The sequence below is a fragment of the Pan troglodytes genome, chromosome 17 (assembly GCF_028858775.2).
Source record: "Pan troglodytes isolate AG18354 chromosome 17, NHGRI_mPanTro3-v2.0_pri, whole genome shotgun sequence".
Lineage (NCBI taxonomy): Eukaryota > Metazoa > Chordata > Mammalia > Primates > Hominidae > Pan > Pan troglodytes.
The window spans coordinates 81,348,453-81,836,635 of NC_072415.2; the positions used below are offsets into that span (position 1 = coordinate 81,348,453).

Consider the following 488,183-nt stretch of genomic DNA (forward strand, 5'->3'; position numbering starts at 1 on the left):
TAGATTGTAAAAACAAACAAAATGAAGTAGAAACCAAAATTTTATTTAAATGAGTTCCAAAATTGAGATGACTAAATCTCATTTAATTCCAGCGTGTAGGGATTTCCCCGAGAGACAGGTTCAGTGTGTAGAAGAAATGAATGCCGTCTGATTTCTCATTAGGATTTTTGGACTTAGGAAAATAAGGAATATGCCCATAAAAGAAGCTGTCTTTTTATTCTTTTTCTCCCTCTTCCACTTCCAGCTTTTCTTCATTATCATCTCATTTTTTACGTTCCTTCCAGCAGGTGAAGAAAAGTTTTCAAACAAGTGAGACTTCGGGAGCTATAATATGGTTTAGATTTGTGTCCTGACCCAAATTTCATGTTGAATTGTAACTCCCAGTGTTGGAGGAGGGGCTTGGTGGGAGGTGAGGTGATTGGATCATGGGCCTGGATTTACCCCCTCACTGTTCTTGTAATAGTGGGTGAGATCGCACAAGATCTGATTGCTTACAAGTGTGGAGCACCTCCCGCTGAAGATCTGATTGCTTACAAATGTGGAGCACCTCCCACTGAAGATCTAATTGCTTACAAATGTGGAGCACCTCCCGCTGAAGATCTGATTGCTTACAGGTGTGGAGCACCTCCCGCTGAAGATCTAATTGCTTACAAATGTGGAGCACCTCCTGCCGAAGATCTGATTGCTTACAGGTGTGGAGCACCTCCCCCTGCTCCCTCTTCCTCCTGCTCCAGCCATACAAGACACGCCTGCTTCCCCTTCACCTTCTGACTTGATTGTAAGTTTCCTGAGGCCTCCCCAGCTATGCTTCCTGTACAGCCTATGGAACTGTGAGTCTACTAAAGCCCTTTTCATTATAAATTACCTGTTCTTAGGCATTTCTTTTTTGCAATGTGAGAACTGTCTGATATGAGGTGAAACGTGAAAAATATGTAACTTAAAAATTCACTTTTTAAGAACTCTGAATGTCGGAATATCAAATGCACAGGTAAACAACGTGGTATAATGAAGCCCAAACTTGACTCTAGTCTATTTGTGGTACTGGGCCTCAAAGTCTCAGATTCCTTATCTGGAAAATGAGAATTTTTATGCTCACACAACCAGTAATTAAGAGTGCGTTCTCTGACTGCCTTGCATTAAGGGGCTCTTGTTTCGAGGGGCTCTGTGGCCTTAGGAAATTATTTAATAGCTCCATGTCTCCACTTTTCCACCAGTAAAACTGGAGTGACAATTTTGCTGGCCTGTCTTGTACCAAAGACTCTAGAAAACAAAAGCTAGGGAAGTATTAAGCGACAAATACTTCAGTTTAGACATGCATAGTAATCATTTACCTATAACTCTGGGAACATCTTTCACTATATTGAGGGTTTTATTCTTCTCAAAATTCTTGTAAGTCAGTGACCCCCAAAGCTGAATTTTAGAAAAGACATTGTACTGACGTTTTTTAATAGTCTCAGGACTATTAAATTAGCTTCATTAGCCTTAAATTTGCCTTATTACACTGTGTATCATTTGGGGTGGAGAATAGCAAATGTTATCTTAAGATATTCTGCCTGTGAGAACCTATAAAAAACAAACTCCACTGTAGTTCATATTCAGATATAAACAGAGAAAATAACTATACCTGACCCAGTTGGCTGACTTTTGAATAATTCACAGATAAATCATTTTGCTTTAGAATACCTTCCATTGTAAATTATCCATCCCTTTGAGATGGAAATCATCTCCCAGGCTCCTGTGAGTTTTACAGCCCAGGAATGTCTTTCTCAAGTTCCTGGGAACCATTCCTTTGAAATGCAATCAGCAAGAAAGATAATGTTCCTTTCTCCCAGGTTCTGTGGGAGGGTAGGAGCCTAACTCACCAATTATCACCAATTACCAAACACAGGTGGTCTAATTACATTTACCTACCTTCTCTATCCACCCCCTTAGTCTCTTCCAGTATTTTTTCGTAGCTCATTCTTGTTCTTGAAAGTTTTCCTGTCTTTTGATTCAATGAAATTAAGTTCAATCTGTCTACCTTACATCATCAGCCTTCTTGTGTAAAGTCTTCCTTGCCTGTTTAACTCTGTCCATTGTAATTTTTCTTTGACACCTTTAACACCCTTATATTAATCTTGAAATGTTGATGAAAGTATTGTTGGAAACATCTATATTTTGTCTTTCAAAATTTTTATTAATATTTCAAAAATGTATAAATATGTCTATACATTAAATATTTTCAGCTTTGTCAAGAATACAACTAAAAAATTCAATTTCAGGTCTCAATCAATTTAGAAGTTTATTTTGCCAAGGTTAAGGATCGTGACCCATGACATAGCCTCAGGAGGTCCTGAGAACATGTGTCCAAGGTGGTTGAGTTACAGCTTGGTTTCATGTGTTTTAGGGAGACATAAGACATAAGTCAGTACATGGGAGGTATACTTTGGTTCAGTCTAGAAAGGTGTGACAATGCGAAGTGGGGGGCTTTATAGGTCATAGGCGGATTCCAAGATTTTCTGATTGGCAGCTAGTTTAAAGAGTTAAGTTACTATCTAAAGACCTGGAATCAATAAAAAGGAGTGCCTGGGTTAAGACGGGGGTTGTGGAGACCAAAGTTCTTATTATGCAGACGAGGTCTCCTAGGTAAAGGTTGCCTTTAAAGGCAACATGGCTAATGTTTCCCATTCATATCTTTGAAAAGTGTTAGACTCTCAACTAATCTCTTTAGGATCAGAAAAAGACCTGCAAATGGAAGGAGATTCTCTATAGAATGTAAGTTTCCCCATAAGGGACAGCTTTGCAGGGCCATTTCAAAATGTATCAAAAACATATTTTGGGGTAAAATACTTGTATTTCTTTCAAGGCCCTACTATATGTCATGTGATGGTATACTAGAGTCAGGTTGGAATTTGGTATCTTACTGCTTCGAAGAGTCAGTTCTGTCAGTCTGAGAATCTCTGTTTTAGTGTTCATGCTGATCAGTTGTGGCAGAACTCCCAAGGGAGGAGAGTATAATGGGGCATATCTGAGCCCCCACTTTCTGTCATGACCTATACTAGGGTTTCAGTTTTTGCTGGGTTTCCTTGGCCAAGAAGAGGGGCTGTTTATTCAGTTGGGGACTTAGAATTTTATTTTTGGTTTATAGAAGCTACCATGCTGTGCCCAATATGACTTAGATAATAATGGTTTCGTAAGGCTGCTGTCACTTGTGATATGTATGGGTTTTGATTCCTAGTTATTAATGAAGTATGCCTTTAAGAGTGATTGCAAATATAAATGCAAAATTTTGTTTTGCTTTGCCTTTGCTTTGTTGGGGAAAAAGGTAGGTGTTATTTTGCTTTAGGTTGATATTTCTTGTGCCACATAGTCACATTCGATTAAATAGCTCCTCCCTAAAATCTGTTCTAACCTTTGTACAGAGCTATTATCCTTCTGCCAATTCTCAAAGGTTATAGCAATTAGAATATAATATGTCTTTGCAACTAAAATTCAAAAGGTCTATTTTAATTATTATACTTCACCATAGATCAATAGCCCCCATTAAAATGATACTTTTTTTCTTTATACTGTCTCTGCTTTGACTACCCTTGTAGTGAGTTGCAAATCAGATTTAGCTAAAAACTTATCTAATTATTTTCTTCTACTGAAACATCTAATTTAGCTAGGGGAAAAATAAAGAAGCTCACACTTTTTTTTTTTTGAAGAGAAGAATATGGCCTCTGCCTGATAAAAGTAGATTAATGATTTTAATGAAGCGGCATTCCCAGGATTGGTGCGAATAGAAGCAATGGCCACTAAGGGCTTCCAGGATGTTATGACTACAACCATAGGTGCAGAGATGTGGTGACTTGTGCTTTTAAATGGCCAGAACAGGTTTTACCCTCTGCTATGCTATTGCTATTTAGGCTTTTATTTTGTGTTCTTTCTCCACATAGAAATATATCTTTATAGCTGGATATTAAAAGGAGATAAAATCTGCTCATAAATTTGGAGAAGGAAGTCATTGATACCTTTGTGAGGACTTCTAAGGCTATAAAGTAACTATTGAGAGGCGGTTTCATCTGGCATGGGTGGTCACTGGGTATTAACTCTTAACTAGTTTCATTTTATAACCGTTGAATAACATGTAACTCTTCTCATTGAAACTCTTTAAGATGAATCAGTTCTAGAAAAACTACAAATAAAACAAGTAAAAAGTGGCAAAGATGGTGAATATAAAGAGATCCAGTGACACATATTTTGTAAAAAAAAATTATCTGACACTCGTATTTCTATACACTATATGAAATAATATTCCAAGATGATTCAGGCTTAAAATAAATCACTGATGCTATTAGACAATCTTGAGTTTATTCTGAAGCACCAAAATAATTAACCTAAGGCACAAAATAATTATTATGTTGCTGATTTATATAACCTTTGGTAATTTAAGTCCTTCAATCATGAAAGCTTTTAATCGTGATATTGTGAGCAGCAGCAGCAAAGATGCCATGTGTGTCTCTCTTCCACATTGTCCTCAGCATCTGGATGTGTCCGCACATAGACTGTCCACAATAAATGTTCAGTGTATGAATGAATCAAGCAACCATTCAAGGGGTTTTAATTGTTTTAATAAAAAGGAATTCTAATCCTCAGTAGATGAATGTATTCAAATAGATACATATGTTCCTGCATACATATGATACAAGCATACATAGTATGAAATCTAGTAAAGCCATACTGCAACTGGTTGGTGTTTTTAAAGTAACTAAATTTTTTTGTCATTTAATGATAGTTTAGAACTAGCTTAATGATGGGGTTTGGCTCTGTGTTTACACCCAAATCTCACCTTGAGTTGTAATAATCCCCATGTATCAAGGCTGGGGCCAGGTGGAGATAGTTGAATCACGTGGGCAGTTTCTCCCATACTCTTCATGATGATGAGTGAGTGAGTTCTCACGTGATTCAATGGTTTTATAAGGGGCTTCCCCATTTGTTCGGCACTCATTCTCTTTCCTGCCACCCTGTGAAAAGACACCTTCTGCCATGATTGTAAGTTTCCTGAGGCTTCCCCAGCCATGCAGAACTGTGAGTCAATTAAACCTCTTTTCTTTATAAATTACCAAATCTCGGGTATTTCTTTGTAGCGGTATGAGAACGGACTGATACGCTTAAGTTTATAATACAAAATATTTTGGAGTTTATATAACCTGAATTATTGTTCATATGTAATTTATTGCTCAATATTACTCTCTACCATTTTATAATAAAAATAAAAACCTAAGGAATACATACAGTTTCTTCCTGTGTAGTTATAATAGACTTACAGTGTTGTGAAAGTAGCTATATTCAATAACTGAATGGGCCCTGTGATTCTTTTTCTCTTCTTACCCGTCAACTCATTACTAAACTACAGTAAATAAGACATTACAGTAAATTAGGGCATTTAGAAAGAGTAATATGAAGTTTCATTTTAATATTCCATACCTGTACATTATTGTGATAGTCTAGGTTAAAACAACTATTGTGATGATATTAAAATGCAGTTCAATCAGATAAACTGCAATATATAAATAATATACATTTCTTGTGTGTGGTTAAAATATATAATTATTTTGAAGAGTAGTTGGTGATATTCATAAGTTTGGAAGACTAGTTAAGGATATTTTATTCAGTAAGTTTGCAGTAAATACATAGCTTGAGCATGCAATTTTTTTAAATAAAGAATTTTTGAGCATATCATATTATCTCTAACCAAGATTAATTTGTTGGGGCTGAAACAGCAGTACCCCAATATGAAGCAGCCTCAGAAACAAAAGTTTCTCTCTGATCTCCTGAGGGGTCTCTTGTCTCTGGCCCCTCAGTCTTGCCTGAGTATAGCCTTAGAAATTAAAATCCCTGTTCCCCAAGACAGGTCAAGACAGGGGAATATTCCTCTAACTTCCCCTACATTTCGGTCTAAAAACAGGCCATAAAGGAATTATCTGAGCTACTTTGTTTGAATGCATATCATAAGATCCTCACCACAGAGAGAGTCCCACCCGATACCAGAAGAAAGAAACGCTGCACAGAGAGGCCAGGAATATCCAAACAGTAAGGCCTTGCTGGGTTTTTCCATTCAGTCCATTAGCATTAGATCATACCATTTTGTCCAAGCATAATTCTACATAGCTGTCCATACTTCATTGTACCTGAACATAAAAATGTATAGTTTTACCTGTATCTTTGGGTTTTCATTCTGAAGCCTCCAGTATCATATACAGATATGATTAAATAAATTTTTATGCTTTTTTTCTCCTATGAATCTGCCTTTTTTTCCCAGTGAAACCTCTACATAATATTTCATTATATAAATGAAACATCCATTATAGTGAAAATCTTAGCCTTTGAAATCTGACTGCATGGCTTTGGAATTCAGAATCTCTCTACTTCAGTATCCTATTTAATGTGTTCAAATTTTCGGTACTTTACTACATTCAATGGTCTGTCAATCTGTCTATCACCTACCTTTCTATTCATATCTACCTACCTTTCTATTCATATCTACCTATCAATCTCTTTATTGTTTACCTCTCTATTGTCTGTCTTCATTACCTACTTATCTATCTACCTATTTACCTACCTATCTACCTACCTATCATCATCATCATTATCATGTATCTCTAGCAGTGTAGTCTCTTGATTTATATCCTATTTGCATTGTAGTAGACGTTGAGGATGAAAGAGCCCCATTTAGGAATACTAGAAAGTATATAAGCATTCTAAACTCTGTTTTCACAGTAGAATTCCCTGGCAGGGTTTTATTTATTTAACTATTTTCAGTGTGGATGTCAGTTCTTATATTAGCACAGCTAAGAAAGATTATTTGAGAATGGGATTTGTAGAATTGATAAGTTAAAGATCTCCAGAGAGCCACTTTCAAGTAGGGTATAATAGCTTTTAAGAGGCTACTGATCTCCCTAAGCACCATTTAAAAATTGAGATATAATTAAAATTTTATCTATTTAAGGCACCAGAGAGTTGAAGGAGCAATAAGGAGTAGAATGGCTAAAATTCTGAAAATAAGAGGACTTCAGAGAAGTTTGCTGACGATATATAGCTATTCTGATTTCTGGGAATAGTTACTGGTTCTGAATTCAGGCTGAGAATCCACAGTTGGGGAATGGGGAAATCAGAAGAAATCTGGGTGGTTTCCAAAGACTGTATAAAACACAAAACAAAATACAAAATGGATGGTGTAAGGGTACTAAAAACACAGACAGTATTTCCCTCAAGACATCGGTGGAGTTAGGAAGCTCTGCCTGGTAGGGGGCTAAAATCTTAAGCCAGAATTTTCTAAGAAGTAGTTTTCTGCTATCTTACAGTGCTGAGAAAGCAGAAATTAGAATTTGGGATTATGGAAAAAGGCCATGTTGAATAAATCTGGCTATTTATAAAAGTCCAACAAATGCAGCCTGGGAATAGGAGGGTTTCAGCCTTCCCAAAAGTACGGCTCTGTCAAAGTCAGCTCAGTCCTTGCTTTGATAAAGATGTTCAATCCTATTCTGACTAGCAGAAGAATGGGTGATCCTTTAAAGATGGTTAATGTCATCTATATTCTCTAAATTTTTATATACCATAGCTGACATTCAGTTGAAATTAAGAGAAATGCCAAGAAACAGGATTTTATGATAAAAAAAACAGGAAGAAAGAAAAACAGGCAAAAAATAGGAATTAGTACTCAGCTGTTTGAACTGACATTAATGGAATAAGTAGAAAATGACTTTAAAATATGTGTGATTAATTTGTTGTATGAAGGTGATTAAGAGGCTTTACAAATTCATGGGAAAACTGTACGCTATTTAAGAGGAAGATATATATCATTTAAGACTAAAAATGCAAGGCCTGAAGTGAGGTTTAACTACAGAATGAAATAGATTAGAAGTCAGGGTCATGAACTTAAAGACAAGGGAGTAGAAAAACATTCTAAGAGGCAAATGAGACAATGTGAAAAGACTTAATATGTGTGGAGATAAACTGTAAGGATAAAAAAAAAGCATCAATATTTGAAGAAAATAAAGGCCAAGAAGCTATAAAAACCAATGAAACAATTGAAACCTGTATATCCAGTAACTACTTCAAACCTCAATAAATATAAATAATGAGATAACTGCACCTAGAAACATCTTCTTAAAATTGCTAGAAACATAGGCAATAATAAAATGTTTAGAGCAGCCAGGTAATATCTAATTTGGTCATTCAAAGCATCAACAATAGGAGTAGGGGCTGAGTATGCAATAGAAATAATGGAAGTCAGAATACAATTGAATTATGTCTTTCAATTGCTGAATGAAAATAAGCAACCTAGTTCACAGTCCCACCAACAGTGTAAAAGTGTTCCTATTTCTCCACATCCTCTCCAGCACCTGTTGTTTCCTGACTTTTTAATGATTGCCATTCTAACTGGTGTGAGATGGTATCTCATCGTGGTTTTGATTTGCATTTCTCTGATGGCCAGTGATGGTGAGCATTTTTTCATGTGTTTTTTGGCTGCATAAATGTCTTCTTTTGAGAAATGTCTGTTCATGTCCTTCGCCCACTTCTTGATGGGGTTGTTTGTTTTTTTCTTGTAAATTTGTTTGAGTTCATTGTAGATTCTGGATATTAGCCCTTTGTCAGATGAGTAGGCCATGAAAATTTTCTCCCATGTTGTAGGTTGCCTGTTCACTGTGATGGTAGTTTCTTTTGCTGTGCAGAAGCTCTTTAGTTTAAGTAGATCCCTTTTGTCAATTTTGGCTTTTGTTGCCATTGCTTTTGGTGTTTTAGACATGAAATCCTTGCCCATGCCTATGTCCTGAATGGTAATGCCTAGGTTTTCTTCTTGGGTTTTTATGATTTTAGGTCTAACATTTAAGTTTTTAATCCATCTTGAATTAATTTTTGTATAAGATGTAAGGAAGGGATCCAGTTTCAGCTTTCTACATATGGCTAGCCAGTTTTCCCAGCACCATTTATTAAATAGGGAATCCTTTCCCCATTGCTTGTTTTTCTCAGGTTTGTCAAAGATCAGATAGTTGTAGATACACGGCGTGATTTCTGAGGGCTCTGTTCTGTTCCATTGATCTATATCTCTATTTTGGTACCAGTACCATGCTGCTTTGGTTACTGTAGCCTTGTAGTATAGTCTGAAGTCAGGTAGCGTGATGCCTCCAGCTTTGTTCTTTTGGCTTAGGATTGACTTGGCGATGCGGGCTCTTTTTTGGTTCCATGTGAACTTTAAAGTAGTTTTTTCCAATTCTGTGAAGAAAGTCATTGGTAGCTTGATGGGGATGGCATTGAATCTATAAATTACCTTGGGTAGTATGGCCATTTTCACGATATTGATTCTTCGTACCCATGAGCATGGAATGTTCTTCCATTTGTTTGTATCCTCTTTTATTTCATTGAGCAGTGGTTTTTAGTTCTCCTTGAAGAGGTCCTTCACATCCCTTGTGAGTTGGATTCCTAGGTATTTTATTCTCTTTGAAGCAATTGTGAATGGGAGTTCACTCCTGATTTGGCTCTCTGTTTGTCTGTTATTGGTGTATAAGAGTGCTTGTGATTTTTGTACATTGATTTTGTATCCTGTAAACTAGTTCAACCATTGTGGAAGTCAGTGTGGCGATTCCTCAGGGATCTAGAACTAGAAATACCATTTGACCCAGCCATCCCATTACTGGGTATATACTCTAAGGACTATAAATCATGCTGCTATAAAGACACATGCACATGTATGTTTATTGCGGCACTATTCACAATAGCAAAGACTTGGAACCAACCCAAATGTCCAACAATGATAGACTGGATTAAGAAAATGTGGCACATATACACAATGGAATACTATGCAGCCATAAAAAATGACGAGTTCATGTCCTTTGTAGGGACATGGATGAAATTGGAAATCATCATTCTCAGTAAACTATCGCAAGGACAAAATACCAAACACTGCATGTTCTCACTCATAGGTGAGAACTGAACAATGAGAACACATGGACACAGGAAGGGGAACATCACACTCTGGGGACTGTTGTGGGGTGGGGGGAGGGGGGAGGGGTAGCATAAGGAAATATACCTAATGCTAAATGACGAGTTAATGGGTGCAGCACACCAGCATGGCACATGTATACATATGTAACTAACCTGCACATTGTGCACATGTACCCTAAAACTTAAAGTATAATAATAATAAAATAAATAAATAAAAAGAAAAGCAACCTAGAACTCAACAACAGTAAAAATATCATTTAAAACAAAGGCCTAATATAGATGCTTCATATTCAGCTCTAAACAAGATAGACATATTTTTCTTTATTCCTACTACTAATTATGGCTAAAAGTCCTCGATATTATGTGTCAAACAGACACGATAATATTCTGAAAAATAAAAATAAGGCTGGCTGAGGACAGTAAGTTCCTTCAGTTTTTTTGTTTTGTTTTGTTTTGTTTTTTGCTTTATATCACCTAGACTAGATGCTGGAGGAGCTGGTAATCTGGACATGCCAACAGATACGGACAAAAAACACACCAAAGAAAGCCCACTCTCTCTAGCTAAAGTGCCAGTAAAGAATAGCCCAGAAACACAGAAAACATTTGGACAATAGCCTTGCTACTTTACTCAAACACTTTGGGGGAAAAATGGCCTACTCCCACCCCATCAGCAAAGGCTAAGTGGGAGGTTAGACTTTTACTCTCTCAGACTTTAATGAAGTACCCCTACCTGTTCCATTATGCTGTTGTCACAGAAGGCTGAGTGGAAGATGAAACTTGGAATTATTTGATAAGAATTTTAAAGTGGCCATCATAAAAATAACTCAGTGAGCAAACTAAATAGAAAATTTAAAAATAGTCTCTGCAAAAACACAAGACAAAGAAACAGAAAGCGTAAAGAACCACTTTAAATGGAAATTTTAGAAATGAAAAGTAAAATAATCAAAATTTAAAAAGGAAATAATATAGGGGCCAAACAGCAGAATGGAGACACAGAAATGAATCAATAAACTTAAAAATTAAAACAACAAAACCCCCATTAGAATAACAAAGAGAAACAGACCAAAAAAACAAACAAACTAAAACAAAACCAAAAACAATAAACAAATAACAGAAGTCAGACCGTCAGCTCTATGGACCTATGGAGCTATGATAAAGATGTTTTAGATGTGCACAAAGTGAGAGAATTTTCAATTTTACTCCAAAAAAAGCAAATTAGAGGAAAAAAATTAAAAAGGAAGAAAGGCAAAATAAATAAAGACAAATAGTGTGTTTAAACTTAGCAATAATAATTAATACATTAAATAAAAATAGACTAAACACCCAGACTAAAATACAAAGACTTTCTCAGATTTCTTAGAAACCCAGTACTCAGTCATATGCAGTTGAAAAGAAAGAAAAGTTAAAATATGTAAATACACAAATGGAAAGATATAAGGAGGAAAATAGCAGAAAATTATAAGCCATGCAAACACTAATTTAAGATGCTGACATTGATATATTGTGAGAAAAGTAGACTTTAAGACAAAATGTTCTGTCAGGGATCAAGGGTCATTTTATGATGATACAGTAAACATTTTTGTTTCAGGAAGATACAACAATCATAAACATATTTGTACATAATAACAGACCTACAAAATACAGTGTGTAGGGTGGGAGGAGGGGCAAAGGACTGACAGAGCTAAAAGGCAAAAACAGAAAAATAATGATAGATTTTGGATATTTAAACATTCCTCTCTCATTGAGTGGTAGCTCACACACACACAAAAAAAATCAATGAAGATACAGAAGAGTAGATCAACTCTATCCACAAATTTAACTGACTTGATAGTCGTTGAGTATTGCACCCAACAAATACAGAGTAAACATTTTTTTCCCCAAAGTGGACACAGAAAATTCATGGATAGGTCATATTATACAGCATGAAAAAGCAAGTCTCAATAAATGTCAAATCCTTAAAAGCATATAGAGTAAGACATCAAAAATCATCTGATATCTAGAAAAGCCTAATATATTTAGAAGTTAAGCAATACACTTCTAAACAGCCTTGGGGGAAAAAAAGAAATCATGAAAATATTTAAATATATATTTGAAAATATATTTGCTAATAAAAATATTGGGGGATGCAGCAAAAGTATTGTTAGGAGGAAAATTTATAGACTTAAATGCCAATATTAGAAAAATAAGTTATTTGACAGTCAATCTTATGAATAGATAAAAAGCTGGTGAATTAAACCTCAAAAAGTGTAAGACAAGAAATAATGAAAAATTTACAAAAAAGTTAATGGCATAAAATACAAGCAAGCAATATAGAACATTTTCAAAGCCAAAATCTGGTTCTGTAAAGTAATAATAAAATTGGTAAACCTTGGCAAGATTGAATTAAAAAAACAGTTCAAACATCAAGAATGTAAAAAGTTGTAGTCCATAGATCTTAGAATTGTAAAAATATACTATATATAATATACAATTACATATTATATTATTAGATAACATTATATAATTATGTGTATGATGAAATGTATTGTGAACAAATTTGTGTTAAGTTCAGTAATAAATTGTTTCCTTATAAAATTCAATTCAGAAATTGTTCCAAGAATAAATAGAAAATCTAAATAGAACTACATTTATTACAGGAATTTAATAATAAAAGTTAGCCTAACATCTATTAAACAATTGAAATTCATAGTCAAATACATTCCAAACATAAAAGGCCAAGCCTGAATAGCTTCACATAAACATTTTGTCAAATTCTTAAAGAACAAATATTAGCAATTTTCCAGAAAACTTCTAAAAAATACAGAATGAATAAATGCTTACCAACTCGTTTTGTAAGTCTAGCAACATCTATATACCAAAAACTGAAAAGGTTATTACAGTTAAAAATTTCTAGAGTAATATCCCATTTTAATGTAATGTCAAAAATCTTTGGTGAAATGTTTGCAAATCTACTCCATTAATATATAAAAAGATAAAAATCATGACTGAGTAAAAATTGTTATGGATATGCACTTTTAAAAAATTAATATGAGGGCTGGGTGTGGTGGCTTATGTCTGTAATCCCGGTGCTTTGGGAGCCTGAGGCAGGCAGATCTCAAGGTTAGGAGTTCGAGAGCAGCCTGGCCAATATGGGGAAACACTGTCTCTACTAAAAATACAAAAAAAATTAGCAGGGCATGGTGGCACATGCCTGTAATCCCAGCTACTCAGGAGGCTGAGGCAGGAGAATTGCTTGAACCTGGGAGGCAGAGGTTGCAGTGAGCCAAGATAGCACCACTGTACTCCAGCCTGGGCGACAGAGTGAGACTCCATGTCAATAATAATAATAATAATAATAATAATAATAATAGAAAGCAGAGTAACAATTAAAAAGGGGGAATTCATATGATTAACTCAATAGATACAGAATAAGCATATAACAAAATTCTATATCTGTTGGTGATATAATTTCATGTCTAAAAATTAGGAACAGAATAAAATATCCTCACTCTTTTTAGGGTATTTAAAAACCCCTTTCATGATTATTATACTTTATAATAGAATATTGAATGCTGTTCCCTATACATCCCCTAACATTAGGGGCTCTCAAACTTTTATTCTACATTGAACTGGAATTCTTAGACGTTAACATTATGCACATTCAATAAAAAGCAGAAAGATTGTGAAGGATAAAGTAAAACTCTCCTATTTGTAGATGACATTGTTGTATATTGTTTTGTTTACAAATTTGGTAAATTATCAAAGTCAACAACATAAAAACAATTGCATTTATATATGGCATAAAACCTATGAGTACCATTTACATAAATAATTAACTAGGAAAAACCTAAAAAATAATGCTAAACCTATAAACCACTATATACAAAAGCCCTATTGAAAAAAATTTACAAATACCTAAGTATATTTATTTCACAACATAACAAAAATTGGTAGAACAATATATCACATTCATGGGCTAAAAGAATTAATATTGATATGAAGCCTTTCTCCCAAGATTATTCTACAGATGAAATGTTATTTTAACCTCAGTCACTGAAGACCTTTTGAACAAATGGCAATGGGATTCTATAAGGTACATGTAAAAGCAAAGGCTCTGAAAAAACCAAAACATTCATGGGGGAGAACAGCAAAATTAAAGGACTCATATTACCTAATTACAAGACCAAATCAAACTTTCTGTAATTAAGACAATGTATATTAGTAAATGGAAAGACAATGTAGATGTGGTTAAAGAATGGAGTCCTCCCACAGAGCCACACTGATACCTGTTAGTCAACTTTTCACCATATTATATAAACCCTGATCTGACCTCAATCGGAGGGTTACCTGGTATCAGGTGCACCTTGAGGTGCTCCAGCTGAATAAAGCTCTCAACAACCTCTGTTTGAGTAACTTAAACACTTTGACAAATGTAAGCCAGCTTCAACAGAAAGAGAACAAAATATACCTGCTCATCTTGATATGAGCTGTATTTAGTAAAAGTCAACACCTATTCTTGAGAAAAGCTTTTGGCAAAATAGAAACATAAATGAACTTCCTTAATTTGATAAAGCTTAACTACCAAAAACTTTGACAGATGTCATGTTGGTGAATTACTGAAATCATTCACTGTCCCTCTCCACTATTTCAAGAATGAGATTTTTCAATATTATCAGGAATGTCCTAGCTAATGAAGTGGGAGCTAAGTTATGAGGATGCAAAGGCAGAAGAATGATATAACGGACTTTGGGGACTTGGGGGAAAAGGGTGGGAGGGCCTGAGGGATAAAAGACTACAAATTGTGTTCAGTGTGTACTATTCAGGAGATGACTGCACCAAAGTCTCACAGATCACCACTAAAGTACTCACTCATTTAACCAAATACCACCTGTTCCCCAAAAGCCTACGGAAATAAAATTTAAAAAGAAGAAATTTTAAAAAAAGGCATAAAAAGTATATTGAAAAAATATAAAGCTTCCTCATTTACAATGATATTATTCTGTACAAAGAAGACATTTTTTCTTACATAAAAAAAAAAGGCTGGCATGGTGGCTCATGCCCGTAATCCTAACATTTTGGAAGGCAGGTGGATTGCTTGAGTTCAGGAGTTAGAGACCAGCCTGGGCAACATGGCAAAAACCAGTCTCTACCAAAAATATAAAAAGTAGCCAGGCGTGGTGGTGTATGTCTGTGTTCCCAGCTACTTGGGAGGCTGAGGTCGGAGAGGATCACTTGAGCCTGGGAGGTGGAGGTTGCAGTGAGCCTCCGGGTGACAGAAACTATCAATGAAAAAAGAAAAAACCCACAGAAAAATTATTAAAATAAATAAGCACATTTAGCAATATATTAAATACATAAGAAATATTTAAAAATAAATTATACTTGTATAATATCATTTAGTATACAAAACATCAAAAACTGGAATTAAATTTAGGAAATATGTACAGGAAATTAAGGCTTAAAATTACAAATATTGAGAAAATTGTAATAAAACCTAGAAACCCAGAGTTTGAGGAGATATGACTTGCTCTTAGGTTGGAAAAGTCAATATGTAAAAAGTATATATTCTTCAAAATAATTAAGATATTTAAATACAACCCAAGAAAAATTCTAGGAGGTACTTTTAGTGGAAATCTACAAGTTAATCTCAAAAATTAAAATAGCAATGCAAAGAACAAGATAATTTTAAAAAGAACAAAGAAATAAGACTTTACTGTGTCCTATCATAACCTATTTGAAAGCTGTAGTGATTAAGAGAGAGTGGTATTGACTCAATGTAAAAATTTCAGAAGCAGGAACACATTTGCATGGTCACCTAATTTACAAATGCATCTGTATCACAATATAGAAACAGCTCTCATTTCAGTAAATGATTCTGGGCTTGTTGAATATCTATCTGAACAACTATGTGCAAAGATAAATTCTGAATTGATTTTAGAAATAACTGGAAAAGTAAAACAAAGTTTTGGTAGAAAATATAAGAATATATATTTATGGGCTTGGCATAGGTGATGATTTATTAAATAGGACACAAAATACTACAATGGTAGATATGCTGTATTATGCCTTATTAAAAATGTACAAATTTCTATTAATCAAAAGATACCATGAATAGAGTGTAAATGAAGCCACAGATTGGGAGAAAATAGTTGCAATACATCTTCTGGACTTGAATCTAGAATATATAAAGGATTCTTAAAAATTAAGTAAGAAAGCTAGAAATCACTTGTACAGGCACTACTATAAAAATGATACCTAAGCATTCGATGATTATAAGAATAATTGCTCAACATCTTTAATCATCAATGATATATGCAAATCCTTAAACTACCTATTATTTATTTAACATCCATGAGAAGTCTAAATGAAATAAAAACTACCAAGTGGTGGTGAAGGTTTTGAATAATTGGACGTCTAATCCGACACTGGTGGGCATGCATGCAGGTATAAGCAGTGGAAACCCATCGGGGAGTGTCTATTATACTTGATAATGTGCAAGCTCTATTCAGCAATTTAGCTTCTGTGTCTGTGCCCAGTGGAAAGGCACGGATATCTCATTAGTCACTGGAATAGGGCCTATGAGGAAGCATCCGGGTGCTGATGATACCTTGATTTTGGACCTGAGTGCTGGTCACATGGGCATGCTCCCTTTGTGACGAATGCATTGAGTCTACAAATTTGTGTTTTTTCCTGTACCTATGTGGACTTAAAATGCAAAATTGTGTTCTTATAAAAATCTGAAAAGAAAAATGCCAAATAAAATTCAAATGTAAACAATAAACCAGTCCTAGTGAGTAGAAAGAAAGCTTGACTGGCAGGTAAAACAAAACTCAGCGTTTCACTGCTGTGGAACACATCAGTTAGGGTAAAAATCCATACTGATAAGTACAATTTCTTTCAAGATGGGACATGGCAGCATCACTACCCACTTGGCAACAAAAATAAATAGGTTCCATAAGGGGTCGCAACTCCTGGAGAAATAACAGGGGACTGACGGGTTTAGTTAATACATCTGAATGGTGGAGAAAAGCTTGGAAAAATTCTAAAGAATTATGAATGAAATTATTTCATTCTTAGCTATAAAAGTCCTCCCAGTTCCATTTCCTTTTTATTTACCATCCATGGACTCGATTTCTCATGTTGTGATATGTGATACTGTTACATTACCTAATTGGTATGAAACAAATTTACGTAGACCTTCACATCCTTTTACCAGAATGATTTTAAAAGTACATGTAAATAAAATATGCCAAGGCAAGAGGATTGCTTGAGACCAGGAGTTTGAGACCAGCCTGGGCACCATAGCAAGACCCTATCACTACAAAAATAAATTAGCTGCACATGGTGAGTCACACACACACACACACACACACACACACACACACAGATCATTCTTTTCTTTTTCTTGTACCTCATAATTCAAAATTTTATTCAGGATATTTTGTGTTAAAGAAGATTATAGATTAATGTAAATATTATTCACCCGAGGGGTAAAGAAGAAAAAATTCCCCTTCCTCTTTGAAGACATTAGTGGGGTGTATGGACCAATCTAATATGTAGTTGAGTTGATTCTTGACTTTGTGGCAGATTCATCACCAGCTTCAAGTATATATGGTTAGGACACTGTTTTCATCAGGGCTTAGAATCTAAGCACCAGTAAAATCCCAGATTTCACTCTGCCCAGTCTATTGTCAGAGTTCTCCAGAGAAACAGAACCAAAAGGATATATATGTAAAACCCTGGATTTATTATGAGAATTGGCTTACATGATTATGTATACAAAGAAGTCTCACGACATACCCTGTGCAAGCTGGAGACCCAAGAAGATCAGTGGTGTCATTCATTCCAAGTCCAAAGGCCTGAGAATCAGGAGCCTTGAGGTTAAAGCACAGGAGAAGATGGAATGTCCCAGTTCAAGCAAAGAGAAAGAAAATACACCCTCCTCTCCCTTTTTGTTTTATTTAGTCCTTCAATAGATTGGATGCTGCCCACCCACGTTGATGAGGGTGAATCATCTTTGCTCAGTTTAGTGATTCAAATGCCAATCTTCTTCAGGAAACAGCCTCACAAACACACCCAGAAATAATGTTTACCAGCTATCTGGGCACCCCTTATCCCAGTCAAGTTGACGCATCAAATTGACCATCAAATGCAGCCTGACAGTTCTTTTGCTCTTCATTCGCCTCTCAGTTTCTTAAATTCAGGAGCTCTCTCTTTCTTGCTGTCTGCCCATGCACACGGCAAAGGCTCTTGCACCTGGGATATGGGACAGAGGACTGTGCTCAGCCTGTCAGCCCTGCCCGAGACTCTGGAGGTTGCACCCTTTGTTAACGCTCCATTGAAAAACCTGGCTGGTTGTGCAGACACAGTCTTTGACTGTGACTCCTCAGGATTCTAATCTCTCACGTCAGGATATAACTGGCTATTACAAGTTCATTAAAAGTTAGGATAGTTTACCCTTACCCCCATCTGTTGAACTTATTATTTTTTTCTGATTCCCATCATTTCAACAAAAAAATAAAACAGTTGTGGAGCTCTTCTATCCTAGCAAAGCATTGACACTTTCTGAAATTCAGTTAAGATTCATTTTATCTTCAGCTGTATGATGAGGAGGAAAAATGTAATTTTTATGACTCATCCATCTTATTCTTGTTTTAGGGTGGGTATGATGACCTCTTGTGATTTTATATCTTCACTGAAAGCAATGGACTGTTTTTGTTTTCTTGTTAAATTCAAAATCTGAAAGTTGCAGAATTATTAGCATCTAGCAATTTTATTATATTCCATAATTTTAAACAGATACACACTGTAGAGTTGTCTTCCAATTTATAACTCTATTGCCATTCTCAAATATCTCTGCATTGAACAAATAATACGTGTAGTCACTCTTATTTCACATACAACTCAATTACTTGTGGTTGAGAGGCTGGTTACTACTGCATCTATTTTATACTATGGTTCATCACCTATGCCTGCCAGCATGTTTCTGAAATTGTGAAATAATGGGCTATGCAATGTGAAAACTTTAAGATAGCTGCAGGTGTTTGCGATAGTTTCATGAGTCTTCATTTGAAACTAAAATAGTCAGCATTCTCTTTTTTAAATCCTTGTTTGTGTACCCATAAACTACTGAAATTAGAGTCAAAAAATAAAGTATGAGTATAGAAATAGTTCAACTCTAACTTGATCCCTAGATAAACAAACACTCATTTCCTTTCAGTGAACAGCCAGTGCACTGAAAATAATTAGAGTGGATGTATTCTGCTTCCTTAGAAGAAAAGCTTTTCTTTTTCTGTTTTGTTTTTATGAGAATCTTAAATGGAACTTCGTTGACAGCTTATCCACTGATATGCTTCTACATGATGGTTTAAAGAGTGGTTACGGCAATTAGTGTCTTTTTTGTACACTTTGCAATTTGTGGGTAAATCTGTTTGCCTCACAGAATCTGGTATTTTGAATTTTTAGCCAAACAAATGTCAACACATTTATATTTTAAGCTTTTTATTTTGCCTTTGGAAAAGCCAACATTTTCAAATAATACCTTCATTAAAAGTATACTTTTCGCAGTTACCCTTTCATTATTTTGTCTTGGTTGCCTTACAGTTATAAGTTTTCTTTCCCCATCCTTATAACTGTAGCAATTAATTGTGGAGTTTCACAATTTTCAGCATATAGGAATGTAACTATAGGGTATTTTCCAAAGAAGACTCTCAGTTATGGACAACAAAATGGAATGAGTTATTTTTGCCTTTGCAAAATCTATCTTGTGTTAGGTTTGCATAATAAACTGCTTAAATGCTATATTAGCCAAGGTACTTAATGCTCATTTCTGTAACAGTAAAAATTTCAGTAACAAGGCAAAACAAAAGCTTGTTTATTCCTTACATGGCAGTCAATGTAAGGACACCTGTCTCTGCCCAAAATAGTATCTCAAGGAAAGAAATTACTTCTGTCTTCTGGATTCTTTAGATAGTAGCACTAGAGTTATCCTGGGATGAACGCAATGGCCTTCGGAACTATTGACTGCTTCCTCATAGAAGAATCAAAGCTTTTTCTTTCACATTCATTTGAAGACATCTAGTTATATAATGATCCTACTTCCAAAGAAGCTTGGGAATTGAAGAGGACACTGATATTCATGAGTTTTTATAATTCCTCACACAAATAGGTAGCCAAGTAAGAAGTGAAGGCTGATAAGTCCCAGGGTATGGGGATGATTCTGTGACTTCCCTGAACACTGTTCTCAGAATCCATGTGGGCATAGCTAACATTTGTTTAACAGCTGCTATTTGTGAAAAGCCTCATTTCGTTTTCTGATTTGATCATTATAAGAAATCTCAATTTGGCATTGTGTTTTTCTTTTAAATTTGATACATTAGAAAATTGGATGTCAGATATAAAAAGTGGCTTCCAAGCTATGTAACCAATGAATCCTAGACTGTGTAGAACACACGTTTGTATGTGTGTGTGTGTGTTTCAATTTGTGTGCTTTTGTGAAGATTTCATGTTGCCTCTAAATATTGATCATGGAGGATTCTTTTCAGATAATTCCATAAAAATGTTTTCATTATGGTTGTTAATTTTAGCAAGAGGTCTACACAAGAAACCTACTACCCAAATTTAAAATAAAACATACAACTTGACTTTTATCATACTCATATGTGACAGAGATCTACTGCCATGATTCATTTTGTTTTAATATTATCTATGGCTGAGAAAAAGTTGTACCATGCTAGAAATACTCTAAAAATTTACATAAATTTTCATTCAAATTAGAGATTTTCCTGTGTTTTCTGGAATACTAGACAGGGCACAACAGCTATCAATTAACATATTAACAATATAAGTTTGCTGCTAATATAAGATAAGGATAAAAAATGATTTTTCTTTTTTGACATGATATAAGTGTGCATAAATTTATTAGCAATATGATGTTTTTGCTAATTTTTGTTTTAAAATTATATTGATAGTAAGAATTCAGTTACTATAAGTGAATGACTAAAAACTTTATGTATAATCATTGTATTTAAATAATAATATCGATGAAGTAACATAAAAGAGAAAATTACCACCTTCTCCTTTGTGCCACAAAATAAAGGAAATTATTTCTTTGCATGTCAGTTTGCATCAATAAACATGTCATTGAGAGAGTTATAGGGTATTTGTGTTTTCTACATTAAGCATTCATTAGTGCCTGATATAGATTATTTTCTAACTTACTGAAGTGTTTGAATATAACTGGGCATTCTCCCTCTTTTCAATCACCACAGGAAGCTCAGAACTGCCAGTCATTTCTTAAGCTCCAGCAATTGAGGTCACTGGTGACCTGAAGGAGACTAATTTCAGTGGAATCATGAGGAAGAAACGTACTCAAACAGAGCTCAAGAGAGAATAGGAGGAAGGGAAATGTAGGCAGTGAGCCCAGATAACCTTTGAGCAGTAATTCTGTATTTAAAACTGCAGCAGAAAAATGTAGCTTAAAAGAAAGATGGATTCCAAAAAGGGCTTTTTTTTTTTTAAAGATAAGTAGAGAGTATATCATTATTGCTGGAGGGGACAGTGGATCAATTCATCGTGCAACACCCTTGCTAAGGTAAGACTAGATGGAATGGAGCATACAGTATGAGGGTCCTCATTCTGTAGAAGCTGGGACTGTGTTTCCAAATTACAAGAAGAGAAGGCAGAGGTGAAGTTGGATGAGAAGGAATCGTGGAAGTGTGGTTTATTCTCATTGTTCCTATTTTCTGTATGAAATAGAAAGCTGAGAATGTCAACAGCGTAGAGATTTTGAAGTCTTGAGTAGAGAGAAAATATGAAATGCACTTGTATGAAAGGAGATTGAATGGGATAGAGAAATTGAGTAGAATTAATGTATAACACCAAGAGTCTAATGCGATAGGTTAGAGGTCATGGATTTAAAGTAAATTTGTATCTTGCTGTGTATTTTTCTCTAGGCACTTTCAGCTGTGAGGGTTCAGCGACAGAGTTAGAGAAAAGTTGGTCTTAAAGGGAGTTACGGTTTTGCTAGGAAATAGGATGGCAAAACTGCCAAGGGAGTGAAAAATATGCAAGGCAGCGACCCAGCAGCTGGACCATGCACTCTTCACTGGATTAAAAGGGAAGTGGGGTCATAGGACTGGGGAAGAACAGTGAAAAGATGGCAGGATGAATGGATTACAGGTCTTGCTCAGATTAAAAAGTTGTTGAAGTGAAGGTAGAAAGTGTTCACCTGAAAAAACTGCAAGTCAGAGTAGAATGCATTAAATTGTGATTATGAAGGTGACGTGGCTTTTAGAAATGACTAAGGCCTAGTGGGGGTCATGGTGGCGTGGAATGGGTGACAAATCAACCCCATCTAAGAGACTGTGGGATGGGAGGATTGCCTGTCCAGTGTTGAAATTTTAAAAGCTAAAAAGCAGTAGGAATAGAGGGAAAGAAACAGAACCAGAACATGGAATCTTCAAGGAAAGTGATGATGCATTGGACTGACCTATTCAACAAGGAATAGTAGGTGATACAATCTTACAGCTAAAATAAAAGCTAAAAGGTTTGAAGGTAGAGGGAAGGAACATGGTCTGGAAGGAGGAATATGGAGTGAACATACATGGGAGCTAAATAAGTAGATCTCAGAAAAATAGACAGTAGATTGGTGATTGCCCGAGGCTCGGAAGGGTAAGAGGGGGAGGGTGATGAAAAGAAGCTGATTAATAGTGGGTTGTAAAAATTAGGTTTGACAAAGGAGATAAGACATGGTGTTCAATAGATCAGTAGGGTGACTATAGTTAACACAAATCTATTGTACATTTCAAAATAGTTGGAAGAGAATAATTTGAATGTTCCTAGCATAAAGAAAAGATAAAGAATGAAGGGGATGGATATCCTAATTACCTTCATTTAATGGGATGAATGTATCAAAATATCACATGTACATCCCTTATGTATAAATAATAAACAACAAAAAAATGTAGAATGAGGACTGCACATATCATATCTCCAAAACAATGACTCCTGGGTCAGAGAAAATTCTGAAGAGAAGTTCAAGGGGGTACAGAGTCCTTATAAGAGAGCCCAAGGGTCAGGGCAAGAAAAACTGAATGGAGGCTTGCAGGCATGGGGTATTTTTCTGATGAGGAATTGTGAGCTCCAGAGGGCACTCTGTGGGAAGGCTTCTGAAAGTGGTGTAGATGGAAAAAGATCATATACAATGAAACACTGGAGCTTGAGAAAAGACTGGTGGCCCTGGGCTGCTTGTGGTGAAGGAAAAGAGAGAAATCCCCAATTCCAGTGGTCTAAATGCCTATGATGGTGAGTCTGGAGTGCATTTTGTGGCTGGGGTTTCAGTAAAGACAGACGTGGCTCTAGAATTCTTAAAAAGCGAAATGATCATCTTCCTGTCTTTCATACCCAGTAGACTCTGACTACAAGAGAGGCAAATACAGCATCATTGGTAATCAACCTTATTCCCCATCTACCTTTCTTCTTCACGTAGGAATTTGCAAGTTGTCAGTCACAGAACTTTAGGGTTCATTAGGGTTAAATAAATAACAGTTTAAATTGCTTGGTGTTTTTATAACATTTAAAGATTATTTTGATGGCAGGACACAACACCCTGACAGATAAAAGATGGAACTCTTCTTCATTATATTCAGCTCCAAAGGACAGAAGGCTGCAGTGGCATCACACAGAGATTGCCCCAGGAGCAGTTGACAGCAGGCTGGCGCTGTAGGGGCAGCTTATGCGTAGCAAGCCTGTGGGGTGAGCTAGGTTTCCCAGCCTTCCTGTGGATTGGCTAATTTAAATCATTTTGCTGTCTTCAGTTGTCTGTTTCCTGGCCCTGGGGTGATTAGGGCTGATGCATAGTAGACCTGGAGGGCTAGAACCCAATAAAGAATGTGGCTGGGGGTGTGAACTTTGCCGCTGAAGAAGGGAATGGAGCCTTTAGCCAGGACCTCAAAACTGGGTCAAGACAGCATTTAAGAAAATGTATTATGCCCAGCTAAAGCAATTGCCAATCAAGGAATTTAAGATACTTTCATCTTTAACTTGAATAACATACATAGCTAAAACTGAGTTTTGATACGAATTAGACAGCATTATATATCTATTTGTACTATACAATCACATAGTTCCATTTAGGTTAGAAACTGTGGAGCGACTATGCTTTTGCTAGTTTTTCTCAAGCTACATTGGCCCCTTTATAAGTGACATGGCATGCTATTGGTCATGGATCAATATGCCCTGCTCTCTCCACAGGTTTCAGGTTAAGCACTAATGCATTCTAATAGTCAATTATTATTTTTTTAAGATGACTTCTCACCAAATTCTCACACATCAAATTTCTGAAGCAGAAATCCAACATGAGGAATTCCTTAGGGCAGATTTCAGCGCCAATCAAATGTTATCGGGAACCATCATGAGTCACTCTTTCTGCTAAGTGAGTGTCAAAAACTGACGTGTTTGGCTTACTGTGAAAAGCTTCTGTCTGTAATAGTTGTGAATTATAATTCATCAAAACTCATGCTTACAAGTTAAAATGTTCAAATAATATTTCATTTCAAATACAGTGTCTAACAGGTGTTCAAAGTGACACTTGAGTACCGCTTTTTACGAGGCTCTGTAGATTGTGGCATCTGGTAATATATTATTTGTAATTTCAATTTCTCAGTGGCATACTTGGAAAGTATCTGAGTGACTGTCTTCAGATGAACACGGCCCTTGTGTCAAAATAAAAGTTCAGGCTCTAGAAAATTACAAGATTATGAAGCTCTTTATACAAAACTAGGATCTGCCTGATCTTTTGCAATGCAAATAAAGGAAGCAATCTTAGTGTAATTCATCTGTGTTTGAAATCCCCTTGCACTGCAGTAAAGTGTTCTTTAATTGGCTGGTAAATCATTCTATGATCAGTCTAGCAAATTGTTTTTCTCCTTTTTTCTGTGCTGACTCTGGGGAGCACTGGGCTGTTTTATGGTGACTATTGTTTTAGTCTTCTTTTCAACTGAACTGCTGTAACCCCTGTATCAGATAAAGAGGTCCAAAAGGAGAAGCGTTAAGTCCAGGTGTAATAATTCAGATACTCCTAGAATTAAGTAAATATAACACTCCTACCCCAGTATTATTGAATTTGAGACTTCTTATTAGCAACTGAAAGATTCAAGCTTTGTGAAAGTCTGCTTCCCCCAAGAGAAATTTGAACACAGCATGTTTGCTAATAACTAGGTTGGGGTTTACAGTGTTCCCTCAGACCAGGCCTGGGGCTACACTGTACCAACACAACAGCAAATCTGGCCAACTGTGTAAAAACAAGCTGCAGTACAATGATAAAACAGTTCAAAAAGATAGTAGATTTTAAGTCTTCAAAAAATTTTTTTGTATTATTTGGAAGTGATGGCTGATATCTGTATCATTTGGAAATTATAGCTGATATTTTTCTAAAGATCAAGGTTGGGGTAAAATCATGAAGTTTAATTTTGTCTTAACTTCTCTTTCCATTTTCATCCTGTTCTTTCTTTGTTGATATTTTTAACCATCTCTCATTTAGGTTTTTCCTCTATGTGTCTTTCTAGAATGACTTTGTTCTCAACCCATCATGAATTAATTCTTCTAATTGTGGCATTAATTAAAAGCAGTCTTTTTGAAGATTGTGAAAATTCCCAAGCCTTCCAGGCCCAAAGAATTTTATCTTAGAGTACACCTTTCAGGGATTTAAATTTGGGCACAGAAGCCCTCAAATCATATTATTTAAGCAACTTCTATTTGGCGTGCCTGGAAGGGAAATTCAGATCTTCAGTTTGTGCTGTCCATCTGTTTCTTTCCTCAACGCTAGCTCTGTTACCATGCACATAGCTGTTTCCAAATCACTGAAAATTCATTTTTCCAAAGCTACATCTAATATACTAATACTATAATTTTACCAAATGAATCAGATCTGGTATACCTTATTGCTTAATATTTCAAGCCCTTCACACCTTTTATATGCTGCTGCTGTAAAGTCATTCTCTTTGTTAATTTTATACTGACCATTTGAATAACTGCTGTGCTATGGGAGCTGTTGGTATGAATGAAACATCATAAAATTTTACTGTATTTTTTATTGCATAACTGTTATACCAATAAACATATTGAAAGGAAACTATCGGTGTTTAACATGTAACAAATTCTCAGCATAATGTTATTTGAAACCTTCATTTAATGCATGGCTAAACCTTGTTTCATAGATGCACTTGAGTTGAATGAGAACCAGCTCAATATTACTTACGGTAACAAAAATGCCTTAATAGAAGAGAGATGTTCAATGTATGATTTGCTCTCGTATCTGTCATTGAAATGGAAATAACAGGTTCATGCATAAAAACAGAAGAAGGGAAAGCATAGCAGGGCTATAGAAATGTAATCACATTAAAATGCGTATTACTTTGATATTTTAAATAGATCATGTTAAGTTTATCTTTCCTCTGCCTGACACAATTCACTAAAATAAGAAAGATAGCATACGTACGGTTCAGAGGCCATGATTAATTAGGCAATATCCTGAATGGCTCTGGGATCACTGCTCTCAGATAATTTTGATTGTTGATCTTTTGCAGTGGTAGTAAGTGCAGTGCAATTAAATGATTCATATCCCACATTTAAAAATCTTTACATTTCATAGGATTGCGTATTGAGAGAGGCATGGAGATTTAATCACACCAATCTCAATAATGCTAATGACAAATGGGAAAGTCACAGCCAAAGTGATACAGCCAATGATTCTTCACCAAAGTAGATGTGATGCATATCCATTTACCTTTATAAAATATTTCCTTTGCTACTCTCAATTTGATTATTCCATACAAATATATGTTTTAAAATTTGGAAGCACTGATTAATTTCAAGAAATTTGTGGAGCATTTTGAGGTGTTTGTGTAAGTCTGACTATATACGTAGACATACATATACACATTTATAAACAGAGAAGAAAAGTGGAATCTGGAATATTTGATCCAGGTTTTTTTGCGTGTTTTTCTCTCTAATTTACTTAATCAGACACTTTTCTGGAATGTGGAAATTTGCCTGGAGGTTTGACTAATCATCAAATATTCCAGATTTTCACTTCCTGAGGAACACATAGAATCTCCAAAATATTACCTGCCTTCTTTGTGAGTAATGTGGTACAGTCTGCTTTGCTGTGGTTTGAGGAATGGAAACTTTGCAAAGAAAAAAATATTCTAGATATCAAAGCCTGACTCAGAAGTCATAGGAGCAGTTCAAAAAAAAGGACTTCTTTGTATTTATGGCTAATTCAGTTTTTGGAAACATCTAGCTATTAATAAACATGGATGTTTTAAAGGATAGTGAATAACATCCCATTCCTTCTTTTCCCATCTAAGCCCAGAGCCTACTGGGTTGAAGATTTAAGAGTCAGGTAAGAGTCAAGCTCAAAATATCGTCTATGGTAGAGATAAAGGTGGAAGATGTGGTTTGAATTTGATGCGGTCACACAGATATTCTGATAATGCTTCCACTAATGTAAACTCATGCACTTAGTCACAGGAGAGCTACTACAGGGCCTTACCTGGCCTAATGTCTTCCATATGAAGTAGCTGAGACTTTGTTCGAAGGGTTTTGGTCTAAAACTTAAAATCAAATTTAATTTTTAAAACTTACCACTTGTTTTTGTTGGGGAATAAAATGATGAGGTGTAAAACTGACAATGAAAATCATTAGTATTTTGTAGAAAATCTAGAGGAAATAGATAAATCTCTGAAAACATACAGCCTTCCAAGACTGAATCAGGAAGAAATTAAAACCGTGAACAGAACAATATTGAGGTCTTAAATGGAATCAGTAATAAAAAATCCATCAACGAAAAGAGACGTGGACCAGACAGATTCACAGCTGAAGTTTACCAGATGTACAATGAAGAGGGAATACCAATCCTACTAAAACTATTCCCAAAATTTGGGAAGGGACTCCTCCATAACTCATTCTATGAAGCCAGCATCATTCTGGTATCAAGGTCTGGCAAAGACACAATAAGAAAGAAAACCACAGGCCAATATTCCTGATGAATACAGATGTAATAATTCTCAACAGAAAAACTAGAAAATCAAGTCCAGCAGCACATCTAAAAGTTAATTTACCCTGATCATGTAGCCTGTATTCTTGGGATGAAGAATTGTTCCAACATGTGCAAATCAATAAATGTGATTCATCACATAACAAAATTAAAAACAAAAATCGCATGATCATCTCAATAGACACAGAAAAAGTTTTTAATAAAATCTAACATCGCTTCATGATCAAAAACCCTCAACAAATTAGGCATAAAAGGAGCATACCTCAAAATAATAAAAGCTATCTATTACAAATCCACAACTAACATCATACAGAACCGGCAGAGCTAGAAGCATTCCCCTTAATAACTGGAACAAGACAAAAATGCCCACTCTCACTACTCCTATTCAATGTAGTACTGGAAGTCCTAGCTAGAGCAATCAGGCAATAAAAGGAAACAAAAGACATTCAAATAAGTAAAGAAAATGTTAAATTATCTCTCTTCATTGATGATATGATTGTATACCTAGAAAACCTCTGACTCTGCAGAAGGCTCTAAAACTGAAAACAACATCGGTAGTTTCAGTATATAAAATCAATATTCAAAAATTAGTAGCAATTCTATACACCAGTAATGGTCGAGCTGAGAGTTAAATCAAGAATGCAATACCATTTACAGTAGCCACAATGAAAAATAAAATACCTAGGGATATAACTAACCATGGAGGTAAAAGTTCTCTATAAGGAGAAATAAACACTCCTGAAAGAAATCAGAGATGACACATGCAGTGGAAAAATATTCCATGCTCGTGAATTCAAAGAATCAATACTGTCAAAATGGCCATACTGCCCAAAGCAATGTAGAGATTCAACATTATTCCTATCAAACTACCAATGTCATTTCTCATATAAATGGAAAACACTATTCTAAAATTCATATGGAACCAAAAAAGAGCCTGAATGACCAAAGCAATCCTAAGCAAAAAGAACAAAACTGAAAGTATCACACTACCTGACTTCAAACTATATTACAAGGCTATAGTAACAACAACAACAACAACAACAAAAAACATGGTGTTGGTACAAAAACAGACACATACACCAATGGAGCAGCATAGACAACTCGGAAATAAAGCTTCACGCCTCCAGCTATCTTATCTTCAACAAAGTCGACAAAAACAAGCAGTGAGGAAAAGACTTGCTATTCAATAAAAGGTGCTGGCATAACTGGCTAGCCATATGCAGAAGAATAAAACTAGACCCACATCTTTCACCATATATAAAAATTAACTCAAAGTGGGTTAAATATTTAATTGTAAGACCAAAAACTATAAAAATCCTAGAAGAAAATCTAGGAAATATCACTGTCAACATGGGCTTTGGCAAATAATTTATGACTAATCCTGAAAAGCAAATGCAACAACAACAGAAAAATTATAAGTGAGACCTAATTAAAGAACTTTTACACAGCAAAAGTAACTTTCAGCAGATTAAAACAGATAACTACAGAATAGACAGAATATTTACAAACTATGTATCTGTCAAAGGTCATATATCCAGAACCTATAAAGAAGTTAAATAATTGAACAAGTAAAAAACGACCTCATTTAAATATAGGCAAAAGACATGAACAGACACTTCTCAAAAGAATACTTACAAATAGCCAAAAAACAGGAAAAATGATCAACAGCATGAATCATTAGAGAAATGCGAATCACAGCTACAATGAGATACCATGTAACACCAGTCAGACTCTGTTATTAAAGAGCAAACAAATAACAGATGTTGACAAGGTTGTGGAGGAAAGGGAATGCGTATACAGTGTTGGTAGGAATCTGAGTTCAGTCATTGTGAAAAGCAATTTGGAGATTTCTTGGCAAACTTTAAACAGAATTACCATTTTATCCAGCAATCCCATTATTGGGTACATACCCAAAGGAATATAAGTTGTTTTACCAAAAAGACACCTGCCCTCATACGTTCATCGCAGCACTATTCACAACAGCAAAGACATGAAATCAATCTAGATGCCCATCAATGGTAGATTGGACAAAGGAAATGTGGTACATATACACCATGGAATACTACGAAGCTATACAAGAAGACAAAACCATGTCCTTTGCAGCAACATGGATGCAGCTGGAGGCCAGCATCCTAAGCAAATTAACACAGAAATAGACAAATAACACGTTCTCACTTATAAGTGGGAGCTAAACATTAAGTACACATGGATACAAAGATAAGAACAATAGACATTGAATGCTACTAGAGTGGGAAGAAAGGGAAGGGGACAAGGGCTGGAAAACAACCTGTCAGGCACTATGCTCACAAGCTGGGTGATGTGACGGTATCATTCGTACCTCAAACATCAGTGTTGTGAAATATACCCATGTAACAAACCTACACATGTACTGCCTGAACCTAAAATAAAAGCTGAAATTTAAAAACAAACCATTAGTACTTTTTATTCAAAATGCATTTTACAAAATAACAGATTATATCAATGTATTGTAATTTTAAGGGAAATTTTTTCCAATTTTACTTTAAAATATATTTGATTTAGGATGCAGAAGAAAATAATACTTTGTGTTTACATTATATATTTTCACTTTACAGCACCCACTAATTCTAAAAGTTTGCATTTCTTTCCTTGAATTTTCTAGGTATATTATTTGCACACACTGATGTTTGTTTGTTTGTTTCTACTTGCCTATATCTCAACTGTTTGGCATACTTATGTTTATAATTTGCTGGTCAACTTTCTTCTTTGAGCACATATCTTGAAATATTTCTATGTATCTTAAATATGAAGAGAATAAAAATTATATTTTAAAAGGTACCATATATTTTGATATGTGTTGATTGAAGTTAATGTATTTTTCAGGAAATCAAAAAAGTTATTTTAGTCTCCTCATAGTCTACATACTTTTCATTCTTTTACATGTTAAGATATTTTTATTCAGCTACATTGAAATATTAGACATTTGTATCTATTTTTATATTTTATTAATGATATATAAGGCCTTATTTCATCATAAAAATCCTCTACCTAAAGCCAAAACTATGTGTTAAAAATTACAAATACTAATATTTATCTTTAAGTTACAAATATAATCAATTATTGTACTGTCATATTTCCATGAAAGTAAAAAAAAATCATATTGACTCTTTGAAGTCAATTGAAATTGAGAATATTTTTACATATCTTCATATAACATCTTTTAACATGCATTAATGTTAAAAATAAAGCATTAATATTTGGGAAAGAATATGTTTATAAATTAGAAAAATTATTCAGATAAATGTTTTGGAAACTGCATCTTTATCTCATTTATACATTTGAGACCATCTTCCTACTTACAGAGCTGCTGTGAACCATGAGCCTTGAAAAATGTTACTTTTCCTATCTGCACTGTCACACATACAACACTCTAATTGAAAAGCTACTCTCAGAAATCTTCACGTAACATAAACCTGTTGTTATTTCAGATTTTGCATAAATTTTGTCTTTTCAGAAAAGCTAGTCTAACACCGATAATAGGATTTTTTCTGCTTTTTTTTCCCTCCTCTTGTTTTCTTTCTATTAGGAATATATTAAAGAAGAATAGTATTAGATTTCTTAAAGTCTTACTTTATTACCTAGGATTTTTGAAAAGTAGTTATAATGGTGACTAATAGTTATGGAGCATGGGTTTATGCAAGATCCATAGGTCATTTATTCTCCCCCTCCTGGGAAAGAATTACTACCTACACAGAAGGAGTAGGTGGAGGGGCAGGATTTGAGAGGAAAACTCAATCCTAGGTTCAACTGGCTTTGGGGCCTAGGCTGTTACACACAGCATTCTCTGCTAACTGCAAAAGGAACACAGAACAAAGCAACACACATCTGTGAACTTTTTCCTCAAGCTTTTGCTTTTTGGTTTTTGTTTTCCAAATTCACATATATTTATATATTTTTAATTGACTTTGTACCTTATATATTTATAAATGTATTTATATTTATATGTATTGACATTCTAACTTATATATTTATAAATTTAGAACATCAATAAACATAAATATAAATATATTTTAAATACATAAGGTAGAAAGTGTTGTTTTGATCTATGTACACATTGTAGAAAGATTAAATTGTGCTAATGAACACACCTAGCACCTCACTTAGCAGTTTTTTGTGGTCAGAAAGTTTAAAATCTACATTTTAGCAATTTTGAAATCCACAGTACGTTACTATTGTGTGTGGTTACCACGCTGTGCAATAGATCACTGCAACTTAGTCCTTCTGTCTGAGTCTTTGTACCCTTGGACCAACATCTTTATTTTCCCAATCCACTCCCCCATCCCAGCCTCTGGTAACTATCATTCTACATTCCTGTAAGTTTGACTTTTTGATTTTTGTGCTTTAATTTAAAAGAGTGATGGTTCTCATGTATTGAAATGATTTGGCAATATCTCTACTCATTTAATATTTTGTAAGTGAGCAGGGTAATAAAGTCATTTTAAATGTCCTTTTTAAATGTCCTTATTACAAGGAAAATGTTATGTTGTCGTTGACATTCCCACTTTTATTTATACCTTTAATATGACCAACTAGTAAACTTTGCAAATGTTTTTGTAAATAACAACTAAATTTGACTTTTGAATATGGAAGAAAAATATGCATTATTTTCTCCTGTTGAATGAACTTGTTAAATAATTATTAAACTAAATTTTGTAATAAAATATTTAGAAGATAATATTATGCTTCTTGCCCACATAGTTTTAATATTTATTATTTATTTATTGATCCACTGCTTCATTTTTGCCACTCTATTGGCAGAGAAAGAAAATTAATATTGATAAATACATAATACTTCCCATACAGTTATTTGGATAGTACTTATCTTTCTTGGGACACAGTACCCACTGCTAGTTAATCTTCCTGAAAATCTCTAATAAAGACACTACGAGTTTATTTTTAAAAATCACTCTAACCCAGAGATCTTTCTTTAAAAATACCTTATTTACAATATTTACATTTCAAAGTTTTGTCACAATAATTAAATGGTAAAATATTTTGAAATTTTGAAATATATTGGCTTGGAGAACAGATAGTAGATTGGTAGAGAGATGGGTGAGTAGAGATATATAGGTACGAGGTACACTCAGTGAATGAGTGAATTGTAACACTTTGCCACTAAACAGACATGACCATAATATTGACATCCTGGGTCCTAAATTTACCACCTGTGTGACTGACCACATCAAATTAATAACTTTCTTATGGGAATAGTGTATATTATAAAAATCAAGTAAATGTGCAAAGCCTGTAGGCTATGATTTTTTTCCAGAGTAAGCTTTATATACTTATTCTATAATATTATACTATCATTACTAATTCAATTTCACAGAATTAATGTGAGGATAAAGTAATATACTTTATACAAAAAGACTGAAGCCATGGCTGGCCCGTAACACATCCAACTTCGTTCCTCAAAACTCCTATCATTACCCTCCTCTGAGGGTGATTTACTTAGTAATTACATGGTAATTTACTTAGTAATTACAACATGTGGAATGAAAACCATAAAATGTGCTTTGGAGATTCTCAGTAACAAAGATGTTACAATAATGTTTACTATAGGAATAAAGACATTAAAATGACTTTTAGATGAAAAGGTAGACCTATCAATGTGATAGGTCAAATTATACTTGTAAAAACAATGCTGAATACAAGCACCGTATTTCCCAGGGAAATCACTCCTTCCTCTTTGGCCGAAAGCCAAGTTCAGAAAGTGTCTTACCAGGAGGGAGTCCTGTCCTCCACCATATTTGCCAGGACATCACTCCCTCCTCCTCGAGACACTTCCTGAACCGGGCTTTTGGCATACTATGCCCTTCTTATCTTCTTCCCTGGCTGTTCTCTTAATTTCCTTTGATGGTAATTTAGAGGCACCCACATCTATGATGTTGGAGTGTTCCTAGGCTCACTGGTCTGACCTGTCTCAACCATTCACTGGGTGAAATAACGTAGTCTAATGGCTTCAAAATCTCCCTGCTGAACATTCAAAGTGTATGCCTTCAGATTGCATCAACTTTCTGTTAAAAGTAGACTTCTGTACCCTATTCAGTTGCTATTTCTTTTTATAATTCGAATGGTTATATGTCAATTTGAACACTTGATCTTCCTGAACTTCCAAAATCTGGAACTTTCCTAGTTCAATCTGAATCTTCCCTAGTTCAATAAATGGTAACTCGTTTCCAGACCTAAACTCTTCCAGACCTGTTTCTCAGACCTAAACTCCTATCATTCGTGACTCATCTCTTCCTTTTATAAGCCATATGCAACCTATCGTCCAACTTGCTTTCAAAAAGTATCCAGAACTGGCTAGTTTCATTCACTCTTCAATGTCAGCTCTGAACCAAATCACCTTCGTTTATCATTTGGATGAATGCAGTGTCCAGCTGCCTAGTCTTTCTGCTTCTGCTCTTAACTCATGGTATATTTCCCAAAGAATAGCCCAACTGGTTCTTTTAAAACAGAAGTCAGGCGGTGCTGTTTCTGTCCCAGAGTGTTCATAGCTTTTCTATTTCATTCAGAATAAAGATCAAGAATCTATGCCTATGCTGTACAACACAACAGCCACTAACCACGTGTGACTACTGAGCACTTGAAATGTTTAGTCCAAATTGAGATGTGTTAAAAACTTAGTAAAAAAAAAAAAAAAAAGAAAAGAAAAGAATATGAAGTAGCTTACTGATTTTTGGAGTTGATTACATGCTGAAATGATTTTTGCTATCCTATGTTTAATGTACTGTTAAAATTAACTTCATCTGTTTGTTTTTTAATGTGGCTGTCTGGCTATTTATTTATGGAGACACAGTTTCACTCTTGTTGCCCAGGCTGGTGGGCAATGGCGTGATCCCGGTTCACTGCCACCTCCAACTCCTGGGTTCAAGTGATTCTCCTGCCTCAGCCTCTGGAGTAGTTGAAATTACAGGCACCTGCCACTACGCCTGGCTAATTTTTTGTATTTTTAGTGGAGACGTGGTTCCCCATGTTGGCCAGGCTGGTCTCGAACTCCTGACCTCAGGTGATCCGCCTGCCTCGGCCTCCCAAAGTGTTGAGACTACAGGTGTGAGCCATCGCACCTGGCCCTGTATGGCATTTAAAATGATGCATGTGGCTCACCTGACATTTCTAGGAGACATCACTGCACTGACAGGCACTCAGACTCTTCTGTTTCCAGTCTCCCACTTGCTTACTCTGGTCACACCGACCTCCTTGCTGCTCCTCAAACATTGCAGACTTTCAAGGTCTCTGAACTCGCCAGGGTCTAGCTGCTCCCTCAGACTAGGATTCATTTGCTGCCCATATTTTTTATGGTGCATTCCATCTGCATCTTCTGCTTCATCAGAGTTTTTTTCAAATATCACTTCCACACTGAGGTCCTCCAAGGCCACCTCATTTAAAACTGCAAGTTTCATTTTTAATAGTTGTCTTTACTGTAGGAAAATAAATTACAGATGTCATTCATCTGAACCAGTGTATAAAAAAATAGTATCAGAATGTTAGGTTGAATAAAAAGAGTCTCTATAATTAAGAATATCCTCATGTGAATTATTTAAGAATTAAGAATTATTCTAAAGAATTAAAAATTACTAAGACTGTATGTATGTGTGTGTTTGTGTTTATACAGGTTTGCAGGTTTGTATTAGTTTCTGAAATTCAGGACTGTTGGTATTGTGGGTTAGAGAATCCTTTGTTGTGGGAGGCTGTACTGCAGGATGTTCAGTTGTGTTCCTGGTCACCAGTATCTACCCCACTGAAACAGCTAACGTCTCCAGCAATTGCTAGATGCTCCTTGGCGAGCAAAATTCTCTTGATAGAAACAGGTTTGCATTTGAAACTGAGCTGCAGGCAGTATGGCCCTTTATTTCTAAATACTTAAGGATATAGCTCTTAAGATCAAGAACAAATTCAAATTTCAAATTTCAAATTCAAGACATTTAACCTTGGTATAATCCTATAGTAGAATATACAGCCATTTTCAAATTTTATTCACTGTCGCAGTCATTTCCTCCTTATTTATTTTTTCCTGATCCTCGATCCAACCAAAATAATGCTTTGTCTTTGTTCTTTGTTGTCATTCTCTTAAATCACTTTAATTTGAAAAATTTCTTCAGTCTGTTTCAGGTTATGAATTTAATGACATCACTCATTAAATATAATATGAAAATTAGATATTGTGATATATGACAAGTGAATATTGTGTTTAATTTCTCATAATTTTATGTGCAAATATGTGCTTTTATGACATTGTGTTTTAGAAAAAATATTTAAAGTTTTTCTATTAATAAAGTATAAAATATGTACTTATATCACAATTGTGATATACAACATTTTATTTTATTATAAAAGTAATGCACATGGGTTGTGGAAAGTTTAAGTACACTAGCAGTTTTAATGAACAGCATAAAACTTCTCATAATTTCAAAACCCAGCAATAATTAAATAATCATTGTTAATATTCCAGTCATTCAGGAGAGAGAGTACATAATGAAAATATTTCATACTTACATAATTGTAATACATTGTATACATCTATGAAAATTTATACTATTTTTTCTTTTATCCTCACTAAAATTAAACAAAAAACCTATTCTTATGTAAAGACATGTATCTTACATCTAAAGATTTTATTTTATTTATCTTTATGGTGGCAAAAGAAGTCATGGAAAACCTCTGGTAAAATTTAGGAAAAAACTTGCTTTTTGCCCTTTTATTGTTCTTATCTGCAAGAAAAGTTTGGCACCTTTGCAGTAAAACAACTAGAAAAGAGCAACTTCTTCTGAAAAAGTACAAAACGATTTGCTTGATAGTTTCTGAATTATAGTACAGACATATGAAGAAAAATACATACTTCCTTAAAAATCCTGAAACTAAACAAGAAAAATGGCCATCTCAGGTTAAAATATATATAAGAAAAATGGGCTGTGAAGACACAGTTTAGCTCTCAAAAATAATGGAAACATTCTTGACTGTTGCTTATTTGATTAAGGTGGTGATGATAGAAATTATTTTAAGAATATTAATAATAAGAAGATGATGGTGATAAAGAAATTCCTAATATACTGATTGTAAGTGTTAGGGGAGACTACATGTTTTTATACATGTATTTTAGAAAAGTAAATCTAGGTTTTATCATTTTATCCTGGTCACTAATGTTAATAATTTCTGAATCAGTGCACAGTCAACTTGCCAGGTGTATAAAGGAAGCTGCTGATGAGGGCTATAAGGAAATCTAAATATAAAATCACCACGTTATCATATTGCTAATGGGTACCACTGAATAATTCAACACCAATAATAAGGAATAAAAATCTGTCTCATATTTCTGCATTATGATTCAAGGTGGTAATTTACTTCTAATAACCAAAGTTGGTGCCTTTTATTTTTCTCTGAAAGATTTTTAAGCTAATGTTTTGCTTTTGCTTTATTCAACGTCTTGGGGAAAAATAAAGAGAGGAAGAGTGGGGTGGCAAGGGGAATTCAACTAGAGGATGAAGATTTATCAAATGGTTAATGCTCTGTGTCACTCAGTTTCAGGAAAGGGCTGTGGACTTCAGAAGGAGACAGTTTATTGTCCATTTCGTGCTATAGTTATAGAAGCTGGGAAGTGAAAGAAAGTAACTCAAACAAAAGATGACAGAGTTCTTAGATGTCATCACTGTTTCTATTTTTTTTTTTTTTTTGCTGCTATTTGTTTCTGTGGATTTCTTTTATTTTTGCCTATAGCCAAGTTTAGAGTTGAGGAGAAAGAGGAAGCGGCGTCATGGTAAACCTTGCAAACCTATCATTTTAAAAGGATCCCTCTGAAAGCAAAATTATATTTTCAAGGTGGTATTTAGAGCTCTTTGAATGATTTGTCAGTTAAACTTTACTGTTGAAAATATAATTTTCATTATCTGTCTCATCAATATAGGTGTATATATTTTTAAACTGTAAGCAGAATTTACAGGTGGCATTTTGAAAGATATTCCAATAAAGAAATAGCATAGTAATCACAGAGTGGCACATGGTACATAGTGGCTTGATAATGTTGATAGCTATCCATGGAATTTCATCAATATTTATTTTTTATAGGGAGCCTGTGTAGTCCTAGAGCATATACAGGGCATTTTGGATGAAAATACGTTGCACAGAATTTGGATTTAAATCAAAATATTGAACCTTATTTTTGAAAAATAAAAACGTGGATTTTTTTTCTCATAGAGTTTAGAGGTTACATTCGTTTGCAAGGGCTGCTATAAAAATAAAACTAAACTGTGTGGTGTGAGCGACAGAAATTTATTGTCTCACCGTTTTGGAGGCTAAAATAGAAGATCAGGGTGGTGGCGGGGTTGGTTCCTTCTGAAGGCTGAGAGGGAGAATGTGTTCCACACCTCTCCTCTACCTCTGGATGGTTGCTGGGAATCTTTGTCATTCCTTGACTCAGATGTATCACTCCCATGTCCACCTTCATGTTTAAAGGGTATCTCCCCTCTGGGTGTGTCTGTGTGCCCAAATTTCCTCTTTTTTAAGGGCACAATCACATTGGATTAGTGCCCCCCATAATGACTTCAGCTTCACTTAGTCATCTGCAAAAACATTGCTTCCAAATAAAATCACATTCACAGATTATGAGGATTAGGACTTCTACATATTTGGGGGACACACAATTCAACTCATAGCGGATGGTAAGGTATCAATGGTTCTCATTAAAATTCTGGTCAAGTTGTTGTGATTTTATACTTTGAGAATTCCTCTCTGCCATAATCATTAAGTAAAAATAAGTTTTTTAATAAAATAAAAGTAAAATGACATAGCCACAGCCAGAAACAGGATAGCTATCTCTCTGGAGCACAAAACCATGTAGGTGAAACGGTGCGATGAGAGACTAGGAGCTGACCCACTGCCATTGACAGCAGGAGAAAAGCAGAAATCTGAAGGCATGATTTCAACAGCAGATTAAATAGAGCTGAAGGCATCATGTTTTGGATCATGTTTGTGGTGTTCATGGTATCACTGTAAATAAAACATTTGGTGTAATATCAGATAAAGAGATTAAATTTATTATATTTAAATTAATGTAATTTATTATAGTTTTTATATGAGGTAATAAAATCATAAATTACATGTAGAGAATTCAAATTATATATATGAGATCAGAAGGAGGAAGTCTAAAATGCATATTATGGTAATTTAGAGGAAACTAAGATGGGGCCAGCACTATCTTAATAGCAGATAAAAATCATCTTAAAGAAAAGCATAGTTATTCAGATTGAAATTGTACAATGATTAGAAAGAAGCATTCTTAAAATTTTATTATTATTATACTTTCAGTTTTAGGGTACATGTGCACAACGTGCAGGTTTTTTACATATGTAGCATTTTAAAAAATTCAAATTTAATATTTCCCTGAAATCATGCCCTCCTTCTTGTTTCTCTCTACACACATACAGGAGTCAATCCTTATTGACGATAGTTATGTTCTATGAAGTCTGACCTCTGCTTTAGAATGCACTTTCTCTTTGCACAGAGCTTCAAGGTAAGCCAAAAGTGAGTTGTTAGGGCCTTCTCAATCTTTTCTGGGCATTCACACAGCCCTCCATATACACATTGCCTCCTCGATTCCTAGGAATAAAAGCCTACTGTCGTGCTTGCTTTGGCGGTGCACAGATCAAAAGCCTACTAGGGACATCTCATGCCCCAAATGTTCCTTTTAGATTCCCTTGCTTCCTTTTCCTTCCTTCCTTTTCCTCCCCTCCCTCCCTCCCTCCCTTCTTTCCATGTTGTTCAGGTCACACTCTTCAGCTAGATTTGGGGGAGAAGTGGGCTCAGAAATGTTGGGCATGTGTGGCAGCACCTAAAACGTTATGGAAGCAGGGTGAGTCCCTGAGCATGAAGCAAAGGAGACATGTAAAGGAAGGAATATCCAGTTAGTATCTGAAGGTGGAACAAAATCATTTAGTTAGTTCTAGCCACACAATCTGGTTTTACCCGGATTGAATAGTTATATGACTCAGGAATCAGAACCCAAACGAATTAATAGGCAAGAAAAATGGCATCCCAGAATCTGTGAAAACTCATATTGATTGAATTTTAAGAACAGAAAAGGACCTTAGACGTGTCAAAATCAACTATTCCAAGTCCCTCTGTGGTATTAATGACATCCTGTTAAAACAAAAACAAAAACAAAAACTTTCAGCAACATCACTTCAAAATTATCCTTTTTTATTTTTGCATAATTTTAATTCATAGAATCTTTTATGAAAATATTTCTAAAAACTTTCTGCACTTAAATGTTGAAGTAAATTTGCTCTCATCTATCAAGACATATCTATATCTAAATATAACCTAAATATATCTCTGTATCTATCTCTCTATAATTTTTAAAAAGTCAACTTGAAACAAAACAAGCAAAACAAACAAAACCAGTTTCTCATAGCTAAACACAAGGTTCAGCCAGTTTATGATGTTTGATTGGAAAATTTAACCTATTTCCATTTAAAGTAAATATTCGTAGGTAAAAACTTATTATTGCCATTTTGTTAATTGTTTTCTGTATGTTTTGTCCTTTTATTCCTTTCTTTTTGCTGCCTTCTTTTGTAATTCGATGATTTTTTCTGTAGTATTTTACTTTAATTCTTTCTCTCTGTCTTTTGTGTATCGATTATACGTTTTTTGTGTGTAACTACCTTGAACTTACATGAATCACGTTATAGTTATAAAAGTCCATTTAAAGCTGAAACCGACTTGCATACAAAAACTCTACACTTTTATTTGTTCTCACATGTTATTGTAACAATTTACATATTTTTGTATTATATAGCCATTACTTATTATATAGTTATTCATAGTATTTTTGTCTTTTATCTGTTATACTAGACCTTAAAGTGATTTGTACACTACTGTTATAGTATTAGACTATTCTTTGTGTATATATTTACCTTAACCAGTGAGTTGTATGCTTTCCTGTGTGTTCATATTGTTATTTAGCATCCTTTTGATCCGACTTTAAGAATTCACTTTAACATTTCTTATAAGGCAGATCTACTGATGATAAATGTCCTCAGCATCTGTTTATCAGGGGAAGTTTTTACCTCTCCTTCATTTCTGTAGGATAGCTTAGCATGATGTAGCTTTCTTGGTTGGCAGTGTTCTGGACGTTTAATTTTGTTTTTTCTTTCAGAAGGAGATTCCTTCCTTTTTGGTACAACAACAGTCAGTGCATATAGCTCTATTGCAGTAGAGTACTTAAAACACTCGATTGTACATTTCTCACTTCAGTTGTGAGCTCTAGATTTCCGGAAAACATACTTTTCTTAGAATACTCATGTGTATAGCAAATCAACAAATATTCAATGATCCATCAAATAAGCACTCACAATGTTTGCTAAATCAATGATTTGATCCTTAAAAGACCTAGGAATATTGTAGTTAAAAAATTTAAATGTTGAACAGGCCATAGTGGCTCATGCCTGTTATCCCATTGCTTTGAGAAGCCAAGATGGGAGGATTGCTCAAGGCTAGCTGTTTGAGACCAGCTTGGGCAATATAATGAAATCCTATCTCTAAAAAAAAAAAAAAAAAATTAAAAAATTAGCCAAGCATTATACCATTATGCTGTACGCCTGTAGTCCTGGCTACTCAGAGCCTGAGGCTGGAGGACTTCTTGAACCCAGAAGTTCCAGGTTACAGTGAGCTATGATAGCACCCTTGTACTCCAGTCTGGGCAACACTGTGGGACTCTGTAAGTTTTTTTTAATTAAATTTTATTTTATTTTCTGTGATAATTTAAATTTATACCATAGGACTAAAGGTATGTCTAAAGAGAAAAATCAGAGCAACTCTAATTACTGCATTTCATGTTTCAGATAAATTATATCACATTCTAAGCAAAAAATTTGAAGTGATAGAAAAACCAAAATTTTTAAGAAGTTATGTATCCTGCCATATAATTATTTAAGCTAATTTTGCTTCCTATGTTTAAAAATACCTAGTTTTCTTGGAATACAGACTATATAATTATATCCTTTTGTTTTTTCGGAATTAAAGACTTCATATTATGTATAAAGATTCCAGCTATCACTAGTACACTGTCATTACTAGTCAAAGTAGAAAATAATAAGTACTGGTAATAGAAGCGCTCACTGGATTGCCAAAGTCCTTTTGTGTTCAGGTAGAAAATAAATGTTTGAATTTTGAGATGAAGCATTGCTAGGTATCAGATAGACAATTTTTTAAAAATTTAATGACTGGAAAGAAAAAGTATCTGAAGTTATGTGAAAACTTATCTATAATCTTTCCCTACATGGTTGTGAGAGTCTAAAAAAAATAAAAATAAAGATTATAAGTACATATGCACACACAGACACACAGACACTTAAAGGAATTGTGTCTGTTCATAAGGTTTATATCTCTACATAAGATAAACAACTGATGCTGTTTCAACTTCTGAATTTTTATTATAACACACTTAAACTTATTTTAAACTTGAATAATGCAAGAAAATAATGAGATCCCTATTCCCAGAGTATTATTATCTTTGGCTAATATGGGAAGAAAAGGTAATAGAGATAGAAGTGGGCAATAACCGAGGTTTTATCACTGTCTCCACACCCAACAACAAATACAAACATTTATTAAGTGCTATCTTCTTGATTTGTACTCTTAGACATCAGGAATAAGTATATAAAAAGGCAAAATGTGCTTTCCTTATAATCTCTGACCTTTGGAATTTTGATTTAATCAACTTGATTTCTAAATTGATTTTTTAATTATTATTACATGAAGACAAAAAGAAACAAAAAACAGCTTCTGCCCCCATCTTCACTCCAATTATACATACTCCATATAAAACAATCACCACCAAATATTAATTGAAATGAGGTGAGAAATATATAAACAAGTGAAACATTAACAATAGGTGTTTCATATTTATACCTTGTCAAATTATTCTAAAGCTGCATTTGGAAGAATACATACATAGGAATACAAATTTAAAAAAAAAAAAAAACAACTCTTACGGCCACAGATAATTCCACTTTTTTTGAGACAGAGTTTCACTCTTGTTGCCCAGGCTGGAGTGCAATGGTGCAATCTCGGCTCACCGCAACCTCCGCCTCCTGCATTCAAGTGATTCTCCTGCTTCAGTCTCCCGAGTAGCTGGGATTACAGGCATGTGCCACCACACCTGGCTAATTTTGTATTTTTAGTAGAGATGGGGTTTTTTCATGTTGGTCAGCCTGGTATTGAACTCCCGACCTCAGGTGATCCACCTGCCTTGGCCTCCTAAAGTGCTGGGATTACAGGCGTGAGCCACCGTGCCCGGCCAATTCCACATTTTAATTTGTTTAATAACAGGACTTATTTTGTTGGGTTAGGGGTTTTTCTAGAGTTTCTGTTATACTTATAATAAGTTAATTATTTTTGGAAGAAAAACATACATACTGTTGAAAATATGCTTACTTATCTTAATTTTTTTTTGTTTTATTAATATGATCTAATTTGAAGACAGTCTTTCTTTTACTAGTTACTTAGTACCACTATTTTGGCTCCCATATCTTGCTCTGTCTTACTCTTTAAATCTTCAAACAACCTTTTCAGAGATGGTGCATGAGAATTAAAGTTTCTGCAATCTTGGATATATTTTTATATTTTCACTAGATAAAGGATTTTCAGTCTGTGATAATTGTTCTCAGTACTTTGAAGATATGTTTACACTATTTATAGTATCTGTGCTGCTTCTGAGATGTTTAATACCAATATCAAATTTTTTCTTTGTAGTTATTCTACTTGCACTTCCCTGAAAATGACCGTTTTGTAATCAGTGTTGTTCTAAAATTTCACAAAGAGGTATCTTGTTCAAATTCACTTTACACTCTGTAAAACCTTGAACTCTGAATATTTTTCTATTATTTTAATAAATTTTCTTCATTGTATTATTTCTTTTCCATTTCTTAGCAATTCTTATTAGATAATGTGAGACATCCAAAATTGATCATCAATATTATTTACCCTCTCTTGTAATTTTCATCTCCTTGATTTTTATCTCTATATTCTGAGAGAGTTCCTTGATTTTATATTTCATATCTTCTTTTAATGTTTTAGTTTAATTAAGCATACCCTTAATTTTCAATAAATCTTTACTGTTTTCAGATTACATTTGTTTCATTACAGTCTGTTCTTATTTTATGGTTATCTTGAAGAATTTCCTAATTTGTTTTCTTTTTCCTCTGTTGTCTTGTTTAAGAGAGATTAAGCTTTTAATCTGACTCAATTATTGTTTTTTTCATTTCCCATTCACATTTTTGAGTACATAGTAGATTGATTGAATATAGGCAGTTTTCATTCGTTTCCTTGCCTAATTGTGGGTGTATTTTAAAACAATCTGTCCTTTGACCAGGAAGACTGAAAAAAAGTGGGGTATGTTGACAAAGCCTTCAAGTAAGGGTTGCAAAAAGCAGATAGGTTTTGCTATACTAGGTGTTCAGGAAATACACAAGAATGAGAGGGAAGTGTAGCCACTGGCATCGTGGTTCCTTAGAGAATACTATAATGAACTCCTCCAAATCCATTCTAAAGTTTCCTCCAAATCCATTCTAAAGATTCCTCCAAATTCATTCTTTGACCTTGTGCCTCCTGGAGTCTCACTGAAGACCTCCGAGGCTGAATGGATTCCACTTCCATTAAAGCTTTGGACTGTACCAGACAGGTTCCTCTATCTGGCTCATGGTTATGCTTATATTACTGATAAGACGTAAAGACATATGAAATCACATGAAATGTCATAGATAACACGATAACTTTTTAAATACTTGCACAGCTATTATGAACACAATGGGCTGATCTAAGGTGTGTGATTTGGATCTCAGAGTTTGTATAAATAGTGAAGCCCAAGCCTTCTTGATCAGATTCCAAGTCCTATGCCCTTCTAATGTAACAAACTGAAAGATAAATTCCTTTAACTAAGACAGAAATGGTAATGAGGAACATATAAACGGGCACGTTTAACATGAATCAACCATGGTGCTAATTGAAAAATTAAGTGTACTTGATGTAACAACAGCTCAGGATTCTTCTGATCTAATTACAAGAGCTTAACTTGAGTCAGTTCATGTTAAAAACAACAATGGAAATCTTTTCCTCCAAATACACATACACACAAACACACACACACACACACACACACACACACACACACATACACACACACGAATGAGAGTGGTAGAATCAGCCTCAGGAATAGATACCAACAACTTGATCATCACCAAGGCTTTCTATCCAGCATGCCTGTTTCTCTCTGAATTCCTCTACAGACAGCCGGAAGCATGTTCACAGACAGGCTCCAGGCCTGCATCTACGCAACTTCTAAAAATGAGAAAAAGGAGATTTTTTACTATGGTTCAGTTCGCCTATGGAAAGAACACCCTGCTCTTGGAAAAGAGTTTCTCACAGTCAGATGAATTACTGCCTTGAGTAGAATAACTCCAAGCAGATGGAGGTTCTGCTTTGAATCTCTCAGGTAGAGCAAAATAGACAGTAGAATCACCAAAGTCATTGGCAATATAAGCAGGGCTGGAATTTGAACCTAGATTTTTTTCTTGGATGGTAGAGTCCAGTTCCTTAAAATCACTCATGTGGGCATAGTCATTGTGATGGACTCAATATCTATGCCCTCCTCTCCCAATTCATATGTTGAAGCCTTAACATCCAATGTGATGGTGTTTGATGATGGGTTCTTTGAGAAGTAATTAGGGTTAGATGAGTGAGGTCATGAAGGTGGGTACTGATCCAATAGGACTGGAGTCCTTATTAAAAGAGACATCAGAGAGATTGTTCTCTTCCTCTCTCCATTTTGAGAGAACACAGCAAGACAGTGGCTATTTGTAAGCCAGGAAGAGAGGCCTCTCCAGATCTGACCATGCTGGCACCCTGATCTCAGACTTCCAGCCTCCAGAAATGGAAGAAAATCAGTGTCTATTGTTTAAGCCACACTGTCTATAGTATTTTATTATGGGGGCCAAAGCAGAGGAAGGTAGTCACAAAACATTGAGAGTTAACGAGAACTTTACTTGACATTTAAATAAATTTTCCCATTTAACTAATGAGACTATAGCAAGGAGCAATTATGTAAATTTTCCCAAGTCACTGCAATAGATGGTTAACAGAACTGAAATTACATATCTAGCCCTCTGATACATTTCCTGTGTCATAGTTCAACTAGAAATGTTTAATAAGTCTATCTTTTCTAGAAACTGATATTTTATCCTGTATTAAATAATATTACCAATAATAACAGCTGATGTTTCATGTTGGCTGTAAATTTATGCCAGACAATAATACAATTATCTAAACTATCTCATTTAATTCTAATAATAACCCTGTGAGACACACAATTTTTCCCATTTCACAGATGCCTTAAGATAATACATGAAAGATATTTATAATATTAGTATTAAATAAAAGAGACCTTGGAGTTAAGTAATCTTTTTACATGAGAAGAATATCCATTCAGGAATTGAGTTTTGTGACTCTCATTTTTTTTATTTTTTAAGGACCTAATGTAGCCTGACATATAGCTGGTTTCTTAAAACTTCTGTATGAATGAATGAATAAATGAATAAATCAATGAAGTAAATTATGAAAGCATGACACCAGACAATTGTAGGTTTTGCTTTTGGATATATTATATGTTTTATTTTAGGCCACATCATCTATAAACAGAATCCAACAACAGCAATCCACTTATGAGTAGAAAATAAGTCAAATCATTCTACATTTTTATGTCGAAGTCAGCCTTACTGCAGACGCTAGCTTCCAGTGTGACGAAATACACTTTGTTTCATTAAATTTAACTTTTCCAAAACATTTCTAAATGTGCATGCTTGGGGCCAGCTCTAATAGCTCTTTGAACTGATAATAGCACTTTCTAGTGTGTGTGTGTGTGTGTATATATATATATATATATATATATATATTTTTTTTTTTTTCCCCACAATCTACACGAGAAAGCAAGCCAGATGAATCTTTTACTATTTCACAAGGGTGATATGAGGAGTAGAAAAACAGTTCCCAAAACTCTCAACCCCGTTTTAATAAAAAAGATACATTTTTCCTTTTTATAAAAGCGGGATACATTGTACATAAAATAAAGTTTACCATTTTAACTTTTTTTTAGTGTCAGTTCAGTGTCATTAAATACGTTCACACTATTGTGCAGACATCACCACAACCCATCTCCAGGACTTTATCATCTTCCCAGCTGAACTCCCTATCCACTAAATAACTCTCCATTCCCCACGAAGGTACTTTTTAAGAGAAACCTAATTTGTGAGCCCTGTAAAACTAAGGAAAATGAAATTACATGGTAATGAAGCAAATGTCAGTTCTAAATTCAACCCATCTATATACGTCATATGAGGAACCAACTGAAAATAAGTATTTTCCTTTCATACTGTATAATTCCTATATTGGATTTACTTTATTTCCATGCTTAAAAATTTTGTGTCTATGATTTTATCTGTTACAGGTAATCTGAGTAAAGATTAGTACAAAAATCAAGAGCAATTTTCAGGATACATAAGAGGAACATAGCTTATTATATAATTAAATATCTATTACATGCCATGGTCTGAATATTTATGTCTACCCAAAACTCACATGTTAAAATCCTAACCCCCAAGGTAATGGTATTAAGTGGGGGCCTCTGGGAGGTGATCACAGAAAGGTAACCCTATCCTCATAGGATTAGTCCTCTATAAAAGAGGCCCATGGGATCTTGTTTGTCACCACATGAGGACACAACCAGAAGGTGCCTTCTATGAAACAGGAAACAGGTCCTTAGCAGACACCAAATCTGCCTGCATTTTCATCTTAGACTTTCCACCCTCCAGAACTGTAAAATGTTGTTCACAAGCCACCCAGTCTATCACATTTTGATACAGCAACCCAAATTGACTAAGACATAATAGAAAAGTAAATAAAAGAAATAAAAATAATGGTGTATTATTCATACAGTGAAGGACACCGTGGTGTGGAAGGAGAACTACTCTCGATAATGGGAATGTACCTGATTAGAATAGGACTTCTTGGTAATAAAAGAGAGTTCAATAAATATGGTATAGTCTTGATTCTAGTAGGGAACATCTTAAAATTATGGAGTAAAAGATGACCTGGAAATAAATTGACTCTATTAAATAACTTTCTATCATGTGGTGTAAAACATATATATATATTTAGTACTATTAAAATATATAAAAGTTTTTGACTATTAAATAACTTTCTATCATGTGATGTAAAGCATATGTATATATATGTATTTTTTTCAAGTACTATTAAAATCTATGAAAGTTTTGGCTAAACGTGGTGGCTCATGCCTGTAATCCCAGCATTTTGGTATGTCAAGGTGGGGGATCACGAGGTCAGGAATTTGAGACCAGACTGGCCAATATGGTGAAACCCTGTCTCTACTAAAAACACAAAATTAGCAAGGTGTGGTGGCGCACGCCTGTAGTCCCAGCTACTCAGGAGGCTGAGGCAAAAGAATCGCTTGAACCCAGGAGGCGGAGGTTGCAGTGAGCTGAGATTGAGCCACTGCACTCCAGCCACGGTGACAGAGCGAGACTCCGTCTCAAAAAACAAACAAACAAAAAACAAAAAAACAAAACAAAACAAAAAAAGAACGCTTCCAGCCAAAATTTTATATATTTTAGTAGTACTAGAATATCCCTTATACCTTTTTAAATAAATACTCCTGTTTTTAGAAATGTGGTCAGATAACTCTATTAGCCAGTGAATAAAATTCCCTGAACAAACCTGAAATTCAAAATTTAGATGGTTAAGTAGAATAAGGCATTATTTTGCGTTGACTTTGCAATTACTACGTACATGGAGGTGAAGTTTCTTTTTATTAATGTCTATTTCCACTTCACTAAAATGAAAAAAGAAATGTTGATTTTATTTATGTAGTGTCATGACCTGTTTGGATAAACATTATTGAAATTATTGCCTTGAATTACTGAAAACCTCTTGCAGCCTAGGCACTTTTTTTCCCTCTCTGTTTTTTTTTTTTCTCCTGGGTTCCCCATCAAGCTCTTTTGCATTTCATTTAGGTAGTAAAAGCAGTTGAGCTGCATCATTTAGTAACTCTTATTTCACCCTCCATAAACTGCTCTTTCTGCCTTCAAGGGTACAATAGCATAGCATTAGTAGTAGGCTTTTTTTTAAATTATTTTTTTAGAAGATCTAAAATGTCTTAGGTTTGAAAAACTAAGCAAGTTGCCTGCAAATGTATTTTCTAGTCCATTTATTACATCTGCAATAATAAATTTCCACATTTGGTAATTCTCAGTAATAAAAGATTTGTGTAAGCGTATAAGACATTTAGACCAGTGGAAGGACTTTTTTCACGTTATATGACTGACATCACTGTAAGTGGTCTAGTATTAATATGCCCCAGGATTTAATGAGCTCCCTAAAAAAACTTGCAAAAGAAATAAATGTGTTTTGATTTATGAAGGTTCATATGGCCATTTTTATTAGCTTTCCAGCCTTGTGGTCAGATGTGTTTTATGACAGCAACAAGCATTCACAATAACCTGCCATCTGTAACAGCGGGTTTAGCTTTTCTTTCTTTAGATACATAAACACTACAGTTAATACCCAGCCCTGGCAATGTAGTTGTTTCAAATATGCCTTTAGCCTGGCCCCTAAAGATAACCCATTATAAAATTTGCAAGGAGTATGTTCAATAAAACTGGGCTAGATTTTAGTGTTTCTCTGAATTTATATTACAAAAGAAAACAATCTTTGACCTCTGCTTTTTTAAAAAATGTTTTCTGGGCTTCAGAATAGACTCAGTTCGATTTTGTAGTATCATGAGAAGTATATCGATTTTGTCATTTAATTACTCTTTTTATGAACAATAATATTCTCCTTTGTGTTTTCTTCAGCCTACTGCTGCTTGATTATTTTTCGTTGTCCTGGGAAACTGGCAATCTTAAATATTTATTCAGCTAAAGTATTTCAAAGTAAAGTGGATACCTAAATTTACACACACACACACACACACACACACACACGCATATATATATATATACACATATATATATAATTAATTGGAAAATAGTCAATTTGAATTAATTATTTGGGGGAAGAAATTCTGGATATTTAAACATTTATTTTGAATACATGGCAAACAATAAATCATACTGCTTTTTTGGTATTTCTTGGAAGAAAGGAATTAATGCATGGACATATTAATTTTTGACTCAGACTTTTGAATTGTTTACCTAAACATAAAAAGAAATATTTTTTTTTTGTATAAAGAAACAAACTTCTCTTCCCATTTTTGTTGAGGAAAATTTAAGAAAAAGATTCATATTAAAGTTTTTACTACCTCAGCTCTAAAAAAATATCTGTGTTCAGGAGTCTATAAAGCTACATGGTATATAAACTATAAAAGTATTCAGGGGATTATTTAGTAATAAATCATTTGAATAGAGTAAAAATTCTAATAATTGTTAATAGATAAAATAACTAAAAATACAAATTAAAAATGATGGTTTTAGGCTATTTTCTATAACTTAGACGATAATGATAGTGATTGCTAATATATCACATATGAAACATACATTTTCTAATTTAATCTAGTGTCTGAATCCCTGGTGTAAAATTACTGAATTGGAATCAATTTCACTCTCCTCTACCATTCTTTCACCCATTGGAGTCCACTTAGGGAAAGAGAAACTCCCCTAGATATTTTTAATCCAGGGAATTTTCATATATGATTTGGTTATGAATGTGTTGGAAGGGCCAAAGGAGAAAAGGGAAAAAGGAGTTATTACCAAACATCATGAAGCTTCCAATGTTTGGATGGAAACCCGGTGCCCACAGAGACCACTAATCTGCTAGAGAGTCTAGTATAGTTGCTAGTGGAAAAGCATCTGCAATGAGCAGAAAACAGGGGGCCACTCTCCTGCTGAGCCTCCAGACCCCATCACTCATCACGTTCAGTTACAGACACTGGCATCACAAGTAGCAGAAAAATATTTCCCTTCTTTCTCCTTCCATTTGCCTGATAAGCCTCCCATTGACAAGCCCCCTTAGAAAGGCAGCTCAAAGGAATGTGTGGAGAGAGTTTAGTTATTGGTGGTGTGCTATTTTGTTTACTTGTTTAGTTTTGATTTTTGGTGGGTTTACAACTCCAATGAAACAGGAAACAAAAGTAGAGGGAGAATGTAAAGCCGACAGACGAGAGTCACAACTCAGAACAAGTGGTGCTGTGCCTATCACAATGTCGGAAACACGGTCAGAGCATAAAAATCATGTTTAAATAAATACACGAAGGCTAATTGAAGGAGTGACTGCATACATGGATAAATACTGAGGGCTGGGCATGGTGGTGGCTCGTGTTTGTAATCCCAGCTTCGTGAGCCGAACTTTCATGTCCTAAGAAAGTTGTTTACAATGATGACATGACTGAGAACTGTGTCCTCAAGTTCCGCCATACCTCCATTCCTTTGCATCACCTTTTACAGTGTTCTATTGTAAATCAGGCTGCATTGTGACATTTTGGCATACATTTTTCTCTATCTGCAGACCGTGAGCCTTTGTGGGCCTGATAGTCCTTTGCAGGTTGGGCACTGTGGCTGGCTTCAGTGGAGTCTTAGAGTTTATTGAATCAAGTTGCCATTGCTTTTGAGGATCTGTGAGAAAAAAAGAATGGAGAATGGATATTGATGTTTCTCCCTGGCAGGGTCTGCAAGTGTGAACGCCAGGCTTCGTGGCAGGAGCTTTCAAAATGACCCAAGAAAAGATTTCCAAAATGGGGTTCATGCTTGAGCATTAAAGCTAGTAATTATTAGCTTACAATGACTGTCTACAGATATGTACTCCATTTGACACTGCTTTTGGAAAAATATAATCTATTCAAGTACTCTGCATGATGATTCGGCAATCAAAATATTAAGATCCTGTGATAAAAGATTCATAATCAAGTGTTCAAAAATAATTTCATGAAGACAGTGTCCTTTTATATTTCCAAGTAATGGAAATATTTACCTTTGTATTCAGCCATATGTTTTATTCACAAATAAATTACGTATGTATAAATCACAAGGATTTTAGTTTCATAGCTCGATGTAAACTGGAAAACAAACAATATTCATAAAGAAAAACCAGTACATGCACAAGAAGTTCTTATCTCCAACTATAATTCTGTAACTAACGACTGTTCTAACATTAGCCCTTGGCATTTAAATAGCATTGAAATGGGGAAACAATATAGAGAATGATGGAATTCAGAAATCGGTTTTTGCTTTGGGACATGAAAAATTGCTATTAAAGACCAGTAATAATATTAGCTTAATAGTACCCCTCTGTTTTAATTTAAGTAAATGTTGTATTGACATACAGTACTCACAGAAAAACTTCTATCAATTGTACCCAGGAGGCACCATGATTTTTCACCAAATTGATACTTCCATGCAGCCAGCACCTGAATCAAGAAATGGAACTTTTTCTGCATCCCCTGAGGATCACTCATGGCTTTGGCTGTTTTCCATTTACTATCTACACCACAAAGTAAACACCATCCTGATTTGTAACATAATAGATGCATTGTTCCTTTTTTTTTTTTTTTTTTTTTTCTTGAGACAAGAGTCTCACTCTGTCACCCAGGCTGGAGTGCAATGGCGCGATCTTGGCTCACTGTAACCTCTGCCTCCTGGGTTCAAGCGATTCTCCTGCCTCAGCTTCCTGAGTAGCTGGGATTACAGATGCGCACCACCATGCCTAGCTAAGTTTTGTATTTTTAGTAGAGACGGGGTTTCATCATGTTGGTTAGGCTGGTCTCGAACTCCTGACCTCTTGATCCTCCCGCCTCGGCCACCCAAAATGCTGGGATTACAGGAGTGAGCCACCGTGCCCAGCCAATAGATGCGTTTTTACAATTTTTAGTTTATATAAATGGAACCACACAGTGTCTAGCTTGCTTTGTTCAAAGTTCGTGAAAACCATCGATTCTGTTACATGTAAGTGTAGCTAGTTTGTTATTGCTGAATACTATTCCATTTAAGAATATCCTACTATTTAATCATTCCACCACTGATGAATATCAGGGTGTTTTTCCTTTTCTTTCTTTTTTTTCTGTTAAAATGTTCAAAAATTACATGTAATGTTTGCACAACTTTGTGAACATACTAAAAAATGCTTAATCGTACACTCAATGGGTAAACTATGGGATCTGAATATATTTAACTGTTAAAAAATAGTAGTTGTAAAGATTTTAATCCACATCCCTTGTTTCATTTAGGTGAGGGTGTATACTCAAGAATAGAATTGAAGGCTGTCAGATATGTATAGGCCCAAATTGTTTTTTAAAATGGATATGCCTACTTAGCTATGCACCAGCAGTGTAAGAGCTCCACCTGTTCATATCTTCATTGATAAACCATATTTACTGACTTTTCCATTTTAGACATTCTGGTGTGTGTTTTGATGGAATTTCATTTTGGTTTTAATTTGCATTTTCAAACACATAATTAATATGGGTTCATTTTTATTGTCATATGGTTATATTCTTGAGATATATATATATCTCAAGTGGAAATGATTTCAATAATTATATATTATGTGTGATTATTTAATTCATATTTTTTCCTTTTTAGATACCTTTTTGTTACATTAAGAAAGCTCCCTGAAATGACTACTTTGTTAATAGCAGTATTTCTGTTAAGAAAATAGGATTTTTTCATTCTTCGTATGAATGTGATGAATTACATTAATTGCTATTCAAATAGTTAAAACACCTGTCCATTATGGCAATATGCTCCAATTCCTTATGGTAAATTACTGATTTTCTTTATCACTAGACTTGATTTATTAATATTTCATTCAAAGTTTTAACATCTATATCCATGAGTAGGTTGGATGTACAGATGGTTGTCACCATTGTTGTATGTTCTTTGTTAGGATTTGATATTCAGTTTAAAATTGTGACGTAAAATTAGGAAATAATTCCCTCTGTTTCTATTCTCTGCAAGAATTTGTAAAAATTGGTGATACTGCTTTTTAAAATATTTAGTAGAATTCATTGACAAAGTTGTTTGGGCTTCAAATTTTCACGGTAAGAAAGTTTTTAATAAGATTTAATTTCATTCGCAGATAACAAATTACTTAGAATTCTATTTGTTTCTTTGTTAATTTACGTTTTTCAAGAAATTTGTCCATTTCATCTGCACTTTCAAAATATTGGTTCAAAGTTGATATTTTCTTAGTATCTATAGTGATGCTGTGTTTTTTGGGTAATCTTTCTATTTTGGATTTGAACAATATTGGTAAGGTTTACCAATTTAATATATGTTTTTAAACTGTACTGGACTTTTTGTTCTGTATTGTATGCTTTTTATTTTATTTTTTATGCTTTTTATTATTTTGTTTTTACTGTTTGAAAGTTGTTCTCTTTTTTCCTTTGTAGCATCTTGAAATTAAATCTTAGATCACTGCTTTGAAGACTTTCTATCTTTGTCTACGAATTTCTCTCAAGAGATCTTTAAGGCTTTATTCAACTCCCCAACTCCAAAGCGATTCTTTAGCTACATTTAATGGGTTTCAATATATCATATTTTCATTATCAGTCAGGTCAAAATATCTTCTAATTTTATTTGTGACTCTTTTACAATTTTGTCCTATTATTTAGAAATAAGTTGCTGCATTTCCAAGCTGTTGGTGATTTTCTTTCTTTTTTAAAATTGATTTTTCTCACTGATGCCAAATAGTGTTCACTGAATGACTTCAATCCTTTGTAATTTGTTAAGACTTGCTTTATACACCAACAAATGGCCAGCTGTGGAAAATGTCATGCATGTTCTTGACAATATGGACACTCACTTTTTAAAGTTATTCTAATAATCACATTAATTACATTTGGTTCTACATTTGTCAAGTTATTAGTTTCATACTATTATTTCTTTCTGTTTTTTTGTTTGTTTGTTTGTTTTTGAGACGGAGCCTCGCTCTGTCGCCAGCTGGAGAGCAGTGGTGCGGTCTCGGCTCACTGCAACCTTCACCTCCCGGGTTCAAGTGATTCTCCTTTCCCAGCCTCCCGAGTAGCTGGGATTACAGGCACATGCCACCATGCCCGGCTAATTTTCATATTTTTAGCAGAGACGGGTTTCACCATGTTGGTCAGGATGGTCTCAATCTCTGGACTTCGTTATCCGCCTGCCTTGGCCTCCTGAAGTGCTAGGGTTACAGGTGTGAGCCACCAGGCCTGGCCTCATATTATTATTTCTTATTTCTTATTTTATTTATTTTATCTATGTTTCTTGTGATCTTTTTAATAATTGTTTTATTTTTCTGTTTTCTGATATATTAATTAAACGTGTATAAACACATTTACTATTCTTTAAGTAATTATGAAATATATTATTGATTTCTTTAGCCTAGTCTTTCAGGGATGGACTATATTTTTATTTGTATCCACATTAAATTACTCTATACATCTGGTAGCTTAGCTTAGAACTGTTTCAAATTTTTAAATGCTAGCTCACAAAGTTTATTATCTGAATCTTGTAGAGTTTATTCAAATTGACTACTACCCCATTTAATTTCTTGCTTTAGAATTTTTTTGTTATCCTTGTTTATTTTAAATAAAAATTTTGTAAATAGTATAAAGTCAGTTACAAATAATAGAAAACTATCCTTACTGCTTTAATCTGAAAGGTTAGTGATGGTGAGAGATGGGTCACAGAAACTGATAAATTTCTAGGCAGTTCATCTCTGATGGTCTCCTCTCTGTTATCTTTTTGAGTCAGGTTAATTTCTCAGCTGCTTTCTGCAGACTCACATACTCACTGGCATGCTGTGGCCAGAGTATATTGCAATGAAAATGAACAAAAATGGCCCAAAGTCCTTATGACATTTCAGGTCCAGTGCTCACCACCAGCTCATGAAATTGATGTTAGTAACCTTTGGTTGAGTCTCTGCTTGGCTCCAGTGGCTCCTCAGCTCATTTTTGATATAATCAGCTATGACAGGAGGCCATATTCACCAGGTACATGCAGGATTATCAGGACTATGAAGAAGGGGTGAGTGATATTTCAGGATCTTGTAAGATATTGTGGAGAAGCAGTTAATGAGGACATTATATTTGTTTGTTAAACTTTATGTTAAGATAGGATTATTTTCATACTATATAAAGGGTTTAGAATCTCTCACTTTGGGCTGTCATATGTTTACATTTATATATTTCAATATTATCAAACCTGTAAATTTGATACTAAAATTGTCATTAGTAATAAAATATCATTTAATAGAATGTAATTTATTGTGCTCACCAAAAAAGATTTTACTATCTACATAAATGAGGCTAAATATTAAAAACAATTGAACTCCTGGAGGAAGAGAGTAGGATGGTTACCAGAGGCTGAGAAAGGGTAGTGGGCGGATGTGGGGGAAGTGGGGATAGTGAATGGGTGAAAAATAATTGTTAGAACAAATAAGATCTAGTATTTGCTAGCACAACAGGATGACTATAGTCAATAATAACTTAATTGTATGTTTTAAAATAGGAGTATAATTGGATTGTTTGTGACACAAAGATAAACACTTGAAATAGTGGATACCCCATTTACCCTGATGTGATTATTTATTACACATTGTATGCCTATATAAAAATATCTCCTATACCCATTAATATATACACCTAATATGTGCCCACAAAAATTTAAAAACAAAAAAGAAGTGTAAGATATATGAAAATGAATTCCCGGAATCATTTCAATACCTGTTTGACTGTGTTTCTTCTTTGAGGGCATTCACTTTAGTATCTTATGTCTTGCTATTAATGTCATCCTATTAAGGAACTAGAAACATTTATTTGATTTAATATAAATTGTTATATGTGTAATATCCACCTATGAATAATAAGGATTAATAACATCACATTTATTAGATACTTCTTATTCTTCTTTGGAACAGTAAGATTTATGTGAGAAATGACTGCATTTAGAGACATCTGAAATTTCTTACTTTTGTTCTAAATTAAACACACCTTGGACAGTCTATAACCTACAATATTCTAGGACAGACAGGTAGCTGCTAATCTATACATTCAGTCCATAAATCTAGACTTTGTTTATTCCTAATTTTAATCAGAAGAGCATTTCAAAGAAGATAAATAATAAATAACATTACTATGATAATGTTTACTGATAGAACCTATTGTGTTAAACTAAATTATCATATGTGGTCATTCTTTAAAATAGATAATTTAATTCTCCTTGTACCCAATTATAATTTCTAAGTGGCTGTCCCTTGCTTCCGACATTGGAAGATTCATCAGGTGAGTAAATTTTAATAAACACGATTAACAGTTTTTCACAACTGCTTCTGATTAGACTTATTTATATAAGCATATAAGCATCTAGGTTGAGTTTTGTGTTAAGTACAAGTACTGGTCCCAAGCAAAAAAGTAAAGTAGGCAGAGTTTATTTACAGTATTTTACCACCTTACTTCGTAGATTCTTATGTACTTTTTAAAAATTTCTACTTAAAAAGCTCAGTTCTCATTTACTTTTCTTTTCCTGGACTCTCTCTGTAAGTTAGCTTCAGGGTCAGTATAGGGTTAGATAGCACAGATATAATCTTACTTTTACCTGGAGATAATTATTTAACTATTCTAAACTCAGGTTCCACAACTATGTAACCTTGGAAAAAGTATTTCAGCTCTCTACTACCTTTTAGAAAATGGGCATTATAATAGTTTAAAAAAACAAGTTTATAATGGGAATTGAATGAGATAATGTGTATTAAGTTTTTAACATTGTTGCCTGCAATGAAATAATTATTCAATGAACATCTATTGCTGTAATATTATGGCGAGTAAACCACTCTAACAAATAGCCTCAAGTATGTAGCTGCTCAAACACAAAATAAGTGTATTCTCTCAAATAACAGTTCCGACTGGATGTTATAGTTTTAAAAAGGGGGCTTCGCTACTTGCGGTTGATCACTAAATGAAGCAAATCAACCTTTTTCCTTTTCTTCCCTGCTACCTGAATTCTACACCTTTTCCTCCTTCGTCCTTTGATGATGATGATCGTGATGATGATGATGATCATGATGATGGTGATGGTGAAGATGATGATGATGATGCCTCTTTGGAGGCATATTATAATTGAATCTTTGGAGTTTCCCTTCCAGAATTCCATCTTCCTTGGAGCACTACTAATCTGATAATCCTGTCAAACTAAATTAGGCTTGCTTCATGATAGTGCTATGTCATTTGTTTCAGTTTTCATTTTTAAAATGAAGCCCAATTATTATGACATAAATGAGTAACAGATACGGCTGAACATCAACTGGGAAGCGCCAGCCGGAGAGACACTTAGAGGAGAAAGATGCTACCCAGTCATATGGTATAAGCAGCTCCCTATCTGCCTGGCTCTATTTTAGTTCCACTTCTCCAGGACACCTATGCAACTGTTTAGTCATTCTTCTCTTATTTTTTTAGATGATCATACTTTTAGGTTGGTGCAAAAGCAATTGCGATTTTTGCCATGATTTGCAAGTTTTAGTATACAATGGAGTGGAGATTTAAAGCAAATTTTAATGTGTTAATAAAGCTGTCAAAAGAATAGTCAGTAATTTATTCATTAGTCATTAATTTAATTATTATTTATCTGAAAAAATAAAAATAGAAAGAACCTCTGCAAGTTTTGCACTACCAAATCTGTTAAGCTACTGCACATTTACCCACATATTCTGACTTCTCCATGTGACAATGGATGAGTGCATTGTATTCCGACCTCAGACCTTTTCCACACTGGAATCTGCCCCCTTCCTGAGGGACAGATGTGCTCAACTGCTCCTGAATCCCTTTTGTGCATGTGTCTTTGTAACATGAGATGGGAGGAGGGCTCTTTAGAGCACAGAGCTCAGAGCAAGGACCCTCTTGCCTATATTTAAGGGAGGTACTGCCTGCATAATTATATTGTTTTCTCTTTACTGAATCGGTTCCACCAGCTTAGAAACTTGCTGTAATTAATTTCATCTTAACCCACAGAAAAACCAACTCTTCCTTTTCACCTAACTTCTAAGATATGTTCTTCTTTGAATTTTCTCCTTCCTTAGAGGCTGATCCTTCTCAGTCTCTTTAGCTGCTTGCTAGACATATTCTGGCCCATTCTTTCATTTCAATCTAGTGCGGTAGTGGTTTTTTCTGTCTTTCTGGAAAGGCCCACATAGCTCTTGATAACACGAACAAGGGATGCACATCCTCTCTGTGCATGCGGCAAATGATCACTGTATCATTGGCTAGATCCCTGGTGCTCAAATATGAACCATCTCAAGATATTCTTAACTTTACTGATACCTGGATATGTTCCTCCGAAATCACACTACATCAGGGGTGCTACTCAGCTGCTGCCAAAGATCCACAGATGATACTAATTTATAGCAAATTCACAGGGTTGAGAACCAGTGAATTCATTGTGAGATTTATACTCATAGCCAGTTTTAGATATGATTGGTTAAATAAGTTATGATGTTCTGAAAAGACTGTTCCTTAAAAAGAAAAACAAACAAAAAACATTAAAACAGCAACAAAATACCTCACTATCCTACCAATTGGCTGGCCCTCAAAATTTCTGTCATTAGTTGAAGGGAAGCCACCCTGAAGCTTCCTCATTTAAACAATCAGCAACAACTGCATTTTTTTTTCTTTTACAAATTTACAAATTCTCGAAGAAATAATTTGGTCTAATATAGGTCAGATATTCATCCCTATTCAATCAGCTACGAGTAGAAAATTGAACTCACAAACTAAAACAGGCTCTTGTGTGCAACTGTCTTAAGAAAACATTTATAATAAGTAGGCTTAATGGAATCATCAAACACAAAATTTTAAAGGAACTGATTTCAGTTGGTTTATTACTTTAATGCACAGAAGAAAAATGTATTTGTTTTGCTCTGTGTGGATTTTGTTTACCTATATTTAAACTTTGTATATGGTTTCACAGAAATTCCCTGATGGCATTCACTATTTTCAAATTAAAAACTTTGGAAATAGTCATATTTCCTTAGATTAAAAGCCTATTACTCTCATTAATGAACTTAATCCACTGCAATGTATAGTCACATCGAAATAATTTATGATTCTAGAGTTTACAAATTTATACTTTAGGTATAAGGTCTATCACAGTGTGTAGCATGAAAATAACATTTCATAAATGTTATTTCTCTTTGATCAAAGTTACACAATGACCAATTCTTTAGGGCTACATTAAATCCTAAAGGTCCTGCTATTTCAGGACTCATTCAAATATATTTTAGTATGTTCTCTTTCTTATGTATTATTTACACAAGATAAAATTGAAGAAGTAGCAAATCAAATTCTAAAGTTGTTTCAGAAGTACAATGTGTACAGAATAATACTGTGTCAGCAATGTTTTCTTAGGCCATTGTTTCTTAATGAGAGAATAGAAAATATGAAAAGAAAATTTCAAAGAGCTCTTCTGTTTTAGAAACCATGCCATTGGCTCCCTTATTAAATGACAGCTGGAGTATTTGAAAGCTAGCCAATGTTTGTTTTCAGGAATGTGAGTTGACAGGAAAAATGCATATCACAAATATGGCTTGTATGATATTTTCTCTTATACCTAGAATAAAATTGGATAAAATAAGCCACATAGAAGTTTTTATATTTCTGACAATGAACCATACCCATGTTTCTTAGAGAGAAAAACTATCTATTCCTTTGTCCAAAGGCAGAAAAATCTCACATTGAGACAGCTTATCCAAATTCCCTGTCACACTATTAGACTGGAATTAAAGTACTAAAACTTGAATAGAATTGGATGACTAGATGCTTAAGTGAATTTTTCTTTCTTAAGCAGCCTCATTTTAGCTCCCAACCAGTGCATATAAATCGAAGTCATTTAAATAAATATTTTAAATTATAATGTCCCCGCAGTAATCTTTAAAAACTTAATAGAGTTTTTTAAGTTGGGAAACGTAAATCTAACAGGAAAGTCATGCTAATGCATTTACTATCTATATACTGTTTATTCTGTCAGGCAATATTTATATGAGAGTTAAAAGTATTTCAGGGTAAAAGAGGACAGTATATACCATACAAGTGGCAAAGAGTCACAAACATTTTAATTCTAAATTAATTTTATGATGTTAAACAGAATTTTTAAAAATAGCACTGAAAAAAATTTCTAAATTATTTGCATGTGAAGTCCTCATTTAAATCATTTAATCACCATCTCTGTTGGTAAGTGATATTAAAGCGAAATATGTTTATAATAAAAGTTATTTGACCAGAACATCTAGAGATTTTCATTGACTTTAAAAATATCTATTTTCGGAAACAGGTAATGTGGCTACAATGAAAATTGTCTACAGGAGTAATGGGCAGTTTTGGCATTTTCTGGAACAGTTAATATTTTCAAGTATAACCATATATTCTAGACCAAAACCTCATTTCAGAAAGATACAATGTTTACAGGCAAATTTATTGAAAATAAAAGTATTGAAAAAAAGAAAATGCTTACATGATCTTAAGCAACTGGATAGAATTCGATGGGAAAAAAAGACAATGGAATGAAATATAAACTAAAAATGTAAACAAATACAGAGAGCTCTAATCTTATCTTCAGTGCAGGTTGTTTCACTAACAATAGGTCAGCAAAATGTCTTTATTTGGGAATGAAATAAAATATATGTTTCATATTTTGGAGATATTTTATTGCACCAATGGAAACAATTTCCAGTGTCAGTTAAAGAGTATTTCTTGTACTTTTATGCTCAGATACAAAATGGAGGTTGAACATGATTTAATATCATCATAAATTATAAAAATCAAACTCTATAATTTGAATTTCTTTTATTCTAGCAACCCTAACAAGAGAAAATTGATTTGTGCAGCATGTGACTAAGCTGATCTCATTTCTCTGCATTTAATCCATTCTGCCAATCTATCATCTTTTAAGTGGGACATTTTATCCATTTACATTTAAGGTTAATTTGATCTGTTGAGGTTTTGTTCTTTATTAAAAATTTTTTTCTGATGGGATTATTTAAAAAGACCCATCTTCAAGTTCTGAGGTTCTTTCTTCTGATTCATCCAGTCAATTATTGAAGCTTTCTCATGTATTTTACAATTTCTTCAACGAATTTTTCATTTCTATAATTTCTATGCGTGTATTTTTTTTTTCTTTTTCTTTTTAAAAATGTGTCTGGTAAGTTTCCCATTCATATTCTGAGTTCATTTTCTGATTTTTCTTATACTGGTTTTCGGATTTCTCTTGCATCTCATTTAACTTCTTCAAAATCAATATTTTGAATTGTTTGACTGGCATTTGGAGGATTCCTTTTTGGTTAGGAACTATTGCTGGAGAATTATTGTGTTCCTTTGAGGGTGTCATTTTACTTGCTTTTTCATGCTTCCTGTATCTTGCATAGATTTCTGTATATCTTGAGCAATAATCACTTCTTATTTTTTAATTTACCTTTGTTGATAGGTGTGGAATCTTTTTGTTGAAGACATGACTGTGATGTTGGTTTTGGGGGGCTGTGTGGCCTTTTGCATCTGATTGCACTCAGTGGTGCAGAATCTGTATGATTTCCTTGGCTATGAACAGCCTTAGTGATATCCGTGGCTTCCTTGGTGTATTAGGGTACAGTTATTGGTGGAGAGGTGTGGTGAAGTCATGCTGGGGACTGAAATGCCTGATGGCTTCTGCAGGTTTCAGTGGTAGCAGTGGTGGACTAAGCATGTCTATCCTTGTGACCTGGGGCAGCATATGCTAGTACCTGTACTGACATTTCCAGGCAGGCCAGTTCCTAGGCTTTTGGGTATCTTTCTCAGATGCTGGATATAGTAGTGATGTATTGGGTGGGTGAGCAGGCCCTTGATTTCTTGGGCAGCTGGGGTGGTGTGACTGATGGTGGTAGCTGTGGTAGTGAGATGCACTCTTGGTTCCCAAGTGCTGTGCTCTTACGTTGGGAGTGGTTGCAATGAGCTGTGTGGGCTGGCTTCCTGAGCAGTATGTACCACTTGCAGGTAGAATCCAGATGAGGCGGTAGCATCAGGTAGCATCAGGAGGTTTATGTCTGGTGCTTGGAGAAATGCTTAGGTGCTTCAGGCAGTTGACTGGGCTGTGGCACTCCCAGGAGCCTGGATCCCACACTATAATTGTATTTTAATTGCATAACTTGAATTTTATTGATCTAGCCTCCTACTTTTCCATGAGAATGGATCCTGTATTCCAGGTATAGTACTTGTATCTCCTGAATATTTCACACTATATGTACCTTCATGTCTTTGAGAAATCACAAAAACATTCATTATCATTTTTTTCTACTTTGCAAACACCATTTCATTCTTTGAAACCTGTACCCAGTATTACTGTCTTTATTGAGCCTCTTTTAATCTATTCAAGCAAAATTGATCTCTTCTCCATTCCTTCAATGGTATGGCTTTACTTAGTCTCTATGACATTACAGTGCTCCAACTATGTTATATTTTCATTTGTTTTCATGATTCTAACTTCCAAAGAGCCAGTTTTTAATTTTTGAAATAGCATCCTTTCCTCAGGTACAAGAATTGTCTTATGTACTGGAAGATTATAATGACAACATTTGAATTTTTATTTTTCTCATATTTCCTCCGTATATTTTTTCCTGTGGTTTACTATAATACATGGCTGTCATGTTAAATATTTTCTCAAATTTTGAGTCACTCATATTTAGGAGTGAGTCCCTTGGAATGCTGACTGGAAAGTTGGATGCATGAGTAAGATTTGTTTAACAGTTTCTCTGTAAGACCCCCAGTCATTTCGCTACAGAAACCTCAGTGATCACTCGAGAGGGGACTGTTTTCTTCAGTAAAGTATTATCCAGTTTTCAGCGTGATCACTGTGTAAGGAAATGAGTCTGAGACTTTAAACACTCAAATTGTAATTTTTCCTTAATCTCTATATTAAGCCTGCAGCTTCAAAATTGAGAGCCTTCCTGGCCAATTCATGCAAAGAACAATTTTTCCATTGGTCACTGCAGGGAGGAGTAGACTTCCCATCTGACTGTACTTATGTGTAGGGAGGACTGGGGAGAAGTAGGAGGGGATAGACTTTGGAGAAACCAAATTGGGTTGGGTGGCAGGAGGATGAGGGATGAAATACTACCTATTGGGTACAATATATGCTATTTGGGTGATAGGTACACTAAAAGCCCAGACTTCACTATTCTACAATATGTCCTTGTAACACAATTGCACTTGTACCCCTAAATCTATAAAAAAATTGAAAAGGAATCGGGAGATAGAAATGCTCCAGACTCAGACTTTCAACCAATATTCCCTTGTTTTAACTCTGTTTATCACTCTACACTCCAACTTTCCAATTTTTCAAAGGTGACTAGCACTGTGAACTCTTATGCCTTTCTAGGCATTGGATATGAACATGTATTTGTTTCTGTTATCCTTTATTGAGGATACTGTTCAGTTTTACCCATTATATAATTACCATTTTTTCCAACATATTTTATTTTTTTATTAAAGTGTTCGCCCTTGTGAACATTATTTTCATTTATTAGAATATATTTAATGGTGTTTCCCAAAGGAGATAAGATAAACACATGTGTTCACGTTGCTATGTTTTAGCTAAAAATCATTTAATTCAAATTCAACTAGCTTTTTATTTATTTTCCATTGTTTAGTTTGTTTCATGGCATTGGTGGTAGTGAACATAATCATAATCCCAAAATATTTTACTTTGAGATTGGCTTGTCATTGACTTTGTGATGAAATAATATAGTAAAACCCAGTTATTATGCTAATATGAGAAAATGGAAAAATACCCAGAGTTGTCTGTTTAGTATTTATTTTTCAAAAAGTGCATGGTTTAAACAATTAATTTAATCTTAACTGAAGCCCCAAATAAATGCAATGATATTGTTTAAATAGCTTGTATTATGTAAATGTTGGTATTTAATTTTGTTGATATTCAACTCCACTCTATGAAAACCTGGAAGGTAGGGGCTACAGCTAAGGACCTCAAGTTATGCATTAGTGTTAAGAAGAATGAAATGTATTAGTACAACATGTAGCTCATTCTTCTTTTAATTTGTTTTTTCTAACTAACCAAGTATGTTTTCCCAAGGAACAAAGTGTGCTCATAATTGTCAAATGCTTCTTTGCACCGGTTTACTTTGATTCTCCGGAATGGCATGGTATGGAGGAAATTTGGGCATCAAGGATTCTGGTTCTGACATTGTCACTAAGAAACCTATCACTTCAAAAAAATTACTAATTTCTTTAAAGTTGTTATTGTGTAATGGAGGAAAGACAATCACTCCTTGCAGCCTTCATTGAGGAGAATGAATAAAATATACTTGAACCTTAAGTTTTAAGTAAAAAAATAAGGCTTTCTAATAACTTAGGAATGTAAAATTTTGGAAACTTATTTCAAAGGTTTAAATAAATTTCTGACAGACTTTTTCATCCTTGATGGCAATTTGTTTTTGGGAAAACTGGTTATGTCTCTTAGTTAAATAAAAGTAAAGCTATGGCATACGAGTTTTTTTGTAACTCCGTGAATACGAAAGTTTTTTTTATTTTGAGGAGGGAACACATGCACTGAGGCTTCAGTGGGCAGAGGATAAGGAAGTGAAGAGAATGGCAGAACACCTGTCCTACGTGATTTGAACTCATATCCATTTCCGTCTTGCTATCTCCATAAGCGCGTCCCGTATACATCTCAATATTAACATGACTGCAGTTGAATTCCTGATACCACTTTCATACTAATACCTTGTTAATGTATTATTAGTTAATGACATTAATGTATTATTAGTTAATGGCAACTCCAATCCTTTATTTGCTTAGAGGGGAAAAATTTGAAATCATTCTTGAGTTTTAACTTTTTTTTTTTACAAACCGCATATCCAACCATTTGAACAATCTTCCTGATTTTAGTTTTAACAGATACCCAAAATCGGACCACATTTCACCTCCTGCACTGCTCTTGCCTATTTGCAAACTACTGTCTTCTTTTACTTTCATTTGTGCAATTGCCTGCTAGCTTCTGCTGTTTCTACCTTGTCTCCTACAGTGTATTTCAAAATAGGAGCTGTCATGATCATAAAAAAAAAAAGTACAGAGACTATAGAGTAGATTCTTTTTTCTCTGTTCCTCCCCAGTAGTCCAATTAGAACCCTGGAAATAACACAGAAGCATCCAAAGATTAAAACTGAAAGGGTGAAAGCTAAAGGGAATCGAATTAGGAACTCCAGGACTGGAAGAGCAGCATAACTACAGGGCATCCTATGACCTTACCTTATGTGTCTTATGCTTTTTCCCAACATGGAAGGTAACCAGGGTTCAACATCTGCAGACTTCCTCCACAACTTAGCAAAAGAAGGCAGCCTAGGTGGGCTCATTTCTCCCCAGGATCAAACAGAAGTCCTCCCAACAACATCAGGGAAACATTGCAGCCCTGTGGATAAGCACTCTCTTCAACTGAGTTTAAAACTCCCCTTCCATGCTGAGAGACACCAGGCAGCTGCGATTTACCAGCAAGGGAGAGGCTTCCAGGGAACAAGCATCTGGCCAGGGAAGTCTCTCTGCAAGGGTCAGCTGGAAGCTCGCTTCCCCGACTGGAGACATCAGAGTGACTGCTGATGGATATGAAGTTTCTTTGGGGGTGGAAAAATGATCTAAAATTAGCTTGTGGTGATGGTTGCACAACTCTGCGAAGATACAAAAAGCCACTGAATTGCTACTGTAAATGAATGAAGCTTAGCGTATGTGAATTATAGCTCAATAAACCTGTTTAAAAAACACAATGACATATTAGCCTATCAAAATGGGTAAAAAACCAGTGATAACACCAAATGCTGCTGATAAACTGTGGCTCATAAATTGACAGTGGGGATATAAAATGGTATAGCCACTCTGAAAACAGCTTGGCAGTTCCTTATAAAATTAAACATGCCTTTAACCATATAGTCAGACAATTGGACTCTTGGGCCTTATTCCAAAGAAATTAAAATTCATGTTCACACACATGTCTGTAAATGAATGTTCATAGCAGCTTTGCTCATATAGTCCCAAACTAGAAACCACCCAGATATGCTGCAATGGGTGAAGGATTAAACAAACTGAGGTGCGTCCACATAACAGAATATTATTCATCAATACAAAGGAACGAACTACTGATACATGTAACAACTTGGATGGATCTCAAGAAAATTACGAGTTAGTGGGTGCAGCGCACCAGCATGGCACATGTATACATATGTAACTAACCTGCACAATGTGCACATGTACCCTAAAACTTAAAGTATAATAATAAAAAAAAAAAGAAAACCTGATTTGGGGGACAGCAAACCACAAAAAAAAAAAAAATAATTCCAGCCTGAAAAATTTACATTCTGTAAGATTCCATGTAAACAATATTTTTGAGTTGACAAAATGATGTAAATAGAAAACAAATTAGTGGTTGCTGGGGTTGGGGAGAGGGATGGGTGAGGCATAATGAAGATTGGTGTTCTTATAAAGGGATAGTACAAGGAATCCTTGGGGTGATGAAACCGTTCTATATCTTGGTTGTGATGCTGAATACCCAAACCCAAACATGTAATAACATTACACAGAATGACACACAGCAATACACTCACATGAATAAGTGCAATGAAACTAGGAAAATAGAATAAGATCTGTGATTTTATGTGAGATATTATCCTGGTCATGATACTATACCATAGCTTTGCAGGACGTTAATATTAGAACTGGAAAAGGGAATACCAGATCTCTCTGTACTGTTTCCTACAACTGCATGCTTATCTATTATTATCTGAAAAATACAAAGTTTAATCTTAAAAAGTAAGTCAAATCTAAGTTACTTTTTTGGCTGAAAAAGCCCTAAATGGTTTCCCATTTCGCTTAGAATAAACAGCCATATCCTTGCAATGACCTAACAGAGCCCTCTATGGTCTGGCTCTATCTTCGCTCATGTTCTACTAATCACCTTCTTGTTCACACAAGTGCAATGACTGTGGACTCCTTGCTATTGCTCAAACAAATTAAATTTGCACAGCCTGTTATCTCTGATGGAAATGCTCTTCTTCCATATATTCACATAACTGTTTTCTAATTGAAGCCTTTAATCAAATCTCACTATTCAATATGAACTATGCAAAATCATAATATTGAAATTACAACCTCCCCACTCCTTGTGTATAGGGCTTGCCTGTGGGATTCTCTTGCCACCCCCATCCCCCTTACTCATCCATTGCCATGGCAACCAACCATGTGCAGCTGTACACTAACAGCACTGCCCATCTGAACCTTTTTACTCTGGTGGTTGTTCTCCACTTCCTCATAAGATGCCAGCAGATCCCAACTCAACTGCACAAGTGCAAGTTTGAATGTGCAGGACATTACATCTCATGGACCACCCCTTGCAATGTGTGATGGGGGACAGTGGATGAGAATTTCCTTTCTCCATCCCGTATATGGACATAACTATTGAGAGGGCACCTGTCAGATAGGGTTGGATTTCTTTTCTTCAAGGTCTTACCCTTCCCATTCCTTGGACACACTTGCCAATATAAATGACTGCATGAAATCACTTAAACTGGTTATCCTTTCTTAGGTAAAAATGGCTAAGAAGTCCTAGATCTCTCAATCCTCATCCAGGCCTAACTGTTTTTTCCATTTTGCTTTTCATATTCTAATACTAGATATGATTGACTGGCTTTTCATTTCAACCTCTATCTGCTTTTCTCTGCTAGAATGCAAGTTCCATGAGAGTAGAGATTTTTGTTTTGTTCATCAGTATATCCTAAGTATTTACAAAAGTGCCTGACATTGGCTGGGCGCAGTGGCTCATGCCTGTAATCCTAGCACTTTGGGAGGCCAAGGTGGGCAGACCACAAAGTCAGGAGTTCAGGACCAGCCTGGCCAACATGGTGAAAACCCATCTGAAATAAAAATACAAAAATTAGCTGGGCACGGTGGTGCGTGCCTGCAGTCCCAGTTACTTGGGAGGCTGAAGCAGGAGAATTGTTTGAACCCAGGAGGCGGAGGTTGCAGTGAGTCCAGATTGCACCACTGCACTCCAGCCTGGGCAACAGGACAAGACTCCGTCTCTGAAAAAAAAAAATACCTGACATCACGTGAATTTTACTTGTATTTGTTCAACAGAGTAACTAGATTTGAGCCTCTCATTTCTAAAGGAAGAGGACAGGTTTTTGATGAACATCCTTAAAAAATCTGACATGACTCTATGAATAAACAGCTACATCGAGGCTATAATTATTAGGGGAGATACAGAATCGGGAAGAAGTCACGCACTGATGATGTTCTCCTGCAGGTCTTCTCTGGCACCGTTGTTAGAACACCTGGAGACAACACATTTTATATGGATATTGGCATTCTCCAAATAGATGCGGGAACACATGGCCTCAAAGGGAGTCAGCAAAAGAAAATCGTGAAAAACTGGAAGTTGGCACAAGACAAGGGCAACAGAGATAATGGGATGTAATTGAGAGAGATGAAATCTAGTAAACAACTGGCATAGAATTTCAAGACAATATGAAAGCAAATACGCTGTTGCTCTCATTCAGGTGAAGTATAACTTCCCGAGTTTCGGTGGCAGTTTCAGAAAGTTACACCACTCTTCATTTTAAAGAAAGTGCTCACTTATTAATAGCCTCAATCAACTTGAACACCCCAAAACCTGGGAATACATAAAAAGCTCCCTAACCAGTCAGAGAAAGAGATTTTATCCAAGATTCAAAAATGACAGAAAGTGAACGTGATTGCTAAATTTTTCAACCTTAGGAAAGAAATGTTCTCACAGACCAGCGACTATCTGTGATAAAATAAATAGGGTATTCGAAACTCCAAGGGAAAGAAAGACACAGGCAAGGAAGAAGAGAGGGATGGAGAGCCAAGGCGAGAAGGGCTAACAGCATTGGCTGGGACAACAACCAGACATACAGGAAGAAGCTAGATACCCATTTGTTAGAAGCTCATGACTGAGATAAGGAAAAATAACAACAGAAAAGGTCAAGAGAGAGGAGAAAGCAAAAAAGTTAAACGAGAGTGGCCTTCGGGTGGCCCCCAGGGAAAGTGGCATTGAAGGATAGCACTCTTCCATTTTCCTGTCAATATCAATATTTCCCATCAATATCCAGTTCGTATTCTAAATGTGAAGAGAGATGGCTGTTGGAGAATAATGTTGAGGTTGTGGAGAGTGGCCAGGAAAGGACACGCTAAGTAAATCCTCATCTCAGGAACCTGAGGGCTACTCGCATTTCCGGGGGGCTGAGGCTGGAGGCCGGCCTGCCTGGAGACTGATGCAGAGTGGAGCCTTCCCTGAGCTACTGAGACAAATGGCAACATGCTGAGTTCGTTCCTTGTTTCCCTGTTGCATCCCGACCAAATCCAAACTTCTTTGTCCTTCACTGCCCTCTGTGGTTTGGCTCTAACCTGTATTTTCAAAACTAACTCCTACTCTTTTCTTTAAGTTACCTTAAGATTTTGCCTGACAGTCAACTGACCATTCCCAGAATAAAGTCAATACTTCCCTTGTTAGTGTTGTGTTCATAGAATTCCTGTGCCAAATGAAATATTTTCCCCAATGGTCTCTCTCTACTAAAATTGTAGCTTCCCCTTGAAGGCCAGGGCCAATGGCATGAAGCATCTGTCCTGAACACTCAGCTGGAAGTGCTCTGATCATTGTCCAAGCGTCTTTCGCACTCTATTTGCCTCCTGAATGTGGAACTCCTTACAGATGATTTTTGTGATTATTTGGGAATATGTCTTTTTATATTTATTATATTATTAGCTCCTTGAAAGCAAAATTATGCAATTTACTTCTCAAAAACTTACAGATCCTTTATTATCATCTGCCAGGCTTTCATCTTTGTAAATTCACAGTTTTCTGCCTTTAAACTAGATTGTCATTTTGGGAGGAAATATTCTGATATTATGTCATGATACAGACGAGCATTATCAATGGATGCTAAGACTGGTAAGTGAACAAATGATAAAGCAGAGAATCATTCCACAATATCAGGATATTTCATCCCAAAATGGTAACCTAGTAAATGAAGAAAAACGATGAATTTACGTTGATAGATACCAACTTGACCAGGTTATCAATTTTAATATAACATAATTTGACATTGGTAAATACTATCATATTTCAACTATATATGCTAGTTATCCATTACTAATTTGATGATGTTGCTCACCATTTTAGTCAAATGTTTGCCACTGCGCTGCACACTGACATCAGAAAGCTTAATATCAGAGGTGAACATTTATATCCCGTGAGATAGAAAACTGGTGTGCGTCCACGTTTGCATGTTTTCATCTGTTTACAGAAAGTACACAGTGTGATGACCGCACTTAAAATTGATGGTAAAAGTAATTTTTTTAAAAACCCAGAAGTTTATGTTTCTCTTAACATGTTAATTACTAAGTAGCATGTTATTATAGTTACTACCTCAGTTAGCAGAGCACCTGTAATATGAACAGATGACTGTGTATTCAGGGTAGCAGGACCTATGACAGTATTCCTCATGTTTTTGTGATTGAACGTAGTGCAGAGATCCTCAGGAATATATATATACACTTTTAAGTTTATATGTGAGCTATGCAAGAAAGACAAACTTTGATTGTTATCCTACAAAAAATTCCATTGAAGAACCTAAGTTCATGCTTCACAGGATTACTCTTCTTCACATCTGTGGAAAAACACATTGGCTTCCAGTGCACAAGGCTGCATTACTTTCTCTAACTCCACCACCCTTTTTTCTCTTTTCCTCCTGCTGCTTCATTGACTTACATTTTCTATTATTCTGCTATGATTTTCCATGACTTCCATGGAAAAGCATTTCAGTGACTTGCTAACACTGTCCTCAGCTACCCTGAAGTGCACAAACTTGCTCTGCTTCATTTTTTCCCACCTATCATTTCTGAGAAAGTGAAAGATAAATACAACCAGATTAGTGATATTCCATTCTTTTTTAATGTGGTTTGCCCTCATAATTTTTGTTGATGTACTATTACTTATGAGCTCTGTTTTATAAATTTTGTTCTATTATCTACCAAGCAATATCCATATCCCTTGTCTTTAAATATTTGTAATGATAATGAAATCTGATAACTACATTCCAGTAAAGTCTCATGAGAAGGAAAGTCATGGGAGATGTTAACGTGTTAATCTTGTTTAAGCATAGCAAGTAATTAGGCTATCTTCAGCTTAGATTGGATAATCCCATTAATCAATTTTTCTTAGCTGGGTCTGTACTATTGTCCTTCCATATTAAGAAGTTTGGGAAATATGACATAATCATCTCAAGAAGTTGCAAATGAAGAAGTTTTCATTTCGTCAATAGAAGAGCTAACATTATATGTGTGTAACATACTTACAAAAAAAGTAAAGACAAATAAAAAGCAAATGTCAATTTCCTTACCTTTTATGGTAAGAGTTTATTATCCCAACAGATTACCCATATTTGTAAGTTATTCAATTTATTATTATAGATATTCCTTATATTTGAATGAAATACTGTCCAGCTTAAGCATATAATTAAAAAACAAATTTTTCTCTATAATTTTTGAATACTTTGACTACATCTGCACACATATGTCAATGTACAATTAAATAGCATTGATACATATTTATTTCTAATTATGTAATATGTAACTATATTACATAAATTTACAGTATATAAGATTTAATATATTAATATATTAATGCATGTGTGAGTGTATGTATACAACAGATTATATTTAATACATTTTAAACACAAATGGGACCTCAGAGACAGTCAATAGGTCTAATAACTGATATGCCACCAAGACTCACAAGGAAATAGAATTCCTCATTTTGTCTCCATCACTCTGTCAGCTTGTCTCTTATTCTTGCTCTTTCTCCTGTTTGTAGTCTATCTAACTTACATGCATTCTCTGCCTCCCTTTCCCACCTGTCTTTTCTTCTCTCTGTTCATTGGGGAAAGCGTGCCCAGTTAGTCTGTTTCTTCAGTTGCAACTCACATTTCTTCAGTTGTAACATGAAACGGAGTCTGATGAGCTTCCTTTAACCCTGCTTCCAATTTCCCTGAAGAGAAAATTCACCTTGTCCAGCTGGAATTAGTGCACCAGTTTTCTCCAATAAACTGAAGTTAGTGAGGGGTAGTTTTACAGAGGATCAGCAAAGCTCTTGTTTGTCACCTGGGAAAGCCCTTTGTGTGCAGGGCTCAGACTGAGTGGATCCCCAAAAGCATCCAAGTCAGTTCATCTACATGAACTGACTTTTTCTCTGCTTTGAAGTATTTTTGTGTTATGCCAACAGCAGACAACACAATTATTCTGTTGAAATTATTGCTGTCTTAAAAGTCTTGAGTTGTTCGTTTTTCTATTAGTATACTAATAGTGGTTCTTTCAAATTCAAATTTCTGAGAATTTTATGAAATTCTGGACAAAATTTTCTCTCTTTCTCAGTATATTTTATTTTAAAACCATTTCTTTACTTTTACATTATCCTTAAGACCTGTTTTGCCATTTTGGGAACTTTTTAGTCTTCTAGACTGTATTTTTCTTGTACTTACCGTTAATATCAACAAGAAAAATAATAAGAACTTTAAAAACTGTATTTGCTCAATTTTTACCCCATGCCAGGCAGTGGTCTCCATGCTTTCTCTGTGTTAATTAATTTAATTACTACAACATTATGAGTTGGATGAAATTATTATCTCTTAAAGAAAATTTATTTTCATATGATCTTACTGTGAATATAGGTTTCCACTGATTTCTCAAATCTACTGAACTTACAGAGTTCTGTATCAGAGGCCATATAATAAATCCTAGTGTTTTCTCCAAACCAGTATAAAAAAAAGCAATGTTCAATTTCATAGTTGAGCTGTTTGGTATTGAAGGTAATGTACTGAAAGTCCTAGGGGACAAAAACTAGCATGTCTTTCTGTGTTCAAGCTTTGCTACATGGCATAATATTTATAATTACAAGAATTTGAAGACTTAGAACACAATCATTTTATTTTCATTGACCACTGCTATTTTGTTGCTCTGCTATCCAAGTTGTTTTTCCACTTCAAGAGATAAATGAATATTTTCACTAGGGCCCATGGTAGGGCAGAAGGAACAGTCTGTCAGATTATTCTCTCTGGGTCAAAAATTTATTCCATCTTGTTATAAAGTTCCGGTGGTCAAATCTAACTTCTCTGTCAATACAAAAGCCAAGAGAGTTTGGCTTCATACAAAAAAGCCAAAATTAAAACTTCTTAAAATTAATGAAGTGTCCTAAAGGGGAAAAATAGGGGAAAAATCTTTTTTCTTCTCTTTTATTGAACAACCAGTTAAAACTAGTTCAGATATTAACAGACACTAAAATTAAGCATTCAAAACAGAAACTCTTTCCTGAGGCCCGCAGGTTTCTTGGTTAATAGATTGTGAAATTTCAGGCCATTTTTATTCCTATATAATTTAGCTTTATTATTATGTTTAAAATGTGAGAATTTGGAAAAGTTAGTAAAAAGAAAAAATAATGAAAGCACTCTCTTTCTGTGATGGGGTCAGGGAAGATTGTGGCGTACTAAGGTAAACATTGTCAAATAATAATACTGCTCTTTGATTGATGCAGTTTTAAGCTTGAGTACAGAATTGGTGTTTTGTTCTGTTGCTTATTCAAAATAATAACAATACTCTCAGCATATTTTCAACTGAACAGGAGTGACATATCCTTTCCATATAACACAAGAGCAAAGTCCTTGCAATGATTATCTAGCATGTACAGTTCATTCTATTCACTGTCTACGGTTGATTAAAGGTACCAGACTTGTTAAGTTATGGATCAACTTTATCTATCTGTCTATCTATTTCTCTATGAGTAGTGATGCGAAACTTTATTCCAGAAAGACAAGTAGCCTCAGTAATTGTGGTTTGTGGCCCCATTGATATTAATCAGTTTTTTTCCCCAATCATGTTCAGCAATCTTGTTCTTCTATAAAAACCCAACTTTTAAAAATATTCTTTGAGCTTATTAGAGCATTTTGCTTATTCCATCCATTAAGTAGTTGAAATGTATTAATGAGTTGAAAGAGATTATATTTTGGCCAGGTGTGGTGGCTTATGCCTTTAATCCCAGCCACTTTGGGAGGGTGAGGTGGGTGGATCATTTGAGGCCAGGAGTTTGAGACCAGCCTGGCCAACATGGTGAAACCCTGCCTCTACTAAAAATACAAATAAATAAATAAATAATTAAAAAATAAAATTAACTGGGCATGGTGGTGGCCGCCTGTAATCCCAGCTACTCAGGAGGCTGAGGCGGGAGAATCACTTGAACAGAGTAGGAGAAGGTTGCAGTGAGCCGAGATCGTGCCACTGCACTGAGCAACAGAATGAGACTCCGTCTCCAAAAATAAATAAAAAGAAACAAATTTTATTTTGCTTTATTTTATTTATGGTCTGATTCTTTGATGATCTCCAATGGCAAATAAGTGATGGAGGTTCTTTGGTAGGTGAGGCAGGACAGAAAAGCTAGTTTGCTAGTTTTTGTGTTAGTTTATGTATCTGTTTACTTGTGAGCTCAAATCAATTAAGAAATCCATGCTGATTGGAAAGGAGAACAGCTCTTTTGAGATCTGAACCAGTGCTTTCTGCATTTTCTTTATCCCTTTTTTAATGTATGCATTTATTTTTAGTAAGATCTTATTTTCATTGAATATAAAAGATTTATTTTACACGCACAGTGTTGAGTTTGGTAATTGAACACAATCATGCAGTTATTCCAGTAACCACGGGATCAGTCCAGTTTCCTCACTCTTACTCTAAAATGTCTCTTTGCTTCATTTTGCAGCTGATCTATACTCCCTACCCCTGGATTTAGGAAACTACTGACATACTTTCTGTTATAGACTCTTTTCTTCTAGAATTTCGTATAAATGCAATCATACTATACATAGTCTTTTGTGTTTGTCTTTTTTCTATTAGCATAATGTTGTTTTATGTATTAATACTTCATTTATCTATAGTTATGAATATTATATTATATTGAAAAACTCCAACAAATTCATCTTTTAATGAGAACATAGTTTATTTTCTCTTGGGTAAAATTTTAAAAGAGGGATCTTTTGGTCACATAGAAAGTGTATGATGAACTTTGAAAGACCTTGGTATACTGTTTTCCAAAGTGGCTGTAATGTTCTTCGCTTGCACATGGACTATATCACATCCCCAGGTGTTCTGCACCCTCACCAATTTTTGGCATTGCCAATTTTTTCACCTGTAGCAGTTCTAATGGATGAGAGTGTATCATATTGAGATTTACTTTGCATGTCTCTGATCATGAATGATGTTTAACATCTATTCATGTGCCTGTTGGCACTTGTATATTTGTTATCCGGAATGTTTGTTGAAATATTTAGAACCTTTTTTTCATATAGGTTGTCTTACTATTTAACTGCAATTGTTCTTCGTATTTGCAAGATAGTAGCCTTTTATAACCTGATGTATGTTCCACATGTTTGTCTTTAGTCGGCCTTTGCCTCTTAAGTTTTCTTAATTCTGAATTTCAAAAAGAAAGGGTGGTTTTTAAATATTTATTAAACACATTTTAAACATTTTTTTCTTTTATGGTTTATTTTGGAAAGTCTTGTAAAAGAAATTATGATCTAAACCAATGTTAGGTAAAGTTTAATGGGTTAGCTCTTCCATCTAGTTCTAGGAAACATTTTGAGTTATTTTATGTGTATGTTTGTATGTATGGTGTGAGGTCAATGTTTTTTTCCATGTTGTTTGTTTTTAACAGATACACAGTTGTTCCAGGAATATTTGATTAAAAGACTGTATTAGTCAGCGTTCTCTAGAAGGGCAGGACTAATAGGATAGATGTATATATGAAAAGGAGCTTGAAAAAGAGTATTGACTCACATGATCACAAGGTGGAGTCCCACGATAGGCCCTCTGCAGGCTGAGGAGCGAGGAAGTTAGTTCTGGTTCCAAAACCTCAAAAGCAGGGAAGCTAAGAGTGCAGCCTTTAATCTGTGGCCAAAGGCCTGAAAGCCCCTGGCAAACCAGTGGCATAGATCCAAGAGCGCAAGAGTTGAAGAATTTGGAGTCTGATTTTGGAGGGCAGGAAGCATCCAGCATGGGAGAAAGATGTAGGCCAGAAGACTGAGGCCAGTCTAGTCCTTCCATGTTCCTCTGCCTGCTTTTATCCAGCTGCAATGGCAGCTCATTAGAAGGTGCCAGGGTGGGTTTACCTCTCCCAGTCCACTGACTCAAATGTTAATCTCCTTTGGCAACACCCTCACAGGCAGACACCCAGGAACAATACTTTGCATCCTTCAATCCAATCAACTTAATACTCAATATTAACCATAACAGACTACCTTTTCCCGTTTAATGACCTTGGCATATTTGTCAAGAATCCTTTGGCCATATAAGTAGCAGTTGATTTTTGGAATTCCCGGTATGTTTCATTGATCTAAAGGTTAATCTTTATATCAATACAGTATTTTGATATGTATAAATTTATACTGTTTTCAAATAAAGTTATATAAGCTCCCTACATGTTTTCCTTGTTGACAATTATTTATCCATTATAACCCTTCTGCCTTTTATTTAAATTTTAAAATCAGATTGTCTGTTTCTTCACAAAATATTTTTGTGAATTTTGATTGATAGTACATTTAATCTTTAGATTGATTTAGGGAGGATTATTATGTGATACACTTCACAGTATTTGATATTTTTATGTTGATTGATTAAAAAAATTCATTAAATATATTTCTGAGTGTTTCACGCCAGTGTTACTAAGCACATTGATGCTATTAGAAATGGCAAATAACTTTTACACTTTACTTTTTTATTTTTAGTAGATAAATACAGGATTGAGGTTTGTATGTGTACCTTGCACCTTGCAGCCTTAAAAAATTCACTTATTATTTCTAGACAATTACTTTTTATTCTTTAGGATTTTCTACATGTCTTAGAACGATCATATTTCTTTTCAATTTTTTCATTGTTTGTCTTATTTTGCTTTGTTTAATCATTTTGGCTAGAAACTCCAGAACCATGTTAAATGCAAGTGATATTAAAAGCCTTTATTTTCCCTATTTAGTCAAAAACCATTAAGGCTTTTAAGCATGACACCAGCTGTAAGTTTCTGGCTAATGAGTTTGAAGAATGTGTCTTCTATTCCTACCTTATTAACAATTTCTATCATAAAAGTGACAGATTTTATCAAATACTTATTCTGCATCTATTAAAATGGTCACATTTTCTCCTTTGTTAATATCCTATTTATATTCTAGATTAATGTTAGCATATAATGAGTTACAAAGTGTTCTTTCAAATTCTTATTTCTGAAAGATTTTGTTAGAAATGTTCTAATTTATCCTTTAAATATTATGGAATTCACCAGTGAAGGCATGTTTCTTTGTGAAAAGTTTTAAAATGTGAAATCAAATCTTTTAATTTACATAGATGTATTAATATTACCTTTTTCATCTTGAGTGATTTTTGATAGTTTGTTTCTTTCAAGGAATGTATTTCAAAGAACTTTCCTAATTTATTGTCATAGTGTTGCTTCAAATATTTTCTTCTTATCCTATTTAAATATCCGCAGTGCCTGTATTGATGTCTCCTCCCTCATTTCTGATATTTGTAATCAGTTTCTTCCTTTTTCTTGATCAGTTTGTCTGTAAGTTTATCTACTTCATTGATAATATCAAAGAACCAAATTTTGGTTTCATTAAATTCACTGTTATTTGATGGCCAGAAAATTAAATTATAATTAGTTTTATTGATATTGATACTTTTTTTCTGCTTTGTTTAGGTTTTGTGTTATCTTCTTTTTCTAGTTTCCTAAGGTGAAGGCTTAGACCATTTATTTGCAACGTTTTTTCTATTTTAACATAGATGTTTAATGTTAGGCATTTTCCTCTAAGCACTACTTAAATTCTGAGCTAGCTCTGTGTGTGTGTGTGTGTGTGTGTGTGTGTGTGTGTGGTTTTTGTTTGCTTGTCTTTCAGCACTTTAAAGATGGTGTTACATTTTCTTCTTGCCTCCATTTTTTTGTAATGTAAAGTCAGACTTTAATGAGACTTTTGGTGTTTATTCTCATCTGTGTTCATCTACAATATTCTACTTGAGAACTTCTGTCTTTCATCAAATTTGACAAACTTTTGGCATATATAAGGGTTCATTTATTCTTCCTTTCTGTTATTTCCATTTATTCTGGATAAGTACATTCTATGAACTCTTTTTTTCCCAGAAATTATTTTTTCCAGTTAATGACCAATAAATAGGTAAAATCCACAAATTAAATCATAATAAAAAGTTCTATTAATTTTGAATTATGGACAAGTTTTAGAGAAATTAAAATGCCTGTACATTGCTGGTGAAAGTATTTAACCATGGTGATCAGTTTGTATTGTGAATACATTTGCACAGTCTCTATCCCATCCTTCAATTTACTAAAGTAAGCCCTCTGATAAGCCTAAAATTTTATTCATGTTAAACCACAGTTTTATTCAAATTTTAATGTTTTAGGGCTAGTGGTTTTGTTTGTTTCTATTTTTTGCATTTTACCTAAAATTTTTTTGCTAAACCAAGATCATAAATCTGGACTCCTGTACTTTATTTCCACGAGATTTATAGTTTTAGATTTTTTATTATGTTTTAACATATTTCAAATAAATATTTATGTCTGGTTTCGGTATTAAATATAGGTCAGGTATTATTTTTTGTATACCTTTTCCCGAATTAGATTGCTTTGGTAATTTTGCCAAAAATAATTGACCCTAAAATTCTGTATATATCCCTTGACTATATATTTTGTGTCCCTAATCTATTCATTGATCTTTATATCAGTATCAATAATTTGGTTACTTTACTTTTGAATTAATTCTTAAATAATAACTTGTCATACATTTTTGTCAATTTGAGATCTTAGCACATAGCAGCTGCCCTTTTGACACCCCTGCAGCCCCATAGCAGGTAGTCATGTACGCATTCCAGCACCTTGCACATGTAGGAGCCAAGGTGGACAAAAAGGATCCTGCCTTCCAAATATTGGAAATATGTTTCTGATTACTGATTGCTGCTTCTGATCATAGTGCTGCAGAGAAAGAGGAGAGGCCATTAGATTTACGCGTCTTCCTATTGTTGCCAACGCCACCTGTTCTTACTAAACTTACTGATGGGGGATTTAAAGAGCCAGAACCTTCATGACTCTTCCCTTTTACCTTTTTTTCCTCCTTATGTGAGCCAGACATTGAAGACTACATATACAGGAGAAATCAGAACATCACTCTGCTTACCCAGAGAAAGTCTTAACTTCAGAAAAAACCTGAGAAAACTTTAATTTTATAGCTCAGGCTAGTCCTCAGCACAGAGACAGCCTACAACAATCAAAAGAACCAAAACAAAAACAAACCAAGAAAGCCCTGGGGAAGGGGAATAATGTGATGTTCATAGTTAGCACATTATTAGATTCAAATGTCTAGTTTTCAACAAAAAATCACAAGGCATAAGCAAGAAGTAAGCAAGAAAGTATAAGAAAGTATGTCCACTCAAAGACAAAAGACAAACCAACAGAAACTTTACTTGAAAAAAAAGACCCTTTGTGCTACAAAGGAAGCAATGAACAGTGAAAAGACAACTTAGGAAATAGGAGAAAATAGGTGCAGTACATATATCCGACTAGAGGTTAATATCCAGAATATAAAAAGAATTCCTGCAACTCAAGAAACAATCAAATCAAAAAATAGGCAAAGAACTTGAGTAGACATTTCTCCAAAGAAGCTGTACAAATGGCCAAAACCCATAAAAATATACTCAACAGCACTAATCAAATTAAGGAAATCAAAATCAAAATCACAGTGCCATATCATCTCACACCTGTTGGCATGGACATTATAAAAACCACTGAAAAGGACACAATGACAAAGATAGAGAAATTGGAACCCTTATAACTGTTGAAAGGAATGTAAAATAATAAAGCCGTTATGATAATTCTATTTTTAATAATTTAAACATGATCCAGCAATCCTAATTCTGAGTATTTCTTTAAAAATCATTGAAAATAGGATAGTGAAGAGTTATTTGCACATCTCTGTTTATTTCAGCACTATTTACAATAACCAAGAGGTAGAAGCAAACTAAATGGCCATCAACAGATAATGGATAATGAAAATATGGTATATATCCACACAAAGCATTATTATTCAGCCATAAAAAGAAGGAAATCCTGTTATATGTTGCAATATGGATGACCCTTGAGGACATTAAGCCAGGCACAAAAAAGCCAAGACTGGGTGATTCCCCTTATATGAGATATATAAAATGGTCAGACTCTCAGAAATGGAATGTAGAATGGTAGTTTCCAGGGGCTGGGGGCAGTGGGAAAACTGGAATTGTTTAATAGATAGAGAGTTTGGGAAGATAAAAAACTTATAGGTCCCAGGTCTGTTGCCCAATAACGTGCAAATAGTTAACAGTAATGTACACATAAGGTTATGATAGTAAATTTTACATGTTTTTGACCACAATAAAAGCATCAATTATGTAATTCTTCTACATTTGTTCTTTTTTTTCTGAGACTGTTGGCAACTACAGAGTGTTTTACATTTCTATATACAATTTAAATCAGCTTGTCGGTTTTTCTAACAACAAATCTTGGTATTTTTATTGAAATTCACCAAATTATAGATTAATTTGGGGTTATTTAATATTTTTAAATATAGAGTCTTCACTTGATATTTATGATATATTTCTGTATTTATTATATTACGTTTTCTTTAATATCTCTCAGCAAAGTTTCATAGTTTTAATGTAAGGGCTTTGTATAATGTACATTAATTTTACTGTGTAACTATTTCTTTCTATGCTATTATAAAATAATGCAGCTTTGTTTATTTGTGTAGCAGAAGATTGAGGTATATTGTTGTTTGGTTTTTTGTTAGGTTGCTTATCTCAGTGAATTGAGTTATTTTCCATGCCTGGCAATAAAAACGATGAGGTACATATTTCATCAAGTTTGGTTTTAGCAGATATCAATCCAGCACTTTTCTTATGATTGAGTTTACCTAAGCTAGCACAACACTGAACTTACCCAGGACTGATGCACATATATCTAAAGGTGATGTCATTGCATTTATAAACTTCTGAGTTTGGAGAAGACAAGACATTGCTTTCAAATTGATCTTCAACCACAGAAGCATGTAGGTACTACAAACCAGCAGAATTTATGAGACAGAATCGTTTTTCTATTTCAGCACTACCTCATTTGCACATTTCTGACCAACCAACATTGTGTATACATATATGTGGTCGGGGAAGGGGAAAATGCCAGAGGTATTGTCAGGTTGTGAAACTGTAGCTGCGTTTAGGCATTTTCCAGAATAAAATTCATCCTCTCATCTACACTGTGATCGGTATTTCAGCTGCAGATCTTCAGCTTCTCAAAGTGCCCCAGTCTATGGTAGGCATTCTCCTTAGCCAGCCTATATGCACACCCAGTAAACTGATCCCAAGACACTCACCTTCATATATGAAGAATTCCTGGATCTAAAAATCAGTTCTCCTATGCCTCCTTTCATGTTGTACTCTTCAACAGTCCTATAGATAAATATGATGTTTCGGTGTATCCTTATTGTGATTAGTATTAATAAGAAAAAATCTTCATTATTTTACATCTAACAGGAAACTATTGATATGGTTTGGCTGTGTCCCTATCCAAATTTCATCTTGAATTGTATTAATAGTTTCCATAATCCCCATGTGTCCTGGGAGAGACCAAGTGGAGATAATTGAATCATGGGGTCTTTTTCCCCCATCCTGTTCTTGTGACAGAGAGTGAGTTCTCACGATATCTGATGTTTTTATAATGGGCTTCCCCCTTCGCTGCACACTTATTCTTCTCCTTTCTGCTGCCATGTGAAGAAGGACACATTTGCTTCTTCCACCATGATTGTACGTTTCCTGAGGCCTCCCCAGCCCTGCAGAACTGTGACTCAATTAAACCTCTTTTCTTCATGAATTATCCAATCTCCAGCAGTTCTTTATAGCAGCATGAGAAAGGACTAATATACCTGTCTTATTTATACTTAGTGTATTTTTTAACAGCAAGGTCTTTTTTTTAATTTGAATAAGTACAGAAGCATAAAAAATGAGTTGAGAATATAATATATCCAAAAATTCAGTCGTGTTAATTTTTGTAAGTTCCCAAAAGCCATTCAGTTATTTAGTAAGTACTTTTGCCATGTTGGTTACTCTCTGTATTCTACATACTTTATTTTTTATGATACCCACAAAACTCTATAAACATTTAACTTTGGTTTTATAGACAGTGAAACTGAGGAACAAGGATTAAAGAAGGGTCTTAATATTCCACAGCTAGAAATGGTCAAACCCAGGATTCATGCTTAGACCACTGACATCAGAACAGGTGCTACAAAAGGAAAGGACTTACTGATGGCTCCCTGTGCCAGAGGTTATTGCTTCTCTTTTCATAATTTATCCTTTTGGCCATGGTTAGAGACACAGTACATGTAACTATCAAAATTAGTTCTACATTGATCTCTTACAGGTAAGAATTTTTGATTTATATCTTTAAATTCTAAATTTATAAAATATTCTTTAAAGGAATAGTTTTTTAATGTATTGTCAATAATATCTCTCTTCAAATGTGATATTCAGAATAAAAATTGTCCAATAGTTTGTAATATTCCTCAGTTATTTGTAAAGCATTATCAATATTCAGTGATAGTGTTACATATTATTTATCTGTTGTGTCCATTTTTTCATAGTTTTGTTCAAAATCTTCATTTGTGGCAAGATATTAACGTCTGCAAATGTGGAGAAGCTAAGAAGCTAAGACTGTATTCACCCCCTCAGAGAAATCAGAAAGTTTACTCAAAATATTTGCTTAGGTTACAGTAGTGGGACTAATAGAATGCAGGAATTCTCCAAATCTAGGACTTTTCTATACCTAGCAGAGTATTTTATAAAATGAAATCTGCATTGTTGACAAGTTCCAGTCAGAAAACATTACCAGACACTGTTCAAGGTAAAAAGCATCAATAGCATTGATTTGCCATAATAAATTCAGGTCAGCAAATGTTAAAAAAAATAATGTGACTGAATTAACCAATGTTACCGTGACTCACAAAGACTCTGACATTACATTTGTCATCGAATAAAGGGCGCAATTTGGAATGCAGCCTTCTCTCTACATATGCAACACACATTTTCATCAATTTAATGGCATTGTGGAATTGGTTTGATTTTGTCAGTGCATTCAGGGACCTGTCTTCCGCACAATAGAAAACCCATTTACTTTCTCTTTATTTTTGATGCACTTATTTAATGCCAGGTAATCATCGTACCTCTGTTTTGAGGTCTTTCTCAAGAGTATGTTCCATTATTGATATATTTAGTCACCGAAGAAGAGTATCTTGAAAGGAGCATAAATCAAAAATACGTACACACAAATATTTCAGAAGTTTGAGTTCTTTGTTCTCTATTTTAAAAAATTTTAATCTACTAACATGCTGTCATCAACTATATCAAAGACAGATCGAAACAGGCTTGGAAAAGTCTTCAGCATGCAAATAAAATGCAATGTTGAATTTGCAAAAAAAGATTTCTTTTTCATATTTTAACATAGAGAAGCAACTCTCATTTTTGGAATGTATAAAATGGGGTCCTAGAGATATATGATTCCATTCACCTCAAAAGTATTTTAAAATTGAGGCTTTGAATTTCCATTTTGTATTATTTGAAAAAAATATTTTATGTGAATTGAATGGATAGTTGAACAGTAGATAAGCTTTTAAAAGTTGAGTATTTAATGCTTTAAAATATTTTTATCCCTAACAAATATAAGTTGTGCTTCTTATTTAAATTCATCTGATATTTGGAATTTATTTACCTCTAAAATCCAATTATTTTTACCATTTATATCTTTTGATAGCCAAATTAATATTTTCTCTCTATATATATTTTTTATTTTTAAGAGATCTTTTGTTGTATTTTCCCAGCACTAACTTGGAGATGAGCTAAAGAGTCATATGGTAATATTAATACAATTGTTGTTTCTACTACAATTTAATATTTTACTTGTAATTTAATAATGCAGTTTTGTATGATATAGCACAATACCTTGATGCTGTCTGTACAATTCATTTGAATGAGCTCTCAAACTAGTCAGTTTATGTATCAGTCACAATTCTTTCCAAAAGATAGCAGATACCTTGACTAGCTAAACAACTAAAGAGATTTTCCAAAGATATCAATTAGCTCACAAAAGCAATAGAAAGCTAGAAAATTGTGCTTGAAACTCAGGAAGAAAGAGAGAAAGAGAAAGAGAAGGAAGGAAGGAACGAAGGGGGAGGGAAGGAAAGCAGGGAGAAAGAAAGACAGAAAGAAAGACAGCTAGACTTGGTCACAGACATAGTCTGAAACAGCCAAACTCGTGAGCTGAGTACAGTCTACTTAAACTATTGTTGACAACAGCAATGGGCTTTCAACACTGAAGATGACACTGTGGATAATTACTTGCTGTGCTAATCTTTGTGTCCCCTCTCAAAATTCAAAGTTCTTGAAAAGACGTTCAAGTTTTAAAGACCACATCACGATTGAATGTCTTAGCTACAAGCACACCAAGACGCACACAATCAGGAATTGCCTTGAATCAGGACAGTTATTCATATGATTGATAACATTTTGAAAAAAGAAAGGAAACCATAGCTTATATTTAAAAATATTTTCAATGACTCTGTAAATATGTCTTTCCATGTAGATACTGTCCACCATTTTCCAAAAACACCAATTTGTTTCCCAGTGTCACTGCATTTAATATATACATGATTGCATGGAAAAGAGTTAATCATTAAAAGTTTTAATGTTCAACACATAAAAGCAACTATTATGTGTTGGCTTGGGGCATAAGAGTTTGCTATAGTCATGTAATGTGTAAGTATAAAGCTAGTTTTTTGTTTGTTTGTTTTTTTGAGATGGAGTCCAGCTCTGTTGCCCAGGCTGGAGTGCAGTGGCGCAATCTCGGCTCACTGCTGCCTCCACCTCCCAGGTTCAAGCAATTCTCCTGCCTCAGCCTCCTGAGTAGCTGGGATTACAGGTGCCCACCACCATGCCCAGCTAATTTTTGTATTTTTAGTAGAGACGGGGTTTCACTGTGTTGGCCAGGCTGGTCTTGAACTCCTGACCTCATGATCCACCCGCCTCGGCCTCCTAAAGTGCTGAGATTACAAGCGTGAGCCACCGTACCCACTAAAGCTAGTTACGTATAGTTAATTGTCACAATGTACGTTAAACTCCAACAAAAGCGGCAAATCTAATAAATATAAAGTGAATTCAGCCCAAAACATCCATTGACCCATTATAATTTGCTACATATCAAATTTTCATTACACTTGAAGGTTTTTGTTTTAGATTCTCTCTTTTTGCCTGTTATATAACCTTATGTAAACTACCTTATAATTCTTACAGCTGTAGAACAAAGCTCATTATGTGATGAGTATGGGTTTTCTTTTTTTTTCAGGTATATGATACCTATTCTTGTCGATTGAAAAAATTTTATTGATTGTTGAATTATTTAGTAGTGGGGGCATATCCAGGCCTTTTGTGAGAAAAACTATATGGGAAATGAAAGCCCTGGGTTATGCCGGTTGTGTGGAGTTAGACTGGCATACAATTAAGACACGTTAAAGCATGAGGATGCTGCATAATCTAGAAATAGTAAGAGTGGCTATAAACAGGTAAGTAATGTAATTTTCCTATGATTCACAACATAGCAGAGGAAAATAAGGAATGAATCTTAAATTCTATATAGGAGAAGTAAAAGAAAGCCCTGCTAACTCAAGATACAGCACAAACAGACTTTGTAATTCCAGAAATTTATTCGGTTTGTAAAATTATAATTTTCTGAAGTTAAAATAATTGAATAATTTTCTGAATAACAGTTTTAAACAAGGAAGCTCAAGAGGAGCTACTTCTCATCATCATAATGCATATATTGTTTGCCACAAAACATGATTTTGTGCCGGAGTCCAACAAAATTATAAAATTCTAAGCTATTCCTAATAGCTGAGCTAACACACAGCATTACTCAGAGATGTTTAATGTCATTGCTTTGTTGTCTAAAATGTCTAGTTATATGTAGCTTCTATAGAGAAATTTCTGCTATATGTTCCTCCCTTTCATGGTGTAATTAGTTCTGTGTTTTTAACCTTTTTCTTATACTGTGTCGTGCTTACTGAAGAGGTTGCTCTCTAAAAGCCAAGACCATTTGCTTTTTGAGATTTTGATTTTTGTCCTGGTCCTTATCTCTATCGAGTATTTTCACTGAGAAGTCATGACTGGGATTGAAACTACAGGAAGCTGAAAATCCGAGATTAAAAAGCATGACTCTCAGCTTAAAATTTTTTACATATAAAAGTAGTTCTGGAAAAAAAGATGACATGGAAATGTGCAATGGGCTGGGAGGAGAGACTAGATGATTGAAAGGCTTTTTATTTTAAAATTTCCATTTAGGGCACAAATCTCTAACGTGTGTGCCCAAACAGCAAAATACAGAGCAACATGGTATAGTGAGTATATCAATATATAAAACAAGCAGTGGGTATTCTTTTGAAAAATCATGAGTTTTTAAATTGAAAGCCTACGCATTCATAATGAAAATAAATATACATTGACTCCTCTTGTCTCTTAAAGTCTATACACATATATATGTGTGTGTCCATGTATAAACTCCCCAAAATTATCATAACTCTTGTCTAAAAACACTTGTGATTATTGTAGCTGGTGGTGTTACTTCTGGTACTGCTGTTTTGTTCTTTAAAAAAAAATCCCTCCTACCATCAATATTCATGAGCCAGTGCAGTCTCTCAATAGTTATTATTATTATTATTTTGGGTGTGCCTGAATTCCCCAGTAATTAAAATGTTGCCTTTTTCCAATATTATCATCTCTTCAAATATTTTCTCTAGAACCTCTCAGATAAAGACTGTGGCAGAGGATGATCCTATTTAGGGTTCTACTTTATTTTTTCACTCCTTTATCAGCCCCCATTTATCACAGTTTGATGATTTACAAACATGTTCTACTTTATTCTCCACGAAAATAGTTTGAGGTGGTATTTTCCACTTTCATAATATGTGAAATTTTCACTGGTGAAGGAACTTCGTGAATACAGGTGTGTGAACATGACGGTGCTAGCAATAGATTGGAGATAGAGAATTTGTATATTTTTACCATTCTCTTAAATTGTATTTGAAAGTTCCCTTTACTTTATCGTGTGTACAGTGTGTGCCTCTGTCAAAGTTTATCTCGTCTAATTTTAAAATAGTGTAACATTTCAGTCTGTAATTTTCTGTGATTACCCATTGATTTATATGAAACGATGTGGGTGAACAATATCAATAAAATAACTGAAATTAATAAATGGTTTCAAAGTTTTCTCCCATGGATATAGAAAGACATTAAGGTAGGAATCATTTAGGTATTTTATCATTGTTATCATTTTATTTGGGCTTCCAAGTTCCCCTGTCCATTCTTGGAATGAAACATAATGATAATTATTTTGAAACACAGGTGTGCAAGTATGAACAGAAAGTTCCTCTGAAAATAATGTATTAGAATTAATTTACTGAAAGAATTAGGGAATTTGAATTAAAGTGTAGCTCGCTGCCAGCATGGTATTCTTGGGGCAAATGGGAAATGGGTTAAAAGACCCAGTTACAATCCTTTTGCTACCAGAAACTTACTGGATATTTATGGATACTTGATCTAAACATGCTGAGCTTGGAGTTCTTCATCAGTCAAAACAGATTATAAAATGTTTGCATTTGTAGGTATATTTTAACACTTGTAGGGCTCATTAAAAAATGAAATGCATAATTATATCACCAAAATATTCTCCGTTGTATCTAGAAAGCCTAGAAGATTTACAATTTCTTCCAAAGAAAATGTATAGGTGTTATTTTCCTCTGTATTAAATGCTGTGACTTGTGACACCAAAGGAATTTATTGATATAATTAATAATTTTCACCATTATTCTCTAGTCTCTATGGAATAGTATATATTGCATGTACTGATTACTTCTAGTCATTTTAGTGGTCAAATCAAAAAAAAAATAAATATACTTACCATGCTAAGGCAGCACAAAAATTGAATATAAAATGGTCAACTAAAGCTGGAGAAGCCAGAAGAGGGAACAAGAATTAAAAAGTAACAAAGAACAAGCTCAACAAACAGAAAACAGCTGCAAGTATGGTAGATATTAGTCCAATGATATAAATAAGTACTCTAAATCTAAATATTAAGTAAGGGATAGTTATGTTCATATCAATAAACAATGTAAAAACCAATCCAACATACCAGATTTCCAATCACTGTATAAATAACATATGTTTAGCTTTTGAGGCATAGGACTCTGATTATTAATTATTTAAGTTACATAATCAAACATTTATACTTATGTAACACTTATGTAATAATCCTCATTAGAAAAATTAGAAAAACAAGACTGATAGATGGATTTGCATTTTTGTGGTGGGTATATGGCTGGATTACATTACTCAGGATCATCTTGAAACAAGTTTTCATTAGATATTAAGATTTCCGGTCGGACATGGTGGCTCACGCCTGTAATCCCAGCACTTTGGGAGGCCGAAGCGGGCAGATCACTTGAGGTGGGGAGTTTGAGACGAGCCTGGCCAACATGGTGAAACCTTGTCTCTACTAAAAATACAAAAATTAGCCAAGTGTGGTGGTGCATGTCTGTAATCCTAGCTACTCAGGAGGCCGAGGCACAAGAATTGCTTGAACCCGGAAGGCAGAGGTCACTGTGAGCTGAGATCGTGCCACTGCACTCCCAGCCTGGGTGACAGAGCGAGACTCCATCTCAAAAAACAAACGAACAAACAAAAGAAAAAAGTTTCCAATTTACTTCACTATTTGCCTTATTATAAAGATAGTATGACATAAAAAATTATCTTCTAACATGATCCTTAATCATTTTCCCTGCATACAATACTTCTTTAGCTGTTTATTTATTTAAATGTTGCATTTACGTAATGCCAAATATCAAATGAATTGTTCTTATACACATGTGGCCTTCGTTTCTGTCCCCAAGTATAAAGAAGCATGTATCTCCCTCTATTTCTCATCTGTCTCATGCTAGTAGAATTTATGTTGGTATAATTTGAGACTATTAAATCATAATACTATCTTTTAAAAATTTTCCGTATGTGGTATATATGATTAAAGAAAATTTAAGTAAGAAAATGCAGAACACAGGAGGATGGAAAGTCAATTTATGAGCTTGTGTTGTATTTGTATACATTTATGGGGTATACGTGTAATTTTGTTACATACAGTGGTGAATTCCAAGCTATTGGGATATCCGTCACCTGAATAAGGTACATTTTAGCCATTAGGTAATTTTCATCTCTCACCCCTGCACCCTCCTCCCACCACCTCACCCTCCTGAGTCTCCACTGTCTATCATCCTCCACTCTACATCCATGTATACACATTATGTAGCTCTCATTTGCAAGCAAGAACGTAGGGTATTTGTCTTTCTGTGTCTGACTTGCCTCACTTAAGATAATTGCAAAAACCTTTAGGAGACACCATACTGTAGACAAGTCAGGACTCAGGTATTAATTCTGCATTTTCACCTGTTGTCTATGGGCAGGAAAAAGGACAAAGATTTCTCGGCTGTCTGGTGTGACTGAATCTGCCTGCCCCAAGGTCTCTGGGTGGGAGAAGAGAGTCTCAGGCCCAGAGGCTAAATAAAGTATCTCTCCTGGCCACTTATTTTTGGCATAAGTTCCCTACTGATCTCTTACATTGGTGTCAGACTCTCCTGAGTTGTCCAAGGGAGGAATGTGCTTACCTGGGCCACATGCTGTTGCTGAGTTGTACTTAGACTCTATCAATCTGAGTGTCCTTCTTTTACTGGGTGGGAGAGGTAAGATACCCTGCCATTGTGTTGTTTCTTCTGTCTTGGGATCCTAACCAATTTGTATTTTTCTCACTGCCTTTCAGAGTTCTTCTTAATGCCTCCTGCATCATTTCCAAGGGTTATACCTGTGCTCAGCAGGATGAGTATGGAGAAACAGATCTCAGGTAGGATTAAAGTCCATCATTTCTTTGTTTCTTTTATTCTTCTTCTAAAAAAAGGAAAAAAATCTCCATTATTTTTTGAATAGTACACAATTTATATGCATTTGTGTGTGTGTGTGTGTGTGCGTGCGCACATGCGTGCACACTTCTAAGAGGGCAGCCTATAAATCACCCATCACTACTGTCTTTATATATTTTACTCATGCTGTTTTCAGTAATTTTAGATCTTCATGTGTTGGTGAAATGCTGTGTGGACCATAAGGCTTATAGCATTTTATCTTTCTGTGAATGAAAACTTTATAACAAAATAAATTATTCCCTTTACCTGCTCAACACTTTAATTTTGAGAATCACTTTTAAAAAAATTACTCTGAGTTCAATTTCCAACAGTTTGTTAGCCACGTGATTTGGACACGTTGCTCAATCTTTTGCTGCTTCAGTTTATAACATAATGAGTCCAGGCTGTGGAACCAGTGTCACGTGGGTAACAATGCTGTTGTCTTTTCGTATTGTGTAATTTTGCACAAGGTGCTTTATCTCTCTTCGTATCTACCTGTCATATTTAAAGTAAAAATTGTAATAGTATCTATCACATTGTTTGTTTTGATGAGTTAGTATGTGAAATTACCTGTTACATGGTGAGCTTTTTATATATGTTACTGATTGCTAATAAAGCATGGTTACTACTTCTACTTTTCAGGGTCTTTTGCTTTGTTTTGTTTTAATCAGCATCTATGATCTAATAACTATGATTTTTGTTTAGTATATTTGTTAATTTATTTGTATAAACTTACACAAGAATTCAAATAGATACTACTTAAAGAGGTTACATTTTATTTCTAATCAGCTCTGATTTAATTTATTGCTAGTGTTTAGAATTCATAATCTACTCATTCTTAATTTCCTTCTTTATTCTTTAATTAATTTTAGCAATAAAACCTTTGGCCTCTAAATTTAATAGATCCAAGCTCTGTGAATATTTTTTAAAAAAGATATATCTACTCTGGTGGTTAATTGAAATCTAACATAAACAAGAACATGACCTTTAGTGGGGAGTTGAAGGGAAAAAAATGAACACATTTCACATTGTAATGCAGATAACTGAGTACTAAGTACGTGATAGGCATTGCGCTAACCCAGTCACATACATTATTTTATGTATTCTCCAGAAAACTTTGGTAGTACGTAATGTCACTACTAATAGGTTGAGCACTTAGTCTCTTTTACCTTCTGTAAACTCCCAAAGAAGCTTGTGTAAAGCCCATTTTTCACATTAATAGTAATTATTTGCTTTCATGATTTTCCCCCATTCGTGAGCTTCTCAAGAGCAGCATCCAGCCCATTTGAATTTTTCTGTCCTGGGCACATAGCACACTGCCTAGCACAGGTTTTGTTAAATGAGTAAATTAACCAATTGTCTGCCTTTTAAAAGTTAAGTAGTCTATCAGCAGCCTTCCTAGTGAGAATTCTTCACAGAGACTATATGTTCTGTTGTATAGAATCAAAGCATTATTGCTGAGATGTAGCTCAAGAGGTGAGTCAAGTTGTATTTTAAAATCATAAACACTGGGCTGGGCTGCTAATTGTTGAGTGTTAATTCACTTAATTGTGATAGAAGCATAAGTGATTAATATATTTGCTTTTATTGCATTCACTATCAAGGAATAGTTACATGTTGAAAAAAGTGGGGAGAAAGTATGGACTTGGCTACAGAAAGAAATGAATTGTAATAATCACTCTACTATTTTACAACCATGTGACATAAGCTTTGGCAGGCTGCTAAAAGGAATGAACGTGAAATGAATTTGATGTTCTTTTGAATCTTCCATGTGTGTTTGGAAGAAGGGGTTGCTCAGAGCACCATGCTCACTTGGAAAAAGATGGGCTCATTAGGACTTCTTCACATTTTCTTTATTATAACTGTGTGCATTTGAGAGTGAATATATGTGTGTGGGTCTTGCGGTGACTTTCTCTTTTGGGGAAAGAATGAGGGATGATGTAGGATTTGTCTGAGAATGCAAGGAGAATTCACAGCAGTGACACTGTATGTGAGTAAACTTCATGCTTTGTATAGATGCCAAGTCTCCTATTATCTTGCCTCTAGATTAAGTTTTGCCTTTGAGATTCTGTCTTCTGACATCAGAATTGCATGAAAGTTTAACTAGGAAGCTAGTTTGTCATTAGTTCTTATTTTAGTTTTCTATATATATGTAGAAAACTTGAGAAAGTAGTATCAAATTCATCCAGACTGACATTTTTCGCAATTTTTTAGTGACATAAAAGAGCATATATGAACACTACGTTTGGTTATTTTCAATAACATTTCCTTACGTCTTTACCTTCCAAATGTCTTTGGCACATGTTTAAATATAGATACCACAAATGTCTCCAAAAAGATGTGTTTCTGAAGCACAGAACTTGATGAACACATATTTTAGAACTCGGTATAAATTTGTGCTTAAATTTGAGGTAAGGAGTCCTCATATTAACAAGCTTTGTTCAAATGTATACAATAGTGCATTCTTTAAGAAATGATACATCTTTACATTTTCAAGTGTTTTTGGTTGTTCTTGAATTATCATTTTGGGAAAATTATTTGTTTTATCCAAAGTTGTATTTGCTGTTTAAAAAGCTCTCTATTTTGCGTGAAAATTATAACTTTTGTGATGTATGAAAACTTGTAAAGCTGTCATTCTGAAAAATATAATGATCATGAGAAACTTGATGTTAAATATATACATTCGGGGAACATTAACAGTTTGTTGTGTTCTGTATATAATAAATCAGTCTATAGGTTTAAATATAAATCATATTTCATTTGCATTCACAAAGCTAGAAAGCTATAATTTCTTTTATAAATTTTACAGTGGAATCATTTGCTGATTAATTTAATAAATATTGGTAAGCCCATTTCTAACGTTAGATTTGGCATAGTTTATATAGGAGAAAAATATTTTAAGCCATTTTATTAGCAATACACATTTAAAAAGATCTCACTGGTACTTTTCTTATACTCCCATCTAAGTAATTAAAGTTAAAGTGCTTACAGAACATAGAAGCATATTCTCCTATAGCTCTGGATTGATATAACTACAGATGCAAACTCAATCATTTACTTGGGCAAACTATCCTCTGAAAAACATAGGAAACATTCATTTTCCATTTGAATATTATATAGCTGTGGAACATGTGTAAACAATACATTTGGTTCCAAATACAAGGTCACAAGGAGTGCTGTGATGTCCTCTTCTGTCCAGGTTTGTTTTTCACAGCAAGATAGAAAGAAGAAATGGCCAGGCTATTGGCAACATGAGAGCCCTTGGCAACAGCTCCATTGGAACGATAAAGTGGCATTTTCTATGATTGGTCACTGGGTCTTCAGCAATCACATGGGCATACCTGACAAAGGAGTCCTTGTGCAATGCAAGATTCTGTCCATGTCTTCATGTTTCTACATCCTGCTCAGTTAGCAGAGATTGGCTGAGGCCACTTGAATGGAGAAAGTAACACAACAGGGACAAAGAAGGACATGTGGAGACAACCAGAAGCTCTGGGTGGCGCTGGCTTTTCCTTAGGCTGCAGCATATCACAGAAACCTAATTATAGTGGCTTAGCTGAAAGAGAATTGATCTTTCCCACAAAGCAAACTGTCAACCCAGCAGTCTGAGATGTTCTTACCATACCAAGATCCATTGATAGTTTTGCTTTTGATAATTTGTTTGTGACTTTTATCATCTGTCTCAAGATGGTTTCGTATCTTCAGGTGAAAAGGTAAAAATGTATAAATAAATAATAAAGGAACAAAAACTTAAGTTTTTTGGAAGCTCTTCTCGGGTCTTGTTACTTTCTAGCAGTGGGAACTGCCATCTCCAGGTGCAGGTGATTCTGGAAGTATTTTATGTGAGAGACAGTGCCACCTAAAGCAAAACTTGGATTCAATTAAAAAGAAAAGAGAATGCAACCAGCACTGTCTGACTCAATCATATCAGAAGGCTGGAAGCCTTGTGGCTCTCATTAATCAGAAGTCAGGCCAGTCTAATCATATGCAATGAATTTGCATCTGTCTATATCCTAGACCACTGTATACTGAGGAAGTAAAATGTCCTTTATTATCCACATTGGAAATGGAGACTTTTGATGTAATAGAAAAAAGTCTCAACATTAACTGGTATTATATTTTCAGTAAAATAAAATGGTAATAAAAATTACTTTTCTATATTAGGCAATTATATTTAAAAATATAATAATTGATTAGAATGACTATAAAACAAGGACCCATCATTAAAGACTTCGAAAAATATGATGCATTTAGGGACTTAATAATGTCCTGAGGTTTGAGAGAATTGCAATGTTCTTATCTGTTTTTCTTTCTTCCAATGATATAATATCAGTAGAATATGATTCACCCTACACTCAATGTCTGAATGTGTAAAGATGTCCTTTCACATTTAACACAACTGTGACAGCTGTCTGGCAATCGTGGGAAATAATGATGTAGAAGACTTTGAAAACTGGCTTGGGCATCAACCGAAGTCATTTGTCATCTCGAGATTTCATTCCTGCTAAAATGTCCATGAAAATTACAGGAATCAATTTATTTTGCTTAGAGTAATATATAGAAATAATTTCCTAGTTAGAAAAACTATGAAATTATTGAAAATGTGTCAGAAAAATAGATTTGATTAAGAAAACTGTTTGACAAAATTCACTTGATTGAGAAAACTATCATTTATGCAATATGGTGACCACTATAAAGTATCGTAATCTCTGAAAAAAATGTGTTAGCATGTAATGTATATGTATCGATATTGTATGCAAACAGTGCTACGCACACTTTTTGCTATTCTCCTGTGTGAAAACTATGCTATCCTCCTACAGCCCTACTTCCAGGCACCAATAGTCCATAAGCTATCCAAGATTCCCAGTTACAGACAGCTAATTTTGAAAGTCAACAAGGAGACCATTTGCTCATTAATTCTGCCAACTGCGATGTGGAAATAACCAAGGAAGCAAAAGAATTTGTATACACAGAAATACCCAAAAGGCTGCCCCTTCATGTCCCTTGTGGAGACACTGTTCCAATTTCAGTTAAGGAAGTGAGTACAGTTATAAACATGTTTATATGAATGACTTAACAGACCTTAGCACCTTGTTATTATAAACTAGGCCACATCCACTTCTATAGGCCCTTTCAGACCTTTTACACAGCCCAAATACAATGGGCATTCATTTACTATAAGCAGAGAAAAATAAATAAATACATGGATATACACACACGCCTATTCAGTAGTAATATATATCACTTGTTACTTTGTGCTTTAGTGTATAATACATCCCTTAGAGCTAGTTGTTTCTCTAAATAATTATTGACTCCATTGGAGTTACACATACTGAAAATAAACTTTTTTTCTGAGATGTTCCTACTTGTGCTTGCCTGAGAAGCTCTGTGAAATCCTGTTCAATTGTCCTCTGTGCTCCAGTTCGTCCTGTGATTTTAAGTACTCATCCCCAGTTTACCACTTTTTTTTTGCCATTTAAATCTACAGCTGACATGACTATGTGGATGAGATTTTTTTTTATGCAGCATACACGTACATTTAAAAGAGTACTTTATACAGCTTTCTGGAGAAAAATTAAGTCCTCTCATTCACTTTCACACTTTTGATATGTAAAAAAGAAAATATATTCAAATGCATTGTTCTATAAAGCATCATTTCTTAAATTAGAAAAAAGTTTTTAGAGAAATGATTTCTTAAATTGCTTAAATCTACTTTTTTATATGAAGTAATAGCTAAAATTTAGTTCAGCAGCTTATGTACAAACAAATGGTAAGAAGATTTTAATCCAAGTTTGACAACACTGAAAAAAAAACAGAGGCTGTGAATTAGTCAGCCCAGTCGGCCATAGCAAAATAGTATAGCCTGAGTAGCTTAAACAACAGACATTTACAATGCACCCTTCTGGAGGCTGGGAAGTTCTGTTCATACTGAGGGCTCTTTCCTGGCTTGCAGACAGCCTCCTTCTTGCTGTGTTCTCACATGACCCACAGCAAGAGCGCTCTGGCCTCTTTCTCTTCCTATATAAGGACACTAATCCTATCATGGGAGCCCCATTTTATAGCCTCTTTTAAACCTAACTACCTCCCAAAGGAGGCAACACCATGCAACCATACCTAACACGCTGGTGGTTAGGGCTTCAGCATATGCATTTGAGAGGAACACAACTATTCAGTTTATAACAGGCTGTTCACGTATTTCTAAGTCAATCCACCACTTTACTTCTTCAGGCACTCTATACATCAGTAACTTTGATTATTTAATGTTTCCCCCTTCAGAGAGATCATTCAAGTCTTCTTTCCAACCTTTGTCCATAGTCTCTTTATAATTTTATACCCCAAAATTTTATATAATCTCTCATGAGATACCCATCACAATCTTAGAAGGAATATAGGTCACTGTGTCGTGCAGACTTTAATATGACCCTCACAACAGCTGCCTCTCCGTGTTCAAACTATTGAATGATTCTCTATTCTCCAGTGTGGGTAGAATCTGTGACTTGCCTCTTGTTACTAGAATAGGGCAAAGGTGATGAGATGCCACTCTCATGATTAGAATACATTATATAGGACTCTATGCTAGCTGACACATTCTCTCTTCCTGGATGGCTTTGAAGGAGGAAGCTGCTGTGAACCTGGCAACCACGTGGAAGTAAATTCTTTCAGCAACCTGAAGGTGCTTGGAAGGGACTCCTTCCCCAGTTGAGCTTCTCATCGAATCACAGCCCAGCCACCCCTTGGATGCAGCCTAGTGAGAGCCCAGCTAAGCCCTGCCTGGATTCCTGACTCATGAAAACTGCTAGATGATAAATGTACATTTCCTTAAGATGCTAAATTTGGTTATTGGTTAACACTGCAATTGAAAACTAATACGTGCATAGTTCATTATACCCATTTTCAGTAGAAGAAACTATCACCAAACAGCAGTCAGACCCTAGAAAAGGATGGCTAGGTTGATAGAGAGGGAAAAAAAAAAGGATTTAAATCTTCATCTAACTCTAGAGTAAAACATTTTGTATGTCACCATCTCACCATCACATTTTTCCTTTAAATAGAATTTCTTCTAAGTGACAGAGAAGGCTGCTGTTTCTGGACAGTATATTCTTTAATTCTCTGTGGTGGGCATTAACAGTCTTATACTTGTAGCAACATAGATGTGTTTTCTGAGAAGAAGCCATAGAAACACTAATCCTACCTCCAGGACAAGGCATGACAGAGAAAAACTCAGCACACCCCAGGTGGCTCCTCAGTGTTGACATCATGTGTTTGTGGGAGCCCGCATGATGGGAATAGCTGGGAGACTGTAAGCACTACCCTCTTTCCCTCCTTAACCTCACCTCCTCCACCTCTACGCATAGTCACGCCCACTTCTCTAAAGAGAGAGCAGATGCCCAGTAATAATAATATTGCATAAATATTTGACAGTACAAATATATTTGGAAAGCACAGTAACCCAGGATATGTTTATAAACTTAAGATCAGAGTTTCATATTTGACCTCCTACAGAGGAGGAGAGGCCACTCATGGGACACCTTCCTGCTGCAAATGAAATGACAATCATACTGCAGTTTCAAGATGTCTGTGTTATTCGATGTTTCTTAGAAAAAGAGAAAAGAGTCTACGTGCAGGGAGGATAATCTGGCACTTGTTTTCCAACAAAATATTATAATGCAGCAAACGGGTCTCTAATATATATCTAGAAAGTTTTAATATATGATGTGCTTGAGAAGTCAAAAAACATTGTGTGTTTTTTCAATCTTTGTTAAGTTTCTTTACTATCTCTTCTGAGTGAGGCTGTAAGACAGGGTATAGTGAGGGAAATTCTTCAGCTCCTGATTCTCTATACGTCAGGCAGGAACTCTAGAGAGAAGGGCATTTCAAAAAGCAATAGCTCTAGTAATTCAAGATATTTTACAACCTATTACATAATTATGTCTTCAAATATTTATAAAGACCAGAATCCTTGCTACGAAACAGATGGCGGAGATGATTTATGACTATCCTTTTACTTCCTTGCTGAAGACTAAACAACAATCTTTTGCTGTGGATAGTCACTGTCCATTATCAATTTCACACACACACACACACACACACACACACACACACTCACACACACACTGACACACAAGTTTATCAACTAAGCTGCAAGTAAGTCTAGAAAAGAGAGCAAAGGGAAGAGAAAAGGTTGTTCTACTTGCTTCTTCCCTGCCAGGTCCATATACTCTTTGAAAATCTGTTGTACTACATCAAAGATGGCTGGTGCAGTAGGAAATTAACCTGCATCTCTTTGGTTCATGTTGTGGAAGGCTGTGGTTCATTCCAGCAAAAATGTTACATCTTGCTGTTATTCCTGCTCTCCTAATCATCTGCCCAGGAATCTGTGCTGCATAATAACTTTATGTACAAATCAAGACATATGGTGCAGAAAACGAATTACTGTATCAATATTTCACTTTGTTGTCAGTGATGCAATCTTTGTGGCAGTTCTACAACTGTAGCTTAGTAGCGATGCCAGCATGTGAAATACTGTCGGTGGTGATATGCCCAATTTACAGGGCTCCAACCTATTGCCATGTTTTAGGGAATGGTGTTTCTGTTGTGCTTATGAAGTCCTCTAACCTCTAGATGGGTGCTAAGTGACCTCTTAAACAGTCATTCTTCATCATGATCAAGCCTAATTAGGAGCCATATGCTCCCACGGTTTACACACCATGGATATACAACTTAATATAAAACCTACTAAAATTACAGGCTCTAAATGAAAATTATTGTTTAACAATGCAAACATATGCCTATAACTCAAAGAAAAGCTGTTGGCATGATTAGAGGGACAGTTGGGAGATATATAGGTGGAAAGTGGATGGTGATGATGGTGGTAAGCTGTAAACATTTACTGGGGACTTACTATAATCTGGATAATATTCTAATATTTTCTACAAAGATTATCTCATTAAATGTCTAAGATGATCTAAAGATAAGCATTATTATGAGCATCTATTTAACAGGTGAAGAGACTAAGGAAAGGGGTTTATATGTCTTGCCCCAAATCTACTGAATTGCAAAGGTGGGATTTAAATACAGTTTTTCTGAAACTAGAATTGATGTCATTAAGCAATGATATATCACTTTCATCTCTACTGAGGTCACATTTTGTAGCAGTATGCCACATCTTATCAAATTATCAAATTGAAAAAACTTTTTGCAGTTTATCCAATTGCAAAAATGCATAATTAATTATAATGCACATAAATTTTGATCAAGAAATTCCTTTTGTGGACATTTAAAAAATATAGATGTGTGTAAATCCTTGCGCATGGTCATAGTAAGAGGCTGGAGACAACATAGAATTCTATCAGTATTTTAGCAGGTAAATAATTATGATAAATTAGTATAATAAAATAAGAGACATTCAGAAGATTAAGGTAAATTTATTCTGACAAGGTGAGGTTGCTATATTATCAGTCAAAAATCAAGATGTAAAACAATGTTTATTTTATGTGCTTATAGACAGATGCAAAAAATGCTGAATAAATAAGATCTTTGGATTAGAATTCGGGGTATTAGAGTCAGAATGGGAAGGAGATGGATTTTCATACCTACTCTGTGTGCTTTTGAGTTTCTTTCACAAGCAAAAGCCAACATAATGAAAATAAAGTACATGTGGTAATAGGTAAATGTGCAGAAAGGATAGCATGGCAGATATCATGTCCACTTACAGTGAATTATTTTTGCAGGTGTAGACTATACTTCCTCCTCTTGAAATTGTGACGTAGAGGCAAAAATGGCAGGAGAGCGGATGGTATCATGTAAGAAGAGAGGACAGCAGGGAAATAGTTGATGCTAGTGGTTATAGGACAGTAACCTAGCAAGCTAGCTAGGTTGAGGCCTACCAATGAACCAGTGTTTCATGAGAGAATTTATTATTCATTAATTTTCTGTAACTCTCAGGGCTCTCACCTCTATTTTATTTCAAGGACCGACATGCTTCATAATCACCTCAAGTGCAGAAAAATGAAGGAAATTGTCTAACGCGTGACGCCACGGGATAGTGGCTGAGACGGAAGTCAACTGCTGGGTTTCAGATTTCACATCTGTTTCTTTCTTGCACTGTATTGGGAGAATGCTTCACTTCCTTGAATAGGAAGAGAGAATGGGGAGGGAGATACCAAAGAACATACCACAAACAGAAATACAGCTGTATGCCAGACATGATGCTATGGCCCAAGTTCCCCATGGAATTTTCTAGGCATAAAACTGCTTTCAACAGAAAACACAACCCCGGTTAAAGGTGCCCCAGGCTTTTACTCACGCTTGGTTCACTTTGATGGTGCATGAATAAAATGTGCTAATAAGTTTCTGAGTGCACAGAGGCCATCTGCCACAATGACAGGTTTCAGCCTTTATTGTTTGAAACTTTCTCAGGCCTTAGCTCAGTGTAATATCAGGAAGGGAGCTTTCAGAAAGGGCCACATGCTTTGACTTTTATAATAAGCTTTCCAACCTGGATTGACAAGCTGCCGTTTGTGAATTTTAGGAGATCTGTAACAGGGAAATTATGCGTTAGAAAACAAGATCTGACTAAAATTGCCTCGTAGGGAAAACTGACTCTGCCTTTTCTCCCATTATCTTCAGCCAAACTGGAAAAGGAAGACTTATCACATGCAGATGTGTCCGCACACCCACATGTACATGCCATCATTCTGACTTTTTAAAAGGAGAGAAAGAAATAGAAAACCAAGATTTCAGGGGATGTCTAACCTGGAAATTAAAATGCCAGAAAATGATGACCTATCTACATGCTGACTTTCCCTTGGTCAAAAATATCTCCTCTGACACTGTTCAGCTTATATAACTTTTCTCTTACATTCATATCGCTCCATTGATTGGGGATGTCTTTTATAAAAAACATAATTTTAGATACTGTTTTATTTTAAAATATATAAATGTATACATGCATATAATTTATATAGATGCTATAAATATATAGGTATATAATTCATACATAATATAATTTAACATAATTCACATATATTATATAATTATGTGTGTGTGTGTATAATTATAGTCCCTCTTGTGGACAGCTTAACAGCCATATAAGAGGTGATAATTATAATACAATGCAGTGAGTTGCTAGACTCTGCACATAATATGTCATGGAACTGGAGGAATAATTGATACTGCTTGTGATCACTGGATGGAACTCTAAAACTATATCCACATATAATATTTGTAGTTAGAGAAACATCAAGTCTGGAGTCAGACAATCTTTGTTTTTAGTTTCTGCTATCTTCTTTCATCACAAAGAAGTTATTAAACTTCTAACCCTCAGTTTTAGTAAATCTGGCATAACAGATACAATAGGTATGGTAATTAACTCTGCATGTATGTGCTGTTGAGAGTTATTGCTAACCCGAACATTTTGCTACAACGTGCTGTTGAGGATGGCATTTATATAAATATTTTAAGAAATCTGGTAAATGAGGAATACAGAAAAAAATCACTGTGATTTCAGACACGTGGGCTAACATTATGAACAGAAAAGAAAGATAAAACTAAATACAAATTTTTAAAAGCTACTCTATTGCTTTTGTTTCTCCCTGTATGCCTCTGTTTTATACACCTCCTGCTTCCAGGGTCCAAAGTCAGACTAATAAAATTTGCACTTTCACATACATTATAGGTTAAATAGGCTGGCCTGGGAATATAGGTAACATTTGTAAAAATATTTCTTGAAGGAAGCGTGATCTAAATTCTAAGCAACAGAAGAGTTTTTTAAAGCAGAAACTGTTGGTCATTCAGGACTGTCTGCACTTATTTTTTTTATTATTATTTTAACCATAAATCCCATTGTGTAGGTTTTTGTTTGTTTTGAGATGGGGTCTTGCTCTGTCGCCCAGGCTGGATTGCAGTGGCCCAATCTCAGCTAACTGCAGCTTCAACCTCCTGGGACTCAAGGGATCCTCCCACAAGAGCCTCCTGAGTAGCTGGGACTACAGGCATGCATCACCACGCCTGGCTAATTTTTTATGTGTTTTTTGTTTGTTTGTTTGTTTTGTAGAGATGAAGTTTTGCCATGTTGCCCAGGCTGGTCTCAAACTCCTGGGCTCAAGTGGTCTGCCTACCTCAGCCTCCCAAAGTGTTGGGATTACATGCATGAGCGACCGCACCTGGTCCCACTTGGTAGTTTTATTATCTTTGGATACTTTGACATATTGTAGTATGAACAATATAGTATATAGAATCCTTATCCAGTTAAATCATAATATTTCATTTCCAGGTACCTCCAATTAGTTGTTTCTCCTTTCCATCTCACAATATAGAAATATGAAGCTAATTTTTGGAGATTCTTAGGTTAAAATACTCTGTTATTACTTAATTTTACTTAAAAAATCTCATTTGCAGTAAAATAATTATGAATTTAAAAATATATTTATATAATTTATGATTAATATTTAATGTCCCAATAATATGCTATTATGACTATAAGAACCTTCCTAATATATTACTGGTTTTATTGTATTTGATAGAGCAGCCGATTTTCAGCTATGTATACACCCACACATATATATGTATATATGATTAGGGAGGTAACATTTTTTATTAAAATTGAGTCTGACAGTGGAAACATTCTGTTTTAATGAAATAATGATCAGAATAGCAGCCACTTCAAGTTAAATCAATATTAAATTCTTCAACAGAATCACTTCAGTAACAATTTAAAGTTGCAGAATCTTTCTATGCTGGCAGAAACTAGAGCCATCAGTTATGTCTTATCAGGTAACTTTCTAAATCATCCAGATCATGAGCTTAGGTTGAATGCACTTTTCCCCTTAAGTAGCCAAATCACTTCCTATCTGGTTTAATTACCACTGATAATCAATGCATAGCTGCTGCTTTGCTGAAGAATTTAGAGAAGTTATAAAGAGACAAGGATAGGCAAGCACAGGAGGTTTTTATAGTAGCTATACTAACATGATGGATAAATTTCATGATACATTTGACCAAACACATAGAATGTATACCACCAAGGGTGAATCTGAATGTAAACTATGGTCTTTGGGTGATTATGATGTTTTGATGTAGATTCATTGGTTGTAACAAATGTATCACTTTGGTAGGGGATATTGATAATGGCAGAGGCTGTGCATGAGTGGGAACAGGAAGTATATAGGAAATTTCTTGTACCTTTCTCTCAAATTTGCTGTGAACCTAGAAGTGCTCTACAAATAAAGTCTTCAGAAATACAAAAATAGTAAATTAATTAATAAATAATTTTAACTGTTTTATTTGGCTATACAAGGGTTAGGTATTTAATAAGATTATCTGCACTTATTAACTGAGATATTTTTAGAACAATTAGTTTCTGAGTAAAGAGTAGTAATACTTTACCTAGGTGAATGTAGAAGTGTTTTGAATTTTACAAAGCACTTACATGAAGTTACAGTCATTTCGAAAACTGTTTTTGGTTGAGTGCCGTGGCTCACACCTGCAATCTCAGCACTTTGGGAGGCCGAGGCAGGAGGTACACATCAGCCCAGGAGTTCAAAATGGCAAGACCCCTATCTATACAAAATTAAAAAAAATAAAATTAGCCAGCTGTGGTGGCATGTGCCTATAGTCCCAGCTACTCGGAAGGCTGAGATGGGAAAATTTTTTGAGCCCAGGAGTTCGAGGCTGCAGTGAGCTATGAAAACGCCACTGTACTCAAGCCTGAGAGACAGAGTGAGAATTTGTCTCTTTAAAAAATAATGATAATAATAGTAAATAAAATGAAAAATAAACACTTTTTTAAGTCTGATCTTGAAGACTGATGCTAATATAAGGAAAGTTATATATTGAGTCTGTAATTGTGCCTCAGCGAGTTCAGCTTAATAACAGGTCCTCAGTAAGGTCAGCTTATTAATATCGCTCAGGTGTAGATTTATATTATTCACACATAATTACAAGTATAACTAAAAAACAAAATGCAAATATATGTTAAATTGAGAAGTATTAGTGTTGTCAACATCGAATACTCATGTACCTGCCCTGCCTGTATCCCTGCAAAAAATCAAATTAAGTAAAAGTAAAATCGGAAATTTATTTGAGAACTTGTGATCACATCACATGTCTTAAATACCTGTTTTCTCACCTGCGAACACAGTCAGATAAACACGTCTCTACACAGACATCGGTTTCCTTGGGCCAGAATAGATTTCCCCTTGGGCTGTGCTTGGAAGTTGAAAACTTGTTCACATGACTTTTTTTCCTAACGTATTTCCTACATTATACACTCTTTGAATTTGTTAAGTTTGCAATGGCACATTTTTAGGTAAGTTGTAGAGATCTGCTAGGCTGTTTTCCACTGCGCTCCCCTACTTTCATCTTTCAATCTACCATTCTCATTGCTTTTTCACAGTTTTACAGCTAAGCTTTTTGAAAAGTGTCTGAATTACCTCTGTTGACTGCTGGCAAGTTTTTATTGCTGGTGAAGTCATGGGATATTTTTCATGGTTCCATCCATAGGGCAGATTTTTTTTTCTTCTTTTTTTTGAGACAGAGTCTCGCTCTGTTGCCCAGGCTGGAGTGCAGTGGTGCGATTTCGGCTCACTGCAAGCTCTGCCTCCCGGGTTCACACCATTCTCCTGCCTCAGCATCCAGAGTAGCTGGGACTACAGGCGCCCGCCACCATGCCCGGCTAATTTTTTGTATTTTTTAGTAGAGACGGGGTTTCACAGTGTTAGCCAGGATAGTCTCGATCTCCTGACCTTGTGATCCGCATAGGGCAGATTTTTGTCCTTGCTGTGCTTGAACTTGTAGATCCTTTGGTTTCTGTGAAGACCCCTGACCACTTTCTACTGCACCAAGGTGTCGGGGGCGTTCATTTTCATGTAGGAAAGAGGCTTCTTATTTACGTTACAGAAAACTAGCATAAGTGAAGAAAGACTTTGGAATGTGGGTATTCATTTTCAGGGGCTCACTAACATTTACAGGATGGTGAAGCAGAAGGAAATATAAGCAGACAGAAACAACAGAGGATAGTAAGGAAAAAAATAAGGAAAATGAAGAATTAAGTGAGGAAGGGAAGAAGAAGGGAAGGAAGGAAGGAAAGGAAGGAAAGAAGGAAGGAAGGAAGGAAGGAAGGAAGAGAGAGCAAGAGAGAGACAGATTAATTCATGGAAGTCACATGAGAATATTCTACCTTGTTTTTTCCTGGGAAGTTAAACTAAATAAAAGGATTAGCTTTGGGATGGTGGCTGCAGAACTGATTATAAATACTTTCTATAGACAGGTGTGGAGGAAAAATGTTGGAGGATTCAATAAGAAGCTTATTTTTAAGTGGAAGTTATAGGAAATCTAATGGGGTGTTTCAGAAACCCTGGAAGGCTAACTATGAAGAGTTATATTATTAAATAGTTGAACAATATTCACACTTCCAAGCAGTGAGGGAAATCGAAATTAAAATAGTAATGAAATACCATTTCCACGTATCTAATTGGCAACAATTTAAAAAGAACAATATTATTGTGGAGGATGGCGGCATTATGGTATTATCGTACTGTTGTCATTGGAAATGTAAACTGTTCCATTTTATAAATAGCTCTTCTGTTATACACATTAAAAATGAATTTATTTCTTTTTTTTCTTTTTTAATTTTATTATTATACTTTAAGTTTTAGGGTACATGTGCACAACGTGCAGGTTAGTTACATATGTATACATGTGCCATGTTGGTGTGCTGCACCCAGTAACTTGTCATTTAGCATTAGGTATATCTCCTAATGCAATCCCTCCCCCCTCCCCCCACCCCACAACAGGCCCCAGTGTGTGATGTTCCTCTTCCTGTGTCCATGTGTTCTCGTTGTTCAATTCCCACCTATGAGTGAGAACATGCGGTGTTTGGTTTTTTGTCCTTGTGATAGTTTGCTGAGGATGATGGTTTCCCAGCTTCATCCATGTCCCTACAAAGGACATGAACTCATCATTTTTTATGGCTGCATAGTATTCCATGGTGTATATGTGCCACATTTTCTTAATCCAGTCTATCATTGATGGACATTTGGGTTGGTTCCAAGTCTTTGCTATTGTGAATAGTGCTGCAATAAACATACGTGTGCATGTGTCTTTATAGCAGCATGATTTATAATCCTTTGGGTATATACCCGGTAATGGGATGGCTGGGTCAAATGGTATTTCTAGTTCTAGATCCCTGAGGAATCACCACACTGACTTCCACAATGGTTGAACTAGTTTACAGTCCCACCAACAGTGTAAAAGTGTTCCTATTTCTCCACATCCTCTCCAGCATCTGTTCTTTCCTGACGTTTTAATGATTGCCATTCTAACTGGTGTGAGATGGTATCTCATTGTGGTTTTGATTTGCATTTCTCTGATGGCCAGTGATGGTGAGCATTTTTTCATGTGTTTTTTGGCTGCATAAATGTCTTCTTTTGAGAAGTGTCTGTTCATATCCTTCGCCCATTTTTTGATGGGGTTGTTTGTTTTTTTCTTGTAAATTTGTTTGAGTTCATTGTAGATTTTGGATATTAGCCCTTTGTCAGATGAGTAGGTTGCAAAAATGTTCTCCCATTCTGTAGGTTGCCTGTTCACTCTGATGGTAGTTTCTTTTGCTGTGCAGAAGCTCTTTAGTTTAATTAGATCCCATTTGTCAATTTTGGCTTTTGTTGTCATTGCTTTTGGTGTTTTAGACATGAAGTCCTTGCCCATGCCTATGTCCTAGGTTTTCTTCTAGGGTTTTTATTTCATTCCAACAATTCCACTTCTGATAATCTAATCCATATTAATATCAGCACATGTACTTAAGGATCTTTGCATCAACATGTTATTTATAAGCTAGTGCAGTGGCACACACCTGTAGGACAGCCAGTTGAGAGGCTGAGGTAAGAGGATTGTTTGAGCTCAAGAGTTCAAGGCCAGCCTGAGCAACATAGCAAGACCTCCTCTCTAATTAAAGAAACATAATTCGAGTCACATATATATAACCAAATAATAGTCATCATGATGTTTTAGCTGGATACATGATGATACATCTAGTGATGATATTCCAAATATAAAACAAGTAAGGTAATATAAGTTTGTGTCAACATATAAAATTAAATGTCTGCATTTATTTATCAAGTAAGAAAGGCTATACAATGAAACTACTTATCAAGTGACATTAGTGCAAATTGTCTATCAAATCATTATAGTAATCTCTAAATTTGTTTAAAGTAAATTTTTAATTGAATATTTATTTGAGGCAAATCTCTCTAATAATATACTGTCCTTTACTGCGCTACAATTTAATATATGAAATACTACTAATTTTTAAATGCTTTGACAGTAAATTGATTGTCATTGGTCACATCAAATGATCTGTTTTAAGATCAATATATACTCTCTCATCTTCTCGTATTTTAATTGTAGTAAACCAGTTTTACCCCTTTGAAGACTTGACTCACATATTTTATGTCCATTATCAACCTTATTCAAGATTAATGGGAATGTCCTTCTGACTTCATATATCACTTATTAAGTGAACACATGGTGAAATGTAAGAGCGCGAACTCTGTTGTGGAGCCACACCTCTACGTTTAAACTGATAAACCCCTCCCTGCTTCTATTCATGTATTTCATTATACATAAAATGAAAATAATAACAGCCTGCTTTTGTAGTTCTCAAATAATGTGATTTAACTTCATTATGAAGACTGCCTCAGAACAATGGCTGTATCTGCTCTAACTCAATATTATTGCTTGTTCCTGGTGACTATCCATAATTTTTAAATAAATGTATGACACATAATAGATGTACATACTTCTGGGGTACATGTGATATTTTGATACAAGCATACAATGTGCAGTGATGAAATCAGGGCAATTTGGATATCCATCACTTCAAATATTTATCATTTATTTGTGTTGGGAACACTTCAAATCCACCTCTCTAGTTATTTTGAAATATACAAAAAATAATTGTTAACTACAGATTTCCCTATTGTGCTATGGGATACTAGATCTTATTCCTTCTTTCTAAATGTATTTTCATAACTGTGAATAAGCCCTTCTTTATACTCCCTTGCCCAATACACTTCTCAGCCTCTAGTAACCATCATTCTACTCTCTACCTCCAAGAAACCAGTTTTTTTAGCTTTCACAAATGAGTGAGAACATGCAATATTTGTCTTTCTGTGCTTGGCTTATTTCACTTAACATTATCCTTAGATTTTAATCATCTAGACCTCTTAAATGGAGAACAGAACTTAAGGACAAGGATTCTCTGTCTCCCATGGCAACCTCCAAATATAGGCAGAAGTGCCTGCCATGCAGAATAACCTGCAAAACCCCTCACTTGTTCCCCTTTCCTCTTCTGATCATCTCAGAGTTCAGCATGCATTTTCCATTAAGCACCCAAGCAACAGCAACCCTGGGGAGCACTGACCAATGGTGGGTGCCACCATCCAGGGGCTGCTCACTCTGATACCAGCATTACCGTCAGTCTCATGGTCTCCAGACCTTGTGCCTGGACCTGTTCTTCCCAGGGGGATCTTGAGGACCTACGTGGATGTGTGGGTTATGTGAAAGGTTGATTGTCAGGTGCTAAATCTTGAAAGAGGGGCCAAGTGGCACTGAGTGTGTGAGGGAGAAAGACCAATCAGACCAAAAGTTTAAACATTCTAACTTTTCAGTTGCACTGAAAATCTGTGCTGCATAAATCCATAACATAGCAATAAAAAATTTGGAAATTACATTTCCATCTATGTATGTATGTGTGTTATCTATCTATCTATCTATCTATCTATCTATCTATCTATCTACCTATCCATCCATCCAGTCTTTGTGTGTGTGTGTGTGTGTAATCTTACATAGTTGCGTAAACAATACATATAAAAAGGGGACCATTAATTCAAGGTAGCAAAATTTCAAGTAATTTTTATTTTTGTCTTAATAAAATTGAGAACATTTATTTTTTAATGAATTTGGATCACATATATGATAGTAAAATATAAAGGAGCTGAATGGCTAGTGAGGGGAGTACAGAGATGGAAAGCCCAGTCCCCATTCTGGCCTGAAGAGAATGAAGCTGCCCATCTGCAGATGGACCTTGTGGGTTTATGTTGTGAGTGCCTCAAAGGCATAGTTAGAATTTATGAAGCAATTGCTATGTCCAGGCACTGTTGTAAGGGCCTCGTGGGCATATTTGGTCATTTAATTCTTGCAGCATCCCTACTGCTCAGATCAAAGAAGGCTTTATGAGCACCACCTCCTATATCATGAAGAATTGTGCCAAGTTGTGTGCCTAACAGAATTGCAAGTGCTACCAAAATATTTTCATATGAAGTAACAATTAAAAGAAAAAGCAGAAAAGATACTAAACATATTTTCTCAGAATCAAACACTCTATACAAATTGGACAGAGAATAAATAGACTTAAAATACCTGTAATTAAAAAGGCAAAGACATAATTTATAATCTACAAATAGGACTCAAAAAGAGAAAAAAATCAATAATCTAATGGAAATAGAAACAAAATTCATAGAAAAAATTGTGTCTCTGGCTTTTGAATTCAGACTGTTCAAATTTTTGTTACACAAAATGCAGATTTTACCTTAGTTATTGTAATAAAAATTTTAAATCAAATAAAGTAACAATTTATTAGAATATTTTGAAAGTTAAAAGAATCCTCAGTTTTAATGTTTTTTTTTTTCTTTTCAATTTTGCATTGCCAGAAGCATGGTAACTCATTAATAAAACTTGGAAGTTGATAATTTTGATGATTAGACTAATTTTATTTATATATATATATATATATTTTTTAATTTAAGATGGAGTCTCGTTCTTTTGCCTAGACTGGAGTGCAGTGGCACATTCTTGCCTCACTGCAACCTCTGCCTCCCAGGTTCAAGAGATTCTCCTGCCTCAGCCTCCTGAGTAGTTGAAAAGACAGGCACCTGCCACTACACCTGGCTAATTTTGGATTTTTTTTTTTTTTTTTTTTTTTTAACAGAGATGGGGTTTCACCATGTTGGCCAGGCTAGTCTCCAATTCCTGACCTCAGGCGATCTGCCTGCCTCTGCCTCCCAAAATGCCACGATTACAGGTGTGAGCCATCGTGCCTGGCCTAGGTTAAAATTTAAGCCAAAAATAACTAAAACACAGTGATCAAGTATATAAACAAATTAGGCAGATTTAAAATTTTAATTTTAGTATCAAATTGGCAAATAAAAATAATAGTAATGACTAGATTAATAATGTTTTGCTTGGCTAAATTTTAGTACTGAAATAATTTGATTCTTGTATTTTGTAACAAGTATGGATATAATACTATTTTTAATGAGTTATGATATATATCTTCCAACTATCCCAGATATTCTATGTTGTTTCCTGTTTGTTCTAAAAGAAGCTGTAGCAGTGAGTTTTAACTTTGGCTTATATTTTTTTAATTACTCCCAATTTTATTTAACTCAAGAGTGCATGATATAGTATGTATACTGTGTGAAATTTAAATGATTCATTTTTCTTGGAGAAAATATATGCTTATCTATATTTTTTATCTATGTCTATTCTATATATATCTATATTTATGTGGATCTATCATTTATTGAACAAAAGATCAGAAAAAGGGTAGCACACACATATTCCCATGTGAAAAACTATACATTGGGTACAGTGTAAACTACTCATTTGACAGATGCACTAAAATTTCAGAATTCACTGCTATGTAATTCATCCATGTAACCAAAATCCACTTGTACCCCAAAAGCTATTGAAATAAATAAAATTAAAAAGAATGCATAAATGTGCTCCATATCCTTGATAAAACTTTCTGACCGACTTGTGGATTTATTAGTTGCTGTTGTTTGTTTGCTTTAAATGTTTACCATTCTGATGAGTGTGGATAGAGACCACTTCACACCATCGCAGCTTATGAGGCTGAGTTAACAGTTTTCATCTATTCATTATTTTTTTCAAAGTTGTTTTTTCTGAACTGCTTGTCTAAGTTTCTGGTATATTTTTGGTGAGGATCTGTCTTTCCTGAAATTGGTGTTTAGCTCTCTATATAGTCTAGATTCAAGACTTTTGTTGTTAATATGTATTGCAGATACATACCAACATGTGGCTGGATTTTTCACTCTTGGAATTATGATGAACTAAAATTTTAATATAGTCCAATTTATCTATTATTAATTTATGGTTAAAGCCTTTTATGTGGTGCTTAATTAGTGCTTAAGAAATTCTCTTGATGTTAATTTCATAAATTTTCCTTTGTTAACCACAAGAAGTATGGTTGTAAATTTCACAGTTAAATTGATTATCTACCTAGAAATGACTTTTGTGAATAATGTAACTTTCTGCTTTCTTTTCCTTTTATCTTCTCCTGTTTCTTCTTTTTCTAATGAATAGAGATATGCATTCATCAAGCAGCATTTAGTGAAAACACCCTTATTTTCACATTGTTCTTCAGTGCCACATTTGTAACATATCATAAGACTATGTAATACGTGCCTGTGTCTGGAATCTCCTGTTCCACTTGACCCTTTGTCTATTCTTGTGCCGTTTCCTTACAGTTTTAATTACTCTAGATGTATTATAGTCTGTTAACATTTGGTGAAGTGAGATCTGTTTGTTTTCACAATTGGCTTTGTTGTCCTTGGCTAGTATTGGGGGAGATGCCAGTGCTCCCCCAGTTCTCAGTTTTAAAGTTCCGTAGTGCTTAATAAAATATCGTATTCACAATTTTACAGGCTTAAGGGCAAAATTCCTCTGTACGTCCTTTACTAACAACTTGGCCGAAAATCTCTATTCGTAACTAAATGGATTAAGTAGCTGTCCAAGTCAGAACTTTTCTCCATATGTTTCTGTTAACAATTAATCTTTATGTCAAGTTGGCTTTTGCTTTTACTTGATAATTCCATTAATATTTTGGCAAAGTCATTACCTTTCTTTTATGTTATTAAATGTATTAAGGTTAAGACTTTACTGAAACATATATGGTGTTTTTCATTTGTGGTATTTTTATAAATATTGCCTTTTCTAATTTATCGGACAGATTTGTGGGGAGCTATGGTTTGTGAATGGTGTTTTTTTTTTTATCGCTTCTCAGCCTTTGGCTAAGATCAAGTGTGAATGGTGTTTTATTTCAGAGAACATAAACCATATCATAACTGTACTGTAAAAGAGAGAGGTTATTCTGGTGAAAATGTTTTAAGATGCAAAAATAAGAACATACGTAGACTCATATTACTATTTATCTCAAACTACATTTAATGTGCCAAAATACCCCAGCGTTCATTTAAGCATTCAGCTCTGTGTGTCGTATATGAGTGGCTCTGCCTAAGTGGAGAGTGAAGAGAGGGTTTCTAAATGAACAAGCTGGAAAATTTCTTCTCGTGAGTTTCTTGGTAATTAACACAAGCTATTCATCTCCTGTTTATGCTTACTCTTTACACAATTCCATGTTTCCCTTCAACATTTAATTCAGTAAAATAATAAACTCACTTCATTCTCTTAAAGAAACATAAATATATAAAAATAATATAAATAACAAATAATAAAATATAGTTAAAATAATAAAAATGAATAAATTGTAAACATCATAAAATGGTACAGAACGATGTGTTTTCCACATTGTGATTTCACTGAAATAGAATTGCAGAACTTATGCCTTAAAAACATTAGTTATCTAAACCTGTATGCAAATAAATAAATATTTACGTAATGCCAAATTTTCAGAATTATGTGTATAAAGTAAATAATGAGGATAGCGCTTTCCCTTAGCCCATTACTTAAAATGGAAACCTGTGCCCCTCCACGCCTCTGCTTTCAGGTCTCTGAATCTTCCCTCACCTCTTCTATTACATCTCTCTCCATTGCTGTTTCCCACTTTAGTGTTCCACACAATTCCAAATTTACCTCCTGTCTGGGGCCTTCCCAAACCACTCTTCCTCCACCCCATCGGACTGCCGAGAAAACTGGGATCATAGCAGTTTCACTCATTCAGATGCTGCAAATGCCTGGGAAAGCTTCTACACAGAGGGTCAGGATAAGCCTCATTGAGAAGGTGACATTTGGTCATTTTTTTGAAAGAAGTAAGAAGACGAGTTGGAGAGACAGTTGAATACCTGTAATGAGAACAACAACAACTCAGAGGCCTTAGGGGTGGGGAGTTGTCTGTTGAAATAACAGCAAAGATTCCAGTGGCCCTGGGAAACACGCAGTGAGGGGTCCAGCAGGTGGAGAGGAGGCAGAGTGGTACCAGGTTCCGCCAGACTCATATAATGGTATAACTCTGCATAAGATGAGAAATACTGAAGATGTCTAACAGAGGAATGACATGAGCCAACTTAACGCTTTATGGGAGGCACTCCATAAATATCAAATTAAATTGAACTGAGTTGGTTTTGGGAAAAAAGTAGCTGCAAACTGGACGGTTCAGCAACTTCTCAGACACTATACATACAAAAAATAAAAAAGGGATTATTGAGAAATATATTTAGGATGATGGGAATAAGGTTAATTAACATGAAATAGTGATTGGAGTTTAGGATGTTCACTTTTTTTTGAGAATCTAAAAGTAATTTCTAAAGAGAACTTCAACTGAAAGTGCACACACACCCATACACTTGTGCACACATTTTTAAAAATTTTTATTTTATATTTTATTTGAGATGGGGTCTTGTTTTGCCCAGGCTGGAGTGCAGTGGGGCTGTCTGGAATCATCGCAGTCTCATCCTCCCTGGCTCAAGTGATCCTCCCACCTCACCCGCCCAAGTAGCTGGGATTACCGGCACGAGCCACCATGCCCAGCTAATTATTATTGTATCTTTTGTAGAGATAGGGTTTCACCATATTGCCCAGGCTTGTCTGGAACTCCTGGGCTGAAGTGATCCGCCTGCCTTGGCCTCCCAAAGTGCTAGGATTATAGGTGTGAGCCACCATGCCTAGCCCACACAACTTTAATTTGAAAGTTAAGGTTGTCAATAATTTACAAAATTTTTTTCAATTAGTAGTTGAACTATGTAAAAACAAACCCATGTTCACAGTGCCAATTGAGGGATATTTTTTTAAAGAATATATTGCAGTGAATAATAGACACAAGCTGTTGATGACAATACCACAAAGGTTTGAATATTTTAAGGATGGTTAAAAAAAGGCAAAATGAATAGTATAATATTTTTGCCAAATTCTTACCACAAGACATGATGTATCAGAATTATATGCATATGTTTAAATATTTAACAGATTTTTTTTATTCACAGGATTTTTTGCTGATATAAATAAAAGACAGTATTTTAATTAATTTGGATAGAAAGTTGATTGAGAGTTTTCTATCATCAAAACTTGTCATTTGGTTTTTAATACCTACTTTTAATTCATTTCTAAGGGACAGATTTAAGATACCACAAGTACTCCTGCTGTCTGCCATAGCAGCTGCTAGTTATTTCCAGGAAATGACATTAGTATAGCATATTAACAAGAAAATAAACAAAAACAGAATCAGGCTTCTATAAGGAACACTAGGGAGAAAAATCAATGTTTCTTTAAAGGAAAAAAAAAAACCGTGAAATTTGAGAAAGAGTATTTTTCTTTTCAAGCTTCTCAGAGAGCATTTAGCCAGAAACGAAAACAAGACACAACAGTACAAAAACTTAAGCATTTTACCTATTATCTGTAAAATACCTGTGGAAGAAAGTAACAAAAAAGACATAGAAGAAATCTGAATTATCAGAGACAAGTGGATATATTGTCTTAAAAGTTATTTGAGGTTACTAGGAAATAATTTAGAAAAATAAAAAATACTGAGTTTCCTAATATGGGGGACTTGTAAAGTAACCTGGGACTAGCCTCTTTATGAGGACAGCTAGAGATGCTGAGATACACACACACACATACACACACACAGCTAAAAGTCATCTCATTCTCTTTTATTGTATATTGTGTAATAGCAACATAAATTTTCTAATGCATCTAGCAACCTATGAGAATAAAGGTAAATTCTCTCTGGAAAAAAGTCTAACATCGTAAATGAACTGAAATTATAAGCTGTACAATTTTTATAAGTTTATAATTTCTATTTATGTTTCTATGTATTTATAGATAGCACAATTTCTGATATGTGTGTATACATATATTTGTGTTCATGTTATAAATATGTAGTGCCTATATATAGATACAAAATGTAATTGAAAACCATGATAATTAATGAGTACTAAAAGTAGAACCACAGTACTCCCAGACAATATCCAGGTAGTGGCACCGTCTAACACAGACTTTAAATAAGCTATGAATATCAATGTTGATAACCTCAAGGCAAGATTGAGAAAAAAAACTATGAGGACACACATATTTAAATTTCTGTTGCCAGAGACAAAACAAATATGCAAAGAAAAATGAGAGAAAAAATAAAGATTACTTTCAAAAGAACATCAGTCAGAGTATCAATTGACAATTCAACAGTGACAATAAGAGACAAGAAAAGAAATAAAGTCAGTTTTTCATATGCTTAAATTGTTAAACCTTAACAATTAAGGTTCTGGAATTTAATATCCACTTAGTCAATAACTAAGGTGAAATGAAGACATTTTTGAACCAAGAAATCTGATATAATTCATCACCAGTGATCCCATATTAAGGGAAATTGTGGAGGTCCTGTTTCAGGTATGAGAAAAGTAATGTCATTTATAAGATTTATATACGCACATATATGCATAGATATAAGTGTGAAATATATGTTGATAATAGCATATGTTTTAGCATGGGGTAAATTTATTTAAAGAATTCTAAGGTGTTTTATTGTGCAGGGGATAGTTAAAAATAAAACTTATATTAGACTTCGACTTGTTAGAAAGGTATGTTGTAAATACTGGGTAACCATTAAAATTATTGTAAATATATGCTTATGATTGAAATAAAATGATAAAAATGCAAAGTCAGGTCAGAAATGAAGGTATGAATGAAGATTTAAAAATTGGAAGAATCACATCTGGAATAAGAAAACAAACAGTAAAATGGAAGTTAAAAAACAAATTTATAAATAATCATATCAAATATAACTGGAATATACTCTCCAATAAAAACAAGATTATCCAACTTGATCATGTAAAAGAACTATAATATGCTGCTTACAGGCAACACATAAAACATACTGTAACAGTTTGTACATGGATAGAAAAACATACCATACATAGAGCAACCAAAATATACCTGATGTCATTGTATTAATATCAAATAATACTTTATGGGAAGTAGGATTACCAATGATAAGACAGACACTTCATAAAGATAAAATTTTAAATTCACAAGGAAGCTGTAAAATTGCCTATCTATATGCACTAATAAAGTAATAACATCTATCTAGACTAATAAAGAAAAAAAGACAAGAATCCAATAGACACAATAAAAAATTAGAAAGGGGATATCACCACTGACTGCACAGAAATACAAACAACCATCAGAATACTTTAAAGAGCTGTATGCATGTAAATTAGAAAATCTAGAAAAATGGGTATATTCCTGGACACATGCATCCTTCCAGGACTGAACCAGGAAGAAGGTGAATCCCTGAATAGACTAATAACAAGTTCCAAAGTTGAGGCAGTAATAAATAACTTATCAACCAAAAAAAGCCAAGGACCAGATGGATTTACAACTGAATACTTCCAGAAATGCAAAGAGGAGCTGCTACCATTCCTTCTAAAACTATTCCAAATAATGGAAAAGGAGGGACTACTCCCTAACTCATTCTATGAGATCAGCATCATCCTGATATCAAAACCAGGCAGAGATACAACAAAAAAAGAAAACTTCAGGCCAATATTCCTGATGAACATTGATGCAAAAATTCTCTATAAAATACTGGCAAACCGAATCCAGCGGCACATTAAAAAGCTTATCTACCACGATCAAGTTGGTTTCATTTCTTGGATGCAAGACTGGTTCAACATATGTAAATTAATAAACGTAATTCATAATTCATCACATAAACACAACTAAAGACAAAAAGTACATGGTTATCTCAATAGATGCAGAAAAGGCCCTAAAATATAAATTCAATATGCTTTCATGTTAAAAACTCTCAACAAACTAGGTATTGAAGGAATATACCTCAAAATAATAAGAGTCATTTATGATACACCCACAGCCAATGTCATACTGAATGGGCAAAAGCTGGAAGCATTCCGCTTGAAAACCAGCACAAGACAAGGATGCCCTCTCTCACTACTCCTATTCAATATAGTATTGGAAGTTCTAGCCAGGGAAATCAGGCAAGAGAAAGAAACTAAGGGTATTCAAATAGGAATGGAGGAAGTCAAAATGTCTTTTTTTGCAGATCCTATATCTAGAAAACCCCATTGTCTCAGCCCAGAAGCATCTTAAGCTGATAAACAACTTGGTATATTTCTTTTCAGGTTTTCAGGTTTGTCTAGGATCAGATGGTTGTACATGAGCAATCTTATTTCTGAGTTTTCTATTCTGTTCCAATGCTCTATGTGTCTGTTTTTGTACCAGTACCATACTGTTTTGGTTATTATAGCCGTATAGCATATTTTGAAGTTTGGTAGGGTAATGCCTCCAGCTTTGTTCTTTTTGCTTAGGATTGTCTTGGCTATACAGGCCTTTTTTGGTTCCATATGAATTTAAAAATAGGCTGTTCTAAGTCTGTGAAGAACATCAATGGTAGTTTAATGGGAATAGCATTGAATCTATATATTACTTTGGGTAGTATGGCCATTTTCACTATATTGATTCTTCCTATCCATGAGCGTGGAATATTTTTCTATTTGTTTGTGTCCTGTCTTGTTTCCTTGAGCAGAAGTTTGTAGTTCTCCTTGAAGAGGTCCTTCACTTCCCTTGTTAACTGTATTCCTAGGTAGTATTCTCTTTGTAGCAATAGTGAATGGGAGTCCATTCATGATTTGGCTCTCTGCTTGCCTGTTGTTTGTATAAAGGAATGCTTGTACCTCTGTGTTGCGGGAAGTCAGGGACCCTGAATGGAGGGACCGGCTGAAGCCATGGCAGAAGAACATAAATTATGAAGATTTCATGGACATTTATTAGTTCCCCAAATTAATACTTTTATAATTTCTTACGCCTGTCTTTACTGCCATCTCTGAACATAAATTGTGAAGATTTCATGGACACTTATCACTTCCCCAATCAATACTCTTGTGATTTCCTATGCCTGTCTTTACTCTAATCTCTTAATCCTGTCATCTTCATAAGCTGAGGAGGATGTATCTCGCCTCAGGACCCTGTGATGATTGCGTTAACTGCACAAATTGTTTGTAGGGCATGTGTGTTTGAACAATATGAAATCTGGGCACCTTGAAAAAAGAACAGGGTAAAAGCAATGTTCAGGGAACAAGAGAGATAACCTTAAACTCTGACTGCCGGTGAGCCAGGCAGAACAGAGCCATATTTCTCTTCTTTCAAAAGCAAATGGGAGAAATATCGCTGAATTATTTTTCTCAGCAAGGAACATCCCTGAGAAAGAGAATGCATCCCTGAAGGTAGGCCTCTGAAATGGCCGCTTCAGGGGCAGCTGTCTTTTACAGTCGCAGCTGTAGGGATGAAATAAGCCCCAGTCTCCCGTAGCGCTCCCAGGCTTATTAGGACGAGGAAATTCCCACCTAATAAATTTTGGTCAGACGGGTTGTCTGCTCTCAAACCCTGACTCCTGATAAGATGTTATCAATGACAATGTGTGCCCGAAACTTCATTAGCAATTTTAATTTTGCCCCAGTCCTGTGGTCCTGTGATCTCGCCCTGCCTCCATTTGCCTTGTGATATCTTATTACCTTGTGAAACATGTGATCTCTGTGACCCACACCCTATTCGTACACTCCCTCCCCTTTTGAAAATCACTAATAAAACTTGCTGGTTTTACGGCTTAGGGGGCATCACGGAACCTGCCGACATGTGATGTCTCCCCCGGCCACCCAGCTTTAAAATTTCTCTCTTTTGTATGCTGTCCCTTTATTTCTCAGACCAGCCGACACTTAGGGAAAGTAGAAAAGAACCTACGTGAAATATCGGGGTGAATTTCATCCGATACTTCTGCACATTAATTTTGTATCCTGAGACTTTGCGAGAACAGAAAACCAAACACCACATATTTTCCCATATAAGTGGGAGCTGAACAATTGGATCACACGGACACAGGGAGGGGTACAACACACTCTGGGGCCTGTTAGGGGGTGGGGTTGGGGGAAAGAGAGCATTAGGAAAAATAACTAATGCATGCTGGGCTTAACACCCAGGTAATGTGTTGATAGGTGCAACAAACCACTATGGCATACGTCTACCTATGTAACAGACCTCAAAACTAAAAATAAAAGTTTGAGGAGAAAAAGAAAATATGCTTATATCTATAATGTATAAAGAACCTCTAAAATTTGAAAATAAATCTACTGAGTAAAACATATAAACATCTAGCTTGTTGTTCCCCTCTATGAGTTCATGAGTCCATGTGTTCTCATCATTTAGCTCCCACTTTTAAGTGAGAACATGCAGTATTTTGTTTTCTGTTCTTGAGTTAGTTTACTAAGGATAATGACCTCAGTTCTATCCATGTTCCTGCAAAGGATATGAGCTCATTTTTTTTTTCCTTTGGTGGATGCATAGTATTTCATGGTGCATATGTACCACATTTTCTTTATCCAATCTGTCACTGAGGGACATTTAGGTTGATTCCATATCTTTGCTATCGTGAATAGTGCTGCAATGAACATATAGGCCCATGTGTCTTTATAATAGAATGATTTATATTCCTTTGGGTATATACCCAGCAATGGGATTGACACATAGAGGGAAACAATAAATACTGGTGCTTTTTGGAGGGTGGAGGGTGGGAGAAGGCAGAGGATCAAGGAAAATAACTAATGGGCACTGGGCTTAATACTTGGGTGAAATAACATATACAACAAACCCCCATGACACAAGTTTACCTATGTAACAAACATGCATTTGTATCCCTGAACTGAAAATATAAGTTTAAAAAATGCAGTTAACAGGAAAGTAAATGCAAGTGACCCTTAAACTTAGAAATATTTGACTTGTTTAGAAAAAGTTGATCTCATAGGAGCAGAGTAGAGTGGTGGTTACCAGTTACTGAGGAAATTGTGGGGAAGAAGGGGTGGGAACATGTTGGTCAAAGGATACATATTTGCAGTTAGATAGGAGGGATAAGTTCAAGAGATTTAATTGTACAGCACCATGACCATAGTTAACAACATATTGTATTCTTGAAATATTCTGAGAGAGTGGATGTAAGTGTTCTTATAATTACATGAGGTGATGCTCATGTTAATTAGCTAGATTTAGTCATTCTGCAATGTACATATGCACTTCAAAAGGTCATGTACATGGCATAAAATTTATCTGTCAATGTAAAAATTATAAATATATTGTCCATTTAACTTGTAGAAATTTTTTGAAAACTCAAAAAAATTCAACTTGCTTATAAGAATATTCAAAATAAAGTTATGCCAATATACAATTTCTTCCTTATAATATTGCATAAAATGCATAAGATTGAAAACATCATCAATTCTCAAATTCATTTTGGAAGTGCCTATTATCAAGAAATTCCTTGCAGAAATAAAAGTGCTATAAGTCCTATGGAGTAGATTTAGCGATATGTATCCAGATTGAATATACACGTACATTTTTATCTCAGCAATGGAATTTCTAGAAATCAACTCAAAGAAATTGTGAAAATACGGTAATATACACGTTCAAATGTCTTTAATGCAATGTCATTGGTGATGGAAAAATCCTGAGGATAAGGGACTCAAGGATATTGTGGTGTAACCACACAAATGAGTATTCAGGTGTTGAAAGGAATAATGGATCATAAGAATATATGGTTAAGTGAAGATAGCATGGTGAAGAAAGTCTAGTATATAATGTGCTCATGTATGAAAAAAGCAGTGATATGAATATAATGACTATTTTATATATAAAACATGTATAATTAGCTATGTTAATGTTTGAAGGATACAGGAAAAACTAATAAGTGTGTAGAAACTAACTGCATATCAAATTATTGGCTTAATTGCACTTAGTGTAATTTTTGTTATTTTAATAAACAATAATTTGACTGCATATAAGGACAAAAACCCTGAATATAAATCTTAAACTGTTTTTAGTAATTATTTTGCTAGTATTTATACTACTAATAATATTTTAAAATAATTACACACATAACAAAATAAGGCAAATGTGTAATTATGTTAATTTTGTTAGAAATTGAAAATTTTAGTGTGAAAAAATACAGTATAAAATCATATAAGACTGAAAAAGCCCCCTGTAGTCCTAAACTGTAATTGCAAGTGTCATTATAAAACTGTAATGTATTTATCTTTAAAGATAAAATGTATTATTTAAATTAACTGCTGAAGTGCCCTATGAATGATGACAAAGCATTGAGCACCTCTAATGCCAGGAATAGACTCATGAAATATTATCCCAATAAATGGAATTGTTTTGAAGCAGTGGATGCTTCCAGGTCTGCACAAAAATGTACACTGTCAGCGTAGAACATGATGTCATATGAGCAAACAATCCATCAAAGATCACCAAAGGTGTGGCAAAATCAACAGACAAAACAGGGGATCCTGGTTTAACAAGACACTACTGAACACATTTGGAGTAGCTAGACCATCAAAAAGTACAATACCTTCAATTTCAATTCAATTTCTTTAAATGCATTAAACATGACATGGTTTATGATGACATAATTCTCCATAAATATTAAGGTTCAACTTACCAAGTCATTATCTGAAAATCATATGAAAGAAATGTTAGCAAATATTTCTCCAGTTTCTTCACAAACTGTACCCAGATCTATAGTCAACGAAGAACGCCAGAATTCTAATGTAACTGTTTAACAATGTTCAATTAAATTATATTTCAGTGTAATGGTCACAGATGGCTGTTAAATACATACATAATACATAATAAAATACAATACATAATACATAATAAAATACATGATAAATACATAATAAAAGGAATAAAATACATAATAAAGGTAAAAAGATACAGTGAACTTTAGAGTGGATGTGCTCGTCTCAGAATGGCTAAACACACTGTATAATGTTCATATAAAAACTGAAAATAACCAAACATTCTATGTTTATAATGCACTGTATTAGAAAGTATAAAATAACAGCCATTAATTATTCTTGCCAGACAGCAAGATCCAAAATATGGAAAATTAACCTAGGTTCTTCATGAAATAAATTTTTAGACAACATTGAGGGTTGGGATCAGGGACTTAAGAAACATAGGTAGTAAACACAGTGTATGGATGTGCGCCATTCATGCAAGAATGGGGGCGGGAGGGTGTCACAGAAGAGAGAAGCTGGAAGGAGATGCACAAACATAGGTACTTCATCTTCACAATATGGCACCACATAACAGTCAGGAAGGAATATTCTTTTTTAAAAATAATATTTTCAATAGGTTTTTGGGGAACAGGTGGTGTTTGTTACATGAATACGTTTTTTAGTGGTGATTTCTGAGATTTTGGTGCACCCACCATCTGAGCAGTGTACACTCTATCCAGTGTGTAGTCTTTTATCCCTCACCACCCCCTACCCTTTCCCCTGAGTCCTCATAGTCTAATGTATCATTCTTAGGCCTTTGCATCCTCATAGCTTAGCTCTCACATGAATGACAACATTCAGTGTTAGGTTTTCCATTCCTGAGTTACTTCACTTAGAATTATAGTTTCCAGTTCCATCCAGGTTGCTCTAAATGCCATGGTTTAATTCCCTTTTATGGCTGAGTAGTATTCCATGGTGTGTGTGTGTGTGTGTGTGTGTGTATGTGTGTGTGTGTGTATATATACATATATACATATGTGTGTGTGTGTATATATATACATATATACATATATATGTGTGTGTGTGTATATATATATATATCCTAAAAATTAGTATTAAATCCTCCCAAAACAAAAAAAATTAATTAATGGGCATAAGGCTCAAAGAGGTGCTTTAAAAATGTATGCTCAAATGATGATAAACATGTAGAAGAGTGCTTAGCTTCATTAATATTAAGGTAATTAAAATTAAAACTAAATCTGGTACCTTTCAAATAACTATATAATGAGTAGCCCAGAGCAGGATTGTTATCCCTGTATCGTCCCCTACAGGTTTTGGATTGGCCGAAGCCTTTGTAATTGGGTTAATGATGTCTTCAGATATGGTTTTTGATAGCTCGTTCTGCTCAAGCGTGAGGTCTAAATTTTAAGATGATACTGTTGGATGGAAGCAGGTGACATCTTCTCATTGCCAGGCTGAACCCTCTTTTGAGAGTGAAGGACATCAGTCACATGGACCAAAGACCCACAGGAACAAAAGGAAAATTATAAGACATTGGCAGATGGGTTATTTTTAATCTAATTCAAAACTCAGTGGCTATGAATGAGAACATATATTTGAAGTGAAGGAGGAAGAGCCATGCATATTTTTCTAGGTAAAGAACTGAAGTGTCTCTCTCAGTTTCATTTGCATTCAGCTTTAAGTTTCATGATTGACACTCACTGGCTTACCTGTTTGACTTCTGTTTCTGTAGGATGTGTGGCCTACAAAACATATGTTTTCTTTCTGAGGATTTTCTTCTTTAATTTTTTTATTTTTAATTTTTGTAGGTACATAGTAAATATATATATATATGTATATATATACACACATATATATATACTTATGGGGTACATGAGATGTTTTGATATACGTATGCAACGTGAAATAATCACATTATGGAGAATGGGGTATCCATCCCCTCAAGTGTTTATCCTTTGTGTTATAAGCACTCCAGTTACACTCTTAGTTATTTGTAAATGTACAATTAAGTTATTATTGACTATAGTCACTCTATTATGTTATCAAGTAGTAGGTCTTATTCATTCTTTCTATTTTTTGTACCCTTTATCCATCCCCATCTCCTCTTTCTGTGAATATTTTAAGAGCACATTCTTAACCCATTTATGCCTGAGGTTGAAATTTTTTGAATTTTTGCAATCAGACCATGAGCAGTAAGATATAAATAACTCCCACATGCTTAGCGTTCCAATAATGCAACACTAGGCATAAAAATTAATTCTGTGAGATTCTCACTTTCCCTTTCTTCCCTTAAATTATACCTTTTCTACTGATGAAAATGATTTCATTCGTATCCAAACAATTGGTTATTTGGACTTTATTAAAACCAATGAACACGAGTTCTTAGTTTCAATTTATATTTCTATTCATAGAAATTTATATTTCTACTACTATGTAAATGACAAAAATGTCCAACTTTAAGGACGTAACATTTTTGCCATATATTTTCTTGTAAGGATCCTTTACATTTAAATCTACAGTCAACTTGGAATTAATGGGATGCTTTTTAACTAAAATCATTAATTTTATAACTGAGGTTCAAACTAAAATATTATTTATAGTAATAAAATTCCTTTCTGGCAATTTCTATTGTAAAATATCAAACATTCTATTTCCTTGTAACGTTGTGGCTCCAGGCTCTGTGTTTGTCCAGTTTTCTCACATTCTGAAAGGCCCTGTCCAAAGGTGCTAAAGGAATCAGGCACAGGGCACACGGAGAAACTGCATGCATTCTGGTGTCTTGGAGCTCAGGTGAGTGTCAGGAAATAAGTAAGAGGCTTTCACATTTTTGTGTATTTAGTAGAGACTGGGTTTCACCATGTTGGCCAGGCTGGTCTCTAACTCCTGACTTCAGGTGATCCGCCTGCCTTGGCCTGCCAAAGTGTTGGGATTACAGGCGTGAGCCACTGTGGCCAGCCTAATGGTGGACTCTTTCTTCCTTTATATACCACTAAGTTATCCTGGCTCATAGTCTTTATCGTATACATTTTATGACTTTAATACTATTTTGAGGATCATTTGAATATACTTTTATAAGCTTTTGACAGAGCAGTCAATACCAATATATCATGCAGATATCCATAATTATGGAATTAAAGAAGAAGATTTTTATTTCAGATTTGGGATAAAAATGTTACAAAAATGCCTTAGAATAGTGAAGACTAAGTACCATTTTATAGATACTAGCTTTTCTGTTTCTTCAAAATTGAATCATGAATTTTTAACATCATGGACAAAGCCATATCAATTTATGGCCTAAAGCATGCATAAAAGATAAGTAAAAATTATGCCGGCTTTTCATATTAAAAAGTCTGTATTTCACAGTCTCCACACAGGTATTTTTTTTCTTGTTTTATGTATGATTTAATTTAAATGGCAAAGTGAAACTTTTTAGATGCTTCTTTTTTCCTCACACTTCATGAAAGCAGCATTCTCTTTCACCCGTCATTTCACTGGAGTTGTTTGTTTGCTTTTTAGTATATAGTTGGCATGTGTGCACCCTCCCTTCAGAGGGATGTCGGTAACATTTTTCAAAGGAGACAAAGAACGCTTTTTTTTTTTTTTTTAAAAAGATATTGCTCATAGAGAAGGTACATCTGAATTATTGATAGGTTCACTCATTCAAGAGTTGGCCAGGGCGACTGTGGTTCCAGCCTCCACTGGGTCCTGCCTCGTCCACCACTGCCAGTTGTTCTTTATCCTGCCAGAAATGCCAGCCTTGTTCTTTGCTCCTTTTTCCTGCAGGGCAATTTTTGAAAGCTTGCCTGCTTACTGACACAAAACAATAATCCAAACAGAGGACAAAATCCAGTGGAAATTTTTCACAAAGGGGTCTGGTAAGGGATTAATGCTAACTGCAGGGATGACATGGAGAGAGTAAAACAAAGCTTCTCTTAATAAGTAGTCACAAAAATGGCTGCAGAACCTTTCTCAGAATTCTTTTCCTAAGATATACGAATTAATGAAATCATTGAGTCATTGTACTATAAGTTCTGTTTTTTGGGATTTGTTGTTGTTGTTGTTTATTTTTTCATTCTCTACCAGGAAGTTAAGTAAAATATTTATAAAGACAGAGAGAGGAAGAGACACACAGAGTGGCAGCAGTGATTTTGGTCTTTTGATGAAAAACATCAGCTACAGCATGCAACAGGATTTCCTGTAGTTGATGTTTCACTATGTCAGTAGACAGGTACACAGCCTTATTAAAAAATATTTTTAATGGAAAGTATTTCCTGAGATTTTGGTTTATTTTTGACTCATGGATGAGGCTGAAGGTTGGGAGAGGTTAAAATGCTCTTTGTCAGCTTTTATTTTCCCAAATGCTCATTGTCATCAAGTTTGCATATTTTCCTCTGGAATGCTGGAGAAAGGGGGAGGGCATCATACCTCTGTGTCAAAGAGTGGTGATACAATGACAAAGATTCTTTCTTTTCTCTGATCTTATGAGGCCGAGGGAAAGAAAAATATGCCACAACTAATGATTGTGAGGTACAGTAAATTTTAATTTAATCTCACTGTATTTTCAAAAGTGCATAGAAATGTTTAACCATCTCTATTACCGTGAAACTAATCAAATGATAACCACCATCTTCATTTGTTTTCCTATGATTATCTTCTCCTTACCTATCTGAAATAACGTATCTTCAATAAATATGAGTATGCTTTTAAAATTTTGTTGCATATGATTTGCTATTATTTTCTTTAGGATCTATGTGTCAAAGTTAATATACAACACTGGTAAGATTCAGCCTTTTCAAGGAACTCCAATTTTGTAAATTGTCAGTTGAGCATAAAAAATATTAAACTGTAGTTTGTAAAATGTGTGATAAAGTGCGTAGAGGTAAAATGTGAATACTTCAAAAATAAGATGGATTAATGCATGAATAGAGAATTTGATAGATACATATGCAATAAACAAAGGAGAATAAAGTGCTAATTGTAGAAATTAGTTGTTGTCTAAATCAGTATTCACTATATACTTCTTTAATATTTTGTTACAATGTCTTCATAATGAAATGTAAGAAATACTTATATTGTCTACTGAATAATGACATATTACCTTGTCATAGATATTTAGACACGGGACACTGAATAAATTGTATTAAATTGTCATAAATGAGGCACTTACTATAACCTTCTTTAGTAATATTTCAGCTAACAACTGAGGGCCCAGGAAGATTGTAGATTTTTTTAATGACCACGTCAGAGGTGAAAAAACAGCCCATTTTCTGTGGAGTATTTTTAACCCCAAGCAACTTCACTCTGTGAATAGAAAATAGAAATAGAAAACACTTAATCATGTGGCATTCACCATTCTGAGAAAACTTCCTGAGGGGATTTTGAAGTAATATACTTGCCTGGGGACTTGGGTACTCTGATTCATAAAAATCTTCCCTAGATTTCTGGTCCCAGCCTAGTTTGGACAAAAAAAAAAAAAAAAAAAAAAAAGGAAAATTATTGAACTCTTGAATGCCCTCTCAATATGCTTCACTGAAGTTGCATTAGTGATCTAAAAAGAGAATTTTTATCTGAGATATTTTTTCCACGTCTCATCCATGAAAGATAAAGCTTTGACTGCATGGAATTTTAAACTATTATAACTTTAATTGCCTGTGATTTCCAAGGAATTTACAAATAAAAATGAGGAAAATGTATATTGTGGAATCCAAAACAAGGTTTAATTAGGAAATCTTAAATTTCTAAAATGTGCTTTGATATTTATATGTTTGAGTATCTCATACACACACAATAATTTACAGAAATATGTAAAATGATTATCCCAAAAGTCAGTGAACACAGTGACCAGCTTTAAGGCAATTATCATGAATTTAAAAAAAGTTTCCAAGTCGTGTTCTGTGAATATATAAACTATCTTTCTGATGGGCAATATAGTGGCAATGGTATGGCCTCTGTGCAGTCTTGCAGAATGCTGAAAAGAAATATGTTGGCTTTAGGAGTTCTTTGTGTTGTGAGATACCCACCAACAAGGTGCGTTGCCATTGCTAGGGGCTTTCAAGAGAAATGTCACTCCTCACAGCAAGTGATGAGATTTGACATATGGCATCAAAGCATCATTAAAACTACACCTGCTGCAGAAGAGGCTGTGTCTTTCAAGAGATTTTCAAGCAGAAAAGGTTACGTTGAAAATCCAAAAGGCTAAGACTTATTTCTTTTCTTTGCAGACAATTAAATGCTCTAAAGAAAAAAGTAAATTGCACAAAATTATGTAATGAAAAATGCTACTTTTACAACATATTTTTAATTTTTTTTTACATATTTGTGGTGCTCAGGGTTTTATTTCCATACACATATACAATGTGTAATGATAAAATCGAGATAATTAGCATATTCATCACCTGAAACATTTATCATTTCTCTATGTTGGGAGCATTTAGAATACTCTCTTCCAGCTATTTGAAAATGTAAAATACAGTTTAAAAGCTTCTGTACAGCAAAGGAAACAACAAAGTGAAGAGACAATCCACAAAATGGGAACTAATATTTACAAACTACCCATCTGAGAAGGGATTGATAATCAGAATATATAAGGAGCTCAAACGACACTATAGAAAAAAAACTGAATCATGCAATTAAAAATTGGGGCCGGGCGCGGTGGCTCACGCCTGTAATCCCAGCACTTTGGGAGGCCGAGGCGGGCGGATCACGAGGTCAGGAGATCGAGACCATCCTGGCTAACACGGTGAAACCCCGTCTCTACTAAAAATACAAAAAATTAGCCGGGCGTGGTGGCGGGCGCCTGTAGTCCCAGCTACTCGGGAGGCTGAGGCAGGAGAATGGCGGGAACCCGGGAGGCGGAGCTTGCAGTGAGCCGAGATCGCGCCACTGCACTCCAGCCTGGGCGACAGAGCGAGACTCCGTCTCAAAAAAAATAAAAATAAAAATAAAAATAAAAATTGGGCAAAAGATTTTAATAGACATAGAATCTCAAAAGAAGACATACAAATGGCAAACAGGCAAATGAAAATGTGCTAAACATCCTTGATCATCAGAGAAATGCAAATCAAAATTACAATGACATATCATCTCACCTTGGTTTAAATGGCTTTTATCCAAAAGATAGACAATAACAAATGCTGATGATATGGAACCTACGACAACCACTGTGGAGAACAGTTTGGAAGTTCCTCAAAAAACTAAATATTGAGCTAATATATGATCCAGCAATCTCACTGCTGGGTATACACTCAAAGGAAATCAGTATATTGAAGAGATACATGCACTCACATGTTTGTTGCAGCTCTGTTCACAATAGCCAGAATTTGGAAGCACCCTAAGTGTCCATCAGCAGATGAATGGATTAAAAAATGTGGTACCTATACACAATGGAGTGCTACTCACCATAAAAAAGAATGAGATTCAGTCATTTGCAACAACATGGATGAACTGGAGGTCATTATATTAAGTGAATTAAGCCAGACACAGAAAGACAAATATCACAGGTTCTTACAAATTTGTGGGATCTAAAAACCAAAACAATTGAACTCATGGAGATTGAGAATAGAAGAATGGTTACCAGAGGCTGGGCATGATAGTGGTGGAGGTGGGTGGAGGGAAGTAGAGGATGGGTGGGGATGGTTATGGGTACAAAAGTAGTTACAGTGAATGAATAAGGCCTAGTATTTGCTAGCACAACAGGGCTACTATAGTCAATAATAATTTAACCATACATTTAAAAGTAATTAAGAGAGTATAATTCGATTGTTTGTAACACAAAATATATAAATGCTGGGGAGGGTGAATACCCCATTCTCCATGATGTGATTATTTCTCATTGCATGTCTGTATCAAACCATCTCACATACCCCATAAATATATGCACTTCCTGTGTACCCACAAAAAATAAAATTGGAGAAAGAAAATTTACAATAAATTGTTAACTGTATTCACCATAGTTCTATAGGAGACTGGAATTTATTCTTCATAGCTAGCTGTAACTTTGTATCCATTACCTAACCTCTCCATATTCTTGTGCCCCTCTTTCCAGTTTATAATAACCACAATCCTACTCTCTACTTCCATGAGCTCAACATTTTCTGTTCCACCATATAAGCGGGAACATACAGCATTTATTTTTCTGTGCTTGACTTAATTCACTTAACGTAATGTTTTCTGGCTCATTTATGTTTCCCCAAATGACAGGATTTCATTATTTATGAGAGAATAGTATTTAACACTGTGTACACACCACATTTTCTTTATCCATTCATCTGTTGATGGATAGTTTGATTGATTCTGTATCTTGGCTATTGTGAATACTGCTGCAATAAACATGGGGCTGCAGATATCTCTTCAATATACAGAATTCCTCTCCTTTTTTTTTTTTTTTTTTTTTTTGATGGAGTCTCGCTCTGTTGCCCAGGCTGGAGTGCAATGGCCCTATCTTGGCTCAATGCAGCCCCCACCTCCCGAGCTCAAAAGATTCTCCCACCTCAACCTCCCAAGTAGCTGGGATTACTGGAGTGCACCACCACACCTGACGAATTTTTGTGTTTTTGGTAGAGGCGGGGTTTTACCACGTTGGCCAGGCTGGTCTCAAACTCCTGACATCAAGTAATCTGCCTGCCTTGGCCTCCCAAAGTGCTCGGATTACAGGTGTGAGCCACTGCGCCTGGCCATGAATTCCTCTCCTCTGGATATATACCCCATAGTGGGAGAAATCCAGCATACTTATTTTTTTTTTAGCTTTATGAATGTTATGTTTTCTTTTCATCACTAGAACATGCAGTAAAACCTCATATGACTTATTCCCAACTATTGATTTCTGTGAGAAAGATGTCATTTTGAAATAGCATTCAAGGGCCTGAAAATGTCTGGTTATGCTATTTGGGCAAAATCTACATTTTCTACATTTTAAGAGCTTTTAACCGGTGTTCCATATCATGCTTCCAATTATGGAAAAGAAGGCAGTATAATATATTGATCATTAATGATATGACAATGGTTTACATGTTTTATCTATTAACCTCCTACATAGTAATGTATATAGATAAAGAAACTATGTCAGAGTGGTTAAATAATTTATCCAGTCTCACACACCTAAAGGGGCAGAGATGGAACTTATGTCCAGGTTTGCCAGATGCACAGAGCTTATTCTTGCCACTGTATGCTATGTTATCTAGCTTGTTCAAGATTAGACTATGTGTATTAGATAAAGGAAATTGTTTGTCTTTAAGCTTAAATATCTTAAAGTGAAGTTTGCAGGTTAAGGCATGTTCAAAAAAAGAAAAAGAAACAATTTAGTATCTGTTATGCATTATATAACTAGCACTGACAGTATGCACTGCCTCCGTCAAATGCAGAGATAGCACAAGAATGGGTTACTCAGGAAAGGCTCTTAGGGGAAGGTACTTGATATAGGTTAGAAGAATTGAAAAGATTTAAGTGAAAAGCTCACAGGACACGGTAGTAATGGAAATACTGTGAGCAACAAACACAGACATTTTCGCCTTCGATAGAAGCAGTTAACTGAGCTCCTGAGATGGCTTCCGTCTATGCTAACTATAGACAAAAATATACTTAATCTTTCTCTATGTTGCCAGTGTGACAAATTATCATTATATCAACCTCTCTGTGTGGAGAAAACACATAATTTACAGAAACAATAAATATGTTCGTAGTAAAATTGTTATGTCATTACCAAGCTTACACCATTGTTAGCTGTGCTTTGACTGTGACTGCTCCAAAATTCAGGTGTTGCCAATGTAATTGTATTAAGAGGCGGGGCGTTTAAGAGGTGACTAGGCTAAGAGAGCTGCTTCCCTTGTGAATGGAATGAAGGTCTCTATGAAAGAGGCTTTATACAATGTTAGACTAGTTTGCCTTTCTGCCACCTGTCATGTGAGGACCCAGTGTTCCTTCTGCCAGGTGAGGATGCATTGTTAAATGTGGCACCTTGGAAGCAGAGAAGAGATCCTTACCCAACAACTGAACCTGCCATGGTCTTGATTTTGGACTTGACAGTCTCCAGAACTGAGATAAATAGATTTATGTTTTTTTTATAAATTTACCCAATCTATGGTATTTCTGCTACAGCAGCATAAATAGACATAGGCAGTTAGAAAATACATGTATCAGTAAGGGAAAATGCATTTTCTACAAACAAAAAGTAACGTAATTGTTCCATGTGAAATCAAGTTTAAATTTTCTACATCTTAGGAAGAATGAAGGATGCCTTTTAAAATATGGCCAAAATTGTAAGTGGCAGACTATGAAGAGAAAAGGTAAATTGAAATATCAACTCAATTGAAAAGCGTACCCCAAATTCTATACTTCAGAGCATATATGGAGAAAATACTATCATCGGTTCATTGAAAGTAGGGTTATTTGAGGACACACACAGTTTCAATTTACTCTGTATTCCATCATTTAAACATATGTCTGGAGTGTTTACTACGTGCAGATAATATGCTAAGTACTGGACACAAAATGATGAGTGAAAATAGACACATTCCCTGATCACTACATGCAAATGTAGGTGGATGACAGAAATGAAATGTTAAAATCTTGCAAGCAAATCCAAAATTTAAAACTGTGGAAGTTTTTGGAAGCATTGCCAAAGAAAGCCAGAGGAACCTGATTTAGTGTGGGTCAGATTGGATTTAAATTAAAATTCAAGAGAGATGATACTGAAGAGACAGAACACATGAAGACACTGATTTATGATAGAGAAATGGACATTTAAAGAAATTGAAGAGAATCTTTGTGGAAGCCGAAGAGGTGATAGGGAGAGGGAAGCATTTTCCAGCTCCAGAGGCCAGCGGGGCCAGGTCATAGGCTTCATCAGACAGGTTAAAAATGATGTAATTACATTGACATAATAGACGGCTTTTGAATAGATGGTTAATATCATCAGATTTTGCTTTTGTTTATTTATCTTTTTTTAAAGCAATCACTCTGGCTCAAGTATGGAGAATGGACTGGAGGGTGGCAGAAGGCTAATTGTGGCTGGCACAGATGGTGAGACCTAAGTGCTGATTGGGGTGAAGGGAATGGTGGATAAGCAGAAGGTATGGGTTCAAGAGATAAACCCAAGAGCTTCTCCTTTCTGGGAAAAAGGCAAAGAGCAGACACTTCTACCTCCCTCTCTCAGGGAGAGGGAAGGACAGGACCTGAGAGAGCAAATGTGGAAACCCTGGGGAGGTAAGGGTGAGTAGGCCCTGAGGGAAGAAGGCAGCTTGGGGTAGAGAAGGGTCCTTGCTCTGGGTGTGGAGGGCTTTGAGGAGAGTGCTTGCTCAGGTAGTGTTTCTATTTCTTCTCCTCCACAGTAACTAGTTGGAACTTTGTTCAATCACCAGTGAGAAGAGAAAAGAGCAGAGTGCATACCCGTGAGGGCCCCAGTGCCTGCAACAGACATAGTAGCAATGAAGGGAGGCAGAGGCCCTTCACAGCTTCCTCCTGTCTCCTGACAGGCCAGGAGATTGAGCCAGCAAGGAAATATAGAGCCAGCAAGGAAATGTAGAGCCAGCAAGGAAAGTAAAGGACATGAAAGGTCAGTGCCTAGGACAATGCAAGAAGGAAGGAGAGCTTTTTCTAGTTCCGGTATTCCCTTTGACTGAAATCAAGAACCATCAAATTCAGGCTGTGGCACCATAAGGGCCACTGCCTGAAACACCAGTGCTATGCCTTTAATTCGTAAAGATTGACAAAGTGAGGCATTAAGATTTGTCCTTCCCCATCTCCCCATTCCCTGTCACTACCCCCGTGAATATGTAAATAAGTAACATGGCTGACTCCTGAAAGGAAAAACTACGATCACATATACAAAAAACAAACAAACCCACTAAAATATGAATATCTTAGCAACGCATTCTAGTGTTTAAAAAGTAGACAGTAAATCAAATATTCTATAAAAATCAATAACATACTAGATTAAAATAAAATATGAATTCGTTAATATTTTGAAATAAGCCTTTATTACCTGTGACACAATGTAGGGTATGTTAACAAGAAGTGAATACAAATATTTATATATTTTTTAAAAAGCCAAATACTAATAGTATGTATTTGTTAAATAATTAAATTGATGTCATAACAGAAAATATAGAGCCAGAGACTGTGTTTGTGAATGTATCTCACATGTCATCAGAGAGAAATAAGTGAAATTATAAAAGAAAAATGTTAAGAGTTATATAGGCTAGAATTGTGAACATTAGCCATTAGTATCTAAAAACAGGATTTCTTGAATTTAAAGAAAATTGTATGGAGGCAACATTTGAAGAAATAATAATTGCCATAATTAGACAAATAGAGACTTCAGAAGCAAAAAGAACAGGGCTCTGTAAAAAAAAAAAAAATAGACAACAACAAATTGAAAAAAAAGAGAAAACTAGCAATAGAAAAATATATTCACAGAGTAGAAAGAATCACATAACCCCAATTTCTTAGTTCTGAGTCTGGCATTAAGAAGACAGTAAAGTAGTATTTCTAGTAGGTAAGAAAGAATTTTGAAGCCAGATATTCATGCCTAGCCAAATTATATCTAGAAATGTCAGAATGAAATAATATATTTTCAAGCAAAGTCACAGAAAATTTATCCCACCAAGACATGCCTGAAAAATACTCCTGAACAAAAAAACTAATGAGCTCAGTTATCTACTCAAGATCTGAGAAAAAAAGATCCAGAACTAGCTAAAAATATAAAGAGATAACTTGAACTATTCTTGAAAAATTTCTGTAAGTTTTAAATTATATAAAAATTTTTTAAAATTATGTAATGTGAAATAACTGCATGCAAACATTTTAAAAATCTCCCTAAAGGGTATAAATGAAATTATAAATAAACAAACATGGCTTGGTCATGAATGGGAAAATTTTATGTTTTAAATTTAATTTTTAAATTTAATGCTGTTACTTTCTTTTAAATTAATGTCTGAATATAAGGCATTTAAAATATTTTTGGCAGAATATTTTGAAATATTTAATAAAACAATTTAAAAATTGATTTGGAAAGTAAATAATACCAAATGGTCAGTGCTGTTTTGAAAATAAAGATTAAAATTGGAGACATATAATCACTTACTATAGTATAATAACTAAAATATTTTGCACTGATACAGAAGCAGATCTGGAAATTAAATATATGACAGAAATGGCACCACAAGACGATAGAGAACAAGCAGCTTGCTGGTAGTTGGTGTTAAAAATGAGACAAAATTTGGAGATCAAGCTGGAAATTTATACTACGCTGTATAGATTCCAGGTAGACTGAATTCTGAAAGATGAATAAAATTTTAAACTCTGTAGAAGCTTATTTCTGTGGCTTTGTGGTAGAAAATACCTTAAAACCTACTAAGATCGAGCAAACATTTTGTATCTATTTCTTCTTTAATAGTAATATTTTTTGTTCAAATGAAGGTGCATTGGATAAATTTCCAGATGGGAGGTTTTTTTATAATGTCTAAAGCTAATAAGAATCTATTACCTATTACCTAGGAGATTTTAAAAAATGGGGTAAAAGTGCAAATAAAAACTCACAGATGAGGAACTATACTGTTTGTTGTAATTAGCTTAAAATAAAATATAGTCATTAGAATGACAAAAATTTGAAAGATGGATAAAACTGAATATTGATAAGCATGTGCAAAAATAGGTATCTTATGCACTGCTAGGAAAAGGATAAAGTAGCACTGATATTTTGTAGGACAATTTTGAGGAACATAGTTAAATTAAATCTGCACATACTGTCCCACCTATTAAATCCCATCTGGTGTGTTGATCCATGAAGAACTCTTCCACAGATTCAAAATATGTATTATTAGGATGAGCATAAGAATAGTTTTGGAAGGCAAAGAGTTGCTAGTAACTTACTTGTCCACCACTGGAAAAATGAATAAAACAATGAGGCAGACACATTCTGAGGAAGCAAGAAACTAGATGTTCACAGAGAAATATTATGACTTTTCAAAAAGAGGTTCAATTAAAAGAAGAAACGAGATAACAATTATACCTCTAAATGTTATATTGAACTTGCACAAAAATTAAGAAATTCCAATATACAAACATTCAAAGGATATGTGCTAAATGCATTAAAATCACTGACAACCATGATGGCAGCCAGCCAATGGAATTAGAGATAAGGAGAAAAATAAATAAAGCACAACATCTGAGGGACTTTATATGGGCTAATGATCATAGTATAGCAGGAATTCAGAACCGTATGATTATGTGATATTTAAAAAGAACAAAAATGCTTCCACGTATTCACAACAAAGCAAAGATTTGCAAAGTTAGAGAAGCAAGGAAAAGAGACATTTTTATTTGTTTGTTTATTTTATTTTTGAGACAAAGTCTGCCCACGCTGGAGTGTAGGGGCGTGATCTTGGCTCACTGCAGCCTCGGCCTCCTTGGTTCAAGCAGTTATCCTGTCTCAGCCTCCTGACTAGCTGGGACTACAGGTGCACACCACCATGCCCGGCTAATTTTTGTATTTTTAGTTGGGGTTCCTCCATGTTGGCCAGGCTGGTCCCGAACTCCTGACCTCAAGTAATCCACCCGTCTCAGCCTCCCAAAGTGCAGAGATTACAGGCATGAGCCACCATACCTGGCCAAAATACATTTTTAATAGAGAATATCCTGCACTGTCTGAGGCTGCTCAGAAATTGATTAGGATCAGGGCTGATCAGGAGCCAGAGAATTTATAAACATTAGAACTATCAGTTAAATTAACAAGATCAACCTCCATGAATATATGGGGTTTGGGTATTTTTGGAATAGTCTGAGGAATAATGGGAAAATGGGCAAGCTTTTGTGCAGTGCTGATAGGAAGGAAAAGACACATATTTTAGTGGTAAATGTTCCTGTTACCTCAAATTTGTTTTTGCTTTTCACAAATGTTCCTAGGAGTGTAAGGTGGTGAAATGGATGAGAATTTCAGAAACAAAGCATCAGCATGTGCAATAGTTCTGTGGAGAAATTTAAGACAAAAACATAGAAAGCCACAGTGGTAGGACAATAAGGATAAAGAAGCATGACAAAACTGGACACAGATGAGGTCATATGACTATGGTCATGGCTGTTTCTACTGAAGTGTTTGGTTATTATAAAACTGGGAAATGTATGTTGTGTTGGTATTCATTTTGATTGTTAAACTTGATTGCTGTCACCCTTGTGACTATTGTCAACACAAAAAGGCCATAGTATAACCCACATCAAGTCCCAAAATAATGGAAATAAAATAAAAAGTCAGTTAGAGATTTAGTGTAACAGAAGCATAGAGTAGATCTAAATAAAAGCATTCAAAGTGTCCTCAAAGGGATATAATATGTTGTAAGCCTAGGAAATTTAGCCAAAATTTAATAGAAAACACTAACTTATCTAATAAAAAATGCAAAGAGAAATTTTTCTAAAAAAGAAATCATTACAAAAATAGAATTCACAGAGCCAACATTGGTAGTACTGTGGAAGAAAATAGGGATAAAGACTTGATCTTTCTGGTTGCAGAGATCAATTCGTCTTTCTTGGAGTCAGATGCATTTAGATGTTATAACTTAATGCCTGTAAATATTTGGATTGCAGCCTACTCCTCCCACTGGCCCATTTTATGTTTAAAGTCGTTAAAGAGGACTCTGATAATTTGCCTACATATGTAGATGTTAGAGAGAGAATGTGCTGGGCAAATAGGATGACTGCTTTATTGTTAGGTCTATTTATCTTTGTAACAGATTGAAAGGCATTTTTAATTTAGACATCAATCTTGAGTCTTGGCTAATGTGACTCTCTCCTGAAGCAACAGGGCTATAGTGCAGATGCTGACTCAATCAAGTTTCTCAGCTCTCTGGGATAAGGCCAGACTGTGACTCCCAGCAAATAAATTTGGGTAATTGCCTTATGGCAGTTCTCCTGGGAGACAGCCACCACTTTTTTCCTCACCTCTCGCAGTTGACATCCGCTGGCATTGGAATACGCAGCACATTTTCTCATCTTCAAGAACTCTTACAAGAATTAATGACAGAACAATAATTATGGAACAGATATTTATTCTAAATTTAGGCTATTCACCTAAAATTACCTAAAATATTGCAGTCAACATCATTTAGAAGAGTAAAAGAAAATGACGTTAAGTAACTTGATTAAGCTCATAAATTAATTGTTCTACTGGAAAGAAAACAGTTCTGATGTCACTAATTTTTTTATCATGAAAAAATATATTGTTCAATTATGCTTCTAGCCAAAGTGGAGTAACAGAAACTAGATTTACCCCTCTGCTTGAAACAATCTAAAACAAAAAAGAAGTATAAAATATATAAAACAATGGTATGTAACACACTGGATGCAGTGACCCCTAGAAGCAGTCAATAAAAAAGGCAAGTCCTAGAATTGCCACAGTTACTGCTTTGAGAGTTTCCCAGTTCGAGGGCAAAGAGGGTGTATTAGTTTTCTTTGGCTGCCGCAATCATTCCCACAAAATAAATGGCTTAAAGAACTTAAATTTATTATCTTACATTTCAGTGTTTTAAAAGTTCAGTCTGGCCCTTAGAGCTGTAATCAAGGTGTCAGCAAATCTGCATTCCTTTCTGGAGGTCCCTCTAGAAAGTTTGTTTCCCTGCCTTTCCCAGCTTCTGCAGCCTTCTCACATTCCTTGGCTTGTGCTCCTTTTATCTTCAAAAACCACAACTGTGGGTCCAGTCATTCCCACACTGCATCACTCTGACCTTCTTTTCTGCCTTTTTGTTCTTTTATAAAGACTTTCAAAATTACAAGTCTTCCACCCAGAAAATCCAGATGATGTCACCCTCATAAGCTCAGTTTTCAGGAACCTTATTTCCATCTACAAACCTAATTCTCATTTGCTGTGTATTGTAACGTATTCATAGGCTTTATAGATTAGGACATGGGCATCTCTAGAGAGCATCATTATTCTGCCTACAGCAGAGAGAAGACACAAGCAGAGCCTTCAGCTTCTGCAAGTTCAGGAGATGTAAGCTGAGAATCTAAGGAGGACAAAGTATCTTACAGTTCACAGCATAGGTGATGTATAAGAGAAAACCACAAGGAAAGAATTCTGGATGTCAGCAGAGAGCTTCCCTTAGCTATTACGCTGATTAATACATGTGAGTATACTGCAGGGTGCTGGAGAAAGAGCCACTCTGAAGTGTGAGACCTGACATTCATCACAGAAAACCTGAGGCAGGAAACATTGCCTCATCAGACTATCTGAAGAGTAAGACTTAAAATACTTGGATAATTTGATAGAATACGCAGAAGGGTTTTTCCCTCAATAATGGAGAATAATTAGCCCTCTATTGACAAGTACTGGGATCCCATTGAACAAATCTCGAAAGCAAGACCTAGAAATATCATACAGTTTTGGTATAGTTAGGCTTTGTGTCCCCACTCAAATCTCATTTTGAATTGCAGTTCCCATAATCCCCACGTGTTGTGGGAGGGACCCTGTGGGAGGTAATTGAATCATGGAGGTGGTTTCTGCCATGCTGTTCTCATGATAGTGAGTGAGTTCTCATCAGATCTGACGGTTTTATAAGGGGCTTTCCCGTTTGCCTGGCATTCATTTCTCTCTCCTGCTGCCATGTGAAGAAGGACGTGTTTGCTTCCCCTTCTGCCATGATTTTAAGTTTCCTGAGGCATCCCCAGCCCTGCAGATCTGTGAGTCAATTAAACCTTTCTTTTATAAATTGCTCAGTCTCAGGTATGTCTTTGTAGCAGCATGAGAATGAACTAATACAAGTATCTTTTCTTTACCTTTTTTTTTTTTTTCTGAGCCAGGGTCTCTCTCATTCTTTCACCCAAGCTGGACTGCAGTGGTGTGATATCAGCTTACAGCAGCCTCTGCCTCCCAGGTTCGAGAGATACTCCTGCCTCAGCCACCTGAATAGCTGTGACTACTGGGACATGCCACCACACCAGGCTAATTTTTGTATTTGTTGTTTGTCCAGGCTGTTCTTGACCTCCTGAGCTCAAGAGATCCTCTCGCCTCAGCCTCCCAAGGTACTGGGATTACAGGCCTGATCCATCACGCCTGGCCCAATATCATTCAGTTTCTAATTAATTCCACGCTAATTAAGTTCAAGTGTGTTTATAGGAACATAAAATGGGTATCACTCAATAAAGTAATATTCAAAATGTATGATATTTAATCATACATTAAACTACAGTGGGTAGTAGAGAAAAAACTACAATGGGTAAAATAAAAAAATATAATGAATATAATTGATGTCATGTTAGATGTACAAAAAGAAAAGATTAATAAGCTTGGAAACAGCAATAGAAACTTTAAAATTAAACACAGAGTAAAAAGAGTGCAAAAAATGAACAGAGCCTCAGTGAATATCAGGATAACTTCAAGCAGGCTAATACACATTAAATTGCATTCTCAGAAAAAGGGTGATGTAAAAAAAAATTGGAGAAAGAATGGCTGAAATTTTTCAACTTTGATAAAACTATAAAGTTGCTTAACAAACACTCAATGAGCCCCAAGCACATGAAAAAGGAAGAAAATTATACCAAAGCAAGTCTTAATCAAATTGGTGCCAACTGATAAAGATACACTTAAAAGCAGACATAGGAAAAGAACAACTAGAGAAACAAAAATATAAAGTTATCAGTTTTCCTTGTTTGTTTGTTTGCTTATATTTTGGTATCAAAATGACAAAGAGGTAGTGAAGTAGTATCTTTAAAGTACTAAGAAAACGCTTAGAATGTTATACCCAATAAAAATGTATTTTGAAAATGATAATGAAATAATAACATATTTATACACACTGAAAGAATTAATCACCAACAACCCACTCTAAAAGAAGTGCTAGAGAAAGCCCTTTAGGCAGAAAGAAAATCATAGCAGATAAAATATGTATCTACCACAGCAATGAAGAATATAAAAAAAGATAAAATGTGGGAATAAATATAAATATTTTTCTTGTTCAAATTTCTTTAAAAGGTAATTGACTGCTTAAACAAAAATCATATTTTAATGTAGTATGTGTTTTATAATGTATATAAAAGCAAAATGTATGATAACAATAAGTTAAAAGCTGGGGTGGAAAAATAGTGTGTTGGAAAATTCTCATACAATCCACAAGTAGTATAAGCCTTTGAATACAGACAGTGATTAGTGAAAAATGGCTACTTTAACTGTATATCTACAACCATCTGATCTTCAACAAAACTCACAAAAACAAGCAATGGGGAAATGATTTCCTATTTAGTAAATGGTGTTTGGAAAATTGCCTAGCCATATGCAGAAAATTGAAACTGGGCCCATTCCTTACACCTTGTACAAAAACGAACTCTAGATGGATTAAAGACTTAAATGTAAAACCCAAAACTATAAGAAGAAAAACCTAGGCAATACCATTCAGGACATAGCCACAGGCAAAGATTTTGTGATAAAATCACCAAAAGCAGTTGGGATAAAAGCAAAAATTGACCAATGGGATCTAATTAAACTAAAAAACTTCTACACAGCAAAAGAAACTAATCTCAGCACTTTGGGAGGCCGAGGTGGGCAGATCACGAGGTCAGGAGATCAAGACCATCCTGGCTAATACGGTGAAACTCCGTCTCTACTAAAAATACAAAAAATTAGCTGGGCGTGGTGGCGGATGCCTGTAGTCCCAGCTACTTGGGAGGCTGAGGCAGGAGAATGGTGTGAATCCGGGAGGCAGAGCTTGCAGTGAGCTGAGATCGTGTCACTGCACTCCAGCCTGGGCAACAGAGTGACACTCTGTCTCAAAAAAAAGAAAAAAAAAAGAGAGAGAGAGAGAGAAACTATCATCAGAGTAAACAGACAACCTACAGAATGGGAGAAATTTTTTGCAATCTATCCATCTGACAAAGGTCTAATATCCAGAATCTACAGGGAACTTAAGCAAATTTACAAAAAACAAAACAAAACAAAACATTAAAAAGTGGACAAAGAACATGATCAGACACTTCTCAAAAGAAAACATTTATGCGGCCAACAAACATATGAAAAAAAGCTGAATATCACTGATCATTAGAGAAATGCAAATCAAAACCACAATAAGATACCATCTCATGCCGGTCAGAATGGCCATTATTAAGAAGTCAAGAAACAACAGATGCTGGCAAGGTTGTGTAGAAATAGGAATGCTTTTACACTGTTGGTGGGAATGTAAATTAATTTAATCATTGTGGAAGATGGTGTGGCAATTCCTCAAAGATCTAGAGCCACAAATACCATTTGACCCAGTAATCCCATTACTGAGTATATACCCAAAGGAATATAAATCATTCTATTACAAAGATATATGCATGCAGATGTTAATTGCAGCACTATTCACCATAGGAAAAACTTGGAATAAACCAAATGCCCATCAGTGATAGACTGGATAAAGAAAATATGGTACATATACACCATGGAATACTATGCAACCATAAAAAATGAGATCATGTCCTTTGTAGCGTGGATGGAGCTGGAAGCCATTATCCTCAGCAAACTGAAGCAGGAACAGAAAACCAAACACTACATGTTCTCACTTATAAGTGGGAATTGAACAATGAGAACACATGGACAGAGAGAGGGAACAACACACACTGGGGCCTGGTGTGGGGTAGGGTCGGGGGAGGGAGAACATTAGGAAAAATAGCTAATGCATGTTGGGCTTAATACCTAGATGATGGGTTTATAGGTGCATCAAATCACCAAGGCACACGTTTACCTATGTAACAAACCTGCACATCCTGCATGTGTACTCCGTAACTTAAAAATAAATATTTCTTTAAAAATGCTACTTTAACCTTTGCCTGGAGAGAGAATATATGATAATAGGTTGTCCTTTTATTGTGAATTAATAAATTTAATTTCACTTTTAAAGTAATGAATTTGTTTAATTTTTTATCTCTAAGAAGTTCATTTTTATTGGGTGATACTACCATGGAAGCAAATTTATCAAAGCAATACATGCTCAACTTGTGAGATATCTGTTTGACAGCTTATTGTCGTTTCTCTCAGGTAGCTTTGCAGTTTGCACCATTTTTCTTCCTCTTGCTTTTCTTCCTCCTGATTCATGTTATTCCCATTTGTTATATGTAGCACATCCCCACTGGTATATAATCAACATATGGACAGGCCTTTGTCTATTTTATTTACTGCTATATCCCCACCTATAATAAGGCCTGGCTTATATTAGTTATTCAACAGATATTTGCATTATCTTTTATGCCTGCATTTTATTATTACTGAGTAAATTAGTTCATTAAATGCTTTTCTTTTTCAAAAATTGATCTCTAAATAACCTTGGAAAACATAGAAGTCAGACTGATTAACATCAGTTACTTTTTTTTTTTCAGTCACGTAGCCTGTTGCTGTCTAGGCCTACATCTCTTCATTGAGGTGTAATTCACAATAAAGCTATTTCTCTCTTATTTATGATGATGAGATCTGGGAAAAAAGTTTTCCATTTTTTGCAAAGATGTACATAATCATTCCAAGAGATTGTTTCATCAGAACTTGGCTGACAGCTCCAGGTTTGTGAGTGAGATGTAAATCATCATATGTCCAGGTTAGCTGCGTCTCTCCTTTACAGCCTTTCTACCAAAATCTTTCAAATGGTGCTTCTGGAGGCTGCTGCTTTTTTCTGAAGATTTCCTCTCCTCTTCTCTTTCCATGGTTCCTTTTATTTTGCTTTTGTTGAGGCTCCTTTTTTGACTTGAGAACAAGAATCTTCAGTGAATCAATAATTTTTTCTTTTAAATCTCAAGTCCAATCCCTCTACAGAAAGGAGGTATAAGATGTAACTCAAAATAGATGGAAGAGAGGAGCTCAAGAAATCCCCTATTTCTGGGTATTCACTACTTTCTTCTATAATATCATAATACATGCATTTCTAATTTGGTAGAATTATTTTAATGTAAAAGTGGTACATCCATTCTTTCTCTGATGTCATTTTTCTGAAAGCCACTTGTCCTACATTATGCTCTCAATAAAATCACAAAGTCTTTGCCAACCAAAGTTTCATAATCTTGGATTTGTCTTGGTTGTGGGGGTAAGGTTAGAGGTAAGCTGCAGAAACAAAGATAACATTGTGACCCACTCAATCATCTCCAGTCTATGATTTCAAATCTCTTTATTTTTTAATTTATTTTTGTTGTTGTTCTTTTGAGATGAAGTTTCACTCTTGTTGCCCAGGCTGGAGTGCAATGGTGTGATCTCGGCTCACTGCAATCTCTGCCTCCAGTGTTCAAGTGATTCTCCTGCCTCAACCTCCTGAGTAGCTGGGATTACAGGCATGTCTCACCATGCCCAGCTAATTTTGTATTTTTAGTAGATCCGGGGTTTCTCCATGTTGGTCAAGCTGGTCTCAAAATCCCGATGTCAGGTGATCTGCCCGCCTCAGCCTCCCAAAGTCCTGGGATTACAAGTGTGAGCCACTGCACCCAGCCTTCAAATCTCTTTATAAACATCATTGGCAATCATTTTCACTTGGTTTTACAAAAGAGGTTTTCTTCTGTTTCCCACTTATATGTAATTAATTTATACCTTTTCATAATGCTTCTCAAATATATTTTATTAGGAATGATTTTATTTTCACTTTTGCAATAGAATTATATATTTCAAATCCTAAAGCATTTGTCCTTCTGGAAGACTGCCGAATACTCTGTCCTCCTTAGTAGTTTGTCCTTTTTGTAACCAACCCCCCATTGTAGTCTCTTTATCAGAGTTTCTCTATATTGGTTTGTTTTCTTGGTGTACTTGATTGATCCACTAGCTCAGTTGCTTATTTCAAATGACAAGATTATCAGTTTGGGTAACATGTATTTTTCTTTGCATTTCTTTATTCTAGAATCTTACATTGTTCTCTTAACCATGCCTAGCATTTGTCAAAAGAGGTACTGGAAAAGAGAATGAGGATCAATTAAGGTATTCGCATTATCACAAAGAAAAAAAAACATGTAATTTTAGATTGTGGTTACCATATATAATATATAATGCATTTCAGCTCAATAAACACATATTTCTCTGAATATATCCTGATAAGACATATTATTATGCATTTAAAATTCTTTCAATGTAAAGGTAATGGATTCAAACAGCATGGATATAATGCCTCTATCTCAATCATGATAGATATTTCATTTTAATGTAATTTCTTTCCCTTCAAGATACTACAATTGAAAATAAAATGAGTGGGTGACAGCTGTTTCTCTCTTACTTCTCCAATGCTCCTTTGCCATTCCAGCTGAGCAATCTCATAAAAATGTCAGCTCTCCACTGGCAAAGCATGCTGCACCTGCCTGCCATGTGCTTAGTGACTACTAACATTTATATGTTGCTGTATTTCAAGTCAAATAAATTGATAAAATGCAACTCAAAAACGCACCACATTGCATCGCTAATGCTTTTTAAGTAGAAATGTTTTCTTTCCCAGTCCTAATGCAAAGGGGCCATTTCTTATTCTATTCAGTGAAAACAAGACCACTTCAATATTTAATTTGGAAAATGGCACTAAAAATATTAAAATAAGATATATGCACTTAAGCAGACAAGCCAAGACTCTTTAGCTACTTTAGTATTGTGTACTGCTGCCACAGAATATGCTAAACCTGCTAAGATTTTATTCTCTACTAAGGCTCCTACAAGCTAATAATCTGTCAATTCATTCAATTTCCATTAGAGATGTAAGAAGCTGTAGGTGATATTGGGAAAGTAGCATTAGCACACTGATGTATGCAAATGGTGCTTTGGAGGTGCCTTTCATTTTCATGAAAATTTTACTTGCCATCTGACTTTTTTTTTTAGACTCTGCTTGCTTTCATGTAACAAATGTTTTACACAGTCAATTTATCAGAATTATATGAGAAAAAACTTCTAAATTGCCCTTGAGAAAAAATCTTTCCAAAATAATAAGAAAGACGTATTCTTAAAAACTAATAAAATAGATAACAATGAAGTTAATTTAATGAAGTCTAATTGTTTAAAAAAGTTAAATAGATAGTTTACACTAAGATTTTAAGTCTGTGCTTTGACTCCCTTATATATTGGGATATTAACTCCTTGTGAGATGTATAGTTTCAAATATTTTCTTCTATTATGTAATTCTGTTTTCACTTTGTTGATTGTTTCTTTTGCTGTGTGGAAGATTTTTAGTTTGCTGTCACCCCATTAGTCTATTTTTGTTTTTGCTGCCTAGGTTTGTGATGATATATTCAAAAAATTCTTGCCCAGACCAACTGCATGAAGCATTGTCCTTGTGTTTCTTCTAGTGCTATCATAGTTTCAGGTCTTACATTTAATTTCTTACTCCACTTCTAGTTGACTTTTATAGGCAAAGAGATAAGGTTTAATTTAATTCTTCTGCATGTAGATATCTAGTTTTCTCAAAATTTTTATTAAAGAAACTCTCCTTTTCCCAGTGTGCATTCTTCGTATTTTTGTCAAAAAACAATTGGCTGTAAACGCAGTTTATTCTGGGCTCTGTGTCTTGTTACATTGGGCTATGTAGCTGTTTTTATGCCAATCCCATGCTATTTTTGTTACTATAATTTGTTGTCTATTTTGAAGTCAGATAGTGTGATACCACTAGCTTGTGCAAAAATAATAACAATGATAATAATAACCTAATTAAAAAATAGGCAAAAGACCTGAATAGACATTTCTTAAAAGAAAATGTACAAATGGCCAACAGATAAGTAAAAAATACTCAACATCACAAATCAAAAACGACAATGAAATACTACCTCATCCCAGTTCAAATAGCTATTATTAAAAGACAAAAGATATATATTGACAACAATATGGAGAAAAGGGAACAGTTATACACAGTTGATGGGAATGAAAATTAGTACAGTCATTATGAAAAACTCTATTTCTAAAAACATGAAAAATAGAAAGTACTCTATGGTTCTGCAATCCCGCTATTGGGTATATATGCAAAGGACATGAAATCGGATGCCCCAAATAACTGCTTTCTCATGTTTATTGTAATACTATTCACAGTAGCTGAGATATGGAATTAACCTAAAGGTCCATCAGTGGGTGAACGGATAAAGAAAATATATAATATATACACAATGGCATATTATTCAGCCTGAAAGAAAATGCAGTTCTACCATTTGTAAACACATAGATGAACCTGGAAGACATTATGTTACGGAAAATAAGACAAGCAAAGAAATACAAATACCACATGATCTTTCACTGATACATGAAATTGAAAAAAAGTTCATTTCATTGAAGTAGAGAGGAAAATGATGGTTCCCAGAGGCTGGGGTTTTTAGAGGAAATGAGATAGGGAGATGTTGGTCATGGAATACATAGGTACAGTTAGACAGAAGTAATACATTTCAGATCTCTGTACAGCAAGGTGACTATAGATAATGACAATATATAATATCTTTAAAAATATAAAAAGAATGAGTGTTATATACTCTCAGCACAACAATGATAACTATGAGAGGTAATGCCTTTGTTAATTAGCTAGATTTAGTCATTGTATATATACTTCAGGATGCCATGTTGTATACAACAAAATCATACAATGTTATTTGCTAATTAAAAAAATACATAAAAATATATTCATGCTTTATGTCTCCTGTGGAAAGCCAGAAACTTTTTTTCCTTAAAGATTGGCATATTATTTCACAGAAAGGCTGCTGAATGCATTTGGGTGTCTCATCATATTATTCGTACACAGTCAGGATGTGTGAATTTTGTGAGTTTTCCTTTGCAGTCTTTTCTTCTTTTTTTAATAAATGTCAAGTCAATATCTCCACGTAGACATCCCCACCAAATTCTAAACCAGAGAACACATACGCAGGGGGCTGAAAGAGAAAATAAATGAAGAAGGCTCTGGTGAGAATGGCCATACTCTTCCTGGTGGGACATGTGCTATTTAGTATTTTCATAAAGGGACAAACACCCAGTGTGGAAAATTTCCATTTCATATGTCAACATTGATAGATTAGTAATAACTGCCTGGAGATGCACTTTAAGATGGATTCTGAGTCTGTGTCCACAATCAGAGAGAAATAATGGCCAGATCAATTTACTAGTCTGTCAAACTTTATAAGCTATAGTAAAACAAATTTTGTTTTATTCTACCTACAGTTGCCAAATGATATATGCATTACTTTTATATGAATGGAAATTTTCCAGTAAATTACATTTCTAGAATTATCAGAAACTGAAGTACCATAGGCCCTGGTTTAGTTTGCAGGTTCTATCATGTATTAATCTTTACACTTAATTTGAAGTCTACCCCTTGTCAAAATAGAGAAAATGACTCAAATTTAAGTAAGTATTTATGGTGCGATCATTTTAATGCACATGTGTTAAATGTTTATTTTATAAATTTTTTATTTTAAAATAGAATCAATAATTAGTTGATGTTACTCCATGTTATTTTTTAAATATTAGCTTTCTTTTACTTAAACATAATAGATATTTTTAGTGTCGAGAAGGAGATTTTCAGTGTGATGTAACCAGTAAATATTTTTTAAACAATTCTTTGTTGAGGACTGATGAAGATAAATTATAATAATAATTTTTCTTACCATAAAGTAAGAGATGTACAGTTAGCCTTCCTTATCTCTTGGCCCTTCATTTGCATCCATATGTTCAACCAACCATGGGTAACAAATATTCAAAAAATAATTAAAAACAATACAACAATTAAAAAAACAAATTAAACCGATATAGTATCACAACTATTTATATATTATTTATATTGTATTAGGTATTATAAGTAATCTAGAGATGATTTAAAGTATATGAGAGGATGTATGTAGGTTATGTTCAAATATTATGCTATTTTACATAACAGACTTAAGTATATGCAGATTTTTATATCCTTATTTTGGGGTATTCCTGGAAATACTTCTCCCATGATACTACTGAAGGATTACTGTGTAATTTTTATAAGCTGGATGCATTTTACATTGTTTCTGTAAGACTGCATTATTTCAATGTCAGAATCAGTTATATTTCAAATAACTACATCATCCTGGCAATGAAGTTATGATTAATACAAGCTTTGGGAGTAATTATTAATTTTTCATTTAACTAAATCAAGGATATATAGAGGCATAAGAATAATTCTTGGAGACTCTTGTATATTTGTTAAATAGGGAAATTACCTGTTTATAGCTAAACAAAGAGAGATAATAGACTGAATAATATGTTTATTATCAAATTATTTGGCTGTTATTACATTTTCATTACTGTATATATTAAGATAGTAGAAATAAGTTTAGGACATTTTCAAAAAGCTTTATTACATTTACAAATTATCTTCCTGAAGTGAGTCTACTTCTTAATTTATCAAAAGTTTCTATTAGTTATTCGTAAAGCCATAAATATTAGCTTAAATACATATATAGTTTAAATTCTATTTGCTCACTGTTCTGGCAATCTGTTATAATCGTATGCTTACTATATGGTGTCCCTTATGTTTATCAAGTGATAATGTATTATCATAAAATATAATAATTTTTTCTTACTCAGCATTTTAAAAACCTTCTTCTCTGGTATAGAGTGGATGATGCTGAATACCTAAGTTAGGAGAGGCTACATAAAGAGCGCCAAGGATGTGTGTGTGTATGTGCGTATATGTGTGTGCACATATGTGTGCATGTGAATATGTGTGTGTGTGTGTTGCATGGGTGTATGTGCTTTCAGATCAATCTAATATAGGATAACATTCATTCACCACAAAAGTGTTTTCTATTATATGGAAAATCAGAAGGAATAATCAATTTAATAGTGTTTTAATACCAAAGAGGCTCTCTATAAGTTTAATTTAAACGTGTCTTTTATACTGTTACATTTTTATTATCTTTCAGGGCTTATCAAAGTATTATCTATTAATAATTTCCCGTAATCCATATAAAATATTACTTTTTATTTTAATTAACTTTTTGTAAACTTCGCATTGTCTTTTAGGTTATTTGTCTTACACATTCATGTCACTGTAAATATCTCAAGGTCAAGACCTAGATTACTTACTTGTATGTCTTCTAGTATTGCTGCAAAGTGTTTTACACAAAGGTGGCATTCATGGATTTTTATCAAAGTAAATAATAACTATTAATGCAAAATAAAATTTTGTTTACAAGACTGTAAATGCCTGTAAGTAACTTTATAAAAAATGACCATTTCTTTAATAGTTCGGAAGGAAAAGGTCTATATGTTGGTGTGTATTTGTGGCTGTGTGTTTGTTACTATTGATTTTTCTACATATAGTACAAGTGACTGACTGGAATGCTGATATGAATCAACTACCCGTCTGTTAGAAGATTTTAGATAGGTTGTATTGAAGCTTTAATTTTAAAGCTGACAATTTCAATTTAATATGGAAATCCATACTTATATTCTGGTGAAATAAATGCACCAAATGGTGTGTAAAACCCAAAATTAATCAGAAGAATACATTTGGCAGTGAGAGTAATGACCCCACAGATTGCTACAATTCAAAAACTTTAACAATCTACTTCTTCCCTTGGACATATGTAATGCAAATGTTTGGGAAATTACAATAGTTTGTGAGTGCCAAAGCTTAATAAATGAAGATTGTCAGATTTTAACTGGTCTATAATTTTTCCAAATGACAATCCATGTTTACAGCTCAGTTTTCTCAGAGGAAAGCAGTAATCTCTTTAAAAAAATATTTATCTTGGAAGAGGAGTCCTCTTGGATGAGAATTGTTCTTTCTGTAAAAATACCTGTGATTTGACATAGGTCAAATTTTGCACTTCTCAATTTTTTTTTCAGTGGGTGATACCTTGACAAAATATACTCAAAACTGTAATGTAAGGCTCATCATACTAGAAGTGAAGACACTGTGTTTCAGGGGTTGCCTTTATTTACATGTTATCTCTTATACATTCAAAGTTCTAAGCCAATTCTTTTCCTTTCAACTTTTATTTTAGGTTCAGGGCGTACATGTGCAGGTTTGTTGCGTGGATAAATTGTGTGTCGCTGGGGTTTGGTGTACAAATGATCCTGTGATCCAGGTAGTGAGCATAGTACCTGACAGTTTTCCAACCCTCGCCCCCCTCCCAACCTCCCCCCTCTATTTGTCTCCAGTGTCTACTGTTCTTATCTTTGTGTCCATGAGTACCCAATATTTAGCCCCCACTTAAAAATGAGAACCTGTGGTATTTGGTTTTCTCTTCCTGTGTTAATTCGCTTGGGATGATGACATCCAGCTACATCTATGTTGCTGCACAGGACATGATCTCATTCTTTTTTATGCTAAGCCATTTTCTTTCATGTCCTAAATAAAATATTTGATTAGAGAAGGCACTGTACAGTGGTGATTAGTACTACAGTCTTTGGACTTCAAAGTATTGAACTCAAATCGGCTGTTACTTTACATGAGACAAACTTAGTCTCACAATCCTTATTAATTTTTTAAAAATTTTCTTTCTTTGATAGTCATCACAATAATAACTACAAAATGTTGACTGTGTGCATGCAGTGAGGCAATGTGAGAACTAAATACACCCAAATTAATGCTATTATTATTATTCCATGTAATGAATTCCTCTTCCAACTAGATCATTTCATGAGGTTACCTATTTTGGGTAATTATTAACAACCATCTGGGCAAGAAGCTAGGCAATGTTTAGTGTAAGCTTCCTTAAGCCCTAATCAAAACATTGAAAAAAATCTGTGGTATGGCTGGAAATTCAAAAATAGAAGTGGATTTTGGTCATCTTCAAAAACATCAAGTCAATTTCAGATTTGCTTCACAGTCATCACGTCTGTCCCTTGTATATAGCCTGTCAGTTTCCCGTAGCATAAAACCACAAAGTTAGTGACTGACAGCCCTTGCATGGCACATGGATAACAGTGTATTTCAGATTTAAAATGATATCATCCTCCTGAACTTTGCATTAAAACTTGTGGTGATCCACATGGAATTGACACCAGCAATCACTGATCCATTCTTTCACCTTCTAAGCAAAAAGTCTTGACTTCTTTTCTGGGTTGGAAAATGTAGGCTTTGACTATTACTATATTTGCCTGAATATAGAGATCAAATGGTGTGAAAAAAAATTTTCCAAGATAATTTTTGAAGGTGGAAGTGTCACGCACTTTTCTTTTATGGTACTTAGAAAGGAATTTTTGTGACACTGCAGTTGAAATGTTTTCATGAGGTTCTGGGACTTTCTGTATATTTTCTCTTTCTGTTCTTCTCTGGAATTTTGCAAATTCTAAGATTGTTATAGAAATGGATTTAGCCTCCATCTTCGCATTTGTGATAAATGAACCCATATTTTGAGGATGATTTTGCACATGTGTCTCAGACAAACCTCTTTTATATGGCTGATCTGTAATCAGAAACTTTCCAGCTTGGGCTATGATATTTGAGGGGAGAAGATGATAAAAAGTCAAGATGATTTAAAGAAGACAAATGCTCCGTGTTTTCTTTTTTCCCCGTCACACATTGCTTAGTAGACAGAGAGCTCCAGCTATCACCTTTAGAATCCCGACATCATGTCTACATGAGACCACAGGCCGCTTGCAGCCAATGGCTGAGCCTGGGTGAGGGTCTAAGCCAGGCTCTTTCTGGGAAGATACGACCTCACCTTGCTGATCTTTTCTTAGACTGCCTATTAGTCTAGGACACTTCCACCTAAAATGTGTTTCTTTCCCTCAGAGTCAGATTAAATCATGGTCTGATGACTCTTTCCTTTTCTCTGTCCCCACTCCATTTATTCTCACAGGAATTTCTCCTGATGAAACCCTTGCAAATGAAATTCCATTTTTGTGTCTGCACCTTAGAAGACTGGAGAAATAACATAGCTCATCTCTTTATCGTTCAGCTCTGAATAAGGGTTTAGATCATCATACTCTTCAGTTGATGGTCCATTAAAATTTTTGGTCCCTGGCCTGGTACGGGGGCTCACTCCTAGAATCCCAGCACTTTGGGTGGCTGAGGTGGGTGGACCCCTTGAGGTCATGAGTTTGAGGCCAGCCTGACCAACAAGGCAAAACCCCATCTCTACTAAAAATCCAAAAATAACATAGCTGGGCGTGGTTCCATGCACCTGTAGTCCCAGCTACTCAGGAGGCTGGGACAGGAGAATCGCTTGAACCCAGGAGGCGGAGGTTGTAGTGAGCTGAGATCATACACTGCACTCCAGCTTGGGTGACAGAGTGAGACTCCATCTCTAAATAAAATAGAATAAAAATAAATAAATAAATAAAATTATTGGTTCCTGCAAGTCTCCATTATCATTGGATTTATGTATTAATTTTTATTTCCCTTAAAACCATTCTGGTTCCCCACCACTATATACTGCTGTCATTTTATTGTACTTAATCTCTTAGTTTGCTTATGCTCTTTCTAAAAGTGTATTTTAGTCATGTGTTTGTTTTTCTTTCCAACTATTTTTCAATTTTAGTTTTCTAAGAAATCATGTGTTATATAAACTCATTGTATTTCAGTTTCACTTTATTTATATTTTTCAGACATAACCATGCTGTAATATATATTTCTAAGTGCTTGCTTTCTCATATGTCCAGAATGTACACAAACCAACTACTGTCTATCTTTTTTCTTTTTCTCCAGTAGGACAATCAAGTTGCCTTCAAATTCCAAGAACTAAAATTACTGTTGTAATAAAAATCTTTGTACTTGTTCCTTTATAAACAGGAGTCAGAAATTGTTGAGATACATTCTCTGGAGCACAATTTCTAGTTCATAGGCTCTGCATACACACTCTTATTATCCTCCTGAACTGTGCCCCACTTTACACTGCTGCCAGCTTGCCACTAGGATTACAATGTCAGCACATCTCTACCCTAGAACTCTAATTAGGGAAAGCGATTACTCATTGAAATTTTAATTTTTTTTCTAATCACCCCCAATTTTAAGCATTTTTTATATGCTTGTGGCTTTGTGTGTTACTGTTTCTAAAATTACATGCTCATATTTTGTGTTCTTTTTTTTTTCTAACTGGGTTGCTAAGTTATGTGTTTATACTAGTAACCCTTTTAATATAGTGCTAATATCATGTCTTCTTTTAATATACAACTATTATCCTTAAGCATTATGAAATAAAACTTACCAAATGTGTTATGCCTTCTAGCCTTCTATAGTTTTTGTGTTTCTTTAACAAATATACCTAAGTCAATATGATTCTCTTCCGTGTGTGTGTTTTTTTAAAATTTATTTATTATTATTATTTTTTTACCAGTCCCCTTTTTCCATTAACATTCATGTATAGCATATTCAGCATTAAATCCACTGGAGTGCACCCTTGCATGTGGTGTTCAAAGAAAACTTTTTTCATTTTTGATACAAAGAGATAATATTTCCCTAACAGACCACTGAACAACGTATAATTTTATCATTATGTTGTCATATCACCTCTACCATACAGAATGTTTCCATGTTAACTGTGTCAGTCTGGCTTTTATCTCTTCATGTTGTTACATCTTCTTATCACTAATACTTCACTTCTTTTATTATAATTGCCTTGTAACATATGCTGGTATCTGGTGGGTCAAACACCTTGCCTTCCTTTACTCTTTATTTTATGATTTTTTTTTTTTTTTTTTTTTTAGACAGAATCTCACTCTGTTGCCCAGGCTGGAGTGCAGTAGCACAATCTCAGCTCACTACAACCTCCACTTCCTGGGCTCAAGCGATCTACCAGCCTCAGACTTGAGTAGCTGGGATTACAGGTGCGCACCACCATGCCCAGCTAATTTTTGTATTTTTATTAGAGATGGGGTTTCACCATGTTGACCAGGCTGGTGTACTTTGAACTCCTGATCTCAGGTGATCCACCCACCATGGCCTCCCAAAGGGCTTGGATTACAGGAGTGAGCCACTGTGCCTGGCTGCCTTCCTTTATTCTTATTTTTTAACGGTTAGTTTCACAGCAGTGGACTTTTGTTTTCCTCATAACACTTGCTTTGTCTTATCAAATGCCTATTCTGTATTGCTTAAGTATTTGTTCTTTCATTTTTTAATATGGTACAAGGCATATCCTTACATTGAACCCTTCTTGGAATCCCTGAAATAAACTTTAGTTTATATTTTATATATTTTAATACAAAATTAGAATATTCTATGGAGTACTGTTTGGGGAATTTTTGGGTCTATCTTCATACATAGAGTGAACCTATAATTTATTTCTAAGGTTTTGTAGTTTTCTGATTTTAGAAATATGATTATACCAGTGTCATTAAATGATCTGGCCAATGCTCCCTTTGTTTCTATTTTCTGGAAAATCATCAAAAAATAAGAATTAGTCATTCTTTGAGTGTTTGTCTAAAATCACATGGAAGCCTCATTGAGATGGGGATATTTGAGCAAAGCCTTGAACAATTCTTAGGGAGTTCACTAAGTACATATACGGAGGATGAACTTTTTATGCAGAAGATGGGAAAAATAGCTAGTGGGAAGGTCACAATTCCAGAGGGTCCTTAATGTAATCAGTGAAGACCAAGAAGATTAATGTGGCTGGAGCTTAGTGGGTAGGAACAGCAGTATTTTATGGGGTGTGTGTATGGAGGTGGGTTGGGGGGGTGTTCTAGGACCTGCAAATCCTAGTGCATATTACATAAGGCATTCGAAGATATTGGGATATGTTGGCTTTTATTTTGCATTACGTCGGGGTGTGTGCATAGGGACTTTTTTTGAGGAATTGCTTAGCTATTGCTTTGAATCACCATGGCAAAAGGGACAACTCTTGGCCAGTAATTATAACAGTATAGGAGAGGAGAGATAGTGGATCAGATTAGCCTTGTAGTCACACAAGTGGTGTGAAGTGTTTAAATTCTGGATATATTTTGAAGGCAGTGCTGCCAGGATTTCTGAAGAATCTATATATGATATATGAGAAAAATAGAGGAGAAATGAGGGATACGGGGGAGTGTTCTGGTGGAGTGGGTTTGGTGAAATAAAGAAGAGTTCAATGTTTGAAATTTGAAATTTGGAAATAATAATTTTGATATTTGGCCATAGACAAAATTGAAGCAGAAGCTGGTCCACAAAGACATATTTATGGAGGCTATTCCAGACGTAATAGAGAGTAAACACAAGGATTCTGATGTGGACTTGTGTGTGGGTGGAGGGAGTAGCCATTTAGGCAAATTTGTCATAATCAAGATAGCTCTGTGTCACCCCTAGCAGGGTGAATTGGGGGCACTATAGCAGGAGATAACATCAGAGGGATGATGGTATGGTATGGCAGATTATGAAGAAAGGTCATGATTATAAACCCAGGTCATGTAGCTGGAGTTGGAATTTTTTAATCATGAAGTATGAAGGACAGAACAGAGATTTGGTCAGCAAACAAACATTAACACAGAGAAAGTAGACAAGATGGAGATCAGAAGGAAATGAAGAAACATCTTACTTAATTGGATGCAATAAAGACTTCGTCTTGACCAAGGTAGAGGTAATTCCTTAACTTTAGAGTTGACGCTACCTTAGACTTCTTCCCGTATTAGCTGATAACTGTTCCACAGATCTATAAACATATTAATAAAGTTATCTGTAGGGTCCAACAATATTCTCAGATGAAAGATAATTTGTAGAAGAATTTTATTTTCATTTTCTGATTGTTTGCCATTTACAGTGACAGAGTCAGCTTCTGAATGAATGGAAATGTCTCAAAGATCATGCATATGGATAGTGTTTCTTTTCCTTAATGTTGCCCATTATTTTCCCATTAAAGAGCAAACACTTGGCAGACCATTTTTATTAATCATCAAAGTAAATAATATTCTTTTGATTACATGCTGAAAAAATACTGCAGGAATGCAGGTGGCTAATTGGGGTGCTTCGATGATGTATTCAAATTAAAAACTAGTTCTCTGCTTCCTCTAATCCTGCTGCTTTGAATAACCTGTGTAAGACGATAACAAACCAAATTATTTGGCCTCATATTACAAATGTTATCATCTGGAAACATTCAAAGAATGTGTTATTATTTCATCTTTCTTATCAGATAAGAATATATTCACCCAACATGAAGTCTCTAAACCCAAGATTATATTGATTACTCTGAAAATATCACTCTACTTTAAAGGTACATCTATTAAAAAAATGTACAATGAAAGGGATTTTGTACTTTGTACTTCTTGAATTCAGTTTAAAATTATATATATATAATTATATATATAATTTTAAACTGAGTTTAATTGTATCTGTAATTATATTTAATTATATATAATTTTAAACTGAGTTTAAGAAGTACAAAAATCATATATATATATAATTACATATATATATACGTAATTCATGGTGCAAATAAGTAGTTTGGCCATTTTTCAACTAGTATAAATCAAGACATCTGAGTTCTTGAGACTTCTTTTCTTCCTTCCTTTCTTTCTTTTCTTCCTTCTCTCCTTCCTTCCTTTCTTCCTTCACTCATTCTTCTTTTGTTTCAAAAAATTTTTAACGGATACTCTTTCTATATGTGTTATGTTGTAATGGTTTCAATTGCAAGAGCACCAAAAGCCCTTCCAAGTGCCTTAAACCATTAAGGCAGTTAATTGTATCACCTACTTGGAAGTCAATGTCAAAGCAGGATTCAAGTGAGTCAATGATAACATCAAGGATCGCAGTGTTTTCTCTCTCTGTCCTCATTCATCATTGTTGTCAGGTCTTCTATAGGACTCTCTTGCTTGTTGCTGGGAGATTACTGTTTTATCCAGTCTTGTAATTGCTGACAATTCATGCATTCAGGTTATCTATATTTAACTTAATTAGCGATATAGCTTAGTTTATACCTAGTATCTTTCCATTATTGTTTCAACTCATTCCTTCATTCAAAGGCTAACCCTGAAAACACTCAGGTATAAATAGTTATCTCTTTTTTGGGTGCCATATAACTTTTTCTAGATATCAATTATAGAATATCTCATTATGCTTCTTAACATATTAGTTAGTCTATTTCACTAGTAGACTATGGGTTCACTTGTGCAGAACCATGTCATGTTCTGATTACAGTTGCAACCCCCACACAGCGCTTTGAACCTTGCAAGGTGGTCATCTTGCAGCTCTCTCCATCAAGTACCTGTAATATATTTTGAAGAACTATCCTCAGCTTCACTGTTGTATCTTAAAGGGTCAAAGCAATTACATTTCATGCATTGCACTCAGCAAAGCAATTTCATTTTCCTTAGCTTGAAGAATCCAAGATTTGATTCATGATTTTTTGTTTGAAATGTTTATTGGCTTAGGGTGTCCATGGGACCTAGTTGGATATAAAGAGCAAGTTGGCATCTGCCACGTAGATGAATCTCAAAAATATCATGTTGAACATAAGACATTGATATTATAAAGTCATAGTGCATGATTCACTTATAATTAAATTTTTGAATAGCAAAAGTGATCTATTGCAATAAAATAAGACATATTACTTAATCTATAGTAATAAAATAAAGTAATTCCTTTATTTGTTTCCTGTTTAAGGAATTGACTAGAAGGACTAATCAATAGGACAAATAAGTTGTTTCCTGTTTAAGGAATTGATTAGAAGGACTAGATGTAAAGTTTCTGGAATGATTGAAATGTTCTGTATCTTAATTGGGATGGTAGTAACATGGGTTTATGCATATATTAAGTTTTATCATATTAAACACTTAAAATATCTACATAGTATTCAACTTATGTCTCAACAGCTGTACCAAACATGTCTCATAGTGAATTCTGGAAGTATCACTATTAAATTTAGGAATAAGACAAGGTGGTTATTATACCTACTATTCTATATTGTACTAGCAGTTCTTAACAATGCATATTTTTTACATCCTCACCATTTAATACCTTATAAATCTGTCTGATGTAGTTGTAACCAGTCATTCAAAGATCTAAATTATTGTTCAAATTAGTATTGCTTTAAAGTGACAGAAACGGACCTTGAAAACATATCTGCAAAAGTGAATGGATAGAGTAACCATTTTTTCTGTTGCATATTACGTTTTTAAAAATCTTTTTCTATGTCTTAACACACTAGAAATATCTTTGAATGTAATCTATATTTAGTTCTCAATGGCTGCAGGGTCAATATTTGCTTCAGAGTATCAAGTAGCCAAAGAATTTTTCACTCTCACTATGTGGTTTACACTCTACCTGGCAACATCGTGGGAATAAATGAAAGAATCAATTAAAGTGATACAAAGGTGGGTTTACAAATCTAACAAGAACACTGGATTCATGTCATGATAAAATTATGATCTTATAGAAAAGCTCTTCATTAAATATACCAAGTGCATCTGTAAGAATGGCTTCAAAAAATTAATCTAAAAATTGCTGAAAGTTACTAAATGCATGTGGTGATCTGATTGGGGAATGGAACGGGAGATTACTAAGAGTATATAGCTGTAAGTATTCAGTAGAGCAATAACCTTTTAATTCTCTATCCGTTCAATACTCAAGTAGAGGCACTCGATATGTCAGGGCCAGTGAGCTTTTGGGGGCCTGTTGTGAGAATTTTGGCATTAAATTGAGCTTAGTCTGAATGAGATTAAAAGTTGTGTCAAGATGAATCATTGATGCCTTCTTCATTAATTTCAGGCCTGGATCCACTTTAGTCAGAACTTAGTTACTTGGATAATTTCTATTCCAGCCAACTATACTCTAAGACTGAATTCTTGGGTTAAGTTATCAATGCTTATAAATTATTATTCTCCCATTTACATCAGAATATGGCTTACCTCAGAAGATTGACTGCCTTGCTTGGATATCAGTACTGTTTTACTTTCCTCTCCTCTGAGTTATGTGCAGGGCTCTGCTGCTAGTTCACAGTGGGGATGGATTGTGATCCTTTGAAGAAGCTGACCCTGCTTCTTGATAATAGGTCATAAAAAGACCTGTTAACATAAGATCTTGTTATCTTGCTCTAGAGGGAAAACTTAGTAAACTATGTCTTTTATTTTCTTAAATTTTGTCTTTACATTATTTTCTTAAATTAGATTATTCTTAAATTTTATTTTCTTAAGTTCTGTCAGTTTTCACTATATTTAAAACAATCATATGATATATTCTTAGAGCTGTAATATGAAAAAGCGTGTGGGAGAACTCTGACATTTGTAGCTTCCTTTCTCTCAATGGAAATTTACAGATAAAGAATAGCCTGTGCTGTATAACGTCTAAATTATAAGTTCAGACCAATCGTGGTGGTTCAGGCCAAGCGTGGTGGCTCACGCCTGTAATCCTAGCATTTTGGGAGGCCAAGGCAGGTGGATCCCCTGAGGTCAGAAGTTCGAGATCAGCCTGGCCAACATGGTGAAACCCATCTCTACTAAAAATACAAAAATCAGCTGGGTGTGGTGGTGCGCGCCTGTAATCCCAGCTACTCAGGAGGCTGAGGCAGGAGAATCGCTGGAACCCAGGAGGCAAAGGTCGCAGTGAGCCAAGATTGTATCACTGCACTCCAGCCTGGATGACAGAACAAGACTCCATCTTAATATGTATATGGTCTGACAAATCATGAGGACAACAAGCATTAAAACAAAGCAAAACAAAACACTTCTAAAGTGCCTCATGCTTTTTTTTTTTTTTGCCAGAACCTGAAATTTGGGTTTTAGTAAATGATGAAAAACTGATTTTTTTTCACTGGAAATTGATAGAAGCCACAGGTCAGAATTGCCCGTTTGATCTCCATGCCCACGAGTTGAGGCTGCAGGCCTGCATTGAAACTCCTGTGTAATTTAATATTTGCAGAAGCTGTCCTCTTTAGAATATTAATACTGCACATGAGGTGGTGAGGCTTCCAGAGCCCCACAGAAGCCCTTGCATGTTTTTAACAAAGCTTTTAAGAGCTTACCAAAAATAAAAAGTGGGTATGTTTGGATGAAGAAACTTGATGTTAAATAGCAGATGAGGCTACTAGGTGTGTTCATGGAAACCCGGTAATATATTATCTATTTCCTGATTACAAAAGTGCACTGATTTGACACTCAGAAAGATAGACTTCGTCTAACTCCATTAACTGTAAAATAAAATATAATGTTTATCTCAAAGATTTCCTGTGTGTAGGATGTCTCTTGGATAATGATATCGTTATGCTTGGTGTTAGGGTCTTGAGTTTTATTTCTGGCTTACTTGTTGACTGTTACTTTATTTTAAATAAGTCTGTATCATTTATCATTCCATTTTCTCCAGTGAGCGTCACCGTAAATTAAATGTCTCATTTTTTTCTTCCTCCCCAACCACAGTCCCTAACCTGGTTTCCATTCAAACATTCTATCTCTGTCATTGACTAATGCGTTCTCACATAATCCATGCCCAGGGCCTCAGTGCTGCTTTTGAAGCAGTTCTAGGTATTTTACATATCTAATCAACAATAAATTATATTGGTTATTCCTTTAAACTTGTTCCTCTTCCTATATTTATCTCTTCTTCCTTCTTATACCCACTCTTCTCATCACCTTGGATCTAAATTATTGTAATTGATTTTTTTTTATTATTTTATGCAACGTGTTACTTATACAGCACTCTGGTAAACATTTGGCTCTTCTGCTTTGTACCGACTGACATTGCTCCTAAAGCCTACTATCATGTGATTTTGGTATGCTATATAAATATATTTTCCTTGTCTTATTGTTTTCTTACTTCCTCACTTTCTTTGGACACCTCAAAAGCTCCTGTATCTAATATACTCATCACTCTTTTCTTCTTTGCTGTATTTTATAATTTTTGAAAATAATAGGCTAATGTTGAAAAAGGACTTTAATTAGATAATTTAATGCTTATTGTGGCATCTTGGGATCAAATGGGATCAAATTCTCATCACAGATGTACAGGGCTCCAAATTCTTACCAAGTACAACACTTATTAGTGTTAGCAGAGGATTCGAGGAAGGAGCAGGGAGAGATTTTAACAGTGTAAAACTCTCAGAGGCCTTTGATACTTAAGATGCAGCTTCCAGCTTCAGATGCAAAAGTGTGGCCCTCTTTGTACACTGAAATGTGTTCTGGCTATGGGAGGATGAGTGTTCATCAAGAACCAGCCTAGTGCTGAGTCTGGGGCCCATCACTTGGCATATTTTGCTGGTCATGCAGCCCAAGCTTATCTACATGGCCTGACTCCTAGGAGCATGCTAAAGGGAGAGTGGGTGAGCCTCACAGCGATTCCCATTTTATCAGTGAACTCCTTTAGAATTGCCATCTCATGGTAAACTAAAAAGCAGACTCACTTTAGGAAATTTACAAAATTCTTTTTAAATTTTCTTCATGTGCCGCCTTAAGACCTGCACTATGTTGGTCTGCTCCCACTGCCATCCATAATGTACAGATTTGTATCCATTAAACGAGCCAGGCAAAGAGGTAGAACCTCCTAATATCATGCCTAGAGTGGGATTTAGTACATAACAACACCAACCCATGGTAACTTCTTCATCTGCTAGTTAGTAAAATCCTATCAGACAGTATTACACAATGTATTACTCAAAGGTCAAACTTTCTACAGTTATCCTTGAGGTAGGAGGTAATTTTCGAGGCCAGCTGTTAAGTCTTTTCTTTCCATAATTTTTAAAATAAATTTTAATTTTGTATGTTTAAGGTATGTAACACGAAGTTATGAGATACTGATAGTAGGAAGGTTACCATAATGAAGCAAATTAACATATCTATCATCTCACATAGTAACCCATTTTGTTTGTTTTTGTGGCAAGAGCAGGTAAAATCTACTCATTTAGTGTGAATTCCACATACAGTACAATTGTATTTCCTGTAGTCCTCCTGCTGTGCGCTAGCCCTCTAGACCTGTCCCTCCTAGGGATCCGCTATTTTTTAACCTAGGACTTATATCTCCCCATTTTCCCACATCCCCGTACCTGTTAAGTACTGTTTTGTTCTCTATCTCTGTATACTTGATTTTTAAATTTTAGATTTGACATATAGATGAAGTCATGCACTGTTTTTATTTCTGTGCCTGGCTTATTTCATTTAGCACAGTGTCCTCCAGGCTCATCCATGTTGTGCAAATGGCAAGATCTCATTCTTTTTCAGAACTCAATAATATCTACCCCAGTTTTGTTAGCCACTTGTCCCAAGAAGAACACTTAGATTGTTTCTATAGCTTGGCTACTGCCAGGGACGTTATCCTCAAACCAGTTAGGATGTTAGGTTGCCTAGGTATGGTAGCAGTTACACAGATTTCCTGTACTTGAGCCCAAGGTTAGGTGTGGGGAAGACTAGTATAGAGGAGTAACTCTATCACTTATTATCAAAGACACCATAGGCAATTTAACTTACCTGTGTCAGAATTTAATAAATATATAATTTAATAATATAATTTATAAATTAATAAAATTGAGATAACTGTGTACATTATAGGTGCTTTCAATAATTAAATAATGTGCAAAGTGCAGTAAAGAACAATGACACTTAAGAAATCTTAGCCATTTTAAAAGTATATTCATATGGGTGGACAATAATTTACCTTTTCAGGCTACTAGCGTTTCTCTCTGCTTATTATTTTTCATTTATTTATTTGTCATTTATCTTAGTCAATAGACCTACTTTTACAAACATAAATGTATTGGAAGACCATTATACAAAAGAGATGAAAATAAATCGGTTCTTGCTTTGCTAGAAGCCCAGGGCCAGGGTTAGTTGTTGCCTGGGTCGGGGAGAAGGGATGGGAGCTGCATGTAGTCAGAGATCCCAATTCTTCCTAAGGGTGGGGGTCCCACAGCGCTCTCCAGAGGTGTCTCTATTGAGGAATCCATGGATGTACAGTTGTCCCTCAGTATCCTCAGGGGACTGGTTCCGGGACTCCCAAGAATACCACAATCCACAAATGCTCAAGTCTGTTACATAAAATGGTATACTACTGTATTTGCCTATCATCTATGCACACACCCCCATATACATTAAATCTCTCCAGATTACTTATAATATTAATACCTAAATACAAAGTAAATGTTCTATAAACAGTTGTTATACTGTATTTTTAATATTTTTACTTCTTTATTGTTTTTTTAATTGTATTTTAAAAAAATATTTTCTCTCCGTGATTGTTTGAATTCGAAGATGTGGAACCCATAGATACTGAGGACTGGACACGGAAGGCCAATATTATTTATAAGCTCTGTTCATAGCAACTGCTCCTGCCTCATCTCTGCTCTCACATTCTCAGCTCACTTTATTCAGACATACTGATGATCTTACTGTTTTGCGAACGCTCAAGGTGCATCTCTGTCTTATGTCATTCACTGACCTCTTGTTCTTTGTTAATCAGTCTTTGTAGGATGGGTCCATACTTGTCATTAGGTTTCAGCAGAGCGGTCATCTCAGAAAGGCCAACTCAAGCCCATTGGCAGAAGCTACCACCACGTTTCAAAACATACTAACCATGTCTCTTCCCATTTTACTTATAGGATGGCTCTTACCCTCTACTGAAATGATCTAGTTTGTTTACTGCCTACATCTCCTCAGCTCCATGTATTCCAGCACTAGCACTAAAAACAGTGGCTGAAATGTAGTAGGTGTTCAGTAAATATTTTGGTAAGAATGAATGATAATTTATTGGGCAACAACTATATGCTAGGCACTGTTTCTGGTGCCGAGATAGACTGGTAATCAAAACAGTCACTATTGTCCTCATGCAGCTCAAAGACTGGTTGAATAAAAATCGTGGTGGAGAAACTGCAATGTGTAGAAAGTATATCACACAAGACAGGCATTTGTTGTTTGTTGTTTTCCAAACTGACAACTGATTCTGCCTAGATAGAAACTGGCCAGCTACCAGAAGAGGGGAGAAATAATGAAATGCCCAATAATCTTTAAACAAGATAAAAATGTATAAGTATCTGAAAGTATTAGCATATGTTAAAACAATAAATTTCCTGATTAGAACACATAATTCTGTATTAAGGAAAATGTGACATAGTAATTTGTATTATTTATTATGTATCTGTGTCAAAATAGTCTGAAATAAAATATTATATAAATTAAATGAATAATAATATTTTTTTCTAACTAAAGCTATGTAAATTTATCTGATAATTTATCACTGTTTTTTTCCTTATTCATTGTTTGTGTGCATGTGTGTGTGTGTGTGTGTGTGTGTTCATTAACATGATCTTAATGAGAAAAGAAATGGTTGTCTTCCATAAAACGATGCTCTTGCCTGGAGAAAGACTAAACATTCAGACAACTACTAAAGCATCTATGATGAAACAGAAGTGGAAATTTTCAAACTGAGCCCAAATATTTAGCGATTACTCTTCATTAGTAATTAAATTGAAAAAGTAGATTGTTAACAACAATGTCTAATGCATACATTAAAATTTTAGCTCCCATAGGATTATCTATCACCACTTTCTGAGAAAAAAAATCTCCACTGCATGTTCTTTGCCGTTTTCTTTTCTTTTCTTTTTTTTGAGACGGAGTCTCGCTCTGTCACCCAGGCTGGAGTGCAGTGGTATAATCTAGGCTCACTGCAACCTCTGCTTGCCAGATTCAAGCAATTCTCCTGCCTCAGCCTCCTGAGTAGCTGGGATTACAGGCACTCGCCACCATGCGTGGCTAATTTTTGTATTTTTAGTAGAGACGGGGTTTCACCATGTTGGTCAGGCTGTTCTCGAACTGCTGACCTCATGATCTGCCCGCCTCAGTCTCCCAAAGTGCTGGGATTACAGGTGTTAGCCACCACGACCGGCCTATTTGTCATTTTCTTGTAATAACATGCAGCCACTCTTTTCTGCACACTTTCCCTTAGCATTTATTATTTTCTGCTGTAATTTCCTGTTTAATCATCTTGCTCACCTAATGGCTGTGTTCCTAAGTACAGAGAAAAGTGGCGATTATCTCTTTTGAGATTTAGGGAGCTGAATCTTAGGTGAATTACTTCTACCAGGATTAATTTGAGCATTTATCTGGCAACATGGAACTTTTCAAAGTTGAAGTCAGGACAATAGAAATGGACAATAGTGAGTACAGCTTTAATATTTTAAAATTGTTGGCTGTTACCTAGATATGACTGAAAAGATTTATTTCTTCTGTACTGGAGTGAGATTTAAATGTTTTCTGTATTTCTCAGTCCCTTAAATGATAGTTAAAATAAAGGAATCAATTGCGTTCTTTATTAGGGAGATGAATTAAATTTTGTAGATTTTGAAAATAAATATCAAATGGTTATGCTGCTACTTTTCTAACAGGAGTTGTATATAAAGTGGAATTTTAAGTGATATTTATAGTGGACATTTAATTATATAATGGTGTTCGATTATTAAGCTTTGGTAAGATATCATCAAACTAATTAATTTAGCATCATTTGCATACTGCCTTAAATTAAAATTCATATGTTGGTAATTAATTCTTTGACAAACGGTTTAAAAAGTTAGTCCACGGAAGTTTGGTTCAATTTCAGAGGGTCTCTGAACTGTTGAAATTTGATGAAAATTTTCCACTGTGAATATCCGGGGGAGATGGTGATGCTTCAGAATTTCAAAGAGTTTCATAGTCCCCCCAGTTAATACACAACTTTAAACACATATGCATAGATAAGCAAAATAAAATTGAGAATTAGGAAAATAACATTTCCAAGCAATTTGATAGTTACAAAAATATTTTGTTAATTATTTTATCTGCATCCATGTATTTTAAACTAAATGTTGTACTTCCTTAACTTTTTGCCTAATGTGTGCTAATAATAGTAATTTACTATTTTAATAATTTATGTATTCATTACTTTATATAAATGGCTCACTCAGTAGTTTCTGTATGTCAAACACTCTTTTCTAGAAGGTACAAATAAATAGTTTGTGGTCTCAAAGAGCACAAATTCTGAGGGCAGAGACAACTGATAAGCCAATAACCCCGGTTCAGAATGATATGCACACAATCACAGCTATGCTGAGTGCAGGGTAAGCAAGTTTTGTAAAATGAGAAATATTTAAGACTTTTTTTTATATTAGGTAGAAAATGGTGGGTAGAGAGGAGAAATAAAGGAAGAACATTCTAGGAAGAGCATGTGACCTACCCTGGAGCGCTCTTTGGATTGCGTCTCTCAGGCTGGCCAGAGTCCCCTGCAGGGATGCTCCACAGGGCAGGCTTAAGCCGCCCAAGAGGCTGCCTTGGCCGACCGTCAGTCATCTCGCTTCCCGGTTAGGGAACCAAGAAATGGAGCAGGATGAGCCGCAGACAAAACCTCTCAGACAACTCTCAGAGTTGTAGAAGGAAGGGCTTTATTCAGCTGGGAGCATCGGCCTTAAAATCCGAGCTCCCCGAATGCACGATTTCTGTCCCTTTTAAGGGCTCACAACACTAAAGATTTCACATGAAAGGGTGGTGATTGATTTGAGCAAGCAGGCGGTACGTGACAGGGGCTGCATGCACCGGTGGTCAGAGAGAAACAGAACAGGGCAGGGAGTTTCACAATGTTCTTCTATACAACGTCTGGAATCTATGAATAACATCCGTGTCTAAGTTACGAGTTGATTTTTAACTACTAGGTTTAGGCCAGGCAGGCCCAGGCCTAGTTTCGGGCCTGGCGCCGGGCTGCCTGTCTTTGGTTTTACTTCCTTGTTTCTTCTTAAAACAGGTACTGAGTATAGAACAATATAAAACAATATGAGAGGGTCTCTCTCTTCCCTCACAAGCAATAGGGATTTCAAAATAAAAACTGATGGTTTCCAGTAAATGAAAGACTTTGAATACATGTTGGTTTTTTGACAAATCAAAACAGAAAAAAAAAAGTTGAAAAACTGAAGGGTGGAAATTGCAAGTACTAACAAATACCAATCTGTAAATTTGTGTCTATGATCATTTCAAGAGGTAAGAACTGTGCTAATGATGACTGTCATACATAGGGGCAAATAGATGCTGAAAACTGATGATTTAGGAAAATGCTTCGGTTCAGTTGTCTGGAATACTCTATGACAATTGCTTGCTGTGACTGGACTTCATTGTACCAACAAACTCCCTGCGTATGGTCATTGCACAAATCTATTTGTAGAATACACAATACTTAATAAAAATATATTATCTACAATATTTGTTTTTTATATGAATTTTTGTCAAAACTTTTACAAAACTCTTTACAAATTATTAAAACACATAATGATCATTATGACCAGCTTTGACTCCATTTTTGGTTGTTGATTATTGCAGGTCCATTGTAATCATGCTATCTCAGTACAAAAATTTTTCTTAATGTCCATATCTCTATTAAATCTTAACAATTTGGAACCAGATAGTTTTGTGACTAAGACATCTATATTACGACAATGATTCTTATGACCAGCTGTGACTCTACTTTTTCAGATATGTGTTTTGATAATTTTGTATGGAGTTGCATGAAACAAATTATAAATACATTCTTTTTCTACTTTAAAAATGTAATACAATATAATATAAATGTAATAATTTTTGAACTAGATACTGACCAAATATTTTTACTTCATTGCTCTGTAGAAGCAATCAGACAAAAGCTCTGTCTCCCTCAGACATCAATCATCAAGTAAATTTGTCAGCTAACATCTGAACCAACATTTCAACAGTGTGGAAAGAGAATAAATTGAGGAATCCTGGGTTTGTCTTCAACATAAACATGTAACACTCTAGGCTATAATACAGTTTTATGTTTTAAATGCTATGCCTTTCCACAAAGCATAGTACTACATATTCTATATGAAAATCACCAATTTTCAAATGTCATAAAATGTGAACTGCTGTCACAAAAACAAAAACAAACAAACAAAAAACAGAATTTTGCCCTTAAAAATGTTTTGGGATTATTGCAAGTCTGTCATAATTTTGCTTTTCAGTACTAAAACTAGTCTCAATGTTCTTATATTTCTATTAAATCCTAACATGTCAGAACCAGATAGTTTTGTGGCTAAGACGTCTGTGTTGCAACAGTCACCATTAGGATCAGCTGTGACTCCTTATAACTAAATCTACAAAGTTATACATTATCTTCATTGGAAGATTTCAATTTTATTAGTTATGTCTCATCTGATGTTTACAAGAGAAAATTATTAAACTTTCTTTACTTATTTTAGTTACACACTTTATATAATGATCATAAAAACTTAAAGGTGACCATTTCTGCAACTTTTAGCTTGTTTACAGGTCTTTCAATAATATTTCAGCTCTTTGCAGTAAATATAGCCTTGGATAAAACACTTTGCAAAGTGCCAAATTTCTATGATGGTTCTATTCATGTTGTCAGTGAAAATATTTACTTATATCTAAGACTTATATGATACTATTGGTTGCTAAAAGCCCAATTCTACAATATATGCATTGAACTCTGTAATCTTTTTTATAAAGTTTTAGCTTTGTTTTCAAGAGTAAATGTTTCTCATGGATTCTATAATGGCAATCCCCTTTGAGAGTAACTGAATGTCAGTGTTGGGATCTGTCCTTGCTCTGCCATCTTTTTCCTTCACGTTAAAAGTTTTCTGTCATTTCGAATAGCATTCTTCAAGCAATTGATCCAATCTCTTTAGCCAGCCAAACACAAAAACAATACAAAATGAAATAAAATGCCACATAATTAAAATTTAAATACTTACTGAAAAGTAGCAAATGAGACACAGGAAACACATTTCATGCATTCTCTCTATGCAATGCACAGCTGTCTGTCTAATATACACCTCAAGCTCAGATCGCTCCTTTTTATTTTAGAACTATATTTTTATTTCCACTTGGATATGTCATAGACACTTTAAACTCAATACATCCAGATATTTTCTCCAAACTTAATCTTAATTTCATGAATGTTTACAAGCAAAAGGAAAACAATCTAGTTAGCTGCAGTATCCAGAATCTTGTAAACATTTTCAACATCTCCCATGGCAAGTTGCTTTGCAGGCAAATGAGTGCCACCAATTATTTCATAGATACAAGCTTCTCTCTGACTCCACTGCTACCATCTTAGAGGAGACACTGTATTTAGTTCTGAATATCCTTTCAATAGATCAATCTGCACACATTCCTTCTTGCTTCTGTCAATTTTCTGACAATTCAGTTATGGTGATTTTTAAAAATATTAATGTACCTTTTATTATTTTATATTCTCATTTTTTGTCATATGAAAGTCCACAGGTCCTGGTGTGACTGTATCACATAAGGGACAGGTTAATTCTACTTTTAGCATTTCTACTAATAGATGCATCACCATTATTATGAAGCCAATATTACCATCTAACTTCTCTGCATAAAAATAATTTCAAAGAGTACTCATTGCTTTTATGATAAAATTCAACATCGTTATTGTGGCCTAACAGACTCTGTATATTCTGTTCTTTTAAACATCAGCCTCAGCTTTACGAATTCACCATTTTTAATTCCCTCACCATTATCACTTTTATTAACTCAAATATTTTTTTCACCTACTGGTCTTCAGGCTATCCTCTGCATTTAATGTTTCCATCCCAATAATTGCTTAGTAGTATCTACTTATTCTTCATGTCTCAAATGAAATCTGATGCTTTTCAGAAGGGTTTTCTTGGACACAGAACACTATGTGTGTTGTTTTTTTTTTGCCAGTTACATCATTTTCTTTAAATGCATATTTTTTGTTAATAATTCAAACTTTAAAATAACATTTTACATTAGCAGATAGTGTATTTGAAAACAAAAGAAAAGTAAGGCTACTTGCTTAGAAATATGTTGTAGGGAAAATCTATGAAGGAATAAGTGACAGTTATCACTTTCATGACTGTAGCTTAACAACTATGATAAAACCTTTGTAATATGGGAGAAGGAATAATGCAAGCTCCATTGAAACATAGCTGCCCTAAAGGAGAGTTGGCATATATATTCAGAGATAATGCTCGAAGAGGCAAATGGAGTTTCTTGGCAGTGATTAAAAGATAAACTATAGAAATGAAGGACAGCTCAGTTTTTTTCAGGGGCTAGAAAAAAAGTGACTATAAAAGAAATCAAAGGAGCATTTACTGATGGGATGGGATTGTTCTATATCATGATGGTGGCAGTCGTAATAATCTATATGTGTAAAATTTATAGAACTGAACATTAAAAAACCACATTTGAATGTATAATTTTAAATATGAAATAAAATGGCATATATATATACACATATATATGTTATTGCCAATATGAAAATATATGTCATTCACATTGATCTCAACGTGTTTATGAATGACCAGATGGATCTGGCGCTTCCTTAACTTACCATTCATTCTTCACTTGAGATACCAATTCTTTGACATAGAAACTCGCACAGATGGGGTGGGGCCAAGATGGCCGACTAGAGGCAGCTGGGTTTGGAGTCTCCCATTGAAAGAAAAAAACATAATAAGCAGGTGAATCCTTCACTGGCAACCAAGGTATCCAGGTTCTCTAGTCAAAATAGAAGGCTGGCGTGACACACAGAGAGAAGGAAAAACAGTGTGGTGTGGTGGCACACCTGAGAGCCACACTGGGAAGGGGAACCCCCCTCAACACACACACACACACACACACACACACACACACACACACACACACACACACACCAACCCAAGGGAGGTGGTGAGTGAGCATGAGCATGCTACACATTCAGGGAAACTGTACTTTTTCCATATAACTGTGCCACCCATGGATCGGAAGAGCCCACTCATGAACCCATGAAACCATCATTCTCAGCAAACTATTGCAAGGAAAAAAAAAACCGCATGTTCTCACTCATAGGTGGGAATTGAACAGTTAGAACACTTGGACACAGGAAGGGGAACATCACACACCGGGGCGTATTGTGGGGTGGCGGGGAGGGGGGAGGGGGGAGGGATAGCATTAGGAGATATACCTAATGTAAATGACGAGTTAATGGGTGCAGCACACCAACCTGGCACATGTATACATATGTAACAAACCTGCATGTTGTGCACATGTACCCTAGAACTTAAAATAATAATAATAATAATAATAATAATAAAATCCTCAATAAAATAGTGGCAACCTGAATCCAGCAGCACATCAGAAAACTTATCCATCACGATCAAGTCGGCTTCATCCCTGGGATGCAAGGCTGGTTCATGGTACTCAAATCAATAAATTATGTAATCCATTACATAAAGAGAACCAATGACAAAAACCACATGATTGTCTCAACAGATGCAGAAAAGGCCTTTGATAATATTCAACATCCCTTCATGTTAAAAACTCTCAACAAGCTAGGTATTGATGCAACATATCTCAAAATAATGAGTTATTTATGAAAAACCCACAGCCAATATGATATTGAATGGGCAAAAGCTGAAAGCATTCCCTTTGAAAACTGGCACAAGAAAAGGATGCCCTCTCTCACCACTCCTATTCAATATAGTATTGGAAGTTCTGGCCAGGGCAATCAGGCAAGAGAAAGAAATAAAGGATATTCAAGTAGGGAGAGAGAAATCCAAGTTGTCTCTGTTTGCAGATGACATGATTTTATATTTAGAAAACCCCAGCGTGGTGGCTCACGCCTGTAATCCCAGCACTTTGGGAGGCCGAGGTGGGCGGATCATGAGGTCAGGAGATCAAGACCATCCTGGCTAACATGGTGAAACCTTGTCTCTACTAAAAAATACAAAAAAATTAGCCAGGCGTGGTGGCGGGCGCCTGTAGTCCCAGCTACTCGGGAGGCTGAGGCTGGAGAATGGCGTGAACCCGAGAGGCGGAGCTTGCAGTGAGCAGAGATCGCGCCACTGCACTCCAGCCTGGGCGACAAGAAAGAAAAGAAAACCCTGTGATCTCAGCCAAAAAACTTCTTGAACTGATATGCAGCTTCAGCAGGATACAAAATCAATGTGCAGTAATCACAAGCATTCCTTTACACCAACAATAGACAGACAGCCAAATCATGAATGAACTCCCATTCACAGTTGCCGCAAACAGAATAAAATACCTAGGAACACAGCTAATGATGGATGTGAAGGACCTCTTCAAAGAGAATTACAAACCACTGCTCAAGGAAATAAGACAGGACACAAACGAATGGAAAAACATTCCATCGTCATGGATAGGAAGAATCAATATCGTGAAAATGGCCATAGTGCCCAAAGTAATTTATAGATTTAATGCTATTCCCATCAAACTACCCTTGATGTTTTTCAAAGAGTTAGGAAAAACTATTTTAAATTTTATATGGAATCAAAGAAGTCCCCGTATAGTCAAGACAATCCTAAGCAAAAAGACCAAAGCTGGCGGCATCACGCTACCTGACTTCAAACTATATTACAAGGCTGCAGTAACCAGATGCCATGATACTGGTACCAACACATATCTCAGAAATAACACCACACATCTACAGCCATCTGATATTCGACAAACCTGACAAAAAAACAAGCAATGGGGAAAGGATCTCCTATTCAGTAAATGGTGCTGGGAAAACTGGCTAGCCATATGCAGAAGACTGAAACTGGACCCCTTCCTTAAACCTTATCCAAAACTTATCTCAAGATGGATTAAAGACTTAAATGTAAAACTCAAAACCATAAGAACCCCCAAAGAAAACCTAGGCAATACCATTCAGGACATAGGCATGGGCAAAGACTTCATGAAAAAAACTCCAAAAGCAATTGCAACAAAAGCCAAAATGGGATCTAATTAAACTAAAGAGCTTCTGCACAGCAAAATATATTACCATTAGAGAGAATAGGCATCCTACAGAATGGGAGAAAATTTTTGGAATCTATCCATCTGACAAAGGTCTGATATCCAGAATTTACAAAGAACTTACAAAGAAAAAAATAACCCCATCAAAAAATGGGCAAGGATATGAACAGACACTTCTCAAAAGACATTTACGTGGCCAAAAAACATGAAAAAGAACTCGTTATCACTGATCATCAGAGAAATGCAAATCAAAACCCCAATGAGATACCATCTCACACCAGTCAGAATGGTGATTTTTAAAAGTCAGGAAGCAATAGATGCTGGTGAGGATACAGAGAAATAGAAACGCCTTTACACTGTTGGGTGGGAATGTAAATTATTTCAACCACTGTGGAAGACATTATGGTAATACGTCAAGGATCTAGAACCAGAAATACCATTTGACCCAGCAATCTCATTACTGGGTATATACCCAAAGGTATATAAATCATTCTGTTATAAAGACACATGCACATGTGTGTTTGCTGGAGCACTGTTTACAATAGCAAAGACATGGAACCAAATGTCAATCAATGATAGACTGAATAAAGAAAATGTGGTACATCTACACAATAGAATACTGTGTAGCCATAAAAAGGAATGAGATCATGTCCCTTGTAGGTACATGGATGGAACTGGAAGTCATTATCCTCAGCAAACTGAAGCAGGAACAGAAAACCAAACACTGCATGTTCTCACTCATAAATGGGAGTTGAACATTGAGAACACATGGAAACAGAGAGGGGATCAACACACACCAGGGCCTGTTGGGGGTGGAGATTGAGGGGAGGGAACTTAAGAGGACAGAGAAATAGGTGCCGCAAACCACCATGGCACACTTACACCTATGTAACAAACCTGCACATTCTGCACATCTATCCCATTTTTTTTTAGAATAAATAACAAAAAAAGAAATTTTCACAGACTATTGGATGGTTAATTATCTCTCCTCTCAATTCCATTTGTTGTTGTGCATACCTTTAATAAAATGTTTACATTTTAGTAAAATTATCTACCTGTAATGTGTACTTCTCACTCTGAGTCAGAGATGGTTGATAGGTTTCAAGTTACTTGTAAAGCCGGCTTGGTTGAGATTTTGTGGATTTGGTTTCAAAAGTCATGTTTTAAGATTGATTAAAGATTTATTTCTAGGTAGGTGCAGATCACATAAAAATTAAAAATAAATGCCAGTACTCCAAATGCCTCAGACCAATTATTCTCCTCTCAGTTATTAAAACAGAAAGACACCAAATCTGAAAATTTTTAGATTGCTATGCATTTACACTTCTATAATGTATTATTTTATATATACATATTATTATTATACATATTTTATATATATTTTATAATGTATATCTTATCAATGCTATGAACACATATGCTATTTTACATGTTAATAATGAAATAATAGTAGTAAATGTAACATCTGATGTTTAACAGTAACACCATGGTTTTCACACATTTTTATACTTCTAGTGTTACTTTTGTAATTCATCATTTATTTATATGTCAGCGATTCAGAAATAGAGACTTTCTCAAAGTCCTATGTTTGCTAAAATGTAGTTTTAGATTTTATCTTCCACCGTTTTATCCATTGGGAATAAGGAGGATTACACATTTTTCAACCATTATTTTTCAAGTTCCTACCAAGTGTAGACCCCTCATTAAACAATGGGGATTTGTAATGAACTAAAGTTATATAATAGTTCATCTCATGAGATTATAGTGTATGGAAGGGGTAGTTTTACAATTAAACCGAAAATATATAATGTGTGATTATGGCCAACGTTAGAAAAGATGTTTCTAAGTGATTGGTGAAATGTTACATTTTTCCTCCCAGGGCTTTGCAAATTTTACTCAACAGTAATGGACTGAGCTTTTTTGGCAAAAATGTTACATATTAGCAAGCAGTTGGCATGGGTGTCACTAGAATTTCTCTAGTACTCGCGAATTATACTAAAAATATACTAAAATTATTCTAAACAAATGCAACTTTGTGTAAGTTCACTTAGAAAACACCAAATCCAAGCAAATTCAGCTATTATAATAAGATACAGGATATATATGCAGCTTGAGGGAATTATGTGTGTTTGCAATTTTTCCTATTGTAACCATTCTCTCTAGTTTTTTTTTTTCTCATTTTTTGGCTAAACAAAATTATTCAAAAATCTTCTTTGGGATAATTGAAAGCAGGATGTGCTCTTATAGAATTAGTGTCTGTTAGTGTAGGCAATGAAATTTGGTACAGCATCCTCAAAACTCAAAGGCCTTCAGCTACAGCTGAACTGTTGATGCACCTTTCAGAATACCGCACTTACTTCATTGTGCTTTTACAGGTGACGACCAGACTACATTAAATTTTTCACATAATGCAAGAGAAGAAATAGCAATGAAAGTAGTTTAAGCACCATTTCGTTAAATAGCATTTTGTTCGTGAGTGGGTCTTACATCAACAAAAATGGGAACTAGACAATTCTAACATTTTTCTGAGCAATGAGTTTGTCATTTAATAGATATTTGAAAACTGTGATGATTTTTATTTGCACTCAATGGATTTATTTCAAATGACTTGGAAACAGAATAGGTACATACCAGTCAGCAAAACTATTTTAAAGCAACTGCTTCCTCAAATGCAAGGTAACTGGATTATTGAAATTTCAAATATACTTAAGTTTTAAGCTTATTCTAGGTTATAAAATATATATATACACATAAGTTACTTTTCTTCCTTGCTGTCCATACTGCATTGAAATATCATTGCTAGAATTAAGTGTCCCCTCGCAGAAGTATATGAGACAATATGAGGCAAATGTACTGGTGAGTCTGCTGAAAACTCACAACATTAAGTAAGACGTAGCATACGGTGAGCATAATATAAAATTGCAGTTCCAAGTTCAGCTAGTGATAGAGGATTTTTTCAACAATAATGCATTTTCAGCATTTAAAGAAATCATTAAAGTTTACAAAATATACCCAATACAATATTGAAAGCAAATTTTGAGTAAAACGCATCCAGTGTCATAGAAGCAAACATTGTTTCCATTTGCCTACATCTGGAATTGCCTTATGTTTACAAAATCAAGTGAATGTCTTCACACATTTTTTAATCTTACAAGATCTTTTGCACCAACAACAAATTAAACATTCTCAATGTATGCATTTTACAAGCATAACCATTAGCATCTGACTGACAGGCAAGCTGTGTTTATAGCTGCTTTTAAGGAACCATTTACCATTGTCTATTATAATCCTGATTGCTGAACAAATGCCATTTTAAGGTAGGGTGACAAATACAGGCATTTCCATTTTTGCCTCATTATCATTTACTAGAACTGCGGTTTGAAAGAATTTTCGTGTGATAATGTCATTGCAAAATAGGATTCTATTTTGTCCATTTAGCAAATAGTTTTATTTTGATGACCCTGGAACACTCTATTAAACGATAGGTGACTTTCATCAACTGCTTAACAAATCATACTTATTCCAGCACTTGAATTTATGCCGTTGCAGTATCATCTAAATGAGGGTTTCTCTATCATGATTCTGTTGACATTTGGGGCTGAATATTGCATTGCTGTTGGTGCTGTCTCGTGTCGTCAGCATCCCTGGCCTCTATGTAACAGATAGTAGTGGCAGCACCATCATCAACTGTGATAACCGCAAATGTCTCCAGATATTGCCCATAGTTCTCTGGGGATAAAACCTTCTTCAGATGAGAACTACTCATTTGAATAGTCGGTAATAATATAAACAGGAGGTGGGAGGAATTAATGTCCACATTAATGGACATAATGATGGGGAGGTGTCTTCCCATCAGGAGGCACGGGGGTCAGGGACACACTTGAGTTGGCAGTCTGTCCCTTAGCAGAGCTTGAGCACTGTGCTGGGAGATCTACTGCTCTCTTCAGAGCTGGCAGGCAGGAACATTTAAGTCTGCTGAAGCTGCGCCCACAGCTGCCCCTTCCCCCAGGTGCTCTGTCCCAGGGAGATGAGAGTTTTACCTATAAGCCCCTGACTGGGGCTGCTCCCTTTCTTTCAGAGATGCCCTGTCGAGAGAGGAGAAATCTAGAGAGGCAGTCTGGCTACAGCGACTTTGCCGTGCTGCGGTGGGTTCCACACCCAGTTTGAACTTCCTGGTGGTTTTGTTTACACTGTGAGGGGAAAATCACCTACTCAAGCCTCAGTAAAGGCAGACGCCCTTCCCCCAATGAGCTCCAGCATCCCAGGTCGACTTCAGACTGCTGTGCTGGCAGCAAGAATTTCAAGACAGTGGATCTTAGCTTGCTGGGCTCCGTTGAAGTGGGATCCTCTGAGCAAGACCACTTGGCTCCCTGGCTTCAGCCCGTTTTCCAGGGGAGTGAATGGTTCTGTCTTGCTGGTGTTTCAGGCACCACTGTAGTACAAAGAAAAACTCTGGCAGCCAGCTTAGTGTCTGCCCAAACAGCCACCCAGTTTTGTGCTTGATATCCAGGGCTCTGGTGGCATAGGCACTTGAGGAAGTCTCCTGTTCTGTGGGTTGCGAAGACCATGGGAAAGCATAGTATCTGGTCAGGATGGCACCGTCCCTCATGGCACAGTCCCTCATGGCTTCCCTTGGCTAGGGGAGGGAGTTCTCCAACCCCTTTGTGCTTGCTGGGTGAGGCGATGCCCCTCCCTGCTTCGGCTCGCCCTCTGTGGCTGCACCCACTGTCTAACCATTCCCAATGAGACGAAAGGGGTACCTCAACTGGAAATGCAGAAATCACCTGCCTTCTGTATTGGTCTCGCTGGGATATGCAAACTAGAGCTGTTCCTATTCAGCCATCTTGCCCTGGATCCCAGTATTCTCTTCTTAAGTTCGTTATAGCTGTACTCTAATTTTCCTGAGGCTATTTGGAAAATAAACTACAGCTCTTGAGGATGAAAGCTTTATTTTGAAATATATTCCTCCTGTGGATACAAAACAGTGATTTTGTAATATAAACATTCTAGAAAACAGAGTAAAACGATAAGATAGGTTACTTTAGCGATGGCTCATGCCTGTAATCTCAGCAATGTGGGAGGCCAAGGCCAGTGGATTACCTGAGGTCAGGAGTTCAAGACCAGCCTGGGCAACATGGTAAAACCCCGTTTCTACAAAAAATACAAAAAATTAGCTGGGTGTGGTGGGCGCCTGTAAACCCAGCTACTCAAGAGGCTGAGACAGGAAAACTGCTTGAACCCAGGAGGCAGAGGTTGTAGTCAGCCGAGATCGCGTCATTGCACTCCAGCCTGGGAAACAAGAGGAAAACTCTGTTTCAAAAAAATTAAAACAAAAACAAATACTTTAGCAAATCCCAATTGATATTTCTCAACTTCGATGCCAGCAGATTGTTTTCTTTTAGTGGTAAGCATGACAGTTTCACCCTTTATATTGTGACTTAAATAAAACACACTCTGCATGTTAGTTGACATGATAATTCTTTCTTTGGGGGTTTAAACCAAAGATAAGCTAGTGTAAAGGTATAGCAGGAAGAACATTCAACTAACAGCACAAATTACAGTTCTAACCTTTGTACTTTCATGGACAAAACATTTTACTCTGAACAACTATTTAATTTTTTCTAGTTTATTTGTATTATTTCAGAGAAAAAGAATAAAACAAATGAAAAATTTCAAGCAATAAAATCATTTTATTTCTGATAGCTAGCATCTACCCTTGTTAAAACCAAATGAGACTTTACCATTAATCTTCTTTATTAACATGTTTTTCTTTTCAGGCAATATGACCCACAGCTTTGTTTTAGAAAATATTTTATTCAATTCCCAGACTTTGTTCAAGTTTTTCTAATTGACTACAAAATATGCTTATCAGATAGTTTACCTGGTCCAGACTTACATTTCGTCATTTTTTTTCTCTTGTAAGTTTCTTAATTCATCAAAGTTTCTTTTTTGTTGTTGTTGTTTTGGGGAATAACTTTTGAAGACACAGGACACTTGTTCATCCTGGATGTTCTGCCTTCACATTTAATTGTTTGCTTGCTGTTTTTGATGTTAATTGTGTTCCTTTCCTTTATATCTTTGATTCTAGAAGTTATAACTGGTGTAATGGACTGAATGGAATCATTCTGGCTAGAATATGGCATAATGTTTTGTTCTCTTCTTCTGTCGGAAGATACACCATGCCTGCTTTACCCAATATTAATGATGAAAGAATTGACTCCTGGGTCAGGCTTTCATTCCCCCTTTCTAAAGTAATAATTTCCATTTTCTTTTTATCGAACAGTAAGCTATGTATAAATTCATATGAAGCATCACACTGTACAAGTTCCCTAGGAAACAGTCACATGACTGTTTTAACACCAATTAGTAAACATTCTTGAATCAACCATCTGCATTAGTGTTTATGATTTACCTTTCTAATGCTATTATTTATTTTACAATTTCAGCTGGCATTTTTCAGTCATATGAATCTTTTTCTCATCAGGTGAGTCTATTTGCTTACACAGGATTAATGTGTAAACTCCTCTTTAATTACGCATTTTTAAAGGAAGGACTTGTTTTAATATCTTCCTCAAATATTATAGTGAGGTTTTTTTGTATTTGAATATCACTATGAATTTATGAATTTTAATTGACTCAATGCTTACAACACATTAGAATGATTATTCTTGATTTTTCATATAGTTATAACTTTATCCAGTGGCAAATCCTTCAAGTTGGCAGAATCCAGTTAATTATCAAAAGGTGCCTTCTTTTTTGGTACCACCTTGTCCTGGGCTCTTCTGGTTCTTTCCCTGACTCAGATCAGAATTCAAGCATTTCTTTAGGCTCAGGTTCCTATTGCACACAGTTGTTATTAGAAGCTATCATTTGAGCCCTCGAAATTATCATTATTACTAAGGTAATGTTTATTTTTAGGCAATTTCAATGAAATATTCAAAGATCATGAATTTATATTGACAGTAGCCATTCAATTTCATTTCACTTTAACTTCACTGTATTTTTCAAAAATGTTTTCCTTTTGTTATACATGTGTTACAGAGCAGTGGCTAATAGCAACCCCAGTACCTAAATTGGCTGTCAAAACCAAATCTTTATTTCTGGCTCATGTTATTAGAGGCCACAAGGAAGCTGTAGCTCTGCGTGACTCGTGGCTCTTGGCCCAATTGGCTCAAAATGTTTTCTTATTGCAAACCACCGACTGAAGGAGCTGTCCTGTGGTTGGGATATGACAAAGAATATTGCATCACCTAGCCCCAAATGGAAGAGGCATGGTAATGTGCTCCTGCTACAAGGTGATCAGACTAATCACATGACAAGGGGAGCAGAATGATGTATCATACTATTACAGAGAAAAGCCAATAACCAGCAGTAATACTCCAATTGGCTACAGCCTGTCTTCATTGTCACAAATATTTGCATTCATCTACTCACAATATAAATTAAATTCACTCCCCAAGACTCACCTAAAAATTTGTGTAAACCTGACATAAGGCTTGAATTCAGAATCTTACAATCCAAATTATGTGATGATGCAGCTTTCATTTTTAAATTTAGAATGGAGAAGACTACTTTCCTTACCAGAGATTACCTTACACATGTTGAAAATGGGTCACTATTCTGGACCCTGCACTTCTGAGGAACGAACTCTGAACTTCCTCTGGCTAGACATTTCTACAAAGGATAAGAAGGCCGTGTGTACAAGGGGACGTTGTGGCCTGAAACCTATGTTCTCCCTTCTACTCTGCACTTCTGTTACTGGGGCATCGCATTCCCTATCCAAATGCCTTGAACATGCGTCCAGGGCCTGCACAACCCTCCCAGTACCATCCTAGTCAGGTTCTACCGTCCTGCCTGCCTGTCTCTCCCAAAGCCCAACCAGTGGTCAAGAGGCAACTGTGTGGGGGAAGAAGAAAAGAACAGGTTGTTATTAGGCACATCCACATGTGTGTACTCAAGGACCCTCCTGGGGCAGGATAGATCTTGAGTTGGAAAAAACAAAGGGCTGGGGTGACAAACCAAGGGCAAAGGGGAATTCTCATGCATTAGCCCATGGGGTGAAGGGCTTTGTAGGAGATTAATAATGCTGAATTTTATCTTCATTTTCTTTTTGTTTGTTTGTCTTCTGCTATCATTGGACTCCTTTTATTTTTTCTTAATTTTACTTTAAGTTTTGGGATACGTGTGCAGAAAGTGCAGGTTTTTACAAAGGTAGACATATGCCATGATGGTTTGCTGCACTTATCAACCCGTCATCTAGGTTTAAAGCCCCATGTGTCATTTTCTAGGTCACCACAAAAAAATTATAGTTATATATGTATATAAATTTTGGCAAAAAGAATGTATCCTGACAGTTCAATTTATAACATTTAAACTCATATATATGTATACACACACACACACATATATACATGTATACATATATACATATATACATACAAGTATATATACATATATACATGTATATATAATATATATTATATGTGTATGTATATATATATATACACACACACACACACACACACACACAACACAAAGCTCTATTTATTGTCTTTCCTTGCTAGGCTTGATTTAGGAAGAGACACTCTCCCTTTCATCCAACATCATCCAACATGCTATGGTAAAACACGAATGGGATAAGTGAAACAATCCCTGACATGAACAGATGAAAAGCAGGAGGCACTTGGAAGTCACTGATCTAGAGCAACTCTGAAATTCCCCTGGAATAATGGGACAAGACTTAGTTCTTTGCTGTACTGTCAATAATTCCAATATGTTCCTTAGCACACCTGAACAGGGCACAGGAGAATGTGCCCTTTGACTTTCTCAGACTGATGCCTGACCATAGAAAGCTGGGGGCCAAGAGACATCTTACTTTGAGAATAGTCAGTCTTTTTTGAGATTGTTTTGTTTCTTTGGGGCCTTGTTCCTGGTTTTATGTCTAAAAAGTACATGTCATCTGAAACTAATAAATTTATTAATAAATGGAATGACTGACATGATCTGGGTTTGGCTTTTGCCCACCAAGTGTGTCTTAATTTGAGAATTACTTTTTACAAGGGATGAGTTACATCGTTCAATGTAGTGTGCCTGTGAATTTCCACAGTCTCCTTTTTCCATTCAGACCTACTTTCAAACAGATTCTTACATTTTTATAAACTCATTTATTTCTTGTAGTAACTGATTAAATTGTTTTCATAGGCTCTCCACTCCAATTCCTACATAAAACGTGGAAAAAACCTGGAGGCCATTATTCATAGCAAACTCACACAGGATCGGAAAATCAAATACCGCATATTCTCACCTATAAGTGGGAGCTAAATGATGAGAACACATGGACACATAGAGGGGAACAACACACCCTGGCGCCTTTGGGATGGTGGAGGGTGGGAGGAGGGAGAGGATCAGGAAAAATAACTAATGGGAACTAGACTTAATACCTGGTGATTAAATAACCTGTACAGCAAACCTGCATGACACAAGTTAATCAATATAAGACACGTGCATTTATACCCCTGAACTTAAAAGTTAAAAAGAAAAAAAAAAACTTAGGCTGCCTTTTTTCCCTTTGTCTTGTTTTCTTTATAGTTTTATGTAATGTGCTCAAAACTTGATTCTAGATATACTGACAATATTTTGGATGCCCTTCTGAAATGAATGTAGCAATTAGTAAACAATTTGCTTCCAAAACTCTGCTAAATTCTGTTTCAACATCCACATACTTCTAGCACTTCTTTTGCTTCATCATTACTTTTGTGTATGTAAAGTTTAAAGTTTTCTCTCTGATCGTATTTCTCATCATTTTTTTTGTAATTCTACATTTAAAACTGTTCGAAGCCCATCAATAATGATTATGATGCCTACAATATCTTCTCCATTTCTCTTTGATTCGAATTCATCCTAAAATGGTTTTATTCAAAAAGGATTCCTGGAGTTATTCGTAGTAGTGGATATGACAGTTACATGTGTAGTTGAACACTACTTATATGCAATATTCTTGGTTCACATTTTCTGTCCTTTTTCTGTCCTATTGTTACTTATGTATACTTCATGGATTTATAGGCATTATTGGATTACAAGATCTGCAACATTAAAATATTTGTGGGGGATCCTGAGACCAGAGGGGATCTTTTACCCATTTTAGAGGACTATTTTTTTTCTAATTAATTAATCATTTATTTTCTTTCTTTCTTTGATGGTCAGTGTTTTCACCAATATATATCTTATCATTATTTATTTTGTACCAAATATCAGAGATTACTGGGTTGAACTCATCTGAAGATTCAGTTTGGATTTTAACTCAGAACAAAACCTTCTTTTATATCAACGAGAGCTTTATTTCTTGATTTGGTTCATAAGGTGTTATGAAATACCTTCATTTACATTATTCTTTCTAGTAGCTTAATCCTTGATAATTTCTCTTTGCATCCGTTGAAGTTGCTTAAGCTTTTCTCCAGGTCTACAAATTGATTATTAGCTGTGTCTATTATTTTTTCTCAGTGGCTCCGTCGTGTTTAAAAGTAAGGTGTTGTCTAAACTTCATTTTATATCGTTTTTTTAACTACAGTATTAGAATCCTTGTGAAATAAATCATAGTTTTGTTAAGTACTGGTTGAATGATATTGGGAGAATTTTTCTTACAGACTTCCAAACAACTAATATTCATGAGGTACGCCATTTACCGACCTTAAATTAAGTGAATTGTTTTGTAGTCATTCTGATCATCTTAGTCACAGTCCAAAAGTCTGTGCAGAGCATATCTATTTTTATGTTATGTAAGAGAAAAAATACACCTGAAATTAATTACCTATGTTTTCTCAAAGTAACATTTTATTGCTTTAGTGATTTCTTCCTTAATGGATATTTTGGAGGCCTAGAATGTGACAAGGATTATGCTGAATTTGGAGAAAGACAAACTCATGACTTTAATTGATGATGTTTAATACTAAATAGCATTTGGTAGGATAAAAATGTGTGGATGATACAGAATATTGCATGAGTTACTTAAAACTCATACAATATAATTTAAATTAGGTAATGTTAAAGATATTGTCACCTGTATTAAAAAGACACATGGATATTATTAATCAAATGAAGGCCAGTTTATATTTTAATATTTGATTTATTATGTATAGTTACACTTGGAAATACGAACAGATTAGACTTTGGATTGAAAGAAAGAGGATGTCAACTATAAGGAAAACACTTACTAACAATTCGATTTGGCAATATTTTAATGTCTATTTCCAGAAAGTATGAGAAAACTAGGAAGTATGCTGAAGTGAAAGTAATTTTCATTCTTAGATCTAAGCTTCAAGGAACAGTCTGACTACACAAAGAAGAAACATTGAGCAGAAAATTCTTCTTGAGAATTCTGTTGACTACAGTTTTTTTAGTTCACATTTATAAATATTTATTCACATCTTTTAATCCCTGCAGTTTCTGAAATTCTTGACTATTTTCTGTCATGGAAAGTTATAGTTCATCCTTTACCTGTGTGTCTGTATTTCTTTTGTGCTTTAAATAAAACAAGAGAGTTGGCAGTTTTGGGGTATTTAGACATAGTTATGTTGGAAGAATAAATGGGACTTTTTTTCTCTGTGTTATTGTTTATAGATCTCTAATGGAATATTGTTGTTAGGGCAGTAGTAACAATCAGTCACAGTATTTTCTAAATATTATTTAATAATGACTGGGACAAGTGGGCCATGCTATGCTTCCTAGTTGCAAAAGCCAAAGTGATATATGAACGAAAAATGACAATTTACTTTAAAAATGCTTAGCTTTATTAAACTTTATTTTGTTTACTTCTTAACATATTGAATGACATTTGCAAACACATTTACATAATTGTCTCTACTACAGATAGTTTTATATATGTTCCACATTTTTTAGTAATTTTCTAACAATTACATGTCTAAAATATGTGTTGACATATTCAACATATATATACTCAGTGCCTGCCAATGGGCAGGGGCCATGAAAAAGCTTAACTTAAGAAGAGAAAATACAATTACTCAGCTCTTTGAGTGAATATGGAGAAGTAAATATTAATTGTAATTAAAGTCAAATACTGAATATGCTCCATGTTTTATATGTACACAAATTGCTTTATGTTTATCGGTATAGCAGTGTTTAACTTTGTAAAGAAACCCAGCCACATAGGGAAGAAGAGGTCCTTGTTTTTGTTTGTACACAATTTTGTACAGTTGGAATATTTTCATATGCATATGTGACTAATAAAACCACAATAAACTGGCTAGTCCTCAAAATTAATACCATAAATACAGTTTGGAAGATGCCATGACATCAGAAATACCAATTCCTCTTGAAACACCAGCAATTCAGTCAGAGACTTCTCAGAGGCAAAGCTCTCTGTGTGTCAGATGAAACCGTGAATCAGGAGCAGGAGATGGGAAGAGAACACAAAGTGATGTGTATTTGCATTGGGCTGGGGAGGAGAGCCAGAAAAGGGAGCATTTCATGTAGAAATGAGACCTTCAGGATCCAGGAGAGAGGGAAAACAATAGCAGGCAAGGGAGAGACATGTGCACTGTGCAATTGTGTGTATGCACCATTGTGTGAATGGTGCAAATAAGTAAAACTGCAGGCTACTGACTTTCATGAATATATATGTAAACACTCTTAATGGAATATTAAATAGATTTCAGAAACATTTAAATATGACGATACACAAGGACTATTTGGGAATTTATTGTAAGAGTTTAAGGCTGGTTGAATATTTGACAATAAATCAATGTGTTCCATCATCTGAAAAGGACAAAAAGAAGGAAAATTGCATGATCAGATCAATTGATGCAAAAAAACGCATTTAAAAAATTCAAACTCACGTTTATGAAAAGACTCTCAGAAAAATAGGAATAGGGAGTTGCATTGTGAATTTTAAAACTTCATGTTTCTTGTTGGTTGCTTAATCCTCTCCACAGACTATGACTACTCTGACCAGGCACGCTGATCCCAATAGAGGCACTTGACCTCCAGTCCTCATTCTTTCTCTCTGCTCCTTGTCTTCTCTGTGGCGCTGTTTCCACTTAATGCTCCCTACTATGTAACTGCCTCTGTGTCTCTCTAGGACCTAAAAGTATAACAAGCTTTTTTTGTGGGTGTGTTCCATGCCTCTCTTGTGTCCCTTCCCTGGCCACAACTGACTGACCACACATTAAAGGACAGAAAACAGGCCGGGTGTAGTGGCCCACGCCTGTAATCCCAGCACTTTGTGAGGCCGAGGCAGGTGGATCACCTGAGGTCACAAGTTTGAGACCAGCCTGGCCAACATGGCAAAACCCCGTCTCTACTAAAAATATAAAAATTAGCTGGGCGTGGTGGTGCATGCCTGTAATCCCAGCTACTCAGGAGGCTGAGACAGGAGAATCACTTGAACCCAGGAGTCAGAGGTTGCAGAGAGCCGAGATTGCACCACTGCACTCCAGCCTGGGCGACAGAACAAGACCTGGTCTCCATAAACAAACAAACAAAGAAACAAAACAAAACAAACAAAAAACCAAACAAGAAAACGGGAGTATTTCTTAGCTTGATAACTAATGCCTGCCAAAAAAAAGTCTACAGTTAATATTATAATTCATGATGAGCGACTGAGTGCTTTCCCCTAACATCAGGAATGATACAACAATGTATTGTCACATTTATTTCTAAGTGTTCCTTGTTTGCCAATTGTAAATGGTAATGCATTTTAATTCCATTTTCTGCATGTTCATGGCCAGTATATAGAAACATAATTGATTTTCTTATGGTTCTTTTGTATCCTGCAAACCTTTTGAACTCATATGTTGGGTTTATTCTAATAAGCAAATAGGGTCCTGTTTGCTTATTAAAATAAACCTAACACGGATCCTTCTGCTTGTTAAATATTTCCCTTACGGAACATGTGTCACGGACGTATAGTTTTAGTTTACAAAACTAAAGGTGGTAGTTCAGCTCAGATGGCTGAGGCAAAACCGTGATAAATGACCCAAATGATTTTTGCAAAATTCACTTGTGACCCAGTTAGTATTGGTGGGATAGATGGCAACAGGTGAGCATTAGGAAAAAATTTCAAATCCATGTTTTTCAGAAAAACAGATAAAAAAATGAATATATAAAAGGATCACCAAAATAATAATAACACTCAATATTAGAAATCAATTTAAAAACAAATTTAATCACATTTCACATGATAAAGTTATCTGTGGAATATAGCAATACAATCAAATTACTTAAAAATTTCATATACATACCCTAGAAGTGTAACTTTGGTTTTATTAATTTTATGGAAATTTGTCATTTTAAAAATATACACTTTTTCATCATATTTGCCAGTTTTGCTGGGGATTAAGTCTGCAGAACTTTTGATGCTGCAGTCCTGGAAGGGAAACCTGATGTGTATTATCTAAAATATTATTTTAATTTATATGTCTCAGCTGTGTGGCATCATCATAATTTTTGAATCATTCATAGTGCTAAATTAAAAGAAAATTCATGTAAATAATTATCTTCATAACAAAACTATCCTTGGAGAAATAGAGTGATTGGTGGGAGTGAATTTATCTCCAGAAAAGTTGCAAATGAAGTCGCGTGCCTTTATCAACACCTGTACAATGCTGGAAGTCATAGTGATAAAATTTAGATAAAAATCGTTCTATTTAAAAAGAAAAGTCAAAATACATATTAAGGAATATGGTGGCATTTGACATGTTCTGCAAAGGAATTTCTAATCCCTCATTGATGATATTATTCTGATTGGTTGTCAGTCTTCGCTAGTTCTATTGTGAGTATGTGTGTGTGCACATCATGTATTGTAGACTCTGCTGTTATAAGATTTAGTATTTACAGCTTTCTTTGTTAAGGGGACCTGACTCCACTTTATTCAAGGTGTTCTGGAATTTTGAACTGTCCCTTGTCAGAAAATTAGGTGACAGATCCTGACTCTATTGTGTTAATTCAAAGAATATTTCTGTTTTCCAGAATCATCATTTTTGTTCTTTTTTCTTGATTTGGGCTTGACTTTTTTTTCCTTTTCTACTATTCCGATGATCATATAACACTTTAGTATGATGTTCATTAATTTCACTTACAGGAATGGCATGGCCACATAGTCTCAAAAAATCTACGCAGGTCAAACCAACCCATTCTGATAACTGCTCTGGCCTTGCTGGAACTACAGAAACTGCCTCTTTGTCTCTCGAGGATAAGGGCCACCCTTTGCCATCTGTCACTTGGAAGACTCCTCATCCATGTAGAATTCAGTAAAGACCACTTTGATGGTGGCCTCTTCTGCTCTCTTTTCTGGCCACTGCAGAGCCAGCAATGTGAGATGCTAGAGCAGCCCCGCCAACATCCTTCTCAAAGCCTTGGTGAAGTGTGGGTGCGCCGGACCCTACAGGAGGAAAGAGTTAGTACACCTGTCCTCTTCTGATTAGTATACCTGTCCTCTACTTAGTATACCTGTCCTTGTCTCATTATTATACCTGGCCTTTTCTCATTAGTATACCTGTCCTCCTCTCCTTAGTATACCTGATCTTCTCTCCTTAGTATACCTGTCCTCCTCTCCTTAGTATACCTGATCTTCTCTCCTTAGTATACCTGATCTTCTCTCCTTAGTATACCTGTCCTCCTCTCTTAGTGTACCTGTTCTCTCCTCCTTAGTATATCTGTAACCCTAAGGTTTGAGATACTTTCTTCTACAGAAAATTGAGGAAATTCTGGTGTCTCAATGTCCTTACCAATTTTGTCCAAGTTCAAGTCAACTGGCCGAGCAAACTGTTAGGGCCTTTCAGCTGCTCACACTAATACATTGACTCCAGAATTTCTGGTTAATTCACTCGTATGAAACGTCAGCCTAACTCAACATTATGTCTCTCACCCATTCTTTCCTCGAGCCCCATTCTCTGTATGGTTTAGAATTAAAGTTTGCCAGTGAGAGTTACTCATGTGAGGTTTGGAAGATAGAAATGAACGGAACTGTTATTTTTTCAAACATAGACATATGATGCGGTTGGATTTCAGGTCTATTTATAAGCTCTGACTTTGCAGTTATGACAATGGCAAACATCTACACAATTAGAGACTTTCTTCCCCAATTTAAGCACCACAAGATAAAATCAAACTTGTTTTTCAACCCCTCAGTTATATTAATTATATTTTCTTTTTTTTCCCCCTTTGATATGGAGTCTCCCTCGGCTGGAGTGCAGAGGTGCAATCTCGTCTCACTGCAACCTCTGCCTCCTGGGTTCAAGCAATTCTCCCACCTCAGCCTCCAGAGTAGCTGTCACTACAGGCGCTCACCACCACGCCCGGCTAATTTTTGTATTTTAGTAGAGACGGGGTTTCACCATGTTGGCAAAGCTGGTCTCAAATTCCTGACCTCAGGTGATCCTCCCACTTCAACCTCCAAAAGTGCTGGGATTACAGGTGTGAGCCACCATGCCCGGTCTCAATTATATTTTCTAGATCTTCACGCTCCTAGATTCTTTAACTTTCATGAAGACACTACTTTTTATACAAACTACTTTTATTGTAATAATTACAGGAAATGTGTTTTCATATTCAAACCAAGCTGATACAATATATAAATAAACCAAAGAGTGTGTATCAGAAAATACGAAGGTAACTGCTTTGTTTCTTCTTTCATAGAGCCTTGTGCCTCCAAACAAGCAACAAAAAGGCCATGATCAAATTCTTTTTCTAATTAGCTCTAATTTCTTAGAGGGCTATCTGTACCTAGTCATGAAACTAATTGTTTTTTTTTTAATCTACCTCAAAAAACATTATTATTATTATTTTATTTATTTATTTATTTATTTTGGAGTCTCTCTCTGTCGCCCAGGCTGGAGTGCCGTGGCGTGATCTCGGCTCACTGCAAGCTCCACCTCCCGGGTTCACGCCATTCTCCTGCCTCAGCCTCCCAAGTAGCTGGGACTACAGGCGTCCACCACCAGGCCCGGCTAGGTTTTTGTATTTTTAGTAGAGACGGGGTTTCACCGTGTTAGCCAGGATGGTCTCTATCTCCTGACCTCGTGATCCACCCGCCTCGGCCTTCCAAAGTGCTGGGATTACAGGCGTGAGCCACCGCTCCCGGCCAAAACATTGTTATTCTTAATTTTATAAATATTTATTAAATTTTAATTGTCAGGCAATAAAAACGTCAAAGTGATGAAAACAGTGTCTTTAGACATGGAATTTATAGTCTCTGGAAAAGGGGGATTTTATTCAACTTTTCAATAAACATAAGTACATACTTCAGCAAATGCTGTGACTTAGAAATAAAGATGTGACAGCCTATGGCAGAGGGATATGACTTGGTCCTTAGGTTAAGGAATATTTCCCCGACAAAATGGTTTTTGAGCTGAGATCTAAAATATGCACAGAAATTAACTGGGCTCATGGGGGATGCTGTTCAAGGCAAAACGAACTGTATTTGGAAAAGTCCTGAAGGTAGAAGAAGCATGTTATATTCAAGGAATGGGAAGGGGATATTGAGTCATGAAACTAGCAAAACCAAGGTTGCAGTGATATTAACTGAGCTAGAGAGGAATGCAGGGGCCAGATAAGGCAGGGCCTTATAAGAACTTTGAGTTGTATTCTGAAAATAATGCAAAGTAGAGGAGTGATCTGGTCATATTTGTATTTTCCAAAGACTATTCTGGCTGCAATGTAGACACTGGATTTAAAGGAGGGAAGCAAAGCTGACCGAAGTTAGGATGGTGAGGAGGAGATTTTCATAGTTCCAGTGAGATAATGATGTCTTGTCCTACAGTTTTGCTGTCAAGGTGAAACACAAAGATATAAGATTGTTAGGACATAGTGCTGAATTTTACATGAAAACTGACAGTGCCCTAGTTACCTTTTGCCTCTGGATTTCCCAGCTCCAGGACCGGAGATAATGTTTCACAAAAACAGGAAATATGGAAGGAGGATGTATAACTATGAGTTGCCTTTAGAAAATCTACATATTTGGGTCACTGAGCCTGGATCCCAGAGGAAGACATTTAAAGTTATAAAGTTGTGAGCCATCAAGCAGCACTTGGTAACTGAATCAGAGGTGTAGATGAAATGGCTTGGAAAGATATTGTCTAATGAGAAGAAAGAGAAGCCTGGATCTTAGATTTCAGGGGTTCAAGCAACAAAAGATTCTGAGATATTTTAGACAAGAAATGAAAAAGGAATGCAAATAATATAATACAATTGAAGAGTGTAGAAAATCCTTTCAAAATATAATTTAGGTGATTAAATATAGATGAGTTGTTAACCATATATGCGTATATACACACACGAACACACAGGTACACACATGTGTGGTATGTATAAAAATCTACATTTTATGTGCTAATCAATGACTTGAATTTTTTAAAAAGGAAAAATTTTATTTTACCTCTATATACTGCCAAATTATATTGTCAATTACTTTCTGGACCTTATGAGGAATAATATAAAAGTCATAAAAATAGTGACATTCTTTTGAGACTTGATCAATCATTTAGGAAAGCAGGCAATGTTGTCTAAAATCCCTGCCTCCAGCTCTCTTATTGTGTTGCCTCTTGCCATTTGGCACACTGTCTCCAGATGTCTTATGCTCCTAATGATACTTGTGACAAATAAGAGGAAAAGGGAAAAATTTGTTCTGCTAGATGGTAAGATACTTTACAAATCCATAGTAATAAAAAAGAGTAGTATTGGCATGAGTAAAGACAAATAGATGAAAAGGACTGAGTAAAACTGAGGGAGGAGCATATAAATATTTGGAAATTTAATGTACAATATATTTAGTACCCTTAATCGATAGGGAAAATGCAGTGGTCAATGGGAGAAGGATGGAAATGATTCTCTACCTAATACCAGCTAGTGGATGAATTCTAGATATGTTTAAGACAAAACTGTAAAAGACAAAATTATAACCTTAATAAAAAATAAAAAAAACTTTATTAGCTACATGGGGTAAATAGCATCTTAAGGAAAATTTAAAAATCACAAATATATGGCAAAAATTGATGATTATGATTAAGACAAAGTCAGAACTTAGGTGCAACAAGGGAGATAGAACAATATAAAAATAACCACACAAAAAGTCTATATGCAACATTTTGGCAAGAACAAGTATAAACAAAAATATATGCATTAAATGTTAAACATACTAGATTAATTTTGAGTAAGGTGATCTTTTAGCCTATTTTTGATATTGCAACTATCCTTCTCAAAACATCATGCTAGTTTGGACAATAAATTATATGTTTGTTTCACTGCCTATAGTTGAAGAAATGAAAATAGATTAGAGTATGAGGATAAAATAATGAAAAAAATACTCAGCATGATGGGAAATGCTTAATAACCATCTCTCTGAAAAAAATACACTTTTACATATTAAGGTTTTATACATTTTACTGATATAAAGAAAGCGTAGCAAACAATTTACCAAAATGCTAAAACATTTTTATTGCAAATGTTATATATTCAATGGAGTCTCAGAGTGTACCTTTGTTGATTTTTTTTTTTGTTTGTTTTTTGGCCAATCCTTGCATTCTTAGCCAAACAACGCTTGCAGTCCAGCCATGATTTGACAAAAAGTTGCATCCTAATTAATGAACTGTTCTCTCAATAAATTAATTGTTACTAAATCCCATATAGAGTCTGCTTTTGAACTATTCCTTCCTCTAATGCAAATTTTATTCATAAAACTGAAAGAGTTTTCAGCTTTAGCTCTGGATTTGTCGGAGCTTTACTTGTTCACTCATGATGTGCACAAATTCTCGGCTGAAGGCATTAATAATTTCAAATACTGGAAAAGTATTTTCTCATTTTCGTGTGCTTTGCATAATTATCATTACTGACACTACATATTTTTAAGGCTATCCCTCATTGCTAACATTTTATCCATCACTTTAAATTTAAACAATCAATAGAAAAGTAAATCAAATCCTAATTTGTATCACTTACCAATTCCTGTGGTGTAAATATTTTTACCACAGCTAATTTCAAGCAATTAACATGACGGCACTGAGCAAAGAGTTGAGAAACAATACACTTGTATAATATTTTCACTCTACAGATGCTATAGGCATAAACTCAAAAGCACAGAATATGGTAAAATATAATACAATGGGCTGGGCGTGGTGGCTCATGCCTGTAATCCCAACACTTTGTGAGGTCGAGGTGGGTGGATCACGAGGTCAGGAGATCGAGACCATCCTGGCTAACACGGTGAAACCCCGTCTCTACTAAAAGTACAATAAATTAGCTGGGCATGGTGGCGGGCACCTGTAGTCCCAGCTACTTGGGAGGCTGAGGCAGGAGAATGGCATGAACCCAGGGGGCAGAGCTTGCAGGGAGCTGAGATCGCCCCACTGCACACCAGCCTGGGCGACAGTGCGAGACTCTGTCTCAAAAAAAAAAAAAGGAAGTAATACAATGGTTGTGTGAAGCAATGTTTTAAGTATATTACATTATTTTAACATAGTGTTTTTATAAAGTTTAATTTTTAATAGGAGCTCTGTGTAATAACTAGCTCACAAAATTCCTGAAGATTTAACCGCTAGTCCTTGTCAGACCATTTCAACCACCTCTAGCACACTGCTGTTTACAAATATACACGTAAAACAAACCTTTCCATTTTCCCTTGAATTTCTTCTTTTTATTGTATATATTTATGGAGTGCAATGTGATGTTTTTATATATGCATACATTGTTTAGTAATTAAACTAATTAACATATTCATCACCTCATATGCTTGTCAATCTTTTTGAGGTGAGAAAATTTAAAATCTATTTTGTTAGCGATTTTCAAGTATGCAACACCATTCTATTTCTAGAGTTACCATGCTGTAGAATAGATCCTATGTTCATTGCTACATTATTCACCACAGCTAATACATGAAATCAACCTAATTGTCCATCAACAGATGAATGAATAAAGAAAATGTCAAATTTATAAACAATGGAATACTACTCAGCCTTTAAAAAGAAGGAAATTCTGTCATTTGTGACAACTTGGATAAACCTGAAGAACTTCATGTTAAATTAAATTAGCCAGGTACATTTTGACAAATACTGCATGATTTCACTTATATGTGGAAACTAAGAATTTCAAGTCAGAGAAATAGAATGGCAATTTCCAGAAGCTGGGGCAGGCGAGGGGAAATGGAGATATTGGTTAAAGGATACAAAGTTTTAGTAGACAGGAGGAGCTAGTGCTGTCCCTGAAATTCGAGTAGGGCCTGTAAAGACTTATTCCTTTTATTCCATCAGAGTTTATACCTTTTCAATATCTCAAGTTCTTCACAGAAAAGTAATTATATTATGCCTAGTCACAGGACTAAACTAATTTAGTAAGGTTTGTCTTCTAGCCCTGGATTTGCCCTTGCTGGGTCTCTAATCATGAACAAGTTCTCCCGCTTCTTCCATCCATCCCTGCTTCCTCTCCACAAAGGCCTGACCCTTAGCACTGAGTCACCTTGCACCCTTGTGATGTCTAGCTGGGCTCAGGCCATGGAAAGCACCAGCAAGATATCAAGGAGCAGGAAGAGCCACAGACATGGATTTCTTCTCCAATCCATCTCTTCTTTCAGGTTTCTTTGTTTGTTTTGGCAGTGGCTATCTCCCTCTATGACAGTTCTACAGGGTAACACCTCTTCATGTTTAAGGAAACATAATGCTAATGGCAATGCAGGGAATTTGACATTTTAAAGGTAATTTTAAATGTATGATTCTAAGACTTTTAGATAAGTTCGTCGCCATGGTATGATTCTGGCAAGAAGTACTGAAGAGGTATCAAGGTGTGAAGAGAAGCCGCAGTTGGAGGGAGCAGAATGGAAAGGAGCGTGAGGAGCAATGCGTTATCTTCCCATCAGGATTCATGACTGCCCCCTTTTCCTTCTGTGTCGTCCCCTTCAGTACTCCATGATAATGGGTACTAATTTCTGAAAGTAAATATACAAGTAGAAATACTGACAAGGCCAAAAATGAAGAGATGAACACGCTGCCCTGTAGGTACTGTCACCATCCGGAGAAAGAGCAAGTGGCACAACAGCATACGTCACACTCTCGGGAATGTCACTTTAAAAAGCAAGTGAGAAATAAAATGCAACCAAGGTGCTAAATACTGCCGCATTATCTTGAATGAAAGAGGATCATCTACACAGTCATTTTCTGCAGCCCTTTCAGAATTCAATTGCCATTGTTGGGGAAACTTCTATTTCAATCAACACCTTATTTATTTACTCTACAGCTGATTCTAACCATACATGTGTACAGACTTTGCTCTGAAACCTGTCCTATCTTAGAGTCCTATCTTAAAGTACACACTTTGCTCTGAAACGTGTCCTATCTTAAAGTAGAATTGGATCATCATCATCACATGGGCACTAACTGTGCATTAAACTAAATATTTCTCAATATTTTTGGTATATTTTATACTATTTGGTTGGTGCAAAAGTAATTACGTTTTTTTTTTTTTGCCTTGAAAAGTAATTGCCATTGAAAGTAATGGCAAAGACTGCAATTACTTTTGCATCAATCTGATAAATTATTTCTGTGTCTGTTCTAATGCATTTACAATATATTCAGAAACATTTAATGAACTGAAATTCCCTTCCAATGTCATTTGTGATGACATTGGAAGACATTGGAATAACTCATTTGGAAAGAGTACTTTTCTTTCCCATCTCCAACTCTTGCCAGTTTCTCACCCAGACAGAGTCATTACTACTTGGAGAATTTCCCTGCCACTTCATGAACACTGTTTTCCAAGGGAGTCTAAACATGATGCAATGCATAGAAACTGTATATATATGTGTATATATGCATATATATGTGTATATATGTGTATATATACATATATGTGTATATATGTGTATATATACATATATGTGTATATATGTGTATATATACATATATGTGTATATATGTGTATATATGTGTATATATACATATATGTGTATATATGTATATATGTGTATATATACATATATGTGTATATATGTATATATGTGTATATATACATATATATGTGTATATGTGTATATATACATATATATGTGTATATGTGTATATATACATATATGTGTATATGTGTATATATACATATATATGTGTATATGTGTATATATACATATATATGTGTATATGTGTATATATACATATATATGTGTATATGTGTATATATACATATATATGTGTATATGTGTATATATACATATATATGTGTATATGTGTATATATACATATATATGTGTATATGTGTATATATACATATATATGTGTATATGTGTATATATACATATATATGTGTATATGTGTATATATACATATATGTGTGTATATGTGTATATATACATATGTGTGTATATATGTGTATATATACATATATGTGTGTATATATATAGTATTCCTCTTGACTACATTTTGAGAGAAGTAACATAGAAACTGTATATATATATATATATATATATAGTATTCCTCTTGACTACATTTTGAGAGAAGTAACATAGAAACTGTATATATATATATATATATATATATATAGTATTCCTCTTGACTACATTTTGAGAGAAGTAACATAGAAACTGTATGTGTGTATATATATATATATAAAGTATTCCTCTTGACTACATTTTGAGAGAAATAAAATGACAAAATAATTTTTTTATTTTAATATAAGTATAAACTTGCCATATAGATTTTTTTCTTGCATTATTTTATTTTTTACAAAAAAACTTGTACTTATAAAAATTAGAAAAATAAAAACTAAAATGACAAAATTGAACTCTCTAGGAATAAACCCTATTAAGACACACAAATGTGCCTTTTCGAACATTTTTAACACACACACAACACACACACACATGCATGCCCACATTTTACAGTAATAGACTCATAATACACATACAGTTATGTGAATTGGTTTAAAAAGGCAACAGTATAACAGGTTAACTTTCCATACCAAACATAGAGACTTAGTACATTATTTTTAATAGCTTTATAAGTGTTCCATAATATGGCTTCTTTTCACTTTAACATGTGAGGAATAAAACAAAAAAGGATATAAATAATTTTAAATATTCTTTACTACGTCTGCATTTCTTAAACCCTCTTAAGTCAAGGTTGATTGTACACTTTCTTTCAAAGGTTCTTTTTTGATTGATAGCACCCCAGTGACACTGAAGAAAGATGCTTCAACTGAAGTTGTAACTGTCTTCCTCAACTCACAGTTGATGAATGGATCTGAAACCCTATGAGTCCCTATGAGAATGGTATAACCTCAAAGATGGTAGCCATTATTCTTTGCTTCTGTGACTGTCTTTTCTTCTTATTAAAACTCTTCAAAAGTATCCAGTTTCACAAATATTACTTTAGACCGAGTATTTTACTCAAACAATATTTAGATAACTATAGGGTAGGTCTGTTTTAAATTTCTATCAATAAACAATATATATTTTTCATAGAAGTCAAGAATAAGAATTAAAAATATCCAAGCTAATAAACTGTTTCTTTTTTATAGCCAATCAAGTGTCTTGTTTATACTTCTTAATTTATTAATAATACCAGAATTAAGAGAATCTTCAACATAACCAAAGACAATGTGTCTTTAATAATTTCTGCCCCAATATAATAAGAGGAGTATTCATATTCTTGTGACTCCTGGGTGTTTTAATGTTTCCCTGTTTCATGGAGATTTAAACACAGCTGCTGTTTTGTACTGAACTATGTCACCTTTGATTTCATTGCACTCTTTGTAAATTTAATTCTTTATGATGAAAAACATAATGAAAACATGTAGGTGTTACTTGGGTCTACAGGCCTTGCCAGACTACATTTATATGAGTCACAATTTGTGACTATCGCGTTTCTAATTGCTCTGACAATTTCTATGACAGCTTACATATAAAACAAAAGCAAAAAACTCACAAAAATTTAAAATATCTGACATCAGTGCATGAGAGCTCTGGAGAACCATGGTTAAGAGGCAGAAGCTGAAACAGTTTCACTGAAGTATTGCAGGAAGATATGTAAAACCAAAGCCCCAAATTTGGCTTCTGAAGATTTGTTTGTTCAAATTCTAGTCATACGTGTGTCAGCCAAAGCTATTCCCATTTCTACTGCAAGAAAAGAGAAGTTTTCTTCCAGAGAAAGGCCAAGTTGCCACCTAAAACCTACAGGCAGCCTAATATCCAGATGAATATTTCCTTTGAGGCAGAAAAATTGTCTTTGTTGTGAGGTTTCAGTGAGTATTTTGACAATGGGCAGAGATTTGAGAAGGTGGCTTACAAGGAAATTTAGAAAGAGATGGGTGGAAAGAGCAAGTGATAACAATGTTGTAGAAGTAGTAATAGTAGTAGTAGCATACCAGTAGTAGCAATAGTAGAGATAGCAGTAGTGGTAACTAGAATAAGAAGATGGGGAGTGTCAGGGAGTTGAAATTGTTTGTGAGTAAAGCAGAGTGAGTCAGCTTCAAAATTGCTGACACTCCCCAAAGTAAAGAAACAAAACTCAGAACTAGCCAGTCTTTTTAAATGAATGAGCTCTGTTGTCAAACACAGAATCTCCAGTACAACTTGGGCCTAAATGATGTTCTGTGTGTAGGTCTTTCTCCCCATGTCCCTCCACCTAACACATTCTCCTCTACATGCCTAAGGGATTCTAGTCTTGCTGAGCCAGGTCCTGGATTATTTAGTGACATGGATACCAAGAATGGGACAGGAGGAACAGGTGCCTAGAGGAGACAGAAGGGGAAGTACTTGGTGAAAGAGGCTAAGTCCATTAAAATAACTCAAAATGGAAAACTGGGTAAATAGCAGGCTGAAAAACTAGAATAAGGAAGTAGAGTTTTCTATAATGTTTTGGCAAGTGAGAGACTAAAGATACTGTGGAATAACAAATTTGAGTGGAGAGAACGTGGGATACATTTATTAATGAGACGAATAATTTGTATGCTACTGCATGTCCTTCTATGGACTAGAATCAAGAGCAATAGCAATTCTGAATTAATTTCAGTCTTTTTTGAAATGTGCTTTTGAAAATATGACCTAGCTCCTGTAATAAACCACAGGGACTGAGGCTTCAATGTAGTTATTTTCTTAAACAATGACACTCACGTGCTAGAAATGCTCGTGGCACTGAGATTTCTTCCTATGCAACCTTGTGTGTTCTACATATGTTTTGGAAGGCTGAGAATTTATGTCAGGTTTAATTATACGAGGGAAAGGGATTTCACCCTCTCTGAAAGTTCAAATTATTTAAATGAATTAAAACACAGGCAAAGGAATTAGTTTTCAAAGGGAATCTGCAGATGAATTTCCTTGACTGCTTAAGAAGGTGAGGAATACATAGAGCACGCACAGCAGGGCTTCAGCAGGCTGCTGGGGAGAGTCTCCTCAGTGAGGTCCTGACCAGCAACCAGGTAAGAAGAAAATGCCAGAATATCCACGACTGGGAAAGGAAGAACTATGAGCAGTTTCCCAGCTGTTAGAGTAGGAAGGATTCATTGAAAATGGAGAGAAGGCTGGAGTTAGTTAGTGGAAGGAAGGAAGAGGTAAATTGATGATATTGTCTGGCTCTGTGTCCCCACCCAAACCTCATCTTGAATTGTAATCCAAATTGTAATCCCCACGTGTTGGCGGAGGGATCTCATAGGAGGTGATTACATCATGGGGGTGATCCCTCCATGCTGTCCTTGTGATAGCGAGTGATGGTTTTATTAGGCGCTTCTCCCCCTTTTGCTCATTCTTCTCCTTCCTGCTGCCATGTGAAGAAGGACATGTTTGCTTCCCCTTCCACTATGATCATAAGTTTCCTGAGGCCTCCCCAACCATGCTGAACTGTGACTCAATTAAACCTTTTTCCTTTATAAATTACCCAGTCTCAGGAATGTCTTTATTAGCAGTGAGAGAATGGACTGATACAGTTGAATAGTGAGGTGAGAACAGTAAAGAGAATAATACCTGGCTTCCATGAGAGTGGCCCTTTACACAACATCAATGAAGGCAGTAGGAAGTATGGAAAGAGAGACACTTGTAGATCTGGTTCAACCAAAGTCCACCAAGCAATAATCCAGATGACTGGAGGGAGAGAAATAAAGGAAAATAGAGAAAATAAAAATGAAAAAAATAAAAGTAGTAGCACCCCTTACACACACACACACACACACACACATACACGTAAAATAGGATAGTCCATCAATTACTCCTGTGGTCTTGTTGGTGTGGTTTGTATATTTGCTTATTTATTTATTTATTTGGATTGAGAGGAAGTGGAGGAGGTAAGATATTCCAGGGAAAGTCCTTGCAGAACTGCAGACCACAGTTGGAGAAAACCCAGGAAATTACAGCTCCTGCATCTTCAGCCATTCCAAGTAGTCCAAGTGCAAACAAGTGTCGGCATAAGACCAAGAGAGGAGACTTGAGTCTTATCTTCTTGTCTCTAGGTAATAAATCATCTTTCTCATTGGATTTATTAATGAAATCTCTGTGTGTGAGTTTTCTGTTGCTTTTATAACAAATTCCCGCATATAGTGGCTTAAAAATACACATTTCTACCTTACTGTTCCATAGGCTAGAAGCCTGACGTGTCAGAGTGGGGTAAAGTCAAGATGTCCCTAGGGCTATGTATTGCCTTCTGGAATCTCCAGGGAAGAATCTGTTTTGTTTCTTTCTTTGGCCTCTAGAAGCCTCCAACATCCCTTGGCTCATGGCTTCCTTGCTCCATTTGAAAGCAGTAATGTTGAGTTTCCCTGACCCATTATTTTATGGCAACAATTCCTCTTCACCAGACATGGGATGGGACGGGTTTTTTCAATGACTCATGTGATTATATTCACCCCATGTGTGTAATTCAGGCTAATCTTCTCATGTCAAAATTCTTACATTTAGTCACATAATGCAATGTAACTTATTCAGTTTCCTCAGGTTAGGACATGGACCTTTTGGGAGCAGACAAAGAGGGGGCATGATTCTGCCTACTACACTTTGTAAAACTTAAAATCCTGCTAGTTAAGTGAGTGAGGAGAAAAGTATTATTACATATTACACTACCTTAAAAGTTTCTTGATGCATGAAAGACCTTACATGTATTAAAAGATTCAAATTGTATAAATGAACAATCAAGCAAACTGGGAATCACAGAAAACAATGATAGAATCAAAAGTAAATGACCTCAACCGTCACACATATATATTTCATGCACAATTAGGTGAATCAACCTCTTCTCTGGTCTCTTTCTTATGCAGTCCGGATATGAAAGTCAGTCATGAATTTGTTTCCTTAAATTTCATAAAATATTGATCCTTCTAAGATTGAGTAAATTTCTAGGTGGGCAGTCGCCATATTCACTGTTTCTGTTCTTTCCACCCTAGCCAGACAATTCAGCCTCAGAGTAGAATTTAAAACCAAAACTCTCTCTTTACTCTGTCCTTATCCACCAAACAGGATTTTAGAGATAGAGAGAGAATGAATTATTTCTTTGACAACATAGCATGTGTTTGTGTTTATTTTCAGATGAAATAATGATTTGAGAAGTGCTACATTTATAGTTCAGTGGAACATTTAATATGTTTTAAATTGAATGTCTGTGGCTAAGAGGGTACAAACTTCTTGGAGTTGAGACACGTGATAAAATTTGTGTGATAAAATCCCTATTGTAAAAAACAGTTGTGATTTTTTTACTGCGTTAGCAAAATTCATCATTTTAGGTAGTTTCCAAATTCACCATAAGGCATAACAAAAATTGAAATTGAGAAATCTGAATAAAATTAAGGCCATAATTCTCTATTTAGATTGATGGGAACATGTGTGTCAGTAGAGGCGTGCATCTGCTTCTGACAAAAGAAATTAATTTAATTGATTTGACAAAAATAATAAAAGTTTTTTCTTCATTAAGCATTAGAGGATGCATATCTGGTAGACACTCATCATTGAACCTTTAGTTTCAATAACAGTTTCAGTTTCTTCTTTGGCATAAGAATTCTGTAAGATGGGAAGATGATATGTATGTAATTTGAAATGTGTATTGAGGAAATAGGAAAATAAATTTGAGGCTTTTTAATTAAGAAAATAGTTTTAAAAGTTAGAAACAAAGTATCTTTTTTTAAAAGTATCTTTTCCTTTTCTTTATTTGTCTGGGTTTTGTAAAAATAAAAAAGAGCTCAACTTCTTTTTTGTTTTGTATGAGTTAGAAAGCAATGACCTCTACTGAGCTGTTCAACAAGGATAGTGTAGGGTAAAAAGTGAACTGTTGCTCATGTGTCTGCAAATGGAGCTCACGTATGACCCAAGGTTACAATTGTCTAGAATTGTCTGTTTTTCATCTGTTTTTGGAGTTGATTTTTATAAATCCAGGACTTGGAAGGCTTTTTATTGCTTTCAGAGTATTTTTCTATCATCTTGACCCAGTGCTACCATAGTCTCTGTGGGCAGAAGAACTGGATTTCACTTTATGCAGTTGAGACAAGGAAATTAACTTAAAAATGTAGACTTACTATTATATTTTGAGCACCCTAATATTTTGACATTCCACATTCACTAGATTGTGATCCCCTTGAAAGCAGGAATTATGTCCAACTTATTTAGCTTCATATTCAATAGGGTCTATTAGAATGGGCACAACTAAACAAATATTAATATTTAATAAAAATGTTGCATATTCTTTAACTAGAGCAATATTTAAATAAATCAATTTCCAGGTAAAATAAAATATGATTGGTACTTGACCTTTATAATTTCTAAGTGGACAGTTCCCTGGTTTCTCCCATAGAGCTAATAATTTTGAAATCTGGGACTAATTTTAAATTTCTCTGGAAATTACCTTTGTGATTTCCTGTACTTAGGAAAACATGCCAATATAAATAATAGAAAACAATAACTTTCAATGAAGTTGTGAGTTATTGGAGACTATGAATGTAAAAAAAATCTGAGATCTAAAAGAAGGCATCAGGGTACAAAGAGAAACATTAGAATTTATTCATCATCTATATATTGATATTGTATTTTATAATCGATTAATATTTTTAACAGAATTATCTGTAAAGAATAAAGTTTGGAACAATGAGGATTAATAGCTTATCCTTCACGATTGCAGAAATGTCATTATTGAATTTGCATTGGAAAATCCTTTACATATAATCATGTTTATCTATGTTTCTAAGTTAGTGAGTACATTCATTTTGCAATTTCTGGTTTTCAAGCAGAATCCACTGCTTATAATCAGAAAATCATTGTGAAAATATTAATTCAGACAATGAGCTTTGGAGATATTTAGTCCTAGATCCAACATGGCCTTGTCCCTTGTTAAGGTATGTGGCCGTGGGAAATTTATTATTCTCCTTGAGTCTTAGTATCCTTCTCTTTGGAAATATATAAAGTGGTATCTATATCTCACATGTGTGGTGATTTCTGGTGTACATGAACATGCCCAGAAAAGAGTCAACAAATAATAACTATGATCTCTCTATAATTTTAAAATCAAATAATAGAATATTTTCTGTAAGAGCTTAACCTTGGAATCAGTTAATAGTTTATGTTAAACTGCATAATTTGTATTTTTTTTTTTTTTTTTTTTGGGAGATGGAGTCTTGCTCTTGTCACCGAGGCTAGAGTGCAGTGGCAAGATCTCAGCTCACTGCAAGCTCCGCCTCCTGGGTTCACGCCATTCTCTTGCCTCAGCTTCCTGAGTAGCTGGGACTACAGGTGCCCGCCACCACCCCGGCTAATTTTTTTTTTGTATTTTTAGTAGAGACGTGGTTTCACCATGTTAGCCAGGATGGTCTCGATCTCCTGACCTCATGATGCGCCCGCCTCGGCCTCCCAAAGTGCTGAGATTACAGGCGTGAGCCACCACGCCCGGCTGGTCTATTTTAATGAGTATCTCAAAATATCTTTATAATTTTTCTTGAAACATTTTCTATTAGTAGTAAAATATAATTTAGAAACATAATCATTGTGCTAGGCTATATAGATGGGTTTAATATACTTATGTTAAATGTGAAATAATATACATTTTTCAATTATAAATGTAAAAGATATACATGCATTTTTTCATTCTAGTGGTGTTTTGTGACTGGTTGTGTTTTGGCAATGAGTGTTGTGGTTTAAGATAGAAACTGCCACGTTATTTTATTCTATTTTCAGTTCTTTTTTCCTGGACATTTTACCTAAGCTACACTATTCTGCCTTCCAAATTAACATGTCAGAAAGCCATTTCTTTACTTGTGTGGAAATGATAATAATAATAATAAAAGATTACTAAATTATATTATCTATTCATGAATATTTTGTGTAGTACCCCATAAGGCAAATATTCATATTCATCTATATATGAATAATTTCTCTATTATGGAATTAGTGACAAATTTTCAAACATCTTTGTTTTTGACACACAATGTATTCAATTTACATATATTTACTTAGCAAGAGAAAGTTTTATTGGTCCTGGGAAAATGAACATGAAACATTTTTTTTCTTCCTTTGTGGAGTTTAAGTGACATTTTGACATTTGATTAACCTGTTAAGTTGTCCCCTTGCTTTTCATTTCCCCTACACCATATTGACAGAATTCACATTCTAAGAATACCATAGAACATATATCCCCCTATTACCCAATAATATAAATAGTTGTTATTAAACATAAATTGAATTTCAAATGTCTTAGTTCAGCATATAAGACCTATGTGACATTTCCTTTTGTATTTCCATTAACCCCTTTGCCTGTTCTTCCTGGTGCTTTAATTATTGTGTCAAAGTATGTTGTGAAATATTCCACTTGTGTCTTGGTTGGTCCCATTGAACTTCATTTGTCTTGCCCATTATCTATGTGATACCCATCACCCAAGGTTGTGCTCAGTCATGATGTTCTTTAAGAAATCCTTCCCTGGCATCTGTAGTTTCAGCAACAATCTCATGGATGTCATCTTTTTAGATGTCATAGCAATTATGATTTGTATCATTGTTGATGCTGTAATTTATTTTTGTATGTATGTGTGTGTGTCTCCTCAAACAGATCAATAATTCACTGCTTATTGTGAAGTACAAATTACTAAATAAAACTATCACAAAAGTTAGCTTCATTGAAAAATTCTCTGATTTTTCAATTATCTTATTAATACAGATTAGGTGATAGAAGTGAGGTACCAATGAAGAACACAATAAACAGTCGTAACAAAAATAAAATGACATTCAAATTCTCATATAATTCTCACAGTGCTTATCAATCGCGTGACTTCTTGAATTGTGCCAGTATATTTATTTTTATGATACTCAGAATAAATACATAGAAATATTTTAATAAAATGTCATTATTCTGAGAGAATATTATCTTAAGTCAACAGTTCATATAACTTTTTTTTTTTGAGACAGAGTTTTGAACATGTTGCCCAGGCTGGAGTGCAATGGCACAATCTTGGCTCACTGCAACCTACGCCTCCTGGGTTCAGGTGGTTTGCCTGCCTCAGCTTCCCAAGTAGCTGGGATTACAGGTGCACGCCACCACTCCCAGCTAATTTTTTTTTTTTTTTGTATTTAGTATAGACAGGGTTTCACCATGTTGGTCAGGCTCATCTCGAACTCCTGACCTCAGGTGATCCACCCACTTCGGCCTCCCAAAGTGCTGGGAGTGCTGGAGTGCTGGGCCACCATGCCCAGCCCATATAATCTTTTAAAAGAAATCAAAACATGAATGTAATTAATTTGCTAGTAGTTGTTCTTGCTTGGTCCTAGCCAAAATCTATCATTATTCTCAGTATAGCCATCAGTAATCTGTTAAAAATATCTAAATATAGGATGAGGATGTGACTTTATATACTCAGGAGAAATTCATAAGATGACAGACAAAATAACTCAATTATGAAAAGAAAAATAATTTAGCAGAAATCCAATAAAACCTCAGCCATAATTTTTGAATTAACTTGGGAATGTTATTGGGTAGAGAAGGAAACATTAGTATTTAGTAGTTATATTAAAACTCACTCAGCAATAAAAAGAACATGTCTTAAATAAATCAAAAAGAAAAAACTAATAACTTTTAGTCATTTAGAGTAATTAGATGGCACTGGGAAGAAAAACAAGAGAAGTTTAAATGGTTACCTTTCCTCATTACTGAGCAAATTCTATTTGGTATTTTTTTATATAAAACTGTACTTTTTAAATATTCTTATCATTTCATTTATTTTAATTAAAAATGTAGAGTTGTCAATTGCAATTTAATATTTCCCTTCAATTATTTTCTCTGACACATTTTAAAAATTTATTTATCGCATATGTCTCAGTACAGTTAAAAGGAGGGAAAATCACCTCATCACACATTTGTTCAATGCTTCCTGTGGGAATATGTAGTTGTTCGTATAGTAATGCATGTTGCTATCTATGAATAAGTAAGCAATCCTAGTAGGTTAGGAATAGAAAAAAATTTAGATGCCATTGAATTCATTCCTTTATATTAAAGAAACTGAATACCAGATGTTTCCACAATTAGGAAATGAATCAATACTATCCAAGTATCCCAACAGAATACAGACCTAATGCATGTAAATTCTTATTTTAATTCACATACTAATAAATAGGCAGGAAGTTTGTGCAAGAGTTTCGCTAAAGATTCAGAGACCAAAAATAGAACATTGTTCAGAAAAAGGGAGCAGTCAATACAAATTTATTTCTGTTGGAAATAATGGAAAATTATTTAAGTACCTATACTAAAGCATTGGCACACACACACACAAACAAACAAATGAAAGAAAAAGCAATAAAACAAACAAAACAGTGTAAATGTACTAATTTTTTACATTAGTGAATTAATAATGCAATTAAAAGCTTGTAATACAAGTAGTGAAAGTTAAAGTATATTGTCTAATATTAAAATCTAACCAATAGAAAAGCAAATGTCATCTGCAGAGCTATCAATTTTTGTAATACAAAATACATTGAAAAACTAACAGCAAACATAAAATTGTGCACTAAAATTAATAGCTGAAACATGAAGATGATGTATCAATGCAAATATTTGATAAAATCAACCATAAAAAGGAAAAAAAGTAAATAAAGGATTAGGTAATAGGGAAAAATCCAACTTTTATCTTATATAACAGATGGATCTTTCATAAATCTACTACATAGTTTGGAAGTTAAAAAAATTAGGATACATATACCAAGCAAATGGACAAATAGGAAGCAGGATATCAAGTTTCCTTGAGACAAAGATAATTCAACCACTTTATAATGAGTGGTGAAATCTACAACAAAGATCCAGCACTTTTCACTAAGAAATAACATAAAACTATGAATTAAAATACATAGAAACTACAAGAAGAAATATCAGATATAGTATATGAACACAAGGGCTTAACAATCTTGTTTCAGGGCACAGATATTAAAATAATAATGTATTCCACCTCCAAAACAGATAATATACTTTCTTTTCAACTGTTGGAGAACATATAAAATTTGAAAATTTTGAAATGACAAGGATAATAGGAAAATAGGAAACAAGCATATTGGAAAAATTTAAAAAGTAAACATTTTGTTCAACTATACATACAAAAACATAAGTAATATGAATAAATGAGGGCCAGGCGCAGTGTCTCACGCCTGGAAACTTACCACATTGGGAAGGTTGAAGAGGGAGAATTGCTTGAGCTCAAGAGTTTGAGACCAGCCTGGGCAACATAGTGAGACCCCATCTCTACAAAAATCAAAAAATTAGCCAGGTATAGCGGTGCACTCTTTTATTTCTAGCTACTTGGTAGGCTGAGGTGGGAGGATCACCTGAGCCAGGGAAGTGGCAGCTGCAGTGAACCATGATTGCACCACTACCCTCCAGCCTGAGCAGCAGAGTGAGACCCTATCTCATTACGTTATCTACTGCAAGAGTTCAGCCAAGAGTGCTCATCCAAGACAACAGAAGACACTGACCTTGCTCAATATATTTATGTGTACTATGAGAGACATAAGTGTTGCTTCCTTGAAAAACCTTGCAATTCTTACATTTTCATTAAAATAAATGCAAATGCAGATAAAGCTGATGTAATAGGTGGTTTTGATATTGAAATATTAACGGATATTAACTCATTATCTCTTTTGCTTTTACTATGAACAATTCTACAATAAGCATAGTTTTAGGTATGACTACCAATTTAAATGTAAAAAAAATGACAATATGTAGAAATACTGGAAGAAAACAGAGGCTTCTATGTTTTCTTTTGTAATCTTGGAAACATAACAGTTACTCTAAGAAAAGTATAGTGACTAGACTATAAAGAATAAATTATTTAATTTCAGCAAAAATAAATAAAATAAGCAAAAACAAATAAGCACTGAAAAAAATTACCAATTCCAATTTATGCAAGAAAAGAGGAGAATGGATCATTTACTAGGAACGATTATTGAACCTATGAGGAACCATGGAGCCTTTTGTCTTTGATTTACCATGTTTGCAACCGTTGATTACCATGCAAAATTACTATTTTTTATATGAAAAATAGAAAAGGATGAATAATTTATTTATAAAGAATAAAAAAGTCATGAACAACAATGAACAATTTCCATTTATATCAAGTACAAGACACATATGAGCATAATCACTCTATCATTTAATGTTATTATCGATTTTTTCACATAGCTAGTTAGAGCTAGTTTAGATAAAAACAAAAGAAAATATTGGAAAGTATAAAGGAATATTGACATTATTTACAAATGATTAAGTTAAATCTGGAAAATTTATGAGAATGCACAAAGAAGTATTAGAAACATATAATGTAAATGTCTCTTTGTAAATAAATATCAATAGTTTTATAATATGTTAATTAGAAATTCATTATGGAACAGTTCTTATATGCTATGGAAAAAAATCAGGAAAATGCCTAAGTAAATTTAAAAGACCTAGATATACTTAAAAAGTAACCATTAATTCAAGAAAAAATATAAGGTACTAAAACAAAAAGCTTCTTTTTTTCTTAAGTAGAAAAACTCAGCATTAAGGAAAAATAGTTAACCTAGGATTTTGATGAAAATTCAAAATGAATTAAAATTATTTTACTGTCTATATGAGAGGGAGTAAGACTGTGACAGTGGCATACCAATTATTAGGGAGAAAAATAAGAGCAAGTTGTGATTTACATTAAAATGCATTATAAAGAAAACATAGTTATGTCGTTTAATACTGGCCTCATATATTGAGTTATCACTACTTATAACTCTTTCACTCCTTCCCTAAAAACATAAATATTAATACTTTTCTTTCTATGGCTTTTTGGAAGAAAGAAGTGGTCATTACAAGTCAATGCTATCACTAGAACAAGTAGAACATATTTAACGTACATAACTAAATACATTAGCAAAATCATCAAAGAACTTTAAAGCAACAAAATAATGTAAAATTTTAGATGGACAGAGCTATGTCTTAATGGGCTGATGATTGTATAACCAACAGTTTTTTTTAAATTTTGTTTTCCCCTTCAAGAAGAGTAAAATTTGGGCTCAAGCAAAATGTCAGATCTATCGTAAGCTGCCAAGAAACAGAGAAACCAGCAGTTTTTGCGAGTTTCGCTGAGACGTATGACAGATGTGAAAATTGAGGGACTTCTAATAACAACTAAATATTCCTTCATAACCTCTGTGTTTTAGGTCTTTGTGGGAAGTTGAAGAGGTAGGCTATTTTTTCTTTTTTCAAAAGTTAGATGATGATGTCTTGAAGTATTTTAGTATTCACAGAAGAAAATTAAAAGAGGACCTACACTGTAGCATCCTTCAAGTCTTCCCATCACAATTTTGCAGATTTTGAATACTTGCAATAAGAGACTGGGTAGACTGTAGAAAGTTTTCAAGGCAAGAGGCAATTTCTTTGCAGGCTTTTACGACTGAAAACAAAGGAATCTTGTGAGCTTTAAATCAAATGCCCACTAAAACAGTGCTTGAAGAACAGGGGTAAAACAGAGAATCACTAAGGCTTACGTAAGGTTTGAACCTAATGGCAATGGTTGAAATCCAACACTGGATTCAGATGATTGTTCTCTCAATCTGTTGTCTTAATAGGCAGTTAAAGAAACAATTTCAGGTAGAAGATATTAGCATTTGAGGGGACTCTACTTCTTTTATATTCAATGGTTAGTGCACAATGAAAATTTACTAGACATAGACTATAATCAGAAAGCTTTTAAAAAATTAAAAAGGACTAGGAGAGGACCCAGAGAAGATCAAGATGTTGGAGTTGATGAACAAGTTTTTAAAATAACAAGGGTTAGTATTTAAAAATATAATACACCATGGACAAAATAGATTAAAGAATCAAAATTGTACCAGAAAATTAAATTTGAATAGAAGTATCAAAAATCACTCTCAATACATAAAGGGAAAAAATTAATTTGAAATCCGGATGAAGTTAACAGCAAATGGCACTCACCAGAACAGAAGAATAGAAAACTCAAAGGACTGTCAGTAGAAAATACCCAAACTGAGTCACACAGATGGACAATGAATGAAAAATAGGTCCTCGCAGTGACTAAAAATATATATAATTGCATTACAATAGTAAGAAAAGAGAAAGTATAGGGCAGAAAATATAATTATAGCAATAATGGCTGAGAACTTTAGAAAACTGATTTGGAAAATTCAACTGACTGATTCAAAGTCTCAGAAAAACAATTCTGATTAACAAAGATTGTCATAGTTGGATGTATCATAGTATAACTCAGGAAAAGGATACAAAAATATAAAATTATGAAAGAAATTAGGGGAAAATGATACAATACCTTTAAATAGATGACCAACAACTCAAAAGAAATGATAAAATCTAGGGAAAAAATGCATGATTAGAGCACTGAAAAATAACTGCAAACCAATAATTTTGTAACTGGGCAATACACACTTTATATATGCACATACAAAGATGCTTTCAGACAAAGTTTGAAGGAATTTGTCTCCAGCATACCTTCAATAAAATGAAAACTGAAAAAAATTATTCAGGCAGAATAAATGATCCCAGAGTGAAATATTTAAATCAAAGAGGGGAAAAAATTGAAGAGCAAATTGCAATTATCAATTAATATTGACTGCACATACAATAAAGGTAATGTGTTATGCAGTTTAAAATATACATGGAACAAAATTGATTACAATTATAGCATAAAATATAGAAAAGGACAAAAGAAGTTAAATTTTCTAAGGCTCTAAATATATCAGGAAAGTGATAAAAATAATCATTTGTATTATTACTGCACAAATTAAGTCAATTGCATAAAAGTCATGTATGAATGCTGTAGTTTCTAGAATAGAAACTGCAGATGTAGGAAAAGAACAACTAGTGAATTGTTAAAAGATGAAAATAAGGTGTATTAAAATTATTTTGTTAATACAGATAGACAGCTTAAGAAACACAGAACATTGCCAGGCGCAGTGGCTCATGCCTGTAATCCCAACACTTTGTGGGGCTGAGGCAGGCGGATCATGAGGTCAGGAGTTCGAGACCAGCCTGGCCAACATAGTGAACCCTCATCTCTACTAAAAATACAAAAATTAACCTATCATGGTGGCGCGCGCCTCCAGCTACTCAGGAGCTTTGAATTATGCTAATAGATAAAAAAACAAACAAACTGACAAAGCAAACCTGAACAGTGAAAGTTCTGGCTCAGGGAAGGTGAAATACGGAATAAACAGTAAAAGAAGGAAGCCCTTGATATCCATTACAACCTGTGACCAACTTCAGAAATGAGAACTGTCTAGATTTGATTTCCTCTCTGGTTATTATTTATATTTATTACATACTTCAGTTATTTATATTTATGTTATCTCTTTTTTCTATAAATATTTGACATGAAGTTATGAAACATTAATTTTACCATTTAGTCTTTAGATAGAAGAATACCCTGTGACTGATGAGCTTGCAGAGTAATTAATATAATTAACAATGGATAGTGTCTGATGGCATTCTGCATCTCCTCAGTTGGGGTAAGGGCAAGAACTCCTCTTAAAAGAAAAATACTTGTATCTTTCAGTGGAAGCTTATAGCTGTTTCACTGAAGTATAGAAGTTCGAATGTGTGTGGAGGATGCATGGAGAAACTGAGGAGCCAAAGGGCTGTGTTTTGCCACTTATAAATCTCTTAAATCTAAACCTACACACTTTTGCCTCCTCTACAATAAAGGAGTTGAGCTTTGTAAACATTTCTTTTGTTTTGTGTGCTGTCTGGCTTTGGAGTATGATGATTGAAAGTTTAAAATCATTATACCATCCTGGTATATAAAATCCTTTTGCATTTTGAAATAGATATATTCCAGGAATATTTTTATCTTTAAACATATTAGTCTGATATATGCATAGCTATACATACTTCAGTGAAAAAGCTGAAGTATTTAGTTATTTATATACTCAGGAGGCTGTGTCTTCAATTATCTTGCTTTTGTTGTGGTCATCTTAGGTGTTGTTATAGTTTTGCCTTAATCTTTACCCTTGGACATGGAACTTAATAAGAGACCACAAATAATTGCCTGGGTTCCAAATACAGTACCTTTTACTACCATTATGTAGCAGCAACTCAATTTCCTCATGGTAATCAAGATAATTTTTTTTCTGGCCAGTAGATTAACTCTTTTTTTTTTTTTTTTTCCCTGCCTGTTCATTCAGTGGCACAAGGAACCCAAAATGTCCAGAACAGAATCTCATTTTACAATTCAATTGAGTCATTATTGTTTTTCCTGTTTGAAGCACCACCCAAATTGTTTTGGACACCAAGACCCCAGATCAGCAGGTTTCTAGCTAAAATAGATCTTTACTTATTAAGTAAATTGAGGCATTAATGAGTAACATAAATAAAGAAAGAAAGCAAGAAGAAAAAAAAGAAAGAAATTACCAGGCCTAGGACATTTCACTGGTGAACTCTTACCAAACACTTAAGGAAAATATAATACTTATTCTTCAAGATCATTCTTGCTTTCAAAAAATAGAAATTAAAGAAACACTTCTTACTTCATTCTATGCGGCCAAAATCACCCTAATTCCAGAATCACATAAAGACATTACAGAAAATAAAAATTACAGACCAATATCTCTAAAAAACATAGCAAATGTATTAGCAATCAAATCTTAAAATGCATAAAAATAATTGCACATCACAATTTACTAGGATTTACTCCAGATATACAAGGCTAAACATTTAGGTATTCAAAAATCAACTAATGTAATCGACCGTATTAACAAACTAAAAAACAGTCATGTGAGTGTGTTAATTGGTACAGAATAAGATTTATTTGTATTCAATAGCCATTCATGACAAAACCTCTCAACAAATGACATAGAAGGGAATTCCTCAATATTATAAAGAACATATGCCGAAAACATATAGCTGACATTATAGTTAATGGATAGAAACTGCATATTTTCCCCTTATAACTAGAGCAAGGCAAGAATGGCCTCTCCTGCTATTCCTATTCAATATTACACCGAGACTCCAACCTAGTGCAGTAAGATGAGGAAAAGAAATAAGTATATAAAGACTGGCAAAGATATCATGAAATTGTCTTTACTCACAGGTGACATGATTGCCTAGGTAGAAAATCTCAGAAAATGCAAAAAACATAATTAACAAACAAAAGATCTCAAAAACTCTTGGATTTAATGAGCGTGCGTAACAAGGTCGTAAGATACATGATTAACATACAAAATTTGATTGCTTCCAAAGAGTAAAGTATGAAAAGGGAAAAAACAGAATAACTTTATACTGGAGAAACCTGACAGATATTAACTCAACCAGGCGATTAAGTTTAGCATCAACAGTGACAAGTCAGGATAAGAGCATAGATGTACTCTTGACCTGATGAAATGAAAATGGCACTTTATTTCTATGGTCTTCTTCCTAAAAACATTATCAGTCTAGTCACGAAATAAACATTAGACCAGTTCCATTTCAGGTACTTTATACAAAATTCCTCATCAATACTAAGCGTCAAGGTCATCAGAGACAACAGGAATCTGAGAAACTGTCATAGCCAAGAGGAAGTTAAGGATATATGACTATTAAATATAACGTGGCACCATGGAGAGGATTGTGGACACAAGAGGAGATGATAATTTAAAAATAAGAAAATGTGAATCTAACAGGGACTTTTGTTAATATTGTATCTTGAAAATTCATGCTTAAGAAGAGAGGGTTTCCCACCCCAGTAATAACATTTGGATCAGTAGACACAGCAATTCTTGCCTCTGTTTGAAATCTTAAACAAACTCCTCTGACACTGCTGTCCCCAATTAAGAATGGTAATAGTAAAAACCCATCAATGATAAAATTAATAATGCATCAACATTAGTTCAATATTATGACAAATGTATCATACTAATGTAAGATATTAATAACAGGAAAAACAGGAACTATGTACTACCTTTTCCAGAACACACACACATATTCTAAACTTAAATATTTAATTTAAATACCAGTGAGTAGAACACACAAAAAATAAAAATAACTAGAAGAGGCAAACTTGTGTAAAAATTAAGCACTAGACTTTTAAATAAGCAATGGATCCAAACAAAATATTTTAAAATACAGCACGTATTTTCAACTAAATGAAAATGATGGTCTAGCATATAAAAACTTGTAAAACTTGACTAAGCATTGCTCAGATGTATTTTTAAAGCTTTCAAGTTATCTCAGGGAAAAAAATTAGAGAAAAAGCTCAAGAATAATGTCCTTTTTATTATTTTATTATTTTTATCTATTTCCTTTTTTTTTTTTTTTTTTTTTTTTTTCAGGACAGGGTCTTTCTCTGCCACCTAGGTGGTTCTCAAACTCCTAGGCTCAAGCAATTTTCCCACTTCATCCTCTCCTGTCTGGGATTACAGGCATACAGGCATACAGCACTGTTATTATTTGTATTCCAAGAAGCAACAACAACAACAAGAAAACCCACCAAATTAAACTAGGAAAACATAGCAGGAAAATAATCATAAGGATAAGAGAAAAAGAAATTAAATAGAAAACACAAAAACAATACAAAAAATTAGGAATGTCATGTGTTAGATTTCACAAAATTGATAAAATCCAACAAAACTGATCAAGAATAGAAAAATAAATACTTTATTAGCCATGAAGTATGAGACCTCACACAAGTTTCTAGAAACATTAAAAGGTCAGATGATATAGTGAAAACTATACAATAAATTTAACAGTAGGGACACAATTACCAAAGTTTTTAAAAATTATACTTAAATCTGAGAATTTAATTTCAGATTTATACTTAAACCTGAAATATACTTTTGTGACTTAAATGTTTTTTACCATGTGTCTAAGACCAGATTTATAATCATTGCACATTAGATGTGTAAAGCTCACAGAAATTTTATTTATGTTATTTTTATTTTTGATTATACTGATAAATACATTTATGGAAATAATCATAAACCTTGAATTCAGGAAAGCAGATAGGTGGCATTAGTCAGTGGATATGTATCATAATATATTTTTTCAACCCAAAGTTATAATAAATTTGCCAGCATGATAATTAAATATAGGATATTTGGAGAAATCATTTCAGTAATATTGGAGCTAGTTAATAACTGTATGAAGACTTTAAATATAAATATATCTTACAAATAGCACTCACTGCTTTATGTATCACCTAGACAACTATTTCAGAATGCAGCCACACACATATGAAAGTCAGTCCCATTAAAGGATTCTTAACATATACATACATAGGAATTCAGAATTGTAATATTATGAATTTAATTTCAAAAGCTAAAGAAAATCACTAATATAGGATGACAATGATGAGAATAAACTACAGCTTCAATTTAATAATTTTTTTAAAGTGCACCAAGAGCTACACTTAAAATGTTTGACTTTGTTTGATTTCCTTTTCTTATACTACTTCTATCTGAAAATTGTGTATTTGTATTCACAGATACCCACAAATGCACATCTATCCACATGATTTTGTACACATACGCATTTCTTCCTCCCTTCATGTAAGTCTCCCATATGAAGTTTGCCATAAAGTCCTGTAAGTTCACCCCAAAGCTTCATTCAATTGTTTTTAGTCCATTATCAAGGGATGAAAATGTCACCGCTCTAATTCAGGCCCTTGTAATATCTGTGATATACCATAGAAGATTCTTTCTATTTTTCAGGGTTTTAATCTTCAAGTTAACTTCCATAGTGTCACCGTATGTATCTTCTGAAAGTAGAAATAGAACTATGTCATGTCAGACCTGGATGATTTAAAATTACTTGTTAGTTTTCTAGTATGCTCCACATAAAATTTAAGTGTTTAAAAATCCAGTATGCTTTTCAGCCTGAACGTGCATTAAAATAAAATGTTATTAATATCATCACTGCCTATAACCAGGACCCACTTTTTGTCAAGCAGACCTAATAAAGGATCTAGGCATCAGAGATGTTAAAAGTTTCTAGGTGATATTGATGAGCTGAGACCCACTCTCTCAGCCTCATATGAAGAGTTTTGTATTATCTGGTCCTTGTTCCATGGGGCTCATGGATCTTCATTTTCTTGTGTAAACGCTAACTTCTCCTGACCTCAATGAGCTCCCTCATGTCCCCCCCACCCTCATCACCACCCACATATTTCTGCCTGGGAAACTCTTCTTTCTTCCCCATATTTCTTTATGGGAAACTCCTTTCCTGTTTTCACCAACCTGACCATTTTCTCAAGGCTCATCTTCTACTCCCTGTCCTTTCACTAGTCTTACCTTGTGCGTTCCCTTGTAGCCCCTCATGTCACCAGAACACTATGGTAGCTATGATTCCTTGTGCTCAAGGACTACCTAGCACTCCCATATGTCTCTGCACTTCTCACACTACTGTAAGTCTGTCCCTCTATATGCATTGTAAGTCCTTCGGCGATAGAAGACATCTGTCTAAATCAATGTAGTAACTAGTAGAGGACTATCCACATAGGAGACGTCTGTGGTATACAAAATAATGGCCCTCCACCCCAGTATGTTCACATGTTGATCCCTGGGAACTGTCAATGTGACCTTTTATGATAATTGGCATTTTGCAGCTGTGATTAATTTAAGGACCTTGCAATGCATGTTTTTCTTGGGTTATCAAGTGGACTCATAGCAACCAGAAGGGTCCTCATAAACAGGAGGTGAAACATCAGAGTCACATTAGGAATCCTGAGGCTGGAAACAGAGGTTCGAGTGATGGGAGGAAGCCACTAGGAGGCAGGGAATGCAGGCTCCCTAGAAGGAGAAAAGGCAAGGAAGCAAATTTTACCATCAGAGCCCCAGAAGAAACCAGCCCTGTCCACACCCATATCCCCAAGATTTAACTTTATTTCATAAGATCAGTTTTAGGTTACGGACCCTCAGAACTATAAAAAATTAAATTTCTGTTGTTTTAAACTGCAAAGCTTGTATTTATTTGGTAAAGAAGCAATAGAAAAGTAATACAGTACTCAGTTTATTGAATTGATGAATTGATTTTTTTTAGTAATCACATAAATTTCTGTAAGATTTGTTATACATTGTTTACGTCACAGAATCGTGTTTTATAATTATATCTTCAAGCTCAAAGCAAGCTTTCAAACATGAATTTAGTTCTTGCATAAATATGGATGATTGTTTCTCCATTGTTGAAGCAGTATATTATTTCCATAATGATCTGTAAAGTAGGTGGGTTTCATGACATAAGTGTTATTGTTGATCTTTATATACACAAGGAAAACACAGAGTCATCATTCATTTGTAGCTGCATTTATCTCTGGTTTTCAAGCATTTCTATAAAATAACAATTAAGCTTAGTGTGATGGTTAATACTGAGTGTCAACTTGGTTGGATGGAAGGAAGCAAAATATTAATCCTGGGTGTGTCTGTGAGGGTGTTGCCAAAGGAGATAAACATTTGAGTCAGTGTGCTGGGAAAGGCAGACCCACCCTCAATCTGGGTTGGCACCATCTAATCAGCTGCCATCGCAGCTAGGATATGAAACAGGCAGAAAAACGTGAAAAGTCTTGACTGGCTTAGCCTCCCAGCCTACATCTATCTCCTGTGCTGGATGCTTCCTGCCCTTGAACATTGAACTCCAAGTTTGTCAGCTTTGGGATTCACACAGCCTTCCTTGCTCCTCAGCTTACAGATGGCCCAGCCTATTGTGGGACCTTGTGATTGTATGAGTTAATACTCCTTACTAAACTCCCTTTTATTTATATGTATATATATGTGTGTGTGTGTGTGTGTGTCTGTGTGTGTTTGTGTGTGTATATATATTCTAGTAGTTCTGTCCCTTAGAGAATCCTAATACACTTATCTTCTCCTTGTCTCTTTCTTTTGATCTTCTGTGAAGCCCTGGCTCGACTTTTCCTGGAAACTTTTCCTGTGACAGTGCATGTATCGCAAGATGGTCCTGTCAAAGATACATCATGTTAATTAAAATATATAATATTCAATAGGAACCCAAACAGTACAACAGATAATGGCAAAAGATAAACAACATTTCTAAGTAAAATAAAGTTCTGAAATGCTTTGAATTGAGGCATAAATGCCTTACTGACAGTCCAAAAATGACCTATAAAATCCAGAAGCATTCACCTATCTAAAATTCTGAAAGTTATGATTTCTGTGACAACATAATTTTTATTTACTTTGCATTTTCCTGAAGAGAATTATCAAGTTCACTAAGGCAAAAATGTTATGAAAGAAATTAAATGAGCCTCAAAGCTGAGTCTCAGATCTATAGCAGGAAGTGCCCATGAAATTTATTATATATCGCTTACCAGTGTCTTCTAACCCCTGCAGAACTATTCAATCTGCTGTTACACACATACAATTTCCATAGTACTGGAATGGCAATAAATACTGCTGAAAAAATCTGATCTCTCACCAACTCGTTGAGCCCCTTTCATGATTTATGTTCAATCTGGAGCCCACCAAGGAATGAAGATAATAAAAATCTAGGCCAGAGTAATAGAGTTGCCCTGACAAATTCCATGCTGCGACAGAAGCTCCTTCACATTCTCCTCTGCACAAAGAGTATGAGACTTGCCAGGCAAAAATCTAGAATGAGACTTTTCTCCAAGTCTCTCCATTGTATCTCCCAAATATTGATAATTAAGGGGGTAATTTTGAGACAGTTCTTCCCAGGAGATTTTTCTTTTTTTGGCTCATGGATCCTTTAATTATTTGATATATAGTTTTTTAAAAATGAAATGACACAAACTAATGCTCCGCAGCTTTTTCTATCCATTACCTGACATTTTAGAGCAACATTTCTGAGAAACGCCTTAGTCCTGAGACATTCACAGATGTTACATATAACTAATATACTTTAATTGCAATGAAGACAAAACATGCTCTTTAAATCCATTCACAGAGACATGTGTTTCTTTTCATTGGCAAGTTCACAATTACGGTGACTTTCTAAATTGTTTAAAATTGCTATTTTATTCTTATTCCTCTTCACTTGGAGCTTATCCAGTCAATTTAATTGTTGCAGACTTTAACACTGTCACCTTTTTATATCCCTGCAATTAACACAATGAATGTGTGAAATGCTCTCTTCTGTAAAATAACCACAGTCACAGTGACACACAGACACACTGACACACACACACACACACACACACACAAAACTTGTAAAATCAGCCTCTCTTAACCTAAAAGGAAGAAGATAAAATTGTATCAATATTCCCATAAGCTGTGTTTCACAGTATCTCTGAACACATATCAAACCCTTAATAGCTAAGTGTTCTACTAGTTTAATTAGTTTTCCTCACTCTATATGAGTAGTATTCCCAACAACGCAGCATTACATTTTGTGTCTCAAATTCAGTAAAGGAAAGCTTCATATATAAAACAGAACAGTGCTCTAAGCATTAGAGGAGGAAGATTTAGAACACTCTCTGTTCCCCATCTGCTCTGTGACATGTAACATTTTGCTAATTGCAAATAGCCCTTGATAGAGATATTTGGAAATGGAAGCATTGTGCATGTGTATGTTTCTTCTGCTAGCTGTTATTGGAAGAGATGGGTGTAGTGTTTTGCATTGACAGTAAAACTACTGTACCTTGCAAGCAAGTGTTTAGAATTTAACTAAAACTTCGGGGAGGATTGCAAAATAAAATGTTAGCCATATTTTTGGACATAAAGAAAACGTGTCTAAATTACGTGGAAAAACTCTACAAGGTGACGAAATCAGTACTCAAGTGAAATATGGTTTAAAATATGTACTTTGGAAAAAAACATTATAAAATGAATAAAAGCAGAAATTTTGATTAAATATAGAAATAAAATGTAGTCTCCTTTCCTAAATACACAAGAGTTTAAGCATGGAGTGGTAAAAATCAATACGAAAATCACCAATAATCACATATAAAGAAGGTAAGCCAAATATTCAATTACATATTATTTCATTGGTATTTACCTTTTGCTTGATACTGTTTCAAACACTGTTATGTATTATTTCATTTAATCCTCAAAATATCCCTATGAGGGAGATTTTTGTACCCATGGAGGCGCAGAGAACCTAAGACACTTACTATCAGAATTATAGTCTTACCCAAATAAATGTATAAATATATTACAATAAGGAAGCTTTTATCTAGTAGATATTAATTATAAGTCACTGAATTTCACTGAAAAAACAAGATAAAATACAGAAACTTACCTGATTATTATATGATAATTTCATATAAGATGTCATTATTTATAAGTGATTAAATAATAATGCATCTAGTAAATATTGCAGATAAATTTGGCTGCCAAGAGTAAATAAATTCTAATTTCAGAGCATTTATCAAAGTTAATTCTAGGTATAACATGATAAAAATAAAACACTTCCAGCTGCAGAGAATATTTTTAAGCATGAAAGGAATAATTCATAATTATCCCATAATTTGTAAGAACAATATGAATAAATTTATGGATATAAATGTTAAATATGTATTTAGATACATGTTTAAAATTGAATGTTAAATTCAGACTGAAAATATTGAAAGAAAAATTGGTAGACAAAGGGTTTACAATTTACAGTATATATGAAAACTTTATCATGCAGATAAGAATAAGGCAGAAAGAAGGAGGAAAAAAAGAAAGGAAAGATGGAAAGAAGGAAGAAAGAAAAGAAGGAAAGAAAATTTAATAAAATAAGGAAAAAAGAAGTACAGAATATTAATTGGCAATCAGAAATCAGACAATTCTAATGGTCCATAAACTAAGAAAACGTACTAACCTTATCAGTAACCCATAGCGTGCAGATTCAAATAGAGGTAAATTATCATTTTTAGCTGATATTTGGGTTGTGGATTGGGAGCAGAGGAAATAGAAAAATATCATTAAAAAGAAAAAATGATGTCGCTTGCGTATTGTAGTGAAAGTGAGAATAACTATCATGTTTTCTAAAGTACCCTGGCACGCTGTTACCAAATTATAAATTCATATTACCTTTGCTTCATAAATCCCACTTTGGGATTCTATTTCACAGAAATAAAAGCACCAGAACATGAATATGCACTCCATGGTAGGTCTGCAAACGCTGTTGGAGTCAGGAGGCTTGGCTCCTCTTGTTGGACAGGGTGTGAAAGGTTAATCCACGAAATGCATAACAGTTTTTTGCTCAAAATGTCTACTTAATTGCACATTGAGTAGCTGTAACAAACTGTGAACATACCAGTAGAATTTAATTAAGTATATGCAAGCTATCTCTGAGAGTCTTAAAGTTTTCTAAAATTTCATGTATTGAAAATAACAGATAATAAATTTTAATGTAAGGCAATATCAAAGCACATTAAATTATTTTGAGAGGATGAGGATTGCAATCAAAATCTTACTCTACAGAATCATTCTGAAACTTCAATAAGGATATTGACTTCAACAATGAATCAAATGATTCTTTGTTCCTCCCCATGACATACAAAAAGCTGTGTTTGTTTATGAGGCAAAATCTGGCTTATAGCGCCACACTACATTTCGGACTCTTTCGTTTTGTAATTGTGTTTTTTAGTCACCTTATTTATTTGTCATGACATCTATATTGCCCTTTAACAACAATTCCCAATTGATAATCTTAAATGTGCCCAAATTAATGTGATGGTTGTCTTTGGTGTTTTAATTAAGACATTTTTAGAAGTAATAGATAAAAATTTTTGGACACTTTTTGTGGCTTGGAATTGTTGTGAACACTTTACATATACTAATTTTAATTCTCTCAACAAACCTTTTAAATATTGCCATAGCATTGTTCTTGTTGTACAGAACAGAATAAACAAGCCACAGACAAATTTGGCCAGGTTATCCAGCTATAAAATGTTACCGTGGGATTTGAGTCTAGGCAATTTGCTCCCAGAACCCAAATACTTGACCGCATTTTCATCTTTAGATACCCATCAACACATAGTTTAAGGCTCATTACAATGTATAATGCTGTACATATCACTTAGAAACTTGAATTAATTATGCAAAGATATTGCCTAATATCAAGTGTCTCAGTGCTAGTGGTATTTCATAGTTTGGGTTGCTGCAGAAAAGAATTTGCCATCATAAATTCCATTCCTATTTCTACCATACAATATTTGAGTGATGTTAAGCAAGATGCAAAAAAATTATAAGTTTAGTTTTCTACCCAAAGGTAAATGAAAAATGTCTACACTATAGAATTCTTGTGCGGAGTAAATGAACTAATAGACAAGAAAAACTTTCTGGAAAAATTCACCACGTAGAGATTTAAAGAAAAGCTATGAACATGGTAAAGATAGTTTCCATATACCATAATTATTGGGCATTTATTATGGATTGGGAAGTTATCCTTGTGGTTAGTATCTTTCATTGTTGTAATACATTTATCATACTTAATGAACCACAATTGAATATCATTATTAACTAACATCCATACTTGATTCAGGTTTCCTTGGATTTTACCTAATGTCCTTTTTCAGTTTCTGTATCCCATACGGTATACCACATCACATTTAGTTGCCGTGTATCTTGACTGTAATAATTTTTTAAACCTTCTTTATTTCTGAAGACCTTGACTGTTTCAGGAGTAGTGGTCAGGTGTTTTGTAGAACGTGTCTCAATTAGAATTTGCTGACTTGGTCTCACAGTTAGCCTGGGGTTTTGGGATTTGGGGAAGAAGACCAGAAGTAAAGTGCCATTATCTTCACATTATACCAAGAGTGCATATATCCTATCAACATGACTTTGGACTGTGGATATTAAATTTGATCACCTGAATGAGGTAGTATTTGTCAGGTTTCTCCACCATAAAATCACCCCATTTTCTCTCTTTCCATACTGTACTCTTAGGAAGGATGTCACCAGGCATAGCCCACACTTAAGGAGTGAAAATTTGTTTTCCATATACCTAAGGGTAGTGTATCTAGATAAATTATTTGGAATTATTCTTTACAAAAGATTTGTCTATTTTCTCCAAATTGTTTATTTATTTCATTATTGATTTATATAGGTATGGACTCATGGCTTTGTCATCAAATTACTTTATTTTTCTCAAAATTTTCCAGCTTTGTCCACTGGGAGAGCCTCCAGGTGGCTCCTTTACTCCTTTGACATTCTTTTATCATTAACCAGCCAAGATGTTAAACAATTTATCCATTTTCCTTAAAAAATTAAGTGTAAGATTGTCATTCCTTGTTGTTGGGGATAGTGAATTGTTTTGTTTTTCTACCTTTTTTTCATTTTTAAAGGAACTTAACGTTTTGCTTACAGTCCAATGAGTGGATTGTCAAATTATGTGCCCATACATGTATGATCCCTTCTAACCAATTCTTTGAATGTAAAAACTAATTATTATTTAAATCCAATGTATGTAAACATTTTCTATGTAAAATTTCTGAATGATTTGAAAACCAGCAAACAAAAGACCTCAATTGGAAATATATAGGTGTGTTATAGATACCAAACTACACACATACGATTTGTAATTATATATCTTAATTTTGTGGCACTTACTGTAAAATCCATCACATAATTGGAAGTAAAACTCTGCTCAGCAAATGCAAAAGAATTGAAATAATAACAGTCTTTTGGACCACAGTGCAATCAAAATAGAAATCAAGACTAAGAAATTTGTTCAAAACCATACAATTACATGGAACATGAATAACCTGTTCCTGAATGACTTTTGAGTAAATAATGAAATTAAGGTAGAAATCAAGTTTTTTGAAATGAATGAGAACAAAGATACAATGTACCAGAATCTCTGGGAAGCAGCTAAGGCAGTGTTAACAGGGAAATTTATAGCACCATATGCCCGCACCAAAAAGTTAGAAAGATCTCAAGTTAACAACGTAACTCACAACTAAAAGAACTAAAGAACTCATAGCAAACAAACCCTGAAGCTAACAGCAGACAATAACCAAAATCAGAGCTTAACTGAAGGAGACAGAGACATGAAAAACTATTCAAAAGACCAGTGAATCCAGGAGCTGGTATTTTGAGAAAATTAATAAAATAGATAGATCACTAGCTAGACTAATAAAGAAGAAAAGAGAGAAGATTCAAATAAACACAACCAGTAATGATAAGAGGGATATTACCATTGACATCACAGAAATACAAACAACCATCAAAGAATATTATGAACACCTCTGTGCACATAAACTAGAAAATCTAGAAGAAATACATAAATTCCTGGACATATACACCCTCCCAAGACTGAACCAGGAAGAAATCAAATCCCTGAACAGATCAATAATGAGTTCTGATACCAAGGCAGTAATAAATAGCCTACCAACCAAAAAAGCCCATTGCCAGTCAGATTTACAGCTGAATTCTACCAGATGTACAAAGAAGAGCTGGTACCATTCCTAATGAAACTATTCCAAAAAATTGAGGAGGAGGAGGGACTCCTCCCTAACTCATTCTGTGAGGCCAGCCTCATCCTGATACCAGAACCTGGCAGAGATACAACAACAAAAAAGGAAATTTCAGGCCAATATCTCCTGTAAACATTGAGGCAAAAATTCTCAAGAAAACACTGGCAAACTGAATCCTTCAGCACATCAAAAAGCTTATCCACCATGATCAAGTAGGCTTCATGCCCAGAATGCAAGTTTGACTCAACATACGCAAATCAATAAATGTGATTCATCATATAAACAGAACTAAAGATAAAAACCACAGATGCAGAAAAGTCTGTCAATATAATTCAACAAACCTTCATGTTAGAAACTCTCAAACTACGCTTTGAAGGAATATACATCAAAATAGTAAGAGAAACCTATGACAAACCCACAGCCAACATTATGGGTAAAAGCTGGAAGCATTCCCCTTGAAAACCAGTACAAGACAAGGGTGCCCTCTGTCACGACTCCTGTTCAACATAGTATTAAAATTCTGGCCCGGGTAATCAGGCAAGAGAAAGAAATAAAGTGCATTCAAATCTGAAAAGAGGAAGTCAAACTATCCATGTTTACAGATGACATGATCCTATATCTAGAAAACCCCCTAATCTTAGCCCAGAGCTTCTTAGGCTCATAAACAAATTCAGCAAAGTCTCATGATACAAAATCAATGTGCAAAAATCACTAGCATGTCTGTATACCAACAACGGTCAAGCAAAGAGCCAAATCAGGAATGAACTCCCATTCACAGCTGCCACAAAAATAATAAAATATCTAGGAATACAGCTAACTAGGCAGGTGAAAAATCTCTACAGGCAGAACTACAAACCACTTCTCAAAGAAATCAGAGACGACACAAACATATGGAGAAACATTACATGTTCATGCATAGGAAGAATCGATATTGTGAAAAAGGCCATAATGCCTAAAGCAATTTATAGATTCAATGCTATTACCATTAAACTACCATTTACATTCTTCACAGAACTAGAAAAAAAATTTAAAATTCATATGGAACCAAAAAAGGGCCCGAATAGCCAAGGCAGTCCTAAGCAAAAAGAACAAAGCTGAAGGCATAATGCTACCTGACTTCAAACTACACTACAGGGCTACAGTAACCAAAAGCATGGTACTGGAACAATAACAGACACATAGAACAATGGAAAAGAATAGAGAACCCAGAAATAAGAATGAACACCCACAACTCTCTGATCTTTGTCAAACTTGACAAAAACAAGCAATAGGGAAAAGATTTCCTATTCAATAAATGGTGCTGGGATAACTGGCTAGTCATATGCAGAAGGTTAAAACTGGACTCATTCCTTACACCAGATACGAAAATTAACTCAAGGTGGATTTAATACTTAAATGTAAAACCCAAAAGTATAAAAACCCTGGAAGATAACCTAGGCAATATCATTTGGGACATAGGCATAGGAAAAGATTTCATAGCATATTTTTTCAAAGTCATTTTGATTGAAATAAAAATGAAGATTTTAGGGTGAGTGAAAACAAGAAAAATTATGAAAAAGTAAATTTATCTATACTAAAATGAAATCCCCAAATGCCTCAATTTTAAGTCACTATTGACTTATTCACAGTGAAAACTACCTTAATTCAACCTATACCTTTAAAATGGTGTGCTACGAGAGATACATTTTTTAATAAGAAGACAGGCAAGGAACTGCTTTGTGAGAATTATTTAAGTGATACATATGCTTCTAATGCTTTTAAGAATATTCACCTCCCCAAAAAGGAATATCATGAATAAATATCTTCCCATCCATGATATAATTATGTAAACTGTGAATTACAAGTTAAGCAACCTTATTTTAATCATTTTAATATTTGATTTTTATATTTACAATTAAATATTGACCTATTTTATAAAATTGCTTACATTTAAAATTTAATTGCCCAGATATGTAACGATCTACCACTACAGCGGTAGCTATTAGTGCATTGGGGTAATTCCATGGTTGATTCATTTTACTTTTGCAGCTGAAAAAACCTCATGCTGAGCAGAGAGGCATCTAATTTGCTCATCATCCATGCTGGAAGCTTTTTTTGTCTATTAGCTTTGACCTTTATGACCTAAAAAAGTGTGGTAATATTTTACAGTTAATAACACAAAGGAAGAGAATAACTGAAAATAAAATATATGAGTATGAAATTCATTTTAAACCCTGATTTTAAAAATTAATTCAACTTTAGAATTGATAGATTTGCTTGATCAATTACTGGCAATCTGTAGTGGGTAGAAAATTCTGAGCCTCTTTTCAGCATACTTATTAGCAGCAAGGTTTAACAAAGACGGAAAATTAAACTTCAATGATGACTTTATGCTTTAGATTTTTATAACACAAAATACACATAGATTTTTATTTCAATCAAATTCAAGACTTACAGCTATATTATTTATCATCAAGTGAAACCTTCAGAAAGATGAATTCCTAAAGCTAGGGACATACCTCTATGAAATGCTTCCCTCACTTGCTATCTAAAATATGTTTCCTATTTCTACATCAATTCCCATATCTATATTATTTCTTCACCTTTCTTTTCAGTTAATTGAGAGAAAAAAGTGAAATAAAGGAATAGAATGATCCAGATAAGTAGAAAAAGATTACAATCTACTGTCAAGGAATCAACCTTATCCATTGATTATAACGTAATTATTCCTTCTTTCCATGCATCTTATCCATGAATGTTATTTAATCTAATCTTTTGAAAGTGATTTCCTCTAAAGAGACTAAATTACTACTGTGTAATTATGTAAAGAGTTCAAAGAGCCATTGAAAGTTGGAATACAAAGGAGTTATTTGGTAGAGGAAAACAACTAAATTAAGTTTAACTTGCATTTTAATTTGTCATTAACGGTGCTGAAAACACCTACAGCAAACCAAATTCATGCTTTTGTGTCTGAATTACGTAATTTTAACTTCTAAATTATGTAGCCTATATGAAAGAGCTCTACTTTAGGTCTTTCATAATTATCATAATAAACTACATATATCCTACCCAATCAAGTGTTTGTTGTGGTTTTATGTGTTATGTAAGTTGGATACTGTGAAAATAATCCAGTGATCAAATTTCATACTTACTGTTATAAATTAAACATTCTATGTACTTTTAATAGTATATTGTATAAATATAAAGTCTCCCATCAATCACTATTTATGTCAATAGCTACATTTATATTTTAAAAACACTTTGCATATATCTTTGTACCATTGCACAAGTATTTTTGAAGTATAAATTTCTAAAAATAAAAATGGTAGTTATAAATAATTCATAATTCTGAATTTTAAATATATTAAAATATTCTAGAAAATGTTCTTACCAATTTGCATAAAATCATCAAGAGTGAAATAAAGCTTTGTTATATGTTTTCACATTACCTATTTACCAACCTAACAGGGGCAAAATTTTAAATCATCTGCTTTTGGCTACAATATATTTGCTTCTAGAAGATGAATATCCCTCTGCAAACATGTTAAAAAGTAGAAAATACGGATATAAGTGCATTAAAAGTATCAAATAAAATGTTATTTTAGTACATTAAAGAACTATTTAGTTAACCAGGACTTTAGATACCAGAATCCTGAAGAAACCATGAGAGCAGAGAAAGCAGTAGAGCTTTCTGGAGGAAAGTAAGCTCATTTACAACCCCCCAGAAAGTTTCAAATACCTGCTATTCATTAAAAATGACAACTGTCAAATACTTGGTATCCCTTAAAAAATTACAAGGTAGGGAAATATACACGACCAAATGAGGGAAAACTATGAGAAAAAACAAAAAACAAACTACAAAAACACCTGACATTAGAAAAGGACCCATGGAGATTTTGGTATTGGCTCTGTTATCAGACAGAGGTCTTAAAATACAACGCTATTATCTTCAACAGGAATGAGACTAATAAGGTGGAAGACAAGGTCAAGACAAAATCTCTAAAATAAGTATTCAAAAAAGATGATTAAAAAACAAGATAAAAAGCAAGAAATTCAAGTAGAAATGGAGAGAATTAATAGAAGAAAATAGTAATATCTGCAGAATCAGTGCCTGAGAATTCATAAAATAGATATAGGCAACAAATCGCATATGCAAAATATCTGCAAATCTAAGCAGTATACATACAAATAAAGCTACATGAAAGCACTTCACACCATGCTGAAAAAAACACAAAAAAAAACTACTTAAAAAGCAATCTAATATTAAAAAGCATATTTATGTCTTTTTAAACAATAAAAACAATAACAGTGACACCTGAATTTTTAAAGGAGCAGTAGAAGCCAGAAGACAATAATTGATGTTTTAAAAGGATGAAAGAAAATAACTGTCAAACTATAAGTATATTCCAGCAAATATATCCATAAAAATAAATACATATAACAGTTCATTGATGATGTGTAAAATAAACACTATAACTTTTGTTTTACTTTTGTGACTTAAATTTTTTTAACCATGTGCCTAAAACCAGTTTAAGAATTAACTTACCCGTTGGACATTTATGCCTTTAAATGAATGGTACAAACACTTTCACCTATGTCCTATATCTTCCAAGCTACAGGCTTCACAATCTGGAAAAAATAAAAATAAACAGTTTCTCTGCTTACTTTTAGAATTTATAAGTAAGTCTTTGAATATGTTAAATGGAATTGCTGTTAAAATTACTGTGAATAATAGCAACTCCTACTCCTAAATAAGATGTATTTTGTGAAATCTGGATGTTTTAATTCTTTTGACATCTAGTGATATTTTATGCAGTAAACTAGAAAAATTTTTAAAAAGAGTATTTTGTGCATTAAATTAGTCCGTTACTTAAAGCCATAAACACGTGGATTTATTGTTAGATAACTCAGTCTGACAAGTACAAAGAGACTGTAAACTGTTGAACCTTGACAAATATCTAGGGAAAAATACTGAATAAAGATGTCAAAAGGTTTCCTGAAAATTATTTTTTGTTTACAGTCAGGGGAAACATACATTTTGTACTTTCCATTTTCTGTTTCTTCCAGGGATAAAATATTTAGTGTTAGCAGTGTAAATTCTATTCTTAGAGAGCTGGAGCTAAAATGGCTCAAATGGTTTAGAGCTCCAAATACTTCAGGGTATGCACAAAGGGAATTGTTTGGAGTAGTTTTCCTCTCTGTTGTAAAATGGTATTATTATGTACTTGAAAAGTTATCCAAAATGACAAATAATTTTGAGAAGAAAAATTTCAAATGGATATGAAAACTAGAAATAGCTAATAACTTCTCTACTGTAAAATTAACATGAATGATTACATTGATTAATGCATTCACTATTTCATGTCTGAAATGAAGTCATGGAGCACTCCAGAGTAAGCACTGAGCTATAAACTGGTGATAGAATATTAATACAATTGACACATCTCTGCACTCATACAAATTACAGCATAAGATGAGAAGTGGAAAAATTATTAGAATACATGGTTAGATATAGTGTGCTATGCAAACATGGAGAGAGTTTCTAACACTAAATTAGCCATAAGGAAGGATTAAGAATTTCAGGTAGAAGGGACAAGGTCAATCCTCAAGGCTTTGACATGTTCAGTACTTAGAAGTATAATCAGCATGGAAAATTAACAGTCAGTCAGGACCAGAGCTAGTGGAAAGGTAGTTGTGAAGGCCTTAGTATCTCATGTCACAAAACTTGGGATATTTTTTCAGAATAACAGGAAACCACTCAAGAGTTTAACCATTGCTAGCTTTTGATGATTGTACATTTCAGGCAGGTACAATAGTGTACATTGATGATTGTACATTTAAGGCAGGTACAATGTGAGGGACAGATTAAAAAATTGTCAGGGCTAAGGGACAAAGGAATCTGCTAGGCTAAGACCAGGATTAGGAAAAAATATGATATTAGGTAGTTTTAATGGGGATGGAGAGAGGAGAATGAATGTGAGAAACTTAAATGAATGGTGGTGATTTTATAATTAATGTGATTATTTTATTAATGTGAACGGTCTAACTCTCTGCAGTGAAAACTGTTGAAAACAGGGGCTGATCTGTCTTTGCTCCGTATCCATCCCATGACCCTAGAAGGGTGCTGAGTTCATAACTAATCAATGAATGTATTTTTAAACTGGCGACATTCATACTTCTAAAAATAATTCCAATTTATTTGAGATTTGAGGAGTATATGTTCAGGTTTGTTCCATTAATGTATTGCATGATGCTGAGGTTTGGAATATCAGTGGCCCTGTCACCCATGTTGTGAGCATAGTACCCAATAATTAGTTTTTCAACCCTTGACCCCTTCCCTTTCTCCCCCTCTGGTAGTCCCCAGTGTTTATTGTTTCCATCATTAGGTCCATGAGTTCTCAATGTTCGGCTTCCACTTACAAGTGAGGACGTGCAGTATTTGGTTCATCTGTTCTGTGTTAATTCACAGCACAAGTATATCTTCTTTTGAGAAGTGTCTCCTCGTGTATTTTGCCCATTTTTATTGGGATTATTTGTGTTTGGCTTGCTGAATTGTTTAAGTTCTTTATAGATATTAGACCTTTGTTGGAATGCATAGTTTGCAAATATTTTCTCCCGTTCTCTTGGTTGTCTGTTAGTTGACAGTTTCTTTTGCTGTGCAGAAGCACTTAAGTTTAATTAGGTTTCATTTTTCAATTTTTGTTTTTGTTGTAAGTGCTTTTGAGGACTTAATAATACATTATTTTCCATGATTGATGTCTAGAATGGTGTTTGCTATGTATTCTTCGATAATTCTGACATTTTGAAGTCTTACATTTGAATCATTAATCCATCTTGAGTTAATTTTTGTATATGGTAAAAGATAAGGGTTTAGTTTCATTCTTCTGCATATGGTTAGCTAGATATTCTAGCATCATTTATTGAATAGAGAGTTCATTCCCCATTATTTAATTTTGTCAGCTTTGCCGAAGATAAAGTGGCTGTTCATGTTTGACTTTATTTGTGAATTCTCTATTCTATTCCACCTGTCTATGTGTCTGTTTTTGTACCAGTACCATGTTGTTTTGTTACTGTAGCCTTATACTATAGTTTGAAGTCAGGTAATGTAATGTCTCTAGCTTTGCCCTTTTGCTTAGTACTGATTTGGCTATTCAGGATCTTTTTTTGGTCCTACCTAATTTTAGAATAATTTATTTTAAGTCTGTGAAAAATGATGTTGGTAGTTTGATAGGAATAGTATTGAGTCTGTAGATTGCTTTGGACAGTATGGCCATTTTAACAATATTGATTCCTCCAATCCATGAGCATAGAATGTTTTTCCATGTCTTTATGTCATCTATGATTTCTTTCAGCAGTGTTTTCTTGCTTGTATTTCTCGTAGAGCTCTTTCACAATCTTGGTTAAATACATTGCTAAGTTTTTTTTTTTGTTACTGTAAATAGAATTACATTCTTGATTTGGCTCTCAGCTTAAATGTTATTGGCCTATAGAAATGCTACTTAATTTTTGCATATTGATTTTATATCCTCAAACTTTACCGAAGTTGTTTATCAGTTCCAGGAGCCTTTTGATAGAGTCTTTAGTGTTTTCTAGGTATAGAATCATATCATCAATGAAGAGAGATTGCTTGATTTCTTTTCCTATTTGGATGCCTTTTTGTATCTTTCTCTTGCTTGATTGCTCTGGCCAGGACCTTCTGAATGTATTTATTTATTTATTTATTTATTTATTTATTTATTTATTTATTTATTTTTTGAGACAGAGTTTCACTCTTGTCTCCCTGGCTGGAGTGCAGTGGAGTGACCTCGGCTCACTGCAACCTCCACCTCCTGGATTCAAGTGATTCTCTTGCCTCAGCCTCCAGAGTAGCTGGGATTACAGATGCTCACCACCATGCCTGGCTAATTTTTTCTATTTTTAGTAGAGACAGGGTTTCATCATGTTGGCCAGTCTGGTCTTGAACTCCTGACCTCAGGTGATCCACCTGCCTCGGCCTCCCAGAGTGCTGGGATTACAGGTTTGAGCCACAGCACCTGGCCTCTGCATGTGTTTTTAATGAATGTAGAAGAGAGAGATGAACAGGATAACGATCAGACCAAAGTTCTTAATGGGATAACTGTTTAGATGGTGTTGCCATTTACTAACACAGAGGTATCAGGTGGATAAACTAAATGTGGGAGTATATAAAGATCTCGTTTTTGGTGTTTTTAGTTTGAGATATGTTTAAGCTTTTCTAATGGAAGTATTCAGTAACCAGCTGCATAAATAAGTCTTAAACCTTTAGGAAACAAATTGGAGCTGATACGTACATGACGTAGACGAAGCCGTAGAAAATTAAGTGATCTAACCAAGAGAGTACAGAGAATGAATTAAAAAGTAGAAATTAGAACTCAGCAGAAAATCAACAATTGAGACATACATAAATAAGAAAGTAAGCCAAAAATAAGAGGTTGAGGGGAGGGAATTAATGGCTAGGGAGCTATGAGGAGAATGAAAACATCATAGTATTCATTCAACTTATTTTTATAAAATATTTGGCAATTGCTAAATGCTAGATATTATTCTAGGTCCTGGTAATATGGCAGAGAACAATAGCTTACTTCCTTCATGATATTTACATTCTAGTGGAGGAAAACAGGCAGCAAACAATATAAATGTAAAGACATGCTACACAAGTAATAGATAAGCTGGAGCATGATGAAGGCAGTAAGTAGAGACAATGCTGATGTGTGTAGGCCTTTGTTATGTTATAGAAAATACCCTGAGGAAGTCTATTTAGGCATGTGACTTTTGAACAGGAACATAAATGAAACAAGGTAGAAAGCTACGTATCTGTCTGGATGGAAAAACATTCCAGACAGAATAAAAGCTAGTGCAAAGTGAAGTAGGAAAGAAAATATTTACCATATTCTAGGCATATCAAGCAGGCTGGTATAGCTAGAGTGGAGGAGGCAGATGGGAGATCAAATCAAATGGTTACAAAGGTGGGGAAAGAACATCAAGAACGTTTTAAGCCATTGTAAATACCTTTAACTCAGAGAGGCATGAGAATCCTTTGGAATATTTTTAGTAGAAAAATGACAGGATCTTATATTTAGAAAAATCTCTGATTCTTCTGTTGAATATAGATGGAAGAAAGGCAAAGTTAGAAGCATAAAGACCCATTAAGAAGCTATTGCAACAGGCCAACTAATGCATATTAGTGATGTGAACCAAGGTTATCATGGTATAAGTTTTGAGCAGTTCTGGTGTTCTCAATACCATGTGGCAATTGAGACACCAGGATTTTTTTGCTGGATCTATTACTGGGTGAAATAAAAAGAGAATATTGGAGTAATTCCAAAACATTTTCCCAGAGTACATGGAAGAACAAATTCGCCGTATATGCAATAAGTAAGATTAATAGCAGAAGAGTGGAAATAATTAATCAAATTTGTATTTTCAGTATGTTAAATTTGAAACGTATTAAAAATACAAGGACAGAAATCCTGTAGACATCTAGAATTTAGAGGAATGTCAGAGTTAGTGATATAAATTTGAAAAGCATCATACATATCCTGCAGACATCTAGAATTTAGAGGAAAGTCAGAGTTGGGGATATAAATTTGAAAATCATTATACAAAGCAAAGAATATGCCCTGGAAATTATTTTTAAAAACTGTGTTTCACACTGGAATACTCAACTGAGTCAAATATGGCAGATACATAAAATGAGGATGAAATATTAACCAAGGGATTCATATACTGAGGGTTACCGGTGTTGATAGCAGGACATCGCTGCGGCCCTGCCTTTATATCCAGAGATGCATTTAACTTGCTTGTGTGTGCATCCACCTTTGTCCATTCTGCTACTGCCCTCTCACACCTGCAATCTTCTGAAGAGTATTAGCCCCTACCGTGGAGTGATGGGTTTCTTTCCCTTTAAATTAGACAGATGTGTCATCCATTCTGACTCATATCATGGTGCATTGGCCAAGGGTGTAAAAGCTCTGGGGAATCATCCAAAATGATAACCAAAAATACTAATCTCTTTCATGCCGCCACTAAATCATAGACAGAATGAGATAGACCTTCAAAGTTCTAACGAAGTTCTAATGTATTTAAAGCTGTGATGTATCTAAAGCTCATGATAAGATATAAACTTTTTACCAACCAATAAAGATAAATTAGCAATATTTCTATTTTCTCAATAAGTTCTGTGTACATTAAGTTAAATGAGTGCTTCTAAGTAAAAGAATAAAGGTAAAGTTAATGATAATTTTATAGTTCTTTATAAAACCTTTTGCATATACTTCTCAGAAAGTGAGAAAAGATACATTAATAAAAACTAAGAAATTATATTGCAAATAAGATGATTTAAAATACTTTGCTTTCAATAACATTGAAGAACCAACTAACAGATCCATCAGCAATAAGATATCACTAGACAATTTTTGGCATATACTAGAAATAATTTTTATAATAAAGTTATATTGCTTTAGAATAGTCCTTCAATTTTTATATGATTATTTATTTAAATAAGTTTTCTAAACTCTCAAAACAATATAAAATATTAGAAATAGAATTGATGCTAAGATCTGTCTCATTTATTTAGTAATGAAGAAAATGAGAAAAAATCCATCTGTGTTTTTGAGATGTGTTTCAAACAATTTTGTTTATATTTTATAATTATTTATCAAAATATGTATTATGTATTTGTAGAAGATACTAACTGGAAATACAAATTCAAAGACAAGAGAAAGTGAGTGATGTAACAATCTAATAGTAAAAGATGTTATACAGATTGGGCATCCTTCATCCAAAAATCTGAAATTCTAAATGTTCCAAAATCTGAACCTTTTTGAGCACTGACATGATGCCGTAAGTTGAAAATTTTACAACTGACTTCTTGTGATAGTCTCCATCAAAAGAAAGGTGCACTACAATTTATTCAGCATCCTCACGGGCAAAAAACAAAAACAAAAACAAAAGAGCCTCCCAAACTTTTTCAGCTGTAATATGTCTTTTCTGTGCATATCCAGATTCCCCTACACAAACACTTCCACAAAGGGTAGTAAAATGGCACGTGTGCAGGCTGGATGGCCAAGGACAGGATCCCTGCAATGCCCCACTTGGGACCAAGACCTACCTGCGTTACTCAGCAGTTTTTTTTTTTTTTGGTGTTTTTTTGTTTGTTTGTTTGTTTTGTTTTGTTTTGTTTTTTGCGCCTTCTCTGTTCTGCAGTTCAAAGATATTTTGGAAAATGTCAAAAAGGCCTGTAGATATCCCTTGGGTAACAGTGATAAGAAAAAAGGAAGCATTTATGTTTTTTTTATAGTACAGAAAGTCAAGATGCTGAAGAAACTGGGAAGCAGTGTAAGTGTGAAATATTTTACCAAAGAATGTGCTGTTAGAAATACCATTACACATGGCCTGAAGAAACAAACTGTTGAAGTTCTATGCTGAAATCGATGAATGGAAGTTAATGAAAAATACAAAAACACTGCAAAAATCTGGAAATGAAGATCTCGCTCATGTATTGAAAGAATTGATCCACCAGCATCACAGTAACCCCGGCCACTTAATTGCATGCTGCTCATGAGACAGGCAAGATCTATCACCATCATGATGAACTGAAAATTGAGGAAAACTGGGAATATTTCTGCTGGTTGCAGAAATTTAAGAAAAGACATTGACATTGACATTACATTTTCAAATATTTGTGGAGATAAAGCACCTGCAGATTATGGGGCAGCAGAGAAATTCATTGATGACCTTGCCAAGGTCATCGATGATGGAATATGATGCAAGGACAAATCTATTATGCTGGCAAAATGTCACCGTTTGGGTATTATTATCTCAGAAAGACACTGACTACAGCTGAGGAAACAGCCCCAGTAGGAATTAAGGATGCCAAGGACAGAAATTTGTGTTGGCAATTGCTAATGCAGCAGGCATGCAGAAGTATAAACTTGCTGTGATAGGCAAAAGCTTATGTCCTCACTGTTTGCAAGGAGGGAATTTCCTACTAGGCCACTGTTGTGCTCTCAAAAAATGCGTGGATTACTGGGGACAACATTTGGTCTAATTTCACAAACATTTTCTACCAGCAGCTCACGCTTACTGCAGGAAAATTGGACTGAATGATGACTGTGAGATTTTGTTATTCCTTGACAACTTTTCTGCTCATCCTCCAGCTGAAATTCTCATAAAAATACTGTTTATGCTATGTGCTTTCTCCTAAATGTGACTTTATCAATTAATCACGTGACTGGTGCATCCTTAGATCAATGAAGCGTAAATATGGAAATACTTCCTTGAATAGCATGTTAGTAGCATTGAGCAGAGGCATAGGCGTGGAAGGTTTTCAAAGGCAGTTTAGCATGCAGGATGCCTTACATGCTGTTGCCAATGCTGAGAACAGAGTGAATAAAGACACAGGTGTGCATACCTGATTCAACTACTGGACTGTGATTATGTTAAGTGATGATGATGATGAACAAGGTGGTGTCAATGAGAATTAAAAATGGCCTTACCACCTTACTTATGCAAAAATTATACCTTCATAGTATGTCAGCAATCTGAAAGATGTGGATATTGAAGAAGCTTTTAACATCAATAATGAGGTTCTGGTTGTTCATTTATTGACTGATAGTGAAATAGCCTAAATTTTTCTGAACGAAGGTTGATTCTTATTATAGGTACAGTAAAGATGACGTTGTTAACACTTCAGAAAATGTTCCAATGCATTACATGGTGAAAGTGTGTGATGGGCTAATTGAAGGACTAGTGAAGTGTATATTCATAATCAAACAAGAAATCATGTCCATTAATAAAATCAAAGAGAGATTTCTAAGGAAAAATATATTGTCAATCAGGCAGATGACTCTGAAGGAAATATTCTAAGAAGCCATCCAGCAGAATGCCTCCTCATCCCTACAGGACCCACTTTCTGGTCCCTCAACTGCTGATGATGTTTACACACACACACACACACACACACACACACACACACACACACACACACTGTACGGTAAGCCTTTAATCAAAACATAACATCATAGGTGGAGACTGAAAGTTTATCATTGTTCATTGCTGCTGTTGTCTAGCAGCTGATCCAGGTGTTGTGCTGTGTTGCTGAGTTACCCTTAACATATAATTTTCTCACTGTAGGTCATACTTTTTACCATTAAGTGCTTATGTGTAAACAAATGTAAGAAGAGAATTGCTTATTAGTAATATATGAATTCAGAGTCAAGAATGGTGGAAATGCTAGATGACTACAGATTGTCCACATGGGGGGCTTGCCTTTGCTTTCTGATAATTTAATATGCACATATTTTGTTTCATGCACAAGATTATTTAAAATATTGTATAAAATTACCTTCAGGCTATGTTTGTAAGGTATATATAAAACAAACAAATTTCATGTTTAGACATTGGTCCCATCTCCAAGATATCTTATTACCTGTATGCAAATATTTCAACATTTAAAAAAATCTGAAATACAAAACATTTCTATTCTAAAGCATTTTGGATAAAGGATACTCAATCTGTATAGTTGTGTGTGTGTGTGTATGTGTGTGTGTGTGTCTCTAACGGATGGTGGTGGTGGCCAAATTGTTGTTGTATGTGGAGGGTCCAGTTAGATAAAATTAGAAAAGTACTTCAATAGTTTTATTTAAATATGCCAATATTTATTATATTTGGTAATTATGTCATTTGATCATATGCACCTGTTTAAATGAAAAGTTTTGGTTTCTAATAAAAATATTTGAGGCTTTACGTAGCATTGAAAACATTGAGTAAAAGGAGAATAAACTAACTTGAAGTCAACCCCTCTAGATTGTCATCTGAGTTGGCCAGGTTCAACACTTTCTGATTCAATACTACCTGACATTTTTCTTTACATAATGACTATTTAAAACATTGACAAAATGAAATGACTTAAAGACATTATTATGAGCATGTACTAAATTATAGATTTAAAAATCTTTCAAGCCCCTATTGAAAGCTGTCTCTAAAAAACAAACGCATGAGACATTACCCATTTGGGTACCATGAGTTTTAGTTATTTGGCTGAATTGGGTTTTGAATTCTCATAATAGACGTTTATATTTTCCCACTAAGATTAGCAGAAGCAGAAAAATTAAACTGCCTCTACACAATGCAAATAACCTGTTTGAATGATTGATAGTCGTATTGAACTTATAATGTATACTAACAAATAAACTAAATTATTATGACAATCATTTTAATAATCTTCACAATCTCCCATAAAAAAAGCTTGATAGTAGCATTTTCGGGCGGATTTGAAATTTCTAGTTAAAATTTTCAGCTATGAATTTTGAGGAAATTCATTAGTCTGTGTTCTCAATAAAAATTGTACTGTATATTATCTGTTCGAGTCTATGTAAGTTAGAAGAATTCTATAACACAATATGAGTATTTAATCAGGGCCTGAAAAATCGGAAACTTATTTTTCACATTCTTGAAATTCTAATTAGTACTTGTCGTTTTATTAAAAAAGCTGTAAAATATCTACACTTGGGAAAATTATAATATAATTTATTATTTAAGTTTTCAGTAAGAATTTAGTGGAGAATATTTATTACTTAGTTGGTATTAAACTCTTATCTTACATCTCAGATTTCAGGGCATATTAGCAATGCCACAGCCACAGTAATTGCTGTTAAATGAAATCGATGATATTTAAATATTTTAGTTTAGCAATGGTCACTATTAGCATTGGCAATGAAACTCAAATGTATAATTTATCATCTTCTATTATAGGCACTGACCTGTATTCATGTCTTACCTTGTCAAATGGAAAAATAATGATAACATTTCTTAAAGCTGAGCAACAATAACCTTTTGTTAGGTAGCTGATGGCCAAGACATCCAAGTCCAAAATCTCAAGTTTTATTAAAAAGCTATGAATAAGATATGCTTTAGAAAATATGTTTTCTTATGCCCCATCTGATTTTATTTTAAATCTGGTGTATCAGAAAAAAGTTGGATGAATGTTAAATGAAGAAATTATGCCTCTGCTTTCAACAATTCTGGATTTGAATGTTTAGCATCTGTTTTTAGTTTTATTAATTGTTAAATTAATATCTATATATATAGATATACACACACATACACATAAGTACATACATGCATACCTCAGAGATATTGTGTATTTAGTTCCAGAAATCCACAGTGAAGTATTACAAAAAAGTGAAACTGAATTTTTAAAAATTTCTCATTGCATCTAAAAGTTACATTTGCACTATACTGTACATTATTATATATAAAATGTGCAAGAGAATTATGTTTAAAACCAAAGTTCATACCTTAATTTAAAAATACTTTATTGCTACAAAATGCTAACGATCATTTGAGCCCCCAGCAAGTCATAATCTTTCTGCTGGTGGAAGGTCTCTATTGATGGTTGCTGACTAATCAGGGTCAGATTGATGAAGGTTGGGGTGGGTGTGGCAAATTCGTAAAATAAGACAATGAAGTTTGCCCCTCAGATTGATTCTTTCTTTCAGGAAAGATTTCTGTGCTCTTTGATAGCATTTTACCCACCATAGAACTTTTTTCAAAACTGAAGTCAGTCCTCTCAAACTTGACTGCTGCTTTATCAACCAAGTTTATGTAATATTTTAAATCCCTTTTTGTCATTTGAACAATGTTCACAGCTTCTTCACCAGGAGTAGAGTCCGCTTCTAGAATCTTCTTTTTTTCCCCTCATCCATAGAAATAACTCATCATTCATCCAAATTTAATTATCAGATTTCAGAAATTTAGTCACACTCCTAATTCTAGTTCTTTTGCTATTTCCACCACATCTTCAGTTACTTCCTCCACTGAAGTCTTGAGTCCCTCAAAGTCATCCATGAGAATTGGAATCAATTTCTTCCAAATGCCTATTAAAGTTGACATTTTGACCATCTACCATAAGTCATGAATGTCCTTGATGGCATCAACAGTGGTGAATCCTTTCCAGAAGGCTACTAATTAACCTTGCCCAGATCCATCAGAGGAATCACTAACTATGGTAACTATAGACTTATGAAATGTATTTTTTAAAATAAAAAGACTTAGAAGTCAAAAGTATGCCCCTGATACATTTGTTGCAGAATGGATGTTATATTACCAGGCATGAAAACATTAATCCTCAATGCCCATTTCCATCGGAACTCTTGGGTGACCAGGTGCATTTTCAATGAGCAATAATATTTTGAAACAAATCTGTTGGGCTTTTTTTATTCTGAGCAGTAGGTCTGTACAGTTAGCTTAAAATATTCAGTCTACCATGCTGTAAACTTATGTGCTGTCATCCAGGCTGTGTTCTTCTATTTATAGAGCACAGGATGAGTAGATTTAACATAATTCTTAAGGACTCTAAATTTTTAGAATGGTAAATAAACGTTGGATTCAACATAAAGTCACCAGTTGCATTATCCCCTAACAAGAGAGTCAGGATGTCTTTTGAAGCTTTGAAGCCTGGCATTGACTTCTCCTCTCTAGCTATGGAAGTCATCTTCAATAGATGGCATCTTCTTCCAAGACATGGCTATTTTGTCTACATTGAAAATCTGTTGCTTAGTATAGACACCTTCATCAATGCTTTTAGCTAGGTCTTCTGGATAACTTGCTGTAGCTTTCACATCAGCACTTGCTGCTTCACCTTGAACTTCTATGTGTGGTGATGGCTTCTATCCTTAAACCTCATGAAGCAACCGCTGCTAGCTTCAAACTTTTCTGCAGCTTCCTCACTTCTCTCAGCTTTCACAGAATTGTAGAGGGTTAGGACCTTGCTTTGAATTAGGCATTGGCTTAATGGAATGTTGTGGCTAGTTTGATCTTCTATTCATACCACTAAAACTTTCTCTGTATCACCAATATGGTTGTTTTGCTTTCCTATCCTTGTGTGTTCACTGGAGTAGTATTAGTAATATTATTCAAGAATTTTTCCTTTACATTCACAATTTGGCTATTTGGCCCAAGGGGCCTAGTTTTCAACCTATCTCAGCTTCTAACATTCCTTACTCACTAAGCCTAATCATTTCTGGCTTTAAGAAATATGTATAAAATAGCAAAGACATAGAATTAACCCAAATGCCCATCCATGATAGACTGGATAAAGAAAATTTGGTACATATACACCATGGAACACTGTGCAGCCATAAAAAGGAATGAGATCATGTCCTTTGCAGGGACATGGATGGAACTGGAAGCCATCCTCAGCAAACTGACACAGGAACAGAAAACCAAACACTGCATGTTCTCACTCATAAGTGGGAGCTGAACAATGAGAACACATGGACACAGGGAGAGGAGCAACACATACTGACGCCTGTCATTGGGGGTGGAGTAGGGAGAAAAAGAGTATCAGGAAAAATAGCTAATGCATGCTGGACTTAATACTTAGGTGATGGGTTGATAGCTTCAGCAAACTACCATGGCACACGTTTACCTGTGTAACAAACCTGCACGTCCTGCACATGTATCCCAGAAATAAACTAAGCTGAACAAAAATAATAAATGTATATAAATTTATGATGTTCAAGCATAATTTTGTTAGATGCGTAGATTGAGTAGTAGTGAAATCAGAGTTTTTAGGGTATTACCCAAATAACATATATTGTACCCATTAATTAATCCCTCATCATCCATTTCTAGATTTTGATTTACAATGAGATGTTCTCATCTTTTCACTTGACTACTTAGGAGGCCATTGCAAATTATTAATTGGCCTAAATTCAACATTGTTGTTTCTTAGGGAATAGCAATACCTGAGGAGAGGGAGAGATGGGAGAGCAGCCATTCCATGCAGCAGTTAGAACATACACATCTATTAATAGAGCTTGCCATCTTACATGGGCGTGGTTTGTGGCAGCTCAAAATAAATGCAATAGTAACATCAAAGATCACTGATCACTGATCATCATAACAAGTATATCAATAATGAAAATGTTTGAAATATGGCGAAACACAGACACACAAACTGAGCACATGCCGTTGGAAAAATGGTGCTGATGGACTTGCTTGCTGTAGGTCTACTGGCAGCCTTCAATTTGTGAAAAACATCATATCCGTAAAGTGCATTAAAGTGAAGCACAATGACAGGATCTGTGCTTGGACACACATTTTATTATATGTTCATCAACACTCCTGATGCTGCTTTAGTATCAATATTTTATTTATGGAAATAGCAGATTGTTTTCTTCTGCTAATAGTTGAACCTGACCTGAGGAATTAAATATGACGCTAAGAGATCAATCTGACTAATAAATAATTTGTGATTTTTTTTAGAAATTGTGATATTAATATATTTAGGTGAAAAAATGTATGCAGCATTCCAATAGTTCTGTATCCTCTGGTGTTTTTTTACTTACTATTTCAGCTTTTTTTTTTCTTATGGTTTTTTTCTACGTCAGCTTCTGCTTGCAGTTCTTGTTGATGTGTGGGTAACACAATAAAAGAAAGCAGAGTTTTAAATAATGTTTTTTGCATCTCTCATTTGTAGTATTGGTATTGCTGGACCCTTCTGTACACATTGGAATCCTGAGATACTGCAAAAGCATTCAACAACCCATGTGCTGTCAGAAAATGTAAGTCCCTTTTACATTCTTGAAAGTATGGTATTGTAAATAGTTTTACATGAGCTATTTTAAGAGGCTTTAATAGTTATGTGGTTCAGATAGGCATTGCTATAAAATTGTAATTTGCATGAATCTAATTGAATCAGAGAACTTTGACTATTAAAACATACATTTTTATCATGAACATACTATGTGTCAAAACCTAGGAATACAAGTGTTAAAGAGGAAAAACTGTTGTTATATAGGCATATGGCCTAGCTAGAAAGGATATTTGTAATAAACCAGTTAAATATGGCAGGCAATTTTAGAATGCTAAGTATTAAGGCAAAAAAATCACATGGGGTAATGGAATTGAGCTACTATGGTCTGAAAGTTTTGTGTCCTTCTCCAAATTTATAGTGGGGGTTGAAACCCTAACCCCCTAGGTAGTGCCAGGTATTAGGAGGTGGGTGGTGCCTTTGGGAGGTGATTAGATCATGAGAGGGGAGGCCGCATGACTGGAATTAGTGCTATTATTAAAAAGGGGACTCTGAAGAGTTCCTCTGACCTCATACCTTGTGAAGACATAAAGAGAAGGCGCCATCTGCAAATCAGGAACAGCCCTCCCTGGACTCTGAATCTGCTGGCTCCTTGATCTTGGACTTACCCACATCTAGAAACATGAAATAAACTTCTGTTTATAAGCCATACAATTTAAGGTATTTTCTAATAGACACCCAAACTAAGACAGTGACTTGTGTCGGCATAGGAGTATGGTATCTATCTATCTATCTATCTAATCTCTCTCTCTCTCTCTCTCTCTCTCTCTCTACCTACCTACCTACCTGCCTATGGAAATAAGTCTGTTAATATTCCTACCCTAGAGGCTTTCAATATTTTTCAGGCTTGAGTGCTTTTCTAAGGGACCATAGTTAAGACCTCATAACATAATGTGTATTGTGATGTTCTTGAAAAAAAAATCTGTGAGTGGTTTCTCAAAGTTGTAATTGAAGAGAGCTTAAGAAATTGATTATTTATGAATTTAGGATAGGGTGAAGGGGAACAATAAGGGCAAGCTAAGGACTTAAGAGAGCTCTGAACATGCTTTGTTCTGAAAGGAAAATAGCAGACAGCTAATGGCACTCAAGGCAAGCCATGCTAGAGGGCATGGACCATCTGCTGGCTTTCAGTAGAATGACATAGTCATTGCCGAAATGGACCCTTAACAGAGAGTAGCAGTGGTCTTAAATGTCCACACTTGTCACTCTTCCTGATCTCTAATATTATGCAATTTCCTCCCATTGACTGAAAAGCCATATATTAGCAAATATTACCCAGAGATATATACAATAACATTGTTATTCAGTTTTTTTAAAGAATGCCTTTGTTTAGCTCACCCATCATCACCAACACTCTGAATGAACATAAAAAAATTCCATAGACCATTATTATAAAGAATTTTACAAGGACAGTGATGATTATAATATACTAAAATATTATGAGATTGCTATTACTCATTTAAATCCCCAGGAAATACCAAATAGCCAACTTCCTTAAGATTCAGAATAAGTGACTGAGTCTTTTCTGTGAATGTTCGTTTCCTGCTTTTTGAGAGATTAAATGTTCTTCCCAGCATCCCTGAACTCATGAAACTTGCAAAGTTTGAAAACTACGTATATAAGGACTTCAAAGGCTTAAAAAAGCTGGTAAAGAAACATTTCAAACCAGCAGTTTTTCAATATTTTAGATTATTTTGTGTGAAATAAATGATATTAAAGTAGGAGAATGTGATTCTATAGACAGAGATGTATGATCCCCGAGGCATCCCTGCACATTCCAAATACTCAACCAATTTTGCGTTTGGAAAATGGTGCAAGCATTTTTTCTCAGGTTTAATCTGTTTCACATTGGTGAGCTGAAGAAAGGAACAAAAGGTCCACTTGACAGGTCTATTCTGCACATTCGTCATATGTCGTCATAAACCTGTGTCATTTTAAAGGCGATGCATTTGTGTTTGTTTTTAGCAAGAGAATTTAAAATGCTCTGTGACAGACACTGAATATAAGAATGTCAAACACCACACATCTAAAAAATGTACATTGTAAAAATAAGTAGGCACAAAAATTAAAACATATAAAATGCAATGATTTTCTGTCATTTTTTAAAAAATGTTGTGTTTATTCAATATTCTTTCTCGTTTTCTAAGATCTTAAATTACAAGCTTCTTAAACAGTAAGTTATCTAATATGCTAAACTCTATGCACCTTATTTGAGCATTAATTTTAACATTTAAAGTAACAACAAATAAAGTCACCATTTAAATAATGCCTCATGTAAGTCTATACAAACCTGAGATATTCCTGAGAACCAGCAAACAAGTGTGTGTTTATAAACAGTTAACATCTTTCAGTGCCAGATTATTATTTTTTTCTGAGTAATAAAAAGCTTATATTTGAAAATTGAGACAATAAAGATGAAATGATTTATGTATATTAATTTATTCATTTCAGTTAAGACATTCAATTAAGTACATACTTTACCAAAATGTTAAGTTCTTTTTCACCATATTAATTTATCAAAAAAATTAAAATATCCATTTCCTCCAAAGACTATTCCAATTCCATTGGAAAATATCTGCTAAAACAACCCTATTCATAGAAAAATATTATTCCTTTATGATTGAGGTTAATGTACAAATGGAGTCATTTATAGACTATGGATCACTTCACAAAGTGTTGGCTGCTATATCCTTCCAACCACATGGCTGTGAAGTTTTGGTTTTTACAACCTTTATTTCCAAAGCTTTGTGAATAATTGGGTGTAACTTAACAAGCATAAATTCATATAACAAAAATTCATGATTATTTCATTAGGCTGGAATAATATAAAATATAGTTTCAATATCTTACCTGTATTGTTATGATGAATATAGATTACTTATACATATTGAAATATAGATATAGATAAATACAGATATAGAAGTGTACACATATAAATATAGACATACAGGTACACATGTATACCTGTATATATTACAAGTAGAATGTATACAATAGTCCCCCTATCTGTGGAGGATACCTTCCAAACCCTTGATGTCTGAAACAGCAGATTGTACTTGAAACTGTCAAACTGTAGATTAGGAGGAACTACTGTATGTGTATATATATAACATATATATATAGGTATATACACACACACATATATATACACACAAAACAAGTAGTGTATATTACATGTGTGGGTGTGCATGTGCATATGTGTACATGGGCAAAGGAGGATAGATTGCAGGCACGTGAAGATGCTAACTCGTAGGTATAGAAAGGAGAACACGATTAAGATACCATTATATTGGAAACATTGAGGAGCTTATATAAAGACCTCTCAGATAAACATATATTTTTGCAAATGCCATATAAAATATGTATACACTTATTTGCCCATATTTATGCAGTGTCTACTATTCATGAGGCAAGATAAAAAGATACACATGAGATCTTAATTTTGTGTCCTCTGAAAACTGACACTGAGCTTTTTTTTTTTTTTTTTTTTGAGATGGAGTCTTGCTCTGTCGCCAATCTGGGGTGCAGTGGCGTGATCTTGGCTCACGGCAAGCTCCGCCTCCCGGGTTCACGCCATTCTCCTGCCCCAGCCTCCCGAGTAGCTGGGACTACAGGCACCTGCCACCATGCCCGGCTAATTTTTTGGTATTTTTTAGTAGAGACGGGGTTTCACCGTGTTAGCCAGGATGGTCTCGATCTCCTGACCTCGTGATCCGCCTGCCTCAGCCTCCCAAAGTGTTGGGATTACAGGCTTGAGCCACCGCGCCGGGCCGACACTGAGCTTTTGATTAGGCTGTCTGGGAGAGTGATATAGTTTAGATATTTGTCCCCACCCAAATTTCATGTTGAGTTTTAATCCCCAGTGTTGGAGATGGGGCATGGTGGGAGGTGTTTTGGTCATGAGGTTGAGTCCCCCATGGCTTGGTGCTGTCCTTGCAATAGTAAAAAAGTTCATGTGAGATCTGGTTGTTTAAGTTTGTGGCATCTCCCTCTTAACTCTCTCTTTCCCCTGTTCCTACCATGTGACATGCCTGCCCCCGCTTCACCTTCCACCATGAGTATAAGCTCCATGAGTCCCTCCCAGAAGCTGAGTAGATGCCGGTGTCATGCTTATTCAGTTTGCAGAACTGTAAGCCAACTAAGCCTTTTTTCTAAATAAAAATTACTCAGTCTCCGATATTTCTTTATAGAAGTGAAAGAATGGTCTAATACAGGAAATTGGTACCAAGGAGTGGAGCATTGCTATAAAGATACCTGACAATGTGGAAGCAGCTTTGGAACTGGGTCATAGGCAGAGGTTGGTAGAGGTTGAGGAACTCAGAAGGAAACAGAAAGATGATGGAATGTTTGCAACTTCTTAGAGACTCATTAAATGGTGGTGACCTAAATGTTGATAGTGGTAATAACAATAAAATCCAGGCTGATGAATTCTCAGATGGAAATGAGGAACTTATTGGGGACTGGAGCAAAGTCACATGTGTTGTGCCTTAGCAAAGAGCTTGGCTGCATTGTGTCCATGCCCCAGAGATATGTAGAAGTTTGAACTTCAGAATAAATGACTTAAGGTATTTGGCAGAAAATATTTATAAGCAGCAAAGCATTCAAGATATGCCCTGGCTGTTTCTAACATCCTAAACTCAGGTGCAGGAACAAAGTAAATGACTTAAAATTTGAACTTATATTTAAAGGGGAGGCAGAGCATAGAAGTTTGAAAATCTGCAAGCTGACCATATGGCAGAGAAAGAAAAAGCATTATCAGGAGAAGAATCCAAGCAGGCTGTGGAGCAACCACTTGGCTTGAAAGATTTACATAACGAAAAGGGACCCAAGTGCTAATAGCCAAGATCATGGGGAAAGGCCTTCAAGGTATTTAAGAAACCTTCTAGGCATCTCCTCTCATCACAGACCCAGAAGCACAGGGGTACTGAATGGTTTCAGGGGCCCAGGGCACCACTGTCCTGTGTCACCTCACAGTAATGCTATTTTACTGTGAGGCTGCTCCTCATCTCCAGGCCGTTCCAGCTCCAGACTCAACTCTGAGGACCCCAAATACAGCTTGGGCTGCCACTTCAGAGGGTACAAGCCATAAGCCTTGATGGCTTTCACATGGTGGTTAGCCTGCAGATGAGGAGAGTGTATGAGTGAAGCCTGTGGGTGAGCAGTGTATAGGAGTAAAGGAAGCTTGACAGCCCCCACCTAGATATCAGTGGATGTATGGGAAAGTCTGGGTACCCAAGCAGAAGCCTGCTGCAGGGGTGGAGCCCTCACAGAAAACTTGCATTAGGGCAGCATGGGGAGCAAATGTGGGAATGTGGGATTGGAGCCCTGACACTGAATCCCCACTGGGACATTCCCTGGTGAAGTTTTGGGGACAGGGACACTGTCCTCCGGACCCCAGAATGGTAGATCCACTGGCAGCCTGCACCCTGCACCAGGAAGAGCCTAAGGCATTCAGCTCCAACCTGTGAGAGCAGCTCCAACCTGTGTAGCTGGCAAAGACACAGAGGCAAGGCTTCCCAAGGCTTTGGAAGCCAATCTCTTCAACTAGTGTGTCCTGGATGTGGGACATGGGGTAATATATGAATATTTTGGAGCTTTGAGGTTTAATGATGCCCCATTGGGTTTTGAACTTGCGTGAGACTGATAGCCCCTTTCTTTTGCTAATTTCTCACTTTTCAAATGGGAATGTTTACCCATGGCCTACACTCCCATTGTATATTGGAAATTAATAACTTGGCTTTTTTTTTTTCTTTTTTTGTAGGCTCATAGGTGGAAGGGACTTGCCTTGGCTCACATGAGACATTTGAGTTAATGCTGGAATGAGTTGAGACTTTGCGGGACTGTTTGAAAAGGCACGATTGTATTTTGAAATGTGACAAGGATATGAGATGTGGGGGACAAGGGTTTGGATATTTGTCCCCACACAAATCTCATGTTGAAATATAATCCCCAGTGTTGGAAGCGGGGCCTGATGGGGGGTGTTTTGGTCATGAAAACAGATCCCTGATGGCTTGATGCTGTCCTTGCAATAGAAAGTTCATGCAAGTTCTGTTTGTTTAAGTGTGTGGCACCCCCCTACCCTCTCTCTTGCTCCTGCTCCTGCAGTGTGAGATGTCTGCTCCTGCTTCATACTCCACAATAAGTACAAGCTCCTTGAGGCTTCCCCAGAAGCCAAGCGGATGTTGTGCTATACTTGTACAGCCTACCGAACCAGGAACAAATTAAACTCTTTTCTTTCTTTTTTTTGGGGGGGATGGAGGGCACGTGTGGGTTGAGGCAGAATCTCACTCTGTCGCCCAGGGTGGAGCGCAATGGCATGATCTAGGCTCACTTCAAACTTTACCTCCTGGTTCAAGTGATTCTCTTGCCTCAGCCTCCCGAGTAGCTGGGACTACAGACGCACACCACCACACTCAGCTTATTTTTGTATTTTTTTAGTAGAGACATGGTTGTGTCATGTTGGCCAGGCTGATGTTGAACTCTTGACTTCTGCTGTTCCGCCCGTCTCGGCCTCCCAAAGTGCTGCGATTACAGGTGTTACAGGTGTGAGCCACTGCACCCAGCCAACTCTTTTCTTTATAAATTACCCAGTCTGAGGTATTCCTTTATGGCAATGCAAGAATGGCCTAATACAGAGGGGCAGGAAGAGTGGTAATGAGGTGGGGGTGGGGAAGTGACACAGGGAAGATGCATTAAATGGAGTGTTATGAAGCCAAGCACCACTGGGAATTTCTGGAACTTAATGTTGTGAGGAAATTCTGAGACTCGTCTAAAACAGATGTCTCTGAATGATTTAATTCAAGGAGCAGGAAGCCTAGGGTATTTATACATCAGCTTCCTAGAGTTACCATTTGAGGACAGCTCCCAGGGTATGTTAGCTTCCTGGCATTTCTGCCTGTGGTACTCATGGGGGAATAAAAAGCAGCTTTCATGACAGTCACAGAAACACAGAGAAAAACAGCTGAAAGTCTAGGAGACACTTTGCTACCTCCAAGGGAAATGCCGAGGCCATGATCACTTCTGTAATCATTCACAGACACATTTATGTATATGTCAAAAGCCAAGTGTCTGTGTTCGAACATTCATTTATATGTAAATGATAAATATATTTACATCTGTATATTGACAAAGCATGACAACAAATATCTCATGTAAGTGATTTTTTGGGGCAGTAGAACAAATTTGTTTCTGATAAAATATGTTATAGAATGTTATGCATTATTAAAATGTTAACATAAAAAAGTACTGGGATTGACTTTGAAAAAAATGACAGCTAAAGTGAACACAGTTTCCTTTTGTCTCAAAGGAAATGATGCTCTGTGGAATTTCAGTACACAACTATTCAATTTTAGAAATTTTATCACAAAAGGCAAAATCTTTTTGGAGAATATGTGCACATTTCATCTGTGACTTCTGAATATTACTAATGAGCAACAAATGGTGTTTTTAAAGTTGTTCTTTTAAGGAGAAATGAGTCAAATGTATGATTTTACAAAATTGCAATTTATTATTCTAAGTTTTATGGAAAACTAGCAGTGGTATAATTCATGAAAGAAAGGAAGAAAAAAATTCCTATATTCTCTACAAGCTGTTTTTCTATTTTTTTAAGAGAAAATAGAGAAATATTAATCTTTTCGCTATAGAGTTGTAAAAGGTATTCCTTAGGAGGAATAATTCATACAAAGAAAATGCATCGTTTACTCTCTGACTCATATACATTTTCCAAAAGTACATTTTTTCCTCAAAATAAGAATCAGTGTCTTGTCAAACCATTTGATTCCCTACCTTCTCAAGATATATATTTATATATGTTTATAAATAAATCTCTTCCAGTATGCACAATTTTAGAAATTATATTTAGAAATTCTAACATTGATAACTTTTGATAGCAATTACTCGATTGAACATTGACCAGTATTGAGAATACTGTTATATTTTAAAGATCTATAAGGAAGTGAAAATGTGCACATATTCCTCTAAAAATAGAAATTCATATAAGTTGTGACTTTTAAAATAAAATGCAATGTATAAATTGAAACTCTTCTATTTAAATGCAGAAATCAATTTTGAATAAAAATATGAAATGAATAAATGGATATACAAGAAAATTATGTGTTTTTGTTAGGTTAATATGATCACATAGCATTGTTTTGCCTTTATTACCTTTATTTTCTCCGATATAACATTATAGTACTTTTATAATGTAAACATATTAAAGCGAACATTAAGGATGTGAGATATACAATGCATATCGTTAAAGTAAGTGTTGAACCTAATGACAAAATTTTATGAAACAGGGCACATCATTTCTTGATGTTGTTTCATTTTAATTTGGCTCAAAAGTTTCTGTTTCTGATGTGTAAGTGCTTATTTTCCTTAAATTTTCTAAGAAATTACAAAATGATAGGCATTACTGTCAGTCCATCTGATTTCTACTTCTAAAATGTCACCATAGGAAGAATGGGGAGAAGGAAGGAAGCACAAGGGTGGGGTGGGGTGGGGTGGCGAGGAGGGTGCTGGGGAGCAGGGACAGGCCGTATCAATAGGGAAAGAGACTGAAACACTGGAATACAAGCTGAGGAGGAAGTGGGGCATTGCAGCTGAAGAGAACAAGTTTATCATTTTCATGGGTAGCCATTCTTGGCTATGTGTTGACTATTCTGGTCTTATTTCTCCCAACTCAGCCACCTCCATTCCTTCCTGATCTGCATTCCAAAGCAGGTGAGTAAATCTAGCTCCTAGGGCTACCAAGTGATCATTCACTCATAGTCTCACATAAATGGCTCCAACTCTGAAAAGTCTTTTCATTACTCTCACCATTTTCCTTCCACCAAGTTAGTAGTTACCTTTTTTTTTTTTTTTTTTTGAGACTGAATCACGATCTTTGCTCACTGCAACCTCTACCTCCTGTTTCAAGTGATTATCCTGCTTCAGCCTCCCCAGGAGCCTGGACTACAGGCAGGTGCCACCACGCCTGGCTAGTTTTTGTATTTTTAGAAGAGATGGGGTTTCACCATGTTGGCCAGGCTTTTCTCACACCCCTGACCTCAGGTGTTCCACCTGCCTCGGGGTTCCCAAAGTGCTGGGATTACAGGTGTGAGCCACTGCGCCCATTACCCAGTTACCCAGTTAACTTCTAATTGCCCTAATCATCCCCCAAGTATAAGTATAAAACTCATTTTTCTCAGTGAAGCCTTTTCTTACTCTCAATAATTGCTCTTGGAGCACCTTGACATTTTTCCTCATTTGCCATATATCTCATGTCGTCATCATTTCTTGTTTTAATTGTCTGCCATCCCGCATAGTAAGTATGCACTATAGGATTAAGCTCAGTAAATGTGCCTAGTATTCAACACTTAGCTTAGGCTTTGCACATCATAAATGAGCTGAGAGAGAGAGAGAGAGGGAGAGAGAGAGAGAGAGAGAGAGAACTAAATCCTTTAGAACAAGGGCTTGAAAAAACACAAAATGGTGTTATAGGTTGCATAATGCATTACAATTTTCAAAGGATTCTCTCATACGTATTGTTTTAGGCAAGACGCTTGGGTAAATTTTTATTTCTCATCATGTATTTTTGCTTTAGTCACGGTGCTGACTTTATTTTCTCCTATCATTGTATCAATGGGCATGTAACCAACGCTTTGAAGTGGCTCCTCTGATCCCCGTCAATGAGTTATAAAGTGGGATCTTAGTCCCACCACAGAAGGCGTGGGTATGCTTCCTGACTGGTTTTCTTAGTGTGAGCATACCTGCTCCTGGATCATCTGGCATAGCTAGAAGGCTAAGTATTATTTTTGGCCTACCTTGGCCACATACTGTCCTGTGGGATTGGTGGAATGTGATTTTATTTTTATTTAAGAGGTAGAGGAGAGGTGATGGGAAAATATAAATGATAGACACCACTTAAATTGCCTCAATTTGTTATATTGTCAGTATTGGAATATTACTTTTATTTAAGTGAGGAAGCTGAAGATCACAGTGATTAACCATATGCTTTAAGCACGTACTATTGATCTGGGAAACTGGGAGATTATCACACACTGATGTCAAAACTGGAGGTTTTTTGTCTGAACCTCACATTTGTCTTCATATGTGCTGTGCGTCTGAACAGATATATTACCTACTGCTTAACTAGAGCCTGTTGGTAATTCATCTTATCCCCAGGACACCTCTTCCAGCTCTGGAGAGCAGGAATTTTAGAGCACATGCACTGATGTGAGAAACACAGTAGGGGATTAAATCCAAAACAAAGTTTGTTTTGTTTTGCTTGTCTTCATTTTTTGACAGTTATTCCAAATAATTGTTATATAATGCTAACATTGGAGAGATAATAATAGAAACATTATGCAAAGAAAGCATCAATGGTCATTAAGTTACAAAAAGTGAGTGTTAGGAATGAAGTCTATAAAAAATAGTATGAGAGTTTTCTTGCTATTCAGTTGCACTGAGTTAGTAGGCCAATAGCTAAATGTTTCACAGTCACCCTTGTCACCCTTGTATAAATCTAGTGCACTCTATTCAGGAAAAAAAAAAAAGGAAAAAAAAAGATAAGAGCGCGGTAGCTCGTTCAAGATATTTTCAGATTGCTTTTCCATATTATAAACGTTTAAGTCGTGAAGTATCGTACAGAACATGTCTAGGGTTGTAATGTTACAGATGAGGAAATGGAGATGCTTAAAACTCAAGGGAATATTCCAAGATTAAGTAGTTATTATCACTCAGAATCAAAACGAATAATGGAGTCTTCTAAATTCTTTAGCCAGTGCTTTTTCATTAGGCCATAATTACCAGATGCTATGTTACCAGAATAATAATTCACTTGATATGGGAATTGAGTTATATTTCAAAGTATATACTATGACAGAGGACACATTTATCTTGTGACTATAAAACACTATTTCTCTATATTTAAAAATGGGGGCTATCTTAGGGGCATGTATAATGTATCAGAGATCAAGAATATATTAAAATTAAACCAATAAGAAAGTACTAGTGATAATGTTAGTCTCTACATTTTCATATAGAAGCGAGTATGTTATAAGCAGTGGCAAAAAACAATTAACAGCAATGATGAGAAAAAAACTCATTTCATGTTTTCAGGGAATATATGTTTGATGTAAATTAAATTAATAAAGAAGTTGAACCACTCTATTTTATACCAAATTTCATATTTCAGGAGATGGTGTCCTATTGAGAGAAAAAAAAAGGTTTATAACTCTATTAGTTACTTCTGGCTGTTATAATAAATTATCATAAATTTAGTGGTTTAAAACAACACAGATTTATTATTTTACAGTTCTAGAGGTTAGAAGTTTGGTGTGGGTAACCCTAAGCTTACCCCAATATGTCTGCAGTCTGCATTCACTCTGAAGGCTCCAATTCTTTTCCAGGTTCTAGAGACCTCCTGTGTTCCCAGGCTTTTGGTTCCTTGCTCCATCTTCAAGCCAACTACATAAAAAACCTTCAAATCTCTCTTCCTCTCTCTCTCTCTCTCTCTCTCTCTCTGACCATGGCTCCTGATTTCATCATCACAGTTCCTTCCTTCTTAAAACACTCTTGTGGATACATTAGGCCCACCATAGATTCAAGATAATCTCCCAATCTGAAATCATTAATTACATACTTAAACCTTATTTTTTCATATAAAGCAACATATTCCAGAGATTTAGGACATGGACACTTTTGGGAGAAGGGTATAATTCAGCCTGCCATAATCTCCTATTGGGTGAATATGACGACTTTTTGAAGAGAAAAACCATCTGACTTACAGTGCTTTGGTACGTTTAGTGTTTGATGTTGGGATGCCAATTCAGTTCTTCATTGCCAGTCTTACCAAAATTTCTTACACCAAAGTCCTAGTTTATTCATACATATATAATAAATAAATAAATATTTCCTTAAATATAGTAGTTGGTTTTTTTAAGAAAAATATGTAAAATTGACAAATCCTGAAGTAGACTAACAGAAAAAGGAGACTCAAATGACAAAATGTGACAAATGAAAGAAGAGACGTTATAACTAATGCCTCAGAAATGTAAAGGATCAAGAGGAATTTTTATCAACAATTGTATAGTAAAAAAAAATGAATAACCTAAGAGAATGTATAAATTTCTAGAGATATAGAACTTATCAAAACCAAATTGACAAGAAATAGCCTGAACAAACAAATAAAAATCAGGAGATTGAGCCAGTAATCCATAACCTCCCAACATAGAAAATCCCAGGACCAGTTGGCTCTACAGGCAAATTCTATCAAAACTCAAAAGCAAATGAATACCAATCTTTCTTTAACCCTTTCAGAAAAATAAAAAAAGGAAATAGTTCTAAACTCAATTTTATGAGGCTAGCACCACCTTAATACCAAAGCTAGGCATAACACCACAAGAAAAAAGTATAGACATAGATGCAAACATTGTTAATAAAATACTAGCAAATACCACATCAAAAATATTACACACAATGACCCAGTGGAATTTATTCCTAGGATGCAAGGTTGGTTCAACATAAACAATTCAGTCAATGTGATTTACTGCCTCAACAGAAAAGAAAAATGGGAAATCCACACGATCATCTCAATAGAATCAGAAAATACATTTGACAAAGTTTAACACCCATTCATGATAAAAACTCTTAGCCACTTAGGTACAGAAGGAACTTACCTAAATACAAAAAGACCACATATGAAAAACATGCAGCTACCATCCCAATCAAAGTGGAAAAACTGAAAGCTTTTTCTCTAATATCCAGGAAAGGGCAAGGATGCCCACTCTCGCCACTTTATTCAGCGTAGTACTGGCAGTCCTAGCCAGAGCAATCACACAAGAAAAAGAAAAAAAAAAGATATTCAAACAGGAAAAGAAAGTAAAATTATCTCTGTTTGCAGATTACCTGATCCTTTATGTAGAAAACCATAAAAACTCTCTTAAGAAAGAAACTGTTAGAGCTAATAAATGATCTAAGTAAAGATGTAGGATACAAAGTCAATGTTTGTATGGTTTTTTAATACAAACAAAAAAAAATTCAAAAATGAAACAAAGAAATCAATCTCATTTACAAGAGCATCAAAAAGAATAAATACTTAGATTGAAATTTAATTAAGGAAGTGAAAGATTGTCCACCAGAAACTATAAAACATTGACGGAAAACATTAAAGATGACACAAATAAAATTTTAAAATCCCATGTTCATGGATTATAAGAATTAATGTATTAAAACGTCCATACTACCCAAAGTTTTTTACAGATCCAATATTATGTCTTTCAAAATTCCAATGGCATTTTTCATAGAAATAGAAAAAAGAATCTTAAAATTTTTATTGAACCATAAATGACACCGAATAGCCAAAATAATCTTGAGCAAGAAGAACTAAGTTGAATATGTAATACTTCCTTATTTCAAATTAAATTACAAAGACATAGTAATAAAAACAGTATGACACTGACATAATCATAGGCACATAGACAAATGAAATAGAAAAGAATACTAGAAATAAATTCACACATATACAGTCAACTAAATTTTGACAAAGGTACCAACAATATCCAATGGAGAAGGGGTAGTTTGTCCAATAAGTGATCATGAGAAACTCAATATTCACATAAAAGAATAAAATTGGACCCTTAAGCAATACACAAAAAAACTCAAAATTTATTAAAGATTGAACATAAGATCTGACACTCCTAGAAGATAGATGAAAATCTCCTTGACATTCATCTTGGCAATAATCTTTTGGTTATAACACCAAACACACAGGCAAAAAGGCAAAAATAAGTAGGGCTACGTCAGACTAAAAAGCTTCTGCACAGCAAAGGGAACAATCAACAAAATACAAAGGCAATCTAAACATGGAGAAAACATACTTGCAAATCATGCATCTAATAATAAATTGATCTCCAAATATATAAGACAACTCAATAGTATAAATAAATAATCTAATTAAAAACTGGTCAAAAGGGCCAGGCACCCTGGCTCATGCCTGTAATCCCAGCACTTTGGGAGGCCAAGACGAGCAGATCACGAGGTCAAGAGATCGAGACCATCCTGGCCAACACAGTGAAACCTCATCCCTACTAAAAATACAAAAATTAGCTGGGCGTGGTGGCATGTGCCTATAGTCCTGGCTACTCAGGAAGCTGAGGCAGGAGAATCGCTTGAACCCAGGAGGTGTAAGTTGCAGTGAGCTGAGATCACGCCACTGTACTCCAACTTGGCGACAGAGTGAGACATTGTCTCAAAAAAAAATCGGTTAAAAAACTTGAATAGATATTTCTTAAAGGGAGACTTACAAATGACCGACAGGTATATGAAAGCATCCTGAACATCACTATCTTCAGAGAAATTCAAATCAAAACCACAATCACATATCATCTCACACCTGTTAGAATGGCTATTATGAAAAAGATAAGAGTTAACAAGTGTTGGCAAGATGTGGAGCAAAGGAGACCCTTGTACATTGTTGATGGAAATGTAAATTGGTACAGCCATTATGGAAAAATGTAATGAGGTTACTGAAAAAATTAAAAATAGAACTACGATATGATCCAACAATTCCACTTCTAGGTGTATATCCCAAGAAATGAAATCAGTGTCTCCAATAGATATATGTACTTCTATGTTCATTAAAGCATTATTTATAGTAGCCTGTGTTATTTAATGTATAAATGGATTAAAAAGTGATAGATAACTTATATGATATTACACATATGTCACTATATACATATACATAGTGGAATACTACTAAGCCTTAAAATATAAGGAAGTCCTGACATTTTTGACAATGTGGATGAACCTTGAGGATGATATGTTAAGTGAAATAAGCCACACACAAAGGAAAATACTGCATGATCTTACTTACACTTGGAATCTAAAAACTCCAGGCCAGGCATGGTGGCTCATGTCTGTAATCCCAGCTCTTTGGGAGGCCAGGGTAGGCAGATCACTTGAGGTCAGGAGTTCAAGACCAGCTTGGCCAATATGATGAAACTCCACGTCCACAAAAAGTACAAAAATTATCCAGGGGTGGTGGTGCATGCCTGTACTACCAGCTACTCAGGAGGCTGAGGCAGGAGAATCACTTGAACCCAGGAAGAAGAGGTTGCAGTGAGCAGAGATTCTGCCACTGCACTCCAGCCTGGGTGACAGTGTGAGTGCGACTCTGTCTCAAATAGAATAAAATAAAATAAAATAAAATAAAATAAAATACAACTAAATAAAACTAAATCTGCAAATTCATAGAAGCAGAGAATCAAATTATAGTTACCAGGTGCCACGATTTGGGGGAAATAAAAAGATGTTTATAAAAGGAGACAAAACTTTCTCTATGTAAATTCTAGTGATCCAATGTACAGCAGGGTAACTGTAGTTAATAATGCTGTTTTGTATGCCTAAAATTAGCTATGTGAGTAGACCTGAAGTATTCTCACTGCATCAAAGAAATAAATGATAACTATATAAGATAATGGATAGGCTAATTAGTTTTACTATATTAATCATTTAACCATATATGTATATCAAAACATCACATTGTATACCTCAAATATATATGCTTTTTATTTCATTCTTTTTTAAAAAGAAACCATCAGATTAAGAATATAGTAATCAAATCATCAGAAGAGAGTTACTTGGAATCTTATGAAACAGAATTTGGTTTCAAATGGAAATTGTAATTTATTCATTCCTTTCAGGAACTCCATGAATGGGATTTTCCCTTATTTATTCTCTTTTATTAAGCTTTTAATTTTATCAACAGATCCTAAGCAAGATCTCTTTTTCTATATATATATATTAGAAATGAATATAGAATATATATATCTCCTTCTTAGGCATACTGAATTATCACTGGCTGTCTTTCTTTAAATGGAATTAATTAAAATACTGTATACTAATATTTATGAAGTTACTGGGCCAAATGTGATAATCCAACATGTAAGATAGGCATTTTGTAATTACAGATATATTATTGTTTTTCCATGGAATGTGGCAACAATTTAATGAAATAGATGTATATTTTGTACTTAATCCTTACTTCAGTGCAGAAATCCTTTAGATAACAAAGACTTTATGACATTTAAATGATTTTATATACACTAGAGAGACATATGATTGCATGAAAAAACAAGGTAAATTCCTTTATAGTGCATCCATCATTTTCTATATAATCTTACTGCAGACCAAGCAATAGCTTTATTGTCTGTGCATAATTTGTGCATAGAAATAGTGCACAATTTTCATGCTTTATGGAGGATCTTACTGAATGACTTGAAGGACAGTAAAAGGAGACACAATTTTCTCCCTCCTAATTAATTTTAAAGTAAAGTATTCATCAAAATATGATACACTGGAAAAGAGAAGTATATGCACTGTCTTTTGAATTCTGATATATTTCAAGTGTAATGACCTTACAATGGAACATTAAAATTTGTCTTATATATCATGAAAATGTTGAAAGGTTGTTTTTTATCACACACTTTTTAGGATGTTATTTTAGCATGCTAAATTTTCTTATATTTAAATTCTTCTCTTTTATACAATGGGCAGATAAATGTCACATCTGTTTATAACATTTTGACAGTGATGTTCAAAGTACATTCATCCTCAGTTATGGTAATTTAATAACTCTTTTATCTATCAAACCATTACTTGAAGTTAGGATTTATAAAAATGTTGGACTCACTGCAAATTTAACAGAAAATATGCAGGAATGTGTGAATCTAACACTGCGTCCTGAGGCAAGTGGCAATTTAATATACAATATTTGTTGCTTGAGTATGATATTCAGGAAATTCAAAACAACAACATGTAAAGATTTTTTTTCTTTTAGTGATCAAGAAATTAATTTAAATAAGACATTGTTTTTAAAAATGTTACCATTTTATGAGTATAGAAAGCGTCAAATTTCATCCATCAAATGGAAATTTCACATGCACTCATATACACACAAATGCACACCCTAGATACTCAAAAACTCTAGGAGCTCTAGTTAATTAAGGAATGTATAGAAATCTGGAGAAGTCCAGTATCTGTACATTTTGAAGATTAAAAGTAAATTTTTCATTTAGATGAAAGCAAATGGGAACACACTGTAATCATAAAACTAAAATCTTATTCTTGTCGATGATAATATTGTGGCAAACTCAACTCACTGGTCTCTGTCTAGTCATCAAATAATGACAGCTACATTCATTAAGAATATATCTATATTGATGAGAAATAAAATAAATGTTCATTCTATGGTAATATTTAATGAGGAAATAGATTTGAGTATATTTAATATTACAGAATTGTATTAGTCCCTTCTTGCATTGCTAGAAGGAACTACCTGAGACTGTGTGATTTATTTTTAAAAAAGAGATTTAATTGGCTCATGGTTTGGCAGGCTGTACAGGTAGGTTGGCTGGGGAGGCCTCAGGGAACTTACAATCACGGTGGAAGGTGAAGGGGAAGCAAGCATGTTTTCACATTGTGGAGCAGGAGAGAGAGAGCAAAGGGAGAAGTGCTACAAACTTTGAAACAATGGGGTCTCCTGAGAACTAACTCACTATCAGGAGAACAACAAGGGAGAAGTCAACCCCTATGATCCAATCACCTCCTGCCAGTCCCCTCCTCAAACACTGAAGACTACAATTCAACATGAGATTTGGGTGGGGGACATAGAACCAAACCATATCAGGGATTATTGGCAAGGTTAAATGTAATGATACCTCACAGGCACTTGAAAATGTGGGACAAGAGTTTAGAAATAAGGTCAAGAGTCTGGATTAAATTTTAGAGATATGCTCATAGAGGCAATTCAACATATTACGTAATTAAATGTTTTTACCAAGGTGGTGAGTGTATATAGCAGTAATTTTCAATCTATGGGGTACATAAGAATCACTGATTGCATGTTAGAATCTGTGCTACAGCTTCAGGCTTTTGGATCAGGTAGATCTGGGTGAAGCCTAGACAATCTACAAGTGCCAAAATCTCCCTAACTTGTTCTAAAGCAGATAATCTGTAGGATTTACTATAAGGAAATTGCTAGAGAGTGATGAATAGCAAATACAGCGGTATCTTTTAGATGTAACTATGTTTAAAGAGAAAGAGTGAAAAGAAGTGTGGGAGAAGGGATTAGAGAAGAAAACATTAAAATTACTTAAGGAAAATCACAGTCGAAGACCTATAAAAGCTAAGAATAGAAGAGTTTAATAAATCTGTGTAGAGAAGAAGAGTTGGAAGTTTGTTTGATAGGAAGGACCTAAAGGGTAAAGCATGTTTAGAAGGAGCAAAGGAGTGTGAGCACTGCATACATGGGAAGTAATGAAATCATCTTTTGATACGAGTAGTCTGAACTTAGTTCTGAAACATGAAATGACATTTATCTGACCTTTTACAGGATATAAAAAATGTCATTTGGAGGGACTATTTTCAGAGTTTAAAAAAGTAGTGATCTTATACAGTATAGTATCTTTGAAATGATCTCAAAATGTTAGTATTTCTTTTCTTTACATACTGGTTTCTGACTAGCTGGATGTCTCTTTTCATTTATAATTCTTTCAGCTGATGTGTTATGATTGTGCTTAAGTAATATTTCATTTTTCTGTTGGGTATATACTTACATTAAAATTGGAAATATTTTCTTTGTTCCTGTTGCAGTTGAATTTAGATAATTTGGAATTTTTTTACATTTTTCTATATGTCAAATATTTGTTATGTGAATGTAGATGATGAATATCATTTCTTCATGGTTAGAATATTCCCATGTTTAATAGAAATATGGAGTTTTTAATTTAAAGTCCTTAACAATAAGTAGATAGCCAGATGTGGTGGCGTGCACCTGTAGTCCCAGCTACTTGCTACTTCGGAGTTTGAGGCAGGGAAATCCCTTGAACCTGGGAGGCGGAGGTTGCAGTGAGCCGAGATCGTGCCACTGCACGGCAGACTGGCAACAGAGCGAGACCCTGTTATACTTAAAATAAATAAGTAGATGAGGTACTGCAAATGTGTGAAACAACTACCCTTGGCATTTGTATGACTGTGTTTTTGTCCTTCTACAGCTTTTCTTATGGAACATGACGTAAGAACAACTATAAATTACCTAGTAGAGATGTTTGTTTTTTATTGAAACCACTGGGGCTGGCCTGTTTAATAAAAATAATATGAGGACTATATATTCCGAATAGAAGCAAAACAAAAAGCTTGATGAGTACACATGCCCTAAAAGAGCTAATGTGACAAACAATGTATATTTTTCATTAGTCTTTTGCCCAGAGATAGGAGAGCAATAGTTTTTGGTCATGATTCTACCTACTTTGTTTTTTACTTGATACATATCTAGCACAATTTGTTACATGTAGAATAAGAGTTATATCTAAAACACGTCTTCCATATATTACTATAAAAATGAGGGACTCCATGGAGGTTGCAGTGAGCCAAGATTGCTCCACCGCACTCCAGCCTGGCCACGGAGTGAGACTCTGTCTCAAAAAGAAAAAAAAAATGAGGGACTCCAACATCTATATATATTTTATGTATTCCTTCTTTCTGTTTAATATTGTATGTTTTAAAGTTAGGATACATGCTAATATTGTATTCATAACAATTTCAGCAATTGAATATGCACACAATAGCAATCCATATCAATAGCTCACGTGTATTAGTTAATGTTTAAAGACACTGTTATGTATTTCATAGACATCAGTTAATTAATTATTATACTAAAACATGTCTGTGAAGTAAGTATTATTGTCACTTCACAAATGAAAAAAATGGGGATTTGATAACTTAAAAAAAAAGTTCAAGGTTTCCACCTCATAAGTGGAATAGCTAAGGTACGAACATAAATCTATTAAATTAGAGAGTTTATTGTCATGAAATTCTGTCTCCAATAATGTTATAGCAATATGTACTGGATTTGTGTTCAGGGAATAATATGAAGAAAACTACAAATGGTGTACATGATGTGATACAACTATTTAGTGCTAGGCACAGTGTAAGTCACTGAGAGGCAGCTTTGTGAAACTGAATGAATTATTTCTTGACAAATGATACTGAACCAACTTGGCCTACCTTTCTTCACCCAAAACAAAGAAACAAACAAAGGAAAACTTCAAACATTACACAGATGAATCCTGTTATAAATAATAAGGTAAAGTGGGGAACCAGTGTTTATGTATGAGCAAAGTATAAGTTACTGAATTAAATAATATATATGTTATAACATATATAATAATATATATGTTATAACATATATAATATATAATAACATATATATTATATATGTAATAACATATATATAATATATATATTATATATGTTATATATACAATATATATGTTATTATATATACAATATATATGTTATATATGTTATATATGTTATATATATTATTATATATGTAATATATGTTATATATGTTATATATTATTATATAAGTTATAATATATAATAATATACATGTTATAACATATATAAATTTAATAATATATGTTATATATGTTATATAATTCTACATGAATTAAATAATATATAATATGTATTATTGCATTAAATAATATATATTATATATGTTACATATAATATATATAACATAACATGTTATGTTATATATAATATATGTTACATATTATATATTGTATATGTTACATATATAACATATATGTTACATATAATATATATGTTATGTTACATATAATATATATTATATATGTTATGTTATATATAATATATATTATATGTATATGTTATATAATATAATATATATTATATATAATAATATATATAATACATAGATATGTTTACATGTATATGAATGCATACATACATACACACACATACAGAATGCAAAATACATCCAAAAATAGATACAAATATCTCAATTCCAGATGATAGAAAAATATCTAAACCTCAGATGTGTTAAGTTACTTGGAGCCAGCATTTGGGTGAACTGATGGTGAATGGAAGGCAGGTAGGAGTTGTGGGTGCAGCACCTTCAAATCTTGCACATAAATGCAGTGTTAAAATATTTTATGGAGTAATAGACTTGTATTTCACATTTTCACACTATTTATAATTTGTGTAATGTAAACTTTTCTTTTTTCCGTAAGCAAAAATTATTTAAGCTTGCTGTTTACTATATAAAATTATGTGTTGAATGTTTGTTTACTTGTGATTGTGTGTTTTTCAACTGCATATCTAATCTCCCAAAAATTAAAACAGCTTTGAGATCAAATAAAAATTCTGGCTTTCAAATGGCACTACCTTTGGGTATTGGTGTATTAAGGGAAAATAACATTGAACTATTTTTTATGAAAAAAAGAAAAATGGCAATTTAATAATAAATGTGGACTTTTTTTGTAGTTTCCTAGTGAGAATTCAGACAGTGGCAATGATAATAGAAAATCACCCTTTGACCTGAATCATGCTAGGAAAAAAAATGATTAGAAAATATTTTCTCATGTTATTTCCACAGTATTAATTTCATTAATCAATACACTATACTAAATTTTTAGTAATGACACTGGATGTTTTAGGAAAATAATAAGAGGGTGATGCTTTTCTAACATTTTTCTGAACATAAAAATAAAAACATGCTTATAGAAGAGAATTAAAATGTTTATAATAGCAAAATAAATTTAAAATTTTTTAATTTCTAAAATCACTTTATTTTTTTACAAATATTTACTTTAAATAATGTAGTAAAAAAAATTACCCTTAGAATATATGTGCGTGTGTGTTTGTGTATTTATACACACTTTCGTCAGTAATGAATGGGACAGGCACCACAATATCAAAGGTATGTAGTGATGCTACAGTTTATTCAATTTTGCTAGGGTCCCACAACACTTTTAATAATATTACCATAGACAAAAGTTGACACTGCATTTAAAGTTAAAAGCAAATGCCATCCACATACTTGAACAAATGAAATAATTTAATTCCTATACAATTACTCCTATTCGAGTACATTCTATCATTAGAGAAACAGTGAAGGAAGGTTATTAAATACACAACTTCATGAACTGACAAAAGAAAATGATATGAAGTTATTTGCAATGTTTTAAATTTTAGAGCCAGATTTTCCAAATCATTCTGATGATTTCATTGATTTAAAAAGTTGGGATTTTTTCTTATTGATAAAATTATGTCAATTTTAACACATCTTGTGTTATTGTGTATGTGACATAAATCAAAGGAAAGGATTCAGGTGCCTAACAGGAAAAAAGAAGAATATTAGAAGTCATAAAACAAGTTCTACTCACAACTCTGTATTGTTTAATAGATCATCTGGAATAAATCTTTAATCATTCTTTATTATTTTGCATTGCTGGGTGATTGAATGAAGGTACAGAACTAGAGGTCCTCTCTAGCACTTCCTATGTCTCAGTACTACAAATCTATATCGTCACAGCTGGCTCATGATAACTAGAAGTTAGAACCCAGTTATTTGAAATCTTAATGAAAATTGAAATAGGATTATTGTAAGCACTCTATTTCTCCTTACTAACTGGCATAGAAAAATAATGAATTATTGTCAAAAATAATAAAGTTGCCTACAAATATTACATAGGAATGTAACTGCTGGGGGTTTCTCTTACTGCTATAAATTAACTGAAATAAATGTTACATGCCAAAAGATATTCACTAAAACTTTATTGATAAGAGCCAAACAAGGAACTTGTATGGCTCTAAAAATCCAGTGATATGAATGGGTTTTAATGAATTAGGGTACTTCAAAATGTATTTTGTTACCATTAAAATAGTTAAAACTCTATATTAACAAACACATTGAATGACAATGTACTAAGTGACAAAATCAAAATATAAGATGATAATTGTACAATGATAAACCTTTAAAAAATATAAAAGAGGAACCAATATATTCCACATTAAATATTTAAACAGTAAAAATCCAGAACATCTTAGGAAATGGAAAATTTTGATACTGTATATAGTAGATATGAAAATCCTAATATGTATAAATTTAACAATTGCATATTTTAGATCACAAGACTTTGAAATTAAAAAAGGAATTACCAAATTATGACATACTGCACAGATGGATATCACAGTCTACTGCCTAACGTTCTTTCAACTATTCTATCTTTTGTAGCCTCTCTTTTTAAAGTCACCTCAAATATAACCCATACTAATATAAACTGTTTTATTCACTAAAACCAGGATAATGTAGACTTATGGTCATAGTAAGAAAAAATACCAATTTTACTCATCTGTGAAATTATTTAGTCATCACAAAATTCTCTAAATTTTGTTATTATGAGTAACTTGAGATTTGTGTGTGTACATGTATTTATTTTGTATTATATATGCATATGTTTATAAATGCATTTTAAATTTTATGTAGCCTATTTTTCCATGTTCTATGTGCTATATGTACATATTTGATAGACAACTAATGTATTAATATTATATAAAATAAAATTCTCTATATTTCTATAACCCCTCTCTGTTTTTCTCTATGCATTATAAATACATTCTATAAAGTGTATTTGTGTTTATGTATATTCCCATTAATAAACATTTACTTAAAATCCTGTTTAATCCATTTAAGCCCTTTTGGTAGTTGTGATAGATACCATTGATGTTCACATTTTAAAGCCATGACAATTATGCCTCAAATATTCTTAGATTTCTTAGGCTCATGCTATTAATAGGAACCAATACTTGTATCAGTGTATGTCTAGCTCAGGACAATTACCCATTACACTTTATTCTTCTTTGCAGTGAGGCCCCTTAACAGTGCTGCCTCAAGGAGGTAATTCTTCCAAAGTATCTCTCACATACGAGGTTGTGCCATTGACTATATAAAATAAGGATATGAGATAAAGAAATATTGCCAGTAGCCACATCTGATTTTATCAATCTGTTATTTAAGATTTAAAGTTAACATATTATTTTAGAATGGTGTTTTTACATATTTTATACAAATATGTATTCTTGTTCAAATTTACTCTTACATACATTTTATTCCTTTTGGGGTTTTCATTTTATGATTATTATTTGTTTGTAAATTGTAGTCTCAAAAATAAGAGGGCCTTTAGATTTCAAGCATAGGTAAATACATGAATTGAGTACACTTGATAAATTCCAATCAAGTTTCTGACATCCTAAAATTAGATAATCACACCTCATGTCTAATATACTAAATTCTAGGAATTAAAAAATATATACACTAGATGTGTGTATATTTGATCTTTTAAAAATTTTTTTTTATTATCATTAGATAATAATATTAAAACAGAGATGAGAAATAATGCATGGCCAAGAGGAAAATACTATATTGAGTATGTGGAAAAAATGGACAAATGTTTAAAATTGCAGGATATTAATTGAGTAGTATGAAAAACACAAACATATGTACAGGCTTCTTTTGCATAATAAGTTTAGAAAATAATGGAGACACATGTTTCCTATAGGATGTGCTCACCTGCACTCGAGTGTATACAATATGCAAATGTTCTCAAATTATTTGTTTGCTTAATCATTTTCTTCTTAAATTAGCCTATGAGTTTGGCAAAGTGCATTCACTTTGTTAAATTTTATTTTAAATATTTGCGTTAGAAGATGACATTTAAAATCATCCTGCAGAAAACTAATGTATGTTTCAGTTTATGAAAAAATTATATTTTGAAAATTATATCCCTAAGCAAAAAAAATAGGAAAAATTTTCAACTATTTCATATCTCTTTGCTCATCTTACTAATTTAAAGTAATAATTGTGGTCTCATTTAAAGATCACGTAGAAAATATAAGCTAGGAAATAAGAAAGATATATTTAAAATTCCATGTTAAAAATCTATACCACTGTAGCAACATGTAAAATTATGTGTTTTTAAACAGAAAATTTCTTTTAAATGTGCAGACATGTACCTACATGCATATATATATTTTGGGAGCAAGCCCCTGAAAATCTGGCCATAAACAGGCCCCAAAACTGGCCATAAACAAAATTTCTGCAGCACTGTGACATGTTCATGATGGCCATAACGCCCAAGCTGGAAGTTTGTGGGTTTACTGGAATGAGGGCAAGGAACACCTGGCCCGCCCAGGGTGGAAAACCGCTTAAAGGCAATATTAAGCCACAAACAATAGCATGAATGATTTATGCCTTAAGGGCGTGTTGGGGCTGCAGTTAACTAGCCCAACCTATTCATTTAATTCGGCCCATCCCTTCGTTTCCCATAAGGGATACTTTTAGTTAATTTAATATCTATAGAAACAATGCTAATAACTGGTTTGCTGTTAATAAATATGTGGGTAAATCACTGTTCTGGCTCTCAGCTCCGAAGGCTGTGAGACCCCTGATTTCCCACTTCACACTTCTATATTTCTCTGTGTGTGTTTTTAATTCCTCTAGCACCCCTGGGTTAGGGTCTCCCCAACCGAGCTGTTCTCGGCATATGTACACATGTGATATGATACAAATATCCAATAATGCATTTTAATAAATAATGATATAGGTACAGAGATTCAGATAAGATGGAGAGAACTGGAAACATATAGATAGATACAGGTATAGATGGAAAGAGAAGATAGAGATAGAGCCACAGAGACAGAGGTGGAAAGAGTGTGTTTATGCACTTTCTAAAAGATGTCTTTGCAAGATTGATGTTTTGAAGGGTATCTTGAGGTTTTCTTCTAGAATTTCTATAGCTTAAGGTTTCACATTTAATCTTTAATCCATTTTGAGTTAACTTTTGTGTATAGTGAAAGATAAGGGTCTAACTTCATTCTTCTGCAAATGGCTAGACAGTTATCCCAGCACCATTTATTGAATAGGGAGTCATTTTCCCATTGCTTGGTTTTGTTGCCCTGGTCAAAGGGCAGATCATTGTAGGTGTGCAGCTTTATTTCTGAGTTTTCTATTCTGTTCCATTGTTTTTGAACTTGTACCATGCTCCTTTTGTTACTGTAGCCTTATAGTGTAGTTTGAATTCCAGTAGTGAGATGCTTCCAGCTTTGTTCTTTTTGCTTATGATTTCATTGGCTACTCAGGCTCCTTTTTTGTTCCACATGAATTTTATATTAGTTTTTTCTAATTCATGGAAGAATGACATTGGTAGTTTTGATAGGAATAATGTTGAATACGTAAATTGCTTTGGGGAGGATGGCCATTTTATTATTAATTCTTCTAATCCATGAGCATGTGATGTTTTTCCATTTATTTCTGTTATCTTTGATTTATTTCAGCAGTGTTTTCCTTGTAGATATTTTTCACCTCCTCTGTTACCAGTATTCCTAGGTATTTCACTTTCTTTGTGGCTATTATAAATAATCCTAAGCAAATTAATGCAAGGAACAGAAAACCAAATACCATGTGTTCTCACTTACAAGTGGGAGGTGAACATTGAATACATATGGTCATAAATATGGAAACAATAGACACTGCGAACTACTAAAGGATGGAGCTAGGAAGAGGGGTGGGGGTGGAAAAACTACCTGTTGGGTACTGTATTGGTCCATTCTCACATCACTATAAAGATACTACCTGAGACCGGGTAATTTATAAAGAAAAGAGGTTTAATTGACTCACAGTTCTACATGGCTTGGGAGGCCTCAGGAAACTTGCAATCATGTTGGAAGACGAAGGGGAAGCAAGGACCTTCTTCACATGGCAGCAGGAGAGAGAAACAAGGAGCAAAAGAGGAAGACCCCTTATAAAACCATCAGCACTCATGAGAACTCACTCACTATCATGAGAACAGCATGAGGGAAACTGTTCCCATGATCCAATCACCTCCCACCGGATCCCTCCCTTGACACACTGGGGTTATGAGAATTACAATTCAAGATGAGATTTGGGGTGGGGACACAGCCAAACCATATCACTCTGCCCCAGCCCCTCCCAAATCTCATGTGCTCATGTTTCAAAACACAATTATGCCTTCCCAACAGTTCTCCAAAGTCTTAACTCATTCCAGCCCAAAGGTCTAAGTCACAAGTCTCATCTAAAACAAGGCAAGTCCCTTCTACCTATGAGCCTGTGTATTATTCTGTTTTCACATGCTGAGATAGACATCCCAGAGACTGGTCCATTTACAAAAGAAAGAGGTTTAATTGGACTTACAGTTCCACATGCCTGGGGAAGCCTCACAGTCATGGCAGAAGACAGGGAGGAGCAAGTCATGTCTTACATGGATGGCAGCAGGCAAAGAGAGAGATTGGGCAGGGAAACTCCCCTTTATAATACCAGCAGCTCTCATGAGACTTATTCACTGTCACAAGAACAGCATGGGAAAGACCTGCCCCCATGATTCAATTACCTCCCACCAGGTCCCTCCCACAACACATGGGAATTCAAGATGAGATTTTGGTGGGCACACAGCCAAACCACATCGGCCTGCAAAATTAAAAGCAAATTAATTACTTCCAAGATACAATGGGTATACAGGCACTGGAAAAATGCTCCCATTCCAAATAAAAGAAATTGGCCAAACCTAAGGGACTACAGGCCCCCTGAAAGTCCAAATTCCAGCAGGGCAGTCGTTAAGTCTTAAAGCTATTAAATAATCTTCTTTGAATCCGTGTCTCATATATAAGCAGTGTTGATGCAAGTGGTGGGCTCTCATGGTCTTGGATAGTTCCACCCCTGTGGCTTTGCAGGTTACACTCCCCCTCCCAGCTGCCTTCACAGGCTGGCATTGTGTGTCTGTGGCTTTTCCAGGCGCACGGTGCAAACTGTCAATGGATCCAGCATTCTGGGGTCTGGAGGGCTGTGGCCTTCATCTCACAGCTCCACTAGGCAGTACCCCAGTGGGGGCTCTGTGTGGGGGCTCTGACCCCACATTTCCCTTACACACTGTTCTAGCAGAGGTTCTCCAGGAAGAGTACTACGCTCACTACCTGGGTCCAATTTGCCCATGTTACAATTCTATACATGTACCCCCTGTATCTAAATTATAAGCTAAAATTTAAAAATCCTTTATCAAATGCTTTTGGTACATAATCAAGTATAGCATACTATATATCATCTTGGAATATTGCATATTATATACATTTTGTTAAAGATTATTTATATTCCTATGAATTATATCTTTATTTTGTCATTTATGGCCTGAAAAACACACTGGACCAATTTAACTAAAAATTGTAAATTGTGGCCATTTGTGTTTCTATGAGTATGCAACGCATGAACATGTATATACATGCACACAATACATAATAAAGGTGATTTTTGTTTCATGTAAAATAAAAAGGATGATCTGTACCATATTTTAGGGAAGTTGAGTTCAATTAAGAAAAACATGCCTATAACTAAAGAAGCTTTCTATGATGTACAATTGAGATATGTGTATTTTTAGCTAAATTGACAATAAATTAAACATCAAAGGCATGAGAACTCTGATTATCAAATAAGAATTAATCTATACATCTAACAAGTAAACAAACGATACATCTTAATACATTGTGAAAACATTCCTTAAATAGCTAAATTCTGGTATTAGAACAGTAATGTTTACTGTATCTTTTGCTGGAACTGGATTTATGTTTGCTTTCAACACTGCAAAAATGTAGATCAATATTGCTAATAAATCTTCAAATGCTTTTTAACCTTACAAGCTCTTTATAATCTGAAGGATAATCAATAAACACGGCAGTAAAATGGTTTGTGATTCATCTTTTAAGGCAGTGTTACTCTATGACATAATGCCAATAACTCTGCATGTGAATGCCAAGATCAATTTTGCATCTGATACATTATTTGAACAGAGAAGGCAGTACAAAATAATCACTTTTATTTACAAATTTACCAGATTAACCTTAATCAATATAATACTTAGCTAATTATTTTATCTGCGTTATACTAAAAGAAACAATAATTTTATTCCACTGTGATTTTTTTTTCTCTTGAGACATTACTAATCACCAGGATGTGCCTAGCTGATACCAAATCAATTATGAATTCTTTATTCACATAGAATATGGCAAATCATACACTGTACCTGACTCAATTTTTAGAAGAGAGCTTTTATTTTTCATACCCAAGAGAAAAAGTAAACCAAGGATTTTTTTTTTTAGCATCTTTCTCATGAGCAAACATTTTATATTACTTTAAAAAACTTCTTTAGGACGGGCGCAGTGGCTCACGCCTGTAATCCCAGCACTTTGGGAGGCCGAGGCAGGCAGATCACGAGGTCGGGGGATCGAGACCATCCTGGTTAACACGGTGAAACCCTGTCCTACTACAAATACAAAAAATTAGCCGGGTGTGCTGGTGGGCGCCTGTAGTCCCAGCTACTGAGCCGAGATCAGGCCACTGCACTCCAGTCTGGGAGACAGAGTGAGACTCCATCTCAAAAAAAAAAAAACAAAAAACTTTTTTAAACTTAATTTTTATAGTATATTCAAGTACACTGATTTATATGAACTATATAACTATCTCGTAATAGATACATTGAGGCAAATAATAGGTATGATTTTATAGGTTGGTGCAAAAGTAATTGCGATTTTGCCATTAAAAGTAATTAAAAGTAATGGCAAAACCGCAATTTTGCACCAATTTATATTGTATATTTCTAATATAGCAATAATTAGGAGGAGTCAAGAGATTATATTCATTTTTATTATTTCCCAAATGATAAGGTTTCATAAATTCTTACAGCATAAAGAATGAATCTTAAGGTATGTAAAGAAAAACATTTGTAAAAGCAAGTTCAAAATGAATTTCAGCAGATGTGTTACCATCATGAATAAATGTCCTCTACCACCAAACAAACAAACAAACAAAATAAAACAAAACAAAAAAACATTTAAGAGGATGGAGAATCACAGGATGACATGCAAACTGTAAAAACCATGTAACTTTATTACAGTATATGAAATGCCCCCCTTGTAAGAGGTGGGGGGCAAAGTTGTTGACCTAAATAACTTGGAAAATGATGGAGTTCATAAAACTGAAAGGAAAGGGAATTGTAAATAGCAACGTCTCCAGTAGGTAAAGTTGTTTCCTGAAGGAATATGTGTTAATTCTGATACCATGCACATTCATGCTGAAATTTTAAAAATAAAGTAAATGAATGTCAGAAGGTGGGAGTCAAGATTTATTTTTATAGTGGGAGGTTACAGACAAGCAGAAGAAGAAAGTAAAGGATTATATTTGAAGATATCAGCATGAACTCATATTACTTAATGCAGCTAAACACCACTGTTCTCTGCGGGAAACGCATGAGGGGAGAAGAAAAGACACACACACAATACCTTTAAGGGTAAACAACTTTTATCCCATGTAAATGGCAATGCAGATATAATAAGCAAATGATATAATAATAAGAAAATTGATATAATCAGCAGAGTGATAGAATAAGCAAATTGCAATGAGAAGGGGAGAAGAAAAAAGAGAAATATATATATGTAAGAGAAAAGAATATATATATAAGAAATATAAATATATATAAGAAATATAAATATGTAATATAAATATATATTATATATAAGAAATATAAATATATATTATATATAAGAAATATAAATATATATAATATATATAAGAAAAAAGAGAAATGTGTGTGTGTGTGTGTGTGTGTGTGTGTGTGTGTATATATATGTATATATACACTCACCAGACAATGGAGGACTCACCGCCAGACCGGGAAGCAACAGCCTGGGCTCCAGAGTAGGTTGGACACTCTGTGTCCGGCTCCTCTTTCGTGCACAGACGAGGAGAGGTCTCATGAAGCTTCAGCACAGTCTGGGATCCTGGCTCTTTCTGTAACAAGTTGTTGTGCATGAGGCCCGGTCACGAGGGCCCTTCACTACTGGGCTCAAGGAACACAAATAGGTCAACTTGTTTTTGTGACTGTCTATTGTTTTTCAATAACTAACATATAGGAATAGATTGAAATAGAGATTTCTCTGAAACAGAGCTGGATGAACGCCTCAAGGGGCTCACACAACCTGTTCTGGGACTTGGTGATCATTGTTTGTGTCCATGTTCAATTGAGTTCAGATTTAATATTTAACTTTTCCTCCACAACCACACATGACTGTACTAGAACCATGCAACTAATAATTCCTATTAAAGAAAAACAATACACAGTAGGGGAAACAAAACAACTGACAACAATATAAGGAAAGACTGATTTCCTTTGTTATACAAGCTGAAGAGAATTGCAGAATACCAGGCAAATGAGTGGGAAAAGTATACACATGGCTTTTTGAAAACAAAATTATAGTACAAAGATAATAAGAATTTTGTAAAAGTTATCTATGAATTGGAATAAGGGAAAATATTGAAATGTAAATTTAAAAATCTTAAACAAGAAAGTGTACATAGGTTAATTGTTCTAATATTCACTGGGTCCAGATGTACTGTACTGAGATAACAAGAGTAACAAAATATTACTTGAAGACTTTAGCTATCTGAGAGGTTTGTCAAAATAAATAATTCAATAATTGGGAATCATAAATTTTATTTTATTTTATTTGAAATGGAGTCTCACTCTGTCACCCAGGCTGGAGTATAGATGCTGGATCTGGGCTCACTGCAACGTCTGCCTCAGAATTTCAAGGGATCCTACCACCTCAGCCTCCTGAGTAGCTAGGATTACAGGTGCCCACCACCACACCTGGCTAATTTTTGTACTTCTAGTAGAGACGGGATTTCACCATGTTGGCCAAGCTGGTCTGGAACTCCTGATCACAAGTGATCCATCTATCTCTGCCTCCCAAAGTTCTGGGATTACTGGCTGAGCCACCATGCCTGGCGGGGAGTGTAAATTTTCAAAGGTCATGTACTTGTAATCTTGAAGATTAATTTAATGGGTGTTATGGGTTAAGTATAATGCAAATAATAAAATATTCCTGAAAAAGGAGACGTGATGTAGAATAATTTAATTAACATTCTGTTTTCTAGCTTATAGAAGTTTATCTAAATAATATGATAGGGGAAAGATAGAAGTGTACTTTTCTCAGTTCATGCAATTTAAATTTTTTGATACACATATAAATTGATTTTATTATTAAAATATGAATTTAAATATATATGTGCATGTCTAGGAAACATCTATAAAAGCCTTGACTTAAATAATGGTATTACTTGGGGTTATAGGATTTTAGTAAAAGTTAGTTTAAGGCATTACATTAATTTGTTTTTTCCTAATCACCTGTTGCCTGTTGAACAATACATTAATTTGTTTTCCAAATTGTTATAATATAATATATGGCTTATAAAATTGTTTAAATACATATTATTTTGAATGTTATATAGCTATTGAAGTCTAGATTGATACTTTGAATAATTACATAATATTCATCCACAGTGCCACAGAGGAGTCATTAGTAACTATTCTTTCAACTTTATGCAAAATTGACTTCTAAACCAAATTATGCAGGAAAAAATATTTTTGACATGGCTCAATGGTTCATATAAATCTATTAATATTTTCCTTAACCATGGAAATAGATACATTTAATTTTCCAAATACTCTATTGATTGTAAACAAATTGTCAGTAAAGCAAATAATGTATTCAGTAATCATTAACCAAAATATTTTATAAAGTTACATGCTGATACCAAGATTTTTTTCAAAACAAAGTTGATCGTGTTTTAAAATTCTAGAAGTAATCTTAAGGTGTATGTGTGTTTGTGTGGGTATGTGTGTATAATCTACTGTTAAGGAAATTAATCATAGTATTACGAATTCTTAGGAATTCTCTGAAACTATCCATTATTAACATATAATAAAAGTTTGATGTATATTTGCTCATCAGTTTCAAATCATTTATTTGGATAGACGGACAGTTGTATGTTATGTAACATCTATATATTAATAAAAGTCTACAGATAAATACCCAAGAGCAAGTTTCTGAATGAAAACAGACTAAAGTGTGAAAAATCAATACAATATCCTCGTTAGAATGTGGCAAGTACTTATTGATTTTAGGCATTGCTCCTTTTTCCTGGAGCTCCATGCTTCCTGCATTTTTCTTCTTTATGTTAGGCTGAATTTGTAATATGCCACTGGATTTTTGGAATTAAATAATGTCCTTTCTCCTTTTCATTAGTGTTTTGATAATACCTTAATGAATGTATTTTTGTAACATTTGGTTTCTTCCAAAATTAAAAAAGAACAGATGGAATATTACTCAATACTCTGTTATTTTCCTATCATTTAATTTTTTAATGAATAAATGCTATATTAAGTTGTAATTTCCCTTCTTCCCTAGGAAATAATAGGGAAATACACACACTCGTAATGAGCCTTTTTAGAAACCTGATACTTCCCTTTCCTTATATGGAAAATAGACTTCCTACTCTTATCCAAATTACAGTTTTGTGTGAAAACTGGACAACATATAAATTCCAGTAAAATTACATAGTATACGAATTGCCAAAAATATTGAAAACTACGTAATATGATGGGTTTGAGATAAAGGAGATTTTTTCAATGCCACTCTTTTCATAGTTTTCAGAGTCACAATACACCAACAAGGCTTTCACATACATTGGTGGTATGCCTGCATTGTGTATTAGTCTTTAAAAGGTTGGTTATTTAGCCTGGGAAATGCTATGTGTACATTTACCTGTACACATAGCAAGCATGCTTTTAAGGGCTATTCCCGTTAAGTAATCTATTTCTAAAATCACTTCAAGACTCTTCTTGATGCCCAAATTTTGCATTTCTCCTGTGTTACCAGAACGGCATGCTTGATTTTCACGTGAATCTTAGCCTCACTTTAAACTTGACCTTACGTAGTGACAATTTAAGGATCCCTTACTCATTTTGGAATACATTATCAAGTTATATTTTTGAATCGTCTGACATTGACCAAAATTTTGTCTCAATTGTAATAGCTTCCTTATTCCTGAAATCCTGCATGCAGTTTGTGTGTCAGGATAAGGAGGATGCGCTTTGTTTGAAAGTCCATCTCTCTGGTCTTTCATGCAGCATACTTATGCATGACTTTGCTATTTCCTTTTCCTTCCATGAAAACTCTTTAACAGAAACATGTGTGTGTGTGTGTGTGTGTGTGTGTGTGTGTGTAGTATTGACTGCCGTAGACTTACGTATGAATTGTTACTATTAATTAGAATTATTTCTAGTATCATCTTGGTATCTCTTCATCCACAATACCCAAGTGTTAACTCAGGAAGGGATGTAATCCCACATCCCACCCCTTTTAATGCACCTCCTCGTGTTTTAGGTACGGTATTCAGATATTAGAGTCTCTTTACATCTAGTCCAAGAGTTGCTGTTGCTGCATTTTTGCTTTGAGTTAGTGCTTTTGACTGCAAGTATTAGAAAGCCAACAAAATTACTTAAGGAATCAGAGAATGCATTATTATATCCTGGCAGAATAGTAGAGGTCAGAACTGACTCATTTTCATAGCTCAATGATAACAATACTCAGATTATTTTTAATCTTTCAGCTATGTTATTCTCTCCTTTGTTGGCAGTGTTCTCAGTATAAATTTTCTTGAGTTGACAAGATGGCTAAATGGTTACAGTGGTTCAGGCATCCTATTCAAATAGATAAGAGATTACCCACCGCCCTCTTTCTGTCTCCCTTCCTAATCTTAACAGTTGGAAAGTCACTTTCATAAACACCAGCAGACCTGTCTCACTGACCAGCATTGTCCCGTATGCCTTGACCTTAAGAAATCACGACCTGGAACAGTGCAAGTACCTTAAAAGGCTTAGACCAGCCAGTATCTAATTTCCATGGATTGAGTAAAGTTCAGCTTTCCTGTAAGTGTACAGCTTCACTTCATAGAGAATGATGGATAGCTGAAGAAATCTCTGCTGGTGTTGAAGATAAGGAATGAAGGAGATGGGGTTTAAACTTGAGTGTCAAATATTAACAGGTTCAATGTGTAGAGTCTACTACAGTACATGCTAAACATCCACTCATTCCCTTTTTCTCATTAATAAAGCTTATACCTGTAGATAATGCACTCACTCATCTGGAATGTGAGAAAAGCTTCATCTTTCTAGTGTATCTATCTCCAATTTCAGGAACTCTGGTTTATGCTCAAGTCTTTCTCATTACATCTTGATACAGGTATCCACTAGATAACCAACACAGAGAAAAGAGAACACGAAAACTCTGACAGGTTCCAAAATAGTCGACTTAAAAAAAAAAACTCTCTCTATAGCTAATTTTTGCAATTACTTTTATCAAAAGTTGGAGTCTATTTCTTCAACTCTCAAAAATGTACTGCCCATGTAACTTGCTTTGACCAAAAGGAAACTGCAGGCTTTTGGACATTTCGTATGCTAACCCAGAGCCTCAAGAAAGTAGGCACATCTCTGATCTATCTTGTGACCATGACTTGAAAAGCCCAGATGACCTTATGGAAGAGGAAACATCACAGAGGAGAGAATCCAGTTGACCTAGCTGTCAAGCTGTCAACATGCCAGAACTGTCTACAGTCAGATGATCACCCTGCCCCCCACCAAATATTTGAAAGAGTACATCCTAGGACAGGGGTTGGCAATTTAAGTTTACATTTGTAAAGTGTCGTTAAAAAATAAAGAAGAATGTGCAATAGGAACCCATACATGACATACAAAGTCAAAGATATTTACTGTTTAGTCCTTTGAATAAATATTGCTGATTCTTAATCTTTTAGAGAAAAAGAGCCAGCTGTCCAACCCACATTTGACTGTATATGCATGAGTGAATTCTGGTAATAGAAGAAAACAAATGAAATGGAAAATAATGAACAATAATAGTAGATCATTATTAAGCCACTAAATTTGATATGGATTGTTTTTGCAGCAATTGCTGATATAATGATTCAGAAACTTCCATTCAGAAAATAGAAGAAAAATAATATATAAAATTTATGGATCTATAGCAGAGTTCAGCATGCTTTTTTTTTTTTTTTATAAAGGACACAGTAGTTAATATTTTCAGGCTTGTGGAGAATGCCATCTCTGCCACTACAAAAATAACTCCACCATTGTAGAGTTAATGGAACACTGCTATATCCATTCACTCACTTACTGCAAGTGAAAGCATGAAAGTAGCCATGCACAATAAATGAATGAATGGGTATAATTCTGTTCCAATAAAACTTTATTTACAAACAGAGGAGACAGGCCATGTTTTGCCCACATATTAAATATTTCAACCCCTGTCATACAGCATGTATCATGGGTTTAGAAGCTATCCCTAATGGAAGAAAAGAATGAAGATTCCTATGGAACGAGTATGAGTATTTTTGGTTTCACTTTGCTTTCTTGACCAATACATCTATTTAACTTCTGCTTTCTGGCAAAATCTCCAAATTCCTTTGTTAGCCATAATTCTTAATTCTTCATTTAAGGGAATTTTTCTTGTCCATTGTCCTTAATGTTCAAACCTGGGATGTATATTGGGAGGACTATGTTTTCTGGGAGTCAACCCAGCTTACTCAGCGTTTTAGTTGTTCTTGACTATGGGAATGCAGCAGCCTGGGAATTCCTTTCCAGTTAAGAGTTGTCGTCATTCAACTTATGGTTTCTTAACATAACACTTAGACTTTTACATTTGTGTTCAGTCAATTCTCAGCTAACAACTCCAACCAAAATGTTTATTCAACCCTAGATTTCTGTACGGAAATCCAGTATCCTAGCCAAGGTACTCTGCATTTGTTTGTAACTTGGATGCTCAGTTTAATGATCTTGAAAGACCAAGACATGCAGTCTCCGGGGGAAGTCCTTGTCTCTGTTTATCATACATTCATTTCCTCTGGGCTATTTTCATTTATTTGGCAAAGAATGCCAAATAGAAGGTACTCAGAGAAAAATTAGATGTTAATTATGTTCCAATCTTACCTCCTGCTGTTTCCCCTGCTTACCATGTTGGAGAGAAACCAAACTTTCAAGTTAAGGCATACTAAAAACTACAAAAAATAGCCAGCAAAATACGCAGGTAACCCCACATTGTGCTGTTCATTTTCATTGTGTCTGTAAGCTCAGTTGAGGTGTAAGGATTGTAATTTGCTCAATTATTTTATGACCCCATAAAAACGTTAACCAACTGCCTGTTGGGGAAAATGATGTTTTCACTGCCCTCGTTTCTGTTTACTTTGATCAGCCAATAATGCCACGTAGATGAATTTCCAGCATCCTACTCTTGATACTGTTAGTGTCTTTCACTAATAAGTTAAATACAATTTAATTTTTCTTTCCTGAATGCTATTGATTATTATTCATCAAAAATACTACTTATAGACCCAGCTTATTAAATGAGTAGATAAAATGAAGGTTAATATTCCCAAGGACTATGCTTAATGTGAAGCTAATTGTATTATTAAATACACAGAGACACAGATATATAGATACACAAATCTATAATCTTTTATAAAAAGCACTTATATGGAAATCAGGACTAATTTGCTTAGGCTTACAGTCTTCTCATTGATAACATAGCGAATGAAATATTTTCTCTTGAAATCTTGTTTTTTTTTCCCTTTTATTCCTTATTCTTTAAGGAAGGCTACAAAAGATAGAATATTATTGTGTACATCTATACAACTGTGTACATAAATGCATTTTTATCTGGGGACGTCAAGATTTGTGACGCACTCCCAACAATTCTTGCCAGTAATCAAAAATAACCAGTCACAATTAACTTACATTTTTCTTGCTGAATATCAAATCTTTCATAGGTAGAAACTAACTATTTTGAAAGAAAGTTTTCAGACACATAAAACATTTTGAAGTATTCTTAATCTTGTTTGACTTCTGTGCAATGCACTATATCAGAAAAACAAAGAGAATAAAATGTTCTTAGAATATCATTATGTTTTAATGAAAGCAAACAACTTGTTTTTTTAAGTTTTAGTCATTGTCCTTTGTCTTACGGAGAAATAAAATAAAGAGAAATTTAAGCTTTCTTGAGATCCTTTGAATCCATGGAGTACGCTTTGGAAGAAAGCAAAACCATTGTTTTGTTTTAATTTTCAGATCTGGAAATGAGCACTGCGTACATGAATTGCCAGCAACAGTGTGTGTTACAAAGAAACCACAGTTTATTTTCACCAAGAGAACATTTTCGCTAGATTCCTCTCAGGTGTTCATTCATAGGGTTAGAAAAAATGCCATTTCACTGAAGTGGCTTAACAATACATTTACAAACATAAATAGCTAAAAACATTCATTATCTATTATAGCCAATTTACATTGGAAACTGAGTAATGTAGGTTAAGGGTGAGTTGTTTACACTATTCTATATAACTTTCCAGAGATAATCATCAGAAAATGTCATAGCTAATTGCCTGGGGTCTTTGGTTTTAGGCATGAATTAAAAAGAGAAGAGAAACAATAATTTTAGTTTGTGTGTCCAAGCATAATTTCTCAATGATACACGGATATAAGAGATGAAGCCCAGGATGACAATAAAAATAAAATTTAGCACTGAAATCATGTATAATATTGTCACTTGATCCCTAGCTGTCTCCCTCATGATCTTCCAGCAGATATCAAGCCTATCATTAGCTGCTGCTTGGTATGGCAATCTTACGATGCCGTGGATAATTGGGTGATGTTGCATGGTAATCAGTGAGGTTTGAAGGATACCCCCCGGTGTTGTATTTATAGCTGTTCATAAATATGGATCTTTTGGCTCTTTCTTACCCTACAGCGAGTTTTGCGATGTCTGAGAGCGATCCCACGGAGGAGAATATTTTCTTCCTACTAAAGGCCTGATGATCAGCCCCAAAGTCCCCCAGGAAGCTTGTAGATCCTGATGGTAGTGGAATTGCTTTCTATCTTCTCTAATTGTCTTACATTATTGAGTGGACACCGGGATCTGGTCTTTAATATGATTTTAAGTATGCCATGCTAGCATAGTGCTGACAATGAAGTGGAAACTCAGTCAAAATTTGCTGAATTAATATATATACATATGAGTGTATGCATTTGTGTGCATACATATGTGTATATTTATTTACATGCACTGCACTTTTTTTCAGAAATATTAGAAATGTTCTATAATTTGTTTTAGCAATGCAAGGAAATACTGATAAAATAAGAAGACCAATATATTGAGTCAAAACTTTTCAGAACTGACTTTATCTTAAATTCTGCCTTACCTTTTAAAAAATTCATTTGCTAACATTTATTTTTCTTTCAAGTAAAACTTACATATGACATAGTGCACAAATCTTAAGTCTACATCTTCATGATTTTAATGTATGTTTACATCCAGACAAAGACATTCTATTTCTAGGACCCCATCAGGCACCCTCATGCCTTCATTCTGGATAACGATTACCCAAAATGACCACTTTTATATTTTCTACCATCATATGTTATTTTTCCTAATTTTGAAATTCATATATATGTAATAATACAGTATATAGTACTTCATATCTCATTTTTTTCACTCAACATTGTAAATATGGGATTCATCCAAGTTATTGCATGTTTCAGTGGTTTGCTCTTTTCTTGCTTGGCAGATTTTATTATATTAATATATTAAAAATTACTTATATATTTTAGGAATGATGTACATTCAGTAGTTGTTCGTTTCTGTACAAATGTTTAGATTTAGTAGACAATGAAAAGGTTTTTCCAACCGGTTTTACCAATTCAATTCCAACCAGGGAATCGTGAAATTTCCAGTTGCTCTACATTTTTGACAACACTAGGTCTTGTCAATTATTTAAATCTTAGCCATTCTGGGGGTGGATCTAATATGTCAAGTATCCTTTTATATACATATTGGTGATTCAGAAAACCTTATTGCTGAAATGTCTGCTCTATTTGTTTGCATATTATGTTTGTTTGCCCTTTCTGCATTGTTTTGTAGCCGTGCTTTGTATTACCTAAGTATGAGTATGTATGGCTTGCAAATATCTTCTCCTGGAAATTTTACTCTTTTAATGATGTATTTATTTCATAGAAATCCCTATTTAAACTAAGTTTAATTTCTCAAAATTTTATGGTTATTCTTTTATGTTTTATATTTTCTGCAATATGCACTTAAATTTTCTTGTAAAAGCTATGTTATTTTTCCTTTCTTATATAGATCTGTAATCCTTTTCAGCTTAGGTCTTTGTGTACATTTGGGAGTTATATAGGTATGTGTCTTTTTCTGTTCTCCAGGTGCTATGTCCTATATCTCTACACTTACATGGACACTATGCTGTCTTATTGCTAGCTTTAAAAAAAAACTCTTGATATCTAGTGATATACATTCTCCAGCTCTGTTTGTTCTCATAAGGATTGTGTTGAATTTTCTACTTCCTTCAATTTTCATAAAAATTCTTAAATTAGCTTGTTAAACTCCAGGAAAAAAAATAGGAATATTGATTGAAATTATATTTTATTGGGCACAGTGGCTCACACCTGTAATCCCAGCACTTTGGGAGGCTGAGGTGGGCAGATCACTTGAGGCCAGGAGTTTGAGAGCAGCCTGGCCAACATGGTGAAACCCCATCTCTACTAAAAACACAAAAATTAGCTGGGCATGGTGGTGGGTGCCTATAATCCCAGCTACTCAGGAGGCTGAGGCAGGAGAATCACTTGAACCCAGGAGGCTGAGGTTGCAGTGAGCTGAGATTGTGCCACTGCACTCCAACCTGGGCAGCAGAGCAAGACTCCATCTTAAAACAAACAAACAAAAAAATATATTATATTTTATCTATAGATCTATTTAGGAAGAATTTATATCTTTACAATATAATATATTTCATTTATTAGCATCACATCATATTTCTAAATATATTTATATCTTAATTTATCTAAAATAGATTTGTAGTTATTAGTGTAGAGAGCTAATATACCTCCTGTGAGATTTATTCTGTGGTATTTTTTGTAGTTTTATATAAAATGATTTTTTCTTTCCATGTTTAAATTTTTTGCTACAATATAAAATAAATTGGTTTTTACACATTTAATTTAAAATTATAGACCCCGATAAAATAATTTATTCCTTCTAGCAATTTATTTAGAAATTATTCCATTGTGTGAATCCGATGCCTAGAATATCCAACCATCATATTTACAAGCCAAGGATTAATACAATGTCATATTTCACAAAGGAGTCATTTAGTTTGTAATTATTTTTGGCATAGCTTTTTGTCACAAAGTAACATTATTTAAAACAATTTATTTGAACAATTCATACTTTCTTAAAAATAATCTTTTACTGTAATAGTCTATTCTTAAACTTTCAATTTTTTAAACTATGCCATTTTGATTGGTAATTTATTTTTATCATCCCCACTATTGTTTGAAACATATGTATTGCTTTTAGATATTTTTCTAAAATGTTCATTGCTCTTAAACATTGGCAAAGACTCTATATATTCTATGAGCTCAACTTTTTTATCTTCTACTTACAAATAAAAACATGTAATATTTATCTTGCTGGGCCTGGCTTATATCACTTAACATAATATCCTCTAGGCTCATCCATGTTACAATGAAAAACAGGATTTTGTTAGTTTTCATTGCTGAATAATATTCTATTGTGTATATATACCAAGCCTATTCGTTCATCTATTGATAGATGCTTAGGTTGATTCCATATCTTGGTTATTGTGAATAGTACTGCAATAAACGGGGGAGTGCAGATATCTCTTCAATACATTGATCTCCTTTTCTGGACCATGAGCAACGTGAGGAATGGGAGAAACAGCTAACTGCAAGATAAATAGTGTAGAAAGAGCAGAGCAGGACAGGCAGCACTACAAGAAACACCTGGAAGAGCAGAAGAGGTTGGAGGAGCAGAGGCTAAAGGAGGAACAGAGGAAGGATGTCCTGGAGGAGAAGTGGAGGCAGAGACTTGAGGAGGAGAAAGAACGTCATGGGGCTGTTGTACAGCATCCAACGGGAAGGAGCCAGAAGCCAAAACAAAAGTGTAACCTGTGGTCTTGGGGAAAAGCTCTCCACGGTAGCCCTATGATTCACAGTGCAGGTGGTTTTCTTGAATCTTCATTCTCCTCTTTCAATTTAGCAGGGCTGGACCACCACTTCACAACTTCTGGTGGTACCAGAGAAGCTGTGATACAGACATCCCTGTGACTGCCAATTGCCTGACCTGTAGCTAGCACCTCAGGCCTAGGGCCGGTGCGTCAATCGCTGAACCATCACCACCTTAGTCATCATGTATGCTTAATACCTTCATGCATAGAGGTAGATCTGGGATTGACACATTGTTTCTTAAGTGTGATAATATGACTCAGGTGACTTAAAGGTGTAGAAATAAAGTAATTACAGTAGTAGAAAAAATAAAATAGGATTTATGGATTATAGAGTAGTTCTAGCTTTAGTTTTTTTAAGGAACTTCCATTCTATTCTCCATAATGGATATACTGATTTATATTCCCACCAACAGTGTAGAGAGGCTGGTATAGACAGGAGGAGATGTGGATAAAGAGATGTCAGTTAAATAACACAAAATTACAGCTAGATAGGAATAATAATTTCTTGTATTCTTTAGCACTGTACGGTGACTACAGCTAATGGTAACTTACTCTATATTTTCAAATATCATTAAGAGAGGATTTCGAATGTTCCCAACACAAAAAAGGATAAATGTTTCAGATGATGGATATGCTAATTACTTTGATTTGATTATTACTTTGATTTGATTATTACACATAATATGCATTCAAATACAACTGCATACACCCTAAATATGTACCATTATTGAGTCAATTAAAACAATTTTCGCTGGACGCGGTGGCTCATGCCTGTAATCCCAGCAATTTGGGAGGCTGAGGCGGGCAGATCACGAGGTCAGGAGATGGAGACCATCCTGGCTGAAAACCCCGTCTCTACTAAAAATACAAAAAAATTAGCCAGGCGTGGTGGCGGGCGCCTGTAGTCCCAGCTACTCGGGAGCCTGAGTCAGGAGAGTGGCGTGAACCCGGGAGGTGGAGCTTGCAGTGAGCCAAGAGCGCGCCACTGCACTCCAGCCTGGGCGACAGAGCAAGACTCCGTCTCAAAAAAAAAAAAAAAAAAAATTAAAGAACTTGCAAGTTATATATATAATAAAGGACTTGTATCTAGTATATATAAAGCACCCTTACAACTCAAAATGAAAAGACAAATTGTCCAATTAAAAAATGGACAAATGATCTGAATTGACAGTTCTTCCCATGAAAAATACAAATGACCAATAAACGCATAAAAAGCTGATCAAATCATTAGCCATTGACAAATCAAAAGTACAGTGAGATACCACTTTACATCTGTGAGGTTGACTATAATAAAAAACACAGATTACAGCCAATAATAACTGTTATCAAGGATGTGGAGGAGTTGAACACTCATACACAATAGGTGAGAATGTAGAATGGTGCAACTGCTGTGGATGACAGCTCGGTAGTCTCTCAAAAAGTGAAATGTAAAATTACCATGTGACCAAACAATAGAGTAGAATATCGTTCTACTATAAAAATGAAATACTGGTATAAGCTTCAACATAAATGAACCTTGAAAACATTATGCTAAGTCAGCCAAGACAGACACAAAAGGCCACATATTGTATGACTCCATGTATATGAAATGTCTAGAATAAACAAATCCATAAAAACAGAAGGTAGATTCATGGCTTACTGGGGCTAGGGAGAAAGGGTAAATGGGGAGTGACTGCTTGATGGGCATGACTTTCTTTGGGGGGAGATGAAAATTTCCCAAACTAATTGTAAGTAATGGTTGCACAAGACTGTGAATTTACTAAAAACTACTGAATTGTATATTTTAAGTGAATGAGATGTATGGTAGGTAAATTTTATGTGAATAAATCTCATATAAAAAAAGAAAAAGAATGAAAAATACAAGGTAAGACAATTTGGATAAAATAGCTAATTTGTAATTTGATATAAAGAAGAAATATAAAAAGTAAAAAGAAAAGGCAGAACAAAATGATTTAAGGCTACACCAATGTTGTAACAATTTATTGCGTATTCTATTAAAATACAGAAACATACATGATACAGTTTGGGTGTGTCCCCACCCAAATCTCATCTTGAATTGTGATCCTCATAATCCCCATAATTCCCATGTGTCAAGGGAGAGACCAAGTGGAAGAAATTGAATCATGGGGGTGGTTTCCTCCATGCTCTTCTCGCAATGGTGAGTTAGTTCTCATGAGATTTTATAGTTTTATATTGTTTGGTAACTCCTCCTATATTCATTGTCCCTCCTGCCGCCTTTGGAAGAAGGTGTCTTGTTTCCCCTTCACCTCTGTCATGATTGCAAGTATCCTAAGGCCTACCCAGCCATGCCGAATTGTGAGTCAACTTAAACTCTTTCCTTTAGGAATTACCCAGTCTTGGGCAGTTCTTTATAGCCGTGTGAGAGTGGACTAATACAGTATACTTGCCAGAGTTAGTTTTAGGGAGATGGAGATTTCTCTTCTTAAACCATTTGAAGATGCTTGAGGTGGAAGGATACATTATAATAGACCAGAGTGTGATGAGAATTACATTGGAGGATAATACGGATGAGTCCAGGGACAGGAGAAAGCTATGTTTTTCATTACACTTCCTATCCCTGTAATTCAGAGTGGTCAGTAAGTTACTCAAAAGAGTGAAAAAATACCTGTGATGAAGCTTTGGGGAACTTAGGAGTGTAGCTCTGCATTGAGAATCCTGAAATATATTTTGAGACTTAGAGAAAATAGGTGATATTCTTTAGGCCTTTGCAGTTATGTTGGAAATAACATGGCACAAATTCCATCCAATAGGAAATCTGGACCACGTTCAATGGTTTTTGAGAGGCTGGAGCAACCTAGAAGACACTAAACAAAGCAAGTCAGAAAAAAGGGTACGATTACTACTAACTCATTCCATTTTGTTCTCATCCATGAAAATTCGAATTAAGATTCTGTTCAAAGCCGTAGCTCTGATTAAATCTTCCAATCTTTAATAGCTTGCCAGTGTTTCAAAAGAAGATCCAGATATATGCAGCATTATGTGAATTAACTGGAGTCGTTAAATCTTACGATTTTCATATGGATTAGCTAACAATGGAGTTGTCATTGTTTGATCAAACTCCATTGGAAACTTAAGCCTCTGTGGGCCTTGGTTGCATCTCACTGGGTCGTCTTGACTTATCACCAGCTTAGAGGATCCAGGAAACATTATTAAAGGAGATCTCACAAAATAATTTCACCCAAGCACTTTTGGAGGAAGTGGGATTAACAAAGAAAGCATAAAATGTCCTCTGTATTTTACCTAAAACAAAAGTAGATTAGTTGTACAAAAAAGTCTGCCTATGGTATAAAAATACATTTGCCAGAATTTTATTTCAGGCAGTACATGGTGCTAGTTTAGAATGCATTCTTGATAATCTCTGAAACTTGAATGTGAACAAAATGTTCTTGTTAGAGAAAAGCGAGGCTAGTGGAAATAAGAATGCAATTAAGGCCAGGCGCGGTGGCTCAAGCCTGTAATCCCAGCACTTTGGGAGGCCAAGACGGGCGGATCACGAGGTCAGGAGATTAAGACCATCCTGGTTAACACGGTGAAACCCTGTCTCCACTAAAAACACACACAAAAAATAACCGGGCGTGGTCGTGGTCACCTGTAGTCCCAGCTACTCAAGAGGCTGAGGCAGGAGAATGGTGTGAACCCGGGAGGCAGAGCTTGCAGTGAGCCGAGCTCGCCCCACTGCACTCCAGCCTGGGCAACAGAGCAAGACTCCATCTCAAAAAAAAGAATGCAATTAAACAGAAAGATGGTAAGGGGGTATGATGAATGATACACTCTTCTGTTTTCCCTTTCACTCATAATATTCAATAATAACTTGCAAATATTCACAAAAATTTTGAAGCTGCAAGAAAAATTTTGAACAAAGATTTTTTTTTTAGCAACAAACTACTTGCTGAGAAAAATTTTCGGAAAAAAAGTTTTGTTTTAAATGTCGCATTCAAAAATAGAGAAGACCTGTTGAGAAGGAATTTAATTTTCAGGGAATTAGGGTTGTGTTAATTGCTGAAATCAAAGAGGTGATCGGATGGTCTTGATACTTTTTCAAGATTATAAGTCAGATTCTATCAAATCACAGAATTAGTGATTTCCCATATGACTTGAGGCATCTTGACTGCAAAGAAATAGCACTTTGATTAAAATAGTAGAAACTAGAGGACGTTGTGCTAAGTTAAATAAGTCAGGAACAGAGAGACGAATACTGCATGATATCACTTACATGTGGAATCTTAGAAAGTTAAACTCGTAGCAGTAGTTAGTTAGTAAATTGGTGGTTACTAGGGGCTGGTGGGGAGGGTGGGTGTGAAAAGGGACGGCATTGAACAAAGGGTAAAATTTTTAATTAAACAGGAGGAATACATTCTGGTGATCAATTGCACAGCATAGTGACTTCAGTTAATGACAATGTGTTGCATATTCCAACACAACTGAAAGAAAATGTTAAATGTTTTCAACACAAAGAAATGATAAATTTGAGTTGATAAATATGTGATAAATTTTGAGGTGATAAATAAATAATTAGCCTGATTTGGTTATTCCACAATATATAAATGTATCCAAACACCACACTGTACCCCATAAGTATAATTATTTGTCAAGTAAAAACAAAATACGTGTTATACATTATGTTAATACACACATATTTGCAGATTTATTTTATGTTTTCAATTTGATGGAAATATAATTTAAAAAATCACTTCCAGGGTGAAATGCTAAAGAATAGGCAAAATGATATAATTGTTGATGGAAGGCAAACATAAATATTCTTCCTGGGCTGTGAAACTGTAAGGTGAATGGAAAATTCTCACAGTAACTGCAGATCTATAAGGTGGTATCTCACAATGCATTCACTGTGAATTTATTCTAAGCACAGTTCAATGGGAAATTATGCAAGAGTAAATCTTTGTGATGGAAATATTTTCAATAAAACTACTTCTGTAAGAAACATTTAGGTTAAGGAAAAGAGCAAAATTACATCATTACCAAATTTATCAGCGAGTAAATTATTAGAATTTATTTAAAAATATCTTTTTAGAGAAGTTAGCTAAAGCAAAATGAGTGGAGTTTATGGATACCTATAGCTATTGCTCTGAGGCTCATTCTAAGCCATTTTATGTCGAATGGTTGACTTTTAGGGAGGATATGGTTAAATTGTTCTGCTCGTCTCTTTACCAGAAATAAATGGATCAAGCCCAGAGTACTTTCTGTGAATTGAACAGTTTCACAGGGTTTGAGGAAGGACTTCTCAGTTTAGACCAAATTATACTCCATGTGTATACCTTGTTGATTTGTTTATTTCATACTGCATCCCTCTTTTTTTGTTAGGTGATGCTGCAATATCAACCAATTCACAAACATCAATGACAAAAAAAAAAAAAAAGACACAGGTTTATTCTATCGTTCACATTCTATGTTGTCTAAGACTTCACTGAAGATAAGCTGCATGCCTTCGTTATTCTGGAATTCTGGTTGAAGGAGCAGCCCTTACAAAACGAAACTGTCTCAAGATGCAGGGGAGAGAAAAAATTGTGGTACCAGATATTGACTTAGATTATTTCTGCTCGGACATGGAAAACGTCATTTTAGTTTGCATTTAATTTATCAAAAAGCCAATGACACAAGGAATTATAATTCTATCAGGGAAGAGAGGAAATGGGAGATTGTCAAATCTACCAATGAATTTTAAAAAATTGTTATCATCTGTGTTTAATGTCCTAGAGCTAACCACATACATATTATATGAGAGACTTAAGTGCCTATATTCATTAAAGTGATCAGAGAAATTATATTTTCAAGTACTATTTGTACATATGTATATATTTTAACAGCTAGATGATATTTCATTTAAATATGTACATATTTTCTAGAAATGTAAGCAATTTTGCAGTGAGCATCCTTCTTTGAATCTGCGGCACATCTAATGTATCAGCACATACCCGGTGGTGGTATTACTGACTCATGGGGCATTTATTTAAAATTGTGATAGATATTACCAAAATGTAATTCAAATATGTCATACCAATTTAAAAACTCACCAACAATAGATGAGAATCATGATTATCCCAGAACGCTGTCAATATTGAGTACTGAAAAATTATATCTTATTCTAGTTTTACTTTGCATTTATTTTGCTATTTGCAAGATTGAGTTTCTTTTACATAGTTACTGTAATATGTATCTTTACAGAATTATTAGTGGATTCAGACACTTAAGTATATTGTGAGCATCATAAATTCTTAGAGAGTTGAACTACAGATTCAATATAAACCAAGTGGCCTATTTATCTTAGGATATTGAAAACATCTTTGACCTTCTATATCTATTATTTATTGAATTAACCAAAATAGCCAAAAATATTTAATGACTTCTTTCCATAAATTCACTAGTTCACACAAACAAAGAACATATAGATTAAATGTGGGTACAGGGCATGAAAAAGTCTTTAGAAGACTAAAGACATTGTGTTCAAATTATTAGCCCAATGTTTGTAGAAAATAAGTGTTCCTAATCAATGCATTAAAGACTTTTTGTGTAATCATTTGTCTAGGAATGTTTCTGAAGGAGGAGGTTATAGAATCTTCCTTTGTGAGATGGTAGGATTTAGCTATATGAAAGCCGTCAACTTTTATGTACGGTACTATATATTATGGTATGAATAAAACATGTATTTATACCATAGGAATTACTTAATAATGCTCAAATATTTCAAATAATTGTTTTTTATCCAAACCATTTATTGATATGTACAATTTACATTTTTAAATAACTTAAAATTTACTAAGTGACAACGCCAGTAGACATCACTAGGATAACTAAACATGCAGGAAGAATACAAAAAAGAACCATCTAAGTGAGAAAAGAGATATAACTACAGGTGAATCTATCTAGGAGGGAGAATAGAAATTAATTATTTGATTGAGGCTTGAACCTGGAATGTCTACAGGTGAAAATTGTTGGAGAAAATCTCAAAATATAGAAAATGCCATGAAAACACAGGTAGAAATAAAAGCATTTTTTAGAAAATGTCTAAATAATGCACTAAGAGATTAAAAAACAAAGACTTTAAGATACTTTCTTTTGTTATTAATTGACACGTAATAATAGTACTTATCTATGGGGCACAGTGTGATGTTCTGATATATGTTTACATTGTGTAATGATCAAATTAGGGTAATTAGTATGTCCCTTACCTCAAACATTAACCATTTCTTGATGGTGAGAGCATTCAAATTCGTCCCTTCTGGCTATTTTAAAATATATAATACATTGTTAACAAGTCAACCTACAAGCAATAGGTTACTAGAACAGATTTCTCCTCTTTAATTGTAACTTTGAACCTATATAACTAGCCACTGTCCACCTACCACAACCACCCTTCCTTGACTCTGGTAACTATTTTTATCCTAGGACCTCCATGAGATCAACATTTTAGCTCTCACATATAACTGAGATCGTGCAGTATTTGTCTTTCTGTGCCTGGCTTATTTCACTTAACACATTTCCTAGGCTCATGTCTGTTGTCACAAATTACAGAATTTATTCTTTTTCATGGCTGAATAGTATTTTATTACATACATATACCATATTTTCTTTCTTTATCCATTTAACCATTGAGGAACACAAGCTGATTTCATACCTTGGCTATTGTGACCAGTACTGCAATAAACATGGGAGTGCAATATTCTTTTACACACAGATTTTCTTTCTTTTTTTTTTTTTTGAATATATACCCAGTAGTGGGATTGCTGGATCATGTGATAGTACTATTTTTAATTTTTTGAGGAATTTCCATACTATTGCTCATAATGGCCATACTAATTTACAACATTACAACAGGAAATAAGGTTTCCTGTTTCTCCACATCCTCACCAGTATTTGTTATGTTTTGTCTTTTTGATAATATGTATTCTGAATGAAGGAGATGACATCTCATTGTGGTTTTGATTTGCATTTTCTTGATAATTAGTGATGATGATCATTTTTTCGTGTATGTCTTCTTTTGAGAAATGTTTATTCAGGTCTTTTGCTCACTTATGAAAAAACAGTCTTGAAAGATAATCTGGTTAATATTAAGTCTTGGGAGCTGAAGTTTATATATGACTTGGTGACAAAACGATGCCACCATGTATTACATCATATAAGATATGACCATTGTAATACAATTTTATGCATTCAGGGAGCAGCATGGCCAAAGAATGTGCGATTGATTGGACATGAAGTGGAGGTAAGAAACATAACACCAAGGTCATAAAAAGGAAGCAATTAGGGAACTGGACAGGAACCATGATTTGGAATGAGACTGGAAGGAAAGAAGCAATTGTGAGTTATTGTAAGGTTACAATCCAGAAAATAGCAATGGACTAGGTATGCATGTAGTGCAAAAGGGCTAAATAAAAGGTTAATATGAAGCTTTTGAAATTAACTGCCTGAGAAGATATTGTCAGCTTTAACAGAATAAAACTCAGAAGGGATTGTTGATTTGGAGTTGGACAGATAAATTATTATATGATGTTTGGGTTTTTTTACATTTTGACTCAGCAAAATTGACTAATAAGGTTTTCTCTTAGAAATTCTCGTCACAGTCCCTGAGATGTCAGGATTGCAGAAAAACCTTTCTGCTCCTCAAGTTCAATTATCAGATTTGAAAGCAAATTTGAACAGTGGAAGAAAGCAATCCTAGAATTGAAGTTGCTCCCTAAAATCTATCTCAGGAAGGCATCTTCAATGGCATTTGTTATGTCCATGCTATTCTAAAAAGAAATCAGGTACATTGAACATTTACAGTGCATTACTAGTCTATTTAAAGAAAAATCAGCAAACAATTGCAAATATGTTTTGACTGATACAGTGACAGCATGCAATATATTCAAGTTAGTGTGAAATACACAAAGGCACTTTCTTTTTGTACACACAAGTGTGGATAGTAACATGGACCTCATCCATCACATCATATTATTGTTTTATAGCATCCTTAATGTACTATTAATGCAATATGGGAAGTTTAGTCTCCATTCATCAAGTTGTATTAGTACTGTTCCTTGTTATTATTGTATTAAGTTAATATGATACAGTTCTTAATATAACATCATCAAAGTCCATACTGAACGGTAGCATTAATATTAGGAAATTTTCAAGTGCATTTCCACACTGCTTGTGAATCTTTTATGTGCCAAGATGTAATAAGAGGCTCAGAAATATCTGTTGAGACTGCAAGAATATCCATGAGGGAACATTATGAATGTATTATTTTTCGTGTCTGCATACATTCCCATGGAGGCATGTCCCACATGAGCCAGTAAACGTATTTGAAGGGTAAACAACATTTTCTACCCCAATTCTCATATTGGAAGAAATAACATTGTATTATAAAAAAATGTAGGTTGTACATTTATCCTTTTAAAGTCTATTTGGTTTTGGTGCCTATTTACCATGTAGGAAATCATAATTCAGTTCAAAAGATAAGATATGCAAACATAAAGTGGTTAACTAGATACTCAGATATCAAAATGTGTGTGCTAATTATTGGAAAGACAAACAAACCCAGACACAGTTGGAGCTAGAAAAAATAATTTTAATACAAAGGAGCCTGTAATTTTTTAGATATCTGAATAACTCCCAATATAATGCAGCATGTGACTCATACTTTAGAAATCTGAAGAATTTTTTTGCAGATGAAAAATGAGAAGTTACATGAAAGAACAGCATGGGTAGGATGATGCAGGAAGAAAAGTTAAGACTAATTGGGATACTTTCAGTTTATAGTGAAGAGACTAGCTTGTTACTAAATAGAAATTATAGGGAAATAGGAAATACAGAACTAGATTGTAGTTTTTGAAACTAATCCTATAGAAATCTGTGAAGCTATTTGAAGATTATTAGTATAATATAAAGTATATAAATTATTATCTTAGGTTGACAAATATGTCCGTGTTCTTGTAAGGAGGAAAAATGTATAAGGAATTAGGAACAGAAGAAGAAGAACAGTTGATAAGACTCTAGACAAGAGGAAGTAACAGAGTGGGGAGAGAAATAAAAGTTATTTTGGAAAAATGATTCATATATTTAAGAGCTAGGAGACCTTTCCAGAATTATGTATGTTGAACTTCTCTGTTTATATACAAGGTAATGTTGTATTGAACATTACCAGAATTTGGGACTATTTGTATATTGCTAATAAAAAATACAAAACACTTATTAAATATATATGTGGATAGATAGATAGATATATCACAAACTCTGAAAAGAAAGAAATGATGGTTAAAGAAAAGAGCATAAATTCTCCTCTGGAATATTGATGGAGTCATATTATGCTGATGAGATGAAAACAAGCTTATGAGGTAAATTATGGTCGTGAACATTGATTTTTGAATCCAGTGACAACTGTAGTCATAAATTAGCACCAACTCAACAGCAAGCGAACATTAAAAGTGTAAGAGCAGAAGGTCAAGGACGCTTGCCTCCCATTTATGGTTTAGCAATAACATAATTTCTGATGTGAAATGGAAATCAAACAGAAAGACAAGGCTCTGTAAATTACACATTTAGCATGTAGAGTCAATACAGAGATATTTCTAAACCAAGTACATAATGTGTGAGGCTCAGTTCCAATCATAAAACTGGAAAGCTCCTGTAGCAGAGAAAAATCATCATTTTTTTTTCATCATTTTCAATATTGACCTGAACAGAAAAGAAAGAAAAAAAATCCCTGTTATAGCCCCCATTTCTTTTAGTGGAAAAGTTTTTTTTTTTTTTTTGCGTTTTGACACTTGCTTAGATCAAGACTTTATGTGAAATACATATATATATAAATATATATGTATTTATATATAAATACATATATATGTATGTGTGTATATATATATATATTGCTTACATAGTCCACTGGGTACAATGCCTTTTCTAACATCAGGATACATGATATATCTAATCAGTTCTGCCTTCTGAAAAACATGTTCAGTCAAGTAGTAGGAGAATTCCGTCTATTTGAATGCATTTGGGGAGTAAATGGTTTTCTGCACAGCTGATTCAGGCAGAACCCTCACAACATGACTGAAGTGGTTACAAGAGAAATTTATCTATATCTCTCTTGTCATTTAAAACTGGAAATATTACCCTGGAAGAAAAGGACTAAGAATTAACCTGTTTTTCTAACATCTCTAGTATGTGCATGCATATATATATATATATATATATATATATATATGCCCAATATGTGTGCACATATGTATGTATATGTGTACATATCAAAAATCTTAAAATAGAGATTTCCCGGAGAGATTGTAAATTTGAACTTTTGAATTATTGAGGGAACAATCTACTACATCTTTATTGTTCCTATGCAAGAGTTATCTTGGAGGTGTGACTACATCCTAGCCTTGAGTTTTGCCTTAAAATCTCAAATTAAATTTTTATATTCCCTTTACTTCTGAAAATTAGGGGCATGTGAAGACATATTAACCATGCAGCTTCTTGTATAAAACATTTTTCTGGATGTAACTTGATATTGACCATGAGTTAATCATGTGTGCATGCATGTGTGGGTGTTTACTTTTAGGATACAGTTTATTCCACCAGAAATATTGTGCACACCTTTTCTATCTGACATTGGCCTCTTTTTTACTATCTTTTAACCAATTTTTATGATCCTTTCTCTATTGAATTCCTTTTTCTACTCTAGTGTGTACTTTGCAACCAATGCTCCAAAATGTTGAACAGTTGCTTTTTTGGTGCATAATTTCCAAACACATACAGGCATGCAATGAAACACCTATGTTCTAAATGTAAGTTCATCTTAGTAAACATTCACAAAGTATTCCTTACAGTAAATTTTTTTTTCTAAAACAAATATTGCAGTTTATCTTTATCTTTTATTTCTCTTTTTTGTCTAAGTCTATAATTATACTCAGGCAAGTTCATTGGTTTTTTTTTTTTTTTATCCTTTATGCTGTCATGAAAATGACCAAGTCCTATATTTCTGTCAAATTATCTCATTTCGTTAAAACTAAGATGTAACTCAACCTGATAGGGATAGTGCATTCCCATATGTATTTTGTTGTGGCCAGGGAAACAACCAACAAAATGAAAGGTAACTATATTTGTGGATTGGAAAAGAATATTTGCAAACCATATATCAGATAATGGGTTAATAACTACAGTGTATAATAAACTCAACTAACTTGATAACACACACAGACACTTGAAAAAATGGGCAAAGGACCTAAATAGACATTTTTTCAAAGAAGACATAAAAATGATCAATAGATATATTAATATAAAAAAGTTTGTCAGTATCACTAATCATTAGGAAAATGCAAATAAAAACCACAATGAGATATCTCTTCACACCTATTGTGATGCTATTATCAGAAAGACAAATGGTAACAAGTGTTAGCAAGGATGTGGAAAATGAGAATGAAAGTTGTTACTGCCATTATGTAAATCAATACGGAGATTCCTCAGAAAATTAAAAATATAACTACCACAGACCCAGCAATCCCTTTTCTGGGTATGTGCCCAAAGGAAATGAAGTTAGCACCATGCAGAGCTATCTGCATCCCCATGTGCATTCCCCATGTGTTATTCCAAATAGCCAAGATATGGAATCAATCTAAATGGTCATCAATGAATAAATGCATAAAGAAAATGTGGCATTTGTGTATACAATGGAATATTGTTCTGCCTTGAAAACGAAGGAGATCTGTCACTTATGACAACATAGATGAACCTAGAGGACATTGTACTAATAAGCCAAGCACAGTGAAATAAAAGTGATCTGACTTATATCTATAATTAAAAACAAACAATAAACAAAAAACTCAAATACATAGAAACAGAATTGAACAAGAGTCACAAGGGGTAGAAAGTTAGAGGAAATGGGGAGATGTTCATTAAATGGTACAAATCGTACCGTTATGAAGAATGGAGAAGTCTAGAGACCTAATGAGCAGCATAGGGACTATGCTTCATATCATACCCTGGAAATTTGCCAACAAAGTAGAGTTTAGGTACTTGCACTACACACACACAAAGTTAACTCTGTGAGATGATGGTTATGCTTATTTGTTTCACTGTAGTAATTATTGCACTATATATATATATATATATATATATATATATATATATAGCAAAACATTATGCTATACATCTTAAATATATGTCCAAAAATTTAAAACTTGAAGTGATTTTATATAAATTTTATGCACTTTAAAGGCATTTCAAAAGTTAATGTAACTGCAAAATCAAGATAGTGAAGCTGCTGTAAGAAACAGTTTGGCAATTCCCCAACAAGTTAAACATAGAATTGTTATATGGCCCAGCAATTCCTTTATATTTATGTACCCCAAAATTGTAAACAGGGACTTAAACAGATATATGTATTCTAATGTTCACATTAACATTATTCATAATAATCAAAAGATGGAAACAGCCTACATGATCATCAGCCGATGAATGAATAAACAAAATGTAGTAATATACCTACAATGTACTCTTATTTGTCTCTAAAAAGCAATGAAGTTCTTAAACATTGAAAAACCATAGATGAACATTGAAAACATTATACTAAGTGAAATAAACCAGACTCAAAAAGACAAATATTGTCTGATTCCTTTTATGGGAAAATTCAGTGAGACAGGAAGCTGACTAGAGAGCTACAAATAAAGGGAATGGAGAGAGATTCCGAAAGCGTACCAAGTTTCCGATTGGGGTAATGAAAATGTTTGGAAACAATGATTGGATAGTGATAATGGTTTACAACATTGTGAATATAATCAATGCTATTGAAGTACACAATTGTTGAAGTTGGAAATGGTATTCTATATGTATTTTACCACAATCATACATGCTATGTAAATAATAAAAAAGTTAATAGAATCCTTTAAATCAAATTTTCAATCAATTTTTATTAAACATTTCAGCTAACTAATTATTGTCAGTCAGGAAAATTAATTTTAAAAAGACTAATTTACATTGTTGCTGCTACTATTTCTTATTTAATTAAGAATGGTCACAGAAAATCATCTTGCAGTCACTACAGATAGATGTAAAAGTGCTGTCTCCAACCCCACTTCTCCAGCAGCCTCCAGTTGTGACCACCTCACTTGTATGAGGTTCAACAAACTTTGAATCTCTCAAACAAACTTCACTAAATGGAGTGGTCATAATCACTATGTCTGAAAAAAAATTAGAATATCATTAAACAATAGTAGTCATAGTTAGAAAGGAAAACTATGACTTCTTAGTAGTTAACAAAGAAAAAAATTACAATCACTCCGAAGTATATATCCCCTGAATAAGAAGGAAAATGATAGCTAGGTGCCTGCAGTCCCAGCTACTTGGGAGAATAACTTTAGCTTAGGCATTTGAGGCTGTAGATGGTTACCAGACCTCAGCCTGGGCAATATAGTGAGACCCTGTATTATAAAATATAAACACATAAGAAATAAGAAGGCAGGGAAATGGTGCCTAAAGTCACTTATTCTATTTTTTTGTTGTTAGATGGAGTTTTGCTCTTGCTGCCCAGGCTGGAGTGTAATGGCAGGATCTCGGCTCACTGCAACCTCCACCTCCTGGGTTCAAGCGATTCTCCTGCCTCAGTCTCCCGAGTAGCTGGAATTACAGGCATGTGCCACCGTGCCTGGATAATGTTGTATTTTTAGTAGAGATGGGGTTTCTCCATGTTGGTCTCTAACTCCCGACCTCAGGTGATCCGCCTGCCTCAGCCTCCCAAAGTGCTGGGATTACAGGTGTGAGCCACTGCGTCCAGCCACTTATTCTATTCTTATTAAGGTTATCTGTATGCTGAGATATCATTTATTGGAGAACTGCAAGTATTGACCATGAAGAGCTGCAAATTTGGAGCCCCTTATGCTGAAATAGGATTACATTCCCTTGAGCAGCCAACGCTGTCTGTGAATACACCTGGATCCGCATCACTTTGAATGGATTATTATCCACACTGCAGAGAAGAAACAACAGTGTTGGACTGATCAAATCTTTGTTTTCTCTCTAATTGGATATAGAAGCTGTACTGGTTCTCACTCCTTTGAAATATAATGGCCTAGATTTCCTGGAAACTTGTGTGAAACAATGGAAATCAAGAAGGTTAAAGGCCTGTGACAAGAAGGGCTTGAGTGTGTGAACAATTATTTATGGAAAAACAATGAATGAGACCCATTTGTGTCATATCCTAAAGCTTTTCATAACATGTGCTGAAGTGTGATACTTTAGGAACATTATAAGAAATACCCAATTCTCATTTTTCCTTGGAGCAGGCAGGAGTGTAGGAAGGGATATATTGAAAAACATTCACATTACACATACAAGCTTCTTTATTCAGATCAGTAACTGTAGTTACTGATTTACACTGCATTGTTCCTCTTTTGGTGTTATTCAGATTTCATAATTTTTTTGCAAGTAACTCTAAACCTAATTATATGCAATATGTGTCATAATCTGTATCTTATGTGTTTGGATATATTTTGAACCTATTAAATTTTGACTTCTCTGAGTATCATAAAGAGTGCAATATTAATCATTTTATCTCCAGTAATGCAAAGCAGAAGCTTTAGATTTGATTAATGTTTATTACAAAATATGTGGCTACTCTTGATTTTTATTTCTGCTTCAATTTTAGCAGAACTTTGGCAGGGTTGGACTCTCTAATTTCATGACAGAGTTGGCTATGCCCATGTGCCAGAATGAAAGTGTTTGCACTTCTTCTAAGAAGGTAGAACCTTCTATCTAATATCAGCATTATTCTGTTATTATGTGTTCATGTTAAAATGGGGAGAGATATGATGCTTTTGTGTGTGTGTGTGCATTTGTGTCTATGTTTGCATATATATGTCAATATATATACATACACAGAAGCATAAATAGAGACAGGCTACAGTAACCAAAACAGCATGATACTGGCACCAAAACAGAGATATAGACCAATGGAACAGAACAGAGCGCTCAGAAATAATACTGCATATCTACAACTATCTGATCTTTGACAAACTTGACAAAAACAAGAAATGGGGAAAGGATTCCCTGTTTAATAAATGGTGCTGGGAAAACTGGCTAGCCATATGTAGAAAGCTGAAACTGGATTCCTTCCTTACACCTTATACGAAAATTAATTCAAGATGGATTAGAGACTTACATGTTAGACCTAAAACCGTAAAAACCCTAGAAGAAAACCTAGGCAATACAATTCAGGACATAGGCATGGGCAAAGACTTCATGTCTAAAACACCAAAAGCAATGGCAACAAAAGTCAAAATTGACAAATGGGATCTAATTAAACTGAAGAGCTTCTGCACAGCTAAAGAAACTACCATCAGAGTGAACAGGCAACCTACAGAATGGGAGAAATTTTTTGCAATCTACTCATCTGACAGAGGGCTAATATCCAGAATCTACAATGAACTCAAACAAATTTACAAGAAAAAAGCAACCCTATCAACAAGTGGGCGAAGGATAGGAACAGATACTTCTCAAAAGAAGACATTTATGCAGCCAAAAGACACATGAAAAAATGCTCATCATCACTGGCCATCAGAGAAATGCAAATCAAAACCACAACGAGATATCATCTCACACCAGTTAGAATGGCGATCATTAAAAAGTCAGAACACAACAGGTGCTGGAGAGGATGTGGAGAAATAGGAACACTTTTACACTGTTGGTGGGACTGTAAACATTGTGGACGTCAGTGTGGCGATTCCTCAGGGATCTAGAACTAGAAATACCATTTGACCCAGCCATCCCATTATTGGGTATACACCCAAAGGATTATAAATCATGCTGCTATAAAGACACATGCACACGTATGTTTATTGTGGCACTATTCACAATAGCAAAGACTTGGAACCAAGCCAAATGTCCAACAATGATAGACTGGATTAAGAAAATGTGGCACATATACACCATGGAATACTATGCAGCCATAAAAAAGGATGAGTTCATGTCCTTTGTAGGGACATGGATGAAGCTGGAAACCATCATTCTCAGCAAACTATCGCAAGGACAAAAAACCAAACACTGCATGTTCTCACTCATAGGTGGGAACTGAACAGTGAGAACACATGGACACAGGAAGGGGAATATCACACACCGGGGCCTGTTGTGGGGTGGGGGGAGGGGGGAGGGACAGCATTAGGAGATATACCTAATGTTAAATGACAAGTTAATCGGTGCAGCACACCAACATGGCACATGTATACATATGTAACTAACCTGCATGTTGTGCACATGTACCCTAAAACTTAAAGTATAATTAAAAAAAAGAAAAATATAAAAGCTGAAGAAAATGTATAGAATATTTTGCCTTTTGCCTTAAATAGTTATAAATAATTAAAAAATTATTGTGATTCTCTGGTAATGGTAGTGTCTACATAATGCCAAAATGATATGGAGTATATTTCTTCTCACATTAACAAATGTGCAAAGTGTTAGATTTCTTTCATGACACATTCTGTTCAAAACTATCTCTTAACAATACATCTCCTTCTGTCACATAGTAAGACCATTTCAACTTTTTACTTCTAATGTTTGACCTTGCTTAATGGTTGTTTTTAATGAAGTAGCAACATTTTTAACCCAGGATGGGTGGTAAATTTTTGCAACAGCAAGTAGATAAACCATACCCAGCTGAAGGTGTCATTGTGAGATGGTGACATAATGCGTTCAGGGTGTTTATGTGATGCAGCTCAAAAAGGAGCAGATTTGAATTTGCCTCTTAGTAAAGTTATGAATGATAAATACATCTTCAGATATTCACTTTGAATATCTAATTGGTCAAGTCAAAGAGTTACTGTATTTTCCAAGTATTAGTTTTCTCCCATGTGTTTATTTGATGTTCTATATACTCTTGCTTTGTACCAAAACCTCCTGACTTTTCTGTAGAAATTGCTGCTATTCTACATTCTTTTTCTGTTGCAGAAGGGTAGAATAGGGCAGATTAATGTGCTCATTAATTTGTTCAACAGTAAAATAGTAGAAAACAGTAGTGCTTACATGGAGTTTATATGTCTACTGGGGTGAGAGAGAAACCATAAACAAAGTAAATAGTTATAAAATATATCAAATGGTGATAAGGCGTACAAAGAAAATAACGCAGGTTAAATATAAGATGTGATACAACTGGAAAGAAGGAAAAAAATCTATGTTTGTATAGCAAAGTCATAAAAATTTTCAAAATTGATTTGAAATGGAGAAGTCAATTGTGAACACATTTGCTTTGCTTGATTTTTTTGATGTGATAATTATTTCCTACAGTTTCTTTATCTAAGAGGAAAAAGCTTGAATTCAGTTACAAGAAAAAAATATAGAAGAAACTGGCTTATGAGATTAGCTGATTTTTTTTTTTTTTTTTTTTTTTTTTTTTTTTGAGGCGGAGTGTCACCCAGGCTGGAGTGCAGTGGTGCGATCTCGGCTCACTGCAAGCTCCGCCTCCCGGGTACACACCATTCTCCTGCCTCAGCCTCCTGAGTAGCTGGGACTGCAGGCACCTGCCACCACGCCCGGCTAATTTTTTGTATTTTTAGTAGAGACAGGGTTTCACCGTGTTAGCCAGGATGGTCTCGATCTCCTGACCTCGTGATCCACCCGCCTTGGCCTCCCAAAGTGCTGGGATTACAGGCGTGAGCACCGCGCCCGGCCGAGATTAGCTGATTTTAGTATGACCGCCATCACTCTAAGCAGCTGACATAATGGAATGGTGAGATGGCCTATTGAAAACTCAGTGGCAGCACCTGATGTTGATAGAAACTTGCTCAGAGCTGTCTGCTAAGGTGAAGTGTAAGTTTTCACTTTGTGACCCATATATAGTGCCATCTTTTCTGTAAGAACACTTGGCTCTGGAAATCAAACAATGGAAGAGAGGGCATAACTCTTTTCATTATAGCAAACCCTCACTTCTCATTTGCAAAATTTTTCTTTTATCTTTGGGATTTGTGGGTCTAGATGTCATAGTAATCACTGGAGAAATGCTTCTGTCAGGGGATCCAAAATAGTTGAATGGCACCTGAGTCTAGGACTGCTAAACTGGCCACTTTGGGCTCCACATTACTGTGCTATCAAAAGTAAACATGTGAGAGATGACCGTACAAACTGGGATGACTGATTGTGATTATCTGGAAAAATAATGTTCGTGTTTTGAGCGTATCTGTAAGCCAAGGTATTCACTCGATTCCTATGAGCATTGGTAAATATGACTAAAAGACAATAGCAAACCAATTTAGATAGAACCACGGATGACTTCTTCTATTCAGGAGCAGGAGTTTGGAGTCAATGTGCCAGAAAATGAAGTGCTGTCAGCTGAGGAGCTTGCTGAAACCAAAGGAAACATTGCATAGGGAAAGAAGTAATACAGACCAGCTATTGCCATAAGAACAGTTATAAAGATGAGAACTGCAGAACTATAGAAATACATGTGTATATTCAATTTCTCTCTTTAAACTCACACATATATACATCTACATATACAAATATTGATGGATTGATAGATTGATGATAAGGTATTTAAGAAACTTCGTAATCTTTGTATTTTAACCAGCGTTTCTAATAGCCTTCCTCTACTCTTCTATAAAGCACTGCTGGTGATTAAATGTATAGCACCATCTTTAAGTTGCTGGATATCTGAAAGACATCTTGTAAATGGGATGGAAGGAAATGAGGAGTACTCAATGAAGGGTACAGTGACTTATGAGAGTGCAACCTTTGCTTTTTGAGAGGGAGTCTTGCTCTATAGCCCAGGCTGTTGTGCAGTGGCAGTATCTGGGCTAACTGCAACCTCCGCCTCCCAGGTTCAAGCAATTCTTGTGCCTCAGCTTCTTGAGTAGCTGGGACTACAGGTGTGCCCCACCACTCCCTGTTAATTTTTGTATTCTTAGTAGAGATGGAGTTTCTCCATGATGACCAGGCTGGTGTTAAACTCCTGACCTCAGGTGATCTGCTTGCCTCGGCCTCCCAAAGTGCTGGGAACATAGGCGTGAGCCCCTGCTGCTGGCCAACCTTTGCTTTTTGAAGAAAACTTACATCATATTTGCCAGAAACAAAATGCAGTTTTTAATGGTTCAGTAGCTGAAATTTTGTTAAAAGTTCATATACAGATGCTGAATTGACAAAGGAATGAATTGCGCTGGGCTTTTTGTGGTTATCCAAGCCTGTCTGACACACCTATTTACAGTCTGCTTGGATGGCCGAGGAGAATCTAGGAAGAATCTTTCTCAGTATCTGATTTATAGCATAGGTCCAGATAAGATTCTGCCAATGAGAGGGTTTCACATGAGATTTAGAAAACGGAAGAAACAGAGAAGTTATCATTATCTGAACTCATTTGGAAGCAACACCACGCTTGCACATAGCAAGTCACTCACACCAGCTTTGATGCTGCAAGATGTTAAGGGAGGTTCCATCAAACCACCACCACCCCATCCCCAGCACTAACTAAAATTCTACAGTTTCACAAAAGCATCTTAGTAAGTGTCTAAAATAGTGAGTTCCTATTTATAATATTGTCCTTTGTTTTCATTCAAAGGCATTCTAATAGTGTGTAATAAGTCTCCAATTATCTGCCTTCAAACAGTGTCCACTTGGAATACTTACGGTGGTTTTCATTTTCCTTACCAAATCTCAACTGAAGCATCTGCAAAGAGCATTCCAGGCAGAGGAAAATGCTACCCACACCACCCCACAGAGGGAGAATGCATCAGTTAAGGCCCTGTCTCATTTTCCTTTCACTTGGCCTTAAATGAACTTCAAGTATCACAGCTGCTTTGAAGGTATTCGATAACATATTTCCTCAGGCAGAGTACCTAAAGGATATTTGCTGGATTATAACAGTGGAAACTGTAGAATAATTCTATACTTCATATAAAATAGTTCTGTTTTAGCCAACCCAGGTGCCTGCAATATCAGAACCATTTTCTATGACATAAGTAAGCTACTTCTCATGTCTCAGTGTGATGACCAAGCCTCTTGAATCGAGTTAATACATGACTTCTTTTAGACTTAAATGAGCCAACTGGACTGAAATGTTGTAGTTTTGTAAAATGACAACATGAGCATATTTATCAGTGTTCTGAGTAGATAAACTGTGCTTATTGGATTGTTCCAGCACACTAACCACTACTCTGATTGCATTAAAAAAGGCACTTATTGTCATGATAGCCAATGGGATTGTTTGTCAGTATCTGAATTCCAACCTAAATAATTGTTGTGTTAAAGGAAATTTCTTGATTTAAAATGGAAGATACCCAGAAACACTCCTTAGTCATATTATTGTAAATAATTTCAATAAGTTTATTACTGGTGTTGTAAATTGTGGATGAATAGATATTGAAGGCATCTGCATAGCAAATTACTGAATTAATATGCAGAATGTTACTTCAGAACTCTCTATAGGCTTTAGAAAAATGAACACATCAGCAGAATCCAAGTGGTAGTTAATAGGTTTGCCTCAGTGTCAGGGAGTTCAGAATTCATAAGATTATGTGTCCTTGTATATAATTAGTGTAGATCTTACTTATTGTTCATTCATTATGATGTGGGAGCCATCTAAAATATGCTGTCTTATTGAATGTAATGTTTGTTTTATAATGATTGTGTGTAAAAATTTCTGCTTTTAGACTCACCAGGGATCCAGTACAAAGTAGTTAAAATGTTACTGAACTTAAGCATTAAAGGCTTTATCTGATAAAGAAAATAAAAGATAATTCCTAACAATCAACATTCTCCCTACGAATTAATGCATCTGACATAGCTCACTCTTGTAAATATATTAATGGAATTTGAAGCCATTGAGTACCAGAAAGATTCTAATTTATATCCTAGAGTTGGTTTGCTCAGACCAGAGCTCCCAAGAGGATGATACTCAGGAGGGAAGAGATGGTTCTAGGCCCAATTACAAGAAATAAACCTAAAACATATCCATGCTGTTGGAAATTTTGACCTACAATTGTAGTCCAGTTTTCAAATATGTGCTTTTACTAGAATGATTATATCATTTCTTTATTAACTGTTTGACAGTAAATATTGTTTACGAGATACTTCTAGTGTCTAATGACACAATATTCTCATCTGTCTACAATTGCCCAATCCTATTTTCTACTACTACTTACAGGCAGTCTATACTCAAAACAATGAATTACTACATGAAAGTTTGGATTTCCCATATCCTTAGTTATGCTCATTTCGCTCCCAATACTGACAATAGCTTTTTCTGTTTAATTTCTTCATATTGAACCTCACTCATCTCTTAGTGAAGTCAATATAGCTGTAGAGTTCAAAAATTAGAATTTCTTCAAATATACTCTATCTTAATGGTAATCATTAAATTTCATTAATGTATAGTTTTGAATTATATTGATACATAATATTTTCACAACACCTGCTACCCTTCCCTCCCTGTCCATTCTTTCTGCATAAAGAGCTTTGCTCTTACTAACAGAATGACTAGGTATCAACAACTACAGGATGTTTGTGGTCAAGCATGTCTGCCATTACTTATCTGAATACACACATACAACAGTTATATACATCAAGAAGTATAAATAGGGGTACAGAATTTGTATTAAATATAAATACATATTACTTATATAATAAAAATTATATACAAAATATATACAATATTAAATACCGATAAGATTTGCCAAAGAGTTAAATTTGACTCCATATATTATGTATACCTCATTGCCTAATTGGCTAGAAGAGAATTAATACAGCTCATGTAGCCCTTTGCTCTATATTAATTTCAAAGTACTGTGGAACCACTAGTAGCAATGTTGTGTTATATACTTCTTATGCTCCGATATATTTGTCCCTTTGTGTGAAACTTTATTTTATGGTTGAATGTGCTACAGTTGTATTTTGTAATTTATATCTATTAAAGTTCCATGTGTTTATTATTTTGATGTTTCTCTCTAATCAAACCTTTATTTTGTAGTAACTTACCTATTTTACAAAAATAATGTTTAAACTATTAAATTTTAAAGCTATTAAGCTTATTATTTTGGATTGTTTTAAAGTAAAACATTCCATAGCTATTAAGAATATGGAATTTATTAATGACTGGTAAATTCTTTAAAATAGAATTTAAGAAATTCTGAGAAAGAAAACTGTTATGTATAAATTTATACTTTTGTCATTGATGGCTAATTGTTACCTTTTTCTATGAATATGAGTTAAATTAGCTAATCAGAAAAATCAATAATCTGAATATGATAATGTATAAGAATTCAATCCCAATTAATACACCAATTCAATTATTTATTTAAGAAAATATTGAGTGCTATATGCCAAGAATGTGCTAGTAACCAGGAAGACAAAGTCAAAAAAATGTCAATTAATTGATCCTGAATGGTTAAGAAAGGCAGACAAATCAACTAACAATACAGCACAGTGTATAGTGAGAGCACATTTCATACTTGAGCAGGATCACCTGAGACTGACTTTGAGATCAGGATGGAAAAATACCATGCCAAAAAGGAGACTGAAATTACATTAGCTAGCCAAGGAAGGGTTAAGGATATTAAGGTTGATTTTATCAAACTTAAAAGAAGGTATATTACATTTGTTTGTATTCAGCAAAGAGAAAAAAGTAAACACAATAAATTAACATTTAATAAAAAAAAAAACTTCTCTTAGTTTGGCATCCCCCTCTATATTGCTGAGTGTGACTGAAATGTTACCTCCAAAAATTATCTCTCCGTTGATGGATAAGGTTGATTTAAGTAACCTGACTAGCTAGACAGCTCTAGAGAGTTGAATCTGTGTGCTATTTATTACATATTTTTAGCTATCAGAGTGTAGGGCATTTGTAAAAAGAGTGTCATATTTTTATTTTTAGTAACTCTATATTCTCGAATACATGGTCTTTCCGCAAAGTCTAGATTGTTTTAAGATTAGTTGAACCCTAAGGGCAGTGCATATTTTTATTTGATCGTGGATTAGGAAATATGTGGATGAAGTTTTGCAGCTTGTTCAAAACTCTATCCAATGTATCGATGAAGAAAATATTCCAAAGGAGAAAAAAGTAATGTCACTAAAGTGTTTGTATTTTTGTAAGCTGCTTTTATTGGTTTGTATCTCTTCATAAAGAAATGGCTCCCAGTTGGATTCCTTTAAGATTGAATGCTAGAAGGTCTTTCTTGGAATTAATGCAAAGTCTCTGTTTAGAAGATAATATGTCTGATAAGTCAAGTTGATTCCAAAAAAAGAATATATTCTCATTACAGCTCAATGACCCACCCTCAAGCACTGGTTAGCAAATAGTCCATTGAAGCAAACAATGACCCAGTTCCATGCAGAAAAACTTACTGCTGTACTGAGGGAGGAAAGCAGAGAAACCTTATTCCTTCATATTACCCAGAGACTTCTGAAAAACTAATTAGAATTTCTTGGGGTTTTTATTTTAAGTGTTTTCCTCATAGCTAGGCTTACTGTTTTATAAATACTGCTTGTTCTCTATCCCCAGATTCATTAGACTCTGAGATGCTCAGACTAAAAAATGCAGAAAATCTTGGGAAGAATATAAGTTTTCTGTATTTAGCTATTTTTAAACTTATGTTTTGCACACTGAACTGATATTAAACTAAGAAGAATGCAGGTGAGAACACTTCTTTTTAATATATGCTAATGACTGCAGTTTGGCCCCAAATGTGCTGCTGTTTCTATATAACACTTTGTTACTGCTGGGAAGATTTTCTCCTAAGTGGTTCTATAGTTAATTATTATCCCCTTCATACCTTCATTTGGATTCTATACTACCATTCACCACCTTTTCAGGCTTCCAGTACCTAGCAAACTAGTTCGTAGTTTTATTACCTGCAGTGAAAAGATTTAGAAAAGAAATTAAGGACCATTTTTCCCCAGATTTGATTTTCATGACTTGGAAAACATTTCAGAGAACATTAGAATTTCTAATATCTTGTTATATTACCTTGAAAATTGGAATTTAAAATAAAAGCCAAGAGTTTGAACTAAATAGAAAGAGTGAATATAATCTAAAAACGCAATGATAATTGGTCCAATCTCCATGAATTTGAAATGAATGAACAGAAATTTTCAACATGAAAATTATTAAAATAACTTTTAGTTATGGAACCTGAGGGTAGTGGTAATTATTGGCTTTATCTATTGTTGGACTTAAACTTAATCTGTAAAGCCAAAAAAAAAAAAAGTTTATTTTCAGCTGTTTTATACTATACCTTGTTTTTTGCTTAGTGTTGCAATAAAACTAGGAATAAATTATGCCAACAGAATCTATGCATGGAATTCCTTATAATTGTCTCTGAAGAAGTTGTGGCATGGTGAATCTGTCAGCCAATAGACCAATTTCTAAACTTCCTTCATAAGATAACTTTACAATTTACAAGTTTTGTGACCTCGCGAGGAAACTGAAGCTCTTTTGATCCCTGGTTTCTCCTGTATTAAATGAAGAGAGAAGAAAGAGAAGAGGACTGTGGGTGAAGGGAAGACTTTCAAGTATTGATATTTCATGATTAGGTACAAACCGTGAATCTTGTGTTTAATTTTTTTCTATTGCATTTTTGTGTGATTGGTGTCTTCTTCAGCTAGCAGGATGCCTGCTATATATTGCCGTCTAGAAGGAAAACTGAATATTGAAGAATTTTGTGTCTCCTGGGGGAACATTGAAATGTTATTTGCCATTAAAACACAACGTTACACTACTCATGAGCACAGTGCGTCTGTTCCACGATAGGGAACAGAACTCTGGCAAAGTCTATAGTAATGAATCTCTACCTACACATTCCTTATTATAATTTGCACAAAGCACTTGTTTCAAGATTGGACAGGAACAATGTAAGTTCTCACTCAACATTAATTAAAAAGCTCAACCCAGGATATATGGATCAAATAGTTTATTATTTAAAGGATATCTTCCAGATGTTCATATGTTGCTAGAGATTGGTTATATGCAGGAAGTAAGTCATAAGTGTTTGTAAAAGTAGTAACAGTCTAGCTGGCTGGAGAGAAAGACAGAAAACATAAGTGTAAGTTGGTATGATATATGGAATCGTAGAATCATACATAGTGTAAAGCAGCAGTATGGCTAAGCAAAAGTAAAAGCTTCCAAAAAGTCCAAGTAATATTTTTTCTCTCAGGTGATCAAATGTTTGGAAGAGCTGTGACAAAAGACAAAAAATAACGAGTACTGTTGAGGATGCAGAGAAAAGGGAACTCATACACTATTGGTGAAAATGTAAAAATTCACAGATGCTGGGAGAAGTAAGGTTTCTGGTTTAGCGAAAAAGGAGTGTATTACTCAAGGCAAAAAAAGTTAGCCTGAGCAGAGTATTTGTGTCAGTTTCTCTTGCACCGAAATCCCAGAAGGGCAATGCAGAATGGTTTCAATGAATGCCCTCACACAGAGTACATCCATTATGGAAAGCAGTGAGGTTTCTCAGAAAACTAAAAGTAGAACTACATACAATCCAGCAATCCCATTACTGGATATTTATCCAAAGAATGGAAGTCAGTCTGTCAAAAGGATACCTGCACCTCTATGTTTATTGCAGCACTATTCATGATAGGCAAGATATGGAATCAACCTAAGGGTCCATCACAGACAAACGGATAAAGAAGATATGGTAGGTATACACAATGGAATCTTATTCAGCCATAAAAAGAATTAAATCCTATCATTTGCAACAAAATAGGTGGTACCGATGGTCATTATGTTAAGTGAAAGAAGCCAGTCACAGAACAACAAATGTTACATGTTTTCACTCTATGTCTGGGCTAAAAAAGTTGATCTCATAGAGGTGGAGAGTAGGATAATAGTTATCAGAATCTGGGAAGAATAAGGGTGGGGAATGAAGAGAGACTGGTTAATGGGTGCAAATACACAGTTAGGAAGAAGAGATAAATTCCAATGTTCCATAGCACAGTTAATGACAATTCATTGTGTATTTCAAAATAGCTAGAAAAGAAATCATAAATGTTTGAGGTGATGGACATCCTAAATGCCTTGCTGTGACCATTACACATTGTGTGTATACATCAAGATACATGTAACCCAGAAATTTGTACAATTAATATGTATCCATTTTTTAAAAAAATTAAAAAGAACTGTGAAGGTCTGAGATTTTACCCTACCTACAATCTAACAAGTTAACATGCCAGCTTCACAGATGCTGGGAGAAGTAAGGTTTCTGGTTTAGGGAAAAATGAGTGTATTACTCAAGGCAAAAAAAGTTAGCCTGAGCAGAATATTTGTGTCAGTTTCTCTTGCACCAAAATCCCACGAGGGCAATGTGGAATGGTTTCAGTGAATGCCCTCACACAAAGCAAGGTGAACTTTGGAAGAGAAACCTTGAGCATAGGGAACCTGAATCTATAATAATATGCAATAAGCATGTCTGCCCTTAGCTCCAGAGGTAAACACTGTCTCTATCTTCCCGGGCTACAGGCCAGCCTACCCTTTACCCTGATGGGAAACACTACCTCTCTCTTCCATGGCTGTTTCCTACATGATGTTCCTGAAAAGATCGTTTGGAACAAAGGCAGTAGGTGGCTGTTCTAAGACTTGTAGAAATGGTTAGAGACCCACAAAAATTTTTCTTTCAACAAGTTGTAGGGACTTCATGTTCAGCATTTCAGAAGCAGACCTGGACCAGAATGGTGCATTTTAAGTACGTCATGATCTGTATGTTGCAAAATAGAGAATCTTAGATGGCTCTAAGGTGAAAGAAAAAAAGAAATTTTATTTTGGTTCAGGAAAATGGCATGACACAATTCAATAGCTATGTGCATTGAAGGTAGAATTTTCATAATAAATTTCATTCTTTTCTGTTGAAATGAAGGTAAACTACAAGAATACTATTAAATTGTAGGCTTAAAATTTGAAATATAAAAGTAGCAATAAGTAGCTAATGTAGATTATTTATATAGGCACCATATTGAGACATATGATTTTCTTTCTTTATTTTTTTTTCTTTGAGACTGGAGTCTTGCTCTGTTGCCCAGGCTGGAGTGCAGTGGCACAATCTCAGCTCACTGCAACCTCCGCCTCCTGGGATCAAGCGATCCTTCTGTCCCAGCCTCCCAAGAAGCTGGGATTACAGGCATGTGCCACGATGCCTGGCTAATTTTTTGTATTTTAGTAGAGACTGAGTTTCACCATGTTGGCCAGGATGGTCTCGATCTCCTAACCTCGTGATCCACCTGCTTTGGCCTCCCAAAGTGCTGGGATTACAGGCGTGAGCCACGGCCCCAAGCCTACTGTTTTTTGTTTTTGTTTTTGTTTTTGTTTTTCCTGAGACTGGAGTCTCGCGCTGTTGCCCAGGCTGGAGTGCAGTGGCACAATCTTGGCTCAGTGCACCTCCACCTCCTGGGTTCAAGCAATCCTCTTGCCCCAGCCTCCCCAGAAGCTGGGATTACAGGCATGTGCCACCATGCCCGGCTAACTTTTGCATTTTTTTGTAGAGACAGAGTTTCACCATGTTGCCTGGGCTGGTCTTGAACTCCTGAGCTCAGGCAATCCACCCACCTCAGCCTTTCAAACGGTTGCGATTATAGGCATGAGCCACCATGCTCAGCCTGAGGCATAGGATATTTAATGAAAACAAACAAACAAACAAACCGGTAGTTACAGGGAAGCTGATTTTGAAAAGCTTTCCACCAGTGCACATGCATTGAGTGCCTGTTATATATTGGGTGTACATTCTAGGCTTTGGGAAATTGGGGGAAATAAGAGAAAAGAAGCCAGATATATATTTTCTACATTTTGTCCAGTTAGAAGAAGAAAATGGGAGGTAATTTTGTACCAAATGAGAAAAAAAAAATGTCAGACATGTTGTAGAATAGTCTATCAGTGTTATGGGCATGAGAAACAAATGAAAACTAAATGATAAATGTAAGTTTCAAAGAACACTTGAGATTTAACTGAGCCATGAAGGAAAAAAAAATGATTTAAAGACGCAGAAAGAAGCAGCAAAAATGCCATAAAAATGAGAAAGCACAGCATTATAACTATTAAGGGGAGCGACTAAAAAGGGAAAATATTATCACATGAAAAGGTTTATACAGCATAAGATTTAACTGTGAATGACCTTGATAGAATCTGCCTGTACTTGGACATTCTCTGGTGGAAATTAAGAGCCATGGAGAGTGCCTTTGCCACAAAGGCTCATGAAGCTTATATGTACGCAGTGGCCTCTTGTACAGTGTAATTCACAATGTGTCCACATGGTACAGTAATTTTGTAAATTTTGCTAAAACAACATTTTTGTAGCCCTACTTTTGGAAATTCCACCTCCAAAATAACAATGAATAAATACATAAAACAAAATGAAAGGCTTCAGTTCCCTCAGAATCCTGGATGTTTTTGGAAAGAAGGTCAAGTATTAAAATCATTGGTCACGATTATAACTGAATTCAGTAAGATACCATTTGTGTTTCTTTAGGTTTTCAGGGCCTCAGATGCCACTCTTCCTTTTGCTATGCTTATGAAATCTTCTGAATTAGATTACATTCAACTTCTGGAAGTTCAGTCATTTACTTTTTTTTAATCTTCCTAATTTTTGAAAAGTTCCAAGAAAAATTCACAAGACTTAACAAAATGTTCTACTTGTTTCTTATTTCCCTGGATGGACATCTCCCATCCAAATGTGAGAGGCTACACTTGGGCTCACACCTTGATGACTGAAGTGGGTGCTATGGTGATCTGGGGAGACTCCTTGTCTAGGACAGAAGCCCTTATTCCCTCTCCTTAAGCAGAGCACACATTCAATGTGGGGGTACAAAGCCTTTGAAGGGCCAGCTCAGCTCCTGAGATCTCCACTGGGCTTTCATTAGCCAAGAAAACGTGCTCAATGATGGCATAGAAGAAAAGCAGTTGAAGCATGCGGGGCAACTGCAAACACACCTGGGAGACATTGCCACCCAACGCAACAAAGCCAACTTCACATTAAAGCTAGTCATACATTTCTGGTGTCCCAATGCATACAAAAGTTATGTTTATGCTACACTGCAATCTATTAAGTGTGCAAAATCGGTATGTTCAAAAAAACTGTCTACACACCTCAATTATAAACACTTCATTACTAAATTATGTGAATAATGAAGGGAGACTTCAGCAAGTCATAATCATTTTCCTGGTGGAGGCTCTCACCTTGGTGTTGATGACTGCTGGTTGATCAGGATGATGGTTTGCTGAAACTGGGGTGGCTTTGACAATTTCTTAAAATAAGACAACAATGAAGTTGATTGATTCTTCCTTTCACGAAATATTTCTCTGTAGCATGCGTTGCTGTTTGATAACATTTTACCTACCATAGAACTACTTTAAAAATTGGATTCGATCCTCTCAAACCCTGTGTTGCTTTATCGACTAAGTTTATATAATATTCTAAATCCTGTATTGCCATTTTAACAATGTTTACAATGTCTTCACCAAGAGTAGGCTCCATCTCATGAAATCACTTTTTTTGCTCATCCATAAGAAGAGACTTCTCATCCATTAAAGATTTGTCATGAGATTACAGCAGTTCAGTTGCATCCTCAGCCTCCACCTCTAATTCTAGTTCTCTTGCTATTTCCACCATATCTGCAGTGACTTTCTCCATGGAAGTCTTGAAGCCCTCAAAGACATCCATGAGAGTTGGAATCAACTTCATGCAGACTCCTGTTAATGTTGACATTTTGACATCCTTTCATGAATTGCGAATGTTCTCGATGGCATCTAGAATGGTGAATCTTTTCCAGAACGTTTCCAATTTACTTTGCCCAGACCCATCATAAGAATTACTGTGTACAGCAGTTATAGCCTTATGAAATGTATTTCTTAAATAAAAAAATTGGAAGTCAAAAATGCACCCTTGATCAATTTTTTGCAGAATGAACATTGTGTTACCAGGCACAAAAACAATGTTAATCGCCAATGCACATCCACATCAAATATCTTGGGTATTCTGGTACATTATCAATGAGCAATAATATTTTGAAAGGAATCTTTTTTTTTTCTGAGCAGTAAGTCTCAATAGTGGGCTTGTAATATATAGTCAATCGTGCTGTAACAGATGTGCTGTCATCCAGGTTTGTTGTTCCATTTATAGAGCATAGGCAGAGTAGAGTTAGCATATTTTTAAAGGCCTTAGGATTTTCAGAATGGTGAATGAGTATTGACTTCAGCTTAAAGTGACCTACTTCATTTGCCCCTAACAAGAGAGTTGGATAGATTTTGAAGCTTTGAAGCCAAGGACTGGCATCTCCTCTGTAGCTATGAATGTCCTAGATGGCATCTTCTCTCAAGAGATATTATTTCATCTACATTGAAAAGCTGTTGTGTAGTGTAGTCACCTTCTTCAATTATCTTTGCTAGATCTTCTGAATCACTTTGCTGCAGCTTCTTTATCAGCATTTGCTGCTTCACTTTGCACTTTTATGTTATGGAGATCGCTTATTCTCTTAAACGTCATTAAAAAACCTCTGCTAGCTTCATAACGTTTCTTCTGCAGCTTCCTCACCTCTCTCAGGATTCATAGATATGAAGAGTTTTAGAACCATGCTCTGGATTAGGCTTTGTTTTAAGGGACTGTTGTGTTTGGTTTGATCTTCTATCCAGACCACTAAAACTTTCTGCATAGCAGCAGTAAGGCAGTTTCACTTTCTTAACATTTGTGTGTTCATTTGAGTAGCACTTTTAATTTTCTTCCAGAAATTATTCTTGCCAGGCGCAGTGGCTCATGCCTGTAATCCCAGCACTTTGGGAGGCCGAGGCAGGCGGATCACCTGAGGTCAGGAGTTTGAGACCAGACTGGCCAACACAGTGAAACTTCGTCTCTACTAAAAATACAAAAATTAGCCAGGCATGGTGGCGCATGCCTGTAATCCCAGCTACTCAGGAGGCTGAGGCAGGAGAATCGCTTGAACCTGGGAGGCGGATGTTGCAGCGAGTGAGATCACGCCATTACACTCCAGCCTGGGTGACGAGAGCGAGACTTTGTCTCAAAAAAATAGAAATTATTCTTGCATTCACAACTTGGTTAACTGTTTGTCCAAGAGGCTTAGCTTTTGGCGTGTCCCAACTTTCAACATGCCTTCCTCATTAAGCTTAAACATTTCTAGCTTTTGACTAAAGTGAGAGATGAATGACTCTTCCTTTTGCTTGAACACTTAGAGGTCAATGTAGGGCTATCAAGTGATCTAAATTTCATATTGTTCTGTCTCAGGGAATAAGAAAGCTCGAGGAGAGGCAGAGAGACAGGAGAAGACCCTGTCAGTGGGGTAGTCAGAACACAGAACAGTTATCTATTAAGCTTGCTATGTTACATGGGTGTGGTTTGTGGTGTCCCTAAACAATTAGAATAACAACATCAAAGATTATTGACTACAGATCACCATAACAGATACCATAACAGATATAATAGTAATTTAAACGTATGAAATATTGTGAGAATTGCCAACATATGACAGAGACATGAAGTGAACACAGGCTGTTGGAAAAATGGTACCAATGTATTTGCTTGACACAGGGTTGCCACAAATCTTCAGTTGGTAAAAAAGTCCCCACAATACCTGTGAAACACAATACAGCAGAGTACAATAAAGCAAGGTTCTCCTGCAGTGACTAGGGAAAATTTTGTTCCAGACGGAGGAGCCATGTGTATCAGGGCACTGCCAGGAAGTGTTGATTATGTAGTGACAGATTTAAGTGAGGTGCCCCTGTACTTCCCATGCAGGTAGAAATGAACCTGTCATGAGGAGCCAGGGACACAGACAATCACTAGAAGGCAGAGGCAGTTGTTGTTTAGCAGAGGTACTTGCCTTGGGCAAAACTGTATCGAAAAGCATGGAAAATAATGTCATATGCCACAACAACGTCATGTAATACAAGAAAAGAAATAGTGAAATTTTATACATACACATACATATAATGTCATAAAATTAATATTTTCTTTTGGAATAATGAAGAGTCCATTAATAAGACTTTAGTATTTGACTGTAAAGGTTTAATTTTAATTATTATAGGTTATAATGTCATAAAATTAATAGTTGACGCTATGAGTTACCTTGGTGAGTGTAGATAAGGCGATGATGGGGTGGAAGATAATGCTACAATGAGGTAAAGGGTGAATAGAATGAGAAGATTTAGGGGCAAAAATAAGGTCTCTCCAAGAGGGCAAATTGTTCTCACAAAGGAAGTTCCAGAATCTGTTTTAGAGAATGCAAGAATGTAGTGCACACCAGGGCGTTCTTGAGCTACAAGCTTATCATTTACACATTGATACTTACTGGTTCATTTATTTTTCGTTTCAAATGTTTACATCTTTTGTTGTGGCTTGAATATGGCCCCCAAAGTTTGCATGTTGGAAACCTTATTGCCATTGCACCAATAGTGAGGAGGGGCCTTTGGGAGGTGACAGTGTCATGAGGTCTCTGCCCTCATAAATGGATTAGTGCCGTTATGGCAGGAGAGGGAGCACTGTGAAAAGATAAGATTGGCCTTCATTTGCTTTCTTTGTGTTGTGTGCTCTTTTTTACCTTCCACCCTCTGGCCATGACCTTCCCCAGGTGCCAGCATCATACTCCTGGACTTTCCACCTTCCAGAACTGGGAGAAATAACAAATCACTTCTGTCTGTAAATTACTCGGTCTGTAGTTTTCTAATATAGCAGCAGAAAACGGGCTAAGACACACTTGTATTAGTTTGCTAGGATTGTCATAATAACATACCATAGATTTGATGGTTTAATAAATAGAAACTTATTTTCTCCTGGCTTTAGAGCCTGAAGTCCAAGTTCAAGCTGTCAACATGTTGGGTTTTATTTGAGGCTTATTTCTTTGGCTTGCAGAGAATACCTTCTCACTGTGTCCTTGCATGGCCTTTTTTCTGTGAGGATGATCCTCTGGTGTGGCCTCCTCTTCTTCTAAAGACGCTAGTGCTTTGGACTAGGGCCCCACTCTTATGATCTCATTTTACCTGGATTACCATCTTAATGGCCTGATCTCCAAACACAGCCACCTTGGGGGAAACACAATTCAGTCCATAACAATCCTTATTTTCCTTCAATGTCTACAGAAGACAATTGAGCCACTAGTATTATTTTCTTTTGGAATAATGAACAGAGTGCATTAATAAGACTTTAGTATTTGCCTATAAATTTTATGTATTTTGTAATTTATGCCAGGTTATTTAATATTTATCATTTTATATATTTTTATTTATCATTTTATGTATTTTGTAGTTTCTACTGGTTTATCTAATATTTATGTTCTTCTGAATATTGGTCATAATTAAGGGTCTTCAAATTTTTTAAATGAGAAATAAATAGGATAATGTTTATTCTTGGAAGCGTCTCTGAGATACAATCTGCTATAAAACTCTTAGTGATTTCTATTCCCTTTAATTGGAGTTTAAGATACGTAAAGTGGTAAGAGACTGAATTGACTACGTAGGTAAAGCCTGGGTGTCAAGGAACTAGAGAACATTCTAAGGAAGGCACAAGTATGCACTGAGACGCTGAATTTCAATTTAGGAGAGAAGTCAGTAATTAGGTCGTAATTTTCAAAGTGGTCATAACTAAAGGGCATAAGACTTACAGTGAAACATTCCCAGGGAAATGAAAACTAATCAGAAGTAAACATTTTTATTATTCTTATTATAAAATTATTCAAAACAACAATATTTAGCCAATGAAAAGTGTTTCTAAACTAAACCTTGTCATTAAAAACCATATCGGTACTGGTTAATGAATCATTAGAAAAACAAAACTAACATAGAATCATGGAAAAGTAAGTGAATATAGCCATGCATTAGAAACTCTTGAATCTTTTTTTTTTTACAACAATGGCAAAATTTGAATGAGAAATTATTGATGGTATTCATCACCCAGTAGGTAAGATAGCCATATCACTCTGATTCAGCCTCTGTTGATGCCCGTATTTCTTGTAGTAGATATGAAGAGCCAGGAGTGACACTCACACCACCCTCCACCCCCTTGGAAGTGTTACACCCGTTCACTTGTCCACACCTTGTGTTCAGGCAGGAACTCTTGCTGTAATGCTGGAGGTGGTCGGGCACAACTCACAGCCCTGCTTGGGACACAGCAGCTGGGGGTCCATGGAGATGTCTACCTGAGGCCAATTGGAGCGATGGATGCTGCTTCAGGTAAGTTGAAGTTCCTTCTTGTGAGGAATGTAGGCTCAGTTTACTGGTCTGGTTCTTAGCGCAGTGGTGCAAGCTTCTTAGTCTCATGAGGGCTGAGAAGCCAGCCTGTGAGCGCTCAGGCTCTCTAACTTCCTGGGCTCCTAAACAATGCCTGGGCGCACCCACCTAGCTTCCTAGACAGCGTATCTAATCACAAGCCTATAATGCTCTCCAAACTGTTTTCTTGTGTTTTCTAAATATACTATGCTTCTGGAGTGGGAATGAGAAGAATAAAAAACAAGTGACACAAATATGCTGAAACAGGTTGGACAGCTACATCCAGCTATGAGAGAAGAACACCAAGTATTTCAGCCACCTTGGCTCTAGTGGAGCTCTTATGTTTTCTATCGAGTAAGATAATAATAATAATGGGGGAAGGAATGTCTTTTTACATCCATGGTATTTGGGATTCAAATGTAATTACAGATTAGGGGTTTTTTTCACTGTCTCATGGAAACAGATATTGTGCTAAATCAAGAAAATTACATAAATAGGGAAAATGTCCTATCTTAAAAACCCTAACATTCACAAGAGTTGCCTCCAAAATTTGTTATTATTTTTATCCCAGAGTAAACCAGGTTACTTTGAAAAGCAAGGTCAGGAAGGATCTCCTGAGGGCTACATCATCAATACTTTCTATCTACCATTTTATGACCCAAAATAGCACTCATGCTATAGTGTAGAAAACACTAGAGATCTTAGGTTATTTGAATTTTACAAATGCCAGGGTGGGTTCTTGGCCAAAATATTTTTAGCTTAATTCATCGGTATCCTTCAACAGAGCCAGGAATCAAAAAAAAAAAGTTAATTCAGAAAATGATTGGTACTTATGTAAAATTAGTATTTTATTTCACTACCATACACGAATGTTAGGTAACTTAGCTTACCACTCAGTAAGCTAAGGCATTTCCCTAAAGGGGACAGTGATTAAGCCAGTAAGAAGTTTTAAGATGGACTATTCAAAACTGCTTGTTTTACACTGACAATGGTGAATATTTGTCAAATAGATGCCCTCAAATGAAAGTTTGACCAAATATTAAGAAATTTTCCAAGGTAAGCCTGCATCTGAGTCTTTAATATATTTTAAAAAATAAATAGACTGGGCACGGTGGCTCACGCCTGTAATCCCAGCATTTTGGGAGGCCAAGGCGGGCAGATCACTTGAGGTCAAGAGTTCGAGACCAGCCTGGCCAACATGATGAAACCCCATCTCTACTAAAAATACAAAAAGTTAGCCGGGCGTGGTGGCACAGGCCTGTAATCTCAGCTACTAGGGAGGCTGAGACTGAAGAATCGCTTGAACCCAGGAGGCGGAGGTTGCAGTGAACCAAGATCACACCACTGCACCCCAGCCTGGGTGACAAGAGTGAAAACACTGTCTCTAAATAAATAAATAAATAAGAAGAAATAACAAAATAATATATTAAATATTATTTTTCGGTAAAGGTTATGACATTTAAAACTTTCCTTTTATATCATAATACATAAGCCCTTAGTGACTTAGGAGATTGTTTGGGTAGGTGCAAAATAAAAGCTGTTATATTTAGCTAACTAATCAAGTAAGTGACTTTCAATTTGATGCAGCTGTACACACAGTGAACATCCCACATCACTGAACAGTTAATGCTACCTTTTATCCTTTATCATTTTCTTTATGAGCTAAGGGATTGCTCATTCAGATTCTTCTAATCCTCATAATACCTGGGCCATTATTACAAATCCTTGCTGTTCAGATAGCATCCAATTTCTTATGAATCTCACGAGTATTAAAGATATCTTGTTAAATGAAAAAGGAGGTATCACATCTTGCCTGGAATTTCATTTGCAATTCAATAGTTTAAGTGCTAACATAAAGAAAGGGCTCACTTGAAATGCACAGTAATGTGTTTCTTTCTCTATCTTAGGTATGACACATTTAGGAGACTGTCTCTCATTCAATATGCAACAACCAGAAAAATATTACTTTTGAGCCCCTTTTGTTATCATGAGTAAGACTAAAGAAACCAGAGAATAGAGGGTGGGGCGAGGGATTAAAATAGTTTGAAATTCTAAGAGATGTACATATATGCAATCAGTGCAATAAAATGTGGAATGTTTTAGTTGAGACACATTTACTTAAAATAGCCAAAATATACTTATGCTTACGATCATACTTCATTATAAGCATATATATGCTTATATATATTCTTATATATATGTATGTTTACAATGAAGTATGATCGTAAGCATAAGTAGGTATATATATATTTATACATATACTTATATATGCTTTTATATGCTTATATTGAAGTATGATCATAAGCATAAGTATATTTTGGCTATTATATATATATGCATATATATACAGCTGTTGTTATAATATAGATACACATATATATACACGTATACTATTATTACAATATATATACATATATACACACATACATAAGCATATATATATATATATATATATATATATATATACAGCTATTATTACTAGAGAGGGGGAATAAAGCATGAAGCCTGCGCAGTTATCAAACCAAATAGACACTGACAGCATCATCAAATTCAATCATCATCTAATTTAGGGTTTGCCATATTTTGGATTTGAAAACTAAATTTTGTCAATCTACTAGAGTTAGATTGATGTATAGCCTCTATCATATTCAGTAGTCTTAAAAACTATAAGAGGAATGTCAAGCTAATCCTAAGTCTCACACTACTTGATCATCACATTATATTCATGTAGGAAAAATGAATGCAGAAACAAAGGATTATTGGAACATTGCACAGTAACATCTAAGCAAAGGGAATGTTACAGTGACTAATGTTTTATGTACCAGTTTCACAGAGACATATGTGACAAGAAGAACACAATGCTTGCATCTCTACTAAGAAAATTCTTGGATGAATAAATGTATACTTTGATTTCTGAGTTCAATTTAATAGATATAATACAGGTCCTATTACTTTAGATTCTATTCTCTTATTCAGAAAATGATTTAACGTTTCTTAATTATTATGACTTTCTTGTTAAGTTTAATCTAAAGAGGGTCACCTTCATTAAATATTGGGAATTTCAAATGATTGTATGTATTAATTCATTTCCCTGAATTATACATCTAAAATCAAAGGAGCATGCTAGGTATTCCCATCGAAATGTTTCACAAGCCTCAAAAATTTGACATACACAGACAGAAACTGTTTCCTGTTAAATCCAGTTCCATGTCATTATAAAATGACAGAAAATTCAATTCAGTAAATAGTGACACCAGAAAGTGAACTGGAATCTAGTTCATTCCAGATTCCACCACCTTATTCCCTATTCTCCTTATCTTGGTAATGACACACTTTCCTTGGTACTTAGGCAAAGAACTTAAAATTTTTCTCCACATCTTCTTTAGATTTAGTGCCTTTGATAACTTTCTCATCCTGATAAAGAATATCTATGAAAAATGCACAACTAACGTAATATTTCTAGGTTAATGTCTGAATCTTTCCTTCTAAGATCTGGAAAAAGATAACAACATCTGTTATCTTTGCTTACCTTCAACATTATATTGGAGGATATAAGTAGAAAAATTAGGCAATAAAAATATTTAAAAGTATCCAGATTGGAAATGGATAAATAAAAATATTTCTATTTGCAAATGACATATTCTTGCATATAGAAAATAGTACAGATTCCACTAAAAATTACTACAACTAATTAAAAAATTCAGCAAGATTGCAGGATACAAGATCAATATTCAAAAATCCATTTTCTATATAGTAGCAATGATCAGTCCATCAAGGAAATTACAAAATCATTTCAATTTACAATGACATTGCAAAAAATAAATATGTAAGAATAAATTTAACAAAATATTTGCAAATCATGTACATCAAATAACACAAAACATTAGTGAAATGATTATAAAAAGACATGGATAAAGGGAAATATATCTCATGTTCATAAGTAAGAATATTTACAATCTTAAGATGGTAATATTCATCAAATTGATCTATAGATTTAACATAATCTGTATTATGATCACAGCTAGTTTCTTTGTATAAATTGACAAATGATTCTAAAATTTACAAGGAAATGAAAGGAATACAAAATATCCAAAACAATCTTGAAAAAGAAAAACAAAGTAAGAGGACTAATAGTCCCATATTCCAAAATTTATGCTGCAGTAATCAAGAGAGTGTGTCACTGCCATAAAGAGAGACATGCGTATCAAAGAAATAGAATACACACTCCAGAAATAAAATTGTGCATTCATCTTCAATTGTGTTTTTGAAAAGAGTGCCAAGAAAATTCAATGGGAAAATAACAATCTTTTCAAAAACTAGTGTGGGGATAACCACATGCAAAATAATAAATGTGGATCCCTACCTCACTGTGTCCAAAAACATTAACATAAAATAAATGATGGACTCGTATTTACAAGTAAAAAAATCATAAAACTCTTAAAGGACAACACAGGATAAAATCATAATGAACTTAGGTAAAGCTACGTTTTAATAGACAACACTAAAATTACAAGCAATAAAAAAATACATAAATTGGATTTCATAAAAAATTTTTAAAAATTGATTCTTTGAAGACAGCATCAAGAAAGAGAAAAGGCAAACAATGAATAAAAGACATTATTGGCAAATCTTAGATATAGGCTCCCTGTTGCTGCTGTAGCAAATTAAGAGAAACTTAATTGGCTAAGAGAACAACAAATGAAATATATTAGATTTCTGGAGGTCAGGAGGTTGCATTCCACCTGAATCTCTGGAATATCCATTTATTTACCTTTTCCGACTTAATAGAGGCTGCTCACATTCCTTGGCTTGTGGCTGTTTTCCAGCCAGCAGTTGCCTCATTTCAACCTTCTGTCCTCACATATTTGTTGTAATCGCCTGCACACACCTTTCCTTTTTAAGCACCCATATGATTATCCTTTCCATCTCAATATTCTTAAGTTAATCAAATCTTAAGTGAATCAAATCTTCAGAGTTTGTTTTGCCATATAAAGTAACATATTCAAAGGTTCTAAGAATTACCATGTGGGCACCATTAGTGGGGGGAGGGCATTATTCTGCTCACCACATCATCTATCTGATAAGGGACTTTTATCCAGGATATGTAAAAAATACTTGCAACTCAAAAATGAAAAGACTTGTCATCCAATTAAAAGGTGGACAATTAGTTTGTACACACATTTCTTCAGTGTAAAAATAGCAAATAAACACATGAAAAGACGCTTAATGTGATTAACCATAAGGGAAATGCTAATAGCAACCACATTGAGACACTTCTTCATAACCATTTGGATGACTATCGAAAAGAGATCAGACCTCCAAAAAAAAACAGTGTTTTTGTTTGTTTGTTTGTTTTTAGAGGGAGACAGTTACAAATGTTGGCAAAAATGTGGAAAAATTAAAACCTTCATATATTGCTTAAGGTTACATGAAATTTTACAGCCACTTTCGATAGCAATCTAGTCGTTTCTTAAAACATTCACCATAGTGTTACCTCTTGACACAGTAATTGCATTCTGGATATATACTCAGGATAAATGAAAACATGGTCACAAAAACTTGTTCACATATGGTTTTAACATTGTTATTCAGATTAGTCGAAATGCAGGAAAAATGCAAATGTCCATTAACTGATTAATATATTAACAAAATGTGGTAAATTCGTGCAATGGAATGGTATTTGGCGATCTTAAAATTAGAAGCACCAATACACATCTTGACATGGATTCACCTTGAATACATTATCTAAGCAAAAAAAAAAAAAAAAAAAGCCAGTCTTAAAAAATCACGTGTTATGTGATTCCAGTTATATGAAATGTCCAGAATGGCAAACTTAAAGAGTCAGTGACAAGTGTCAGCCTAGAGTTGGAGTGAGAGTGGAGGTAATGGAGAGAGACGGCTAATGGATATGGAATTTCTTTTGCGGTTAATGAAAATATTCTGAAACTGATTGTGGTAATGGTTGTATAAATCTGTGAATATACTAAAAGCATTGACTTACACAATTTAAATGGATGAATTATTTGATATATGAACTCTGTCTCAAAAAAGCTGCTTAAGAAATGGAGAAACATGGAAGGTTTTCACAGTCCAGAGGTTACTGAAGAATTTGATAAAATTATAAAGGATACTTAGTACAAGAGAACTGTCACCATACAGAATTCGCTTCTACATTCATAAATTAATGGGGGTGGTAGTAGGAAAATAAGTAAAGTTTATAAATATTACTGTCTTTAAAAACATTGTATGCCCTTAAAAGCCAGCCATAACATTTTCACAACAACTTTCTTCATCCTTCAGAAAAAGCTTGGAGGTATATCTCCAAGGTGGCGTTAGTCATTTGTGTCACTGAAGCCTTGATTCTTTTCCTTGAACTGATTCCCTCATTACTGCAACATGTATTTATTCAGCACATAAGTCCTAAGTAACAAACTGGAGGTGGAAGATAAAATAGTGAGTGAATGCAGATATGTTCCTTGCCTCTTGGAGTGTCCCATCAAGCACTGATGACAAACATTGTTCATTCAATGATATTGACAAAAGTATCATTGAAAAATGAATTCAGGGTTTATGTGGAAAAACATGCTGTTTAGGGGCTGTACTTCATAGGAGCACATTTCTAAAGAAAAATGTGTTCATTGGAGAATTACTGGCTATTTCAGGAGGTAAAAGTGGGTGTCTGCTGAACTGTGAGCGGAGCCGTCCAGGCAGAGGCCAGAGTCAGTGAAAGGATTCTGTGCCTAGCAGGAGCAGGACATGTTCAGGGAACTGCAGTAAGACCACTGAAGCTCAGTATAGCAAGCAGAGAGGCAAGGAACAAGAGGAGTCTAGCAAACTAGGCAAAGATGAGGTCATTCAATGCTTAGTCATATATGCTTTAAAATGTCTTTATTTTGAGAACTGGAAGCTACTAAGGAGTTCTTATCAAGTAAAACAAACTAATGTTTAAAATTTCTGGCATTTCCACATCCCCTGTTACACTTTACCTTATATTCTGGCTCGTTTCTGGTGTGCTCATTTTCTCAGAGAGGGAATATAACACTGGCCAGGCTAATTTTTTCTCCCTAAAGTATAATCACCTATAAACAAAAGAAAGGACACGTGTAAGCATTGGGATTATACATAATAAAGTAAAAGTCCCCTGCCCCAAGCTGGGGAACCATGCCATGTTGTGGCAGGGTGAATATGTGGGTAAAGAAGGGAATACAGAAATATTATAACACACAGTTGACCCCTAAGGAAGAGGTCACAAGCTTTAGATGTCAACCTCTACCCATGAGCATACTATGAGAGCAGAGAGCAGAAGTGGTTTATAGGTCACAGTCTGGGTAGATTCTCAGGAAAACGCCAGATCCCAAAGTTTGATAAACATTTCACAGACCATGTTTATACTCTTATGCTCACCAGCGCTATGAGAGTGGGATACATAGTAGTCTACTGGTCCCAACATCTTTGAAAATAATCCCTGATCTAAAATTTCTGAGGTTCATATGCCCTGCATGACAAACCTCAGTGAAAAGTGGCAATTGGTGGTACAGCTTCTTATTAAGGAGCCTACACATTTTACAGTAGATTTCAGGAATGCATTAGGGGCTTTCAATAATGAATTTCCCAACCTCGTATTCTCATTTTCTTCTGAAGACATGGAAAGAAGCATAACACTCAAGGTTGACTCAGTGCTTACAAGTCTTCTGGATTGGATTCTCATGGGAACTTGTAATTCCATGGCCTGAAATGTGCATTTTCAGGGGAAAAACTAATAACTTCTTTGATCAGCAGTACAATTTTGTTCTGAGAAATTCATAGAGGAGACAGTTTGAGGGTAGAAGAAACAGAGGGCAGCAGAAAGGGCCATTATGCGAAGCTACAGGAAGAGAAAGCAAACTGGAAAACAGGATCCCATTCTCTCCTCCAGTCCTCCAGGATCCTTCCTTTGTCCAGCATTCAGGGAAACTCATAGGAAATCACCTGCAAAAGGAGAAGGTAGTCTGCAGAATAAAAGTCCTGGCATTTCGGAAGGATTCATTTAGAAGTGAAGGAAACTTAAAAGGAGCTCAATTTTAAGATTGAGAAGATGTTTCATTGTAGGCCTTGGAACAAATAAGAGGAGAGGGTGTGAAAGAGGAATTGCAATGGTATGAGTGAACCTGGATAAACACACACACACACACACATGCACACACTATAAAAAGGGATTGGAATGGTATAAATGAACCTGGGTAAACACACACACACACACACACACACACACACACAATATAAAGAGGGATTGCAATGGAACGAATGGACCTGGATAAACACACACACACAGACACACACACACACTATATAAACAAGTTACACCAAGTAAATGGTCCCCAGTCTTGGTCTGAGCTAGGGTAACACAGTAAGTGCCACCATCATCTTCTCTCTGTGAGTCCTTTAGGAGGAACTTAAGACAATTGAGAAAGGAAAATAGGTGGCTTCTTCCTTTTGTGTCTTGAGTTTTACTCTCCTTAATATGACTGATCTTTAAATTGAAGTGAAGATAAGAAAGTCTCTAATGTAACACAACATAATGATATTGTTGGAAGTTAAATAATGCTTCAGGCTAGCCCTGTTAATAGGGACATCCCTGCTGGTGGGATGTGTATTAATATCTTTGTGCTATGTTAGGGCATCAGCCATTAACACAGCGTGGTTGAAAGAACATCAGCTTCCCAGTGAGTGACATAGCCTGAAACTTACTGGTTCTGTGCCCCTTAGGCAGTTATTTCAATCCTCTGAATTTAGCTTTGGCTCTACATTGGGGGAAATTATGTCTACCTCACAGTCGTTTTGGAAGTATTAATTTATATAATTCATATAATATAGAGAGAGCAGTTTGACAGAACTTAACACTACATATTCAATGAATCATAGCTGTTATTATTATAAATGTAACCAGTTTTTCATATTAAATAATTGGCCATTAAAAGATTTGTGAAGGAATTTGCAGTGGGTAAGTGAAGTTTTAAGGTGTGTACAGAGCCAGAGAGAAAAATTGCTGTATAAAACAGGCAGAATAGCTAGCTGTGTAGGTTCAAGTAGGGACAGAAGCTCAATGGTACATAGGTAATTGGAGGCTCTCATTGATAACAGAAATTAGATGCCTAATTAAACTAATTATATTAATGAAGAGGAGAGACCAAAGCACATGAAGGGAAACATATTCATTAATTTGGCAGATGGTAGTTTTGCTTATATTTTTAATTAAAAACTACTTCGAATTTTGCGAACAAACTGAGATAGCTAATTATCTATCTATCTATCTATCTATCTATCTATCTATCTATCTATCCAATGTATCATATGTACCAATATAATAGTCCTATAGGTGTATAAAACGTTTTCAAGTAAATGTATATTAGGACTAAATCTAAATAAATTTTTAGATTATTTTAAATTATTCTAGGAGAGACCTATATACACAGAAATTGTTTTTTCTTTACTTTGGACTTAAGGTAAATATTGGTTGAAATATATAATAATACAATTATCTTCTTTTTAAAAAAATTTTCATTGGCATTATTTGGCTTTATCTTCCAAAATTTTCTTGTATATTCACAATTTAAAAATAACATAAAATAATAGCCTATTAAAGATATCTTGTCATCAGCATTATCATCATTATTATTATCATTATAAAATAAAATGAGAACACACGAAATATTTGTACCACTAGGTTAAGAAATAAAGCTCTGCCATGTAATATAAAATGTCCTTATGTATTTGAATCCATTTTGTGTAACCTATTCATAATTAATCAGTAACTATTATGCAGACTATCATAGCATTCTTTCCTAACATTTTAAATATATTTTATCACTCAGTTGTGTACCACTTTTATTCCTATTCAGTTTAAAATAACTTGTAAGTCTCTTTTAACCAATAAGTTCCCTTTCATTTTTATCTTTTTCTTAAAATTGCTTTTTAAAAGAACCTGAGGTATTTGACATGTAGAGTCTTCCACAGCTTGGATTTTGTTGATTGCACAAGAATTTCCTCTGTTTTCTTTATTTTTTTCCAAAGAACTGCTCAATCCAAAGAATCCAGCAGACTCAGGTGCAATTTTTTTCATTAAGGTCAAATGTTGATAAAATGTCATCTTTAAAGTATAAAAGAAAGAAAACAACAACAAAGAAACAATGTTCAATCTAAAATTTATTCCAAGAGAAAACATAATTTAAAGTTAAAAAACTCATCAAATTTTAAAAATTAGATAAATCATTGCTAGCATATTCATACTATAAGAAATACTAAGCTATATGTTTTTACATATAAAGGAGAAATAATAACAGTTAGGAATTTGGATTACATAAGGCAATAAAAGTGATTTGAATGATAAATAAATACTTATTCTTAAATTTTAATTACTTAAAAAGAATTTTACCCAATCTAACTATAATAAATAATTTTAACTATTTATATTAAAAAGTATTGTAATGGTTTTGGAAGTTTATCGCATACATAGAAGTAAAATATACTACAATAAAAGCACAAATGAAGAGGTATAACTTGAATGCAGACTGTGTTAGACATGCACATTGTAAAATACACAGTTAAGTGATCAGTGGATATTAAAACAGAATAATAAAAAAATTTCCAAATTCAGACATAAATAAATAGAAGAGAAAAGAAATAGAATCATATGGGACAAATGTCAGACAAAAAAAGACACATCTTTAAGTCAAATGTTTTTATAATTATATTAAATTTAAATTGTTGACACATACCAAATAAAAGGTGGCGATTATCAGATTGTAAAACAATATAACATCCCTCTATTCTGTAGAAGGAACTATTTTACATATAAAAATGTATCACTTTCAGATAGTTTAAATTTAAAATAGTGGAAAACATATATATCATAAAAACAAATTTTTAAAAACTGTAATGACATATTAAAATTATGTTAACTGGAATTCATATATGAAGCATGTGCAGAGATACAAGAAATGTTTCATAATGATAAAAATATAAATTCACCAATAAGTCATACAATCGTATATATGTATGCATCTAATAACAGTCTCAAAATATGTGAGGTTAAAATTATTTTTAAAACTAGAGTGTGAGAGACAAATTCAAAATACTTGGAGGTTTCAAGATATTTCTGTGTACAATACAGGTATTCAGTATTCAGGTTACAAAAATTATGTTTCTTATATAATTCTTACATCATCACTATATAATATGTAATATATTCAGCAAACAATTCCTGTATGCTGAGTTATATAATTCTCGTATGCTGAGTACCAAAAACATTATTGAGAGGAATTAAGGAAGATCTAGTAAACATAGAAATGTGCCTGTTTCATGATGTGAAAGATTTAATATAATATTAATTTTCCATTTGTCTGTAAATTTAGTGCAACTATAATAAGCATTCCAGCAAATATTTTTACAGAAATTGATAAGTGAATTTAAAAATTCACTTATGAGAACCAAAGGAACAAAAAAGCCAAAATAACTTGGTGAGAGTTTTACATTGGCTGTCCTAACCTAGCTGCATTCAAAATTAGCTTTAAACCTGAAGAAATGCAGACTATTTGGAATTGGTATAAGGATAAACTTACAAACAAAATACAAGAATGGGGATTCCAAAGTAGCTCCACACATATCTGTTCAGTGGATTTTCAACAAAGGGACCAAAGCGAATTCAATGGGAAATCAGTTGTTTTCTCAAGACATGTCTTGGAAAAGTTGGATGTTCATTTTCAGAAAAATCGAACCCTGACCATCATCACACACTATCCACAAAAATTAACAAAAAATTGGTCATAGATCTAAAGCTAAAGCAAAAAAATTTCCAGAGGAAACTATGTGAGAACATCTTTGTGATCTTGAATTTGCCAGTTTTCTTGAATAGGTGAAGAAATGAATAAAATTGGAGAATTAAAAAACGGAAAACATTTGCATAGTCGCTCTTCCAAATAAAATCTACAAATAGCAATGATGCACGTATTAAGATTATCAATCACCATGATTTGTCATTATGGAAATTCATATGAAAACCACACTGGAATGCCACTACACACCTGGTAGAATGCCTGCAGTTAAAAGGACCAGCAGTACTACCAGGTGCTGGTGAGGATGCGATTCAGTTGGAACATTCGTACATTGTAGATGAAAATGCAAAACCGTAACACACCTTGGGAAATATCCGACTACTTTCGATAAAGCTAAATATGCATGTGTCATATGAACCAGAAATTCCACTTTTAGGTATTTACCCAAAAGTGGTAAACACATATATACAACACACAGACTTATTCTCAAATGTTCATGATCTGTGTCAAAAGGCAAAAGGGGATGCTCATAAGCGCTGTGCTCTAGTGAGTAAAGTGGATTCCTACAGATGTACAGGAAACTAAACCCCCAACCACTTTGTGCATCTTGGAATTGAATAATTAAGTAAATAGATGACAGATGGTGGAAGCCTAGATTCCTCCTCTTCAAGTGGGACGTTAAAGACCAGGAAGGGAAGAAGCTAGAATGATTGGTACAGTAATGAATTAAAATTGAAGACCGGGCGCGGTGGCTCACACCTGTAATCCCAGCACTTTGGGAGGCCGAGGTGGGCGGATCACGAGGTCAGGAGATCGAGACCATCCTGGCTAACACGGTGAAACCCCGTGTCTACTAAAAATACAAAAAATTAGCCGGGCGTGGTGGCGGGCACCTGTAGTCCCAGCTACACGGGAGGCTGAGGCAGGAGAATGGCGTGAAACCCGGGGGGCGGAGCCTGCAGTGAGCCGAGATCGCGCCACTGCACTCCAGCCTGGGCGACAGCGACACTCCGTCTCAAAAAAAAAAAAAAAAAAAAAAAATTGAAGACATTAGTACGAGCTTGTATTGTGCATAGTACAGATACATGTGGTTACACGGAGAATGTTTGTCGATGCATGTGTATACCAGTTGGTACACAAACATATATTTCCTTGCTCTGTCAACTGAGAGGGTCCACAAACAATGGCACCCAGTATGAATAAGCATAGCTAGAGCCTCAATCTTGGTTTTTTAATACTATTAATATCTTCAATAAAAGGAACTAGGGCTCCTTGGAGAAATGGCTGAGTCTATGACTGGAGAAGACAATATACACAACAAGCTGAGATCTGTGTCATCTCAGAAAGCAAAAAAGTGGCTTTTTTTTTTTTAACCAAAAAAAAAAAAAAAAAAAAAAGGAAAACTATGGAGCCTGCCAGAGACCACAGGAGCCTACTCCCACCAATAGACTAAGCTGGAAAAATTTAAGCAACAAAATACTGTATCGTAACTCAAAGTACTAATATAAACATCAGTGACTTATTGCTGATATATAAATGACTGAAAAATAAATAAATATGGAACAAGAGACAAATACCTCATGCAGAATTCCAGATAATATGTGTAGCTATGTCACTCACAAGAAGCTGGAGTGTAACTCCCCTCTTTCCAAGTGTGAGTGGTGTCTATTTACTCTTTCCAAAGAGCGCAGTTGTGGAAAGAGGGCTATGAATAATGTTAGAGTGGAGAAATGTGACAAGTATTCACTCAGGGGGATGATCAAGGTGAACAGCAATCATCCACAGCCATGTTCATAGCACGTATTCTTGATATAATTAGACTAAAATGTCACTATTCCTTATTGATCTTTTTTTCACGAACCCATAATCCTAGTCTAATCATGACAAACACATAAGACAAATCTCACTGTAGTGGTATTCCACAAAATACCTCATCTGTAACTCCTGAGAACTGTCATGGTCATCAAAGGCAAGGGAAGTGTGAAAATTGTCAAGAATGAAATAAGCTTAAGACAAAATGACCAAAAGCAATGTGGTATACTAGATAGAATACAACAACAACTTTTAAACAAAAGATATCTAGTAAAAACTAAAAAATAATCTGAATAAAGTATGGGCTTTTTTCTATAATAGCATATCAATATTGGTTGGTTCCTTAATTCTGACGAATGTACGATACTAATATAGAGCAATAATAATAGGGGCGACTGGCTTTCAGGTATATGGAAACTCTCTGTACTATCATCTCAGTTTTTTGTAAATAAAAAAATCAATTTTTGTTCCCTCAAATATTTCTTTTTTCCTTATATATATATTTATTTATTTTTGAGATGAGGTTTCACTATGTTGCCCAGGCTGGTCTCAAACTCCCAACCTCAAGGAATCCTCCTGCCTTGGCCTCCCAAAGTGCTAGGAATACAGGCCCCCACTATCTTTTACCTCCGTCTTTTCCATGGCATGCTCTTTAATCTTTCTAACTAGAAATTCAACTGCTCTAACTACCAAGTTTTCACTTTCACTTTTGAAATGGTTTCTACAATTAATATTTTGTGTGGTTTTCCCTAATTCCTCACTTCTCATAAATGCCTTGTCTCCTGCTATGTAGTTACTACTTTCACCACCACATTAAAATAGCTAGGGTGATGGTCACACCTGACATCCTTTCAATATCTTGCCCAACCTGCCTGTGGCACTTGGAATGAATTGGCTCACCTCTACTAATTTCCAAAATACTACTCTTTGGTTTTGCACTTGGCTCTTTGACTTCCTACTGCAGTTTTCTATTTTTTCCCAAGATTCTCTTATTCCATTTTTCTCCAACATGTCTGTGTTCTCTAAAGTTGCGTGAACTCTGGACACTGTAGTCTATTTCCCAGTAATTGATAACCATTTTTATGAATAATCTGAAATCTGGGATTCTGGTCTCATATTTCTCTTTTGATTGCTAAACTTTTATAATTAATTGTCTGATTTTTTCAGTCCCTTCATTCATAAACTGATTATTAGGGGCCTATTAAAAATGCAAATATTTTATTCAGAGTTCATTTTGCATAACTGGAATACTTTCATCAGTGCATCAGAAAATGCTGATAAACAACACAGCAGTGTTGACAACTAAACAAATAGGTGATTGTCATGCAACAGCTTTGCATGACTTTCACAGAACAAAAGTTAGTTATTCCTCTCAACACACTGTAAATACTGCTTCATTCTCTTGAAGATTGTGTTCTTGCTAAATTTGAGAATAGCATGCTATGCAGCCATCAGTACTCAAGCCCTAATCTTGTCAGGGTACCAGTTTTTAAGCTTGATTATCTCAAATCCTTCTATTCATCATTTCAAATAAGTTAACCAGAGCTTGTATAAATGATTTTCCCTTTCTATTTTATTATGTATTTTTCACTGATCTTGCAATATATACAAATGTTTTGTTGTGTTTCTAGAAAAAATGTTACTATTATGTTCATACAGAAGTATTCCATTGCATTAAGTAGGCTTTCTACTTCAGCGTTCCCAATTATTATTATTATTATTTTGTGAGACAGAGTCTCGCTCTGTCACCCAGGCTGGAGTGCAGTGGCATGATCTCGGCTCACTGCAACCTCTGCCTCCCAGGTTCACGCCATTCTCCTGCCTCAGCCTCCCGAGTAGCTGGGACTACAGGGGCCTGCTACCAGGCCCTGCTAATTTTTTGTATTTTTTAGTAGAGATGGGATTTCACTGTGTTAGCCAGCATGGCCTTGATCTCCTGACCTTGTGATCTGCCCACCTCGGCCTCCCAAAGAGCTGGGATTACAGGCGTGAGCCACCGCGCCTGGCCCCAATTATTTTTGTGTTAGATGATGTTTGCCTATGCTGTTATTTTAGGATTTTGTCTCTAATTGGTCCAAGAGCTTTGTTATTTTCATGTGGATTCATCTGTGGTTCTATTAAGTCATTCTTTTATGTCATGAATGAGGTTTTCACCTGTGGTTATTCTATTTCATGTAGTCCTCTTTGTTTCCCATTATTTTTGTAATACGATTTTCCTGACTGTGTTCCCCCAACTCTGCAATCTCTGTATCATTAAATGCTACCATTTATTTCATTTTTAAATTTAGATTTTATTAAATTATTCAGAATTTTTAAAGTTCCTTTTTGTATAAGACACAATTGTATACACTCTTCACTTTTTGTACAACATGTCTTTTTCAAAATTAGTTTTATATGGGCTGCTCATGCCAGCCTTTCCTTCTCTCCTGCCTTCCTTGTGATGCAGAATTTTTTCTTGACCCATTTGTGGAACTAGCAACTGGGGCACTGTGTTTACTCAGCCCGCCACATTCAACCCCTTTTGGGAGGAAGCACAGAGCAAATGAGTGCAGGAACTGGATGGCCGCTTTGGGGTTGGCAGGAGCAAACACTGTGTAGGCCCCATGACAGCATACAGGTGGGGGTGCTTGTGACCTCAAAGCCCCCGAGGGACTGTTAACAATATTCTCTTAGCTCCAGTGTCTGTGGACTGCAATGTGTTATCAGCTCAGTGGGCCCTTTTCCTTATCACACGCGTGGCTGCCCTCCACCAGCAAGAGCAAAGGGCCAGTGTGACAGCCCTTTAGGGTATCTGCACTTGGTAGGGCCAAACTCTTGCCTGGTGCCTAAGAAGAATGAGGTCATGCAGATGAATTGAAGGATGGTGAAAGCAGACAACGTTATTGAGCAATGAAAGCAGCTCTCAGTGGAGACGGGGATGAAAAGAGTACTGGAAGGGCAGGTCACTTTCCCCTGAGGTCAAGTTGCCTCTCTGCCTCTCTGCCTCTCTCCTCCAAAGTCAGGTTGCCTCTCCCTGACATCCAGTCACTTCTTCTGTCTACCAGCTGAGTCTGGGGTCTTTAGAGGCACAGGATGGGGGCAGGTGGGCCATAGGTAGTTTTAGAAAAGGTGACATTCGATTGGTAAAAAGGCATTATTCAGAAAGAACCAACCGGGAAAGAGTGGGCAAACAGGGATAGACGTTCTCACTTTGGGCTGAGAGTTTCAGGCTTTTTGCCTTGAAGGTAGGGTTTTGCCTGAGTTCCACCCCTATCTGCCTAGAGTTTCTCTGTCTCCTGCCTCTATCACTTGCTTCCTCCCTTTTTTCCATCTTTTCTTTTGTTCTTCTTTTCCCTTGTGATGTGTTTGCATAAGTGTCACACCAGCCATTTTATTATCTTCCTAATATGTAAAATGGCATCTCTTTACATGCCATTAATTTGTGCTTGTGGATTAAGGGTGGATCTCTCTGCATTCTTCCAATTTATCTTAAATCTTTTTTTCTATTTTTGTGAGAGTTGTAACCAGGCCTATATTATAATATAAAAATCATAACCTATTTGTTTTACTTATTTTCCTTTTTTTCCCTTTCCTTCCTCCATGCAGGATTGCTTGTACTTAGTCATTCAGTAGATGGTGGTCACTATTTGACTAATAATTATTACCTTCATATCCTGACCCCCAGGGGCTGCCCACAATGGGGAATGAACTTGTTTTTCTTCCAAATAACAATGATCCTGAGGTCTTGCAAACTTCATTAATTACATCCAGAAGTTTGATCAGTTGAGGGGCATAGGCAGCCTAGATCATTGGGATCCCCCATTCCTACCTTACTCATGAATCCCCAGTTATTTTCGAAGGAAGGAAGGATTTGAGATTTTGCCTCCCTTGTCCTCTTGCTTTGGCCAAATTGAGTAAACTTTTTTCTCTGCTCCTAGGTGCTGCTGTGCCCATGTTTGACTAATTGAGCTTCAGGTATTTGAGCTTAGCCTTTGGGATTCTACAACAGCTTTGTAGTTTATGAACCAATGCTTTTGATTTCCTAGAGGAAGTGTAGAAATTGGGCAGACTTAGCCAGTGTTTGTATGCCACAACCTGGAAAAACTGAGCTCCAGAATGTTTCCTTTCTACTGATCTGAGAAAATCCGATTTCAAAGAGAGTTACCTTATATTTACATATTTTTACCCAAAATGAACATGAGACTGGAGAATCTTTTGCATCCATTAGACAAAATCTAAGACATTTTTAGTCTGTGTTCCCAGATATAAAGCAGGATGAAGACATGTGAATGTTTCCTTTTGGATCTTGCTTCAATAGTTTATAAAAGTGGGGAAGGGATTATAATTAGAGGCTCTTTATTCCCCCCACCATTCCTAAGAGATCTTATTTTTAATTTTCTTTTGTTAGCTGTTTTGCTACATTTCTGTTTGCTGATGAGAATCTTACCTCTAAACAAGTTTTATTTATCTCTTTCATTTTCCTTCAAGTAAAAAGTCATTAAAATAGCCCTTGTCTGTTGTGAATCAAAATGGCCAAGCCGCCTCTTTTTTTCTTTATGGAAAATTTTAGATTATGAGTTGTCTACAAATTTTCCCTTCTGTTTATCTTCTAAAGCCCATTTATTTGCCTTCACTTATATGGAAGCTAAAACAGTTGAACTTATGAAAGTAGAGAGTAGAATGGCAGTTACCGGGGGCTAGCAAGGGGATGGGGGTTGGGAGGCTGTTGGTCAAAGAGTCAAATTTGCAGCTCCACAGGAGGAATAAGTACAAGAGGTCCATTATACAACATGGTGGCTACACTTAATGACAGTGTATAGTCATCTGGAAAATCACCAGGAGAGTAGATTTTAGGTATTTTTATACCCCCCCACTCCCCACCAAAAATAAGTATGTAAGATAATGCTTCTGTTACTGAATTCAATTTAGCTATTCCACAATGTATACATATTTCAAAACATCATGTCACACATGATACATATATGCAATTTTATTTACCAATTTTAAAAGTACAATTTACAAATAAATATTTTGTAAGTACTTTGTTTACTCACCTGTTTCTTATATGCTTTTGTGCAAGAAAAATTAAATTACAAAGAGTTATACCAAGTTGTATTGTGCATAATTTAATTTTTTCATTTAAGTGTATATGCCACTTATATTTAATGTAATTACAAAATGTTTTTTACATTTAAATGTGTGATCATAATTCATTATATCGTCTATATAATTTGTCTTCATTTTTGCATTCTTTTGATTTGATAGAGAAGTGCTTTATTTTGTTTCACCCCTAAATAAGTGTGTTAGTTATACTCTCTTTTGTTTTATTTGTTTGTTCACTGTGCTTTTAGCATATTGGATTCTTCTTTGTGCTGCTTCCATTAGGGAGTTTGTAACTGCTATTTATTTTCCTTTCAATTACCACCTTTACCCCTAACCCATCCCTCATAATCCCTCTGGACCCTGCCTGCTCTTGCAGAGATATTATATCTCTGATACAAACATGTTGCTACTTTCACTAAGACCTTTGAGTACATTGCATATTTTGAATATGGCAATTTCTGACGTTTTCCCAGGTAAAATCTTCATTTCTTTTTCTCAGAACCTAGTTATAATTTGATAGATTCAAGCTGGATTTTTCTTTGTTTCTTTAAAAAAACATGAAGCCTATATTCAAGACAATATAGGAATAATTATGTCCTCATCTAACAGAAATGCTTCCTGGGTCCCAGTGAATCATTTAATGGTACCTTATGGAGCGTATGTTTTTGTGTCTTTGTGTGTGTATGTATGTATGTGTTATTATACCTGTATCTACCTCAGCAAAGGCAAATCTGCTACAAAGATTCTCAGAATTCAAACACTAGGACACTTATTTTCAGAAAGCTTCTTTTCTGTATAAAGAATATGCATTTTCTCAATCCGTTCTACATTACCAAGTAGTATCAAAATTAACTTCAAAAAACATATTCTCTGCAACCCATTTTTCCGGAGTTTGTTGGTTTTGCTCAAGGTACGGTACACCACGCAGTTTTATTTATTTATTTATTTATTTTTTTGAGACAGAGTCTTGCCCTATCGCCAGGCTGGAGTGCAGTGGCGCAATCTTGGCTCACGGCAACCTCTGCCACCCGGGTTCAAGCAGTTCTCCTGCCTAAGCCTGCCGAGTAGCTGGGACTGCAGGCACGCGCCACACGCAGTTTTTAAATAAATGCATTTTGCCACTTTATTTGAGAGATGCAGCTACCGTCTTCTGTTAGTGACACTCTAATGCCTCTAACTGAGCCTCCCTGGCACTGTAGTGTTTTTCCTATGGAATAATTTAAGGTTACTAATATCAAAAAAATTTTATTGAAAGTGGAATTTCTCATCTTTCTTATTTGGGGTTAATTTCCTAGAGATAAGTACTCTTTATTCTAGTAACTTATAATTAGAATGTTCATTTTTTTCTTAAAATATATTTCTATCTGAATTACCACTAAATAATTTAGATGTAGTACATTGTAGATTGCAAAATGGAAAGTGTACTTTAAAGTAACTAAAATGTCTAGTTAAATTTTGTTACATAATTTATTGATAATTATATGTACTTAAATAATAACTTTAAAACTTGTAGAATAAACAGATTTTATCTATCATCCACCATCTCAACAAATAGGTAAATGGTACCAACACATGTACACTTAAAAAGACAAAATGCATCCGACTTGCCTTTTTGCAAAGGGATTTCTTTTTTAGGAACTCAGAAGAAAATATTTTGGAACCAAAGAATTGAATAGACACACACACTTATTTATTTTGATTTGATTTTTGTTTAAATCAAAATATCTTAGGAACAAAATATATTCAAGACCGTTTTTGGTAAACTGGACTAAGTCTCATTAAAAAAAAGAGATAGTGAAGAATGTACCAAAAAACCAACAAAAATGAACTTGAAACATTTCTGATATAAGCTAACAAATTTACTGTTTTCTTTTCAATTATAAGTTATTGTTACAACTCTATTTTTCTGTGGTCCAACTTTCTCTGTGAAGTAAAATTTGATGGTTCTATACGTCTTGACATTTTAATTCATTAGAATTACCTAAATTAATAATCACATATATCCTTCTTAGTACCTGGAGGAATTGGCAGGCGTCATTCTTTTCCCTGAGGCTGGGCTGTAGATATTAGATGTAATAATTTGAATGTGCCCTTTGGGCCACAAATACCAAAAGTAGGCAGGGGCAGAGACAGAAAAGATACATGCTTTGCACATAGTGGCTCTCCAGTATTTATGTGTTTAATCAAATATAACTACAACTGTATGACCTATCTCCTATCTCGATGGGATATTAGAAAGTGATAATATTACGGGGTGGGTGATATTAGTTTTGCCTCCTTTGAAAGCTGTACAATCTCACTGTAGGGCACTGATGGCATGCTGTCCCTCGCAGAACTTGAGCTGCACTGGTATGCAGGCCCAGCCACTGTGCCAGTTGGATGGGGATCACTTTGCCTGAAGCATACAAATGAGGTATGCTAGTGATTAGATGAAAATGAGAAAAACGAACACTTTATTGCAATGTGGTTAACAGTTAATCTATGAGGTAAAGGTATTAGTTCTGATTTACAAGAAAATGTAAAAAAAGAAAAAGTAGATTTTAACAGAAAGAAGTAGGCTAGTCAAAGCTGCAGGAAAAAAAACAAATAGCTTTGGAACTTCAGTTGAGAGTCCAGTAAAGGAAAAATAACCTTTTGGACTTGTATACTCTTTTTGTAACACATAAAATATAGGTCATGAAGTCATTAAATATTTATGCTCCTTAGCTGATGTTTCTGGGAGAATATTTAATTATAAAAGAAGTGTTATTGTCCAGCACAGTTGGGGATAGATTCGATGAGACAAAAATATTTGGCAGAAATTAGGATATAGATCATTTCTACATGGTAATGAGTGGCCCTTAACTGAACAAGCAAAATACTTTATGAAAAATTTTAAGGGCATTATTTTGACTAACACAAGAATAATCTTTAAAATAACACATTAATTTCTATTATGTAATGTCAACAGTGGTGCTAGTTCACCTATAACTTCAGCTATAACTATTTAAGTTATAAGTTCAGCTATAACTATAGGGATAAGCATACAAGTTGAATTGAAGAACAAAATACAAGATATTTGGCACAGAGCACATTTGGTTAGTTGCTCAATGGTTTACTCTTTATTGTTACTGAAGACCCTCCAAAGTAGAGGCAAATCATAGTCTTGTGGACACCAAAAAGGAGACTTTTCTCTCTGCTGAAGGAATGGCACTCAGGCACCATTATGGATTTCGTGATGGAGACCACATCATCAGGTCTACATTGGTCTGACTGCTAGGACACCTGGTGACAAGAGAGCTTGCACCCAGTCCCTGTGCACCTGGCCTCACATCTCACATACACCTCATGTTCTCCTTTCTCCTCATGCTGCTTCCAGGAACACTCCAGACACCTGCCCTCTTGCTCTTTTGTGAGGATATGCAAAAGCTGACTGCAGGTGGATTCATGATTTCAAGAATACATAGGAGTTAAATCAGGCTCACAAAATACAAAAGAGGAAATAATAAAAGATTGAAAACGTCAACTACTTAAGGGTAAGAACTTCTGTTCTCCTAAGTGAACTCCCTATTTATAACCCAATTTATGAAGAAGGAGGAAAGAGAGAACTTCCAGCTGGTGATACACTCTTTCTTTCATGGGACATCGGGAGAATGATGCATCTGGAAAAGACATTATTGGAGACATGCAAAAGTGACACTTATTAGTAGAATGATATCACATGAGAAAAAGCTTTTAAAAATCCATTTTTGTAAAAAGAAACCTGCATGTTCTGATCAGATTACCTATTGCTTTAAAAAACTAGAATTTATAGCTTTATAGACAATAGACATTAGTCACGAAGATATTTTCTATCTGTTTGACTAATCTAGTCTAGAACTAGGAAGCCCCCCAAACTGAACAATATTCCTCTGAACACAGCATTTCACAACCAGTATCGGACCTTCACTTGTCACTAGAAAATAAAAAGACATCATAGCATGAGAAAAATGAATATGATTTGGAAGCTGTATCAGATCTGTCTCCCTTGCTGACCCTGGTCCTTCTTGAACCCCATGAATTATTGGTAATGTTTATGTTGAATGAGATCCATGTTTCAATTGAGCCTGCTTTCATAATTTATCCTATTCAGGCATTGAAATAATCATCTCCTATAAATCAACAGGAATTAAAAAAAAAGACCTCACAAAAAAACAAAAAAAAGGAAAATAAATATTTCAAAAACAAAAAAATACAGCTTTGAAAAATGTTCAATTCTTTATGAATCAATATAGTACCAATTCTACTAAATATTGAAAAAAATAATCAGTACAGGTTAATTTTTCAAATATACTGATAAGGAATTCATGATAAATAAAGACAAATTATAGAAGAAGACATATAACGCTTGCATAAAGTTAAAACTTAGAAAACCAGGAAAGACCAGTCGATATACTGCAAAAAGAAACACATGTAGAATCAAACTATTAGGAAAAACAAGAGAATAACACACATGAATTCAGAATTATGATTATTTCGGGTTGAAGGACTCTATGGCTACAGGATGCTGTATAGTTAGCTAACATATGGCAATGTCCTGGTCTTTACCTTGGTAAAGGGCTCAAAGTTCCTCGTCATGTTACTTTCCATAACTTATATTTAAATGTTACGCACATATTATTTTGGTATTTTCTATAATCATGTTTCGAATAGGTCTAAAAATATCTTCTTTCAGGTAAGGTTACCAACAGAAATGATATTTGTCAAACTTGGCATTTATTAAAAGACAAAAAAAAAAGACTCGGTTTCCTACTCCTAATTGTTTTTATTTTTTGGATATATACTTCCAGGACAAAAGGAAATTTTTATTTTCAAGAAATGTCTTGTGTCCCTTGCCAACATTTCTGGGAAATATGTGAAACTTTTCACTTTTTGTAAATCTCCCAAAAAATGTTTCTGACAGGTTTGAGAAAGTGTTTTTTTTTCTTTCCTTGCAGCTGTAACTAGACATATTTTCAAATCACCAAACATGCTATTCCAATATGTCAGCTCAGCATAATCATGTGTGAATAAAAGTATAACTTTAAAATGTTCACAGTGGTATCTAATATGGGTAAAATATACAATATTAAATAGTTAATTTTAAAATATATATCTACATGTTATTTGGTAGAAGTTTGAATACTAAATAACATTTAAAGCTGATGTCCCAAATAGCAAAAATTAGATGCTGGCATAAAAAAAGAATATTTGTACCATGTTTTTAAATTACTTTTATTTATTTACTTTTATGATTAAGTATAACTAAATTTGGTTTTCATGCAAATTCAAAAACATTTATTTACTTTCTTAAATAGAAGTAATTGTGTGCATGTATATCTGTGCATATATATAATTTGCTAATAAAATATAGAATAAAATTATAACCCTCACAAACCATTCCATAATTACATAGATATTTTTATAAGATTTTTAGTAGACAGCCAAGAAGCTAAGGGATTTTTCCTCAGTATTTGCTAATTGAGATAATTTTTATAGTCATAATGCTGATTTAAGAATTTTGTTTTGTGATTGACCTAATTCTGTGGGTTTTCTCATCATTGAACATTGTTTTTGACAAGTAAAATATTAACTAACTTTTGGCAAAATTCTTTCTAAATACTTTTAATTTATCTTTGTTATTTGGCTTTCTACTTTTTACAAATTATTTCTGCATCAGATGGTTATTTGTTGAACAATTTGATTGACTTGTTATATTAACTAAAAACACAAAATAAGGCCTGGCATGGTGGCTCATGCCTGTAATCCCAACAGGGAGGCTGAGGCGGGCGGTTCACTTAAGGTCAGGAGTTCCAGACCAGACTGGACCACATGGTCAAACCTCGTTTCTACTAAAACTACAAAAATTAGCCAGGTGTGGTGGCGGGCGCCTGTAATCCCAGCTACTCGGGAGGCAGAGGTTGCAGTGAGCCTAGACCGTGCCACTGCATTCCAGCATGGGTAACAGAGCAAGACTCCATCTCAAAAAGAACAAACAAACAAAACACACAGAATAAAACAATTATGTGCTATATTCAAGAAGTTGTGACTATATTCATTGGCAAGTAAATCACTCTCATAGTCACAAGTCCACGGTGGTCCATTTAAAAGGCTGAACTTGCAAAGTCTACATCTATCGTGGCGGTTGTGAGTGATGAGGACAATTAAGATGTTCATTATTGTTAGGGTTACTGAGTCCAATCAGATCTATATCCTGAATGGAATGTAATATAGTGGTTAGAAGCATCAGATTTACCCTAGGAAACATATATTTAAACACACACACACACATTTTGTTGAGAAAAATCACACTACTTACCAACAGCGCTATTTCAGTGAGACATACCAAATGCATGAAAACAAACACCTATGGGGAGTAGGTATCAGGCAGAAGGGAAGGACGTTAAAAAGGAAGGAGCGATTTCCAATTAATGAATCGATTAAGCAGAAAGACCTCGCACAGATGTAATGTAATTCAATGTGTTGGGAGCACAATTAGTGCAATGCCTTAAATCTGATTTTTAAAAATAACAATAAAAAAGAGGATAAAACTATTGATGATAGAAAAACCTTGAGTAGAAGCAGAACTGTAGCAAAACCTATAATGCCCCTGTTTGAAACTATATGGGACAGAAGATCATAGCAGCCTACAACTGAGAAAGTTTCTTGGGACATATTATTGTCAGGTCGACTTTTCATTTGATATTCAAATTCTTAGATATGCATCATTGGTTTGGATCTGTGTCCCCACCCAAATCTCGTCAAATTGTAGTCCCCAATGCTGGAGGTAGGTCCTTCTGGGACGTGATTGGATCATGGAGGTGAATCTCTCATGAATGATTTAGTACCATCCCCTTGGTACTGTCCTCACAATAGTGAGTGAGTTCTTGAGAAATCTGGTTGTTTAAAAGTGTGGGCCTGGTGCAGTGGCTCACGCCTGTAATCCAAGCACTTTGGGAGGCCGAGGTGAGCAGATCACAAGGTCAGGGGTTCAAGATCAGCCTGAACAGCCTGAAACCCCGTCTCTACTAAAAATACAAAAATTAGCCAGGTGTGGTGGTGCACGCCTGTAGTCACAGCTACTCAGGAGTCTGCGGCAGGAGAATTGCTTGGACCCGGGAGGCAGAGGTTGCAATGAGCCAAGATAGCACCACTGCATTCCAGCCTGGGTGAAAGAGTGAGACTCTAAGAAAAAAAAAAAAAAGTGTATAGCACCCCCCACCCCACACCTTGCTCCTGCTCCCACCAAGCGTGGCACCTCGCTCAACCTTTCTTTACCTTCTGCCATGATCAGAAGCTTCATGAGGGCTTCCCAGAAAGAGAAGCTACTATGCTTCCTGTACAGCCTGCAGGGTCATGCCAATTAGGTCTCTTTTCTTTGTAGATTACCCAGTCTCAGATAGTTTTTATCTCAGATCAATGCAATAATGGATTGATACAATCTTAGAGAAATGTTCAAGACCAGCGGTGAGTCTCTTCTCCATACAACAGGAATTCAAAGAGCTAACTAGAGAGTCATAACACAATACAGTCAGCATTGAATGGACTGGAGTTCAACAACAACAACAACAACAACAACAAGACCAAGAGGAGAGTGAAGAGTATACCAGGGAGTCTTTCTTTCCAGGAATGTGTGATGGTTAATTTTATGTGTCAACTTGACTGGGCTAAGGGATACCCAGAACGCTGGTAAAACATTATTTCTGGGTGTGACCATGAGAGTGTTTAGGGAGGGTATTTCCTGAGCATGCGAGTCAGTAGACTGAGTAAAGAAGACCCATCCTCACCGCTGGGAAGGCACCCAAATCCCTTTAGGGCCTGAACAGAATATAAAGGTGGAGGAAGGATAAATTTTCTCTTTGTCTTCTAAGCTGGGGCACACATCTTCTCCCGCCTTTGTAGCATCTGATTCTTAAGTCTTCAGAATCAAATTGAGAGTTACACTGTTCACTCTCCTGGTTCTTGGGCCTTCCAACTAGGCCTAAATTATGTCATTGGTTTTGCTGGTTCCCTAGTTTGCAGATAGCAGAGGGAGAGACTTTTAGGCCTTCATAATTGCTTGAGAAAATTGCCATGACACACATGCACACACACACACACACGCACACAAACACACACACGCACACACACACACAATCTTTGTATACATACAAATAATAAATGCCACATATATGCGTGTATGTATACACACACATCTTATTGGTTCTGTGTCTCTGAACAATCCTTACAAATAGAGAACGTGATAAATAGCATATGTTCACTTTGTCATAAATATAATTGAGAAATAAGTATAGTCAGTTAAAATAATGCATGTCCACATTTAAAATTAAAATAGAAAACCAGAGCTGGAAAAATTCAGATAAAATTTATTTTGAACTGTAACATTAAACATAATTTAATTGTATATACAACATGCAAAATTCAATACTTTTATAAATCAAATATATACTATTCAAAAACTGTTAATTTTTGTCAGTGGAGACACTCTGCTGAGTGTGGAATATCATGTTCTTTGACCTATTTGATAAATATTATGTCATATCATTCAACAGCTTTGAAACTTTGGATCTCTTCTTTTTCCTGAGCTGATCTATTGGGTAGCAAGTTTGATGATTTGAAAAGATATATTACTACAAATGAAATATTGGCTCATATATTTTGGCATAATTATGATTCTCCTATTGACAGCACATGTACAAGTCATTTAACAATATTTTTTAACATTTTATGTGCAAAAATTTTAAACATAACAGTTTAAAATATGTGTTACAAATATAAAAACACTACAAAAAACTGCCATATATACTTCATCCGGATAGACTGATTATTATTTTACTATTATGTTTTATAGTTTGAATTCTATTTCACACATGTGTATGTGCATATATGTTTATGTTTATATACAAATACATACACATAAATTTTTTCTGTACCATTTGTAAGTTGCACCCCGGACATTTTCCCCTAAATACTTCAGTATGTATTTCCTAAGAATAGAGAAATTTTTTATATAATTAAAATATTTCGGTATATATAATATTGACATAATATTTAATCTACCATCAATAGCATTATTATTAATTATTATTATTACTATTATATTGAGATGGGGTCTCGCTCTGTCATCCAGGCTGGAGTGATCTTGGCTCACTGCAACCTCTGCCACCCGGATTCAAGCAATTCTCCCACCTCAGCCTCCCGACTAGCTGTGATTACAGGGGCGTACCAGCACGCCCGGCTAATTTTTGCATTTTTAGTAGACACAGGGTTTCACCATGTTGGCCAATTTCATATTATTTTTAATTGGACATATTATATGCTTTGTAGCATTTTACTTTTCTCTAAGTCTGAATCTGATCTAGGATTAAATATTACATTTCACTGCCACATAGCTTTAGTGTTCTTAATCGTGGAACATTACCACAATGTTTCTTTATCTTTTACAATATAGTACTTTAAAATAGAATCATTCTCCCTTTTCTACTTTTAATATAAAATGTTTTTATCAAGGATTTGTATGACATTTATTCATGGTTAAATTTACGTTCTGCGTTCCACACTTTTATGCTGCATAAGCTATGTTGTGTCCTCAGACAATCACGTCTGGAGGCATAGAATGGCCATCTGTCTATCATTGATGATGCTAATTCTGATTCTCTGGTCCACTGTAGACTTTTTTCTCATGTAATTAATAAGCAATCCATGGAAAGACATTTTAAGATTGTGTGCATATCCTCATCAATATTTTCCCTGAAATTTAGCATCCATTAATGGGTTTGCATGAGCCAATCTTCATAGCGATGTCACAAAATAATATTTTTCTATTTCAAGCCTTCCCTCTGAATTTACTTGTTGGCACTCAAGTTTATGTTCTGTAAATAACAGTACTCGTAAGTCAGATTTAATTTAATATTATTTATTTACTTATTATAACTTAACACTCACAGATTTCAAATATTTAATACTTTATAATTTATTATTGTGTCAACTCATGATGTTGCTCAAATTGACCCAGATATGGCTAGCTCCTGTGTCCTTCTGGCATGTCCTCTTCATTTTTAGGAGGTCATCAAATTACTTTTTGTTGTAACCAAATAATCCAGTATTATCTTGTATTTATTTTGCTTTGGTCCATTATTCTGCCATTTCTCCAAGGAGTCCTACTCAAAGCATTTCTTTTAACCTTAGAAAATCAGAAAATTGCTTAGAAATAGTTGTAGATCATTATTTATATTTTCATAAAAGACCCACTACTACATCTGAAAAGGAGGATAATCAAATGCCCTGCTTATGTTTTTATCTTTGGATATTCATAAAGAGAACTTTCATTATTTAATATGCCATCCAAAGTTCATAGAAGATAATATCCATGATCTTATTGTAGACTTGTAACCATTTTGACAATTTAATTTTTTAAGAAAAATGGCAAGTCACAAAAATTATCAAAAGGCCAAAACCATCTAAATCTGTAAAATTATTTCAAATGCCAGTTGCTGTCAGGTGTAGTTTCATGTCTTTTTGCATTAAAACCTGTTATCAAACTGTAGAAATAAATATTCCTTTTCATTATCACATTTTATGTAGTGATTCAGAAGGCAGTTGAATTTTATCATTTGAACATATTAGCAATTGTATAAAATTCAGGGAGACTCTAGACTTTAATTCAGACCCTGGGGCAGTCAATACTTGCCAGAACCAACTCTCAGGTAAGGAAAATCAACTTATTTCAGTAGGAGAACTCCTCTTTTTGTTTTTGTCTTTTAAATAAGTAGACATTGACTTGCCCTATTTCAGGGTCACAGTTTTAGCAAGAGGCAGAAGCAGCAAAAACATCTAAACCTAAAAAATCCTTCAGGAATCTTCTCCAATAAGCCACTAGGTTGTATGTTGTGAGTGGCACAGAGGTAGCAATAGCTTCTCACCACCCCACATACGACCAGCAGGTTGTGGGCACAATCACAGCTGTGTGCTATGGATGAAAACGACTCTGTTTGAGGTCTGCCTAAAGGATGGGTATCCCCTGGTCAGATCAGGAAGATCATGGACTGATCTTTGCTGGTATATTTTTATTGAATGTGAAATGTCTGTGCCCTAAAAAGAAATAGTGATTTAGGATATTTGCAGGTTAATTAACTTACATTTTTAAAGGAAATAAAACCAGGTATACCTGCTTAAACAGGTATCTGTTCCCCTGTGTTCATTGCAGCACTATTCACAATTGCCAATATATAGAATAAATCTGAGTGTCCATCAATGGATGAATACATAAAGAACATGCAGTATATATACACAATGGAATACTATCCAGCTTTAATAAAGAGGAAAATCTTGTCATTTTGGATGGCGTAGATGAATCAAGAAGACATTATGTTAAGTGAAACAATTCAAGCCCAGAAAGAAGCAGGGACTAGAATGATGGTTACCAGGGACTGAGGGTGAAGAGAGTTGGGGACATGCTGGCTAAAGAAGGGGTCCCCAAGCTCTGGACCACAGACCAGTATCAGTCCATGGCCTGTTAGGAACCAAGCCACACAGCAGGAGGTGAGCGGCAGGTAAGCAAGCGAGCATTACTGCCTGAGCTCTGCCTCCTGCCAAACCAGTGCGACATTAGATTCTCAAAGGAGCACGAACCCTATTGGGAACTGTGCATGTGAGGGATCTAGGTTGTGTGCTTCTCATGAGAGATTAATTAAAGCCTGATAATCTAAGGTGGAACAGTTTCATCCTGAAACCATCCTCCCAACTCTAGCTCTGTTTGTGGAAAAATTGTCTTGCACAAAACCAGTTCCTGGTTGGGGACCAAACCAAAAAATTTGGGGAGCCCTGGGACCCCTGGGCCAAAGGATACAAAATTTCATTTATATAAGAGGAATAAGTTTTAAAAATCTATTGTACAGCATGATGACTATAGTTAACAATGTGTATTGTGTTTGTAAGACTTGCCAAAAGAGTAGATATTCAGTGCTCTCATCACAAAAAAATGATAAGTATGTGAGTAAGGCATATGTTAATTAGCTCAATTTAACCACTCCACGATGTACCCATAGTATAAACAACATGCATATGATACATCTATACAATATTTTTGTCAATTAAAAATTAATTAATTAGAAAACGAATTTCACCCTTTCTTCCCACCGTATCCTAAATTCCCAAACTTATAATCCATGGGGTGTCATTATACTCACTCCTATCCATGATACTTTTCCCCCTTGCATACAACTTAGTTTTGCTTCTTTATTCCTTTACTGTGCTCTCTTGGATAAGCCACACCATTTTTAAATGTAACTCTCTGCCTATCGTTATCAATGGTCTCGAAGCTGAACTTGGGAAAAAATACAAAACCACGGGGGCTGCTCTCCATGTCAATTCATGATCAACAACTCCAAGGAGGCACTCGAAGTTTCTGGCAGTCAGACGATCCTTCTGTGGTGCTTCCTCTCTCTCACTCTACTAGATGACTGTTAAATGATTCTAGCCTTTCTACAAACCTCCCCTTCCCTTGGTTTCAGTTGCTTATCAAGTTTGCTAGTTAAGAATTTGAAGCAGTTTAAAGGGAATTTTGAAAAACAACTAACCACCTGCTGCTGAGCCCACATATTCCTTCTTCACTCTTGGATAAATTTTTGCCATGTCCAGGTAAGATCCACATCTCTAATTATGCATAGATTCATCCTCTCTTCTTCGAGAAAAACCTCTGATCTTCTGCTTTAACGATTTTTATCTCTTACTGAATTATTCACATTAGCATACAAAATGCTGCTATGACTTTTATTTTAAAATGAGCGGCTTCTGCAACACTTCCCTTTGAGCCACAACTCCGTTTCTCTAGTCGTTGTTACACAAAAACTCTCTCTAAGAGTAATGTGTATGTTTTTCTCTGCCTATTTTTTTTCTTGAACACATTCCATTCATGATTTTTTTCCTTCCACTATAGCAAAAATGCTATTGTCATGATTAACATTGACCAATCCTTTCACAAATCCAACATTAATTTTTTATTCATCATCATAGTTTACTTATAAGCAATAGTTGTTAATTATTCCCTTCTCATTGAGTCACTTTTTTAAAATTTTGCTTCTGAAATGCCATATTTGCCTTCCTACCACTTTTGTTTTTTAAAAATATTTATTTTTCCTTTAAATGATTCTTTCTTATCAATTGGACCTGTCTATTTTGGAGCACTTCAGGATTCTGTTCACAGACAGTTAATTTCTATTTTCTGTCTATATTCAGTCCCCAGGTGATATTATTCAAGCTCACATTTCATGTTTTGGATTATTCGTATGTGCGTGTGTGTGTTTGTGTGTGTGTGTGTTTAAATATATATCTCCAGTCTAAATATTTTCTCTGAACTCCAGAATAACCACTTCTTCCTTCTTCTTCTCAGTCATAAGCCATGGTATCATCCTCAACTCTTCTGCTTTCTTCCTATCCCACATGTAGTTTATAATATTATACCCTCTCAATATATCAAGGATATGAACACATCTCTATCATCACTGCCTAAACCCAGATTCAAGTCACCATGAGATCTTCTTGCCTGAAATATTGCAAAGCCTTTCCAAAGAATATTCCTGCTTTTAATACCTGTTTCCCTTCAGGATATCCTCAAAATAGAAGCCACAGTAATCATTTCAAAACATATGCCAAGTCATTTTTATTACTTGATTCAAAATACTCCCAAATGTACTCAGAAAATAACAAAAGCCAAAGTTATTAACATGACCACATTATCTTCCATGTCTATGTTTACTATGACCCTTTTCCTTTTTCAATTTGTTCTGACAAAGTAATTTTATCCTTACTTACTCTTTTGAGGTATATTAAATGCCCAAGAACTTTCTTTCTTTTTTTTTTTTTTTTTTTTTGAGATGGAATCTCGCTCTGTCACCCAGGCTAGAGTGCAGTGGTGCAATCTCGGCTCACTGCAAGCTCTGCCTCCCGGGTTCACACCACTCTCCTGCCTCAGCCTCCCGAGTAGCGGGGACTACAGGCACCCGCCACCATGCCCGGCTAATTTGTTTTCTATTTTTAGTAGAGAGGAGGTTTCACCCTGTTAGCCAGGATGGTCTCAGTCACCTGACCTCGTGATCTGCCTGCCTCAGCCTCCCAATGTGCTGGGATTACAGGTATGAGCCATCGTGCCCAGCCTAAACACCCAAGAACTTTCTAGAACTCAGTGTCTGGTATATGTTTCTTCTGCCTGGAATGCTCCCTGACATCACTCAACTCTTTTTTCTAGTCACTTTCTCTGCAAAGATTGTGCTATAAGCCCATTTAAAAATTTCAATACTGCCCAACTTGCTAATTCTGTTTCCTGGTTTACTTTTTTGTGTAGCTTTTCCCACTAACATATTATAAATATTCACTCATTCACTGCATATTATATGCATTTCACAGTAGAATATAGGCTCAATGAGGCCAGAAAATGTTGTCTATTTGTTTCTCTTCTTGTGTTAGTCTATCACCCTTCTAATAAAGACATACATGAGACTAGGTAATTTATAAAGGAAAAAGGCTTAATGTACTCACAGTTCCACATGGCTGAGGAGGCCTCACAATCATGGCAGAAGGTGAATGAGGAACGAAATCACATCTTACATGGCAACAGGAAAGAGAGTATGTGCAGGGTAACTCCCTTTTATAAAACCATCAGATCTCATGAGACTTATTCACTATCATGAGAACAGCACAAGAAAGACCCGCCCCATGATTCAGGTGCCTCACTCTGGGTCCCTCCCACTACATGTGAGGATTATGGGAGCTACAAATCAAGATGAGATTTGGGTGGGGACACACCCAAACTATATCACTTCTATAACCCTGCCCTCATAAAAGTACCTTGCTGAGATGTATTTTTTTAATTAAAATTAAATAGACAACAAATACTTTATTGTTATCTTGTAATAACACTTTAAGCAAAGTGTCCTTTGATACAATATTTTATACCATTGATCCCTTATCCAAAAAATGAACACCTCCACTACAAATTATATATCTCTCTCAGATTTGGGGAGCTCTACCAACATTCTCTCGCAAGTATTTGACTGAAAATAATGCTGCTAGGTTTTCTCAGTCCATGTTACATATGAGGAACTCTTGAGCTATAGACAATTTTTAAGCCACATTCAATTGTATTACTGTTTGATAGCTTATGGAGAAGACTACCATGAAGAACATTAGATTATTTGTTATCTTTCTTGATCTTTACATGGCCTTTGTTTCTAAGAAAAAATAATTGCTTACAGCCTAAGTTTGACTAGCTAAATATAGAGTCCCACCAGCTTTGTCGTGGACACTGATGTACTACTGCAAAATTATGATCTGGTAGGAAAGAGTCGGGTGTATATTTCAGAATTGGTGGGGAAGAACGGGTCCTGTCTTGCCCTGCTGTTCTTTCCACTTCCTCTCTCCCATTGTTTATTCTTTTTGGATAGGGTAGCTGGACTGGACTTTCTAACACCACCATCAAGATAAATTTATAAACATTATTATTTTTGTTATTCCCAAAAGTTACAGAAACATAAATATTCTACTAGATGTGGAGCGAAGAGACAACTGAGACCCTTGCCTATCCATGAGCATTTGGAGGGAATAATTAAAGATCAGCCATTTCCAAGATTAAATTACTATTTTGAGATCCTGGTAGTGTTTAGCTAACTTACAAACTGTATGATCTTAAACTATGACACTGTTGACTTGATGCATATTTTGCAAAAAGTTTTTCCTGGCCAGTCAAGCAGGAAGTTGCACTTTCCTAAGCTGAGCAATCTCTGGTTGATTTATTTGGGATGAGATCCTAACTTTTTTATTTTGGATGAGACTAATGTCTAGTTCTACCTTGTCAGGATTAGACTGACATAAATTTGATGAATAGATGAAAATAACATAAAATGAGGAATGTAGCGTTGCTTAATTCCAGTTTCCTCACATGGCTACTTAATTCACTGATGAAGCTTGAAATATTTCCAGTCCTCAAGTCTCACACATGCCTATATTTCAAATATACCTTTGCAAATGAAATAGATTAAGAAACACTGGGCTGCTGGATGATGCTGCACTGCTTGCCACCAACATTTACATAAAATAATTATCATGCACATATGCAAACACTCCTATGCTTACACATTTTCTTATGTTTTAATGTATTTATCTAACTGAAACTTTATACCTGTTGAACAATAGCCCTCCATTTCTCTCTCCACCAGCACCTAGAAACCATCATTCTCCTCTCTGTTACTGTGAGTTTTACTTTAAAAAAATTTTTTATTTGTTTTTATTTTTTGAGATGGAGTCTTGCTCTGTCGCCAGGCTGGAGTGCAGTAGCGCTATCTCGGCTTGCTGCAACCTCCACCTCCAGGGTTCAAGCGATTTTCCTGCCTCAGCCTCCTGAGTAGCTGAGACTATAGGTGCGCGCCACCACAGCCAGCTAATTTTTGTATTTTTAGTGGAGACGGGCTTTCACCATGTTTGCCAGGATGGTCTCAATCTCCTGACCTCGTGATCCGCCCACCTTGGCCCCCCCAGAGTGCTGAGATTAAAGGAGCCACTGCACCTGGGCAAGTTTTACTATTTTAAATACATCTGATGTGGTTTGGCTTTGTGTCCCCACCAAAATCTCATCTTGAATTGTAATCCCCAGGTGTTGAGGGAGGAAACTGGTGGGAAGTGATTGGATCTTGGGAGTGGTTTCCCCCATGCTGTTCTCATGATAGTGTGTGAGTTCTCGTGAGATCTGATGGTTTATAAGTGACAAGTTCCTCCTTCACTCTCTCTCTTCTCTCCTGCCACCATGTGAGGAAGATGTCTGCTTCCCCTTCCGCCATGATTGTAAATTTCCTGAGGCCTCCTCAGCCATGCAGAACCAGGAGTCAGTTAAATGTATTTCCTTTATAAATTACCCAGTCTTGGGTATTTTTTATAGCAGTGTGAAAACAGATTAATACAACATCATATACACAGAATCACGCAGTATTTGTTCTTCTGTGACTGGCTTATCTTACTCAGCAAAATGCCCTCCAGGTTAATCCATGTTGTCACTTACAACAGGATTTGCTTCTTTTGTAAGGTGGAATGACATTCTGCTCTATGTATATACCACATGTCCTTTATTTAGTCATCCATCAGTGGACATTTTTAATTCGGCCAATGCCATCTTGTTTTCAATCTTTGGTGCCTAATTGTCTTACACTTAGAATTTCCCCACTTTGAAATTACTTAAGAATATTTAAAATATTTTTTAAGATTTTAATATTTTAAATCAATATGATTTAGTCAAAATTCAAGTCTTAACTTAGGTAAAATCTATATGCAATGAAAAGAGTATTGTAAGTGTACAGAATAACGAGTTTACAGAAATGTATGCAACACGTAACTATACCCTGATCGAAATATGGAAGATTCCTATCACCCCAGAAATGTTATTGACTTTTTAGATGAAGGCCAACACAATTCTAGTGTTTCATTTAAGGGAATCATGCTGTCTTTACTCTTCTGTGTCTGGCTTCATTCATTCTGCATTAAGCTTTTGAAATTTACCCATGTAGATGTATATGTCACAAGTTCAATACTAAGTTGCATTCTGTTTTAGGGATAGACCACAATTTATGTATTCACTGGCTGGTTGACATATGGGCTATTTTCATTTTGAGGCTTTTAAAAATAAAGTTTAATGAGCATTCAAGGACAGACCAGTATGGTATTTCAAGTATGGTATTTCAGTACTCACTGAAAAATAACCTCATAATGTATCCAGGACCTAATTGTCTTTCATGACAAAAAATAAATATTATCTGCAAATGTCATTAAATGAACGATCTTGAGATGAAGTAATTATCCTGGATTATCTGGATGGACCCTAAATTGCCAAAACAAGTGTCCTTATAAGAAAAAGACAGTGGGGGCTGGGCATGGTGGCTCATGCCTGTAATCCCAGCACTTTGGCAGGCCAAGGTCCGGGGATTACCTGAGGTCAGGAGTTCAAGACCAGCCTGGCCAACATGGTGAAACCCTGTCTCTACTAAAAATACAAAATTAGCAGGGCATGGTGAGTGCGTCTGTAATCCCAGCTACTTGGAAGGCTGAGACAGGATAATCACTTGAACTCAGGAGGCAGAGGTTGCGGTGAGTCAAGATCATGCCATTGCACTCCAGCCTGGCTAACAGAGCGAGACTGTCTCAAAATAAATAAATAAGAAAAAGAAAGAGTCAGTGTGAGACAGCATACACAGGCTGAAGAAGATGCAGTGTGGCCACGGAGGTGATGGAGGTGGAGGTTAGAGCACTGACAGCCATCAGTAGTGGAAGAAGCAAGAATCTGGCATTTTTACTAGAGCATTTTACTCTGGAAGGAGTGCAGCCCTGCTGACACCTTGATTTTGGCCCAGTGAGACTGATTTTGGGCTTCTGGCCTCAAGAACTATGAAGGAAAAATAAATCGTGTTAAGCCATCAAGTTTGTGGTAATTTGTGACAATACTATGGAAAAGCAATGCATGCATGCATATTTTCATCTGTCTGGGGTTCATACCTAGAAGTAGAATTTCTGGGTCATGAAGTAAGTATGTGTTTACTTTGACAAGAACTATAAAGCTGATTTCCAAAAAAAAAAAAAATGTGAATGTACAAGAAGTAAAGTGTGAGTGCTAGTTACTCCACATCCCTGAAAACTACAGATAAGCTAAGAATACAAGTTGACCAAGATAAGCCACCATGCAAGCCATTAATCCTACTTCTAACTGTTTACCTAAGGAAAATAAGAACATATATGTTCACAGAGACCTACATGTGAACGCTCATAGAAGACTTAATAGCCCATAATTGGAAAAAAAAGGTCATTGACTACAGAATAGATAAACAATGTTTAAACACATAAAATATCAACATAACGTTTTGATGTTGACCTTGATCTCATGGCTGAATAATTTTATAATTGAAGTGCTTAGATTATTTGCACATGATGGAATTAATACTGAACATAAAAACATGACCATACTAGTAACTATTTTTAATTGACTCATCTTTTCTATTCCCCCCTCATTTTTATTTTCTTTAAAATAATTTTTATGAATGATTTTCTTACTTTTGATGATTTACTAGCAATTTCTCCTTTTTTTATTGTTTTGTACTTTAAATTTTATAGCATTAAATATAATTTTTAGGTTATGAAGTCATTTGTTTATTGTACTACATTTACAAAGAAAGGAGATAATGCACTCAGTAGAAAGAATAAAAATAGGCCGGACGCGGTGGCTCACACCTGTAATCCCAGCGCTTTGGGAGGCTGACGTGGGCGGATCACGAGGTCAGGAGATCAGGACCATTCTGGCCAAATGGTGAAACCCCGTCTCTACTAAAAATACAAAAATTAGCCGGGTGTGGCTTTGCACATCTGTAGTCCCAGCTACTTGGGAGGCTGAGGCAGGAGAATTGCTTGAACCCAGGAGGTGGAGTCGGCAGTGAGCCGAGATCACACCACTGCACTCCAGCCTGGGCGACAGAGTGAGACTCCATCTCAAAAAAACAACAACAAAAAAACAACAAAAAAAATTAAAATGTGTTCAGGGGTCTATCTTTAAAGGACAGCAAATAGAAACCCTTTCGTGAGATCATGGCAATTTGACAATATTATAATTAGGCTCAGTAAAGGCACGTGGGGTACTTGGAAGCTCAGGTTCCACAGGTGTGGCTTTCTACATCTTCTAATTCATCTGGTTCCTTAAATGATAGTGGAGAAAGCCCTTATTTGCTGGAGAAGCATTTCCAAATGAAGTTACAGGTTCTCTCTCCTTATTAAAATGTCCTGTCAATTGTGAAAACTGGGCCTTTTGTTTGTATGTTTTCTGGTCTGGCTATAACACCCTGCTGACATTTGGAGACCAGCGTGTATGGCCTTTGAGCTGGCTACAGGTGACTCCTTGCTTGAACCCCTTTCAGGGAAAGAGCACACTCAAGATGAAGATCACATTGCATTGATCACAGAACTTCTGGGGAAGGTGACTCACAAGCTCACTGTGCCAGGGAAGCATTCCAAGGAATTTTTCACCAAAAATGTGACCTGAAACACATCACAAAGCTGAAAACCTTGGGTTTTTTTGAGGTTCTGCTGGAAAAGTATGAGTGTTTCTCAGGAAGAGGCACCTGGCTTCACAGATTTCTTACTGCCCATGGTGAAGCTGATCCCTGAGAAGAGAGCCATTGCTGCCAAATGTCTCTGGTGCCTTTGGCTCAACTCCTAAGCCCCTGCCCAGCACCAGAGCAGAGATCAAACACCAACCCTCCACCCCTCCCCTCCAAGCATTTTCCTCTTCCCTTTTCAGGGTGAAGTTCTTCCTTCAAGGATATATATATATATATATATATATATATATATATATATATATACACATATATATCACATATGTACTTTGAAGAAAGTTATATGTAGGAAGGTACAGGACATCTTAGGTGAATTTGGCCTTGATTGGACTCTGCCAAAGACTAGTGGACTCAAATGTGAAACTGCCTCTTGCCCTGTACCCTTGCCTTTCCATTAGGACTTCCTTGAAATTACAAGCATCCTTTTTAAGAAAAGCTATGAAGATAAGTGAGCCCATCCTTTTATTCATTGACTGTAAGAGTAAAGTTTTCTAGTGCAGATCATATTGCCAGCAGAAGGATGAGGAGGGGAAAGGGTGTTAATTCTTTGTACAGCATTAACAGACAGGGACATTAAACTTGCAGTTTCTGGGCTGTAGTATAATTTTTGATTTATTTCAGTCTTTCTTCAAAGACCATTGTGTCAGTTACAGTGTAAAGAGCTTACAGCTGCGGATGCCATTTTCTCTCTCAGCTCTGTGCTATTGTGTTCCTACATGCTACTTCATTGTAGGTGCCAAACACCACAAAAAATATTTATAGTTAATATTTTTGGCTCTCATTGTTTAATTATCTTTTAAAGACTTTAAATAACTAATGTTAATTTATTTTCCATGTACCCGTATTAAGACTGTGAGGTAGTTTTCATTCTTTGTGCATGTACGTGTTTCCATCTGGTGTCATTTTCACTCTATCTAAAAGACTCCTCTTAATTTTTTTTAAGTACAAGTGTACTGGTGATGAGTTTTTTCAGCTCCAATATTTCTAAAAAAGATTTCATTTGGCTTTCTGTCTTGAAATCTGTTTTTTCCTGGTTCTGTTTGGTTGTCCCTCTCAGAAACTCTCAAGTACTATGCTAGGGCAATTATAGGGCTGATTTTGTTAGTTTCTCTTTACTCAGTGATCTCTGCCTTGCTCTGACTGATGTCCAAGGTCTGAAAATTATTATGTAATGTGTTTTTCCAAATTGGTTTGTTGTTCAACAAGGGAGAGTACATCCACTTCCTATTACTCCATCTTAGATACACCTGGATTCTCTTCTTCCCAGAAAGTTCTTATTTAAAAACTGGACATCCCAGGTAATATGCTGTAAAGAGACTTGGGCTCTTATTTTTTGGGGGCTTTTATTATTGTTGCCATTGTATTGCTTGTTAGTTGTTTTGGTAACTTGCTTGGAGCCCAGCTGTAAGATCTGTTTCTCTTGTGATACGCAGCTGTTAATGACTTCTTCATCACAGTCAAGCTTCCCCTAGAAGGGAGAGGCAGAAATGCTATAAAAGCCCCATCCTCGAAGCTTGGGCACACCAGGCCTTCCTAAAATTCAGGCTACATCATGAGACCTGATAGTAGCTCCCCTGCCCCACCGTGAGGTTTGCACCTAATACTGTGGCAGCAGTCTACTGAGTATGGAGGGGCAAGGCGTGAAAAGAGGTCCCCTCGGGGCTGTATACAGGGCCTGCTGAAAGCTGGAGCAGGAACAGAAGAAAAAGTCTCCGGCTTTGGAGGCGTCACACAAAGCAAAAGGTAGGAGAAATTATGGCAATAAAGGAACACAAATCCAGCTCAACCACTGGCTAGGTTGCCTCGGGCTCCCACACTGAAAGCCCCTTAGACTCGGGACCTTCAGATTATGAGACTGACATGTTGCATATTACATTAAGGGGACAATTAATACTTCATTATCTCACTTATGCATGGAATCTAAAAGCATGCTAATCTCATAAAAGTTAACAATAGATTGAAACCAAAATAATATGCTGTGGAATGTATATTATATTGTTTGTGTACCTGTGTATTACTATGCATATTTGTTTTTTACTTGATGCATTGTATTATACACTGTAATTAAATATACATTCAGGCATTATGTGTGCAGTTTAGTGTGTTTTAATGACATTGTGTATATTTAGTTTTAGCAAACTATTTTTCTTTTTCATCTTCATTTTAAAGTGTGCAATTAGATTTAGTTCAGATACTGCAAAATGTTAGCAGAAGATATTTGGCCCTGGTGAAATGGGAAATGAAGATTATGGTCTCCAGAGGTGGCAAATTAGAAATTTAAAGCACATGAGAATATATATTTTTAGTGTTACATATTTTAAAATTTATAATTTAAAAATATTTTTAATATTGTCCAGAATACACAGACCTGTAGTACAATGGAAGGATATGTGACATGGCTTTACACAAAGATCTGAGGTTGTAACTCTCACACTAAACCTATTTGCCAATTTTTCTATGTACATAAACAAAATAATAATTAATTAATTAATTAACAAATACAACATCAACTGTTTTCAAGTTTGCAATATGCTTTAAAATGCATTCAATAGGCTGGGCGCTGTGGCTCATGCCTGTAATCCCAGCACTTTGGGAGGCCGAGGTGGGTGGATCACGAGGTCAGGAGATCGAGCCCATCCTGGCTAACACGGTGAAACCCTGTCTCTACTAAAAAAATCCAAATATTTAGCCGGGCTTGGTGGCGGGCGCCTCTAGTCCCAGCTACTCGGGAGGCTGAGGCAGGAGAATGGCGTGAACCTGGGAGATGGAGCTTGCAGTGAGCCGAGATCACGCCACTACACTCCAGTCTGGGCGACAGAGCAAGACTGTGTCTCAAAAAAATAAAAAATGCATTCAGTAGTTTTTTTTCTTATAGAGAACACACCATTAGTAGGGTTGTGGTTACTGCTGTTCTTCAATTTAGAGATGAGAAAAATAACAGGTAAAATTTTTGGCAATCTAACTCTATGTATTAGTCATGGTTCGCTAGAGGGACAGGACTAATACGGTAGATGTATGTATAAAGGTGAGTTTATTAAGGAGTATTGACTCACACGATCTCAAAGTGAGGTCCCACAATAGGCTGTCTACAAGCTGAGGAGCAAGGAAGCTAGCCCGAGTCCCAAAACCTCAAAAGTGGGGAAGCTGTTAGTGTAGCCTTCAGTCTGTGGCCGAAGGCCTGAGAGCCCCTGGCAAACCACTGGTGTAGGTCCAAGAGTCCAAAAGCTGAAGAAGCTGGAGTCTGATGTTCAAGGGCAGGAAGCATGTCGTTCAGGAGAAAGATGGAGGCCATAGGACTCAGCAAGTCTAGTCTTTCCACGTTCTTCTGGCTGTTTTTATTCTGGCCGTGCTGGCAGCTGATTAGATGGTGCTCACCCAGATGGAGGGTGGGTCTGCCTCTCCAACTCCACTAACTCAAATGTTAATCTCCTTTATCAACGTCCTCACAGACACACCCAGGAACAATACTTTGCATCATTGAATCCAACCAAGTTGACATTCAGTGTTAACCATCACAATCTATGACAGTCTTTGTTCAGTTAAAATTTACTTTGGTAAATTAATTGTAAATTAGCTCTAGCAGACATAAGGAACATATTTTCTTCATATTGTTAAACAGATAACATATAAGTCATATCAAAATATTTCTAAAGTAACCTGGCAGAAAAGCTTTCTCATAGACATTCTTCTCCTTACCCATTTCCTTTATAGAATTCTGTTTCACTTTCTCCTTTCCACAGAAATTATTTCAGAATAAAACTGAAAAGAACTCTGTCTTTTTTTAGTTGAGTGTAAACTAATTCATTTTAAAGAGATTTTAGAAGGACTGTTTTTGAACTAACATGCTGAGTAGCTTTGCATCTTTTATTGACACATTGCAGCAGAAAAGTCGTTGTCAATTTTAATCTGTGTTGATTTATTCATTATTGTGGATTTATTCTAAAGTGATTCAGTAACACTTAGCAAACTTTAATTCTCAACTCATTGTATCTTGGGAGGAGTTATATATGCTTCATCGCTCTCATCTTCCTAGTCTAGAACATCTTTGAATTACACTCTCACTTCTGTATAATGTATAATCAGATGAACTTCTGAGCATTCTTCAAAATACTATAAAGTATGTAAGATGAAGCATTTTCATTTTGGTGAGGAAAACTATCAAATTCATTTTTTCTTTTTCTTTGCACCTTTTAAAAATTAATGACTGATGTACTTAAATGTATGTTCTTTAAGGTTGAAATAAGGGAAAATGTTCTCAAAGGTAAAATGTATAGCTTTCATTGAGGCAAACATTTTTAGCAAGTTTAACAGCAAACAAATATTAAATGGAGCAAAAAACAAAGTACATCACTGATATATTCAACTGAGAATGACGTTCAAAATGTTGAATATTTCTTCTTTTTGTCTTCCCCGCCCCCGCCCGCCCCAACACTGAGTCTCACTCTGTCCCCAGGCTGGAGTGCAATGGCAGGATCTCAATCTCAGCTCACTGCAACCTCCATCTCCCAGCTTCAAGCAATTCTCCTGACTCAGCCTCCTGAGTAGCTGTGACTGTAGGGACGCACCACCAAGCCCAGCTATTTTTTTTTTTTTTTTTTTTTTCATTTTCAGTAGAGACAAGGTTTCAGCATGTTGGTCAGGCAGGTCTCAAACTCCTGATCACAAGTGATCTGACCACCTCGGCCTTCCAAAGTGCTGGGATTACAAACATAAGCCACCATGCCTGGCCGAAAATGCTGGATGTTTCTAAGCCATGTTCTGCATGAAAACATATGATAAACTTCTAGTGCCTAATTTATTTTCCCAAGATGCAACATCTATACTATGAAAAATACTCATTATGGCATGGGAAATTTAAGTGGCAGCCATGGTCTAATCTGAATACTGTTTAAAACTTTTCTCATGGGGATTTCAAGATTACCAATTACCTATAGTTTTATTTACTCAAAGTTTTATTTTAAAATTTATTTTAAAACAAATTTAAATTTTATTTTAAAAGTTTTTTTAACTTTTCAATTTATTTTTAATTGACAATATTTGTCAATTAAAATATAGTATTATTTTGCAGTAAGATTTGATTGAATTTGATTTTTTGTTTACCATAAATAATTGACTTAAAAAAATTCAATTAACTTTATTTTTACACTGTATTTTTCAGCCCATAAAATACAAATCAAATTTTGAAATAAAAAGAATATTAGAATTTTATAAATGTTTATAGGCTAATAACTTGACACACTTTAGGTCTCAGGCTACTAATGGCCTATAAACTTGAAATGTGATTTACATCATTATATGGCAAACTAAGTGATATACATCGGTATGTAGTTTTAAATAATACTTTGTTAAATTAAAGAAGTATCTTAAAATGACTTCTTTTCATTTGGAAAATATAGCCTTTGTCTTATTCAACAAGGGAATACTAAATTGTTAAACTTTATATCTAGAAGTGACATAACCCTTTATTTTGTTAATGGAGGAACTGAAATCAAGGAGTTCATCATTTATCTAATATTCTTCCTAGATTATGTGGCACTGTGAGATCTTAACGTAGAGATCTAATTGCCATTTGATTATGATGTTTCTTTTAGTATAAGTTGAGATAAAGCAGATCATATTCATCTGCATAAATATCTAATTTCGTACCAGCTTCCTTAAACCTAGTAAATTGTAATAAATGATCTAATCAGTTACTCCATAAAGGGTAGGTAATGTTTTTCTTCTTTTATTATAGAAAATATAATATTCGATAATTTATATATTTCATATAAAGCATTGACTTATGGGCTAATTCATTAAATTAACATAGTTGATTATAAACCCTAACGTATAACATTTCAAACTATTGTGTCATGTTAATCACTAACATAAAATCCCCTACTAACAGTATATATTTCTTTATCCACTAATTATCCTCTATAAAGCACATTTTGTATTTTTTAAATAACAGCACAAGTCAGCGTCTGACCTTTTCTAGAAACGATTGAAACTGCCTAACAATGCTCTGGATACCACTTCTTTGATGGTTCTTGAAAAAGTCTTTCTTTTCATTTAAAATTTATTTGTCTCCTCAGTCACATCCTGTAAACTTTCTTACAATGAAAACCACCAAATGTCATCTGTAATTGATTATTAACCATTCTTGAATTCATTTATTAGTTCCAAATATGAATCTCTCCTATATTCTGTGCTGTCTTATATAATTGGTTTGATTATTGTGAATAAACAATAGTGATAGTACCCTCAATTATTGTTGATGCTTCAAAAGTCAACACCCGGGTGAGTCATCACTCCTAGTTAAAAATATTGGATGATCTACAAACCTGTGAAAATCATAAGTGAATAAATTTATCAATAAACAATCCAAATGCCACATGCTGATAAGACTTCTCACCATGAATGATTTAGCAAAAAGTATGTTTGGATATACATAAGAAAATAATCAAAATATTTTAATTATTTAATTTAATTATTAATATAAGTAATTAGCCATTTTGGAACAACCCTTTAATTTTTATCATATAATTTTTAGAAGTATGAATAATTCATTTTATAAAAAAAGCAAAAATTGAGCAAAAATAACTTGAAAATAGGATATATTATATCAATGGCAATGGATGATTATAAAATCAAATTTTCTTAGATTATACATGCATTTTTGTTCTATGAATTAAAATTTATTTGGGGTTTGATAATACAGTATAACATTCTGTAATTGAAATTATAATGTACATGCAGAAATAAATTTCAGAATAATTAGAAAATATACAATGGACTAATATAGCATACTTTAATATAAACTGTAATGAAGTAGTTGTTTCTTTTGATCACATTTAATTTTTTATTTTTCCTCTGAAATGTTTATAAGCAAGTGTCTCATCAATCTTTATACCATACTATATTGTTAAAAAGTCTTTCTTAAATCATCTGGATAAAATTAACATTCAGGAATTATGCCAAGCAAGTTTTTTATTAAATATTAAAGGTAAATGATTTTGTTCATGGTAAGAACAGTGTCAGTAAGTGTTTTGCAGACTCAATCATTCTGTGCCACTAAAAACAATAGTAAAATAGTGTTTAATGAAAAACTGTCTCTCTGTTTTATATAATCACTCATAGTACTTGAAAAATACTGTCTCCTTATCCGCGTGACCCTATGTACACAGGAGCAGGTCTTCAGTGGCACCAGAGGGGCATACTCCCATTACTTAAGCCTTTTAACCACAACCACCTCATCATTTCTCCAGATTCAAGGAGGTGTGTGTCTTTAAGGGTGTCTCTGGCTGAGAATTCTGCCTTCACCATTATACTTAATATTACTTGTATCTCATTTATTATGAACATCTCTTCCCATCTCTTTGACTTATGCCTACTTGAATGTAGAACTTAAACTCCTTTTTATATTCTCCCACGCAGGCTAACAACAGCAATGAGTAGACAACAGCATTAACTGATACCAAGGATTAAATATCCCCACTCTTAAAACACTCAAGTCAATCAAATGTGTGATTTTTTTTTTCTATTGACTGCCTCAGAGCCACAGTAAAAGTATTCCTGCCACATTATTTTGCACAGCAATTGAGCTAATTCTATTAACTACCTCTACATTCAAGTTACAGAATTACCTGATTCTGTACCCTAAGTCAGAAATAGCTCTGTTAAAAGGAGAGGCACCCCTAGGTGCCAGGTGCTCTCCTGCAAAATCACTAATAATTCTTTTTTCTTCTTAACATGTTCTCCTGTTTCTCATGGGGAATCAACAGTTTCTAAGTGTGTGATTTTGTATTAAGATTTGACTTAAAGTAGGGAAAATAGGGTCCTTGCTCAGCGTGTCAATTGTCTTTCATTTCTTCCTGGATCCACTGTACAACTTTGCTTTCTCCTAAGTGAGCCTTACTGTCCCATTGGAGTGATGTGTGGTTAAAGAGAGAGTTGTTTGACTTTTCTCTTCATCATCATCACCTCACTCAGATCATACATACGTATAACATTGTCACAGGATCCTCAGAGTGACGCTTTGCCAGCCAGAAACCTCTGTGGCCAGCATCACCCCTGCTGGGGTATTACTCACACCTGCTGGGATCATTCTGCCCACTCAGCCTGACAGACTGAACTCAGCTTGAGCTACTGGCGTGGATCCCACACCTGTCAAGGGCAAGCCAGGCATGGAGTAATGAGGGATGTGTGGATGAGTGAACATGGGGTCTGGCCACTGCGCACAGCCAGGCGCACCAGCTGCAGTGGATGGGCAGCTCCAAGAGCTAGCGCAGGCACCAGCTCCGTGAGAGGCTGTGGCTGGAGCAAGGGTGCTGCAGGTGGCTTCCGGTGTGGGCACCAGGGAACACTGTGGTGCCCAAAAGCTCAGAGATGCTAGGAACTACAGAGCCCCAAAGAAGGTGTTACAGCATATCACAGCCCAGGCTTGGGGAGCCAAGGTCTGGATCACAAGAAGGGCAACAGCTCTTCTCTCCTTCTCATCGTCAGCAGTGTGGCGAGCAGTGGGGCATGTTTTGGCCTGTTTTTGTTACAGCTCTTTCAATCCTGCTTCCCCACTCCAGCCTGTGGTTCCTGGGCTGGCCTGGCCCTACCGCTGCTTCCCATTGTGTGACACGGTCACTTGGTGTCGGTGGAGGGCGCAAGAGGTATAGTGTTACAGCAGCTCTGGCTTGGGGGATCTCGAGGTCTGGGTCCCCGAAGGGTCCCCACCCTTCACTTTCACAGTCTGGCAGCATGTCACCATCTGCAGCTCAGCAAGCCAGGAATGTGTTACAGCTCCTTTCACTCCTGTCGTTCTGTGGGTCTCAAGTTCTTGTCCTGCATCCAGGAAGAATGAGGTTGTGTGGATAACTAGAGGGTAACGAGATGGAGAGGAGTTTTATTGACTGACATAAGAGCTCTCAGGAGACCTGAAGTAGATAGTTTTTTTTGCACAGGCAGGTTGTCCCCAAGAGTGTTTGAGTCTGGCTAAGCCTGAGGTTTTTATGGGCTCAGAGGGTGGAAGTGCATGCTGATTGATTGGTCCATGGGAGGCCACGGGCAGGCCTAGAAAAGACACCATAAGTTCTTGCTCTGGGTCATGGATTCTAACAGGAACTGGCAGCCCAGCTGCCAAACTTCAAGTGGTCCCTGGCTTGAATGTGATGCTTCAGGGGGACCTGCCCTTTCCCGCCTAGGAACCTCTCTGCCTCCTGACACCATCAACATGCTGTCCACGGTGCCCAGGTTGTTTGGGCCAAAGGGGCACCTGCAGGTCCATGACAAGCTACCCTCAGAACCGCCCAGCGTCTCTTCTATGCTTATTGGCACCCAAAGTCCAGAGGAGACTGAGGCAGAAGGGGGCTAGCATGTCAGTACCACCCCAAGCACCCACAGACCCAGCTGGGTCACAAAAGTGCCCAGGTTCGGCCATGACTTTGCTCTGCAATGGAGAGGGCGCTGGGAGGGGAGAGAGGTCAGGGAGTGGGAGCAGGCACTTCTGAGCCGGAGGGGCAGAAGGCTTTCCAGAGCCTTGAGAATGCAGGGATTCCCAGGTCCAGCACAATGGCTAAGTGGCTGCAGCTGCACCTGGGAGTGTGGGGCTCCTGCCCTGCCAACTCGGTAGGCCATGGGACTCCCACCTTTTTCCAGCCCCTGCTGGCTCTGTGGAGTGTGCAGCCCCAGCCATGCCTCCTTGATTGCAGCTTGTTTCCCTGCATTGGCTGACTCCAGACGGGCCACCGCTGCCATCAATATCTATAGCAGTTGTGCATTTACTATGTCATTATATGTGCATTATATTGTGTTGGGGGGTTTGAGAAGTATAATTGAGAGAAAGAAGACTTGGGAGCCAGTTGTAATTTCAGTGTTCATAAAACTTCTCTAAAGCTACACCCAATGTATCCAGTCTGGGATGATAATTTGATCTATGGTGTAATCGTTTGGCAAATGACTTTTAAACAATTCTCTTCTTCTGTCACCTAAATGACTTCTGATTAATGGAGGTTAGTCTAGGGAATTAAGAGGAATAGTTTTTTGGATTGGGATTCATTACGAACCATAATTTTTAAGTGATGGAAAGAGGCAATTGGGTATGAGTGAAGTATTAAAGTACTTTTGTATGAACCTATTGATTACACATAATAAATGTGTAGATGAGCTGTTTAATTTACTAATGTTAGCTGCTCCACTATATTGATTCTAGCATGTATGATTTGACCCTATGATTATTTGTAAATACCATGCATCAAACAAAAGTTAATTTTAAAGGTATCATTCACTGAGTTTTGTCAATCATTATATAGAATATTTCCATAGCCTATATTCCCCCTTGTATACTTTTCCAGCCAGTCACCTCTCCCACCAGCACCATTGTTTTTGCTTTCTGTCAATAAAGTTTTGCAATCTCAACATTTTTACTTTTAATAGAATTTATTATAGTTTGTGAATTTTTTTGTTTTTTTCATTTGCCATTCCCTGGTGATTAATTCATGTTATTGCTTATATACAAGTATTTGGTTCATTTTATTGTTGAACAGTATTCTATTTTATGGCCTTTATTTGTATATCTGATAGTAGACAGATGAAAATTTATTGTTTCATTTTATTTTTTCATTTTTTTAGCTACCATGAATAAAGCCAAAAAAACCATTCAAGCAAATATCTTCGTGTGAACATTTTTTTTTTATTCTTGAATAATTACTCAGCAGTAAAACTGTAGATCTTTTGGAAAGTATATGATTAACACTGTAAGAAATTGACAAAATGTTTTCTACAGAAGCTCACCAATTTGCATTCTCATAAGTAACATTCAAGAATTCCAGTTGCTCTGTATTTTCACATACACTTTATTTTGCAAAACTTAAATTTCAACTATTATAGTATGGTAATTGTATTAGTCTGTTTTCACACTGCTGATAAAGACACAAGGCTAAGAAGAAAAAGAGGTTTAATTGGACTTACAGTTGCACATGTCTGAGGAGGCCTCAGAATCATGATGGAAGGAAAAAGGTACTTCTTACATGGTGGCGGCAAGAGAGAATGAGGAAGAAGCAAAAGCAGAAACCCCTGATAAATGCATCAGATCTTATGAGATTCATTCATTATCATGAAAATAGCATGGGAAAGACCAGCCTCTGTGATCCAATTACATCTCCCTGGGTTCCTCACACAACATGTGGGAATTCTGGAAGATACAATTCAAGTTGAGATTTGGGTGGGGACACAGCAAACCATATCATTCCACCCCTCGTCCTTCCAAATCTCATGTCCTCACATTTCAAAACAAATCATGCCTTCCAAACAGTCCCCCAAAGTCTTAACTCATTGCCGCATTAACCCAAAAGTCCACAGTCCAAAGTCTTATCCAAGAAAAGGCAAGTACCTTCTACCTATGAGCCTGTAAAATCAAAAGCAATCTAGTTACTTCCTAGATACAATGGGGGTACAGGTATAGGGTAAATACAGCCATTCAAAATGGGAGAAATTGGCCAAAACAAAGGGGTTTCAGGGCCCATGCAAGTCCAAAATCCAGCAGGATGAAAAGACAAACTACTGCATACACATTCATGCATCACATCACAATGTTTCAGTGAATGATGGGCCACTTATAGAATGGTGGTTTCATAAGATTATGATGGAGCTATCACCTACCGATGTCACAGCCCTCATATCGTCATATTACAACACAATACTCACGTGTTTCTGGTGATGCTAATGTAAGAAAACCTACTGTGATTCCAGTCATATGAAAATACAGCAATACAATTAAGTACAGTACATAAAGTTTGGTAATGATAATAAACTTACTAGTTTATGTATTTACTATACTATATATATATATTTTTCAATTTCTGATTGTTTATTCCTAGCATATAGGAATAGAATTGATTTTTTAAATGATACATTAAGTTCTGGGGTACATGTGCAGAAAGTACAGGTTTGTTACATAGGTATACATATGCCATGGTGGTTTGCTGCACCCATCAACCCATCAACTACATTAGGTATTTCTCCTAATGCTATCCCTCCCCCAGTCCCCCACCCCTCAACAGGCCCTGGTGTGTGATGTTCCCCTCCCTGTGTCCATGTGTTCCTATTGTTCAACTTCCACTTATGAGTGAGAACATGCAGTGTTTGGTTTTCTGTTCTTGTGTTAGTTTGCTGAGAATGATGGTTTCCAGCTTCATCCATGTCCCTGAAAAGGACATGACTCATCCTTTTTAATGGCTGCATAACTATACTATATTTCATTGCTACTTTAGGGTGTACTCCTTCTACATATTAAAACAAAGTTAGCTGTAAAACAGCCTCTGGCAAGTACCTCAGAAGGTCTTCCAGATGAAAGCATTGTTATTGTAGGACATGACTGATCCATGCATGTTATTGCCCGGAAGACCCTCCACTGGGACGAGATGTGGAGGTGGAAGATGGTAATATTGATGATGCTGACTCTGGTACACCTAGCCTAATATGTGTATTTGTGTCTTACTCTTAACAAAGAAGTTTGTAGAGTAAATTTAAAAATTTAAAAATAGGAAAAAAATTATAGGAAGAATATAAAGAAAATATTTTTCTACAACTATACAATGTGTTTTAAGTGTTATTATAAAAGACTCAAATAGTTAATAGTATATAAAAAGTTTATAAAGTAAAAAAGTTATAGTAAGTTAAGGTTAATTTATCATTGGGAAAAAGTATTAAAAAAATAAATGCGGTGTAGCCTAAGTGTAGAGTGTTTATAAAGTCTCCAGCAGCATATACATATATCCTAGGCTTTCATGTTTACTCACTGCTCACTCACTGACTCACTGAGGAAATTTCGGTCTTGCAAGCTGCATTCATCATAGGTGCCCTATATAGGTGTACCACTTTTAGTCTTTTATGCCATTTTTTACTATGACTTTTCTGTGCTTAGATATGTTTAGATACACAAATACTTAAAATTCTATTTCCTATACTATTTAGTAGAGTAACATACTATAAATGTCTGCTTCTATCCTGGATCTGTAACCTCTTTCACAGAAAGTGAGACTGAGAACAGAGATAACCTTTCTTTCTTAGAATCAATGGATTCAATGACCAATTTATTCTCTTTGGTAAATATCTCTTTTCCCAAAGGCAATAGCTGATATGGTTTGGCTGTGTCCCCATCCAAATCTCAACTTCAATTGTAGCTCCCATAATTCCCACGTGTTGCGGGAGGGACTTGGTGTAAGATAATTGAATCATAGGGGCGGTTTCCCCCATACTGTTCTCATGGTAATGAATAAGTCCCATGGGATCTGATGGTTTTATAATGGGAAATACCTTTCACTTGGTTCTCATTCTCTCTTGTCTGCTGCCATGTAAGATATGCCTTTTGCCTTCCACTGTGAGTGTGAGGCCTTGCCAGCCACGTGGAACTGTGAGTCCATTAAACCTCTTTTTCTTATAAATTACCCAGTTTCAGGTATGTCTTTATCAGCAGCATGAATACAGACTAATACAGTAAATTGATACCAGTAGCGTGGGGCACTGCTGAAAAGATACCTGAAAATGTGGAAGCGAGTTTGGAACTGGGTAACAGGCAGAGGTTGAAACAGTTTGGAGGGCTCAGAAGAAGATAGGAAAATGTGGGAAAGTTTGAAACTTCCTAGAGACTTGTTGAATGGCTTTAACCAAAATGCTGATAATGATATGGACAATGAAATCCAGACTCAGGTGGTCTCAGATGGAAATGAGGAACTTGTTAGGAACTGGAGCAAAGGTGACACTTGTTATATTTTAGCAAAGAGACTGGTGGCATTTTTCCCTTTCTCTAGAGATTGTGGAACTTTGAGCATTAGGGAGACGATTTAGAGTATCTGGCAGAAGAAATTTCAAAGTAGCAAAGCATTCATGGGGTGACTTGGGTACTGTTAAAAACGTTCAGTTTTAAAAGGGAAACAGAACATAAAAGTTCAAAAAAATTGCAGCTTGATGTGACAGAAAAGAAAGACACATTTTCTGAGGAGAAATTCAATCCTGCTGCAGAAATTTGCATGAGTAATGAGGACCCAAGTGTTAATTGTCAAGGCAATAGGGAAGAGGTCTCCAGGGCATGTCAGAGACCTTTGTGGCAGCCCCTCCCATCACAAGCCCAGAGGTCTAGGAGGAAAAAGTGGTTTTGTGGGCAGGCCCAGGGACCCCTTCTCTGTGCAGCCTAAGGACTTGGTGTTCTGCATCCCAGCCGCTCTAGCCATGGCTAAAAGGGGCAAAAATACAGCTTGGGCCATGGCTTCAGAGGGTACAAGCCCCAAGCCTTGGCAGCTTCCATGTGGTGTTGAGCCTGCGGTTGCACAGAAGTAAAGAATTGAGGTTTGGGAACCTCTGCCTAGATTTCAGAAGATGTATGGAAATGCCTGGATGTACAGACAGAAGTTTGCTGCAGGGGTGGGGCCCTCATGGAAAACATCTGCTAGGGCAGTATGGAAGGGAAATGTGGGGTTGAGGCCCCCACACAGTCCCCACTGGAAGTCTGATGGGATTTGTAGCAGAACAATTACAAAGTTAATTCCAGAAGGCTATGTTCCATCCAGATATTTTGAGATGCTGGTTGAATTTACCTATGTGCTTAAAAAAACTATTATTTACTGTATTCCATTTATTTAAACTCAAGAGAGATGTTAACTGTAGCTAAGGTGTTGACTTCAAGGAATTTACTATTAATCACCATCTCTCAACTGATGTATAAAAAACAAATGCAATTTTCTTCTAATACCTAGGCTAATTAGGTTGGATAAATTGTCAGTGAGGATATATACACTCTTTTGTAAAAGATTTCCTAATAGTCTATGTTTCCTCAATTATCAATCAGAAGTGATATTTTTATTGTGAATTTACTTTCATAACTATGATGGATTTAATATTTAGCATTAGGAAATGCAGAATATCTTTGTTTTAAAGATTTGTATAAAATTAGTGATATTTTGATACAAAGTAGAACTCCATAGAGGACTGGCCCAAATCCATATGTTTGGACACATTGCATCAGTTTATCCTGTCCTTCTAATTCAGACTAGAAGGGAGGAAGGAGGAGGGGAAGTCAAAGACAGAGAACATGATGTAAGACAGCTGAGAATGCTCGTGCGTTCAGTGTATCACTGAAACTCTGTAAAGCCCTTTACACACATTATTTTAGCTTATTTTTGTCCCATGGAATTGAATTTATTCCTTTGATTTTAATGAGAAAATTTAATCGTTCAGAAGGTAAACCTCTTTCTGATATTGTACTGAAGTTGCTATACATGCTAATATCTTGCTGAAGTAATAAAAACAATATTAATGGACTTTGAGAAACATATACACTACTAAAATCTATAGTATAATGAACTACTGTTTGACTAATTCAAATTTTCTGAAACATAAAATTAAGATATTAAATTAATATATTTTATTCTAATGGAATAGAATGGATTTCAATTTCAATTCCATAATAATGATGTACATTACCAAAGAAAAAGTATATGCTAAATTATAGTTAATATAATAATATTAAATTATGTGGGTTAAAGTTTAAAGCTCAATGTTTATCTCTCAAAAATATTTTAATAGCTTGAATACTGTATATTAATTGTATCACGCAGCTTAAAATATTATGGGAAAATTATCTTTGAAGATATTGTGCCATGTCCTATGGCGCATCAGCAAGTGAGAAATTGCAATTTAATAGAGGGAGTGTCAAACTAAAATTGCAATTTTCTCAAATATTTGTTTTGCTTATTTGTCAATTAACATATTATACAATTCATTGAACTTAATTTTCTAGGCATCCCCAACGCGCTAATTAAGACCACATGCTTTGCAACTTTACAATCAGATGGTGCGCTTTAGTCTTTAAAAAATACAACAATGCCAAATTAGGTTAATATTTACTATAAGAAACAATATCAAATAAATATATGAAATCCAGGCATTGTTAGATAGTTGAAAAGTATCCAAGTTTATATAGGAAGTGATTATAAAAGGAGTGTGCTGCAGCTGGTGTAAATTTTGGGGATTAGCCTTGAATTCTGCCTTTCACAACTCCCTACTTAACCACAAGTGGGAGACACTTCTTGAGATTTTGGATGTCTTACACAATAAACCTTTGCCCAGACCAATATCCTGAAGCATTCCCCTAATGTTTTCTTCTAGTAGTTTTGTAGTTTCAGATCTCAGATTTAAGTCTTTAATCCCAGAACCACATGTCTTGATAATTTTGACAGAAATTCCTGGGGAAATTTGCAATTTTTCAAACCTGGGTTTTATGTCTACAGCTGTAGTTCATGGACAAGGTTCATCATCACAACATAATGTAATGGTTCATTGGAAACAAAAGATTTGTTTTAAAAAAGAAGAAAAAGAAATCATTTTGAAGAGCCAAATGCTTTAGCCAACACAATTTCACATCAATGAGTCAATAAATACATGTTGAGTGAATAACTATGTGCTAGATAGTGAATGTGTTATTTCTTGAGGCTTCATATTTTGAAAAATAAACTTATACTCTCTAAAATTTGATATTATAAGTTCATTGAACAAACAAATTAATTCACTGTAAAATTTTCAAAGATGTAAACTGTAGCTAAGCAGCTAACCTGGACTGCATCAAGACAGGTGGTTTTTTTTGGAGAAAAAGAAGCTAATATGAAATACAGTAAGAATTAATCAAGTAAAGAGCTGGACAAAAAATCTTCCCTTGAGAAGTATCGGAAACAAAAAATAGAGATAACATTTTCTCTAGGAAAATAAAATGTTCAGTATGATTTGACTATGACAATGAGAAAAAAGGCTATAATAAAAAAATGAAGTTAGAAAAGAAAAAAAATGGCCAAGTAATAGCAAAACACATAAGTAAACTTACTGGTTTAATGTTATTCTACTTTCAAAGTAAATGGTTACAGGTATTTTAATTAAAGTACATAACAGCATCAGAAATGTGATTTGGAAAGCTTTCCCTTACTGTGGTAGAAAAAGTATTTTAGAGGAGTCTAGGCATGAGTCATAAAGATTACTGAATGCAGTAGACCAGGTTAGAAGCAGACAGAGACTAGTAACTCACCTCAGACCACTGATTTTGTATTAAACAAATAAATGTTGAATGCTTATCATAGATGTGGACTCTCAGAATTCAATAATGTAAACATCAGCCAGTGATCCCTGGGAAAAGAGAGATAATAATCATAATAAGTCAATATATTATTGGTTAGGAGATGACGGTAAACACTAGCAAGAAAGGCAAACACAGATCTGTGGTCAGGGCCATCAGGATTACTGTGGACAGGTTTGAACGGAACATGTAAATAAAGAATTCAGGACTTCTGGTTCCATAATGATGGTATAGAAGCAAGATGGCATTACTCCTTTTCACCACAGAAATCCAAAAATGACAGCATTGAGATTATCACCAGCAATGTTCCAGAATTCAAATATGAAGACAAGACAGTTGCTGGGGCCAGAGAAAAGTAAAAAAAAAACTTTGAGCATATGATAAGAGAATAGGGTTTTCCTATTTGCAATGCCCATCTTCTTATTCTGCCTGGCACAAAGTACATAAAAAATATTCCCCCAATTCACAGTCTATACTGTCAAAAGTGAGATCGACGTGGACAACTAGCTTCTCCACAATCTTGAGTTACCTCACAGGAGATGTGTCCCTGCCTTAACTCACAGGAAGCATCATGAGTGCGTGAAGGGAGAAATACCTCTGAGAACAAGCAGAGACAATGGATGAAGGTGGGAATACCATCCCCAACCCTGGAAACTCTGCTCTGTAACTTCGACAAAGGAGACACAAAATCAGAATGTCTGTCCAGTAGTTCCATGCTGTAGGCAGTGCCAGGTGCCCTGGGCACAAAGACCTAGCCAGCCTTGCCACACTGCCAAGACATCCCCATTGTAATGTCTCCCATTCGAGAAGGGCAGTACTCTGATCCTTTACTAGTGATCCAGGATACAAGGTGAACCAGGACTTAAGGCACCATTTAGAGACCAAAAAAGAGCAGCGACCTAGCAGTAAAGTACATCTAAGAAAGTATATTCAGTAAATGCTAAAATACATCAGACAGAGAAGACTAGAACAAAAATTAATCTTTCAATGCAAAGACATAGACATACATCCATATCCATAAGTAACAACAACAAACAGGAATCATTATTTCCCCAAATGAACAAGCAAGAATCCAGTGACTGATCCCAACACGATGGCAGTATGTGAACTCTTAGACCAAGAATTTAAAACTGCAGTTCTACAGAAACTCAGTGATCTTCATGATAACACAGAAAAGCCATTTAGAATTGTGTTAGAGAAATATAACAAAGAGATTGTAATAACAGACAAAATCAAACAAATTTTGAAACTAACAAATACATTTGTTGAACTGAAAAATTCACTAGAGGCTTTCACTAGCTGAATGGATCAAGTAGAGGAAAAATTCAGTGAGCTCAAAGAGAAGCTATTTGAAAATATACAGTCATGGAGTTAAAGTGTAGATTTACTTTTTTTTTTTTTTTTTTTTTTTTTTTTTTTTTTTGAGACGGAGTCTCGCTCTGTCGCCCAGGATAGAGTGCAGCGGCGCGATCTCGGCTCACTGCAAGCTCCACCTCCCGGGTTCACGCCATTCTCCTGCCGCAGCCTCCCGAGTAGCTGGGACTACAGGCGCCCGCCACCGCGCCCAGCTAATTTTTTGTATTTTTAGTAGACATGAGGTTGTTTTGTTTCTATATTTGTGTGATCTAACCTAAGTTGTTATCTCTTTAAAATAACATTATATCCATAAAATGTTTTTTGTAAGCCTCATAGTAACCACAATGCAAAAACATATAACAGATTCGGTAAAAATAACAAGTAACAAATTAAAATATACTGGTAGAGAAAATCATTTAACCACAAAGGAAGATGGTAACAAAGGAAGAAAAAAAGAGAGGAGTTATAAATCAACCAGAAAGAAGGCAATAAAATGGCAGTAGTAATTCTTACTTATCAATAAAAACACAATGTAAATGGAAACAAATCTCTAATTAAAAGGCCTAGAGTAGTTTAACAGATAAAAACCAAGACCCACAAGAAGCCCACTTCAGCTATGAAGACACACATAGACTGAAAATAAAGGGGTGGAAAAAAGTATTCACTGCAGCTAGAAACCAACTCATCTAGAGAACATCAACAGAGAAACATCAATGTTAAACTACACACTAGAACTAATAGGCTTAACTAATGTTTAAAGAGCATTTCACACAACTGCTGTAGAATACACATTATTTCCTGGGCACATGGAACATTCTTCAAAATAAACCAAATCTTAGGCCAAAAAACAAGTTTGAACAAATTTTAAAAAGTGGAAATCATATCAAATATCTTTTCTGACCACAATGGAATAAAACTAGAAATCCTTAACAAGAACCTTGGAAACGTCACAAACACGTGGAAATTAAACAACGTGTTCCTAAATGACCAATAGCTCAATGAAGAAATTAAGAAGAAAATTTAAAAATGTCTTGAAACAAATGATAATGGAAATACAACATACTGAAATGTATGCGATACAGCAATAGCAATACTAGGAGGGAAGCTTATATCAATCAACTAAAGCAAAAAAGTGGAAAAGCTTCAGATAAAGAATGTAATGATGTACCTTGAGGAACGAGAAAAGCAAGGAAATATGAAACCCAAAATCAGTAGAAGAAGATAAAAAATCAGAGCATAAATAAATAAATTTGAGAATTAAAAAAATAGTAAATCAACAAAACAAGTTGTTTTTTTTAAAAAATCAAAATTGACAAGCTTATAGCTAGACTAACTAGGAAAAAACAGAGAAGACCCAAATAAATAAAATCAGAAATGAAGAAATAACAACCAACACCAGAGAAATACAAAGAATTATCAGAGTCTATTATGAAAAACTATATGCCAATATATTGAAAAATCTAACAGAATTGGATACATTTCCGGACACATAAAACCTCCAAATATTGAAGAAATAGAAAACCTCAATAAACCAACAATGATTAAGGAGATTGAAGCTATAGTAAAATATCTCCCAGCAAAGAACAGCCCAGGACATCATGGCTTCACTGCTACATTCTACCAAACATTTAATGAACTAACACCATTTCTACTCAATTTCTTCACAAACATTGAAAAGAACGGAATACTTCCAGACCCATTTAATGAGGCCAGTATTACCTTGATACCAAAACCAGACAAGGACACAACAGAAAAGGAAAACTTCAGGCCAATATCACTAATGGACAGAGATCCAAAAATCATCAACGAATAGTAGTAAACCAAATTCAACAATACATCAAAAAAATTATTCACCATAATCAAGTGGGGTTCATCCCAAGGATGCAAACACAGTTCAACATACACAAATCAATAAATGTGATATATTATATTAACAGAAGAAATAACAAAAAATGACCATCTCAATAGACATGTAAAAAGCATTCAATAAAATTCAACATCATGTTATGATAAAAACCTTAATCAACATGGGTATATAATTAACATACCTCAAAATATTAAATGCTACATATGGCCAACCCAGAGGTAATAGTATACTGAATGGGGAAAAAATGGAAGGCCTTTCCTCTAAGATCAGAAACAAGGCAAGGAGGCCCACTTTTTCTACTTGTATTCAACACAGTACTAGATTTCTTGGCCAGAGCAATTAGGCAAGAGAAAGAAATAAAGAGCATCCAACCTGGAAATAAAGAAGTCAAATTAGCCTTGTTAGAAGACTACATGATCTTAAACTCAGAGAAATCAAATGACTTCACAAAGAACTGTTAGAACTAATAAACAAATCAATTAAGTTGCAGGATACAAAATCAACATACAAAAGTTTGTAGCATTTATATACACCAATAGCAAATAATCTAAAAATATATTAAGAAAGTAATCCCACTTACCTAGCAATAAATTTACCCAAATAAGTACAAAATCTATACAAAGAGAAACTATAAGACACTGATGAAAAAAAAAATTGAAGAGGACACAATAAAATGAAGTTATTCCATGTTCATAGATTAGAAGAACTAATATTGCTAAAATGACAATACTACCCAATGCAATTTACAGATCCAGTGTAATCTTTGTCAGCATAACAAAGACATTCTTCACAGAAGTAGAGAAAAATCCCAAAATTTATATGGAACACAAAGAACCCTGAATAGTCAAAGCAATCCTGACCAAAAAGATCAAAACTAGAGGCATCACGCTACCTGATTTCAAAATATACTACAAAGACAGAGTGACCAAATCAGCGTGGTGCTGGCATGAAAACAGACACACAGAGCAATGGAACAGAACAGTGAACACAGATATTAATTCATGCATTTACAGCCAACACATCTTTGACAAAGGAACCGAAACCATACAACAGGGAAAGAAAAGTCACATCAATAAAGGATGCTGAGAAAATTGGAAAACTATATGCAGAAGAATAAAACTAACCCTATCTCTTAACATAAAATAAAATGAAAATTAATTAAATACTTATATCTAAGACCTGAAACTATGAAACTACTTGAAGAAAACATTGCAAACACACTGCATGCAGGACATTAGTCTGGACAAAGATTTTTCTGTGTAAGATCTCAATAGCACAGGCAACCAAAGAAAAAGCAGACAGTTGATTTTACAACAAGCTATAAACCTTCCGCAAAGCAAAGGAAACAATCCACAAAGATAAGAGACAACCCACAGAATGGGAGGAAATACTTGCAAACAATACATCTAACAAGGGATTAATAACCAGAATATACAGAGCGTTCAAACAACTCAATAGCAAAAGAAAATACTCCAATTATAAAATGGAAAAAGATATAAACAGACATTTCTGAAAAGAAGATATACAAATAGCCAATAGGCAGATGAAGAAATGCTCAGACTCACTAATCTTCAGAGAAATACAAATCCAAAGTACGATGCAGTATCATCTCACCACAGTTAAAATGGATTGTGTCAAAAATAGAGGCAATAAGAGATGCTAACAAAAATGTAGAGAAATGGGAACCCTCATATACTGTTGGTGGGAATGTAAATTAGTACAGCCACTATGGAGAAGAGTATGCATGTTTCTCAAAACAACAAAAATAAAACTGCTATATGGTTCAGCCGTTCCACTACTGGATATATATTCTAAAGAAAGGAAATAAATATATCAAAGATCTATCTGCACTCTAATTTTTATTGCAGCATATTCCCAATAGCCAAAAGATGGAATCAACCTGTGTCCATCAACAGGTGAATGGATAAATAAAATGTGGCGTATATATATATGTGTGTGTATATGTATATCTGATATATAATATATATTATATGATATGTATAATATTCCATAAGATATAATATATAATATATAATACATAATATATACCATATATACTATTCCATAATATATATTATATATAATATTCCATTATATATACACACACACACATATATATATATATATACACATAAATATATAATGGAATACCATTCAGGCATAAAAAGTAATGAAATGCCATCATTTGCAGCAACATAGATGGAACTGGAGGCCGTTATGTTAAGTGAAAGAAGCCGAGCACAGATACTACATGTTTTCACTTACATGTGGGGCTAAAAAGTGGATTTTATGAAGATAGAAAGTGTATTGGTGGTTATGAGAGCAAAGAGAAGGGGAAAGGATGAAGGAAAAAAGAAAGTAAATGTGTTTATTACCACTCCAGTGGGTAGTTTCTAATAAATAGATTTTAGGCTTCAAAATTACCATATTTAAAACTGTAGTGTTTGAAATTTCTAAAATTATTTGAGCAGGTAACCTATCTCTTTATTATAAGGAATTGTATTATTTTCTTTTATCTTTTCTCCACAGTTATCAACTTTTGAAGTACTTGTTATGCCATGGGGAAAGGGGTTACTGTTGATTAAGAATGTGGTGGATAATGCACAGTCATTTTCAATTAAGAAAACTGTAAAACACCATATGCCAGATGTTCTATTTCTCTCTTTTCCTCTCTTTATTAACAGTCATCTTTTCATTGTCATCATATAATCTCGTTTTGGGTCAGTGTAGTGGATTGAAAAGGATGTTGCCCTCTAAGAACCATATTTGTCTTTCTGATAGGTTTTTGTTGTTTTTATCGTTCTTGTTTTAATATTGTATGTGTGCTTATGCATATTAATCAGAGGCATAAGGCTTCTTGCTTTTGTTTTATATTTTAGCATTTACCTATGGATAACATTGCACCAATTACAAAATGAATGGAGAAAAGATGAGAAATATTAGATGAGACAAAGCAAGGTAAAAAAGTAAGATTAAGATAGACAAGTAGAAGAATAAAAGAAAAAAGACAAGGTTAGGGGAAACTAAATCACAAAGACAAAGCACTTAAGGATGGAACACACACACAAAACCTGGCAAATGAAAGTTAAGTCAAACTTTAAACCTATCAGGGTTTTTGGCAAGGGCACATTGTCGATTCTTATATGAGTGACAAATTATCTTTATAGTGTTCCTGAAACTCCGCCGTATCTCTCATTTAACCAATTTCCACAGAGACTGAATGCACTATTGAGACACTTCCTAAATTAGCTGTAAAGTAGAGATTGCTAACTTGTGATAGAACTCATACAATTATTTTCTTTGGGATATTAGGAAATCATAAATTACCATATAAATTGCTTCAGATTTTAAAGTGTATTTTAATAGTTTCATATCACTTATATGTCAGTGAAAAAGACAGTTGATTTGTATTCAAAATGTAATAGACTTTTAAAAGGTATGAGCATGATAGGTATTTAATTAAATAAAAAGATGTAGGCATCATTTAAAATGAGTACCTCTCATTGTTTATTATTTATAAAATCTCAAGACACATTCCAGAGTTGTGTTCATATGTAACACAACTTCATACTCTCACAATCACATAAGACTATTTTATTTATTCTCACTCTATTCATATTGTTTATACTAACTTTGGATATAACTGGATCAAATTAGTTTTGCTAAAGTGGTCAATTCTAAATTCTTTTTTCGTATCCTTTGCATTTCTCTAGTGAATATAGAATTTTCTCTGGCTCAGCTTAAACACAATCTACATTATTATTTTTTCACATCATCAGTCTTGCCCAGGGGTATATTTGCATCACTATAGCTCATGTTTTGTATCAAATTCACTCTTTTGCAACAGTTTCACAGCAAAACTATGCATTCATCTGTACTTTTCTAAAGTATAACAATAAAATATCTTAGATTAATTTTATGAATATATAAAATATTTATCTACATATCTATGTTTTTTTCAGTTTTAGCCATTATAAATACAGTGGTTGTGAATATTTGTATAAAGCATTTTGGAAATAATTTCTCTTGTTTATAGTACTTAGCACTCAGGAGTGAAAGGGGTTAAACTTAGGAGATGCAAATGTGCAACGTTATTTCCAGCTGTAAACAGTTTTCTAAAGACGTTATACCATTGTATACTTCTACAACTAATGTCTGAGAGTTCCAGTTGCTTCTCATTTTATCCAGCACTAGAAATTTTAACCATTTTGGAACATGCACAGTGAATTCTTCCCAGCTGTAATTTTTATGTTCCTAATAAGTAGGGACATGTAAATATCCCTAATATACAACTGTGCTGTGATCTGAATGTATATCCTTCAAATTTCAGATGTTGAAACTCAGTGGCCAAGGTGATGGTATTAAGAGGTATGGGCTTTAAGAAGTGATTAGGACAGGAGGGCTCCTCTCTTACGAATGTCATTAAGATCCCTATACACCAGGCTTCACGCAGCATTCAGATTACTTGGGCTTCCACGTTCCACTACACAGCACTTTGCCCCTCCAGAGGATGCAGCAACTAGGCATCATCTTAGAAGCAGAGACACCCTCAGCAGAAAACAAAACTGCTGGCACCTTGACCTTGGACTTCTCAGTTTTCAGAATTGGAAGAAAAAAAATCTCTCATTATAAATTACCCATTCTTGGTTAATTTTTTATGGCAATACGAATGGACTGAGACAAACTGGCAAATGCATAGCTGAATTTCTCACATGCGTGTTCAACTGTCTAGCTCTTTTTGAAAATTAGACTACTGATCTCTGTTTTACTGATTTGTAGAATTTTTTACAAGTTCTTGGTACACATCCTAAGTTCCTTAGAGGAGCACAGTATAGATTTTGATAAAATTTTACCTATTTAAAAAATAATCTGTGATTTCTCTGTCATAATTTAAAATTCTGAGGCCATTTCAATGTTTGTAACATGCTACTACATTTTTCTCTGTGAGTCTTATGGTTTTAGTTTTTATATTGAGATCTATGTTTCTTCTCCAATTGATGTTTTCCCCTACACTGTAAACAGAGGTTTATTTTTTTCCCATATGAATATCATTTTGTTATTTTGTTTCTCAACCATATTTTGAAATCATAGTCAATTTCCAATTGTAATGCATGGCACATGTTTTTGAAAATCAGGGAACAATATATGTTTGGGCCTATTTCTAGATTGCCTATTCTGTTTCATTGTCTTGGCGAGTATCACTTTATAATAATTTTGAAATTTTATAATGTGCCTTCACCAACCTTACTCATCAATTTAAAAAATACTTCTACTCTTTTAGGCTTTTTGCATTTCTAACTACATTTTAGAATTATCTCATCAAATTTTATGAATAAAAATGTTGCGATTGTATTAGAATAAATAATATCAAGTTTTCCAATCAATGAACATATCTTTTGATTTCTTTAGGTTCTGAATTCCTATTAACAAAGTTTTGCATAAGTTTTTAAGATTTATTTTTAATGATGTAGCTATTTTTATACAAATTGCCAAAGAGTAAGCGTGAGGGAGTGTGAAAGAATAGAACCTCTAGAATCCGCAAATGTGAGGGCAGGTTGCACACAATCATAGGTTATTCTCCACCTTCAGGAAGACATACGCCTAGAACAAAATAGGGAAAGGCAGTTGTATTAGTCAGGGTTCTCTAGAGAGACAGAACTAATAGGATACATGTATACATGAAAGAGAGTTTATTAAGGAGAATTTACTGACATTCTTCTCACTCACCTCCTTGCTCCTCATCTTACAGATGGTCTATCTTGGGAAAAGTCCCATGATAGACCTGGGTATATCCTGGGTAAAGTCCTGGGATAGACCATCAGCAAGTTGAGGAACAAGGAAGCCAGTGGTGGATCAGTTCGAGTCCCAAAACCTTAAAAGTAGGGAAGCCAACAGTGCAGCCTATAGTCTGTGGCCAAAGGCCCAAGAGCCTGTGGCAAACCACTGGTATAAGATCAAGAGTCCAAAAGCTGAAGAACTTGGAGTCTGACGTTTCGTGGCAGAAGGATCCAGCATGGGAGAAAGATAAAGGACAGAAGACTCTGCTTTATTCTAGTGGCTCTGGCAATTAGATAGTGTCCACCCACAATGAGGGCAGGTCTGCCTCTCCCAGGCTACTGACTCAAATGTTAATCTCCTTTGGCAACACCCTCACAGATACATCCAGAAACAATACTTTGTATCCTTCAATCCAATCAAATTGACACGCAATATTAACCATCACAAGTCTACCTCTTTTCAACTTGAATCCATACACATGTCCTGAAATCATACATAATCTTCAAACGAAGAAAATACTAAGGTCATAATTACACCTAACATAATACATCTATCCTTTGTACAACCAGAAGGACACGAATCCTTAACCTAAATGCTATTACATAAAGTTAACAGCACTTAAATGCTGATACAAAGTCAATAAATCTTATGTCACATGATAGAGAAAAAATAAAGGAAATAAAATGAAGTTTTTTTTTGTATAAGTGTATACATGCACAAACATGTTCTTAGCAAAATAAGGAGGAAATACTCATGGCAATTAAAGTCCTTGTTTCTGCAACTGGTCACGTGGGAGTAGCTAATAGGAATGACTACCTTATTCTACTCCCCAATTCTGTATTGGCTTTGCCTTCAGCAAGCACCTCAATGGGTTGTGACTTTTTTACCTGGTTGGGTGACCCACAGCTTCATTCCCGAAGGGTCTGGGCCATTTGTAGTCATGTGTGGATCGGGTTGTTGTAGTTTCCCACTGACCTTAATCACAGGGCATGGCAATACTAAAAGATGCACTAAGGGATCTGCTGTATTCTGCACATACTCATCCTTACATCTGTTATAGAGTAGTAGACTGATTTCATCTTGATAATCTGGGTCAGTCACCCCAGCCAACACTGTAACTCCCTTCTTATCCTGTTGACTTAGAGGTGGAAGGAGCCCAAAGTGCCCAGGTAGTAATCTTAACTTTCAGTTTAATGGAATCATTGTTTTGTCTCCTGGTGGCAGCTAATCCTCCCTCTGGAACTAAGACATCTAGGCCAGCAGAACGTAATGTCACAGGACCAGCAGGACGCTGAAAAACCTCCCTTAGTTTTGCACACTTGGAGAAATCTCTCAGACTCTGCTGAAATAAAAGCATAAATTACTGTCCAAAACCTCTCCCTTGTAGAAAAAAAGAGTTTAAAACACTTGGAAAAAAGAGTGGGAAGGAAAAGAAACTGTGTTACTCCATGGCACAAATTAAGATAAATTGTGGTTGAAAATGTTAAAAAGATTTTTAAAAATACCTTTTATCGTTTGGAAATGCCAGAAACATTTCTGGACGTAGGATATTATGCCAATATTATTACAATACTTTTACATTTTTGGAAAGCGGCAGGAAATGCTCTCCCAAATAAAATGCAGCAAAGAAATTAGATAGCTTGGGGAGGAAAATACAAATATTATACTGTGAGAAATATTTGGATATTATATATCCGAAACTTGTAACAAGAATATAGAAAATATTGTTAAACTCAACAATAACAAACATAATAGCCCAATTAAAATTAGCAAAAAGTAGACATTTTACAAAGAAGTCATACAAAAGACCATTAAACATATGAAGATTCATAATATCATTAGTCATTAGAGGAATGCAAGTTAAAATCACTAGACACCACTCCACATTTACTTGAATGGTTAAAATTAAAAGTAAAATAATAAAAATGCTGATGAAGATGTGGAGCAAATGAACTCTTAAAATATGGCACAGGGAATGCGAAGTGGTACAGTCAATCTGTAAAACAGTTTTGCTGTTTCTTAAAGATTTAAATATATACTTATTATGTGACTCAGCAATCTCACTCTGGGAGTGAGATTTATCCAATAGAGCTCAAACAAACACTGTACTTTTAGGTGTTTTGCATATTATTGCATAATCTACTCAAACTGGAAACAATTCAAATGCTCTTCATATTGTGGGTAGATAAATTAGCTGATCCATCTTTACAATGAAATACTGCTTACCAATAAAACTAACAAGATACTGATACAGTAGATCAATATCAAATGCAATATACTAAGCAAAAGTAGCCAGGTTAAAATAATCACATTGCAGGGTTTCATTTGCATTCTGTTTTGGAAAAAGACTAAATGATATAGATAGAAAACAGGCCAATATTTGCACAGTCTCATTTTTTGTATTCTGAACTTTGTAGAATATAAATATTTTTGGAAATCCACCTATGAAATAAAAATATATTGTTTTAACTTATTTCACCTAATATTCTGAAATTGTATTCCGTTTTATGTTATATTCCTGAATTCCACTTTGTTTTTTGCTTACTGAAAAACTCTGGGCTTTCCCCTCAGAGATCTTCACCATAGTAGATCTTTTAATTACACAATAATACTGTACTTCTTCATGTTTTTCTGTCATATTCAATATTATACACTCAGGTCCCTCAATGCCAAACATGATTACACTTTCTAATCAATTCATAACTATGAATTATCATTAATATTTTAGAGGGTTATATTTACTGAGACTTTGCTATTTGCAAATCTATCCAATCACCAAAAAGTGAGCTTCATTTTCTCTACAAAAGAATGTAGTTTTATTATGACAACATTACATGGGAAAAAATAATACCTTGTGAAGATCAAGAGATGTGCCTCACACGACATCGCCAAAGTGTGGCAGAGTGGACATTTAAATATAGGAAAACCTCTGTACCACATTTTTAAACTACCCTGTCATAGTGCTTCTAGTAGTATATTTAAGTGATAGAGAAAAATAGCACTTCCAAAAAAATTACCGTGAGATGACTTCAAGTATAGCAACATAATTTGATGATTGATTAAATAAAGAATTTATTTTTTGGTTATGATTGTCTAGGAAGGCTTGCCCTCATAATGTAGTTTTTCAGACAATATTAATGAAAAGCTACAAATCAATGCATTTGAACCACTGATTTGCTGAAGAAACAGGTAATATATGTACTTGGTTCATATTTTAACAGACTTGAATATGTGTCTGAAACAAGAGACACCAAAGGAATTTTGAGTGAAATCCATGTATTTTTCCTGTGCTTCGTAAGTAGTACTTCATTATAATTTTGCCATTTAAGTGATAACATCTTAGTAGAACATGTAGCCTTTTTACCTAGAAGGGTGTAAAACAAGTGATTTGAAGACATTTTTGCACACTAGACGCAATCATGAAACATGTCAATAAATGTGAGAGCTCACACCTGGGGATTGAATAGGTTTGAATTAATTCCATAAATCTGTTTTTGTTAAAAAAAAAAAGTATACTTATGTGCATCACTTTTTTTTTTTTTTTGCTCTTACTGCTTTTATTTCATATTATACTAGACATTACAGCCATTTTAACAAAATTAAAAAGAAAGTAAGAATTATAAGGCTTAGCAGGAAAGATATTCACATACAATAACTGTCAACTTAAAAAATCCAAGAAAACGTATACGTAAAATATTGGAATTCCAAAGAGAATTCATGAAGGTTCCTGGTCACATTGTCAATACTTATGTCATTAATAAGTTTGCCAAATTTTATAAAATCCTACTGATATATTGATTGGAATTACATTGTATTAATCTGTGGAGATTCACCACCATTACCATAATGAGCCTTCCTATCCATAAGCATGATATATATATATTTATCTGTCAGTCTATCTATCTATCTATCATCTATCTATCTGCCTACCTATCTATCTATGTGTTTTGTTTATTTTCAGTGAAATTACATAATTTTTCTCAGAAAAATCTTAGGTGCATCACTTTTAAGAACTACTCTAATCAGTGTCATATTTTAAATAACAATGGAAATGTAATTAGCTATATATTGAAGTGATTTTCTTAAAACAAACAAAAATGACCAAAATATAAATTTCTATTAAATTGCTTCCTTTGTTCTTTTAAGGAGTAAGAGCCAATGCAAAGTAATTCGGTTTTTGTTCGCAACACTGTTAGTATCTGATAATCAAACTGTAGTTTTAAAAAGCCACATCTCTTTGCTCTTTTATTCTAAACACAGCCCAGGGCAGGCATAGCAGCAAACTAGGCTATTTCTCATTTGCACATAAGTAAGCTGATCTGGCCCTTGCATGCTGGGATTCTCCCTTTATTTGTAGACTGACTTAGCTTTTGCCTTTCCCTATAGAATAAAAATACATAGGAAGCTCTCTCCGTATTTTATGCATGGATTCTGCATCAAATCTAGCAAGGGTCAACAACCAGGCCATTCTCATCAGAGGGAGACCGACATCCTTCGGATGCTCCTGTGTGCTCCACTTGAACACAGTGGAGCAGAAGCTAATAAAAAAGTTGATCCACTTCGTTAAAATTATGCCCCACAGGCAAATCTTATGCAAAAAATCTTATTCAAAACTTCCAAGAATTTATCGCATATAATCAAATTATGGTAATAATACTGTATATAAAACATAATAATGGCTTATTTAGAATCATGGCTAAGGTTCCTTGTGTTGTGAGTGGTCAAGAAATATTATTCAAAGTAGGTGGTTTTAAAGTCATATACGAATGGGCCGGGAACAGTGGCTCACGCCTGTAATCCTAGCACTTTGGATGCCAAGGAGGGTGGATCACTTGAGGTCAGGAGTTTGAGAGCAGACTGGCCAACATGGCGAAATCCCGTTTCTACTAAAAATACAAAAATTAGCTGGGCATGGTGTTGGGCGCCTGTAGTCTCAGCTACTCGGGAGGCTGAGGCAAAAGAATCATTTGAACTCGGGAGGCAGAAGTTGCAGTGAGCCAAGCTTGTGTCATTGCATTCTGCACTCCAGCTGGGGCGGCAGAATGAGACTCCATCTCAAAAATAAATAAATAGATAAATAAATAAGTCATATATGAATGGATATTAATAAGATAAATAATGATGAGGAAGAAATAAATAAGGCCTCTAGGATCTGGCCCTATTTCTGTGTACCACATGCCTCCAAAGACTGCCTTCACCCATTCAGAACTTTCCAGCCCCATTGGCTTACTTTCATTTCCTAAAATATGAGCACACAAACTTTATTTCACATAATTTTAGGTTTTTATTGTACCTAGATTCGTTTCCTCCCAGATTTAGCCTTACTACACTTGTTATTGATTTAGGTCTTAGATTAAGAGTGCCTTCCTTTAGAGAGAGCTGCCCTGTCCACCTTGGCGGACTCAGCCTTTACCACCTTTGATTCTATATTATTCAGCTATGTTTTTCTTTATGGTTATTATCAACAAATAAAATAATCTTATGGAGATTGTCTGTTTCCTTTTCCTTTATGAGACTTAGTTATGGTTCTAATCATTGTTGCATCTTTAATAACTGGGAGAGTACTTGGACCCAAGCAAGTGTTGAAGAGTTTTATTAAATTTACCAATTAATAAATGGAAAATTTTACCTCCATTGTGTTACTTGGCATTTCAAACTTTCATACAGAGGAAATCTTTTAAAAGTTATTATGGAAATATTCTGTTCACCTATATAATCTACATTTTAATAAAGTCTGTTGGCTGGGTGTGGTGGCTTATACCTGTAATCCCAGAACTTTGGGAGGTCGAGGCAGGCAGACTGCTTGAGTCTAGGAGTTCAAGACCAGTCCGCGCAACACGGAGAAACCTCATCTCTACAAAAAATACAAAACTCAGCAAGGCATGGTAGCCCACACCTGTAGTCCCAGCTACTTGGGAGTTGAGGCAGGAAGATTGTTTGAGCCTGGAGGTCAAGCCTGCAGTGAGCCGTGATTATGCCACTACACTCCAGTTTGGATGACAAAGCAAGTCTGTGTCAAAACAAAATAAAACAAAACAAAGTTAAAGTCTGTTAACTTTTTGACTAAAATACTCATTTTAGCAGAAATAAACCTGCTATACATTCTGCCTGGATCAAATTACAGTCTATTGCAATTTAATATTGTACCATCATTTTATTCAACAAATATTATTGAGAAAGCCCCTTCTGTCATCAGTAATATAATATTTTCATTATATTTATCATTGAGTGAAGAATACAGAAAATATTCGTATAAATACAAGACTGAAAAGTTAATTTTCTGATGTATTCTGCAATTAAAATATTTCCCAGCAATAAAAATAAATTTTCAGAAAAGTTGCAGTTAAGGATTTAAAAAGAGACATTTAGGAGGTTGGTGACTTAGTTAATGCTTCTATAATAAAATACCACATATGATAATTTTTAAAGAACAGAAATGTATTTCCCATAGTTCTGGAGGCTGGAAAGTCCAAGATGAATCTGCCGATAACTTTGTCGTCTGGCAAGGCATGTTCCAGGTTGATGCCTTGAACACTGCTTCCTCCGGAGAGAAGCAACTCTGTGTCCTCACATGATGAAAGACAGAAGAGAAAAAGGGCCAAAAGCTGCCTGAAGTCTCTTTTATTTTTTTCCCTCTGTTTAATTTGTACAAATGTATGAAGTACAGCCGTAACTTTGTTACATTAATATATAGCATAGTAGTGAAGTCAGGGCTTTTATTGTATCCATCATCCAAACAACATACATTGTACCCATTAAGTAATTTCTTATAATTCACCCTCCTCCCACCCTTCTACCCTTCCAAGTGTCCATTGTCTATTATTCCACACTCTACACCCAGTTTTATACATTATTTATCTTCCATTTATAAGTGAGAAGATATGGTATTTATTTTTCTGTTTCTGAGTTGTTTCACTTAAAATAATTGCCTCCAGTTCCATCCATGTTGCAGCAAAAGACATGACTTCATTTTTTATGGCTAAATAGCATATCATTGTGTATATGTACCCTATTTTCTTGATCCAATTTTATTTATTGCTACACTATTCACAGTAGCAAACAGATGCAATCAACCTAAGTGTCCATGAAGACTATTTTATAAAGGCCTTAAACTAATGCAAGAGGGGAGAAGTCCTCATGACATAATCACTTCTTAAAGGCCTCAGTTCTTCATACCATCACACTGGTCATTAAGATTCAACACCTGAATCTTGGCGGGGACACATTCAAACCATGGCACGTGGCAGGTGGTGAAACTACTTTGTATGATACCATGTCTGTAAATACATGACATTGCAATTGCCAAAACCCATTGAACTTTAACATATCAGTAATGAAACTTAATGTATCCAATTAAAAATAAACTTAGAAACTGACAGGAATCCTGATACAAAATGCAGAATGTAACAAAAATCTAATTATATAACAAAGCTATAAAACAACGTCACTGAAAAGGATGGCAGAAAGATGTCAACCTAAGAAACTTTGGACATGAATTGTGTCTGTAAAAACCAATGAGGACATAAACTGTGCATAAGAAATGTACATAAGTGGATTAAGTATATCTTATGGCGAAGGGGTTAACAGTGCTGATACTGCTGTACATGTATAGTGAAATAAGTAAATAGATGACAGATATCCCACTTTCAATAATAGATATAACAAAGAAGAATAATAAGAAAACAGGACATGAACAACACTATAGACAGACCGAGGGGTACTAAGAGGCATATAGAGAACATTTCACCCACCACAGCAGAATGCATAGGAAACACTCTCCATGATAGATCATGTGTTAGGTCATAATACAAGTTTTAAGACATTTGAGAAAATTAAAATGATATGAAATATATTTTCTGGCCACCAAATGCAATAAACTAGGGCCAGGAAAAAAAAAGCACCTAGAATAGAAAATTCACAAATATATGAAAATGAAGCAATACACTCTTGAACAACTGATGGGTCAAAAAAGAAATCAAAAGGGAAATTAGAAAGTATCTTCAGACAAACTAAAACTGAAATACAACATAGCGAATGTATGGATGTACCAAAAGCAGTACTGAGGGAAATGTAAATATAAATTGTAATATAAATGTAATATAATGTAACTATAAATGTAAATATAACTGTAATATAAATATAAATTGCCCAAATTACAAAAGAATAAAGATCTCAACTGAAAAGAAAATCTAATACTATAACTCAAGGAATTAGAAAAAGAAGACGAAACTAAGCTGAAAGTTAGCCAAACAACGGAAATAATAGAGAAATACATGAGATTGAAAAACACTAGAAAAAAATGATGTTTTAAAAAAATAAACCAAATAGACAAATATTTAGCTAGCCTTAATAATACAAAAAAGAAGACTAAAATAAATAAAATCATAAATGAAAGAGGAGATATTACAATTTATGCCACAGAAATTAAGGGAACACAAGAGACTATTGTGAACAATTATATGCTGACAAGCTGGATAACCTAGAAAAAAATAAATAAATTTCTACAAACATACAACCTACCAGGACTGAATCATGAAGAAATAGAATGTCTAAGCAAACTTATAATTAGCATAAAGATCAGTATTCAGAACTTCCTAAAGGAGGTAAGCCCGGGGTCAGATGACCTCCCTGGTGAATTTTACCAAACATTTAAAGAATTAACACCAATTATTTCAACATCTTCCAGAAAACTGGAAAGGAGGGAATATTTCCAAACTCACTTTATAAGGCCAGCATTACTCTGATACCAAAGATTGACACTACAAAAACAGAAAACTACAGGACAGTGTTCCTGATGAACATAGATACAAAAATATTCAACAAAACGCTAACTAACCAGATTGGAAAGCACATTAAAAGAATCACATATCTGGTAGGCTAACAAAACAGATAAGGCCTTAGCTGTCTATCTTTCTGTCAGCTTGGGTTTATTTCCTTGTTTTCCTATATTTTGTCCTGTTATCTGTTCATTACCTCTTTTAATATATTCACCTCAATATTCAAGTGCCAAAAAAATCACAAATGTTTGTAAGTCATTTGTTACACCTATGATCGTTTAATTATTCCAAATGGCCTACAATATGAAGTCTGTGTTCCTCAGCATCATATTCCACGGATTTTCAGATCAGATCTCGGATTTCTGTTTAATCTTAGATGCATCTCACCTTATGTCCCTCACAAGCTCAGGAATAGCAAATGTGTTCATTTATTGATGTGCTATAGTCTTTCCTACAAGTCATGAACTGGGAAATACTGTTGTCTTAATGATTTTAACTCTGCTGTCTAGATACACGTGATACATATTATGCTTTCTCTCGCTAATCTAACTTTATTGCAGGGATCATTGCATTGTTATTCTTTGTTTTTTAAACATCTTTGAACAAAGTTATGAACACCTTTTGGAGAAAGACATAAAGTTTTTCAGTTTCTGGGACATAAAAATACTCAATAAGAATACATCTAATTAAATTCCATTTAATTCGTTTGTGCAGTTTGCTTTCTCTCCACTTACATTAGATAAAAAAAACTCACAATTTTATAGTATTTTTAATTTGCTTCTTTTTCTGTTTTAACATAGTTTGGCATATTTTTGAAAAATATTTATGCATCTCAAATAACTTCTTAACTATTTTTAGTTTAGCTCATTATTTATTTATTTATTTTGATTTTGACTATACTGAATTTTACTGTCCTTTCAAATTCAAGTTGTTTGTAAATTTTGTTTTCCAGAGTGTCTTTAAAATTACTTTTAAACAAATTTAATGAATTTATTTATTTATTTATTTTTTGAGATGGAGTCTCCCTTTTGTCACCTAGGCTGGAGTGCAGTGGTGTGATCTCGGCTCACTGCAACCTCTGCCTCCCGAGTTCAAGAGATTCTCCTGCCTAAGCCTTTGGAGTAGCTGGGATTACAGGCATGTGCCACTATGCCCTGCTAATTTTTGTATTTTTAGTACAGGCGGGGTTTCACTATGTTGGCCAGGCTGGTCTCGAACTCCTGACCTCAGGTGATCCACCTGACTTGGCCTCCGAAAGTGCTGGGATTACAGGAGTGAGCCACCCAAATTTATGATTTTTATATAATTGAGATAAGTTATTCTTTGAGAGACTTAAATATTGTCATAGTACATGTCTTTTATTTAAAAAGTCTGTGACAATATGAACATGCTCCAGATATTTGTTAATTCTTATAATATCTAAATCATATGGTTGCTCCTTTTTTAGAACTCTCATTTTGTCAACTAAATGGTTCTGCTTGATCATAATTGCAGGTGTTTTCCACCCACAATCTTAAGCATTTTAAGAACTACTCAACACAAAGGAGTATAATAACGATTTACCTTACTTTTAATTTGGTAGTTATACTCTTCGTATTTTTTATTCAACTTTTCCATTTCCACTTTATAAATTCAGCTGAATTTTAAATAGATTGTTAGAAATAATTTGACTACTTCCCGCCAACAAAAATGTGAATTTTAATCTCATTGAGTAGTTAAAGGAACTATTTGTACATCCAATTAATGTTATTTTTATAGCTTGAGACCAGCTGTCCACTGACAAATCAATAACGAAAATTTAAGTAATTACTTAGATATTTTAGGGAAAATAAAATGCTTCAGCAACAATGACAAACATTTTGTGTAAATTGTCTTTTTTTTCCTTTTTCATGGAGATACGGATACTTGTTTTTCCGAACACATTCTGAACACTTTTGTTGTCTTGTTAGTCCAGTAAAATAAATTTTCTTTTTTTTGTACTTTTTGACTCATAATAAAAGTATTTATATTAATATAGAGAGCCCATTAGACAAGGGCATGGATGTTGAAACTTATTTAGCAATTCAGATTCAACTATAAAACAAATACTAAAACACAATACAGCAAATTGGAATGCAAAATGTTACAGCCACATTGGAAGATAGTTTGCCATCTTCCTTGCAAAACTAATAATTACCATACCACCCAGCAATTGCACCCTTTGGTATTTACCCAAAGAAGTTGAAAGCTTATGTCCACACAAAAATCTGCACATGAATGTTTTAGCAACTTTATTCATGAATTCCAAAACATGGAAGGATCCAACATGTCCTCTAGTAGACGAATGGATAAACTGTGGTATATCCTTCTGGACAATGACATATTATTTAGGACTAAAAACAAATGAGCTATCAAGCCTTGAAAAGACATGAAGGAAACTTAGCTGTATATTATTTAGTGGAAGAAGTCAATCTGAAAAGACCACATACTGTATGATTCCAATCATTTGACATTCTAGAAAAGGAAAAACTATGGAGACAGTAAAAAGGGCGGTGGCTGCCAGGGCTTGGGGAAGGGAGGAATGAAGAGGCGAGGCACAGAGGATTTTTAGGGCAGAAACACTACTCTGTATGGTACTAAAATGTGGATGCATGCCATTACGCATTCATCAAAACCCAAAGAATGTACACCAAGAATAAACCCTAATGTCAACTATAGGCTTTGAGTGCAGGCTCACTAATTGTAAGGAGTATAGCACTCTGGTGGGGGATGTTGAGAACTGGGGAGGCTGGGGAAGCAGAAGACACATGGGAAAGCTCTGTCCTTTCTACTCAATTTTTCTAAAGAATGTCTCTGTACTCTTCACTCAATTTGGCCGTGAATCTAAAATGCTCTAAAAAATATAGTCTTAAAAATACATGATGTGCACATCCAGCACCCAAAATATCTCCTCCATGTCTTACCCACACTGTGTAAATATCATTGTCCTACTTACTGTATCAGTCCTACTTAAAGAAAATCTTTAAGCCCTTGGAATATTCTGGTATGTCTTGGAAAGGTGTATGTTTATTATCTGGCATTCAAGTAACTCACTGAGAAATAATGCCTATGAAAATGCAACTGAGGAGTAATGAGGTAAAAGGATAGCAAAATAATTTTGCCCCACTGTCGCATATTATATTAAATATCAATTAAAATAATTTTTTAATTTATCATTCACAATATAATTATATATGGGTATATAATTTTATAAGAACACTAAAACATTAAGCATTATGTTTGTACTAAATGCAAGGTTTCCTGATAATATATGCATTTTATAATAGACAATGGCTTAAAATATTAATTCTGAAAAACTATATGATCATTTCGTCTATAAAACTTAAGCGTTGCAGAATAAAAGAAAATATAAAAACTTCACAGAAGTAAGCTTTTCAAAATAACCACCATTTATATTTGCTAAAATTATTCACATATATATCTATTTATAAAAAATACAGTTAGAAATTTAATTTTTATCAAAAATCACGTTACCATCTATTCATAATCATCTTTCTCAGCCCTTTATTCTCTTTCAGTTTTACTATCTCTCTCTCTTAATTGATACAGCTTCAAAGAGATTCTTCAGATTTGTTAGGAAATCTCTTCTCCCTTCCTTTTTTTCATCTCAGGAATATATTGGCCATTTTTTATTCTTTGCTTATATTTTTTGAAATTTCACTATAAAATTTTATTTTTTATTTAATCTATCACTTAATATTGATATCTGCATAATACCGTGCACTTAAATAAAATAGTTTTTATTAATTTCAGGTTTTTTTCCTTTGAAAGAGAGGGCAATTTCGGGTATCTAGTCTGACATATTATATTTCCAGGTATGGAAGCTTGCATTCATTCATTTTTTCCACCCCTCCCCATGTCATATTCATTTCAATATCTCTATACATTTTAAATCCTAAAGCATCACTCTTTTTCCAATAATTTACCCACATATGATAGAACTACAAGTCAATATTGTATCAAATCAGAATTTAATTAACCATAGCTGTTGATAAAATGGAACAAAATTAATATATCATTATTTAATAAATAGCTCCTGAGTAACTATTGAAAGAAACAATTATCACATAATGGGATAGGACTTTGAGACACTTTACACAGACTGATGTCTCAAATATATTGCTGTTATCGTTTATATGCTGTGTGATTTCTTTTTGTATATAATCTTTAATTGAAATTCTGCAAAATATTTGTATTTTTGAACCAATCTCAGTTGAACTTTCAATGATGTTTCTTTTATAATAGAATGTATTATTTTCTGAAAAATCATTTATTTTCAGCAGTACGTTTTCAGTTTATTATTTATGTTCCTAGGTGTACATTGATGATTTCTCACCTTCTTTTACACTTGCTTACATGATATTGCACCTCCAAACCCATTTGTCACATAGATGTATCATTTTTCCTTCCTAATTTTATTCAATTTTTTTCTTACCTTTTAAATAGAGACTACTACATAGACTAAAGTGAAGAATTTCCTGGCTGAAAGCAAATGTGAGTTCAAGGACTACAATTCACAACCTCATGTCAGAAAACCAGTGAACAGGCATATGAATTGTTGTTATTTATTGTCTGAAAACATTCCTTGACTTGAAGTTAGCTTTACATTAGTTCTTTTCACCCACTACATTTTTTTGTGTGTGGAGTATATTTATCACATAAAAGCAGATAGCTTTGCTAAAAAAAGTTCTAAGCTAAAGATTTTGTAGAAAATATACATTGCGTAGCAATTAATTCTGAGTCTCAGATTGGGAAAAATAAAATTGCACATATTTGGTTATAATTAAATTAGTTTTACAATAGGATGTGTAGAAAAATATGAAACAACACTTGGAACATTCTCTTTGACAGGGCATAATGTTTTCTGAAACAAAATGGTTCCATTTGCTTACTCTCCAATAAAAAAAATTACTTCATATAAAACCTTTTTGCTTAAAATAAATAATCAGATATGTATGTTGAAATACAGTACAATTTTCTCCCTTAATAACTCTCGGTAAAGTAAGTGTCTTAGTTCTGTGACACTGGCTACGGATCATGTAATCAATGCTTACATGTTCTGGGAAAGGGAAGCTTATCAGATTACTTGCTGTTTCAGTGTGGCATATATCCCATAAAAATTATTGATTTCTGATTATTCATAACACATTAGTTCCTTCCTGATGCCTCTTTTGTTGTTAAATTATTTTTATCTGAACTAATTCAACATATTTGTTGCGCCTAGGTTCTTGAACAACGAGGCATGCTTTTACAAATCTGAAGCTCAGATAAATTGTTATTGTGTCCATCTCACTTCTTTTATGCTCAGAAAATCTCCTACCTTCTCTTATTGTGCCCACTTGTGCATATTTGGCATTTAAAAAAATTATTGTCTATGCCTAGTTTCCTTTGTGGTAAATGTTTGGTTGAGCAGGTTTTTTCTTTTTATGATCTCTAAGCCCACTTTTCCCAAAGACTCTTCTAAGTTTCATGTGGGTCCTGTACCCACTGCCATTCCAAAGCCCATCCAGAGCCTGCCACTGACTCCTATGTCAATACTCAAGCCAATTTTCTTACTAACACCAGAAACAACGCAGAATATGATTTTAAAGGTATTGATTTTGATTTTGAAGGACATGTTTTGTGTAATAGTAAGAGTACTAATGTTTAAAGACCTTAGACATAACAATATTTGAGGAGGAGCTATTTGGTATATTTATACTGATATCCTAGGGAAAAAAATTGAAAATAATTTACTCTTCTGTTCAGAGACCTTAGCACAATTTTTGAAAGCTTGTAGGAAAGTAACCCAATCAAATATCAATTTTTTTTTTTTTTTTTTTTTTTTTTTTTTTTACCAAATGTATCATAACTGTTTCAGGGAGAAAAGTTGAATTTTAGATATGTGACAAGAGTAGGAAAGAATAAGAAAAAATAATACAAAAAACAGAAGAGTAAAGCAATCATTGACCAATTAAATATACTTGGATGAAATTCTTTGGTTTACGGATGAGGATATAAAATTTTATTCGATTTTATGATAACACAAATCATTCAAATCGATTAACCCTTTATTTATGGGTTGAACTCAGGATGGTCAAATACACACCCACATGTTAAACTGCTTTGCTAAACAAAAATGCTCAATAGAATTGCTAGAATTGAGCTCCCCAGCGTCCAGTCACCATTATGATGAGATACATTCAACAACTAACAAAGACTAAGAGAAGAACGCTTTCCGCCTTTTCAATCTTGCTGATACAGGAGCTAGAAAGGAATTATTTAGGCAGATAGTTTGAGTAAAAGACTCCTCAGCAAGGTTTCCCTTTTAACAAAAAGCAGCCACCAAATCATTTCTTTTCTAAAAAGAGCAGCTTGTAAAATCGAGCTGCAGAAGTAGATAAGCAAGCTGGAAGCTTGCATGGGTGAATGCCAGCAGCTGTACCAATAGGAAAAGTCTACCTGGGAGGCCAGTTATGTTCAAGATGGAGGCTCCATTCTTTCCTTTTCTTGGTCACCATGCGTGCAACAAGGGAAGAGGCAACATGGTGCGGGCCAGGTAGAGAACACATCAGCATAATAAAAGATTAGGGTGGGATGGCATGCTATGTAAATGGCACACCTGGTCCAACCAATCTTTTGGGCCCTATGTAAATCAGACACCACCTCCTCAAGTTCATCTATAAAACCAACCATATCTCTCCACAAATGGAGAGATCTGTTCGGAACCCCTTCCCTCTGCACAAGGGAGCTTCTCTCTTCTGCCTATTAAACTTCTGCTGTTAAACTCACTCCTTGTGTGTCTGCGTCCTTGATTCCCTTGGTATGAGGCAACGAACCTCAGATATTACCCCAGACAAATGACTTGGCTTCATTGCCAACCTTTATTTTCTCTCTCTCTCTTCCATTTTGCCTTTAAGCCCTTAATTTCATCTGAAGAGAATGCATTTAACTGCTTTATTTTGGAATATATTTTAGAATATGTTATTAAGGGAGCACCCTCCATACATAATATCTTCCTCATATAATAAATATTTTATTATGCTTGAGGTAAAACATTTGCTTTACCTCAAAACACATAAAGATTTGATTAGAACATTTGGACCAAGATTAGGCAACTCACGATGAATATCTACTGACAAGGAAGGGTGATGTTTCCCTGAAACTTAACTAAACTTTAGACAAACTTCTTCCTGCCTCTAGACCTCTGACCTCCCCTCACCACCCCTCATAGTATAGAGCTGTCCTAGCCACAGAAGCCTCTCCCTTTCTTAGAGCATTTAATGTAGAAAACTTTTATCTGTGATTTTTTTCTAGGTTATTTTGAGATGTAAGTTTTTTAAAGCCTCACGTTATTCTCACAACTCAGGAATGTGTTTCTCAAAGACCTGAGAGCCATCCTGATCTGGTTAGGCTTTGTGTCCCCAGTGAAATCTTATCTTAAATTGTAATCCCCATAGTCCTCAAGGGAGAGATCAGATGTACGGAACTGAATGATGGGGGGTGGTTCCCCATGCTGTTTCATGATAGTGAGTGAATTCTCATGAGATCTGAAGGCTTTATAAGGGACTTCCCCCTTAACTCAGGAGTTCTCCTTCCTGCTGCCCTGTGAAGACAGTGCCTTGCTTCCCCTTTGCCTTCTGCCATGGTTGTAAGTTTCCCGGGGCCTCCCCAGCCATGCTGAACTATGAGCCAATTGAACCTCTTTCTTTATAAATAACCCAGTCTCTGGGTGGAGCCCACTGCAGTGCCACAAAGCCACTGTAGCCAGACTGTCTCTCTAGATTCCTCCTCTCTGGGTAGGGCATCTCTGAAAGAAAGGCAGCAGCCCCAGTCAGGGGTTTATAGATAAAACTCCCATCTCCCTGGGACAGAGCACCTGGGGGAAGGGGTGGCTGTGAGCACAGCTTCAGCAGACTTAAATGTTCTTGCCTGCCAGCTCTGAAGACAGCAGCAGATCTCCTACCACAGCGCTCAAGCTCTGTGAATGAACAGACTGCCCCCTTAAGTGTATTCCAGACCCCCATGCCTCCTGATGGAAGACATCTCCCAGTAGGGGTCGACAGACACCCCACACGGGTGAGCTCTGGCTGGCATCTGGTAGGTAGCCCTCTGGGATGAAACTTCCAGAGGAAGGAGCAAGCAGCAATCTTTGCTGTTCTGCAGCCTCTGCTGGTGATACTGAGGCAAGCAGGGTCTGGAGTGGACCTCCAGCAACATCAGCAGACCTGCAGAAGTGGGGCCTGAAATGGGTGCTTGATGCTGATTGGTTGGGTTAAAGATGAAATTATAGAGAGTCGTAGCTGTCCTCTTGAACTGAGTTGCTTCTGGGTAGGACCAGAGGAGCAGAGTTAGAGGGTCTAGGTAGAGCCATTGGTGTCATACATGCAAAAAACCTGAAAATATATCTCAAAAGGCCAAAGTACAATGGTGATGTTATTTGCAGGAGTAATTGGGGAAGTTGCATATCTGGTGTCCTGTAGCATAATGCTTGGAAATCCATACCTTAGCAGAATTCAGACTCCTTTCCTCTTCCTTAGCCTGGTGGTCTCTTATTAGGTTTACCAAGGTGTTTACATTTTTGGGGAAGGCCTTTTATCAATTAAAACTATACATTAAATATCTTCCAAATTTAGCTTGGCCTAAGCTCAGGAATAATTAAAGGCAGCTCGAAGGCTAAAGCAAGAGGGGGAGAATGCTAGATCAGATCTCCCCCACTACCATAATATTCTCCCTGATACAATTTTTGCTAAGGCAGTTTCACTTCTACTCTTATCTGGAATGATGCATGTGCTTCTGGGCAGCTACTTATTGGCAGGGCAGCTGTAATGATGTGACTAGGTTCTCTCACACAGTTCAGTTGTGTGGGGTTGGTTTGCAGTCAGCTAGTGTGGAATAGTGATGACTTATCTGTTTTCCATGTACTCTCACACTCTCACTTCCCCAGTTAAGCAGTCTAGTCCAGGCAAGTTCTGTAGCTTGTCCAAAGATGTTCTCATGTCCACAGCAGAGAAGCAAGAATGAGTAATTCATCACATGCTCATGTGAAAGGGGCAAGAAAAACATGAATGACTGTTTTTAAACCTTGTGTTTAAATGAGTTGTAAGTATTGCTTTGGTCAAAGCAACTTTAATGGCAATCACAAAGTCTGAATGTAGTAGACTACAAAGTTACGGGGAAAAAGTCATGGAAATAAGAAAGCCATCAATTATCAATTGACCATGTAATTGATTATTCTTCTAACATCTTAACCATTCAGTTTCTTGAATTGCTCTCTTTCAATGAGTTTACCTTCAGCCTACTTCTGGTAACTACAGTGAAGATAATATCATAGATCATCTCATAACAAATAAGGACAATTTATCCATAATCGTAATTTCATGCATTCCAGTTCTCCTGTGCCAATACCCAAATTCCAAGATTTTTTTAATCCCACTGGAACTGTCAATCCTGTTAACATATCACTGTCTCATCCCCACTAATGTGTTCATCCCTATTCTTACCCTGCTTAAATTCTCTGGTCAGGTATTATAATCACTTCCTTACATATGAGCTTTACTTTTACATCTCCCTCTCTCTTTTTGCTCTTTGTGTTTGATAAAAATTTCCATCCTGGTTAAATCAATCTCTCTGTCTAATATATACTAACACTCATGCAACTGAATGTGGCTGGAAAAATATATAAGCACATTGATTGATTTGATTTTTAATTTATATGAACAAAAATCAAGAGGTCACTTAATGCTGCCAGTCATATTATGTTTCCTTAGTTCATTTACAATAATACTGTCCTCAAATCTAAGGCAGACATGTTTCTATCACACTCCATGTACTCATCAATCCTTTATACAATTATCCCCTATTCTGCAACCTCAGTTGAGAGTAATCATATCTTAATTTAATCCATATACTTAAAATTATATTGATTCTTATTTTTCTCACTTAGTTTACATCCAATTTATTAGAACATACTATGTGCTCCACAGGAAAATATATCCTTATCTTGATCATTTGTCACTTACACTGTTATCCTGGTCTGAGGTGTCATTATCCCTCACCTGGATGACTGTACTTCCCTGCTAACATTATCTATCTATCTATCTATCTATCTATCTATCTATCTATCTATCTATCTATTTATCTATCATCTATCTATATCATCCTTGTTCTTCTACAATCTGTTCTCTCACAAAAGCCCACTAAAGTTAAGGTGTTCCTTTGTATCCAAACATTCACTATTGACCTCTGTAAAAGGATTATATTTCCTATTCCACTGGCAAGACATTGAACCCAGGGATTTGCTTTGGTTAATAAACTGTGAGAATTGAACTATGCCCCACCCAAGAAGTTTTATGAGGCAGATGATAGTTCAGCTAGTCCTTCGTTCATTCTACTGGGAGATTAGCAAACTTCAGGTAACTATTACCTCCTCATCCTGGGCCACGGAGAGACTAAAATAGACAGGAGGGTGAGAGCTGACCTGAAAAGGACACGTGAGAGGAGTGAAAGAAACTTCTTTGTTAGTGGGAGCCAGTGAGAGTTTAGTGTAGCTATACCACTGCAACAAAATCCAATAAAATCAGACTAATATAGAAACTCATACATTGAAGTGGAATGCTGCCACAAAAAAGAACCAACATTTTGCAGCATCAGCTCAGGAGGTGGGGTGTAGGCAGGCAAGAAAACGTGATCAAGTCTGTGAAGACAGTATCTTAGTGAAGCGTTGAGTAAAACTGACACAAAGGATAACCTGGATGCCAGAAAATGTTCTTAATGAGCCTTTGGTTCTAGGTGAAGAGGTTTAGAAACAGAATGCTATTAATGTATCTTTGTTATTTTTGTCTTCATTGGACAGGAAATTACATGAGCTAAAAAATGATCGTCGGGTTTGTAAGCAAAGTAAAAAGATTCATTTGCTTCTCAACTAAATAGTTGAAAGAGAAAATTGAAAACCACTATAAGATACAATAATTGATTAACACTTATCCCTACGATAAGAGCTTTGTTCAAACATTAGAATGTATTAAGCTGAAACCCATTAAATCTTTTCAATAACTTGAGGAAAATAAAGAGAAGATGTTGGATGCAGCTCTCCCAAGAAATTGTAATGAGCTCAAGGCAATTAAATCTAGAAGGAGATGAATGTCTTATAAGGAATTGTAAGCGTGGAGACTCACACATAAAACAGACTGTAACAAAATAGAAAAAAAGAGTAAGATGCAAAAGATTTAACTTCTGAAAGAACAGAGACCGGATTAAAAGACACTGTGACAGTTATTTAGCATGAACTTTGGCACATCCACTTTATACAGGCAGAGCATGTGGCCAGAAATTCCTGCTTAGCTTCCACAGAGAGCACACTCTCAATACACTCTTCAGGTGTGGATGAACACATACAAGGAGAAACATGGACCTTTCCCAAATGTGGATCCAAGCCCTATGGAGAAGAGACATCTATGAAACTGTGTATAAGAAGAAAACCAAGGTCTCAGCCAGGAACATTTCCTACCACCCCAGTAAGTGGATTCCACCAAATGCTGCCCAACACGCTTCTACTCTTTGCCAGGGACTGTTTTTTACCTTTGTTCTCCCCCTTTCTTGATGGGAGTGTTTAAAGCAGTTGTCGTGTTATGTCCTCACTGTTGGTTATACGAGGAACAAGCACTTTAATGTTTTATTCATTATTTTCTGTTCATAAACGTTCAAGTGTGATATTTGGACATCATATAGAAACTATTGTGAGACCCTGTGGTTAGGAGTTTAAGGATATTCTTTTTGGAAATGAGGGAATGTGTTTTGCATAGAGATGAGAGAGATAATTGTGAACAAGAGGTAAACTCTGCTAAATTATATTATCATTCTCAGTTCTTTACTACTGCTCCATATAAAAGAGTTATACTGTCTGTCCCATGGATACCACGCTTGTTTTGGCCAATGGAATGTTAATCGAAATAGCATATGTCCCATCCAAACAAAGTTTTTAAAAACCATTTCAACTTTCCTACTGCTGTTTGGGCAATAGCAATTACAAATCCTAGGTAGGGGCTCCTTCTTCAGTCCAGGTCCCAGAAGGTACAATGAATTATTGTGAGTTATCATTTTCATAGATAAGTCTGTGTGTGTGTGTGTGTGTGTGTGTGTGTGTGTGTGTGTGTGTGAATGTGAGTGAATCAGTGGTTGAAATGAATAGCTGTAAGCCTCGATATCTAAATAAAAAAAGATAAGCCAGTTAGTAGGATGAATTACCAATGAAGATGGTAATTACCTTGATAGTCAGTACGAACAGTAAATGAGAGTGAAATTTTGAGAACTGTTCAAATATATGAAGGATATTTTTGAGACTTCTAAAATCTATCAAAAGAGAAGATTCAGAAGAGGAAGGAAATAGAGTATATAAAATAAGCTACTGGTGAACAATGACAAAACACTGCCTTTCAGCTAAAAAAGGGATTAAATTAAAAAGTCCAAGAGTATGAAGCATAATGAATGGAAAATGACTTTTACTTAGAAAAAGTTACAAAAACAAAGGGTATCAACATATCAAGAAATATCAAGAATAGCTTCAAAGCTGTTAGAAAAAAAAATGTCCTTTTCCCCCTAGGAAAAAACAATCACAATTGTATCAGAATTACCATCAGCTGCAAAGCATACTAGACAAGAATAGGATAATATTTTCTCATTTCAAATGGAAATAAATCACTGAAAATATTCCATCCCTTCAAACAAAATTCCAATGGGAAGTCGAAGTCTAGATTTTCCATAATGCCAATATATTGTCTAATTCCCAGTAAAGTTCCATTGCTCTTAACAGTCGATCAATGTCAACACACCAGGGATAGAGAGCCTCATCTACTTATTTTTAAAAATGGAGATAAGAGATAATTTCTGAAAATGGTCCACTGATATGGATTTAATATACACTTGAAACAAAAGCTGATTTAGATATATACGTATATGTTCAAAGAAGCATTCACATTTTGACTTGTGACTCTTTCTGGTACTATATTGGAAGAGTCACTTCACTATCAGAATTCTGAGTTGTTTCCATCTTAAGACACTGACAGCATCTCAATAACATAAGTTATCACCTAGCTGACACTTCCACCTGGAGTGCTTGCTCTGTTTCAGATCTTCACATGACCAGGCTCTTTTCACCACTTAGATTCTCTCTTTAGAGATCTAAACATATAGTCACTCCTTGAACACACAGTCAATTTTTACCACTGTGCTCTAATTTATTTTATTCATGACACTAGTGACAGTACGTAATAAATTTGTTGATTAGGTTATTTTTACTTATTTGTGTTCATTTTTTCTACTAAACTGTAAGCCATATAACAGTATGGATATTGTCTATCTTGTTTGTTGCTAAATCAAAGGAAAATAAAGTCTAGAACAGAGCCTGGTAAGTACTAAGAGATTTAGGCATAATTGCGGCTGAATATATTAGTGAATTAGTTATTGTTTTCATCCAATTAAATTTTACTACAATTCTCATGATCAGTTTCTTCAAACCCAAATGAATAAGCGTCTTTATTTCATCAGAATTTGTACTTCATACTTTTGATGATCAAAACTATCACTTAGGTTAATTCAAATTATTGATCTGTCATGAAACATGCTATAAGGTACTTAGTATGAAGAGAATCACGGGGAAAAGGTAAAGCATTAAATAAATATTAACATATAAATATATAAAGAAAAATAACTGCATAAGAGAATGAGTAGTGCTAAAGGGCAATATCTGTATTATAAAATTAGAGATGTAAAATCAGTTTTGTAGAAGAGTGTTGTATATACAATTTATTTAACTATTTGAGAGCAATAAAAACATATCACTCCATTACTTTCTATGTTTTATGGTAAATAAAGGATTGAAATGGTTTTTAAACTGATGAACCAGATCATAATATGTACATGAATCAATAGGTAACCTCTCCAGTTAAATATTAGGAGTTGGATTTCTCTTCCTGTCTCTCTCTGAGTACATGTGTGTATGTTTAATAATAATAACAGAAGAAATGATCTCGTCCTTACTTATAGGGCAATTTTTTAAAGAGAGAAATAGCTTTTCAATTAAATGACTCATTTAACAGTTATAATCTATGTCTAATGTTTCAATTGATTTGGGAATATCACGATTCCAAAAATTCTAAAAATGCAGCATATAAAAATAATAAAATGTGAGCAAATTTGTTCAAAATTTGCTATTAATGTATCAATTTTTACAAATATATGACTATTTTCCATCTCACACTAAAATTAATTATATAAATACTATATTTTAGAGCAACTACAACAAAAATATAAGGAACCACATTTATTCTGTCACATCAAATTTCAGTTAAGCCAATATTTAGGAAAGCTTTACAGGAGGGTAAATTTAGCCCTTGAATAGCTCTGATTAGCTGTTGTAAAGTTCTTATTTATTAATCGAATTTAATGACTTCTAAGCATGTGTTCTTTCCACTTACCACGGTGACTGCCTCGCCATTTCTTGTTTATATAAATATTCCTCTACTTTGCAAACCTATACAAACTTATAGAGACACATAGGTATTTGGATTCTTTTATACCTAATTTAGGCTATCTAAATTTCAATTCGATATTGAATCATTAATCCCATCTTAATGTATTAGATCAGTCCAAACAAGCTCTTTAATATATCATTTTTCCCAGTTAATCCAACTACAGCATCATTAACATATCAACTCTATCAGTTTAGAGATTAGAAAATATTTCATTATACCATAACCACTACCAGTCAATGACTAAATAAATAACAATAAATTTAAAAATACAGTTGGAAATATAGAAGAAACTGCTTTTTAAATTTTGATGTGAAAATTCATACTGTATACAGGTGTGTAAATGAACATAAACAAAATTTGACCTTTGATTTCTATGATCATTGATATTTATGCAATTTATTTAGTACTATAGTATATACTTAGATTTATTGTAATATTGATAAAGTATATTACTCACAAGCATCATAAAAACATATTTCTAGAAAAGAGACACATTAAAGTTGCACAAATTATGAGAGTACTGATCTCAGTAGCTGTCTTTAAAGCAAAGAAAAATACTAGACAGGTAACTGTTGAATAGTATCTTAGGTATGCATATCACATGTAAGTATATGCTGTAAGTAAATATGAAATCATTTATATAAATGATTTATATGAAATTAGATTTTTCTAAAGAAATTAATAGTATATCATTTCTTTAATGAAACTAGAAAAATTAGACCAACAGAAAGAGAATTTAGTAATTCTAAGAAAATTAATTCCTAGAAATGATGTTATTTGACATTTTCATGAAGTAATAAGAATGCATTTGCAGCTTACATGAGATTTGAATTTGGTTAGTGGTATCTTAAAAAGTAACACCTAAAATTAAAAAAAAGAAAAATTTTACAACAAAATTGTAGTGCCCAACTTAAACACAACGAAGTTCACAAAATACGTTTTCTTGACAAAAAAATTAAGAAAAGTATAAAATATAATGCAACTCCCAGGAAAATTAAATCTAATTTAAGAAGCATTTGTAGAAGTAAAATGACCAGAAAAATAGTAATGTTTTGCTATTTTGTTTTGCCCTTTTCATGTTACACCTATTTTTCTCTAAGAAGATCTTCAGTGTAATGTGAAAACACAGAATATTTAATTTTGCTAAGGAGACTGTAATCCAGCAAAATTGTATAAGAGAGAAACCAGTACATTATTCTTTATAGACAACTATACCTTGTATCCAAGCCATCCCCAAATCCTGAGCATTGCATTTTTTCCTCTATCCTATGCCTCACATTCTTTTCTATCTCCACTTAGAGCTTCAACCTCTAATCCTCCATCATCTTTTGCCTGGATTGAGCAAAAGCCTCTTTCTTATTTGATTTGTCCGCATTCAGTCATCCACTCCACTTCCAATCCAGTCTCCAGAGTGTAACATCAATTACCTTCAACATTTCAAGCACATGGTATCCCCCAGCCCCTCGACACAAATCACTCAGCACTTTCCAATTCTCCAATGAACACAAAAACGAAAACAAAAAAATCTGTACGTGTCCAATACAAACCCATTATATTTTGAACTCTTCTTCATTTCCTGCCATTTCTTACCCTGCTCTTGGTTTTTGGATCACCTGGGTTTTATTTGAGGCACTTGAGCATTCATTGCTTCTTCCTGCCTCCACTGGAACTCCGCTGCTCATCTGTGGCCAGAAAGTGGGTAAAAGATATACTTTCCCAGATATTATATTTTGAATGTTTATCTGTCCATAAATGCTTGACTTGTGTTGGAAGTAAATGCTAGCTGCCGCCATGTGAAAATAGCACTCACACAAAAGTTTTCGCAGCAAGGCAATTTATTTCTATAGAAGGGTACGTCTTGCTTGCAGATGGAGCAATGGTGAGAGCACACCCGACTAGTTAGGGGAAGGGGGTCTTATTCCTAACGCAGCTAGCCCCTGCTGCTGTGTCTTTCCCCCATTGGCTAGGGTTGGATCACACAGTCTAAGCTAATTCTGATTGGCTATTTTAAAAAGAGTGAGGGTATGAGCTGGAGTGGCGGAGTTAGTAGTTTTGGTGGGAGGAAAGGTTACAGAACAGGTGACTAAGGATGCCTAAGGACAGAACAGGAGATAGAGGCTAGGTGGGGGTTGTTTACTGAAAGTAGGGGCAAGGAGGGTAAAGAAAGAGGAAGTTAAACTTTAAAATGGAGCACAAAGAACAGGGAAGCTGAACATATTGACATGTTGGTTCTTAATGCATACATTAAGTTCAATCTTTATATGATAAAATTTGATGTGTTTTGACAAATGCATACAAGTATCTACCATTACATTATCATACAGAATGATTTCACTGCCCTAAAATTCCCTGTGCTTCACCTGCTCAACCATATCTCACTGCATCTCTTAACACCTGGAAATCACTGATATTTTTATCATCTATACAGTTTTATCTTTTCCAGAATTTCATAGTGTTAGAATCATACAGCATGTATAGTTTTTTCAGTGTCTTTCTTTACTTACCATTACGCGTTTAAGGCCTTTCTTCTCTTTCAGTGGTTTGGTAGCCCATTTGTTTATCTCACTGAATAATATTCCATTTTATGTCCGTATCACATTTTGTATTTCCATTCATCCATTAAAAGACATCTTGATTATTTTCAATTATTGATCATTATGAGTGAAACTACTATAAATGTTCACATGCAGATTTTCATATCAACATAGCCTTTCAGAGCAGTTGGGTAAATATCTAGAAGTATGATTTCTGAATCATATGGGAAGACTAAGTTTATTGTCCTCTCATGAATGTAATTTTAGTTATTTTACTTTGCAACTTTGCAACTACTATCTGGTTCTTTTTAAAAATAATTTCTATCATATTATTGATACTCTACATTTGATGAGATGTTGTCTTCATGTCTGCTTTTTATCCTTTAGTTTTCTTTAGCTCTTTGAGCATGTTTATAATGGCTACATTGAAGTCTGTGGCTGTTGATTTTACGACTTGGGCTTCTTCAAAGCCACTGTCTATTTCCTTTCCCCACCTATGTATGGGTCACCTGCTGCTGATTCTTTGCATGTCTTATACATTTTGTTGAAAATTGTTCATTTTTGATAATATATTGTAGTGGCTCTATTTATTGATTCTCCCTCCCCAAGAGTGTGGATGTTTTTATTGTTGTTGTTTTTATTTGCTTAGACTTTTTCACATATTTAGTGACAGGACTCAACTGTCCCTGTGAGGTCTATTTTCCCTGGAGTATGCAGTTTCTGATGTTCTCAATTGTTTTCCTTGTTTTTCCATTAGCCTGCCTACCTAAGCGCTACTCCTACATCATCTAAACTTACTTATCAGTCGAAGGCTGTGCTTAAATCCTCTTAGTCAATTAGGTTTTGACCCTTGACCACTGCATGTGCATGAGGCTTGAACACTGCGATCACATTTTAAGAATCTTACCTTGTTTTGTCACATCAAGCAGCTACTGGCTTGGATTTTCTCTTTCTGGTTACTTGTAAGAGGGCAAAGCCTGTTCACACACTTAGTGATCCAGGCCGACAGGGATGTGTGCTCTTTTAATTTGTAAGCCTAGTTTCCCACGAGTTGCCCAAGCTCAGCCAGTGGTTGGTCCGAGGTTGTATTTAAACCCCTAGAGTCACTAAGAATGCTGTTGGTTTTTAAATTCGTTTTATTGTGTTGGTCGGTTTTTAATTGATCTGTGTGGAGCTTGAGAAATGTGTCAAGCCTGCCTTGTCCTTCTCTGACTCCTTCAGCGTGAGGACTCCTTGGCACTTCTGCATTATCCTCTCAACCCCTAGGGGTGACTGTGACCCTGGGACAGACATTCCAGACTCTTTCTCTGTCTCTCTTTATTAAACTTCTGACTCTGTCATTTTTCTTGTTGACTCTTGTGTCATGGAGTTATGAGTGCCTTTTAATTTTTTAATTTCTCTCCAGTAAGATCTCCATTGTTTTTGACGGTATCCTTTTTTTTTTTTTTTTTTTTTTTTTGAGACGGAGTCTCGCTCTGTCGCTCAGGCTGGAGTGCAGTGGCGCGAGCTCAGCTCACTGCAAGCTCCGCCTCCCAGGTTCACACCATTCTCCTGCCTCAGCCTCTCGAGTAGCTGGGACTACAGGCACCCACCACCACACCCGGCTAATTTTTTGTATTTTTAGTAGAGACGGGGTTTCACCATGTTAGCCAGGATGGTCTCGATCTCCTGACCTTGTGATCCACCCGCCTCGGCCTCCCAAAGTGCTGGGATTACAGGCGTGAGCCACCGTGCCTGGCCGACGGTATCCTTATGCATGAAATTCTCCCAGCTCTGCTGCAAATGAGTCAGTTGCTCAGGCATGGCTATGAAGCTCTTAAGGCCTGGCTCTCCATCCCAGACAGAAACTTCTTGTCACTTCACAAGACCTGGTGTAGAGACAGCAGCCAGTTGCTATCACAGTGACACCATAGCTCTGTTAGCAGGTGTTAAGGGGGGTGGTAACCCAAGTATTCTTGTCTTGTTTTTCCCAACATGAACTTCTGTCCTATGGACAAAGGGCCTCAGTATTCTTGGCCTCCTGTAGCGGGGCTAGCCTTCTACTGTATGAATGAGGGGTCAGGTAGGAAAGGGAACCTCCAAACTTTTTTTTTTTTTTTTTAGACGGAGTCTTGCTCTGTCGCCCAGGCTAGAGTGCAGTGGTGCATTCTCGGCTCACTGCAACCTCCGTCTCCTGGGTTCAAACAATTCTCCTGCTTCAGCCTCCTGAGTAGCTGGGATTACAGGCACCCGCCACCACACCCGGCTAATTTGTGTATTTTTAGTAGAGACAGGGTTTCACCATCTTGGCCTGGCTGGTCTCAAACTCCTGACCTCGGGATCCATCCGCCTTGTCCTCCCAAAGTGCTGGGATTACAGGCGTGGGTGACTGTGCCCGGCCTTTTTTTTTTTTTTAAGATGGAGTCTCGCTCTGTCACACAGGCTGGAGTGCAATGGCATGACCTCAGCTCACTACAACCTCTGCCTCTGCCTCCCAAGTTCAAGAAATTCTCCTGCCTCAGTCTCCTGAGTAGGTGGGACTACAGGCATGCACCACGATGTCCAGCTGATTTTTGTATTTTTAGTAGAGATGGGTTGTTGTTTAGTTGGCCAGGATGGTCTCAATCTCCTGACCTCCTGATCTGCCTATCTTGGCCTCCCAAAGTGCTGGGATTACAGGCATGAGCCACCATGTCCAGCCAGGGAACCTCCAAACTTTTGACTACCTGCCTTGAATAGAGAGAACTTCTGAACAGAGAGAAGATAACACTGGGAGCATGAGAGATGCTCATGGCCTATTCCTCACTCTCCACCTCCTATATGAAAGAAAGAGAGCTTGAGGGACCAGGAGGCCTCTGTTCAGCTGAGCTTGGAGGTGGACCTCATTCAATGCCACAGACTCATTGCTCCTACTGAAATTTAATTGATTTCTTTTTTGAACGTACGTTTCTGCATTTGCTGTATGCATTAGAACAATTTCTAGAGTCTTTATTATTGTTCTTCAGGTAATTTCCTCCAGTTAAATTATTGTTTGGGAGAAAGTCTTTACTCTTTTTTCTTCATTCCAGCAGTTAGGTTCTGAACTCCCTGTTTTTTTTTTTTGTTTGTGGTGTTTTTTTTTTGTTTTTTTTTTTTTGGTTAGTTTATTTTGAGTTTTCATTAGTATCAACTGATAGTGTACTACTACATTTAGTATAGAGAAATCTCAGCACCTTTGAATAAACTAAGGTTTGATAAGCTATTTAGCTGCTGTATTCATATTTAAATCAAAAAGATGAAGACTTTTGATATTTCACTTGTGATGCAGAGCAGAATTTGAAACACAAAACATGAATTAAGGATAACTGGTCTATCAAAGAGATTTAGTTTTGGGTGATACAATGCAGATTGTTATTCCCAGTTCATGTACAAACTCATAAAGACCCTTTATGTGTATATTTAATAAAAATTGAAATTAGGAAAATTGAAAAGAGAAATTAATATTTGTTTTTGATGAAAATTGAAACACTGGGAGTGCATCTTATTTTCCTGCCATGTCCTCTGATGCACTGGAGAATCCTCTCTATGCCAAAGCACAGCGCCAAGCACACAATATGCACACTAAAACTATTTGCTGAATTTAATTGTCAAGGCACATTTTAGACACTTGCTATTGGAAACACACGGACTAAAATTTGGCCCTTGAGGGTGAACGGCTGAAATTGATAGGGGCTAGAAAATTTTTGCTGATGTTTCAGCCATAAGATTCAAATTCATTCCATGACCACTGTCGATTTTTTTTGATTAATAAAGAAACCAAAACAATGAGATATGAATTAATCTCAGAGTACTTGGGTACCCTCGTAACAATACATATATTTGTTGAGAACTAGCCAAGTACCATACTAAATGGTGCCCATATATGACCTTATGAACTTAGTCATGTTGCCGTTACCCTTTTACAGTAGAGGACATTAAGTTTATTGTCCACAGTCTGCCGCTAAGAAACAGTCAACTCAAAATTTGAGCAAAGGCAGTCTGTCTTCACATGCAGCATACTTTAATGATATTCAATACTAGGAAAGACACGCTTTATTAATAACCGACACAATCCCTCATTTCCAGGATAGCAGTTATCACTGGGTGGGTGCATGTTCTCACAGCCCTCTTGATCAAGGATCACAGAGGTTTTAAGCCATTTTTAAAAACTAATATAATTTGATTGCCTTGCTTAAGTATTTATGGGTAGATAAATAGCTGTGGCCAGTGAAATAAAACAGCTAATAAAATACTAATTAGAAATTTTGAAATGATACTGAGTGTATGTATTGTAAGAAAAAACTCCATTATATTAAAAATTATATTAAAGATAGGGAAAAACTTGCATGTGTTTTGACACATCTGTGGGTATGTGTTTGCGTATAATTAATTTTGGGAAAATATTTTATCTTCTTTACCAAAAATATTCTATTTAAAATTAAGGACAGCATGGTAAAATGTTTTACTAACATACGGATACATGCAAAATGAAAGCATTTGGACCCTTTGTATACATTATTTTTACTTATTATTTTTAATAGACAACAATTACATATATTTATGGGGTATAATGTGGTATTCTGAGCTATACACATTCTAGAAAAATTCATTAAAGCTAATTAATATGTCCATCATCTTGCCAATTTCTCATGTTTTGTGATGAGAATGTTAAAAATACATTTTAGCAACTTTGAAATACATAATATGTTATTAACTGTTGTCACTATGCAGTGGAATAAAAACAGAGTAGAAAAGTCATTATCAAAGACCTACGGGAAGAGAGAAGGATGAGGAAAAGACAGATGTTAACCAAAGAATACAGTTTTAGACTGAAGGAATAAGTTTTGGTAATCTATATACTACTCATACAAACATTTTAATGCATTTTGGAATCAACTTATCAACTTTCAGCCATTACCCCCAGGTAATTCTGTGATCTGTCAGCATGCTCTTATAGTTATCATATGAGACCCTATTTGGCTAAATCATTGTTGATTTCCCAGTTGGCAGGTGTATTATATGTTCCTAATATCATAAATAATGATCATAAATAATATAAAAGTGTAGCTCAAAGTTGTTAAAATGCTTGCTGATGATATTATTTGTCCTGTGCTCATAACTAGATTACCATATTACCTTGCACAAGGGTATTAAAAAATGAAAAACCTTTGCTTTGTAAAACAGGGGATGAGTGAATTAAGCCCAGATTCTGTTTAAAGATTTTTGACCTTTTTCATTCATCTTATCAATTAGGTTTCTTATTTTTTTCTCTAATTGTATTTAAAATAGATATCTAAGGACTAGATTCATTTGGTTATTGATATATCTGTACATGGCTTGTTTTCAATGTCGTGTGGTGCTTTGTTATGGTTTTGTTCATTTACTCTTTTTTCAAGATCGTCCGCTGGCATTTATACAGTTAGTTGATGTTCAGAATGATTTGGACATTCACTTAAATCAAAATATTTGGGAAATTCTAATAGTGAGTCAGTGAACAGAAACCACTGTCTAGAAAACCAATGGATATAGTAATATAGTGTTATATGACCAGATTTGCTCACCAAGATTCACAGCATTATAAATGACAGGTAACTTCACCCCTTCAGATTCCTGTGACCTTCTGGAACAAATGTTATAGAATGGCACTAACCCATATATTTCACCCTGTCCCTACATGACTGCATATAACGCTCTGATTGATGACATTTTCCGACTCATTTATGATGGCCCATAGTCTTATCAGAGTCCATTGGCAAGGCAAAAGCACACATCCAGAATCTGGAATTCACACTGTGCTTAGAGGATATCTTTATTGTTCAGTTAGACGTGAAAGCATGACAATTCAGTAGGACAACGAATATCTCAAAAGATGAGAATTAAATAAAGAAATTCCCAGCTGAATACCTGCGATTGAGAATTACAATGCCATTTATTTTAAAACTTAGATCTGCCATAACTGAAGAAGAAAAACTATATGTTAGCATTTGAAAGAAAAAAATTAAACTCTCACAGCAGCAGTCAGCCTGTCAGAAAATGAGATTAAAACAATTTTTATTGTATAGATCTATCATGAAACAAAAATATAAAAAATATCGTTCCAGTAAAATCTATAAAACCTGCAGTTAAATTGTAAATTTAATCAGTATTGATTGAATTAAAATTTAGAATTCTTAAAAAACCTGGTTTCTATTTTTAAATAGGCATTATGACTTTGGGAAAATAAAAAAGATATAAAATCAGCATTGATTACTTTTCTTTGTAAATCTCATTCCCCTTAAAATACAGTCATTAAAATATGGCTTTTTTTTTTTTGCTTTCTTGTCTCTAATTGCTTGCTCTGACAATTCTTATGACAGAAGTTGCACCATTTTAATGGTTTAGTTTTATTTTCAATCCATTTCCTCACCACTTTTTCAGAGAAATAAAGGCATTTGTTAAAATATGAAAATGCAATTCTAGTTATTCTTCACATGCATACAACTGACACACAGTTTCCAAATATTAAAATGGAATATTAATGAGTTTTAGATACAGAGTTTTACTTTAGCCTAGTAAAAATAGTTTTATCATTGTATATTATTACTTTATTCATAATAATTTACAATTAATTACATAGAATTATATGTAAAGCGTATCTTTTTTCTTCCAATGTATGCCATAAGATATCAGGAAAGATAACATATTTTCCATTTATTAGAATTAGAAAAAAATCATATAGACAGTGTCTATGTAGGCTCAGCAATACAATTATTTCTATCAAACATTTTAATGTAATCTACATAGCATATAAATGTTTTCAAGGAAAAAAATAATTCAGGACTAATTTTTTTTGGACCTATTCACTTCACTATTGTTTTTAGAATTCATGTACCATGAAAGTAAATTTTTATATTCTTAAATGTAAGGGCCTATTTAAGATAGAAACAACAAGCATTTCACAAGAATCCCTGGTAGATCTACTGCATATGCAATTCACATTCAGTAGATCAACAAAGAAACAGTAAATATTGACAGGAAATATTTTTTCTGATTTCATAGTATTGAATCATTCATTCACTTTTGATTTTGTTGGCTAGGAGATATTTAATATGTTATTGTTAAATTTTATTCTATCAATGTTTAATGTAAATGCAGAGACAAATTTAACCAAAAGCTAGCGGGAATCCTTACTTCCATGGACCACTTCCAAAACCCTGGGAAGGAACCCAAATAGTATCTTCACTTGATCAAATAAATTTGAAATTTTTTAAACAGATCAATTTTAAGTGCAATGAATTAAGGGTGTTGTCTGTTTTGTGCCCCAAATGCTACTCTATAACATGTCACATGCCTATTATGGTTGGCATTGGAGTGACTACTGGCATTTTGGGGGGGGGGTGTCTAGAAAAGATGAGTTGAGATAGATTTAGAGTTTAGTGGAATGTATTTTTATAGTATTTCAGTCACATCACCGCTTAGTGTCATTATTCCTGCTTGTCCTGGTGGAACCATGGCTCTTAGGAACGCTCTTGTCTCTCACTACTTGGGAATGAACTTTGATGTGAATGATGCTTTCTGCTGCATGCGTGGGTAGGACACTGGTAGAAGGAGAAAAAAGATATGAAATGCTTGTAGCCCAGATGATAGCGTGGGATATTCTTCTCAACTTGAAAGCTCATTTACAAAGGAAACTTGGTAGTGGGTGACAAAATTCCAAATATTTCATATGGAGTTGTCAATAAAAATTGTGAAGCAGAAACTAGTTTTTTTGAATCATCACTGATGTTGCAATAATCAAATAACCACATTAGAAAATAATACTAAACATTTCCATATTCCTAATAAAAATATGTTGCAAAAGTATTTACCATTATACTGTAGATCAAAAAGAATCTGAGACATCTCAATCAATTCAGAAATTTTATTTTGCCAAGCTTAAGCACACGCACCTGGGACACAGATCTCCACCTTCCCTCTCTTTAAAGATAACTTTGAGGGCCTCAATATTTAAAGTGGAAAGGGTTAATATTGAGGAAAGGGGAAGAAATTTTTAAAAGGTGACAAACGGTTGCATTCTTTTGAGTCTTTGATCAGCCTTTCACTGATACACTATTTATTGTGAGAGGGGTATAGAGGAATAATCACTTATGCATTAGCTTAGCTCATTGAATCTGCATTTTTATATAAGATAAAATAGACAATAGGGCAGGGGAAGCAATCAGACATGCATTTGTCTCAGGTGAGCAGAGGGATGACTTTGGGTCCTCTCCCTTTTCCTGCACCTGTGAAGATAAGTTGTCTGTTTACATTGCCAGGTGAAATTCAACAGAATAAAATGGGAGACAGATTTGCCTGACACAGTGCCCAGCTTGAGTTTTTCCTTTGACATAGTGATTTTGGGGTCCTGAGATTTATTTTCCTTTCACAATATGAAGAAGAGCTAGATAATGCAGCCAAAATAAATAAATAATTAAAAGAAAATGCCAAAACTGTATCATAAAGGCATGACAAATAGTTAAGTAGTATAACTTATTATTCTGCTTTATCTAATTTTGCAAATTTTTTAAAAATAAAATTTTAAATTTTTTATGATTTTTTTCAGATATTAGATTAACCTGTCTTTATAATGTTCATACTTAATTTTCTTCTTGCCTCGAAGTAGTCAGATTCATGTATACATCATATTATTTTTATATACTTCAATTGCTGGTGGATTGTTAAAATGACTGGTTGGAGAAAAAGATAAATATTTTAAAAACATAAAAATAAATAAATAAACAAAGTATTTAGTTCTGTTCTCACTGTAATTATCTCAATCTCTCATAGTTTATTTCTATTATGACAAGAATAGTTTTGAAAAAATAAACAAAGTAATTTTCTGGGAATATATAAATATTCTATCACAATTACAGCTGGAAACTGAAGATATTTCATTTCATATCCCTAAACATCATGTCTTTATTATATAAACAGACCTCTTCATTGGAATGTAAATATTTTTGGGCCAAAACAGTTGACCATGGGGGACCACCAGCGACAGCAAATATTCTTCAGTCTTAAATTACTTGCCTTAAAAGCAAAACATGTGGGACCATAGATTCCAAACTTTGGGCAGAGGTTGCACAAGACAGTGATTCCTGAGAAGGGAAACAAATGCAGTGAGAGCGTCTCTAGGCTGCAGTGCAAAGTCCCACAGTTTCCATGAGCTGAGATGAGAGATTAGAGTTCAGCAATACTGAGGCACATAGAAACTGGAGGGCATGGTATAAGAGACAAGAGCAACCCAGAGATAGAGAATTCTAGATTCTTCACATCACCAAGAACTGATCAGCTCATAGGTATGAGGAAACTACATGAGGCCAGAAAACAAAAAGAAAACCTAAGAAGAGTTGGGCAGAACAGTTACTGGGGCTTACAGAGGGCTGGGAAGAACTTGTGATTCTGTCAGCTAGATCAGAAAGACATCCTAATACCAGAAATATTGAATGGGGTCTGTAGCAGGGTAGGGCCTTCTAGCTCAATCTAAGAAGTCCTATGAAAACCCTCAAAAGGATTCAAACTGTTCCCAAATGAGTTAACTGAGTCCCGAAACAAAGTTTAACATGATTTAAAGATACACAAAAGAATTCAGCACCTAGCGAAGTGAAATTCTTAAGGGTTGGTTCCCAATAAAACATTAGCAAGCATGCATTTAAAAAACAAACAATTCCATCAAAAACTGGGCTAACAACATGAATAGACAGTTCTCAGAAGAAGATATATAAATGACCAACAAACATATGAAAAAATGCTCAACATCATGATCAGGGAAGTGTAAATCAAACCACAATGCAACGCCACCTTACTCATGCAAGAATGATCATAATCAAAAAATAAAAAATAATAGGTGTTGGCAAGGATGCCGTGAAAAGGGAACACTTCTACACTGCTGGTTGGAATGTAAACTAGTTAAACCACTATGGAAAACAGTGTGAAGATTCTTTAAAGAACTAAAAGTAGAACTACCATTTGATCTAACAATCCCTCTACTGAGTATCTACCCAGAAGAAAAGAAGTCTTTATTTGAATAAGATACTTGCATATGCATGTTTATAGCAGCACAATTCACTATTGCAAAAATATGAAACCGGGCCAAATGCCCATCAATCAACAAGTGGATAAACAAATTGTGATAGATACATAGATGATAAATAGATAGATAGATAGATAGATATGGAACAATGGAATATTACTCAGCCATAAAAAGGAACAAATTAATGGCATTTGCAGCAAGCTGGATGGAACTGGAGACTATTATTCTAAGTGAAGTAACTCAGGAATGGAAAACCACGCATTGTAAGTTCTCACTCTTTCATGGGAGCTAAGCTATGAGGATGCAAAGGCATAAGAATGATACAATTCACTTCGGAGACTCGGGGGAAAGGGTGGGAGGGGCTGAGGGATAAATGACTACAAATTGGGTTCAGTGTATACTGCTTGGATGATGGGTGCACCCAAATCTCACAAATCACCACTAAAGAACTTACTCATGTAATCAAATACCACCTGTTCCTGAAAAACCTATGAAAAAAAATTTTAAAAAGAACTTGCTATCAGATCCAAAACAAGCAGGAAATTACAACTAATAAAAAATCCATAGATCAGACATGCAGTATAGATGAAAGAAGTAATACACTAAAACATTAAAAAACAGCTATTTCAAATACATTTAGGAAAGCAGAGCAAAATAGGAGCATAATAAAGAAATACATGGATGATGAATTGAAGACCCAAATTCAGCTTTAAGAAATGAAAATAAAATGTTCAAGATTGCAAACACAGAATGGGATTAATAGTAGATTAGACACTATAGAATGAAAGATTGGTGAACTTGAACACATAGCAATAAAAACGATCAAAAATGAAAAATGAAATGTCTTTGATCTGAGTGTATTAGAGGGACAGAACTAATAGTTAATACTATTAAGTAGTATTAACTCATACAATCACAAGGTCTCACAGTAGGCTGTCTGCAAGCTAAGGAGCAAGGAAGCCGGTCTGAGTCCCAAAGCTGAACAACTTGGAGTCCGATGTTCGAGGGCAGGAAGCATCCAGCAGAGGAGAAAGATGTAGGCTGGGAGGCTAAGTCAGTCTCACCTTTTTACGTTTCTCTGCCTGCTTTATATTCTAGCCGTGCTGGCAGCTGATTAGATGGTGCCCACCCAGATTAAGGGTGGGTCTTCCTTTCACAGTCCACTGACTCAAATGTTAATCTCCTTTGGCAACATCCTCACAGACACACTCAGGATCAATACTTTGCATCTTTCAATCCAATCAATTTGACACTCTGTCTTAACCATCATACTGTGAGATAATATGACATGGTGTAATTTATGTTTCCCTGTAGACCCAAACTGGAGGTCAGAGGAATGTGAAAAATAATTCAGGTAATAGTGGCTGAAAATTTCTTAATTGTATTAAGACTACAAAACCACAAGTCTAAGATGTTCAACAAAACAGAAATGTTGATGGCAACTGAGAGACCTCGGTTCTTGTCTTCTTGGTTTGAAATAATTTAAAGAGACACACAGCAGTAGAAAGTGGTAGAAATCAGTTTCTTGGAAAAGAGAAAGAACATTCTGAAAGCTAAGTGTAAAAGTGAAAGTACACTCTGAAAGGCAAGTTAGAGATGGCTGACTGAGAGTCAGCAAAGACTGGCACTAGGGAGACCCCCTTTATGGGAGTCTTACATGATGATTCATAAGGGAGTAATAGGTGTTACTGGTAAGCGTGTTGTGGGTGGCCTCTAGGTGCACATGGACAGTAGCTGTACGTGCTTGTTCACACATTGTGTGGCTCATTAGCATCATCAGTCTCCATCCAGGGGTGTGTCTTCATTATTATAATGAGCAAAGAGTCAGTTTGAGGACAAGAAAACGCAAAATGTGCATTCTCCCTAGAGGAGATAGATAGTAGCAGAAGTCCCTACTGCAGATAGTTCTGCATAGATGAGCTTGACCGCAATGCCAGTGCTCGGGCGCTTGGTGTTGACAGTGCTATGGACATGGTTGCCACATCCCAAGGACATGATTATTTCCTTGACTACCTATCCTGCCTCAGAGAAAAAAATGCAAATAAATCACAAAAAGATACAATAAATTGCTGAAAAGAGTGATTAAGAGAAAGACCCTTGAGTAACCAGAGAAAAATAATACCTTACATCCACAAGAATGAAGGAAAAAATAACTTCAGGATCTTAGAAAATAGAAATATCTTCTGAGAAATATTTTCTAAGAAAATAAGAGAATGATCTCTCTAAAGTGCTGGAAGATAAAACAAACCAATGAAATTGTGCTTCAAAAATGAGACAAAATGAGTACTTTGTTTGAGACAAGCATGAAGAGAGAATTTTTAACAGAATGAATGACAATAACTGTGGAAGGTAGTTTGGTGGGTGAAAGAAAATATTCCAGCTGAGCACTTCAAAGAAAAGACAGAAGAATGTGAAAAATAGTAAAATGGGGTAAATAGAAGACATTTTTCTCATTTTCAATGTATTTCACAAGTACCTACTGAAGCAAAAAGTAATACAGTGTTTAGCAGAATTTATAGCATATCTAGAAATAAAATATGTGACACAAAATCATAAAGTCAAGGAATCAAAGCATAACGTTGTTAACTTCCTGTATTATACTTGTAATGGTGTAACATAATTAAAAGTAGGCCTTCTTCAGGTAAAAATCTATATTTCAACCCCTAGAAGTTCCACTAAAAAAGAAAAGAAACAATGTATAACTATAATAACTATACATAATAGTAGACGGTGAAAATAAAAAGATTCTAATAATACAAAAGACAAAAGAGCAAAACAAATGTAATAAATAGAACACGAATATCCATGCTGAGAATTTCCCAAAGCTTAATAGTAATTTAAAAAATAAATGTCCGAACACTGAGTTAAAAAACAGATTTTCAGATCGGATGTAAAAGCATCCCTCAACTGTATATATGTTAACTAATTTGATGTAGTAATTATTTTACAATGTATAAGTGCATCAAATCATTATATTGTACATCTTAAATATATGCAATTTTTGTGTGTTCATTATATCTCAATAAAGCTGGAAAAATAAATTTTAAAACTTTAAAACAAAAATACATACAGAGGTACAATGGGCAGAATTCTGAACATGCCAAACCCAGGATTCCTATACCTTAGCAATTAAGCACTAATCTAGGTAATGCTGAAGGAACTTTGCAAATATAATTAAGCATCTAGACTTTGAAATAGAAATGTCATTTTGGATTATGCCAGTGGATCCAATTTAATCACCTGAGCTCTTAAAAGCAGAGTTTCTCTAGCTGGAGTAAGAGAGACAACTGGCCGGGGAGGCCGAGGGGAGAGTCAAAGATTCAATTCTCAGTGCTGGCTTTGAGGCTGGAGGAAGAGAGGGCTGTAGGCCAAGGGTGCAGGTGGACTTGAGGATCTGAAAATGAGCTTACTGCAATCCAGCAAGAAACAATGACCTCAGGACTATCACAAAATACAAATACTTACTTAGGCTATTGTTCTGAATTTCATATAAAAAATAGACTTATGAGAGTGATGATGTTTTCTGTCACAATTATGAAAATTTTATCTTAACTCTTACACATTGCCACTTTTAACCAATAATAGAAAAGTGAATGTAATCTTTAAGTTAGTGGATCAAGGAGTGTATTTGAAAGCAAAGAAGTAAACATTTTAAATGTTGAAATTGAAAGCATACAACATTAATGTGTTAGGATATGTTTAAAAATCTGTGTTTTGTAACTTAGTGACTGTTTTGGCTTATGGATAAAATAGACGTTCATTATGGTAACTGCAGCATTTGAAAAACGCAGCACCCAGAGGTAATTTCAGTTAACTTAGATTGTGTGTTTGGGAAGCTCTAGTCACCTATTCCAGCATTATGTTTAATCTGGAGATAATAAGCCAAAATCGACCCAGTCTTTTTTTTTCTCTCTAACTCCCCAGTACACCCAGTACATAATAATTATTTTATAAGTCATCTCCAGTTATAGTCTTATCAGAAATAAAACACATTGCATCTAGTTATCTTTTAAAGATAATTTGAATGGCTTCATTATCCTGTATATACAACTTACCAAACCTATCTTGTAAATCAGTATGCACTTCAACACCAGCAAAGCTTGCATAAACAAGAGCTTTATGAGTCTTAAATGATAATTACCACAATCTAATGAATTGCATAAATCATTTATAATGAAGAGAAATAAACAAGTACTCTGATATGTGCACATTAATAACTTAGGTTTTTCAAAAGCAGTGAGTAATTTAATTTAGATGGTATGTCCACAGACAGTAACAACTTGAATTTTATTTGTGAAATAATTAGCGGTTAATCTAAAGGGATACAGCTTATCTACTGGCAATACATTAAACTGAAAAATGAAGATTAATTTTGTCTTTGATGGAAATTATTCTGATAATATCTCATGATTTGAAAGTCACTCTAAAGAGGGAAATATGAAAATTGATTTAAGTTCATTCTGACAAACCTAGAATTTATTCCAAAATATGAATTAGCATGCTTTGCAGTTCCAAGTAATTTGTGATATGCTATAATTTTTAGTGATCCTCTCACTGAAGTGCTAATTGGAATTTTATTTATATATATTTATGAGTAAAGATAGAGGTTCATAACTTCTTTTCTATCTGTAACATCATAATTTGGGTTACAAAAAAACATTATTCATTCTTGAGGTTCTTCATTGGTTAAAAGGATATTCACCCAGGTAACAAAAAATTTAAACTAGCAAAAAACTTTTTTTTCTTCCAGTAACAGTCTTTATCTTTGCTAATACATTTTTATAAGCATTTTATTTTCCTTGACTTTAACTAACCATCATCTTCTCTTCTGCAATTAAGTTTGAAAGCTGAACTTTTTCCAATCTATTAAGCTTCCAGTTACTTCCTTCTTTGAAAGATAAACAATATATTATAGTAGGATGGTCTCAAATTTGAAATCTATGCATTTACTCATTTGTTGGTTTATTCAACAACATTTACCACATCCTATGGTAAAAATGGTATAAATGGAAGCTATAACTAAGGACATAACAGCTAACAATGAAAAATGATTATATTAATGAATATTAATTAATTAATATAATTAATATATTATATTATAATTATTAGATAATTATATAATATTAGCATATATTATCTATTATATAAATAATTACTATATCAGTAGCATATAAATGTATAATAGTTATTAATTATATAATATTTGTAATAAATAATTACTAATAACCAACACTTTAATGTAAATCTTCTTTTGGGAATGATTTATGCCTACAACTTAGTATTGAAAGAGGAGTCATACCCTGCCTAGGCCATTGAGATTTTATTCACTGAGGAGTTTTCCAATTAAGTCAATTGGCAATTGGCAAAACCAGTAGTATAAATGGAATCCAGTGCCATTTTAAAAATGGAACATACGTCTGGGTGCAGTGGCTCACATCTGTAATCTCAGCACTTTGGGAGGCCGAGGTGGGCGGATCACCTGAGGTGAGGAGTTCAAGACCAGCCTGGCCAACATGGTGAAACCAGTTTCTACTAAAAATACAAAAATTAGCTGGGCGTGGTGGTGGGTGCCTGTAATCCCAGCTACTCCGGAGGCTGAAGCAGGAGAATCGTTTCAACCTGGGTGGTGGATGTTGCAGTGAGCAGAGGTCATGCCAGCACTCCAGCCTGGGTGACAGAGTAAGACTCTGTCTCATAAAAAGTAAAATAAAATAAAAAATAAAAATGGAAGATACCATGCCTCTCATTATAACAAGTGCACATGGACATAAAACCAACAGCAAAATAGCAACAAACTTTAGGACTTCATGGCCTTCAGAAATAACACTGAATAATGCAGTAGAGCGGAAGGAAGGGAATACCTGAGAAAGAACAGCTAGTATATGGACAACCATATCAAAGAGAATAATGATTACCATTTAGAAAAGTGCTACTGTTCATGACTTACCTTCATAAGTCAGCCTACTTGCTGAGGTAAATCAGTTAGGCTTAAAAACAGGAAATGAATAGACACATTTTGATATTTGGAGTTTAATGAAAATGTGTCTTGTTACAGTATTCTTCTCCACAAGTGTTTTTTTACAATGACGACATCATTTCTGGCACCAAATTATTGACTGCAATTTTATTCAAGCTGAAAGGCATTAGACTGCATATTACTTTTATTTCATAGTTTTATTGTTTTTCCATACAATGATTTGCCAATTTGAAACTATAGTTGACTTTATTGATAAGTTTTAGGTGAGCAGCATCTTCTTAAAAATTTAATCTTTTCATGGGGAGAGCTCCAGGGCCACTTCTCTTTGATCACTCCTTCTTCAGATGTGTCAATATCAATGCCTATCATTCCAATTTGTAAAACTCATATATTCTAGTAAGTATATGGAATAGCCTCTGTGAAAAGAAAAACAGTAAACAAATTAAATTTAACAGAGTTTAATTGAGCAAAGAATGATTTGTAAAATGGGCAGCCCCAAACCTGAATAGGTTCAGGGAAATTTCAGCCTGCTTAGTGGTCAGAGATTTATGGACAGGGAAAGGAAAGTGAGGTACATAAAACAAAAGTGAGGTACAGAAACAGCTGTTTTGGTTACAGCTGTGTTTGCCATATTTGAACACGATTTCAAGAATTGGCCATCTTTGGCTGACATTTGGTGGTTGGCACAAGACTAGATTGGCTAAAGATTTAATTAATTATGCCTGCTAAATAAAATTTCAATAAAAACTCTGAAACAATGAGGCAAAGAAGGCTTCCAAGTTGGCAAATACGTCTAAGTGCTAGGAAGGTGGCACACCCCAAATCCATGGAGATTGAATGACCTGTCCACACCTTGCCCTATGTACCTCTTCATCTAGCCATACTTTGATCTTTTACAATGACCTGTAACAGTAAGGATAGCATTTTCCTGTGTTCTGTGAGTCATTATAGCAAATTACCAAACCTGAGAGAAGGTCATGAGAACCTCTGAATTTGTACTCAGCAGATTCCTTAGCCTGGGCACACATTTGTGGTTAGTGTCTGAAGTGGATCAGTTTTGTGTGACTGAGCTGTTAATTTTGGGGATCTGTACTAACTCCAGGGAGTTAAGTGTCAGAATTTAACTGAATTGTAAGACAACAAAATGGTGTCAGGGAATTGGAGAATTGCTGGGAAAACCACAGAGGCATGTACAAGAAAGCTGGCATGCTGTGACAGAGCAGTAGGTAAGGTTACATACATAGGTTAAGAATATTAAATACATAGAAGATATTTAATGAAATATTAAAATATGAAAATATTCAAAATATTCTTAATAAGGGCAGCATTTATTTGGAAAAATAATTTGTCAGAATCAGAAATACTGATCCCATATAGTTTGCTAAGGCGTTTCACTGAGCTTCATTTGGAAGGGTATATGAGAAACCAAAGAAAGCAAAGATGACAGCGTTTCCCTACATGTGGTAGATAAGAAAAGGAAAGCATTTAGGGAGCAGTTCAAGGTTTTCAAAATTCAGCAGTGTCTACATTGAAGAAGACTGGGATGGAAAGGGAACATCAGAGGAAGCAGATGTGGGGACAGTGCTCCCAGAATACAGATGGGAGTGAGGGATTCCTCTTGCGATTGAAGTTCTAGGAAATTCAAAATTGAGAGAAAAAGTTTTAGGAGAGAAAGGATTATAAAACTCTAGGCATGGAGGCTATTGAGGACACAGAGTTTGGAAGTTCCAACAACAGCTATAAATAAAAAATATTTGAATGTGACTTCCAACTGAGACAAATGTGGAGACCAGAGACAATTCCATCTTGAGGGAAGGGACACACAGATGCTTGGAATCCTGGACCATAAGGGACCGCAGGTTATTGTGTTGAAATGTGAAAGAAGCCTTGGTTTCCTTGTGAGGTTGGGGAGTTACAGAGCTAATATAAAACACGCAAGGCTAAGAGTGATTCCAGAACAAAACATAAGCCCTGATATTAAAAGACAATAGAAACTGTTTCATCAAGTCTTCATCCAATTTAGTATCATGATGCCAGAAATAAGGGATGAAAAGGGAACATAGAAACAAGATAATATAGAAACATGTGGTTTAGTAATAAAAAGAAATCAAAAAAGAGCATCCATTATGAAGAATTATTAAGTTTTCAAGAAAACTGGACTGTTTAAGATGCCATTTTCTGGGAGTAAAAATGCTTGTTTTGGTCAATGCCCGTGATACACTGTAATTAATATAATAAAAACCTATTAGTTGGTCATTTTTCCCAATTGGGTTTTAAGTGAGAAGTTAAGAGGGACTGAGCATTAATAGAGCATCATTCTGGCAAAACTGCAAGCTATAATTTCATAGGTTGTGCTTTATTTTCTCTGCCTTCACACTCCTCTAGAAAAGTATACACAGAAAAATAACAAACACATACATATCAAAAACAACAATTAAATTTCAGTTAAACGCTGGGTAGTAAGGGAAGACAAAATCCAAACTCCAAACAATTGTCTTAATAAGATATTTCTTCCTGGGAGTAATTAGACAAAGAAAAAATGAAGAAAGGGATTTTCTAAGAAGGTAATTTATTCAAGACAGTACAGATAAATTGAGTTATTTCTCTTGATAAAGTATACTCCTAACAATGTTCAATGAGTCAGAGAGCTAAATTTGATGACAACTTTATATGATTTTCTTCTGGAATAACTCCAGAGAGCTCTTATTTTACACTCCACATACCTCTTCCCTTTTGCTTGTGGATCCACTAGAAGAGCTGAGAAGAACGTGAGAAAGACATAACAAAAGGGGAGGAAACAAAGTTAACAAAAAGAGAAGAAAACAGTGTTTGAAAATACATAAACAATTTTCTGGATATCTACTTTAAAATCTTTGATTGAACCTGTACCCATTTTTGACTTTGTGATTTGCAATGAAGCAAAAGTGGTAAAACATTGACAAAGTGCTCATGTTGAATGATGTTGATATTTGAGAAGCAAAAGGGAACAAGATGTTACAGCAAATTTTTGAAAACGGATATTTTGTATCTTTGTTATGTGTGTGCTGTAATAAAAAGATGAGTGCAAACTGTTCTAAGGTATTGACAAATCAGTTAAAAATCCATTCCAACAATACCTACCACAGTTCTGTTATAAATTCCTTTATTTTAATTTTTCTTCTACAGGCAAGCTTTTCCTCAGAATAAGAAATTACATCAATTATAATTGTATATATAAACAGAAGTATGTGCATACATAATATTATAAATAAAATCCTACAAAAATTTTTAAATAAAAATTTGTAAATATATAATTTGATATATCCAAGCCATGTGTGAAAATTTTCATTTACCAGATGAGCAGTTGAGACATACCACAGAAGTTTGAATAATTCATTAAAATTTACAAAGACTCTCTTCAGGTGGCCTGACTTCCAGCCCCATTCTCTTCCACTACAAATACTATGACCTTATACATTGAATGTATACCAGTCAAGCTCTTTAAAAATTTTGAACACAGTTTGCAAGAGGCATTGTTAATTTCCTACATAACTTCATTGCTCAAAGCGAAGCCTTCTGTCTGTTCTTTGCTTCTGTATTTGGCTAATGGTTTCTAGCACTCAGCACTCAGCAGTCAGGGTGGGATCCTAACCATGAAGAAAACCAGAAAGTCAAAACACTCAGTTGTCTTATCCACACCTCCATTTTGTAGCTCCCTTTGATGGCAGCCACAGCCTGTCTGGAGCAGCTGCTGCCAAGAGGCTGGCTTTGCTGGGGAGGCACATCAGGGGCTGCATGCTCCAGCCAGCTGGAGCAGGGAACAGGCCAGAGCCCTGCCTACTTCCAAGTTGGAGGGGTGGGAGCCCCACACTTCCAGGCACAGCTGCAGCCTCCTAACCCCAGCTGCAGACATGGGCATTACTGTGCTCTCAGGGGCCCAGGAATCCCCCCCTGCCCCAACAGGCTTGAGAGTGCCTCATTCTGCTGCCTGGACTCTCCCTGCTCCCAGTGCCCGCTGTGATTTCAGAGCAAATTTGAGGCCGAGCCTGGGTGCTGTCATGACCCAGCTGGGTGTGCGCATGCTCAGGGAGGCTCTGACAAGCCAGTCCCCTGCCTCCTCAGTCCCCTCTGGGCTTTGGACACTGACAAGCACAGGAGAGAGGCCAAGGGAAGGCTGAGGGCACCTCGGCTCAGGCCTGCAGGCACCCCTCCATACAAATAGCCTGGGCTCCATAGATGACATATAGATGGCAACAGGAAGCAGATAGGCTCCTGGGCAGAAAAAGGCAGGTCCCCGATGACGCCCCACCTTCAAGCCAGGGAGGGCCTGAAGCATGAGGGTTGGACTGCTAGTTCTGCAGACCAGAATGGGAATTTATGGTGCTTTTTCTGGGCCCACCTATGGGCGTCCATGGACAAATCAGCACACACTTCCTCTCCTCTGAAGCTCATAAAAACCCTGAACTCAGCTGGACTCAGGCAGATGATGGATGAGAAGACCTGCCTGTGGATAGGAGCTACCCACTCCAGGTCTCCTTCCCACTGAGGGCTACAGAGACAATGGGATGACCTGCCTGTGGATAGGAGGTATCCACTGCGGGTCTCCTGAGAGCTGTACTATCGCTCAATAAAGCACCTCTTTGCCTCATTCACCCTCCAGTTGTCTGCATATTTCATTCTTCCTAGGAACTGGGGACCCACTGAATGGTGGGCCTGAAAGAGCTGTAACACAAACTGCTGAAACATGCCCTCCGCACCACCCACCCACCACTCACCTCTTGCAAGCAAGGACAAGAAAGAGGGAGAAAAGAGGTGCAGCCTTTCAGGGATCCCAGACCTAGGAGCTCCCCAGGCCAGGGCTATGACACCCTCTTGGGGTTTCTGCAGTTCCTGGAGTCTCTAAGCTTCCAGGCACCACTGCATTCCCAGGTGTCCAGTGGAAGCCGCTTGCAGTAGGCCTGGTTCAGCGGCAGCTTCACAAGGAGCTGGTGCCTATGCTGTCACCTGGAGCTGCCTACCCCACTGCAGCTGGTGTGCCTGTCTGTGAACAACAGCCAGACCCCATGCTCACTCACTCACGCACCCCTTGCTGCTCCTTGCCTGGGTCGCCCTTGGCAGGGGTGGGATCCAGCCTGGTAGCACAAGCTGAGAGCAGATTGCCAGGCCAAGTGGGCAGAACAAGCCCAGCTGGTCTGAGCAAAACTCTGGCAAAGGCACCACCAGCCACAGAGGCTTCTGGCTGGCAAAATGACGCCCCAAGGATCCCATCACACCTTCCTATTTTCTCTGCAATATTTTGAAACAAATGATATTCTTGAAATTTAAAATTAAGATTATATTTTATTAAAGGTCCTTTCCTTCACATAGTATCATATTTCTATACTCATCTAAGTATTGTATACATGAAATAAACTTGAAGTGAACGGGGAAATTGCAGACATAGGGAAACTGGTATCACAAACACCTATACACACACACACATACACACACACATCACAGGAGATGAGGTCCCTTTATTTGTAGCCTCATTACAAAACTCAAATAAAGTGAACCTTCTCTTCTGAATAAGTTTTGCAGTAGGAGTTGTATAAAAGGTAAATTTTTGGTTTAGTTTTCTTATGCTAGAAATTATTATTCAAATCTTTTTCATAATAAAATAACATGCAACCTTAGTTTAATGGTGATAGTATTTGGTATATGAGAAAGTCTTACAGGATTCCTTAAACAATACAATTTCAAGCTAGGTTAGTAAAATGTAAAGCATGAAAATGCAATTTTTATTAAGATGTTGAAGAAAACAGAATTGTATTATTTTATGTTTAGCTTTTCACCGTAATAAATTATTTTACTAACTGGTAGCAGTTAGTAGAATAATAAAACTGGCAGGTTTTTGAAAATAATATATTAGAAGCATCATTTTTGTTTCTTTTCTCATGCATGACTAGCAAAAGAAAAGGGTCTGTCTACAGTCAACAAAGATGAGCATATGGCTTCCTGTAAGTTTCAGATCTATTCCCTTTGAATTGCTCACACACACACACAAAAAAAAAATAGTAAAAAAAAAAGTCAACCCTATGCATGAGTTTTTCTTTTCCCCTTTAACTTATTTCAAATACATAAGGCGCATTCTTGTGGGATTCATTCAGTCAAATTTTACACACATTTTCATTTACCTATACAATATGAAATAGAATTTTTCAGCAGAAAATAAGTTGCAAACAATAAACAGCATATTTATTAACTATGAAAAAAGAAAGTGCCACATTTGTCTAGGGAGTAAACACTTTCTATACCTGAGAACATTGATCCAGTAATTCAAATATTTATCGATACTTACTACATCCCAGAAACTGGAACATAATTGATACACTTCTTGTTCTCCTGCAGTTTATAATCTAAGCCAACTAAACACAATGGATTTCCAAATGTGCATTAAAAGTTCAAGAATTGGGTCTCTGGTGGAGTCAGCTTCTAAAATATTAAAAATAAAATATTGAATTCAGAGATCTGTAAAGTGTTTATGGTTAACTTTTACATTAAAAAGTCTATTGAACATTAATCTTAAAAATACAAATGAGCAATACATTTCACAATGTTGTCCAAGAACATGTTCATGTTTTTTTTTCTTTCTAGAAATAATTTATTTTTATGTTAAGTTATTCCATAGTTTCCTTTAGACTTCTGGCTTTTACAATTCGTTTTAAAAATGTATCCTTATTAACAATGTAACAAATGTTCTGTATTTTCTTCTAATATTTTATCACTATTTTTATTATATTTAAAATACTGAAACACATGTGATTTATTAATAAATTATGATGATTAGTCATATGTGTCCTGAATGGGCTTCAGGGTGCCCAGATATTTGTTCAAACATTATTCTGGGTGTTTCTGTGAAGGTGTTTTTGAGTAAGATTGACATTTAAGTTGATAAACTGAGAAAAATCAGAATGCATTCCCTAATGGAGGCAAGCTTCATCCAGTCAGTTGAAGGCCTGACTGGAACATAAAAGCTGACCCTCCCTTGAGCAAGAGAGGATTCAGACTCAAACATCAGGTCAGGAACCAGACCATCAGCCCTCCTGGTCTAAGGCTATGCCATTGCCTCTCTTGGGTCTTCAGCTTGTCAACTCCCTCTGTAGAGCTTGGGACTTTTCAACCTCCATAATCATGTGAGCCAATTCCTTATAAGAACTCTCTCTCTCTCTCTCTCTCTCTGTCTCTGTCTCTGTGTGTGTGTGTGTGGTGTGTGTGTGTGTGTGTGTGTGTGTGTGTGTGCTGTTTCTCTGGAGAACCCTAATACATATGTGATTTTTACAATATTATTTTTTATTTGAATGAACTACTATTTCCTCCCTCTAAACTGGATATCATTTTTATGACATATTAAGTTCCCACTTGGATCTGTCTTCAGAATATTTTATTCTTATTTACTGGTCTATTTGTCTTTTTCTGAACTCATACGATATGTTTTTATAGAATATTTTTATGGTATAGTTTAAACCTATTTAATATAGTCCCTTAAATTCTTCTATTTAATATAATTAGCAAATCACATATATTTACTCTCCTATATAGATTTTGAAATCAGCCAGTTCCTATTTTAAAATGTTATGTCAAGTTATGATGTTTAGGGATATGAAATGAAATATCTTCAGTTTCCAGCTGTAATTGTGATAGAATATTTATATATTCCCAGAAAATTATTTTATTTTTTCAAAACTATTCTTGTCATGATAGAAATGAACTGTGAGAGATTGAGATAATTACAGTGAGACTAGAACTGAATACTTTGTTTGTTTGTTCTTATGTTTTTAAAATATTTATCCTTTTTGTTGGTGAGTATCCTTCTTCCTGATATTACTGGTAGCAATTTTAATATTTCACTATTTAAAGTGGTGTATTGAAACAAGAGGCAACATGAACGTGCTCCCATTGACTAAAAGCTGGAATAATGTGAGCAAAATATAACTGCAGTAATATTGCATCTTAAACATAAAGATACAATAGATATTCATAAGCCCACACTGATATTAATAAATACTTAAAGAAAGAAAGAAAGAAATGGGGGAGAAATGACTCATATTCCTTAAAAGTGAATTCTAAATAATGCCTATAGAATTTATGAGTAAAATAGAACATCACTTTTTTAAACCTCAGTGACAATTGCTTCAAGTAAAAATCTAACTATGACTTCTAAAACTGGTGGTTGAATCTTGAAGAAACAGGTTATTCATATAGCCTCTAAGTAAAAAGTCCAAAATATTTATTAATGTAACGGCCTTAACATATGTCTTTGATATTCCTCAGCCAACATTAGTAACTAAAGCAAAATACTAAGAAGAAAAAATGGTAAATTTATAGTAGAGAATCCTGGGAGAGATACCATAGCCAAGTAATAATAAGTCATGATGATATTAGGTATCCCGTAATACGATTTAATCAGAAGAGCACTTCAAATCCATAGTATTAATGCCTTAAATTCTAGTCTAACCATGAGAAAAGATTGGATATTCAAAATAAAGGACCCTTTATAAAGTGAGTCATCAGTAGTCATCCGAACTTTCCAATCATAGGCACAAAAACACATACACATACAAATCACTGAAAACTGTCATATGTTGGAAGAGACAATAGGTAAATAAATATGACTGACATAGAAAATGTATAAGTACAAATTTTAAAAATCTAAAATATTAATATGATAGCAATGTAAAGGTATTAAATAAAAAACTAAGTCAATTAATAAAAAGCAATCTTAGTCACAATCCTGACCTTCACTCTAACATTAATATTGCCAGACATTTAAAATTTATACATTTGAATGATAGTTAAAATTTACATATGAGCAATATATAAATTTAAAGCACTTTGAAATGAGATTACTTTTCATTCTATTTTGTTTCAGACATTTTCTAAAATATTATTTATTATGTTAATTTAAAAATAATATAATTATTCTCAAAGTAATTCATGTTTTCTGAAATTCTATTTAGACTTTCAGAATTATTCACAAATCATAAGAAGCATTTATACTTGTAAGTATTATTCTAAGGTTTTCTGAAAGGTCAAATCTAATTATAATGAAGAACAATTTGAGAAAAATACAATCATGAGACATAAAATAATGGTTTTTCTAACTTATACTCCCAGCAAAATAAGGTAGAGAAAGCTAAATCCTTTCCTTATAAAAATAAAATGAAATAAAATACAAGTCCACATGAAGTACCCAATGATATAACCATATTATATGATCATGATGCTGGGTAAATTTTTATCTGAATTAAAGCATAATATAAAAATACAAAAGAAGATTTTAAAAAGTATATAATTAAAAAGACACATTTCACTTGCAAAATTAATCATTACACTTACTTTTAAAATATGCATAGACTAATAGCAAACAATTCAACAAAAAGGCCTAAAATAATTATACTTTTATTTTTAATTTTTGAGACACTCACTCTGTCAATCAGGCTGGAGTGGTGTGGCATGATTATAATTTACTCCAGCCTCATACTCGTGGGCTCATGCAATCCTCCTGTTTTAGCCTCCCAAGCAGCTGGAACCACAGGTGTGCACCACCACACCTGGCTAATTTTTAATTTTTATTTTCGTAGAGATGGGGTCTTGCTATGTTTCCCAGGCTAGTCTTGAACTCCTGGCCTCAAGCAATGCTCTTCCCTTGGCCTCCCAAAGTCTGGGACCACAGGCCTGAACCACTTCCATGGGCCAAAAATAAATAAATAATCCATAATATGAAACAAACACAGTAAAAACAGCTAAATACAAATTAGTTTGTTGTTCACCTTGTCTATTCCAAAGAGTAGAAACACTGACAACATTCAACAGTGATACAAGGGTGCCGAAAATAACCCTTTAATGCTCAGTAGTAGTCCAATGTTGGAGTTACACACATTTATATTTTAAGCAACACGAAGTTAAATGCTAAGTTTGCAACAAGAAAGAACATTTCAACAAAATCAATGTTTGGAAGAGGTCTAGAAATCACACAAATATAACTTTGTCACTGATGATGGGTTCTTTCCTTGACTAATCTTTCCAAATTTATGTTTATCTCAGTAGAAGTTAACTCTTTAACAACAATATTTGACGTTTAAAAAATTTTTGCCAAATCAAGGCAAAGCCTTTCAAACTCTCATATTAAATAGATGATAGACAACAACGAAAGTTTATCTGACATTATAACCCACATCTAAAATCTTTTACATTATGTAGATTTGACCTGACCCAAATTTTGCCCTCCCAACACTCAGATGCCACCAATCACATTAGTATGTATTATAGTTCTGGTATTCATTAATTTTAGCAACTTCTACTCCCATTTTTGTGTTTTCTTAGCTGATATTACAAGTCAAAACGATACCATTTTTTAAATACAAAAATTAGACGTGCTAGTTTCTCAACATGCAAAGAAACCAGCACAAGAATTCTGGCACCATGAAAAATCTAAACACAGTGAAACCACAAAAAGACTGCACTAGCTCTCCAGCAATGGCCCCTAACTGAAATGGAAACTAAAAAATGACAGATAAAGAATTAAATCATGGATTGCAGGAAGCTCAATGAGATCCAAGACAAAGTTGAAAATCAGCATAAATAAACTTATAAAGCAATCCAAGAAATGAAGGAAGAGATAAACAGTAAAAAAAAAAAAAAAAAAAAAAAAAAAGAACAGTATTCTGAACTTCTGGAGTTAAAAAACTCATTTAAGGAGTTTTTATAATACAATTGAAAGCTTTATCAATAGACTGAACCAAGCAGAAGAAAGAATTTCAGAGCTTAAAGGTCTTTCAAACTAACTCACTCAGACAAAAATAAAGAAAAAAGAATGTAAAAAAACAGTGTTTTAGAAATATGAGATTATATAACATGACTAAACCTACAATGTATTGGTATTCCTGAGAGAGAAAGAAAAAGTTAAAAACCTAGAAAATATACTTGATGGAACAATTAATGAAAATATCCCTAATGTTGCTAAAGGTTGACATCCAGATACAATAAACACAGAGAACACCAATGAGATATTATACAAAACAAACATGACCAATGTATATAGTTACCAGACTGTCCAAGGTCAACACTAAGTTAGAAAGCCTTAAAGGCAGCTAGAGAAAATGGTCAGATCAAATACAAAGGAAACCCCATCAGGCTAACAGCAGACTTTTCAGCTGAAACCTTACAAGCCAGAAGAGATTGGGAGTCTATTTTAAGCATTTTTAAAGAAAAGAAATTCCAACCAAGAATTTCATATCCTGCCAAACTAAGCTTCCTAAGTCAAGGAGAAATAAAATGTTTTCCAGACAAGCAAGTACTAACAGAACTTGTCTTTTTTTTTTTTTTTTTTTTTGAGACGGAGTCTCGCTCTGTCGCCCAGGCTGGAGTGCAGTGGCGCGATCTCGGCTCACTGCAAGCGCCGCCTCCCGGGTTCACGCCATTCTCCTGCCTCAGCCTCCCTAGTAGCTGGGACTACAGGCGCCCGCTACCACGCCCGGCTAATTTTTTGTATTTTTAGTAGAGACGGGGTTTCACCTTGTTAGCCAGGATGGTCTCGATCTCCTGACCTCGTGATCCGCCCGCCTCGGCCTCCCAAAGTGCTGGGATTACAGGCGTGTGCCACCGCGCCCGGCCAGAACTTGTCTTATGTTGGTTACCATAAGACAAGCTTTACAATAGATCCCTAAGGGAGTTAAACATGTAAACAAAAGAACAATACCTCCTACCACAAAAACATGCTTAAGTACATAGCCCTCAGACTCTATAAAGCCACCAGCCTAACAACCTCACAATAGGATCAAAACTTCAAATCTCAATATTAACCTTGAATGTAAGCCAGCCTAAATGCCCCACTTAGAAGGGACAGAATGGCAAGTTGGATAAAAAATAAAAGCCATCTGTCTGCTGTCTTCAAGAGACCTACTTCAAATGTAAAGATGCCCAATAGGCTCAAAGTATAGGGTTGAATAAAAATCCACCATGCAAATGGAAAGCAAAAAAGAGCAAATAAGAATGATAAGATATTACTACTCTTGTATCAGATAAAAAAGACTAAACCAAGAACATAAAAAGGCATGAAGATGGGCATTACATAATGTCAACGGGTTCAAATCAACAAGAAGAATTAACTATCCTAAATATACATGCATGCAAAATGGGAGCAACCAGATTCATAAAACAACTACTTCTAGACTCACAAAAGGACTTAGACCACCCTACAATAATAGTGGGGGACTTAACACCCCACTGACAGCATTAGACAGATCATTGAAGCAGAAAATTAACAAGAAATTCTGAAAATAAAATTGACACTTAAACAATAGGACCTAATAGATTCAGAACACTCTACTCATCATCCACAAAATACACATTCTTCTCGTCCACACATAGAACATGTTCCAAGATCAATCACATGATCAGCCATAAGGCAAGTCTCAATAAATTCAAAAACACCAAAATCTTACCAACCATAATCTTGTACTACAGTGGAATAAAAATAGATATCAATACCCCCCCAAAAAAATCCTCCCAAACCATACAATTAGATGAAAGTTGAACCACTTGATCCTGAAAGATTTTTGGATAAATAACAAAATTCAAGCAGAAATAAAAAAATTCTTTAAAATAAATTAAAACAGACATTCCAAAATTTCTAGGATACAGCAGAAGCAATGCTAAGAGAAAAGTTTATAGTGCTAAACGCCTACTCAAAAGTTAGAAAGATCTCAAATTAATGATCTGACATCACACCTAGAGGAACTAGAAAGACAAGAACACACTAACCCCAGGTCTAGCAGAAGAAAAGAAATATCTAAAATCAGAGCAGAACTGAATGAAACTGAGACTCAGAAATCCACACAAAGAATCAACTAACCCAAAAGTGGGTTGTGGAAAGGAGAAACAAGGTCTATAAAACACTAGCTAGCTCAACAAAGAAAAAGAGAAAAATCCAATAAACACCATCAGTAACAACAAAGGTGACATTACATCCAGTCCTTCAGAAATACAAAGGATCCTCAGAGACTACTATGATCACCTCTATATTAACAAACTAGAAAATCCAGAAGAAATGGATAATTCCCAGAAATGCACAACCTTCCAAGCCTGAATCAGGAACAAAAAACACTGATAAAAGATATCATAGATTGGAGCAAACAAATGGAAAAACATCCCACGCTCATGAATTGGAAGAATCAATATCATTAAAATGGCAATACAGTCCAAAGCAAGCTATAGATTCAATGCTCTTCCTATCATGCAACAATGTCATTTTCTTCACAGAACTACAAAAAGCTATGCAAACATTTATATGGAAGCAAAAAGGAGCCCAAATTGTCAAAGCAATCTTCAGCAAAAAGAACAAAGCCAGAAGCATCACATTACCTGACTTCAAACTACACTATTTGGCTCTAGTAGTCAAAACAACATAACACTGGTTAAAACAAACAAACAAACAAAAAAAGCTAGAAACATAAACCAATGGAACAAAGTAGAAAACCAGAAATAAAGCCACACACCTACAGGTGTCTGAATTTCAATACAGTTGACAAAAATAAGCAATAAGGAAAGAAGTCCTTAATTAATGGTGCTGGGATAGTTAACTAGCTATATGCAAAGAGTGAAACTGGACTCCTACATTTCACCATATACAAAATTTAACTCAAGATGGACTAGAGATTTAAATATAACACCTCAAACTGTAATAATCCTAGTGGAAATCCTAGGAAACACTATTCTGGCCATTGGCCTTGGAAAATAATGTATGTCTACATCTTCAAAAGCAATTGGAACCAAAACAAAAATTCACAAGTGAGGCCTGGTTAAACTAAAGAGCATTTGAACAGCAGAATAAACTGTCAACAGAATAAACAGATAACCTACAGGATAGGAGAATATGTTCACAAACTATGCATTTGAGAAAGTTCTAATATTGAGAAACTATAAAGAACTTAACAAGCAAGAAACAAATAACCCCATTAAAATATCAAGAAAAACATGAACAGACATCTCAATAGAAGATATACAAGCAGCCAAAAAAAAGAAAAAAAATGCTCAACATGACTAATCATTGGCGAAATGAAAACAAAACCACAATGAGACACCATCTCACGCCGATAAGAAAGACTATTATTGAAAAGTCAAAAAATAAAAAAAAACAACAATAAAAGAGGAAATACCATTTCTTATGAAAGTTTCATTTATTCAATTAAGAAACGTTTATTGAGTATGTATGAGTTAGTACTATTTTTGCATTTTGGAGAATAGAAATTTAAACGAGATTATTTCTTTGTTCTTGAAGATATTACAATATAGTTAAAATATAAGGCAGATGTATCATATAATGAATGCTTCAACGAGTGTCTGTACAAATTTATATGCTAGAATAGTCATTGGATAACTTGTTTTAAAATGCAATCACAAATAATAATTAATTTGTTTGTAATTACTGTTGTTGAGGGGTATGAGATGCATGCATATACTAATTTAATAAGTACAGAATATGCAAAGACCAAAAAATATAGAAGATCAATCAACAACATATTGCAAAAAAGAAAACATTAGCTATGTTTGATAAGTGAGATGTCTGAATTTTTTGGATATAATATGGCAAGTTGAATGAAAACAGTTGGTAGAAATGCTTAAACCAATAATCCCCATGATAGCCGTGATCACAAATTATTCTATTACTTTTAGTGTTATTGAAAATGTTGCTGAAAATAAAATGAATCCTTAGCACTACACCATCTATATTAGTAAATTTAATCTGGTAGAATGAGTTGGAGACTGCTACTTCTGTATGCCAATTGCCGTAATCAGGACAAACCTGAAGGTTTCCCTTTTTATTCACTGTGAAGCTTTCCACTCCCCTGCTGCCTTTAAGTCTCTGTCAAACACAAGATGCTGATGCCCTTAGTTTACCAAGCTCAGAATGAAATTTCTGCTTGTTCTCATTTGTGTGGTCTTTATTTATGTCCACAATGGAAATGAAAGCAAGGATGTCAGAAGGGGCAATGCCAAAGCAAACAAAGAGGTTTTAGCGATTATTTAAATAAAAGATTTAGAGAATGGTTGAAATAATGGTTAGAATATTGCAATATTCCAATTACTCATAATATTGTAAGTATTATGCAATATCAGGGAATATTGCAATTATTGAATAATATTAGGGAATATTATAATTGCAGTATTACAGAATATTCCATAATAATCGTGATGCAAAATTATGGAATATTATAATTGCAATATTATTTTAGTTACAACATTATGAATATTGGAGTTTCCCAGCAGGGATATTTAAGGCAAACATGTTCTATATGTTAAGACTGGTTAAGTCAAATTTTTTAGTCCCAAATATAACTCTTTGAATATATAGTTGATATTTTCCCTAATTCAAATACTTTAATAGTTATTTTAAAATGTATTCATTAAAGATATCATACACTTTGATATTTTCTCTTCCAATCATCCCCAATATGAATAACATTAGGCACTGATAAGAATCCAATCGCCCTTGCTCATTGCACGTTATACTCTGTCCTCCTATGGAGTTCTGATATATGAAAAGCATATTGGACAATTCACCATAGTTTTATTCAAAAATAAGAAAATATTATATACATAGACCTAGAGTGGGCACAAACTCAAATTTTAGGGCTTCTGTTTCTATCTATCTGAAAAGCAGTACTTTTAAATGCTTTATTTGTAAAAAGAAAATCACTTTTTCCTTTCAAAAGATATTAATGATGATACCATAAAGCAGCTGATATCACATGTGGAGATGGTATTGTTTTGGCACATTTATATGACGAAGCTCTCTAAGGCTGCACGAGAATGATTAATTAGGGAACAAATGTTCTAAATGTCTAACTGTGATACTGATCAAGTTTGCTGGTGGCTCCTGGGTTTGCATTTTCCTGACCATGGGAAGGGACCACATGGAGTTGCCCTGTTTGCTTTTCTGAGGCTGTCTTTGGACATAATTGCTTCTTGTTATTTTTTTCCTCTTTAATCAGGCACATGACTTACACCCTAACACACATATAAAATCTCTGTCTCCAATTCTATGCCCATTTTGGTTCATTTATGAGCATCCGGTAAGAGTCCAAAAGCAGTGGAAAACCATTTAGAAAATATTTTTTCACAGTTGAATCTCATGTTTCATATATATATATATATATATATATATATATATATATAAAGCTTATGAAACACTAAATAAAATTATGTAAATATTCTGAATTTAAGACAATGTATTACATAAAATTGCATATTCTTCCTGTTTCCACTCAAAGAATATGCAAACTCCATTTACAGTGAAAAATAGCAATATGGTTTTTGAAAATGATTGGAATGCTTTAAACATGTTTATATTAAAAATATATATCTTATTTTTAAGGAGATTATATTTCAAACATTTATTAATATTTTGATTGGCTTTAAAAAGTCAATTTCATAAGGATGGATCATTGTTAATGTATATTCTATTGAGGAGTTTATGTGTACTGTTTTTGAAATAAACAAAATGTTTGTTTGAGGTTAATGTATGCGGCAACCAAAGAAAATGTGTCTTGCACTCACTGTTCTCCATCTTGTTTTATTACCTGAGGAGTTTTACCAAAGATTATGAGAAGTGTAAGTCCCTGAGTGATTTTTTGCCACTTAAAAACTATTAAAATTACAGTTACTCAAGTGCCATTTTAAAACTCATCTATTTAAATGATTCTTTGTACCTCAAATAAATTGTTCCGTGCAATGAAGCAGCATCTTCAAACATAATTCACCTTTGCTCTATTGATTCTGAATCAAGTTGATACCCTATATTTTCCTGGAAAAATGTTCACTTGAAATACTCTAACAAATATGTCCTGTTTTCATTTCCAAAAAGCTTTAGAAAAATATTTACTGAAAAATAAACATATGTACCTGTATTGTGAAATCAAGGATCATTTAGTAAACTTTATCTGAAATAAATGCCTCTTTGGCTAAAATTTATGTTTGAAATTAAATCTAGATCCCTGGCTTTATGTACCCCAAAATAAATAATTATTTTGTGACATGTTTTGCATTTTTAAAATTTCTACAATCATATAGCCTGACAACTTATTCTCCTTAAACTGGCAAATCCAAAAACACAGGGCAGAGGTTAAATCATCTATATCAGATATTCAAGGGCTATATAGTTTATCCAAATATATACTTTATTCCCCCCAGGGAAAAGGGACACAGAAGTTAAACTTTAAAATTTCTCTCTTAATTGCTGTGTTATTAAACCTATCCTTGATCTCAGTATAAGTTTTCATGAAAACATCTGACTTCATCAATTCCCCAATCCATATTTTTATTCTTCATTCCCTCTTTAATGGTTCAAGATTTTCTTATTTTTACAGGTAACCACGTGACCTTCGAGTGATATTTCTAGGTCGCTATTCCCAAATAAACTTCTTTCTAAATCATAATGGCAAACATTTTTATTACAAAGCAAATATGTATAATTATTTGCTAAGAAGTAAATTAAAAGTTATTTATCTCCCCCTGATTTTTAATCATGTTTCTTATATACTCAAAAAGAAATTACCTTGTTACAATTTTGTGTCCTTTTTTCTATGTATTTTGTAAAATCAGGATATATGTTACATGTTATTAAGGACATGGCTTTATTATTTTACATTATTATGGGCCTCTTTCTTTGGTAAGCATACGGATATGTATGATAACTATATCACATTTCGTCTTATGAGTTACCATAATAGGTTAACTTTTTACCCTTTGCTGGGTATTCAAGTTTTTTCCAGGGCTGGATTACAATTAACACTGTAACAAACATTGTTAAGATAATTATTTATGTATTTTCTATCTCTAAGTCTTATTAAAAGTGGATGTGTATAGGTTTCATTGAACAGGCAAGACTAAATGATAATCCTAAAATCAATTTTACTTTTGTTTCCCGCACTCGAGAGAGTGTTGATACTTGCCCTAGGGGATATTTATTGCCCTGTAACTGGAAAAAAAATTTAGTAGCCTGAATGAACTTTATGATCACTGTTAAGTAACAAAAAAGCTCCAGTTAATTGAATTTATAAACCATGTCATTTCAGTAATTAAAATTGTCCACATTATAATCAAATCTAAATTTGATTATTTTCCATGTAAATCAGCTTTCCTTTCTGTTCTTCCTTGCCGTAATGAAAACTGAATTTTCTGACCCTTTGGTGTACGGTAGTCAGATTAAATGCAGGATGTCCAGTTCACTTTTAATTTAAAAGAAAATTTCTTTAGTATTAGTATGTCCTACGTAAAGTACAAGATATACTCATAATAAAAAATATCTTTTTTTTTCTTTTTTTCAAAGTCTCACTCTGTCACTCAGGCTGGAATGCAGTGGCACGATCTCAGCTCACTGCAACCTCCGCCCCCTAGACTCAAGTGATTCTTCTGCCTCAGCCTCCTGAGTAGGTGGGATTACAGGTGTGTGCCACCACAGCTGGCTAATTTTTGTTATTTTTTGTGGAGATGGGGGTTTCATCATGTTGGCCAGGTTGGTCTCAAACTACTGACCTCAAGTGATATACTCTCCTCGGCCTCCCAAAGTGCTGGGATTACAGGTGTGAGCCACCTTGCCCAGCCAAAAATATCATTTTTAATCTACAGTTTACATTTAAATGGTCATTCTCTATTTTTATTTGCAGATAATTTTTTTTTTGGTTTTTTTTTTTTTGAGACAGAGTCTCGTTCTGTCGTCAGGCTGGAGCGCAGTGGCGCGATCTCGGCTCACTGCAAGCTCCGTCTCCCGAGTTCAGGCCATTCTCCTGCCTCAGCCTCCCGAGTAGCTGGGACTACAGGCACCCGCCACAACGCCCGGCTAATTTTTTGTATTTTTAGTAGAGACGGGGTTTCACCGTCTTAGCCAGGATGGTCTCGATCTCCTGACCTCGTGATCCGCCCGCCTCAGCCTTCCAAGGTGCTGGGATTACAGGCGTGAGCCACCGCACCCTGCCATTTGCAGATAATTTATCTGTTGTCCCTATTTTTGGAATGAGTATCACAAACAGGGATAAAGGAAGATAAAAAGTCAACTATTTATTTGACTGATATGCTTACAATTTGATTTCATGCTTATATAGCCCCAGCTGTGCACCCCCAAAATTCACAGGAATGTATTTTGAGATAGGAATTTTAGGAGGTTATTAAGGTTAAACGAGATCATAAAGATGAGGTCTTCACCTGATAAAACTGGTAGCCTTTTAAGAAGAGGACGAGAGAGAGAACTCTCACACGCTCTCTCTGGTCTCCATGTGCATGCACCAAGGAAAGACTATTTCAGGCCCTAGTGAGAAAGGAGTCATCCAAAAACCAAGAGAAAAGGATGCACCAGGAAATGAATTGGTCAGCACCCTGATCTTGGACTTCCAGCCTCCAGAACAGCGAGAAAAATACATTTCTATTGTTTAAGCCACCCAGTCTATGGTATTCTATTATGGCAGCCCGAGCCAACTACGATACGTGCATTCTGCTTACAGCAGATGTTTAAATGGACTCTGTAGTCCATTTAACTCTCTGGTCGGAAAATGCCTTTTCTGAACTGTCTTTTCTGCAGCACATGGACTAGGTGCTGCCTCTGTTGCATGTATCCTTCCTAATCCTCTTGGAGAGGATCTAATAACCTGACTGAGAGCCAACGTTCCCATTAGAATTAGTATTGAGCCTGGTTCCCAGGTTTCACGGAATTTTGGTCCATGGTCAGGAATGGTCTGTTCTTTTCCCAAAGCATCTCTTTCACAGCTGCCTTTGTCTTCCGTCAGTTTAATTTTTTCAGACCTGAATTAGGCACAACTACAATATAGCCCCCCACCTGCAGAAAACACTTCTCATTCCATGAGTTTCCCCTGAAGCCCTTTTTCTAGACTTTGAGTTAAGTGTTAGCATCTGATTGCTCTTATTATCCTTTCTCAGAATTAAATGTAACCAATTTTTGTTTTATTCAAGACAACTTTACAAATACTTTCTATTTTTCAAAAAAAATTCTTTCTAAATTAAAACCAAACAGACTCATTTGACTAAAAACGTCTCAGGAATTACTTTTAAATCTTCACGTGGTAGCAGGGCATAGTGGTACATGCCTGTAGTCCCACCTCTTCAGAAGGTTAAGGCGAGAGAATCACCTGAGCCCAGGAGGTTGAGGCTGCAGTAAACGGTGACTGCACTACTGCAGTCCAGCCTGGGTGACAGAGTGAGACCCTGTCTCAAAAAATAAATTAACAAAAAAAAAACTTCACATGATATTCTATCTCCCACCTTACATTAAAACATCCAAATTAATAATCTGATGCAATGGAGTTGTTAAGTCAAAGTATGTGCACATCTGTATATTAAGAAAGCATTTGGCTGGAAATATAAAAACTTCCAACAATCAATCACCAACCTAAAGAGTGCACATGTTCCAGCTGAGGGATATGAAGGTGGACATTTCAGATTAGTATATGCGTGTAAATATATTAAGAGAAAACTATGCTCTTTCTGGTTTCCTGCTTTTGATCTTTATTGTGTTGGCTTTGTCTTAATGGGTGCAGATTTAATGTTCTACCTTGAGACAGTGTTTCTTCATTCTAGGAAAGAAGCTGAAGAAAGGAGGACAGTATGGAAGTTAAGTCTTCCATATAACAGGTTTTTATTTTGCTTTTATTTAATACATATCTCCTATGTAATTATATAATACAGTATATAAGAATCAGAAATACAATCCTACCTTATAGGCTTGTACTACTGATTTTCTTAATCGTAGATGAGGTATGTTAGGTCAGTCTTCTTACTGCACACAACTAAAAAGACTAGATGTCATACTTAAAAAATTATTCTCCAAAACACTAGAGGATAAACATGATAAAGAACAGTTACCTGGAAATACATGGATTTCAAAAATAGTTTTATAAAAAAAAGTTGAAAACCAATCTAAATGGCTGTCAAGTGAACATTTAATAAATAAACTGCAAAAGTTGATAAAAGATTCACATATCAATATAGATAAATACAAAAATCTAATTTTGAGTCTGGGCACGGTGGCTCACACCTGTAATCCCAGGACTTTGGGAGGCCGAGAGGAGCAGATCACTTGAGGTCAGGAGTTCGAGACCAGCCTGACCATCATGGTAAAACCTTGTTTCTACTAAAAATACAAAAATTAGCCTAGCCTGGTTGCATGAGCATGTGGTCCCAGCTACTCAGGAGACTGAGACATACAGAATCATTTGAACCCGGAAGGTGGAGGTTGCAGTGAGCTGAGATGGTGCCACTGCTCTTCAGCCTGGGTGACAGAGTGAGATTCTGTCTCAAAAAAATAAAAATCTCATTTTGAAGTAATATGTTGCAAATGAACACTTTATTCACTTCTTTCAATGTATTGAGGACCTATTATAGTCCAAACTTTGTGTCCAGGGTTGGATATAAAACTGATAGGAAACTGACATATATCCTAACAGGGAGGGTAGAAAGTCTCTCCAAGGTAATAATTATTGAAGCTATTATCAGACAAAACGAGGACAACTGATGAAGCTACATCTGGGAGAAATACATGCCATGCCTGTCTAAGGAGGATGAGGCCAGCATGTGGCCAGAGAAGAGGGAGTGTGGGAGAGTGGTGGCCAGCATTCTGGAGGCAAAGACGGAGGCTCGACCACACAGGACCTTGCAGGCCATGACAGCATTATTGCATATTGTTCTGAAGCGTTCCGTCTATCTAAGACCTAACTAATACAGTATTTTGGTCAGGGAAAAACTAAGTCCAATTGGTATTTTAGAAGATCTAATTTTTATTGTTTCCTTTTTCCTGCTTGCTTTGGGCTTAAATTGCTCTTACTTCTCTAATTTGCTAAGGTAGAAGATTAGCTTTTGATTTTTGATTTATTGTTTGCATATATATGCCCAAGATGATATAAGTTTCCCCTCTGCTAGAGCCATAGCGTATTATTCGTGTCTCTTCACAGTGAGATCTTGTAAGATCTTGACTTCGAGGAAGTAAAACCCAGGAGCTTGAGGGGACCACCCTAAGCCTACAGCCCCAAGAAGTTCTCCTCTCTCATGAGTCCACACTTGGCCTCCAGTAAATTATGCAATGACCATTTATTTACCTGTTCCTATCAGTTTATGCTTCTGGCAGCTTTGCTCCAGTGAGCTAATCTCTTGTGAGAGTCTCTGTTTCCACCTATCTCTTCAGATGGCATGGTGGTAGTTTTTGCTGTGCCTTCAGTTATTTGATGGATCTAATAAAAAGTTTGAATATTTAGCTATTTACCTCTTTTCTTCTTGTCAGTATGGAGCTGACACCTTATAAGCTCTTTACGTATTGGAACTTAAAAAAGAAATCTCTTAACTTTTAGTTGTCATATGGAGTTTCAAGGAAAGTGTCATCTTGGTTTAATGTGTGCTAGAAAGTGGTATGCCTTTGTGCAGCATAACGGTTTTCAATACAAATTGCTTCATACACTTATGTCCACCTACAGGCTCCACAGCCTTTACAAACTAAGTATCAAATAAGTCTCACTTCTGGCCCTGCTCTTACTTTAGTATTTGGTCTTTATGTTTGGACAATTATCACCTTTGGTGCAGTTCCATAAATTCTACTTGCTTGGACCTGCCTGAGATGCAGCTTGATCTTTCTGAACCTTCCTTTGGGAATTAGGTTTTTACCTCTGAACTCCCTTTGTTGTGGGTGACATCCCTACCAGCTATTGCCAACATTTCTTATGTAAAGCTGATCGCCTACTTTGACATTTGTCTAATACCTAATGCCATAGGACTCATGACTAAGTACCCCTGACATATTCCCAAAAGGTCTGATTCAACGAATTAATCTATTCTTCAGGTATGTTATCCTTCTCATGATTGCATGAGCCAAAATATTTATGCATCATTCCTTTTATAACAGAAAAGTTAACTGTCAGTAGGGAAATTCTACACCCATAACAGTTCAATTTGTTGGTTGATGAATAAACCTCCTTTGCTCTCCCATTTTTCTTTCTTCTCTTTGCATTCACATCTATCTCAGTTCTTTGCTAAGTTAAAATGATCAGTAGTGGTATTGTTTTGTGCCTTGTCTGTGCTCCTGTAGCATATGTGACATTCTTATTTATCCTCTCGAGAGTTTTGCCTAAATGAATAAATCATTGGCAGCAACATTTCTTTTTTTTTCCTTTTTTATTGCCTAATATATATGAAGCTCACTCATGTACTGTTCATTATTATGCCTTCTGTATTAGCAACAATGATACGGATAACTGACTCAAGAGTCTCTGTTCATTTTATGCTTCATTTAGTAGGTAATAGACATGTTGGTAGATTTGTGCTGCTGAAAAAATCCTCTCATGGTTTCTGAGTTGCTGCTGTACAACAAAATATCATGGCAAATGCCTGACTGAAACAATAATTGAATTTTCACACAGTAACTTTCCTTGGGAAATAAATAAGTTAGAAAGGAAACATTCACAACTATTTTTTAATGTTGAAGACAGAAATTTAAACTAATATTTGGATGCTGAAAAGCAATTAAAGGCGATAGCAGAATTGTGGATTCTGCATGGTGGATAACTAACACATATGTGATTTGATTAAATTGCAGATTTTTTTAGGGTGATACCTTACTGGAAAATATTTCCAAAAACATTTTTTCATTTCATAGACTCATTGAACAAAATATAGACTCTTAAATGTCTAGAAACTTTCATATATAAAATTAAAACTCCAAACTAACTCATCTCTATCATTTTGAGCAGGTACTCATGTTAATAGTACATATTGCCACATGGAAAAATGTGTCTTTAACTTATCTTATGCCACTAGTAAGAAATTAAGTTTTTAGGGGAACCAGATAAAGATACTTTTTAGTTGTAAACATGTAATACATTATATATAAATATGTAATGTTACATAATATATTTCATACAAATATATAATGTTATATATTACATACAAATATATATAACATATGAGAAAACTATAGAAGTTTTTTAAAAACATGGAAAATTCTTGTTATATTTCTTTTCTCATGTTCCAAAAATAATGCAAGGCCTCATGTTAACTTTTTTTATTGTTATTTTTGTGTTTTTATGTATTGAGGTTATTACTGCATTAATCAGGACAGGCTAGTTTATCCTACAAAAACAAACAGTGCCAAACTCTCAGTAGCTTAACACGAAAATGTGCACTATTTTTCCTTTCAGACTCGCAGAGAAATAAGCTATGAATTTCTGTCTTGATGTGTGTTTTCATATCTATGATGGTAAGAAGTGTGTATATGATGAAAGAGTGATCATTCTTAATGACCTCTAAATGAGATACTTGTTATGTCTGCTCATATTATTTAGTCAAAGTCAGTCATGACCTTATCTAATTTGAAGGATGTAGGACAATGAAATTCTACTATGTGTCTGAAAACTGGAAAGTTGAAATATTTGTGAAAAGCCCAATGCTACTAACTTGGGATAAGTTAAAAAGAAACAAATGAACATACACTAGTTTTCTCAATTCTCAATTCTCATGCCTTCTTCAGTGAAAAAGAAAATCAAAATGAAGGAATACAGCAGCTGCTACTGGCAAGGCCTCTCTCCATGGCCAAGTGCCCCTGGAACCAAGTGGTATCAGAGATTTCAGAACAGAGTCTTTACACGTAATGCACTTGTGTTTACATGACTGCATAGTTGCTAAGAAGACAAAGTCATATCCAAGCTCTCAGGTTTTCATAGACATTTACAGAACATTCCAACCTGAAACAACAGCATAGACATTTTTCTCATCTACATATGGCACACACTCTAAGATAGACCACATGTTTGGCCATAAAGCAAGTGTCAACACATTCGAAAAATCAAAATCATACCAACCACACTCTCAGTCTACAGCATAATAAACATAGAAATTAACACCAAGAAGATCTATTAAAACCATACAATTACATGGAAGTTAAATAACCTGCTCCTAAATGACTTTAGGAAAAAAAATAAATTTGATATCAAAATATTCTTTGAAACTAGTGAAAACAGAGAAGTAGCATATCAGAATCTTCAATGCCCAGACAGCAGTCTTCAGAGGAAAGCATATAGTGCTACATGCTTACAACAAGAAGTTAGAAAGGAAGGTGGCGCAAGACAGCAGAAAAGAAGGCTCCACCAATCAGAGGCGGTGGATCACCCGAGGTCAAGAGTTTGTGACCAGCTTGGCCAACATGATGAAACCCTGTCTCTACTAACAGATACAAAAAATTAGCCAGGCATGGTGGTGGGAATCTGTAATTCCAGCTATTTGGAGGCTGAGGCAGGAGAATTGCTTGAACCCGCTAGGCAGAGGTTGCAGTGAGCCAAGATCACGCCACTGCACTCCAACTTGGGTGACAGAGTGAGACTGCATCTAAAAAAAAAAGAATAACTTAAAAGAAATGATCTAACATTCCACCTTTAAAAACTAGAAAAATAAGAGCAAGCCAAACCCAAAATTAGAAGAAAATAAATAAAAAAAGAGAAGAAATAAATGTAATTGAAATAAAAAATAACAAATAATGAAATAAAAAGCTGTTTTTTAAAAAAGTTAAAAAATTGACAAATCTTTAGCTTAAATAACGAAGTGAAAAAGAGAAAAATCCAAATAAATAAAATAAGAAATGAGAAAGGAGACATTACAACTGATACTGCAGAAATTCAAAGGATTATCAGTGGCTACTGTGAGCAACTATATGCCAATAAATTGGAAAATCTAGAGGAAATGGACAGATTTCTAGATACATAAAATCTACCAAGACTGAACCAGGAAGAAATCCAAAACCTGAACAGACCAATAACAAGTAATGAGGTTGAAGCTGTAATAAAAACTCTCAGGACCTGATGGCTGGACTGCTGAATTTTACCAAACAGTTAAAGAAGAGTTAATACCAATCCTACTCAAACTATTCCAAAAAATAGAAGGGAAGAAATACCTTCAAACTCATTCTATAAGGCTGTTATTACTCTGATACCAAAACCAGACAAAGAAACATAAAAAAAAAAAAGGAAAGAAAACTACAGGGCAGTATCTCTGATGAATATTTATGCAAAAATCCTCAACAAACTACTAACAAACCAATTTCAACAATACATTAGAAAGATCATTCATCATGACCAAGTATAATTTATCCCTGTGATGCAAGGAAAGTTCAACATATGCAAATCAATCAATTTGATACATCATATCAATAAAATGAAGGATAAAACCAATATGATCATTTGAATTGATGCTGAAAAGCATCTAATAAAATTCAACATCTCTTTATCATAAAAACCTTCAAAAAACTGGGAAAAGATGAAACATAACTCAACATTATAAAAGCCACGTATGACAGAACCACAGTTAGTATCATATTGAAAATGTGAAAACAGAAAGCCTTTTCTCTTAGATGTGGAATACAACAAGAATGCACACTGCCATCACTGTTCTTCAACATAATACTGGAAGTCCTAGCTAGAGCACTTATAAAAGAGAAACATGTAAAGGGCATCCAAATTGGAAATGGAAAAGTGAAATTATCCTTTTTTGCAGGTGATATAATTTTATATTTGGAAAAACCTAAAGACTCCACTGGAAAACGATTAGAACTGATAAGGAAATTAAGTAAAGTTGCAGAATACAAAATCGAAATACAAAAATCAGTAGTATTTCTATATGCCAACATGAATGCTGTGAAAAAGAAATAAAAAAGTAATCCCATTGAAAATAGCCACACAAAATTAAGTACCTAGAAATTAACTTAACCAAAGAAGTGACAGATTTCTGTAATGAAAACCATAAAACACTGATGAAAATAATTGAAAAGACAACAAACATGGAAAAATATTCCATGCTCATGGATTGGGAAAATCAATATTGTTAAAATGTTCATACTACACAAAGCAATCTACACATTCCATGCAATTCCTATCAGATACTAATGACATTCTTCACAAAAATAGAGAAAAAAATCCTAAAATTTTTATGGAACCACAAAAGACCCAGAATTGCCAAAATTATCCTAGGTGAAGAGACCGAAACTGGAGGAATTATATTGCGTGACGTCAAATTATACTTTAGATGTATAGTAACCAAAACAGCATGGCACTGGCATAAGAAAAGGCACATAGACCAATGGAACAGAATAGAAAACATAGAAGCAAATACATACACCTACAGTGAACTAATTTTTGACAGATGCTAAGAACATACACCAAGGAAAAAAAGAAGTCTCTTTAATTAATGGAACTCATAAATTAACTGGATATTCATATGCAGAAAAATGAAAGTAACCCCAATCTATCACCATATACAAAAATAAAATCAAAATGGATTAAAGACTTAAATCTATGACTTAAAACAACTATGAAACTGCTACAATAAATCATTGGGAAAAATATTCAGGACATTGGTCTGGGCAGAGATTTCTTGAGCAATACGCCACAAGCACAGGCAACCAAAGCAAAAATGAACAAATGAGATAATATCAAGTTAAAAAGCTTCTGCACAGCAAAGGATACAATCAACAAAGTGAAGATACAACCTACAGAATGGGAGCAAATATTTGCAAACTACTCACCTGACAAGGGATTAATAATCAGGATAAATAAGGAGCTCAAACAACTCTATAGGAAAAAGTCTAATAATCTGATTTTTAAAATGGGCAACAGGTTAGAATAGACATTTCTCAAAAGAAGATATACAAATGGCAAACGGGCATATAAAATGGTGCTTAACGTCATTGATCATCAGAGAAATGTAAAAACTACAGTGAGATATTATCTCAACCCAGTTAAAATGGCTTATATTCAAAATACGGGCAATAACAAATGCTGGTGAGGATGTGAAGAAAAGGGAACCCTTGTATACCGTTGGTGGGAATGTAAATTAGTACAACCACTATGGAGAACAGTTTGGAGTGTCCTCAAAAACTAAGAATTGAGCTACTATATGATCCAGCAATCCCATTCCTGGATATATACCCAAAAGAAAGGAAATCAGTATATCAAAGAGCTATCTGACTCCTGTGTTTGTTGCAGCAGTGTTTACAATAGCTAGAAGTTGGAAGCTACCTAAGGGTCCATCGACAGATGATTGGATAAAGAAAATGTGGTACATATACACAATGGAGTACCATTCAGCCATATAAAAGAATGGATCCAGTCATTTTCAACAACATGGATGGAACTAGAAGTCACTATGTTAAGTGAAATAAGCCAGGCACAGAAAGACAAGCATCACATGTCCTCACTTATTTGTGGGATCTAAAAATCAAAGCAATTAAACTCATGGAAGTAAAAAGTACAAACATGGTACCAGATACTGTGAAGTGTAATGGGGGCCTGGGATTAAGATTAACATTTCATTTCAGTGTTGCATTGAACATACTCATCCACCTGTCTATTAAGTGTTAACTCAATAAAAATTCTTAAAATTCTTAAGTCCAAAATATGGTCTCAGGTCCCAATACGAAAAAGTAAAAATATCCATTTATCTCCACTGTCTCTGAAAAATGCAGGCCTCTATCTTTAGGCTGTCTCACTTTAGGTAGAACATTTTAGTAAACTGTGGTTTTAACCCCTTTTCGCCCCGGTATTTTAGCCCAAGCTCCTTAGGATGTGGGTTCATTCAGTTATTTTGTCCTCTAGAGGCAAAGTACTTGTAAGAAAAAAATCTTTGGGCCATAATTGAAAATTTCCTACTTTCTTTCTTTATTTTTAAAGACAGGTTCTCACTCTCTTGCCCAGGCTGTAGTGCAGTGCATAATCATAGCTCACTGCAGCCTCAAACTCCTGGGCTCAAGTGATTCTCACACCTCAGTCTCCTGATTAGCTGGGACTATAAGCACACGCCAATATAGCTGGCTATTTTTTAAAAAATATTTTTTTTGTAGAGATGGGCTTTCACTATGTTGCCCATGCTGGTCTTGAACTCCTGGACTCAAGCGATCCTTCAACCTTGGCATCCCGAAGTGGTTGGATTACAGGCATGAGCCATCACCTCCAGACTTGAAATTTTCTTGATTTATTTTGTGACATACCCTCCTTATATTGTTTCCCTATGTATGGAAGCTGACTGCTTTATTCAGCAATTAGACACTAAAACATCTTAAATATTTTAATTATCTGAATTTAAATAATTTAAAGTTTAAAATGCTCCTTTGCCTATTAAGTGCAAATTTCTGAAAAATGAGTGCTCAACATTCTGATTTTAGCTTTTTAAAATCAAATGATTGAGATGAATTAAATCATAAGCCTATTATTTTCATCCGTTTTATGAAAATGTAAAATAATAGTACCATTTTAATTTTACCTAATAAAGATAATCAAATGCAGGAATGCTTTATCAGAAATAGCATGAGTTTTATACTTTTAAACAATTAGATTTAAATTCCCAATTGACAATGCATACTCTTGAATAAATTTACTTTCTGTGATCTGAAACAAATTATGTAGCCTTTCTGAATCTCTATTTTCTCATACGAATAATAAAATCATATTTTTTTAACACATAAGAGTGGTCAGTGAGAGCACTAAATGAGATTTTACATAGAAAAACAAACACTGTTGGAAACATAGTAGATGGTCAATAAATGTTTCTTTTATTTTCAACATTGCATTTCTGACAGTAAAAAATATATTGATAGTATAAATGAAGACAATTTGTTTGCTGCACTAAAGAACGTAAAGCAACACACTTGTTCACATCCCATGTCCCTCTCAGCAAATAAACTCATTCCTTGAAAAAAACGTATAATACACAAGAGGTAAATTTAAATAGACAGTACATTATGCCACTCCAATTACCAAAGGGATTGAGAAGCCTGCTAGAGGGTTTGTGCTCTCTAAATATAAAATGGTTATTGTTTTCTATAACTATGTATTCTTTAGTTTATCAGTTCCAAAAAAGTAGGGCTAAGAAAAATTAATTTCTCTGAGTTATTCTTTCATGATTTTCCTGAATCCAGAAGGCAAGAAACAGCAGCTGCAGTATTCATTAGTGCTTTAGGCAGAGTTGGTATTATGTGAAGTTGGAAGAGCAATGAGTAGAAGTAAATCCAGTTTTCCTAGTGGGGCTTATGGTAACTGAAATAGAAATCAGCTCAATTCCAGATAGGACATGCTAATGAATCTGATTTCTAAAGCTCATGCTGATAATAAATCATTATTTTATAGAGATCATTGCAATTTACCTATTGTTTTCTTATTTTTACCTCCATTTAGGTAAAACAGCCAAGGACTCAAGAAACAACGATTTTCATAATTAACCAGATAATTTAAGCTAGTATTCCTATTTTGTAATTAGGTAGACACTCATCGTAATTTTCTTGATGCTTTTACCTAATACCTGAATATACTTAAGCTTACAAATTAGCAGCTTTCAAGGTGCTTAGCATATTTTTCATGTAACATTTGATATTTTTAAAGCATTTCTAATAAAAAACTTTGAAAACTGTCTTTGAAATGTTAGCACAAGTATTATGTATCCATTTAACATAAGACAAAGTTGAAATTCATTATTTATGTAACTTACCTAAAAATTCCTACCCAGAAATTTATTGACCTAGATTTTAAAACCACATTCCTACTCCAGTATTATATTTATTGAAAAATATGTTATATAGTGTATTCTTACAATAAATTAAGCTACAGAAAATAAAATGTTATCAAGAAAATCAAAAGGAAGAAAAAATACATTTACTGTACTGCATTTATTGATACTGTACATTTATATCCTCTGTTTACAAGAAGATTCGTCTGTCTGAAATGGCAAGCAATTACAGCTACACATCTCAATCTATGGTACATATTAAGCAATTCTACTTTTTTTGTAATGTCATGACTTTTCTCTGCTTCGTGGGAGCACTTTCAGCACCAATAGTGCTTTGTATGGGTCCCAAGATGTTATTCAAGGTTTATGGTATTGCACGAAACACGGTGAAAAATACACAAGAAGCTCGAGAGAGCACTTTTTACTGTGATGTGCAATTTACTGGAGAGACAAGTGCTCACACGGAGGTGATCAGCATGAAAGGCGTTTTAAGCAGATACTCACACTTGAGCTTACCGCAATAGCAGCAGGAGATGGCTACAAAATTATTTTAGTAGTACTGTGTTGACTGCAGTTAATTTCATGCAGTTATAATTAATGCTGCATCTTTACATTTATTTACCTTTCTCTTGACTGTTAACGTACAGTCAAGGCTGTACATAACTTGGCTGTTATGTACAGCCTGTGTGTGCATACATTTTGATAAATTTTTACTATTTACAGTAGATTTGTTTATAGTTTTTGGCAATAAATTCAATAATAGACTTTATCTACATATATTTTATGCATTCATGACATATCTAAATTTTTCATAATTTTCTCAATATTTCTTGGCCACATAGTTTATCTGTAAGTTTTTCAAATTATTCTAAATCCCCACAAAATATTCCAATTCATTTATTGAAAAAAATCCTATGATTGTGTCCACACAGTTCCAACCTGTGTTATTAAAGGCTACACTATACTTTTGGGGAGAAAAAATAAGTCAATGAAAAATACATTGGAATAAGTTGGTTCTTTTGCCTTTGTTTTTCAATCATTTAATCTCCTATCTTTGTATGCAGGAGAACATAAGACAAAACAGGAAAACAGAAACTAGCGAATGTTAAAATTTGAAAATACTATGTAGCAGAACTATCTAGCAGATCTTTATCAAGCACCTATGATATATGAGGTACTATACTAAATGCTGGTGAATCAGTTAAAGCCAGTCAGAACCCAAGCTCTATGTAACAATATGTAGAAAAAAATAATAGACTATGTTTACTGGCTCAAGACCAAGAAGAGAGAATGACACATGACATGTTATAGATTTCTCTTTGACTGGAATCCAAATGCCGCAATTTTGTAGTACATATTCTTTAGCCATGAACAGTTGCCATTGTTTAGACAACATTGGTTTAAACAAACATATACAGTTGTCTTTCTCCTCAAAAGTCTGACAGTTTATTCTGTTTTTTAAAAAATTTTTCTATTTCCATAGGTTATTGGGGAACAGGTGGTGTTTGGTTACATTAATAAATTCTTTAGTGGTGACTTGTGAGCTTTTGGTGCACCCATCACCCGAGCAGTATACACTGCACTCAATTCGCAGTCTTTTATCCCTCGCCCCCTTCCCACCCTTTCCTCCTGAGTCCCCATAGTCCATTGTGTCATTCTTTTGCCTTTACATCCTCACAGCTTAGCTTCCACTTATGAGTGAGAACATACGGTGTTTGGTTTTCCATTCCTGAGTTACTTCACTTAGAATAATAGCCTCCAATCTCATCCAGGTTGCTGCAAATGCCATTAGTTCATTCCTTTCTATGGCTGAGTAGTATTCCATTGTATACACATACCACAGTTTATTTATCCACTGGTTGATTGATGGGCATTTGTGTCAGGTCCACATTTTTGCAATTGTGAATTGTGCTGCTATAAACATGTATAAAATGTTAACTATGAATATCCAAAAACAGTGTACCTGATTTCTCAAACTCAGTTTTCTTTGAAATTCTTTCAGAAGAATGGTGTCCTATGAAACAAATTTTGGTTGAGTCTTATCTGTAACATTTCTTTTACCAAACTTGTTTGAATCTTATTACTCAGCCCTAGGTCTTTCTTCTCACACCAGTTTTACTGGATTCCTAAAATTAGTTATCACCTATCCAGAAATTATTATGTTTTCTTACTTACGTTCACAATGTCATTTTGAAAAGAGCAAACTGGGCCGGGCACAGTGGCTCACGCCTGTAATCCCAGCACTTTGGGAGGCCGAGGCAGGCGGATTAGCCAGGCGAGGTGGCGGGCGCCTGTAGTCCCAGCTACTCGGGAGGCTGAGGCAGGAGAATGGCATGAACCCGGGGGGCGGAGTCTGCAGTGAGCCAAGATCGCGCAACTGCTGCTTTCCAGCCTCGGCAACAGGGAGACTCTGTCCCCCCCCCCAAAAAAAAAAAAAAGAAAAAGAAAGGATAAGAGCAAACTGGTAAAACATATAGATGGCATTTTCAAAACAGATTAAAATTCTTTAGTATACATTTTTTCACTTAATGATAAGAACAATTCAAAATATATCCTGGTTAACTTCTTTATTTCTATTATAACTTTGTTGAATAAAATAAATATTTACTCTGGCATTGCCTATTTCAATATGGTATGTTACTTTGTAAATTGAAAAATAAACAAAGAACTTTATTAATGTAATTTAGGGTAGCTGAGTAGTTTTCAAAGAGGATTCAATATTTACATATAAATATTTTACAATTTCGAAGCAAATTTTAATACTATTTTTTAAAAAAACTTATGCTTTTACAAACTCTGAGCTAATCTGCAGTGGAATGATTGAGGCATAATTGCTTCTCTTTCCTATAGCCGTCTTGTATTAGTTCATTTTCACATTGCTGATAAACATACCTGAGACCGGATAATTTATAAAGGAAATATTTTTAATGGAGTCACAGTTTCATTTGGCTGGGGAGGCCTCACTATCATGGCAGGCAATGAAGGAAGAGCAAAGGCACATTTTACATGGCAGCTGGCAAAGAAAGAATGAGAACCAAGTGAAGGAAGTTTTCACTTATAAAATGATCAGATCTCATAAGACATATTCACTACTATGAGAGGATTATGGGGGAAACATCCCATGCCCCATGATTCAGTTATCTCATACTGGGTCCCTCCCACAACAGATGGGCATTATGGGAGCTAAAATTCAAGATGAGATTTGGGTGGGGACACAGCCAAATCATATCACCTCTACTTTTAATAAATGAACTAAGTGCTGTTTACTATACTTGGATATTCATTATTGTTACTTTCATATGTTATTCCTCCATAGTTTTATTTTACATACTGTTATGGCGTTATTTTATTATGGTTTTTGCTATCTCACTATCCCTTACCCATGGGTTGCTGCAACTGACTGAAGATTTAGAAAATAGAAATACAGAATTAATTATTTTTTACTCTGCCAATAAAGCCATCATGAAAAAAAATAATAAGGGAGGGTGCTCCAGCCCATTTACTGAGTGACCGGAAAGGCTGCCAGTTTTGAGTAGGGTCCAGAACAGGAGAAAGCTCTGCAATAGGTCCAGACTGCTGTGCAAGCTGCTCTGCCACTTGGGCCATATGACCTAGCAGATCCAATGGTGCTTGAGGTGTCAGCAGCAGATAGGGATACTGTTTGGAGCCTTTGGCAGCTGCCCATAGGTGAATCACAGCTAAGGCCTCTAGGATTTTGGAGCAAGACGCTGTCATCTTCTGCAGATAACTACTCTACTTTTGAGAGACAGCTCTTGGTTTGTTACTGGGCTTTTGTAGAAACTGAACGTTTGACTATGGGTCATCAAGTCACCATGCAACCTGAACTGCCTATCATGAACTGGTGCTTTCTGACCCATCTAGCCATAAAGTTGAGCATGCACAGCAGCATTTCATGGTCAAATGGAAGTGGTATATACATGATCAGGCTCAAGCAGGTCCTGAAGGCATAAGTAAGTTACATGAGGAAGTGGCTCAAATGCCCATGGTCTCCACTCCTGCCACCCTGCCTTCTCTACCCCAGCCTGCACTGAGGGCTTCATGGGGAGTTCCCTATGATTAGTTGACAGAGGAAGGGAAGACAAGGGTCTGGTTCACAGATGGTTCCACACGATATGCAGGTACCACTCGAAAATGGACAACTGCAGCACTACAGCCCCTTTCTAGGACATCCCCGAAGGAGAAGAGTGAAGGGAAATCTTCCCAGTGGGCAGAACATTGAGCAATGCACCTGGTCATGCACTTTGCATTGAAGGAGAAATGGTCAGCTGTGCGATTACCTACTGATTCATTGGCTGTAGCCAATGGTATGGCTGGATGGTCAGGGTCTTGGAAGGAGCATGATTGGAAAATTGGTGACAAAGAAATTTGGAGAAGGGGTATGTGGAGAGACCTCCTTGAGTGGTCAAAAACTGAAGATATTTGTATTTCATGTGAATGCTCACCAAAGGGCAACTTCAGCAGAAGAGGAATTTAACAATCAAGTAGATAGGATTACTCTTTCTGTGGACGCCACTCAGCTTTCTTTCCCAGTCACTCTTGTCATCACCCAATGGGTCCATGAACAAAGTGGCCATGGTGTCAGGATGGAGATTACACATGGGCTTAGCAGCATGGACTTCCACTCACCAAGGATGACCTGGCTACTGCCACCACTGAATGCTCAAGTTGCCAGTAGCAGAGATCAACAATGAGCCCTCATTTGACACCATTCCTCAGGGTGACCAGCCAGCTACTTGGTGGCAGGTTGATTATATTGGGCCTCTTCCATCATGGAAAGGGCAATGGTTTGTCCTCACTGGAGTAGACACTTCCTCCGGATATGGGTTTGCCTATCCTGCACTCAATGCTTCTTCCAAGACTAATGTCTTATCACATAAGGGATGCGTTATCACTCACAGAATGCCTTATCCACCGCCACGGTATTCCAGAGAGCATTGCCTTTTCAGGGCTGGGGCACAGTTCTCCAGGAGGCTGTGTATGCTCTGAATCAGCATTCAATATGTGAAAGGAAATTATCTTGGGACCCCAATATCACTAAGGAAAACTCAAGCTGAAACTGCTTAGGCCAACGCTGCCTCCCATTCTACTCAGTTATCCCTCTGCTCACTGAGATAGATGCATATCTGATTTGCCTCCTTTGGAAAGGCTAATCAGAAACTTAAAAAAAAAAAAAAAATGTAACCATTTATGTATCACCTAAACGTGACCTGGAAGCTCCCTCCCTGAGCCTTCCTGCCTTTGCTTCAAGTTGTCCTGCCTTTCCAGACAGAACCAATGTACTTCTTACTTACATTGATTGATGTCTCATGTCTCCCAAAAATGTATAAAACTAAGCTGTGCCACACCCACCTCGGGCACATGTCCTCAGGACTTCCTGAGACTGTATCATGGGTGCGTCCTCAACCTTGGCCAAATAAAATTTCTAAATTAACTTAGACTTGTCTCAAATTTTCAGGTACTGTTTCTCCCACAGCCAGGACTCATGGGTCCAGGAATCAAGGGGTGGAAGTGGAAGTGGCACCCCTCACCATCACCCCAGTGACCCACTAGCAAAATTTTTGCTTCCTCTTCCTTCAGCGTTACCTTCTGCTGGCCTAGAGGCCTTAGTTCCAGAGGGAAGAATGCTGCCGCCAGGAGACACAACAAAGATTCCATTAAACTGGAGGTTAAGATTGCCACCTGGACACTTTGAGCTCCTCCTACTCAAGTCAACAGGCTAAGAAGGGCGTTACAGTGCTGGCTGGGGCGATTGACCTGGACTATCAAGATGAAGTCAGTTTACTACTCCACAACAGAGGTAAGGGAGAGTATGTATGGAATACGGGAGATCTCTTAGGGCATCTCTTATTATTCCCATGCCCTGTCATTAAAGTCAATGGGAAACTACAACAACCCAGTCCAGGAAGGACTAAAAATGGTCCAGACCTTTCAGGAATGAAGGTTTGGGTTACTCCACCAGGAAAAGAGAAAAAAAAAAAAAAACACGACCTGCTGAGGTGCTTGCTGAAGCCAAAGGCAATACAGAGTGGGTAGTAGAAGAAGGTAGTCATCAATACCAGCTACAACCTTGTGCCCAGTTGCAGAAATGGGACTGTAATTGTCATGAATATTTCCTCCTCCTTTTTTTAAAAACATATTTGTGCATGTATACACTTGTACTAAGAAAATATCTTCATTTCCGTTTTCCTTTATCATATGACATAGATTTATTGACTTCATATCAGCATTTAAGTATTGTTAACTTTATGTAATAGCATTTGGGTTGGGTGGGGATTGGTGCTTTTCTGGTTATACAAATGATAGTTGTATTATATTGGGTATAATTGTTACCTTACTTTTGCCTTTATTTGAAGATTATGTATGATCTCAGGAGATGTGTATGGGTTCAAATTGACAAGGGGTGGACTTGTGATTGTTAATATTGAATGTCAACTCGATTTGGTTGAAGAAGGCAAATTGTCATTGTTAGGTGTGTCTGTGAGGGTGTTGCCAAAGAATAGTAACAGTTGAGTCAGTGGACTGGGAGAGGCAGACCCACCTTTATTAATGTGGGTGAGCACCATCTAATCACCTGCCAGCGCAGCTAGAATTAAGCAGGCAGAAGAAGTTGGAAGTACTAGACTTGCTGAGTCTTCTGGCCTGCACCTTCCTCCTGTGCTGGATGCGTCCTGCCCTGGAACATCAGACTCCAAGTTCTTTAGCTTTTAGACTCTTGGACTTAAACCAGTAATTTTCCAGGTGCTCTCGGGCCTTCAGCCACAGACTGAAGCCTGCACTGTATGCTTCTCTGCTTTTGAGATTTTGAGATTCAGATTGGCTTCCTTGCTCCTCACCTTGCAGACAGCCTATCGTGGGACTTCACCTTGTGATCGTGTGAGTGAATACTCCTTAATAAACTCCCTTTTGTATGCATCTATCCTATTAGTTCTGTTTCTCGAGAGAACCCTGACTAATACAGTGAGCAACAATGTGTCACTAAATATCTTAGTTTTAGTTTCCCAGAAATAAAACCTGGGACAAAGGTCTATGTCTGATTATCTTATTAAAGAGTTAAATTTAAGGTAAACCAGAGAGAATAAAAAGAATAAGGCAAGCGAAAGGGGAGAACCAATGATATCATTAAATTCTTTATTCTACCCTCTCAATAAGGCGAAATGACTGCAGCATGTATAGCATGTTCTCTCTAGTTATTACTCTTATATGTAACCTCATATTTGTTTTTCTGTCAAAATTTTCTCATCCTATTAATTTATAGTCTGCAATGTTCCCCCAAATTATTTTAAAAGACAAATACAAAAAGAATAAAATGTTTGATTTCTGACAGGATCCGTTAACATATAGCAGATTTACCCTTCTACTGAAACTACTAAAATAATCATAATAACAAAAGTATATATATAAAAAAATGTGGTCCAGACTTTGGATGTCAAGCATTATAGGAGAGCAATTCCTGAGAAATAGTTTCCAAAATGGTGACTTCTACCATTGCCCTACTAACTGCCCTGAGCAAGTTTCCAGGCCATTGCCTAGGGAAGAACTCTGGTCTCTCTTAGCTGAGGAGACGAAGCTGTTGGTCTAGAGAAGCCATGATGGCTACAGTTTACAGAAAAGAGTACCAAATAGGAGAGAACTGTGCACAAAGAGAGGAGGATGGTGAGGGAGGAGAGAACACATGTGCTAGCTTTTGAGTCTTCAGCTGAAAAAAAATCAATGCCTGTACATGTGAAGGGTCAGAAAATAACTACTGAAAAGGATGAGCAGTAACAATCCCTAAAGTTTGCAAGGGGCCAGGGATAGCTTGTATCACTATAACAAGACTAGAAAATGTAATACACAGGATTATGAGTACCAAGAATAGTAAGAAGGATATTATGGATTACCAGACATTTTAAGAAGCAGGAGAATACAATCCACAGTAAGGACACAAATAGTAAATAGAGACACAACTTAAATGACACGGATGATAGAATTAGTAAACCAGGATGTAGAAACTATTATAAATTCATCACTTATGTTTAAAAAGACAGATAAAATATATGAAGACAAAATATAACTTCTAGAGACAAACACTACAAAGGCTGAGACAAAAAATGCACCATACGAGATTATCAGCAAATCCAACACTGCAGAAGAAAGTAGTGACCTTGAAGAGAGAGTAATATAAATAAATATTTTAAAAAGATGAAAAAAATCCAGCAAGAAAAAATGACAGAAAGATTACCATAACAATCACAACAGAAGAGTAACAGAGCATGATTACAGTATGAGACAATTTTAAGTGGCCAAATATACGTGAAATTAGAGCCCACACAAGAGAAGGAAGAAGGGAATACAGTAAAGAAAATACCGAAAAAAATAGCTGAATGTTTTTCAAATTTAATGGATAATATGAACGCTCAGAACAAAACAGCTCAATGAAACATACCCACAATATGAGTAAAACTACTCCAAAACACATATCATAATCAAATTGCATGAAAACTATGATAGAGCAAGATTAAAGTGTCCAGAGAGAAAACATTATATACAAAAATCAGAATGAGAGCATTTTCTATTTGAAACAATTCAACCTGAAAGACAGTAGATTATCATCTTTAAGGCACTGCCGAACAGCGGTAATTTAAGTTACAGCAGCAACAAAACCCTCAAATTAGAAATATCTGTATTTCAAAAACAAAATCAAAATAAAGTTTTTCTTGTGTATGCCAAAGCTAAATCAATTCATTTCCGGAGACTTGTGTTATAATTACAATGAAAGACCCCTTCCAAGAAGAAGAAAAACAATACTTAATGCAAATCTTGCTTTTCACAAAGGATGAAAAGCATCTTAGATTGTAAATATAGGAGTAAATGTATTTTTCTCCTTTATCTCTTTAAATACATTAACCTGTTCTAATCAACATCAATTGCAATAGTAATCACATTAACTGTAGGCACAATTTATACTAGATACTAGATAGAATAAACACATCATATATTGTCAATTATATACAGAATATATGCTGCCAAAACAAAAACAAAAGCAAACAAACAAAAATTCTACTTTCAATGTGAATACATAGTTAAAAGTAAATGGATAAGAAAAATACCATGCTATTACCAAGCAAAAGAATTCTGTAGTGATCATATTAATAACAAACTAAATAGATTTTATTTCTTACCAAAGATAAAGAGGGCATTTTCAGAATTATTAAGAATTAATTCATCAATAGGATATAATCATTCCAAATATTTACACACCTAATAACAAAGCTTTTGAACACATAAAATAAACTTACAGAAATATATGGAAAAATTGACTCGTTCATAAGTATAGTCACAGATTTTTAACACCTTCTCCGCATAATTGATAAAAGTAGGTTGACAATCAATCTGTAAGGGCATAGCAGGTTTGAACAACACGTTCAACTTAAAATGTTTAACATTCTGAGAACACTTTCCCCAGAAGAGTGGGATACACATTCTTTTCTGAGTGAGCAGATCACCATTTTGCCAAATTTCCAAAAGTCATCAATCAAGTGCTTGGCAAAGATTGAATTTAATCAATATTGTACAAATGAATATATAATGAATGACTATATCTATGATATCCCCACAGTATCAGATGACCTTTAATATAAAACAATATAATAATGATACTAATAATTGGATATATTGGCATATATTTACCATTATTCAGATTATGAGCATAGCGACACACACATGATTAATTTTATTTAGGTAACATTTGGGTTTAGGTATATGTCCTAATATTTAACAAGATAGGACTGCATTTAAGAAAACATCCTTGATATTTACATATAATCATTGTGTAGCAGGGATAATTGCAGTCTTCAACTCCAGAATGAAATCTCTCATAAATGACAATTAACTAATGTTCCAATTTAGGCTACTCAGTGAAGTTTGATTAATTTTCCTAAAACGGATGCCAATTCCCTGAATGCAAAGAAGGTAAGTGGGTTGCCCATGCAAGTAAACAGGAAGGCTGAGATTTTTATCTCAAAAGTTTGAAGCCACTTTATACACTTTCAACCACTGTGCAATCTGGACTGTTCCTGGTTATTTTACTACATGTGAAAGAAAGTGTTACATGTGCTATGATAGCATTGTCCAGGGGATAGTGGGGAAATAAAGGACAGAGGCTAAGATACTTCCCAGTTGAATGTGTCTTCCTCTGTGTAGTTTACTTGGTTGACCTGGCAGAATAGACCTGTACTTCCCCTAGGGTTCAAATGCAAATACATCATGTATAACATCCAATTATGTTTAGCTACATATGACTGAATCCCTGGTAAGATTATGGATTCTATGAAGACTGTGTTCTGTTGACTGTATTGCTTTATCCCTTGGATTTTTCACAGTGCCTGATCCAGAATATACAAAATATACCGAATGATTAAACCACAGGAAGAGCAACAAGCAATGCAGACATCTTCAAATGCAGCTCATCCTTTGGTCATATCCAATTGTAACTGCTCAGATTTATCATACAGATAGTTTAGCCTTTCTAGAATTTCCCTATTAATGTATTTTCTTCTTATTACATCTAAGTGAAAAATTACAGCCATTCACTATGTTATAATTCTGTCTAGCTTCTGAAATCATTATAGTTTTGAGTTAAATCTTTTCTCCCTTTCTGACTGCATAATGAAGCATTGGGTCATCAGATTACGGTAATGCAAAATAAAAGTTAGATTTGTATGATTTAAGAAGTGGTATCATATATTTACTTATAGCATTAGGTATATTTGGTCATTTAAAAATGCATTAGCTAATCAGAATCTATTGCCTTGCTAAAAATCTATGTTTCAACTTCATTTTCTTTGCTATAAATTGTTTAAGTTTTCCATTGGGCATGATTATTGTTGATCTCAATCTACACAACTCTAAAATACCGAGAATACAGTAGTTTCAGATGGCCTATATATTTGCTGCAAATTAAGTTTAAAGTGTTACTAATGTAGTGATTCTTTGTAGCTAAGGCTACATTTAAATGCTCATCTTAAGCCAAAGTTATTCTGCAGTTCAATTTAATATTTTAAATTACTCCTTTTGAGTTTGACCATGTGACATTTATTAGGACAGTTGCTCATTTGTGTTCTGCGGAAAAATAATATTTTAAATACTTCTTGTTCATTGTCCTGCTTCCAAAGTACAATAGATTCTCTTAAGATGTGGTTATCATTTGGAGCTGGGGTATGTAATCTTTTTCTCCTTTTTCATCACACCTCACCTCAACTTATGAAATCAGAATAAAACATGTTGTTTATTATCATTCAGTGTAATTCTTATAACTTCCATCTTCTATAGATGCATAGTGTTAAAACAAACCAACATGAGATTTGAGAAAAGGCATAACTAGCCTTTATTTTATTCATTGCATGTCCACAGTTGAGTAACTATGTGGTTGTGATTAAGTTACTTGTCTCTTTGTGGACACAACGGACACTTAGGAGTCGTGCACTGTTCTGACACAGCAAAGGCACTGCCTATCCTAACCAGTCAGGAAACAGCACAGGAAGTGGAACCCAATCTAGTTATTTTAATTAGTGAAATATTTAATACAGGAATTCAAGACCTTACAAAATCAGTGTAATGGCCTGACGGTTGACTTACCCTCTAGGTCAATCACTGCAGCAATACTAGCCCATTTTGGAAACTTTTCGCTGCTACAGTAGAAAGCTGGAGAATGGGCACAAGAAACAGCAATCCAGGGATTATGAACTCATGTCAGAACTCATACCCACCAATTTGTTTGAACACCTGAAGCTGGAAAACATCCTATAGAATTTGCTTCATGAAATCATAATGATGTAAGGACAACAGCAACAAGGGTTGCAGAATAACTGCATCGCTCCTGCCAGCTGAAACACATGCAAAAGCATCTCGAAGCCAAAACCGTTATTCATCTAGAACGCTATCTGAAAGAGAATCTGCCATGTGTTCAGTATAACTTCAATACTGTGGAAGACAGAAAAAAAATGTTTTGGAACATCAAGAAGTCAATCACAATATTTTTTGCTCTTTCACAGAAAAAATTCAGCGAGCGTTTACAGTTCACCTTTATTTCAATTGATTCTTTTGAATCAAACTGAATCAGGCTTTTTTCTTAGCACTCCTTTTAAATTGGTATCATGATCTTTAATAACGAATAGGAATACAGTTCTTAGTCTTCATCTGACTGGACTTCTCAGCAGGACTGAACAACGTTGCTTTCCCTTCTTATGGATAAAAGCAGAAAACCAACTTCTTTTTTATTATTAACTTGACTTCAGTAAAACTGTACTCTCAAGGTTTTCCTTTTATTTTATAGTTATTCTTTCCCAGTCTTTTTCTTCAATTACTCCTCCAGTATTTGCCTCCTAGATGCTGAAATTCTTCAAGGTACAGGGTACTTTGACTTCTCTTTTGTAAATCCACATATTCCCCAGGTGAATATCTTGTCTCATGATTTTGAATACGATCCTTTCCAAATTTAAACCTCCACACTATTCTTCTATACAGCATCCTCATTTGGATGTTTAATAATCATCACAGGCTTAACATTTCCCCAGTCAACTCTTTAAAAAAAAAAATCTTAGATTCAGGAAGTACATATGCGTTTTTGTCTCAAGGGTATTATATGTGTGAAAGGAAAATAAATCTTGGGACCCTGAACTCACTAAGCTGTTGGAAAAAGTCAACCTGGGAACTTGGTCACACAAACCTGCCTCCCATTTGATTCCTAAATAAGATGACTACAGAGATAAAAAAAAAAAACTACACACCTCCCTTACAACTTGCTGACATGGAAATTCCCTGTGGTTCTAAGATCTTCACCCTAAAACAGTTGTGTTGAATTTCACCCTGGCAATGTAAACTGATACAGTATCTTCATAGGTACAGGACAAAGGACAGAACTCAAAGTCACTTCTCTGCTCACCCGAGACAAATGCATATCTGATTGCTTCCTCTGCCCTATTGTCTACATTATGTTATGTAAAAATGCAGATTCACTGAGCCAGGGCATGGCATAAGTGAGTATTCCTCAACATGCCCTCACATGTAAATTGTGTATTCAGTGAAAGGCTCATCAAAGACTCAAAAGATGTAACTGTTTGCCTCTTACCTACCACACCTTTTCATTTTTTTCCCCTCTTTCCTCAATGTCTGCCCTTTTCTGTTTTTATTTTTATACATATTTTTTGAGATGGAATCTCACTCTGTTGCCCAGGCTGGAGTGCAGTGCCACAATCTCGACTAACTGCAACATCTGCCTCCCGGGTTCAAGCGATTTCCAGCTAATTTTTGTGTTTTTTATAGAGACGGGGTTTCACCCTGTTTGCCAGGCTGGTCTCGAACTCCTGACCTCAAGCGATCCACCGGTCTCAGCCTCCCTAAATGCTAGGATTACAGGCGTGAGCCACTGCGCCCAGCCTTGCCCTTTCCTCTTTAAATATTAAAGCCTTCAAAGTCATCTTTGGAGAAAGACATAGATTTGTCTCCCTGTGCTCATCTCTAACTTTGCCAAATAAACCTCATAAAATGATTCAGACTTGCCTCAGTCATTTTCATGGATTTACACATGTATAATGTGAAGATTGGGATTCAAATTCCCCCATGACCCAAATATTGAACATTGTAACCAATAGATGATATCTGAACCCTAATTACCCCGCCCTCCCCCATTTTATAGTTTCCAGTGTCTATTATCTCCATCTTTGTGTTCATGGGTATCCACTGTTTAGCTCCCACCTATAAGGGCAATATGCAATATTTGATTTTCTGCTTCTGAGTTAGTTCTCTTAGGACAATGGCCTATAGCTCCATCCATATTGCTGCAAAGGACATAATTTCATTTTTAAATGCTGCATAGTATTCCATGGTGTATATATACACCATATTTTCTTTATCCAGTCAACTATTGGTGGACACTGTTTAGTCCATGACTGTGCTATTGTGGACAGTGCTATGATAAACATGCAAGCGCAGGTGTTTATCAACTCTAAATCAAAATAGAACTCCCAGAACTGCTCTTCCACCCACACTCAGCCCTTTAAAAAATTCTATAAGCACTGTTTTTAAAATACATCCTAAACAAAACATCTTCTCACTACCCCCATCATCACTTCCCTAATCCACCCTACCGTCTTCTGGTGTCCGCACCTCAGTAAGAGTTGGTCCCTCACAGCTTCATACATAGAATAACACTTCCTCGAGGTAAGTTGTGTCCTATTTGCTGGGTGGGATTCTCTCATCATGGTCCTATGTCCATTCAGGAAAGTATCCAGAACCATTGTAAGCAGATCGTGCGCCAGGTAGCTGGAAGGGGGAGCAGGTATGGAGACAGTTTTCCCCAAGGTCTCTTCTACTTTACTTCTTGATTGTCTACCCTCTATTTAGCTATGTTCCTCCTTTCTACCATGCCAATTTCATCGTGTTTCCAAAGACCAAAATTACCTCCAAAAGATTAAAGTTCACATTGTCATCATAGTAGCCATTTATTTGAACCTTTGTTTTGGTTAACATGCAAGTACACATACTAGATGACACGACGCACAAGTTACAATAATGAGAAAAGGAGTGAAAAAATACCGATCAGTACTTTGGGATCTAAATCATCGATCATTTCTGGATTTGCAAAAGCCTCTTACCTGCCATTATTGTATCTATACAATTTCACACAGTGATCTCTTTAAGGTTTTATTAAAATTACTCATTTCATGCCGCTCTTTTTCTGTAAACTCTTCTTTAAAACTTTAAACTTTCCTCATGACTTCTTATTTGGCCAGAGTAAAATTACATTTTTTTAGCTCAAGATGCCTCATAATCTGATCGTGTCTCTACCAATCTGACTTTGTCACTTGTCATTTTGTTCATCTCTCTATGACTTCTTCATCCTTTAAAGCCAAACACATCCCTATTGATAATCTTCGCACTTGTTCTTCCCTGTGCTTGAAACACATTTTCTTTACGTGGGCACATGGCTTGTTTCTTCATTTTCTCAGGACTATATTCAAAGCCACCATTGTACAGAGGTACTCCCCATGTATTCCCACTAAAATAAAAAGGAACTTTAGTCTCTAATTAAAAATATCTCTGTAGTTTTATTCATAGCACTTACTATAATTTCATTTCTTTGAGCATTTTTAAGGTTTATTATTCAAAGGTTCTGTTATTCCATAGTTGTATGAAACCAGATGATTTAATTAAGATTTATGTGCCTCAGTTTCCCAATCTGTATAATGGAAGTTATAATATTTCACCTTCATAGGGTTACTATAAAGATTACATGAATTTTAGTAGTGTAAACAAAATCAGAACAATATCAGGCACATTATAAATCCTCAGTAAATATTAGCTCACTTTGTCGCATATTTGTTACTCTCTTCTATTCCTCATGAGAATCTAAGTTCCCTTCAGGTAAGAACTAACTGTGTTTTGCTCACTGCTTGTTACATTAAATTTGGCAGTGATAAGTAGCAGCAGGCATTTCTTCTATGAACTCAGAATAGCCAGGGGAAGAAATCCCTATTGTGAAGGGATAAATTATCATCAAACTATTCACTCTTAACAGAAAGCAGAGAAGAGAATAAATTCACCACCAGGACTAGTTAAACTTCTCTCCATGTGTGCTCTGTCATTTATGTGAAATGATCATTATTTGCTTGTGTAAACGTGCAGCATAATACTGGTGCTCTTTCACTTTCTAGTTTTAAATGTCAGTTTTCAGAGAGTCTTTTGGAGAAACATGATTGAGATCTGTGGGATCCATCTAGCTTCGGTAATTCTGGCCTAAAAGCTTGCTTCGCCTGGATTAGTGATGAGCCCCAAAGTTAGAATCTTAAACATTGCCTACATGTGGCACAGTGAGGTGAGGTCATGCAGATTAACGACAACAAAAAAAGTAATTTTATAATTATAAACTCCCAATTATTGCTTGTAATTAAGCCTACTATGTAACTTTAAGCGCTCATGATTAAGGGCAGCCTGTTCACAGGGTGACAGGCCCTTCATAGCAGGAGGATGTTCAGTCCATGACCACAGAGCTAAGAGGACTGAGCTGTGCTTTTCAGATTCAGGCTGGGAGTATAAACAGAAGACACAAAGAGTTTATTGAAATGGCTATAAAATATGAACAATGATATATTTGTTTCCAGTATGGGCTAAATTCATATGTAAAATAAATACATATGGTGTCTATTTTGTAAATGTAATCTCTCTCTGTTTTATCAATTTTAAGTATAAAATTGATAAAATTGACCTCTGAGTCATAGCTCTTTCAAGTTGTTTTTGTTTGTTTGTTTGTTTGTTTGTTTTTGAAACGGAGTCTCTCACTCTGTCGCCCAGGCTGGAGTGCAGTGGCGTGATCTCGGCTCACTGCAAGCTCCGCCTCCCGGGTTCACACCATTCTCCTGCCTCAGCCTCCCCAGTAGCTGGGACTACAGGCGCCCGCCACTACGCCCAGCTAATTTTTTTGTATTTTTAGTAGAGACAGCGTTTCACCGTGTTAGCCAGGATGGTCTCGATCTCCTGACCTCGTGATCCGCCCACCTCGGCCTCCCAAAGTGCTGAGATTACAGGCGTGATCAAGTTTCAATGGTTCTACAGAGAAGGTGCAATGCAACAATGTTCTATCCTGCATAATCCATAAGTTAAAATGAGAACATTATATTCTCATATTTTTTACAGTAGCAAACAAAGATGGGTAGAAAATTTTAATCTCCATTTTAAGATGCAAACCTTATTTGAGATTTGTTAAGAAAACCATTTTGATGTGAGATACATTTGTTTTGAATAAATATTATTCATCTGTCCTATGTCATGATCAATTTGTGAGATAATATATTTGAAGAGCCTATATAATATTTTGTTTTCGGAGTTAAATTTCTTTTATGTCACCAGATTGTTTATTCCCAAAAAACCACAATTGTTTCTATTTCTATTAGTAATTCTCTGATTTCTGTAGATGAACTTAACTTGCACTCAGTTTTCTCATCTATAAGATGAAGACAGTAATATTAACTTTGATGATAAATTAATATAATATTTGACAACTTTGATGAAAATTAATTTTAAGCATCCATAATGTTGGTTTTCATGGAGAACATTTCTCAACATCTCATTTGTACAAAAAATTTTTTTGTAAAATTTTGAAGGATACTTAATACCTGTGGCATACTAAATATATCTTCAAAAGAGTACATGTGTATAATTTATGCTAAGCTTTGTGTTGAATTCTGGAAACACAATGAAAAATATGACAAAACTCCTGCTCTCAAAGTGTCTCACTTCTAGTTGGCAGGAAGAAATTTGGCAGTAAGTATACCAGGTGGTAAGTATTGTATCTGATAAAGGTGAAGAACGGGATGTGTGGAGAGCCTAGCGCATGGTGCTATACTTGAGAAAACCCAAATGTTTCATTATGACATAATAATGACATCAGTAGACACATGGTGGTCATATTCTCATTCTGCCAAATCTTTGACTGTTTTGTTACTGTTGTTTTTTAAGGCAAAGTCTTGCTCTGTCACCCAGGCTAGAGTACACAGTGTCACGATCACAGCTCACTGCAGCCTCAAGTTCCTAGGCTCAAGCAATCCTCCCACCTCAGCCTTCTGAGTAGCTAGGACCAGAGGCTCATGCCACTATACCCAGGTAATTTATTATTAGTATTATTTGTAGGGATGGGGTCACTCCCTATGTTGCCTAGGTTGGCCTTCAACTCCTGGACTCAGGCAATCCTCCTACCTCCACCTGCCAAAGTGCTGGTATTACAGCCGTGAGCCACTGCACCCAGCCAAAGCCTCCACTTTAAAAAATTGGTTGAATTTATACAATTCTTAGATTCACTTTAAAAGTCATATTTGAAAACAAATAGAGAGCTATTTTTACCTTAAACGAAAGCCTGTTGGACCAACATAACACAGGTTTTGCTGCATATTACAGGTAGTATTTTCATTCTCCTACATTTGACCCTCACCAGGCTAGTAGACAGGGGTATAGAATACAATCAAATAATTTCTAATATGGTGGAATCTCTTGGGAAGTATTGCACTGGTACTCAGCAAAATCATTAGCCCTCTCATGCATTATTTAATTTCCTTTCAAAGAAAAGGTGTTCCTTTTTTTATGCCCTCCTCCATCCACTACAGGTAAAAGTTCTACAATATCCTCATAATGTTTATTTAGCCTGTAGAAGATCTGAAGCAGGTTGACACGACACACTCTTTGAATTATGATGAGGAAGAAATTAGTGAGCAAAGGTCTTCTGGCATGCATATTGAGAACTGATCAAGTGTACTCCATTTCACACCCCACTGAATAAAATCAGTGGATTATTTTTTGCACTTACCTGTTATTCTAAGTCTAAAAATGTATCATTTAGGGAAGTGGACCTGTAGTAATTTGTAGTCTAAATAAATTAGAACACTTTATGTTGACTTCATCCATTTCTGTTTTAATAAGATACTATCATGAAAATGGAGAATTGTGTTGATGATTATGAGTAAGCAATGATTAAATATTTGAGACTACATTATATTTGCCTGCGTTTGTATCACTCACCCATTTTTTTGTGCTTTGAATTACTCTGCAACAAAAATTGTCACCTCAGAAAGCAAATACTTTGAAACATTGTTCATATAATAAAAATAATGTTATTATAATATCATTAAACATCCCATATTTTCTCAATTATAGCACAATGTTTCTCCCTGTGTGAGGCGCTTCCTACTTACCATCCAGTGTATTTACTGCCAACTTTCTTCCTCCCAACTAGAAGTGAGATGCTTTGAGAGCAGGAGTCTTGCCATATGTATCGTTTTGTCTTCAGAATTCAACATAAAGTTTAGCGTAAATTGTACACACAACACATGTTTCTTGGGCTTGGATTTTAAATTGAATGTAAAGGAAATATATCATAGAAGTCAAATTATGTGAAACTGACATTGTTGGTGTTGAGTACACTGTTAATGTATTAGTCATATTTATATTTAACATTTCGTAACATCACACATAGAAGGAAGTTTTATTATAAATGAAATATAATTCAAACGAAAGCCTTATTACAGAGATAAAACAAAAGAAATTCCAACTCCCAAGAACAAGTTGCTTTCTAGGAGCTGATAAAGAACTGCTCACACTTTTGGATTGTTTCCTTCTTTTTTTCTGTCTAACGTATTAAAAGCCACACTCATTCCAATCTCAATTGTTTATTTAATTGGCAGATTTCATAGGAAAGTTGCCCAAGTCTCCATAAACTTTCCATTCTACCTTGCAAATGAAGACAGTAGGATTTTGCAAAATGTCAAACCAAGAAAATGCAACAGAGCTAACAGTTCTTAGAACAATGTTACAGAATATCCAATTATTCTTCTCACAATTCTCTTCCTGGAAAATGTCAATCAAAGTCCACATTTTGACTGCAGCAGCAATAAAAACCTATTGCGATGGCGATTTTAAAAAATGTCAGCAATCATTTTTAAATACATATCAATATTTTATAATGCCCATTTTATAATCATCTAATAAAATAGTAAGCAATATCAAAACATCTGTGATCTTTCTGTAGTACAAATTTAAAGTTAATAAAAATAGAAACTTTCAGCTGGACCATATCTAAGTTTTCATTTATAGGAAAAACAGTGTGGATCTGTGAAGAGCCCGAGGGAAGTGACTGTCAGGTTTCCAGAAATCTATTTTTAATCAATCATCTGTATAAATTCACATAGAAAAATTACTTAAAAGAATGTTTAATTGAAATCTTTACTGTGACTCTATAATATCAAGTTGTCTGAACATGAAAAGGTAGTGATCAAGCTATGAATTCATTATTAAGATCTAACATGTAGATAGAAACAAATATTTTATTTGGTACAATTTTTAATACTCAGATACACTCTTGTATTGTCTTTTTAATTGGATAGGGCAAAATTATCTTATCAGAACTAACAACTTTCATTTGATAGGGCAACTATTTTTAAGGATTTTGATTACCAGGAGGGTTTGATCCGTATCTTATATTTTTTCTTACATATTTGTGCTAGGTATAATATCAAATGTAACATAGAGTGGTTGTTCAGGATGTGGTCAATGCACAGGATTAAAATTTTTAAAAAGGTAAATGTAATTATTTGCTGAGGTGAAGAACTCCAGACAGTTCTGACATACACTGGCTTATGATCAGGGTTGAATTTTGTGTTCACTAAATGTGGTTTACAGTATAGTCCAGAATATTTTTACCTATGTATCTGAGATAGAAGTGTATATTTTCAATTAATGTTTATGAATCATATTTTAGTGAAAACACAGTTTTTTACCATCTCGTGCTAAAAGCATTTATAGAAGATTGCACTTCATGTCCACTTACAAAAATGAACACCACTTTTATTTATATATTTTTGTTTATGTAAAGCTCCAAAGATAAATGTTAAGGCTAACGCATTTTAAGTTTGCCTGTTAACAACTGCATTAATAAATACATTTTTCTCGCTGGTAAACAGGTCAAGGGAACCCAGCTTGTCATTTGGGAACTGAAACTTGTAGCCGTAAGCACCCCTCATTGGGTATATTACCATACCTCAGGCAAAATATGAAAACCAAGTTTTCAGTTCACTGTAAAAGAACTAATGGGTAGTAGATTTATAAATGGGTCAAAAAATAATGTTTAAAATTATAACTACCTGTATTGATAACAAACTCAAATGAAAAAAAGTACAACATATAACGACAACATAAATACTATCTCCAAAACTATTTCCAATAATCATTACATTCTTAAAATCAAAACTTGTTATTTAAAAAACATATATTTTCCATATTGTTAATGCAAACATATCAAGTATATATCCGTGAATATTAAAATTAGTTACTTTTCTTCTGACATAAAACAAGATTCCTTTAAGTGTTAATAAAACAAAAAAATTATTTACCTTTTCCTTGATTCCAAATCCTAAGCATAGCATTTAATTATTAAGTTTATTCAGTAATCTCTGTGGCATTTTTAAACCAAATATTACAATCAGTGTTTGATGGTACATATATCTGGAATTTCATAACATCCCTTACTAAAGAGAGCATATAAATTTAATATAAATCATAATAAATGTATGTGATAATAAAATCATCTCCATACTATATAAAAGTATTAATTAAATTAAGCAATAATACCCAGGGTAATATTCAGGGAAATATTTTTCTGAGGGATTTTATCATATATAATTAAAATAAGATGATTCATAATCCATTTTTATACTTTAATCAAATAAGTTTATTTCCTTATTAAATCAATATTATATTTTAATCACGCACAGAGAGAAATAAAGATTTAACCCTTCAATGTCATTGTGGTAATGAAAGCCATTCTTACTGTAATTTCTAGGCAGATTTTATAGCAATGCAGAACTTAAAGAAGAACTGCATATTCTTAAAGTACTTTAACCCAGGATTTATGCATATGGAGCATTTACATTTCATAGAATTTACTCCAAGAAAAGGTGATATGATTTTATTTAGTTTCCACAATGCTGTTGTAACTTACTGTAAGCCAATTAACATTTACTGAGAACTTACATTTGATAGAAATGCGTCCAGTCCTTTCTTATACAAGCAGAATGATATTCTCTCTTCTGACCCTCAACAGTCAGATGGAGAGATGTGAAAAATCATTAACTATTTTATTTAAAAACTCATGATACAATTTATTCTAATAGAATTTCATTTAACGTGAATAAAAAGCATAGTGTAAGAAACTGCTTCTTGAAAACAGGAAAGCCTTTGCACATTCGTCTGTCATCTCGCCCCAGAAAAGTTAATTTTATTTTCCTTACTTAAAATATTATCTGGCATCCTGATGATGAAGGAGTCTCAGAAATGTAGTTTCCCAGCCTCCATTCCTTGTAATTTGGGGGAAGAACTGTAAGAATTACAAAGGATGACAAGCGTTAATGCAGACACATTCCAACATGGAACACATACTGCACAAATACCAAAATCACTGGATGGAAGCCCACATCGTAGCACTTAGTGGCTTCGCTCAGTATTTTTTTTAATCTACCCAGTCCTGCAGAGTAGATACTATCCTTTTTGAAGGTAAAGCAGTTTAAGAGACTTAACCGAGTATACTGGGCTCAATCTAGCTTTCAAATAGAATCTATTAAACACATGATATTTCTCCCTGTATATAGCTATTGATGACTTATTTGGACTTCATGTATTCATCTCAATATTGAATTACTGGCAATTTTCTCTCACATCTCCATTCTAGCATTTACACAAATCATAATATTTATGATTCCTTCACATCTTCAGAGGAGCAATTTTGTTATCACCCACTATGGTACTAATATTTGAATATTTCAAAAATATGAAATCTAAACATGTTTGTTTTAAATCAAGTTACTATTAATAGGAAACATTTGACTCAATTTTGTTAATGCTTATTAATTTCTCAGTTACCTTCCAATAGTTCATACATAGAAATTAAATTAGGAATGACTCTCTTAAATATAAAACATTTTATATAAATATATTTAAGAATCTGTTTTTAATTATTTGCCATTTTATACATGAGTATAGTAGAGATATTGTGCTTATAATAAATATGGAAAATTTAGAAAAATAAATGAAGCCAAAACATTAAATGTATATTCATGTAACAGAACCATTGTGCCTATTGTTAACTGGTTTTAAGAAGACTAAGCCAATTATTGTAAAAAACATCAACATTCTAGTAATAAAATAAGCTTCTTGATGTTACCTTTGCTTCCAATTTTATTTTAAGTATAGGAATTCACGAAGATGCTATACAGGTGGATTTCAATGAATTTTTCTCAATGCAAACAAAGGTAAAATATGACATTTTAAACTTATCCTCTGTCATTTTCCCAGCTGCTTACATAGTAGAGAATCTGCTCAAAGTCTCCATGGATCATTGTTGATGTCACAGGTGACTGCAGAAGACTTAGTTCACATTATAAACACTATTACCTTCACAGATAATTCAGTATCAGAGAAGGTCCTTTAGCAAAGCTTTCTGTTTAGTAATTTTTCTTTTCTTTTTTTTTTTTTTTTTTTTTGACACAGTCTCACTTTGTTCCCGAGGCTGCAGTGCATTGGCGCAATGTCAGCTCACTGCAACCTCTGGCCCACTAGGTTCAAGCGATTCTCCTGCCTCAGCCTCCTGAAAACTGGGGCTACAGGCACACATCACTACACCTGGCCAGTTTTTGTATTTTTAGTAGAAACGAGGTTTGGCCATGTTGGCCAGGCTGGTCTCAAACTCCTGACCTCAGGTGATTCACCCGCTTCAGCCTCCCAAGTAAAATTTATTTTTTTAATAAAAAAATTGAATGGCCCTTATATATGGCATTTGTTAAAATAAGTTTACTTACAGTGTTTTATCATTCCCATTGGTTTTAAACAATCTTTGCCTTTTTGTTTTCAAATAAAAGTGTGTACAATTGTGTTAGTCCATCTTTGCATTGCTATAAAGAAATACCTGAGACTGGGTAATTTATAAAGAAAAGAGTTTTAATTAGCTCATGGTTCTGTAGCCTGTACAGGATGCATGGTGACAGCATCAGCTCACCTTTTCAAAGAACTCAATTAGACTTAGGCTTGAAATTATATACCTGTATTTCTAAAATTATACTTTTCTCAGGTTGGAACCACTTGTATTTTGTATTTTAACTTTACAGACTGTAATTTACAGTTTGCTAACTAAAGAGTAACTTGGACTAAATATTCAAAATGCTCAAAGTCTAGATTATAAAGTGCCAACTCATTCAGATCTAGTTTCAAAAAAATTGCTTATTTTCTTTCTTTCATGAAATACCCCGTATGAATATGGATAACACACATATACACAATGCACTTGTTTTTGTGCATATATGTAATTGTAACAATAATTTCATCTTTTTTTTTTTTTTTTTTTTGAGAAGGAGTCTGGCTCTGTCGCTCAGGCTGGAGTGCAGTGGCGCGATCTCGGCTCACTGCAAGCTCCGCCTCCCGGGTTCACGCCATTCTCCTGCCTCATCCTCTCAAGTATCTGGGACTACAGGCGCCCGACACCACGCCTGGCTAATTTTTTGTATTTTTAGTAGAGACGGGGTTTCACCGTGTTAGCCAGGATGGTCTCCATCTCCTGACCTCGTGATCCGCCTGCCTCGGCCTCCCAAAGTGCTGGGATCACAGGCGTGAGCCACTGCGGCCTGCCAATTTCATCTTAAGCAGTTTATTTGCTGCTGTTTTATGTGAGAACTTGGAACTGATGCAGGTAGGAAGGTCCTTCTCTTCACCCAGGAAAGAATTCAAGGGCCAGCTGACGTGACAGAAAGCAACTTCTATTGGATCAGTACTGCTCCTTGAGGAGCAGGGCTAACCCACAGGCAGTGTGGCCAGAGTCAGCAGTCTATGGGGTTGTTGGCAGCTGTATTTATATCTGCTTTTAATTATATGCTCATTGAGAGGCATTATTCAGAACTTTCTGGAAAAGGGGCGGGAAATTCCATAACCATATAAGATAAATTCTGTGCAGTATAAGGCAAGTGGCCACGGCACTGTGCCTTTATGCTAATGAGCAGTGAGGGCAAATTGAGGTTGCTTTTGTCACCACCTACTGGTGTGGCTTCTTCACTGCATGCTATTTCCACCAGCTCCTGCTTCAATCATGGAGACATAACTGGAAAACAAGTCCTGCTGGCCTCCTCCCTCGGAATTATTTAAAACTAATCATTAAAATATTAATTAACCTCAAGTTTTAGTTGCTACTTTTAATTTCTTGAGGCTCTTATTTTAGAATAGAATGTTTCATGTGGAAGAATTTAGGAAAGAACATTCTTTTCTATACTAAGTAAGCCTATATTTATTTGTGGCTCTCCAAGCATTGAGTAATCTGATTTTCAAAATGTTGAGCTCTTAAATCATGAAAACAGACAAGCAGATGTTTTATATTTTAGGTGTGTATCCAAAGTTGGGGTCATGCTTTGTACCTGTAGGTAGACTGAAGCAGGAACTGTTTGACAAAGTTTGTGCATTTCTAGCTGTCACTATCAGACACAGCTTTTTAAAAACAGGACTAAATAATTATTTTCTAACATAAGATAACTTGTTGCACACAGTAAAAACCTGATTTAGTCATTTTAAAAGGGCTATGAGTGTCTTTGACTGAATATCTAATTTTTTTTCCACATTAGACTTAGTTTTCCTAATAAGAATAGAAAAAAAATCATTACTCAATAAATTACTCATTGAAGAAATTGGTTAATGGCCATCTCCTAAGAACTATGCTAGAGGTCAGGTGTCTAAAAACAAATATGATCTATTATGTACCCTGAGGAATGTTAATATCTAGTTACAGTGAGTAGAGTCAATAGAATGATAAATGGGACAAATACAACCATTCGCTGTTAGGTCAATTAATTTTCTTATTGTGTTAGGTTATTTGAAAAAAAAAAAAGACATTATTTATCCCCTCCTGATAGCCAAGTTTCTTTGCTTGGTAACTTTTCAGCTCCTTCTATCAACAGTTGGAGTGCATTTCTTCCCAACCTCAATTGTGGTTGTCCTGTAACTCATTTAACTGATACTATGCAGAAGAAATGAATGCTGAACCAGTTCTGAATGTAGGCCTTAATAATCACTCACATGCTTACAGAATGCAAGGTTTGGGTGACTTCCTAGCTGTCACAGTACATTTTAGTAGAAATAAAAAGTATAAAAATTCTCTGAATTGTTGGTTGCTTCAAAGAGTAGTGTAGAATTTGGTAAAAAGGAAATAAGGAACTCAGGAATTTAAATTTAAATTCGAATTTAAAGTTGAAAGGAACGTCTGGGTAAGATACTATGAAACTTTTTAAATAGCTCCAAAATAAATATTACATCCTGTTGTCACAGAATCATTCTGAAAAACAAAACCCAGTCTAACTCTGTGGGTTGCTGAATTACATTCCAATTTAATGCACAGTATTGGATATTTAATGCACATAATTTCTTATGTGAAGTTATGACACTGATCTGAAAACTGGGATCAGGTCATCTGAGCAGACTTCAATGAAGCTAAGACCCTGAACACTCTACCACACCTCTTTGCCCTCAACAATAGCCTTTCTTCCCCTGTTAAATATACTGCCCTTCTTTCTTGACAAACCTGCAATGATTTATCTTGAGGTGTTTATTTTGCAGGTGGCTGCTGATTCTCCACAATATCACGATGAACTCTCATTTATCAACCTATTACTCTCTGCAACTTCTTGGTACCAAATATAACTAACCAGAAGGGAGAAAACACATCAAAACAATTAAAATTTGCCAATGTGTATTCATTGAGACCTGGAAATATGTAGGGAATTGGATCTTACAGATGTTATATAAGGATGGAAGTGATACAATATTGGATCACATATATGTATCAATTGAGTTAGGATTTAATGTCTTAGATTGAGAGGATGGAAGCTGCTTTACCATTGTCCTCAACTGGTTTACATAAATATGTACTCTAAGGTGTTCTACTTAGCAGGAAGTTGAGATGATAAGTATTCTTCCCTGGTAGAGGAAGATGTTGAAAACTTTAAGGATATTGAATATAGAAGAAAATTTATTACATAAGATCTGCTCACTCACCCACCATCTACTCTGGAAATGTCCAGGAGAGATTCTTTTCATCAAGGCTTTGGGAGATATGTTGAGGAAGACAATGCTGATTTCCTTAAAGTGATCTGTGCAGATAATTCACTGTAAGGCTAGAGGTAACACTAAAATGCTGCCATAAAAACAGAGCTTTCGGAGTTTAATGTGGATATTGGGATGTGTAGCAGAGGTCAAGTGGCAGGATATATCTGATCTGCCAAAGACATGGTGGTTGTAGTAACCATAATGGGAATGAGTCCCAAGTCAATAATCAGAATGAGCTGACATGCATAAATCTTTAACACTGGCTAATTGAGCATGGTATTCAAGTTGTCATTTAAGCTGAGTTTTATATCACGAATTTGATGTAATCTGATCTACTGAGTCATAAAATTGGATGTGCAGAATAGCTCTTCATGCTCAAGTAAAATGGTATATACAATAATGGACTAAAGCAGTTTCTAAAGGTACAAGTAATTTGCACATGAAAGTAGTTCAAAATCACAAGATGTTGCATCTCAATCATATTGTCCTTTTTTTTATAATACACACGTACGTCTTGCCTCAAAGAAAGTTTTCAATCAGCAGCTCATTAAAGAAGAAAATATTCAGATCTGGATTTGAAATATTTCTCCACTATCATATACCCCAAAGTGGACATCTTCAACATTATAATTCAGATAACAGTAGCCCTGAATGATGGTGCTGAAGGGAAATCATCCCAATGGTCAGAACGTCTAGCAGTGGACCTGTTTTTTTTTTTTTTTCCTGCAAAACAAGATGTATAGAAAATAGATCTATATTGATTTTGGCCAATGAAAAATTGTTTGGCTGGGTGGTCAGAGATTTAGAAAAAATACAATTGAAAAATTAGTGATAAGAAGGTCTGGTGAAGAAGTGTCATGTATTAACCTCTGAATGAATATAGAGTAAATATAGGTCTATGACTTGTGAAAATGCTCATTCAGTAGTAATTTCAGTGGTAGTTAATAATTACATTGTAGATTAGTTTGGGGGATGTTATTAAGCCTACTTCCCTAACCAGCCCATTCTTGCCATATGAAAAATACGGCCATGTAGCACGGTTAGAAGTCGTGCATGGGTTCAACAATGTGGATGTTCACTCACCAGAGGTGACCTGGTGTCAGGCATTACTGAGTGTCCCACGTACTACAAGCATGAAGGAACACTGAGATTCTAATATGGCACTACTCAGGAAAACCAGCCAGTCACCATGGTAGCACCCATTTCATTCCATTGTGATACAATACTTTGTATAATTTAAACTTCCTAAGAATTAAGATTTCTGTTCTGTCTCCATACATGGAGGGTTCTGTGTATGTCTGAAGTCCAATTGATATATGTTTTTGTGCAAGTTTTCTATGTATTTATTAATCTTATGTCTGATTGCTTTATTCTTAATGGAAAGTAGGGTTTTTGAAGTCTTCAGCTATTAGTTTAGAGCTACTATCCCTTAAATTCTGTCACTGTTTGCTTCATGAAGTTACTAGGAAGTTCATTCATATTATAAATGAAATATAAGTACACTTTAAAAATGTATTTAAAGTGTATTTTTACAAACTTTAAAATTTAAATTTAAATTTTAAAAATACAATTTAAATGTGCATTCTCTTTTTATTACTACTTGCATAAAATATCGTTTCCCATCCTTTCACTTTCAACTTATATGTGTCCTCATATTTAGAGTTATTCACTTATAAATAGCATACAGTTGGTTCCTGGTTTGCTTTGTTGTAATACTCATTTTGCAAATCTATTTAAATTATTGGGAAGTTTAATCCATTTTCATTTAAATCAATTACTGATAGGAAAGAACTTACTTTTGTATTTTTCGATTGGTTTTCTGTATAAAGAAGCAACATTTTTAAGATGTTCATTCTTTCCAACTTGGTCTATAGACTCAACTCTGCCAATTAAAAATTCAGTAGGTTGGCCGAGCATGGTGGCTTGCACCTGTAATCCCAGCACTTTGGGAGACTGACGCAGGCAGATCACCTGAGGTCAGGAGTTCAAGACCAACCTGGCCAACATGGTGAAACCCTATCTCTACTAACAAATACAAAACTTAGCCGGGCATGGTGGCAGGTGCCTGTAATCCCATCTACTCAGGAGGCTGAGGCAGGGGTAATTGTTTGAACCTGGGAGTCAGAGGCTGCAGTGAGCTGAGATCTCACCACTGCACTCCAGCATGGGCA

At 35.1% G+C, this 488,183-nt stretch overlaps 2 long non-coding RNA genes across 2 annotated transcripts; one reads left to right on the forward strand and one right to left on the reverse strand.

Annotated features, from left to right (window-relative positions):
* Positions 1-244,839: 244,839 nt before the first annotated feature.
* LOC134808627 (uncharacterized) lies at positions 244,840-459,159 on the forward strand. Its single transcript, XR_010151994.1, has 3 exons — positions 244,840-244,920; positions 321,818-321,943; positions 459,012-459,159. It is a non-coding gene; the product is annotated as an uncharacterized LOC134808627 (long non-coding RNA).
* LOC104003192 (uncharacterized) lies at positions 429,006-487,169 on the reverse strand. Its single transcript, XR_001711176.2, has 5 exons — positions 487,096-487,169; positions 481,170-481,255; positions 435,107-435,240; positions 431,514-431,547; positions 429,006-429,206 (listed from the first exon to the last, which is right to left on the reverse strand). It is a non-coding gene; the product is annotated as an uncharacterized LOC104003192 (long non-coding RNA).
* Between the last annotated feature and the right edge of the window lie 1,014 nt (positions 487,170-488,183).